Consider the following 494,445-nt stretch of genomic DNA (forward strand, 5'->3'; position numbering starts at 1 on the left):
TCCTGCACGGACAGCTCGCCGCTTTGGGTGTCCTCAGGACGGACACCGAGCAGAGCCGTGGCGGGAGCTGCAAACCATGAGAGGAAGAGGATAAATAGAGGATGCAGGATGTGGCAGGGAGCAGCATCCGCAGCCATCATGCTGAACGAAGGACGCGGAGGGGAAGCTGGCAGGGTCACGTGGTTTGCAGACGGAGCCGCATATCCACGGAGCGCAGCCGAGGGTATGTCACATTGTGAACATGCACCGCAGCCTTTAAATATACATGACACGCTGCGTGACGTCTTCATCGTTTTCTGCCACTTGCTAAAAATAAAATCCGGGGGGCATGCCAATGTGCGTCAAATCCACGCCAACATTAATAACATCCAGCAGCATGAACTTAAAAAATAATAGTAATAACAAAAGGAATCATCATCTTCATCATAACTTTCCCAAAGGCAAAAAGGTAGAACGATATCATCTATATGTAGTACTTAAACTAACCACTAGATAGCAGCATTGTCAATTGTTTCAACCAATGCCGTTTCCATTTCAGCAAAGGAACTAGAGTTCTTGCCAAGTCCCAAGCATGACTGATGTTCTTAAGTATAAGTGAAGGGGGACGTACTTTAGTTCAAGTACTGGCTTTTGACTACAAGAACAGTCACTTAAGTACAAGTGAGAGGAGAGTGCTTCTGTACCTAAATACCTTCCAATCCCAACCATCTATGTCACCTGTAACCTAAAGAAACATAACGAATTGTCATTTCTACTTACTTTATTGAAATAAATTAATTGGTATTTCAACCAAATACAACAACGTCGTAACTGTGTTTTGAAAGGTATTTGTACATAGCATACAATTTACTCAATAAACGTTATAAATTCCGCATTGTAATCATTTTCCGATGCATATATAGGCGAATTAAATTACACATTTCCCCTTTACATTAACATTAACCATTTCCCCTTTGTTTGCTTTTTAGACTTTTAAAATTCTTGATCGTATTTACGTGATTATTATTTGCGTTACAGGCGAATTAAATCACGCTCATTTTATACCGATAGAATATTGGTATTTATTTTCTATTGATATATATTTTTTCAGAATTTAATAACATGTATTTCCGTTATTTGCTATACAAACGTATTTTTAAGTATTTTGTTCGTGTTGAAATATTTATTTCCAATATGTACATATAAATAAATTAGAAACTATTACTCGGTAAACTTTTTAAAGTATTTATGTTGATATTTTCTCACTTATTTCAGGTTTAGTAGGTTTATTATGAGAACTAAATTATATCCATGTAAGCTTACACTTTTGAATTTTTTAGTATGACAACTTTTGAAGGTGGCAGAAACCACCGGCTGTCTATACCTGCAGTTGCAGTAGTTGAAATGAATCCGTTTTGCCGTAATGCGTAATATAGTGATCGGTAAGTGGATAAAAATAAATATCAAATAAAGTAAATAATTAAAAAAAAAACGCCGAATCTACCAATTGGTAACGTTTAAAATCTGCGCTTATACAATGTGTGATGAGGCAATTGTAATACTGTGCATGATTGCAAAGAATGAAATTGTCGTGGAGTTTGTATTTTTTAAAAACATTTATTCAATTCAATTGCGCTACGTATGCATTGGTCGTCTAAACATAACTCAAAACTATTTGTTTCTGACTTTATTCTGCTCTGATGCAGTTTATAATCGATAGTTTTGATAATACTCAACTTGTATTTAATGTTCAGTAGATGGATTATGTAGTCACTCGTCTGCAAAAACACAGCGTCGGCGCATGTAATTTGCAAAGCACAAAAAAACTCGTTATGTTCATATGGAAGGCCGTTTTAAAAAAATCAATTGCTTGACAAATATTCTTGGAGACTCAAAAACATCACATCGTTTTTCAAAACATTGTTCAAAATTAACATATTACTATTATTTAGAGCCTTACTCATGATGTGCAGAGCGTCCTTCAAAATAACACTTATTTTAATTTCAGGGTCTCACGTAGAAGTATTTGTTAGCACGCCACCTCACCGTTCAGCGGTGCAGGGTTCGATGCCGGCTCTGACCTTTGTGTTGCATATTCTTTCCGTGCTTGCGTGGGTTTCGTCAGCGGGTACTCCTTATTCCAAAAACATGCAGGCCGATTGGCCGCTCCAAGTTGTCTGTAGGTGTGAGTGTGATGGTTGTATGTCAATGTGTGCCCTGCAATTGGCAACCAGTTTTGGGTGACCCCCACCTCGTGCCCGTGCCTCGTAGCTGGGATAGGCTCCAGCGCGCCCGCTTCAAATAAAAAATAAGATAAAGGATATGCTTCACATATTCATTTCAAATTTTCTTTTACTTCTTTTTATCATCAGCCAAATGTTCAGCGTAATGTTATTCCTTTAAGGGTGCGCGAGAAGCCAGATGTTAAATAGGACGTATGAGGAACTAAAACTATGAAGATTTTCAGTCAAATTTCCCACTTGACGTACTGTGAAGAATATGAATGTAATCATCAATATAATCACATTTCTTCCTCGTTAAAGAAGGTGCGTGAAAGCTTAGACCTCAATGATTGTTGCTTTTTCAACCTGGAAAGTTATAGTGCGTGAGCGCGCGTGTGTGTTTTAAGTGGATTTCAAGTGTTCTTCGGCCTGTTATGTTTCTCGTGCAGTTTGGCGCTCGTGTGTTAGACATGCTTGCGTGCATGACCCCAACAGCACCGCTGGCCGCCCGTGGAGACGGTTGGCTGTGCGCCCCCTGCATGCTACAATTGTCATATTTATGAGCGTGCCATTATATTCTGCGCTCAGAGAATACAGGCGGATTCACTCAAGTCATCGATTTTATATGCTGTGCGGTGACGTAAATACATTCTCAAAAGGTTCAAAGACATACAAATATTTAATGGTACCGTGCAACCTCAAATGGAATTCTTCTGTTTGTAAAAACAACGAACAAACATATATCAAACATTAAAATGCTATACTCGTAGTTTTTTTTTTGTATTTGGCTCTATAGATACTGTACATTATTAGGCTTACTAGAATTTTGCTTTAAAGTCGTCGTTGAAATTACTTGCTTTTAATCACTTGACAAATAATGTGACTATTTAAATAACAATAACGTCTTGTAAATAAATAAAACAAAGTATTATTCTAGCAATCCCTGTGCATAAATCTACATCAAACAAAAATGTTTGTACAATAAAGTAAATAAGTACAATAAAATGTAAAACGTACAATAAAAAGTAAACTAAAAGTAGAAATGACAAAAGGTCCAAGTAAGTGTAACTGCCATGGCGATAAGTGCGATAAAAGTACCAAGCAGTAATTGTGAGTTCTCCTTAAATGACAGTTTTATTTCTGTCACATTCTTGTGGTGAACTGTGCCACACAACTATCCTCAACTCTGTGAAAGTTAACTTTTAGAAAGTTCTTCAGAGTATGAATACCTAAAAAAATGTCAGTATGTGTATCAAACTGGTTTTAACAGGTCACTTTGAGTGTGCTAATGTGCAATACACATAAAATGTGCAGAGTGCTCAGCAAAATAAAACATCACAGTAATTAACAAATGAGCTCAAGTCCCATTAATTATAGTTATATGCCAAAGAGGCCTAAAGATAAAGTAGTTAATTGTGTTGTTGCTTACTACCTGAAAAAGTTATAATCACAGTAAATAATTGTATGGAAAAACATAATGGGTCATATAATCTACTGAAAAATACAAAGTAGGGAGGTATCTGAGTTTGCCTTCTTGTAAATAAACATTACACAAAAGTCTACACTATATATTTGTTCAAATTTATGGAGTCAAAGCAAAATACAAAGTCAGAAATAAATCCTGAAGTAAAAATAACTAGAAAAATACGTAAGTCACTTATCCTTACTTGTACTTCCTTGATATGACCTCCTTTCCTCCTCCCTCCTCTGCAGCCTCTCACAAGTCTTGCCTCTGAGCGCATGCGCTTTGGTGCGCACCTCCCAAAAACGACTCAGAGGGGCGGGTTGGGGTGTGGAGGAGGGGGGGGGGGTCGGTTTGAGGTGTCGGAGTGAGACAAGCGGACAGGAGGGAGGACAGATCGTTGGGGAAAAAGTGACCAACCTGCACAGTGATCTACATTCACACGCCTAGAAGAGTTCAAGCTTGTTCCAAGATGCAGAGAGCACATCAACGACCGTCCTGCTGGTGGCTGGCATCTTTGCTGCTGCCTGTCATTTACTCCTCTTTTTCCTCTTCTTCCTACTCTTCGTCCTCCTTCCCGACGTACCAAAGAGCGGCTGCCGGCGGGTCTCGGGCGGGCTTCCTGGGAAGGACCCTGCTTCTGCTGGACGTCAACACCCGCAGTCCCACCCGAGTGCTTAACGACAACTTTCTCTCCCTGCAGCTGGATCCATCGATCATCAGTGACGGCTGGCTGGTCTTCCTCAGGTACTTTTTGTGGAATATTTCTTAAACGAGTTCAAATTGTGTTGGTTTGTGGCGAGGAACATGAGAACCAAGTGCTCATCAGCGTTATTGCATTTGCACATCGTGAACCGCCCCCCCCCCAAAAAAAAGATTATCCAAAGATACTTTCTTAGCCAATTTGGAGAAACTCGTCTAGTGTTCATCTTTTCACTAGGTCCAGTCGGTGCAGTATATGAACATAGCAGCCCAAATGCTCCCCCGTTTTACAGTCTTGTAACTTTATATGAAAAAGAAGTTATGAAACATTTGGAAGTTATTTGACTATTTATTTTGAAGTTGGAAAAAAAAAATCAACACCAGACAATGAAACACTTATCCATGTTCAAAAAAATCAGCGGGAAGAAGCATTATGAAATCCTTCTCCGTGTACTGTTACATGATAGAGCCACTCACTAGTCATTAATGAACAAACTGTCGCAAAATACCCGAACAAGTAACATATATTTACAAATTTAATAATTACATTATCAGTTACACCCTCTTATTACTCCGCCAACAAACCCATGTAGAAAAAAAAAGAAGCGCCCAATAGTTATAGTTAAAAACACTCGCCAAACAAATAAACTATAAATAAAGTCGAATTTAAACAGCGGACTTTTTATTTGCAATAAAGTCTTTGTCGGATTGGAGTACAACACGCCAATTGAACTATCGCAAATTGTTGTTTTAAAAAACAAGAAAAGAAACCAATACTTTCATTGTATTTCCTAATTTATATTGACAATAAGCCTGTGCGCCCACAGCTCCAAGCGTCTGGTGACCTTGGCGAGGGGCCTGTCTCCAGCCTTCCTCCGCTTTGGTGGCAAGCGCACCGACTTTCTGCAGTTCAACAACCAGAAGAACCTGGCTAAATACCGAGGGCCCGGGCCCGATTACTACCTGAAAAACTACGACGATGGTAAAAATAAAAATAAAAACACACTTCAAATTTACGTTGTCACTTTATAGGAGCGCGCTTTTTCCCGTTTCGCGTTAATTCGACCAGTTTGCGCGTGTAACGCGCATGCTTGAATTCCTCTCGCTCAAAGTCGTGTACTTTTTGCGCAATTATATTTCCATTGCGCGCATGTGTTGGTATTTTGGGCCGCAGTTAAGTTAGCACATGAATTGGTCAATGTTGACTTTAATTTGATAGGATTAAGATATGAGTATACGCTGTATGAAAACATGTTTTCTTTTTTTTAATAGATTACAGCGCCTTTCCTAGTTGTGTCATTTCGTGCAAAGTAAATTTATAAAACATTATAAATGTATCTTCATCACGTAATGGTAAATAATTGTAAAGAAATTAAAACAATTACATTGAGTTGCTATGCAACAATGGTTTTAATATATGGGTGTATTAAAAGTAAAAGTGATTTGCGCATGTGACTCATTTCAGAAGTTGGGCTGTTGTAATCCAGCTTTTTTTGTGCCGTTCCACCCGTACTAAAACTTATACTGCCACATTCCCCAAAAAATGCATATTGGGTTTATTGACATAAAATTGCCTAGGTGTGAAAGTGATTGCTTGTCTATTTATGGCCTAAGCGAGTGAGAGTGAAGTCAGCTGGGATACACAACAGCTCAGCCATGACACCTAGTTTTTGTAAAGGTTTTGTAAAGTCCTTCATCCTTAATGAAAAAAAAAAAGATGTGAAAGACACAACCCTCCTCCGCTAAAGTCAAACTTTCACTGTTTTCTCGGCTGCAGATATAGTGCATAGTGACATTGCTATGGACAAGCAGAATGGTTGCAAAGTAGCAAGCCACCCAGATATGATGCTACAGCTCCAACGAGAGAAGGCGGCCAGCACACATCTCGTCCTCCTCAAGGAGCAACTGTCCAACATCTACAGCAATGTAACAATAACAGGTAAGAAATCCCACGCTCACTCGAATGTATAAAGTACGCCTTGTTCCAGGCACAAACATTACTTCTGTTGATCTAACACGTTTTGGACCTCTATGTATGTGCACGGAGAGGGTTCAAAGCATGCCAAAACTGTCAGCTGTCAGAATGACAAATGCAAATTGAAGAGCAGGAATGTGGGGATGGATAGGGTAGGAGAGGGGGCGTTTCATCTCTGGCTAGAAAACACACTGACAGTTCGGCCGGTTAGCATTGACCACAAAACTCTGAAATCCATTTTTTTGGTGGGCTGCCTTTCTTGTCTGTTTTTATGATTGGCTGCAATGGAAACTCCACAAGATGAGAACTTTGTATGCGGAAATGTCTGCTGTCTGTGGAATTATTGGGGAACACGTGTGGTGTTGCATTAATAGCGGAAACTTTTCCATGGTGTCTCTTTCGGGTTTGTTCAATGCATTTCACAACAAGTGGGATGGCACTTGTGTGAGAATCTTTGTGAAATAACAACTAACTTGCTTTGTATTCACTTTGTTGAAATAGACCAAAAATAAAAGGCAAATATGAAGTGTTATTCAAACGTGAGCATTGACGGCTTCATTCTGAAACATTGACGCTGAGTGGTATGTGATCATGCTAACGTCCCTGCTGCAGGTTACTTTGTTCCATCGCTCGAGCATTGTGTTTCTGATTGATTGCACTCGTGTCCTTTGAGACGTGCAACTATGATCGAGTGCTAAGACAAAGAGTGGAAGATTTATGCTTTAAAAAAAAATCGTTAGTATTCATCCAAAGGTAATTTATTATATTGACAGTAAATGTACTACAGAGCAGTTAAATCCGATTGAGCCCTTCCTCCTAGAGGTCACTTTGATATATTGCACTAATTAATCAATTGACACCTTAATAGTTACACTTTTGTTTTTGTTTTAATACTTTGATTAATTATTTAATTAGCATACAATTGTTTTCATACAATTTTCACAACAAAAACACATCAAATTCACATAGGTTGTCGTATATTATTACAGGTTAGCGTTATTGCACTTATGATTATTCTTTTATTGGTTATATTTAAGCGGTTGTACAATAACTTATTGTAGACATTTTTGTAAGTGAAAAAAGTTACTACAGATCTGATTATGGCAACACTCCGCAATTGTATATTTGGGCCCATTTGATTAAATGGTCAGCCAATTTAATTGGTAGATATTACCACTGTCATAAATCGATTTTATTCTGCCAAATATCCGAATTGGCACGTCCTAAAAAAAACCATAATGCCCTTTGCATTATTAAATCTCTGGGGGGAAAATATCTAAAGGTCAACCTGCAACATATACTGTGCTGAATCGTTTGACCTGCCACTCTACATTACTGAAGAATTTGAGACAAAATACTTTGAAAGTGAATACTGTCATTGTTTTCTTGGGGGTCATGATATTATATGTAGCTTAACTCTGTGTAATGAGGCTTTAGTCTTAAGACCTCACATCTTTGTGTTGGAAAGAGTAATAAGGGTGGGTCGGGGATTAAGGGAGGTGTTTAAAAATGGTCTGGTAACAATCAGTCGAGATCCTGTGTTGGTGTGTGTGCGAGCCTGTTTGTGTGTGTGAGTGAGCAGGTGTTGTTTTAAAGGTCCATTTTTAACTGTTCTCATTTTCCACTCACCACAGTTTGACTTTTGACCCAGGCTTGTTAGAGGAAGAGCTATCAATGATGTCATAGACACACACACACACACACACATACGTGCTCGTCAAATAGGCTGAGCCCAGACAAGGTCACGGTCGGTGTCATCTGGTATCTTTTTGCCGAGTCCGCCATCTCACACCTCTTCCCCAATGACCACACATGGGTTTATTGTTATCGCTGCACTGTATATTGTCATTTCATGTGAAAGTCCTTTGTTTATTTGGCTCGCCCGAGAATGAGGTGATCACTCTGTCAACCAGTCACCTCAAAGGCTGCGTCCGTGTGTTTAAGGCTCAAAAGATAACCTCGAGGAATCTGGGAACTTTATGTTCTGTTATTCTCGTCGTCCATCAAGATTTCACCTAAAGGGAATCTCCCAAGACCACGGAAACCTGTGAACCCAAGGGTTGGGCTGGGACCTTATCTCTAAGACATGTACATAATATATATTTTTGCTAATGATCCTGTTTGAACAATTATGGTTATAAATAAAAACACAATATTTTGTTGAACGAGTCAGCTTTATATCCAAATGTTTGTGAGAATTAAGCTCCTTTCCTATTTCTCTCATTCTCAGTCTGATCTCACATCGGCGGTATCATGTGACATGAACGTTTACAGCCCAAAATCAGTCATTAGGTTTAACTAAACATCTTACAGAGGACATGAGACACCAATACCCGAGTCTTGCCGTTTGAACTGACACAGAAGTGCAGCCGTCAACGCTATGAGCTTGATTGCCGAGAGCTGCCGGACCCCACTAAAGAGGAACATGACAAGAATGACAGTTCAGCTTTAGTCTGCACGTGTGGGGCTGAGCATCTGTGTGAGTTTTGGAAGAGAGACGGTCTTAATTTGCGGTACATTGAGTTTCTGCAATGGGCGGTATGTGAGAAATGCTTTTTCTACTTTTAGTTTTAGTCGTCTTTCCTATGACTACAAAAACATGAAATATTTGACATACTCTGACAAATGTGCAAGATTTAAAATGATTCCTCCAAGTGACAGGTGAGATTTAGCACTAAACGGTCATAAAGAAGCTAAGGGGCTGAAAACAAACAAACAGCAAAAGCATCTATTTGAGGTGGAAAAGTTAGGGGAATCTGTGAAGGGCTTGAACATATTGTCTTCGGAATGAACTGGCCACTCTCTATGGTCACATGGACAATCATCATTTTTTGTTTTTACGTAGTGCAGTGGCAGCGCTAGAGGAGGTGCCACGGGGGCACTGGGCCCCCTGAATTATGCATAGAACCTCCAGGTGCCAGACCAAATAATTGACTTTTGGGTATTTTCCAATTTTTACCAGATTTTCTGATTTTTTTTAATTTTATAATTTATTATGGGCCCACTGAAATATCCTTACCAACATAAGCAGTCATTTTATGATATTTCATTTGAGGACTAACCTAAAAGGTCCGTTCTTTTACAAACGCCTAATGATGTCTTTTATGACTCATATCCACCACATTTCAGACACCAACCAAAATGTTCTTGTATTTTCTGACGAGTTTATGATGGCGCTGACTGTTTCCTAGAGTCTAGTTGTTGTTGTTTTTTTCTTAATGTCAGCAAATCTGAGGCGGATCAACCTAGCGGAGGTAGTCCGACCTTCCCGAGATTGTATTCAATCTTTGGGGCTCCAATATATGAAATGTTATGTTAAGTTCAGCATGTCAAGATGGTGATTACTTCATATTTTGTTTACACTGTCCACATGGGCCTGCACGGGGCCAGATGTGATTGATTTTTCTTTCTCAAAGAATAGCCATAGTGTTTAAACCCCAGAGGGAAGCAATATGTAATTCCACGTGTTTGCAATATGTTGTGAGACAAGTGCCCAGCCACCTGCAAATAAATGCCATTTTAATGGCATGATGCATGGGATGTTTGAAAACTTTGTTTGGCCTAACACGCTTACATCACATTTGTCTTCCGAGAACCCATTTTGAGTCAGATTTCATGGAGAAAGTTTTCAATGAAGGTACAATATTGAATGTTCCTTTCTGAGTTTGGATCCCTTTTCTCGAGAACAATATTAACATATTGTTTTGAGAGGCCAAGCAATGTGCTCACTGTGCACTGACTTCCTAAATTAATTCATGAGGCTTTGCTTTGTTGTTGTTTGTTTTTTAATCACATTTGGAATTGAGCATTTTAAGCCTGCCAAAATAAAGTCCATATATTTCAGTAAACTCCAGCAAATGTTGCTTGCACAAGAGTTTGGCTTGTTCTTGTCAGGCCACTAGTGTATTCTCCCCTTTAATCGTGTTGTCTTCACTCGGAGCATATGGCTGGTTGGATTGTTCCACCTTCCCAGAGGCCATCTATCAATCTGTGGTGTCCTGCTGGGCTGGAGATTCACAGCCAGCTTTTCACTCCCAAACCAAGGGAGGGGGAAAAAATAGAAAAAGAAGAAAGGGGGAAAAAATGAAAATGGACTCCGATGGCAAGGCAGTCGAGAAAAGAACATTGGTCATATCAAGATAAATGAAACTATTGTAGTGCATTTTGCAAGGCAGCCAGAGAATGTCATATCTTTCAATTTCAATATTTAACTTTATACTACATTATACTATGTTAATCTTGTAAACCCAATGATTGTGCCGCGCCCTTTACCCCTAATCGCTAAATATGACGATACCACAGAGCATATATTACAATATATATATATAATCAGCAGACAGATTAATTGTTTTATCAAGCTACTAAGGTAACTGCAGTGCAAGCTAAACTCTGAATGTGTCAACAGTAAATTCAAACATATTGTAGTTTCTTGGATAGAGGTGAACTTAATGTCATTTTTTCATGTTGGTCAACAAAAGATTGTTTTTGCATGAATCTCAAGTTTAAGTGTGAAAGATAAGTGTGGAAAGAATTGGTTGTATTGAGTGACAAGGTCCTCATATGCTGAACGGATTGAGAAGGACCGTGATCAGACAGTCTGCGAGATGAAACGCCTTGAAATTTTATGACTCCATGAGAGTGTAATAAAATTTGCTTCAGTCAGGGGAGTGTAGAACAAAATGCAAAAGGGAAAACAAAATGTTACTTTCTGTGGTATATTGTGAAGTAATGTATTCCCGTATGGAGTTAACAAGACAGCTTGCAGTGGACCCCCCCAAAAAACCAAGGATGCAAGTGAAACCTTTTGCCATGAGTGGCTCGAGCTGACACCTCTAAGCAAGAGCAGATGTTTGACTAACTTGACTTGGCTATGTCTGCTCCACTGGCATAGTAGACAAACACTCTTAACCCGTGTCTTCTTACTGATGAATAAAACTATTGGCTATTAATGACAGCATTTCATTTAAATCTCAACGATTCATACTCCGCATGTACGTACATGTGTGCTTGGATGAATGTTCGGAGGAGTTTTAATTTTACCAAACCTTACTAGGTAAGTAGGTAGGACAATCTCATTCTTTTGTATGGCGTTTGTTTGAAATTCCCCAAATGTGGGAAAATTACTCCTCAAAAAACAAACAAACAGACAAATAGCCATGTCTCACTGAAACAGTTTACGGTTATCTTGCGACCAAAGATCTTCATACAAATGCGTTGACATTAGCTGGCGAGCAGCGTTCATCTGGCTTGATCCCTAAAGTCTTCCACCCCGCACAAGCCGCTATGTCCTCAGGGTTTAGAACTAATTCCTTTTATGCTGCTCGACTTTCTGTAATTGTCCTAACGCCATCTGTTGGAAAATTTAAGATTCTAGTATGCTAATTCTGCCTTTCTGTCTATGCTTCAAAGCTGTTTGCACTCTGTGTGTGTGTGTGTATGTGTGTGTGTGTGCGTGTCTGTGTGTGTCTGTGAGTGTGCACGCATGCGCGTTTGCGTACGCGTGTGTGTGTGTGCCTTTGTGTTTATTCGATCTGTCCATTCGGACCTCTGGCGGGAATACAAGCAAAACGCACGCACACACACTAATAAATCACTATTATTGACAATTATAGCAGCAAATATTTGTTTTTTAATGAAATATCTACATAGGTGTATAGAGGTGTGTATATATATATATATATATATATATATATATATATATATATATATATATATATATATATATATATATATATATATATATATATATATATGTGTATACATGTATTTATGTCTGTGTGTGTTGGCATGCGTATGTGTGTGAGAGAGTCCCGCCTCCCACAACAGCGAGCCAGTTGATTGACTGAATATTCCATCACACAGTGGACTTGCTCAGTAAATTATAAGACGGCAAAAATAATAAGGTACATAACAGACATCCGATTCTGGCAGTCTTTCCCCGAAAAAAGTTCACATCACGGCAACACACTATTATTCTTTTGACAGATCACTATTCATCCGGCTTTGTGTTTGGTACATTTTTTTTATCAGAAAATGTGTTGAAAAGTAGTCAGGAGTACACGGGGAAATGTAAAACACATTTATAGTTCATTGCTTCCAAATAATGGAACACGATTAAGAATGTGAAATAGAAGAAGCAGACGGCTGTGGTCATTTCTAATAAGGCGCTACTTTTTTTCAAACAATGATGCGGCTAGTTTTTGGAGTTTGATGAGCTACTGAACTTCACGCTGCCAATCCCAAACCTACCCCTTATCCTTTGTCTAGTCTTCCATTGTGCACGGTCACGAGATTGAACTCTTGAAAGCAATTCTTTTGGAGATTCCACTGTAATTACACGAAGGTCAAACGATTACAATATTCCTTGTTAAAGTCCCAGTGAACTGAAATGTTCCAAACGATTACACGCAGCAGAGTTTTTCCCGTAAGTTCGGAGGAACTGACAAAAGTAATTTGTTGAATGCGTACCATTAGGAAGTCATATTCACTGAATTCAAAATATTCTGCTATTTGAATCACAACACCCAAGCAGGCCAAGTTACATTTTAAAATAGTGAGTCTTATTTCAAAGTCAAAATCTGCTTTATTGTCAATTTCTTCATACAAAGAGTTCGAAATTTCGTTTCCTCCTATCCCATGGTGACAAGACCTATTACACATTCAAGTAAACAATACAAAAAGTTAAAATAAGAAGGCACATACAACGAATAAATAAGAGCAATGAATAAATAAGAGCAACTTGGTGGAAATGGTGCAATCGTGCATACAGCAGACAGTCAGTATAATAGCGCCTTGCAATTCATCCATTGAATTTGTGGGTTTCATTTGTTAGAGCTTCTGCTTGAATTGCTTTGCAGAATGTCATGATGGCCTCTCGCAGCTGCCACTTGGATGTGAACTGCTTCCCCGTCCTCGTAGATCTTTTCCTTGACGAGTTATGTACAGGGTTGACATCAGGAGATGAGGGGAGGGGAGGGCCACACCATGAGCTCTCTCCTTTTATGCTCATCAGAGATATCCCATGCAGCATGAAATTGTTCACTGATGAGAGGCAAGCAACCGTGGAAGGTCCAGATTAGAGCCGGGCGAAACTCGTCACGAGCACATGAGGAAAACCTGGCTCCAGAGTTTTATTTGTTAAGGTGTATGGTTGGAAAAAGTCCCAAATTTTTTCTTCAAGAACATCTGGATAGAACATCCTTCAAAGTGCTGGGCTAAATCCCAGTTTTGTCATAATGACTTGCTAGGGAAGTAGGACTTGGGAAGGAAGAGTTACGAGAGGCTCGGTTGAAGCAGGTGCCCCCTGTAGTGTTGGTCCAGTACCTGGCTGACTTTTGACAAGATTTACTTTTATGCCTGGTCTGTTTCTATGAGCACAGAATGATTGAGTAGCACTGATGTAATATTTTGAACTTACTCTATTTTATTTTATTTTATTTTGCAGTCTATTGATAGGGATCAATCATTCATCAAAATACTATTGTTGTCACAATACCAAACTTTTGACTTTAATAATGTACCAAAGATTATTCACAGTGATGTATTCAATTCTGTCTTTTTGTTTGTTTAATTCTGTTCAACAGGCCCACAAAGTACAGCAACAAATTATTTGTTATCGTTTTTCTCAAACACCCGGATACCGTGGTTACTTTCTAAAGGCTTACGGGAGGATCATCAAGTGGTAGCCCGTGGGCTCAATCTGGCTCGCCAAACCGTCCAATTTGGCTTGCAAAATAGAAAAAAATACATAAACAGTAAACATCAAACAGAAATGTTTGACCAAAATGTGTATTTAATTTTCATTTGAGGCTCCGGCCCTTAAGGTCACATGTCAGGTAAAATTCTGGCCCTCTGACAAATATAGTAGGTGATCCCTGGCTTATGTTTTTAATTGGTAACAAAACCAACAACATCCCACTCCAGCAGCAAATGGTTCTCATCCCACTTGAGTCCAAATCACGTAAAGGCAGCACATTTTATATTTTCCAAGTCTCTGTGTTTGATTTAAATGTCAAGGGCAGAGTATGTTAACATACCACATTGTTTAGGTAATGTGTCCTGCATCGTCTCATGCTGGGCATACCAAAGAAGTACAAACTCAAGTATGGTCCCTGCAAATTTAAAAATCAAGGTGATTTCGCTTACGTAAAAGCACACGCTCACAGTCGATCACCGTTAGAAAAATGAAAAACATATGCTTACCTTATAGCTGGCATTCTTTTAATCGACAGAAGTGGTTTGACCTGATTGGTTTGACTGGAATGGAGTCTTGCTGTTTGAAGGAAGAGTCCATGCTGTTAGCAATATGCTTGTGGAGTCGTATGGAACTATATTGGAAGCACATTTTGCCCTCTGCGCTACTCTCAACACGTGGTGTCACGTTAACATAATCTCACATCTTGTGATGCAACGCCTGAATATTACTGGACACCGTTTGATGAATAATCACATGACATCTTTGTAGACATGCTGCTGGATCATCTTGTTAAACATTGTGCTATTACCTTGCTCGGTGAATGCCTTCAACTTCTGGAGTCAGCTTGCACCTCTTGCACCAGTTAAAAACATCTGAGCGTGACATGGTTTTATCTCTGTGTGCCTCCACACGTATTGGCCACAACACTCGCTTGCACTTCCATTGCTACCATTTTCAGCAGCAAATTCAATGAGAGCCCTTTTTTCACTTCATTCTTTCTTTGACATATTTTTAAGCGAGCGATGGTGGGTGGCATTGAATAATTGATTGTTTATTATAATGGCAGTGCCTCTGCGCGAGTGAGCCTTTGAGGATATTTATAGAAGTTTAGCAATGAGGGATAACATTGACTGCTCAAGCGGGATTCTCTGCTTTCTATCAGATAGACAGCATGACATGATCCAGACCCAGCTCGCCGCCGCACACCGCACCCACACGCATGCAGCTTTCCGTGTTTGTCCTGCTTCGACAGGCTTTCACCAATTATCGTAAAACTGCTAAGTGACAACATCACATGATCTCAGAAAGGCCTTTATTGTGAGACAGGAATGTGCAATCATAGTTTGGACACCGATTTCAAAGCAATCGAATGATTAACGACGTTACTGAATGTATTGAGTCTCATTTGTTACTGCAGACATAAAAAAAAATGTCACTTTTGTGTTAGCGGGATTAAGTGCTTGTGTCTGTGTTTGTGGAACACTTCATCGTTTGTATCACATTGTCCTCGAAGACGGATTCACTTTAGCTTTGTCGTTTATCAAGTATTTCTCAACATTATCAGCTTACTAACTCACAGACACAGAGCTGTGTCCATGCACATGTGCACAAATTTACTCTTGTCTGACCGAGAACACATATTTGTAGCTTGAGGGCTCTCAAGTGTATGCATGTGAGAACTTTCATGTTGGCCCCAAGTGAGGGTGGAGTGCTCCAGCATTGTTTTCCCTTCGCAACAGAGCAAATGATGCCCTGCTCTTGGCAGGCGACAAATGAGAGCTCCACTTCACTGGCCAGTAACATTATCCCTTGTCTTCAGGCTAATATCTGTTGTTTGTGTTCTCAGTCCAAATAGAATCGATACCAAACTTTCACCAACAGTCTAACCAAGGATTAACGGCCATTAAAAACGGGAGCCCGTTCCCAGGGAATCGGGTTAGTCTTTGTCCCATTTACTTATCAATGTGTGTCCCCACATTCTTAGAAAAGTCCAGTGAGAATTTTTAACACAAAAAGGACTTTTTGGACAATTGCTTTGTTGCGTGACATCTGCGGGCCTCAGCAGCACATACACTGCGCATTGCTAAGTGCAATGTGAAAAGGACTTAAAGTGAACTTATTCAGCTTTTATATACTATAAGGTGGTGTTTTTAATTAGAAACACAATTTTGTACCCTAATAATGATTTAGATCCTTGTATTGTATTTTTTCCTGAGAATTATATGAACTAAATGGCATTAAAAGCGTTCCAACTTGCAGCTGTTCAAGTCACATTTTTGGATTAAAATCTTTAAGTCAATGATTGCCTGATTGAGAGTCAGAAAAACGGTGCCAGGCCTTTACGTTACTACACAACGTTCAATTGCTGCTTGTTTGTGGGTCTTACTGCCTTCAGTGTTCTCCTTCTTAACAAAAAAAAAAAACATGCTTTGTTGGTTTGAGATCAAACTATTTACTTGGCAATTGAACAATGATAGAAATCCTGCAGTTAAGAATTGCATTTACCATGATTGCAAAAGTAATGTTGCCACTTGGCTTTGGTTTTCAATAGAATATAATCAAATTGAATTGGATTTTATTGGTCCCAAATGGCGAAATATTTGTTCAGAGCAGCATATATCTTGAAAAAAATGCCTTGGAAAAAAATTTCAGCATATAAACACCAATAAATGTGCACTTTAGGCAATGATATTTAATGATGGATAAAATTGGATTACAGCAGCCAGCATATGTTTTCCTTTTCCCTCATTTTAACACAGTTTTCCAGTTAAAAATATCACTTGTGTTTTCATGTAGGGAAAAGGTGTTTTGAAATTGGAAATTAGAGGTGATCAGATTGTGTTTGACATTAAACGTATGCTGTATTTCTACATTCTACTTGCGCTCGGTGCAGACTGAAAGCGAAGATTCGTGATGCATGCTCAAAATATTATTTTCACAAAAGCAGCAGCGTGGAAAAGATCCCTGGCAACCCAATGCGCTATGCTTTTGTCTTCATTCCGCAATTTGGCGAGTTCAGCTCGTGTGGAACCCTTTGTCGAAGGCAACATGTAATGAGAAACAGACTAGTCAAGACAGTGGGTCATAAGTCAAGGTAATATTTATATTATTATAACAACTCAAGCAGATCACATTTCAAAACAAGAGTATGTACGTAACCCCCTATATTGCACAGAGAGCCACCTCATTTTGCACTGTCAGTATATACAACACTTCTGGCATCGTCATCGAGAAAGACGTCTGATTTTCATATGAACAAATCTGCATTCCATTCAGTCAATGTGATACTAAAATTAAATGAAAAGCATTTGATTGTTTGTGTTAGTACAATGGATGCATAAAAAGAATCAAAGTTACAACTGCTTTGTGGTTTTCTCCCAGCCAGATCTTTAGACAAATTGTACAACTTTGCCGATTGTGCTGGTCTGCACCTGATCCTGGGCCTCAACGCACTGCATAGAAATGCCGACAACTCCTGGAACACTTCTTCCACGCTCACTCTCCTCAAGTACAGCGCCGGCAAGAAATACAACATCTCCTGGGAGTTGGGCAACGGTCAGTACATCGATTTAGAAATATGACGGTCCAAGATGCGGTGGTATTCATGTCGCAGTCCGCCCTCGAGACAGGCGTGCAAATCCCACTAGTGGTGACGGTGGCTTTTACAAATGTATCCATTGTGCGAAAAAATAAAGCGCTGACATTATGAGCACAAATCATCATATGCTGTTTCTAGAGCTTCCAATTCATTACCAGACAACAAATAAAAATTGTTGTGCTTATTTGAAAGTCACACCAACATTATGTTCTCCCTTGCTTTTAAAAATTTGGACTGATCAAATTTTCACAAAAATGCCAAAAATGTTCTTATAAACAAAATATTTGGAACATCTATAAAGACATCCTCAACGGAGAACTTTCAAATAGTAGAAGTAACTTCAGCTGCTCTCATTTTTGGCAAGTGTGATATTCAGGCTATTGAAATCAACGATACTACTGAGAACATTTTGCAGCAAAAAAGGATTAAGATGATTTTTAAACATTAGCCCAGTATTTCAGGGGTTAATTGTAAGTTCACACAAGGAATGTGGAAAACCTGCCAGTCCTCATCTCTGCTTCTCACATAAATTGAGAAACAGCAGTGTACTCAACTCCCTCTTAATGCATAAATTGAGATGTAATATAAAAATCTCAATCATAGAATAGAAGGTGGCTGCTACCCAATTGGCGGCCGCTGCATAAACAATGTAATCGTCTACATTTTCTCTCTCAGTTAAAAATTACCTTGCTTACTTCTTGGTGATCTATATATATTTTTTCTCTGCGCAACGTCATACCACAAAAAAACCCACAACAGTTGTTCTGACCTTCCTGTAATGAACATTTGTACCACACTTAAGTTTTTTTTTTTTCCTTCCATTTTATTTTCATCTACCATCAAAGGTCCCACTTGAGCCTTTTTGTGTTATCCTTAGCGGTTGACTGAAGACCGTGCAGAATCCGTTGATTTGACCATGTCCAATCTTTCAGTGAAGACGTGTACCGTGGCAAAAGGAGCTGTTAAAAATAGATTAGACAGATTGTGCGCATCCACTGAACATTTATGGAGTGAAATCGCCAAGGCTGTTGCTCGTAAAACTGTCACGACCAAAACTCGTAAACAACAGATAAATATGTAGACACTAGACAGATAATAATGCTCTCATCCAACTTTAAACATGTCTGCTGTCATTTGGGTCAAACCAGTGCACTCATTGTGTTTGTTTGCTCATGACATTGAGTTCATCTGTCCACTAAGAGACCGGAATGCAAGGACAATAATGGTGTTAACCCCTACCCATCTCCTCCCAGAACCCAATGCGTACCGCAGCATGGTGGGCCGTGCCGTCAACAGCACCCAGCTGGCTCAGGACTACACTCAGCTGCGGACCCTCCTCCAATCTGTTCGCTACTATAACCGAGCTCACCTTTATGGCCCTAATGCGGGGAGACCCCGAAGGAATGCCATTCTACTTCTGGACGGGTCAGTCAAGAATACGTATGGTCTTGATACAGTTTCACTCGCACACATTTAGTGTTGATGGCAGGTTTGAGTGTCTCAGCCCCAAGTTGTATCATGTCAGCCTAAATGAGGTGTCACCCGATTTACAGCGTGTCGACACAACTTCTCACCTGCCGGTTGCTACGACAGTTGAAGTCAGAGCTGCAGGATTATCTAACAATGCTTGGTTATTGATTCAAACGTACTGTGCCTGTATATGTATCTCATCATTTTACTCAAAAGATAAAAGGAAATAAGGCAAACTAGACTGCTTTACAGTATACGACCATAGTTTTAAAAAAGAAACAAAGCCCTCAGCACATTTGATTTATTAGTCTGCTGTCAGTCTCAATAACTGTGTATTGAAAAGCTTTTTGTTTTTTTTAACAAATGTGTGAACATAGTATATAATGGCACAAAAAACTGAGACATTCAAAAGCTTTTTTCTAAAACTTGTATGGTTTCAAGGTATTAAGATACAAAACGTTAATGATTACAAAGAACGAATGATAAAACATTTTTAGACGTTTAGAAAAGCTTCCGTTTCTGCAATGAGAGTATTATTAAATCCATTCATTCTTTTCTCAGTTAATCCTGGATGTAGCATACTACGTATGTCATTGAATTGCGGTTTGCTGTCTATCGTAGCATCGCTATTTTCCAGTACACTTGAATGGCAACACACTGTTGTGTCTAATCTAATGTCCAATTTTTCTTATCCTCCTTTCAAATCTAATTAAATTAGCAGGCTTTGTTGTTTCAAAGACATAAAAAAAGTCGGACCTTTTAGCAATCCTTTCCCATAAATAAACAATCAACATTTGAAGTTTTTGCAGCATAAGTATTAAGACAATGTTGTGCCTTTAGTGCTGGAATTATAACTCAAATGACATCAAAAGCACATCGGCTAGTCTCTTATGGTCAACAGTGCTGTGGCTGGATGGAAAAACATCCCAGCTGTGATCAGTCATTGAACAGCTTTCTAACGACTGAGTGGAAGGATTGTGCCGCGTTTCACTCCGCTTTAACTCGCATTATTAAATAAGCAATTGGAACCGCAACAGAACCCATAAAGTTAAACGGCCTCTGTTAGAGCTGTAATAAAATCATGCGTGCAGATAAACACAGGAAGAGTTTAATGTCTGCGCATATCTCGGCTTGAATCTGTCTCTTCTCTACAGCCACCCGTAATTTTGACAGGTATTTGGAAGGGACGGATTTGATACGAGCCTCCCTTCGTTCGAGCTGCTTAGATCAGCGAGGACATTAGGAGCAGCAGCTGTTTGTTTCTGACAGGTTAAATTTACTCACAAATAAAAAGCTGTGCATTTGAGCGACAGGTAAGCGGTTGGGCTTAGGAAGGATGTGGATGATTAAGATGAGAACCGGAGGAGTACCAGATCCAAAAAGGCCGGGGAGTCTTCGAGTCTTGCGTGTCACGTTTAACAACGAGGTGATTCTTGTGTGTTTGACACTCTTACGAGGGCCTTTCTGGTGTCAGAACGCTAAACGTTTGATTTAGACCGCGAGCTGCTAACAATCCAAATAGCCCAACTGGACAGACTAAACAAGCCAGGGTTGCGAAAGTTTGCGATGTTTAGAAATACACATTTAAGCATGTCTGACAAGTTGTTACGCCCCAAATATGGAACTGTTAGTGTCAGGTACAAGGCGACTGCAAATACTCACTTGAAAGGACCAAGTGTGGGAGTATTTACACCTTATGATCGACCCTTTAGGGTGTGGGGACACATCCTTTTTTAATTATAAGTTATGAGATACATTTGTTTTATGGAAGGTCTTCTGAGGTTTTATTAGGGTCCTATGCACATGTTCGCACCTTTTAGAAATCTGCAGCATTTCATCCTTGTTTTGTTTTTTGACACAAATCCAATTGTTGGGCTTCTGAATATTTTAAAAAATGAAACACATTGTGCCAATGTTTATACTAATAGTAGGTATGCATTAGGTGTTGTAGACTTGACCTCCCTAAAATCAGCACATTGACGTCCCTGCTTTTGAAATTGTAGTGTTTCTGTAGTATTCTTTAACAATATAGAAAATTGATAGATAGCATTATTTTTAATTAAAATTTGATTTTTGAACTTAACCAATTAAAAATAAAACACATTAGGAAGTATAAAAGCTGCATTTGCCATTTTCTCTTGTTTCATTTATTTACTGATGACTACGCCAATCACAACAGTGCTAAATATCATAAATGTTGTGGACATTAAACATTAAATAACATAAAATTAACACCAGTAAAATAGTGGCAGCACCCCCTCAATGTGTTTGTGTCCCTTGGTAGACATGTTAAAGTTCCCGGAAGCAATTGAATGTTTTAAAGGATCCTAAATTGCAAATGTCCTTAAGTGTTCTGCACTTTTGGGGTTGTTTTTTTTTATTGCAGTTTTCCATGGTGCGAATCAGCATGACACATTTTAATTAGGTTCCATTCAGATTAGTTGTACTTCATTTGTTTTTCTTCTCATTTTCAGATTCATGAAAAATGCTGGCTCCGTCATTGATGCAGTTACGTGGCAACAGTAGGTATTTTACCCCCTTTTTCCTCTTTCGACTTGTTAAAATATCTGCAATTGGATTTTCCCAAATGAATGCTTATATCATCCGTAATTAAATCCATTGTGGTAAGAATTACACAGACACAATAAGCAACAATATGTAAGTATGCACACGTTTTCTGTGTTGGAGGATATTGCAGTAATAATTCATGAATAATGGTTTAGTAAATATAAAACAAAAAAATCTAAATGCTCCCACCCCCATAAAAAAACCTTCCCTAAACAAGTTCTAATGCAGTAGCCAAAAATAATACTGAGAGACTGAAGCATATTTAAAAGAACTCGGAACATTGTGGGGATGGAAAAGCAAAATAAAAATAAAAAAACTCATAGTTTGCGTTAAATTAATAACATCTGTCTATTGCACACATTCTAGGAATGCATACAAATCTATCAAACTCACGCCCCTTTGCACACGTGTGTACCTTGCGTGAATGTACGGTCGGTGAGGTGAAGGTCAGGTCTAATTAGAAGAAACGGAAGGAGGAAGGGCTTGTCAGTAGGGCCTAGAAAAACACCACCAACACTGTTAAAATCAAACCATATGTTGCAGCTCATTCTCCCTGTCAATTAGCCAGTTTTATACGAGAGCTCCAGATTCCAGTCTGACCAGCGTGCATGACAGAAACTCTCATGTCACAAAGAAGCACTCAACTAATAAACTTGGAGCGCACTCATTAGCACGTCTGCAATGCGCGTTTTACTGTAAGTGCAGCTGTTGTGACTTTGTTTGTACAGATTTCAAACGCTATCGTCTTTAGAAAGGTCTTTCGTCCATGTGTGGCTTAGAGTTTTCACAAATTGACAGTTTAACATTTGAAGCAATTTGTCCATCTGGCAGGTTTTGTGTTTTGTTGAACGTATGAGTCTTTTGCAGTGATTATAGTATTCCCAACTGTTTTTACACCAATTTAGATGCATTGGGTTAATTTGACAAACAAACAATTTGTTAAACAAACAAAGAACAACCCAAAAAAGGGGGTTTCATTGTGAGGATTAAAATGATTTATTTTCATTTGTAAAAAGCATTACATTTTTTTTTTCTTTAATTTATTTATTTATCATTATTTATTTTCAGTTGTCAAAAAGGGGCTATTTTTCTTTGTGTTAATTACATTGTGTTAATTACATTGTATATTTTTCCCTTTTTTGAAAAACTGATTTTTTTTATTCCTCCAAATTATCATTTTATAACATTTAAACCATTTTTATCAAAATGTATTGCAATTGACAAAACAACAAAATAATCAATTGCAACAAACAAGGACAGTGGACAGACGCCACAGTTAGAAGACACTTAGTTTTCTATAAAAACCAAAAATAATACACAAGGCAGAGGAACAAAACAGAAAAATCTACAAATGGAAAACAAAAGCGGCTATCTGCGTCTCGAGTCCCTCACGTAACTAGCCCGCTGATGACCACCAGCAGGTGCAATGCGGGAGGGCAAACAGCAGAACTGAGTAAACCTCCACACAGGAGCAAGCAAACAAAACAGGATATGACATTTATAGCCCTTTAAAACATCATTCAGAGGGCAGAACACACTCCCAATCAGTGGACAACTTCCAGTCAGGCCCTCTGACCTTGCAATAGAATTGACTGCTACTTTGCCGTCTGGGCTTGTGAAAATATGAGCAAAAAAAGCAAATGGGACAAATTTGCTTCCTATTTGCTGCGTAGTGGCCCCTGAACAGCCCACTTAATACGAGCTCTAATTGCAAGCAGCAGTGCATCAGTGGTGCAGAGGACCTTTTTTTCCCTTTTTTTGTAATCCCAAGGAAACAAATCTTAATAAAGTATCTACAAATCACACAAAGCAAAACAGCTGTTGGCCAAGTGTTCCATCCATAAAACAAATCCATACACCATTGTTTTAAATAACATCGGCTTTACGCACTCTTACTTCCCAAATGACATTTGTTATCCATTTCTTCTTCTTTTTTCTCAATGACTTTAACAGGTTTACTATAGTTTATTTGAAATTAAGATTTCAAAAAAAATAAAAAAAGTTTCCCCGAGTCTGAAAAGTTCAGCAAAAGAGTGAAGGTATCAAAGCTCTTTTTATTATACTGTAAGTCGAAACGACTTCAAGCAAAAGTTATGTTTTGCTTTGGTCATTTGAAAAATACGTAATTTCACATTTTCAAAATAATGTTTTAAAACACTACGCACATGAGCATTGGGGAACTTTCCCCATGGAGGGGCCATTTTTGCAAGTCGACCCGGGGCCATATAAATTTAGATGAAAAAATATCAGTCAATGATTGAATGAGGTTTTTTTTTATATATTATGAAAATACATGGGTTGAATGCTTTTGTGCGCATTCCGCTATGATTTTCTTTTCAATTTCCAACTGTCATACCAAATGCTCTCCCCGGCCTCTCATGTACCGTTAGTGTTAGCCTATTACGTTCAAAGCATTTGATTATTATTTCACGATTGAATCTAGGACTAATATTTCAAACTGCACCGTGCCGAGTGTGCATGCTCAGAGTAAACAGTAATGTGAGAGAAACCGCACACACAATAACATGCCACTCTTCATCAATCTCATCATTCGCATATGGACGTGGGCTTTTCCAAAGGAAAGACATTTTGAAAGCAAGGAAATGTTTGATGCTTTTTTTTCTCTGCTTCACTAACTTCATTAATATTGTTGATGTGATTTATGGACACTCTTACTGAGGAAGCTCCGTCATTTTTTGGGCTTCACTCTTCAGTTGAATTGAACTTAGACTGATATTTTTAATAAAAGCTTTTTATTGTCATTCCACTTAAATTCGTATTAATATGGTAGACGTAGAGCATCGTGATTATTAATCTTAAAATTAAAATTAAGGTCCATGTGATAATCATGTTTATTACAAATGGACATAAGGGGGAGTCACAAAGTTTAACACAAGATGAATTACATTTATACAGAGTTTGGAAATGATTGATGTAATTTAATTTTGTATTAAAATCTGCACACACACACGCATCTCAGTCTCAGTTTAACAACTTGGCTTTGAATTAGAACATTAGTCACTGTTCGTCCCTGTCAGTGTGAACTAGAACAAGTTTCAAAAGTTATATGACCACAGTTTTGGCTCCAAAAGTAGTTGCGGTCTGTGAAGCTGCTTTGAAAATGTCCTCAAGCTACCACACATCCAACAAATGAGTTCACAACTTCAAATAATCTTCAATACAATTATTGTACTGTTTGTGTTCCACAGTTATTTCCAGGATGGCAGAGTGAAAAAAGTGGAGGATTTCTTAAAAACCCGTTTGTTGGACGTACTGAGAGAACAGATCACTAAAGTTGCCAAGGTACATGTTTTTAAAATAAAAACAGCTTCACCAAATCAAGTTATCACAGAAATGCTTGTGGACCAAATAAATCGTTTTTTTATTTTTGTTATTTTCGCTGCAGGTGGTGAGCACACATACACCTGGTAAGAAGGTGTGGCTCGGTGGACTGGGTCCGGCTTGGTCGGGAGGCATCAATAATCTCTCGGACACATTCGCTGCTGCTTTCCTGTCAGTAATATTCTTCGCACTATACTTGCAGAGAGATGACTCAATCATGGATGTGTGCAAACAATGTTATAAACACGTCCCGAATTGTGTGTCTCATATGCCAGGTGGGCGAACACGCTGGGCATGGCTGCTGTTCAGGGAATTGATGTAGTCTTGCGTCATTCATTCTTTGATTATGGATACACTCATCTTGTGGACCAGCATTTTAACCCCTTACCAGTAAGTTACATATCTTTTGTTATGCAGAAGTAATCTATAGAGCAACACCAGCTCACATCTGGTCCTAGATGCCCGCCGAGACTGACCTAGACCACTGCAGTGTTTTTGATGAGTGATTAACCAACCCGTGCAATTTTGGGGGGATTTGCTGTTGTGTTGTTTGATCCTGCAGCGTTTTCTGGCAATTATTTATCATTATTACTGTCATAAATATATGCATCATATTACATGATAGCCAATCAAATCCGGTTTTCAGAGTAGACTGGAGTCAGAGACGGCAAGCAGTGAGAAGATAAATCCAAGAAAGAAAGTTCTAGTTAAATGTCTATAGAGGACCAAAACTGAAAAGTAAAAGTAAAAACAAATATGAAAATAAACTGGAAAAATGAATTGACATAAATGTAACTGATATTTTATTGTATTTGTGTTCAGTATTTATTTTTGTATTTTCACATTTATTATATTATACAAAATAAATAGATTTAAAAATCAAATATCGAAATGAATACACACAAAAGATCTTTCTACCAGACCCAGTCTAGTCATCTTCTCGTGGATGGCACCTCTTGGTTTTTCCCGTGGGAGCTATTAGTGGAGATGAAAGGCATTTAGCTGTGATGAGTGGTTAGACGCAGGGCGAAATGCTATGTAACCTTAGCCCTTTGTCAGTAACTCAGGACAGTGTCAGTGCCCTCCCCCACCCCTCACCCGCATCACAACCGTCTCTGTGTGCATCACATTGGCCCGCTGAGAGAAATGCAACCTGAGAATCAGATACACAAGTATGTAAGGCAAATATCCAACAGCATGCTGAAATATAGATTATAAAAAATAAATCGCTCAGATTTTTCCACGATTTTTTACAGAGCGAAGACAAATTTCATTTCGCTGTCTTCATGAATAATGTGTTAACTTTAACTCGTTTTGCGCAGAGCCTCATAGGTCATTGTTAAATTGTTAATTGTTCTTTTTAAGTAGTGAAATATTGACTGAATTGGAAGAGTTATAAGGTTATAAATTGTTAGCGTAAGTGAAGTTATTTCATTTCCTATCTGGCAAAGAGAAAGCAGATGTGTTCTCATTTACCTTTTATAAATAGCAATATGTCATCCCATTTAATCACATCTAACATCTATTTATCGTCTTTAGGCTTATTAACAACAGTTGTCTTCAAAACCTTTTTTTTTTTGCAGAGACTCTTTTGAGATTTACTTCGGCTACGAGACTATAAACAATGAGAATGAATTCTTTTTTCTTTAATTTTATTTCTTCTGGGTCTCCATTACTTTTCTTGGACCGGTGATCTCCCGCTAGGATCACAATGCTTTTAAAGTTGCTGGATCTCTGAAGAGCCTACCTGCTGAGAGAATTCACTGCAGGGCCAACTTGTCCTGTGGACCAGAAATTTATGACCCGGCCCTCCCTTTCCCTTTAGGTAAAGTCGATGTCCAATCCCTTCCTCCATCATTGAGTGACTCAACCGCTTCTACAGGACCCTTTTTTATTGGAGTTATCCCACACTTCTCTTTTTTCTTTCTTTACAATCTTCCTGTCTTCATCCACAGGTCTTTTGAGAATTCCCAGATATTGTAATCTGAGGTACATTTTTAGAGCTGCCAAAATATCGACGGTGTGGTGCTAAGTAAGCACATTATTTTTTACGACGATACTTTGTTTATTCCCAGAGGGGATGTTCACTTTTACACTCTGTTATTTTTGTTACATCTAATTCGGGCAAATATACGCACACACCCATGATCCACATGCATTCACAAAAGATTCAATGGTCTCGCAGGAAAGGTGTCGCAGACAACACTAATGTGCTGTTTTGACGCTTAAGGGCATCTCAACGGTGCTCAGGAGGTGGACTGGCACCCCTCCAATACCCTCTACCAAGTTCCATATTTTTCCTCCAGGCCAGGTCTCAAAGCCAAGGCAAGCACTTGCATGTTGTGATCCTTTGCCGTGGATGTGTACTGTGTCTGTTATCCTTTTAAAATGTTCTGACTTCTCTTATGACTAGACAAATGAATTACAACCAAAGTTTGCAGATAAGCAATCCATAAATAAAATCAGGATGTTTCTAGGAGCATGACAGAATGGAGAGGGGGAAAGCGAGGTGTTGAGAGCGTCCAACCGTCACCTAATATTTAATAGAAGAAAAATCTACATTTCACAGTTTACGTCACCCTACTTTGCTTTGAAACTTTAAGTGCACTATTTTATCGTGATTGTGCACGTCCTTTAGCTGTGCAGCTGGTGTTGGGTTGGTTTCCGGTGAGTAGTTTTACCTCCCGCGGGGCATTACTTGTCAGGAGTTTACTACCTGTCCATCACTTAAATGTGAAGATCTGTCATAAAGTCAAACAGGTGCATATGTTATTATGTCATAATACCTTCACTTTTTTTTTTTTTTTATAACAAGCACTTATCTTTTCAATATAAATCAGGGGTCCTGACTTCAAATTTAAAGAGGAAATTATATTTTCTTAAAGGTTTTCTCCTGGCGCTGTAAAAACAATTTGATTAGCTGATCTTGTGGAAAGCAGAACACGCACGATTGGTCAATGCAGTTCCTGGATGCGTACAGTAGATTTGCTTCCACAATAACCACAAAAGCTGCCAGAACATCAAATAAATGAAGTAAATGTTCACATTTTGTAAACCCTACGAGTTCCCATGCTGAGACTTACAAAATGTTGGTATTCACAACGTACAATATAGCATTTCAAGCATCCCTCTGCCAATGCTATATTGCGTCCTTCTGGTTCTTTCAATGATTCAGCAGCAAATTAAGTTAAAGTCTGCTTGGAAAAAAAAATAAGCCCCTAAATGTTGCCATATGCAGGATTGCATGGGAACTTCCTGGGGAACACATGTTGTTCAGGGGCTCTTGGAGAGGTGTTGAGTCTCTGTTCTCCGTGGAGAGAACAGCAAATGAACAAATACAGGGATCAGGACACAATATTTTTGGAGGTCATTATTGAACCCATCAATTCCACATTAGTGGCGGTTTGTTCAATGCAATGGGACATTACACAGGCCAATTACCTTTAAGTATCAAATGACCCACATGCTTTATTTCGTGAGGCACATCACTTGCCCTTGGACTTATGCCAAATGACAATCGTTCCCTATCGCAACCCTTTAACACTCATCCAAATTTGAGAGTCACGATTATGCCCAAATCCAGAAAGTAATGTATGAGTGGTGTATCGCTTTTTTCAACAGGATTACTGGTTCTCCCTGATCTTCAAACGTCTGGTGGGGCCGAGGGTCTTAGCCGTGCGGGTTGCCGCACTACAAAGGAAGCCCCAAACAGGACGGCTCATACGGGACAAGCTGCGTATCTACGCCCACTGCACCAGCTACTCCAAGTACGTGCTGTGACACACACAATCAAAGCAAGGCATGTCAAATTTGCAGCAATTTGCTAATTTATGCTAACACCTGAGGCATGTGCAGGAGCAACAAAGTCCACAGCCGGCCTTCCTATAAATAAGCGGAGCACGGACACCCGCGCATTCACAGTTCAGAGCCTATAAAACGCAACGGGTATCACTTATCGGGTGTGTGGGTTCTGTCTCTTCGCTGTCAAAGAGTTGCTGAAATGTCTGCTACGCCTTGATTCCGTCTCGGATTGGCTGGAGGGGTCCATTAAAGGGGGTGGGACAATAAGGTAGTCTGTGCAAGGGAGGAGATAAAGAGTACGACCATGGCCAGATCAAGGTTATCATTTAACCCTGGCCAGGGGCTGTCAGCAGCAGGCTAGATTTACGGCCTTCCTCCCCATAAGGCTCACTTACAGGCTGGAAGAATGTTCAAGCACCGCACAGGTAAAATGGTTGAGGTGGTAAACAGGCTGAAGTTGCATAAGCAATTTAATGATGAGGTTCAGTTACATATCTGGAGATCGTTGAAATAGTTGCTCACAGCAAGCCACCTGGTGTGTATGGGATAACTTTCACCAGTCAGTCCTGGTCTCCTATCATATAGAGGTCTCGCCTGTTTTTTTTTTTTTAAGCTACACAGTAGTTGTTCTTTGGGTTATTTTTTTTCTTTCAAAAATATCCCTAGGTTTGTCTTTTAGTGCCAGGTGCATGGGTTCCATGTGAGAAAGCAGTTTTGAGGGCTTCATTGACTCATTTGCATTCATTCTTTTGTACTTGCGAAGTCTAGAATTTCGGCTTTTCCCAACTTATGTAGTATCTTCCTGTATGGAATTGCATTAATTATCTACGTGTTAAGTCAAACTAAAAAAAAAAAAAAATGTGTGGAAAAAAAATGTGATAATCACGTTTGGCTATTGTCCAATATTACAGACCATAATAGAATTATAACTACATTATTTAGGTCAATTTGAAATTGACATTTATAAATAACGACATGAATTTCTTTTTAAAAATCTGATTTATTGATTAATCAACAAAACATTCAAAAAATATTCAAAAGAAATCCTCAATTGAATTGTCCTAATTGAAGAAGAAGATATCTGCAAGTTTGCAACAATATTTTTAGCTCAGTCTGGTAGGTCCACAACCCGGTGGTTGGCAACAGTCCTAGAATACACAGCAAGGTAATTCTAACAGTCCCTCTTGGATCAAATTGCATTATCTTTTTTTGTGTCACGGTGCGGTTTTACAAAGTCTGCGAGTGGAAGGTGGTTTGACGACTCTCACGCAGCCTAAATATGCTCAGGGAGTCAGCGGTTTAAAAAGATTAGATACTTGGCTTTCCCTGCCCTTTTAGCCCTTTTAGTGGTTAGCATTCTTTTTCACTTTTCCAGAAGTGCATCAACATCAAACGCTAACAACACATGTTTATGTTCCCCGTATGGAGATCTGAGAACATCATCCTCTATAAGGTCTGAGAGATCATTGCTCCCTCCATCTCAAGGAATTTTCTACACACCACCAAACACAGTGTGTTCTTTTGTATTTGTTTTCTTGGGTTTATGAAATAAACGGTTTATCCTGTTGCCAAGCAGTGATAAAAAATAAAATATGAGTAGAAAGGAGATTTGAGTTAGGCAACCATGTTGCTTGAGCAAAGGCATTGACCCCATAACTGACATGTGGTCCTCACTAGAACTTGTTTTTGTGGTTGTAATGGAGCGCTTATTAGATTTGATCATGTTCGTCTTGTTCAAGTTATTTATCTTTGGCCAGTCCCCCTATCAGGTTGTGTCCCCAGCACTTTGACTCAAGCACTGTTGTTTGTGCAAGGCAAGGCGTGTTGCCCATTACATTCACACCCTTTATGAAACTTTTTGACTTTCTGACGCTTTTTTCCGTCATTTGAGAGTTTGTATGAAAAAAAATATGAAGCAACGATTAAACAAATGTTTTTTATTATCGGGCGTGAATTGTCAGTTTAGGTTAGTTTTGAGCTTTTTATAGGCGTTCCTCTGCATGGTCAGTTGGATCAAATTCTGTCAGCCGTTGGGAGCTTCGAGTTGAAATGCGGTTTCTTGACTTTGAATAATAAAGAATGATAGAATTGGGCACCATAGTAATACCTAGTCTTCACTAGCGTAGAACCAGAACATTCTTCTAAATTCTGTTGCTATTCATAATGTTATGAAAAAAAAGATATCTCTTTGTAGTCGTCTTTAATTACAGAGAATTCTATTATATAAGGCAAACTAAGGCTCTTGCAGATGTGAACAAAGACAAATGTATTCCTATAATCTACTAATGTAACAACAGAAATGAAAAAAAAGTGACACGCCATTTTTTTCATGGTTCCAGTCACAACTACGCAAGAGGCTCCATCACCATCTACATTATCAACCTACATCGCTCCAGGAAGAAAATCAAGTTGGCAGGCACGCTACGGAACAAGACGGTGCACCAGTACCTGTTGCAGCCCTACGGCAACGACGGACTTAAAGCCAAGTCAGTATATACACACACTAACACAATCACATCTGCATCATTTTTCATTGGAATAAATTCACTTTAACATACAGTAAATTGATATGATGTTTATTGTGGGATTATTTGTATGACAAGGTGTCAAGCCACATGTGTAAATTATCAGTATGTACTAATAAATTATCATTGTTATTAATATTTTTTTAAAAACAAACCATTAGAAATAATAGAAAAGGCCATAATATACAAATATATGTTTTTATATTTATTTCAAACATTTTGTATGGCCCTCAATAGGGGAAAATGGTTTCTCATACCTGCATAATAATTTCCTTAATATGACCTGTATTAATTTGCACTGAGAGCACCGTAACGCTTCAAAATTAATTTAAAAAATAAACCAATTCTAAAATTAGACCAAAAAATTTTTGCAAAGCTTTACCAGGTTTATATTTTATTTCCTTTTACATGGTTTTGAATGACTGTTTTTTAGGTGTGTGAAATGTTTGCCTATTGCAAGCCATCTCAGATTTTATTTTTTTCATTGCATTAGTCACCTGTTGAATTCAAAATGTTGTTGATTGTTTTACTTTGGTTGCTCTTGACTTGATAGTGTGGTCTTATGTGCGTCTGTGCCTGTGTCTGCATGTGCGCTGCAATGTGATACTTACGGGAGATCGTAATGGAGCCTCAGTTATGACCTTTTAAACAACGGTGAAGCATCTTTAAGGTGTTGGGAAAAAAAATGATGAGCCGTATTGAGGATTTTGCTTTGGCCACACTTTTATGACTAATGCTCTTCTATCTATAACATATCAAATTATAGGTACTTAACACTTAAACAGGATTTAGGGTGAACATCAAACGATATGTTGAAGAAACAGTAAAGTGCCAAATGTTTAAAATGTTACAAAAAATGCTGTAGCCGATATCAAATAATATTTCTAATGCAAGTTTACCTTCTATGTCGATTGTCATAGTACCCATGTAGTGAATCCCATTGGAGAGGCAGTAGCACCCCCATGTGTACATATGATGTCAAAATAAACCAAACATCATGAATGGACTGTCTTTTGAAGAAGACTATCAAACACAAGTTACGTCTTCTTTGTCAGACATGTGCAGCTGAACGGCGAGAGGCTGTCGATGCTGGACAACGAGACATTCCCAGAACTGAAGCCAAAGACATTGCGGGCAGGACGGACGATAGCCATGCCTCCCATGACCATCGGCTTCTATGTCATCAAAAACATGAACGCGTACGCCTGCCGGAGATAACATAGATTGAACCTAACCCACTGTTTTCAATGCATACTCAAAGCTCTGAACTTGACATTCTTCTGTTGTGAACTTTTCAACCAGTATTGTATGTCACCTCCTCCCTCAAGGGCACATCACAAGTTGGGAATATTGCAGGCGTGACCAACCTTTTTGCAATTGACAGCTACGTCTTAGCTACTAATTCATACAAAGGGATACCAGTTTGATATACGCTTCTGAAATCACAGATTGCTCCTATTATCTTTAATTATATATGATTAATAATAGCCATTTAAGACACTGATCATATGAATGATGAAAAATATCATGTTGCGATCGTACTATTTCAAAGGCAACACAAATTCACGATTTCAGGTTTCAATCCTGTAGCTTTACAGATTTTGTGACATACCGGCCAGTCTTGTATACTGAGAATATTTAATATTATTCAAAAAATTCCCAGCTTCAGGCACCACATGTCCATCAGATCCAGATGGCAGCGTCAAGCTGGGCACCCACTAATTCTACAATACGATGAGTTGTAAAATACTTTATATTATAACATATTTAGCGATCATTATGACAATGAACTGAAATAATTATGTAATGTGCACTTTATTGTCTTTTGTCATGACTGGGACTTGATTGCAACACATTGGTTCGTTGACTTATGCTTCTGGTCCTGTAACTGCTCCTCCTGTTCCGTGTTGTTGGGGACCGCTGCCTGACAGCTTGTGTTTCATATTTACAAAAATTCAATAAGGGAATATAGAATTCTTCTGTGACTCGATTAGGCTCTGCTTTCCTTGCCCTAGCCATCAAAGTGAAAAACGTTACCCACTGATTTCCATCCTTACAGTCAAAACGATGACACAAGATTTAGAACAGGTGAAACTTGTTGACAGAGAAAGTAGCATGAGAGCATTATGTGTGTGTGTGTTTTCCCGATGAAGCTACTGATGTGTGTGTTACACAGCGCTGAAAGTTTCTTCCTGTAAATCATATCAGGATTTTAGTATTCTATTTAGTTTTTTTATTTTATGTCTCCGTTGCCTAGCTGCAAACCCAACAGCAGAGTACTCCAGAATGCCCAAAGTTGAAATCCAACCAAGTTTCTTAAAATTCACTTTACACTCGTTCCTACGAGACAGATTGTTTTGAAAGTTCCACAACTTCAACCAACACGACACACAGAAATGAAGTAAACATTTTGAAGGTTTATTCTAACCTGGTTAAATCGTTGCCACAATCTAACAATTTATAGTCCTATTGTGCTGCTAGTTTTCACATGTTATGGATTTTTTTTTTTTACAATCCCAAATCAGTAAAAGTAGCAAAACAGTTCCAAAAAGTATCACACCATCTGTATTGGTGACAGACATTTTCTCTGAATGTTTTTACTGTCACAACTTGTGTGCAATGAAAATATGTCATCAAAATAAGTACTGTCCCACCTTTTTCTGATTTGGGTTTGTGTGAATTGTTGTTATGTATGTACATAAGAGAAAATACATGTAAGCTTTACGTTCACAATATTTTTATTTATATGATTGCTTGGTGGTAATGATACGTAATCCGAGTCATTGGGAATATTTCTAACCAACATTTAACTCACCCTGTTTTGAAATCTACAGATATCTGCTCATACTGTATATTAGAAAATATATATTGGTTCATCCATGCATCTGAATTCAAACAAGCTCACTGCATTGATTTTACTGCAAAATTCCAAAGCTGTGTATGTGAAAAATATTTCTAATGTGGAGGTGTTTATATTTTTTGAAGAACATTATTTTATTATATGAAATGTTTGTTTGTTTTTTAACATATACACATATTTTTTTTGAAAAAAAATATATATAAAAAGGGCTGACAATAAAAAATATATTTAGTCGCTATTATTTGGGGGGGTATTACTAAATAAATTTGTTCTATATTCCAATTACAACCATTCTGTTTTTTGAGACAATTTCAAATTTCAACCTTAAGTAGAATTATTGTTGCACGTGTGAGTCTGTCTTTTTGTGCTGTTTGACAATAAGCAAGATTGAATGTGGACGTTTACTGCTCTGTTATCTTTTTGCGATAACTCCTACCTAGCGGTTGTCACTTGTGATCAAGAGGTGGAGTGTTTATACGCATGTGTTCTAAGGTTTTTACAAGGCGCGCACTTCATTTTTAACAGGCCAAGAGTGTTGACACCATGTGAGATTTAAAGCAAAGTGCTTCACACCGCAGCCAGGCGCTACAAAATTGTCCCATCACTGTAAAATGCCATAATGTTTTTTTTTTTTTTTAAGCTCCTGAGAAAGCGCAGAATGTCCGAGTGCTAAGTGCCCTGAAATGAGCTGTGTTTTCTCAAGAAAATTGTTTGAGATCATGTGTCAAGCTTAGTTTAAAGTGCTGGCAGCTGATTTGTGTTTGAAGTATGGGACAGTACATCCCAATCTGTTTTCAACCCATGTTTTATTTCAACTTCAGTCTCATGGTACCAAAGTATATCTAAAGGCACTTTTCATATGGATCACGCTTCTAATACGTTCTTTGATTTACAGTGGTTTAATTTGTTGTTTGCGTTGAGCTTTTTATTTCTTACTTTGACCAAGGTTACGTAATGCACATCAATGTCCTTTTGTCAGTCTTATGTTCATTTTTTTTTTTTTAATTGTTGGTTTACCACATTCGAAAAAAACACCACTATCACTTATAATGTATTGTGCATTTTATGGAAATCAATTCTGGCTTTTGGTCAGTTAATAATTACCTTACAATTGCTGGAAATATAAATCAATTTTAGTTTAGAATAATTTATGAATTGACCCACATTTTCTACTTTCAGAACACTGTTGGATGGATTTTTTTTCTTCATGTAAAATTTTGTGCACAAAGATCTCATGAGTGTACTTTATAACCACAAAACATCTCCAACAGGTGATCCTACTTCATGTTCTGCCTTACTTTTCATGGCTACATAAATCTGTGTTGTATCAAAAATATTGAGTGTGGAATGTACGCTTAGCTTTTTGAGTGGAGCAGAGAAGTAAACATTTATGTTTCATTAACTTTGCTGGGCTTAAAACGCTCTGTGAGTGCTTCGAGTTCCACGTTTGGGCCAAGGTCTAATCAGCTCCGTCAGTGTTCTGGGAAGCCGGCTCTTGTTTGCGCTGACTCCTGTATATACTGAGTAAACATGCTGAAATCCTCCGAGATGGCTAAAAGGGTCTTGCTTGTCTCCTGGCTGATCACAGAGTATAAACAGTTGGGGGGCCGCTCTGGACAACAGACCCCCTTCCACCACGGAGGTGTTGTCACGCAAGACGCAAGGAATTATTATTCTGACGGTTGAATCATCATTTTGGGGGGCCTGACTCTGTGCATACCCAAGAACGTCTGCTGCATTTTAGGGGTCTCCATCACCTCATGGAAAGTTGCATACATGAATGACATTGAAGTTGTGCTTTTTCGTCAGTATGCCATTTGCCTTTTCACCTATTTGATATTTTTGTGCTCAATCTGAAGCCCTGTCAAATACACGTATAACTTTAGCGCCATCTTGGGGCAGATTGGTGTTAAGTAACTATGTTAGAATGTGTTGAGTAGCTTCATGTAGTGCCTTGCCACAATCTTGTGGAATCTTTAGACATTTATTAACCTTTTAGGGCTGGTTATTCCTGGCAGGGATCATCCTTGTAACAGTAAGTAAAATATTTTAAGGGTATGAAATGCGTGCAATGAACTTCAGAGATTTTTTCATGTGTGTTGCATGACGTAGGCCAACTAGTGACCCTCTTTTGGCGTAGCCCCAGTGCAACTCTAATAAACAAACAAAAGAGCCTCGTGTTTAAATGCTTCAAATTCCCACCATAGGGTTGATATTCCAGAAAGATCAACCTATCTCAGTTGTTGATCATGCGTTGCGCTTGAGGCAGCACATGACCACATTTGACTACACTAGTACTCATTGACATTGACAGGCGGAAAAGAAATCCCATTCATAATTTGACAGCTCCCGCGCACGGATACTGCTAGTTCTGAGGTCACATGACGCGGATGTGGTACGGCTGAAATGCGGAAGGAGGTGCTCTCACATGAACAAAAACTGGCCGAAACTTTTCAGAAAAGCAAGAAGTAACTAATGGACTTCAACATAGACATTGAAAGCATCTTAGAAACGCAAAGTAAGTCATTTTGAATCTCAAATTGTTCATTTTTTTAGTGTGGCGAGTGCAAATGCATCACTTGTTTTGAGGAACTAACTTTTTCTTTTGCAGCGAACAATTCGGGAAAAAAAAATAACAGAAGTAGAATGAAAATGATCGACCTGATTATTAGGTTATTTGTGTTGATTAGTCATGCATTTGACGTGCCGCTTGTGTCTGCAACACAGACGGTCCCTGTATAAACATTTCTATTAGGACTTTATTATTAGTGTTGTCGAGGAAAATGATTTAGATATAGATTAGTATTTCATTTTTGCATATACAACCATTTTATGGCAATGTCAATTTGACAATGGAAATAAAGTCGTTGTCGAAAAAAACCTTGTTTCCTTCAGAAATACCTGTGTATATTTTTGCACAATTTGTAGATATGTTTTCTTTGTTGTGAACAAATAAACTTGCAACGTTTGAAGATAAAGTACATTAGTGATTGCATTAAATTCAATTATTAGACATTCTGTTTTCATGTTTCTTTTCATAAAGTTTTCTATTTGTCCCTGCTGTCTTCACTACTATTTGTAAATTGTTTTTTCTTTGAGCAGAACTTTAGAGTGACTGTAATAAAAGAACTGCCAAATGAAAGCCTTGCTCATCACCACTGAAAGCGCTGAGGTCCTCTTCCACTGGACTGACCCTGGGTTCCAGCTCAATATCCAGCGGCAGTATGGCGCGGCCCAGGAGGAAGGCCAGAAGGTAAAGAGGAAAATAATGTGTATTTGTGCCTTGAAATTACCTCTATGATAATGATTGTAAATAATATGTACTGTATTAAAGCTTCCAGATTTTGAGGACAGTATCAGCACTTTGTTCGCTCCCATCATCATCTCCTGCAGCTCTATGGTGGACAGGCTGGGTGACAGCTACACTTGCTTCACCACAGAGAACAACCACACCTATGTACTACACCAGGTACAAAGCTATTTGTTGTACAGGTTAGAATAAAATAACTCCACAATTAATATGTTCTGCGTTGGGTGTCAGTTTGACGAGTGCCTCTACATTGCTGTGAACGGAGATGGCGAGGAGGATGAGGATGATCTGAGGAGAAAGATCTACGTGACTAAGAAGATGACCGAGGTGCTTTTCGGCATGGTCACCCTCAGCGGTAACCTGATCAGGAGAGAGTAAGACATCTTCGAAATATAAATTAGGACCTACACAGTGATAGCAGGTGAAGCTTGAAGAGGGGTGTGTAGAGTTTTTATATACACTGTATTCACTTCTGTGTACACCTCAACATGCATACTTTGAATATACCTATGTTAAGAACTATTTAATAGTTCACCTGTGTGCCTTGTGTTGCTTTTGTTGATTTTTTGCTATCTAGGCTGCGCCCTCAAGACACAGAGCAAAGGGCTCGTCTGTGGAAACATCTCCAGAGTTTGCTGGACACCTATAACCATCTCAGAGAGAATGACCAGAGCTTCTTAGTGGAGGTGGAGTCTAATCACTATCTTATTTGTTTCAAGAATGTAACGCAAAAGAAGTATTTATTTCTTTTTATTTGAAGGGGGTCGTACCAGCGTTTTTAACATCCCAATAGATTATTTTGTGCAAAAGAGCCTACTGAAGTGTCAAGTTTGTGTCTAAATTGAAAAACTAATATATTGGTAAAGGCAGAATGTTTTTAATTGGTCACAGAGCCCAGCCAGTGAAGTCAATCTGTGATGGCTTTCTCACACAATGGTAGTATTCTTAAAGTGATACATCAAACTGAGGGCACGGTAAATTTTAGCCATCTTTTTGTGGGTAACGTTTATTCGCCACTAGATGGCAGCAGCAACGTCTATTTGTATGATTTGCATTTTGTCTTTTTTTAACACACTGCAAACCCAAGATTGGATTTGAGCTGTGACATTCCTAAACTACTGCATCCTCCCGTACCGTGAAGCATTTCCATTCATGCAACAAAATAAGTCTTTGCTAGGTCATGTAAGCTTTATGGCCAATTCAACAGGAAATTAGTACGTTTGTGAGTAAACTGTTTTTTGTTTTTTTTTTCAATATTTTATGATGTTGTGCTGTAAGCTTTCCTAATGTAAAATAAATGTCTTGTTAATTTTCTAAAGGTAGGGAAAGATTGCCTCTACTGATGCGTGGTGCTATTCACAAGATAAGTGCTTTGCCCTATCAGGCGGTGGAGAGGCTGATCCATCCCACGCTGTGCGAGCAGTGCATCGAGTTCCTGGAGCGCCGTTTAGTTCAGCAGCTCAACAGCAGTGTGGAGAGGGCGGGAGAGGAGGTGCAGCATGCTTTCATCCTGGTGCACACCAAACTTCTGGCCTTCTACTCCAGGTTTTGGTCTCTTGCTTTCTCAACTTGTCTTCACCAACCCAAATGAACATTCTCACTTTAGCCTTGAATGTGTCTGCAGCCGCAGTGCGAGCACACTCGCCACTTCAGACCTCTTGGCCCTCATTCTCTTGGCCCAAAACATGTATCCTAGCAACATGGACCAAGATGACCACACATCTGAGGTACTCTAGGTGGCGCTGATGGTCGACCACTGAGGGACTGATACAAAGTCATTTAGCGCTGCACATTATTGTGCAACAATTGCAGGCCTCAATGACAACCCCTTAGCAAATTTTATAAAAAAAAAAAACAAATTTAATTTTGGTCTTGTTTATTTCTCTTTCATGTGAAGGATAGTACAAGTGGCTCAGGCCCAGAGAGCTTTTACACACCTCAGCCTTCCCCTACTGACTCGAGCAGTTCAGGTGAGTTTGGAGATTTCTTCATGTTGTTGTCCCAGCAATTGTTTTTTTTTAATATTAAAAAACATAAATAAAAGAAATCAACAGGAGTCGTTGAGACAACTGACGATTTGTTTTATTGTTGCATTTATTTTATTTCTTTAGTTTTTTTAGATACAGCAATATTTGAGATTTAACAGAATAGCACCATGAAGAAAAAAATAACATAAACATCATAAATATTTGTAGCAGTAAATTTATAGTCAAGTGAGCTTAAGTGAATGTATGTAATAATTTAAACATAACATTTTATGTTCATACAGAAAAACAAGCAAGAGAAGATGCCACCGAGTTTGAGTTTGTGGATCCAGACATTCACGTGTGTCATCAAATTTCTTAACTTTACATTTGTCACAACATACAGTAGTTGAATATACAAACGTGTTTGTGTGTTCAGATGGCAGAAGACAGCTTGCACACTTTGGATGTCCCTCCCCCTGACCCGTCCACGCCTCGCAGGGTTTTCCTAGAAGTGTCCCACAAGGACGGGCTGTATCCCATGATGCCTCACTCCATGTACTGTCTGCCGCTATGGCCCGGCATCACCCTGGTGCTGCTCACTAAGGTTTGTGAGCATCTCCCTCCAGTTCGTTTTGGACTTTGAACTCACATAGTCACTACTGAATCCATTTAGATACCCACCAGTGCAGTGGCAGCATCCGTCTACATGTTCCTGGAGGCCTTTGCCAAGCTGGAGAAGCGTTTGAATGAAGGCCAGGAAGGATCATCTGCTACTAGAAGTCAACCGACAATACACGACGTCAGAAGCAAACTGGACAAGTTCATTAAAGCTCTCGGGCCCAGTGACATTCAAGTATGTTTTTTTGTGTGTTATGATGATTGTCATTACAGTGACTAGTAGGATCACCTTTTATTAAATGTCACCTTTTCAATCCAGTCTTGCCAGTTACAAAATGTCTGGAGCGAGTTCAAGAACCGAGCCTTTTCCCGAGGTGGACCTGGCTTCAACAGAGAGTGAGTGTTTTTGCAGACTCGCAGTATTTCTGTCTGGTCTTATCAATATTGCCATGTTTTCCCTGCAGTCTCATCCCGTGGTGTAAGAACATGAAGACACAGCTGTGTGGCATTTACCGCCAGTGCTTCCTCATCGAGTCCAGACCGGCTGACGCTCCTCGGAAACTCTCGCCCATTCTGCAGGAGCGAGCCCAGGCCATGTTGCAGTGCGTATCAGTCGACGCATTATTTCCTCAAAGAACAGCAGCATTGTATTTGATCGTTTAAGTCCAAGGCTAAGCCAGTCAAAAAATTTAAATCTTGATTACCGCTATGAAAAAGTGTGATTTTGAGCAATCTCCACCCAAATAACCTCCTTAAAAGCCTTTTTTTCTGTATTCCCTCTCACTTCCTCGGCCTCTCCCAGGGAAAAGCTGATCGACTGGAAGGACTTTTTACTTGTGAAAAGCAAGCGAAACATTACCATGGTGTCATATCCTGTCATGGAAACGATCCTGATATCGCCGATCTTCTCTTTAGTTTAGTAATATATATCTCGCTGAGCTTATACTGTCCTTGACCCACTTTCTCTCACGTACCTGGAGGACTTCCCAGGCCTCATCCACTTCATCTGCGTGGATCGATCCACAGGCCAGATGATCGCGCCGTCCCTCAATGTCACCGAGCGCACAACATCGGAGCTGGGCAAGGGGCCGGTGGCTCAGTTTATCAAAAACAAGGTGTGGTGCACGTGTCCCTCAAATGTCGTGTTCAACTGTGCACGATTGACTCTGTATCCTAGCAATTAGGTATTTTTGTCGGATCAATGATGAATATGATCTGTTGTCATCATATACAATATAGTCACCAGCTTTTGTACACTTATATTTTGCAAGGCTGTGCCTAGTTTTGTGTCCCCTTAGCATGGATTCCCGATTTGAAATGTGTCAATATTGTATTCAAGGTTTGGAAGCTGGTGAGCACAACGCGGCGCTACCTCCAAAAGGGTTACTCCACAGTCACGCTGCGAGATGGCGACTTCTATTTCTGCTACTTCCTCTGGTTTGAAAATGAAACCGTAAGTATTTTGATTTGTCTATCTTAAGAAAATACCTTCAATCATAGGTATGGAAAGAACAAGGTGTGGCCAATAGGTTCTGTGCTTTGTACTGTAGACGTGCTGGTTGATCATCCTGCTCTCATCCAAGGAGCTAACTCATATTTTGTAATTTGCGTTTGAAATCTAGCTTTTGAGATCTCAGTCAAAAGGTTTTAAAAAATATGAAACCCATCAGGGCTACAAGTTGGAAGCGATGGAAATGCCTATCTTACCCGATGACTCTGCCCCCATTGGGATGCTTGCATGGGACTACTACAGGTGAGAGAACCTCAGTAGATTTGTAAAAAAAAAAAAAGAAATTTAAAAGCACATTATGTGTGTTCTTAGGAAGCTGCTGCGCTACTACAGTAAGACCCACCAGGGCGAGGTGGTGAAATGCTACGAGCTGCTCACGGTGCACCTGGGCGTCATCCCCACTGACATCATTCTGCAGCACTGCAGACAGCTGGCCAGCAAGCTGTGGGAGCCCTCGCGGAACCCACTCCTCTAGACAGTCAGCTAAGAGCATGGCGCATACTTTATGATGAACCCTTCACTCTTTTGCACATTTTAATATTTTATGAATACACCTTCATGACAGTCTTCTTTTTGTTTCACCTCGTTTTCTGCTTACATAATTAATTTGACCGTATTTGATGTAGTGAATGAAACATGCAATGCGATACACCATAAACGAGCTCCGGTGACAATAATACTTATATGCGCATATTCTTTATCCTCTGTGAAAAATAACCAATATATCTGTGTAGCATGTAGATACTATAATGCCCCCTGGTGGCCAAGTTACATATTCAAGAATGAGCAGCACAACATTTTTTACGTTCTTTTTAATTGCGTTAGTGTGTGATTTTATGACGTTCTTCTGTAGAGTGCTATTTTTCTTATTGAAGAATTGGTTATTTTTTTGTTGGTGTTTTTTAATTGGTGGAACAGATCAATTACGAAAAGGCCATATGGCCACCTATGTAGCACAGGATGCTGCTGCTATTCTTCAATACATGTATGGAATGATATCACTCCCTGTCAAGAGGCAAGACAACCCGGTACGGTCTTTGCTGTCTTGTAACCTTTCAGAGTTGAATCCGCCAAGTTCTCTCTCAGACCCCCATGATGTTGTGCTTTAAAGGTCAGTCCCCGCCGCTTTAGAGCAGCTGCATGGCCACAGTAAAGTAGGACACCATCATCAGCATTGGCGTCCTCTTCATCCTCATCATCATCATCGTTGTCATAGGCTCACGGCGGGAAGAAGAGGGAGGAGGCGGGCACGTGTTGAGTTCATGTTAGTGTCAGCGTCTGCGCGTCCTCTTCACAGCGCTCCCGTGAGGTCGCTGACGGCGCCAGCTGCCACCAGTTTCCTCAGAAAGAGCTTCTCCGAGCTGACGTCATGAACCACCTGCAGGTACCACAACACAAAGTAGAACACCCACAACCTCCAAGGCCAAACAATGGATCAGCACACTAGTGTACCCAACACTTTGCCTGCATGTGCTAGATTGGACCGATACAGTGCTTACTGTGAATTTGAATGTGAAAATGTCCAAACAAAGAATGAACAAAATTTTGAAAAATCATATGGGAAATTGTGAAGATTTGTTCATTTATTTATTTAGGTGAGTTTGTTTTTTCACACACAAAATTTTAAAGTTGATGGTAAATTATAAAATAAACAGGAAAATTCTGAATAAAATTTCAGTAGGCGAGTAAGAAAAATATTGAACATTATTTTGGTTTTGGTGAACTCATCTTGGCTCATTGATGGCAACAAAATTTTTTGAGTTCTTATTTAAAATAAATCAGCTAAATGCAGCACCAAATTGCATTGTTTGAAAAGAAAATTGCAAAACTAATTTTTAATACAAAGAAAAATACATTTAGCTCCTCCCCAAAGTTTTAGGAGCTCAAGAATGTAAATAAACGAATGCTTTATTTTAAAAAGATAGTTGCTTACAATGCTTATAGTTTGCAATAGTTTGGATAAAATTGCTCTGTACCAAATTTAGAAAATAAAAAAGGTAGTACCCCGATTTTATTTTAAGGCTTTGACAAACATGTTTATAAAAATAAACTAGGAACCAAAACTATAACCCCCATAACAACAAAAAGTGCCACCACATTTTGTATGCATCAATTCAGTACTTTGTGCCTGAACTGTATAGCCAAGGAAACGTCTTGGTGGAAGTATTAACTGCATGCGATGTACAAAGGAGTGGGTTGGACTTACTTGAGCCTTCATGGCAGCCATGTGTATGGTCTCGTAGTAGTGAAGTGGAGCATGAGGGTGCTGCATATTGTAACCGAAGCCTGCCAGACTCACGTGGTCACACAGCTGCAGAGCCATCACCACTGCGCCAGCCCCCAACGTGGGTACCATCGACTTCAACACAACACACGCTCACTGTCACCTACTGCCGCGTCTACTCATTTAAGGTATACACTAATTTGTTGTGTTTGCAAATGACTATTGGTTTAATATTTGCATTTGATTCGTTCAGCATAACTGTAAGTTGTATGATTATAGCATATAAAAATCAAAAGGTTGATGACACCTAATCATTTTGGCAGTGTCAAAAAAGATTATGTGGTGTTTTGCTAGTTATTGATGGAATTAAAGTAAATGTATTTAAGCATCACCCTTGCTAACATTAAGTTATTTATGCTGATGATATTTCAAACTGTATTTCTCATATTGTACTGAGCAGCCAGGCCCTTACGTCAAATTAAATTCTACTTCCTGTTTTATGATAACTTGCAGGTCTAAACAGCATTGGACTGAAATGCCAAAATCACTCACATTTCCTCGCTTTTGGGAGTAGTTCTGCAGGACTTCTTCAGTCTTGCGAATAATCTCTGGATGGAGGATCCGGAAGTTTTCTCCTTTCAGGGGAATATCATCCATCACCTCTTTCCAGAACCACAATTTGGACCAGAAGCCCTGCGAGACGTGTTGGAAAAAGCGGTGAGTGATGATTGAATTTTATTGAATGCTACTGGTTCCACTGATGCAGCCCTACTAGAGGTTGTTTGGTGATGACAGAGGTGAGCCAGTCCAGGTCGAGACTTTTGAAGACCACAAGAGCGACGATGGAGGTCCCGTTGTACTCGTCGGCGGAGCTGGGTGCGCCCTCTGGATACATCAAGCGGATGGTTGTACGAGAACCAGCATCTCTCTCATAGCCAAGTACTGGAGCGTTGTTCAGCCTGAATAATGAAAACAAACAGCATCACACTTGTGTGTGCTCCCTCTAGTGGTTGGTTTAAGAAATATGAAAGTTCAGTTATATTTACTTCTAGTTGTCAACGCACCTGATGATGACGTCATACTGATCTATATGTGAACCAAGGCGGCTCCCGTGGAGTACCCCTCCACTGCCCACCACAATGCATCTTCTGCAGCTTCCGTCTCGCCGCAAAGACTGAGGCAGACCAGGCTGAGGTAGAGATGCGAGAGTGCGAGCCAGAACCTCTTGGCTCCCTCTGAGCCCTAGAGGAGGGGGCATGTCCCAAGAGGCAGCGCTGCCCTCTTGCTGCAGGAACACCGGGATGTCCATCAGGGTCGAAGAACATGGCAACTGCTTCAGGCGCTCCACGCACCATCGACGATGACACCGGCCTGACAGCAGGCAAGCCGAACGGTTCAGCACATCCTGAGGCGGAAGAGGAGTGGAATACCACGGTCTGTGTGTGGGTGTGCATGTGTGTCAAAACATACCTGTTTGGGATATTGATCATCAGTAATAGCCAATTTGTGCATAGGGAAATATGCTGGAATCAGAATAGCAGAGTAGCATCCAAACAGAAGTAGCACACTGAGGACAGCATTCTCAGTCCTGGATGATGACAACACATTATTAGTTTGTGATCTAAATGGACACTCACACAAAAGGTGGTACGAATTTTGAAAAGGAATTTAAGATATGCTTAAAACATAATACATTGTGTAGTATTCCATCATATCTTTAGGTTTTGGGAATAGACTCTATTCAATCCTTCAAAGAACCCATTCCAAATTTGTTAAGAAAAAAAAAACAATGGAATGAAGGAAGAAGCATTTGACCTGACTGCAGTAAGTTCCCAGCCCCTGCGTTAAGTTGATTTGTTTTCTTTACCTGCTTATGAAAAATTCGCTGCATGGCATTGTTTCTTTGTCTGCTACAGGCGTCATCACTTCCGGCTCTGCATTCTTAGGCAGCAATATAGAAACATCCTGTCTTCTACATTCAAGCGATCGAGGGTCACTATGGTAACAACACCTCCAACACAGACATAAGTCACGGTACTTCAACTTTTGACATCACTGAAATACAGTACATTGTTTTGGGTCATCGCTGCTAAATTCAAATAATCAATGCTAAAAATCAAATTGGACACTTTTAATTATATAAAGTGAGTGAAATACCTCTCAGACAGTTCTATAACGCTCTTGACGTCTCTCTTACATGGTTGGAGGTTCATGTCCAGTGTGGCTAAAATGGCTGCAGCTGCTTTTTCCCCTCACTCCTTTGACTAACACTGGTTATACATTAACCAGAGGCTTGGACAATGGGTCAGGCCAAGTCTGCTTAGATCATCCAGACCCAAACAAATACAAACATATATTTGTATTTCATTTAATTTTAATGTATTCCCAGCGTTGTGTTTATTTGTATGTTTTTATTTGATGAATTCTACTGGAAATTTACCACTATTATTGACATTTATACCATTCTGCATTCTAACATACTGTCGCAGCGAGTATCCAAACTGGCAGCTTAAGCCCTCATTAGTTTGATTATTTTAAACGCTAATGTCCAAAATCATGTTTTCCTAAAAGATACCCAGTATTAAATATGACATGCAGTACGGTTGATTCACTGTGAGACGCATATGGTCACCACAATGCTCGCAAGGCTATTTTTAGTAATACGTTCCTATTAATTTGTTCTCCATCAGCTCTTACGTGCGGCCATATTTGTGTCTCTCCGCAGGCGCTATCTGATGTTGGACCAGACTCAATGAGAGGAGCTGAGAAAAGAAGGGGGTGCTAACCAGCCTCTGTGGAATTGCGTGTGGTGAGTGACTATACTAAAGCCTTATCTTTAGACACTAATGTATTCAGTCTTTGTATGCTTGTAGTGAGTTTGGGGATAATGTGCAAATTAATTTCAACAGTCCTAATTGTCATACAAGACAAACAAACAAAAACTGTTGATAGGCACTGTACAATCAATCTAAAATCGAGTCAAACTTCTTCCCTCTTTATATTGTTTATATAAAGGAGGGGGTGGAGATATTATAGTTCATTATGTTTTTTTTGTACAGAATGTGTACAAAAACCTACTAAAGCTTCATGCAGCCAACACCAACATGTTTCTTTTCAAGACACGATTTTATTGAACACCCCTGTATCACCTTTGTGTCCCATACTTGTTTCTGTCCAGATTATTTTCTCTCAAAGTCACATTATGTTGTAACTGTAAAAAAATTAATGAATGTAAGGTCTAATACAATACGGCGGTGATATTTGTCTGGCAGGTGATTATTTGAAGAGGCACGGCGTTATTAAAGCACCATACGTCGTTCTTTTTTTCTAGTTGTTGATGGTAACACAGAAAATGAACATAATAAAATAATATAATTTAAAGGCGCACACAGGCACAGCACACATTGCACATACAGAGAGAATATTAAATCATCCCGGTGCGCTTTTGGAAAGATGCATGGCTCGGCATTTTTCCAACCCAATCTTTACAATTGTACTCTGCAGCACTAATGCTACTAATAGGCAGAATTCAAAGCAAGCAAACAGAGGAGGTTATATAGATTTTTTTACCCTCATAACTTATAACTCTCACACTATCATAATATACAAGATACTTGGAGAACATTTACAGCTAAAATCTAGTTTGATCTTTTTTCAGTCTGCAATGATTTGACATTTTTGTGTGTGTTTGCACAACTAAACTAAAAACAATCACTTGGATATCTTCGATTATAGAACACGCGCTTCCATTTCTGTTAGTATGGGATTGTCTCTTTGGTTAGAGGTTGGAAGCAGGCAACCACCACAAAATATGTATCAACAATTTTTAAGTCGTCACACACTAGTTGTGCTGTGGCCTGTGCACATCACGTCTCAATGCATCTGATATACAGTACAGTATAGGTCCAAGTCAATACAATCACTGTGCACCTCACAAAACACACACAAACTGTACACAAAGTATTTCAGCTGCCTCAGTTTAGGTCCAGGAATGAAGGCATTGATTTGTTTAGTTTTGTTTTACATCAAGTTTGCAGATATCTGATTAAGCATGTGCGTCTATTGTGAACAAAATACAATGAAATCCTCTCTGCAGTCTTTTCCACAGAGAGTTGAAAGAGTGGCACTCGCATCGCCGCAGTCGCAGCTTAGCAACGTGTCTGTCAAAGTGAAAACATACTTCAAATACGCACCACAAATCCATTAGTGTGACGCGCACATTCACGCACACTCGCGTTGATGGTGCCAATGATGCAGAGGAGGAGGCGTGGATGATGACGTAAGCTTGTATCCAAAAAACGTCTTTAAGGCAAAAGTGAAAAGAAGCAAATGCATTCCTTGGACAAAATGGAGACAAATCACTGCAGGTTTTTTTTTTTTAAGCACTGTGTCTCAACTTGCTTGGCAGTTCGTTCGTGACAGAATAATTAAGTCACTGCAATGAAAAGAATCACCCTGTTCCATCATGGGGATTATAAGGTTAGAGTATTATTTTCTCCATTTGTGTAATTAAAAAAAACACCTTTACATTCTATATGGATGCGCAACATTCCCCTCTTGGTAATAATCAATAGGAGAAACTCTTTATTGCAGGACTGTTGAATTATAGAGCATCATTTTTAATTTGGTAGATATAATTAATACGCAAGTGCGTGCTATCATCCATCAATGTTATTATCCTATTGTTGTAAAATTATAATTTAATTGTTGTGTTTTCCTTGTAGTATTTTGGCCTACAAAATAACTAATGAATTTTTTTTTGTCATACAGTTAAATTTAGGCTCCTCATTCATCATTCATACTAATTTTAATGTAAAATTATGACTTTATTCTCATGAATTATGTTTTCTTTCTCTCGTAAAGTTTTAACTTTTATTTGAGTAGCATTAGAACTTTATTCTGATCTTTCTATCATTTTATCATCCGCTTAGTTTGTTTTGGCGTGGCACAAATAATCCGTCATATTGCAGGTCTCATAGGCTAATATGTAAAATAATCTCTATATTGTTTTGTGAGCATTTTGGTGTCGGATTGCTAACCATTAGCCCGCTAAGACACTGTTAATGAGTGTGTGTGACTCCTGTAGAGAAAATTGGGATTTTAAAAGGGTGGATTTATAAAACCGTAGTTCAAACAAGTGACGAGGGAATGAAGAAAAAGGAGCATGAGGGGGAGGAGTATACCTCCCTGAGGCACTCCTAGAACAAGCAAGAACCATGACATGGATGTCAAGGTTAGTGCGAGAGTCAAAGAGCGACATTGCGAGCATTGGTGGCTGACGCCTGCGCCCTCTGCACCACGCCGGGACACTTTTCTCGCCTTTGGAGTTTGTGGTTTTGGAACAATCCCTCGTTCCGTGGAATGCCATGTGTTCCATGCGGGAACGTCAACAGCCCTGAAGGCAAACGGATTCCATGATGTCAGAGCACAATGTCCATATGTCAGCATAGTGTTGGACTTACCATATCCCTCCACACGTCCGTCTTTGAATTCCCCCTCAAATTTCATGCCGTCAAAACGACTGAAGACGCCCAGGCCCTGAAACTTTCCGTGCGCAAACTCCCCCTCGTACCTGTCAGAGCAACAAATCTAAAAGATTTAAGATCAAGACATCACTGGTAGCGCTTCCCTCTTGCCTGCCCACCTGGATCCGTCTGTAAAGAGCAGGACTCCGGCGCCGTGGAAAAGGCCATCTTCAAACTGCCCTGAGAAACATGTTCCATCCTGGAATTTGAGCTGGCCAACGCCATGCCTGCGGCCTGGAAAACCAGCAGAGAAACCCCAAATTTAAAACACTAATATGTGCTGATACAGCTATTCTGCTTATCTTTTACCTTTGACGTCACAGTGATTCAACAGTGAGGTGAAAATGTAGACCGTCTTGCTCAGACACAATTTACTAGATTGTTTAATTTCACAGTAGATGAAACACAAGTCATTAGAAAAAAACGTTTCCCATAATGAAAACGCATAAACGGTCATTCATGCTGAAGAGTGACCCGAAAAATGCAGACTTTTCCCATCAGCGTTTCTATAGTGTCTGTCACGTGAATCGCTGGAAACTTCCCCCTGCACCTCCCCTCTGTCAGCTAAAGGTTTAGCTGTGAATTAGGAGTCCCATCTGCCTCCTGTGTGACAGGAATTAACTGGACTCTAATCCAACTGATATTTAGCAGGGATTTCTGCTTTAGGAACCAGCCGAGGAATGCTCGTGCATTCCCATGATACCCCGCGGCGTCCAAAACAGCTTGACGAGGAATTCATCAATTCAATCATCTGCTTTAAGGTAGAATCTTCACTAATGTACCCAATATGTTTAAAATTTATATATGCTAATGTACACACATGGACAGGAACATGTAATTATAATGATTTCAGTTCTAATTTGAAAATAATCTTCTTGAAGATTCTTTTCTCACTGATGTCTAATTGTGCGTCACTATTTAAATGAAGGACATTCACTTGCCTTCTTTCCACTCGCCATGGTACTCCTCTCCAGTGGCGTAGGTGAAGGAGCCTCTGGTCAGAGTCATGTCGCCCCCTCTATCTGACAAACACATGTAGTACGTACATGAGGTTTACCTTTGACCTCGCACTTGAAATCCACTGCTGCAGAGACAAATTGCCCTGATGGGATTATCACAGTGTCACTGGGAAAAAGGAGAACTGTGTCTCTCTTTGTGTCTCTTTTATTTAGTCACTCATGTCACCAAGTTGGATAGACACACGAGAACAGAATACAGTACACTGTTGTCCGATATTAAAAATTGATTTGTCAGTTAAACTGTACAAAGTGAGAGCTTTTGTGAAATTTCCTACGTACATAAAAAAAATTGAGGTTGACTCAATGGTGGGCAATAATGGGTTTAAAATTATTGGAGCCATATTGGGGATTTTAATAATGTCTTATGATGAGATCCTGCCACACATGCATACATATACAAATGTCATGACAATGTGACCTTTTCCGATAAAAACATGTTAGGTGGACCCGTTCAAATAAATAAGGTATATTTATAACCGAACAATTTGGATGAATAATTTTTGTTACATTTACTACAGAAATATGTGTTTTCTGCTGTGTTGACCTTAGGGTGCACATTAATGCCATCAATATTGTTGGACATTCTCTCAGTGTATTTGACCACATGTGCAAATATTTCGTGTATGATCTGTTGATGCTAAACAGAATTTAATTTAAAAATGTTGTTAAAAACAAGCCATAACGGGAATATGACCATTTCCAAATGCTACTGCAAACAAGTGTTACAGAATGGAAGCCAGGTATCATTTTACGCACCAGCTCGCTGTTATAAAAGCATCGATAGAATGCTGTCGGTAATTAATTGTTATAAAAGATAATAATAATAATAATGTCTGTGTCTCGATTCAGCGTTCCCGCAATTGCACGTACAATATCTCGCTTTTACAATCGAGTCAATTGTCACCTCTCACGAGATATTTGTGCATCAAAAAGCGAGCATTGTAAAGCTTATAAATGTTTATTTATTTACCTGTGCGCTACGTTTGTTGTCTCTGAAGCATGTAGGCGACGTAGAGCAGCCGAGGGGCGTAAAAATATATGATAACCCGCGGAGGACCGTATGCTACTTTCATTAGCTCTCGTAAAGTGCAAACTCACCTTAGAAATATTTAAAAAAAAAAACATTTTAAATACCCCCACTCATAAATCATTATTTCATTGTAAACTCTATTCACGGAAATTAGGAGGTTACGTTAAACTGATGCGAGGACAACCTTGTGCTCTCAGGCTGGTGACATTTTTCTGTGTTGGCTTTCAAACGTCCGATAGACAGTGGAGGCATCACTACAACAGCACCATGGCCAGCAGCCCTTGTTACTTTTTCATTGCCCGAGTGGGTTTGCTCATTGAAATAAGTCCCTCTGATTGGACACGCGGTGCTTCATTACAGCAGCAGTGCAGGGTGCACTTTCCTTCAGGCTACATTTATTATGTATGTCATGTGTGAAGATTGGAACACTTTGAATAAAGTCTGAATTTTATTGCCACTGCAAAATAGCGTCCACGAATGTTAATTATAATAGTAACGGGCATAGGCTATGCACGGGGGTGTTGCCAAAGATTTTTGGATTATGAAAACATATACTATAATATATGTATAATGTAGATATAATAGGACCCCATTTATCATTTGATATGGTTTTAGAATGGATAAGTCATCTGCCTCACATTTCTGAGGCTGATGTTCCAATCCTGTCACGGAACGAGACGTGACAAATCCAGGCTCTGGTCTTCCTTTGTTGAGTTTGCATCTTCTTCCCATGTTTGCAACACGTTTTTGTCTTTAAATATCTGCGACCGTATTTAGAGTTTTAGTCCATGTGTAGTCCTCTGGGCCAAGGTCAAGGTGTATAGGTTCCTGCATGCTCACCTATGACCCTCGTAAGGAAAAGTTGCACGCAACACGATGGATGAATGAATTTCCGATCATGTGGTCCTACGTAATTAATGAAGATAAAGCATTATTTTCATTTAATTCACCGCAATTCAAGTGTGTTCCCCTCATTGTTGCATCTAGTTGGGAGGTTACGTTGGAGCATTCAAACATACTATCTGCAGTCCATGTTTGTTTCACATCATATTCATCTGCGGGGAGTAATTATTACAGAGAGCAGCTTGCTTGTGATTAAGTCACGCTTTATTATGGTTGTGTAATGAGTCTGCCTAAAGATGATAAGGCAGTGATAAATGTTCTCATGTGGCTCCATTATGACTATTATGACCTCTCAGCTATCAACAATAAATAATTACATGTATAGGATTCTGACACCGTTTGTTGTCGTTTGAAACAAATGGTTTAAATTGTCGTCCTGGTTACGAATTAGGTCACTCCGCCACAAATAGAATTGTAATACACATCATGCATATTACATAGTTTCTGCTCTATTAGAAGCATCTCCAATTTTAAGTTTTTTACTGTAGCTAAAACACAAGGCACAGTCTTTTCTGTTTTGCCAGCAAATTAAAACAAGTAAAATATGTACAATACATAATATGTGGGTCAACATGTACCCTACTGTGCTGCTTTGATAATGGTACACAGTGGAACCACCTAGCCCCTATAGTCACACAGCATAGTTTGACTCCCAAGAATTTGGGAGTTGAAGAAGGCTGACATTTTATGTAGCAAAGATCACTACTGTTGGCTGAAATTGACATCAAAGTGCTCATGGGCTCTCCTTGCAAACTTCATGGCTCCAGAAGTGTTTACAAATATTTATTTAGGCTATTTATGCAAGCACAGACTGCAACGGACAATCAGGACTGCAGAAAAGATAATTGGAATCAACCTCCCATCTATCCAAGACTTGTACCTGTCCAGGACCAGGAAACGTGCAAGGAACATCTCTACAGACCCTTCTCACGCAGGTTGCAGTCTGTTTGAACTACTCCCCTCCGGACGGCGTTATAGAGCTCGGTACGCCAAAACCAGCAGACACAGAGACAGCTTCTCCCCCCAGGCTGTTGCTCTGATGAACTCACACCACTCTTAGAGTCTCAGAGTCATTACTGTGCAATAACATCCTGCTCTCCACACCTTTTTTGAATTTGTCTACACTATTTGTACTATGTGTCCTCTCTGCATCCATTGCAGCCTGGTCATCCTGGATAAGGGACCTTCCCATCTGTGGTCTCATCTCAAGGTTTCTCGTTTCCCCTAGCTGGAGTTTTGAGTTTTTCCTTGCCCTCTTGGAAATTTAAGATCAGGGGATGTTTGAGAATATTTGCCATTTTTCACATGTCCTGAGTGTTGTTAGTCACCTAAATGTTGAACAAAGGGTGTGATTTCCCAAAGTCAAATTCCTTGTTTGGCACGCTCAAACAAGGCGAATAAAAAACTCTTGAATCTTGAATTTATTTAACCTTCATGTGAAATACATTTTAATTTAATACTTGTTTATTTTACTATATTAATGCGTAGTGCTAATGTTCAAACTGCCCAATGGCCTACAATAATATCAAATACTTTTTTTTAAACTTAAAAATCTGTCTCCTATTAGATGAACATTTGGGGCTTCTATACTACTGTATTTTAATTTTGGTTATCACTGTGCTACTGGAGATATATGTTATTTTCCCCCGGTAGTATTTGGTGGGAAAAGTTTGAGAACAAATGGCTTATTTTATCCATTTGTTCTGTACAATACAATACACTATAACAATATTAAGAATATGTTTAGAAAGAAGCGTGTGGGAATAGGGATTTCCCTTCACACAGCACGTCGACGCGCGCGTTCACGAGTTCAGAGCTTCCTTTCGGCGTGCGGGTGCCCGCCTCCGGAGAAGAACGACAGAAAATGGCGAGTCAGTGTAAAAAGCAGCAATGCACCATCGACAGGCGCGGCTTTCGGCAAGAACTTGACTCGTGGCGGCACAAACTCATCCACTGTGTAGGTAAGAAACGAGCCAGCGACACCAAATCGAATTTAAGCAGCTGCAATCGGCGTCGGTTCGGGAGGCTTCGGTGTAAATAATCAGCTATAACCCAACTCACTTCGGCGCATCTCGAGCGACTTTTTTTGTCCGCAACTATTATCCTCAATCGGAGTCATTGGATGAATATTGCAGCTTGTTTGGCGTGTTTTTGTTTCATAGCTCTTTTTTTAGCGTTCGTGTGGGATTTAAACTCTTTAAATGGGGCCGAGTGTAATTGTAGTTTGTTTAAAGGGCACCGTGCTCGCCTTAAAGGGAGTGTCACAGGAATTATTATGCACCCCGTCGGCCGAGCAGCGCATCCCCGTTTCTTTAAATGAAATGCGCGTTCCCGTGTGTAGTTATCAAGGGTACATCGCGATTAATCCGCGTGATCGTTCTGGGTTGAATTTGAAGAAACATCGCGCTTTTTAAACGGGCTTTTCTCTCCTGGGCACGCGCATGACCACAATGAGGAAGTGAGTGGGGGGACTTCCGCTTTGGAGCGACTGCTTCTCCACCAAACACTTGCAGAAAACATTCCGCGAGGATGTGCCTGCAAATGTATTATAATGCAGTATTTACATTCATGAGTTGCGTTGCTGTGCTGTGCTGCAGCCACTCGAGTCATGGTCAGCTGAGCTCACAAGCGCTCATCGATTTGTGGGACCTTGGACCTGTACAACGTAGACGTCAAACTAAAGGGGACCAGATTCAGCACGCCAAATCCATTTGATTTATTTGTTGATATTTTGAATGTACAGCCCAAAGTTAAGTGCGTTAGCTCCCTGTTTCTAGCGAAATGCATTAATCTTTTTAACTTGGGTGGGAAAGCTGGAAGCAAAATGCAAGTAGTTATTTAGAGTACACTGCATTTTTGTGCTATTGTGATTGAAATGTGTTTTATAGCAGTCCATTTTTAAAAAAATAAATTTCCACTTTTATTGAATGTAACATTTTGCCATACTTTTGATGTGTAATTGGATCATTTCTGGTTTTTACAAATAATACAAGCATTTAAAACTATTTCTAACATAAATTAAATGATAGGATTGTTTAGTTGTCCGAAATGGTGGTCCGCCTCGGGCTGGGAATGGTGACCCAATTTGAGAGTCAATATTTGTTTCCATTTAAAATCAATCACCAGTTTTTACTGTTTTCATTACTGTCTATACCAGGGGTGGGCAAACTTTTTGACTCGCGGGCCGAACTGGGTTCTAAATTTGGACCGGAGGGCCGGACAAGGAGCAGATGGACGTAGGCGTTGTGTGAAATCATATAAGCGACCTGTAAAGGTCATTGCATAAAAGATCTTGGCCTTTAGTAGGTAGTAAAGCATGGATATTCCAAACAATCTTTTTGAAAACAAATGCATTTATTAACAGCATTAAAAAAATAATAATTCACTAAAAAACTGCTATCAGTGATTCTCATAAAATACGACACTGTTATTATGAATAACAATCTCCATCACTTCAGTGCCTGCAGGTCAGATTAATAAAAGATGTTTATCTTATGAGATCACATCAAATGGCAAACATTCTGACCAAATATATCATCTTGAAGAATCGGTGAAAGCATACATCCAAATAAAGTAATCAAAACAGCAACACGGTGAGGGGTATCTGAAAATCAGAGCAGAGTTTTAACTCGCAAACACCTGGTAACAGAGGTGAGGAAACGGGAAACACCTCCTTAAAGTAAGCCTTAAGAACTTTACAGGTTAAGATTAGTCGCAAATAGGTGGTGCATCAATGTCCTTGAGCATCCTGCATTGTTTGAAAATGAGAATGGTCGCTAGTTTCAATCCCTGCTATGTGTACAAATCATATTCAAAATGCATTTTTTTTACAATAAACTTGAGAGCCTCCCGTTCATTTTCAGTGGGAACAGTGTTGTTGGTCTCCCTTTTTTGCTAGTGCGTCATAGTCTGGAGTAAAATTTGTTGTGGCAATTCTTAGGCGAGATCCGAGGTGTTGGTCCGTTTACCTTGATCTGTGACGGGTTGATGTTGATGTGGCTGAACGTCACGTCGCGTACGTCGAGCCAAATTGGCCACTCTTTTTTAACATTCGGCACTCACTTCTTTTTTCGGGCCACTCATTTTAATGGAAGGATTCCAGGGGAAGGTTTGTGGGTGGCTTTAGCGCAAAACTGCATCTGAAAGCTCAGCGCGCGAATTATAAGAATGCTGTCGTCAAAGCCCACGCTCTAAATTCGGGACTGATACGAATAGAGCGAGAGTGCGCCAAGTCCGTACTACTGAGTACGTACACGCACTTGTGAGTGTGCACCGAGCTTTCTGACACGGCTTCCGGTAGTAAATGCGCAGGCGAGCGCTTCGCCATCTACTGGGAAAACGCAGTCATTGCAGGCAAAATGACCAAAAAAAAAAAGTTTAATAATACAATTTGTTCAGGGTTGGCGGGCCGGATTAAACGGTCCCGTGGGCCGGATGTGGCCCGCGGGCCGTAGTTTGCCCACCGCTGGTCTATACAATGCAGAAAGGCAAGTAAGAGGCCTGTCTGAATTGTATCCTTAATCAGCTGTTCGAAAAGTTCTTGGCACACAATGTATTCCGTGTGGTCTTCTAAAATAAAGTTGTGGTTCCACTTACTGTTGCTGTTCCGTCAGCTCGTATTAGTCGGGTCATTCTCCTGTGACCTTCACCATCACTGGTCATTTTCTCTGGGTTCATTTTCTCAAAATTAGGCTATTAGCATCTTGGTGTTAATAATTACAAGGATATAGTATGTTGTCACCATTTTTCAAAATAGCTGTTCTAATTTATTTGTTATTACTAACAGTGAACGTGATTAAAAAACAAAACAAAAAAACCTTCCCGTCGAAATGGCATGATTTACTGTATGCAATTGAGATTTGACTCATCGGTCCCGTGATTTGCTTTGTGAGTCACCAATCCGCCCTTCCTATGAACAACTCCCATAGCATCCTTCTTAATCTAAAGGAACGTCACTAAAATGCGCGCCAGTGTTGACGTTAACACAAAAGGAAGAAAACACAGCGGTAAAAAAATAAATAAAATCACTCGGGCGTCTTGTGACGCCGCTGATCTCAAAATGTCACATTGCATCAGTCTCATGTACTGTAGAGTGGCCACCATGCATTGCGCCTATTGAAATGCACATGCTGTGTACATTTTAAATGCAAGGTGGTAGATGCAAGAGATTGTATGGGTAACTTTTTGCCTATTGCCACCAGGTGAGCGCTCACTGTGGATGTAGCCAGAACAAAATGCCACTTGCTTGGTTGTGTGCTCACCGCTTGACACCCCAAAAGAAGACATAATAGTTGTTTGTCACATGCGCCACACCCCTTTTTATGATTGACAAGCGTCCCTTGTGTTTGGGCTGCAACTGCATGACAAACACATCAGCCCTCTGCCCCGCAGAAAGACCTTGTGTGTCCACCACAACAAGGACATACTTTTGTTTGGCTTTTGGGTTGGAGAGGGCTGCCGGCACGCCGACACCATCACCCGGCTCGTGCTCAAATGGACATTTTGTATTGGCGTGTTTCTTGTGTGCAGTAAAACCACGGAGGCCGAGACAAGGGCAATTGTCCCATAAGACAGGAGCAACAATTGTTTGTATGTTTGCTTGTATGTGCGTTCATGGCTCAGCAGCCCCCAGATGTAAACCGTGTCCCTGACGGAATGTCAGATTATTATTTTTTGATTAGTGGGTCCACAGGGTCTTACATTTGCCCACATACATACCCAAAAAGCAAATACTAACCTCGGGCAGGTTGCCTTATTTATAATTTAGACATATGCATGTCCCATTTTCTTTTACAGTGGGCCTTAGCGATGTGCTTTTGTCCGACCACTCCCACCCCCTCTCCCTCCCCAACTGAAAAGCAGCAGTTTTTATATCCATTAATGGTCTTGTGAGTGCTTTTCTGTGGCTTACTTTTCTCGGTTGTACAAATATAGTTTTTTTCATGTTTGACTTGACTCATTTTTTTTTGTTATTCAGAGTTTGTGCAGCTTTGCACCATTTGAGTGTCAGTTTCCATCAGATCATGTTAAGTATTCATGTACAGTACTGTACTACCTTTTTTTTTTTTGCTCTGTAGATGTTCCACAAAACTGCCAGCTCATTCCCTGCCATTAAAGCTGATCCATCGACTGTACAGTACTAACAAGGACGGCGGTGTGTAACACACAGCTTTGCTTATTCCTGTATGTGATCTAATCTTCCAGATAACCTCCAGATTTTCTGGCTAGCCCAGAAGCTTCTCTCACATGCTTTATAGCCACCCGGTCTCCGTGATGGACTAGTTAAGGATGAACATAAGTCACGCTGCGTTGCTCAGCTAATTCATGCAAATTTGCCATCCCGCCTCATCTCGTCCCCATTTTTAGTCTTTACTGTCATGGAATGGTTGCTGCGTTATCTCAGTGACATGCAAAATTAACACTCGCCATCGGAACGGTGCTGCATGTTTTTATAGTCTTTAAAGATTAAAAAGCGTCATTGTTGTTGTGTTTTGGGAGGAAAGGCAAACATAGCAGGTTCATCAGCCTATGTTTTAGCTGCACTGTACACTGATTTGAGCGGAGGGAGCGCCACTGCCACTAGAGCCCGAGTTGTTGCACTGTATGTGTACAGTAGTCGAAGTGGGGGATGGGCCGAGTGGGGGTTGATGCATTGCCGTTTGCCTTGAGCTGCGCAAGCAGAAGGGTGGGTCATACATAGGGAAGGAAAGCTTATCATGATAAGAACTCATTTTCACATAGCGTCTTGCCTTCAACCATGTTTGGTTTATTTGGGAGATGTGTTACACCCGAGTAACTGAATCATCGTTTGACAAAATTTGCAAGAAAAATGCATAAAGAAGAGGAAAAACTAACATTCAGCTGTTTTTTTTAAACTGAGCTTCCATTCAGATGTACTTACTAAATCAGTCAATACTCGCATACAATTTAGAATGGACGGATGAATGGATGTGCAATTTAAGGCGGTGTCCAGCCCTATTTTGGCATTGACGACTCTTTCAAATCTCATCAGGCGTCGTGCAACGTACAACACGGAGGGCACAAGGAGCTGCAGTTCCCCACAGCATTTATGCAAATCAGATCATTCCTGAAATTGCTCTTATTTCAGTTAGACTATCCAAAATGTAGTATTTTTACCAGAAATATTATATTTCTAGACACAGATGAAGGAATAATGCAAAGCATGTGTTTTTGTGTTGTAAGCTTTGTTATAAGCATTAGCATTCAGAGTCTACAATTGGTTCAGACGGCTTCATTTTAGGCCTGTTGCACACTACTAGTTTATAGCGCATTTGTTTTGCTTTGGAATTGTTTTGATGGACCCCAAAATAACTGTAAAACGCCAACGTTCATGCAATTTGGAATGTTCTCCTGTGGCAAGTATTGCAAATTATGAGGCGTTGACTGTCAACAGTCACATGACCGAGTGAGAATGTTGACCATGATGAGGCTGACAAGACCTTGAAGTGCAGACAGCAGCACACTAAACGATTATTGCCACACCGTTGTGTTTCTCCATGTGTTTTGTTAGCTGGAAGAATTCCTTTGGTAAAATCACATTCATTTACTTTTTTTTTAGTTTTTCTTTTTATTTGTAGACAAGGATGATTTCTATTCAGTTAACATTACAACACACGAATATACCATGTCGGCCTCTCCGTCACCTTACCAAATCAGGATTTGACTCGCGAGCTCAGTTAGGTATTAAAGATGTAGGTCAGGACAAGGGTTTGGCAGATTGGTCAGTGCTCACCTTGATCAGACTTAAGCAGCAACAACACTCTCTGCAAACTCTTAATCCCTACCGTTTATAGCCATGCTTCTTTATCAGTTCGTTGGTTTTGTCAAATACAATAAATTGAGCCAAAGGGAAATTTTTCATATTGCTTTAATTCAAACAACCAAGGCTGTTTAATAAATGTCACTCCATATTTCGTCATCGTCAATGTAACATATTCGTGATGATGTAAATATAGTACGTAATCTGGAACAATGTTGAACTAGTGTTGGAAAGTCTTAATGTGTTCCCTCATGCCAATCGCTGATGAATGGAAAGCTACTTACTTGATTTTTGTATGAAAATGACTAATTCTGGATGAAAGTCCCGTCCTCTAATGAAGGTTAATGACTTCCTGTTAATTCAATTAGGACTTTAGAAATGAAGATAACTATCCTATTAACCCAATGACCCGATTCTTCTTCTCAGTCGTAGCCAAGTTTCAATATTATGAGGTTTTAGGTATTACTTTTTTTTTCTTTACCCCTTTTCTTAATAACTTTTCCGTTTGTGTGCTTAATTTAGTATCTGGCACAAATTTGTTCATTCTACTTCAAAGCCGATATTCGTAGCAGCATCTCAATTATGTCCCAATTCTTTGCGTAGCCTAGTTAAAATAGCAAAGGTTCTTTTTTAGAGTGGATCTTGTAATGTAAAAAAGTGGCTCTTCACGCCATAACACCTGCAATTCTTCACACTTTTGGCATAGGCAGTAGCATTTCATCATTGGCCATTAGATTCTGTTTTTATTTTGTAAAGCTTGCAGAAAAGATAAACAGGCCATTCATATTTTACACGCTGCACATGTAGCTGCCTGCATTTCGTCATTTTTATTTTAAAATGCAAGTTTCCGCTTCACAAATGGTTTAACTTTAAAGATGAATTTGCGTACACTATCCTCTGCCAGTAATAGGAAAGAGTTAATAATGCCTCAGAGTCATGGCGTTACTCAATGACACAGTTTTTAAACGCCCGAAAGTGAATTCTTGGAGAGTAGTTTGATGTCATGGTGCTGCTCTGTCAAATGAAAGTGGATGACCTACTTTCTGGGCCTGCCTCCAAAATATTTCAGAAGTAGGATTGGATGGCTTCAGCTGAGTCCTGTGCTGTAACCCAGAAACAGACTCGTGCTGCAGCTAAAGGCAAGGCTGTGTGTTCCACCGCTTCACGCCAACAGCCCCCCCCCCCCCCCCCCCCTTGCTCGCTTTGGCTGTATATATAAAAAAAAAAAAAAAAAAGGGGGTGGGAATTTCTAGGGAGGCAGAGAGAGTGCATTTTGAACACATGACAGCGCTTGGTCCAATTGACTGAGTTGGCAAAGAGAGTGGCTGCTTGGGGATCGTGAATTGTAAGTACATCTTTTACTGAATTGTCACTTTTTATCCTCCTCTCTTGTCAGATTTATTTTCGTGGCGCCCTTAAACACAGTTGGGAATAATGCACACATTTTACATGCGGCTCAGTGGACAGATGCGCCATGTGACCTCTTTAGCGCTTGATTTGATGTATGTAGTGCATTTTAAATTGGTTTTGTTGGCTCCGCAGCAGTAAGCGTGCATTACGTACAGTATGCACATGTTGTTTAGTCTATGCAATGCTGAGAGCTTTTCAACAACAGGGTCTGCAAAACCCCCCCAATTTCACATTTGGGATTGTTTGGTTAGATCTGCTGAGGCTGCTAATCAGCCAGTGGAAGCTTCACAGGGCTGCAAAGAATGTTTTGATCATTTCACCTGGCAGTCATATTTACAGTATGCACTCGCTCCCTAACTCTGTAGTTGCTTCAGTTGCCTGGCAACAGGGGGGATGAAGGGTATGTTAGTGTTAAAGTAAAAGAAGAAACGCAGGTTGACAGCTGATAGTGTATTTTACCTGCAGCGGGAGGGGGGGGGGGGGGTGGTCTTGCACACCGTTGTTGTCAAGATGAAACGGACAGAAGATGGATTAGACATTTTTTTCTAGAAATAACAATCATGTGCCACGGTTTTCTTTTTGAGATAATTGCTCTCATTTGAAAGATTCAAAATATAGCACAATTTCTTAACCATATGTCATGTCTCTTCCTTCAGGTTTTGAGAGCATTCTTGAAGGTCTGTTTGGCACAGAACTGGTTGAAGACCTCCAACTATTTAAGGGTAAGTATCTCACAGTGCCTCTTAACATACAAGGCAGGTGAATGAATGTATTGTATTGCATGATCTGTTGACTGTACCATGCGGTGCCCCTCCGCATTGACTTTTCTTAACAAGGCAGCAGAAGAGACAACCAAGTCGGTGTTTTGTATGGCGCAAAGCCAGTCAAATATCCTACGGTCGTTTTAATAATGCATGCTGTGATACAACGGGAGTAATTGTGTTTCCATCATATCTACACGGTCAATATTGCTTTAGTTGAAGCGGAATTCATACATTAACCTTTGAGAAATGAATGAACTTGATTTAGCCCTCCAATTGCAATTCAAGTTGATCTCTGTTTGTCTTCTGCAACACATTTTAATAGCGTGCCGTGTGTTTGATGTCCACAGACTTGGAGCCTGTCGCAGTGTCTGATTGGTCATTTGATAAAAAATGTTTATTCTGCTGTTTTAGAAGGGACAAAGTTAAGGTAAGCGTTCTGTTTTCAATACAGCCACACGGCAGCACACGTCCGTGTCTTTTCTGAGCCGTTTCAACACTTCACAGGAACACTTGATTGGCTTAAGTAGCGAGGAGAGTCAAGATCCACTCAAACCTCTGGTGGTGAAAGATCAGACCACCATCAGCAAATTAGAGAAGCAAGCTGAGGAATTTCTCAATGCAGTCCTCTGTAATAAAGGTGAGTGATTTAGCACTGTTCTCACACTCACTTAAAGGTGGGAATGTGATTAACGTAATGATATCACTCCGCGCGGGGGCCCGAGCATGGCCAGAAAAATGATCCTGTCCCCTCCCCACTTTCAGATGTGCCAAGTTTCTCCGACCCACACATCCCAGTAGTGGCGCGGGAGATCCTCCAGAAAATGATCCGACAGTTTGCCGCTGAATATACCTCAAAAACCAGCTCTCCTCAGGATAGTGACTCAGCGCCCCAGCCAAGCGCCGACCAAAGCCCGCAGACCCCAGACGTGACTCCTGGGGCCTCACCAAGCAGCCCCGCTGCCACCGTGGCGGGGCCCGCACACAGCCACAACCCTGTGCTCAGCAAGCTCCTCATGGCTGACCAAGAGGCTCCTCTTGACCTCACCATTAAAAAGACCCCGTCTGAGCCCAGTGAACAAGGTAGTGTCAAACCAAATAGTCTGGGGCGGTGTTGATTCACTATTCAATGTCAACTCAGCTGTGTGTCATTTTCAACAGAGGGAGTCCTTGACCTGTCTATCAAAAAGAGTCGCAATTGCAGCAGCAGCAACAGCTTACCGGTCCCCAGTCCGCGCCTTACACCCAAGTTGTCTGCAATCAAAGGGTAAGAAAAGTTCATTTCTTCAGTTCTCCCCTTTTGTTCTGATGTCTAAATAAAAATCAAAACGAAAGCCACAGTTCTAACTATTTGACTCATACCCGAAACTAAAATTATTCAACCGGGCAGACATTTTTACTCGATGCAAAACCTTTTCGAGTCTGAAAACCCGCGCGAGGGTATTCTCAAACTGAAGTTTAATTCATCTGCGCCTCTTTACCATATTTATTGTGCCGGCTTTTTAGTTTAAGAGACTGTACGCTGTAAACGTGACAGTCACTGCTATTACAGCCGGGTGACGTAATTAATCGTGTGCGTTTTAAGAAGCTTGAAAAATTGTGTGTACAGTAGCCGTCGTCATAATTGTTTGACGAAGCACTGTTGAGCTGTAATTCAGAATACAATGCACTCCTTGTGAGTGAAGTTGCATTCATTTTGCATATGTATATAGGGTTCATTTTAAAATAATTAAAAAAAAAACAATTCCAATATCAAACTGCCATATGAATCCCACAGGAAGGATTTGAAATGATATTCAAAGAGGTTTACGTGGTGAAAAATAGCAATTTATGGGCTGTCAAAACAACGGCGTCAACTGTTCGTCTGTTGTTGTGTTGGTAATAGAACTAGTTTGCATTTGATGTGTGCAGTCAATCAACATTCACGTCAATCATCTGTCGAGCAAAATTGCCGCTGCCAAAGCCATGAAACTAAAAGTTCCCTCGGGAAGAGATTTATGCAAATGGCACTGTTATTTCACGTTTCTTTGTTGATGAAACACAAATTCGATGAGATCCTTTGAAGCCGATGTAAGGAACCTACAGCCCTTCATCTAATACTAACGCATTTGCTATAGAGTCCTACAAACTCTACCCACAAATTCTTATGTAGAGTGATACATTTACAGTGAACCTCAGAGGACCAAAAAAAACTTTCCCATTCACTTAAAACAATTAAAATTCCACCCATTTTTTGAGATTTACAATACCTTTATTTTTGTTGTAGTTTTTGTCGCATTGTTACCTATTTTTGATTAATGAAATAATCTTGAAATAGATTTCATCAATCCTGCTTGCTTTTGAATGGGTACATCATCAAAATGTCATGATGAGATTGAACGCAATGTAGCGCTCCCCGCCTCATTTCGTAGTCACCTTCCATTGATTAGGCTTTGATTTAGACATAAACACAACAATCACCCTCTGCTGGCTTACTCTTTTATTGCTGTGCTTGTTCAGTGGTAACGTCACACGCAAAATGTCAAAAGCTCTCAATGCATTTTTCATTTTATTTTAATTAGTCGTGTGCCAAGCTGCCTCACAGCAATTACAATTACTGGAATCGCATCCTCTTCTTTTGGCTTCACCCATTTTTTTCTTTCTTTCTTTTGTTTGCCTTCTTGTTTGATTTTTTTTTTTTTTTGCCTATTATATTCCATTTGTGTCTTTTTTTTTGTTGTTCTTGTTGTAAGAAAATAAATGTCTGATTTGAGCCTTTTTTGTTGTTAATATCACAACCAACCATCCAGTCTTTTAAAGCAAAAGAGTGATGTTACCAAAGCAAGGTCATATAATAAAGGAGTGGCCAACATCCTCCCCTCCCCAACCCATCCTCCTTTAGCAAAGCGAGAAAGGCACTGTGCAAGCTCTGCTTTCACCCAATTTCCTTCCATCCAATCAGGCGATCCTTGAGCGCGGACCGACAGGATGGGAGGAGGAGGGAGAATATCGGCCACTCCGCCCGTTATAAGCCCTCCTCGTCTTTCGCGTACTCTCTGCACATCAAAGAGGAGGTTGGTCTGGAAAGCGACCCAGAGTCACCTCTCAGCCATAACCACGCCACCAGGCCCGCTGACCTCTGCGGAAACGGGACGGGGTCCTGGAATTCCAAAGCTCATTTCGGAGCACTTCTCAAACTGAAAGCCAGCAGTGACGCCGGCGAGCACCTTAAAGACATTCCCAGGTTGTTGGAGGCCGCCAGCCTCTTCTCCAAGTCTCTGTCGTATGGTAAAGGAAGCCACCAGGATGCCTGCCAAGACCACAGCGCCTCACTTTATCATTCCAACTTTGACCTCAAGATTCCTCAGGTGCGGGTTTTGACCACAGGAACAGACTCGACTTGGGATCCTCTGCTTTTTGAAAATTCAGGTTCACTTTTAGAGAATGGCCTGGGAAAGAAACTTCATTCGCTTCTGCCCCGGCAGAATCGCAAAAAGACCAATGGCGTTTTCTGGCCCAACAACATGGATCGCCAAAACTGTGCCCTGGATTCAGAATCTGACCTCGCCAACAAACCACCCAGGAAGAAACGTGGCCGTTACCGCCAATACAACACGGAGCTGCTGGAGGAGGCCATTGTGGTGGTGATGGGTGGCAAAATGAGCGTATCCAAAGCTCAGTCCATCTACGGCATTCCCCACAGCACACTGGAGTACAAGGTTAAAGAGCGCATGGGGACCTTGAAACATCCCCCCAAAAAGAAACTGAGACTGCTTAGCCAGCTCGATGACCAGAGCCCTTCTCATTTCCCAAAGAGTGAAGAACTCCAGCACATCTCTGAGGAACGAGAGAGCTCATCCACAGAGAATGGGAGTGGTTTGCATGATGGGAGCCTATCACCAAATTAAGAAGAGTAACCTTAGATATGTATAAATCATTTTTAACCAAGCAAGGCATGTTGAATTTATGTCCGTAAGCCCAAGTAGTTCTTTTTTGATGAATAATTCCTTGTATTTGGCTATTTAAGATGGCCAGCCATCGACTTTTAACATGATCTAGATGCACTACGAGATTTGATTGATGTGCGTAATATATTTATTGTAGTTTTAGCTTCTCCCATTTAAGTTATTCCCCCATTTACATTCTGAGTTCACCGGGTTCAGAAGAAAATTGAAACATGCCTAAGTGGCGCCCCTCAATGTCTACTGCCAGTACTGTTTTAATCGCTCAGTTTTCCCTTTGTAGGTAGTAGGCCTTGTAAATAGCAAAGCATGAGCATGATGGTGTTATCATTATTTTGTAAATGTCTGACTGAAAGTTTCAGTGGTGCGTTTCAAATGCACATGACAAACTGTATATTCAAACACTAATGAACTCCAAGTATGTGATGGCCCCACAAAGTACTAATAACTACTGAGACAGGTCTCCCCTTCTTTTTTTTTTTTTCTTTTTTTTTTAGCAATTAAGCACAACAGGTTTTTTTTTTCTGTAATATATCTAGATTCACTGTGCTCTATTTATGAATGGTAATAGTTTATTCTCAATGCCTTCACAAAGCCTCAGGTCACGTCAGGCTATGGTTTCAAGACCTGTCTTAAACAGCGGATTCACTGTACACTTGCGCATACTGTACTCTATACCTCAGTCACATATAAGCTTCAGTAAACACTTGTCTCCTCTTTTCCCACCTCAAATGTAGTGAATCGGCAATAATTCAGGATGTTTAACTTACAGGATAACAATGTGCCCTACTTTCAAATGTCTTCACAGCTTACCTTAACAGTAGGTAGTATTTCTGTGCCGGTAGAAGCCTTCAGTGATTCAAACGGGTCACTTAGGAGAGCTTAGCTTTTCCGATAGCAGGCTTCAATGTCATTTCTCGGTGGCAGAAGAAAACATATAGATATGAAACCCATCATACTATTCATAAGAGTGCTAATTGCAACAACATGATGGATGTGGAGTTGGTCACTCACCTGTATACAGTTGAGACGGTAAAGCAACCGTTATTTATGGAAACACACATTCAGGTTTATTCAGTGGAATAGTTTAGTGCCAGTAGCAAGATCTGTTTTGATTTAAATGGCTGCAGTTTGTTTTGAGTGGCTGATCTATTGACATTGACTGCACAAACTAGGCTACATTATATGTAATCCTTTTTTTTTCTCCAGTGCAGGACATTTTAAGTTTTTTTTTAATTTTTTTATTTTTTTTATTATTATACTGGTAGAAGTAACTGAATATTTTCTGATCCACTGGGACAGCTCAGTGTGCATTATCACATATACCTCAGGGCATTCAAGACCTACTGTTCACTTATCAGGTGATTACATGTATGTAGCAAATCATGCAGGCTTTTAGGTAGACACCATGTTTACTAGAGGTTTCTCTATACTCCAGTTATTATTATTATTATTATTATTATTAAATGGTTTGCATTTCTTCTCAGAGGATTTTATGTAAATATATGTACATTATTTGGTTATGTATGAGTGGGCCAAACTCACATTCACCACATATACACAAACTGCCGGCTTATCCTAAATTAAATCGTAAATTAATGAGCAGATACAGAAATTGACTAACATCCATTTCAAATATGTCAGGAAAAAAATAAAAAACATTGCAGTGACAATCATCACACATCTGTCAGTCAAGTAGTCACTTGACTGGCCCTTCGATTTTTAAGCAACTGGTTGGCTAGCTGATGTTATCACAGATGTATTTCTATTTATCATGCTTACTGAGATATCGTATGTCGCGCTGAAAAGTTGATTACAACTGATGCATAACAGTTATATGGGTGCAGCCACATAGTTTGTACATAAGAAGGTAATTGTGGTTGATAGCGTGGTTACACCTTATTTTGTGGACAAATGGTGCTGAGAAAGATTCAGAATTTTATGACCTGTTCTTTGATTGGAAAAAATAAGGAAAATGTGTGAATGCAGTGAATGGAATGTATTAATCAGTTTTTATAAATTAATAGATGATTAATCATTGTTTTATCAATCAATGAATGTAAATTGATCTAATGAGACGTGTTCATAGACACTGACATATATTCAATTGCGTGAGATTAAATATATCTATTGATACATGGATACAAAGAAATTTACTTTTGTCCTGTGCGGACACTTATTTTTTCCCATCACTATTCCGAATGAGCCAGGACAAAAAAATTACTCTACCATTTTCGCTGTCTTATATATGATGTAGAGATGTTAACATAAAAATTGAAGAAAAGGAAAAAAAAAAAAGAAAAATGTAAATTACTTTGCATGCCTGAGCTATCTACATGTGAGAAGTTTGATGTATACTAAGGTCTGGTCTTTGAACTACTACTGTTGTACATGTTCTTTATTGTCGAGTAAATTGTGTGTTAAATTCGTGAGCCTGAAATGTTCAGAATCTGTGCAATGGGTCACTCAGGATAGAATATCTTCATAGTCTGTAATATCCAGAGTCATTTATATCCATATTATACTTCAGAGATAAGTTATCACATTATGAAATGTTGTGCAACTGGCTTGTGATGTAATCGGCAGTTTGCATTTTATACTGTAGTGGCTATTTTGAACAGGTGTTAAGAGAAGGCATGCGTGTGGTGTCCGTATCGCTGTGCTGTAGTGAAAGGGCGAGAGAAACCCTCAGGGATGAAACCCTTACCATTCAGAATTCAGGTACTTTATTCCTTAGGTTTTACCAGCAGGGATTGACGTTAATTTAAAAAAAAACACAAAGTGCCAGTATGGCAATTCTTATTTTTACTCTGAAAAATATTTTTAATCCCTTAAGATTTACTTGTGAAATATTTTTGCCATACTATATTCCGATTTAAAAAGAAATGCCTCTTTTCAGCCTCTCTTTATTTTTGTAGTTTTAGACAGTGAATGTCAATGCGACCACAGCTGCGGGTAGGAGATGGCTTCTTATTACCATTTTCTGTCCTAGCTTACCTTTTCTAACACAAGCCTGGATTTATTTGGATGGCTCTTGTTACACTGAAGGGTTCAACTAAGGGGGGGTGCACCAATCTTGCCTCATTTATGCCTGCTGCACAAAAAGCGGTAACCGATGTAGTTCAAAGTGTAGCTTCTTTCATTTTGAAATAAAATGTATGCTTTTCCAAAGTTCAAGCTATAGCTTTCAAAGTATTTGGTATCAAATTGGAGATTTGAAATTTTCAAAATAAAATATTAATTCCGTTCTATTTTAAGTGTCTCAGGAATCCATTTTCTAGACCACCTTGTACTTTTTCCCCAAATGACGTTCATTGGAATCCTATAAAGTTCTGTTAAAAAAAAAATAGCAAACTACAGCGTGCAAGAACTTTGTGCTCAAAACTACCTCACTGACATAATGTCAGTAATATTTATGAAATAGAATAGACTACAATACATCTTTATCTATATTGCGCTTTCACAACAGCTTTCAATATTACCTGATGTAATTTAAACCTTACTCTTGACTCCATGAAATTTCTCCCACATAAAGCTCTCATTTTTACATATATCTATACCCATTTTTATTTGGTCTGTTGAGTTAATTTAAAGAGCACTTGTTTATATATATTTTTATTTGCACGATATAAAAAGTTGACACAATGTATGTATTCTGTATTTGCCCCAATGTATTTTGCGCTTTCAAGTGGTAGAAAATGTAACTTGTTTTAAAGTCAGTGTCTTGTGCATGTGTAGGATTTTCTTAATGTGACAATAAATAGTGTGCAAAGAAGAAAACTGTAATATCTGTAACAATGTAATTGGTCAAGTTCACTGGATTTAAATTGATTTAAATAAACACTTATTCTTCTAATAAATATGCAATGATAAACATTTTATGCCCATTTATTTTGTTCAACTTCTACAACACAACTTTTTTTATTTTTTTTATTGTAAACCCACTATTGACTGAGAAATAACAGCAGTTGTTTTTTTTTTGTAATGGCTCATTTCTTTTCTATCTTGTTTCCCACAGTGAGTGTCAGGACGTGCGCATTGCAAAGGTGAAAGAACTCCAGTCCACCTCAACACTGGAACAGTTCATGGCTAAGCTCTGCCGCCAACATCAGAGAACAATTGTTGACGCCATAGGTTTCCTGCAGAAGGAGGTCGCAACCTCCAAGACACGGCAAAGTAGTGACACTGGAATCCAAGGAGCAACCAGCTCCACTCCAAAACCTGGCACATTCACGCCTGAGAAGTTTCTTAGTAAATCAACACCAAAATTTGAAGTTTTGGATATGTCATGTTCTATCCAAAGCTGTAGTGTCACAGAAAGAAATCCAGAGACAGTAGTTCCATTGACATCTGTTGGTGTTTGCTCCAGGGTGGGTCTCCATAGCCCTGGGTCCAGGAGCAACCAAGTTCATATCCCCATGGATGCAGAGAACAACCGCAATGGTGATCATGCACCTCTCAAGATGAAAATCATGAAAAGTAGTAATGTTGCCGCTGGTAAAAAGTTATCGTGTGTGCTGACAACCTCGCTTACATCAGACTCTGATTCGTTGGAGGACAAGCAAAGTAACTCAAATTCCCTGAACACAATGAACACTCGTAGCGCTAGACTCAGCTCATCTCTGAAAAGACAATATCAATTAAGTCAAATGCATCATGCAAGGCAGAGCAGAGCTGCGTGGAAAGCTGAAGGTGTTCCACCCAAGCAGTGTAGCGCAGATTTACCACGAACTGCCAGGAAGACCATCCGGCCATCGGCTCATCAACCCCCTAGACACTCTCCTTACAGGACAGTTGATCCTGATCTTGGCCACTGTGACATTGTTTACATTGACAAACCAATTACAGAGTGTTTTAAAGATAAACGTAATTTGATTCCCCGTCGCAATGCTAGAAAAAGCACTAGGGGACATTTGTACTCGGATGAAATCTGGGAGTTAAAAACTGTCCGCACCTTGGCTGGCAGAGGTAATATTAACCCGATGCCAGAGTTGATTACACTGGTTACCCCCAAACAAATGCTTTCCAAGCCTGAAGGTGTACCCCCCATAGATATGCCTTTTGCTTCAGCATGTCGAGAGATTATAAGTGAAGGCACATGCTCAGAACAGACTGTTGAGACGATAGTTCCAGGGACAGGAGATATTGTCGAAGTGGCAGCCGGTGAAGTCGAAACAGTTGTCGTAGAAACTAGTCAGACAGATCAAGCTCAGAGCCGGTTGGAGACCCCCTTCCGTAAAACATACTCTCTAACAGAAAATACAGTAAAAGATGGCACAACAAATATCAGAACAGATGTTGAATCATACCAGTTAAAACATGATCAACCTTCTGGAAGTGAGGAACAAGTACCACATGCTTCATTTGAAGAGGCAACGCAAAAGGAGAATGAGCCCGAACCGGAAAATAATGCATCTACTGGCAAAGTTATGTCAGAAACAGCTGTAGAACAATCAGGCAAAAAGAACGAGCAAAAGGTTGAATCTCAGATTTCATGTGCAAATATACAGACCAGTGAGCTGGTTACGCTTCATATTAGCACACCATCACTCATGACTCATCCAGAAAACCAAGAGACTGAAAAGGCAATAGGCAATGCGAGATCCCAGGAACCACACCAGAATATACGTTCTGAAAACAGACAAAACACCAGAAAGTCCAGCAACTCTGGTTCTGCTGACCAGATAAAGAGCGAACTCGAAATTCCATCGGCCGCTGTTAAAAGTGTTGAACCTGTAGCGACAGTAGAACAAGATGATACATATGATATTTCTTCAAAAACACTTGATACACTCTTAAAGGAATTACCTCCTTGGCGTAGAAAAAAAGGCACCGTTATCTCTCTGCCAAAGAGGTTACAACAAGCAAAGACGATAATCGTGGGCTATGTTAATGGGAGACCCGTATCGGCCTCTGACAGAAGCCTGCGCCGTAGATCAAACTCCAGTAGCACCTCACCAGTCAAAGAAACTCCGAAAGTACTGAAACAGGATGAGGTTGATTCAACTGAGACTAATTTGGAAAATAATTTCCCTGAAACAGAAATGCCCAAAGAAGAATCCATCGTGAGCACACCTGAGTGCCCACAAGTTTCAGCATCTGACACACCAGAAAGCCCAACAATTAAACCCTTACCCAAATCCATTCCAACCCACAAGCTCGTTCAGCAAGATGAACCAACAGAAACCAAACGACAACTCAGATCAACCGTCCAGAAACCAGATGAAACTCTTGCACCTTCTTCAAATGTGGTCCCATCCATTTCACCTCCAAAACCTGCTCCTCCAGCGCTGTATCCTTTTTGTCCTTCTCCTCTGGCAGAGTCATTACCACCTGTACCCCCTGAACCATCACAAATGAGCATCGGACCAAACACACCAGTGATATTAAACATCGAGCAAACTCAATCAATAGAAGAAACCCCGAGTTTGCTCGTCAGACAAAAGTTAAGGTCTTCAAAGATGGGAGGAAAGGAAAGTAAAAATGAGAACCAGCAGCTTGGTGTAGAGTCAAGCAGTCCAATGGAGGATCAGGGTTCCCATAAGACTGAAACATCCACAACTGAAACAAGAGGAAAACGTGTTCTTAGAATGGAGCCCATGACACAGAATGCTAATGTGCCACCTTCAGTTGACAATTCTGGAAGTTCACATCTTAACAGCACCTGTAGAGTAGACAAACCCACAAGAATGCCACTGAGGAGTGAAAGTAGCAAAGCCGAACAGTCTCCCTTACCTGCCCCTCAATCCCCACCAGACAACAAGAAGCTTTCTTTGCGATCACAAAGGTTGTCTTCACCTTTTCCCGGTTCAGTCTCAGCATCTGTAAAGAACACTGAAGTGACATCACTGACCAGAACGTCTCCAGATAAAATAACGAGAACTCAGATGAAGGGTGCTTCATTATCAACCTTATCATCAATCGCCCCTGTTATGGGACCAAGACACCAGCCGCGCAAACAGATCAACAAGTTCTTAGAGACACTGACTGGAGAAGAAAATAAACAGCTACTTACTAACTTGAACCTCAAATATGACAAGATGCAGAAAGGCTGGTTGCAAATGGAGAGAGATGGCCAGACAACAGCAAAATATAAAAACAAAGCAGACAGGCAGGCTGCCATTTGGAAAAGTAAGCGCAGGGCTCGCAAGCCAAAGTCATTAGAGCACCAGAAGTGCTCACCAGTGCAATTGCTCTTCATGAAGGACTACAAGCTCTCCAGTATTTGTCGCTGGTTCCTGGAGTCAACTGAAACAAAGTCTCTCATCATTGTTAAGAAAGTAAATACGCGTCTTCCGTCTGAAACTCAGCTTTGCTTTCATAGCTCGTCCAGCGGATCAGGAGCCTCTCAGGGTGTTTTTCCAAGCTTACAGGCAGAGCGTTTAAAGAAGCATCTCAAAAAGTTTGCCGTCACCTCTCCTGTAAAGAGCAACCCCAAAAGTCAAAAGCTGATAGCCAAGGCCCTGGAGCCAGAGACAGCTTCCGTTAAAGGCAAAGAGAGGCGAGATCATCTCAGCGGTGCTCACACTTCCAAACAATCGGACATCTGGCTTGCTGCTCAGGGACAAGGTGAACCCCAGAAAGCTCCCGGCAAGCCCAAGAATCCGGCGAGTGCCAGGATTTTGAGAAAATACTCCAACATCCGAGGAAAGATGCAGGTTCAGCAAACCAACGTGCGTTTAAAAGGTGTCCCCAATAACTTAAAAACAAGCAGATTGAAAAGACTTTCCACAGAATCCGTTTCTGAGTCAGTTGTCCTTCCTTCTCTGAAGACACCAAAAATCCCCCTACCTGCTACCAAGACCTTGAAAACCACAAAAATCTTAAGAAGGAAAACATTTGCCAGGAAGCGGGTGATGAGACGTCGGGCCGCCAAAGCTCAACATGTCAGTCGGGTAACAAGGTGCTCACAACGACTGAGTTCTGTAGTCAGCTTATCGAAGAGCAAAGGGGCCAAAAAAACATCAGAAGAGGACAAAGATGCGGAAAACGGCTCAAATGCTGGCAAATGTCAAACAAATGACTCGCTGGAAATCAGAGATGCTCCAGAGGCCACCTTGCAAGATGTGGATGTCAAGCCTCCAAGTGTTACTGACCAGGTGTTGACAAGATCCCAGAGAAAAATGGAAGCGGTGTCAAAAAGGTCCAAGTTAGCTAAGGAACAAGCAGCTCTCAAGCTAGCCAGGAAGGCTGAGCTCATGGGCAAAAAAGGTGCTGTAAAGAGAAATCTCTCTGCCGTTTGGTCGCGTACCAGATCGCAGGAACTCCTGGCAACACCCGTTAAGCGCACCAGGACGTCCAGATGAAACTGACCTTTTTGATCTGGAACTCTAATCAGGAAAATCTTGAAAGATCTTGGAAAAGTAAGACCTCACTAAAGTCAGTATGCAAACGTCTTTGGTAAGGCTTTGACTTGACAAACTGCAAATGCGCTACTTTGCTGGGTGTCAGCTCAGCGCTTCAGGGACTGCACGCGTACCACGGCTTTTTTTTTTTTTTTTTTTTTGGGTTGTGTTTTCTCACACAACTGGCCAAGACAAAAACCTCATTTCTGTTTTTGCTGGAGTCTGTGGCATCTAGCTGACACTAAATCATGTTCCCTCCGTTTTCTTTCCTCATGAAATGAAAACTTGACATCTTCTACCCGCCTTCCAATCACAGTCAATGGCCATGTGACTGTCCTGACCAGGTGCCTTATTTATAAAGTTAAAGAATGTTTCTAAATCTGAACTGTCCTTCTTGTCGGTAGTTTGAAAACAAAAGCGTATGCAAATAATTTCCTCGTGTTAACTTGACGGACAAGTGTATTTTTTGATGCCCACTTTCATAGCATTAACTCTATTGCATTAAGTTAAAGTACTTTGTTTTATTCAAGGACGTGACCTCTATTTATGTCAAGATGCATTCAAACAACCGACTAGCAAGCCTCCCAGGAAAATGATGAACTGCTGGGAATGTTTTAGTCGTAGGAAGCCTGTGTAGCATTAAAGGAACATTACAGGCTGTTTGAATTCACATTTACCACTTTTATCTCTTTCAATTTCACCCTCCTTGATGTCGAAATGTGAAGCCACACTATGAGTATCATTTTGTTTTTTGGTTACTACTGTTTCTATTTCATCCTGGTCGTCCCTGTCACATGTACAATAAATGCAGACCCCCCTCCTCCTTGTTATTATCGTTATTTAAGTATTGGGTGTCACCACCTAAATGTAGCCCATATGAAACAGCCCACCAAATATTCAAACTTGAACATGTTTATTCTCTACACTTGCTATTTAATTATTTTTGTTTTGTATATTAGACAGAGTGCTTTATTTGTGGTAATCTCAAAAATGATCCGTGCTCATGTGAAGATGGTTGTATTTTTTGCTGGAGTTGACATAAAGATGGGTGAATTTGTTTACGTTGTCTTTTTGGTGTTTTAATTTACAGATCTTTCATCCTAAAAGGCACAAAAACGTTTAATTGTGTGGCTAATGGAGAAAATGACATAACTTCCCGTTCACGAACGAGTCGTGAATTGAATTTCCCGCTCCCCAACTGAACGGATCTGAGGGCGAACGAGTCAGTGATTTGCATTTCCAGTTCATCGCGAGAATGCATCGGTGAGGGAACAAATCCTGACTTTCCCGTTCGCGAACGAGTCAATGGGTCAACTGCCTTCCTTCTCGTGGATCAACAGATCAGTCAGTGAACGTGTTGCTCAAAGTTCAAAGTCACTTTATTGTCAATCCCTTCATATGTCCAGACACACAAAGAAACCGAAATTTTGTTTCCTCCATCTCACGGTGAGGAGACACAGTACACGATAAACATACAAGTAGACGACACAAAATAAAAACAAGAAGGCACAAACAATAACTAATAAATAATAAATTCCTGGCGTGAATGATATAAGCCAGAATGTAGATTTACGATTTCCCAAGGAAAGAAAGAACCACTCACTGAAACACCACTTTTATGCAAGTTTTCTTCAAGCTGACGGCTAACTTTATTGCATGAAGGGATGCGCCGTTATGCAACAACGAGGAGATTATGCTTCTCTTTGGGTAGTCTTGATTTTTTAACCCTTAAAATAACGTGTATGCATACATACGCCTAAATATTGTTATCCAATATATCTACTGCAATTTCACATTAGATTGCTGGTTTGAAATGTAATTTTATTATCATTATTTGAATAAACATTCAAACCTGTTAAAACTTGTCTGGTGTTTTATTCCTTGTTTTTATTTTTTTGGGCATGAAAACAAACTCTGACATTTGGTTAACTCCTTTATATGACAATATGTAGGTGTGTTTTACGTTGTGTAATATGTGTTGGTGTCCTCCAAAATAAAGAGCAAGTAGTCAAATACACATTCTTGACACGTACAAAAAATGCATAAAGTTATTAGGTACACTTGAAAATGGTAGTGTACCTAATAGAGTGTCCATGTGACATCATTGATCAACCAGCCAATGGGGGTGAGGACGGGTGTGGCATTTCTCACTTTCAGTTCATCTTTGGCCATGATTTTTCACTAATGAACTAGCCTGTTATTAGCTACACCTGAAAATGGCGGCGTACCTAAAGGAGTGTCCATGTGATGTCACAGATCAAACAGCCAATCAGAAAGTGGGGGTGAGGGCGGGTGTGGCACTTTTCACTTTCAGTTAAGCTTTGGCCATGATTTTTCCCTAATGAACTGGCCTGTTATTAGGTACACGTGAAAATGGCGGTGTACCTAATGGAGTGTCCAAGTGACGTCACGGATAAACAGCCAATCAGAAAGTGGGGGTGAGGCACTTTTCACTTAAACCAGGGGTGCCGACCTCCAGTCCTCGAAGGGCTGCGTTCCAACATGTTTTCCAAGTACCCCTCGTTAAGCGCACCTGCGTGAAAAGTTTTAGCTCCTTTCACGTTCTGCAGTAGCTAAAACTTTTCACGCAGGTGCACTTAACGAGGGAATCACACAGACACTCCATTAGGTACACCGCCATTTTCAAGAGTACCTAATAACAGGCCACTTTATTAGGGAAATATCATGGTCAAAGGTCACAGGTGTCAAGCTCTAGTCCTCTGGGCCGCATTCCAATATGTTTTCCAAGTTACCCTCGTTAAGCGCACCTGCGTGAAAAGTTTTAGCTCCTTTTACGTTCTGCAAGAGCTAAAACTTTTCACGCAGCTGCACTTAACGAGGGAATCACACGGACACTCCATTAGGTACACCTCCGTTTTCACGTGTACCTAATAACAGGCCAGTTCATTAGGGAAAAATCATGGCCAAAGCTTAACTGAAAGTGGAAAGTGCCACACCCGCCCTCACCCCCACTTTCTGATTGGCTGTTTGATCTGTGACATCACATGGACACTTTATTAGGGAAATATAATGGTCAAAGGTCACAGGTGTAAAGCTCTAGTCTTCGGGGCCGCGTTCCAATATGTTTTCCAAGTTACCCTCGTTAAACACACCAATACATGGTGTCCAAGTGATGTCACAGATCAACCAGCCAATCAGGAGGTAGGGGTGAGGGCGGATGTGGCACTTTTCACTTTCACTTAAGCTTTTTCCCTAATGACCCTAGTGGCCTGTTATTAGGTACACCTCATGGACACTACAATAGGTACACTACACAAGGTAAAAAAAAAAAAAGAATAAATAGAGTAGCGAACGATTCGGTGAACGATTCTTTTGAACAAATCATTTGAGTGATCCGGCTCTAAAGATTCAGTTCACTTAAAAGAACTGGAATGCACATCACTAGTATGTATGTATGTATACATACATACATTCTAAGTATGTATGTATGTACTTAGAAGTGAATTAATCTCTACCAAAATGACAAAAATGACATTTAAAACCAGAATGATTCTAATTTTTGTCCCACTTATGGAAGAGTGTAGGGTACAGTCACTTGTGCATCTAAGGGTTAAGAAGACAAATGAGTTGATAAAATCACACACATCGAAGTTTAATGAATGAAAAGAGTGGAGGTTTGGTAAACATTTTGTCGGTGGCACTACATACATTCAGCATCATTTTGGGACTTATTATTTCACTTCAATCCCACCATCAAGTCATGTGACAGAGAAACAAAGTATTTTTACAACATTGTGTGGTTTACAAGAAAATAGTTATCATAGCTCATATGATAGAGAGTCTTATTGATTGAGTTACAGAACATCTCAATAAAGCACAAGCACCACTAAGATGGCTACCAAGAAGTTGTACTTGCACACCAAGGAGACGTGAACTGACGGAAGCCAAGAAAAAGAAAAATCACATTCCACAAAAGGTGTGCCTTTATGAGGCCCACGGCTTAGAAGGAGGACGGTGAGCGTCCGTACGGTTACATAATCACCAGAATCCCAATCCCAGAACATTATGTGATCCATTCTAAACTAAAGCACAGCTAAAAGTTACCACTTCATGAATAAGCATATTTAATATCTGTACACATTTATACATTCAGCTATGTGCTCACTGCAATTGGCACCTCAAGAACCGCCCCCCCCCCTTTTTTTTCGGAATACCAGCTAGAAAATGTCCTGACTTCTCATTATATGTCAACAGTTGTGTGGCTGTAATTTTCCTAACACAACTCATGCGTGACAGCAGCTTATGATGCATGTTTAACTTTAGTTTAATCATCTTTAAATTGATATTTTTTCATCTTTTTCTTCTTTTTTGTGTTTTTGAAAATATCAGGAAAAATGCAATGCAATTAAACGCATTGCTGTACGAAAAAATAAATAAGAAAAGGAGCGAAAACAAGCCGATGTGCTCATGAATGTGATGTAATATTCACACGGAAGACGACATATACAATATTTAATGACAGAGTTCTCGAGCAGACCAGCAGTGGCTCTGTTACGTGTAGAGATGCACTGCAAAATATTTGAATATTTTAGGAAAATCTTTATATTTCAGTAGTTCCAATTCACTGCACACAATAAAATATTTCACGATTTGATTTCGTTCAAATTTGGATGATTATGGCTTACCGCTAACATAAACCCAAATTTCAGATGACTCCAACAAACTCTCTTGTATTATGTAACCAACAACGAAAACGTTTTTAATATGGAAATTAGGTAAGAATTGTTTTTTGAAAAATATTTTCATATGTTTAACCTGTGCAATGTGTCTAATTTGAACTACTAAATTAAACATTCCTAAAATATTCAGTTTTTGTATTTTTAAATGTGTGTGTGTGCGTGTGTGGCCCATTACTACTTGCCATTAAATGTTGGGCAAATTATTTATAAAGTAAAAAGACCAAGCCAGCGCCTTTTACCAACAACCTTCCACGTAACATAGAAAAATACTATACCAAAAAACCCCAAAAGAAATACAAATATATATTTATATATATATATATTAGAATCTGTTAGGCTTTTCTATATAAACGGGGAGATTTCTTTTTTTGAAGGTTACATGGTGAAATAAAATACAACAAACAAAAAAAATGAGAAATTAAGATGATTCAACAGAAAAAAAACATCAAATCAATTAATTATAGAGTTTTATGTGTTTTTTTATCAGCAAAGTTTTTGCTCTTCTTGTTTTTAATACTGCAGGTGTCAAGCAGAGGAGACACTAGATAGGCCCCTGCTAGAGGGAGGGGCCAATGCATGCTGGGGGACTTGTGGAGCCCAGTTAGTCACTGCATCCGCACTTGATTATGTGCCACTCGAACATCTTCTTCGCGTGTGCGTGGATGTGTGTGGTTGACAAACAACTTCCTCTCATGTGGTACTCGGCTTGGTCAACAGTCCAGCTCTCCTTTCATTCCTCCCCACAGACTGTCCTCACTGCTGTTTGTGGGGGGAAAAAAAATCTCTGGAGCCTTTTGAGTTGAGATTCTGTGATACTGCAACTCACAAAGCACGTCCTATTTTACAAGCATCAGAGTCCATAATATATAGATAGAGGTTTTATATATACTCTTTAGAATCTCTCATTTCCATTGCGGTCTAGACGGCACAGCCCACGCAGCCACACTTGATGCTCTTCTCCACCTCCTCGCTGAAGGTGCTGCCGTCGCTGCACTCAAAGGTGTATTTCCGACGCTTCATTCGCTGGCTGCCGCAGCAAGCTCCCGTCTCGCACATGCCACTGCATTCCACCCAGGACACGGTGCGTGTCGTCTGGCAGATGGCGTAGCCCCTCTGCACCTGGTAGAAATCCCGCATGGGCTCACCCTGGCACGCCGACTCTGCGTGGTCAAAAAACCAGCAGAGACAGAGATATTAGTCATGCATGCATTGAGATGAGGGAGACGCAAGCCAACACTTGGAAACAAAAACATAACCTGGTTATGAAAAGTCTACACACCCTTGTTCAAATGTCATTAAATTGTGGAATATATTAACCTTTTTCAACCATTAAACAACCCTCTGAGGATTTGGCTATGTTCAGTAGAACATCCAAACTCTTGTTAAATGGGAGTCAGCAAACATTATTTAAAGTGCTTTTTATTTACCCGAAATAAAGTTCAGACCTCCTTAGCAGGATTATCCTATCATTCGTTTTGCTATAGAAGCTTGAAAGGCTTTGTGGTTACACTCACCGCTATTCTGAACTGTTCATAATTCCCTTCACCTTTACTAAGGCCTCAGTTCCGATCATCGCAAAAAACAGGCATTTGAACAGGGGTGTGTAGACTTTTTATATCCACTGGAACTACTCATGAATAAGTAGGGTGTCAAACCTGCATCACAGAGATCCCCGGTGTAGCCATTCTCGCAGTGACAATAGGCGTCTCCCGTCTCGGAAATCTGGCAGCGGCCATGTTTGCAGTTAAGCCGGCGGCAGGGGTTGAACAGTTCCCCTTGTTGGTTGCACAACGCACCGCGGTAGCCCTCGCTACATTCGCAGCGGTATGACTCGCTGTCCAGCGGGATACACCGGCCGTGGACACATCTAAAAACACATATCGTCCCTTTTAATGTAGGGCACAAACTCAGCATTTATGGCTGTGCTGTGGTTAACATACTTGCTGCCTTGACAGGGGTTGGCAGCCGGGAGGTCGCACTGTGGTCCAACCCAGCCCGGCCGGCAGTGGCACACGGGCCCCTGGAGGCCGTCGGGCTGGCAGATGCCGTGCACGCAGTAAATCTTCTTGCAGGGCTCGCAGCCCGGCACCACACCGGGCTTCATCTGGGTCTTGGTGAAGTCTTGTAACTCGTTGTTGATGTACAGATTCTGGATGCAGCCGTGGAAACTAGAGCTGTTCTGGATCTGCCACAGACGGAAGGCGCCTGGGTGCACGCCGACCGGCATCCCTGGGGGAGGTCACAAGTTGTTTAGAAGAGTGACGCTCACCAAGTAGCAGCACAAACAGACAGTTAACGCAGGGAAGGTAGGAGTGAAATGGAGGAAAGGCTTTTCAAGCATGTGTCTCCTACGGTGCCTTTTTGAGAATTATATACAGAGTGGGATCAGTGACTCTAATTTTATCAAGATATCGGCCGTCATATGACCGATTTTTTGCTTCCATGCTGTCAATTCAATACACTTTACAATATGCAACTCTGTGAATGGATATTGGCATGTATGCACCGCAAGACACAGCGTCCTTGAAGGGAAGCGAAGGAGTTTAAATGAAACGTCTCCTGTTATGATTTTGAATTCCATCAACACACAAAACAATTTGCAGCCACTAATCCTGGTAATCCATTCAGTGGTTACCTGGCAACAACTCACAATATCACAAGTTTTTTCCATGGTGGTGATATACTTCAGTTGTATTTTACTATTAAGTTCATTTTTTTAACATTTTACTCGAATTGAACCACTTAAGTATTATTTAAGTGCAGTGTTCATTTTAAACTGTGTAAAATGTTTTGAGGACAACAATATAGAATTCACTTTTTAGAAATAAATTAAATTAAATTTAATTTAATTATTGATGTTATTATTCACCTCACAAGAAAATCAACTTGTGGTCTACTTTGAGGTTTGCTAGCAGTCATGAGTGGCTTAGTTATGGTCAATGACGGGGAGAGGGGGGGGGGTTTGGTTGGCGTGGTGGTGGAGGGAGGTGATTGACAGTAGTGTAGTAGTTAAGAGTGCCTGAAGAGGAGGAAGGTGTGTTCTGGAGAGGGCCCCTACCCCCCACGTATAGTGGAGCCTCTCCGTTAAGGGGCCGCACCGCCCCGAAGCTGTCCATGGTGGTGGGGAGGCCCCCGTCAATGGACAGGTTCACCATCTGGTCCAATGTGACCAGCTCCACCGTGTGGAACTGACCGTCGTTGATGGTCTCGGCACTGGCGGGAGCGAAGGAGCAAATATCAGAACTGAAGTGATCGTCAAGGACGTGGGGATGCAGTGAGAGTGGCTGACCTGTAGATGGCATGGCCGGGCTGGCTGCCAGGGTCATAGCTGACCTTTACGTGACCTTGGTACAGCTCCACCGCAATGTGATCATTGTCGCCGTTGTACAAGAGGATGCCATTGTCCTCTGCCGTGGAAACCTGCGGACACAGCAAGATATGGATTGATTAAAAGAAAGTCAGTGTGAGAATCAAGTAGAAGGTGAAGCATGACGGCGGGTACCTGTAGAGTGATGTTGGCCTGCGGCCAGTTCTTGAGGTCGGAGAGAAGCAGGTAGGAGTCTCTGTCCACAAAGTTGACGCTGACTAGTTTCTCGCAACGCCGTCCGCCAAACTCCGGGGGGCATTGGCAGAGGGCGCGGCCGCCCCGCTCCACACAGGGGGCGTCGTTCTGACAGTCGGCCAGCTCGCACAGGGATAACGGCGAAGGAGGAACCTCACACAGCTGACCGCTGTGCGCATAGTAGAAAGTAGGAAGGATCATGTTATATATATGTAGTTGATGTAATATTTCTTATAGTGTGTGTGTGCTCACCTGTAGCCTTCCTCACACTGACAGGTGTATCCGTTCAGTTCGTCCACACACTGGGCTTCATTCTGACAGCGATGCTCCTGGCAATCGTCGTAGTCCACTCTGCAGTCGTCACCCACGTAACCAGGAGCGCACACGCACCTGACACGCACAAATGTTACAAGTGAGTCTGGTGTGTCCATATTGTGTTTATGTTCTGATTTTTTTGTTTTTTTTTAAACCGCTGACTTGGGCCCGGAGGAAGTGATGAGGCAGGTAGACTGATGTTGGCAGGGGCTTCGTCCTGGGGCGCACACGTCCTCCATTTCCTCACACATCTCCCCTGCACACACATCACTTCCAAGATTACAAACGGCAACATGAAGCTGTGCCGTGCCGGACATGCGTGGTTGTCACCTGTGTAGTAGGGTGGACAAAAACAAGTGTAGTTGTTGACTCCGTCCATGCAGGTGGCGCCGTTCTCACAGTCATTGTCCTCGCAGTCGTCAACATTGGTCTGGCAGGTGGGGCCCTCGAAACCCAGCGGACATGTGCAGCTGCAACACACACACACACACACACACACACACACACACACACACACACACACACGTCTTTTCTGTAGTATCATGGGAAACAGCAATCCAAATCTGTCCATTCAGCTTTGGATGTTCGATCTTGAGATTCTCCCCCACCTGTACTGTCCCTCGACTTCCTCATCCACTTGGCATCGGCCTCCGTTGGCACAAGGGTTGTTCACGCATGCGTTTAGAGCTGTCTCGCAGTTCTTGCCCTGAGATGACAGTTCACCTTCATATCAGTAAGATGTCGACGTCTCTGTGAGGCGTGCGCATGGAACAAGACTGACCTTGAATCCCGGAGCACAGTTGCACCTGTAGATGTCGACTGCGTCGCTATGACACACGCCTTGGTTTTGACATGGGCTGGACAGACACGGGTTACACTTGGCCAGCACTGTTGTGTCCACCTCACCTGCATAGATAGATGAAACATATGGGGCAATAATAATAATAAATAACCATAATGACAAATGCCAAACTATAATAACCACGATATGTATACGTATATATCGCTTACCCGTGCATTCAAACTTCTTTGCTGGTGTGGTGAGCAGAAGTTTCCCCTCCAGACCACGTGGACCAGCGCAGCGGGCGATGCCGGGCTCTTTGTATCCAGTCTTGACCCAGTCCGACAACCAGCGCAGGCGGCAGTCGCAGTATAGTGGATTGGCGCCGATTGCTCTGATGAAATACAATAAAAACAATTTCTCAGTAAGATCAAATTTCTTCATGACGTCTGCAAAAAGTGTTAATGTGAGGAATTGGGCAATATGTAGGGTTGTGACCTTCACTTTTGACAATTTATGTGCCACCAATGTGTGCTGTTTTATTTATACTAAGGCATTTTCATTGGCTTTTAATATCACATTGTAAGATTAAAAATATCCCACCACAGTCTGACTATATAAAAAAGAAAAGAAATTAACTTCTTATTTGATCCCAAATTTCTTTTAAAATGTCTCCGAACTATTTGTAGAATATTTTACTACGTTTTGCACCTTGCAGTGTAGTTCTCTCTACAACCAGCTAGTGTCTCTCTAGACCTTCAAGTCATTTGGGGGCCCCAAGTCAAACCCAGTCATCATTTTACAGTAAAAGTTGTGAATATTAAGTGTAATTTAAAAAACCTACTTTTTTTGCATGAACTTGATGAAATCCTTAAAATTATTTTTGGAAGATTATGTAACGACTGAGTCCTCTCAACACTTGTATGGTAATCGATGAGAACATTAATTTGCATTTAATATGGTTTCAACCAATCGCAATTTACTGTTATACTCATTCATTGCCATCGTGAAAAGATCGCAAAAACGGTTTTACTCCTGAGTCCTGTCCATACATGAAGATAAAGCTGCATTATGAGGAATATTATCAGTATTTTTTGCAGAAATAAAATGTAAACTTTATTAATAAGTCTTTACGAGATATTTAGGGGCTCTATGCTTGCCGTACAAGTACAAATGTTGGGGAACAAAAGACATGGAGAGAGTATTTATCCTCCATGCTGCACCGTCAACGGGGGACCACGAGATGCTCTTAAGCGCTTGCGTCATTGTCGGATCAATGCCAACTCTGTCTTCACGCTCCTGAATCGATGCACTTCCATTATGGCGGCACAGAGGCTCATCTTTCAGGCAGCGCCAATAGCTGACACCTGACATCTGCAAACATGGATGCCACTTGAGCGGGAGCAAAGATCAATGGCCCGCCCTCCGTTTTTCCTGGATGCTTCAAAATGTCCCCCCCTCTACCCCTTCGCAATGCCTTTCGTCCTGATAAGTCTATTGATCAGACTTGAGACATGCAAGAGAAAGTGCAGACATAAATAAAAACACAGATCTATGCAGACCATCTGAGCGTGTGTGTTTTTTTGGAGATAGAGATGGGACAGTGGAGGGCTCTGTGTCAAGCTTAACCACAGTCAGCCTAATTAGAGTGAAGGGAGGGAGGTCGGGCCCACCAAAGAGGACTACAGACCGGCCACTGTCTGCCACACTGCTGCCTGAAAGCATGTGGATGTATGTTGGACCGCGTGTGTGCAGATGGTATACGATAAGATATTGAATAAAGCACGTGTGTGTGTGTGTGGTTGTGTGTGTCTGTGTGTGTGCGATGCTCACAAGTGGGAAAGAGAGGACACGTCACTGAAGATGCCATCAGGAAGCTCGGAGATTTCGTTGCCATGGAGAGACCTTAAAAGCAGAAATAATAATTAAATAAAATATATTATGTATATATACTGTATAATTGACTCATTTGGAAGCTGGTTAAAACTGATCAAATATAATACGATATTTTTATTTTACTTTTGTGTATGGGAAAAATAAATCATGTAAGTTTCTCCTGTAAAACAAATTGGTGCATCCTCAGACTTCCTTCCAACAATACCAGTCAGGGCAAAGTCACTGGCACAGCTGAACTAAAAACAATGAAAGTGTCTTGAGACAATTTAGCGGACTGAATGTGGAGTGGCCAGCAAGCGGCGGGCAGGCGGGCGGACACGTGTGCCAGCCAGCAGTGTGCCAACCTGGCAGAGCGCTCATGGGAGCAGGCAGCCAGGGAGTCTCCGGGAAGCAACCTGATCCGCTCTCGTAATGACATCCTCTCTTTGTCTAGTGTGCAGCTGTGCATCATGAAATCACATTTTCATGGCTAGCGTGTACTGACTGGATCAGGATTTCATGCATCATGTAAGGGGGTGGGGTGGGGGGTTCAGCTTTATGTTGTACCTGCACTCCTTTAACTATTCTTAATTTTTGACATGATTCAGACTGCGCATACACAAGTTTGCTAGATATTATTATTATTTTTTGTTTTTTCCCTCTCACCCCAGCATGTGTCTTGGCCTCCCCCCACTCATCATCCCCCACTCCGAATACCCAGCAGGCCAATTAGCAGTTTATTAATGGGGAGCTAAAAACCACAAACTTCATACACACACGTGGAATCTCACTCGGAGCAAAACCGCAGCGCCCGCGCCAGGTTCGGGCCGAGTGTTCCGTTTGAAGCGTTAATGATGCTTCTCGTCTTTACTGCGGCGTAAAGCCAGAGGTGCGCTTGGTGGAGGCATTGGTACCTCCGGGTGAGAAACTATCCCGTTCTCACTTAACGCTCCAAACTTGGAACCGTCAAATTGAGGCTTAAAGTCGAAACCCATTAATTGGAGCTCGTTGGCACTTTAGTTTTGTGGGCAAGGGATATTTAGTAGGAGGCACTAGAGTAAAACAACATCACTTTTACTCTGGTTAATTAATAAAACAGGGTCAAATGCCAGCGTTTTAGTTTAAAGTCAGCATCAAAACACAAAAATTCTATTTGGAAATGTAGATAGACATGGTTTGTGTTAATAGAGATCTGAGAGTTGTGTGTGTCGACAGGGGATGGGGAGGGGTTCACATGGCGTCACCCAGGCAGTCTCGTAGAAGCGGGCCTGGCGTGAGTGAGTAAGAGCAGAAATAACGGGTGGCGCTTCATTAGGGATCAAAGCGGCGCTTGCAAGGCAAGCGAGGCAACATCAAGCTAATGACGGCCGAACTTCGCTCTCATTGGGTGCTAAAAGACCTCTCACGTTTTGTGTGGAGTAATGATGGGGGGCTTCAGTCACATCCCACCGTAAAATGCTTTGTTGTCACTAGTAAATTTTTTCTTTTTTAAAGCGTGCCTGCTATGAGCACACATGGGAGGGTGATGCGTCTACATCAGGTTGGTCAAACTACAGTCAGCGGACCATTTGCGGCCAGCTCTTTGTTTTGTAGCCGTCTGCAGCGTATACTGAAAATAACATGGGTGTGATGCCCGTGACTACTACCAATACAAAAATAGAAATATATCAGCTTGAGATAGAGATACGATTTCTACATGTGCAAAGATGTAAAAATTAACGTTTACAACTAAAGTGTAAATCTACGCTCAACCACTAGACGGCAGCCCAATTAATACATTTGAGACAAATTTGAAAAGACAGACTATCCATCGCTCTTGAGCTTGCTCAATATCTTGTGTTTCAAAGTGTTTGTATTATTTTAAAAGTGTATTTAAGGACCTTTAAAAATAAATGCCCTAAATCCTATAATAACATACCTTTAAAGATAGAATTTCTAAATCACAGATTTCACTTTTTGCAGCGGTGGTCTGGAGCATTACTGTAATTCCGATTCCGCAAATTTTTATCTTCACTTATGCATTAGTTCTAGGGCATTTAAGAAAATAAAGGTGAAGAATGCTGAAGTGGTCTTACAGTCTGTGTTTTTCTTCTGTATGGAGCAGTCAAAGAAAAAAAGTTTGGACACCTCTGGTCTACGCACGCACGCGAGTCTCCAATGTGTCTGGGGCCGTAGATTTGAGTTGGAATGCGAGGCAACGGCTCCGAAATCTCGCTTGAGTTTCATCATCTAAGTGTTGCACACGTTTATATTCAACATCTCAGTTACTGAGCAGAGCGATTCCTCCCCATTTGGAGCCCACGGTCAGCGAGAGGGCACAATCAAAGGCTCGCAGGCACCGTCAATGCCATTACGGCTAGCGCGGGTGAACATTCTCGGGTAATCAGTGTCATGGTGATTGTGCACAGCGGCCCTGGCGAGGTGTGGGCCGCGCATGCCGAACGCTGAGGTTGCCACTTATGCAGAGAAAATAGGTCAGAGTTTGTGTGCGTGTATTCATAAGCTGTCATAACTATTTAGACGACGTACTTCTCCGGAGTTTATCAAAGATTCTCGACATCTGCTGGCCCCCTCTTGTCAAATATTCTTTTTAACCACTCATTTAGACTGATTGCAAAAGTTCTCAAAATAACTTTCTTGGTCTATTTTGCGCTTTTTTTTCTTTTCTTGTTTTTGTCTTTGAGTTACTGTACTCAATTTCCTTACTCTCCGCATTTCTGTATTTCATCTTTGGCGAGTCAAGTATTTGTTTGAAGCGGCATTTTGCGTAAAAGGTTTTTGAACCATTGCAAGAAATCATTTGGGAACTCACAGTAGCCGGAGGGAGTGCAGTCCACTAAAGGCCATTTTGGGAATGCAGCGTAAGGCGTTGTAGCTCAAGATTCTGCAACATTAAAAAAAACTACGTTAATTTGTCTGTTTCGAGAGAATAGATGCAGAATGTGAGGCCCATCAGAACTCACAAGGTGGTGAGTTGGCTCATGTTGGCGAAAGAAGAGTTGGTCAGAGAACTGATCTTGTTGTTGCTCAGATCCCTAAAGAAAAAAATCAAACGGGTTTATTTCATGTTATTGCTTGTGGAGATCAGATAAAGACGGAGACTTACACCAGCTGAAGGAACTTAAAGGAGGACAGCTCCTTTGGTAGCACGCTGAATTGGTTTCCATCCAGATACCTGGAGAAAAAAGACACTCATTCCAACCTCTGTACAGTGCATAATTTAAGGCTGCATGTACTAAAGAGAGAAATAATCCTGTCCGTAGTTTACTATCACTATTATTCCTTGGCGGTCAAAGCTATATTTCCATCAAGTTGCGAAGAAATATCTTGCTTTTGTTGGAACGGTGAAGTCGGCGCAGCTGCTCGAGAGTGGAAGTCTTGCCGCGTGAGGGATTAGCAGTGTTTAAAGAAAAGAGGCTGAGAATGTGATGAGTTGATGTTGACACTCTTTTGAAGGGTCTCGAACCAAGAATGCAAATAGACCAAACGTGTTGCATTCAGGGACAACAGCTGTACTGTACAATACAGCTTCTCAAATATCCGCCCGCCATACCTGTCGATTCCAATAAGTACAACACAGACTAAAGATGCATGAACACTAAAGTTCCTTGACCTCTTGAGAAAGACACACACTCCTATGCTTGTGTGTTCTCTTGAAGCCCACCACGGTTGTCATCCTGCCTGCGAGGATGCAGACATTGCCAAAGCAAAGTGTTAGCAGAAGGCTGCCACCCTGACAAATGGCCTGAGAGGAGCTGCGGGGGCCTTTCGCCTGCTTTTGTTGATTGTATTCAAGAGTTGGTGGGCTGGAGAAGGCGGTGAGTGGTGGGGGGGGCAATGGTTAGTTAGGGGCTTTGGACTGCGGGGTAATGAGAGGTAATGATGGTGCGCAGGACACTTTGGATAATGACGGTGTGGCGAGTGCTCCAGATGACTACATGAAAGGCCAGAACGGAGAGGCCCACCTGGTCACACCTGCTGGGACAATGACAGGCCTCAAGGCTTGCACTGCATGAGTGTGTGTGTGTGCGAACTACTCACAGCAGTATTGGAAAGTTCCACTCCCTCCCCTTTCCATTGAAAAGTGCTCATTAAAATGTCCTTTTGCTCCCCTTTGCTCCCGTGGACAGGCTTTTGGCCCTGACACAAGTATGCACACACACACATGCACGCACACACTGATCCTTGGCCACAAGTAAAAGAGTGACATCAGTGCAAGCCTCGAGGGCTGCAGTGAAGCTCACAAGAAGAATGTCTGCGAGAACAACTGCAGGGCTTCTTGGCCTCCAAAATGGTGAGGTGTGTTTTCTTTCTTAAAATCAGCTGTGATAGGCGCCATTTCGTTGCCAACAGTTTGTCCCAATACTTTTCTGTCCGTGTTGCGTATATTAGCTTGCTCCTCAACGCCACACAACTGTTACGATGGAGGCACTTACAGTTCAGTCACATTTCTGGGGATTCCTTTAGGCAGTGTGCGGAGGTGCTTGTTACTGCAGCGAACCACCGTCTCCAGGCATGTGCACTCGCTGGGGCACTGAGGTCTGGGCACACAGCTTGAGTCTTCGTGGCCTAAGGATAGAGAGGAAATTGGGGGAGATGTCTCACGTAGGAAAAAAAAAAAGGTGCTGTGGTATGACAGAGTGTGGGAGTGATGTAGATTACGGCCTGCGTTGGAGCTGTCAGAGTGCGAAGAGAAAGTGTTGAAAGAATGAAAAGTTTAAAGGCGAGACAAAGCACAAATAACACAATCTCTCAAAGTGACAGTGGGCTACTGAGACTGAGAAAAGATAGGAAGTCTAGCGGGAAAGAGATAAAGGAGTCTGAGTAATATAATATTGACTATCCTGGACAAAGAATGGAAGCTGGCCCGAGGCCTGTAGACAAGTCTAACATTAATTCAGCGGCAAATAAGCTGACTGGTCAATAAACCAAAGCGCTCAATAACTCCACTCAGCCTGATATCGACAAGCAGCTTAGGAAGTGCTGAGCTGCAATCTATTCCGTAAACAAAGAGCTGGACAATAGCGCTCATTATTGCAAATGATCACTGGCAGTTTCACTCATAATGTTTGGAGTTGAAAGGCTGAAGTTTTCTGAACTTTCTCAAGAACGATAATCTTGACAAAGTTTGAGGAAGGTGGACAACGACAAATGATGGTGATACTTTACCTTCCTCGCAACGGAAATCGGGCAGCGCTACATCCTGCAAGGGGATCTCCTTGAGGAATGCCGGACGCTGGCAGCGAGGGTTCCCCGTGACGATCTTCTTGCTCCTCAGCCAGTCTCCCAGCCAAGACAGCCGGCAGTCGCAGTTGAAGGAGTTAGCCAGAAGGTTCCTGCCGTAAGAATAGCGTGTAAGGAGGCGTGGAAAGGAGCAATGTATGATTGTAGAAGTGAGGCCTCACAGGGTGGAGAGGGTCTGCAGGGTATCGAAGGCTCCAGGCGTGATGGTGGTCAACTGGTTGTCGTAGAGAGACAGCAGACGCACGTTGTGGAGGCCGGTGAAACTGTCGTTGTGGATACAGCTGATCTTGTTGTTCCTCAGCATTCTGTGGCAAAAAGAGAAGCATTCGATGAAATATTTTATATAATATATAAATATAATACGTTTTTGAAGGGTCGACACATAGCTTGAAGAGAGCACGCTTGACCTCTTATTTGAAGAACTTTAAGTTTGTTTAAATAAGTTTAAATGTGCTTAAAGTCATACGTGACTTACAGCATGCGCAGCCCTTCCAGGCCACGGAACATCTCACTCCGGACCGTGTCAATCTGATTGGCTGTGAGGTGAAGCTCGTTGACGGACGAGGCGCCTTCGAAAGCGCCGTCTTCAATCTCTGTGATTTTGTTATTGCTCAGGTTGCTGTAGAGAGCAAACAGAAGATTAGGAAAAACGTTGAAGTGAGGATAGAAATCTCAACGTTAAATTATAGACTTACATTTTCTTGAGCTGGGTAAGGCTCTTGAACATGCCGGTGGCCTCCAGAGTGGTGATGTCATTGTTGTTGAGGCGCCTGGACACAAGGATTGAAATGTCATAGAAAATGTTTTTACATATACAGACACATATTTGTATTTTTGTAATACCACAATTTAAATACAAAATAAAACAAGATGTACCTTTTTTGATACATTTTCTTTGTTTGGTTTTAATTGGTCAAGTGGGAGCAAAGACAAAATTTCTTTTAATTTTAAATTTATATTGACTTTTTTATTGAAATTTATTGAATGATACATAAGGTGCCGATGATTATAAAACGCAATCAATTTAGTAAGAAATTAAAGAATTTTAAGTGTGCCTTATAGTCCAAAAAATATGATAAAGTGACCCCCCCTTAGTCGCCATTTATTTTAAACACGCCACTTACAGCTCAGTGGTGGATGACGGGATGTGCTCAGGGATCTTGGTGAGCTTCAGGTTGGAGCAGTCCACCACATTAGACTCGCAGCGGCACTTGGGAGGACACACCGGATCGCTGTTGCAGGCGTTATTCAGTCGGGCATCCTCGGCACCTGACGGCAGGAAGGAAACACAAGTCGTCACGCAGCCCCTTTCACGATACATCCGCACATGAAATCTCCCACACCACGAGTCACGCATCCCCGCCATTTCTGCAGTTTGTCCCTAACTTGCTGTTGAACTTAAGTGCCTGCTGCTGAAGCGCTTCTGCCGTTCATGAATGGGAGGGGGGGGGGGGTATTTTAGAGAGGTGAGCAGTGGGCCGAAAAGGAACAGTCGACGGAGATAAGGACGGCAAAGAGGATCGAGACAGTCAGCTTCAGTGGAGCAGAGTACCCAAGAGGACTCGGAAAGTCAGGTGGAGACGGATGAGCGATGAGAGGTGTGGCGAGACATTGGTCCCAATCAAAGGTCAGAACTGTGAGTACTTTTGTCACCTCTGGTCCTGCTAGAAGACGTTCATGGATGAGACAGGTTGACAGGGGATTGCGAGACGTTTCCCTGCACTTTCTCTCTGTCTATGAATAGATGTTACGTGCCAAAAAGTGCGCTGCCAGATACATCGGGACTGCTCAATAATGCAACAGCTCCGGGAGCCACTTAGAAAAGTGTGTGTCTCCGTGTGTGTGTGTGCATATGTTCCATTTAGAGGGAACAGCCTAGTGTTTTCTGTTAGAATAACATTTTCTGTCCCTTTCCCCTCTTGCATGCTTCACAGCGGTGCACCTCTCTGCCTCTGTGAAGTTTGCGCATTACGTCACCGGGACAACGAGGGCCACCCAGACCACACTCGCAAGCAGGAAAACCTCAAGGAAGAAGCAAGAGGGGAATCGAAAAGTCGAGCAACAAGAATGTGGCCAAATAACGGGACGTCATCCGAAACCATTGCGTAACCGCAAAGCCTCATTGTTGACTTTATTAGAGATTGGTGAGTGGATTGCATTCGCAGAAATAACTTCCTTTGGACACAGTAAAACAGATCATTAAGGAACTTTCCCTCGGCCAGACAACAGGAACATTTCCTGCCGGAGAGGAAGCAATGAAAGGTCGAGCGTGCTCTAAGCTTTGATCGCGATGACGCCAAGCAGTCCCCGAGGGAGATTTGTGAGTCATCATCATTAGTATCGATAAGTACATGGTGGCCACACTTTTACTGCATGGAACCCGGAGAGGACCAAACACATCATCTGAGATGTTTCCCTTTGAAAACGGCACAAAATGACTCATCATTGAAGAGCTCTTTAATTAACTGCTGCTGGATTCTATGTAGACAAAAGTATTGGGACACACGGTCGTTTCTCAAGGAAGTTCTGGAATGTCTGGGAATTATCGGTCATGCGTTTTGTTGAGAAGGCCTAGTTTACAGTCTTTAGGTCTTTGAGGTTTGTCCACATCAAACTCATTGGACCATGTTATTGCAGAACTTTTCCAGTCATGCTGGAAATGAAAAGGTTCTTTGCCTAACTTTTCCAGCAGCAGTGGCAGCATGGGACGGTCCAAAATGTCTAGGAAAGATGAAGATTTAAGATATGAGGGAACCTGACAGCTTTACAGCAAAAGAAAGTGTGTCCTGGTACTTTAGTCCACGTATTATTTTATTTTGAATTATATCTGCTGGAAATTTAGCTTAATTCTACATTGTGCATCACAATTGGTCTCTAACCCAGAGTTATTGCAACTTAGGACACCCAAACACATTTTAATTTACACACGAGCAAGTCAAGACGATGAATCACAATGAATCATTGATCTTGCAAGATATTTGCTTGGAAGTCCCCTTGCTAAGAGGTCGGGAAAAATCCGCTCATAGGAAGCACGGTCCCCCAATGGGCTTAATTATCTTTCGCATTTACCGTCAGAGAGGACGCACATTCCCTTCCTTATTGAGAGACTTTACAGTGAGCTCATAGCGAGGCAGTCTCTTTACCTTCTGGTTGCATCGAAAAAAAAGTCTCACATTTCACACAAAGATGATTCATGTGCACCCGTTAGTGTCTAAAGGCCACATAACAAAATGTTGTCTTTTGCTTAATATTAAAAATATATTGCACTAACAAGGCAACATTATAAAAAGTTACCTTTTGGGGTTGTTTTTGAAAAAGAAAAAAAAAAGTGGAGAATGAACAGTCAAAGCAAGGAAGACGACAATGGTAGCCATGAACTCACCTGGGATGAAGTACTGCTCCTTGGCTGTGATGGAGAAAAGACAAAGGGGCTGATGTCAGTGGGTGCTCGGAAAGCATAGCTGGGACCCAGTATGCTTCGACAGTCATATATAATACGGAGCTTATATATGACACAATGTATGTGACAACTGAATATGAGATCTCGCTGCAGATGACAATGAGTAAAGTAAGCAGGTACAAGAAAATACAAACAGAACAAATGATAAGACACAAGTATGACTGCAGCAGTATGCTGGCAGATGAAATAATATTTAGATCCCAAAAAAGGGAGAGGCACTTGGAGACCGTCAGCCTACCGGAGCAACGGAATTTCTTGCTTTTGATTTGTCCAATGCGTTTGTTGGCCAGCCGACGGGGGCTGGCGCAGCGGGCGCCGCTGGTCTCGATGGGGTTGGAGCGCAGGTAGTCGGCCAGCCACTTCAAGTTACAGTCGCAGATGAATGGATTCTGGGCCAGGTGGCTGCAGCGAGAAGATAAAAACAGTTTGAGTTTTGGTTCGAAAGTTTTTACTGGAGTATGGACAGATTTACCCTACTTTCTAACACATCATTCCATTCCGTGCTATTCCAAAACCTCCAGAGCGAAAACATTCTATGTGAGCTTTTATATGTTTTCACTCACAGGGTTTGTATAGCTCGCAGTGACGCGAAGGTGCCCTTGGTCAAGATTTGGATCTTGTTGTCATAGAGCGACAGCAGCGAGAGGTTCTGCAGGTCCTGGAAGGTGTTGGCACGGATGCAGTGAATCTTATTGGCGTTCAGCAAACTGTGAGACAAAGATGGGGAAAAAAGAGAAGAGAGTTGAGGAGGGAATCGGGCTTGTCAGATTTTATTTATTTTTTCATTCATTATGCATTCCAGCTGGAGAACGACGCATAGGTACAAGGTTTACTCAAAGGTTAGGACTTCTTCCCTGAGTGGGAGTCTGCCTAATAGGTGTGTGTGTGCTTGTTCTTACAGCAGTTGCAGGGCATAGAGGCCATCAAAGACACCCTTGGGCAGGTCGGTGATCTTATTTCCATACAACACGCTGGGAGATCACAACACAGGCATGATTTAAATGTGGAAAACTGACAAGCCAGATGAAAATTTATGCGGACGCACATGCACAAACACCGTCTCTGGAAGCAGCACTTACAGTGAGTTGAGGGAGCGCAGACCCTGGAAGGCGTCTGGAGCGATTTCCGAGATCTGGTTGTTGCTCAGGTCTCTGTTGATAAAGAACATCAGTCAGTCACTTGGATTGTTGGTGTGGTTTGACAGCACACTCATCTCGGAGTTACACTTGTCAAGTAACACCTGGCGCTTCAAATGAGGAGCTCATAAATGTAATGCCAGAACTTTTGCGCATATTTGAGAAAAGAAAAAAAAATCCCTGCATTTTCTTTCCACATTTACTTGTATTATTTCTGGCCTTTGTTGGGAGTAAGGTTTTACAAAAGCAACAGAATTACAGTAACTGACACGTTTTGTTTTATGCGGCAATGGCAGATATTATTAATCAATTGTCAATCAAATCATGCATGTTACAAAGTCTGTAACACAAGTAACAATGAATACATGGTGTGGAAAAGCTCGACATGATTCTAGCCACCAGCGAGCTCGTGAGCCAGCAAACAGGCTTGGACTATTCATGATGAAAACTAAGTACTAAGTTCTTATATGGGGGGATGAGGAGAGGGGGGGTGGCCCATGTATTACTGTTTGTGGTCCATCAAACTGCAGAGTTATTAAACATGTACATTACAGTTGTTAATAGGATCCACAGGCTTCTTCCCACAGGATAACCACTAATCCTATGTGTGTCTGTGAATGCAGCACTCAATGGAACCAGAGAGAGAGAAAATGAAAATCATCATGTGGTAGCATGTTCATATTTGTTGCGGTTGAAGGGGGGCACTGTTAAATAAGTTGCCATTCATCTAGTTGCCCTGGGCTTGAAAATTTCAATACAGCAGAGGAGCCAACATCTGCTCTGGTGTGTGTCTGTAAACTCAGACACCACTGTGTGTTAGTCTCTTGGATATGAAGATCCACGAGGTCAAAAAGAGGTATAACGCCATAAATACAGCAGCATAGAAACACCGTCAGTATATATTGTATATGCACTATAAGCCTATATTTAACTTGTATAAATCACCTCTCCATATTTTATCCACATCCTCGGAGAGACATAACAAAGACATCTGCAGATGATATCCCATGAAGGTTGCAACATATGATATATAGGTGCTGTCTAAACCGTGTGTGAACTGAGGTAGTCCATCGAGGGCACGCGGCCAGCTGAATCAACGCAGACGCGGAGGGTCAACATAGACATACCGCAAAGCATAGTTGATGCTAAATGCAGACTCAGCAGCCGGTTGTGTCTCATTCGGAAGACCTCATGGAAGACCCTGAATTTTCTGATTGTATAAAGTCAAAATGATTCAGCTTCTCTATTTTCTCCCTAAAGTTAGTGTATCAGGAAGTGCAAACAAAAACCACAGTGAAAAAGGAGCAGAGTGATTTTACTCCACTAGTTAAAAACCTGCATGTAAATATTGATTCATTATAATGGCTGTCGTTTGCAGTCTTTTAGTTTAACTACAACACGAGTTTTCTGAATACAGTACTTGTTTTTGCACCAGAACAAAGAGCGACCAAAGGTTTTTCTCCTGCTCCAGTGGCTGCCGGCCTTAGAAAAGAAACGGCTGGATGTTTAAACAGAAGCAGCCTTCAAGCTGCGTTTAGAAACTCCCTGACCTTCCGCTCTTCTCCGCTTCACTTGCAGCTATGCCGCTCAGGCCCGCTGGCGTTACGGACTGCGGCTGACTGACGGGACAGCTCAACTACCGGCCTGTCACTGTTCTCGCTCCCGCACGCCCACCCGACAGCCAAGCCTCAGCCTTCGTCGTTCCTGACCGGCCACAGTTTATGTTTTGCCCAGGCAGGCGCAACACTCGCCACACGGGGCCCGAGTGGCACTTGCCAGGGGAATACCAGCGAACAGCATTGGAAAGATGAGAGCTGTTATTATGACTGAGTAGCATCTGAGCGCCTGCTGCACACCGCCCTAACTCTGTGAATGTTCTCAGTGAGCAGACAAAATAAACGATTCGTGTTTCGTTGGCAGTGGACAGAGAGGCTCTTGGTGTCAGTCTTAAATGAGTGCGAGCATGTCGTGTTGGTGTACTTACATCCTGCGCAGTTTCTTGTAGGGAGAGAAAGCTCCTGGAGGAATTGTCTTGATCCCATTCTGCTCCAGACGTCTAGAGAGAAATGAAAATACAACTGCTCAACCAAAAATAGACTTCACAGAAAATTGTCCAAAAAAATGTTGAGCGGTTGCACAAAATAAAATCATCTGGATCCAGATATGTTTTGATTGCTTGATACGAGTTTGCACGTCTGCTCAAAAAATTTATCCGGATCCAGATGATTTTATTTCGTGCAATCACTTAATGAAATAAAATTACATAAATTCACCACAGCACATCGACTTTCGGTGTTTTGCTAGTTCACCTCTGAATTCTATGAGAAATGGGAATAAGTCGTAATGTAAGTCTCAAGCTTTAACATTCGAGTTTCAAGCAGTTGCCAGGGTAAAAAAAAAAAAAAGCAATTTACGTCACCACTAAAGTTCAAGCAAGACGAGTCGTTACTTGATCAGACAGCATCATCGAGTCCCAAATCCTAAAATCGGTGACTAAAGTTTGACCCGATTCAAGTCATGTGACTTGCGTCCTCCATTTTGCGGAATTGGTCCGATTCTATTGGAGGAGATCTATCCTCCAGCTGTAATAGGATCAGGCATGTTGGATTCATAACATCCTGAAACCCAATAAACTGTACAAACGAGTGTGCCTCGGAACGAGATCTGTGAGGCCCTTCCAATTACAGTCATATTTCTTCTTGATGAAAGACTTTCCAGCATTTATGATCTTGTATGAAAATCCTGAAAACAATAATGATCCTAGGAAGGTGAAACACGAGCCATTTTAAGTAAAGTCGGTTGAGATTTCGCCACGCAGACAATGAAAACATTGGGTCATTTCAAGGCCTAATCAGTGTCAGATGGTCGCAGGGGAGCAAACAGCACCAGAGGCCATTAGTGAGGGCGTGCATGTCCAAGCCGCTACTTAAGTTGGTCCCGGGGCAATTCCCCTTGGTGTGGCTGGCAGAGGGCTGTTTATCTGCAGGTCAGTTGACAGCTTTTAAAAGTCTCCTTAACAAGGCTTAGTGGGGCCCGGACGGAGCCAGCTGGGGTTCTGTCTGGTTGTCCACCCAGCGAGGCCACTACACAACAGGATACGTGAGGCCAGCGCTATGGGCGCGAGGGTAGCGAAGATCATTAGAAGCTATTTGTCATCATAAGGAACCGGGGATCATTTAAAACCTGCAAATTATTGATGATAGTTGTAACCGCAACCTCTTAAAATAAAGGGCTTGCTCTTAGAGCGAGAACATTTCCACACGATTTAATCATTCAATTACAGACATTTATGATTTATCACATGCCTTTGAGGCTCTGCGTTGCTATGTTTATGGGCCGCATGTTTTTGCGAAACATAAACCGCTGCTGCACAACTTCAGAAAATGTTCAATCTGGAGTCTGCCCCCCCTCGGAGCAAGGCGTTCATCCTCCACATATGGGGCGAACTAGCGGCGCAATTGACATTTTTGGAATGGACATTCTTGCGATTCCAGACCACAGATTCCTGCGGTGGCCGTGCTCTTGCGGTCTGTTTTAGTCTGCTTGTCCCGATGTGTCTGTGATTTTGCCGCAAAGTGACGGCGCTGCGGTTCCTTCGCCCTCACAAAGCGACCGAGCGCTGGGCCAATGTGGCTTTTGTGCTTTTTCTTAGCAACAAGCTCGTCTCGCTGCTCTGACACAGTCACCAAGTGTGGCTCGAGTATTTCTCTTTTTTTTGGGTCGCTCCTTACGAATAAATACGTGCAAGTGACTAAATCCCCCAATCAACAGAGGAGTTGCAGCATCTGAATCCCTCAGTGCAGCCTTCAATCAATGCTTCCCATCCAATCTGTCAGCCTGAGTGCTTGTATGCGTGTCGGTCTGCAAGCTAGTGTCAACACAATCAATGATTTTGATCCTTTTCATTAAAGTCCAAGCATGGCTTTCATTAACGGGGCAGGGGGGTTAGGTACAGCATTTTCTTTCTGAGTTTGAAAGTCATGATAGCTATAAACACCGGCATTCATTAACGGGGGGAGGGGCATAGGTTTGTTGATTTTTTTTCTCTTCATTTTTTTCATACATAATGAATGTGTGTATATATGAGTATCTCATTAGCAAGGCATCATGTTAGCCTCAATACACAGCAGTAAGCCCTCCTGTAATTGAAACTGATTTTATAATGAAGTTCAAGCACAGATGAAACCGGCTGCAGAAAATTACCAAGCCACCAATCACAGCCGACCCTTCCCCTTTATTTTCTCTCGTTCTTCAAACCTATCTGGTTCTCCGGTGATTTGGCCAACTGGAAAGTTCAATGGAGACGGAGAAGAGGATAGCCCAAAAGGTAAGGCTTCCTTGGGAATGATGGAATACGGATGATATAGGAGCGTTTTTCTCCACGGTCTTGTAAAAGATGAATCAGAGTTTATTGGTGGGGTTGTACTTTAGGAGCAATTAGATGTGAAGGGCAGGGGGACCTTTTAAAATGTCTTGCTGACAACGCTACAGTGAATGGGAAAACGAATGTCTCCGCTTTCCTTTATCAGGAATCACTGGCTTACGAATGTCAAATTTAAGATGTTTCAGGAGCTCCTTCAAAGGCCACTTCAATTAAATTCAAGACTTTTGATCATATTTCAAGAGGTCCAAAAGCCCGTTAGAGGGCATACAAAAATGTGGGCCCCCACAACACACCATCCAGTGATTACAGAGAGTTCATACACTCTAATCAATGTTATGAAAAACCACAAAATATTAACATAAATTACCAATGTAAACATAAATTCACAAGACCTACATTGGATGTAATTAAGGAATTGTAAGCAATATTAGTGCAGCTTGCTCACACAAGGAAACTTTCCATTGTCAGAGTGTTGCAACAGGCTGGCAAAACCTAAACAAAAGGGAGAAGTCAAACAATGAAAAGTTATGCCAGAAGACGACTTTGTGGGTGGTCATTCGAGTGTGAACAGCGGATCCAAATTAGGAAATCCAGCACATCAGTGGACTAGAAATGGGTCAGGGTGGTTGGGGGCTTCCATGCTTGCCGGGTATTTATAAACAGACCCCATAGGGACCAGGAGACCTAGAAACTTGGTGTGTCGCCTTCGCATCGCGAATGTCGGCTTCCCCTCTGTTCATAAATCACTGTTTTTCATGAGGCTTTTACAAAGAGGCATTAACCCCCACCATCAAGAGCAAAATCACTACCTTGAAAAGTTAAATCCTTTCAAGCATTCCTGGGAATTACAGCCACCCTGATAGCCGGGGGACTGAAAATAGTTAATGCGCAGACAGATGTTGACACTAGTGTTTGCGTGCGCTTCGCAGCCATCTGAGTTGATAAGAGCTCGCCGTCTCCGCCTATGCTACGAGACGACTTGTCCAAGTGTAAATGGACGCATAACTTTCCAGCACTGGGGGGGACATGCGTACATGCATGTTTTAAATCATTTCAAGTTTGTAAGTGTATACGCAGGCATGTTTATGGAAGCGCATGCACGTTTGAATTGTGCACATGGCAACGAATACCCTGCAGCGCTATGCTTTGGTGCACATTTTGTGGCTTTCTTCACGCTAGAATCCATCACTTTGCTCAAGTCAAGAGCAAAACTCCCAAGGAATAATATAAACAACTTCACTTTTCTGGGGTGCACATGATTAATTCAGGAAAGATAATGCAGGATTCTATATTTATTTCTGTCACTTTTTCGTTTTTCTCACTGGACTGTTTACACCACAAGCTTTGACTGAGACTGTGGTACAGACTGTAGGCAATGACGGTGACCATGACCTTTCCAAAATGGACCTATGGTGTTTTGGTTGGTTAAGTTTGGGCACAAAAAAAACAACAAATTGGCATTGCTGTAAATGTCAAACTGGCTTAAATTAAATACTTTTCAGCAAAGTCAGTTAATGGAAATTTGGACCTGAGCGTTTCCTCTGGATTTGGATGAAATCTGAGATGTTATGTATGTGGGGAAATGTCAAAAAAAGAATTCCCGGAAAATACCCCAAAATTAAATTATCTAGCCTGGCATATTTGGAAGGTCCAAGCATATCTCATTAATTTGGTGGTGCTTACATTTCGGCCATGCTGTCCGGCAGGTTGGCTGGGATGTCAGTCAGACCCTTCCCTCTGCAGTCCACAATATTGTTGCTGCACGTACACATAGCGGGACAAGATCCGCCCCCTGTGTTGCAGGGTTGTGGACTGGATGAATCCTGGTAGCCTGGAAACAAAACAATTGGTTAATACATAAGGATGAAGATGTAGGAAGGGAAAGCCAACTATAGAGAATATATAGTGAAGCCATTCTTGTCACTGTGCACCCTGGGAGCTAAATAACAAATGAACACTGATGATCCCTTTCCAGGCAAGCTTTGACATTGAGAACAAGAAATGAACTTGACGTTATGCTAAACTTGTACATCCTTGAGAATCAATGAACAAGAAACTGGGTTATCTGTCAAAGGGAAGGCGTCGCGTGTCGTGAGCGAGAAAAAAGACATGAATAATACAATTGCGCTGATGACGGAAGGCCTCCGATAGTACGCGTTGATCTCTCCTCAAATGTTTCTTCGGAGTCGGTGCTCCCTGGCGGATGGAGTAGGTGCGTATTCAGCACCAGCCCAGCTCCCTAACGTGCTCTCTTTTATTTAACACTTCAACTTTTCAATTTGCATACAGAGCACATCAAGCCATCACGCTGTCTCCTGGTACCTGTTCAACTAAGCTGACAGTGAAGCCATGAAGAGCGGGCGCCTCCATCGCTGCCACGACTGCGTGTCAGTAGATGTGTGTAAATCTAACCCAGATAAAATTAATAAAACAGACTTTTAAATGGGCTCATTTACACAGCATTACTAATCTGGGTTTCAAACGATTAATATTTCAGCACCTCACCATCGCTCAGATAGTGGAAGTTATACACATGGCGCTAGCTCTCCACTGTAGATGGATAGCATTAAAAATATACTCAACTGGAGTTTTCAAGATGGTGTGAGGCATCCAATTATGAACTTGAAACCATTGGAGTGAGCCCGCTGTAGTTTACAGTGCTTCAATTGATGAAATCAAGAGTGTGGGCCATTTATAATGCCATGTTCCTAATATTTTTGCCAATGTCAGGCCGGAGAGTGAGGTAAACAGGACAAGAAAAACTGTGTTGTTGACACGGCTGCAAAAGCCAGCCTGATCTGAGGCCGTGTGATCTCCTTGACAGATCTGGGATCAGGTGTAGGACGGAGACGAGCTCCCATCTGATGGAACATGCCACGTTTGACAGGCCTGGGATCAGGGAGAGTGCATAGCGCAGCTGGAGCAGCGTGAACGATGACAGCTCCCTGACAGGTAGAATTGAAGCGAGGCTTTTTGATGTAATCGTGCGCTCATACAAGATCTGTTTTTCCCATTCCAGCTTTTTCACGGCCACCGTATTCCAATTCCGTCTCCCTTGTGTTATCTGCACACACGCGCTCTGCCATTTGCATGGTTGCTTGCATTTAAACTCACTCCTCTCATCATCCAAAATATAATATTTTAACTGGCTACGCGCCACGTCTTGTACGAAAATTCACTTTGAGTTCTCACATTTTGTATTTATATTTCTAAATTTATGTGTTGTATTACACTCCCCCTGCACTCTAAAATGGACAATCAATTTGATTATTGTTTCTTATGGAAAAGCCATTATCTTCTTGTCAAAGAGCCCACCATTGTCCCACATAATATTCAACTGTATTTTCACCGTTGGTACAACCGTGATGACTTTGCGACAGATTGAGAAAGTTGAAGTTGTGCAGTGCTCGTTTTACAGTTGTTTTTTTTTTATCACTTTTTTTTATAAAAAGAATGTGCAGGTGGAGCTGAAAACAGATTTTGTTTTGATTGATTGTTTGCTTTGATGGCAAGAACGTTTTTTTAAAACTGAAAATGAGACACAGATTTGACACTTCAAAAGACAACTGGAATGATGAGTGTGAAGTAGTAAAATTGTCACTCATTACACACTGAAAATTCACAACGCCGGAACGCTTTTCCAGCTGAAGAGGAATGACGACATTTCGGAATGGCGCAGCCAAACCAAAAACACGTTCTCCCCGATTATTCAGTCTTTTACTTTGCTTCTGCACCCTCCTTTCTCCTCAACTCAGCGCCACCCTGCCCCAAATCCCCCGCAGGTGGCCTGGCCTGGTCACAGCCCATACACACACAACACACACATATGAAAATACAAAAAATATGTGGTGTGTAAGTGTGTGCGTGAATGGCAGCAAGCAAGTCGCCTAATGAGTCCTTCACAGGGAGTTCAACTTGTGGTCAATCGTTCATGCACGTGTGTTTGTATAATTGCTTGACTTTAACGTATATGCTGCGTTCATGTACGCTCATCCTGTTTTTTTTTTCTGGAGGGTGGGAATCGTGAAACTCATGGGCAACTAATCATGTCAGGATTGGGAACTGCAGCTTCCCATGAACCTCAGCCTAAACTTTCTGCCGCCTTATCTTGGGTTCGGACAGTCCCACCTCGCTTTTCATATCTTCGAGAGTTCCACTCCCACGCTTTGAGTCACTTTCCCTGGGCGAGGAAGAGTTAATGGTCCGCGTTGTCACGCTCTATGGCCGCATAAAAATCACAACCCATGGAGAGTGACCGAGAGAGATGGAGGGGGGGGGGCACACACCCACAAACACACATTTAACAACCAACCATCACAGCTGGTGTTGTAGTGAGATGGCCTTGAGGGGGAGCAAAGGTTCTCATTCGGCTTTTTGCACTGTCCTGATATGATAAACTTTTTGTTGTGTTAGAAAAGGAGCAACTCCACAATGATCTTGCCGCAAGCAAAAATAAAGAATATTGAATGAATGAAATGACTGAAAATGATTGTGAAACTTAGATTTCAACAAAAAACTCATTTTAACAAAACAAAATGTTTGTGGTGTATGTCACACGTGGCGATCTTACCCGAACAGCTGAATTCGTGTTTCTGAACCTCGGCCACATTGAGACCTTTGAGCTCGGGCGGTGCCGTGCACTGAGTGAACAGACCAATGGTAGGCCGCTGTCGGAGCCACTGGGCAAGCCAGGCCAGATGACAGTCACAGTTGAGATTATTGGAGTGGAGACGGCTGTAAAACAAACAGGAATAGTTAGAAACTAAGCTATTTGAAGATCTTCTCCTTGCCAGTCAATTTGACAGCGAGTGAAGACGTAAATAGCACAAACGTGTCTGTTCTGCCCTCGAGCTCATTACAAGCAACCGTCGCAGCCAAACTCACTAAATAATACGCTACATGAATGATTGTAAATGCGGCATTCTGAATGAGGGAGAAGAGCCTTCCAAACCCGACACTCCAAACATGGCATTCCTGGAATACTGCGTTTTTTTGAAAATAGTTGTCGCTGGTGTTTGGAGCGTGTTTCCATGTGCACAGATGCTGACAATACACAAAAATAGTAAAAGCTATAAAATGTAACACCACTGGGAGCAAAGAAGCTTGGAAGGATACCGCAAGACATGGCTCGGAGTTTCATCTGCCAGGATTGTTTTCATTTGTACCTAATTCTGTATTTAGTAATCACATGATTGCGCAATACACAACAGGCTCCAGGGGCTATTTGCGTTGCGTCTATAAGGGCCAGTTGTTGTGTTTAGATGCGGGGGGATAATGGCTCCTGGCTTTGCTACAGACCCCGTTGCGGTTCTTTGCGGTTTTGCCGGGCCCCCCCAACACTGTCTGGAACAAAAGACCCTATATAATTCAGCACTCTCTCTTCTACGGAGGCAATTTACTGTGTTATTCCAAACAGCAAACACAGTAGGTGTCACTCACAAGGTTCGCAGTTTGGGCATGTGGTTAAAGCTGGAAACGGGGATGCTGCTGATGTTGTTGTTGTTCAGGGTTCTGTGAAGAACAAAAGAGCAGGGGCAAAAAATGGTCAACGCTCAACATATTCTTCACAAAGCGTTTTTTCGCTGTGGTTTCAGATCTATTCTGTCCCGTGGTGGCACCCCGCTGTGAATATAACACCTCATTCCACACAGATGGGGAAAGCCTCCTATGCACACCCACGGGCACGCATGCAAATACGCACGCGTCAGACTCCCAATCAACCATACGCGGAGTCCAATTCACGCGCGGACCCTGAGCATCAGCTGCAGCCAGTGAATCAGGTCATTTCAGTCAGCTTAATAACCCTTTACCGTATATCACCCCCCAACCCCCATTTTCTAACGCAACCTGTCCCCTCCCCCCCTCCATAAAAACCTATACAAACAACCCCCAAGCCCCACTTACACCATTATGACAACCTATCACTACATCTGCAATCCATCCACACCATGAAAGCAGCCTTTAATGGCTTTTTTGGTTTCCCCACCCCCCCTAAAAAAAGAGAGAAAAAAGAAGTCTTTTACGATAAAAATAACAAGGCTGTTGAAGCCCTCGTGGCCCAATCTGTACTGGAGTCTCTTTTGTTTCAGAGGGAGGGCTCAAACAAAAGGCTTTCAAATACTATGTATGTGTCTGATTAGTTCTTTTTCCGTAATAAATATGGCATCAAAACAGCAATCGGTCCAGGAGGGAATATTTGATGGTGGGATCCCTCTTGTCAAAATGACAAGCTGACCCCGGGATGTAAGCGAGTGCAGTCAGGAGGGGTCCGGGGGGTGTTTATGTGATAGAGGGGAATTTTGCTGTCAAATGTGAAGAACAATGAGTTAATGGCGGTTGGGCCCTCACGATCCAGGCCCCCTCAAGAGGCACACCCGGGGGAATGCTTTGAGGCCAGGGCCACTATAATTATGTGTGTACATTAGTTCTGGTTATTAGCGGTGGTGAAACAATGTCTTCATTTAACCAAGTGCTTTAATATTACACTGGAAAAAGATACTCACAGCACTTCCAAGCTTCGCAAGGCTCTGAAGGCGCCGTCCTCGATGCAGCCGATGTGGTTTTTATCTAGCTGACTGCGAGAGAAAGAGGGGAGCTGGTTAGGAAACGCACAAAAATCTTCCTTCCCCCCCTTGCACACTGCTCATTATCGTCTAAACAGTAAACAGCACACTGATGGACTACGGTAAATCAATAGTGTTCATCTAAGCTCAAGTATCCCAAAGAGTGGTCAGAGGAGGAGAGCGGCTTGGAGTGTGTTTATCATTACTATTGTCATGTGTGAATATGTTGCACGTACCTTCGAGGATAACTAAATCACTGCCTTCATGAGGCATCTTTGTGCATTCAAGGTAGCCATTAGTCTACTTAACCACTAATTGTACACTTGGCACTTAACACGTAGAGTAGAAACAACTAGCTACTGTTACCGCAGAGCAAAATGAAAAAAAAATAATGCCGCAGAAGGAGCTGCTGTTTTGGTTAGCAACTTTGTTAAAATGGGCTTTCACTTGTCATGTTTATGTACGAACAAGTACGTGTTTGAACTGAGATAATGACAGTGATTATCTCAGATGGGAAAAGGGAGGGGAGATGTTTATTTGGCCTAAGTGATGCACACATCAACTATTAGAAAAATTCAGATTGTCATAGAGTAAAGATAAAGAACCAAAAAAACAACAACAGAATATTACATGGAAATAATACAGCATATGTTTACAGACTTTGTAGGTTGTTATTGGAAAGGACACATTTTACATCTAAATTCATACATCAAGTTCAGGAGTGAAGCACACTCACAGGTTTTTGATGTCTGTAGCTCCTCGGAAAGCTTTTCTTGGGATGGACTGAATAAGGTTTTCGCTCAGATCCCTGAAGAGAAAAGAAGAAGGAATGAAAAAGACATTATACATAAATGTCTTACAAAAAAGTCATGTTTAGTCAGCATGATAATGCTTCTTTTTTTTTTTTCTTTTTTTGAAGGGCCAGACCCATTCAGTGTAAACCAAAAAGGTTTGCAGTGTTTCTTATGTTTCAGATATGATCATAAATATTATTATAAAGTATGTCAGTCTGGCATTGTTGGGAGTGAATCACTTTCACTTTTTGAATAGATTTTTTTTCCTGAGGCAGAATGTCAAAACCTCAAGTACGCATGGAGAATTATTTTACAGTGCCCCCATTATTGAGTGTCATCTCTGCCTTGGGTTAATCGCTGTGCTTTGCCCATTCACGAGTGTTAGGTTCCCCGCATTGAGTCTGCACACAAAGACCAAACAAATTGCATGACATTGCCCAGTGAAAGGTTGTCACTGAGTCTGATTCATTAAGGAAAGTGCTGCCTGAAAGAACATAATCGTTGGGCATTAGGATGCATGTGTGTTCAGAATGTAATGTCGGATAGCAATGAGGCATGCGTGTGGATAATAAGAGGAAAAGTAGCCATCGTTTTAATTAGCACAGTCCTTTTATCTGCAGCTGAAATGCTTTGCTAACCTCTTTCAAAAAGGCTCCGTCCCCTTTCCGGCACACACGGGACCGCAAAACTGTAAAAGGCCGCTCTTGACAAACATACTAATGCACACGCGTGAGGCTCCCACAGTGCGGACAGAAGTAAACAGACTTCTTACGGGCGTCCACGAAAGATGCTTAAGCGTGACCGCAAATTCCACAATCTATAAATCTGGATGACACATGAGACTCGAATGACTCCTGCCAGTTTAATGTGCATGTGTGCTGTGGCCTGCAATGGCAAAGTACAAAGTGATTTCATGCGACAAGGAGCTCCCAGGACGGTCCCAAAAATGATCAGTAGGTCGTCCTTGGGTATAGTATGATTTATAAAAAGAGAAAATAGATGTTATATTGTGTAATGCAAGTTTATGAGGTGAGCAGGCATTAAAAAATGTGTTTTGGCTTTTACACAACTTCATCCATCATCATCAATAGATCGGCATACGAGTCATTTCCACCAAGGGCAATTCTGTTTGCGGGGAGGTAACCATTGTTTATTGGACCTTTTCCGAAATATTCAAAAGGCTCTGTGTTTCCTTGGAAGGAGCATTAGCAACCAGAATCTGAATCATTGAACAAAATACTTCATTGTCTTTTTTTTTTTTTTTTTACACACAACTCATAATAGCTTCACAAGAGAAAAAAGCTTTTGGTCGACCTAACCTGGCACTCTATGTGGTGAGTAATAAAAATTTCTCAAGCAGCTGACAATAAGAAATGGTATTAAATCACCGTTCCAATGCCTGAGGATACGTTATTGTTGCAAGGGAAATGTGAAGAAGCAAAAAGACAAGGATGCTGTGACGAGAACTTTACGTGCTCATGTAGTAAAATTCAATCCACGCTGTAAAACATCCCTAATCCCATTAGCATGCTATAATACGATTGGCTGAAGACAACTACTCTCCCACTTTTAGTGCCGTTTGATTGGATTAGCAGTTGTGGAAAGTAGCTTTATAAATGAGAGTCCGTTTAGCGCGCCAAGAAAGCAATTGTCCTCGCTCTCGCTTCTGCTTATAAAGTCTTGCTCCTTTTGTCCTCCGTCTTCATTTGGAGAATAATCACAGCGGTCATGATTTGGAGTCAGCAGTCTTCCGCGCATTGACAGTTCCAACTAAATTTGGCTTCGAAGGACTTCTGCATTTACACATTCTTAAAATGGCAAGCAGAACATTTCTGTGGGGGTGCATGCTGTATTTTACATAGTCTGTGGTTGCCACATTCTGACTCGTTTTTGTTTTTTTCCAAGGCTTAGCTGACTCAGTTTGGAAGCGAGCGATTTGACGTTGTTGATTAGTTTAGAAGTTGATTTTCGGGGAAACATGAACTACCTAAAATAAGGCACAATTACAGTGCTCACCACAAAGATGGATATGGGGCACCATGGTCAGCGGGTTAATCTAAAGTTGCAATGCTTCGAAATGTATACAGTACTCCAGCACTCAAAACAGACATTTTACAGTTAACAGGCAATCTGGCATTGTTAGTGAAGACCAAAACATGTCCTTTCCACTTAGGGGCCCGTGCACAAGAATGCACCATATACTATATATTTATATTTATACAGTCCGTCTCTATGTATGTGTATGTATGTAAAAACATAGCTAGTTTCTCCATCATTCAGATCTTTTATCCTAGGAAATGTTTCTAATGTGTTTGTTTTGTAATACAACCTCAGGCTGTTTAGGTCTCAGAATGAGGTTAAACAGGAGCAAAGCGCAGACGCGGTCAGGTAAAAGAAACAGGAGCAGAGGTCGTAACCTGCAGACGTCACTCGACTTGTGCAAATCTATTCAGTCTATATGTCACAAAGCAAACTGTCAAATGCTCGTCACTATTCGCATGATGTGTAGACCATTTGGCTCCAGTTTAAGCCTTCAGGCCTTGAATGGAGCAATGGGATGATGTCAATTTGCAAACACAAGGGGATGCTTGAAAGTATTTTCGTTATATTACAGGTGTGTGAACTGAGTGTGGCTGTGCCAGAGCTGGTATAGATTTACGTTAATGCACAACATAGCCTGGGGTGGGCATTTAGTTCATTAGGTAGCCAGGCTCTCCGTAGGTGACGTTGCTCACAGTTCATTCCCATTGTAGCCCTAATGATTGGCTCGCACATACGTATGTTTGAAGGTGTGCCTTTGCTATATGGATTTCAGTCTCCGAGTCATTTTTGGGCTTTGTGAAGACTGCACGACAAACAATGCAATTGTTTGGCACTGATAAGCTTGTTTGCAAGAATCCCTGGTGTAATTAGCAACACTATCAGACATAGCTGTAGGCGCCTGGTCTAGAGATTAGCCTTATGTTGAAAAGTAATGTCTGGTTCCTGTCTGATTCACATCATTAACCTCTGATCTCTATCTCGGTAAGCTGCATAAATAGCGCTCGCAACAGTGATTCTCTTCAGCATGGTAAAACGTGCTTAGCGTTGTTGCGTAAGTGCAGGGACGTCAATGCCACCAATCACAAAACGATACATTTGTTTCCTGCATATGTCAAGTTGGTAAACGCTGGTTTTGTGTGTTTTAATATTTGTCGTTACAGGCTGAATTTATAAAATGTAGGTTATGTTTACTTTCAGCCACTCATCATCATCTTTCTCGAGTTACGGAGCTGCGTGTTGGCACTGTCTGGAAGAGACCCAGCCAACTGTCAGTTAACGTACTAAAGCAATTAACGTCAAAGTGAATAAGCCGGAGCCACAGTCGTGATGAAGTTTCCTAAGCAACGACAAACATGCATGCGTCTATCTTTTTATTTTATTTTTTAAATTTTTATAATCGTCAACATGGACAATCCGGCTCACTTTTAACAGTCAACAGTGTTGTCAAAAAGGTAGTTGCAATCATACGCCCACAAACAAACGGTTCATGCTGAAACCCTCGTGGGCTCGAGACACAAAGGTCGTGTGAACTTGACGATCGGAGCGCATCATTATTTGAGGTTGCGCAGGGCGAATGAGTTATTTCGGACAGCGAAGAAGACAAATGGGTAAGACTTCTCCGGAGAAAAGCCTCAGGGCATCTGGTACTGCGGTGTGGGAGTCTGTGGCCACGTATAGCAGAGTATATGCAAGGTTTAAAGGAAAACATCGTAAATGAAACAACTACATTGACATATGCATTCCATGCCAAAGCATACAATGGCATCTTTCAAATTCTTATGATTTCACAATCTTTGCCTTCACGCCTGGTTGCCAGTTGTGGTTGACACAGACGTTCAAATAATAGATGGATTGATCTTACACTCACCGAACTTCACTATTTGTATCTGCTTGCGTTTTCTGCCCACCCCCCCCCAAAAAAATAGCTGCTATAGAATCAGCCTAAACAGGGTCAAAAATATTCTTCTTAAAACAACAAATGTGAGGAAAGAACCAGTTTTTCAATAGAGCAAAAAATATTCCGCAGGTGTCTTTGTGAGCTTTTGCCGCAGCTGTCTGACTGCATGTTGAATACTTGGATTCCACAAAATAACTTGAAAGCGACGGATGGAAATCTTTCAACAAAAACGCTCGACTATTTCCAAAGCAGTGCAACCTTGGCTCAAAATCTTTCTGTTGCTGCTTTTTCTCAACTGCTCTCATTTCACCGGCCCATCGCTACAATCAATCTGTCGTTGGACTGTATTTTTGGAGGGTCTGACTTGGGTGTGACCTTTACGCAATCAAACATTTATCTGTGTCTTGTGAACAACGATTAAAATAACGGTTGAGAAAACAATCAAATTAAATGTTCAGTGAATGTCATGCTAAGCAAAACTGCTGACACTTTTAAAAGGGCTGCACACAGTGTGCCTATTCAACAATGTGCAAACGGTGTTTATTTTCGACATCTCTCGACTCGATTGCGCGATAAGTGACCTTGCCGCCACACTTTTAATTTCATTCAAGGAGTGAAAAGGACAAAAAGCAGGTATGGGAATGTGCCTGATTACGTTCTCATTAAGCCAGTTAATGGGGTGTGTGGGGGGCTTTTAAAAGGAGTGCTAGTGTGCTGCCACTAACTGCTAACTACTTTCTTCCTCCCTTCACAGTAAAAAAAAAAGAAATACAGTACAGACATGAAAAACCACATCGCAACCATGAGCGCCTCAACCTGCCATCAAACCAGTAAATGACCGTAGATAGAAACACTGGATAAATGCCGACCGGTTTTACATTCCAGACAAAACATAACACAAAAAGAGTGGTAATAGCTCACTATTTTTTTTAATGTGTGTTTCCCCTTCCTGCTGATTATTTAAAATGTTCATGCACTCATTAAATTACAAGATTTACTTTGCATGACCAAGGTAATGTTAGGTAGGAGCAAAAAATCACAATCTGCATACATCCACAAGGATTGATTCAGACCTTCCATGTCGTTTTGTGCTTAGGTTCAGCAAATAGGGACAGAAGGGAGTTTGATTGTATTGTTAGGTCTTGAAGTAATTTAGCTGGTCTTTGAGTAGCTAGAAGGCAGTGTAATGATGGCATAATCAGACGTGGCATGGAAGTGTGCACCCTCTCTATTACAGCTGCTTTGAAAAAGCAGCCAACCGCAGATAAATATGAATTAAGCAATTACATAGAAATAATAGAAGAGAATAAACTCAATAACATACATTAACTCTTCATTGCTCCCCACACCTTGAGGTTTGAGTGTACAGTATAAAGAACCTTTTGTTAAGAAAAGATGTGCAGACGTTTTGTTGGCTGCGATACAAAGACCTGCAGAGGAGAATAAAGCTGCAGTGTCAAGCACATGAGAAAAAAGAGGAGGTGTTAAGAGTGGGGGGGGAGTAACGTGAAGGGAGGTGAGGATTTAAGCCGCAAGGCTTTTTGGGTGTGTTCCAAAACACAGGTGAGTGTGTAAGCTTGTGTGTGTGTGTGGCCCAGAGAGAGTGAATAAGTGTTTCTGTGTGTGGTCAAGACAATCTCGCCACCTTCCTTTGTCATTCTTTTCTCTCCGCACGTTCTCGTTCGCGCCGTGTAAATTATAAACATGTCTCTTCTGTTGTGTCTTTGCTTTTTGTCAGTGTTTAGGTCTGACGTTAAAGCACGTCGACATGTAGCGATGTCAAGATCAGCGGGGGGTTGAATATAATGTTGACGCCGGCATTTGAGATGAAAGCTTCCAGTAGAATGGAATAGAACCAAAAAGTTAACTATAAACAGTTGATAGGGGATAGGAGAGTGAATGCAGGGCGAAGGAGAAACATGTCGAAATGTTTGAGGAATATTGTCAAACAAAATCCCAGAGGAGGAGAAAGTTGTTCCTTCCGTCTAAATATAGTCGTCTACAAAGAGTGGAAAGAAAAACAAATATGCCACTAATACCGAACACTGCACAAGTGAATAGCATCTGTTTGTCTGTAGATCTTCATACATTTCTCATTTTTTGAAAGCTCGCTTCGACTGGAGTCTCGCAGAAGTAGAACAAACAGCTGGGGAGAAAGTCAGCAAGGAAGCGGGGGGGGTCACTTCACTATCGTCTTGCTTTCCTCAACCTTCTCGCGTTCTGTGTTTATTCATGTGGGTTTCAGGAAATAAGTCATCATGCAGCATTATCTCATTTCCAAGGGACCCTATGGCTTGTCACAGCGCCATCATCATCTATATATCTAACTCTCCGCGAGGTATTCGACGGTTTGTGTTATTTTAATGTTGAAAACTTCAGCTAAGACAACAGAGTGTGTCTGTCACGCTTATGATGTCACACACATATCCACACGCAGAAGGGGATTTCATGGATGGACTCCACTCTAATCATCTTCGGCTCAGCGGCCAATGAGAAACACACAGTGGACCTAAACTGGAACACTCTGCAACCACCAAGAGAAAACACAATGTCAGTGGAACTTATCAAGTCCACATGAGGGCCCGACACACAGACACACGCAGGCACACACACACTGAATGCGGTTTAACTGCTGCCCACATCTCTGCTTTCACTGTAAATGATTCATGATGTCCTCGTGAATTTGTGCGCTCCGAAATACCACATGTGCGCGTATAGTTGGCGGGTATGCCTTCCTGCCACCCGTGAAGCAAACGAAAGAGTTAATACGGTGAAGAAAGATGGGAGAAAATCTATCCCGCCTCGCCGGCTCTCGATTCACCCTCATTTCCTCTGCCATTATGTCTGCTTGTGTTTCGGAGTGTGTCCAAAGCTTTCACTGGCAGTCAAGCTGAGCCATGGAGGGCGGCTGGGCGACATCGATCATGACGAGCGCCTACAGGCGCGGTCGGAAGAAGGAAGGGTTTGGGGGCTTTGCACCCGGACATGGCCGAGCCTCGTCCATCCATCAAGGTAGACAATAGAGGAAAGAGAAGGAGGAGAAAAAATGGGAGGAAAAAGGGGGCTCATGGAAACATACACCTCTCAGAAGGCCCATTATTAGTGCCATCAGCTATAACGATGATAGATGTTATTGATGCACTGTACTGTGATTTATCTTTTGGCTTACAGCACTTGCAGTAAATTTGAATAATGCAGGTGCTCCCTCTGTTATATCGCAGTTCATATTCTGCGTCCTAGGAAACATCACACATTTTAAATGATTGTTTTTTTACGAGGTTTTACAGTCCACAAATACCTTGGTACATTAAAGAGCGAAATGATTATGTTTTATCTCTAAGGACCGCTAAGAAATACACATTTAATACTAATGCAAAGCATTCAATGGGAGTTAAAGCAAAGCAGAAAGTCATTTAAACTAGTTAAAGATGCTTCTTTGAGAATGAACGTCTACCTATAAAGTGGAAAACGAATGGTGAGTATCAAATGGCAGCTTTTCCTGGAAGCGCTGGTCCGAGGTCAGACTTATTGTCTTGAAGCGCTGACAGATCCAGCACACCTAACCACAAGCTCGGTCCGGGATGGCAGATCAGAGGACTGTCACTTAAATACACACTGTCGGGGGCTATTTCAATCAACACTCGAAGACACTTAATGGCCCGCATACACTTGGTTGTGAGTGAAGAGTTGCAAAGAGCTATGCAAAGAGAGCGGGCCTGAGTGAAAAATGAGCACGAAGAGTTAATAGACCATTTGCGCTCCTAAGTTACTGTTGCTAAGTCTGACAAACTTACCAATATACTGGAGTGGCACAAGGAGCTGACACTACATGTGACATACGACATATCGATGTCCCTCATGTTAGCAGCATATCATTACCACAGTGGTATTTAATCCCTTTTCAAAAAAAGATCCAATAAAACCTTAATTAAAAGTATCAATGAATGTAAAGTATCACTGCCAGGATAGTGTCGGCTTAGCAAACATTTGGTCGGTGTCACGGCGGGAAATTTAGATCTTCTATGGGGGCTGACATGATAGAAGAATAAAACTCGTTTGTGGCGTTTATACTCTGCTCGCCATGATGGATGAGACAGGCGCATTGTGGTCCACGTCAAGTCTACGACTCAAGTCAACTCATAAATAACCTTATCGTCTAGCATACACACACCAGTGTATCCCTCAAAGCATATAGTATACACACGTCTGACTTATCTCCTCGCAGCAAGACGGCAATTCAGAAAAGCAGTGATTCAGGCCAACGTTGACAGTATCTCGGCGCCCTGTGTTTGGCGCTAATCACAAAATGCGGGTGACAAGTGGTTTGCGGAAGACAAGATAAGCTCTTCCTGATACTTCACCCCCAAAAAAGAATAGAATTACATTGAGGTAAGTGCCGAGAAACCGATCAAAGGTCTTCAAATTCATTTCAAGTAAGGGCCATGAATTCCAATTGTTAAATTCATACAAATCCATATTGATGAAAGCATGCAGGCTACTACTGCTAGTCCACTCCAAACAACCTGTTACGTAAGTAAGGAGGTTAGTGACTGGTCAGCTCAACATTGTGTGTGTGTTTCTTGTCTGTGGGTGTGTGTGCAAGGCTTCCTCTCTGTGACAAGTGTGTATATGTCAGAGGTCAATCAAGGCATTCATGAAGCTATGAATAAATAACTGCAGGGTCTCTGAGACCATGGGAACCTTGCATGAATATTACATGAGGCAGTCAGGGAGGCAGACAGCTCTGCTTCACTTCTTTTGGCAACAAAACAAAGTTTGGGCTGTTTAACTCCGGACCCCGACTTTTATGCTTAAAATTATCAAATGTGATGATAAAACCAGATGTGTACAAAAGCATGGGAGGGATTTTTTAATGTGATTTATTCTTACGTAAGGTATTCTATGAATTTGTAATGGCATATTGGTTGGGGCTCTGAAAGCAAAATTGTCTACCTGAACACGGGTGCAAGGAGGGCCAGAAAAGAAAACAAAGATTTTCATGCAAAAAGAGGAACTGGCCAAAAAAATGACACAGAAGAAGAACCTACAACTATCAAGAAAAGAAGGGTTAGGTTTAAGAAACAATATCGTCAGACCAGTTTAAGGAAGGCATTTATTGCTCGTTAACTCGCATTCACCAAAGCAGCAACAAGACTGGCTCACAAACTGTTGCACCTTGGAGCCTAAGCAGACGGTGTTAATAGAGACGCCGTTTGAATTTTATTTTTTTTTTTAAAGAACAGATTACCCCCAGATGGGACCAGCAGGGCTCCCACTACTTACATCACCATTACTCAGAACAGATTTGATGTGTTCGGAATATTATTTGTTTTCATTCTTCTGTGTCACCATTTATTAAGAAAGAAACAAAAAAAGTCAAAATAAGAACTAACTTCTGAAAGTATTTTATTCTACTAGCTACTAGTGCAAATAAGCAGATGGTTTAACTTTTTCAATTGCTCTACTTCTATATGGGTTGTCAGGCCAAACTGACTCGCTGCCAAAAGGCCACTTCTGGTTGCTAGGAGACAGAAGGTACCCAAGCCACGGTTTGACCTGGTATAATTATTTTTTGGGTTGCTCTTTATATTTATACACACTTCCACAAACAGTTTAAGGGTGAGTGCCAGAATGCTTGACGAAGATGTCTTGCGAGCGTCACAGTCTCGGTTAAGAGACAAGACGGCGTGGTGGGACTACTCAGCGGAGACGCTGGAAATCCCACACAGTGATGGAATTGCTCCAGGAAAAAGCAACGTTGCACAGTGAGTGAGTAAACCAGTCTTATATTTTAGCGATGGTAGACTTGAGTAACTCAGATTAGGCATTTAATTGTGATAGCTCAAGGTGAGGAAATGTCAATAATCTTTCTCAAATGGAGCTCAAATGTGCGTTTTGTCCATTGCGCTGTGTGTGTTCTATTTGTGAGAAAGACAGAAAGTGACAGTGAGAAGAGAGGACAATGAAGTTGGTCCCAGCTGTGCTGCAGTGGGCGGGAGTCGCCTTCAGCGTAACAATGGACATTAGTGATTATTCGGCATGTTTACTTGGTCCCCCACTCTGCCGTGGAATACCCTCTTTCTCCCACTCTGACAGCCCACGTATAATATGGGTAAGGCATGAGGGAAGAACTGCCATGCGAGAGACGAGAGAGCGAGACAAGCATTTCAAACCATCTTTTACAGGGGATTACGCCGGACCTCGCTTTGAACAATATTCAAAGGAATCATTGCTGTGGCTCCAAAGAAAATTGGTCACAGTGATCCCTGTGGTTTATTCATTACAAGCGTCCCTGAAAAGAAACTCTCTTTTCAAGGAGAGGACGGACACAAATTGAATCGGACCCCTCCGGTGCTACCCACCGCTTGTTCATATTCTGGACTTTTTCCTCATAGGAAATAGAAATCATCCATCCAAAGTTCAAACTGTAACCGTGCAATTTGTAAATAACAATTGTAAATTGTTGTACAAGTGTAGAAGTAAATCCATATTATTTTCAATAAAACTGAAAATAATTCATTCTCAGGCTTGGGTGATTTTCTAAAAGATCGTAAAGGTTTGACTATATTTTGGATTTACTGGACAAGTTTGTTCACAGCCAAAATGATCCATATGGTTTTCAGCTAACGGCCACCATTGTAATGTGTGGTCATGACCATCACACTAAAACCAACTTGAGCATGAGGTGATGATGTTTTTGAAGGTAAGGCAGGTATGAATCATGGACAGGCAACTGCCAGAAAACGATATTGCACTCTCATGAAATCAAATGAACTGCATAAAGGTGGGCCGTCTCGTAAATATTTTGGCCCATTTATAGGTTCCACATTATTGCTCCGAGGTGTGTTCATTTAGTGGCAGCCGGCCCGCATTATGCGATAGAGCATCAGATGTGACTCACTGGTCTTTTAGGGTTAATGAACCCTTGCAGAAGCGAAGCCGTAGGCGCAGATTATTACCACAGGCAGAACACCCACACACTTTCTCTCTCACACAGACACACACACACACTAGCAGGTTGATAATAAAGCAGGTCTTTGTCGAACCTCCCAAGAAATCAGCCCATCAAAGGTGTATTTCAACATAATAACTCAACTTGACAGGTCGGTCTGGATATAAACATGATCCTGAGCAAAGGAAAACAGGCATTTTTTCTCACAGATAGAGCGGAACATAATGTAGGACGAACAACATCAATCATTCACAAGCATTAACATGGAGAATGATAACTCCCCGAAGGTTGAGAGTTGTCTGTGTGGAGTAATGAATGTGTGCCAGTACAGTTAGCGTTCACAGTTAGCCAGATGAGGCCAATGATTTACCGCAACAATGACGGATGTGATGTAGAAATGGGAATAAAGTCGAGGGGTTGGGGGGGCTTGTTTTGTTTTTCCAACACCGACTTCCTGATATTAGGCCTTTGACATCATGTGGTCTGGATCACCGCTCGTAGATATTTGCGCGGAAGCCGAGTGGAAAGCATGCATGCATATTTGTGTTTATTTGGGAGTTGTGTATTGCAAACTCTAAGGGAGCAACTGCCAGAGCAAGGGGCATGAAATTAAAAATCATCACCCAGGGGACTGAAGGGGGGGTTGAGTGGAGGAAAAACAAAGCATCATAATTACAGCTGCAAGGAAGGATGAACGGGGATTCGCCTCCCCGCGCTTGAAAGTTGGAAGATGAACTGCAGGGAGGTTTTGATACAACTTTAAAGCAAGTTAAGGCATTAATGCAACCGAAGTGTCCCTATAAAGACTTCCTAATTACCAGCATTTTATTTTCACCATCTCCCCCTCCCACATGAGTTCAGGCAGAACTATTCTCGTGTTTTGACCTTATACGGCAATTAACAATTTCTTCCATCAATCATGGCAACCAAATGAAAGTGAAACCACAACTAAGTGTTGCTCTAGGATGAACATTTGTACGTAAAAGCCCTGAAAAAAATGATTTAGCCAAATAATAATGATGGAAAAAAAAACAAAGCCATTTCCAGAGGGCCCTATGCACCGCAAACTTGAGTACTAACAAAGATGCGGGAGGGTCAAAACAAAAATCGGAATGAAAATGCTGTGGCAGAATAAATGTTGCCAGATGAGATTCTGACATACGTATCAGCAACATATCATGAACCAAACACTTTAGAAAACAGCTTTGAAATTAGAAAACCACAAGTCAAGAACATTGACCGCTCAAAGAGAAAGTTTGTCTGACCCTCATACATCATCATGTGTGTTGACTTGCCTTGTAGCCACACATACGTTTGGTTTTGGTTTCTTTGATGGGCAATAGATCACACAAATGCTTTGGAATTAATCACAACTGAGGCTGAATGCGCACACACACATTTTTGTGTAGTCTGCATAGGTGTCCTCTCAAGGCCCCCGAGTGGATATGATGGATATGCCAGACGTGTGTGTGTGTGTGGGGGGGGGGGGTGCATTTGTATGCTTACCTGACAATGTTACATCCTGTAGCTTGAGCTGTGTTATTTATTTTGTTTGCTGTATTCTACCGCTGAGCTTTTTGCCTATGGGACAAGCTGTTTGCAGAGAAAATAATCCACGCCGGAGGCGCAGCCGAGCGGATGTTTCCATCCCTGGGCTCACTATCTCACCCTAGCTTTGACCTTTCACCCCAGCTCAGGGAGCCGAGCCGGGAGGGCCCCGAGCGTGACCGATCCATTAGGGGTCTCCTGACAAGGATGAGGATGACATCTGAACTCTCGGAGGCCGCACGGTAAGGAAGACGACAGACAGGGGGAGGAAGAGTAAAATGGATGGAGGCAAATGTGTGTCAGTGACGCAAGAAACTTTTTTCTTCATTCCTGTGTGGATTTTTGTAAAGCCCCGTGATGACACGGTGGGCTTTCATCCAAAAACCAGAGGCTTTAACTGTATATTTTTATTGGCCCTCTATGTAGGCATAACAAAGTCTCTAGACGAAGAAGCATCTATTTATCATTTATCAAATCTATGATTTGATTATTCATTTATCATTGGCCACTCTTCTCTGCTGTGCGGGAAGTCTACAAGTATTTTTTATTTATTTACAGGGAATTTAATTACATTTTAGAGTTAGATGTATTTAGACCACACACCCCACTTCAAGTCGCACTGGGCCGAGATTCTTCATTCCCAATTGAGTAGGTTTGGATGAGATAAAGGCAGAGAGGAGGATGGAACTTCAAGGATGAGCGAGTGAGAGTGACAGCTCCGTCTGGAATGCCTTTGTCTACATAGGCTAATATTTGCTCTCGGACTCTGTCCCCCCTCTTTATTTACTGTTGACAGAGTGGAAAGAAAAGCCAACTTGCCAATGGTTTACCAAGTAGCAAGCAAGACTTTTCCATCTGTGTGTGTATGAACACACAAGTTCCCAAGCAGCCACCAGTGAGCGCAAGCGGAGAGAAGGAATCCTATTGACTTCTCCAAAATTGCCGCTGCTCTCCGATTAATCCCGCTTACGGCCCCAAACACAAGCTAAACCCGCTACGAGTGTGTGAGAATGCTTCACGTTTGTCAGACAGACATGGAGGATGGAGGAGCTTCTTACATATGGTGCCAAGAGCTCCCCCTTCCCTCCCTTCCTGGCTCGCAAGCAGCCCGGGGGTCTGCCCGGGGGCCAGTCTCACAGCAGGTCAGTCACCGCGGCGGCACTTTGATGTCTTTGTGGCAAGACTTTGCGCCGCATGTCCACGCTCATTAACTTCGTCACTGACAGATCAATGCGGGCCAGACGAAAGCCTAAAACACCCGGTGGACTTGACGGGAGATTGTTTGCCACCATTTTGACAAGCGTGAGCGTCGCCCCTTCACACATGCAGCCTAAACCTGAGAGGATATTACCGCACTTAACCTCGCCATCCTGACTTCCTCTTCATGGCTTTATGCGCACAAAAAGCCACATCGCCTGCACGTTTAAGTACATCCTGTCACTCCGCTTTTGATGGCCTCTTTATCTCACAGAACTCAGGCCACTCAGGTCTAAACTAGAATTTTAAAAAATGAAGTTTTTCTCCAACCTGCTTCTCCTGAATTTCTAATTAATGCGCTATGCAAGATTTGCTTATACTTAAGAATTTTTACCAAGATGTCACTTCATGAACCGGATAAAAAACAATCATTATGAAACCAGTGAACTGCTAACAATTTACACACAAATCCAAGCGTGTGCGTACAATATGGCTGTCTGTAATTAAAACCGCTTCAGCATTCCAAAGCAGTATCCCCTAACGTCAACCCATTTTCCATCTTTTCGTCTAATCGCTATCCAGTCTGCTGTTTTCCTTCTTTTTGACCTTTCCTTCAGTTGCCTAGAAATGTGATGTTTAAAAAAAATAATGAATCTTCACACGGCCTCCTATTGACACCTATAAATCCCTCACTTTGTCTCACGAGCACCCACCCCACCCTCTCCGGTGCTTCCATTTTCACTCACGGCTCATCGGCGCCACTATTGCTTCGAGAAAAGGTCAAGTTTTGTCTGCAAGGTGGGCCTGCCGTCTTCTCCTGAGGAGAAGGTTGCCTTTCCCAAGGGAACTGTCGATGTGTTAGGACAGCCCGCAGAGCGAGAACAGGAACCGTGAGTCAGCGCCGCTCTCGCTGTTTGGTTACAAGCCTCGGGGCGTCTGTCGTGTCTGGACCTGCAGGGATATTAGGAATAAATTCTCTCCCTTCCCGCCGCTTCCTTCCATTGCAATCACCCCGCCAAATCCTGCTTTTATCACTGTATTTACCCTGCTGAGCTCACTAAAGCTCCCCGGCCTCGACACAAGGAAGGCATTTATAGCCATGCTTGTGGATGTGTGTGAGCTTCAGCCTTCACCTCACTGTTTCCGATTACCGTCAATGCGTCTGGAATGTAAAGCTAAGTCCTGTTGGTACCTCCTCAGCCCGAGTCTGCGTGGATGCTTTTCCATTGGTATTTTTTCTTGAAGCGAGTCGGTCAAGGATACAGTAAGGGTGAAAGTTTGAATCAGTATCAATGTGTATATGGAGCTATAGCCTTGGAACTTTACGCCATGTTCCTGGAAAGGAGAATGTCTCCAGTAGCATGAATGTAGCGTGTCCTGAAATGTGTGTGTGTTGAGTTCTAAACATTCACTTCCCATGAAAAACGGAGAAGATCCACGGAGAGCTGCTCTCATTTCACTCATTATTTATTTATCAAGGCCGCCCGTATGGGACACACACGCACACCCAGTGACAGAAATTCTCCAGTTTATGCCATCACGCAGCAGCAATCAACCTCATTCTCTCAACCTTTTTGCTTTCACCCCCCTCCCTCGGTGTCGCCTTGAAATCGATGGGTTGTTGTGTCACCCGACGCGACGTCTCCTGCAATATTCATCTGAAGAAAAAGCGCCCATCTCACACTCAATAAATTTTCATAAACTCTGCGAGTTGCCGATTAATGAAGGGCCGAGGGCTTGACGCACATACGAGAACGGATGTGGATGCGCCCACATGCGCGCAAACAATATCCGAGCTTTGGGCGAGCGCTTTGTTTTGTGCCGTTGGAATCTGACAGTGATTTATGGAGAAGGGCAGTCACACAACACTCTGTGACACACAGTCGCACAAAAGCAAGGTTACCGGACCAAACACGGGCACAAAGAAAGGTTAGCCCTCCACCAACAAAAGACAGTCACGGCAGTACACGGCACAATCGGGGGATCAACAGCACATCAATGCCAACTCAAATGGCAACTCAACTTGTGTCAGGAACAAACAATGCAAGTGATGGGAAAAGCCAAAAGATTTTATGATTGATATTCTGGAGCAAATGATTCTTAACATTTCAATGATCTAGTAGAAGTTCGATCACCGTCCCAAAACAGATTGTGGGTAACCATAGAGGTATTTCAGAAAAAGCGACTCCTCAAATGAGTCAATGATTCTTTGTGGCATGGGTTTGGGTGCTTCTGGAATCCGGCATCAGCTATAACTCTTTTGCTATAATTTATCATTTCATCTGACTCATGACAAGTGTTGGAGAACACATGGCAACAGTTGAAAGGCAATCTGGAGCACAATTCATACATGGCAACATTTAAGGACAAATAGAAATTCTGGGGGGGAACCACCAAGATTGCCGCAGCGTACAAATGAGGGGGCGGAAGATGTAAAGTTGTGTGCTAAAAAGTTGGATAAAAGACATACAAACACAGCGATGACTCACAAAAAAACACAACGAGATGAGTCACTTCATCGTCCTCATTAAAGGTTTCGCTCCAAGGGCTCACTGATGCAACTGTGAAGAAACTGAGCATTAAAGAATGGAGAGAAAAGACACCTGGCCATGACACCAACAGGAAGCGAAAATGGAAGAAAACATGGAATCGGACTCCTATTGCAACAACTTCTTCCCTTCCCTAAAGACATTCTAGATTTGTGAAGGATTTTCTCGAAATTTATACAAAAGCACATATGGCATAGATGAAACTTAATAATGAGTTAATTTGGTCAAATATGCTTCGAGATTGTTCCCTGCCCTCCCCTTGTACTTTTTCAATCTGTACTTCAGTCTTGGCAACAACACAATTTGGTTTGTGTGTGAATGTACGTTGTTTTGGTGGAGGTTCATGAAAGGCACTCCAGGACTCTTCAAGACCGAGACCGGCTTGACGGTAGTGGATGGGAATTCAGAAGGGTTGCTTGACAAAGAGACTATCCCCCAGTGGGTGTTTTACAGACTGAGAGGGGCTCAGTACGAATTGAGAAAAAAGAGAGGGAGAGAGCCAGAGACAAAAACAAGGGCAGGTGTGACTCCCACCAACAGTATCGAACATCCCAAAAAACAAGTCCCCTCATCATAGTGATTGCTTACTTCTTCCATTACATCTCAGCACAAAAGGCACACTGGGATAAAAATAAGAATCACAACGGAAATGTTCCCGTCATCTTGCTTAGTGAATCAGAAAGTAGCTGGACGCAAATAGAAAATAAGGCGCATCAACATTTCCCCCCAACTTTCCCCATGATGGAACAGTTCCTGCCACTCAAAAAAAACTTGTGCAGTTCCATCATTCATCATACCCCTCGAAACAGGAAGTTTTTTTTACCAGAAACCGTAAAAGTAAGATGTTCCTTATTTTCCTTGTGAACCAGTAAATACCCTGCAACTAACAAACACAAAAATATACCGCCCCACAATTTCACAGTTCTGCCTTGGTTGAGGTCTGTGCTCCATCAACCGCAATTCGAGTTTCCTCTTTAGATCCATATAATGTAGATTAATTATGTCTTTTGCCCCTCCCCCAAAGTGTTGAGTGACAGCTCCGCTGCCTCCTGACCCAGTTTGGCTGTGAGCAGGGGAGTGGGTGACTGAATAGGCTAATAAATGGCGAAGGAGGGGTTGGGCACACCCTACACTTTTGTACCCACTCTGTCACGCCTGACCCTTAACCAAACACACACACAAACCAGCTCACACGTACACACACACGCAGACACACTTTGATGGCTAACAATATCCGTAAATGTCGTCTCACACACACCTTCAAGTCACCTCTGGCAGCCCTGACCCTTTACCAAATACCCAGGCCTCCCCCTGTATCCAAGGTGACCAAATGAGGCCCCGGCTATCACCTAGCAACCGAGAACAATGAGCTCCAAGGAGACGGAATGGCTTGAGCGAAAGGGCAAGCAATTCTCTGGAGATAGAGGGAGGGATGGAGGGATGGGGATGGAGGGGATGAGGGGTGATGGGAATGGTGTCGGGACACGTCTAACCATGTCACAATGAGGGTGCTCGCTTGGGAAACCAAGCTGGGATTTACTAACCTAACTGATTGTCGCTGGTTAGTATTGTTGCGCTCAAAAAAGTTTACACTTCCAACTCCTATACGCTAGAAGAATATTAGAATTAAGAAGAAGATTTAATTGGTCTGTGAAACTACAGTAAACTTTGCGGAGTGAATGTGTTAACTCGGATGCAACACTATCTTTTTATATCCACAACCACAGGTAGGAAGGTGGATGAGGGTGAGATTGCCCAAGGGCAGCATAACAACACTGCCATTCCAGTCTCCATAGAAACCATGAAAGATTTACTATTAAAAGACGATGTGAGAAAAGTCAAGCTGTCGTCGTTTCTCTGAGATATTTATCGTAGATCCACATTTGATGAAGCCAGCTGCCATTTTTGCTCTGCCAGAATTCCTTGCAAAGGTTCTGCATCAGTCTGAGCTGTTCAACCAATTAACCTATGACAAGGACTTGAGAGAAAACGGGGCAACAGACTGATAAGAGGAGAAATAAAATGGGTAAAAAGTGTGTTGAGGAAGTGTAGGGCTGTGTGTTAGCTTGCTCATGTGAAAAGTCTTTGTTAGCCATGAATGAGCTCCTTCTCTTTCACAACAGCTTTATGAAGTGGTACTTGGGCATATCCCTTTACTTCCTCTGAATACGGCACACACCAACCGACCCGCCGACTGTACATTTTACACATCGGCATATCCGGAAAATGGTCCTTAAAATGGCCTGATTGTATGTGGTTTTATGATAGTGACATTATTTTTCTTTCCATCCCTTCCGATGGAATCATTTAATGTCAAATTCCAACATTTTAGAGGCTGTCTGATTTTGAACTGTGTTGACCTTAAACAGGGCAGGTTTATGGTAGAGATTTCAAAGAATTTTTTTTGGGTAACATCAGTCAAATTTTAAGACCCAGTCACTCAACATAAAAAGAACTCCATTTGGAATTCATAAAACAAAATGTCAGATAAAATAAATCTTCTAATCAACATGTTGCATCCTAATATAGGTAATTCAAGGTAATTCTTTCCCGTCAGTTTAATAAAGGTGTCAGGGGGAGGGAGTAGTGATGCCGTGTGGCTGAGCGTTACGGATTAAAAGACCCCCTCCCACACACATATATCCACAGCTTGCTTTTGGGAGGATTTAATGGGCCTGGGTATGGAGGGATTTAGGGAGTGGCATTGATTCTACTGGGCAAAGTCAAATCAAAGAGCACCCGCCTGTTCAAATATAGCCCGAGTCAGTCTGCCTTTGTCCCCGGGGACTACTTATTCTCATGGTGAATTTATGAGGTGTTGACTCTTTTGCAGAGCAAGCAGAGAGGAATAGAAGAAAATGTGTATTAGTCTGCGCCTGCCATTGATTTCTGACTTATGCCGTTGTCTTGCTTGAAACGTTTGACCTTCTGCGGCTGTAAATATCAGGAAATGTATTAGGTTGGACAGAGGAATGCTACAATGATTTGTTCCATTCTTTAACGCTATTGTGTGTCATGCTGAGGTCGTCTTGGCTTCATGGGAACTGTCCACATATCGGCGCGCTGGACTGAGCCCACTCTCAAGTCCTGTGCTGGGAATATCCACTCCATTAAGACCAGCACCAACAAGACCCCCACCACCCCCTACCCATCGGGTTTGATCTCCACATGAAAGCGCCTGCAATCTCATTACCGCAACCTGGGGCTCGTCAGAAACTTCAGTCCCCGGGCCATTTTTTTTAAGCCAGCGGATGGAGAAATCCAGCAAAGGGGGAAGACGAATGAAGGAAGGCTTTGCATCTGGGGGCAGCCAGGTGTTGAATATACTGATAAGACACAGAGAGGAAGTCATGGACGGGGAGGTGATAAGGAGGGTGTGACAAAGAAGATGACAGAGAGGAAGTGAGGGACAGTTAATAACGGGGGATGGACAAGCTTTCTGGTCTTATCGCTACATGTATTTCCGCTATCCTCCATCGTTTCTTCCAGGCCTCCTTCGGCAGAGTTAGTCTTTGAAGTGGTGATGGAGCTTTTGGCTAATACTCCTCTGCAGGTGGACTGGGTTGCATCCTCCTCTACCGATGAGAATCCTTTCGGAATCTCTGGAGGAAGCCAATCCCTCTTCTGTATGCCCCTCGCTTTGCTCCTTTCTGCCAACTCCATTCGCTAAATCCACATGGTATTTATTAGCTGCTTCTGTCACACGCTATCACCTTCACATCCATCCGACGATTCATTTTGCTCTGTCCTCCCTCCACTCAAGCATAACACGTTTATCTAACTGAAAATGCAGTTCTAACTGGAATCATGTGTTCAAATTGGAGTTTTCCGTATTTTTTTCATCCCCCTGACTCCCAGTGGTGCCTTCACAATCAATACTAAATGCATCGTGTCACGATTGTTTTCCTGCTGTACTATAAAAAGGAAAGGTCTATTTATCTATTTAACCACACACACATTCAGCTAAAGGATTGACAGACCTTTAGAAATTTGCAAGGCATGACTTGATTTGTAGCAGAGAAATATTTAAAAAATAATAATAATAAATCCTGCACGGCCTTTACTCTTATCCGCAGAGCAGTCTCTTTGTAAAGAAGTAACACTGACAGAAAAAAAAATATAATGTGAAGGTTTGTAGCGCTGACAACCTTTCTTTCTTACGATTTAGTAGTACAGTTTTAAAAGTGCACTACTGGCCTATAAAATAGAGGGAGGAGATGATTTCCCTGGCTCAACAGCTTCCTCCAAAGGTTTCCCAGCTTTAGACTGCATGATGTAAAGCTGGAATTTAGGTTGTCTTCTAACAAAAGGTACAGCAGAGTCTGTGGCGTATGAAGAACAAAGGGACTCAAGTGTAAAGAATGGACGTGAACCCTACCGACAGACAGCGTAGGAGAGTTTAGCCATAGGGAAGAGGATCAAGGGATGTGTCTAACACCGCTAATTACACACACATCCAAATAAAAATCCCCAAATCTCTTTCCTAATGCCAGGCTTTCCCCAGGCGACTAAATTGTTCTTTTGAGCCGTTCCCCTTACAGCGTTGTTCTTTGTGAGAAGGAAGGAAAACGTACCAAAATTGATCATGAAAAATTCCACACTGCTGCCAAATGAATTGCTCTGAGGCATCTTTTTAAATTTTTGATGGGGACACGGGACAGGAGTGGGCTGCTATTTTCCTAAATTTGGGCATGATGTAGTGATATAATTGTGGGTGCTTATAAATACTGCTCTGATGTCTTTATACTTGAGTGACGAAAAGCCGTGTTATTGTGTCTACTTGGAATACATCCAGCAAACGCACCTGGGATGTTCAAGTCTAGGCTTATTTGTAGCAGTGGAAAATATTGCAACTGCCCGTAACAAAATACAGAGAAATCAGAGCACTTGGCATTGTGGTTAACTTTTTAAAATCATGTGACAATTGGTAATGTTAAAAATGAGGCAAATTGTTTTTCCAGCCCGTTTTTTGGCAATACTAGAATGTTAACGTCACAAAATTTACAAAACTACGGCAACTTAGTTTGCCCCCAAAATAGGTGTTATTCCTGGCCAGTTTGCTACATTCCACACACCGAGAGATACCAAGGACTGTATGTGTCTTGCGTCGTCCGAATGTCACTTTCAATCTGGACCGAGCGTTGCCAAGCAGTCTGAACTGTCAGCGGTGGGAGCAGAGAGGAGGGCAAGCAGGCCCTCCTTGGACTGAATGAAATCCCTGCCTGTGTATACTCATGACGGATCTGGACCACGCTGTGATGTCTTATTCATGTTGTATCAATTCATAATGAAAGGGCCAGTCCCCCGGCGCGGAAAAATGTGCAGAAGCACACACTCGACTCACACATGCATGATTTGATGGTCATTGTGGACTGTCATGTGTGTTTGTGCTGACATTTGTAGAGCAACGTACAGCAGAAACCGGACACCAAAAACAGCTTTGATGTGCCTCTGCTCTGGCGTGAATATTTAATAATCCCCAATCCACCACTTTAATTATTCATGAGGATGGACACAGAATCGTTAGTAAATACAAACACTGCTGTTTTCATATTTTCTCCATGTGAATATTTCAATCCATCTGACTCTACTTTGTCCGTTTCTTTTCTACTCTCTTGCTCCCCTTGTGCTGAGGTGGTGAATATTTCAAATGGAGTAGTGGTTTTTAAATTACCCCCTTTTGGCTTCCGCTCGCTTCACATGGTTTAGTCTGAGTTTCTCTCCCGCTCACACACGCTCGCACACGTACGCCCATACTCGTAAAGAAAACAGCGACAAGCCGTAAAAGCCGCTTTTACCACCTGACAAGGACAGGGCCAGGGAGAAGTGCGAGAGCAAGAAGTTAATACATGACTTGGACGGTTTGGTCGGCCGCCAGGTCAGGAATTTCATGCTGCTGCAGAAACTCAAACACCTGAAATTGACAGATCACGCACGATGGGTTGTATGAATGCAATATGAGCTCATGGTGGACAAGGAGGGAAGCTGGGCAAGAGATGACTAGTCTGTTGAGAATCTGGAACCAATGGTAGCTCTACTCAAAGTCCCCACTGAGGCAACCAGAACCTGAATCAGTCTGTTGCAATTAATTTCAGTATGCACAGTCTTTTTTGGAAACTGGCATCACTGCTAAAATGACAGACCATAAGAACGTTCCTATGCATTGAGAGTTTGATGCTGGACAGATGTGAGGCAGCCATTTTAATCAAGAGGGCACACTGTTGGCCCAGAAAGCGATTGAAGGAGACGAGTTGCTATGGAGACGCCAGCAAAGTTGGGGCCCAAACAGTATTCCGAAAGAAGCGGGTCATTCATGAGCAGAGACAAAGAGAAGAAAACAACAAGACAAGTTTAGAGCATTAACGGTCTGACCGGCTCATATGCGGGAACGGCACCAGACACAGCAATTTAATTCTTTTCATGTCGTCAAAAGGTTGAGCGCTGATTTTCTGACTTGGAGCCAACCTGCAGCTAAGGAATATAACGAATGGAAAAGCAAAGCAGCAATAAGGTGACAGTTGGATGCTTTATAGTGTTAATGATAGAGCAGACAACTTTTTCTGGACATTTTTTCTCCCCTTAGCAATCAACAAACAGAAGCAGTTTGCTCATCGGACTCTGCAACACATAGTTAGCAAACTTAAACACCAGAAATAACGAATTCCCTCATGGACGACCGCCATACAGACATTCGCCCATGGAGAGGTAATTATAGGTTAGGTCTTGCTCTAATTAGATTTATTTGCATTTCCCTTATTCTTTTTTTTTTTAATGCGCTTGTGCGTATCGTCAGTATGTAACTATGTCACCCAGCTAGTATGTCAGTGTGTTTGTGTTTTGTGTATGTCAATAAGTCTGTCGCCAAGCATTACACGATGAAAATGAAAGATGGAAAAAGGATCTTGTGGACGATTGAAACATGCCCTCTCTGGTTCTTTGCCAGGATTTCCTCATCTTCCCTCTTGTGCAAGTACACAACTCCCCTTTGTACCTCCCGGGGAGAAATACAAGGTGAAACCTCACCACCAATCCCTCACATGCCGTGTAACATGGCTCTTCCGACAAGGTTGTGTTGTGGCAACAAAACGCAACAACCTTCACCTCCACTTCCCCCAGAACCCATCCTGACCTTAAACCAGATGCTGCGTCCCTCCGGGGCGGCTCCTCGGCTAACTGTTCTCCTCTAGACGCCAAATGCTCTCACCTTACCCCCCACTGTCACACGGTCCTCACTTCCTCCTGCTCTCCCACTGCGAGGAGACGCTAATTACAGGCACAGATGAGTAGATTACAGCCGTGTAGTGAAGTGGGAGTGGGATGAGGCCAAGGGGGCCAACAGGTTGTTAACATTGATGAATGTAACTCTCTTTTCACTGTTCACTGATGTTCCATGCCATGCCGCTTACCTCTAGTATATAGTCGTTTAAATTGCATCTCTGAACCCAATCGCCATCCATCATTGAGCGGCTTGTAACAGACCTTAACTATCGCTAATCATCTCGAATTCCAATTTATCTCAACTCTGCCCCTGCAAATATAATTAGGATGTGCTCGCGACGGTTCGGACAAAGTTCGAACACTAATATATTCATGTCATTCAACAGTCTTCTATTAGCAGACTTTTACAAACTTTTAAAACAAGGCACCTGTAGCATCATGTTTAAAATTCATACAATAAGTGGAGTTTTATAGAGGAAATGTTCATACCACCATTACCATGTTAATCCCACGCACAAATTCCTTCATTAACCTAAAGACCTTCATTTTTGTGAGTCTGTCGCTCATTTTTTCCACTAAAGCTTCTCTTCAAGACACAATTGAGCTCAATAAAGGGTGTAATTGAGACAATGAGCAAAAGTGCAAAAGGTTCAGAAAGACATTTTGCATTCAAATGAAGAGAGTAATCTGGGTGAGTGCACTACTTTTTATGATAATCTTTTATGTTAGGATTGGAAAGGCAGACCTTTTTAGCAATTTAACAACTTTGAGCAAGTGCAAAGGTGCACAACTAACTTACAGTGCATTAACATACCCTAGTTGTTTCTGACAAAAGGTACAAACGAAATAGCAGCAAAAGGCTTCCCCTGAGAATGGAGAACCTTTTAAGTCCATTAAAAACTGCCGGCAGGAGTGAGACAGGCCGTAATCTAACCGCATCAGACATGGAACCAGAACCCGCAGTGTGGCCCAGACACATCAGGAGTTAAGAAACACATTAAGAAAAGGCTTTGTCTTTTTGCCCCGCTGTTCTTTAAGTCTCTCACAAATCAATCCGTCAATCTACCACAGGCGTCATAATGGTTGCTTTATTTTCAATTCTGTGTGGCTGGCCTGCTCATTTGTTTTAACTGCTTAGGAATATACAAGGCACCTGAAAAGCATCATGCCCCATTATGGCTCTCTTTAATTCAGCCAGGGATCAAGAACAAATGACCGTGTACACATTGTGAATCGATTTAGCCGACGTGACCAAGGTCTCATTGTGCGGGATGTGCCGGCGTAGAATAATGAGCGTGAAGTCAGACTGGATGAAACAGGGGAGCTGCGTTAGCACAATTTGATGGCTGTTGGCAAAGTCGCTCGCCACAGATGGACCGGTCACGCTTGTTCAAGGCCGTGCGGCGGTTTCGTCCAGGGAGACAGACAAGCGCGTTGTAATCAAGCCTTCCATGCCGCTTTGCTCTCAAACCTGACAGGACGACTTTGGCTTAACGACAAGTGACGTGTGAAGACAGTTACAAGGGAGCAACAAATAGATTCAAGATGGTATTCGACATCAAACGCAAGATAAGCAGATGGGGGGGGGGGGGTCTCGCAAATAAGGGTCATAAGCAAGTACAAACCACAGCGTCAATAGATGGCAGGGAAATGCTTTTTCCATGTCCCACTGTTTTATTGTTCCCAGATGCTGCAGGTAACTGGAATAATGTGAGCTGCAACGATCAGCTAGCAACAAGGGACACTGATTAGCCAAATGATGGAAATCTTTGAAAAAAGAATACAGAGGAGGCTTAGCATTACGTACTTTTACTACATGGGGCACATGTGTGTGTGTGTACATCAGGGAATAGAGATGCAGTCCACCGACAGAAATAACTCAATAAGTATTTAAATTGGAACAGAGCCCAAAATCAATTGGGCCACACTCAACTTCCCTGTCAGCAGTGCAGTCTCTCTAGTAGACACTCCTGATGATTAGGAATGCAAGCCCAAGAGTCCAAAAGCCAGAATGGAACACTGAGGATCATTGAAACCTCAAGTGGCCTTTCTCTAAGTAAAATTTATGTCTGACTGCTGTTTAATTGTGCACACTAAACCAAAGCCCACATTGGTAAATGAAACCTTGCTGAGCAGTGTTACAGCACACGAGAGCAAGACGAGTGTTGAGAGATGACATGTGAACAAGCAGCAGGGGAGCGTGGATGGTTGAAGAAAAAAATAAAAGACTGCAGTTACTTACAGACGAGACAGGCCAGGGTTCTTCTGAAAGAGCAACTCTGGAAGCTGCTGCACTTGATTACGGTTCAGGCGCCTATGGCAGGAAGAGCATATGATCAGCCAGTGAATGTGTGTGTATGTTCTTGTGTGAGGAAGCTGTGAATAATTTCTCCAAGATGCAGTCGAATCAGCGTAGCCACGGGCTATTGTGTTACCCCTTAATGTCACATAAATATCCACGGGAAAGTTCAGGGGGAATTAAAACGCAGTGAATTATATCTACGTAGTGACATTACAACACCGGGGTAGGATTACATCTTTCCGAGAGTAACAATTTTCCGAAATTCCCGTTCGGTAACAAGTGAATTACATCAATTACATGTTAGAACATGTGCGGATTTGATCTGAGTTATATCAATACACAATGTTTCTTGACTGGAACAATGGCTGGCAAACACGTCACATCCAAGACTGGCAGGCTATATGCAAATAGAGCATTTGAGTCAATGAAGAACAGCCTGTTGCTAATTTGTTGGAAACCACAACTCTCTCCTTCCACCGAGTACTCGAGGCCCGTGAGAGTGAATGCAGTGGGTTGTGACTGAGAGGTTGCAAATCTGAGAGCACAGCGCACACACTTTGACACAGATGTTGGGACCTGTGCCACTCACCACTGGGAACGACTAAGGTGGCGCTTCAGTGCATAATGGGAATTAACTGTGTGCCCACTTCACAGCCTCTAAGCGTACCTGCTGTTGAGTTTGTGGCTTTTTAAAAATATCGTAGAACCAGCCGCTTATTTTCTACAGTGGTCTGAAGCAGGGAATATATCTACTCATTTCTGCAGGGGGGAACTTTTAAAGACGATCTGAGCATAGCCTTGAGCAATTGCAATTGTTAATGTGGGTTTCGGATTAAGGGAGTCTTTTATGGTTTCACCACTAATCGCGCTTGCCCATAAAGTCATCTGCGGCACAGGTTTCCATGTGGCTAGCACTACTGATTTGCTAATGTGCCAGTTGAGGTGTGGTTGGCCGTGTTTGCTTATGTCTTTCCAGGGGCTGCTTTACAAGCTGCTGAGGAGTGATGGGTCTGTCCACATGGGTTAAGGCGTGCGGTGAAGGGAGGCAGGTAGCAAGAAATGCTCCCGGCACCATCTGCCCACAGCTGAATGACAGGAAAGTGCCTTTATAGACAGCTCCTCTTGTTAGTCACGTTACACTCGAGTAATGCGTGGACCCACTAGCTCAGGTTTAGAAATACAATAAACGTGTCTGTCTACAGGGTGGTACTCACAGTCTCTCGAGCTCTTTCATGTCATCAAAAGCCCCACGCTCGATGGCGGTAATCTGATTCTCCATCAGTTGCCTGCAGGGAAAGGAGTATTAGTATTACAATACGGAAAGACGCTTTTACTGATGGTTATTATCAAAATATCCAAGGTATGCTTGGCGGGACTTCTGTCGGTGGGTCTGTATTCATACTTGGGTGAAAACATAGTCAACACCTCAAAACCACACAGAGGCCAGCGGTGTGGATGGAGGGCACTGTGTGGAATCTTGGCAGAAAAAGGCAGGCAGGGAAGGAAAGATTTCCAATGTGGCTCAGAAAGTGTGGCTCTGGTGTGGTCCGTGAGGCTTGCAATGGGTGGAGATGAGAACAAACGCGGGCGAGAGGAGGGATGGAAGGTCAGCTTTAAGGAAGCCAAGATTTTTTAAGACTTTATTTTAATGGGCAGGATAATTTAATTCCACACAGTTTAATACTAACATGGAGATAGTCCCATTTCTCAAAAGGTACTTGGTTTTTATAAAGTTATATTGTTTGTCTAGATGTGTTGCTGCACCATTGTTCAATTATCTTGACGGGTCGTATCGTGCAAAATGAGGGCTGTTTGCTAGCTCGTCCGCGGCGATTTGCATTGTGCATTAGCATTAAGCCAGAGGACAAACACACAACCTGGAATTTTATGTTTATTTTGACAGTAAACTTCAACTGAGGCGGCTCGGTGGCGCACTGGCTAGCACGTCCGCCTCACAGTAAGGAGGGTGCGGGTTCGATTCCACCACCAGCCCTCCCTGTGTGGAGTTTGCATGTTCTCCCCGTGTCCGTATGGGTTTTCTCCGGGCACTCCGGTTTCCTCCCACATCCCCAAAAACATGCTTGGTAGGACAATTGAGCGCTCCAAATTGCCCCTAGGTGTGTGTGCGTGTGCGGATGGTGGTTCGTCTCTGTGTGCCCTGCGATTGGCTGGCAACCGGTTCAGGGTGTCCCCCGCCTACTGCCCGATGACAGCTGGGATAGGCTCCAGCAAGCCCCCGACCCCCGTGGGGACTAAGCGGTACAGAAAATGGATGAATGGATGGATGGATAAACTTCAACTGGGAGTGGCAATAAACAGCTTGAAGCCAAACCGCTGTTTCATGTGAAGTGATTTGCATGAGTTTTTGGCTGCCATACCATGTGAGGATCTCAAATTTATGCTCACAAATCAAAGTAAAAAAAATCATAATAAAAATAAAAAAATAAACAAGAAAACATCTCTTAATTTATAAACATGCAGGGACACTTTCTAACTTCCACTGCCACAGCCAGCTCCCCTTGGATGATTTTGGAAGTGTTACAATAACACAAAGTCAAAAAGGAGACTTTATAGGAGAAACAAGAGTGTTCCTTCATTACATATACAACTGTTCCGTGTTGAAGGCCACCTCTCCCGTCTCCTACAACTCAGCAGTCTGCACTTCCTCGCCATCAAATATAAATGCTAATCACTGTTTGCGCTCCATAAACATTGAGAGAAAAGTGCAATTCACTTTTGATCGCTTCCTCATGAATTTAGATGGGGAAAATACGAGTACTTCTAACTTGAAATCTTAAATCTAAACATCTAAAAAAAAATCTTCTAAAAGTGATTGTCTTTCTTGGCATGAACACACAAACTACTAATTTATACATGGCGCCGGACAAAGGGGATTTAAATCGGTTGTGTTGACGTTACACTGACAGCTGACAGCAAAGATATATACTGCTGTTTCTTTTAGTTTCCTACTGAGGGTTCTCTAGGGATCAGCAGGATTAGATGTCCAGAATGTGCACATTTTAATTTAAATAACATTTTGTTTAATGACATGCACACATACTGTATATGTGTGTGTCTCATACATCAAATACAGAAACAGTACATTTTGCTATCTTTGTTGACCTCTCTCACCCTGTAGTGACCTTCAATGGGACTATTTAACCCCATGTGGAGGGGGCAGGAGATGGCGCAGACGGTATGCGAAGGCAGACAATGACAAGCAGGACTGTGAATAAGGTTCAGTAAAGAAGCAGTGGATGAGGGGTGTCAAGGGGGAATAACGACGTTTGAAAATAGGACTCCAAGGGGCCAGAAAGATTTGTGGGCTGCTTATATTACACTGAAGAAATGTTAAATGTCCACCCGTCTGATTTAAAAGTCGGCTTCAATTCCTGATTTTACAAGAGTACTTTAATACCCTCGGAATCCTGCTACTTGAACCGAGTGTGTTAACTGTGCGGAGCGGCACGCATGCACATGTTATTTGTTGATATGTAGGAACAGAGGGCAGGCGGAAGTGTGTGTCGAGGGTGCAATAAATGATGCTACGACAGACAATACAGAGTGAGAGAGAAGTCCATTACATCACTTGCTGCAAACACTTGGCTGCTTAATGTACTGTGGAGTACATCTCAATAAGCCCACTTCACTGGGCTTATGCTAATGTGAGCTTTGTAACTAGTATGTATAACTGTGTCTGTATACATGAGTAGTTAGTACATTCAGAAAGAGATACTATATGATCTTGTTCTTAAGTCACAGAATGTTAATTTATTTAGATTTTTTTTTTTTTTTACAATGCTAAAACCAGCATAAGAATAAAACTGTCTACCTCCAACAGAGTCAAAAGGAAGGATAGCTTCTGTTAATTAAAAAATGAGGAGGACTGGATGATTCAGTTCATGCTACTGCGTGAAAACTAATTCCACTATTGCCCCATTTATCTATTAAAGCGTGATCAAAATTTGTAAAATGTATAAACACCACCAATTGTAATTGAACAGAAAAAAACTATAGTAAAATCGTTATATAGAATATACTGTGGATATTTTAGTGTTTGTGTTCCATACATGCATGTGCCTTTAAGAGGCGGGGCCTGCTATGATGGGATGTGATGTCAGAGAGCGTGGAGGACGGAAACAAAACTTACAGAACTCGGATGTATTTGAGCCCGGCAAGGTCAGTCTTGGTGATGCGTGTGAGATTGTTTCCATTCAGCTCACTGCAAAGAAGAGAAGACAAAAACAAGCATTAACATTTTGTCTTTAATTTCCACCTGCTCTATTTTCTTTATGCACTTTTTGCAGAAGAAAAAAATGCACAAATTGTTTTTTGACTGTTTTTTACTTATTTTTATGATTTTACATTTAACAGTTAATGGTGCTTATAGCTTACTTTTTAATCTAATGTCAACAAAAATACTTAAACGCTATTACAAATGCCCTGTAGTGTTTGTAAAGGTTTTATGATGGTGATAAATTGACAGGGAATAGCAGATTTTATTTGCTATATTTCATTTGGGAAAGCTTGATCAAAATTTTCGGACATTCAGCGACCCTATTGTCTTTGACCTTGCAGGTTTTAACAACATTCAAAGGTACAGCACAGCTCATAATCTGTCCAAATTCTCGTAAGAGCAGGCTTTTTGGGCAAGCTGGCATTTCTTCTCCCTGGTCTATTCTAGAAGCGCTATGTGAGCGCAAGACATTTGAGCCGCCTTTCTTTTTATTCTGGGAACTGCCAACCTACACCCGCAACCGCACCCCTTCTTGGCCGTGTCCTTCCACTATTGTCAGGGATTAGTGGGAGCCAGCGGAGGGGATTTGGGAAAGGCCGCAAGGCCAAAAAGCTAAGTGTTGTGGATATAATGGGAGCAGATGCTTTGCTGAGTGCTGACCGTCATTGCAAATGCGTTCTGTTGGAAAAAGAGACATTTTGGGATGATTTGAATGTTTGTGTGCTACTGCAATCGCCAAGCATTATTGGTCCACCCTGTCCTGACCCGCCAACTCAACTCCTCATCGCTGAGCACGGCCCAAAAACGTGTTCCAAATCTACGCGGAAAGCAAGGGTCTCTTTCCCTTCACTCGTCTAATGACCACTCGAGGGACTGTAGCTCTATGCAGTACTAAAAAGAACGGCCATTATAGACAGATGGCGTGTACGTGTGCATGTGTACACAGGTGCATTGACAGGCCAAACGTCAGGACGGTGGGAAATAAATAACGCAGCGGCGTTCATTAGCCTGCGTTGTGATTCGTGCACATGTGGTGTTCATTACAGGTGCTTACGCAGACAGGTGCTTGCGTGCATGCCGACCTGCCAATGTCTCATTTCCAGGGCGGTCACTCCTAATGACACCCAAAGGACAAGAAAAGGGATCGAAGAGGAACGTGAGGGGATGCAACGAGAGAGGCGTTGAGAGGTAGCAGGAGAACTTTGTGGAAAGCTGACGCTCCCCTATAAACAAATGGAACCACAGTTCCTCATCTCGCGTAGAGTTCTTGCTTAATCCTGTCAAAGATTGTTAGTCATCGCTTCTATCTCCATTCCGGGATTGAGTCATTGATGCAACTATGCGATCGCTCGAGCTCTTTCGGGAAAAGGACCACCAATAAAGTTGCTTTTGCTCATCTTGGAGTTCAACATAGTTTCAGCGTTGTGATATTCAGAATAGATTGTGATGAAATGCCTGCCACCCCTTGTGATGTGTTAACTAGTACTGGAAGAGCCACACATCCACACTTTGATACTATTTCAAAACCTAGTGCTAAGCAGAACGGTTGCAAAACGTTTTATAAACTGCGAGTGATAATATTCTGCTAGATGTAAAGTAGTGCGTACAAAATTACATGAGCAACCTGTGAATGAGCAAGCCACGGCCATGCACTAACCACCAATGAGGTAATAGAAATTGCCGGCTACCACACAGCAGGAACTCATTGTTTTGCTTGTGTAAAGTGAGAATGCTGCTTTTTATTAGTGAAAAAAGAAAATCGGTCATTAGTATTACAGTGAAAGAAATTTAAGCAATAGTTGTTGGCAGGACAGCAAACGCGCCTTCTCTCGTTTCACAGACAGATGCTTTGTGGTTCCGACTTGTGGTGCCGTTTTTTTGCATTACAGTACTGCGGTATTACACTCGTGGCAGAAAATTATTAGGTATGTTTCCCAGTTCACGCAGAGAAGGATTTCCACCTCCATCGGTCTATTTCCTAGAAATTACGATGAGGATTTCCAGCACTGACAAGCAGTCAGATTTTAGATATCGCCATCTCGTACTGCTGCACTGCCCAGTAAATTAATGCATCAGTTGGTACGGGTATCATTATTATAGAATTCTAAAGTTATGCAATTATGGAATTCAACTAACACGTTAATTAAAGTCATACAAATATTTTAATAACCATCACCTTTCAGACATTCACTACATCCTTAAAACGGTTGGATTAAAAATTGGACCGACCCAGGAAGTTGGGTCAAATCGACCCGAGTTTGCTTTTTTTTTTTAAAAAAAAGGGGTTATTGTGTACCATAAAATGTTTTTTGTGTGCAAAAGAATCAGTCATTTTTTAACCCAAATTGTGTTTTCAACAAATAGATTTAGACTTTAACACTCACGCTTTATAAAATGTATTTAAATATATCAAGTGCAAAATAAAGATTTTTGGGAGTATTAGTAATGAATGATTTGTGTTTTTTAAGCAGTTGGTCAAAATGATGCTCCTGTTGCTTGAAAACAGTTCAACTCAAATGCCATTTCCTCACATCTCCATAATTCAAATGGGCTTCAAGTGCTGCTACAACACTGAAAAACCCATTACGTTTAATACCGCCAGCTGCATGGGGTCGCTCAGAAAACGGGGGCGAAGGGACATGGTTTGAATTGAGCAACATAATACGAAATGGATTCTGGAGACCAGAGGGAGAATAAGCAAACGCTGTGGCCGGCTAACTAACACACACAGACGCAAATATCTTCACGTCTCGCACAGCGAAAAGGGGCCCTATAAATACACTTTATCAGTGGGAATCACACAAGCACACCTACTGAAATATAGACAAAAATGACCCACAGGAGCAAGCAATCTGGTTCAACTTTCAGAGCTGGATGGAGGGAAAAACAAAGTATTATTGGCTGACATTAGGCATTTACGCAGAAATATAACAGAACTTAAAAGAATGCAGTGGAAAAGTGCAGACTCGCCGGCAATGTATAAGACTGAGGCAATGACATAAATCAGCATAAAGCTATTGAACGTTTTTATAAGTTTACGTAAAATTTTATGAAAGTGCCTTTACCCAGGCTGTAATTCCACTGTTACAACCTGACACCAAGAATTAAGAGTCATTGATTGAGAGAAAAGCACGGGTCACGTTGGCGCTGAGGATAAGTGGTTCGAATGGATGGATGGATGGATTTTTTTGGAGGCCCAAATTTTGTATGAAATTAGGATTATTATATTACGATTTAGCTTCAAATGACATCTCGAAATAATTTACAATGAATTACATTTTGGTAATGACTTACCCAACAGCGCAAATCAACACCTGCCTCAATTGAAATGACTTATTAATATGTGCACATTTTGTTACCCAATATCACTGTTGCAAGCGCCACAGGACCATTTGTCTAGAGCAGCTTTTGCCTGGCGGGGGATCCAGAAGCCGACGGATTGAAACTCAGTGGCCGCGCTCTTTCCAAACTCCTCACTGCGTCTACAAGCTGGCGACAGAAAACCCAAAGTGCTGTGGCCAAAGCGCGGCGGATCATTACCCGCAATCACACGCTGACGATACTATTCAACCGCACGAGCCGACAGTTTCTGAATGAACGAGAGCGGCTGCGAAGCTGTGAGCAGACTCTGGAGCATATGGGAGCGACAGCAGTGAAACACACAGGAGAAGACAGGATAGGCTGCATGAGAATTGTCACTAGATGTTTTAAAAGTGGCAGTTTGGAGCTGTCTGGGAGAAAGCGACCTACATAGTCGTTGTTCCAACAATAACACGGCTACACCATGCCAGCTGACAATAACCTCAATGAGTGAAAGTCTGAGAAGGAGCGAGAGAAAGCAGACCAGCGTGGCCAAAATAACACACTTAAAGTGAACTGGAACACTTTTTGTCCACACTAAGAGGTCAGATTTCTTCTTTGAATTGAAATGTGGCTTCCAGACACGCAGCCCTTCAATTGCACATTTTTAGCGTGTGCGTCAATGAGTGCGCGGAGCAGTGGCTAGAGACTATGTCTGAGAGCTTTTTTTTCCCCCGCCTCCTGGGCTCCTCCAGGGCTATTTACGGTGTTCATTCTGCGCACTCAGGCCTCAAGAGGGGAGACTCACTTCTAGGTAAACACTAAACACATCCCATACATATACAGCTCACAAGTCAGGTGTTACGATCAAAGCATTGAGCAGAAAGCTCGAGACGGCTTCATGGGCGAGATAGAGAAGAGGAAGTGCGGGATGGAAAAGTAGAGCATAGGTACTTTCAGTTTAAACCGAGATAACTAATGACACTGTCACGCCAAAGCGAATCAATTAAACATCTGTTCTTGTGCATGTTGCCGCTGCGTAACAGACTGGAACTGGAAAACACAGAGCGTCGTTGCAGTGGAGGAAGACTGAGAGGTCTTTCATACCTCATACTGTATCTACTGCCGTGCGCTCTGAAACGCAACGTGTGTCTTGTTGTTGTGTGTGTGTGGTGAAAACATCTGCTAAGTCACATCTGTCACATTATTTCCCTGCTACTCTCTAATGAGTAGAAACGAAGTTCAACCGCACTCAGCAGTGCACAGGCCTCCACCGTAGCTGAACAATCAAATTTTTGGATCACAGCCAACGTGTGTTTGCCCTTTTGGGTGCCCACAGTCTGAATAGAAGGGAATGTCTTTAGAAGTGCTCATTAAGAAATTAAGTCAAATGTTGACATCCATTTTTAATGGGCTCTACCACACTTCATCAGTTTTGTGGTAACAGCATTCAAAACAAGGTTGACTATAATGAAACTCAGTACCAGACACCCGTTAAGTTTAAAAGCGAAAACAATTTAGGATCACGACCAAATGTATAATGCACATCAAAATTTAATCAGTTCTTGTCTGCTAGTGTTTGCATACTCCTGTCACCAAACTCAAATGGCACGCTGCAGAGCTCAGACCTCCACCAAGGCAGAATTTGGATCAGTTTCATGTTTGGTATAACTAACTGATGCTTTCCATTGATACAAATTAAAGAGAATTATGAAAAAGCCTTACATCAACCTTCAATGGCATCCCCAGTTTTTGCATTATCTTGCAGAAATGACAACAGAGCCCGTTTTGTTGAAGTCTATTGTGAGATACAGCAGCTTCGCCCTACAGGTCCAACTCAAGGATCCATTCACGACCACATACAATCTGATTGACATGCAATCCCTAATTCCAGCTCCCCCTGCAAACCTTAAAAAGGATAAACGGTATAGAAAATGTACTGATGGAAGTCAACTTTTATTCTAAAGACATTGTCTGGAAAAATTCCACTAATGGCTTTCCTATAATGTATTCTTCCATGCGGGGAGTACGAGCACATGAAAGCAGTCATCTGTTGCGCAGCACCTTTACTGGTGCGGCTCTTCCTTTTTTTCTGTGGAATGCTATAATTGCCTCTAAAAATTCTATCACATCAAAAAGCATCTCGATGAGCGTGAAATGCGGATTATGCGGGCGTATCGATGATGGCAGGGGAGCGTTCGCCTGAGTGCCTTTGAAACGCGGCGTCCAGCCGTCGTCACTCAAAACCACCGCCGGGATGCTCTCGCTCGGTTGGCGAGATTAACAAGAAAAACTGACTTTCTGAGAGCGGTAATAGAATTACATTGACAAACGCGAGCATGTTTCAGTAGACCAAACACTACTAATTATCTGCATCCAGGATTTATACTCGTCTTGTGAGGCCTCGCTTTTTGTCCCTGAAAGTCCACACAATGTGACTCCTAAAACTGATTTATGGCTTTGACACACATAAATGCCTTTGACGGGATAATTCCTCTCAAGAGTGCAATCAGAAATATAATGTAGCTGTGTCAGGAGAGCGGGCCAGTGGGTCGAGGGTGAGTTGAGAAACACAGCAGCCGCCTTTAATGTTCGGCAGTCAATTTGAACATGTAACATGCTTATTACGGAGGTATGTCGCTCGAGAAGAAAGAGACAATAACAACTGGGTGAAGTCTTCACATTAACATCTTAAACAAAAAGTGGAGAGCGTCTCCCGGAAATACTAGACTCAAATTAGACAGTCGAGTCGAACCGCCATTGTTGGTTCATCCTCCAGGGAATTGAAACTGAATGAGCTTTGTTCCAGATATTGTCACTCACATGATTCAATACGCACCAGCTTAGTCCACATATTTTCTGTACCACTTTATCCCGGTCAGGGTGATGGGAAAACCCGAACCCAGCTACCTTCTGGTGAATTGAAAGCCTTCTGTGATTACGGCTCGGGTGAGTGTGCCAATCTGTCTCTCAAGCATCCTCTCATCATGCGCACGTATGTCTGTTCATCTTTCACATCATGCTCTTTCAACTTTCCCCCGTTGCCAGGTAGCGGGCCGGTTGTTTTCTGCCTTGTTGGGGTAAATTATGGATCAGGTGGCTGGCGAGTTGTCAGTTGAGGCAGTGATGCCAAAAACACTGCAGGCATTTCTTGGTCCATACATGCATATTTTCCAACGACAACGCCGCCCCTCAACCCCACCTCGAAGATAAAGTAACTTCAGGCTCACATGTGTATGGTTTGCAAAGAAATGTGAAAAGAACACACGGAGCAAAGACCCTTATCGATATGCAATTAAAAGACCGGCACACCCGTCAACGGACTCACTCCCCCACCCCTTTTGCAAATCAACATTCACACAGATGAGACGCGTGTTTGGATCAATATCTGGCGAAAAGAAGCATCGCACATGAGATATTTTCAACAGTGATTTCAAAGAGGAAGGTGGGGGGCTAGATGAGAGGAGTAATATTAAAAAGATGTGGAGAGGGAATCAGGAAAGGGGGGTGGTCCTGGTGCGGTTTTAGCATGGGGAGTCTCACAGTGTCATTACTGTGTCTCCGAGCTGAGGAGCGCAGGGGTCAGAACTGATCCAAACCCACACTGACAAGTGCAAATGGGATTCTGCTGTCTGTGGCGACACCCTCAGCGCACACATCCCAGCGCCTAAACACACACACACACACTTTTGCCTTAAACCCTCCCCCCTTCTTTAACACACACACACCATTTCCCAAACGCATCAGTCTGTATACACCATCGCTAACACAATCCACAAAGCTTTTTAGTCATCTCTGCTCTACTTTCCAAGACTAATTCAACATTGCCACTCAAGTGAGTCGAGTTATTTTTGTGCTGTTTCATGCTTAATGAATTTAAAACAAGTCGAGGCTAACATTCTCTTCTGAGATTCTGCAGAATTGCAAAACAAAGATTCCACACATGGAGGCATGCAAACAAGACAATCATGTGGTTGAAGGTATGCTGTGTTGACCTGCTCATTCAACCTTGATTTATCACCACACAACAGCCCGCAGGAAAGGATGGTCCCTAATTTTGAAATAAAAGTTGCAGAAAATCTTTTTTTTTTTTTTTGCATGACTCACACGTTGATTAAATAGAAAAATCTGAAGTGAGGTTTAAAATGTGGTATGTACTTAAGGAAAACGAAATGAATGCATAGACAACTCTTGAGTAATGAAGGCAATGAATATTTACAACCAAGAGGAAAACCGCAAATGAGCATGTTTCCTCGCTGCCTCAACCTGCGTGTTCAGACTGTTAGGCAACAACTAAATCAAACCAAAAAAAAAGTGTTCTTAGAAATTAAATATGAAAAGCATGAAATATGCATTTCCCACTTAATTTCCCACTGTACCAGTGCCGCTTCTGACACAGGCTCTCTCCTCCGCTCTTCCCAGAGCATCTTTTATTCAAGACTGATATTCTAAAAGCTGAACTATAACAATCCATTTCCCCTCACACTCGCCACTTCTGATTTTCTAATGAATATTTTAAAGGAGAATGTCATGAAAAAGACGACGAACGGACGGAACTCCACTCCAGTAGTCATCCTCATCTCCCTCATCCTCCATCAGTTTTACAAGACAGCTACAAGATCCTGGTGGAAGACTCACTAAAGGAGCAAATTTGCTTAATTTTCTACACGATTTAACAATTTGTGAAGTGAGTATTCAGGGCCGTGACTGGGAGAAAGGAGGACCAGGGGCGGAGGGGTCGGTTTGTAGAGGGGAGACCCAAAGTGGGGGATGAAGTGAAAAGGAGCCAAGTGAAGAATCACAATATAAACTCCAGAGCTCATTCTTATTTCTGTAACTTTAAAGGTTAGATTTGTAAAAGTAAATTCTTTTTTAGTGAGTACAGGGAAAGTACTCAAGTCCCTCTTGCCTATTTATACCTGGACTGGAATGCCAGTGTGTGACACACGGCTTGACAAGCGTGGCTATTGTTCTCAATCTTCGGAGTGACATCAAGCACGCTACTACGGCAGGGTAAACGGCAAAGCGGGCAGGTGGTACTCACAGCCTCTCGGTGTTACGTGGGATATTCCTGGGCATGGTCCTGAGCCCCAGTCCGTGGCAGTCGACTGTGGTGCCGCTGCAGGTACACAGGGCAGGGCAGGCGGCCGCGCTGGCCGGCAGCAAGGCGCACAGCATCACGCCCCACGCGCACAGCTCCAGCGGGCCAAAATACATCCTTTTGCCTGGCATTGTCAACACCATCCCAGCCTGACTTATTTCTTCCTGTCCACCTCCTAAGAAGTCCCACTAAAAAAAAAAAAGTCTATATTGTCAGGCAAGATAATAAAACAATATAATTTCCTTTGAGGAGTTGAGCAAGGCAAATTCCTTTTTTGTTTTTTGTTTTCGTCTTGTAGTTTTCTTTTGGAGTTTCCTATCCCCCCCCAAAAAACGGTTCTTTTGCTCTTATTGTCTCCTGGCAAACTCTTCTCCTGCCTTGGTTGTGTGGAGTGGCTGTGGTGTGCGCACGTCTCCTCCTCACTCAGTCCCACTGCGCTCTGCTTGCCTAAAGAGAGAGGGAACAGGAGGAAAGAGCAGAATGAAAAAAACTCTCTCTCGCTCTCTCTCCGACACACACTCACACACACACACAGCAGTCATCCATCACAAGAATCTACAAATAGCAGACCCCCACGACTCCACCCCTACCCCTCCTCACACAGTATACACCCCCCCCCAATCAGAACCCTGCCTGAACTCCCTCTCATTCTCAAGATCCTTCTTTCATTCCCTGGATTCTATTCACCATCCACATCTACTCCACATATCTTTATCTGTTTATTCCCACCCACTCAACTCCTTCTTTTCTCCCAGGTTGCCTCCAGGCGTGCCCCCAAGAGAGCGGCACCTAACCTGCATGACACTGCATAACCCCTGCCTGAAGGGGCTGTGCAGGGGAGCTCGGGCTTTGTGTGTGTGTGTGTGGCTGTAATTGCGTACATGTAACAAAGGTGAATCCAGCAGTGATGAATGGAATCAACACCACAGCCCCTCAGAGGCTAAGAAAATGACTATGTGTACCTCAAGTGTAGCCACATGTGCAAATAGTCATTTGAGAGATGATGTCACACGATAAACGAATGAGTGGTAGCTACAACCTGCTCTGTTGATGGGATTTAAGGATGTACTAGACTGGCATGGCATTTAAAGTGGAGGAAGTTTAAGAAAAGAAGCATATGTGTATTACACTTACTGAATATTACTTTCAAGCAAAAGACTGCCATTTACTCTCAACGCATCATTGCGACTCTTCTATCTTTATATTAATCTGCATTTCGAGGGACTCTACATGTGGATTTGGGCTCGGAACGTCTCATTACTGGGAGTTTCTGTCAGACGCGCAAAGAGAAATGTTCACGCTGCACAGTAATGTCTGTGACTCTGTGTGTCAAATTGCTACCAAGATGGAAAGGGGGGGGGGGTGCATTTGGGAAGAAAATAAGAGGAAACAATTCCAAAACAATTTTGCTTGAGGCTTGTGTGGAGCACTCTGTAGTGTACACTATCTCTGTTTCACCCAGGCAGCCAAAATGTGAGTCAAAGCACAGTTGGAGACTCTTTACATCATTTTGCAGCCAGATCCAATTTTGGTGACTAATTATTAGACATATCAACTTGTGTATAAGTACTTTACTGGACTCGATCAGACCTGATTGCTGCCAGGCAACTTTGGAAAGAAATCTTGTCTTTCTGGCAATTGTTCAGTATTTATTAACTTAATTGACCTCCATTTAACTTATGGTAAAATGTCAATAAACAACACAGCTGTCTTTAGTCAGTGCTGTGCTTATGGTTCACCTCGGGACACTTTGAATCCACAGAGGGATTTTGCTACAGGGTGTATCCCTCCTAACATAAACACGGCCCAACGAATCTCATTCATTGACAGATGCATGAACAAAGTTGGAGAAAAGCATATGTGCACATGCAGGTGTACTTATGGATACTTCTGTCAGGAGAGGGACGCAATTTGTCTCAGTTAAAGTGTCGGCACGGTGTAGATCTTCCCTAATTAAAGAGGGGACAGAGGGGTGTTTAGTGGTATGCGTGTGTGTTGGAGGGGCGTCATTCCATTTTAGGAATGCTTACAAAAAAAAACACTACAGGAATTATTCTGGTACTCTCAAGGTTGTGGGGGGACATGCAAGTCATTTATAATTAGACTAGAAAAGGGAGAAGATAGAAAACAGAAGGCCTTATTTAACCTGCAGGAGCAGTAGAGTAGATAAAAAAGATAACGGAATATTATTGCATGTGTACAAAACAAATATCCACATTTGTGAATAGATAAGATAAAGAAATTAAATCACATACAAAACCAATACAGTCATGTTCCCATTATGGACACGTCTTTACAGTGCATGGGAAAATTATGCCATTTCCACCAGTATTTACAACATGTACTTACATTACCAAACATGCATTGATGGATACCATAATGGCATGCCTACTGCATCCACCCACACACCTTCAAATAATTTATTGCAAACTGCAAAGACTTTGGCCAAAGTTAAAGGTCAAGCTAGTTTGCATCCCTATCATTATTTCTATTTGTTGCTCATGTTTTTGTAGGCTGGGATTTCTTTATTTGCTGCTGTATTAAGTCATCACCATCTCCTCGTCAATCTTATTGACTGCAGTGGATACACTGATTCACTAAAGTATATTCTATGGATGCTCCCTAAAATAGGAAATTATATAGAGCTTGCACAGAAAGACGATGGTTGTATTTATCTAAATGTGTATATTTTTTTAGGATGGATGTTAGGATTTATTTTTGTTCTAAATTCAATACATTACAGCAAGCTATTCAAATGACTGAAGGCTATCTATTTAAAACTAAACAGTGCTACCTGGTGGCCATAGTAAGAAACTCAGGCAATTGCTTAAGAAGAAAATAAAGAAACAAAATACGTTTTAAGTCTTTTAATAAGTTCTTTGTTGGATTTTACAGTAGCATTAACACCACCAGTCAACACAGTCCATTTAGTTGACTTTGCCACATCATGTTTGTATAGTAACAGCTTGTGACCATGGAACTGGATGAAATTACAACTGAGAAAAGAACTTTGAACAAGTAACAGTGGCTCAAGACCCTCACAGAAAGAACCTCACTAACAACTTCGGCAAACTGCTTCATTTGCCCTCAGCCAGAAATACAAAAAGGGGTCAAACGTTTTTCACAGCTTATTCAGTATGCATGTGAATGATAACTATGCACAGCTACAAAGAAAGCAGAACAGACTAAATTTACTCAAAAGAGCACAAACACATTTGAGGGACAGCAGTAAACTTCTGAAAAATGTAAAAAAAAAAAAAAAAAACATACCACAGGAAAAAATTCCCAAATTCCCAGACAGAAATATATCATGTATAGAAACTGACCTTTGTACCTCATATCTCAAGTTTGCATTACTGAAAAACACTCTACTTAAGTTAAATTATAGCATTTTATCAAGTTTGGGAGCCGTAAAAAAAGTGAATTGCACAAAAAAAGATTGTGTTAAATAGAAATTGCAAAGTAAAGAATTTGATTTTAAGGCACATCTGTGAGCGTCCAAACTCTACATTTCCGTGAAATGGTCCCTGTCAATGAATAAAAAATACATTTTGTAACAAAAACAAACAATAATAATAAAACATCAGTGGCCATTCATTCACTTATTTTTTTTAACCATTTGCAAAAGGACAGACTCAAATAGAGCGTAGCACCCTCACTGCTGAGATCAACAAACCCAGTCTCTGACAAATACACACAAATAAAATCTGACAGCCTCCTCTTTGACACATAATAAACCTTCAAATTAAAAAAGGTACCAAACAGCTAGATTGGAGGTGTCCTCACTTGTAGTACAACCTAAAGGAAATTCAAGAGTGAAAGGGTAAACATGATTTGAAAGCTACAATGTATTTTTTTCTTTTTTAGATAAGAACAAAAATCATTGGTGGTATATAAGAGCTAACAATAACAACACTCATAGTGGAGACAAAGACTCACCCCTCCACTGTCGGTGTCATCAGAGCAGGTGGCTGTTGGCCTCTGCACTTTGCCATTTTCCTTGCCTATTGATGATCCTTGGCTTCCCAATACTTTCTTCTGTTTTGACAAACAAAACTATTAGATTTACTAGAATTATTAATAAAACTAGTAATTACCATGAGAAACTAACATTTCCTCCAGATAATTGCTCAAATTAGAAAACAGCCTCAATATATATATATACACACACACACACATACCAGAAATTAACATCAACAAACCTTAATCATTCCGCCCAAAGAGCGAGATCGCCAGTGCTTCCTGCTGAATGGCGAGCGGGGATCCGCTGTGGGCGTGGTCACCAATGGCTGCTTTTCAAGCTAAACCCACACAAACGTGACGTGTTAGCCTGCTCACTTGCAAGATGTGTCTCATCTCATTTCGTCAATATCTCGTTGATACACTGACCTGCCTGATGAGTTTCTTCTTCTTGGCAGAGTTGGGCATGTTGTTGACTTGCTGGTAAAGTTCCTGCAGAGCCGATTCAGTGTATGTCCCCGTATCTGTGGACTTTGTCGAGCTGGTGCCACTGATCTTTCTCGCGTAAGGAGAAACAATAAACGTAGACTGGGGCACAGCCGGCGGCTCTTTGGTCCCTGAGACAAGCGTCAGGTCATCCTAGAATAAGCAGGTACATTTCACTCAAGATTTCAATGTCAAAGTCATACCACTCAAAGCTGAGCTTAACTATACAATGAAACCCAAAAATCATAAGTCGATGGAACACACGCAGAAAATAAACACAATGGTTAATCGAGGAAAGATTTTAACACAACTCAAAGAAAAAACATGGGGAAAAACTGCTTATGGAAAATAAACAATAGTTCGTCGAGGAAAGATTTTAACTCTACTCAAAGAAAAAATACAGGAAAAGAATGCTTACCTTTGAGTGAAGAGGTTTAAATCTGGTGAAGTACATATGCGCGTATTCTTTGATATATGGAGGGGCCTTCAATGAAAGTACAGTAAAGGTAAATAGAATGTTGAGAACTGCTAGGATTCAAATAGACACAATCACACGGACACTAAATGGTAGTAACTACACACTCATCTTAATATTCGGATTCTTTATGAATTCCCTGTTTTGACATTCCCCATTGTATTTTTTTTTTTTTTTTACATTCCCTCATAATACTCAAGTTTTCAGGACTGATAATCCATTCTAAACTGGACCGTTTTCTGTGCTAGTTTACCTTGAAAAGCTTTTGAGAGTGCCTGATGAGAAATGCGATTCGATTGTTTAGCTTCTCGATGCTTTCCTGAAGTTCACTTGCCATCACCTGCAAAACAAGACATAGGGAAAGATTACAAGAAATGAACAAAATAATAGGTTTCATGGAATGTAAAAGAAAACTAAATGATCCGTACATTTTTGGGCCAGATAATTTGTGGTGCAAACATGGTTGCTAGATTGATAGCAGACATCTTGTTGACGTGCTGGTTGCGTGCGGTGTGATAGAGGAGGTCCAACAGGAGCTTCAACAGACTGCGGTTGACTGGTGGCAGCAGCATGAAAAGCAACTGATAGGCTTCCACCTGCCGCTCCTTGTCTGGAGTCTTACTTTTATCTCCTTTCTCATCAAAAAGAGTTAGCTCTGTGGACGTTAGAAACCAAGGTAAATCATATAGAAAGTCAAGAAACATAATATTTGGTTTTGAGACATGAAATGATAGCCACCTCCGATTTTAAGGTGGACATGGTAATGTCTGTGCATTAGCAGGGGCTCAGGCAACTCTCCCAGGTAGGCTTTGAGCAGCGAGGCGGCATCATTGGGGTGGAAGTCTCCCGTCTCGAGATCTATTTCTGCCCCGGCATTCAGCATCTCCCTCAGTGCGGCCTGTCGGAGGCTGTGGCCCGGCACGCGGAACAGCCCCTCCATGTGAAGATCTGGGAGAAAGCCCCAAAGGCAAAAACATGATGTCAGCAGGTGGACACAGGGAGAGACGGAGTGAATGAAACGTGAAATGAGAGCACGCGTGCTGAGGCAAAGTGCTTCATGATGAATTATTGACGGCAGCATTGGGGCCCAGTGTCCACTTTTGTGCAAATACGTCATCCGCTTTCCAAAAATAAATCAAGAAGACGTCATGCTAACTCAAGGCTAGCAGGAAGCAGTGGGGTTGTCATAAAATTCAAAAGGCAGAGGATGACTCAGCAGTAAACAGAGGTAATGGTAATGCAGCGTTATATAACCCCCGCTAACACATTCAAAGTGTTCTTGACATTTTCTCTATAACTAACAGTTATAGCAGTGCTTGCCAACCTTTACTGAGCCAAGACATACATATAAAATCTGACAGCATCACTAAAAAACGTGCAAGTGAAATAACACTCACTTTTGCTCAGGTACTCAATCAGTTGATAGATCTGCGCTATCCCTTCTTCAGTCAAGGGCGCCCCGAAAATTGCACCTTTCTCTGGGGGGTAGAAAAACATTCCAGTAAATGCGGTTGCTGTCCCACCCAAAAAATAGAGGTGATCTGGATTGTATCTGCAGATAGTCAAAATCAAGTGACTTGAGCCAGTACTAAAATATGCAGTAATCAGGACATTCCATACATGTTAGTGTATAATCTAAATAAAGTCAAATTAGCATATGGATTGAGAATTTAAAAAAAAACACCTTTTCGTTTCAGGAAGTTTAACGAGCGGAGGAAGCCAGTAGAGGAAGGCACCCTGGGCTCAGAGTCACCAGTGAGCTGTGCAAACTCATCTCCAGGGAGGTCGATGAGTCGTGTGACATGTGACAAGACCAGATCTGTAAAGATCTGCGGATGTTCATGTTTCAGCCTCTCCACAAAGAAGTCCGGGTCGAAGATGACGGGCTGGCACATGTTTGATGTTTCCATGCTTGTAAATACACCGCATCTTGTCCCCATGCGTGGAGGGAAAAACAGGTTGAAGTGAAATTGCTCCAGGTTTGTCCAAACGGATCGTCAGCAGTAAAGCAGCATTATAAAATGACAAGGCGACATAGCATTGTTAGCTCACGACACAGAATATCAAGAATTCAAAACGATCAGACACAACGTAAAGGTACCCGCATTCAAACACAGTAAAATACATTAAACTACACATTTTTTCTTTTTAAAGTAACATCCATTTTTGAGTACGTACCTCTTCATCTTCTGAGTATTTTGAATATTGTCTTCAGCCGCCATCTTCAATTTGAATCTTCCGCTGTTTTGTATTTAGTTCTGCCTTTTGATTTCTGATTGGCCACAATGTTATGACGTCAGACAACGTGGCCGCTGATTGGATAGATGCGAAATATGTCAACGTTTGTATTTTAGGTTTTGCATTTTGTATAATTTTCATCCTTATCAGGATGCACTTTTATTTTAACTGAAAGCACAATGTAATAGAATACTATGTCTTCTGAGGAATCACAGAAAAAAAAGGTCAGAAAAAACATTTGGCAAGACTTCATTGAAAATAACTGCAGGTTCTGAGAAAAACATTTATTCATATTTGCCTGTATATATAGAAAATTATTTACACGTCCGATTGTGTTTACGATAAATACAAAAACCTTTGTAAATTCACATGGAAACCTTTAAAAATCAAACTTTAAAAAAAGATTAATCAACACCTTGATAAAAAAACAAACAAAAAACATTAAAATCATAGACTTGTAATCTCTTCTCGTGTTATCCCAGAATCCTTTGCCATGGCATAGAAATGACCTTGTTTTTCAAATAGATTATTTGGAGAATCAAACTCCACTATCCTGCCAGCATCGAGCACCATCACTCTGTGGACACAAAGGACAATAATGAATTTTTATATATAGCTGGGACACATGCAGCGTAAGCAAAACTGAAAAGAACCAACCTCGAGCTATCCATGATGCTGTGCAGGCGGTGGGCGATGGTGAGAACGGTGCAGTGCGCAAACTCTTTCCTGATGGTCGTTTGGATCAGGTTGTCTGTCTCCAGGTCCACAGCTGCTGTAGCCTCATCCAGGATTAATATGCGGGACTTTCTGAGCAGCGCCCGGGCCAGACACAGCAGCTGCCTCTGTCCAACACTGTGTAGAGGTGTGGCACACAAATGCACGTTAGTAGTCGAGCTGGTACAAACATCTGTATCACTGGAATTTAAGGATAACTAGAGGAAGTAGTAAATCCATGTGAGCTCTGCTAGCACCACCCACCTAAGGTTCTCTCCTCCTTCTGCAACCTCATGATGCAATCCCTCCTGCAGCCCGGCCACATATTCCTTAAGATGGGAAAGCTCTAGTACTTTCCAGAGGTCCTCATCAGTGGATCTGTCAAAGGGATCCAAGTTCATCCTCAAGGTTCCAGAGAACAATACTGGATCCTGCACAGGGTCAAAGTGATCAGTATTTGTATTTGGAGCCATTTTATGGCATCATCTTGCATTTGTGTGTACCTGTGGTATGATAGTGAGGTTGTTTCTTAAGTCATGCAGACCTATTTTAGAAATATCAACACCATCTATGAGGATTCGACCCTCAGCAGCTTCAATGATTCGGAACAAACAGTTGGTCAAGCTGGATTTCCCAGCTCCCGTGCGTCCCACAATACCAATCTGAATGCAAATAAAGCTTTGAGTGAATACGATGTGATTGAGTAAATCTAGTTAAAAATTGTGTTCAAAATCAAATCCACACGAAACCTTCTCAGTGGAGCCAATATCACAGGAGATGCCATGCAGCACCAGATCCAAACCGGGTCGATAACGGACCTTGTAGTTTTCAAACTGCAGTCTTCCTGCATCAGGCCACTTGTCTGCTGGCCGAGTGTCAGTCACCCACTTGGCCTATGGTCACAAAAATGTCACATTAAATCCCATGAGTACGAGGTGGAGGGATCTATTTGTGTGCGTTTTATAATATTTTCTAAAAGGCTTAAATAACAAAAGTGCTTAATATGAAATAATTATTCAAACTTAATATTTTATATCATTACAACAGGGTGCGTGGCGCCTATGGCGGGGTCACCGCAACATGGGGTGGGCCATTGCTCAAAAAAACTGAACTACTGTACTCCAAATTATGTAAATGACACAGATGAGTACTGTAATATTGCATTTTTGTATAGTGTGGATGCTTTCTGCATTTAAGGGATATTGTCAGTGTAAGTACTTTTATATTGACATACCTCATTTTCAAGGACGCTGTATTCACTCACTCTCTCCACGGCGACAATATTGGTCTCTAGCTCCGACGTCATCCGAACAAGCCAGTTCAGGGTTTGCGTTACCTACAAATCCCACATCAAAAACAGAATTCACATCACAATAGCTTGCTTGGTCCAACGACTACCATCGTCACAGCATGACTCACATTCAGGGCGTAGGATATGGAGAGTCCAACCAGGCCGCTGTCTAGAGTATCTCTGGAAATAACTGCAAGCAAAGCAGCAAAAAACACCACCAGATTCCCGACAAATTCCAAACGAACTGCCAGCCATCTGTACAAACACAAAATAGACCCTCTTCATTTAATGACACCATCAGTGCCATCGTGAGTCATTTAACACTCTGACCTGTTTGATACAATCCACGGGTAGACGGTCTTCAGGTTTTCATCCATGGTGGCTTCATTGTGCTGGAGGAACCTTTCTTGATGACCGTAAGCTCTTATCACAGAGAGGCCTGACACGGTCTCGCCAAAGTGGGAGTAAATGGGAGAACGAGACACAGAGTCCAGCCGACGAAGCTGCCTTGATGTCGCGACGTAGAAGCGCTGGATGAAGATGTCAAGTGAAGAGATAATATCAAACTAATAATACCAATAAAAATATGTGACCCGACCCCGGATAAGCGGTAAAAGATGGATGGATGAATAGATGAATGTGTCTGTATACATTTGTGCATCTCACCTGGACAAAGAAGTAAACCAAAGCCAGGGGAATGATGACAACAGTGAAGAAGGGAGTGGCCAGACAGATGACGAAAAGGGTCCCCAGTACCCCCAACAGACACAGGATCCAAGCGCGGACAGACTGTGGTATGGCTTCATCGATTGTAAATATATCCTATTAGACAAATATAGAGATAATGTGTATATTCTGGGAGAACAAACGTAACTAAAACAACCGTTTGGATCCTTTTGGATTAAATCTGACCTTTGCAAAGCGGTTGACCACCCTACCAATGGGCGTGGTGTCAAAGAAGACCATTGGCGCACGAAGTATGTTTTCTAGCAGTCTTGAATGCAGGATTCGAGAGGCTTCAATGGCGGCATTGGCCAGTAACAGAGTCCCGAGGAATATTAAGAGGCCTGCCATAGAAAGAGTTTTATACGAATATAAACGATTGCAGCATGCAACAAGCATTTGAAATGAATTCATTGTACTCATAACGCTTACCCTGAGCCACTCCCAGAGCGCCAAACACCCCCACCCTGGTGTCTCTCTTTTCTGCAGGGTATGTCATGTTGTAGTACTCCACCGCATCATTAGTCCAGTCACTGAGCCAGATATTCTGGCCAATGAATGCAATGTTCTGGATGAAGTACACTAGGAAAATTGTGGTAGTATATCCCCAGCCCATGGACCTCAGGTACTCGAGGTAGACGGAAATTTTCACCTGGAGGTTAAAGAGGGATGCTGTCAGATATACATGATGTCATTTCTTGTTTTATTTGTGTCATTAAGTTGACTGCAAAACCTACATGTCCTGTCTCCATAGCTTCCTTCTCGATTAGCCTTTGGCCTTTCTTTATTTCTTCCTCATTTTGAGATTTCCGTGAAGAGTTGTTTCTTCCCGCCCTAAAACTACAAGAAAACAGAGAAGTCTTACTCAAACTTTCATGAATTTTTGTCACCCACTTCCCCACAGTAATCCCATACCTGCTGTTGCGCAGGCTACGGCGGATGCTGTTTCCCCTCTTCAGAGTCGTCGTTACAGTGTCTTCTAATGGGGAGTCCGGTTGGGTCTCATCTCCCTCTGGGATCATATCCTCAACTCCAACACCATGGCCAGGCTCTGTACAAGAGGGGCACATTAGTTTACAATGCATACAACGGTAGTTTATTATTTCACTTTTAGCACTCTCATCAAAATTAATAATTAATAATTCATCTTGCAATTAAATCGAATGCAAAGAGATATTGATAGTATGTGACTAAACTAATTTAGCTCAGGCAGGCATACATTATACTGTGGTGGAAAAACTGAATTACCTGACTCAGACTTGGTGGAATTTTTATTATTATTGTGCTCTTTGGCATACGTGTGCAAAAATTCGGAAAAGGCGCCTTTGCTAGCACGGAGGCTGTTGTAGGATCCAACCTCAGAAACCACTCCGTCAACCAGGACTACAATTTCATCCACATGAGGCAGGAAGCTCACTCCATGAGTCACTAGAATACGCGTCTGCACCAAAAAACACACACAGGGTTTAAGCAGGTGATTTTAGGTAGAAAGTAGAAAATAAAATTAAAACTAGAATGGCTTCAATCCAATATCTCTGGTTAAGTCTGTCATTGATTTTCAAAGCTGCAAAAGATGCATGGACAAACCTTTTTTTTAAGTATTCCATTAGGTCCGATCACTTTTTCAAAAAGATGCTTCCCCACATGAGAGTCCACAGCAGACAAGGGGTCATCCAGCAGATAAATATCTGCCTGACTGTACGTCGCTCTGGCCAAGCTCACACGTTGCTTCTGACCCCCTGAGAGGTTGATACCCTAAAGAAAAGAAGAACAATAGAACAACATAGAGCAAATACATTTTAAAAAGTCACTTTTTAAGTGAACTTTGAAAGCCTCCACGAATATTTAACTCAGTGAACACATACCAAATATGTACACAGGCCATGCACAAACAGAGAGCAAAAAAACACATTCTTTTTATTTGTGACTCCTTGAACGTTCCTCTTACTTTCTCCCCAATCTCAGTCATGTCACCGCCAGGGAGAAGCTCTAGATCTGGACCAAGGGCACAGGCCTGGATCACCTCCTGATATCGCTTCTCCTCGAGGGGAGAGCCAAACAATATGTTATCCCTCAGGGTAGCATTTTGGATCCATGCTTGCTGTGGTACAAAGGCAAGTGAACCCTGGAAAAGAAGATTGAATGAATGGTTCTATTTATTTGAAAATATCTCGTCTTCACTCAAAAATGTTCTCACTTTTCCTAATAAATATGGAAGAACTTGTACAGGGATAGTTTTAAGCAAATACTGAAGATGTCACCTGAATGTTGATGAAGCCTTTGGTGCTATGCATTTCTCCCAAAATGGCCGACACCAGAGAAGACTTGCCCGAGCCGACACCTCCCACGACTGCGACCAGCCGACCTGGCTGGATGTCCAAACTCACACTGGAATATAAACGCAAGATGAGAAAGTTCATTCAGAACTCGAGCGAGGTGTGGCTGTTTTTAATGCAGAACTTGTACTTTTTAAGTTGGGGCTCGCCATCTTTTTCCCATGAAAAGGAACCATCAGAAACATTAACAGCAGAGCCTAAATGACACACAGGATAGATTTATTGCACATATGCCAAGATGAAAGTTATACTAGAAAAGCATGGACATACTGAAGCTGGGGTCATGGCGCACGACATCACTTTCAAGGTCTTCGCCTCCCAAAAACTTTTCAAGACGCTTTCTGGACACCGTCGTCTACATTGCGAAAAGACAGAAAAAAACAAAATGAGCCTTTAAGGACAGACACATTACGTCTGAATGTGTCATGTGACTTTGTGCCCTTACTTGCACAATGCCAGCGATGAGCATGGGTAGCATGGCCAGAGGGAATCGAAGGAGGTTGAAGAGAGAGATAGAAGTGAAGGCTTTTTCAGCGGTCAACACGTTGTCTGAACTCACGGCCACAAACACGCCAAAGGTGGCCAAAGACACCTGGCACACACAAAGATGGACAGTGTGTGAGAAGTTGACACAACATTCTTTTGTTCCTTTTGTGCCTCATTGACAAGACTGACCACAGCTGGAGCACTGCTGAAAATGAATGTGGAGACAGATGTGAGGTAAGCAAACTTCTTCATGACGATGAGTTCTTGGTCTCTGATGCCTTGAACCTGAGCTTGGAATGATGGCTCCCATGCATACAGCTTTAGAATCTAACAAGAGAACAAAAGAAGGAATTCATTAGGACACAAGAAGTGGAGAATCTCTATGGTTTTATTTAAATAAAACATTTGTTTCTTAGTGGCATCATATTTTCTTTCAGAACTCTGATATGGCCTTCAAGAGAATGTAGAAAAAAAATGGCCTTGTTTGAAAAAAGCTTTCCTCTCCCCTCAAGCACACAGAAAACCTTTGAGTTCTTCGACTGAGCAATGCCACATGTGGTGGTTGCACAAAAGAAGGTCCTCCGGGTTAAGCGCCTCTGAAGCTCAGAAGGTTTTGATCTAAGGATCTGACAATGTACCTATTGTTTTTGGACCTCCTGTTTAATTCTGCGTGCTTATTTTTTCTTCTTAGTTTCTTCCTGCCGTTGGCCAGCATTCTTAACATTTATGCCTTTTAAAATACTTCCTCTGTGTTCACTTATATCCCTTTTGCACGAAACACTCTTTGGCTCAATAAGTGATGATAGTCCATGAATTCAGTGAAGACGGAAGAAGCTCACCTTCATGCCGTTGAGTATTTCATTCATTATTTTCAATCTCTTGTCTTTGAATTTCATGTTCTCAATCTGAAAGAAGATGATGTAAATCCGATGGGACAGTAGTTAAGAAAGACGACTGAAACGATGAATTAAGTACATCTATGTACATAATTATGCCAACTGCTCCGTATGTGTGTTTATTACCTGGAATTTTCTGGCCTTGTTGGCCAAAAGTCCATTAATTGGCACCATGAGAACCATGACTAAAAGTCCAGCCAACACAGAAGGTCCGAGCTCCTGCCAAAGGAATACAATGGACAGGGCGATCTGCAAGGGGCAGGACCACAGCAGGTGGATAAAGTTCGTCACGTCATTGAAGCGCTGGGCATCGGCAGACATCAGGTTCACTGTTTCTCCGACCGTGGACTCTTTACGCGTGTCATTAGACACCACCAGTGCCTTGAGGGAAATGTTGAAATTCCGGATATTAGTGGGTTATTTATTTTTCATTTATTTTTGTTTGCTAATGTTTATGCTAGTTTGATATTTCTATTTATAATGATCTTTATGTCCCAAATACTCAGATTTTTTTGTGTCCAAAACACTTTGTCTATATTTGCATGCATGATTTAAAGAGATACTTACATGCAGTTGTTGACAAAGTTTTTATATCGACCAGTTTTTATTTGTACCTTTTTGTAAACAGCAGCCATAATAGCAGTCCGGACCTTCATTCCGAGCACAAAGCAACGCTGGAAGTACTGCTGCAGAAAGAGAGACTGCAGAAGGGCCACCACCAGAAGCAACACTGCATAAAGATAACCTTCCCATGCATGGACGCTTTTGTCTTGAGTGAAAGTGATCATTAACCTGGGAAGACACAGAGACAAGGTGACATACGCATCACAATGACTGCCGAGGTTTCTCCTGAAATATATAGTAAATACTTCTGAATTGTTAGTAGTTATAGTCATTTAGACATAGACTTACTTTAGCAGCTGAGGACTGACAAAAGACAAAAGGTCTTGCAGAAGTTTGAAGAGGGCCGACTCGAGTAAAATTCCTTTAAATGTCTTGTAAATAGTGGGTATGAGCCATGAGGTGGGATAGGTTTCTTCTTCTTTCTTTTTCTTGCTTTTCTTTTCTTTTTTGTCTTTCTTGCCTCTTTCCTCCTAAAAGAAAATAATGGCAGTACAAACTCACAAAGCAACAAATATGGCTGCATGCGCAGGATCAATAAATGAAATCAATTTGGAGTGCAAGAAAAATCGACAACGTCAAGGTACTGTGCGTGATTTTTCTCACCATCAACAAGACGTCCTGACTAACGCCTTTCCCCAGGCCACTGGCGAGTCCATTTTGTAACGTTTCATTATGGGATTTCTTGTTTTGTTTTTTGGCCATTTTTTTCTGGTAGCGATGCCGAGCTGCGGCAAACTCGGTCTGCATGATGTGTTGAAAGTGCTGGCTGATGTAACCTGTGGTGTCCTCCTCATTCAGGGACCACATGTCTTCCTGAACCAAGGGCTGCCTGTACCCTTTGAGTGCCATACTGAGGAGTGAAAGGCAAGATGGGTTTGTGTTCATGATGTACAGTAATGTGCAAATGTCTTGGGTCACTAGCTTTCCTATTTGAATAACCTTTTATAGTCTACTACTATTTCTTCAAATAGTGGGTAGTGGCCTTTGAAACGGGTGTGTTGGAGGAGGGAAACATGTAAAATAAGCACAACATTGAGGTGAGGCGTTTATTTCTTTAAGTCATCTATTAAGAGTTAAGAGGGCCAAAGGGTCACACCTACTTTAAGTTGATAATGTACCTGGTGATTTATTGAGGCGTGGACTTATTATATCAGAGAGGCAATTAATTAAGGCACAAAGTGGTTATCATGCAGTTTCTGGACATTCCTAATTTTATTTTTAGTGTGTTTTATCACTGTAATCTGATAGATAATTAATTGCCAATATACTGTATATTTTCATTACAGAATTGCTAAAAGAACATGATGGCCTTGGGACGTTTGCACATTAATATAGTGTCAATGCAGGATTACCTGTTAAACCAGTTGAATGTGATTCTGTTCAAAAATGGTGCACCTGCCTCTGGATTCTGTTAAGGAAAGACAGTATTAGAGTGTGTAAGGCAAAAAAAAAGTGGGAAATGCAAACATACACCAATCATATACCTTTTTCACAACTTCTCTGTTTTCTGGAGAGATGTCCGCTAAACCTGAGAGGATGAGTGCTATGACTTCCAGACCAAATGAGATGCAGACAAGGCAGAATCGAGGAAGGTCATCAATCTCTCCCTGGTTGTCAATATGAAGTTTAACAACTGGATTTGACCAACACTGACAGGGCTAACTGATGATCATTTGTGCTTACAGTTGGTCAATTCGTACCTGCCTGAGTGCTGCTCGTATGTTGGTCTGCAGATGGAAAACATCACACAGAACCACAAGGAGCCAAAAGAGGAAGAGAGTGGGGGAATCTATTGATCCACTTCGTCTTAACCCTTCTTGACACAGTATCACCATGACCTAAACAAATAACATAATGTAAGCACAAATTATCTCTCTCGGGTAAAAGTCAGAGTTGGGCATTATTACTAAACATACCCATGACACAGCATAAATGATGGGGTTGGCGTAGTACACAGCATGATTCTTTTCTGACGGAGGTGTGTCTTGGCTCGGACCAAAGTCCTCTCCCAAAGTGATGGCCAAGCCTGCTATGGCAGTCAGGAACAGCAGCGAAGCAACAACCTGAGAAAAGACAGAAAAGGCATAATACAAAAGGATCTTTTCTTCTTTGCGCTACTGGATTAAAATTGGGTTTTCATTCACTCCATGATTATGGTAACATCTGGACTGCTGGACTGGGGGTGCAAGTTGTTGTTTTTTAAATAGTGACTGTGTTGTGTTACCTGTTTGCAGATGTAGAGTTTGGACATGTATCTTGTGTCCTTTGTTCTCCTGCAGAGACCTAGCAGGTGCCACGAGGCACAGATCCACAGGAAGCCCAGTGGGATCCACACCAGTACTGTCCGCTCCAAACATACTGGCAGATCTGGATCTTCTTTCTCTAAATATGAAGAATTCTGCAACACGACATGAATAAAAATAAGCTACTGCTTCAACTGAAGACCAAATCCCGGCTATTAGGCGTTAGTAAAAAAAATCATAGAAACGAAGCAAATCATATGGTTCCAGTTAAATCACGAGTATTTCCCCTTTGTAGTGAATCTTGTAGGTAGTAATAATAATAATCTGCATTTATTCTGGATAACAAGATATCTAACTTTCACATCAAACACAACGCCACAACACATAATCACGTGAAAAAAAGTTGAATTGTTAAGAAAATAAATAGAAATGTATTTTTAGGCAAGTAATCATGTGCTCAAAAATATATATATAAAGATATTTTAAAGTCCCATATTTTAGAGAAAATGATGTTCATGTTTGAGAATGAGGAAATATATTGTATTTTTGAAAAAATATTGCGTGTTTACATATTTTAGCAAACCTCGAGGGTGAAAATGCAAAAAACTCTTTGCTGAAAAGTTCTTTGCTAAGTGCGCAAAATATTTATTTAAAATTAGATTATAAACTTCCCGATTAGAGTGTTTGCTATGCTTCATGGCATTTGTAAAATTGTCAGTAACCATTAAAAATACAGAGCAACCAAAGTTGAACACAGTCCGTTTTGTGACGCTGATCAGCTTTCATGATTATGATTAAAAAGAACTACTGTCTCGTATTAGTAACTATTTTATTTTTGAGAAGCAACAATCATTTCGACTTTTTAGATTAGGTCATGTTTAAAGTAAAATTGTAACATCCCTGTTATACAAGCCTACAAAGCCTTGCGAGTGATAATGTTGACAAGAGAGCATAAAACTCTTTTGCGAGTGATAATTTCACCTCACCACAACTTGTGTATGCAATTGATCGCAATTTACAGTTTTACAAACTTTCCAGTTATAATCAAACCTCAATGGTACCATAAAAATTTTCCCGATGTTTGTCCAGATCTTTGAACAGAGCATAACAATTACTCCATTGTCGGTAAAGAAAAGCAACTGTTTCACAGTGACATTAAAAAAAAGTCTAACTCACCCAGAAGACAGAACCACAGTATTCATCCAGAATGGCAGCGCACATGGTCCTCACGGATGCCCTCCGGCGAACTTTAGAAAGCCAGTCAACTTTTGATGCCTGGCTCCTCCGGTGTTCTCTCAAGAGCTCCTCACTCTCCTCCGCCCACAAGATGACAATTGCAGGATGTGACGCCGAGGTGGACTTTGAGCCATGAGTATTTTAATACTGAAGGCAAAACTTGTGCACATGAAAAAAACACATTCACGAGAAGAATGACTTTGTCAGTTGATTATCCTCCCAATGGTCCTCAAACATATACACATGAGCAACCCTCTTGCTGGGTCGGATGACAAAACTAACAAAACTCCAGTCACTGAGAGAATCCGACTCGCTCCAACCAGTCCACAGACACTGCTCCCCTTACCACTATGTCTAAAGTTCAACTGATCACAGAGACAACAGCATGAAAAAAGCAAGATAGAGCAAATGAGAAAGAGAGAGAGAGTGAGCAAGAGAGAGGGATGTGTCCCTGCGTGCGAGAGTTGAAAATGGAATGTTTTTCAGGGAAAGGGTGGGGAATGAACTCATTAAAGCCCCCCTTTTTCCTGTTGTCTTTCTCACTTCTCTGCACGACAAAAAGTATTTTAGGAAGTGTCGTCACATCAGATTAAACTCAAGAAGACATGCGATCAAACTCACTTAAGAAAATGAAAAAGAGACCATTGATTTTCTGTTTTCAAATTTCATGTTGGCAAAGATTATTGTCTTTGTTTTTGTTTCATTTGAGCGAAGCAAAAAGCTGTGGTCGTATACACATGCTTCTCTTTGGTCGCCATTTTCTTCCATATGTTTTCTTGTAAGTTAATGTAAGACAGATGCCTTCTGGAGAGGACAATAAATCCTCAGCACTAGTATATGAGACACACGTGAGAGTCATCGTAAAATGTGAATGCAGATACAGTGGTGACTGTGCAGAAATCAGGATGGACCCGAGGTTAATGATTATGTATTTGGTAACGTCACATGGCCCACCACTCGGCTGACTCATGATGCATGTGCAGCCTCAATGAAAACATGATGTAACACTCAAAGTACAGTCATATAACAGCAAAAAGTTCTATAAATTATAGCCATCAGGGGCTGAGTGGCTACGTATGTCACCGTCATTGGCTGCAAACATGAAAAGGAGCTATGCTGAGATATTAATATGCAAAGCAGATACTCAGACACTCTAGTCAAACCTTAATTTGATCAAAATGGCTTCAAAACAAACCTATAAATGTCTTGGCATGTGAAGAAATTGACAATAAAGCAGACTTTGACTTTAAAATGGTGATGAATTGAAATTATTTGTACTAAGTGTTAAATAATCTTAAAAGTATTACATTTTTGTAAACATCGGGTAATGTTGGACCATTTAGCCAATGAAGTCCTGAAAAACATTCTGGGCCTAATTTGAATATAATAAGAAACTTTTCTACAGTAATCCTACGGTACATCTTCTGCTCTGCTCTGCATCATTTCATCTGAACCAATCCGTAACATCGGTGCAGAAAACAAGTCCATAACTCTCATGAGACTGTCGTGCTCAGTATCATATACAAAGTTCACTGCTTTGCACTTCTGTCAACTTTTCAAGTGAATTGCCTTTGCCATAAAACCTGAGGATCTCGTTTACAAGGCCTTGGGCTTTACTGACAAGGTGCCCTTAAGCAAAATACGGTTTGCTTCTTTCCTCTGTATCTCATGTTGCATGCGGTTGTGTCATTTGGTTGTGTGCGCAACACAAAAATAGTAAAGTTCAACTCTAACTTATATTATACAAAACTATATATGAAAATGTGTCTAACTCTAAGTTATTATACTACTCAAAAATATATATGAATGAATATAATGAACAAAAAAATGATGGGCCAATACCAATAACACAAAGAGGTATTAGACAGAAACCCCCCAACACTAACCCAAAATAAAATAGATAATACAGAGCATTGGCAACTTTAATTGAAGTCTGAAAAAAACTATACAGTCCCGTGACTTTAGTCATGAGAAATACAATTGGAAGATCCGTTTCTGTATTTTGACAAAATATGTAATCATAAAAATACATTATTTTCCCACTTCAAACTTGTCTTACAGTTGTCTGGCACTTTGTTACACTTTCAGCAAAAAGTGACATTCAACAAATGAAAATACACTATGATTAGATTTTCAATTCTTAATATATTTAGAGAATATGAATTTACATTGGACAGGAAAAGCTGAATAAATAAGGTATTGATTTAGTTTTCAGTCATGACTGTCCAGTTTTGATTCATAGGATATTTTGGGCTATTGCATTAAATGTGCGTACTTTGCTCACATCTGCCACCTTCAGGCTGTACTCGGGTACCGTGAGAGAAGCACCCATTGTCACGCTGCTGTTCCTGCAGGGCAAAAGAAATAAATCACTTTTGTAATTGACGGGATAAACCAGATAATAGCACATTGGTAAAATGATCAGTTAAAAAAAAAAATCATTCCTCTCGAACTTCATTGAGTACTTCTAATTTAATCCGTAACAAACCTACATAGCTGAGGAAGAATGGCCAATCGGAGACAGAAGGCATCTCCGCCAAGGTGTCAAATATTTGCTGTGCTCACAGCTGCAGCCAAATGTTTGCCTTCTAGAATTTGGCTTCAGGAAATTTATGTAAAACGGTGGATTATCCAGTTGGAAAAGAAGGCAGATGGACCTCGGGCAGGTGAGAGTATTTGGAAAAATTGCACATTACCAATATTGCTGCTAAACAGGCATGTATATTGATTTTTTTATTGATTAGGCATTCCCACAAATAACATTCAGTGTTATTGTAATAGTGGTATGACTAAATCACACTGCCAAAATATGTAGCAGCTAATGTCAGGCTAACATCAGGTTGATTACAGTGATAATGCTCGCTCACTATTGCTACCATTGCTGATTTGTTGAGTAGGATAGCATCTTCTGTGGCTATTAACCACAACTAAGAACTCTTAGACTAGTATGAGGGCTTTGGTCTGAGACTCAGGTGGGGGAAGGTAAGGCCGAAAGGCTCAAATAAAACCTTGTGAACAGTTTTCTAACTGCAAGTTCCGCCACTAGCTGAAGATGCACACAAACAAACCTGAATTTCATGGCAGAATCTCTGCTGGAGCGGGCAGAGCAGTGGAACTCCTGAGCGCCCGATCCCTCTAAAATTCTTTGGAGATTTCGCTCCGTGATGCCACCGCCTGCATTACAAAGATTAAAGATCAAACTTGATTTCATATTTTTTAACTCACATTATCTTTTTACACAAGAGAAGAACAATATTAACACTAACCTGGCATGATGGTAATTCTGCCTTTAGCCTGGAGGAGAAGAGTTACGAGTTAAAATGCAGGTATGGTGTAGCAAAACTTCTTAGGTGACCTAAATAGCATTCAGAATTTCTGCAACATTTTTTGGAATAGTACGCCTCTGAACCTAGCTGGGATAGGATTACCTGTGATCCTAAAGTGGACTAGCGCTAAAGAAAATTGATGGATGAGTGTGACCCCGTAACAGATTCATTCTATTTTCCTTTTCAAGGTCAACCAATGAGACCTTTGAGAGAGCACATACTTGTTCTACGAGGCGCTTAATGAGAGGGAGACCCTCCAATGCAGAGTTTTCACAGCCACTGGTCAGCACACGCTGGAAACCTAGCGACACCAGCGTTTCCAGGGCAACCGTTTCATCACAGACCATGTCAAAAGCTGGAGAATGCAAAACAATAAAGCAATATTTGGTTTCCGTCCCAGTGCTATGGTAAAAAATAATGGAAGGTGAAATAAGCTTAAGCACAGTACCTCGGTGGAAAGTGACAGGTAAAGGACGAGCAGCAGCTAGAGAGAAAAGGAGAACATTTTAATATTAAAACTTCAGGTTTTATTTTTTTTGATAATCTTTGATTTATTTTAATGATTAAAACCCTTGCTCTAGTTTTGGATGCACAATACTATGCTACTGAATTTTAATGTCAGTCTCATGGTGGTCCTTGGATAGCCAAATCTTTTTTGAGATGGTCGCTACTTCGTGTAAAAAGTTGAAGAACCACTAGAATAGCAATTAAAATATCTGCACTATTCTGAGGTTTGGACCTTAGCACTCACATTCTGTGTGGAGTCGGTGTGTTTGCTCCCTCTGCTTATGTGGGTTTCTCAAGTTGTATCAGAATTTCAAAAAGTTCAAGTGCAAATGCAATTAAATGCAGGTTTACATTACCCAGAAAGTCCATACAGAGCTGTGTATCCACCTGCCCATCTTCCGTCAAGGCTCCCAACACAAATCCGTCAGCCCCGTGATTCTTCATCACCTCCACGTCTTTCATCATCATCTCCACTTCCCAGTCCGAGTAAAGGAAATCGCCTCCACGGGGACGAATCATCACATAGACTGGGATTTTGACCAATGTTTTTACAATCTGGAGTAGGCCTGTGTGTGTAGATTGATGAGTACATTTAATAGCCAATCGACCATTTTATGTCCCAAAAGAATGTTCTCACCAAGACTGGGAGTGAGCCCTCCTTCCATAAGACTACAACATAGCTCAAGTCGGCCAGCACCTGCCAGTAGATGACAGATTTCAGGAAGTCACAACATACAACTCAGTCTGTAATCAATTCCCTGTACGCTCTTATCACTTGCATGCATATTTGGATTATGTCGTCAACCGATGACCTCTGCATTGTTATGTTCCAAACTCGTGTCTGATTTAATTTTAATCTCTACGTTTAAGTGGAACGACTCTTACTATGTATTCGGGTTTCCAAGAATACCATGTGATTGTTGTTTATTTCTTAGATTGAAGCACACTCAACTAACGACTACCAACCTCCTCGTTCCGCATTGACGGCAGACTCCACGGAGTCCACACACACCTCCATTAAAAAGCCCTCTGCCATAATTATGCCAGTTTGTTCACAAAGGAGAGTTCTTTGGTACTGATGTTTACTGTGACCGTAGAACTGGTGAGACAAATGGACATAAACATAGGTTTACAAAACATGCACATCAAATACAAAAGTAAAACATAAATTTCATTTTGGTCTGCAAGTGAACAATCGGGTACTTTACTTGAAGTGTTTGAATTCTTAACTTGATGATGCGTACGCGGTCAGGTTGTTTACTATTAAGCTGCTGCACAACGTCACACCGGGAGTGTTTTTACCGGAAACAGGAAGTGCCCACGAAGTTAGCTTTACTTTCGGTTTATATCGCAATTTACTATTAACAATACACTGCTACAAACTACGTAAAGATAACACAAAATGAAAATATATTCCCACAAAAAGTATTTGCGCATCATATAAAATTGATTGAGGGAAAAAAAAGTCTGTGTTATGATGACGTCATGGGTTCAGAGTTGAAAGTTCAAGCCGGCGTTTTGCAACATGCTCGGCTAAATGCTTTCATAACATCTTCATCTGTGGCAAGATTCTTCTGCTTTGGTGTCAATCAAAAATCCAATCATGTTACTAGCTTCTATAAGGACAACCTTACTAAATGGTTGCAGACGAACTGGGGGTGGAATTCACAGTAACGTAAGTAGATACTTGTGGGCTAATTGCTAAAGTCTAGTTAGAGAAGTGTGGTGGAAAAAGGTCATATTCAAAGTGAGAAATACCAGTTATTGAAATAATCCGGTGTTAAATGTACTTGGATTATTTACACGTAAAATCCAGATATCATAAGAATGTGTGTCATGGACAGGGTGCACAGTACCGACAGTGGCTGGTGAGAAGGAGCCACAGCACCATCACAGCCGAGGCAGGGGCTTCGTCCTCCCCATCAGCAGCAGTCAGTGTTCCCAATGCAGCCACAAACAGGACAGTTGGTCGCTGGTTACTTGGCTGCAGCGGTCTTGTTGTTGGGGCTGTTGTCCTTGGTGGCGTCACACGGTAAAAACAATGTACATGCTTGTCATCTGTGTGTCAAAGTTCTGTCATTTGATGATTCATTTACAGAATCTATTGAATCAATCAGGCTAACCGAATCCGGCTTGTCTATGGTTGACTGGCATCTCGTCCGAGAGATGAAACCTCCACAGTCGCAGGCAGAGTGGGAAGCAGAGTTTTCCAAATACCAGCAGTTTCCCGAATTCAAGATGTAAGATTTTTTTTTTCTGTAAATATCAAGGATTTTAAAAGTGCCAGACTGAGTTCACAAAACATGTACAATACGTGGGTGCTTTGACCCATATCACCTTTAAACATCCATTATCCTCACAGAATGAACCATAACATGACTTTACCGGAGTTTAAGTTCATCTTCTACATGGAGTGGGGTCATCGAATGTGGGGCAGGCTTGTGGGACTGGCTTACATCCTCCCCACTGTGTACTTCTGGAGGAAAGGCTACTTCACTCGCTCCATGAAGGGGAAAGTGCTTGGGCTATGTGGATTTGTCTTTTTTCAGGTGAGTTGCATGTCATGCAATCATTTTCATTAAAAGATGCATTAACAGAAATTGTGTGTGTGTCTCTTTTGTCAGGGCCTGTTGGGTTGGTACATGGTCAAAAGTGGTCTGGAGGAGAAGCCAGAGTCACATGACATCCCGCGAGTCAGTCAGTATCGACTAAGCGCCCACCTTGGTTCTGCCTTACTCCTTTACTGTGCCAGTCTGTGGACCGGCCTTAACCTAATTCTGCCTGCCCACAAGGTAATCTCTTGAATACGTACATCTACCACTCTGCTTTTATTTATGAATAACTGACTGCTGTTTTGTCCTTCTGCACAAGTTGGCGGAAACCAAACGCCTCATGCAGCTTCGGAGGTTTGCCAAGGGAACAGGTGGACTCGTCTTCCTCACAGCTCTTTCAGGTCAGCTTTGGAGAGAAATGTACCCCCCCCCCCACGCTCCATAAATATTGCTTATCATTTGAATGACAGAAATATAAACTTATTGACTGTAACAATATTATAGATGAGTGAAGCATATTTGCATTCAAAAGTAAAAACAACAAACAAGGCATTATAAATATATTTGAGATTTGAAAAACATATAAATATGGAAACTATTTTTAGGTTCTGCATTCTCAAACTAAATTTTGCTCAGAAAATAATTTTTTTTTTCCTCTTGAAAAAAATCATTCACTCTTTACAGGTGCTTTTGTGGCCGGTTTGGATGCCGGCTTAGTGTATAACTCCTTCCCTAAAATGGGTGAACGTTGGGTCCCTGATGACCTGCTGGCCTTCTCCCCCACGCTCAAGAACTTCTTTGAGAACCCTACGACGGTGCAGTTTGACCACAGGATCTTAGTACGTCATATTACTCACATGGAGGATATCAGGTTTGCTTGCTTGTCTCACAAAATGCTGATCTCTCTTTTTTTTCCCCCAGGCAATCTCCTCTTTGACGGCCATCACTGGGCTGTATCTGTTCTCCAGAAGGATGCTGCTGCCCAGGAGAGCTAAGATAGCCATCAGCCTCCTCACAGCAATGGCATACGGACAGGTAGGCCCACACATAGCTAGACAAACGGCAACGTTTTCATCTGTGCCTTTGTTCCCTAGGTTGCACTGGGGATTAGCACCCTTTTACTCTACGTGCCCACTCCGCTGGCAGCAACTCACCAGTCTGGATCCGTGGCGCTGCTCTCGCTGGCCATTTGGGTTCTGGCCGAGCTCCGGAAGATGCCTAAATAATGATGGATGCATTCTGGAGTTGCTACTTCTGAGGCTTGAGGAAATGGCAGGTTTCTTTTCAAACAAGCCAGTCAAGAAGACAAATAAGATGAAAAATCTATGCACACAATCTCCAGCCATTTCTTCAAAATGATTCAAAATAGGGTATCGTGTTTCCTCAAATAGCGGATGTCCATTTTCATCTACGACAGATGTGTCATCCACAAATAAACTCCTCGCTCAAATTTGCCCATCTCTTTTCCTATCAGAGAAAAAAAGGGACATTAATCAGTTCAGTTCTTAGACGCTGTTGTTTTCACATCAGCATTGGTTTGACTTAATGGCTGAAAAAGTCTGTTGCTCACAAAGCATGTAAAAATTCCTGTGAAGATTTACTATTTGTTCTGACCCGTGTCCCTCGGTTCATTTCGCCTTAATAATCATATTAAAAATTAAACTAACTTAAAAATTAGTTTAAAATTAGCCTTAAAAATCTGGGAAAAATTATTATAATGTAACAATCATGAAATAAAACGTGAACTTTAAAGGGCATCCTTGGCTACTATTTGAGGAAATAAGACAACACAATTACAGCATTTAGTGTCCCAGCCACACAATTTCATGTTGGTTTGACTGGATTGTTTGTCAAGACGGAATTTCTGTTTATGAACCCACTTGCACATGCTTTGAATGCAATTATCAAGTTATATTTGTGTCTCCATCACTTAACTGCCGAAGCTCTTGGAATTTTTACTGTATAAAATGTTTATTTAAATCATGATGTTCTTCTTGATGACAGCGATGATAAAATACGGATAGATGTTTTTATTCCTTGAATTATTTCAATAAAATATACAGTCTTAAAACAACTGGAGTCCAGTTTGCATAGTAATTGTGAATTTTATTGTCTGTACAAAATATACATATATAGAATTAACTATTTCGAGGCGCGCTGACAAAAATGGGTACAACAGACTAGTATTTTTTTAAATTCTAGACCAAGTACATGCGAAGAACAGAGAGCTTTGATTGTGAGAGCTGACGAGGGGCAAGGGCCAATCAGAGCTAAAACACTCGTTGGAAAAACATTCAAATTAATGCGAAAAGGTTGGAAGTGTTTATCAGGATTCAGAAATTTACTATGATTAGAATTCTTTCAATCACAGAAAGTGATCCTTATTGCTGTCTATTGTCCACTTTTGTCCTCTCAATTTCTTTGTGCACTTGGATATTTTTTAAAATTAAAGACATTTTTGGGTGGGGGAAACAGTATATCATATAACCTCATATCACATCTCTGACTGGTCCTTGCCAATTACCAACATGGTCTTTCTTCAGATGTAGACGAAATGGGTCTCCTCTCATGAATTCTTTTCTTTGGTGTTCCAGAGAAAATTGGAGCAAGATGGGGGAGGGGTGGTGTTTGAAAATGTTGAGATTTTTCGCTCATTCACTAATTAAACATACATCTTTTTTAATTCACAATGTGGCCTAATTCGGGAGTTTTCAAAGTGTGAGTGTTTTTTTTTTTTGCTTTAAAGACCCTGCTATAATCACATGACTCATCTGATCACAAATTCACAAATACAGCCTGCAGTCTATTAAACTCCCCACAAATGTTTCATTAAAGGCTAGAACCACTGGGGTGGTCTGTCAACTATGGTGCATGATAGTCAGGAGACACCTACAGCTAAGACGGATATGGTTTGAAAGGCCAGAAGTCATTGTCGCAGAATCACCTGAATGGAGAAGGGTGTTGTTCCCAGTCGATTCCTCCGTATAGGCAAGATGGAGACATCACGGTCATTCTTGTTGCACATGCACTTTGCACAAGGGGTGGGGGGGTGAGGCACCTGTGGATGACCAGGAAACAGCAGACGGGCAAGCGGACTTTGGAGCGTCTCGGTAAATAACGTCATGGTCGGATATAGTGACATCATCATGCGATATTGAAATCCGTTCCGATCGAGTTTGAGCCTCGGAATCTTTGAGACACCCTGGAATCTCCCAGGAATGGCGCATTTCCTCTCGCCAGGAGTATGTGCGTCACATTCCCTTTTATTTCGCAGCGGCTCCACATGCACCAAGTCAGTGATGAGGTTTTGGTGGGCCGGCATCCTCACTTGGAGTGCCACCCCTCCAGCAGGAAGAGAAGAAGATGTGGAAATAGAACAGGTTGGTGGGGAGGGCGAGGGTTTTGGGTTTGTGCTAGTGTCTGTGAGCCCGCTGCTTGCCTTCTTTTCCCCGTGTTCCTCCACACTGCCTGATGAGGAGTGGACTTCCATGGTTGCTTCTTCGTGGACTGCTTCCCATCCAGAGGAGCTCAACACACACCCACTCACACATGCACACACATGCCTACACACACGCTTCCTCGTCCAACCCTGATTAATTTATCACCCCCTACACACACACACACACAAACACTGGGACCAGCACCCTTCCTGGTCCTTAGATGACATTGTCAAACAGCTGCATGGACTGCATGATGTTCTCATCCTGAGGACAAAACAACAATTTTTCAGATGAAGCTATCAATCTACTATTCTTTCTATCTCATTACATTAGCGATTGCCAGACAGTCTAGCTCGCCATCTATTCGTGCTTTACCTTTTTACACGACTCAATGAATTCCTCTATTGTAACCACTCCATCTTTATTTCGATCCATTTTCTGAAAGGGGGCGAGACAGCAGCAGCCAGAGATTTAATCATCGCAAAAGAAATACTGCACATTGGCAATAATTCCTATTCGTTTGTTTGTTGACCTGGAAAAAGTTCTCTACATGCTCTCTGGGGGCATCATCCTGCATAGTGGGATACGTGTACTTCCCCATCATGTCGTAGATGGATGTCATGATGTCCAGCATCTCCTGCAAAGAGAAAGTACTGTGAGTGATGGGGAATACATTAGTGTCGATCCAAGCACCAAAAACAGAAGCTATCATTTGAGATCTTATGAGACAACATTAGAACTAGAACCTATGAACACAGGAAAAATGTAAACAGGCCAATACAGATATCTTTGTGAAAAATATTTTTTAAGTTTATCCATAGAGGAATGATAATATATTACAAGATTATTCAGTCCAAAATCAGCTTTGTAAATGGAAACATCATTATTGTAGCAGACTGTTTTGCATAATACAGACGTAAGGTTAATGAGCTGAGTGAATCTGATTAAATAATTGACATGAAAAAAACAGAGAGAAGAAAACGCACATCTTTGGTGATGCAGCCATCCTTGTTTAGGTCATAGAGGTTAAAGGCCCAGTTTAAGCGGTCGTTAATGGTCCCTCTCAAGATGATAGACAGACCAAATACAAAGTCCTGACACAGTACAAAATATATTAGTACGAATCTTACAACAGCAACAACATGCATATGTGACCAAGGGTGTCTGATATAGAAAGAATAAAAAAAATAACCTCAAAGCTAACTGAACCGTTCTTGTCACTGTCAAAGGCTTCAAACAGGAAATGCGCATACGTACTTGAATCTGTAAAGATGCAGCACAAACGTAAATTAACTGGAAATTGAGATTAGCAACATGCGAGATATACAGCAGCGTATCTCAACACTCTGCGAGTAGTGGGGGATTACTGTATATCCTTTGTGCCTCACCTCCCTGGGGAAAGAACTGTGAGTAGATGTTCTTAAAGTTGTCCTCATTCACCACACCACTCGGACATTCCTGGCAAATAAAAATAAAGGAATATAGACAAATAAATAACTGTTCTTTATAATAATAATAATAATAATAATAATAATAATAATAATTTATTATTTCTGTTTTCTAAAAGTAGCATACATTTTTGAAGCCTCTGTAAAGAACCTGCAGCTCCTTCTTGGTGAACTTGGTTTGCTCCTGCAGCTTATCCATGCTTTCTGGCCGGTGGCACACGGTGGAGAGCTCAAAGTCATCTTCTACGCTGTCTGTGTGAGACACACACACAATCGTGTTAGTATTACAACAAGCATGTAAGTCTACTATATCTCACGCAAAGCTAAAGTCACGGTATGATGACTACCAACTGAGTATTTAGGAAAAACAAGTTGAAAAAAGAAAAAAAAAAACAAGCTGAAACCAAGTTTTAGAGTGAGTTGAGGAGAAGCAGACAGTGCGATAAAAACTTGTGCAGACATCATAACCAGCAGACATTACACATTTTATTCTCACTCAACTCCGAGCTTGACCTCCAGATCCCATTACCTTTATAACCCATTCAAATGTACAATAAAAGCTCTGTCGGTGTGCATAAATCTCTCTCTCTCTCTCTATTGCTCTAACAAATAAACATGCACATGCATCACTGGATATGAGCTAGGATTTTTTTTTTTTTTGCCGGGGGGTGGAAGCAGAGAGTCTGCAAAACAAACTATTTTTTTTTACAAACCCCACAATTTATTTTAAAATGCTGGTAAAGAATAATGAAGTGTTTCCTGTAAAGGACATGTGGAAATAGGGGGAATTTAAATCCTGAAAAAGTGAAAAATATCCAAAAGTCACCTAGCACCTGGGGGGTCCAAGCATATTTACCCCTCTTGCTCCCCCACTGACATGCACACACACACACACACATGCTTTCAGACACAGTACTTCCTCAACTGGTGTTCCTTAGTCTTGCCATGTCCTAAATAGCAAAAAATCGGTCATACCCACAGGGTTAAAGAGCTGACTGTCTCTGAACTAACTCTGGAGCTAACCAAAACAGCAACATCCTGGCAAGCACTAAGAATGGAAACCTCTGCCAAGTTATTAACAACAACGAACTGCTTGCAGTCATTGCGGAGCTACAGTCATTTTGTTTAAACACAAATACGAATAACTATATATTATTTAATACCAGAGTAAATTATTGAGAAAAAGTAAAGTAAAATTAAATATTAACATCCAAAATAAATGAGGCCTCAAAGTATAAGGTTTACTTCCTTGGACTGAATGAAACTCGAGGAGGAACATGACAACATTAGAAGCATGCAAAAAGAAATGCATGAAATAAAACTAAATTAAGATCCATTTTAATTGAAATATCACACCCACGTTTGTTATTTATTAGTATGTACAGAATATTCTAAATACTCCAATACAAATCCAACCCTGATGCACATTTCTGACACATGCCAGAAGAATGTGACTTTCCAGTAGAAAAGACCAACATCCACAGCTCATTACATCTTTTTGGACTTAAACCTCAAACAGGAATACTGAATAAAATCTGATGAATCTAAATCGATAAAAATAAAACCTACCTCTACATTTGTGAACATACAAACCTTTGGACACCATTTGCTTAATCTGAGGAGTGGGACACTTCCGTTAAAAAAATAATGTACCAGCAAAAACAAAAATAATAACAGTGTGTATCTGTGTTCCCAACACTCCATATCGGGCATTTGAATATCCAATATGATGCTCAAGTGCTTTGTTAGGGCCACAGTGGCCAGAACATGTCAGCAGCAATGAGGTATTCATCCCAGTTAGAGTCAGGACACATGACGTCAAGTAAAAACGTGTATAGACTGAAGGAGGACTTGCTTTGACTGATTGAGGGGGCGGGCGAGGGCGTGCAGCACGGCAGCAGCTTGAGGAATCGCTGCTTTATGCTTTTTTTGCTTTGGCTGTTGGAAGGATTGCCTGTAATCACCAACCATAGCACAAAGGTTAGAAACACCACTTAGATACAATGCATGCGCAAAAACAAAACAAAAAGCAGACACACGCTTATACACCATGCCAAAGACACACAAAAACACGCTGACATGCTCTGATTGCCTGCTGACCCGGCCAAGTAATGAGATGTACATAAAACCTTAGAAAGCAATCCCACACTGGTTAATATAAATATAATTTCACTTGAAACTGACATTTAATTTGCAACACCACCTCCAAGTCCAACACTATATTATACCAGCACAAATACACAAAGGCACTAGACCGCATACGGTAAGCAAACATGGGAGCAAAAAGTGCATTAACACTTTATCCGTAGTTTCCGCGGCAACAGGAATCCCACCTAAAATGTCCTGCCCTTTTTTGAGACTAAATCAGGTGTCAATGTGGTGCCCGTGGGCCTGTTCTAAAAATAGCTCAACATGCAACAATTTGTTTTGTGGTGCTGTTCTGAAAAACAACATTCACAACAAATTACACTTGGATTGGTGTATATTTTATAATGAGAACAATAAAAAACACCATTGTAGCATAAAATAAAATGATAGCGTACCTGGATTATCTACGCAAAAAGTAGCTGTCAGTTTCAAAAAGGTTGGTGACCCCTACTCTAAATAATCTCGACCAGGGATGTCTCATCAGAGCTATGATTGCGCTCAGAGGGAACTCTGATAGCTGTGAAACCATAGGAGTATCTAATCGCCTCATCATATTTCATAATTGCCACTGCATTTGATTACGATGATTTATTTTCTAAAAAAGAAATTGATTTCATAATCAGATATCAATGAAAAACACAGGCAAGCATGTCCCTTAGTGCATGATAATTATAAAGTGTATATACTAAAATAAGACACAGTGTAGTAGTGGTTAGCAGATCTGCTTCACAGTGTTACGGTCCGGGGTTGGAATCTCTAATTGTGTATATCTATAATCTTGTTTGCTGAAGAAATAATAAATATTGACCTTTGCCTTATAAGGGTATATTTATTTTGTTTTCAGAGCAGGTTTAAATTAAGGAAAATTCAGTTTAAAAAAACAAAAAACAAAGGATGTTCTAAATAATTGTGATTTAAATAGATTTCTGTCTCTTTTCAACTAATTACTTTTTGTGCATAACGGTACTAAATTCTCGTGAGATCATGCTCCATCTGTTCAGCAAAAACAACAAACTCTCTCAGAGCCATCCTGATTCAAAACGAGGCATTCCACAGAGCACAATGAGTGTCTAAATTACACCAAGCAACACAGCTCTGCATTCATTACAATTTTCTATACAATTATATTTCACAGGTCATTGAGTCAGATTACATGACTCATTACATCTTTTTAATAGCACACGACTTGTGTGAGTGAATCATACATAGTGTGAAAATGTCACTGTGTCTCTGGGGACACTTGTGAGGACAATCAAAAATATTAAAAGTGTGATAAATTTGCTAAGAAAAAAACCTTCTCCTCTTTTCTCTAGATTTCTCACCTCCGGGAAAAGGCTGCGTGTTATAATACACTATGGCACAGATCAGTGTTTCGAGGAAAGCGAGGCATCTCTGAGGGATTAACCTGATTTTATTAAACGTATGCATACAAACACATGATCCCTTAGGACATGTGCATGTGTGTGTTCAATCAAAGAAGCAGGCTGGTGCTGTCATTTTTCTTGTACAACTGCTTCAAGACATTTAGCCAAGTGAGTCTCAAAGAAAATAACTAATTTGCTCCATTCATGTATTTTTCCGGGAAAAACACCATACCGGGATTTGCTTTCAGGCTCTGTTAATGATTTTCACTAAATTCTTGATAGAATGGAAAAGAAGTGGCATAATTTGAGGATCAAAACATGACATTATTGCTGTGTTTTTTTCTGCAATAGTCGTGCTAGCAGACTGCAGAGTGAATACAGTCCAAGGGAATAGCCAGGTCTACTCAAATTGGTTGTTTTAGCCGGCAAAATGTGGTCACCACTTTGTACCATAGTGTTACACACACATTTCTCCTGACTTGGCGCCATCACGCCTTCTTATTGTCATTAAAACAACCAGAAAAAGGCAACATTCAGTCAGCATCATGACACTTGATTGCGGTGATTGCTCATTTAGTGGAACATTTTCCCAGGTACACGAGAGGCCACCACAACTTCAAACTACTTCATAAAATAAAACCATCAGGTCTATTTATAGCCCGTGGCAAATTTTGAATCATTTTGAAGGAGCCTTTCGATTCATAAACCCCAGAGATCTGAATAATGTCGCAAGGCAAAGAGAATGCAGCGAGCATGTTGATACAGCGCAATGCTGAAGATTAAGACTGGATGAGTGGAACCAAACATTGACTGTATCGTAGACCAGACTCGCGATGGTGATAAAAGTAGCACAGAAAAGTCAAGTTGGACTAAAATCCAAATTTTCAAATGTGATTATTAAAAATAAAGTAGTTGAAGCTTTTTACCAAATGCTGTTTCAAACAAGCTTGACATACTGCTAAAATCATTTGTTAGCCATGACACCAACCAGAGGCTGAGCTGCAATGTTTTTGTTTACTGGATAATGGCTTTAGCACAACATGTTTTATGTGGCAACATAAAAATCTGATTATTATGTTTGACTAGCTGTCCACAACCCACTCAAAATGGTTCCACGACCCAACCGGTTGTCGATCCACCACGTTTATGTGCTTTTGGGTCAAACTGTGGGTAAATAAACCAAGGGGGAGCGCTTTTCCCATAACAGAGCTTTTTACTGGTATCGAGACACATCACACGTGTGAGTACACTTTCATCTGAAAACATTCTATTGAATTCTGGTTGAATTAATTTGCTCAGACAGCTACATGGTAGCCATTGTTACGGATCAATTGGTTCTCGATTCAGGCCGTGACCATTCTGGCCGCTCTGCTGCACTAATCTTTCACTTCATATTTGCAACCCATAACATCAAGATCGTAGTATTGAAGCTTTCAGTGAAGAAAACAACACTTGACATTCAATACTCACAATCTGCTACAAGAAATTCAAGTAAAGAGGTAAAACCTCCACGGTGACAATTGATGGAAGAGGTGGGATTGACTCTGACTCACCCACGAATCTTATCAGGACAAGCAACACAAAATGGTTAGAAGGACAATTTTCGCCAATCATTCTATAGATTTAGTGACATGTCCAATAGATTTAGTGACATGTCCATCCCTAGCTTTAATTACTTCTGCCCTTCAAAACTCTTAAATTACCTTTTAGAGTATACTAAAGGTATTTGAGCACCTATACATAAATCAATATAGAAGTGCCATGAAATCTTCATTCTTTGTCTTTTAAGAAAATGAGATGCCTCCATCCTGGTGGGAAGCTTGTACATAAAGAAAGGTCCCTAAGGATGTTCATGGAGGTGTTTGCTGTGAAACCACTCGTAAATAAAACAAAACCTTCTATGGGATGAACTACAACAGAGACTGAGAGCCACAGTGTCACTCAGGTCTTCCCAAGAGAGTAGAAGCTGTCACAGGTACAAGGGGAAGGAAAGGTTCATACTTTGAATTCTCACGTTCTGATCTAATGACGTGTCATCACGTGATGAGTATGCTCTCAAAAATGGTAAATAAAAATCAATATGATGTTCAAACTGCAAAGTGGCAGTTTTGTATACTCCTCCAGCAGTGATGCAGCGAGAGAACCAATATGATGAAGTTTTGTGCATACGCCAACACCCAATGAAGTGGCCTAAAGGTATGAAATATGCATTTTGTTTCCTGTCAAACTTTGTCACAAGCACCGTTTGTCATCATTGTAGCTCATGGCCGTGCACCCCTCCCTCACTTTGTTGGCTTACCATTCATCTTACCTGCCGTGGTAAGGTCGATAAGCCCCAAAAAGTGCATCAGTTTGAGAGAGCTGCACACCACCAGAAGGATTCCCACCGTCTGCAGCCCCTCCACCTCCCACTTGTCTCGGAAGAACAGATGCATCGTCCGCCTTCTCCCTCTCTCTGGTTTTGACAGGCAAAGAATCTCGCACGTCCACCACCCTCTCTCCCTTTGCTCCGTCTTCAACTCTTCGCTTCAGTCTCCCTCCATATGCCGATATTCCGCCATCCTGAGAGCACGCAGCCTCCGCCTGCTGGTTCTTCTTCACAGAGGCTGGATTGTTATTCCCTGCGTTCCCTCATCGGGAATGGTAAGCGTGAGGGAGCAGGGGCTGTCTACTTGCCGATCCGCCCCCGCCGCCGCCACTTCAGAGGCTGTCAAAGGTTGTTTAAGTTCCAGGTGAAGTTCGGACGATTCATTGTGGGCTTTTGCGTGAGAGTGTGCGTGTGTCTTGGCAGGTTGGCAGTGGCAGTTATTTGTTCTTCCCAGATGCTGACTCTCAAACGGTCTCCACTCTTTTGTCTGTCTTCCTCGCCTCACCTCTCAGACTCTCCTCCCGCTGCGTCCCTCCCCACCCTTAATTGGGCCAGTGATGGCATTGAGTGAGGGAACGATGGAGGTGGGGGAGGCATTGAGGAGCGGTACTACACAAACTAGTTTGGGAGGGGGACCCGGAAAGGAGCAGAGTAATGAATTGAGACGGGACGGGGCGGGCAGGAGCTCGAGGAGAAAATAACAGCAACAGAAAGGACAAGGGGCCAAATCGGAAAAACAAATGATAAATCTAATGCAGTGCGGGGAGGTAGGAAGGACAAAATTAGGAAAAGCAGCAGAGCGACTTCAGTCGGCAAAGTCAGCTACGGCGCACAAAGTCACAGATGTGGCCTTCGTCTCTCCCCAAGCGTAACATCAACACACATGCACTGGCAAATACACAGACAGGAGGTGCAATCTGTCTAAGCCTAGGTGTTGTATTTGGAATTTTGTCGGGATGCTACTGTCCCATCTGTCATCTTGACACATTTTATCACAGGACTTTCAAAGTTCATTTAAAAACTGTCATTCATGATGAAGAGCTTTGGACTGAATATTTAGATTTTTAAGTGTTAGATTGAGATAAATAAGAAAAAAAAAAGACACTTTTAAGGTTATCAGTTTAAATGTTCCTACAATTTTCAATTATGACTGGTTAGGTTTGTGTAGCAGCGTAACAATGTTCATATCATTGGCATTGGAAAGACCAGGATGTCTTCTACTGAACACTCCAAGACTTAATCAGGGAGCTTGAATCAGTCAAATACCCCCAAAAAATGTCTACTTAAGTGGACACAAATGAATAGCCTTGGTTTTGCAATTCCAACAAAGACAATTGCAATGGCACTATGTATTCTTCTGGGAACATTACTCCACTTTCAAAAAATGCCACTGAAATAGTTCCACTGCTAACAAATGCAATCTATCCATTTTCTGATTCTCTGGTGCTGGGTCACAGGGGCAGCAGTTTAAATAGTGATGTCAGGTCTTCCTACTCTCAGGCCACCTGTTCTACTTCCATTGATGGGACCCCGAGGCTTTACAGGTCAGCTGTGACACATAGTCCCTCCAGCATTTCTTATGTTTGCTGGACGGTTTCTGCCCAGTTGCCCAGAACACCATACCAGGATGACAACTGAAGAGTGTCTGAAATAGCTGCCACAGCCAATTCACTTGGCTTAATGTGGTGTTTTCCAAATCACTGTTCAGATGTATCATCACAAAAGAAAAAGGGGCATCAAATAAATCATTTCATCATAATTGTCTCAGGTAACTGGGGTGGAGGCTGGGTACATTCTGGACTAGTCATTAGTCAATTGCACAGCATATATATATATATATATATATATATATATATATATAATCTTCAATATAATTAACAGTCTACAATTGACTGGTTGTGGAATGAGGAAACACACAAGTATGGGAAGAACATGGAAACACCACACTCAAGTCTGAGATTCAAACCGCAAATGTCCAAATTTTGACATAAATGTAGACTTGAACCACTCATTCATTGTGTTGCCTTCAGCTGCGAATCAATTTTGACCAAAAATAGTTTGTTAAAAATATAATTCACTCTGAAAGAGAAATTCCTGTGCCTAAAAAGCTTCAGTTTGTCTTGGAGTCACTTGTGCATCCTATTCACAGTGTCTGATAGTAGGCGGGAAGAAATGAAGGGGAGTCAGTAATGGTAAAGAGGACACTGGGGGGGTTTGATTTGCTAGTGGCAGAATTATGCACGACAGATTTGAAATGACGTGAAGCTGCTTTGCCTCCCACTGCAAAAGCAACCTCGTGAGACTTATCAACCTTCAGTCAACCTTGCAAGCAGACTGCACTGCTACGATCTAAGTACGATTTGACGATTATCGTCGTAAAACAGGGCCAAGCATCATCGCCCACAGTTGTCAGTTACTGTTGTTTAAAAACAGTAATGCTGGCCTATTAACATTATTATTGCGCAACATGATGAGACAGGCGCCTACCTGTCTGAACTGTCATGAGCAAAGGGCAGTTGATTGATGAAACTCTGCATCACTTGACATATTTCGCATAGACCTACGGGCATATTTAATTAAACAGGCTGCTTAGCTTACCAGAAATCATAACATATTCAGGCCGGACACCTTCTGTAGTCGGAGGGTTCAATCAACAATGAAGGCTGCTTGTGTGTCTTCTTCTGTCTCACTCAGAAAGCCAGATAATATTTGTAATGTATTGAGACAAAAATGGAAGATCAATATATTCCAATGAACAAGTTTTTCAATATTATTTTTTCTTTCCACTGACTTTAGTTATGTTTGAAGGAAATGTGATTCCAAGAATATTGTGTGTTACCCATTCACACTTCATATTAGTGTAATTTATGTAGCGGCATATTTAAGCTCCATTGGTAGAAGTTGCAATATATGGAGTGAGAAAAAAAGAAACTTTGCGGCTCCTACTGTCATAATCAATAACGCCAGATGTGATGAAGATGTACGCTAAGTTTTTACATTTCTGATGTGACCATTCATTATGTTTACGTCATTCACACACACACAAAAAAAAAATTGTCATGCAGCTAGGAAATAGCAACGGGTACAAAAGCTCTTCCAAAGTTAAATTAAGATGAACTTTACGTGGACCTCAAAGGACGTTGTGAAAGTGTATGAAGTTCATACTGCAGGATCCTACTTTAGCCTGACCTGTTTTAAGATGTGGCGCAGCACATCTGCAAGCCACCCCAAGAGACATTCTGATCTGTTGTCATCTCAAGTGCGCACACACGCCAACGCATGCGTGCGCACACACATACGCACAACGATACAACGTTGGGTTAATACGTCGCGTTTGATTAGTCTCTTTGGGGCATAATTTGGCCTGAAGCCAGACACAGCACGTAATTGAAACACCTCCATATTTAGACGTCCACCTGAGCAATTATTCCCCTCAAAACGAATTAAAACGTCCAACAGAGTGTGTGTGCATGTGTGAGCGTGCAAAAGAGACAAGAGGAGGAGGTCATTGACAAATGATGCTAAAAATTGGCTGGTGTTTCCAATTAGATACACGCCATTGGAAGAGATCATTAGCTTTTGTGGGTATTTTTAATACAGTAGCACCATGCAGGATGGAATTCATTGATTGGGGGATTGATTGATTAATTGATTTTTCATCAGGAAGCCATTATTTATGTGTAAATATGTACAGCATAGGATATGCATGAAATATGGATGCGATGATGGAAGTACAATCTATGCCAATGGAGTTCACAGAGGTATTTGTCTCTGACAATAGATCACTAAACCACATCATTGAATAACAAAGACAAACCAGGGAGAAAGAACAAACATCACAATAAACATGGATTAAAAAAATACTGAAGAAACTGCTCGCTTGATAAACAATAAAAAAGCCTGGGACCCATTTAGAGTTGCAGCTAGTAAACTTTACTCTATTCAGGGTGGCCTTAGTTCTCCTTAATAAAATCAAAACATTCGCCAAAGTATATTTGTAATAAAATATCAATTGAACTTTGACTACATTCAAATTTCAAATCTGGCATGCAACAAAAGAAAATGTTTTCAAATTACTTAATAGGCCTTGCGGGGGATTTTTTCTGTTCTTTTGGTCAGCTTTTAAATCTCTATGTCCTGATAGGTACCTCTTACTGAAATTCATTAAAATGCCCCATGAGCTTAATTACCCCCCCCCCCCCCCCCACCCCCCTCCTGACCTATATGAAAGCAATGTAGACACACACCTGGAGAGGGCAGTGTAATGTAAGCCATTTAATAAACTACACTGTGCTTCTCGCCCCAAGCTATTCTTTTCTCTCTATGTGATCGTCCTTCATTTATATTCAAGTCAGGAGACCAGAGCAACAGTGGGAGGGTAATGAAATATCACAAGCCATTAACGGTTTCCAAGATAGACAAATGATAAGGTTCATATTTTCTATATGACGTGGCAAACAAAGCAGTATTAAAGTTTCCAGACTCTGATCATTAATTATTATATGAGAACCTTTTCAACAAATGTATTTTCAAGTGTTACCCACTGCATAATTATCTACTAAATATATTTCAATCAAATCAAAAGGACCAGCTTTCTTCCCATTTCACAAAGAGATAAATCGGCTGCAGATACAGGTTAAGAAAAAAGTCAAGTAGCTAACTCAATCTCAGCTTTTTTGCAACAGTTAGATGTTGAAACAAGAGGCAAAACAACCAATGTGAAGGTTTTATTCCACCAAATACAATTTGCTACAAATCTATTAACCAGCCGAAAGAAAGCGAAGAAAAACATTCAGTAAGGTCCACCCTCAGGCGACAATTACAGCGACAGAGAAATCGATGGCCTAATGACAACAACCTTTACCCCTTCCATTGTTTCTGCTGTAAAACACGGTGAAGAATAGCCACTGCCAGCACATAAATGTTTTATGCGGGTAAATCTCGCAGCAAGGCTCGTCAGTAGCGCGCTGAGCAAGCGGAGAATCGAACAGTGAGTAGAATAAAAAATAGAGGTGCAAGAAACATTTTTGATTTTTCTGGAATTGTTCACAGCATTTCCATCTCCCCCCATGAAGTACACATCTTTATCTGTGGATTTCGAAGAATTGTTTTGGATTTAAAAGAAAAAAAAATCTTTGGTTTGGGAACCTCCTGAGATATCTTTACCCACCCATATGACCGCAAGGAACAAATTCTAGTTTATTTGATAATAGTAAAACATTCTAAATACACAGATATCCACACACATTTTTGCATCATGTGTCTGACATCCCCATATCAGTAAGTGAATCATCATTATTCAACTGCTAATGACTCAATGCAAGTGTGTACCTGAGGGCTGTGTGCTGATCTCTCCTCGACTACTAACAGTATTTATAAATTGCCTTGTCAAATGCAGCCACTCGGGACCAAGTTGTTTTTCACAAAATAATTCGCACTCATTTGAGTTGAAGGGAAGTCACATGACGTGTTCTCTTCCGAATTGCTTTCTAACACGCCCTCCCGAAATGATTTGCCGTGGCTGTCAACCCGACAGAAACGAAATAATTCGAGATAACACTGCATGTGTCATGTTTCTCCACAAGGGATTGGAAAGTCCACGGGGGGCGTTTATGGGTAATAGTAAACCTTTTTCAAGGCCATCGCCATCAATTACTTGCAGAAGTTTAGTCGCCGCAGGGCTCGGCCTGTATCATTCGTACAGAAAAAACTAAATTCTATAATCATCACAATAAATAAACAGGTATTAAAGGTAGGCAAGTTCGCCAGGGATTTTGAGAATGCCCCACTGCAGCCTGTTTCAGCTACAATCCAGGTACTATCTTATCATTGAGGTTTCCTTGATATTATTATTTGAAAAGGACCTTATCAGTTACAGGTAACGGCAGCAGCTTCTGTCGATGTAATTTCTGTGGACAATGCAGAGAATCCCTACTGAATTTTACATGAAGGTCATCTTTGTGCACTGCTAAGCGAACACTCACACTCAATCTATTAAATCTCCCCTAACCTCAGTAGATAGTACTGCATTTCCCTTTAAACATGTAAGGAACCGCTTTCAGCAAGTGCCACAGCTGCTATGCAAATCTTTCACATTCAAAGAAATGCATTTGCACATTTCCATGCATATGCATTCATTTGTGGATATGCAACGTTATCATCTTCATGCAGACATTTCTCTGCCTTATGAAAAGAGCCAGTGAAGCTTCAGCTCTCGTGCGCTTGCCAAGTAGATAGATTTCACTCACAATTGTGTTTTCATCATCTAAGCGCATTGGCTTATAATCATTTCTTTGAGATCCTGATACCGTTTAAGAAATTCCTCAAACCTTGAGTAGTATTTGCACATCAGGCCATAAAGTCCAATACGTAAGTAGTCATGCAATGTGTCAGAGGAAACTAAGTAATATTGTAATTATGGTGACTTGGGGTTGCTGGAACATAATATAAAATACAACATTCATTTAATTTATGGGCACTGGCGGAGCTAGGGGGGGTCGGAGGGGGGCAGTGATGGTTGGACTCCTCAGGTGCCAAGCGATAGAGGGCGATAGAGAGACTATTGCACTGAATCTCTTCCATCGGAGCCTTCTGTTGATCAAGCCCTCATCTTCTGGCTGGCGAGGAGACGAGGACGCCCAGGACAACCTCATTCACACATGTGCACAACTTCTATAAGAAGGTTTGTCACAACCGACAGATTTGTGGTCCAAATCCCAATGGAAGCGATGGAAACAGTTCATTTCAACAACACAGTAGTACACAAAAACATACACACACACTCACACACTCTTTTGTATACGTTTGCTTTTGAAGGGCAATTACAATCTAAGTTGATGGACACATGAGTGTTTGTGCATTTGCCGTGCCAAGCAATTTACCTGCACTTATCTCTCTTCCTGTCTCATTCTTTCTCTCCTACTCTTTCTCTCGTCCTGTCTCTCTCTCCCACACACACACACACACACACAAGGTTGAAAATAACTTTTCAATATGGAAAAGTGATTTGCTCTGTCTGATTGTGTGCCACCAAATATCACTGGCACTTTCAGGTGCACACGTGGTGGTTTGGTGGGGACTACTGCTTGGTGGAGACAACTTTTTTAGGGTTATAATCTTACAGAATTTGGATTGGATTTAAAGGACCCAATAACATTGGTATTCTTCAATTTTAAAATTTAGAACTATTACAAATAATTGTCATTCAAAGTGTTTGCCAATTTTCCAGAGTAGTATGTGTTTATTATTTTTGTCAGATTTCTTTGTAGGATTGGGGATGCTTCAATGATGTTTTTTTATTTTTTATTTGATCCTTATTTTTTTAATAAAATCTATTTTGCTCCCTTCAGTTTACTTTTCTATATTAAATAGATTTAGTGTTAAGGTCTCGCAAGACAATCCCATCTTGAACTTCCAAATGGCTGTTTTTATTATAGTCTAATATATTCATAGAAATAAGACGTTGACCTTGAATTGCTCAAAGGTGAGTTTCTGAGAGCAAAAAAGCAACCCAGCAATTTAATTTTTCAAATTCTACAAGAGAATATGAAAGTAAATATCAAAAATGATGTTTATGTAGTTAAAGCTCAGAAAAAAATCCAGAATGTGGATGTTATTATTGAATAAAACACAGCTGTCTCTTTTGCTACCAAGTGACAAGTCAAAAACATTTGACTATACTTTACATTTAACTTTTTTCAGTGTCTATGCTGACTGCAGTTAAGTCAACTCATGTTAGAAAAGAGATAACAATATGGATCTGCAACTAGAGGCCACCCTTTCTCTATTACACAGAAAATACCACACAGAATATTAAATGACCTAATTCTAATCAAGGCAGCTAAGTTGACCTAATACATCACACAACTATTGAAAACAGACCAGAACTGAAATGACTTTTCACAAGAGGACAGCATATTGAATGTGGTGTGTGAGCGTTTAGAATGTTGCTTGTGAGCGAGCGCTAATAAAGTTATCTTCTCCATTCATGAGAAAACTCATTAGTTTGCGTATTCATCGGGGACTTGGTGAACATGAGGACATTTTTCTGAATGAATGGTCAAAATACGCGGAAGGAAAATGCTCATTATATAATGGTGGTGGTGCGTGTGTGTGTGTGTCTGTGTCTGTGTTGTTAAGTAAAAGAGAACAAGGACAGTTGGCACACCTTGACAATTGTCCTCATCCAACATTCAGGAGAATGACAACAGCCGGCAGGCTTTCTCAACAAGCTACACTGTATACATGTTTTAAAATGTAAAACACATTTTGATTTTAAAAAGATCTATTTGAGTCATATTTATGGCTTGAATTAACATAACTATATCGATAGAGAATAGGGGTGCTTCTCAGAATGTATGGTCCAGCCGGATATTGCGAACAGTGACCCACTTTGAGTCAATATTTTCATCCCTTTGCAATCAATGACGAGATTTTACTGCTTGAAATATTGCAGACATCCTGCAGAAATAAAGTAAACAACTTGACTCAGATTTTTGCTGTCGTGCTTTTCCAACTAGGGTTTTGGGTGACCTGGAACCTATCCCAGCTTACTTACGGCAAGGGGTAGAGTACATGCACTATACCTTTATTTGAATTCTTCTTTTGTTAGACTAAAGCCCATTAAATACCTGTTTGATGAACTAAGAATCTCAGAAACCGCTGACGTGACCAATGAGTATTCCAATCAGAATTCAAGACGGGAGACCGACTGGATAATTTCTTCAATTTTCTTTTTCTGTAGGTTGAACCACCATGTTTCCAAATGCTTGTGCCCATATAGTGTTGGAGCTCTTTTTTTTTTAGCTCAATCGAACTATTGTTTCTCTGGTAGTGGTCCCACCGAAAGCGAATGGGCTGACAAGAGCGCCTTCAAACAGCACTCAGGCCCACTCTGTTCATAGTGTTATCGATTAAAGGGTAAGAGCACGCACCCCCGTGCCGGAGGGAGGCCTCGCACGAGGCTCACGTTACAGGGCAGATAGGTGGAGATGGAGAGAAAGGATGGCGCACGTCCCACGGTTGCGCTGGTAACCCAAACCCTCAGACGAGAATGGCAACCCGCCCGGGGACCACAGAGACAGAATGCTGCAATTGAAAGCTCATGTGCACATTCACCTCACAAACTACAAGTGTTTTAATAAAGCTTAAAAAAAGGTGTTACCTTCCCCGCCGACAGGCTCAAACATCCCAAACTGCTCCAGAACTTTGATGAAGAGACCCATGACCACCAACACAGCGATCACTTCCAAGCCATCCAGAGTCAACATCTTGGTGGAGCGCCGTGGCTCATCGCACAGCTGCAGCGACGCACCGGGCCCACTTCGGCCAGAAACTCAACACCTGCCTGACGACGCCCACAAGACGGCGAGTCCTCTTAGAACTTTCTCACCTTAACTTTCTGCAAAACAACTCACAGTCCTTGTTTTTGCATCGCTATAGTATTCAAACGACAAGTCGGCACTAACTGGTTGCGAATGAAAAGTTGAAGTTCCTTTTGGTCTTGCTGACTGACGTTGGGATGCAGGAATGAGCTGCACTGATAGTTCCTTTGGCAGCACTCGTCAGAAAGCCCGTGATGCGAGAGGGGGGGGGGGTCGAGGGGTTGAGCGAGAGGCGGTGGGTAAGAAGAAGTGGAGAGGATGAGATGGATAGAAAGTGAGCACAGGTCTGAGCACCAACATACTGGATATAGTTTGTGGATACAGATTGAGATTTAGGCAAATAGGCATTCACTAATTTATGTTTACTTTTTCTATGAAACTGATTCTCTAAAACTCACGCATTTACTTTTTTAGGGAATTGCCCTAAGATTCTATTACAGTCTTAAAGACCTTTCGAAAGAGGAAAGTTGTAAATCAACAAGGAAGTATGTTTGAGAGGCTTTGGATGGTTCTCAACTATTATTATGGGCAATTGTAAACCTTTTGAGATGATTCCGAAGTATATCCCAGAAGTGTAATTTGAGCTCATTCACAATGTCCCTGCCTTTGATGCACTTCAATGTGCAATTCTCTCTCGTGGATTTAGCAACAGCAGCAGAGATTTGGAACAATCGATAGCACCGGAGGAAGTGAAGCAATCTTTGCACAAGGCAGACTATTGGAGATCTTTTCAAAGCCATGAGGACATCTTTTATTTATATTTTTTGATTTTGGATTTTATCATGCAAAGACGTTATAGCAGCATCCGTCAAGAGCCGAATATCAAAAAAGTACAAGATTTATTTATTACCTCTCCCATCACCTCCTCTGTGATGTCACACAAGACCTCCCACATGTCCAGCGGGACCTCAGCTCGTCTCATGAGGATTTATCTCAGACAGCATCATAATGATGCATTCCACAGGTGTTTTGCTTCTTGTGATGCCACCATATAACGGTCGCAATACCGAGGGGAAGAGGGGAAATACGATGATAACCATAGAACCACAACTTTATAAATTCAAGTGTTATTTTCATTGCCACTTGCAATTTTTGACTGTGAAAGAACGAGGTGGGACTTAACAAAATGAACTGCAGGTCAAAAAAATTTCCACAGCACCAGCTGGACAGAGGTGAGAAATCCAGCGGGATGGAAAAAGCTGCCTGCGGCTACTAAGAATACATTTATTTTCCTTTTCACTTTTATGCCCCATTTCTGTCTTTCTTCTCATTACTTTGCCCTTCAACAAGTAGTTCCTTCTGACCTTCCATATACCGCTCCCAAATTGCCATCTCTTCAATAAATGAGTGGGCAAAAAATGTTTTTTTTTTCTTTTTTTTAATGTCCAGCTCAGGTTGCACATTGTTTCTCCCTCTATGTCTATTGTGAGTGCCTGGTTCAATACGTCGGTGTTTACATCAGTGAGGCGTGCAATTTGAGATCGGCTTCTATGCAGCCAGGTTGCATTAGTGCCACAAGAGTAAATAGAAATTGTGTTTGTTTGCCTTCGTGCCATGTGCAAGAGCAGCAACGTCACTTAGGATTAGTTTTCCTGTCACCTTGTGTGCATGTGTGTTCATGTGTCTGCGTGTGTGACATTAGGGTCACTTGCATTGTCCTCTGTGCCGCTGCCGCTGACAGACATATCTGTAATGAGGCGTGCTGCTCAATAGTCTACTTGAAATGGAGCAACCACACTGTCAACAAAGACGGGAAAAAAGTATGTGCGAGGAAGCACAGTGTGGCGGATTGGAACGCAGATTTCTAAATACTGCACTGTGGTTTGTAATGCATTAATGAGAATTGATCATAAAGCGAGCCACCGAATTGCGGCCATTAATGCAAGCAGTATGGTGCATGACAAACAGAAATACAAAATTTTGAGATCGTCTGAACACCTCCACCAGTTAATAAACTTTTTATGACGACAAGTTTGGAATGGTTTAAATTTAACTGATTTCAGGATCCAACATTTGACTTAAGGTCTCAAATGACTCAGTATTTAGAACCGAAGCATATTTAATCTAACGTGTACATTGTGGTGGTGAAGATCAAACGACACGACATATCTCCTTGCACTTCTCATTATTTGGTTCTCTTTATATGCCAATGAGATGATGTGTCTACTGGGATCTGAATGCAGCAAAATGTATTTACTCCTGAGATAACACTCAAGCCTTAGTCACCACGTCTAATGTCTCTTGATGCTGATGAGTCATTGGCGGGCTCGCATGAACGTACAGAATTTCCTTCAAATCAATGAGCCAGATGTCTGGCCAAACACGTCCTCCGCTTCCTTTTCAGCGTTGCTGTCACGCTGAGAGTCCAGTCACGCAGACAATCAATACAGATGTATAATGGAGCACGTTGGAGAAAATGCGGAGCAGAAAAACAAAGGCAGTCACTTCCAAAACGATACATCAAGTAAATAGAGCACTGCTAGGGACATCTGGTGGGCAAAAAGCTTTACTCTCCTGTCTAAATGCACAGCCAAGGCGTGCACCCAGAAGCGTAGAGGACAAACAATATGAGGCGACTGTGAGTACTATTATAATGTTTGTCTATAAATGTTGCTCCGCCATTTTTGTTCAAATATCCATAAATTGAATACAGCCACATAATGTAGATTCTATTTCTTACTATATCAATCAATACATTGATTATGAGTATCTTTACCACAAAATAACTAGTCCAATAGTTTGAATGACACTGTATATCACAGGTGTCAAACGCAAGGCCCTGGGGCCAGATACGGCCCGCCACATCATTTTATGTGGCCCGCAAAGACAAATTGTGCATTAAATTCATTACTAGAATTGCAAATTGTCTTCACTTTTAATATCTTTTTTTTTGAAATATTTGACCAGTTTTTACTCGTCTGATTTGAAAACGAGTTATTTGTCAGTTTGTTTTGTAGCTTTTACTGTATATAATATGAGGTGCTCATACATTTATTTTAATTGACAGTCATAATGGCCCTCCGAAAGAAGCTATGACTACAATGCGGCCCGTGAAAAAAATGAGTTTGACACCCCTGCTGTATATCATTAAGCATAGTGACCAGCGCCCGCACCCTTACACACAACTCGGGAGAAAAAAAAACCCACACTGGTTGTGGATAAGACAGACAACCCCTGACAAAGAAGCTAGAGGCAGTGTCCGTACGCAAGTTTTGAAATAAACAATGTTTTATTCATACCCTGATTCAGACAAGGATTTTTTTTGACATTCTGGAGTGTGAGCCAGCAGGTGCCGCATTGGTGGGAGACAAGAAAGAGAATGGTAAATGAGGTCGAAAAGAAGAACCACAGGGTAAAGCGTAATTATAGAGAGGAAAGAGAATTACAAAATAACACGGGTGGGAGGGCTGCTCACAGGGGAGTGGGAATACACTTCAGAAATTCATCATCTCTCAACGTTGCTGCACTCTGGCTCATCCACAACTAAAGTGCAACCCCGACCCGAATCCACTAGAGGTCAGCATCCGTGCACAGTTCTAAGCGTTCCTTGAGGTGATGATAATACAAAGCTTGAGCGGGTGACATTCAAAAGTTCTTGACAACTCCACTAAAGGGATGAAGGTGTGGATCAGATTTTTGGCTTGGTGCCAAGTGAGTGGCATCATTTTATCATGGGCACGTTCTCATCCGTGAGAATAATTCAAAGTAGGTCCTGGCACATTGCCTGGTGCCCCCACATTTGGCCACATGAGGGAACAACTCTAGAGTTAAGAGATCAGTGAACTACCCCAACAAAGAAAAAGCACTAATCTGTGATGTACCTATCAAATTTTGGTATTTTCTAAACTTAAAAATAAGAGGAGAAAGATTGAATTAAATTTGTTGGAGGTGCATTCAGAAACTCACATCTGAGACATCTGATTAGCGACTCGTCAACATGAAGCTTTAAAGATCATTGTGGAATAGTCTGAAAAACCTCTAATATCCAGTTAATCTTAAATTAATTTTATTAAAATTTCAACAACATATTCAAACTGACATTCAGGTGGCTATTACAGTATAACCAGTTATACAAAACGTCACAGACAATAAAAAGAAGTATCAAAGGTGAGAACAGTTTCAATTATGAAAATGATGCCTATGTCTCTTTTAAACTTTGTTTATACACGTTTTGATTCATTTGAGTGAGAATTTTATTAAACCATGAAATTACATTCAATTTTACGAGGTGTTTTATAGAGCGGTTAACTTATTTTCCCACTTGTATCACTGTTGAATTATGAAGAATATTAAAAAATGCAATACATGAGTCAACTTGCTTCGCTTGCCAATATTTGTATCTTACTTTAAAAACACACCTGAATATTTAGTAAATGGTTGATCAAGCAAGGCTGATTCTAAGAGAAATTCATTCACCACTGTTTCCATAGTGAAACGGTGATAAACAAATTAGAGGTACATCAGCAGTTTCTGACCTATAAGATTCCACCTGAGGTCCAACAAATCCAGCAATGAACAAAATAAAAAAAATCACAAATAAAGAAAATAGTCTCAAGTGACCTTTTCCAGAAAGGTCTCATTTCCCAATTGTGCATACAGTACATGCATGCGAGCACAGTAATTGAGCTCACACCTGCTCTTCTCTGCATTTGACCTTCTGTGTTGAGAAACTAAACTGCACACTGCTGATTCAGCGACTTAAGAAAAAGCCCAAAATGATCCATCAAACTCACAAGGATAAGCCCAACGTGCATGTGCTGCTCACTTAAGACACTCAAACAATGACATTTACCGTCCGTTAATGCCGACTTTGCTCTATGGCTGTTGTTCCATCAAGCAGAAACAATAAATCAAACATGGTTTACGAATACTGTTTTTTAATCCTAACAACTACTAGCTGTGTTAAGAATGGGATTGGAAAGAGAGGGGAAAAAAACTGCCACAGCAGAAGGCAAATAGGGCGGAGAGAGAAGCTGTCGTCATGGACACACACACACACACACACAAATTGGTCCAATCGACAGGGACATGCTCATTCAATTCATCTCTTCCATTGTCCAGGTAAAAGTATCGATCTGGCAAACACGTGACACCACACACAAAAACACAATTTGCTGTACACACAACGTGCCGTTTGTCTGATTTAGTAGACTTGGAAACATGACAGGCCTCATTACATTGGTTGTGGCAGACATTAGTATTCTAAGGACATACACTCAAACACAGAAGTTTATTCGTATTTCTATTTACACTGCGTCGTGGCATGTAAGATTCTTTCTATTAAAGTTGTCCAACAACTTTCAACAACAACATAACAATTGTAATAAGATACATTCATAAAAATAATGAACTAATAAAAATAAATGAAATCTGCAGTAGATAAAAAATGATGTGTGCAGCTTGCTCTCAAAGGGAGGCCAGGAGCACAGGCCATGACGTTTCACACAGTGTGGAGTGGGCATCCATATCTATAAATAGCCCTAAGAGGAATCAGATTTGGAAAACCGGAGGGGGGAACTGATGAGATCGCACAGAGGAGCCATATGTTGATTTGTGCATGTGAGTGTGCATGTGCATAGTACACACACACACACACACACACATTGACAAGACACGGGGATGCGTGGAAATGGAGCCGGCGCGAGAATGCAGACAGACAAGCAGACAGAAGTGGCGGGTGGCAGCAGACCAGGGAGGCGGAAAACAGTGCAACCGAGACGGAAGGTGCGAAGTGATTGACGTGAAGGTCGGCGACAAAAACGGGAAAGTGGAGCAGCCGCGCAAGAATGAAAATATAAACATACTGTAAAGTATGCACATGCTGCATGGACAAAATCTGATCATGGATTAAAATATATTCGTATGTCTCAAGTCCTTTTTATTTTTGGGCTAATCTGCCCTTTGAATAGTTTTTTAAATCTGAAGAAAGAGAATGAGAAAACATTCTCCTCGTGAGATGGTTTAGTATCAACACAAAGGCTGAAACGTCACCTGCTTTGTGCGATGAACCCTGATGTACTTCCACAATAAACACACATTCACTCATGAACATGATTGACAGGCGTCAGAGTGAAGCCGGGCAAAGAGACGACACACGAGTGCCACTTGAGAAAATGACAAGCTTACTGTAATGGAGAGAAGAGTGACTGCGCGCAATCTTGTCAATCAACACCAGAGATGACATCCCTCTGTTTATTTTGTTATCTGCTTGATTATTTACGCATGGTGGCAAATGACAACAGTTAATTCCACCAGGCATCCTCAGCTATACTCCAATGAAACATTGAGCTGCTGTTTACACCAACGCACACACATTTGAGATCAGTGTTCTGCATATACTCTCGGATAGATATTGCAACATTATCTGTGCAATGAACCAAAAATATAATTTTTCTCTTCCAGGATCAATTTAACAATAATGCAAACTACTTCCAAGCATCTGGCGAGGTATTATTATTATACAAAATATGTATATGAAGTCTTAATTTTGTTTACGCTGTACAGGATTGACAGGGGCTGCGGGAACTGGACCCACGAGTGTCGTTTCATTTAATGTTATGAATATAATGTAAAAGGTTAACTTGGCTTAATTTATTCCCAGGCAGCCACTGCTCATCTCCATCTATCAGCTTCTTGCTCTAGAGTTGTATTTATTGCCACAGCCAGAGGTTAACCGAACTTTCTCAAGGTCATTAGTAAAAAAGTGTTTCCTCCTCACGCTCGGATGGCTGAGTAGAGTTGACAAGCGGCATCCCTTTTGGGGAGAAAAGGACTTTTAGTGGCTCGGACTATCAAGCTCCCTGGTGCATTGGCATGATGTGCATCGTCACCTCCTTTGTTGGCCATTCAGTGCTGTCAATAACATACAGTGTGCGTGACAGAGCATGGTGTAAATGTTGAATCAGAAAAGATACATACATACGCTATTACTAGGCCAACGCTGTTACAAAATATAGAGCGTTTACTTTAATTATAAACCTTCATCCAATTGTTACTTTAACAAACGTGAACCAGCAACACACACAAACAGACTATATGACACGTGAACATTATATGTGTATATGTGTTAAGAAAGCCAGGGGCCTTTTAAAAGCTAAAGTTAGCTTTCATTTATCCACTGGTGGCTGCTCACTATAGTTAGCAGGAAATTTATATAGCTGCAGTGGCGACTTGTCAACGCGGGACAGGAAATACACTTCCATCGGGTCAGTTAGTTAGCCTTTAATGATGCCAACCGGGGCTCGCTGATTAGAAAATGAATTATTTATCCAAATATGATTCAAAATGACCCCCTGAGGAATTGAGAAATGTCCCAAAATCACTCAGGGACTACGTCTTTAGTGATCCTCTTAGTACTAGCATGTGTGTGTGAATGTGTGTCATCAATCTCAAAGGGCAGATGAAAACTAACAGAGTGAAATAAAACCACTGCTAACGTGCTAAACTTGCCCACCTATCATTGCAATTTGTCTCTTTTTTCCTCCCAAGCGTTGCACTTCCAGTGTGTTATGTGTTAAAAGTAGATGTCAGTATAGTACAACATCGCTAATGTAATGGCCTAACATTATGGCTCAGTCATCACTATGTCAACAACCTCTTAAAAAATTATGCGTGTGTGTGTGTGTGCGCGCGCGCTGGTTTTTTTCTGCTGACGACGGACAGGATGACAGAGCGAATGAAAGCGGTTGTCGCCGTCGCAGTGATTGTTTTGTTGCTGCGTCAGTAGTTGGACGACTGCAGTGGAATATCTCAGTCAGTGCGTTCCTAGCAGGTCCTCATCCTTTTATCTCGCAGTTGAATCCTAATTGGATAGAAGACTCCTTTCTACTCTTGGAGACACAAAATCGTATTACAGGCCTCTCAGTGATTCATAGCACTTGGGCATGTCGAAGTAAAAAGATGGTCTGGCTTTTTTCCCTTTTAATGTATGCTTTAAACTAAGATTGAGTTTATGCTGTCAAATATTTGCAATCTTCCTCTGTCCATGGTGCTGAAACCTTGTTGGACTGAGATGTCTTTTGTCCTTCTGTCACCTTCAACGATGTAAGTCTGATTTCATTTTTTTTTATTCATTAATTTTTGATGTCGCTTATCCTGTTGAGGGTCACGTGGAGTTGGATCCTCTCTTTCAGCTGACTGAGCAAAAGATGGACTCTCAAGTGGAGTGGAGTGCTTGCTAGTCAATCGCACAGCACAGAGACAATTGCACGCACGCGTACAGCAAAAAAAAAAAAAAATCTATTTTTTTTTCAGTCACACTGTGCTGGTGTAGTTGGATTTTGAGACTTTTTAGACAGTTTGTCTAAAATAAAAGAAAAGGGTGAAGTTCATTCTAATTTATGCCGATTACGGCTTTCGTTACTTTGACAAATTTAGCGGGGAAAGGATGTTTCCAATGAAGCGTGATCAACTCTCCAACTTTGTCACTTATTTCTATTTAGCCATTTATCTCACCACTATTATCCAGTTCAGCCTCCTCAGCAAAATGAACTGAGTTAAAAAAAACTAAAGCGGGGTCTCCTAATCCTCGTTTATCCACAAGACTAGTCACATAAGGTATGTATGCCAAGATCTCACTCATCCATCCAATTAGTCAAGCTACCTTCTATTTCATGCACTTTCTGACTTGTGATGAACACAACAGAACAGAGCAGTTTGTTCACAGCGTCAATTCAACACATCCTGCACAAATGCTCTCTCATTATCACGCTATTTTTCTCCTCGCGTTTGTCTGTTCTTTTCTCCTCCAGTCACAGCCCCCCTATCCCCAAATTCAAGGTGCTACTAATAGCAGGCTATTTTTAGACACTTGGAAGGTGCGTGTGTGTATACACATGATGGATGGAAGGGGAGGTTTTCACACCTGCCTGGTAAAGGGGAGAAGGGGTGATGAAAGGTTGGGTGGCAGGTGAGAGGGAGTTGCACACCAGGAGAGGTTGTGGTAAGGGCAGGAAATAAGCCCACACGGGAGATGTTGTGCTTGAAGGTGTTTGTCCTCAAAATCCCCTTTCGTCCATTAAACTGAACAAACAAAAGCAGCTGTATATTATTTTTGAAGAGAGATCCGCGTGTGGACAGGTTCAAATACCCAGGAATATCATTCACATACATTGCAGTGAACCACTGATGTGTTTCAAATTGGCAGCACGTGAAAAACAAAAGCTTACTCTACTGCCTTAAATAGTGATCGTCAAGTTTTCTGCACAGGGTTTGACATTGAACTCCTCCAAAGAGTTTATTTATAACACTCTTTTTATGGGTCGTGTGAAAGTGAAAGTCAGGAGGTGTCAACAAGAAACACACGTTAGTAATGAGCACCAGAGACGACTTGAGAATCTTCACGGCTGCCGTCTAAATATGACTGTCCCCGAAAATGAGGCGGCGCTACTTTTGACAATGTGGCTTTGTTTTAGTTTGCTTGGCTGTTTTATTTTCTCTCATGTAGAGGAGTTATAAATATCATGTGAAAGGTTGGAAATATTAAACTGTAAAAATATAGAGGTCATTTACTGATTTCTACTTGAAAATTTATAAAATTGAAAATGCCAGCTAGTTAGTTTGTTTGATGGTGTTGTGTTGCAGGCTGGCACGAATTAACTGGATCTTAATTCATTTTTATGGGGAATTTTGATTTGCTTGGTCAACTTAATACTTTTTTAAGTTAATACTCTTTAATAATGTTAATACTTTTTCTATGCTTAGGGTAATACTTGTCAAAACAGTGGTGGATCCAGAATAAGGTTTTATCTCATCATCCAAATGCTGTCAAATGGCAAAACACAGCTTGGCATTAAAATGGCAATCGCAAATGATGCGGAACGATATCAACTTAAGGCTTTTGAGTTTCTTCCCGCTGTGGCGCATATCCAGCAAAATATGACACAAAAATCCGACAATTTCCAGCAGAGCTTCTCCTTGACAGGCATGGTAAATAACACGGGCGGCCGACTAAGTCACCCTGAATTTAACGAACATTTCCTTTTCACAACGTGAGTGCCATTACCACACGCTGCGAGATGAGTCCTCGCGCACTGAAAACGCACTGCCGGCACTCGTCTGCATCCGCCGATGTTTTATTAATCAACATTAAAGTTCATTCGTGAACTTGTCAAGAAGTGACAGACAGGTGTGTGATACTATCTGTCAGGTAGAGAGGGAGAGAGGGATTGAGTGCGGTGGGGCTCAACACGATGAGCGTCTCAAAGTGCTTGAAGGCCAGTGGACCATTTTCCATTTGAACTAGATTTTGTTCATTGGTAATTGCATCACATCGCCAAGATTCCTCAGCAAAATACAGGATGCCAAGGACTGAGGTGCAGCATGTTTTATTTAGTTTGGCTACAACAAAGTGTTTTTCTGATGTGCTGTTTGAAAGCATGAGAAAATGTGAGTATTTAATCTGGTCTCTGCTGCAATATAAAAAAGGTGAAATGGGTTATTAATTTGAGGAAAAATTCGTGTGGGCTCTGGAGGGAAGATTACAAGCGGGTTTCATTATGGGAAAACCACTCAGCAAGTAACAAATGCTCTACTCCAGTAAAGAAGATGAGTTTCTTCATGATCATACCGCATTCTGTGAAGTGAAAATGAAGGGCAAAAGAAAACAAAAAGACGGAATAAAATATGAAAGGTGTAGTTTATAACTCTCAGGAAGCGATAGGACGTCAGATTAAAATTACACGTTCTTTGTTTCTCCATCCCCCAAAGTAATTACTTTGCGGTAATGAGCCGCATGCGATGGCGATCATTACGCCGCGGCCCACCGCGTACATTCATCACCGAACATGAAATATTGATTTAAAGCTATTTGTTAGCAGCTCAAACAACGTGCGTGAAAAGTCATTGGGGAGTCAAGTCGTCGTGGCTACAGAGAAGTCTGTGTAGTCATTGTTTTGTAATAAACAAACACCGAATTGCGTTATTTCCCCGGTCAGCCCTCGGCGAGGTTAATTTTCCACTTAGTTACTTCTGTAAATGGAAGAGTTGCCTGATACTGTACAATGTTTATTGATCCATAGGATCGTGACCTTTTCCGATACACGTGCGACATTGCCGCGAGTCGAAGGGAGACATCATCAAATTAAATGAGACAAATGTCTCCGGTAAGCTTCAGAATGTGAAGATGGTCAGGGAGAACTAATGGCGCTTTGCTCCCATTTCAACTTGTTGTTGGAAACTGTTGCAAGCTTGGGGGACAGATAGAAGCAGCAGACAAGAGCTTGACTGCTCATGTCAGATAAGAAAGCAGCTAAAGGACAAACCAGGGTGACTCGGACACGTCCTATACAACATCTAAGTCAGGCTTCAAGTGGATACAACAGCTACACAATGCGCTCAGCTTGACATATAGAAACAACCTGCATGAGCTCGAGCTAATGCATTATAATTGCATGGAACAAATGAATTCAGCTTTTCCCTCTATTACAAAAAATCAACAGACACAGCTTAGGGCCATAGAATGAAAACACACACGCGCACAAACACACTGAGCTTGCTTCTTCTACCGAGGCTAAGAAGACTAATTAGTGGGCAAAGTTGGGGCAAGAAGGTGGCACACATAAGCAAACTCACACATGCACACACACACACATTATAAGCAATGTTCAGGTATTAGTAGTAAGGAAAGATGTGATCATAGTTAAAATAGAAGTATAGGAACCAATTATAAACACAAACGCTTCATCGGTGGCCCAACGTGATGCAAGGAGTACAACATCCGAGATGAAGCGACATTACGGGCAAAGTATTTAACATTTATAGCTTGCATAAGGTTATGATGCTCATTCGGAGCAAATTAAATTCCGCCTCCCCCTGGCGTTAGCGAAATGACACGTCCCCCAGGGCATTGGCACAGCCCAAAAAGGCCACAAGAGTGTGACTGGGAAGTGTGAATGGCCTTGATGAAATCCCTTAAGCAGCACAGCCATTATACAGTGCAACCCTTATTGGCTGCCGCAGCACCGGCTCGCTTGTTCTCTTTACAGACATGCAGAAGCTGGTCGTCATGGTAACCTCCGGTCTTGGTAAACTTATGGATGCACGTGCATGCACGCGCACAGGAGCACAATGTGTGTTTTGAAATAAATACTTCATAGATGGCACGCAGAGGAGGAGCTTTGGGTGTGTGATCGATTGCTTCATAAAGTAGTTTTGAAGCCAAATATCAAGGCTGCCATTTAACTTGATAGCAAGCAATATACAGTATTAATATTAAATTGCTAATATTTTACAGTATTTTGTTCTTGCAATAAAGACAGTTATTCAATTACCAAATCGTTTGATATTCAGTTTTCAAAAAAAGGCACATGTACTAACCTGCTTCAAGGATAAAATGGATTTTTTTTTTTTTATCATGCGCAAATACTGTATGGTGTTGTGCTGCAGCAGCAAGATGATGAATGTAGTGAGTCGTAAACAACAGCAGTGATGATGTCACATTGCAAACAGGGAAAATATAAGCTCCTCGCACATTTAGTATGATTCACTCGTGTTTTTAATCTGGTTATGAGCAATGCAGATCTATGGATTTCGGAAAAAATCAAAAGCTGTTTAGTCAAATTAGTGATTGATAAATCAATACTTAATTAGTTTAAAAAAAAATGTTTTAAGGAATGAGAGAGTAAGTGTCAGGACTATTTAAACTTGTTATCAAGCTCTATGTTAACATCTTCCGATCAAAGCCAACAAGAGTTATTATCCTGTGGAGTGGGATGTTTTCAAGTTGATTTTTTTCCCTCTGCAATCTGTTCTTAAAACGGTCAGAAAAGTTAAACCTGTTCAATATTTTCATTCACAAATCATTACCTGTGAGTACTGAGCACAACAGTTAATTAGGAACAACAGAAGTAATTATCAGTATAATGTGTGAGTCCCTTGTGTAACCCTCACCCTCCTTTCAAAAAGTTAAAAACGTATGTACACTGCTTAAGACTGATGATTCAAGTATTAGACTCAGTTCACCATTCCAAAGATTTTTCTTACACCATTAAAAATGTTTTTAGTACACAATGTAGAGCACAAAATGTTTTTGCTGACAAGTCAAACTCTGGCAGAGCTAGGATTTTTCTCTGTCAGGGGTTGGCAAAATATTTCTTTTTTTTTATTTTTATTGATTCTTCAATAAACGCTGATAATTCATTTAGTGTTACCTACAGGGAATAGTTTTCTGTCAGGGGTCAACAAAATGTATTTTTTCTTCTTTTTTATTAATTCTTCAACAAACGCTGGAATTTAGTGTTACCTACGGGGGACGGATGGAAATGTGGGAATAAAAATCCCAAAGTCAATTATCTGGCCTGGCACCTGAAGGGGCCAATCTTATGTCAGAGAGGCAGTGCTTTTGTGGCCAGTAAAAACAAATTAAGAGATACTCGTTCTCTTTGTGCACAAAATCCATATTGAACTGTGGCCCCAAAAACAGGTACCTGCACTATCACACCTACATATATTACTGTATATAAAGTACACATGTGAGAAGCCAGGCCACTAGGATGCAGATTGCCACTGGTGAACGTGGACGACATGTGCGTGCGTGCATGATGTGCAGTCGATATATCAACAAACTTTGTACAACTAATGCAAGAGGTGAGATTAGCAGCAGGACGTAGGCGTCAAAGGAGAGATCGTGAGCTGGTGAAGTCATGATGAAAATGTGTGTGTGCATGTGTGCGATATCCTAACAGCATCATGCTTGCACATACTAATTGCTTTGACAATAAAAAAATACATTTTAAGGGTGTGGGGACGACTTCATGATCTAACTAATGTGTAGAAAGTGAGTTAAAGAAAAGTTTAGATTTTTAATCTAACAAAAACTAAACACGTTATAAAAATAAGATAATCATAAATTAATCTATAACTAGAACACAAAACATAAAAAACGTATTTAAATTTAACATGTATTAATGTAGTCGACGTGATTTTGAAAAAGTAATTAAATCTTATTAAAGCGTGAGCAGGGGGGATATGAGTTTGAATTACTTCTGTCACTCAAAGTATGCTATATATTAAATGGACAGGTTTGAGTATAAACTACAATTTAACTGTAATATGTAATAATATAGATAGATCATGTGAGGTTAATTCAATCATAACAACAATAAAGCAAGCACAACCACTGTACAGACACCCGTAAAAGTCAAGAGTACTGCATTTGCTCTCATACACTAGTGTCACACACACACACACACACACACACTCTGGCGCTTCGAACTGTGTCACACTCCCACACAAAAGAAAGCGTAACTGTCACTGTGGACCAAAAGGAGCAATGCCATAATGCTCACAATCACAGCCAGACCACTAAACCGACTCCAACTCCTCCAGCTTGCCAGACGCAGAGTGCAGCAATGAAACCTTTTGGCTGTCCGGGTGTGAATGTTTGCGGGCTGCCTTACCTTGGGTGAGCGTTCCCATGAGGAAGCGGTAGAGGTATCGAGCCACCTTGGTCAGCTGCCTTTTGCAGCGTTTCCTGCACTGGCTCATCTTGATGCAGCTTTTCTGGAGCTGATGTTAGCAGCACTCGGGATGGCTCGTGCGCCTGGGAGAGCAGGAGCCCAAGGTAGCAGGGGAGGAACTCACTCTGGGTATGTGTGTGTAGGTAAGAGTGTATGTGTGTGTGAAAGTCTCACTGCCAATGCCTTTCTTCTCCTCCTCCTCTTTCTCCCCCCTCCTCCCTGTCTGTCTCCATCCTCCCCTCCACCTGTAGGGTGCTGGCTGTCAATCACAAACATGGTCCATCGCTCCTCCCCATAACATTGTGAGCAGACGCGTCTTCTCATTGGCTGAGTAGGGCGGAAAATTACGGCCCTGCATGCATTGTTGAGCGCGTGTGCGTGTGTGTACTACGAGCGAGATGCTTTGAGTGGCAGCTGGTGGTTTTTCTCTGCTTCTTGTTGATGTGTTTTTATTCCTTCCTCTCCAGTTCTCCAGTCACTTCTCATACAACGATGACAGTCTGCAGGAGCCCGTGTGTGTGGGTGTGCACGCGCGTGTGTGTGTTAAAGGCAGCTGGGGGTTGTGAAAAGTGTCACAGGAAACCAAACAAAGCCATTAATTAACGTCGCACAGTCGCCTTAACGTCTCTGTCTGTCTGTCTCGTTAGCACAGCACGGAGGAAAGGGAGGAAGACATAAAAGGAAGAGGTGAAGAGCCATGAGAGCTGGAGAGGCGTAAGGATGGAAGAATTGATCATCAAGAGGACAGTGCCGGACAAATGAGATGCTTCGATGAGCAGATTACGCCGTGTCCCTGGAGGATAAGCGAGGGGGAGTCGTTAAAGCTTGAGAGTTTGGGCAATAAGGTGATTATATAGAAAGCCACCATTTGCATCCTTCTACCTCTTTTCGTGTTCTTTCAAGTGGGCATTGCAGTCACTCACCTTGGCCCCCTCCACACACATTAAGATGCATTAGCCCACCAAACTGCCACCACTTCAGCTTTATACTCCACACTGTATTAAAAAGTGAGATTGTTGCCCCGTTGCCACAGCAACCGACTGATTCCATCTTTTTATGTGTGTGCCAGACAGACAAACATACCCAATTTCCCTGCAGGTCAGAAAGGAATTCATTCAATTGCCAGACAGATGTTTTATCGAAATGCTGTAGCGCACTTTGCACAAACAATGTGCCCCAAGTTACGTTTAAAAGTCACGAGTGTTTGACTCAGGAACACATAACAAGACACACACACAGACATATACACACACTCACATTCACACGCATACCAGCTCAAGTTTGTTTTAAGTTTTCTTTGGCTTTTCTTCCTTTTTTTATTACGGCTGTACCTATCCAATCACATGATCGTAAATAAGCGTCAGTCAAACTTTTTATCTGATCATTATTGGGTTAAAGAAAAAAATGGATTGCAATTTTCTATTAATTCTTAATGGTACACGTATGTATATTTTTTTGTTGGGTTTCTACCAATGGCATTATATTGCCATGAAACACACAAAATGTGAAGCTCTTCAAATAAAATAGCAACTTGTCTGCCACACACTAAATACCAATTATAAATCTAATCAGGGATATAATTAATTACCACCTAGCAACTCCATTTTGTGTTTAGCGCCACTAGCCTGGAATTAAATTAAACGTCAAAGTGGCGACCGTGAAGAGAGTAAAAATAGTCTGCCTAATTATTGTCTGTCGGGAGCCATAGAAGTGGTGGAAATGGGCTCAAATTCACTACACTGTTGACATGATGGTGCAGTTGAGATGTGTGTGCTGTCGGTGGAGTGGATGCCATAATTAGGACGGAGACCTTGAAGACCTTGGAATTGCCCTCAGCCCCAAGTCAATGCAGAAACATCATTACAACTTCTCAAACCCAACAGGAGAGATAAGCGTGTGTCACCTTACCTGCTCTCTCCCTGCTATTCTATGCTTAAACTTGGGAAGGACACATAAAAAATCCAGAGGAATTGATTGTTTAATAATTAGAATGATCTAATTGGGGATGCCACGGTGAAAGCACACAAATTTGCGGCAGCATCCCGCCTTATCTCGGTTCTGTATAGAAAATAAAGGCAGCTAAATGCCAGATGTTCCCTTACGGTTCAGATGTGGCCTTTTTGGAGGTGTCGCTTTGTAAGAGAGGCTAATGAGGGCCCAGCGCAAGTTGAGAGGGCAGATGTGACACAAAAAGTGTGTGGCCAAGACACACACAGATATGTTTTTAACCCGAAGCTGCAGCTGCTGAGACCCACTCAACCGTCTATTTAGGAGCGCATGACTGAAGGGAGGAGGGAGGGAGCGACAGAGCACCGAGTGAGGAAGGAGTGAAGAGCAGAGACACAGGTGGGAACACTTGTCTTCAGGGATGTGCAATGTAGACATGAGTGCAGGACAAGCTGCCTTATATCGGATCGTGTAATTTGCACTATATGAGCCTCCCAGATGCGATATGAACTTGACAATGTGATCTGCTCATTTGTCACGTCGTTGGGCATTACTTCTGCTACTGCGTCACCTTAACATTTTACCGACCTTGAAATGTGTTATGATGGTAGTTCAGTGACAAGTATGCCCAAAAGTGAAGGGAGAATTTGTTTTAATTAGGCAAAAGGATGGTGGTGATATTTTGACAGAAATATGAAAGGCTGATTTTCATGGCTCAGGTAAAACATAGCAAAGAGAATTACACTTTGTGTATTTGAAACAACCATAGCATAGTTTTGCATTTCAGGAAGTAAATGTCTTGTAGTAAAGTATATGTTTATATGGTTTAAATTAATACTGAGTGCATTATTAGTGTGTCGCTGCAATATATGTTCATTTGCAAACTTTTTCTTTTACAATATTTCATGGTTATATTTGGCACTTTTGTTCATTTATTAAAAACAAATCTTAATATCAGAGTGCATTGTTTGTTTTATTTCAAACTCACTGCATGCAGTGGTTGCAGACATGAGCGGTTATGAAGGACAATGGCGCCATCTGCTGGCAATAATTTAAAAAGCTTTCTGGCCCGCAGACCACCCTGAAGGCAAATAGTGTAGTTCATGAACCCAGATGAGTCATTGAAGAAAGCAAACATTAACATTAAAATCTAATGAAGACCAGAAACTACAAAAGAGCATACACGCAATACACACACAGTAATGCAAGCATAATCATATGTATATTATAATAAAATGCATTTAGTATCAAAAACATTTGGCTCACAGACACATTTTTTTTAGGAATACCAGATCTAGGAATTTACTAGCTTGTTAAAATTCAAACTCGATTTTTCAAAATTATAGACTGCATAAAGTAAATAAAGTATGAAGTGGCACTAACGCATAACAACCGGCAGAGGGCAGTAAAATAACAGAAAATATGTTTTTCTGCATTCTTAGACGCTGACATTTAGTTGGCCCCCACAAATCTATATTGAGCATATTTCTCTAAATCATTAAATCATATCAATTTTACTTTTCAAAACTATAGAATTCCCCCCCTAAATTATAGATCATCATATGATTATTATAAATCATAAGGTAAGTAAAGTGGCACTAACTCATTACAACCAGCAGAAGGCAGTAAAATAATAGAAAATATTTTTTCTCCAGTCTTAGCCGCAGACTTTTAGTTGGCCCCACAACTCTATAGTGAGCATATTTTTCTAAATCAATCAAATAGAAACAATATGTCATTAAGATATTCATCTTGGAAAATACCCATGATTGCAAAAGTACACTTGAATTTCAGCAATGCATTATGACTATCCGTATGAAAGCAAATCCATCCAAATCAATCCATGGAGAATTGTGATGAGACACAGAGGTCACACGAGGATGCTAAATTTGCTTCATTATTTCTTTCAGGACATCAGGATACAAAATATGAAGAGGAAATGGTTCACAGAGGTATAAAAAGGACATAAAATGTTACCAATCATCAACAGTTCCTGACTTTTATATCCTGGGGGTGCCTCAGAGAATGCTTAAGCGGCAGCCTGGGATCAGGCTGTCGGTTGTTAGATGATGATGGAAAGTGGTCAGACTCGAGAGATCCACGAGTCGTACAAATGAACAGAGGGATGTAGCGGAGGGAGCCGCAAGCAACCCTTCAAGAGTCATTGTGTGTCTTCCACGTTGCCAAAACTGACCATGCACAACTCCTTGGAGATATCAAACCTTTAACACATGCACTGTGTCATACAACCAGATAGCACGGGTTGACAGTTCATAATGGGAAACTATTTGCTGGGGGCATTAAAATGAACGCACTTGCACCAATGTGACTAATATGCTTGCAACCCTGACTAACATGTTTTTTTCCCTCTATATAAAATAGGGCATTTCTAAAGAAGTTGTTTTGCGGTGTTAAGTCAAGCACAAAACAGCGCATTTGGCAATGAATCTTGTAGCGGACAAAAAATTGACTAAAAAAGGGCCATTAATGGGGAAATATGTTCCTCTTCGCATGATTGCATGCAAGCCCTCTGACCTGTTCTTTCTCATCTAAAAGGTACAAAGCAGGGGTTTTGCGACTGAAAGATCAGAGCGCCTCAGAGAGACGGAACCCCTCTGAGCCAGGCGGCTCGTGTAGGAGGAAGAGGAGGAGAAGGATGAGGAGGAGGAGTGAAAAAAAGAGCTTCTATTTTCAGAGTGTGTCTACTTTACAGCAGCAGCCCTCCCCTAAACCACAGTTAACATGTAGCTCATGTTCGTCTACTCCAGATGAGAGATGATAGCAAGAAAAAAAGAAAATCAGCGTGGGTAGGATGTAGGTGGACTAATAAGTAACACTTTCCACCCCTCATTGAAATGCAAGACTAAACGTATAATATAGAAAGGTAAAAAAAAAATGACATGAACTGTGGCTGGGTTGCAGCATTCATTGCTTCTTTTTTCTCTGTACAATTATGCTTTGGAAAACATCTTGAATGCTTTGTTAAGACAGTATGTGGCTTAAAAGAACTTGTGTAGAAGGAAATAAAATGTTAATTTCTTAAAATAAGTGTTTGCTAAATATTTTATTAATATGAAGAAATAGACACACACAGGGCTAAAAAATAACTAAAACAAGTCAGTTTTTGGGGAGGTGTTATTTTGTTCTGGTGCGAGACAATATCGAACCACCATGGAGACGACAAGCCTCATGTAATTTCAGTTGGACCCCTCCCTTGATGGCTTCCCTGGAGCCATTAAGCAAAAGGCCCAGTCTGCTGCGTCAGATGAAGACAGCTGCTGGGTTAAATGGACCATCTGTATCTAAATGATATAATCATTCCTAATAGAACAGGGAGGATTTGGTCCCATTGCTGTCAGCTGGCCCGGAACAACAGGTCACCTTCATTGCAATTTACCGCCATCCACCTGATTGCCATTCCGCACACTCACTTGCAAGTGCGCGTGCGTGTATGTTTCAGGATTTTTGTTGTTGTTGTCGGAACTACTTTTTAATCCAGCAAATTCCATTCCTAGACGAGAGTAGACCAGACTTTGTTCTTTGCCGGAAGAATCTGAATTCTGACTTCCATACTAAAGTTTTTTGAATACGCAAAGTTGTGAAGGCTGAACCACGAATAAGCGAGCCCAATTTACATTAGGTTTTTTATTAAGGTTTTTTATTAATCATGGCGATGCCTTTGACAACACTAATAGTAACTTCAAATCATCATTTCCCATTGAAATGAGTGAAAATGCAATTAATCTGTTCCAGCCTTAACCTCCAAAAAAACAAACATATTTAAATATCGACTCTGGGAGGAAAAACAGTGCTCCATGCTTATGTCTGTGATACATCTTAGCCCATTGGTACGGCACTAATATTTATCTATCGCATGGGATGAAGAATGCATGACTGAATACTCTTAATTGCTTAAAGCATTACAGTAGAGCAACATCTATGCTAATTTGCATTGTGCTTTCAAAGAACACATACATACACAAACTATGGAATATTTCCATAACTTGTTAAGAGGAAAAGTATTTGTGCCGTGCACACCGGTGGAATTTTCAGGGGAGCAAAGGTGATTCATGTTATTCGAGAAAACCGTATCCAAATGAACCCTAACAGAGCAGCACGAGTCCCTTTAAAAGCGGTTTCATGAGATCAACTTGAGCATCATGACAGCACTAATAGCAGTTGTCATTATGAAATGTGCAGCATACAAACGCCAACTCCAATGTAATCTGAACTCCTCTTGTTAGGATCCTGAACTCGCTCCCCCGTTCTGCGTAGCGTCCTGTACTTTTACTGTCTGGACTGTCTGACTGCACACTGGCTCTTATTATTTATTATTTGTTATTACTCTTATTTATTGTTTGTGCCTTTTTGTTTATGATGTTTTTTGCTTTTGCGCTATGCTTGCTGGCTCCGTTGTTTATTGTGTTATCTGTTTATTTATTATTTATTCATCACTCTTCCTATTGATTGTTAGAATTTTTGCCTTCTTGTTTTTATATTGTGTCGCGTACATGTATGTCTATCGTGTTATGTGTCTCGTCACCGTGGGATAGAGAAAAACGTAATTTCGGTCTCTTTGTGTGTTGTGACATGTGGAGAGATTGACAATAAAGCTGACTTTGACTTTGACTTTGACACAATACACGGCTTTTGAAAGCACCTTTTTTTGTTTTCAATCTTTGGAAATTCTGACTCATTCCGAACAACTGTCTGCCTATGGACACCAAAATAATTTAGAAGCCCTCTTTACTAACAAAAGTTCAAATTAATCATACTTACTGTACAGCCCTCAAGATATATTGATATATCAGCTATGGGTGTTATGAAATGGAGCATTCTAACACTTCTTCCAGTTACAGTAGTTGCGCATCTTGAATCCTCAACATGCAGGCAGGCAGGCAGCCAGAGGGGTGAATGGGGGTGAACGCCATCGCACAAAAACAACAACAACAAGCTGACAAAAGACACGCAACAGACTCTGGCGCATTTGAACAGCATCTGCGATGTAAACACGAACATGACATGGATTGAATAAGCTGCACAGACTCATAGGAGGCTAAATCTCCTGACCACTAGAAACTCTGCCCCAACAGATTTTCACTCTCATGTATTACAAGTTTAAGGATTAAAATGCATGTCACACATTAAAGCCAAACATGTTCCCACCAACAGAGACCATCATAACATTGGCAATACCTGTAATTATCTCACTTCAAAGAAATCTTAAATTAATAAAAAAAAAAAGAAATCAGTGCCTAAATGGCTAGAAATACTTCATTTCATTGAAACGGAGCTTCCCTATGTTTTGTATAAATTTTCCACAACAGGATGTAAATGTGAAGCTGTTGCGTGTTAATTTAAATGAAAATCAAAATGCTTGGCCAGGTGGGTGTACATGCGGTGATGGATCAGTAACAGAAGGAGCAGGGTAAGTAGGATGAATTCATTCCGCCCACTTAAAAGCTGCTACCCAAGTGTGTACCTGTATCAAACAGTGGACGTTTTGAGCGGTTCACGTCTAATTCCCGACTATAAACATTGTGCGTGGTGAAACGGCAGCAGCACACTAATTTAAAGAAAAAAAAAAAAAAGCCAATGTTATTTTAGGAATTCTCCGTAAGCCACAAGCATCCGGCAAACAATGAATATCAGTAGAACCATCAGTGAGACACAGTAAGCTAGTCAAAAAGGCCAAATTAGTTATTGATTGAATCAGTCTCGCCAGTGACTAATATGAACCACTCAGACATGCAGCGCTGAGCATCTGTGAGGAATAAATGGGATTTTATAAGTGTAAATTGGGGAGGTCCTTCATAGCGGACAGGTACAAACACTTTGGAAAACCATATACTGTAATTATTATACTTAAAGCTGTAGTTCTTTTGTATTTGGATTTTTTGTTCGTTGTAAAATATTTGGCTTCTGCTCGAAGTAGGTTTACAGTATAATTCCAAATACCCAAAGAAAAAAACTTGAGACCGCACTGTTTCTCCTTTGTAATGTCAAAGGTAGATTGTGCTTTTTTGCCTCTTTCCACCAAACTGAAATGTTTATGCGGTTTGCCAAAATCTTTTGCTATTTGACCCTTTTTCATCCTCTCCGTAGTGTTTCTTCACTCTGCGTTAGGATATAAACCTTGTGCTCCTGCCTCCCGCGGAGCATCTCTCTTTTATACTGCATGGGTGACAGAGAGAGAAAGAGAAAGCAGCCCGAGGTACAGTGAGGCGAGCGGTGAAGGAAAAGAAGTGTTCAAAGCTCACACAACTTTCTTTTATCCATAATGTATACTGTGGCACATTTAAATGCAGTCTTACTGGCCCTTGCTCCCTTTTTTGGAAGCACTCGTCTGCACAAACATTCAGAGGCTACTTTCCCTGGAAGGGAAACAGACTTTTGCCGTTTTCTCTCTCAGATTCATTTATCAGTCCCACTCTTATCGACCTTATCGCTGCCAACCAATTTCGCCAAACCGCCCAGTTATAAACCCACAACTCAATCTACTCGCCTACATTCATTCCGATGCTTAACTATCGAGACACAGTATGGAGGAATGGTCCAAAAGAAGGAAGGGAGGGGAATGTTAAAAACACTACTGTACTGTAGTTGGTGTAAATAAGAATATATGTCAAGGAAAATGCAGTCCAATAGTCCAACAACAATTGGAAAAATGTTACGCAAGAATCTAGAAACATCCAATTGGAAGTTGCCCTTACATTGAAGGAAATATGGTTAAAACATTTCAGATTGTTTTTTTTTTTTACAGTCATTTAGAAGCCACATCAGGCAACAGGAACAACCTTTTTTCAATAACCCTTAAAACTGAAATAACATTTTGGATTCAACCATTGAGGATGACGCAAACTGGATGACTAAGAATCTACACCTACATATAGATTCACTATGAACAACAAGTTTTATGTGCTCCCCTGAAGCAAATTCATTCTATTCCATCGCTCTATGAATTAAATTAAATTGAAGGTCAAGCATCCTCAAACGAGTTTTGAGCCTCCACAGTACCTTCAATGCTGTCAGCCAAAATGAAATACAGGATGTCAAGACTTCAGGCAATAGCTATATCAGCAATTGAGAAGCCAGAAAATAAGATTTATTTGGATTGGAGTGCCAATTGAAAAGTATGACTACTAGTCCAAACTTCTGCAACCTTCAAAGATCATAAATAAAAAGGAGCATCATCTTCAACATTTGGCTCAACGTACTAGAGGAAGATATTTATTTTCACGAAGTAGAACGCGACATAAATCCAAAACCCTAGTGGGAAACCTTACAAAACACAAAAATGTTCTAGTGTAGTTTTCACGATGCTTTTTTTCATACAAAATGCATACTGCCTTCTCTCGTGTATTATATCTATTGTTATACATATTTTCGGGGCGAGACAAGAATCCAGTGGCCCATCATCATTCAATAGATGATGCAGTTCAATGTATTAAGAATCGAGTCAAGCATTGACAGCAAAGTGGCTGGAAGCCATGTGACGACAACATGTTTGGACATTGCTCATAAATACTGAATGAAGTTTCTTTGGTATATCTGAAATCACTTCTAGACAGACATGCACCCAAGGCTATACGTTGCAATCCTAGACAAAACTACACGCCCACACACACGCACATGTATTCCGGTGAGCAAACATGCACAAGCAAAGAAGGGAAAACAAGTGGGCGAACGTGGCAAAATAACAACAGTGACACCCTGGGAACGAGCTGAAACGAATGAGTGTCACATCTCTTGACAGTAATAATGGCTGTAAAATGACCCACTCTTCAAGCAAAGGACTCGACATCACAAACACACACACACACACATGCACACACAGCGGATCAATTTATGGAGTTTCCGCACGGTCGTCACACACCTCGAGGTTGTGCCGAGTTCAACCACCTGAAATTTCACGGCACAAACTAAAGCAGAATTCAAAATTACTGCAATAAGTGCAGGGCAGAGATGGAAAAATTGCAAGTTTGCATGCAAAGTTTTTTTTTTTTCCCCTCTGCTTGCTACCAATGATAAAAACTCAAGTTTCCAATTTGGTGTCAGCCATTTGCCTTGCATTTGTGATTATAATATGGGCCACATTAGACAAGGACGTCTGGAAATGGCCAAATAGACTAAAGTTTTACAAAATGTCACCTTGAAACCAAACGGCATTTTGTCCATGCCTGTATTGAACATGTGTTGTACCGTAAAGACCTTAAAGATGCCCTAAAACTAAAAAAGCTGAAACTACTTTTGCAAGTGTCCCAATGAGCTTAATTCCTAACTATAAAACCACTGCCAGGTGTTGTTTTCCTCTTAGCTTGTCTTTGAACCACTTTCGCTATCCTCTCCAGACAAGCAAAAGCCAACATCCCGTAACGTACCCGCAGGTGTTTGCGAAACGCATCCAAGCTGCCGGCTTTCCTTTCTCATAGCGACGACGACGCCACTGTTAGTTTAAGCTGCCTTGAGACCGCGGTTCAAATGTGCATTAGAAGAGGGATAAAGGAAATGAGGATGGAAGCCCAAGCCCAATACGCTTGAGGCCATTGCTGGTTGATATCAGATATCCCGGATTATAGCCACACAAACACACACCAGCAAACAGGCGGTTGTTTGGCTTTCCCCCCGATTTACCCAAGAAGGTTAATGGTTGCAGTGACCCTCATGTGTGTAACCACCTTGAGGTATTAAAAGCCAAGCTGCACCATCGCTGTGGAGAAAACATCCCTCAGAGTTGACCATGAAGCCACAAAACAATTTTAAACTTGTTAACTCAAAGTACAATAGTGGACGAAACGGAAAATTAACAATTACAGGAATCTGCCCCAAGCAGTTGTCAATGTTGATGAATCTCACATTCTCAGAGATTACTTCATGTTCTTCATCTTTTTTTGAACCAAGTTCACATTATCCACAAACTGCACGGCAGTGCCAGTGCGGATAGACGACAAAAATTAATTATTTTTATTAAACGGGCGGTCTACTGCGTTGCAAGTGCCTCTGGTGCCGAAGTAATTTGAAAGTTATGCCGGGCGCAACGTAAACATAAGCATTATTGTGGGCAGCCTTGGCACCGCAGTCTAATAACAACAGACTATAGCAATCGTGATGGGAAAACTGTCACTGTTGCAGCCTCTTAATTAAGAGAGTGTAGAGAAAAGATTCCGTTGTAGAAAATCTATTTTTCTTCAGAGCTGAAAATGCAAAGAGGGAGAAAACTAAATGTCTATACAGTTAAACTGTTCAATTTAATGATTACAATAGAACCCAGGAGGCTTCTTGGTGTCAGGTGTGACAAACACCTCTGAGCTTTGTGGTTCCAATCTCGACTCTACTCTAAAAGCAAACGTGTTACGTTAATTGAAGGCTTTAAATTGTCCGTAAGTGTGCATACAAGTGCGGCTGAATGTTTATATGTGCCCAAAAAAATCCTCACATCTTAAGATGGATCTAGTCCAAAATGTTAGCCTCTCATTTTGGAGATGCTTAAAGTAAAAGAAGAATTCAGGAACCTTGCAGCATTTGGTGCTCATCTTCCAGTCATTACACAACTTGGCTTGTGCACGCTCACTCAAATACTATCTGCCAAACCTCTTTAAAGACACAAAATCGGAAAAGATTGAGAATAATTGGCTGATCGAGACAGAGGAGCAAACCTTGAGCAAACTACAAAAACACACTCCCAATCCGGGTGCTTCATTAAGGTGCTTGAGTGACTGGTCGGAGCGAGAAAAGTGGAGTTTGTCATAAACAAGCAGGGAACAGCCAGCCAGCAAAAAAAAATAAAAAATCTTTGCTTTGGTGTTATTACGATGCCTCTGTGTTGCCCACCAAAAGGGGATGTTCTCTTCCAGTGTGGGTTCTTTGTCATCCATGCAAACTGGAATTATTATGAGCACGTGGGAAGTGTGCCAAATCACTGTCCCCCTCAATATTACCACGGGGGAGGGCTGAGCGGGGAAGAGTAACACAACCCGAAGCCAACCTCGCGGCAGCTGGCAGAGGGCGATAAGACAAATGGGCAGCCATTGGGAAAAGGATGAGGAAAATGGAAGGTATTTACCTAAGAAATGTCACACTTTTATTTGGCCTGTGCGGGGATCTATATGAGCCAAATTTTGTGTGTGTTCATGCGAGCGTGTGTGTGAATCATTCACTTTTGAAATCAACTTTGAAATGATTCTCCTGCTGTTGCATCGCATAGTGTGTCCAAGCTTTTGACTGTTCTTGTACCTCAAATGTCGACAAAATTTCCATTCTTACAAGTGATAAATTTAAGCCTCGGCGAGTGCACATCTAGTAAATCTCGCCGGTTTCAGCCTGACTCGTGCTGAAATGTCTGTCATTATAGCACGCTACACCATTTAATTAAAGAGGGAGGAAGTGATGCGGAAAGTTCATCTAAAGTTTAGCTTGACGCGCCACTGGTGTAATCGCTTTAACTTTCACGGATTGTTCATTGTTGTCATTTAGGAACTATCTTAAAGGTCACCTCGAGTGTGCGCGGATGATGCAGCTCAACTTGGCCTCAGAAAATGCTGACCGTGGAATTTAGAAGGGTTTTTGATGGTGACAATTTGTACTGTGGAACGATTTATTCCATATAGAGTTGATCTCAATGCTTTGAAAGTCAATCAAATCAAAGCTCAACTAGTTTATGACCAGCCAAAATGCTACATGAAAAGAGCGCCTGCTTGAGTGAGCCGACACTCCCGACGTGATGCCGCACATGACACAAAAGAGTTGTTGAGGCTCAGGGCTGATGGAGCAGGAGGAGAAGAGAGGATTATTGCCACAAAGCAGACTGCACATTCAGCAGAGAAGAAAGCGATACCATGAGAGCAAGGTGGATTTCAAGGCGAGTCGCTCGGCGTGTTGACATCAGCTGGTTCCTCAAATCCGAGAGTGTTTGTGGTTGTGCCAATATTGCACTTATATTTATTGTTTTGCATCTTCCGCTGATTCCCAACTCCTTTTTATCAAAGAGAGTGGATATTTAGAAAGAGACTAGTCAAAACAGCATTCATCTCACCTCGATTATCCTCTGCACAAGGACACAAGAATATGTCGAATGCTGCATAGTGGTCACTAAAGTGCATTGAGCTTAAAAGCGGGTACAATCAAGTGTAGTCAAAATGTCTGCACTCACTTGCAGTCACTTTTTTTTCCCAGCATTTAAACATAATTGGAAAGTCAATCAATTTAGACCATTGATGAAAGGTGATTAGATTTGCAGTGTAGCTGAAATTAAATTTAAAAAGAAAATCTCATCTGCATTCCCGAAAATTAAAAGTCACACGAATCACCAGTCATTGCTTGTTAAGACTGTAGCGGCTGGTCTTCATTGTTCCATTCTATCTTTAGAGCGACTGTCAAACTAAAAGTTGAGCAAGAAGGGGAGAAACAAAGAGATGGAGGAACCAATTTATCTCATCTGGAGCAACCAAGCAGACGTTAGGAAAGATGTGCGCACGCACACGCTTCTACTTTGCTGTCTGTTCTCTCTCCGCCGTCGCTGAAGGGATGCCACACACGCACAAATTTAAACACTCAAGCAATCCATCTACGGCTCTTCGCCGTAATTGCCTTGCTTAAAAAGGAAACAGAAGGTGTGGACTATGTGTGCAGATACAGCCGCAGCCTTCTTAAGTGCAACACAAAATCTGGGTGACTGGAAAAAATTCGTTTCAACTCAAGAGTACTACTCGATTTAAAAAATATATATTTTCAAGAAGGTAAGTAAAAATAATGTGTAACTGTACACACCTTTTACCTGGAATGTGCAAAAGGGTGTGTACATTTGTGCAAATAGTGTTTATTTTTATTATTTTATTTAAAAAAATACATTTTAAATAAATTGTATAAATAGTAAATAAATACATAGTGTTTATTTTTATTATTTTATTTTAAAAATGTAAAATGTTATTTAAAAAAAACTGTTTATGAAGAACTTTTTCATGTAGCTGGTGTGGCTAGCACAGCTGGCTGGATGGAGGCTATATAAACTATATAAAATATACTATAATATATTAAAAAAAACATGCTGACACATCATTTGTCAGGAGCTGTTTCCTGCTCGTAACATCGCTTCAAATCGCCTTCACAGGCTGAGCAGTAACTCAACAAATCAGGCGGGATTAAATTGTAAATCCGACCCCTTTGTTGCATAAGATGACATCAGACGTTGGAATATCAGCGGCCCATGCCAAAGAACAAATGATTAAAAAGAAAAGAAGATTGTCTGTTCCTGGGAGCGTTGGATAACATGCGTGCGGCTGGCTGATGCAGAGCAGCTGCAGCAGTCTTTTCCATGCACCTACGGGCCATGACATTAGGTACACCCACACGGGCTAATGAGCTCCACCACAGGAGCTGACCTTCACCCCCACCTGTGTACTGCAGTTGGCGCTAATAGCTCACATTTTTCACAATTAGAAAACAAAATTCCTGGCTAAAGTAGGCGAGTTTACACCCAAATAATGTCTCATGCTCAGGTCTCCAAATTCTGAGCCAGAGCATCCACTGATCAGAAGATGATGCTGCAGCAGGCCATGAAACTTGCATTTGGCTCACCGCCCATCAAGCAGCAGTGAGTAAAAATCCCATGAGATACAAGAGCAGCCTCTTTGGAGCACGAGGTTATTTCGTTTTTCATCATCTGCAGGAACACATCTGAGCTTATTAAAATGCTTTTAAATACCGGCGTGCTTGCCGGCGCTTTCGTTTGGCTGGCTGCCTCACTCACATTAAACGCAATGATTGTTTGTTTTACAAAAGCATTGACAACACGAGAGAATAGGAATAACCATTGCACTCGATTATATTGTATGCTAGCACTGAACTGGATCACAGTTCTGAGAATACCACCTTAAAGGTCACCCAGGCAGTCACTTTTTTTTACGCTGCATATCCCAATTGCACATTTTAAAATATCTAGGGGGGGGGGGGGGGGGTAGTGCAAAACCTTTTGTCGTGATGAATGTGACGGTGAGTAAACTGAAGAGCATACATCACCTTTTAAGGAATAAACAACGTTTATTAACAACACATAATTTTCCCTTGCAACACCTGATGCCTGCCTTCCACAATTTGTGGCCACCCAAGCATTGAGAGAGCTGAAGGTGAAGCCATTAACTTTGCATCTACTTACAGTAAATCACCTGACTGCACCTAAGGTCAGCTGATCTCGGAGGGGAAATTGATACCAGCCAACCAGCTAATGTCAACATCTACTCAAACGAAAAAGATGAGGTAAATGACCTTTAAACAACTTTGTAAAGCACGAAACAACATATGGAAACATAAGATGCGAGTAGTTATTGAGACAGTGACTTGCATTGTACACTACGAGCAATTTCTGTTCCCTGCCAAACTACAACAAAGCGTCGCTCGCTCATCAGCACACAGGGGGGTAAAGCAACAAGCTCATATTTCAATGAAGAAATGTTATACTGGCTTCATTAATAATCAGTGTGATTGCTCAAGTAATTCCCCTTCAGTAGACACAAGAAAGAATTTAAAGATCATTTAATGTGAAAGCATGCAGCAATAGCTACATTTTCCATCATTCCAATAAAAAAATTGAAAGACAGGCTGTGTATGTTAGGGCGGAGCTAACTTTAGCCTGGGTTGTTAGCGAGTTAAAGAGTCTTTGTAGTTCTAGCATTTTCTTTTTCTCAATCTAGCGGGGAAGCTTTTAAGGCTAATGTGGCAAGACAAGTTTGAAATTGTGTTAAGCTGTTTTTGGACCATAATTGGTACAATATCCATAATAGGGGTGCGGGTGGGGCTTGACAAGCGTGAGTCATGTATTTGCTGTGGAAAGAAAGAAAACTCCTTCATGTAGTTGTCGTGACTACAAATAAGATGAGGAGAGAGCAGAGTTACACTTTGACAAAAGTTTGAAATCTTAATAAGCAAAGCAATTTGCAGGCGTACTGTGAGTGGATTAGATATGACAGTTTTGACTTGCAATAAATTGCAGTCTAATCCTGAACATCCTCACCACCGCTCCAGAATGAACATAAATAGCAGCGCGCATATTATTCTGCCAACTCGGCAGAGCAACATTTCCCTTACTAAGGAATCTTGAATTTGCTTCTCAACATCCGTCCTCATCTGCAACGCATTCAAGGCACACAGGTAGAAGATGATTCTGCACGGCCATTGTCTGTGTGTGTGTTGATTACTAGACTCGATCAACTCTCATGAAATTCTGGTGGCGGGCCAGAGCATCAAGGGAGGACGCTGTTCCGATGTCAGGTTACAGTGTGAGTAATCATTTTTGGGAGATGCCAGGAGGAGATGGATTGTGAGTGAAAGGACAAAAGTGAGAAGAATGCAAAGGTTACTGTATATTATGAGCCAATTGATTTGGAGTGCTCGGCCCAGGCTGCCCTGTGATTGACTGGCACGGAGTCTAGGGGTTTAGTCCACGGGCAATTTGACACAACACAAAGACACCGAATATATAGAGTGCATCCAATTGCGCCTCTGTATACAAGTCACACCGCTCATCTTGGTCATGTGATACATTCATCAAAATAAGGAAAGTCCAAAAGAGGCAAAAGAAGAGTCTACAACTTTAATTATCACCGTTTTGAAACCCAAATATTTATATAATATATAAACATGAACAAGAAACCAAATATGGCTTGAAAACTTGAAATGAGAGACTATTCAAATTTTAAGTCCAAAAGCAGCCCTTGTATTGGATCTCATTGCATTGTGCATGTGTACCTAATGTTGTGGTGAGTGAGTGTATATTCCACAGCAGCAAAAGTACCTCATTCGGTGTTCTTGCAGCTTTTGGCTCTTGCCAGCCCGAGTGTTGCATTTAATCAATCTTGCTTGTTTTCAACTTTTAAAAAGTCTGCGTAGCCTTGTGGGGGTGGGGGGGGGGGGGTTAATCTCCACACCTTTCAGTCATCTGAGGGGTCAAAAAGTGTTTGACCAACGGTGTTTTTTTTTCTTCTATGCAGACAAACCAGACTGCAGCTGTGATGGGAAAAAATCTTGATACTTAAATTTTTCCAATTCACATGTTATATTGAATTTCTAGTCGAGATTCAATACGGTTGTATGATTGATTCTTATGACTGTTTTCTTTTCGCCGCTCACTGTAATTTCTCTGCTGAACCAAGTAATTTAACGACTAAAAAAAAACATGGCAGGAGAGTGCAATGTGCAGACAGTAGTTGGAAACAACCCAGCTTTAAACCGCTACACCTTCATGGACTTTTCTCAGAAGATTCTTCCAATTCACTTCAATCATAAGTTACAAGAAAGCAGTCAGTTCTCAGTCAGTTGACAGCAACATGTCAAATTCTCTCATCAACAAGCTACCTGATGTTTACCTTTGTGACCAGAAAAGGAGTTTTACAGAGGTTTGATTTTTTTTTTTTTTTAAATCCATTACAATGAAAACTCAATCAAAATTGGACCAAACAGAAATGTGGAGTTAAGATTCAACTCATTTGCTCTAATTGGCACTAATCATCACTTTAAGGCAACATATGGTTCCAGATGTTTCATGCCCGAATCCAAATGAATGCATTAATTCAAAGTGTGTGCGCATAAATGAGTTGTTGCAACCTTCTGTCAAAAGCAGCCTTTGTGTGTGTGCGCGTGTTTCTTCTGGAGAGTGACAGTGCCATACCCCAGGGTTCTTCTAATCAGCTCCACCTCTCCTCCTTTCCCTCACTTCTCTGCTGTCAGTCACACTGACGCCGTTACCGAGGAACCCTCATTGCACTCACTTTCCCCCAGCAGGGTGCAAAGCTACATTTCACTTTGTGTCCTCTCCAAAATAGACTTAAAACCAAAATATGTTCTTTATAATATCGTGGGCAAGAGTGCAATGTCAGAGAGACAAATCATCCAGACATTTAATCCACCTTTCGGGCATCCTCCACACCACACACACCTACACTTGCAGTGCTCAGCTTGACTCCAGCTTCTTAAAGGTGACACGTGCATCTGATGACAAAGGACTCTCTGCTTCATACCCACAGTGAGTGGATCTGAGTGATGTTCTACATAGCTTCTGAGCAGTAACATAGTTTGGCTGGTTGCCAAGCTCTCCTCCTCTACATACTGATGAGTGAGTGACTGCCAGTCTAATTGGAAAACGACTCTATAGTTATTGGACAGAAAATCATCCCCTAATGCAAATCCAATGTTGTGAGTGGCAGCGCAAGGAAGATCACTCAAGAACACCCCCCCATGTCCGCTCACTGCTATGTCCACCTCACAGACAGCACCCAGCTGCCAGGCAGTTGATGAAAATATGTGACAAGGCTCTAAAGTGTATTACTGACATCCACACAGCTATTACACGCACGACACTGAAAGGTGGCACTCACTTGTACAACTGAGGCAGCAACCCAAAACTAGGTAGTTTGACAGTGAAACATCAGTCAAGGGTGAGTAGTTTTATTTTACTTTTGTTTCATCATACGGATACATTTTTTGCTTAGATAGCAAAAACTGGAGTCTGGAACAAATGCATTGACTTGACATCATTTCCCATGGGGAAAATTGCTTGGAAATGAATATAACCTTGTCGAGCTATTAGACATCTTTTGACCTTACCTCACATCCTCCTCCATCTTCTGCAAGCAATTCTGAATGAACATTCAGAGCAAAGAGATGAAAAGCCAGTTGGACAAAGCAAGACACGAGTCGGTGCTCATTTAAATAAACGATCCCTTGGCCCCCTCCTGTAGTTTGGGTCAAAAACGAAACCTCGTTAGCATTGATCCTGTCTCAATGAGCTGCGGTCCCCATTGTGGTCTGACAGACATGTAGAGGTGGACCGGAGGAGACAGTTTTTGGCAGGAAGTCGAGTAAGAGGATAGATACTGAGAAGCTGAGAAAGCGAAATCTGAATAGTGGAAGTAAAGAGCAAGAGTGAGAAAGTGAAACAACAAACAAGGGTATTCATTTAACATGATGTGTGTAATGATGTCAAATATTTGAAACACACATTTCTGGATGATGCCGTGATGACATTCATCACCTCCCTTCAATACCTCCCTGACAGTGTCACACAAAACAAGGTTTTAACACTCTTTTTGATTTGCTAATTAGACTACACATGTAATTGTGACGAAGGAGGTACGGAGGAGGGCAAAGAAGAGCAAATTAGAGTGCAAAACAAGGGGGGCGGGAGGGGGTGGGGGAACTGTCATTGGGATTATTTAGAAAGATAACCGGTACAGTTGGAGGTGGCTCGCCAAGGAAACTGTAGATGGGGCAATTATAGCAACATTATCTTTTCCACAAGCAAATATCCTCACGGAAAGGTGTAAATATTTTAGATGCTAGGGATACACAAGCAGGAATTATAGCGATGCAACAAGATGCTCATTATCACTACACGATGAGCCAAAACATACGGGCATGGCAACAAGCGTGTCACGGAACGGGCCTAGACAGTTTCCAGACTTCAACTCAATAGGAAAGCTGTTTTTCCGTGTCGGAAATGCTTTTTGTGGATGGGTTTGTGTTGAGGGTTTACTCCAAAATGAAAAGAAATCAATTAACATCAAAAGTACTACGAACAAAGCATTTTCAGGAAAACCCGCTTTAAAAACGAGAAACTAAAATAAGAACTCAACTCTAATGGAAATTCCAAAACTATTCCAACCCTGGTCCCACCATCATTGAGTGGGAATTAAACCCACGCTGCCTGCAAGGAAGTCAGCGAGAGGCCACGACACTCTCGGTGGTGTTAATAAAACAACCCTGGGACCAGCCTAAGAGGCAATTTCACCCAGTCAAATTGTCCTCAGGACTCATTTGGACAGCTCCCATCAGCTCAAGCTTCCATTGGGGGAAACGCAGCGATGCATCGACAAAGTGTGCCGTAAGTGTAACAATGCTTACAAGCCTACCAGAGCCTAACACAGAGCTATCAACCGCCTTTTCCTTTCTCCTACTTCTACTCTCTCCAAGGAGGCAAATTTTGAGGAGTGATGAAAGGGAAGCTCAACAAGTGTGGGAGAAAAGCCCGGAGACAACCGCAGGGGGTCACAAAAGCCCTGATGGCGTATTTAATCGGCTATTAGGAGTCCTGCTGCAACAAAAGTGACAATCTAAACTAGTTTGCCCTGAAAACAATTTAATCCAGAAACGGTAAAAGTCTCATTCTATCCGGGGGGCACCGCATGAGTCAGTGAGTAGGATGTGTGTGACATCCATCATCACTTGGTTAAATGGACAGGAAGAACTTTTTAAATGGTGTGTATAGAATAGTGTGAGCGCATGAGTGTGTGTGCATATAAGATCATTCATTTGTGTAGGTGATATGATACCTCTATGTGCCTTGTGAGGTGGAAGAGGAGATTACTGCAGCGCACCTCTATAATTACCTCTCATCTCTCAGCCGCTGCTCTCCAGCACAACAGGGAACGCTAGGCAGCCTACCGCACGCACGGCGGAACGCTCCACCAGCACAATGTAGCGGGTTGAGGGGGATTATTTCTAGAGGGTCATATTTCACTTGAACGTTGATTTGAGAACACCCACGCTGCCTTTAAGTAACACAGGTTAGCAGCAAAAGCACACACATACACACACACACTCCGTCAGCCAAACACACGTTGCTTCCAAGTAAGAATGACTCACCTGAAGCTACCCTTCCCACACAAAATCCCACTTAATAATCCATTCTTGTGCTGTACAGCTTTTTGTGTGCGTAGGGGCCCTGACAGAAAAGCACCTGTCACGGCATGAACACACACTGCCTATTATGACGTCCAAATACAACAATAGAAGCAAGTCTTCAAATGCTTTTGTAAGTAGACAACAATTGTCAGCATCTGCTTTGAAGAGTCACTTTCAAAAGTCTGTCACACTTCAACAGTGACATTTAATGACAGTCATGACATTCAAACATACACTTCCAGCACTCAAGTGATATTAAAGTGGCAGTGTAAATTTTGATTAACCGAACACAAACTTCTATCGCTGACATTTTATTAGGCTCTCAACAATAGACCAACGAAGAAGAAGTGGCGGTGCTGTATCCCACACACTCTCGCCTCACGAAACAAAAGCAACTTCAGCACGACCAACATGACTGCCACATTGACACGTATCAGCTGACTCTAGTTTACTGCATGTCTTTTTATGCATGACGAGAGTAGCGCGACCCAGAAACGTGACCAGTCAATTTGCTGTTGGCACCACAGCGCCATTTACTGGCAACTGCGGCCGATTCTGGAACTAAAAGCATTGAACATCTAACTTAGAAGGAGTGTTTTGAGATTGAGTTGGTTCTGGGTGCTTTAAATTGAGGTTCTACTGTACCTCAAAGTTTAAAATATCATCACACAGCATTTAAGGATATAAAATATTTTTTACAGCTTTCATTGCTGGCAGATGAGTCGTTTAAGGGGCTTTAAACGCAGCAGTCGGGAGCGCAGCTGCCCGAGACAGCACGTCATTCTTCTGCAAAACCAGAGGTGCGTTCAAGCATGAGCTGGGAATGCTGCTTAGGCAGATGGCACTCAACAGCGTTCACATTAGCCAGGACGGATGAGAGCTACGACCTCAGGAGACTGCTCTGGGGAGGAAAACATCCCACGAGAGAGATGACTGCTCATAGAGGGGTGTGTGTGGGATGCACAGGTACGCTCACACGGCATGCCATGAAATGAGTCGTGAAATGTCAAGAACGAGACTCTTCGTCCCATGAGGATTTTACATTCCGTCATAAAGCATATGAAAGCGTACACAGATGTTTATCACTAAGGCAATTATGGTTCCAAGCATTCACATTATAGAGTACCAAGAAAAAAGTTTGGCCTTTTTCATCAACAAGCCGAAAAGCAATGAAGGCATGGATGTCAAAAGATTGCACCATTTTACTAATCCAGAAATTCCCAACCACTTTTGTCACGAGAATTGCCATGAGGGATCATCAGGCGTGCTGCAGGAAATGACCTAGTCTCACATAATTGGTCTGAAAATTTTTATCGATTTACTGCAAACAATGCATCTTTGTTCATCTATCTATGCCTGTGATGTTCAGTGACAGGCAGAACAATGAAATGCCTTTTCACTTGATGCATGAGGTACGATGCTATGCATCCACCTGTAAATGTTTTTTATGACATTTCTGTCTACTAGTGTAGAGAATTTTCTAAAGCCTTAGCGCAAGAAGTGTTGAAAAACACAGCTAGCTCACCAAGGCAGTGCTCCAACATACTCCCATACGACTCAGCTGTCAGGATTATAAAATTTAATATAAAACAAAAAAATGTTTTTCTATAACAGCCTTTCGTAGCATTCATAGCCATTTTCTGAGGGAAGAATGATTTAGGATTTATTTATTTCTAGTCCACGGATAAAAAGCTTCAGCCGATTAATGAGTTTCAAGTCAAAGCGTAAACAAATAATTCCAGGCATCTTACCGTTTATCTTTGTGAAAACCAAAGCAATGCCCCCCCCCACCCCACCACTACCACCACTCAGCCTGGTCAGCAACAATCACAAATCAAATTGTTCACAGCAGTCACCAACATAACACAAACAAACACATGCAACAGATTCAATATAGTTTCATCATCCCTTCAATGCAATTGTTATAGGAAGTCACCATATTGGAGTAAAAAGTAGCAATGGGCATGATTAATCAATTTATTGCTTTTTATAATTGTTACTTTTATCATCAGAAATTTTATGACAATGGGTCTGTATGCGGTTCATTGATAAAAGGGGGAACATGTTTTCTGCCTACATGGGCTTCTCTTCTAAATAAGAAAGTCACAAGTTGAAAAACGTTTGCTCAGAAGGTGAAAAAAAATGAAAATACATATCTTACAAGATTGACATTATTTCCTATGGGAAAATTACCTTTAAAATAAATAAATAAATCAGTTCTCAATTAATTAATGACTAGGTATGATCCACCCTGGATTGGTAAATCACTGGGCATATAATCACTGGGCATTTGCCGCATTGACAAATAACGGACAATGAACCAATTAACCAATGAATGATATTTTGGGAACGTGGGAGGCCAAACACTGGAAAGAGGAAAAAGATGCAAACTCCACATGTGAGCACATATTTGAACCTCCAACCTCTGAACTATATGCAGCCAACCACCAAGTGGCCGTATGTCAATTTAAAAACTTGTGCAACACAGGTTATGAGCGCTCAGCATCCCTGGAGTTTATTAGGAGGACTTGCAGAAAACATATTGAATCTTTGACACAGCAAACGACACCCGGCGGTGGCCCAAAGGCTGAAAGCACTCACCCGTCAGCGGGTCGTACGAACCATCCAGGTCTCGGGAGTCGGTCAAGCTTTCTCGGTTTTTGTTCTTCATTCTTTTTTTTTATTCTAGTCTTCCGACGAGCGCGCCAGGAAAAGGAGGAAAACTGTTGCCTGGTTCCCCAATGGAGGGTATTTTAAATTTGTCTTATGCGAATTGCGTACACCTGTTAACGAGCTTCATTTCCCGATCCATGAAGCTTCAAAACCCAATCCGTGCAATTGCCCGTCTTCTCTGCGTGCGTCTTGTGCCGAGTGAGCCGTGCGCGCGTCTGCGACCGCCCTCACTAGCGTTACGCGCGCGCGCACGAGGTCGACAAAACAAGCCCGTCTCTCCCAACCACGGACAACTGCACAAAAATGAACAATTCTGCATTCCAAACCTTTCTTCAGCCACATTTTATTATATTTGACCTATTTGTTTATCCACAAAATCACCACGCGCATTCCCTAATAGAATGTCAAAAAGTGCACCTTCACATATAGTTGATTTTTTTTCTGTGATGAGGTTTGCTTCCATCAAAAAATAGCAAATGAGGAATAATTGTAAAATCTCGGTGCAATTTGTGACCTTTGTGAGGAGATGATAGTGTTTTTGGTGTCTTAATTGTAGTTGCACACTAAGAGATGTTACACTGACTTTCATCAATTGCTTCTCAACTAATGATCTCGGCAACGGCACATGCTTCCTAATTAGCTATTGCTCTGTTTTATGTTGCAACCACCTCACACGAGCATGTAGAAAAATGTGCCAAGGTGGCGCCAGTGTGTGTGGCTCCTCGACTGTGCAGACTTTGTTTACATTTATGCTTTTTACTGATAGACAAATAAAATGTCAAGACTTCACGGAGAGCATCACCAGACACTTCTAAATCTCCAACCATCTCATGAAACATTACAAAGATTTGACTCTGGAGCATTTGACTAGTGTGAACGCATTGAACCTCTTTTCACCCAAAATATCATTGCTGACCACAAAGTGTGGAACTACAAAAATATTCTTTTGAATCATCAAAGCACAGCATAGAATGAGGCAACTCATTTCTGAAAGTTCCCCTCATTCGGATTTTGTCTATTTCTGATAAACAAGAGGCCCTCAATAACCAAAGGGCTTCCATTTTCCTGTCAACCAAAACCAACAAAATATTTCACAGATATGGTCGATTGGACACTGATTGGATTTCTGTCCGCGCTGAATAAAATGAGATGAGGAGAGCCAGATTTTAAATGAAGGCAAGGACGAGGGGATGCCGTTAGATCGATTTACGTCGCGTTGGAGGGGATTTGATGATACACGCGGCAAATGAGGAGAATAAGAGAGTCGGTGATGAGGCGGCCGTCTGAGACTGCAGCATGCCTGATGAAGGATTTATGATGAAACTTGACAGTGGATTCACACAAAGCACCCACTTTTATTAAAATACATCGTATTTTATTACCAATGGTCTATATATATAATATAAATGTACGTATAGTAAATTAGATGAATATGAAAACTCTTAGTTAAGTTTAGGGATGCTTGGTAAAAAGTCTGAAATTTAAGTTTGAGTGGAAAGAGGGAATAGAGGAAGAAGAAGGTGAAGGATCATGCATCAAAGAATTGAGATGTACCCTTTGGCTCTTAGCGCACCTTCAAGGTGAGTCACCTGCCCTTGGCATTGAACTATGAATATTAAGAGCACAAATCACTACTGAGAGCCTTAAAGTGAAAATATGCGTGTTTGTGCATTCAAATCAAGTCTTTAATCACCTCTACCTCGATCCAAGAAATAAGAGAAAACTCTAAGGCAGTTGCAACTTCAAAACAAGTGACACAATATATTGGATACCACTCAAACATGTTTTATTTCAAACATGATTGACATTCAATTAAATTCCTACGGGAACATGTTTTGTTCTCGACAGTGACAAATCATTGTGGTTAAGAAAGCTTTTTTTTTTTTGTGGGTGCCCCAGAATATTGAATGCAGCATCAGCAGAAAAGAATGATCACTATCCCAATGGCTGTCACTGGTGGTATTTTGGTGCCCCCTCCCACACCTTCCCGAAATAAAGAGTGAAAATCTCCTTGGTAAGCGGCGTTAAAAAGCACCTCAAATGCGTGAACAACACTTTTCATTTGGTTTCATTATTGGCTGAAGACACTGTCCTCCAGCACTGAGCTGTCACTTTGGCCTCAGCCGTCAGCGCCTGAGAGACTGCAGATGTCCGCCGAGACTGACTGACTGACAACATGCAAGCACACCAACGTGCACAAACACAGATGAAAATGACGAATGCAAAACAGTCTTCAATAGCTTTGTATGATTGTATCCTGGGTGATTTTTGTATTTAAATTAAGGAAGACCAAAACGGTGGCTCAGAGTCATAAAGCAAAGTGATACGCTCATCTTGAAAATGTCTGTCATTTGGAGACATGGAGGGCAGCAGAAACGTCACCTTTATAAATGCTCAATGAAGGTCTGATTGGAGTTCAATGACTGTCAATCAAATTAAGTCCCCAAGAAGTCCTTGTGATTAATCCATCTTCTTCTTTCAAACTAGACGTCTTTTCCTCACCTTGTGCATATTCAAACCGTCTTTTTTTTTTATTTGAGCTGCATGACAGAGGAAAAGATGACCTGAATGGCAAACTATGCTTACACAAGGTTCCCTCCAGAGACCCTTTTCACACAGGAAAAGATCAATTGGACCTCTTCCTCCTAATTAATAATAATGCACATTTAAATACCACCATTTATAAATACAAACTCCATCTTCAGGGAGGCACTGTCTAAGGATTCTTTTGTCCCTCCAGCACGTAAATGCCACGTGTTATATACAGCTCTAATAAGCACAGCCGCACTCTTGGCGACACATGTTTTTCCTCTTGCATTGCCATGGGAGGATGGCCGGTTTTTCTACACAACATTGCCACATTGTGTTCACTTGAGTTTAATCTGAAGTGACTTTGCACTTCATTTCCCCTCATTGCGCTCATTAGCGCACATCCAGCAGTCACGCCATATCCTCTCTGACACCACAACATGATATTTCCATTCAGGCTGAGTCAAACGTAAGCTTCCCGGCTACATGAGTCAATATTTTTCTTTTGTAATCTCACATTGCTGTCAGTGGAGTGGCTCTGAACGGAGCACGGCCTCCCCGGGAGGTGACCGGTGTCAGCCGGGGCGATGCCACCTAATGTCACCTTTATCCTGAAAGATGTCCTCCGAGACAGCAGGGCACAGAGGCGCGCAAACATCCGGCTGGTAACATGGGGATTTGTGACTGAGTGGGTGTCCTACAACCCTGACTTTACTAAAGATAATAAACACACTGTGTAAACTCAATATCAACATCAATCAACCAACAACATGCATTTGAATTTTTTTCAATTTAAATGCATCTTAAATTATGACTAGGTGTACTTAATGAAGTGTCCCTCGATTCTATTCACGATTGCCGACTTTAAAAACTATAAGCGCCCGTGGAAGCCAATCGAGATCATTCACATAAAGACACACAAGGAAAAAGTCTGAATCTGGTTTTCTCCATGAAACAATCGCTCGGGGGAATCTATGACGGTTGTTAATCACGTCACTTGGTGTCATCTGCACTGACTGACTTTTAACATCATTGCTGTGCTTCTGTCAACGCAATTAATTGTCCTGCGCTTGTTTTCCATCCCAGAACACAAAGCCCAAATGTGTCGGACAATCACTTACAATCACAAATGGTTCTACGGCCCGCTAAGTAATCATCAGTAAGGGGAGGACCCATAAAGTCACACATGTGATAGATGGCACGGGCGGCAGGAGAAAGAAAAAGTCTTTTGGAGAGATGGATAGAGAGTAAAGGCTTATGGGAACATGCTGGATATGATGGAAAGCGTTAACAGGCAAAGTGCCGATGTGCCGAGAGGACAGATGGATGGAGTCTGGTGGGCTATAAACTGCGCCAGCCTTTAGCCCCCAAATGTGTTGTCCCATTAACATCGCCAAGGGCTGCTTTTAAAAAAGTTGCGTGGCTGCTGATACTATTGTATTGTGGCGAGTTGGGATGCATTATCAGGATGCAGTCGCTTCCTCTGATGAGGTTCCTAAAAGCATCCATCCATCTGAACGCTACCACCGCATGCTTGTATCTGCTGTGAAACATATTGCCCGGCCAATTACCATGACCATCTGTATAGTGCGCGTGTGATTGGGACTGTACAGTGGAACCGCCAAAGATCATCAGGGGTGCTGGTGGAAATGATCCAACTTAACTTAGTTTATTCAGAAAATTATTATTCATCCATTACAAATATTATATTCATATCTTTTTGGACATTTTTCCTCGGCGGTGTCCTCTGAAATTTTCTGATATAAAATGGGTGACTTGATAAAGTTTGGGAACGATCAAACAATAATAATAATAATATATAGGAGTGCAAACAATCATATATAGATCATTAAACAGCACTTTTTTTTTAATTATACTAAGCAGTGGTCTACAGGTTGGCGAACTTCCTGCATGCACTGCGATAGTTAAGATTCGATGAAATCAAACTTAGACGTCTTAGACGTTTGAAAATTGTTTTGCACAAGTCTATATAACCGAAGGTGGCAAATCTAGGTCCTGAAAGTAAAACCCCTGCCTCAGTTTGGCTTTTGCCAGACTTGCTTCTACTGCCCTACATGTAAATGAGCTCATTTACCTACCCAGCGACATTATGGTTGATTTTGAAATTGTGCATTCAAGGTCGGAAATTACACATAGATTTCATAGATGTTATATGATCTTAGTTGAGTGTCCCTAGTTAGCACAAAGCCCCTTAAGGTCACATGAATCCTGCAAGTCACGCAAAAAATGGCCAAATGCATTGTGTCACTTGAGTTACTAATTTAGTCTTAGACGTGAATGGCTTTCCTATTGTGTGAGTGTGAATGTCAGTAATTGTGCACAAGCGTCCTCGGAGTGTTGAATAAGTAATGGCGAGGCGCCTAATGAAAGATAATGTCGAGCTAATGATCTGTCAAAATGAAGTGTTTGCTTCTCGAGGAAGAAAATCATCTCCCATCCTGTGATGAATACTATATGAAATGATATGGCAATACATGGAATACACAAACAAAGGCAGTATGAGTAATTAAATGAATGCAAATTTGAATATTCTCAGGATTTCATCCTCTTTACTATCCAGAATACAGCAGAATAAAACTAATCCACCCAAAACAATCTTGTCGCCAACAGCTATGGAAAGAGGATTAACAGTCTTGTTTTCGTCTTGTCGATCCTGAGTCACTATAGAGTAAGCATGACTATTCCAAGTCATGGTTATTTATTGCTCTGAGAGTTATTCAGTAAAATCGTGATTCTCCAAAGGAGTGAGATGTTTTTAAGTGATCTTGCTTAAAACCTGAAAAGCATTTAGAAAGTATATCCATGTGAGGCACAGAAAAATAATTTTCAACCCAAAATATTACTAAATTGTTAGGATTTGATTGTCTAACTGGATACTAAAAACAAGATCACTCCGAGCAAAGACAATAACAAATCATTGCAAAACTCAACTCAGACTATGTTGGTCATTTATTATATTTAAAAAGGCAAAATGTTACATCAGGATGTTAATGTATTGGATCCCCTTAGCAGGTGCAGGCGTATCTCACGTCCTTTCTGGTGTGTGAATGTATCGGTTTTAAGTCACAAGCTCGATAGTCGCACAAGTGGTAATCAGGTGCTGTAAATACAAATAAGGCAAAGATGCATGTGCTTGTGAAGTCAAACTGATAGGAGACATGTTTGCACGCACACTGGGTGTAATAGTGCACAACCAGCGATATCATATGCGACAAGTGCTGCATTCAGAGAGCAAGCGTCATTTAGTAAAATGATGGCAAACTGTTTGAATAAATAAACTGTTGCCACTCAAGTGGGCAGATGTATATTTAAAATCTCCCCATTTGCATATATTCATTATTCTTTGTCAACAGCTCAGAAATGGTAACACATTGATTGAAAGGCTGGTGTATGGCGCAATCAATGCAGCGTTGCTTTTGCCATCCATAAAGGCCTCATCTCGCCGTGTCGTCCCACTTGAGACTGGCATTTACTGTGCGGTCAATACGCTTATAAAGTGGTAGAAAGTCTTCATTTTAATTTATGGCAACACGAGGGAATTAGACACATCTATTGTCTGAACGCGTCGACTTTTGCCCCGAGGATTTTTGCTGGCTAATAGTGCGCCTGTGCGTGCCTTTTAATGACCTAGTAGTTAAAACTCTAAATGGGCTTTGCGGGACAGAATTAGTCAAGAATCCCACTTGTGAATCCCTTGTGTTTGTGATGTTAGATAAGGTCTGTATTCGATAGTCTGACCTTGATAATACTGATTCCCTTAAGGTCTACGAGGATGGTTTGGCCATTTTTAGCCCACATAAATTCACTTCAGTCCATCAACATTCTACTCATCGCTCCCAATGCTGCATAGAGTGGAGCAAACAAAATGTCTCTGTTTGGATGCTTCTGAATCCAATTGTCATCCAGCTGCCAGCATGAGGTGAAAGTGCGCAAGTTACAGTTTTTCAAGAATACCTAGGTCAAGTTCACTGCCAGTCAGCTGAATTCCTATGAAGGAATTCAATTCGGTAAATGGGCTCAGATATCCACCAACCTTCAAACCTATATGGTCAGCCATATATTAAGAAATTAAGTGATTTCAATAGAGTTTATTATTATTATTATTATTATTATTATTATTATTATTATTATTATTATTATTATTATTATTATTATTATTATTATTATTATGAGTGATTTTTGGGGGTTTATTCTTGTGGACCCCCTGAGCTATCCTTGCCCCTTAACTTTGGATAACAGTAACCCAACCTCCTCAAAATCCAAAACTACCCAACGAGTGAGTGAAGAAAACAAGACAGCAATTTTTGGGCATGTAAGCTACTATTTGCCCTAGAAAAAGAGAGTGAGAGAAAAACAAAGGAGGACTGTCAGTGGTGTAAAAAGCAAGATAAAGAGCAAGAGAGTGATGAGAATGTTAAAGGCAGTCGTGATGTGATAGGGGAGTAAGCAGAGCTCTACACTTGCCATGACAGGTAATCACTCACATGCAATGTGCTTTGACAGCACAAAATGTGTTGCTGGAGCCCCCCACCCCTCGACCTCACGCAAACATCCCACAATAACACATATGCACCCGTACACACGCCCAATAAATCTTACCGCGTACAATTGAAGCGTTAAGGTTTTAAGGATTTTTAAATATCATATTCCCAAGTATGAAAATTATAAGCAGTAAGAAATAAATACACACCTATACGTAAACACAAATACATGCAGATTAATTTAAAGAGGTCTGCGTAAAGATGACCTGCCCTCTGACTCGACTGACTTTGCCTCTGATAGACTGAGAGGAAGTCGACAGAAAGGCAGAGAATAGGAATGAGCGAATGCGGTGGGGAAAAATAATGGAAATAAAATGCAGCTAACCTAAGGCGGAGGAGGGAGGAAATGGAAATTAGAAAGAAAAAACAAAGATGTGGAAAAGCAATGATGAACAAACTACAGTACTTCAACTAACATGACAAAACAAAATGGAAGTGCCACAAATGAAACATGTGCCACATTGTCCCTTTTAAACACAATCATTAATTAAATATTTTTTTTAAATTAAGATCTCCGTTTCATCCTTACTCTCCCTGTTCATCATAAGAAGAGAGACGATAGTGACTACTCTCCATTGGCTCAAAACATACTGTAACTGCACACACACGCTCCAGGACTACATAAGTAGTTGTTTGCCAACACCCAATCCAAACTGAATTGAAGAGGCAATTTGTCACAGAGGTGGTCAAGGGATTGCCTGAAGTAGTGGTAAATTGATGGAGTTGAGCTACCGCAGCCGCTATCCGTCCCTTCCCTTTCAACCAAGAAGGGCCACGAGGCCCACGGGTAACAGCTACACAGCGATGCGGTCGCATTAACAATTACCTGACTTGATCAAGTAAGTCGTTTCACCTGTCCCGGTCAATGGTGTTTTCTAAAAACCTGGCTTGTATTTGATTTGATTTACCTTTATGCCATTGACGACTATAGACGTCACATCCATTTGAACTGGGCTGGCACTGAATTCAAGAAAAACAGCTCAGCAAACAAGACCTAACATGTCATCTATATGTCTACTTGTAGCCACAGGCTACTTTTTCTCTTATCTACATCCCGTGTTTGAGTCATTCTTTTTACATAGAGCCCCAAGTGGCCCGATTGAGACAAAACTGAGTGTTTCTGCCTTATTATTGCATCTGCGGCGATATGAGTGGTGAAAGGCAAGATACATTATGTGGCACAGCTTTTGTATTGAATATCATCAGACTGTGTGTATGGCCACTTGGTCAGTGACCCAAAACTTCCTAATCAGACCAGCCCTCCCATTGAACATCTCCTGTGAGTAGAAAGTCCATCACGTGTTTCCCGTCACCATTCCTTCACCGGCTTGCTGTCATCCCCCGGGAGGCCAATAGAGTGCAGGCATCCCCCCCTCCTCCTGATAAATGAGCCACAGGAGTGGGAAGCCTCCCCTCTGCGCAGCAGACAATTACACATGGATGTGGGAGCGAGGGAACCGATAGGAAAGTGGCAGCAGGTCACTAAGCTGTGACATACCGCGAGAGGAATGATGGCGCTTTCATGAGCTCTTCCTGACTAGATCACGTCCGAAGTGGTGTTTGCTTTTAGGAGGAAGTCTTACGCTCAACATGATAAGGATTGACCTACAGGATAATGTGGAACAAGGTGCTCATTTGTGTCATGTTTCTCATTTTACCAGCCGCTACTGAATATTATTACTGTGTAGTAGGGCCGGGACTATAAAATATGAAGATAATTGACTGTAAAGGGTACACCCTTAAAATTGCTGAGTTAAAAATTGGACCAACCCAGGAAGCTGGGTCAACTTTTTTAAGGGTGTATTGATTAATACACGCGTGTTCCTTTTTCAATTAAGGAATTGTTGACAATTGTGCATTCTAAATATGTTTGCATCTTGATATTGGCAAAATACCGCAATACTGTCAATTACAGTTAATTTGACGTTTTATAGTTGAGTCGAAACGGGAAAAAACAATTCAGTGATTTTCCTGTTTTGTTTGTGCGGAAGGAACAAAGCATCCAGAGCCATCCAGTTAGTCTCCAAGGGGATGCGGGGGGTTGGGGGGGTCAGTCCAAGCTGTCAGTCGTGGAATCACATGAGCAACATGCCAAACCCCCGACGGCCTGAGGCCAATACGAGCTGAAATGGCATGGCGTAGGTGGAGGGAGGGACGCGTGATCGAACCATTTACACATGACATTTACTCGCTAAACATGCTCGCTGGCCTTTGGGTACGACACACGCACTCCTTCACCAAGGCTCTTATTTCATGGCGAAAACAAAAATGCACTGGCGAGTCATTTATCAACATCTGACAGCATTTGGAATGTTTTCCATTCTTCATATAACAGCGAGAACGAACGATGACCTTTATTTATTTTAATAAATGTACTTACATGTTGCCCTGCCGTGTCCTCAACCACGTTTGTAGCAATTGTTCCCACACAAATCCCTCACGGGTTTGGAGACGACAGCATTTTTGCTTGTTTGCATGTGGTCTGACTATCTATGGATGCTGACCACCAAAGGCCTTGAGTAAAATTTGAATGGATAGCAGAGTTCCATCAAGGGAGAAAAGCACTAGAGTCAAATCGATAATTGTGACACAGCTATGGGATGAAGACCTTAACCATATAGGACAATCCAATCCAACGTAGTGGTACCTTCAAGTCATTCATTTAAGATTATTGTGGCATCTGATGACATCACTCATACAAATTTGAAAGGAAGAAAATCAAGTGGCAACATGACACAAAATGGAGGAGACTGTATTTCAATGTTGATTAGCAGAGTCATTGTTTTGAAACATTGGGCCCATAGATTTATTTGACACTTTCAGCTGAATGTCAGTTAAATGCAGAAGAAAGTGCTGCCCTGGCAATTTTTATACAGGTTCAGCTCTTAAAAGCATTTTTGCAGTCAGAGTAAACATGAATATTTCAGGTTTGGTCATGCAAAGTGAATGACATTGGAGTACAGAAACTACATATTTGCATGTGATGATTTTTCCTCATTATGCAGGCTTCTAAGAAAATGCCGAAGTAGATTTCAGCAATCAGATTGGATTTGAATTTCTTTCTCTCTCCTTACAACCAAAGTGAGCAATTGTTGAATGTCTCTTAAAGATTATCCAGTGGTATATCCTCTCCAAATTGCTCGGCAAATGATTTGGATCCTCGCCTGTAAAACGTTACATTTTAAAGCCAGCACTTTTAGTTAAGCAGGAATAAAAAGGCAGGGAATATTATGCAAAGCAGTATTTTAAGTACTCTTCCGCTAATGGTTCTGACTGCCATGTTCCCTTTCAGTTTTTTTTCTGAGACACAAATCAGGGCAGCATTTCATGTAACGTCCTCCAGCGGAGTTATTGATCCTTTTATCAACAAAGATTTTTCTTTGGTGACCCATGTGCCGCAACATCCTTTGTACATACAGCATCGAATATGAATGAAGTAACCCGTTCTACATGTTGCCTCTGAAGGAACAGCAAGAAGACATCTGTCAAATTTAGCTCTGGCAAAATGACAGAACCAATTACTCTTTAGCTAACGGGAAGAATTCAAAGTATCTTCCATCGCTGCGGTATCTCATCCGCCAGACACAACGAGTACAAAAGAACAAACCGAAAGAGAGCGAGAGATGAGGGTGAAAGATGCCAAGAGCCACCTACGCCGATCTCAGAGGTAGACGGCTAATTAATCTCCCAGCAGGAGGGGAGGGGGATGTCAAAATAGCAAAGCGTGGACCCGAAACGACACTGAGGCAGAGAATGTTCACATTATAATGAGCCAGTGATAGGCAATATAACAATACGTGACTCATAAGAACAGATCATATGTTGTATGATGGAAATCCTGGAAAGCCTTTGTGAGATGTCACGCATAGTGTCAAAACATCAGATCGTTTTTAAACCATGAATAGTAATTAGAAGTAGGACAGAAGTACTGCCTTGAAGTTCTCCTCAAAGATTTTTCCGCCAGCACCAGAAATGCCGTGTGGGGTTGTAACTTTTTTTTTTTTCCCAAAAAGATAAGGTTACTAAGAGAACAATGTCCACCAGTTTGTTAACATGAAGGCAAGACTGGTTTTATTTGGGCAAGAGTATATAGGTGATAGTTGGAGATGATGTCGGACCTCATAGAGTAGAATAAAAAAAAATAAAAAAAATGTGATCATGTTTTGGACCAAATTAAGTTCATCATCTGAGGTTCCACTATTTATTTTTATTTTGTTGTGTAAAATTCTTTATGTCTTGGTTGAATAGATGTCAACTTTAGTGATTTAGTTGATCTTTTTGGAAGTAACACTCACTGAATTAGGCTTTTCAATTAACCTACAATGCAAGTTTCTGAAATGTCTGGGGAAAAAACTAATTCACTACTGGCTATGCCAGTGTATAATTAATTGTGCATTAAAACCGTGTCAAAAAATGTGTAAGTAGATTTGATATAGTCTATTAAAATCAGCAGAATGAGTTGGCTAAAAGTTGATAGATGCTTCCTTAAAACATTTCCACACAAAAAACTCATGGTTAGGTTACACCATTAAAAAGTTCATTTCACAGAGGCTGCTCATGAACGAGACTGTCTCTCGGGTTATTTGAAGCACTGCTATATGAAGCAGAGAGCCTAAAAATAGAAGTGTATGAAAATGTTGTGATCAGCGCTTAATATCCAGGGTAGCATGTACCTGCATCGCTTTGCAAATCCCGCCCCACACACTCAAACAGTCGATGTGCATAGTCACAAAAGCTTGTTAGTGATAAATGTGACATAACAATTAAAGTTTGCATTCTATCACTCATTTTTGCTGTCTCAAACTTGTCAAGTTCTATATGTTGCGTGACATATCTTGTCTGTCAAAGATTTTCAAAATACATGGTGCCCCAACCCCCCAATCACTTCAATTCAGGATTTAAATCTAAATGACAATAAATAAATAAAAATAATGTAAAATCTCAAAGCACTAAAATAAGGCAGAACTTGAATATTTCAAGAGGCTGAAGTCAACAGCGGATGTTCTCAATAAGCCAAGACAGGTTAGATTGGCCTCTGAGGTGAAGCGCACCATCTGTGTTTGCAACATTTGCAGGCAGAGGCTTCTTATGAGGCCTCAAGGTTCTACTTTCATAAGCTTGTATCCCCTTGCAAAAAATACCTTTATCATAAATCAAAAGCATAAACCTCAAACCATGGAGTCAAATGGAGTCTAGGTATCTAAAAAAAAAAAGGATATGAGATCATTCACATTTTTTTTTCAGTCTCTGAACTTGCGTACTTCCAATATTAGTATTTCTGCTCCAATTCTTAGAGAGGCTTTTATATTCACGCATATTACCTTTAGGTTTTGAATTGGTCTATTTGGAGCCCATTTGAGACAAACAGGGTTGAGACTACGGTCCCCGTTCATGACTATTTCATGGATTTTTGGACTCATCTTTAATACAAGACGTTATGCAAGTTTAGAACTATGAGTGGACTTTAAGTGAAAGGCTTGATAAGAACTGGCGGGAGACTTTCTGTCCCTTTGCCCTGACGGCAGCCACATAAGAGGAGGATTTTTTCCCAAAAGTGTCAAACACTAAAGAGGGACGGTGGACCTTAAAGAATTGTCAACACAATCAGTTCCCAAATCACAAACAAGTGCACGTCAACTGTGGTAAGGGGTTAGGGCAAATATTTGAATAATGGAACAGCTTTGCTCTCTTTTGTGTTTCAAGTACGATTACGAAAAAGTTCCAGTGTGGTGACAAAACACACAAACACACACGAGAGGACACACATTGACACACACCACCACCTCACTCCCCATATGCATTTTTAATATGTGCATTTGCTTTGCTTTCTTGCACAGGTCACTCCAATTTTAAGAATACCGACTTAAATAAAAAAAACTAAAACACGTGACAAAGTGGCACACCAAAGGGCACATGGCTATTTCTGTATTGGAGTTAAACAGTTGACTTCCCAAGTGAAATTTCAGGCCTATCTGGATTGCTGCTTTAGAAATTATTTTAGAAATTAATTTAGAAAGTGAATGATAACAAATCTTAACCTATTTAAAAATAATAACGTTGCAATGCGCAGCAATTCCTCTCATGCTACAATAATAGGCAACCGATGTGTCAGACAAGACATGTATTCACTTTTTATATGACGCTGAGCACAGCCACCATCTCACACTCCCATTATGCATTGGGGCTGCATCAGCCCTGCAAGGCGCCACAGTATACTGTATACATAATCAATTATTTTCTTGCGTCATCACTTGCAGGGTAACCTTTACAATGGCACACGCTTAATTGCAAAAGGAACCAAAAGTTATCGCTTGCTGTAATGTTGTACGTTTCACTTTTATCTACTGTACATGTCAGTCCATGTAAAGTAAATCTAGCTTCGTTTGTGGCACTTTACGGAGCTCTTGTGGTCAGCCAGATGTTTATTGATCTGCGAGAGCTCTCTTGAATTTTAAAACCCAGCCTGGGCGCCACTAGTGATCGATCAAAGTACACACAAGCGACGCAAGCTTCGCTTCAGGGAGGATGGATTGCGAGTTAGACGTTGTTTTATTGAGGCAAGTTTACAATTAAAGGCGCTGGCACGCGTTGATCAATTTGATTAATAGCTTTATATTGATCTGTCAACAGATAAATGTGATGCTATCTCAAAGTAGGAGGCAGTCAATTACAAGCACCATGCAGTGCTGAGTTTCTTCCAGAGAGTAGCAAACAGTAGAGGGAGTCCACTTTGTGACACATGGCAAGCATGTACGTGTTTTCCAAGCATAGGAAGAAGCTTGCTGATGCAGGGTCTGATCCAGAGAGGCTTCCCCGCCAGTTTGAATGAAGTGTTTACCAGAGCGGGTCGCCGGGCTGCACCTGCTACCCGTCTTTGTGCTGCCAAGTCCGGCAATGGGGATTCACTCAACAGGAAAGGGCTGCAGAAGCAAATGTTTTTGCAGTGGTGAATATGCTTGTGTTGTGTTCAACACAACTGCTGTCTTACAAATAGCCCACGAGGATTTTTGCACTCCCAAAGAAAAAAACCTAGAAAAAAAAAAATCAAGTCATTATGCAATCCCAGTCATTTTCGAGAACTGGATTTGCGACTGATTACGATTTTCGGTAGTCTTTTGGTCTAGTTTGGTTGTTGGGTTATTATAGTATTAGTAAAATGTCAGCAAGGGCATCGGCTTTGTTTTGAAGCACCCCTCAGCCTATAGTTGAAGTTTTATAGCTCTAATAATAACTGTTTTGTTTCTGTGTTTCTGCTCTCATGTGCCCTTTTTCCAGCAACAAGTAATACTGGCAATAATAATCTCGCTGTTAGCATCCGACAACACGGAGAGACGGAAGTTTTCCTCAGCTGGTGAGGGAGGACATTAAACTGCTAACGAGACAAACCTTTCTCTTAGGACCACTTTTGGACCATTCAACAGGAAGCTAATGTTTACACTGAATAAAAGATGAGAATCTAAATGTCAGGCTCAACACAACACTGTTTGCAAAGTTAGAAAAAAAAGGAATTTTACTTTTTGCGAGCATGATTTCTCGACTTTATGAATTAATCACGGATGAAGGATCACGTGATTTACTCATCGTCAAGTAGTTTGATAACATAATACAAACATAACACTTCACCACACAAAACATACTGTGACCCAAGGTGTGGAGGAGTGACTTATGAACAGTTCAAATTAACAGTTTGTAATAGCATAAAAACGTAATGTTTCTGTTAAATGCAGAAAAAAATGTCGGGAAAACTTTAAAAGCAAAGTCTTTAGAGGTTTATCAAAGGCACCTTAATCTGTAGTTGGTATAAAAGTTATAAGCCCCAATAATGAATTTGAAAGGATTTATTTTCATCTCATTTTCCTCTCACAAATCCCTTGCATTTAAAAAAGGTTGTGTCGACTATTTATATCCACCGTATAAATGTCCAATGAATTTATCTGCATTTCCGTGTGACATAATACACGAGACAAAAATGGCAGCGAGTATACCGTATGTCACCAAAGAGCCCTCTCTCCCCGAACATCTATCTTTGAATATACTACTGTTTATAAATTATGAATGTAAAATGGCTGGCTACTTAAACAAATTCACTAGATAGAGCCAGGACACTAGCATGCCTCTGAGTCAGATCAATACAGAATATACACAGCTTTAATGGCTGTGTCCTTATGATAAGGTTCATTAAATGTATGGTTACAAAATAATCAAGGACGCTAACGGTGGCGTGATGCTTTATTGCAGGTAATTAAAAAGGCAAATTAAGTGTTCAGTGTCGCGGGCTTTGCTTCATTACCTCAATTTTGCTGTCAACTCCAGGCGGTATTCAAGAAAGCACAGATGCCCGTTTTATTGTTGTGGATGCGCCACTTAATTATGAAACGCATACACAGGAGACACACGTAAGGTATTGCCATTTATATATACATTTGGGATTAGCTGTCAACACGCAATTTACGACCAAACACCAAAGCTATTATTTTACAGTTGATGGAAATGTTTGATTTTCTTTCGATACATTTTAGTGCAATTTAAGAAAAAAAATAAACAATAACAATTTCAGGAAAAACTGGGAAATGTTGGAGCCAGACACAATAAATGTGTCCTCACTCAGCTGTGTTGCTATGACAACACACCTACAGCTCTCTTTTTTTTTCTTTTTATCTGAGCAATCTTATGTGCAAATGAAGCCAAACAGCAAAGTCATTTTGTGCAGCAGAAGCTGCTGTTTGAGAAACTTTGTACAGTTAGCTCTTCACCCATCTTACTCTTGTGCTGAATGCAGCCTAATTTCACAAAGGCGGAATCCCATGTGTGAAAGAGGAGCCGGTCAGCACCCAAGTTATTTTGAATCAATCCAAATAGAAATTGCAGCTGGGTCAAGTCGCTGGTGGTACCAATAGAGAAACATCAGCCATAATAAGCCTTAAGTGAACATCTAGGGAGGGAACTTGCAAAACAGAAACAATGTAACGTTATGAAAAGTGCATCATGTGCATTGTGTGCATTATACCCTTGTGGATTGCTAAAGTAATGTTCACATCCCATGAATATGCACAAGCAGTGGACCAAATATGAGTTTAATTTGTTCCATGATAACAGCTGAGTCATACTTAGAGCGGAATGACATTTTTCAAAAGGGCCTAACAGACAAGGTAAGAAAGAGATCGCCAATCTACCCAACACCTACACTCGCTTTTCTTTCTCACCCACCCACCGCAGTGTTAAGTGAAATGAACATGTTTTTCCTCATTCCACAAGAAAGAAATGCAATGCAACTCAGTGTGGTGCTCTACAACGTTTCAATAAAACACCCAAGCAAAACTCCACATTGTGTATGCGCTTGTTAGTTCTTTATCTATAATGTTCGCTATGCTGATAGTAATTTCCAGGAGGCTGCCTTCGCAATTTAACTATTTAATGTATACCAGAAAGATCGATACACCGCTGTGGATCCTTCTCTGCAAGATTGTGAAAGGTCAAACCCCCACCTCCAAGGTCGCTACTCTTATACTACTCTTGCAAGGGAGAAACTCTATCTAGCCTGTGTGATAATGTTTGACCTTGCAGTCTTAACTGAAATCAACTAATATGTAGTATGTGCAAAGAGAGAGAAAGATGGAGAAAGCGCGCCAGAGAGAATAAGAGAGAGAGAGAGAGTTATTAATGCTTTAGAATTTTAGCATTCATAATAAAGGGTGATAACATTTGTCTGATTGATCAATCATATTTAATAGATATATAAATATAACAACGGACACAATTGGACTCGAGGACTACAAAAAGTAGTTGCCGCTGAAGAAATGCAGTTTCTGAGGATAAATATCCCCACCTACTGGATATTAATGGAAGGTGCACTCAAAAGTTGAATGTTTTGAGACAGCAATGTTGTGCAGCATAAATCTCGATCTGAAATCTTGAAACATTGTTGTAGGTATTCAAGGTCAGGCGCAAGTGGGAGACTGTGGAACTTTCTTCTTGATGTGATTAATGTTATTGGGATCACAAGATGATTTAATTCAGAGTAACTCAATTTAAACAGTACTCCTAAAAGCAACCAGTCTTTACAAACTTAATGCATCTGCAAGTTTCAGTTTCTTACATTGCACTAAGAATGAAAAGGTTTTCTAAAATAGTTTTTTTTTAATCGTTTTAAAATTATAACACCAGCGAGTCGTTGTGGAAATGGCATGCCACAGTGGAGTGCGTGCGCATTCTTCTTTACTCCGCCCTTTTATGCAAATTACCTTGTGTATCCGGAAATAAACAGTCCCGTGATGTCAGCTAACTCCGCGTAGCATCGGAATGAGTCGGAGACCGTTCACTCTTCCAAACTCCTGGATCTGTGCTCGCAGTGATCGGCGTAGTTGTCCGGTCATCTGCTAATGTCAGTTCATCCTGAAGCCGAGCGATGTCAGAGTTTATGTTGCCATCCGACGGACGTCAAGGGCGAGTGAATAACACTCACATGACATGACGGAATGCCTTTCGATTAGCAGGTCGGTGTGCTGCCCAGGCTCGCGGACTAGTTAATACGAACATCCGTTACTCGCTTGATGGGAGTCATGTCGCGCTTTGCGCTGAGGCAACTGTCTGATTTGGAGGACTATACCGACAAGAATGAGCTGCACGAGAGTTTAAAGACCGATCATGACAACAGACTCGCAAACGTTCGTCTGAGCGCAGATGGACGTCACGTTCATGTCATCCTCCACAAGCCAAAGGTTGGTCTTGTGACTCTGGACAAGTATGAAAGACCTCAGCTGAGTCAAGTTGAGAGGAAGCTGGATTTGTGTTCCACACAAAGCGTTCCCATTGTGGATCTTTTATATTTGGACACTAATAATAATAATAATGGCATCAACAGGGACTTTGTGACTGTAGCTGTGATTTACGAGAACGGACGATCTGAGTTTTGGCAGTTCCAAGATTCCAAAGGAGGCTGGAGTCCCCTGCAAACAGCCGACTTGTGTAACAGTCCCCGGGCCCGAGTGGTGTCTGTGTGCGCCTGCTCTAATCTAATCGTCTGGTGTGAGGAGAGGCCCCCCTCAGAGAGCTCCCCCATCCTCAGCTCTCCCAGGAGTAAGCTGAGACATTGTATCTGCAGGAGGGACTTTGAGTTGAAGGAGGGGACTGTCATTTTAGGAGGGGTGAAAATCGCCCTCCACAACAACCCTCGATTCAAGGTGGTCGCCTCGGGGCAGTATGTGCACCTCCTTCCGGATGTCAAATTGAAACCACTGAGAAAATTCTTCCTCTCTTGGTGCCCTCGCCAGGACTCCTTCCGGATCAGCACGGTGTGTCAAGCCACCCCCTTGAAAAAACAGTCGACGAAGGAGTCGGACTTTAGGAAACTGATCGCAGACTGTTTAGGGTTTCTGTCTGCGCTTGACCCCCCTGAGATCCTCAATGTCGCTCCTTCGGCTTGTGGAGGATTGCTGCTTCTTCTCAACACGGGCTGGGTGTGTCTCCTGCAAAGCGATGGAGTGCTGCGCCAAATATACAAGATGGCCGACACATGTCCGCTTACATACTCAACACACATCAGCCTCTGCACATACCAGGACACATTGGTGCTGGTCTTCGGCCAAAAACTCTATCTTATTGACTCAAAGTGTGGTAGAGAACTGGAAATAATAACACTAGACAAGGAGGGGTTTTTATTTCCCATAAAAACTGATGGATCACCGCACTTGTTTTCAGTAACTGGACTTTTTCAAGTGGTGCGTCAGGATACAGACAGCATTAACCTAAAACCGAAGTTGCCTTCTTTCACTGCAGCGGAGAACATTCACCCTGGAGCACTCCTGGTGGAAGCCGTGTTTGAGGAGGCATGTAAATATTACCAACAGAGGAGCCTGAGTAGCACCCAACTCACTGTGGACTCCTTAAAGAAAGGAGGGAGATTCCAGGCACCCATCTCTTTAGCATCCATCCTCAATGACTACCTCAGCTCGGGGCCCAAGCAGAACGCAGAAGAGCCATCCCAAAATGGAGAAATTGGAGGCGATGTGGGGGAGGACAAGTTAAAAGTCTCACTGGAGCCTGAGTTGAAGGCCTTAGTGGCTGTGGAAGAGTTGAAGCGGGCTCTGGTGAGGGGCAGCCTGAAAGAAGTGGAGGCACTTTGTGAGAGTCTAGTAGGAAAAGAAATAGCCCGGCTGCTGTGGTCCTCGGAGCTACATCGAGACGACCTGCTCTACCTCAACTCCATCTTCGACGTCTTCCCGTGTCAAGCGTGGAGGGCGGTGCAAGCTGCTCTCCAGCTCCACTACAATGGGGATGGCTCTCTGTCCAGCCAGGCATCTCCAGATGTATGGAAAACTGTCCTTGGTCCCGTGCCGAGTTTCCCAGCTTCAGTCCCACTTACAAACGGTGGGTCAAAGCATAGGAAGAGCTCCAAAGCAGATCACAACGCCAACTGTAGGTCCAAGTCGACAAGCTCCGCTTCACCTGTCGCCCTGCCCGTCTTCGAACTCCTCTGCCATTCGGTGTTACGCTTCCAGCCCACTCAGTTACCGCGTTTCCTCGAGCTCAGCCAGCAGCAGCAGGGTTCAGCCGGACTGGGGCTGAGCCTGGCTGCTTCCACTTGGAGCTTCCCCACCGGTGGAGGAGACAACGGCGAGAACAACGTGCCTCTCTATAAGCGTGCCCTGAGCGTGCTGTCGTCGGCGAGAACACATCGAGACCAGTTGCAGGAACTAGAGGTGGAAGTGTTAATGGTCAGCGGGCGGCCCAACGCCATCCTCCAGGCGTTAAGGATTCTGATTGATCAGCAGCAGTGGGAGAAGGTGACCGAAGTGGCCCAGAAGTTCTGCAAACAGAGTCCCCTGCTGAACAAGGAGATCTTCACTACACTGCTGTGTGAGGTGACCCAGCACAGAGAACTGGACCCCTACCTGGATCTGCTGTGGGCGCTGTGCCCTGAGGACATCACCGTCACCACCATTCTGAACCTGGTACTGAAAAACCTCCCGCCGCCCAGCACGTCGTCCTCTTCGTCCCTTTCCGTGGCCTTCAGGCCCGACTCTTTTCCAGCTCCCTTTGCTGATCCAGAGAGTGGTCAGGTGACCATCGGCCTCCTCAAACCTCTGCTGAGAAAAGTTCTCCAGAGGGAAACCAAGCCCAGCCAGCACTACGCCGACATCCTTCAGTCCCCCTCATCCGTGCCTCCTGCTCCCCCTTGCATGCCCACGGAACCATCCAAGACCAGCACAGACTTACTTGTGGACAGTACCTTGGTTCGTGGTTCTACCTGCTAACAGTCTGATGCGAGCACTTTTTAAAGACTCTTGACAGAGTCTCATCTTTAAAGCGATGACTACTCACCGTGTTACCAAATACGGCCGCTAATTTTAACATGTACATAGTTCGCCTGTAGGAAATAATTTATCCCATCAGTGTTGCATGCATGTGGATGACAAAGTTAATCATTGGCTTCTCACAGTTGTGTTACTATTTCTTTTTCTTAACTTCCACATCTAAGAAGAGATTGTCCCTGAATGCTCTACACTGTCCAATGCTGTCATTGGGCCACCCCCCCCTTTTCCCTCCACCCCTTTCCAGCTCACAAGACATTCCTGACAGAGATGCCAAAGAGACTAATAGTTGAGACTTGCAATTCAATTTGGGAGTAATTCCAGCATGAGGGGGGAGGGGGCACATGGTCTGAGCTATACACAATCTGTGTCTTATCTTTCAGCCTCCGTGCTCTGGTTTGCCATCACCTCAGTCAGCAGTGTTTGCATTACAGTTTTCAAGTGGTTTGCTTTTTTGGTCATGCTGCAGTGCCTCAAATGAAGCATTTAATATGAAGAGATTTGTTGCCCACAAAAAACACAGTTATGACATTTTTGTAACCGTGTCAGACAAGATGGTTGATTTGGTTTGAATGTCATTCCTGTTGAAGTTAAGCACTACTGCAATCAGCTGAGTTCATTTTTAAAGTGCCTACAACAATTTGCTTTTTCTGTCCAGGGAAGGCTCCCTTTTTTGTAAAACTAAGAAAACTGTCAATGTATGTCTGTGTGAACGCTATTAAACTGTTATAAAATGGTTTTGATGCTTTCTTCTTAGTCCTACACTTGCTCACTATTTAACCACATTTTTGTTAAAATATGAACTATATGTATGATTAATGGAATGTTATCTGAGAAAAAAATATGTATAATAAAAATCAGTAGGATAAACTGTTATAGGGTAGTAACTGTTCAAAGTGGGAAAATAAATTTCATTATTAATCCATTTATAAGTACCTACACACAGTTCTGTAGCTGATGTTTTTAGTTTTATTAGCAGAAGCAGAGCATCTCATTCTTCCAGCCAGTGGGCAAGTTCCACATAGGTATGTAAAAGGATCACAGCAGACTGTCAGTAGCAGTCCAAATGTAGAACCAGGGAGTAATCAGAGTGCCCCAAGGGATGCCTGATTGATTTTCCCTTCATGCTTGCAAAGGCAAGGGCCACAACATTCGGTACACTTGGGCTGCACACTCTTAAGGACCGAGCCATCAAGCCAGCTCTAAGATTAACTCACCAGTGATGCGACTATGTGAATTTTCTGTTATTTGTAAGCACAGGCTTGTAGAAACAAAGTATTGCATAATAGATATTTCTGTTTTCCACTTAGTCAAGTCACGGTTTACTGTGACTCTGTGATACATAATTAACATGATGTTTTTCCATAGATGAATGTCAATGAACATAAAGGTCAGAGGTCTGTGTGCTTGTTGTGTGCATGTTGGTTGGTAAAAGGTGTTTTACCCTTTTATTTTTGTTTGTTTGTAACATATTTTGTTAAACTTGCACGACAGCTCAAATTGATGTGAAGATTGATGACTTGTTTGCACGCGTGTGTACTCTACTGCTCTCTGGTGGGTGATCCTGTGAATGAGATCCGTCCGTGAGTCCGTCCTGAAGGCTGTTCAGGTACTGTCGATATGTTGCACATTTCTAATTTTGCATAGGGAAAAAGAAATATTCTATGTGAAAGACACTGATCATGTTAATGTTTCCTCAATAATTATCAACAATAATGGGAGTAAGGAAAAATATACATCTCGATCTTCTCAAAAATCAAACAATAAAAAAGATAGATGTCGATATGCAGAATTATATCTGCGAATCTCTGCAAAGTTGCGTGTACGCGTGACCCTTTATGCACACTGTGATTTGAAAAAACAACAAATAGCTCCCTCTAGCGGACATTATGAAGAAAACATTAAATCAACCACTTTGTTTACACCACTCCAAATAACAATAATAATAATAATAATGATGATATTGGCACATAGTGAGAAATTAAATAAATTATGTTTTTAAAATTTTATCAAATGTGCATATACCATTCCCCCACACTGTATGCATAAAGACTCATCATGTGACTAAATGTGTAATATGATTAAAATATAATAGCATTTTACTTCTCAAAAATTTGGAATAATAAAAAAAAAGACAACTGCAACTGCCAATCCTGCCTATTGGATGCATCTTTGAGATCCCTCCTCTTTCTTTCTCCTCTTTCACCTGAGCCTCATGACTAAACATGCACTCTATGAATATTTACGAGGTCGGGATGGCCACAGGCCCTCTGAGCGTCTCTAGATAGCCGAGAGGGGTCTAGTTGGGTTGTTTTGTCTGGGGCTCCTTCCATCCCAGCAAATCCACAGAAAAGGACTTGCAACTGTTTCCTTTTCTGCCCACAGGGAATCATGGCTCGGGCCCCTGGCTATCGAGGGCCTCTCTTGGGGCTGCTTCTGCACTTTGCTCTACTTTGTTCAGCTCAAGTAAGTCTTATTTGTGACGCTCATTCCTCTCTCTTTGTTTGCAATGACGCACAAATTATTTTCTCCTTTTTTATCACTGAGAACTCACAGGGCTCTAAGTTACTCAATATGATGCATGGAAACTCATATATTTTGAAATTATGTATGTAGGCTCCTGTACTTACAAAGTTCGCAATATTATCCTGTGTGATATAGTTGGAGTGGTTTGAGAATGCACCTGTGCCATAGGTGTCAGTTTTATTGTGACTTTAAAAAAAGAACATAAAATATTATTTAAAAGATAAAAAATCCTCAAATTTCAAAGGATTTTGTGCTGATGTGTTTTTCCACTTCTCAGAGGGAGTCAGGACCTTCTGGACCTGCAGGTGTACCAGGAATTGATGGCATTGATGTGAGTAATTGAGTGCAGTCATGTTTTTCTACTTGACATGTTTTGTGACTTAATATTTTATCATTCTTTTTAGGGAGATAGAGGATCGGAGGGCCCAGCTGGTCTTGCTGTAACTATACATTTTGATTTCATTTTTTTCATTTATTTTATTTTGAGTTTTTTTCATTTTATTGCATGTTTATTTTCAAAACCTTAGTGTGGGATTGTCATTTGCAGGGACCTGATGGAGAACCTGGTAAAGTTGGATCTTCTGGACTACCTGGAATTCCAGGAAATGATGTAAGTAGTCTGTTTGTATGCATGCTTTTTTTAATTCATATTTCAAGATTATTTGTATTTTCTTTATTAGTGGACTTTTCAAGGTTTATTTCTAAAAAAAAGAAAATCACTTTAGTCAGCATATATGTTGTTTGTTATTTTAGCATTATTATGTACCGCCAATGCCTAAAATGTTGACATTTATTCAAATTTTGTGTGGGCTGCATTTTTTCCCCATTGTAAGTGGCCACTTTAACAAACTAAAAGCAATTTCAAATGCTAAATGAGCAAAACTCAAACTTTTTTTTACTGTCAAAACAGCCTCATTTGTGATTATTGCCAGTTTGTTTATTAGGATGGAATAAGGAGAAAATACATGACATTTACTCGTGAAATTTCCCTCTGAGCCATTCAATACTATGACTAAGATTATGCATAATAAAATGGCAAGAAAAATACCCAAATTACAAAAATACAATACATTTGTCAGAAAATCATAATAGGTTAGAACCAAATTAAGGTGTGTACCGTTTTACGCCAGAATGAAATTTCGGTAATGATAGTGCCATACAGTATTGGCCATAATTGACAGGTGACTAAAATCTCATAATGCCGTAAACTTTTATAAATCTCAGTCTAAAGTGATGGCAGTTTGACAACAAAACCGTCTCTGTGATCCTGCTGCAGTTAGTATCTACCACTGAGAATCCACAAAGCAGTGTGGAATGATCCCTTGTTTGAAATGAGCCAAAGGAATGTTGCTCTCTGCTGTCTGCAGTCTGAGTACTTTGCCCTCTTGGCTCACTGCTGACTGACTCCTTCCACCTCTAAACTTTCCTCCCATGTGCGTCTTTAAGTTTGTAAGGATTTGAGTGAAACCCGGGATTTAATTAATACTCCAAACGGCACCGTATTATACAGCCAGTAGGAGGTGGTTCCCTTTATGACCGGGGCTCCTCCCTCAAGGTGAAATTTATGATGATGTAATATAGCGATCTAATTCTGAATATGGAAATATTGCCAGAGGAAAGGTACCGACTCATTTAACAAGCCCATGGCAAATTGAGCTAATCCTGACTGAATGTGCTCTCTGCAGGGTTTGACCGGACCTATCGGAGACCCCGGGCCCGACGGTCCCCTTGGACAGAAAGTAAGTGACTAATGAGCCCCTCACCTCAGAGAGCGTCCGGGAAACGGTGCCAAGCTGCCGTCTGCTCTTTTGCCGTTCTATGTATAAATTCCTCCTGACAAATGAGACCTAATCCTGCAAGTCCTCTGTGTAATCTCCGTGGGGAGGCAAAGCCCGGCATCGCTGCTCATTAGTACAAACATTGCTGGGTCAAGTGTGCCTTTGCCGGCCCAGTCATGTGATAACTATTTAGTCTCACATTGATCGTCTGTTTGGGTCTGTCCATTCTATTCATATAGCTCTTTGATCCTAGGGTGAACCCGGAACAGTTGGACCTCGTGGAGCCGCTGTGAGTTAAACATCATCTCCAAATACGCGTCTAGAAAACTACATGAATCACTCATCACACTGTCTTGTTTCTCCCCAGGGTGTCGGGTCAGATGGACCCCCTGTGAGTTACTCACTATAATTATGTATACTATATTCGTCTTTGCACATTTGGACGTTTTTGCATGGAAACAAGTTTCATCTCCATCTGGTCTGATTCTGAACAGGGGCCACCTGGGCCAGGAGGACTTCCGGGCCCGTTGGGGAAAACAGGACCACTTGTAAGCACATGGAGTGTTTTAGTTAGCTACAGTGAATCCATAAACGTCATTAACGTTGCCTTAAAAATAGTAATGGTGGAATTGCTTATATTATTGCAATATAATATGCTTATTTTTAAGTGATTTTCCGCTTTTTTGTGCAATTATTGACCGCAGGGGCCGATGGGTGTGAGAGGGCCCCAAGGACCTCGTGGACCAACAGGCCCTAGAGTAAGTGACCTCTTTAAATTCCACCCAAAACTTAACTGAGGTGAACTAATGGCACCTCATGGAAGATAAGTTGTGTCTTCTATGTATAAAACACATTCCCTCTTCCCTTGCAGGGGGCAGCTGGGATGCTGGGCAGTGCCGATCTGGTAAAAATCAGTCAAAATAAAAGCAAAAATTTAGAATTTTTGTGATTTTTTTATTTTTGACTTTTCTGCTGCTGTTTAGTGTCCCAACTCGTGTTCATCTGGGACCTCTGGGCATCCTGGTCTTCCTGGCATGAAGGTGATTTCAAGAGATAAACAACTATACAATATTGTTATCACTATATTAGTTTGTTTTTCATTCCAAACAGCCCCTTTAGACAAAAATAAAATCTGCTTTTCTCTCTGCTTTTTACCAGGGACACAAAGGTGTCAAAGGTGAAGCGGGGATACCTGGCAAGCAAGGCCACAAGGTATACATGTATATATTTTACTCAAACAGTCAATACAGATGATTCAAATCCATGATATTTAGGCACATAAATGCAACCCACATGCCAGAACATTCCCATACAGATTAGGTCGGAACCCCCTCGTTTCACAGCGTGTGGCAGGCATTTGTCTGTGCCGCTCATTGTCAGGAAAAGGCCAGACAGGCTCGTGTAATGCCTCTGATAGCTCGCCTGATTTATTTGAAATGATGTTCAAGCATCCTTTCCCCCCTGTAATGTGTTCATACGCTATATAAATGGAAATGAGGCCATCTTTGTGTGTGCAGGCGATGATTCAACATCAGCCTCACAATCATGTTGTCTGTCACTGACTAAAGGCGAGAGCTATTTCAGGGACCCTTTTGCCTGTTTATGCAGAACCACTGGCTCTTAACAATAAAATGACCACATGATAAACACTTTCCATCTTGTTCAGGTCTGAAGTTCACAAACTGCTTCAGTGAGTGTATAAATGCTCCATAAAAAGTTAGAGGCCTCTGTAAATATATTTAAATATATTTATTGCCATCTATTAGACGGCTCTGAGGAAGGCTGGAGTTACCGTCGAAATTGTCAGCAGTTAACAACTAAAACTTTTATTTGTCTGAACAAAAGAATCTGTTTATAATCATTACTGAGACATGATGAATCTCATCGGAAAAAAAATAATGTTTTGCTGCTCATTCTTCCTGGAGTGTCCATTTCAATGAATATGAATGTATTTCGATGAACACAATCGATTTTTCATCCGCACAACATAAAGTGACTGGTTTTATGTCATTCACTTGTTTGTTGTTGTGTACAGTTTCATCCAGTGTTGTTTACTCCTTTTAAGAGCCACTTCTATTATCCGTAATTAAAACAACAAATTGCCTTTTTAATGACGGAAAATCTCTGATGCTTGAAAGCCTCAAACGCTCTCCTCTGTATCTAGAGCAGAGTCAGCACATTACTTATTTGTAATTAGAAAAACGGGCAACAAATGAGAGTTAAAACATCGGCTTAACAAAAATTTGAAAGAGAATTACTGTTCTTGTTCCGCCATTAACATAATCCACAACTTTTGTGCAACTGAGAGGCATCATTAGCAATGTGATTTTTTTTTTGTCCTGATGCTGATGTTGTGTTGTTTGCTCATAGGGGGAGGAAGGAGAGCAAGGGGGTCAAGGGGAGGTTGGTGCACAAGGACCAACGGTGAGATGGACTATTTATCTTGCTTTGAGTGTGTGTTGTAGTCACGCTGCCACTCACCTGTTGTCTTTGTGTGTTGTTTCAGGGCAGCCAAGGCATCCGTGGAGCCACAGGAATGATGGGCACTAAGGGAGAGACGGTCTGTGATTTTTCCCTTCTACAATATTTATCCATTTTAGTTGAACTCTGAGAAAATGTGTAAACTTGAATGTGTGTTTTCTGACAGGGTGCTCGAGGACCTGATGGAGATCCAGGTCCTCAGGGTGTTGCCGGTGCATCTGTAAGTATTTAAACGAGACAATATGGACACAAAATTGTTCATCAGTTAGCAGGCTATCAAAGGCGAGGCTGGGGGGCCAGATCCGGTCCGCCAGATTATATTATGTGGCTCATGAAAGCAAATAGGATGTCAACTTCAATGATCCTTGCTAAAATTTGTACCAAAATGTCATGTGTAATAAGTAACATTTTATTTTGAGTAATCCTTGACATCTGATTTCAAACCCAGTAATCAAACTTCTTTGTGTAATATGTGACGATTAAATATTTATTTGGTTTCACTGTCATAACCCCCTCCCCCACAAAAAATATTCATAGTGTTTTTATTTATGGTAAAACAATACAATTTTGGACTTAACTGACTTAATTAACATAATAATAATAATAATAATAATAATAATAATAATATTTATTATTATTATTATTATAATTATAATAATAATAAATTATATTTATAACGCACTTTATATTCTGAGGAATCTCAAAGTGCTAAACATTACTGCATCACAGATACTGCTCTTGATTTTTGCATTGTATTATAACCACTCCGGACAAATACTGTATGTGATTTCAGGGTGATCAAGGCCAACGAGGTGTGATGGGTGAGCTGGGGCCTAAAGGTGAAGAGGTAAGTAAGCACATCATTAGTGACCTTCCACTCTGTAAATAATATTTGTTTGAACAATCTGACTGAAGATTTTGTTGTTCAGGGTTTACAAGGACCAAGAGGCATCACAGGTCTGCCAGGCCCCAAAGGAGATGCTGTGAGTATGATTATTTTGTCAAATAGGATGATAATGCTGTTTTATGAGTCTTATTTTATTATTCCGACCAGGGTTTACCCGGTGTGGATGGCCGTGAGGGCATTCCAGGGCTGCCGGGATCAAAGGTATGATTCCTACTATTGCGTATTATCACTCTCCATGTTACAGTTGGCTTTTCCTCACGGTTTGTTTACCCTACAGGGAGGGATTGGGAAGCCTGGACTTCCTGGAGAAGGTGGCCCTCAGGGATTTTCTGTAAGTTTAAACATACATCTTAAAAATGACAATTTCTCCTCCAAATAATTCTGTTGTACTGTTTTGGATCAGATCATAACCTGAACACGCATGCTAGCAGACTAATTCTGTTGTCGTGGGCACAAGTGAGCAAGCAGCGTTTTTCCCGTCCTCTAATGTGCGAGGAGCCTAATGAAAGACACTAATGGGACTCAACTCGACTGTGACACTGTTTAGCCAAGATTGTGTCGGTGTTAAAGTCATCACCCGAATTAAACCTCCAGGGTGCTCCGATCAAGACGTTTATAAGCAGCTTACTATTTGGGGCCAATCCCTCAGGCAAATATATTTAATCCATCTGTGTGGAAACGGATGAATATCCTTTTTAAGATGCTTTTTGGATCTTATTCTGTGTCTTTTAGGGTTTGCCTGGCTCACCTGGACCAAAAGGACTGAGTGGCCCAAAGGTTGCCAGCTTGATTCTGAATTAAACATGAGGTTTTGAGTCTTGCATTTATATTTTATATAAAAATGTTGCTTTTGTGCTTTAGGGAGATGCCGGTCAAACAGGCTTCCCTGGAACAATGGGGCCTGCTGGAAAAATGGTATCACATGGCAACCTATTATCCCACAAAGCTTATATTATATTGACCTGACAAAAACAAAACAAAACAACTCTGAGCTTTTTCTTTGACAGGGCGAGCGCGGGGAACAAGGGGAGATTGGAGTCTCTGGACCCATCGGCGAACCTGTTAGTATTCATCCTGCTTTTATTTTGGGGATTTTAAATAAATGAAGTCATGGGACCTCCTTTATTATTGTTAACTGTTTCTTTTTTTACGCATACAGGGAGATTTGGGAGAACACGGCCCGGTGGGTCCAGCTGGAAAGCCTGGTTCCAGGGTAAGCTATTTGGGAGCAAGCAAATACTTTTATATTCTTTCACAGAAAAAAATAGGGGCTACTTAACATATTCAATTGAATGCGAGTTATTTTGCTGAATGAAATTGGTTGCCATTGGCCATCTTTTCTAATTGATTTATTGATTGATAACATCAGGGGATAATTGAATTATTTGATCAAGGGATAATTGAATAATTTGGTGAGCCAAAGTAATTTTATTCAACAGATTACAATGTTAGATGCTGTTACATTTAAACAAAAAAAGCCAGGGAAGGTTTTTTTCCAGTAGACTTTGGTATAATCGAGCAGATCTCACTTGAGGTCTACTTTCACAGTGAGGGGAGAGCAGTCTGAAAGGCTCTACTGTTTTCTTGACATTCCTGACAGTGCCGCAGAGATCAAATGAGAGACAAAGTGAAGAAATGCTGCCATGCTTTGTTGGCTACGCTAAACGTTTACTACATGAGCCACGGAAAGACATTTTAACCTTCATTTACTGTATGCCCATTTTGTGTAAAAAATAAACAAAAACAAACTCTTACATGTATATGTGGGTTTGTGATAGGGACCTAAAGGTGATCCTGGCCTCCCTGGTATTCCAGGACCTCCTGGCAATCCTGGCATGAAAGGAGAAAGGGTAAGAAAATCATCACAGCACATCTTGGAAAGACGATGGTTTGGATGATTATTTCTCAACACTTATCTCCATATGTGGAGGCCTAATACACGCACGCACACACAAAGCTACACATACACACCAACAGCAAGGCTCATTTGTCTTGTTGATTACAGGGTGAGCGAGGAGAAGGAGGCCCCAAGGGAGACCAGGTATGAAATCCTCATATGAAATAAATATTTCATGTATGGCGTATAATGATACTTAACCTAAAAAATGATTACATCTCTTTTCAGGGTCCACAAGGTGATGAAGGCAACCCTGGAGAGAGAGGGGATAATGTAAGACCACATGCAAATATAAGCTCGTTCTTTTCACCAGGAAATTCAATGCATGATGTTTCCATATGTATTTGTTGATGTATCGTATCTTTTGAAGGGTGAGCCTGGAGAAGCTGGAGCAAAGGGAGAGGTGGGTAACAATTTATATTTTGGCATTGCATACATTGAATATGCTTCAATGATTCAATGATTTCTCAAGACTGGGAACCCCGGCGAGCCTGGTAACAGAGGTCCAGAGGGAATTCGAGGCCAGCCTGGAATTGAGGGTCCGCCTGGCACACCAGGACCGCGAGGCATGCAGGGGAACAGAGGCCCGCCTGGAGCCAGAGGAACACAAGGCCCTGCGGTAGGTATAGCACACTCTCGCTAAAAAGTACCCACAGCTCATCATTGCAACTTTATGAGCACAATGAAGAAGGATCGGGGTATTCGAAAGTGTTTTTTGGTAACCTTGAAAAGAAAGAACTCTCAAAAGACTGGAAGATGACTGGGATGGTGAAGTGTTTTGGTGTCTTAAAGCACCCTACCAATGTTTGTGTTGCAGGGTAAAGAACCAAGCGACCAGCATATCAAGCAGGTCTGCATGCGAGTCATGCAAGGTAAAAAGCGATGACCCCATTTATCATCCCCTCGTGCCTCGTTTATGACTTGGATCTAGCTCACGTATTACGGCGCCGGCCTTCTCTCTTAATGATCAAGACGCTTGGCCAATACTACACAGTTCACACGCAGAAAAGAAAAGGGCTCATAAGCAAAACATGAAAAAAACTTCAGGCTTTGTTTATTTGATGGATGAAAGATCTCCTTGTTCGCCTGGAAAGAAATGTTCCAGGGGAAGAGGCAACCTCTCTTCTCTTTATTCTTTTGCTCTTGTGTCTTCCAAACTCATCTCCTAGAGTCATTACTTTTTTATAGCCGAGCTGCTGAAAAATTAATTACACCTCCAGCAGACCTCTTCTCCTCTGCTCAGAGGGAAAAAAAAAAAGTCAGTATAAGGGAAGGCAATGTTTAAAGGGAACAGTCAGGCTGCATGCGCTGCATGAATTTTCTGGAAGTGCAAGATATCAAGCAACACAGAATCACAGCAGATTAATATTGGATCATTTGCACCATGAACATACATTTTCTGTGGCTCAATGCTGTGTTAAAAAGTAGAGTCTCTTCTCTTTTCAATGTACTGAGGGTTTTAATGAAATCCAGGAGAGGTTTTAAGGATCTTCTTTACTTTACTTCTTGCTTCACTCTGAAATGAACCCACAAGCGCACCGAGAACATCTCGATGAAGCCTCCCTCTAACACCGGTGTCTGTCGTGAAATTATTTAATTCTTTCATGATTTTGTCTCCAATAGAACAATTAGCGCAGTTGGCTGCTAGTTTGAGAAGACCTGAGTCCGGCGCTGCCGGCTTACCTGGGAAACCCGGACTCCCGGGCCCTCCCGGGGCTCCGGGAGACAATGGCTTTCCAGGACAGGCAGGGACAAGAGGCCTTCCTGGACTCAAAGGACCACCAGGACACATTGGAGCCAAAGGACCCAAAGGTAACTGCAGCGCAGACCACTCCCGATTAAACATAATTAAGCAAATTGTGTTTCCTTTTTTTATTCTTAGCAGCAGGCCACAGAACTATTGTTGAACAGAAGGGCGAAAATGAAGAAAAGTAGAAAAAAAGATAATGTTAGATGGCAGGAATGTACTATATTTGATTCTAGGGTGTGGGTAGTTGGAAAACAAATGAATGAAAAATAATGCTGGGAAGTCATATGATGTCATCATACAGTGTTTGTTGCTTGCAGGTGATATGGGTGACAGAGGTTCCCGTGGGCCCACAGTGAGGGGATCCAAAGGTCAGCAAGGACCTCCAGGGCTCCCCGGTGAGTAAACATTAGACTTTTAAACTCAAACATTCAGGTCAGGTCTGGGTCTGTCGAGGCTCACAAGACCAAAATATACGCTTGCAGGCGAGGCTGGCAAACCTGGTTACGGTCAGGACGGTCGCGATGGCCAGAGGGGACCTCCTGGTCTTCCAGGACAGCCCGGTGTACCTGGGCCTCCCGGTTCAGCCGGTCCAAACGGCTACTGTGATCCATCGTCTTGCAACCTGTCACCGGGGGCTCAGCCGGAAGTGAAGGGACCTGCGAGGAACTAAAAGCCACTCTGGGAGAGACAGAGACTATTGGATTCAAACATGTTTCATCTCAGGGGTTTGTGGTGCCTTCCCTCCATTAACCTCTAGTCTTGTCTTCGCAAGCTCTGCCACAAGGCGCCCAGCTCCTGAAAAACACACGCTTGTTACCGGTTGCCAAAATCTATCGTGTGTTCTTTTTCTTTCCGACCTGGATTGGTGGTTTTATAGTCCCAGCAATGTGTTATGATTGTTCTTCCTAGTTTCTCTCAATTCACAGTATTTTCCCTCTCTCCTCCTTTCAAAAATGTGTCAATCACCCCAAATAAATCTGGATCAGGTCTTGCCTTTTTGTTTTTTATGTGGTAATTTATCAGACAAATGATCTTTTTTTTTTACGATTGTTCAAATGTCAGAAAGTCTTTTCTGTCGCAAATAAAAAGGACAGAGGGTGTCAGTGTATGTTGTAAATCTGTAAAAAAAACATGTTTAGGTTGTGGTTTAGTATATTTCCTACAAAATAAACTGATGTGACATTTTGCCTCGTTGTACAGGACAACAAAATTATATTTGAGTAATGATGAGCGCAATGGTCATTAATGTAACAAATCAATAAAAAAATACACACAGAACTGTGTTTATTTATTCTGTATGAAATTTTGGGGTATTGATGAGCGCAATGGTCATTAATGTAACAAATAAATAAAAAAATACACACAGAACTGTGTTTATTTATTCTGTATGATTTTTTTGGGTATTAAGTAGTCAATCATTAAAAAAAAATACCTCAAGATTATGCATTGTTTCCTAAAGCTCATTTTAAATATACTAATTGGAGACAATGAATTTTTTATGTTCTAAATATTGTCCTGATTTATTTTAAATGAGCATTTATGATATACGAGGTTTGTGTGTTCGTAAGTGGAATCCAGAAAAGAATAAAAACTGAATGCCACAAATAAAGCACGACATAACGTTTATTGCATACAAGTAAGGCAAATGTCAGTTCAGATCAAGAAAATGTTGCAAAGAAACATGTCAGAGAACTTCTGCTCATGGTAAACTCACATGGGAAAACATAAACAAAAAAAAAAGGAACATTTCCAAAATAGCTAATTACGTGTCAAACAAAGTGAGGTAGATATTGAAGCAAACAAAAAGGAGGACAAAAAGGACACTTAGCACGACACCAATTTATCAACAGAGTTGCTGTGAGAGCAGCAGGCAGACATTTTGAATCTGAGAGAGCATGCTGAGATGCTGATCCATACTCCCCTCATTACAAGTTTATTCACAAGATTACATGACACATTTGGTTTCACAATAACTTTGCATTTGAGGATTGTATAGAACAAAATGACAAGATAAGCAGGTGATTAAAATGACGTCATTGTTCCAATAAATGATGCACAATCCACACTTTTGTGTTTGCACTCAATTTACAGTTAAATAGATTTGCACTGAAATGCTGGTGATGTGAGCTGACATCAGAAGTCACTTTTCAGTCCTCCCTCGTTATCGGAGCTAAATTGAAGTGATGTGAATATTAAGTGCACACACGAGAAGCTCTCATCAGTACACCAGAGAAAAAAACAAGAAGTTCAGATTACTTTTCATGCCCTCAGAATTCGATCAAGGTCAGCTTAATTGTCTCAGAAGGGAGCCCATTAAGAGGAACATGATGAAAAAAGCCACAAGCCAACAGAAAACCTATTGCTCAGTCCCTTTCCTACATTTTACTCTTATCCAGCAGGGGGCTCTTTAGACTCATAAATGAAGGCTTCAAATAAGACCCACTCACATTTTACAATCCAGATGATGACAAAACTATGCTTTAGTAACAAAACATACAAACATATTTTGTGGAGGTTGTGATGCTCTTTGAAAGAACTTGAAAGAAAAACGAAAAGAAACACAATTTCAAAAAGATGTGGCGAAAAGCCTGTCAGAAACTCAGTCACCAATCTTGTACATTATCAAATACAACAGGACATGTTACAAATTAAAGCCTTTGTGTCCAACTTTCATTACCACGGCACCAAATAATATATTATTTTCACAAAGTTTAAACTTGCAGAACTGCATGAAGAAATGTATTATGGCAATATTATTTATTACTGTAATGTCTGTTTGACTCAAAGCGTACAATCAGTACATTAAAACGAGTTGAGAAATAAAGCAAGCAAATAAATCAATAAAAATCTTCCAGTCTTAAGACAATGAAATAAAAGAAAAAGAACCTTGATGTTACCACGTCAAGTAGAAATGTTGAGTGTAGTGTTCCGATTACTTTGGAGACGTTGAAAAGCAAATATATATAAATAACACCAGATGAATCATCATTTGCAAACACTGTGTAAACTCAACACGAGACTTGAAATCAATTAAGCCACACAAAGCATCAGCCTTTCTAATCGTGTGTAACTGAGAACCTTAACACGTCGTTAAAATGATAACTTGCTTGTGTAATTACATCATCAGGTCCCATTACAAGCCCCATTAGCCCAAACCAAAATTCACGTGCAAAAGAAATTCCCTCATCATCACTCATTATCCTGGTATACAACTGGGAGTATTTAAACACGAAGGCAAGGATAACAATGTGTATGAAGGAGCACTAGGGACATAGTAACAATAAATAAATGCAATTACAACAATAAAGTCATTTAAATGTGTTAAATTGATTCAATTGCAATATCACACAAATAAAGTCTTGCAGCATTGTAGAAGTAGAAACATGATAAAAAAAGTCTAGTGAGAATGAAGTCGTCAAATTATAAGAATTAATTTGCAATTCTAGTACAATAAAGTCACACTGTTACGAGAAACATATCGCTTTACAAGAATAAAAGTATATTGTTGTGAGAAAGTTATGAAACCCTTGTGGACATATTTATTCTAATGATGTTTTAAATTATTTGATGATATCAATGTGTGAGAATAAAGCTTGTAGGTTAGAAAAGCCACAATGTACAAGGGGAAAAAAATAAACTTGGTATATTAAGAGGGTAACTAAATTAGGTAGGCAAAACTTTAAGATTAGGACTGGTAAACAAAATGTTTCAATAATATGAAAGAAGTCATAAACTGATATCTAAGTTGTTAAACTACAAGACGAAAAATAAAACAAACACCTGACTTAAATACAACAAAATATAATCAGAAAAGAAAAAAGGGGAACATTTCACATCAAATTTGTTATATGTAATAATTTATAATGTCAATTATGAGTCTTCTAACAATAGAGCTTTACGCATGCGTTTTCTTTTAATTTCATTTTTACTTTATTGACTTGAGTCTATGCCTCATGAAACATTTAAACTCAGCACATTATTTCCTCATGTATCAATCCGCCCTGTGATGCGATTCGCCTTTTTTTTTTTTTTTTTCCAACAGGCAGTTGCTATACCAAAGCAATTTGAAGACCCAGTAAATGGGAAGACATATTTAGTTTCGTTTGTTAATAATTATCATGCACGATGTAAATCACTTTATAACCTAAAATAGTCCACACATACAAAATTGGGTTAATCCCCATTCCAGAAAAAAAGAGCTGAGCTCTTTTAATATATTCTTTAAGATCTCACCACAAAAATAAATAATTCTATATCAGACACAGTGGATGCACTTTGGTTTTACATAAGGCGCTGGATTTTTTTTAAGGAGATTTTTTCTCATTTTAGATGTTTCTCACACTCTCTCCCTCAAACACAATTCTATTATCAGACTATTATTCAAATGTGTTAGGTCACCCACAGGCTCTGTAGTGGTCTGATAAGGAGTTCCACAGGGCGACTGCTCAACGCAAAGACCACATCGCAGAGTTGACAGAAGTAAAGAGCGACATTAAAACGAACAGCTAATCTCTTTCTTTTTCGTCTTTCGACACACATGCACGCATAAACAGGGCAATGGCTTATCTGAATGAGAACAGAAATGTGCAAGGCGTGTTAATTAAGGAGGCAAACAAATAATTAAGATCATGTTATTCCGACGGGGCTCAAAGTGACTAAACAAAGTCATTTCTCGGACTTGAGAGACTTAATGAGTTGACAAGGAATGCATTACATCACAGCAGGAAGGAGGGTCGGGTAAAAAAAATAAGACCGAACCCAAAAGTACATCTTTGCAAAAAAATAGTAAGATTGCATTCAACACAAGCCCGTTAGCAAGGTCACAAAAAAAGCCCCTGACTGTACAGTACCAAAGTAGTGTTGGGATAGACCCAGTGTGGGACGCCAGTCATGCCGTCCCTCGTTTCCTGTTGCGAACAGCGTCCGGCTGCACAGGATGGGTGAAGGCCGCGCTGGGCTCTAACCGGTGACAGTCGCTGGGGTCGCACATCCCTGCAGGTCCACGCGGCCCCGGAGGACCCTGAGAAGTTGCCCCGGGAAGGCCTCGACAAACAGAACATTTTAGGTTATGAACAATGACTGTAACTGCCTGCCACACGAGCCCCATGCTCACTCTGTAAACAGTGCAGATAACCTTCTGACTATAGTGTGCCGAGGGTGGCAACATGCTTCTGGCATTTCATCTTGGTTAGCATCTAAGTAAAACCATTCTTCTGTTTCATCAACATATTATCTTTATTTGGATCCATCCGTCTAAATGCCAGCTGTTGTACATGACAGGATGAACATTTCCAGACTCTAATAAGAAAAGCAGATATTCATAAGCCATGTTACTAAGCAACACTGTGTTGTGGAAATGTCCTCCCAACAGGTCTTTGTATTTTGTAATGTATACAGAAGCCTACACCAGCCACACACACTCATGCAATCTCTGCTGGTTTCTTCCCTCTCTCTTACAGAGCATGGCTCAGAGTAACCCTTCAATAATAGCATCCATCTCATAAGCACGATGCTCACATCATATCACAGAGTTAGCACAAAACCAGAATCACACATCTTGCTGTGTTCTGCATCCCTCTCTGAAAACTCAACTTGGCCTTTTCATCATCCCCCGCCATCCATCTCCTGCCTAACAGCTCGCGCCAAACTGTCTGCAGCTCTGCGCTTGTTAGCCTGTCACCATTCGCACAAATGCGTGCCTGAACCGGGGCGGACAGTGTGGGCAGCTGCTGGAACGGCTGATTTAAACTTGAAATCTAAACTTGAAAAGCCAATCCATGTAATATAACTGCAGGGTCGCTAGTTGCCAAAGCATACTGCACCTAATATATTCATCTTTCGAACGCAAAATCCCCAAAAAAAGAACAAAGCAACAAATCAAACACTAGCAAAATCAGTATTGGAAGCAGACAAGATGTAATACCGACAATGAACCAAGAAGAACTGAAAGAAAGCAAGAAGCTAAATACTGACATACTGGCAAGGCAACAAGGAACACCTGGACAATGCACATGTGGCCGATGGAGCTGATAGTAAGACACAAAGGGGCGGGGCTGTCGAGAAAAGGTGGGAACAATAACCTGATGACACAGACATTGAAGAAAAGGAAAAAAAAACATGACCAAAGGATACAAAAAAAACAAATAAAATAAAATAACTGGTGCAGTTTATATTCAGATGTGCCTTATAGTTAGGAAATTACGGTACACATTTGTAAAAATTACTTTTTCTACTTTGGAGTTTTTGTAAACAAAGGAAGTTTTCAGGGGGAAAAAAATGGCAAATTTTATTGCAACGTTTTAGAAAACTGCCCCCAAAATCCTGGAGGAACATAATAATTGAGCAACTCAAGCCTCATTGACTTGAATCCATGTAAGCTTGCTGCAAGTGCATCAATAGCTGTGCTTTCCACAGGGGGCAAGAGGGCCCTGCCCATAAATTGTGGACCTCCATGGATGAGACGAACGGCATTAAGGTCAGTAATAACTTTGCTGTCACAGGCTGAAAATCAAAGACGCCTTGCCCACTTGTCATCGCTCCATCACGCCTATGGGATGCTATTATTCACTTCGTGAGAGCAGGGGACAAGTTGGCATCTTGTGATGCGATCTGGGAGGCCTTTGTTTCAGAGCAACATTAAACTTGTTTTTTATTACTTGGGAATGTAACTGCTAGTCTGTCAGGTGTAAATGGAGGCACTTGGTTGTAGATCTTTTAGGGTGGACTCCCATTCAAAAGCCTGTTTTGCCAACTAGGTGGGAATACCTAACAAAAAGTCAGTTTAATTACGTTTGTGTTTAAATACATTTCCAAAGTTTAAAAAAAAAAAAAAAGATCTCTCTCTATATTGCAGATTTACACACATTGCTGATGGAACGTATCAACCACGATTAATTCGGGTTCAAGGTAACAAGGCATGAAAATATAATCATCCATATTCAGGCTCATCTTAACGCTAATGGAAATGGCTCCGCGATGTTCGTCAGTTTATGTACTGTCAGAATGGAGCGTGTGCGCAGTGTGAGAAGCATTCATCAAAGCGGTGCTGCTGACAAAAGCTCGGCGTTGATGAAAGTGGTGAGGCTGATCAACGCACTTAAGCTTAAAGGCGACACTGAAAGCAATTGATTAAAAGATGGCCAACACTGAGGAGCACAGGGACACTGCAGAGCTTTTCATCCTATGGAAATAAAAGCATTTGGCCTCACCGTTCCGGTAACATTTCTATAAGATGTATAGTAGGGACTTTGTGTCCATTTAGAGAGAAGATTATTTGCAAGGGTTAGGGTTATGATTGATTGGTAGTCCCAAAAGCCATTCCTTAAATTTCAATTAAACAAGCCAAGATTTGACACCAAGTAAATTCAAGTTACTGTGCATCTAAGGCTGGGAAACGCGGATATAGTTTTGTCAAGCTTTGTTTGAGAGTCTTACCTGGTGTTCCCATAGGTCCTGGATCACCGGGTAGCCCGAGACCAACCTGACCTCTTTCTCCTTTCTGCCCTCTGTAGCCTGTGGAAAGACCCCACAAAGTCTTATTGTACAAATGACTGAAATGCTGACTGTGCAGTCGTGTGCAAGAAAAATGTACATATATATATTAGTACTGTTAGCACAAATCCCACAACAAGGATTTATTCAAGGAGAGTCAAGGTGGTGATACACTTCTGACACCTTCACATCCGTCCAGGGAATTCTACGCATTAGCTCCTGGATGCTATAAATAACACCCGAATGACGACAATATCAAACAGCAGCTCTGTGATTATTTGGAGCGAAGCAGCTTTGCAAGTTGACATACAAACAGGCTACTGCGTTCTCACTGTCGGTCCCCTACCTTGAATAATAAAAGACATACCGACATGCCGTCAAAAATCGGAAATCATCAAAGGAGCCATCTGTGCGTTAGTCAACGACAGCCACATAGGCGCACAGCTTTCAAGATTCCACAACAGAGCACAGGCTGATCAGATTGGAAAATCATCAAAGATGGATTCACGCGACAAACACAATTAGATGCAACACTTTCCAAGGGGCAAAATAAATATATTCACCGGACCAAACGGGTCAAAGTAAACGCTCTTCGAATTTGAATCAAATATGATGATACAAGCTGTTAAGTAGTCAAGCACAAGCTCACTTGGAAACACGCAAAAAGTTAGAAGTTGAGCACTTGATTTAACGAAAATAATAATGTAATATTAACCCTGTCAAATCAATTGTGTGCTGCATGTAATTTGCTATGCTACAGTCACTGTTCAATAACCAGAAAGGGCAAGTCAACCCCACCAACATTCTTTACAATAATATGTTCTATGCAGACCCACCAGTCTAAAGATGATAGTCTGATCAATATTATGTTTGTGGAATATCACTTGCTGTCAATCAAATATGACATCACAGAAGCTCAGGGAAAAAACAGATCACCTTCAGAAAAACAGTGAGCGGTGATTGGTGAGTAACTGGGATGTCATTGTCAGTGCAATTCCTCCTTTGCGGTACTGTTATAAAAAGGGCCAAAATATTTAGGCCACATATGGTAATAGTGTATAATCATAAACATGAGAGTGTTTGATTTTCCCATTGTACTTTTCCTAAATCTGATTTGACCCTTGAAAGAAATGGCCCCTGACTGGAAACAGGTTCCCCACCCCTCCTTTAGAACTTCATGCACAGTCGTTCATTCTTTACCCTTCGGAAGCAACATGCACACTAGAATGTGTGAATATTCCCCCCAAGAGGCCCTTGCAGTAATGGAGTCAGGACCAGCAGTAGAATGGTGAGCATCTTGTGTGCGCTGACGGGAGCATCAAGCGTTGCGCTGCCTGGCCCAAAGGAGAAACGCTTCGACGCTTACGTGTCACAGAAAATCTCCGAAAAAGGGCTTGCGATCGCTCCAAAAGTGAGCGTGAATGAGAAAAAGGGAAGGGGGTGGCAGTGGGGGGAGCTTTGTTGCAATAATGAGACTTCTTTTCAGCAGTCACACAGCCTGGGGGATTTCATTCAGTGGGAGGAGACACTCTGGAGGAGAGAATACTCTGAACCTTGAGCAAAAAAGAAATTCTAAGTAATGCATTTGGGCAGCAATCGAGATTGCTGCAATCTGATTTCGTGCCAAAATTGCCATTGTGTCCAACATTTGGCTGGAAACAAATTGCTTCGACTGGCAATAATGGACAAATCCTGTTAGTAGCAAAATAATAGTGTTACAGAGATTTCAGACCTGATTGATTTGATCACAGTCCTGCATATTTGCACATGGCATTTCTTTACAACAATTATTTATTATTCTATTCTTTAAAAAAATCTTTCTTTAAGCATAAGTGAAGATTAAATAGTGTGGCACAATTTACAGTGAATGACAATTCTAGGATACAAAACAGAATCATAAAACACAAATTCAGTCAGTATTAAATGGACATGGCAAATGCCCCAATACAAAATGATGTTATGACAACAAAGTGTCAACAAAGTACATGTATATGAACATACATATATGTATGTATAAATATAAGTACGTGAACATATACGTGTATCTGTATATGTACAAATGGTATGTATGTTTATAGGTATACACATCCGTATTCGTATATGTGTATCTGTATATGTATCCGTATATACTATATCATATATGTACATATACTACATGTATATATGTAGTATATGTATATATATACATGTATATGTACATGGAGGGATGGTGTGGTTGATGTACAGGTATGCCTAGCATAATCTAAAAATAAACCAAATAAAATTCTGGGCTAAAATGAAAGACAATAAATGCATGGTATTAAGCATGCATCTGTATGGCAGACAGTCTGAGGCCAGTAGAACTCAAACCAAAAACAAAATAGGAAAGGCACTGTACATTTAACAGAAGGCTTATTTTTCTCCATAACAGTTCATTTTGGCTGAGGAAGAAAAGGCAAATTGGATGTTCCAGAGGATCACAGTCTCCAGCAGAGGATGACGAGAAATAATGAGGAAATATTACCCCCCAAACTCTCTCCCCAGATGAGTGGAGTCAACAAAGAAAGAATTAGGAAGTTGTTGAATTTTTGATTTATCAAGGGAGATAACGTTCCTCTTCATTCTCAGTAAATGTTTATTGCAAGGCTGCATTAAGACCACCCTATAAAACACTCTTGCACGGCACAGAAAATAAAACAAGCAACCAAAAATCCAGGAGCTAGGTGTGTTAACGGGGGGTATCAACACAGCACACGTATTTATAGTGTGTGTTTTTTTTTAGTTGCCTACATTAGCTGTATTATTCATGAATGGGGGCAGCAGCATTTCATATTATAGCTGTGTAAACATGTTGTGGTGTTGTGAGGTAGATGCAAAACACAGTGGGAAGAAGAAAGCCAGTGTGCAGTGGAACCACTACCAGACGCCCCCACCCCCCCCTCACCCCGATTGAATATATATCACTAATGAGACTGTTCTCCTGTGCGCACTGATAAAACTCTTATTGACAGTCAATTCTTCATATGTCTTCATATTTCCCAGAGAGTCGTCGTGCGCCACACACTCTTGGCCTTTTTCCTCTGCCGCCCGCCCCTCAGTCTAAAGAGAAAAACATCCCCACAAAATTGAAACGATTTCCTTTTGCACATTGGCAGCCTGCTGCAGATCTAAATTTAATCTCTCAATCGGTGACATGTCAGCCATTTTACCTTCACGTGGTGATACACTTACAATTACAGGCTCATTCCGGAGCTGCTGTATACCGACACTAATGATCACGACAAAATGGTGCGTTCAAGGCATTAATGGGGCGTATGCGCACTGGCCACATTATGTACAGCTGCAGAATGTAAATTATAAACAATATACAAATGAAGCCTTGCACGTAAAAAGGTAAATGGTAGGTAAGTGCCAATTCCAAAGCATGGCAACTTTTTTTTTTTTATTCTAGGAGCTACTGCCACACTTGGTCTGAACGCAAGCCGATAACAAAAAGTACTAACTACCCTATCAAAACTTGATTCACTTCCATTAAGCAGCTCAACTCCAAGTTTTAAAAACATTATAAAAACCTGCAGTATTAGTCTAAAGGTTGTGTCCAAATGCATCTTGAATACAGGTCTGATTATTTGTGTTATTTAATCATTTTTTCACCGTTTTTTTCTTCTTCCCCATTAACTGTGTGTTATGAAACTATAAACGGAGATTGTAGCACAATATTAAAAGAAAGCTGTTTGTACAGTGTTGAATAGCACATGACTATTTTTGCATTGCGCCATATGCAAAGTCACAACACCTGGTAATTGGATTGAATCGAATCGCAAGTGTGCTGTGCCACTGGCAGAGTAATGAGATACAGATCGCATTGGCCTCAGTGATGGAGATAAGGGAGATATGGTTAAGCAACAAAAAGGGATTAATAAAGTTTCAGGGGGTAGTTTTAAGCTTTTCATGTTAAGCATGTCATTTATAATTGATGTAATGAAATAACGCCTGATGACCTTGGTCGACTGGGCTCATACCTTGAGGACCAGGAGAACCAGGATCTCCTGGTAAGCCCGGCAAGCCATCCTTGCCAGGCAGTCCTGGAGGTCCTTGGATTTGTGAGGCTAAAATTCCTGCAGGCAGCTTCTGGAGCGTGACAGAACTGGACAACTTTTCTACAAGACAAAACACGGCAGCTGTCACGATGAAAAGGAGAATAAACAGATTAAAATTGTGCAACCGCTTGTACCTTCGAAGATCCTTAATATTTCAGTCCTGATGAACATTTTGATTTCTTCCATAAAGGTGGGGTCACCCTGTAGATAGATGTGATAATTAATTTTCATCTAAGAGTTAAATGTCAGCTGCAGCAAAGTTAGCTAATTATTATAGCGCGATGGAAATCAAGATGCATGTCTTGTCTCTCAGTTTAATGATCTCCTCCAGACTGTTTGTAGAAACGAGCACGCCGAAAATTATGCCAGCGCGATTATGAACATTACTGTCAACCACCCTGAACGGGTTGGGGAAATACTTTTTTTTTTAAATGTAGATAAAAGCTAGATGTATAGAAAGCAATGTCAAAAGAAGCTTACTTTACATGGACAAGCACAAAATGTTGGTATAGATGCGTATGGGCATACATTTTGTGTTTTTCTGGGTATAAGCTACAATAATGAGTGAGTCGTGATCCACTCGTGCCTTCCTACATAGAACATATAATATGAAGCGGTGTGCAAAGGGGTGTCAAGACGCATTTCAATTTCAAATGAAGAAATTCCACCATGCTCCTCCCGGCGATAATCGTTTATGCATGACGCCCATCAGATGGTGTATGTATAGCGACAGCGAATGGCAAAACCTTCTGCAGCCCCCGGTAGCACTGACACAAAATTACACGGGCCATGCGAATTATAGAAAGGCTACAAAGCGTAACATATGGTGGCTGTATATTGAAAGTAACATTTCCAACCTCTTTAAAGACAACACATCTTTTTTTGTGCTGAACTTCACTTGAAGGCTGATGGCCTCTAGGGGTACAAGTATCAAGTATCGGTGTAATCAGACATTGACATTCATGACTTACCAACTGTCCAGGAGGGCCAATATCTCCTTTTCTTCCCGAAGGTCCACTTGGGCCAATTAGGCCACTATCTCCTGGGCGTCCTCTCTCTCCCTGGACACCTCTCTCTCCAGGAATTCCTGGATCACCCTGCATGAGTGTAAAACCCGAAGAACCCACACATGCTGCTTGAGTTATCTACCGTTGTTGCAATTATACTGTGATAGATACTGCACATGGATGAATTAACATACATTTAGAGTGACTAAACTAAAATGTGTTAAACTGTGATAAATTGAATTAAAATAAAAGGAGCAATATAACTGGAGACAATATGTGTGTCATTAAAAAGGATTTCAATTGTAACAGTAATGATGGTGAGGTTACATTGCTTATTTTTCATCCCCAAACATGAACCGAATCATACAACTGGGTTGACCTCTTTCGGTCAAGGGTGTGCTGGGGAGGCAGGTTATACCCTGGATTGGTTGCAAATCAATCCCAAGGCATGGTATGTACAAGCAAACATTCCCATGGGTAGAACAGGAATAGGCCTGACTGAGCTGGGTTTCAAACTCAGAACCTTCGAGAGTGTGAGACATCTTCAGTCGGGAACTTACACGTTCACCTTTGGATCCTCTGTCCCCCGTTCTTCCTGGTACTCCCTTTAAATCAGAAAAAAGAAAAAACACAAACACATAATACATATGCACACCTTTCTCAATGCTAACACAAAAAACTATTTATTAAAAATGACATTTCTATCCGTGTGGCCCGTATTGCAGAAATTCACTGAACAAAAACAGGGAAAAAGTTTCTAGTGACAGAGTAGTAGGTTTTCCCCAGATGAATGAGAACTGATTGCTTATTACCCAGCCCAGGTGTATTGTTTGTCTAGCTTCCCGCAGTCTTTCACCTTTTGCAATGTCACGGCTGCTCTGCATCACTCTTGCTGGCTTCTCTCTACTTTGCTGTATATGCGGAAGTGGGGGAGCGTAAATACCAAGTGAAGCTCTTGAGCTGCATGTCACAACATCTTGTGTCTTCCAACCCCACCCTGTCACCCCTCATTGCTTTCTTTAAGCACACTCTGTGCAACACTCAGGGGAGCATCCTCGTATCCATTTCTAGCCGGATTGAAGGAGCCAAGCAAGAGACTCTGGCATGTGATATGGATTCTTGAAATGGAGCAATACTCCCGTTACCTTCGTTAATCTAAACCACTCCCTATTCCCCAAAGCCCAACGGCAGCTTTAAATCTATCGTCTTGCCCATTGAGTTGCTTTCCAAAGATTTACATGAAACCACAAATCTAAGGCGGTTGGGCTAAAAAGGCAAAACCACCTGCTAGATGGCACTGTTTCTCTTCCAAAAAACATCCGGACGGCAAGCTAGTGAGATGTAACAAGACAATGCAGTGCAGGGATGAGAATATCCAGGAGGAATATTAACTAATTATTAGAGGAAGACAATAAACTATTGGGGCAGTCATTAGTGTGCTCTGTGACATAATGTTGTAAATCAGAAAGGGAAATATGAAGTGACTTCTGCATGCCGCATGCCTCGTCTGTAAGATTATTTAGGAAACCGTAACTAATAAATTTGATGAGTTATGGAAAAAAAATGCCGTCTGTCTTTGTTTAAAACATTGAATAATTACCTGCTAGCATAAGGTGTGTAATTGGAGTTAAAAGACTAAGATTCACCAAAGTCCTACATCTGTAGGCTTCCGTTTAGCTTAATCATTAAAACGTCAAACAATGCAAATTGGTTTAATGCACTCGGGTAACTTGAAAGAGGTACGGTTGGGATTAAAATCTGCTGCGCCATCTCCTTGCAGATGGACGGATGTAAAGCACTTTCCATAAGGGGATTTTGATGGTGTGCGCACAACTCACCTTGTAGCCGGGAGTACCGTCTTTTCCAGGTCTGCCCTGCTCAAGGAGCGAAACACAAACAAAGGCAATTTGTATCAGCTCCTTCGATTGGATCAGCGCCACTCCACACCTGCTAATCTCCAAATGAATGGCATATCTCAATCCTGATTGCTTGGCAAACGCTTTTCATTGTATGCTTGTGGAGGGAAAATGACCAAAAACATCTTTTATGGATCATCTAAATGTGTGCGGTAGTTTTTGCATTGTGTATTTGTTGCCTCTTAATGATAAAATAACACCTTCTGAGAGCCTTTAAAGACCACAGTGTGTTGGCTAAAGTCATTTTTACGGCCTGGGTATCCCGCTGTGGTGTTTTGGGAACACGTATCTGTGATTATAAGCGCAGGCCAAGAATACATGTAAATCCTTACAGCAACACCTTGCGGTCCCTCGGGTCCCGGGAACCCCGTCTCTCCGAGTGGCCCCCTCTCACCCTGTCAGAGAACAGAGAGGCACCATCGTGTCAGTTGGCAGTGATAAAGGAATGACGTGCAGATTGACAGCTCAAAGAGAGTTGGCGGCTGCTGCTCACCGGCTCTCCTGGGATGCCTGGTTCTCCCCGAGGGCCGGGCTTCCCCTGTCAATCAAAGGCAAAAGAAAAGAATCATCAGTGTTTGACAGACCCTCAATGGTGTCATATGTGGAGGAACTCTGCAGACTCTCGTTTATAATAGAACCAAGATGGGGAGCACAAACACACAGCAGGTTATCCCGGGCATAGAAAAAGTTGATATACCCCTGTTCAAATGCCAGGCTTTTGTCATATGTAAAAAAAATATATATATAAAAATAGACCAAAAATAAATCACTTCAGAACTTTTTTTCACTATTGATGTGATGTGATGATCTACAACCTATACAACTAATTTTAGGAAATACTCATGCTAAATTAGAACACAATGTTTCTTTATTAATTTATTTTATACTGTCAATAATAGCCTTTAGGCTTCTATTAGAACCCCCTCAATATGTTAGCAAAATCCTACTAGACCATCTAAACTTCATTTGGGTCTAAGCAAGGGCACTTAAAATCATGGTTAGTGAGTGCCGGTTTGAACATGATATGCTGAATCGGAACATATCTACATCCCCGGTTATAAGAGGGTGCGCACACTTCTGCAACCACAACATCAATTTTCTTTCCGTCTCGAAAAGCTTTCAGTTTTTTTTCATTCCTTTTTTTCATATCACAAACACTTGTCATCTTGTGTAGTGCTGTGGTACCTTGGAAAAACAAAGATGATTAAGCTGAGACGTAGGTTGACACGGACACATAATGGGCACAATATTTGTTACATCTGCGCAATTTATGTGGTACTTGTATTTTTTTTCAATAAGATACAGACTTAGCACATCTGTTTCATATTCAAGAGGGACATTTTAACTCAGGCGTGTGGAGTGTGCATATTGTTCCATTGCTCCATGTACCTGACATTCCAAACACAAGCACGATGGATTAATTCAAGTAGTCTGACCTCGGAATTATAAGTGTAAGCGTGAATTGTCGAATGTCTTTAGGTCCCAGCTCATCCATGACAAGTGCTAAGGATTGGACATGAGTGTATAGTGCAAGTGTAGAAGGACCTGATGAGCATGACTAAAAGAAACCGACTTACTGTAGGCCCTGGTATTCCCGGTGGGCCAGACGGACCGACATCACCCTGAAAGAAACATGGCAATTATGTCAGACACATAAAAAAAGAGCTAAAGTTGTGTTTCTCCATCATAGCAGTGTCAGCATAAATTGAGGGTTAACATGAAAACATTATTTCTACCCACTATCACCAGAGGCGATATAGATTCTACGACCTTATAATGAACACTTTGAATGTCTCTTCTGGTAAATAAAAAATGTTCCAGCTCCTCGCCACACCCACGTTTCACATGATATTTTGGTAGGAAAGTAGACTTGCGACACTCGCTGCATCTTTTATCCTATCTTCGACTACAAGCCTTGGCAACTGTCATACTATATTATCATACATAATCACTTCCTGATAAATAAATAATTTTATTTTAGCACTCTACTACCCTTCACTAATGACTTTCAAAACACAGTGCAAAACAATCAGTAAACATGTTGGGTTGACAAATTAACTAGGGAGGAGTTAACAATAAACATTTTGACAGAATACATATTTAGTCAATGACCGTAAGTTCAACATAAAACAAACACTCCGTTTCTTTGTATGTTTTATTGTTGTTTGTCTGAGATGCTTTTGCTTACCTTCGCACCGGGTAGACCTTCGAGCCCGGGTAATCCCATGAGACCCGGTTCTCCCTACAAGTAATGAGAAATGACACACTCAGCAGTGTGAACATAAAACAAAACAAAACCACTATGAAAACTAAAATTGGTTTCATTTGTTGTCGCTATTTCCATTCTGATGGCCTTTTAGGGGCAGTTGATGAGCTCTTGAAGGTAGTATGGTTATTTCATGGCTGTCAGTAACTGTTAGCACATCAAATATAGATCCAAACTACTGTAAATTAAATTCTGCATGACACAAGACGTCACACGTTTCAATCGCTGCTCTGGGCACATGGTCTTGTATTAATACAAGCCTTCACGCGTCAATGCAAGATGATCCTGCGGGGACAATATGTCAGGCTCAGTGCATTATATTATATGATCTATGCCATGCGCTGTTACAATTTGTGGGCTGTAGATGAGACGGAGAAAGAGCCGTCCCATTTTAAAAATCCCAATCAGGCTTAGTTTGTGCCCTAAAAATAGAGAGATATTCGCAGCTGCATGAACAAGCGATGGCCTCTATTGAGCTCATTTTGTTCAAGCTGCCATGAAGAAACGCCATTACATGGAAAAGAGGGGCAACTGGGGCTAACATTGATGGATTGTGCGGGTAATTGTCACACATGTAGATTGTCACGAATAAGGGAGCACGGTTATGGGGAGAGCGGGGCAGCCACGGGGATCAGCTGTGAGACGGATTGAGGCAATTCCGCCACAGCACTGGTGCCGCTCACGTAATTTATTAAAATGTCAAATTAACATCCTGCTGAAAAATCACAGTGCAACAAAACAATAAAATCTACAATTGCCCCCATGGGAATAAAGAATTCACAGCGATGGCCCGAGCAGAATTGTTTCCACGTCTGTGTGGAATGTTTTCAGGCATCGGTGGGATGGAGTTGGGGGTCGTGTAGGTGGGGCATTTAACAGCGTTGAAGATTCATGGTCGTCCGCTGGCAAGACAATATGGTACCACTATTTCATATTCTCAGGAGAATTTAGTTTGTGTGTGTTGGAATTCAGCAGGTAAAGGCTTCAGAGTGCATTGATTGAAATAAACTGACAAGTCTGGCTCGACTCAAAGAGATCACAGAACGGACAAGAGATCTTTTGTTGGAAAAGAAAGTTTCAACTCACAGCGACTCCTTCATCTCCTTTGGGACCCTTGAAACAGATAATGGACAAATAAACGACAATTGCTCTCAAACATAATGTACACAATAAGACTAAAACTAAAATGGTGTTCTGTGACTGTCTGTAACACTTATTGAAACTAACAGTATAACAATGTGGCCAATTACTCAATATAATAACATTCAAAACGTGAGGAAAAAAAGGAAATGAATCATGTTTGGATCATGTAAATCGTACATCTATCCCAAATTGACAAGACTAAGGCTATGAAGGAGGCAGCAAGCAGAGAGGAATCCTGAAGATCTAACTGTAGTTCATGGAGATTAATTTTAGGCCCCGCCCCTCTCAGGTGTTGTGGAGCAATGATCCCTGTGGGGCCTTAGATTGGATGTCTCCCCGGGCTTGACGAGATTACAAACTGCCTGATAAGGAAGAGCAGTGCAAGGGGGATTTCAAAATGGGCCATTTTGGCTTGACACTGTGTGGCTGAACTCTGACTTCCATTTGCAAATCGCTGATGTTTTGTGCATCCTGGGGCAGGTCAGAGACATCTATCTGAGAATCAGAAAGCCTCTTAGCCTTAACCGGCCAAGCAGCAGCAGCAACTCTCAATAAATGTGACCGAGTGTGATATGAGGGCCTCAGAAGTCGAGATAACACTGGAGGGCCGATGGATTTTTTCTTTTCTTATGTGGCTCTCTAGAACCAACATGTCTGTCTGCTGACGTTTCTTCACCGTGCACTTTGAAGGAATCACTTCAGGCATAACGATGATTATACTTACCGGTGCGCCAGGAGCCCCGGGGGGTCCTAAAATAGCTCCACCACTCTGAAAAGACATGGTTTTGACTTTATGGCTTTCTATTCCACAATATGGGTCAAACATTTTTTAACCACAGGCATAGACTTTTTCTGCCAGAATGATTGATGGCATTGTACTGCTCACTCCAATGCATCACCGTGTCACAAGGAACACCAAATAAAGGTCTTTACCTGCAGCTTGTACAGATTGCTCATCCCATTGCCCTCCACGTAGGGTTGGCCCTAAAACACAACCGTCAGTAAATCACATCACATTTCATCCAACAGTGTTTCCTTGTGGATATTCTTAAGCACCAAGAGTTAATACAGTAGGCCCCAGGCAGCTATTTACTGCTAAGCCTTTAAAAGCTACATGGAGGTGATCAATACCTCATTTGGCGATTTCACAATGAGATGTGATGGGTGAGAAGAGAATAAAATGAGATGTCTGAACTCCATAAAGCCAAAAGTGAGAACAACTTTTGAGGTGTGAGACATTTAGAGACCCGAGTTCCAATCCAAACTTGTTTTTGGCCGATTAATATCGGTGAATGAACGCTTTTAAAGCAAAGAGGGAGTTAAGGTGCTCATTTAGAGGCAAGTGGATGCCTGTGCCCTTTTCAGGCCACTGAGCCATACCCTGTCCTCCCAGACTGCACTTTATGAGGCCAGGGTGCACGTGGGGGTAAGGCAGGTTCAAGGGGACGCCTGATGAATTATAGATTGGCTTTGGAGGAGCTTAGTCACTGGCCTTTTAGAGGAAGCGATTATGGTTCAATGCCAGCAAGCGGGTCGTCACAATGTCAACATATTTGTACTTTGTCATTTTTTTGCTGTTGTCTTGCACTAAATACTGCTATGTGGAGTGAAAGCAAATTCAGGGTCAGTTATGCATGGACGGCATGGCAAGACAGTTGTGTTAATAATCGATAAAAGCTAGTACAGCTAATAGAATAGCTAATGGCTATTCAAGGCTGTATTTGTCACATAAAACCTAAATTAACAACGAATCAGTGTTTCATTTGAAAAATGAAAGGGTAAGGCAAGCACATAATTTTCTTTGAATAATTAATTTTCTGCGCCCCTATTAGCCTAAACACTGCATTATGATTAATATTGTGTTTATGCAGTATAAATTAAGCAGGAAAATCCACTCATTTTAACCTTCTAAAGGGCCTGATAACTTACTGGAGGTCCTGGCAGGCCTGGTCGACCAGGAGGTCCCTCATTTCCCTGTCATTTACAAACGAGAAAGAGTTTTTAGTCAAATAAAAAACGTTCTAACCACAGTTCCAAGTCGACCTAATACATTAACAGTAAAATAACCCCCCCCCCCCCAAAAAAAAAGTAAAGTCTAATCAAAGAACTACGTGAAGGAAATCCAAAATTAATGAAGCATAGCTTTCAACGCTTACTCTTTCTCCTTTAAAGCCAGTTTGACCCTTTGAACCTGGGCGACCCATGAGCCCCTGTAAACAACACAGCAATATAATAATGGTTACATTCAGCATCAGAATGTCTATTATTCTGTATGACATCATAACACGTGGATTTTGTCGACAGATTGTAATAAACATGAGCGTCTTACCGGCTCCCCGGTACGACCTATCACTCCAGGAAGTCCTGGGACTCCGGTCGGCCCCTGAGACAGTGGAGATTCGTCACGTATATCAAAATCAAACTATAGCGATATGCCTTAATTTACGGACTATTGACCGTAATGGAATATAAGCAGCGACTAAAAAGTTCTACCACTTTCCTGTATTGTTGCTTGTTTTAGTTCTTCACAGTTTTCTCAGATTGTATGAACTGTTGATTTTTTGTTTTATTTTATTTATGTTTATTAGTTTTCTTTCTACTTAGCATATAGGCAATTATTTCTCATCCTCCTTCTCAGTAACTCGCAGTTTTTTTTTTATTTTGTTACTTTGACAGATATTAGTATTATTACTGCTTTGTGTCACCATCATTTGTTATTTATTACCTTAATGGACTAAAGGCTTTGAGGTACTCCTTTATTGCCTTGATTTGGGTGCAATCAGTCAGATACCCTTCCAGAAATAAATGTTAAAACTAAACAAAAATTTAGCTTGCTTTAAAAAAAAAAAAAAGTAGAGTCCCTTCAGCAATAACAGAGCCATAATTCTTCTTTTTACAAACTAATGAAATGTTGTTTTGAAGTTTCTTCACATTGCTACTCATATGGAGTGCTTTTTACACATTTTTTTTATTGACATTTAATCCAAACAAGAAAGGTGTTCTAAACAGAGCCTGTGTTGGATTTCAGAGAAAGCACAGGTATTGCCATTGACACAATCTTGAGCAAAAGGGCACTCTTGTGTGAGTGTGTTTGTGTGACTCAATGCTGAAGGGTGACCTATATATTGCTTATCATCTCCTCTACCACAAAGATTCCCGACACATTGGATAGCATTAAAAGATTGCATGTGTTCGTATTTTTGGGGTATAGAGGCGTACATACATATTTGCCACACGATACACCTTAATAAGGGACACAATGTGTTGGGTGGATTTGCCTGGTTGATGTATCTTCATGCTTTGCTTCCATCTTTAGATATGGACGACAGGTCAATTACTCAGCTAATTGCGCCAGGGTTTGGTCCCCATCCCTGATAATAATGATAAACACTCGACCAGGCTCTCGAAACTTCCAGGATGTCATGGCAAGTGGTATGATTTTAGCAGTGTGTCAAACTCATTTGAAATGGCATTCAAAATTGTGCTATGCATGTGTGTTTTCGGAAGCTGGATAACCTTATACAAGTGGGCCACGACTTAATAATAGGAAAATGCAGGTCCCAGTAGAGCAAGAGTTGAAAAACAAAGCTCTCGGCTTGTATTTTTTTTTTAAGTCACATTCGGGTCAGGGTATATTTTCATCACCTCAGAGGGCAAAGATGGGGAATAGTGCATCTTTCCAAGAGGAGTTTTTGATATTTCCCATTAGACTAAAAAGGTCATCACATTTGGCAAAAGAATAACTGAATATCAACATTGTGCAGACTTATTCCACTTTTTTGCACTCACCTCATCACCCTTATCGCCTGTGGGGCCAGGAAAGCCTCGCTCTCCTTTTAGTCCCTGTGGGGAACAGAACCAGTGCTGGAAATTGAGTGTTTTTTGGAAGTATACATATAGATTTTTCTATGAAAAAAAAGTCGCCCCGAAAACAATTAAACGGCACATAAACTTCAAAATGTCTTTCTTTTAGAGCAGAGCTGTAAATTGCTTCCTTGCATCAATGAGGAGCAACACTGTATCCATAGCAACAACATTTGCTGCAATCCCATCTCAGAGTACTAAATGAAGATGATTTTCTCTACAGCTAGTTAGGCTGCAAGACATTTCTGATATCCTAAGTAACAGTACATGCCATATACTAAAGGTTTTCAAATTATGTACGTATGTTAATATCTCCATCCAACCTTTGGGCCTTCCTTCCCAGGATTCCCGATTGGACCTCTTACACCTGGATCCCCCTGGTTAGAAGACAAACACAGAACGAATAAGGTGTCATCACCCAAGCAGGCGTATTTTGATGATGTATTGGAGATATATTCGAGTGTAAAAAGTGCGACATCAAGTTCCGGTTGAATGCAAAGTGATACCATAGGGTGTTTCTAGCATCTTACTAATAAGTCACACATACCTTTTCTCCCACCATGCCATCATTTCCAAGCACTCCAGGGGAGCCCTTCTCTCCTTTCTGTCCAGTCAGCCCGGAAACTCTCATCTGACAACCACTGCAGGCATTCTAGCAGCACAAGGAGGGCAATGGAGGACACAAATGTGGTGACACAAATAACATATCAAGTCTGAGTCCAAAATTATGATAATTTATTGTGTTATATTCCCGGTTGGAAGACAAGACCCTAGCTGACATAAAGGCTTGTTTAAATGTCTGCATAGCAGAAATAATGTGAACCCACCAACGGCGTTTCTCATCGAGGTGAGTGGTGAACTTTGTCAAACTCATTGGCTGTGACATTTAGGTGAGAATTTTAAATATCACCATTCATGATCCATTCTAGATATAAGGACTGCGCCTTCCAGCAGAATGTACCACACTGTGCCATTGCAAGCGGCAGTACAGTTATGTTTTGGGTTAAAAAAAAAAGAGTCAGAATTCATGAATAAAAAAGGCAATTGGTCAAGTTAAAATTGTCAAATAAAAAGGTTTGCAGGGACCAAGAAAGGCCTAAACAAGAATGTTTAAATTAACTTTTAGAGGAATCCAAATTAGCCGTAGGAGTAGCAAAATATATTTTTTAAAAGCTTTTGTTATTGCCACATTAGTGCTGTCTTGCTGCCTTATTAAATATTTGTTTCTGCCAGAAATTGATTACCTGCATTCTGGTAATCTTTTGAAACATTTTGCATCAACGTTTTGCATAAATGTTCACTAGTTTCTATGTTAACCAAAAATATAAACGCAACCCATTTGGTTATTTACCTATATTTTTATCATCTTGCCTTGACAAATCTAAGAATTTTCGACGTTAAATATGAACAATGCTTTGAAATAACTTGCAATTAGCTGTTCAGGGTTGCCTATAGTCAGCTGTGATAGGTTCCAGCAACCCACGGAAGGAGAAGCAGTACAGAGAATGAAAGGATGGATGCATGAGCGATATAAGCCTTTTGTGTCCGCTGAAAACATCTGAGATCTTTCAATTCATATCATGAAAAGCAAATGTGCTGCATTCATACTATTGTTCAGTGTATATTGCAGCATAATGAAAATATCCACATCAAATTCTCGATAAATATTACCAGTGAGTGGGCCTGAAATTATATTAGAAGTATTTCTAAATGTATCCCAGACATCCTGATGGAGGCACTCAAGGGCTTTACATTGCACCATTGGCTCCTGCAAGCCATGCATTTCTAGATTAACAACACAATGAGGTTTTCACATTTAGATTCCAAAATAATGTATGCAATCCTGAAAAGCTGCAATCATCATTAATTAGTATGATAAAATACCTTGAGCAAAGCCCCCATGTCTCCAACAATTGGTAGTGCAGTCTAAGAGAGAAAGTTAAAAAAAAAAAGCACATAAAACACAGGAACCTTCAGGCTAGTACATTTATTATATTATAAAACTATTCAGATGTTTATTTGTTTCTGAAGAGAGTGGTTAATCATGTTTTTTTTTGAAAGAACAAATCCTTGAACACTTCAGAAATCTTTTAATACGTTTGATATTTATTGTTTAATTCTCCAAAGCTGAGGAGAAGCACTTGAATGAATTTGTTGCTAGTCTGCACAATTATCATGTTCTCCTATTGTGTCACAAGTTTGTTGTCTTTGTACAACAAACATAAAGTGGACAATGAATGTGGTTTGTGAGTCTTTACACAACATAAACACATTTTAAATGGAAAAGTCCATAGTTTTGATATTTTTTTCCAATCTTTTTTTATTATCACTGGATTGTTACAGACACCAACTATGTATATGAAAACAGTGGCGGAAAGGTAACAGGGTGACTGTTAATTAGTCATAAACGCAACCAAATTCCTGAAGGTAACATTAAGCCATGAACAGCAAGCCTGGCTGCAAATACTCCCCGCCCTGAAGCTGTACCTTCACGGTATAAATAGGCAAAAGGGATTTTGAAACTTACTGGTTCACCTGGAGGTCCAGCTGGGCCAGGGGGCCCCGGTCTACCAGGAGGGCCCTTTAAGTGAGACAAAGAAGGAAACTAACAATCCTTCCGGGAAGGAAATTAAGCGACCATGCCACACTGTAATTGTACTTTCATATCCGTCACAGTCGGTGGCAATGTGTGATCTGACACTCTGCTTGAGTCCCAGCGTGATGGCAGCTATTAAGTCGGCTTATATCTGCACATGTGGCAGGTGGTTGGTTGATGGGGTGATAGGAACAACTTACCCCTCTTCCTGGAGATCCAGCAGGCCCAGGTGAACCTGGGGCTCCACGAACACCCTGAAAAATAACCATCAGCTTTGATGACTTAAAGAAAAAAATTAGCAGCTGGCAATGGAAATATAGTAATAATACATAATTTATTGTGGGATCTCCAAACCAGACATTATCTATGTTAATTTTTAATTATCCCTTTTTCTTTTCTAATTCATACCAAGGTAAATAATGAATAATTCACACAAGTGTCAAATATTGATTTAACATTTAGAACTAACATGGCAGAGCTATTTTTTTTTTCTTTGGGGTGACCAAAGATTTTTTTAAATTTATTTTTAAACAACCCCCTAAAAACGTTCAGAAAAAAAAGCAGAAACAAGTCCATTACATGTTCCCTACAAGGGATGCGGGAGGGCAGGGGTTGAAAAGAAATTCCAAGGAGAAATAAAAAAATACTCAATCATCTGGACTGGCACCTGGGAGGGTTCAAGAATATTTCAGTGGGCAGGGGGGAGGTGGGGGGGGGGGGGGGGGGGAAGCCTCCCGCAGCCCCATTTTTAGTTTCACCAGATAATTCAACCTAATAAAACTGCAATAAAATAAAGCTACTTTCATACTACATTAACGATATTAAATTGTATTGTGTAGAATAAGCACAGTATCTTAGCATCTGCTCCGTAAAATCTATTTGTGTGAACAGCCAGATGCTTTCCTATGTTGCAGTGAGTTCTGCAGTTATCATCCTACATTTTATCACGGAGGATAAAATCACCCAAACCTGGAGTGAAAACTTTAAATGCACAAGAATTTCTGACATCTCACATCTTACATGATGATGATTTAAACGTCAAGCTTTGACATGGAAGGTATATTTTTCTTGAACATTTCATATTTTCCAAATGTACAACTTCCACTATGTACCAATTATTATAAAGCTTGTTGTAGTTTTACTCAGCTGGAAGGCAAAGGGAATGTATGTTTTCATGTCATGGATTCAGGGTATAATCCACCAACCTCAATTCCTGGCTTTCCAGGAGGTCCCAAGGGGCCCTGAGAACACATCACGCAGCTTGTTAACACCATCTGCCCTCTAGCACCAGGGATCCAATAAAGCTATTGTGTTAGACACCTTTTGCTCACATTGATACTGCCTCCAACAATTCCATATTAAAAGAAATAGAGACAGAGGCTCTTGCAATCATGTCGGTGAAGTTGAAACGTGCAAAATATATGATGCGGGATGACTGCGTGCCACACGGCAGGAAGCAACCCGGCAGTGATGACAGCCATTTCCAGCAGAAAATGAATTTACTGTGCGCCGGGCTCTTTTTTACTGGGTATGGATATGAGCCCAGGCTAAATAATGAATATGCAGAACAATCAAATACACCATCATACTCACAGGCATGCCTGTGATGCTCTCGCCAGGCTCGCCTTTTTCACCATGCTCCCCAGGTAGTCCTGGGACACCGCGCTCCCCCTGACAAACGAACAAGGCAGCAGTCAGACAGCTCAATCTGATGCTCCTGCAGAGCTGCCGCACTGCATGATCATTAAGTATTTAGACTGGACCCGAATGGATTTTCGCTTTTATGTTTTTGTCTTCGGCAGCTTGGAGGGGAGGAAGCATGTATTTTCAAGACCAGTGGCGTGCACATGTTCTTTAGCTCTTTCGTTTGAAAAGTCTACACATGCTGAGAGCTACACAATATGTAATTTGTTTTTTCTTTCGAACAGTTCCATCAAAATTCCAAACACTCCTCTGGAAAAACTTTTACAATGTTTCAAGTGTGTAAGTAGGAATCTTTGTGAGGTCAGAGGTACAATTTGTACCGCCCACATTGGTTCCACTAGTTGTCTTGTTCATTTCCTGGTTGAACAGAAAAGGGTCTACCTTAAACTGGATCTACCTAAAACTGGTCTTGATCTGTATCTACAGGATGAGCAGATTAATGTGGCTGGTGTCCATGATGATCTGCAGTGTCAGTACTTTACCTTGGGGCCACGGGTGGCTCTGGACAAAATCAGCCCGTCACCCTACATGGGAGATAGATCAGAAAAGAACAAAACAACAAACTCAAGAGTGCCATCTAAAAAGTGTCCCAAGCTCATATTCAGTAGTGTTTGCAAGGATTACACGAGTACAAAAACACATCTATTATCATTCATTGACTTTCCAGCACAAAGACGACATTGATGACTGTTTTATCAAGCCCCACATTGCATCTTGTGTATTCCTTTCAAGATGGTGGCTTGTGATTAACAATGACACCATTTCCCGAAGAACTTCATTATTACATCCAATCGTAAAAGTGAGCAAAAAATACAGACCTACATCATTCATTTACAGGCAAAAATCGATTGAGCGACAGTTATTTGAAGAGGGCTGCCTCATTAAAGACACCCACTGACTTCATTTTATCGCTTTTATTGTCGTCTTAAATAACAAAGACCATAAAATGTGGGGAAAAATATCTATGCTCCCTCAGAAACACTTACCGCCAATGACATTCGCCAAAGGACCCTAGTCCATAAGATGGCATCTCATTTTGCACACGTATCAAGTTAGAGAACATGTAAGAGGTATAAACACTTCAGCCTGCACTAATTCCCTCCCCTATTTCTCTACTTGATGAGATCACTTCAGGTTGAGTGTTGTTTCGAAGAAAACAAACAAGATGGCGATGAAGTTAGAGGAGAACCGTGCAAGAGACACTTGTGGCTATAATAAACATTTTAGATGCATAGACACATCCATAAGATGTAATGCTTCAAAAGCCATCCTCTTGACAATGGTAGGTGTAATTATAACCCAGGATGAGGTTACCTAATATTTGATTACTTAATGGCTTGTGCCATAATATTAGCTCCTACAGTATGTAGGCTGTACTCGGGGGGCGACTTTTGCTAATCTGCTGCTGGTTCAAAAGCTATGCTTGATGAAGCCATAAGTATTAAATTATTTCTAGAATGTTTAGGACAGCTAAAACAGTCAGTTAATGTGAATACATACCACAAATCCAGGTTCACCAGGCTCACCCTTTGGTCCTGGGGGTCCCTGAAGTCCCATCACATCTCCCAAGTCTCCCTATTAAAAGAGTCATGAGTCAATCCTCAGACTATGTATTTGTTTAAGGCATGAGGCCCTTCATTGTGATAGTTAGTAATATTTGTCCAACTTTTGTTTCAAAAAACATTTTTGGTTCCTGTCTGAAGTCATTTATTGCAATCCTTTCATGTATGGAACTAATCCCAGTGATGTTGACAACTTGCTTTCTTTTTCAAAATCAAAACGACAGCCGACAAATGTAAGGACGGCCAAAACAGATATACCAACATGCCATATGTTTTTGTTGTTAACAGTGTGACAGCAAGGTGAATGTGTCAACTTAGTTTCAAAAGAAACTTTGAGTTTAATTCTCTCACTATTTGCAGTGGCGGAAATGCGATGTGGTAGCGAGTCAAACATTTTACAGTCAACATTCATTAGCAGAGATTTTCTGAGCAAATCCAAAATATACATCCTGATTTTACTGACTCATCATGGTCGTTGCACATCACAAACATTACAATAACTAAGAAACCCACAGAGACATAAAATACTGTAAACAATTTCTATCGTATTTATTGGCTATGGAAAACATATGGAAATGGAGAGATTATGCAAAAAAGAGTTTGACAAGAAGGCAAATACTTTTTCATGGCACTGTATCTACAGTCCACACAACCGGAGCAGGCCAACGTCACGGATCATATGAAAGAAGGAAATCACTTAAGCGAACTGCAAAGACGGCTCAGTCTAGCTCGAATAAATGGAAAAACCTGTGCAGCTTTACAAGGACAATTTGTTATTCATTTTCAGCATACTTAACATGCTCTCTACAGCCACATATTTTAATGGCTTTATGTACAGATATTTGTTTTCCATCCAAATCTACTCGAGATGATTGTTTGTTTTTGTTGCGACCCTCATACGAATACATAATCACACCTGTCTTTGGCATTAGTTTGCATTAGTGAAGGTGACAAAAGGAGAGTTTTCAATCTGAGAGGACGTCAGAAGCTTAAGCACTTGGAATTAGATTTATTTCCCTGCCCTGGAGTTTGACAGAATGACTGTGGCGGGAGGGGCGTCGCGTGTAAAGCGTCATTTATTTTGACAAGCGACACACCTCATCAAACTCGCGTGTCAAAGCGCACACTCTTGCACTTTGTCACTCTCAGTCAAGTCTTTGGAATAAGTCCTGCTGTAAGAGTTTCTGGTGTAAAAGTGGGGGTAGTCGAGGGCATCAAATGGAGGGAAACAAAGTTCTGGCGTGATTGACGATGCCGTGGATGGCAGGTGAGTTATCAGGAAGGTGTCTTGTATGTTCAATTACTAATAAAAACACCATAAATCTTTTTTTTTTAAGGATGACAATTTGATTTGATGATTTCTTACCTTCTCTCCTTTCAAGCCATCTCTACCAGGCAATCCTGAAGAGCCCTGTAAACAGGATTGGAGACAAAAAAGACATCTGTCAGCAGATCTTAATTTCACACGCATTCATCTCCAACAACCCATCCCCCTCATCACTGCTTTGGCAGACTATTGAGTTCCAGCCTAATATGTTTTTAGACAGGATTTATAAAATGTCTCTTTTTTTTTTTCTTCCTGCCTGCTTTTCAAGAAAGACAGATGCTCATTATCAAAGCAGGTGCAGCAAACAGATTGCACTTCTGTTATTTGGCAAAACGCACAGACATTTTCTTCTTTCTGCTAATTAATTATTAAATCTGCTGACGGAATGCGTTAGAGAGAAAAAATAGGGACTGGACTCTTTTCCCTGACATCCTGCTAATCGCGGTATTCATCAATTGATCTCAGGCTCAGTCTGGCGGACTGCGTTGGGAAGCAGAGGATAAGCCAAGGTGACAGATAAGGCGACAGGGCTTGACATGGAGTCTGCTGCAGGTATACTTACTGGCTCTCCTGGGAGGCCGGGGAGTCCAGTCGAACCAGATGGTCCTTGTTTGCCCTGATGGAAGAAAATGTTACTTTTTCCCCCGTACTTTAGGAGGTAAATGCCTTAAAATAAAAACAGTAGTGATTGTTTCTATAGACTAAGAATAACATCTGTTATTCTCTATGGGCACACTGTAAAGACTGACTATCTCTGTAAAATAACAAAAAAAATTCTGGCAGCAGGGTGCCAGTAAATGACAGTGGGATAACCGGTGTTGTATTTTTACACTACATTTCCGTTTTTATAATAATAACGATGCATCCATCTCAATTTTGTCACTTATCTGTCACATTGACACTCTGGAGGAAGTAAACGATGCATTAACTACTATAACTAGCTTGGGGAAAGTAGGATTCCAACTTAAAGTGTACAATCAACGGCTCAGAATGATGATAAATATCTGGTGTTCCCATATTTGTGTTTAGACTGTCTTGCATTCGTCAAAACGGTGAATAAACAACTTGAACACGTGGACCCACCTCAGGACCTTGATCTCCTTTCTGTCCTGGCAGCCCAATGTTTCCCTGTGAAATGACCCAAAGGGTGAGAGAAGGTACAGTGCATCACCTTAATTTTATTTGTGTTTTGGCAAACGAGAAAGAAGATGCCACAACAAGGAAGCAGCTATGAGAACAAGCAAGGAGACCTTCCTTCTTCTGCAGGAAGTCTCCCAAGTCTTGTACGTTTTGACATCCATTAAGTACTTCAACTGAGAATATTCAGTCTTCTCATCATTAATGTTAATATACTGAACATAAAAGATAAATGGGCCATGTAAATGTTCCCGCAGAACTTTTCAATATTCAACAATGCTTACCCGATCTCCCTTTTCTCCCTTCTGCAAAATGATCATTTCATCCTTTAAGGCATATGACAAAATGAAGCAGTTCAAAATGTGACTGAGCAACAAATACAATTCTAGTGTCTTTGCAAATCATCAGTGATTTATGATACAATGGAGATGCTTACAGTTCCAGAGATCTGCTTCAACCCATGAGCTGTCACCACCTAGACAGAATGGCGAAGACAGTCTGTCATCAAATCATGGCATATAAAATTAAACCGAACGGCCAATAGGCACCTCTGTCTAACGTTACTAGCCCACATTACATGATATCCAGGAACAATCACAAGTTAAATCTTTAATTAGACAGCTTCGCTAATGTTTAGCAGCTTGTTCTCTGAACTGACATCTTTGAGCAGGTACATTTGCACAACACTTGCTTATGAGTCTTTTGGGACAATTACAGTTATTAAATAAAGTATTTTTCCATGTGGAGCAATATAAATCTTAAATGAGATACTGGGTCATCGGCTGTCTCAAAGTGCTTTCTGCACCATTCATCAAAAGTCAACCTATAGTCACTTGTCTCATTTTCTGAAAAAAAAACATCTCGCCGCCATCAACATGCAGCTTTGTTGTCAATGTCGCAACTCTGCCATGCCACAATTTACTCAACAGAGGCTGATGCCAGCTTGAGTTGAACACATTACAAAGCTCTACTGTAAAGTGAAGCTGGCATCTGTATTTTTAAAAATAAATTTAAAAAAACTCGGAACTCAAAAACCAGTTTTGCCACGCTAAGGCCATCGGGGAGAATGATGCAGTGCGCGCCGATAAAACCACTGCACCTCCCTGCCACTAATACATAGAGGCACAAGAAGGTTTATGGAGGGAGGGTAATGATCTGAACCCCTACTTCTGCTGTGTAAGGGAAATCGATGCTTAACTGCCAAAATTATCTGCCACAGGAAGGCAGAGAGCACAGACAGAGACTGGTACTAAATGTTCAAACAGCCTCATTTATCAAATGACTAATGTTTTCTTCTCTTGTGTGCGCTGCTGAAGACGTCTGCAATAGCCTTGGGAGGCCTGCAGCTCACCACAACCCGTTGAACACCACGGAGCGTTTTGCTTTTGATTGAGAGGAACAATTTTCTTTCCTATTGTCGTGAAATTTTAAGTAGTGACATTTGCAAAGGAAGTCTTCAGTGCTTTGGATTGCCTTTAAAACTGCAATGTCTACTTTGATGCTCGATTCTTGATATGTGCAGATGCAAACAACAGTGAAATCAGCTTTTTTTTTTTTTTGCTGTTAAAATACTCCCTTTATATTTTACCCGCTCTGAAACTGGATATATATCAGTCATAATTGTATCACAACATCACATGACACCCTGATGAGAAATCAATGTGTGGAAGCGTGCGCTCGATTAATGGTCAGCCTAGGCTGCTAGCATTCGGAAATTTATGCCAGCGGAGGATGCTGAGATTGAAGATTAAAAACAAGCAGCAGTCCTCTCTGCTTAAATAAGAACACAAAAGATGAACACCCCAGAGTGGCAAGGATAATGAATGTATTAAATAGTACATGATCAAAAGAAAACTTTTTTTTATGTGTTATGTTTTATGTGTCCTCCAATGGGATGCCAATATAGAGCCAGAATTTGCTTGTCACTGCTGAAGACTTAGACTGGACAATAAACACACTACTCGTCATAGACTTACAGGACCAGGGGGACCAGGGGGGCCAGCATCACCCTAAAAAACAAAAACAATAATAGTTGATTCAGGTTAAGTTATAAGTATAAGTTAGTACAAAAAAAAAAGCCTTGCCATACCGACATGGTTTTGTATTATCCAGAAACCTTGACCTGCTTTAATCAAACTCATAATTTTGCAGGAACCTAGTTTTGTCATTTTTCAGAGGTAACATGCTACCAATGACCTCACGGACACATCTTTTCAAGGAACAACACGGGAGGCACGGCAAGATGGAAAATAAAGTGGAAGTCAAGTGATATGAGGTGAGTGCCACAAAAACATTCATCATTGGTCTTCATGTCATGCACATAGCAGTCCCCATAGTTATTGTGGCATCCTTAAAGCGCATACAACCTTTTGTAATGGTCGTGTTGGGAGCCCTAACTGTGATGCATTGCTGTTGGGAGCCTGCTTTCTCCCATTCATCATTTATAAGCTATTACTTTCATGCTCTCACAACACGGCAACAATCTATCTATCTATATATACTATGGACATCATATAAATAACTCAAAAGCGCACAGAGACCTCATTCACAGCCAAGCGACCACAATCTTCTGAATTTGAAAGTGTTAAGACAGCAAAGCTGGAGAGGCTTTTAAAGCACATTTGGATTGTGATCAAATGCAAATGCGGAGAGGAAGCCAATTTTTTGAAGAACGATGAAAGCCAGGGTACATAAAGACTAATGGGACATCCCAGAGGAAAGAAACACCAAAAGAAAAAAACAGACTGTATTTCATTCTTGTGTTATTATTGAAACACTTTTACTTTCCTTCAAGGCAACAGTCTGCTTCTATACTTGTCATACTTGTCCACTAAGGGCTTACTTTTGTTCTAATGCAGTATTATTCTTAAATGCCACCTATAAATAAAAAATGTACAAGTTGCCTGCTGCTAGCTTTTGTTGTATTGTGTCGTCCTGCTGAGACGGGGGAAAAAAATGCGACAGAGCTGCCAATTCATTAGTTGTTGATGACTGACATTCAGATATCCTTGTAGTCCAAACATAATAACTCACACGTTCGCAGGCACAGTGACAGCAGACACAAACAGAGAGGAGTGTCATGTATTGCCACTTGACATTGACTCACTTTCTGTCCTTTCATCCCTTCGTCGCCCTGGGAACCTGGCTGACCCTGTGGGAGGAGGTGTTGGTAAATGACACAGTAGCAAGGCAGCATTTAAAGTGTCACTGCAGGGAAATACCTACAGGGTCTCCTTTTGCCCCCTTTTCCTCCGAGATGCCAGGCTCACCCTTCTCCCCCTGCATGTGGATAGAACAGAACATTGAGTTACAAGCTTGAGGGGATGCACAAAGAAACAAAAACAAAAAATAGAAAATACCAGGCGATGTGAACATCTAAAACTCAGAAAAAGGAAATTGTCTAACTCCAAATGTGGTACATTATAATTATCTTTAAATAATGAAACTGCGAGAAAACATCAGCCACTGTTGCTTTTCCATGTTCCATTCCACTCTCTTCCAATAGATGGCACTTCATGATTGCATGTGAGCCGTCCTTGGTGCATTTTAATAGGATTTCTTTCACTGTCACTTATGTGAGGAAAATGTCAAAGTAAACAGCAAGTGTACTTTCACATTGGCCATGACGTACAAGGAATGATAAGTAAGATACGTCTGTGATAGAAATCTAAACAAGGAAAACTTTTTGGTCTCTTGGGAAGTGGTGAGAACTCTCATTTTATTTTTATATATTTTACACAACTTTTGACCTCATATTTAATAAGCTTGCAAACAACCTTGAATCAGAGAGATTCATCATCAACTAAGCCACCACCACCGACACCATGCTGGGTATTGTGTAACAATGCCAAGAAACGGTTTGGATCCTGAAAAGTCCTGAAAACGAAAATACAAAAACGTCTGCTGAAGGTTATGATTTCATAATGCAACATTTCTAAATTGCGTAGCTGTACCTGGACAATCTTCACCTGAAAATTACGCTTCAGACCTCCCCAGATTACTTTGACGACAGCCGCCGCCATAGTATACCTTTAATGAGCTTTGCCTCTGTTTCCTCAGTTTTTATTAAATCACCAGACTGTTCTTGTCAATGAACAGATGGATTGTCATATTATAATTTTAGGAAAGGTGAAGGCACTGCGTGAAAACTGGACTAATTGAATTTGGTGAAGCTTTATTAACCATATGTGCCGCCTTTTTTTTTCTTCTTGCCCAATCACTATGTCAATCCATTTCAAGAATTAAAGCCTCCTAAGTGTTGATGAGAGAAGTCCAACTAAAAAAGTTCAGGTGCTTAAAAATATGGTAAAAATCAGGGTAGCAGCGGCTTTGTATTTAGAAGTTCAGCTGGTTTGATTAATTCTTTTTTGGAAATGCAATTTATCAAGAAATTCCATGCATAAATCAAATGTATGCGCGTCTTATATAACAGAATCAATAACAAAAACGGAGTGGGCGGCTGTACGAAAAACTAGCAGCGGTCAGAATACAGAGACAGGCGTAATGTGGACAAGTTTCCAGTGGTGGACACAGTAGGGACAGCAATTTAAATGCAATGTTATGCAAGATGGGTACATATATCCACTTTGGAAGCATTGGAGGTAAATTGAAATGAATAAAATATGGCTTTTATGCAGTTGCTGGCTTCCCTTAGATTATGGGCACAATAGATTTCTGCAACACAGTAATACATCTGTTTGGCTCTTGCATTAACGTTTCCAATTCCATCACTTTGTACTCTCCCAAATGTTCCATGATGTAAACCATCAAAGCTCAAGATCCTCTTTTAAATATATATATCGATCCTCATTGTTTTTACACCTGTTACCAACAGCGCTTAATTTGTTTGTGAGTAAAATCTGTCTTTTTAGATGGCATTCTGGATTTCTTTTTAAGGCCCTCAGTTGGTGCACACAAAATTATTTAGGACTGAAATGTCATGCAAGCCAAAATAGTTCCCACATTTTTTAGTGCGGCCAATCTCAATATTCTTCCCATATTGACTTTTCCACAGATTCACAAGCATGTAGTGAGAAGGCTAGGCAGAGTTTGGAAAATGGATTTCAAAGTCTTCAACTGTGAGAGCATTTACACGATTATCGTATGACTGGTTGGGAGTGGATAATTCACATTGTTCCCTGTACACTACAGAAGAAGTGAGGCCTGAGACTTGAAATGGGGCCCCAATTCAAAAGAGACTCACTGACTCAAACTTTGAGTCTGAAAACTCAATTTGCCCATCCCCATCGCATATCCAACTGTGAATGAGAATTATTAAAAGCAATCACCCCCATTGAATTTAACCAGCTCATTGATTGTTTAAAAAGAAGTATTAGCCATCTGTCCAGATGCCCATATAGGCCTCCATTTAATTGACTTTTAGATAAAAAAAATTCAGGCAATTATCAATGATTTTAAAGTGCCCATGTTCAGCTCTCTGTTTGTAACTATGTATGCGTGTCCTTTGCTGTATATTTTTTGCGAAGCTTTGGATGTTGACAAAATACCTGAAATCTCATTCAAAACATTTTTACAGCCAGGGTATGGTCTCCAATAATAGATCCCATGGGGACAATTACAGAACTCCAAGGCACTGTAATAGTTTGGATAGTTTGAAAGGTCAAAAAAATTACAAGTGTGTTCCCAAAATGTAAAAGTCAAGTGTACCCTTGTGGTTACGAGCAATGCCCAACTAGTCACGCAGTATTCATACAGTAAGCGACCCGCCAAATTGCCATCAATGTTAACGAAAACAATTAGTTCTCCTTTAAAACAATTACATTTGAGAAAGGTTTGATTTCTATTAAACGCTGGTTCGTGAGCATGTTCTGTTTCGACAAATCAGTGGCGAACCAATTTGGACTGAAGTGAGCGCAACTCTCTCTTTCTGGCTTTCAAGCTGTAGAGTGGGATAACCAAAGCTCTTAATTGATAATTAAGTTTTCTCTGTCCTTCAGTGTCTGATTAATTATCTTGGTGTCGAGATATATGGCATTTCCTTTCATTTTTCATTTCATTTCATTTTTTTCAATTTTTGCTGTTGCTCAGCAACACTCTTACTTATTTTGACCCACGCGAGGATAAGCAGTTTGCAACATGAATGAATGAATGGATATTTTTTAAATTGACTAGTTTAGCATGTAAAGTAAAAAAAAAATAAACTGATTAGTATAGGTTTGGAGAAATCATCTCTCAAATATTGATGCAACTGTTCCTGCAGAGCTACATGACCATGCAAGCAGAAATTTTAGATGCATGGTGGAAACAGATAATATTATATATATATAATATATTTAATGTGTAAAGTAAATGAAATGTTTATATGAATGAAAGGCAGAAAAATTTGAGCTTTTACTTTCAGTGATAAAGACGATATTGTGATTTTTTTTTCCCCCAGTATGCAGTGGTTCCAAAGTTCTGAACATAAAACTTCAAATAACTATATAGTACACCTTCAGCCGTGCCCTGTCATTTTAGGCAGATTAAGTGTGTTCTCATGCAGACAACTTCCTTGTCAAGGTCGGCCAGCTAACACTCCCCCTTCCTCTTGGCAAAGAGTGCAGGAAACGACTCAGAGATCCCTGTACACGGCACGTCAATACGAGAAATCAACAGTGCAGTCAAGAGGTTTGCCTCCTAATTTTCACTCTTGGCTAAACCACAAGTTGGCCGCTGGAGGTGTTGAGCAGGTGGGGGTGTGCTGGCTAAGCAGGCAATAGGGGTAGCAAGTGTGCCAGTGGGAGGCCTTGTGAGATCCATGTCTAGGGATGTTTTACACCGCACACTGCACGTTAGTATGTGCCTCCTGTAAGGTACAGCACCTCTGGGCTTCATGAAAATGATTGTGGGGCCTTTTTGAAAAGGTACTGTACGTAATGACCATCCGTCTGTTTGGTGAGTCACTGTGGGAGGTCTACAGTAGGATGTACTAGGTACAGATAGCCCATAACTAACGTAAAGATGACATTTTTGAAGAGAGGGCTGGATATCACTATGAATACAAACAAGTCAAGGTCAACCCATATCTATCGATCGATCGACCTACCTACCTACCTACCTACCTACCTACCTACCTACCTACCTACCTACCTACCTACCTACCTACCTACCTACCTACCTTTTCCGTCCGTCCATTTGTCTAGGTTAAAGCTCACATTAGGTGCTTGAGTTATCTAAGGCCAACATTTTAATTGCTCGCAACACGTCTGTCACCGGCAGACGACTGACTGCAATTTTTATCAGAGGTTTTAATGTTAAGACATTATGATGGAATGCAGTTTTCTGGCTCTCTACTAGATTTACACTCCATGGTCCAAGTGACAACTCAAATAATGTAGTGCACACATAAAAAAGCAGCCGCTGTAAATCAAACAAGCACAAATGCATAGAGGGTTTAAATATAGATCCCTGGAGGTCCACAGTCCATTAAATAAAGTAAATAAAATTACTCCACAACCATTGGAGTAATGATGAGGTTAACTTAATTTCCATTAATGCGTAGAAATGCCAGTCCAGGCCAATTGGATGGTAGACATGCCTAATATTTGTATTAGGCATTTATTTTCTTACTGTGATGTATGACCACATGTGGATTGTTTTAGGTATACAGTCAATGTACCCACAGGAGTAGGATAGATGTCACTTAAAAATGTATTCACAGACAGTCTAAAAATTGGACATATATATAGGCACTTCATCAAAGTACTCGATAGATCTGCAATATAAAAGCAGCCTCACCTTTGCAGTGAAACACACAGCAGTCTATGAATCATCCTTGCGTCTTTATTTATTGTGCTGTGTTTACCAACGCTCCTGTCATAGTGTGATCCTCCCATGACATTGAAAAGTACCTGTTCCCCCTCTCAGTTGCCAGCGCTCTCCTGCTGCCAAAGGACGAGAGGGAGAGACGGCCTGTCATCTGTTTTGAATAGATAATTTTGGCCCCGAGATCCAACTTTGGAAAACAGCTGAGTCATAAATGTGGAAGGAGACGGCACATGCTAAGAGTATCGTCAACTTGCCATTTAGAAATGTCACACCGTCTCCAGCCTTGTCTTTCTTTTCTCTTTCGACTTTGCGTCCTACAACTTTATGAGTTATTAAGGAGGCAAGTTTTACTATGAGTCATGTGGGAGACATTTAACAGCGAGTGGCTCAATTATACAAAAGATAATTGAAGCTAGAGAGCATAACAGTGATCGAAGCAGAACGGGATCTCTCTGGATTCTGGTACTCAATAAAGTAGGAAAACCTTTGATCCAGATCAGGAGTGCAATCAGGGCAATAGTGTGTGAAAATAATTGGACACCCGAAGCAGCAGAGCAATATGGCACTCCTGTTTGTCCTGACATCCGAGCAGTTAAGAGTCTGAAAAGCAGTCTCCTTTTAACGCATCATATATTTGTAGCCATAAGTGTGTGTGTACGCGTGTGTGTGTGTCTGTGTGTGACTACACAAACACACGAAAGCTTGAATTGGAATTGGTTTGGATTGCTCAGGAAAAGATGATAACACAAAAATGCTCTGGGGCATATAGTCACTTTTTAGTCTTTTCGTTAATTCAGACTTTCTCAAGGGCTTTATTTGCCTCTTTTGTAGCCTTGATTTGAAATATTTGTTATCGCAAAAATATTACAAATCATTGATCACTTGGTTCTCAGTAGTCTGTAAAACCCTACACACTACGTTCATGTAGCTATTCACATAATATATGCATGAAAACTCAATGTGCAATTAACCAGTAATTGAATAGGAAACAAAAATGTAAACCAATGTTGTGGATGCTCCACATTTGTCTGCTATGCTTTTTTGATGGGGCATGGGAATTCTCAAACCAAAGTTGAATTAAATTAGGCTCTTAATGGGATCAAAATCAGAAGTCGTTTATGATTGGGTTTAATCTGCAATTGCCTCACACATGCATTTCAATACATTATACATGACTACAACAGCAATGTGTAGATTTGGAGGTCATGTTTTCAATTGGGTTTTTGTACATAGTTGCGTATGTTACTGAGTATCACTCACAGGCTTTCCTTCAGGTCCAGGCATCCCAGTCTTTCCTCTACGCCCCTAAGGAAGACAAATAAAGGAGATTGAGATGAGAGCGGGAAGATGTTACAACAGGTGTTATACTCTGTACACACGCTGCCAGCAAATAAGGCTCGACAGCAGCTCCTGTCGCACTTTCTAATTTGCTTTTAATTAACAACAAGAAAACAGCTTAATTGCTGCACCCCGTGTGGCCTGCAAGTCTTTGTTCCCTCCTTTGGTTCACGGTCTCCTCTTCCAGCTGTGCGAGTCCCTCGTGCATCAATCAAAGCAGAGAGCATATACAGCAGCGAGCCGGCCAAGCCGCAGAGCTTGGCGGTATTGACGAGCAAGGTCAGCGAGAAGTGATCGTTTTACAAAAGGCCTTGAGTCCTTGAAAGTGTATAGGACTTCAAACACTAACATCTTAATGAGGTGGATTGCTTTCTGAAGCAAACTAAAGTTAATATGATTTATAGAATGGGTGCAAGGGATCAATGAAACTTTGTGAGAAATATCTCAACTGGCGGAGCATCATCGGCCATGCGAGACTTGTCGTTATCTAATAGTAGAGTGCCCCCCCTCTCATCCCCGGGTGGGCGCAGCACGTGTGATCTGAGAGAACATGCATTTTTTTGCCGCACGAGGATAAAGTGCAATTGCAAATCCACTACAATAAATTCCAGTGGTACTCTCATTGTCAGAGTGGGCTTAGGTCTAAATGAGGGATATGCAATTTATATGCTGGAGGGGCTCGCAATTTTTTATCACTGCTCCTGCAGGGCTACATATGACCACATACTTTGCAATCAGGTGTATGAAAAAAACATTGTTCAGTTCACATTTCTTCAAGAACATTTTTTGATGCATGCATAACAGAATCACAATCAAACAATAAAGCACTTGAGGCAACAAGATAGACACATACTGGAATACTGTTGCAGTGCAAAAGGCTATGTTGCAATAATTACCATTCAAGAGTGCCAAAAAACTGCTGAACAAGAAACGAACACCAAGTGCAAGAAATCAATTTGTAAGTGTTTTTTTTTTTTTAACGAAATGAACTCACTCAAAAATTCAATATTATTGAGATTCTGTGCTTGTACTGCATATCATTCCAAATCTGAAAAAAATAAAAGCTAGATGCCTACTCATATTGTAATAAAGAGCTCAGTAAAAGCGAAACCAAAACATGTCTGAAATCTAGTGGCGATTGGTAATATCACATATTACAACTATAGTTGCAAAAATCTAGTGGCGATTCATATATCATAACTTACAACTATAGTTGCAAAAAACATATTTGCAAAAATGGGGAGTCACTGGTCTTATTTGTTAAGTTCAATCTATTCAAAATATTATAATATTCGAAATTTTCACGTACTATGTCTATGGCTGGAATGAAGCCAACACGGTTCACAAGAATCACAACGCAACTGATTCCACCAACGTTCAACGTATGCTGACTTTGAATAATTGATTTTGACACGTCTGCATAACAGCAACAGCGTGACAGCAACAGCGACAAAAGACCAGAATTCAACGAGCTCTGTCGGTTGTACTGTTTAATCATCTGTCTATTTATTTCGTGCATTTTAAAGATGACTTGGACATCTAAAGAAAATAAGCAAAGGTTCAGCGCAGTCAGTTTCAATCTTAATCATTAAGGTGCCGATACATCTTTTGATGAACTTTTACAAGGATGAGGGTGAATAGAAATGAGACGTTAGAATATTTTCCTTGGTAGCAATGGCGAGCGCTACCTTTCAATGTGTTATGATAAGCACTAAGACGAGAAGTACGTATGTGTATTATTATTATTATTATTATTAGAAATGTACCATATAAGCAATTCAGATAGCATTTTATGAAGATTTTTTTCCAACCCACTGTACATGAATATATGTAAAAACTAAATACATAAATGCTCCCTGTGACCGTTCTGACCTCCATCATAACCCTTTCTACCGACAACATCATAACAAATGCCGATTACAGAGATAAGTAATTTAGCAAATGAATATTTCATATATTATTCTAAGCAAGGCATAAATTATTCAACAGTTGGAATCATTTCTACACATTTGCCCTAACATTGCTTTCAACTGCTAAGTGCATACTGACCGTGTGCTTTGCATATTCTAATTAAGATAAATGAATATAGTGGTAGTCCAGTCACAGTGCTCAACAAATAAACTCAAAGCTAATAATGGGTTTCGGTGGGGGGGTGATTTGCATTTAAATAAACATTAGCCTGAAGCTAACATTCAGGTTTTAAATGGTTCATAGGGTCATTATTTCACATTTGATAAAAATATTCCAGATCAGATCTTGAACTTTTTTTTGGCTTAATCCTCAATCAGACAAATACTTCGATGGAAAGTCATAACACACAAAAGAAAAAAAAAATACTCACAAAGCAGTAATCACTTGCACTGAAACTTTTTGTGATCCGTCATTTCATGTCACTTTGTCTCTTAGAATGTGGGATTTTCTTTGTAATTATATCTTGTAATTATCTTGTAATTATAGCTCTAACTGTCTGTCATCTTTCAGTTGTTGTCAGTGCTGTGTGTCTTTTTTAATCATAGGCCCCCAGTTTTCATTTGTCCAGAGTGAATTTCATCAACTTGTTTTCTACTTAAATTTCAATCTCTTAGTCTAAATCGTAATTAAAAGACATAGAAAGTAATAGATATCGGGGAAAAAAAATCCACCTATGACCACAGGTCTGACATTTTTCTGTGTAAGCGTGTCAACGCAATGCTCGAGTGCATATTTGTGTCAGATGTGAAAAACAGTCCAAAGCTGTCTCCAGGAATCAGGAATAAGCACCACACTAGAAGAGGATATTCTAGCTGCAGAAAATAAAAGAATGTGGGATAACAAGAAAAAAAGATGAGAGAAAACCAATTTGATTCATGTAGAAGAATCTTTGCAGTTCTAAGAGCATTGTTGAATGACAAAAGCTTTGCCTCCCATCGACGTAACGCTCGCCGATGTTTGCATAAATGTTTGAATAATATGTCAACATGACAGTAATTGTAATTTACATGCATCAACAAAGTGAGCCAACTTGGTGTGAATCATCCCTCCCAGCAAAGTAAACTTTCATTTACTGCATAACCACCTCAGTACCCAACCCGTGTGTATCCCATCACAATTGTATCTCTCTCCCTACCTCCCCCTCTCCTCTCCTCTCCTCTCCTCTCCTCTCCTCTCCTCTCCTCTCCTCTCCTCTCCTCTCCTCTCCTCTCCTCTCCTCTCCTCTCCTCTCCTCTCCTCTCCTCTCCTCTCCTCTCCTCTCCTCTCCTCCCTCTCTCCTTTTTCTTGCCATCTCTCCATTTCCTGTTGCCTCACAAGCCATTTCTTGCACACCCAACTTCCATTGCCTGTTGGATCACCGTGGCAATCTCTGTTGCTATGCAACGCTCAGTGTCCTCTAAATTTGAAAACATCCTCGTGCGTGATCATTATTTGAGCGCCACAGTGTGAAGCCCTCCTTCAGGTCTTAGCAGTAGATTAGAATAAGGGAGGAAAAGGGAGAATGAAGGGTTGAGAAAGAAAAGGACAAAGACGACAGGATTGCGGAGGAGTGGAATTGAGGAAAGATCATGGAAAGCTTCATGACTAAATTACAGATGCACAGGTATTGCTCAGATCCTCTCTAAAATCAGCAAACTATAAAAAGTAAGATATAAAACACTCAAAGTGCCGATTCAACAATATTATTAGTAAAGCTGTATGCAGACACCAACAGCAAAGATGCCTGCTTTAATTTGAAACTTCTCTCTTAGTCCACATGAATGCCACCCCTCCTCTGTCTTCAGCTATGCAGCAACTTGTTAAGCATACAAGAGAACAGCAAACACGAAGCCCAGTCCTGCAACACATGCCTCAAGAATACAGCAAAGTCAACAACAGCGACACTGCCAAGCCACTCCTTTAGGATGATTCCAAAATCCTTATCCCAAATGTCAACATATTCTGTGAGACTTTCCATGTCTGATTGATCATGCTTTTCAGAATCACCTCTATGGTGTAAAATGAAGATAGCAGAATGTGTTTTTTGGCAATAACGCAAATCTAGCGTGAAAATAAGTGGTAATACACCCGGCGAATGCCCCTGTCGAGCGGGGTCACGAGATAAGGACTTCTGAAATGAGCTCAACAGGATCCGGCTCAAGCCAGACGCACTTACTCTCGCACAGTACAGATATCACTTATGCTGTGTTGTCATATGACAAGGTCATTCACTATCTCCAATTATTGTAGTAGGTTATCTTTTTAATGGCATTCATTGATTGGCAGCCGTACACAAAAACACAAGGCTGATTTGTTTTTTTATTTAATAGTCCTCAAAGAGGGGCGGTGCTGCACAAATCTATTAGCCCGCCTTAAACTGACAGCATTGGTGATCACCAATACGTTTTTTTTTCTGTTCCTTCTGTACTTCTTTGTTGTTGAAGGGGACGGGGCGGTAGCTCCAATATTTGAGGATAATATATCAGATCCGCTTGCAGAATAAATTTTGGGCTTGCAAAAAGTTCCTTTGACGTCTATCAAAAAGCATCAGTCACAAATTAGACCTAACCCTGCATTTGTCTACCAGATCCTGACCTTTCCACGCAACCCGGTTGCTAGTCCAAACATCGACCGTCGATGCTCTTGGCAGCAGAAATCTTTGCTTTTCATTTCCTCAACTCGTCTCCTGTGTGACAACCAAGTTTAATGTCCCGGAGGCTAAACTTTCTGACATTAGCGAGGCAAGTTGATTTGCTCCAATGTTATGTAGCTCATAGGAGAGCTGACCTTTTCTTGACTGAAAGACTCATATGACACTCACACTCTTTCTGCCTGAGCAGAAAGCACGTCTGCCTCCGGGGACGTGTACTCAGGCCACCTGAGCTTTTGTCTTAACGCTGCACAGGAGTTCACTGGAAATTTGCTGCAGCTGTATTTGCTTGGTAAACCAACGTGCACAAAACTTGTACTAATATCCTCAAGTTAATTAAAAATTCACCGCATAAAACATCTTTGGGAGGAACAACTAAGAGTGTGAGTCAACTCAGTTCAACCATGTGACCTCACTTAAGTGATACGCAGAAAACAAACGACTCAGACGGGGTGATGACCTAGTCTAAATTGTCTAGATCTTTAGAAACCATAAAATTCTGTGTTTTTAATTACGGAGAAACATACCCAAGCCTTCTAAAGCACACATTCTAAGAACCGATTACTCTGATTCGGATTCAGTAAATTCACACGTTTGCAGCTCGACTGTCTAAATTTTCAGCAGTTCTGTGAAATATATAAAACTTACACTTCTTGAAACTGTCATAAAAAGCACAATGCAGAGACCCCAGCTTTACTTCCCCCTCATTATGGGTCCAATTATGGATAGATAGCGCAAATTGCCGACTTTTGACTGCCCATGCTGGATGCCACCTCAGGACACTGCACACACTGAGGAAAGAGTCTGGCCGGGCACTGGAGCTTGCAGAGATCCCTTGCACTTTGTAAAAGCCTCAATAAAATAGGATTTGTTCCAGTTGTTTACTGAGGGTTAAGAGGAGAGGATGGGGCAGGAAGAGAACGGCAAAGCCGACAGCTGCCTGGCAGGGGCTCAAATGCAGCTTAGCATTTTACCATTCTGACTGGCACACAATTCTCCCCTTTAACTCCCGGCCATCTAAATATTCAGGGTGGTATAAAGAGATGGCTGACACTGCAGCCGACGTTAGACAGAGCTCACTTGGCCGAGATTGTGCATATATAGTCTCCTGGCTGAAGCCTTCCATGAAGGCATTTTGCTCGATTCAGTCATGCACCTCTCCCCTCACCACTAGATGGCAAACTAGCTTCACCGCAAAGCAGCAGCAGGAAGCCTGAAAGCTCTCTTTTAAAGAGGATGGATGGGCTCGATGCATGAATGTATGATGCATGTTGGGTAACATCGCTAATTAGGCAGTGCGGCAATTAGACTATGAGTACGTACAGTAAAGGAGATTGGTCAGAGAGCGCTGAAAAAGAAGGAGAGGAAATGGGGGGGAATTAGGAGAGCACCAACAATTGATTTTGTGTAGCCTCACACACAAAAGGGACACAGGTGGGCATATAAAGGAGTAGCTTATCATTGGGCAAAACATTATTGAGCATCTTGAGAAAACTTCACAGCTCTTGCCTCCGCCGCACAGCAGGCAAACAACGAACAGAGCCGAAGGCAAACAGGAAATGCAGACAGTGGATGTGTAGAGGAACAAAGCCAATGCAGTCCCGTGGGTGTCTATTCAACAACAGCCACATATTCAGTGATGAGGTTTAAGAGCTCATTGACTTTAACAACTGCTAAGGAGAGGAGATGATATTACGGGAATTTGCATTTTTATGCGGTGAAGATGATAAATCTACATTAAACCGCGGTATCAGACGAATGAATGTCTTTGCAGTGTTTCAATGCAAGCTGTTTCTGGTTGCCTGTTTGCCTTTAGAATGTTCCCAGCCCCTAATGAATGCCGGTATTAGTCTTGGCGAGAAGAAATTTCACAGTCTCATCTGGACTTTTGGCTGCATTATTCATCCAGATTGCTCCCCTTCCTATGTTTACACTGTGCGGGTGTTTCATGAATGCATTCTCCAATAAGTGAAGAGGACAGGCTCAAAGATCTACTTTGAATAAACGCTGTGGTTCATTTTACCAACCAAATATTTGAAGTCAGAGAAAATGCACTGTGCAAAGATCCATGCGTTGGACTGTAGCGAGTCTTATATCACTCACCGTGCACATAACAGATTACACTAAGGTCCTACATTCTACCATGTGTATAATATCAGGCCATTGCAAATGTGGCTTCCTAGCATGCCATTACAGTGGACGCAGATTAATGTGTCTAAATTGGTCACGGGCAAGATGAGAGCATGAAGTATGACAACTGGATAGAAAGGCTGTAAGTGTCAACCTCCCATAACCACACCTCTGTGTGTTCTGCAGTGTTCCGGGCTGCATCGTCTTCCCAAACAACCTCAAAACCGCCTCCGCCTCCACCCCCACCCTCGACCACCCTGCGCTCTTAGTTCTCTGTGCCATCTCTCCGCCTTTTGGCTGAGGCAACAGTCCGCATAAACAGAGCTTACCAAGGGGCATGCATCAATCCGTGCCTCCTGCATGTGAAATGCCCTTTTGAAAGTATTTACATTCTCAGCATTTCCTTGCCTTCACCTCAAAAGTGAACCAAAATGACCCCAGAGCATCTTTGCATAGCTAGACTATTTGACGTCGGAGAAAGATCATTCTGCTGCCATGGTGTGAAGCACGAACCTGGAGGAGTCACAGGAGCCACTGGCCCTCTGCCCGGTGACATATCAGCCAGGTTTAGAACCGAAGGGTGTTGTTAAACTTAGACAAAGATTATGGAGGAGGAACAATGGACGGAAGACACGTCACTCCCGTTGTCACTGTCTGGTGACAACCTCTTAAGTCCCATGTCAGATTTCTTGTGGTAGAATATTGAAGCTGAATAACCAATGAGGAAAAAGAAAATCAAGACATGGTGATATAATTGTGAAAAGATAAGTTTGTTTTTGGTGCTACCGCTGCCCAACAAGAGTTGTTTCTGACGGGGTTTTATGAAATTATTAACAATTGAGCAGTTTAATCAAGGTTTTGACCTGTGGAGCACACAAAGTTAACTGCAATAGCTCACCATCTAATTACATCGGTCATCGGACCACATTTAAAATGAAGGCCAAATAATACATCGGCTTCGTTGCAGATGTATGAACAATCATTGTGGCTGCTGGTTTGACTGGAGGCTGGCCTGACCACATTTAATGTAATTGCCACCAATATCAACAAAACTATGCATACATTGAAAAAGGCATCCTCATTAGAATCGGGGGTGTGCAGGAGCAACCCTTTGGGCGAACGATGGTGTACACCCTGCATTGGTCGTCAGACAATTGCAGGGCATAATAAAATATCCATTTCATATGTTTTAGACAAAGTAAATCAGAGTTTCAGGTGGAGTAACACAACAATGAATTCAATGTAAAAAAATATTAAGTCATTGTTGTATCATTGCTGGGTGGTGCCGCTCTGTTGTCTGGGATCGTCTCAAGGTCTTGGAATATACAGTATGAATGAGGGCCATGATGCAAAGAACAATAGTTGTCCAAGGCTCATAGGACGTGTTGACCTACATTAGCCTTTTCCGAAAAGCCCTTCCTTCTCACACGTGCGCAAACACACTTCAAAAGGTGGAGAACAATATGCAATCAAAGTGATCCTCTCCATGTCGTGCCCCCTCGCATTCAGGCCTGTAATTAATGGGCCAATTAATGCACGTTTATTCTGGACAACCGCAGATGTAGTCATACTGGGCCTCTCTGGGAACATGGAGGAGTCCGACAGATAAATCAAAACACGATGCATCTGTCCTTGCGAGTGCCAAACGTTTCCCCCGTAACCTTCCACTTTCCCAACGGCTCAAATGTGAGACTGTTTCATAGCCAATCAGGTCAAACCTTTGTTTCATGCCCCTCTCCCAATGTACTTGACATTGACAAGATTAATTGCCTTGTGCACTGAGCAAATGTGTTACCTCCTTGTGTAATACAAGTGTCAGAAGTGTGACTCTCTGGGTTTCCTCAATATGAAATTCAGGGGGATAAGAATAACCTGGTCCATTTTGCCCAACATAAGGGTTGACCAAGCCCTGCTCCCCCCCCCCCCCCCCACCAGGCTTGTAAACTCTCACAGGGTGTAAATCTTGCCATAAAGTCTCAGCTGTGAGCCCTGCTGACCTGTGATTTTTTCCTCTCTGTGTTACTATGTCATTGAGCTTCAACTGTAACTGCACATGTACTGTGTGTCACACTACAGTATTTAAAATGCAGCAACAAGGGCAAAGACAATTTCTATGATCATTGCCTAGGATTAAAACAATTAATAGTTTATCTAGTTATTTTTTAAAGTATCAACTTTATGTTGATGGTTGTTATAGTGTGAATTGTAAGTATATCAATAACATTGTGATCTTGATCATCTACCAAAATAATCAATAATATTGATGGAATGGCCAGGACACCACTTATTATGTGTTAGCAATTGCAACAGTGATGATGCTCATGATAATACATCTACACAGTAATTCTCATGTTTTGGTCTAGCTGCAACGTGGCTAAGCTCATCGCATCTAATTTTCCCCTGTAGTTTTTTTTTTTTTAGTTTTTCCTTGTCCTCTTGGGAGCTTAAGATCAGGGATGCTTTGAGAATAATTGTCAATTTGTTTTGTATATGTGAAGCCCTTTGAGACTGCTTGTGATTTAGGGCTATATAAATAAACTTGGCTTGACTTGCAATATTTTGAATAGTAGTTATGCTACTATAACTACCATAATTCCCATCTGCCTCACTTTTCAACGTGAATCAAGCACTGAATTGTATAAGGAGAGATGTAATCAGATGACCTCGATGGGAACCTTACAACAACGTTTTGGAAGTATGACAATGAGGTGAACATGAACTAGCACAGCTGCATTAAAATACGTGATATAATTTACTGCCTTGCCCAAATCCGCCACAGCCTCCCATGGAGAGCGTCTGGCAGGAAGGTTGATGTTCTCACCAGGGACTCATTACCTAATAATCTGGCCCCGCATGTGTTCTCGTAGAGGTCAACAATCTGTGAGAGTCGGAGCTCAACGTCTGTCTCGAGCAAGCCACCGTCATGGGCTCCATTGCCCTCAGCTCAAACTACAACTCTTCCACCAGATAAAATGTACGACCAGAGATGTTCTAATACAGCGGTTTAATATAATCTAAACTCGACAGGCAACACGTAAAAATGGCGAGGCGACGTTTACAAAATTGATGATGATGATCATGACTGTGTATCTCATCAAATCAGCAACAACTTCACGTAATTTAATGTGCGAATCTAATCTCACTGTAACTCCAAAGCCACAGCAGGACTTGGCAACAGTTGGCAGGAAAATGATGAAAGTGAAAGATTTTCCTGTAGTGTAAAAAAGAAACATTTGAGTAGAGGATCAGTGTCAAGAAGACAAACGACCTTTGACATGTGTCGACACAAGGTCACAGATGGGAAATGTGGGAAAAGAAAATAGGAGAGATTTGGGGACAGCTGTCTCGGGTTTTTAGCAAGTGGCGGAGATGGAAAAAGTAAACATAACTATCACTTCCAAATGACAGCTATTACCACTCTCTTCTTGGAGAAGTCCGACTACCAAACGCAGACGACAAATATCTCGTTTCAATCTTTTTGACAGATTATATCCGCATCATTTTAAAATGCTCCGACAGCTGTTGTGGAGGAAGTTTAGATATTTGGCTTCGAGAGGGGAAATGAAACTGAAACAATTACAAAAAGAAGTCTTCATGAGATGATTGGTGACAGCTTTTCAATGTGCACTAAACATAAATGTTATACTTTTGAGTACTTTTGAGTACTTCCATAAGGTCTTTGTATCATTTGGCGCCTCGTGATCCTCCCATATCTCTCTGACCGAGGTTTGTTGGATATGAAAGGAACCTATTTTTGCAACATAAACACTGGAAACAATTATGAGTCAAGTCAATTTAATATATCACTTGTTATTAAACTCATCAAGGCAACGTCATGGAAAATAAAAGGTATATATTTCTGTTATCATTTGTCGTTGTTTGGTCCTTTAGTTAAGCTAAATTAATTAACGTCTAACTGTATTTAAATAAATGACTATGAGGTTAACCACTGCATAATTCATTGGGGGAGATACATATATTGACAGAGTAGGTTGCAATGCTCTGTTTCCTCTTGGGATCCATCGAGGATCATCATTTCTCCACAGCTTTCCAAAGTGGAGCTAATGGATGTCTCATGGGAATGGAAAGTGCAGTCCAAAAGTTAGACTTTTCTAAGAGACATCAACATCAACATATATGGATGGAGAAAATTTGGTGTTATGGCCCACTGCCATTCAGTGTATATTTAATTCATAAACCTTTACTTGGTGTTCAAAATCCACCTTGAAATTTGAGATCTTTTCTGGGATCATTTTAAACAAGTCACAGGAGCATACTGCTTCTCCCAGAGATGTGAATACAATATGACTGAACCACCACTACTCTGTGCCAACTAGCACAGAAATCTGTGAATGAAGTTTGACATTTTTGTGTATTTAGCCTTAAGGAAACGCACACAACAACCAAACCCGGCTTGTCAAGGTCGTTTGGAACCAAGAATATTTTGCTGCCATATGTTTCCAAATATTTGTACGATAAAATGTCACCTCAAGAGTTTATGCAAACATGAGTGGATTGCTTTGTCACAAGAGGGTTGAAAAGAAATGTGCAACTGCCACGGAAACTATGCTAGCGTGTGTTTTTTGGTGACAACAGTATTTTTACTTAATACTTAAATGTTAGTCTACATTAATGTCATTACAGACCTTTTCTGTTTATCACCTAGCGAGAAGGGCGAAGGGGGCAATTACAAAGAACAATAATGGCAACTCTGCACGCAGCGTATGTTTTTTGCACCGGCTGAATTGCATTTAAAAAGAAGCGAAATGATATCAGACTGAATTGTAGGCACGTGTCTTCGTCTTTGCACAAAATCAGTTCATGCATGTCATTTCCTAACTAAAGGTCTTTACTCTGGCTGCAGTCTTTCAAAATGTCAGATTTTAGCGAACCTGGCTAAAACATAGTCCGTACGTGGGTGAAAGGCTAAAAGCCATTAAAAAAAAAGTCCAGGGTCTCTGTGGACAAAACTGACAAAATTTAAGTGAGGGGAATTCAACTGAATGCCCAGCTTTGTTCCATGTTCTTCCCAAAAGCTTCTGTTTAGCGTTTAGCTGCCATTATGTGCCACTTCCTTTCAATATAAAACCAAGCTGCATCACCATTAAGGAGAAGTGTGAAATGTGGGGGCTTTACTGTACATGCTCATAAATTTCTAGATCATCGTAGAGGGCCTTGCTTCAACCCGACCAACTAAAGTGGTCTTCCATCATGGTAATAAGATAAAATCCGGATTCTGTTAGACTTTGGATGGCTGTCCTTGCTGTAAAGTATATGCACCCTTAAACCTCAAATTATGGGAGAAGGGGGACACTGGCAGCATGTCCCCTACCACAATGTCCTCCACATCTCCTTGAAGGAAACTCTTAAGTGGCTTAGAGTGGTCTTATTTCCCTCCGCAATAAATTGAAGTAGACATTGTAAGAGATGGTCTGACTTGAATGTAAGGCCTTGTGAAAGCTTTCCACTGCCGGCTGTTTTATGAAAGATGTGGTGTGGTCAGGTCAGCACCCGTCAAAATATTCTGCGTCATTTTGGCACGGCTATGACTCTCAGTTGAACCAAAGAGTTGCATGAGTGGGCAAGTCGCTAATTAGGTGAGAGTCTCTTGTTGTATTACCTCGGCCATAAGCGATCCCCTGATAATGATACACGTCCACTCTATTCAAATGGGCTGCCAGGTTGCAGATAGACAAGTTGGTCGACAAATCAGTGGTCACATGTGACTCTTAATAATCAGAAATCACAGCATATTACCATTAGTGAGACGTAGCTCAATAGCCAGGTAAAAATATATAAGGACTGTCATTGGCAATAAAATGCTTGGGCTACTCAGTAGTATTTAAAAAAAAAAAGTGAATTACTCAAAAGAGTTCACAATATCAATATCGGTACAAGTTGGATTCTTGTGTGAACACTCAAATACCGTGAGAACTCAGTTTGCAGGCAAGGTGTATTTGTGTTGTACTAGCAAAAACTAAAATAAATTTGCGACAGGCAGCATGAATTAATGGAATAAGAATGCAGGAATTGTGTTGCTACAAGAAATAATAAAGATCAATTGAACATTTGGACCTGTAGACTATCAATGAAGAATGATAAGTGACAAAATGTACTCTTCAAATCATCAATCAAATCATTTGAGGTTTATGAAAATACTATCGACTAACTGCCTAAAAAAAAGTGTGAATGACAGAGATTCACTGCCCTCGTGTGTTTAGCTATTGAGAGATTACACAGCTGATGAAGGCTCATGCATTTTAATGCTACTGGAACACATTTGGGATGAAAACAGAATGCTGGCATTCTTGACATACTTGTGTCCAGATGTCTCAAGGCTTGTGCGTCACTTTGGCTTTTGCTTAATCTGGAAACATTTGCTTGGCCTACTTAATGCTGCTGAATCCTGCTACATATTTCACATTTTATTGGTTTTGTCCATATTCTGTAAACAAGAATCTTAAAGAGTCTATTTTGAGAACAGCAGCAGAGGTATTCATGCCAAGTTACTAATGATGCTGAACACAAAAGGACATAACCCGTCCTTGGATGGTGGATGTCAGCCGGGATGTCAAGGAATATTAACATTGCTACTGTTGGGAAAATATTCAGCCCTGCATGATGTCATTGTGTATCATGGCATTACAATAATTTGATTTCAATAACTTTGTATCTCTGGTGGCTTTTGTAGATTTCAAAAGAAAAAAATGGTAAGAAACTAACCACTTGTATTGGCTACATGCCAATAAAACTCGGCCACTGTACTCCATCTTACTTTATGTCCTTCGTAAACTTTCATTTATAGACACGATTTATCACGTTTTGAGTCTTTTTGGGTCTGTTTGGCTCCAGCAATGTCAAGTGAGCCCAAGTTCTACCTGACTACATTTATTTTACACCTGACTGTCTTTTTAAAAAAATATATATATATTATAAGTACGCGTGTCAAATTTTTCGTTTTATGTGATGTGGTATTTTCCAGATCTATACTGTGTCCCTTTTAAAGGAGCATAGTTTTGGGCTTGTTTTTTTCCGTACTGCTGAGTAACGAACCGGTACTTCCGCTTCTGTCTCCGTATTTTAGTCATTGTTATTTTGCATGTGTCTTGGATTGGTTGTGACTGTGGAGACAAATTCCTTATGTTTGTATAACCTTGGGCAATAATGCTGTTTCAAATTTTGATTTTGTTTGTTTTCATAAAAACTGTCCATCAAAGTGACCTAGTGGGAGTGAATCAGAGTACGTGCTGCCATTCATGCTCTGACAATCTGCTACCTCTCGGTCATGTAGACCTTTCGGTCATCGACATGCAGCCTGTGTTTGTTGCTGTTTGTTTCGTTATTGTTATGTGACTACTGGAGCATAAATGACATCTTCCTTCCTCACAAAATAAATACAACAACTCTGTTGGTGTTTGGGCGTTTGGCCACACAGGTCCCAGCCTTTCCCCCAAAAATCTGTTCAAGCTCGAGCCCAGCCATACAACGGATGGACTGTTTGTATTTACTCACCCTTTTGCCCTCCTTTCCTGGTTCCCCTGGCTGGCCAGGCACTCCATCGAATCCCTGAGGAGAAAATATGGATTGGAGAAATATGAATCCCTCCAATCATATCGAGTACTGTATTGCTTCTTGAAAAAATAAGCAATGCAGGAAGTAATTTGACAGGCCAGTAGACAACTAGTGGGAATGCTCCCATTAGTTTCTCATTAAAATACTGTAAACAGAATTTCCACCGTTTTTTAAAGACCTCAACTACAGCCATGGGTGATTTATAACGTATTTGCAGGCGCTTTAAAGATCCAATTTGTGTGTTAAAATTAATTGCTGCTGTTATTGCCCTAGACAGCTGTATGGGTATGTGTATATATGGAAATGGATATGTGATTTTTAATCAGTTACCTTCTCTCCTTTGTCACCACGGGGGCCCTGAAAGTGAAAAAAAGAAGAAATGTGTTCAGAGAAACAAAAATGAATGAATTCATGAATGTTTTCAATTAAAACCATCATGGTTTGTTTGTGCAGGGAAATAAAATTAATTACTTGATCTCCTTTGTGGCATTCGTTGACAGCCTAAGAGTCATACAAAACAAAACAAGACAGTCATTATGAACTATATCTAATATTTTCCTACTTTAAATTGACAAAACATTAAATGTAGGATGTAAAACTAAAGGTAATAATGTGATTTACATTAAGACGAGTTTCCTAATAGTTTTGTCCAGATAACTTTACACATATGATGGAAGTCTCACTAAGGCGACACAACTTGTAATAAGGTAATTGCCTTTGACCTTCATGGCCCTGAGAGAAGCAGAGCTATTACAAATTCCCCAGATAGCCTGATGCCTACCACCCGGAAAGAAAAAAAACAGGCGTTCATCCTCAGCCAGAGCACAAAATGGACACAAGGCCAAACAGAACGTCTCAGTTTTCAAATACAAGCCAAAGGAACGGTGTTGTGTTTCAATTGGCATCCAACAGTCAAAGGCTGTTGACTTTTCTAGGAAACAGCTGCTGCAATGGATGCCCCCAGCCCGTGTCCTCCGAATTAGTCAGAGGCCTTGTTCCGAGTTGGAAAGTTAACAAGATGACTAACAGCTTAAAGACACTTGAGGCTACAAGCATTAGGACAGTCAGTCACGGCTCATTCATTCAACACATGTACAATAGTGAAGTCTTGGAAGCTTGCATACTCAGCATACAACTTTCTAAAAGCAATCAGAGTTATTTATTCGGTTTTCAAAAGTCTATTCTCTGAGCCGCCCATTAAGAATGTGATTGTGAAGTATACAGTTTATTTCAATTTCTAGAATTTCATAGAACAACATTATGTTGTGCATATTCAACACAGCTCACGATGCTATATGGCAGACTATGAATCCAAAAAAATGACATGAGCTAATGCCTGGCTGGTGGTCACAAGAGAGTGAAAAGTGATGCCGATTCCAAGGGCTCATGACTGGCTGGAGCCTCCCCAGAAATAGTATAGAGAGGTAAAGAAATAAAAAAGAAAGACCGCACATTATAAGAAGTGGAAATAGAAGAAAATACGGAGTTGATTCTGCTATTATCTATAACATCCTCTCCGTGTAAAGGGAGAAAAGATTTTGTAAAGGAGAACCATAAGATGGAAGTCCTGATTGGTGAACTTACAGGCAGCCCTGGAGCTCCAGGGAGACCAATATCACCCTGTGAACCAAGACAATAATAATTAATGAAATTTCAAACAGTGGAGACTAAAATAAGGCAAGGGCAAATGGGGATAGTAAATTAAGAAAAACACCAAAAAATAAAAATGTTTTTTTTCCATTAAATATGAATCTATTATCTAATTGTAATGTCAGCCAGAATAAGACTGGATAAATAGTTAACGTATGCACAAAAAGAAAACCCATTAACTGGTATTTACAGTGTGTGGTGAGATGAAGCCTGTCAAAAATGCATTTGCATAGTCGGATGGGACAGATTGGCTTGTGCCATTAAACGTGACAGCTTAAAACAAATAAAACGGCACTACAGAGTGTGAAAGCTTTGCACCATTAACAATGGACAGTTACGATAGTATTGTTGACATAGAGGAGGTTGTGGATGAACTATTTTGACAGCAACACAGCAAAAAAATAGTTTTTATTTGCTCATGCCTTTGCCTCTAAGTTTCCCCCTTTTATACTGGCATACATTTTTGGAGAGTCCCAGCATCCTGAGAAAAAAATCAGTTGATTCTCGAATTGAATGAAAGATACAATCGTGCGTATAACGTATATCCATGTGTTATATCTGAATGGGAAAAAAAACATTTCAAAAAAGAGGAGAAAATATGTCTATTGCCAGAACAGACACATCTGACAACCATACGGCAACTCAAATGGAAATAAGCAGCTAATATTAGCATGTGTTTTTTCTCTACCAAGCGTGTTCTCACCTACATTACATCCGACTGTGTCCACAACAGGCACATTGTAAACACAACCAAGCCTGCTGCTATTTTGAACTGAGTTACCAAATCGCTCTGCCTTTCTCTATCTGAACCGTAATCGTTCAGATTCAAATGATGCCCACCCTTACTCTGAAGTAACCACTCTACATAATATGTCAACTGCGTACTTTTTCTGGGCTATACATGGCAGAATTACTCACTTTTTCCCCCTTTGGACCAACTGGTCCCGGGTCACCTGTCGGACCCTGAGAAGGAAAACATATGAGGTGTATGATTTCCATCTACATGTATTCATTATGTTAAAGGTGATTAAATTGAGAATAATTTTTCCTTGTATGTCAGTATTGTGATGCTTATTGCATGCATTTGTGATATTGGTTGTTTCTCCTTACCACATTTATGGAAATGAAAAACAACAACACCTGGTTGTTATAAGTCACCACGTCATTCAATGTGAATTATGCCACTTATTGACAACGCAGGAAGGCAAAATACACCAAAGTGTTAAAATAACATCAGTGGATATAATGTCAAAGCATGGACTAGTATCTAGCAAGGAAAACTACAATCAGGTCACTTACAATAGTGTCAATCCCTGACCCTTCCCACCTGTTTCCACCCTGCCAAGAACCGTTTATATAATTGCTTTATATACACACATACAACCAGCGGGTTGGACTGAGCAAAGTCAAGCCTGGCAGGCATGAAATGAGACAGACAGCTGAGATGGAGCGAGATTGCTGATGGATGAGCCTTGACGCATATTGACAGTCTAAATTGTTAGCAAGCCTAGTTAGGGCTGACACATTCAGGCCGGTAAATGCAAGGCTCCTCAAAAAGTTAGGAGAGGGGAATGGGGGCGAGAGGAATGGGGAGTAGGAGAAGGGCTGCAAAAATTCTATTATTTCTCATGGTTAAATAAAGTGTTAGAGAGGCTATTAATGGTGAATTATATGCAAACGATGATTGCATACCCTTATTACACAAGTCTGGCGCCATCAGTGATGTGACTAATCTATTCTCGATTGCCTGTAAGCCTCTTATTTAACAGTAACATTCAAGAACCCAGAAATGGCATTCAAAAAGGTAGACATGAATTGTCTTTATCTCCACCAACTTGTTGTGACTGCAGTGATTTTGTCATGATTTTCAAAATGTGAATCTCTTTTCATGCCCACGTAAAACGACTGTAAATCCAAAGTGATCTCACCGTAAAACGTGAGAGGCAAATTCAAACTGACAGGCCAAGCACTTAACTGTGACACACACGGGGGGAATCCTGTAGCTAATTTCTTTGTGGAGTTATTAGTCGACCTGATAGGAATGAAAGCATATTGGGGATCAAGGATCAATTTGATAACGAGCACGTAAACAACTCGAGGTGTACTCAATTACAGGAAGGAATTTGATTAATCGAAATGTGCCACCCTTTCTGTAATGAGCAGCCCTGCACTCATTATTGTGCTGAAAAGGTCCGGTATTATGAACACGATGTCTTGTTATTGGTATTCTTTGACAGTCGTTATGTTGGTTGGAGAAAAACACTTTGGGGGGGATGACACTGATTCTCAAACGGAGATCAGTGGGTTGAAAACAAATTAAAATCATTGACCCTAAAGATTTTTGCATTAGACTCACTTGAGAACTCAATTTTTTTTTATGCCAAAAATCTGTTTCAAATAAGGGCATTTTGATGGACAGGCACAGAAACAAACAAATAAAAACAAACAATCAACTATAGAATTCAGAATCAGGTCATTGAACTGAATGTAGTGATTAAAATCTCTGGATGCCCTACGCTTGTTTCTCTTCAAGCTAGTCTTATGTTGGTGACAATCGTTTTCCTTTCCCAGCAGAACTTTTTCACTTTGTAATTGACTAAAAACAGAAAATACGTGTTTTTAATTTACCATGTGTGCCTTTGTGATAGAAGGCACGTACATTCATTCAAATCAAATGCATTGTGCTTTGTGAATTCACTCAACGTTGCCAGTTTGGAATAATGCAAGACTAAACAATAGATTAAAATACTGTTTTTATATGTGATGGGTGACATTTACTTTGCAGGCACAGCGGCATTAATTAAATTGTCATTGTCTTCGAAATTTAATAATTGTCTCATATGGAAAAGCAGTGACAAAACATTTATCCATCCATGCATCCATCTCAACCACCCATCCATTAGTGGGTTCAAAACACGCTGAAATACAATGACATCCACCACACATCAGTGGCCTGCAAAATCTGCCTGCCTGTGCCTGAATCAAATCCACCAAAATTGTGTTACACCAACTCCACCAGAACTAAGACCTGGTTTCACCTGGTCTAAAGTCTCTTCTACTTTCTGTCATCAAATTGTGTGTAGTAGTAACTACCACCGGAACACCCAGTGAGCCAGAGTGCTGTCTGCCAAATTGTCAAACACATCAAACTAGACTTGCCCCAGCATGAAAATGTAAATATGCCAAATTTTACGTCGAGCCCACCTGCGCTTGGCTATGACAATGCATAAGGCTCGAGGTGTCAAGCTTGATTGAGAAAACAAAAGCAATGAATCAACTTTGTAAAGAAAGATAAACATTTATTCTTCTCTTTGTTCCACTTGCCATCTTTTGTGTAACCTCCTTTACATGCTTTTTTTTTTCGTGGGACCACTGAAGCATTTCAGCATTTCAGGTGCACAATGACTCAAGGGGCTGAGCTTGCTGCATTGTTATCTTTTGTTGCAAGCTGTGTGCTTTTGCTGTCTGTACATGGTTGGATGAAAGCGAGGAGGAGGTAGCGAGGGGTGCTGTTTTTGTGACTGTGCTGCAGCACAAGGTCAGAACACTATGGGGAGCTGTGTGTACACGCGCTTGCTAATTACACACACCACTGTGTCTCGTTACTCCTGTAGCGGTGGGGCTGCAAGACAATCTGGCAACTCCCCAGCCTAGGACAGCTAAAGCCACACAGGCAGGGGTGCACAAATACAGTCTAATTATGTTTACTTATACGTTGTACTAACTGGACCAGCTCGGGGTTGGTGCCCTGTCTGGAGAGCCTGGGGATGATTGCAAGTGCCTCCAATTGTATACATTATAATCATCAACTAGCTGAGCTTTCCCTGTTGGGAAACAGGCTAAATTAAAGTAGGAGTTCTTTTAAGTATCCCAATAGAAGAATATCAAAAGGACAGGCTTTTTGAAGCAGAGTGGAACAATATCTCGAAGTAATATAAATAACTTGAGCGTCGATAATCAAATACCAGCGATACTGCAGCAGGAAATGCCTTGTGTGCCTTTCCATTTGCTCAGCGATACGCCATCACGCCTGCTCTCCCGCTGTGAAACCAATCACAGTGAATGCTGGGAACTACTTCTTATTAGCATGCTTATTACTCCCCATGAATGACAATCATTTTACCACAGGGATTTAAACATAAAGTGCTATTCTGTAAGAATATCATCGTCAAATGATTGTGTTTATACTTCCGTCTTCCGTCAAACATCATATATTCCAAACACAGATTGAAGTGGTTGCTGGATTACACGCTGCCTATTCCCTCTCTCTTTCTCCCATAGGTCTGTGAAAATGACCCTTGTGCATGTGTGAAGGAACTAGGGTTGGCTAGCCAGTCTACACCGAGTGTTTACAAGCAATGCTGAAATTAAAATGTACGTTGAATAAAAAATTCCCATGCTTTCGCCAGGACCGTGATCTTTATGAAGCTGAGTGCTTGACATGTAAGGCAGGCACTTATGTGTCTGGCAAATAAAGGCGCCAACGACCTGCAGGCACACATAAATTCAGCCAAGCACACAAAGGCAGCGAGGGGCGAGAGCTTATCATCCAAAATCATGGATTTCTTTGTGACGAAGTCCGAGAGTGTAGGTGTCAATGTACAGGTCAATGGACTGCACTTCTGGCATGTTAAGGAAGATTTTCACAGATTCCCCATCAGCTCAAAAATTCGCATGCGTCCGAATGACTACGGAAGCCATTGTAACTTCCATGATAGACTGTTAAGACTTACTATCAGCTGGTGAATGCAGAAATGCAATCTTCTGCCAAATACTGAAATGTATTCCTCACAATAGGATATTATTTAATCAGGAGGCCAAACATGTGGTTATGCTAAGGTTGTGCCATTAATATATACTTGCTGGACAGCTGACAAGATAATGAAATCCAGAGATTATTCGATTATTATTACTGAATTATTTTAATTTACTTTTGCGACCGTGATTCGCAGGAGTGATGAATTGCTAACGATCTATCTGAAAAATTTCTATAGTATTCAGACAGTCTCATGTAGTTTAAATGAAGTAAATAAATTAGAAATATCTCTCAGTAAGATGTGGTGCTCAGCATTACATTAATACAGTGCACAAAAAGAGCATTCATATTTTAAATTGTTACCACAAAGTCTGGACATACTGTCATATACTTTTTTTTTCATTAACAATTCTCATAGGTGTGGAATGAAGACACATTGTGATTTATAAAGGTCACCTGTTCTCACGGACTTTTGCTTTTATTTTGCAGGATAATGACTGCCACTGAATGTGCTGCTTTTGGATGGGAGGGAGTTTATATCCAATTAGGTGGTCTCCACAATAAACTTGATAATGACATTCATGTGCAAATGTACGTTGCGTTGCCAGTAGCTACAGACTCTTGAACAAAGTGAGCAATGTGGGGTGGCTGGTTGGTGGATTGGATTGCACATTGGAGTGATGTTAGTGTTTAAAGTCATGATTGCAACCTGACAATTAAGCTTTTGTTGTTTGTTTTTGGTCCCTCAACCTGCGTTTTGCATAGATTACTGCACAATCACGATTTGCTCGGACTTAAACTTGCTGGCTAGCTGCAATGGATCATAAATATATCACAAAACTAGTTAGAGCTTAGAGCGTCATTTGGCAATTGCTGAGACATGATGTGTATTATTCATAAAAAAGAAAAAAAAAGTCAAATTCTTGTTTCCATGGTAGCTTCTCAAGGTAGAGACGACCTTAAACTTGCTGTAACATCTTTTTTAATCCAATTTGGAAAATGACTTCAATATCCACATCGAAGAATTTCTTTGTGACAAATGTTTCTCTTCTCAATAGGGAAATATTTTGATGACTGTGTGAGTGCCAGCCAAGCCACAATAAAGTGACCATCTGTACAGCCTCCATCTATATCGCACCTCAGTGGGTAAACTAACAGTTTATCATTAAACATGCTAATGGGCAATAAAATGTGAGTTTCTCTCACCTGATCTTTGCTAAAACAACTTCCGTAAAGTTCTAAAGGACCTAATTTATAAACGAATATGTCTCAAGCATCCCTTTGCTGCTGAACATACTGGAGTCTTACAGTAGACACATTAACCGAATCACCGCAGTTCAATTTGCGAGCATGCAATAAAGTTTAACCCGAAGTGACATAGAAGAGGCATACAGTAATTTGAGGAATTAGTTTAGTCCATTAGTATGCCAAGCCCATGGCTGCACACATATCAATTATTTTGACTGCAGAAGGACACCGAGGGCTAGAGCACACTCAGATCTACTTCAAATACGTCAGCCACAAGAAAACAGACAGACACACAGTAAATGACGCTTTGCTTCTCATGCCCCAAGGCACAGGCACAGAAAATGAAAAGCCTATAAGAATTGATTCTCTGATGATGCTGGATCTGGCTGATATGCTATGCATGGAATATATGTTGGCTGGAGATAGTGGCACTTACCTTCTCCCCGTTGACCCCCTTCTGTCCTTCTAATCCATCTTCTCCCTAGAGGGTCAGGAGTGAATGTTGAAAGGTCCTTGAAAAGTTTGCATTTCATGCCTTGCTTTTCCATTTCATTATATTATACAACTCCCTGATAATCGTAATTGGAGTGAACCAATATAAAAGTGTGAAACAGCTTTACTGGGCAATAGCTTGAAGCAAATAAAACCAATCAACAACAAATTCCAATAAGGACACATTCCTAGAATTATATTCATTGTATTGTGATTTACTAATTGAAAGATCAGTGCAAAACTGTGTCCCAAACACAAAAATTCTGTGTAGTGGTAGAAAACAAATCTACAGTCTACAAATAATTTTCACCCGGCAAATTCCTTAAAACGGAGTATCATCACTTCAGCCTTACTGGTACACAACTTCAAGCTCAAGAGAGCAACTATTCTGTTCTGCTTTTCATTTCTGAGCTGTGGGTTAAATGTCATGCAACCTGTGGCAGTGGTATTAACCTATGGTGTTTTTTAACTTGGCCAAATTGTGGGCTTAGAAAAAGTCTAGCCCTTTCATCCAAGGACAAAATTACGTTTACTGTTATGATAAAAGTAGCTGCAGCAAACCTTTACAATGTGGCAAGCAATGAAGCCTGGAAAATTGCAACACCGCTCAATTTTTTTCCCTTAACATCACACAACGCTCATAAGATATACAATGACTGAATAAGAAAAAGCCACAGCAAGTCTAGTTTACTATCTCTGAGAATTTGGTATATGATGCTACACTTTGCTAGGTATTTTAATGAACGGAGTGCAACAATGGATTTCAACTACCTTTTAGCATACATACAGCCCTTCCTGGACTACTCTATGATGAAGGTAAAAAGGCAAAGTTTGTAGTAGCTACCTTCGGACCCTGGCTTCCTGGACTGCAGGCCTCCCCTAGGTCTCCCTGTAAAGAAATACATAGGACATTAAAAAAAATGGTTTGGCATTCTGAATTATTTTCTATGTGCACTATAGATGATCCATATCATCTATTAGAGCACTGTCACAGAACGGCTAGGCAAGCTTGCTTCCTTTTTTGCAGATATACGTAGCTGTACACAAAAGTAATTGTTGAGGAAGAAGTTTCTATTTCACTATTATGCTTTTTTTTCCTGTCTTTTGTATGCACATACAGGAGCTGTAAATCTAGTAATACCAGGGTTTATGTGCGGGGCCGTGCAAAATGGATTTCCATTCAAGTAAACTCCATTCTTATAACCCACTACTTATCTGTTTAATTTCCTGGGGGATTTTGGATTAATCATTGCGGTTTAATCCTTTTGCAGTGTAGTAGAATCCTCCATCAAACTCTCACTGTAATGCAGGATAGTACCCACTGTTAGAGTAACACAACTAAAGTAATCCCCCGTACACTTTCCCAAGAACTCCACTGGCTAGGTCACAATTACTCTGCCGTGCTTCCCATTATGCATCTTTTAAATGCTCTGGATTGGTCAGATGTCTTTGATTAATCTTTACAAAGTCAAGCTAAATTGCTAATATGTACGTACACGCTGACCATTTTTTTTACATCTGAACATAGAAAGAGATTCTGTAACAGTAATTGAAAGCCTCACAAGTTCACCTCATTAATGTTTGCTTAACAACTTTATTAGCCTCTTCTCATTTATAATGAATGTACACGCAGTAGAGATTAAAATACACTGGATCCCTCTGTGGAAATTTGGGATCATTGTAAAATAATCTTAAATAGGGGTGCACTGAAAATTGGATGCTTTGAAAAAGAAAAATGTTAGGATCATTTGTGTCAAAGTGTGATGTTTCAAAGGATGACTACACCAATAACAAAAATGCACATGAGCAAAGCAAGAACGAAGACTTTTACATTATTTTAACTAATATTTTATAGCATCATATAACATGTTAAATGCTGCCCACTCTGCAGCATCCCCCATCTGCGGTCCCTTCTCAAGGATTCTGTATTTTTTTTCTCTTTATGTTTTTTTCTTTGCCCTCCTTTGGGTTAAGATCAGGGAGTATTGATAATATCGTCAACTATGGGCATGTGAAATACTGAAACTTTTTTTGATCAAGGGTTATATCAATAAATTTGACTTGACACCCAAACTAAACACAGAGTCTCAATCCCGAGATACCCCACCAGGTTTATTCGACCGCGAGGCAGAAATACGCTTCTTTATTCATATGGCATTGTTGCAAATACCAATTTGAGACATATTTAGATAAGGATTGGATTGCTACGGGGGGGTTATGTGGTGCTGAGCGAAAGCCCATGTTTGAAAGTGGAGTGCAGTGCACAGTATGTTATCAGCCAACAAAGCCTCTTTTCCAACTTCAGACTGGAGTGTGTATGTGCAGGCCTCAATAATGGTTTTCCTTACCGTCATTGATTTTGTGTTCAAGATGGTAATAGGATTTGTTATGAATTTTGGCGGTCAGCGAGTAAACAAATGGTTCCAAGTATTGATTGGTTGAAAACTTGAAATTACATTTCAGGTGTTAACAATAGAGGCCAGCACCTCAAGAGTATCAGAACATAGTCCAGAGAGATAATGGAAAAAATAATGATAAAGTGCTTCTGTTTGTGAGTCATGTTGAAGTCTATCATGGGTATAAAATCACACCTACTTAGATACTATTATCTTTGAAGACAAAGATATAGACCTATGGGCGTTTTTTTTGTTTTTTTTTTAAATCAAAGTGGTTGCTTTGCTGCATTTTGAATGAGGTGCATTTTGAATTATTGCACACTGGGTATTTCCCCCCAAAGATGTAAGGGCAATACTCGGGCTAAAACCTTTTCTAAGTATACGTACAGACCCCTATTTTTCCCCAAAAGTGTTCATACACTTGAATTTGCCCAGCTAATGAAGAGAATGGTGTATACTTTTTAAGACTTTACAATCCATTAGAAACCTATTGAATTCACGAAAACTAAATATTTCAAGGGATTAATAGTCATACGCTGGTTTTACAAGGTAAGCATTGTGATCCAAAAAGAAGTTTCTCTTCCCTCACTGAAAGCCACCCTAATCAGACAGACTTAAAGTTCTTCGCTGTGACTTATTTTCCCACTCTATGAAAGGATTTAGTCTAATTCAGGTTATTTGCCCATTTTGTGTGGAGATTTTTTGTTAGAAAAATAATAATAGCAATAAGCAGAAGAATCATTTTTTGAAGAGATTTTTGTTCTGGTTGTCAGGCAAAAAGGCAGTATTTTTAGTGCAAGTCATTTTGTTATTAAGCTGTCATGGAAACGGGATTGTTCTCTTCAGCACGAATGCCAACTACAGCATTTGTGGAAAAAGTACATAAGACCACTCAACATGACAATCAAAATCATCATGACTTCTTCCTTCATCTCTTACCTGTTACATTTTCTATGTTTAAATTAATTGGTCATACACATTTATTTTTGTACTAAAATTTCATCTTTCTCATATTGACTGCATGCAGAAAAACTTGGTGTTAGTAGTTGTTCAATTAACTTATATAGGCATAATACAGTAGACCCCAACTAATTGTGAGGAATAGGGACCGTATTGCGAATGACCAAAATCCAGTTATAATTGATGCCAAGTGAAATTGCATTGTGGGGAAAAAATAATAAAATATTCAAACTAAAAACAACCACGAGAATGTTGCTGGTGGTGTTAACACATTTAAACATACTTTTTCTCCCATGTCGCCTTTTGGTCCAGGAAGTCCAACTTGACCTGGAAGTCCAGCATCCCCCTATACAATAAAAATACAAAACATTAGCATTTTTAAGAGCAAACAATGATTGGATTAGAAGACTGATTTTTTTTTTTGAACGAATCCAAAAATGGTGGCTTAGTTGGCCATCTGCTCCTCTCAGAGAAGACTCAATGCATCCAGGTTTGAATTTGCATTCCAATCTAGGCCTTATATTTGCAGTTCAAATAATTTTGTGTTATTAAGAATTCATAGCATGATTCTCCGTGCTGAAACGATCAAGGAGCATTGGATCTGTGTTTATTATTATTTTATCGCTATTATTCATCTACTAGAGGGGAAATGGGTTTCGGTCTAAATGTTATTTAACTGGACATTAGGCGTTTGTAAAGGATGGTCGAAATCATTGTTGACAAGGTTACTATCGACATTACATGTGCTCAATTATGCACCCTTGTTGCCTTAAATTGATTGTACCTTTACAACTGGACAGTGACATCTGTCATTTGGCTGTGTGGCAAGCTGAAACAGCATCTGTGGAAGCTGCACTGGAACTGGGGCTGGGGAAGTGTCGTTAAATGTCTTCTTGGCTTCACACTGGATCAATATAAAGAATACACCCATTTAGAACATTTACTGATTCTACGGAGCAGTGTTGTATTCATGTGGTGCAAGAAAACACAATTGGCACACAGTACAATAATTACTAAGTCCGTGCGTGACAACCCAGCACAAGTACCCAGAGAGATGAAATGATAAAGGTCAAAGGCCACAAACCATTGGAAATCATTGCAACATTAGTAGTTATTGATTTAAGGTTGTTTTTTGTGTTGTGGCCTTTAGTCCCACGTGGATACCACATGGATTGTCCGAGACACCTAAAACTGCCCTTTCGGAAATCTTAAACCAGGTTTTCTGAGACAGTGGTATTCTTTTCAGCTCTTTTAATGAACACAACTATCCCCCTCTGGGATTTGTTTGATTTCACACTGTGAATGTTTCAAATATTCGAAGACAAATTATCCATTGTGATGACTATGTGAAGTGCGTGATAAATAAACCAAATCAAGTGTGATATGAGGAGTATCACATCAGGTGTTTATTTCAGATGGATATAGTTCCTCAGGTTTATCTTGGCAACCTCGTGCCTTGTGCAGACATGGCTTTCTTCAGGATTCTGATTCTCAAAATGTGTTGTTTTGATATGCGCTTCACATTATGCGAATGATTTTTATGGTATAAATTTCTAGGCCCTGAAGAGAAAATATTTCTATGCAGTCTACACATATCAGCGGAGAGAAAATAGAAACTACGGCCATTTTGGATACGTTTACAGTGGGATGACTTACCTTTGGCTCAAGTATCTCGCAGCATGTTTCCATATCGACTATATAAGGATCACAGTATATGATAATTTGTTTGAGTTCAACCTGGGGAAAAGAGCAATCATTTAGTTGCATTGCAAAATTCATTTTAACATTGTGTCCAAAGAAACCTGGTAAATTCAGGTCACATAAGGTTTTAGCTTCACCTTAAAATACATCTTCCTCTGAGCCAAATTTGAACACTTCAATTATTGTAATGCGCTGACTCATGTATTTACATAAGAAGTGAACCTAAAGTTCAACTGCTAATGGAACTCAAAGCTACATTCTCGTCTGGCACACTCACTGACTAAAAGACACGGTTTACTACTTGAAAATAAGTTTAGTGTGCAGATAAAATGTTTGTTCCTTTTACGTATGCACCAAAATCTAGAAAACTGGAAACTTCTAGCTGCAGAACGTACATCTACAGGCCGTCCATCTTGTATTCGGGTGGCGATGAGTGTACGCCCACTCGGGTCGATGCCATCCCTTTCAGCAGTCAGCCTCCTTTCAATTAGCTTGCAGTCCATGTAAACGGAGACGATGTTGCTCTGTACAGAAAAGCTCAACTTGTGCCACTGGCGATCAAAAAGGCTGTGTAGGTCACGGCTCTTAAACGTGTAGCGGAGGACGTTTTTCAGCAGGCCTTGCGAGGAGAACTCCACCGCCTTCTTGCCGCCATCAACCACAACTGACACCTGCGGGAATAAAGGGGAGTTCTGAAACAACAACAAAAATTCAAACCCACCTATTCCTTTTTCTGGTATAGTGCAACCTCTAAAGTCCAACACCGCTAATATCGGTTGTATAATTTAATGGCAGTGGATCCTTTAACATATTTCTATGAGAAAAAAAAAAAAAGTTAAAAACAAAATGAAATCCAAATTAAAATTAGTAGTTCAATCAAAAATTGTGTTTGAGTTATGAGGTTCCACTACGTACTATGTGTTATGTAATGCTGGTTTTGACATGTTGGTTGACTACCTGAGTTTCTCCAGCCTGGTCGAATATCTGCCAAAGATACCATCGGTCTTTTTTTGTAGTTCTTCTCACACGAAAGATGGTGACAAGGGAAAATTCACTTGGCAATCCAGTTGGGAATACTTGTCTAAAAAAAAAATGAAAATAAGACTGTCATAGGAATGTTACCTCTATGACAGGAATATTATTATTTAAATAAAGTCAAAGTCTGCTTTATTGTCAATCTCTTCACATGTCAACACGTACAAGGAGATCAAAATTTCATTTCCTACTATCCCATGGTGACAGGACATATTACACATTCAAGTAAACAATACAAAAAGTAAAAATAAGAAGGCACATACAATGAATAAATAAGAGCAATGACTAAATAAGAGCAACCTTGTGGAAATGGTGCGATCGTGCATACAGCAGACAGTCAGTATAATCGCGCTAAAGTACAGGAGGCATGTCTTAAGTGGATTAACAATCAACACAAATGACTGCAATCAATAAACTTCATGAATAAATAAAGACGACACGTTTGATACCGTTTAGTTTGAAGACTTTTACACGAGCCTCCCTGACATACAACTAATGAAAACATATTGGCACAGATCCGGAGTCACACTAACCCATCTTTTACCTAGTCTGTGCTACCATGTGCTGCAGTTATTGGCTCATGGATGTTTCATGAAATGAAGACGCATGCTTATGCGTTTGACCTCAACTGCTCTGGAAAGTCGAATAACAATTTGGAGCCAATGAACAAATATGTGGAGAAGATGGACTATACGACATAGGAAAAACAATATTCTTTTTACATCAGCACATCCACACCATCTCACCCTTGCATGAATTACAGCCTGTTCAGTCACCCATTGCACATCTCGCATCTCTTTCAGTTGTATAGATTGCATTATAAAATAACAGCCAGTATACATTTGAAAAGTGCTCAAATAAGGTCACGAAAACAAACTAAATCAAGATAGGCAAAAAATAGTATGACGGCAAGAAGGTCAATTGAGTAAGTTAGTTGGACCGTGTTCTCCAAAAAGGTTTGAAATTCGTTTCCATTCAAATATATCATCTCTATTTGCACTTCCATGTTTTTGAATTTCATTGGGATCTGACTGTGAATAAAGCAAGACTCTATTTTTTCTTTGCCCATCAGTTTTCCAAATCAGTGACTGAAATTGAGGAACAAATTTCTGCGTGTTTTGATCATTTTGGTCATACACTGCATTATAATAATAACTGATCGCAGAATACTTTGAGCACATACTTAATGTTTGTACCAGTGGTTTTTCAAAGGTGGAACAAGGAACATACAATAACATAATGACAACTAATAGAAACAAACTGGGAACATTGTGTAGTAATTTATGCAAACTGGGTCACAATGCAAGAAAGAAATTGTACTAAAATTAAGATTATTCTGCTGGATGGATACACGCAAACAACACTCGACAGTGACTCAGTTATTCACACATCCTGTTAACTCCCCAAGCCAGCTCTTATGTCTTACTGTATGACATGCATGATCTCAGAGGGCCCAGAGGGTCAGAGTTCACAACCTCACCTTCAGTGCCATCTGCGGCTAAATGGCCTCAACCAACTCTCAGAGGAGGTTGGTTTGCAAATCGTCCAACCGCCCTCTCTCGTTCTTTGACAACAAATATTAGCCATCATTTATTGCATGCCTACTCTGCCATAACATCACATTATTCATTCAATTTCTCATTCCCAGAAATGTACAACTAATTTACATTCACAAATGGAAATTCAAGTATAACACAAACTGCAAACGATGACATATTTTTTCTTGGAATAACAGTCAAGCTGCTCATTCAATTCAGAGATGATGTGACAATGGGAGTGGAAAAATTTATGGGCTGTATAACTGAATGAAAAGTAGCAGTCAGAAATATCCCTCTCAGCAAATGTTGCATGTATGGTATTTTCAATAAAAGTGCTGGTTCATGAGCTAAAAAAAAAACTAATTCAATTCTTACGAGTTGTGGCAATTTTTTCATTAACTTGCAAGATGTAGCATATTGTATCACGGCCAATATATGACGACACTTTGACAAAATGCCACTGCAATGCTCCCATTCCGGTTAAAGAAGCTTCCCCGTGTCTTTCAGGAAATCCTAACCGGGAGATTTTTTTTAACGGAGCCCATGGAATCAGATTGCAACAGATGGAACAATCAAAGCTCAAATGTTACCCCAGTTGGCTCACATCCCTTTTGCAGATACACGATCCTGTGAGGGATCAAAGATGGCTCAACAAGGTGAATTGTCAAGTTAGATGTCCTATTCATGTGAACAAGTGCTTTAACGACGACTTAGCACAAGCCCACATTCAAATCAGACACATGCTCTGGAATAAACAGATCAGCTAATGACTCGGATCAGAAACAATTTGCAGCTAGGAAGACCTGTCAGGATTTATTACACTTTGTATATGCAATCTAAAAAAAAATCATTGACCAATCAGATCTTGTTGGTCCTGAATCTTATATTATTGATTATTCAGGTAATCACCTGATATAAATTACGGTTGAATGTGACAAAGGTTAAAACAAAATGGAGAAAGGACAAGGCCAAACATGGCCATAAAGGACAGATATTGAGCCTTAAGACCGTGCAATAATTTGTCACCTCACACAAATGCTCCTTGTCATGATCTATGCACCATAATATGTTTTACGGTATGGATCCATCTTAACATTAGCCAGATGGAAAGTGCAGAGAATGTACTCGTGCACTTATCCGAACTAGATGTTAAAGGGAGTAATGTTTTAGGGGCTGTGGAGAGAAGGAGACCAGGAGGGAGCAAGCAAGGGAGGGCGCGTCCAGAGGGGCCTCACACTTGGTACGGCTCCCTCCTCAGCTGACACACAGTATCACCTGTCAAAGTACTTAGATAATTGGATATGAGAGGGATCACAGGCTCTCCACTATAACCAATGACACTGTCAGCAGTGTCATTGAGAAGCAGTGGACATGACGGGCAGTCACAGAGCAAGAGACTGAAGCAGAGGTAAATGTATTTTCAGCTGAATGACGGGACAGAGGGGAAGCATACCGCAAATCACCGGACGACATAAAGATTCTTTCACCTCACCCGAAGGAGAGCGGCGGTCACTACTACTTGCGTGTCATGTAAAAGACTAAAAATAACGCTGCCTCACTGGATGAATGCCAATATAATCTCCCCCCAACAGGACACAAAGAACATAACAAAGTCAGCTTCTACTCGATAGCCACACAAATCTGCTCACCACGGTTCCACTTTTTTGCCATCCGCACATCTGTAGAATAAATACAATACTATATATTTGTTTTGTTCAAATGATTCATCATCTAAGAGCTCACCTCACTGTTTGTCTTTACTGGCTGAGGCAAATGAAAGTATTGCTCTGAGCGCAGTTTATCTGAGTTGCTTCAAGTCAAATGAATCCCACATACAGCTATGTGGTCTTTAGTCACGCTTCTGCTGATGTTAGAAACTCCAGTGAACGGAAAAGCACAATGTGTGTAATAACATGGGTGTAAATCTCAATGGACGTTGCAGTTTCAGAGTGTTTACAGTCTTGGCTACACATGAGAGGCTTTGCATTGCATTGCACCAGAGCGGTACAAAGCAATACTTCCAGTGATAGTGTTTACTGGCCTCTGGTAGCCAGACAGGCCATCTGTCCTCAAACATCTACACAGACCCACAATGAAACACAAACGCAGGTGTAGCACACACATCCGCAATATATGCAACTCACATAGTTGGCTTGATAAGTGGGTCGCTTCCCAGGCGAAATGAAGGCAAGTCTTCTGTGACTGTCCCCTTTCGGAGAAGAAAGTTTTCTGTGAGATCAAATCCTGGAAAAAAAAAAAAAAGAAGAATGTGGAACAGGACAAGTCAGTAGATTTGGATGTTGTGCTATTTACATTGCAGATTTTGTCCTTTGGTACATACCTGTGATTTCCAGCGTTTCATCGAAGCTATCAGAAAACCTGAGAACCTCTACATTCAGTATTGGACAGGAATCATCTGAAAGAAGACAAAAGATAAACCTCATGCCTCGCGTCTCCTGCTCTAACTCCAGTTCAGCTTTCTCCAAAAGTTTCCCTCAACACCAGATGAAGTCCCTCGACATTTTGCTGGTTACTTTTTATTAAAAAAAAATAAAGTCACCAGAGGGCTCTAAAACTTGTGTAATTTACCGTCAAGTTACCAACATTGCCAGGTTGGCAGCACCGCTGTGTGTAGTAAAGTCATTGGCAAAAACATCATCACTAGATCATAAAGTATTAATTAATTAATTAATTAAGTACTAAGTAAGTCATAGATGGACTTGTTAAACTTGTTCACATTCCATTCAGGCAATAGTGAATATTAGATCATTTTCCTTTGCAGTACGAACCATACGTTGTTGTTTTTTATATTGGCATCATTAATTGTCAATCATTCACCCTTGTATAGGGAATTTTACTATTGATTAATCTTATATTCAAACCTAATTATTCATTGATAAACATTTGCATTGTGATGCATCTATGAATCAATTTTTTCTTCCACCCCAAAACAGTGGAGGGCAAACAAGAACAATTCAAATGCTGTGTAGTACAAGAGCATGGAGACAATACAGGTATAAATAAAAAGGAGTGTACCCATCATAAATGGACGACAGGTGAATGGGACCATATGGTAGAAAGGTAAACAAAACCAAGAAGTAAAACTAACAGGAACCAGCTGAGGTAAACAAAGGCGGAATTGCAAAAGCAAACATTACAAACAGATTTGAACTAAAATGAGTAGAATACTTGAATAACTAAAATACTCCAGACTATTTGCACATACTTGGAAAATGATCATTTGTGAAAGAGGAGGGCAGAAAGTGGCCACCAGCGTACTTACCTGTCCGTTCATTAACTGCCATTCCGAAAATGCAAGGAATTAAGAGAAAAGTCCAAAGATAAGCAGTCCATCTTAGCAGGCAGGTCATGGCTCTGACACAATAAAGTTGTTTCCTTGAAAACCTTGAAAAAAAACAGGTAAAACACAGAATTTCATTTGAAACTCACTCTGCTTGACAATGAAATAGCTTACAATCAGTCTGTGCTGTTTTGGTTGTCTGCAATCATTTCCACTGCACTCTATTCATTATCCTCAAAAGCATTGGCTTCATTTTAAAAGACAAAGATAACTAAGCAATATGATTTATTGATGTAATTTTAATAAAACAGTCTAATTTTGCAGTTTACCGATCCTATTTTCAGATGCACTCTTATGACTCAAAAGTCTCTTTGTGCATCAAGTCCGACACAATTGGACCATTGACTTCTTCCATCTATCTTCTATACGGGCGTGCTGGAGCCTATCCCAGCAGTCATCGGGCAGTTGGCGGACGCCCTGAACCGGTTGCCAGCCGATCGCAAGGCACACAGAGAAGAACAACCGTCCGCACTCGCACTCACACCTAGGGGCAATTTGGAGCGCTCAATCGGCCTACCAAACATGTTTTGGGGATGTGGAAGGAAACCGGAGTGCCCGGAGAAAACACACGCGGGCATGGGGAGAACATGAAAACTCCACACAGGGAGGGTCGGAGGTGGAATCGAACCCACTCCCTCCTAACTGTGAGGCGAACGTGCTAACAATTTAATGCCGCGTACACAGCCAAGTTGAATGCGTTCATGGGATTAGGAAATTACTATAAGAACTATCACGGAGTGGTATACTTTTAATTTATAATACAACCACAGTACAGAGAGCAGAAACAATCAATTAACAATACACCACAAATACTCGACTCTATATTCTGCATCAAATGTGTGCATATATATATATATATATATATATATACACACTACCGTTCAAAGGTTTGGGGTCACAAAATTGTTTGGGTGACCCCAAACTTTTGAACGGTAGTGTATATATTTATTATATAATTATTTATAGATCATATATATAATCTTCTGTGTAAAAAATCTTATAATATATATGTATACTTATATTCATAGATTATATATAGTCTTATACAAATATAAGATATCATTTATAATATTTAATTCATAATATTTTATTATAATAATATTTACACTACCGTTCAAAAGTTTGGTGTCACCCAAACAATTTTGTGACCCCAAACTTTTGAACGGTAGTGTATATATATATATATATATATATATATATATATATATATATATATATATATATATATTAAAAGTATACCACTCCGTGATACTTCTTATAGTGTTATCCTCATCCCATGAAAGCATTCAACTTGGCTGTGTACGCGGCATTAAATCACCAGTGTTTTGATCTGCGTGCTGTCAACAGTGTTTTGATGAAGAGCCTTACATGAAAGGAGTGAACCGATAAACCTCAACTTGTGAGCATATGCAGAACCATGTGGCACGATCGCCTTGATGCCACTGTGGAGAAGGCAATAGGACTTTGTGCTTAAACACTTTCAGAAACGTTTTTTTTCTTCAGAGAGCTTTTTCACTTTATATGAACGATTCTGACCGAACATTAGTGATGAAATATTCAAATATTTGTAATACATTACACGGGCAATTAGTTACAAGATACCTTATCAGATGCATCTGCACATAGATCCAATAGACAATAAAAGCACAACAAATATGCATTTACTAAGATACTAGTCTGCTTCCAGACTTTGGTAAAGGTGGCCTTAGGCAAGACACCAACCTCACCACCCATGACTCACGAGCTGCAGCACACTTTGACATTTTGCATGCCTCCATGTGTGGGGACCTGGATCACAGTGAGGTATGCAACATAAATATGCAGCAAAGCGTGCGATGGATTTCAACATGAAGGGTTCTGGGTATATGAAGAATATATACATTTAGACTAAAAGCCACCTTGTATTCAGCTATGTGTGTAAGAGCACAAGAGGACTGAACTTGACCCAAAGGGACCAACCACACTGCACACAAACATTGCACTGCAGCCTGACAGCATGGAACTTTTGGCCCATTGGCATGATGGCGCTCGGGGATGAAGTGACAACTTGAAGTCAAGCATGGGACAAGTAGCACTACAGAGGTATCACGTTCCTTGTTTATGTGAAGGTGTGATGTTATTCTCAACACACCCTTACTTTAAGCAGATTCTTATGGGACATATTCTATGCACCATTCCAATACTTTATTATATTTCACGTGCATATATTAAGGCAGCTGTTGAAAGTGTTTAAACATTCAGTGACTGAGTTCCATTGGCTGTCTAACTTAAAATGACAGCTCTCAATATGTGTTTCTGAGTGCGTTCGGTGATTGGCTGCTTGACTTAATTTTTGAGGCTACTTAGCGCATAATTTCCTCGGGCTGTCCCACCTACATCCTATTTAGCTGAATTAACACTCGGTACATAAGCAATTTAAAAATGGTCAAATTAACATTTTAGCGCTGGATGTCCGCTGAAAAGGGGGATAAAAAAAGCAGAACAGATACTGTGTGGAAGGTAAGGTGTTGCGCAAACGCAAAAATTGTATGCGTTAATTTATTAATGATAAGTACTTACAGTTGCGGGGAAAGTTTCCTCTAATGCAGTAAGGTAGAAAAAGCAGGAATCAGCGCATAGTCCATGTGAGATAACGATCAGTCCGATTGCGGGTTTGAGGACTTGGAAATAAGTCACAGTGGGATCGCCGACTGATAGAGCTCCTTATTAGTTACAACCAAGTGGCCCTCCCACTCCACTATGTCATTCCACGCAGGAGACCTGCAGCAAAACAAACTCGCAACACCGACAACAAACTCACAAGTCAGCCAAGTGGACGAGCGCAAGCGCACCGGTTGTGAGCGTCAGTCAAACGTTTTGGTTGATAAGGATGATAAGATGAGAGAATTTTTTTTTTTTCCCAATGATATTTATTTTAACATCCCAATGTGTTTACTATACGTACAGTTCTGATTCAAATGGTTTACCACAATATTTGTGCAGTCTGATTTTTTTTCAATGTTCTGTATGAATTTAAACTAGTGACATTTTTCACAAAGAAAAAACTTTGTTTTTTCCGCAAGCAATTCATCTAGAGGTGATTAACTTTTTAGGTTTGAAGGTGTTCATTAATCTGGAGAGAATTTCCACTTCTACCAGCGACATGTTTGGCATTAAACAATGTGATGTTGTCATCCAGGTGAAAACTGACCTTTTAGTATTTGAAAAGGCAGCGGAGTTCACTTTAATAGTACCTGAGAGTGGAAAGTCACTGTTTTTAAGATTAAAGATTGGCGTCACTGTGAGAATATTTGAACAGTTTTTTATTTTCTTTATTTGTGTCCACCGTGAAATAAAGTTGACAGTAAATGTGGGAATTGAGAAATCGGCATGTTTGATATTCTCTTGAAATAGTAATAGCACATAATTTTATATTTGAACTCAATCCTCAAATATTAAAAAACGATTTCTTCATTAAGTTTGCTCAGAGGTGCTACACAAATGTATCGTTTACTAAGCATAAACTAAATATTGTTTTAAAATGCACACTACTACTATTGTTAAGCACTGGATATAAGCAATTAACTTTTTATTATATTACATATTTAACACAAATGAATGTCCGTAAGCTAAAAATTAATCGGAAAACACACATAAACACATAGAATGTATTACTAAAGGAAAGTCTGTTGAAGTTGTAGGTACAATGGTTCAACAGAATGCAATTACTTTGAATCCCGCATTGGCCCTGAGGCTCTACTAATGAGCCTGTATAAATGTGCTTGTGTACATCTGTAGATTATTTGTACTAGATCAGTTTGCCTTCATTTGTTCATTTGTACACTTTGTGTGTTTTTGCAAAAAGAAAATAAACAGTAAATGTTTGCCTTCAATTCAAATACACTCCATTCAGAGTCTAAACCATCCAAAGCACTTTTGTTGTAAAGCACCTGTCTTTATAATGTGTTACTAATCTCTGCGCACACACAACCATTGGCATTCATTTGCCAAGATGAGGAGACATGTAGACATCAACGTAGAAAAAAAAAATACAATTACGCATCGATTCGGCTTGCAGCTTCAGTACAATGGAGTCCTTATGCAATATGACCATATGATTGAAGTGAAAGAAAGAAAGTATATCAACGGCAAACACTCCAAGGATAGCTGTGAGAAACGTGCTCCTGTTTAGAAAAACAAAATAAATATCCCCTGGTTTGAAGCAGGTGCTGAAGTCGCTGCAGAATAGTGGTAGACTAGGAATACACATTGTGAACTAGAAAAACAAAATAAACACTCCCTGGTTGGAAGCAGACGCTGAAATCGCTGCAGAATAGTGGTAGACTAGGAATATACACTCTAAACTAGAAATCAAAAGCACTGTATGATATACTTGATATACTGCACTCAATGAAAACTCAGTAATGACAGTGAAGACCAATATGCGACTGACAATATATTTCTATCTTGCTAGTTAGCTATAGACAGCATACAGTAGTTCCGTAATTTTCTATTGTTGCCCTTGCTTTGGTGTCAAGTTTATAGATGTCTTTGTGTCCTTTATTAGATTGGGCACACATCAGCTTTTGTAGGCATTGCACACATAGGATGTCTAAATAGACACGCATTAAACACACTTCATCAAGTGAGACTGAATGAGGCAAAAAAAACAAACATGCAGAGGAAATTATAATTCCCCTGTGAGACAAAGTAGGTGGTGCAATACAAACAAGTTAATAATGTGCCACATATTACCTGATATGGAAGTGTTTCTGCAAGTATAATGTAGGCCTTGTTTCCAGCTGGGCTAAAGCTGACGCCCCACTGAGAATACACATCCCGTAATTATTTATTTTCATTTTAATGTCTTGCACAACCTGCAAAGGATAACAGTGCAATGACAAAGCATTGTTCTTGGTGTATAACATTTCCTCAGGCTCGGACGCTTGCATGTGAAATATAAAACTGACATGTACGTTCAGATTACAGTCAACATCCTGTCTCAAGGCTAAATATGCAAATGTGCTTTCTGGTCACTGATAACGGAAACATACAATTTGTTTAGCTTCAGGGGACTTTATTTAAAATGAGCAAAACATAAAGATCCATATCAAAAAGCCAAATACTAGCAAAGTATTAATGTACTGCTTGTGATAAATAGCATAACTTTGGGGATTTATTCTGAATACTACTACAGGAAAAAACAAGAGATAAAACAGCCAGCATAAAGGATGGGAAGACTTTAAAGAGAAAAAAATAATGAATACAGGTTTTTAATGCCAACGTTGTTGAAATACTAAAAATTACCCCAATCCTCGGTTCAGCATAATTAAGACTCGCATTAAACTTGGGTTTTGTAACAAACTAATTTGGGAATGAAACTATTACACATTCTGACTACTATTTCTACTGTATTTGGCCAATGTTAACCTCCACATAAATAAATATTATTTAATCATTGGTGAGAATGGCTGCAAGCCTTTCTCTGCTGGCCCCAACACTAATAGAACTGAACTACATTTACACATTTATTGCTCAACGATGACAATATTCTTTTCATTTTGTAGTATTTCTTAGCGGCACTGCTTCCACTATTGCATGAGAAAATTAACATCTAGCAGGCTCATTGTTTCTTTCCTCTGATGGTTAGCTATTCAGAGCAAACCAGGTCTGACGTGGAAAACTTCTGAAAAGCAATCTTCACATATTGCTACATTTTGCAATCACCATCTGTAGTCAATTTGTATTTAATTCATTTTTTTTAAGTCTTTGTAATGTTATTAGAGAAATATTGATTCTGAACCATTCATATTGCGTATTTGTATTGTATTGATGGATTCCATAATTACTAAATAATTGTGGTTAAGAGATGTAAATCCCCGCCACTGTTTAATTACTTTCGTCAAAGTATGACGGTACTTATCAAATTATTGTCACAATATCAAATAATGACTGATGTGTACTGCTGCGACGTGGTCGTCTGCGTAATGACGTCACCACAGTCACGTGGTTTTGTTATTGTAGGAAGTGAAGATGGCTGCTGAGTCGTTTCTCTCCGAGTCAGCTCTTGGTTGGTCTATTTTCACCTTTATACTATTGGTAAGTACTTTTGTGCATTTGTCTCATTACACCACCATTCTTAGAATGGAAAAATCATTGCCCGAGATAGTTTTGCGTCTCTTAACTTGCTTGATTAATGTGTGTCGGGTCAACATGGCTAGCTACCGTGTTACAACTAATTGACAGTCGCTTGGATTTGATTGTCATCGTTTGTCATTTTCATTATCCACATGATGTTTATTATTTTTGCACAATCTGAACCTTCTAATTGTACGTGCATATTCAATATACTATAACCAGGGTTTGCCATATTGCGCATCTACGTTATTGTGTTAGATATGGCAGATTTGTGGTTTGACCATAGTTTTTATGTATATTACGTATATCAACATTATGCTCTTCTGTACTTATGCTCCCTTCAACGTCTTAAAATAACGATCGTCCTAAGAGTTTTATCAATGCTTAATTTATTGATCCTCGAAGGCGTAACCTTAACGTTTCTTATGGTTGAAAAACTGGGATTAATTATCACCCAAATGTATCTGTATTTATGCCCACTTTAACCTCGGGCTGAATGCGTTTTGGGAAATACTAAATTTTGATTTCTCTGACAGATGTCATTTTTTATTTATCCATGAGATCCTTCTAATCAATCTTAAGTGCAATATTAACGATGTACATTGCCTGTTACAAATATTACAAACAATTACATTATACCATCATATTTGAAGCTAGTCACACTGTTTCCCGTCATGTATGTAATATGTATGTAAAAAGGCAATTATGTGCAATAGTGTATACAAAATTGCAATGGCATTACATGACGTCAAGCTTCTTTTTATGCTTGCGTTAAGCATGTTAGACTGTCCCAGAGTGAGTACAGTAGTGCTGAAATGAATGCCTTTAAAGTAGCTCAGCAGGCTTAGTGCATAATTAGCTGTGACTATTGGCTTAGCCAGAAACGGTCTGGTTGCCATTAAAGTTGCTACACTTCCTTACTATTGACTGCCCTCTGCCTCAACACCAGCAAACATTGCTCTGATTTAGATTCAAAGCTTGCATCATCACTGAGAAAAAGAAAAAAAAACAAGCAGAAGGGCATAAGGCTGCTTGTCTTTTAATTGATCCTGCCTAAGAGTGGCAACCCTTTATCTGAAGGGACTAGCGTTAACAGTGTCCTCGCTTCCTCCTGCTTATGTGCCTTGAATTTGACCTTGTCATTTGGAAAGTATCCTATTTGGCCATCTCTTTTGTAGGGATAGTGTTTTCAAATTCAACAACAAAACGGTGACAGCAAATACAACCAAACAAGATTGTTACTGCGTCTTCCTGTCAAAGTGCATTTTATTTTAGTGTTGCAATAAAAATAAAGAAACAAAGAAACACAGTTCTAATCAAAGTCTTCTATTTTAGACTACTATGGAACAAATTCTAATTTACTGTGGGTACAAAAAGCCATAGCTGGACTAACAATAATTAATTAATTAACTTGCAAATAAATGCTGATGCAACATATAGAGCAGCCACACATACAGAAAGAACATATACAGACAGACATGTATTCACCACTAGCTTTTGTGCAAGCAACAGTTTTTACTGGTCTTAAGTTTGGGATCATTTTTGCCTCTTTTTAATCTTAACCCTAATGCCAACGTTGAAATTGGAGTTTTGCTTCCATGCTGTATGTCTCACAACTCGTGGCCTTAACCTTTTCCACAGCCCTCAACTGAATACCCTGCGTTAACTTGTGTTTTGTAATCGGATAAGGTGATAGAGGCTTTTCCCAGTATCAGCTATGAGTTGCTAAAAGCTAGCCAGCAAACCTACAGAAAGAACATGATGCTTTTTGAACTCAGCAATCTGTCAGTTTCACCTCTCAGTATGTTGAATGCTATATTTACTAACGTTTATCTGATGTTACTGTGCAGGTCATCCTTGCTTTCTGTTGGGTCTACATCCGCAAATTTCAAAGTCGCCAGGAGAGTGAAGTTGTTTCAACCATTACGGCAATATGTGCACTGGCTATAGCGCTAATAACATCTGCACTTCTTCCCGTGGATATCTTCCTCGTCTCCTTCATGAAGCACCCGAATGGCACCTACAAGGTTTGTATCTGCTCGTCTAATAGCCTCGCTAAATTCGATCAAAGAAATTGGGTTTCCTTAGGCACCTTTTAAATAGGTTGTAATTTTCTTTCAGAACTAAGCAATATAGATTGTCTAGTCTTAAAACTTAATGCATTTCTTGGCTCATCAATTCTGTTACGTTTGTATGTGTTTGAAGACCGTGTGTGTATGGACAACTTCTTTTTAACAGCATGTCTTTTGTTGTTTTGTGCAGGCTGGGAAAAACTCATTGTCTGCTTTTGTGTTGACTGTACATAAAACACTAAGCTTTGTTTTGTGATTAAAGCAAAACATTAAATAAATAATAAAAAGGATTTGGATCCACCACCATTAAAAGTGCTTGTGGATTGACCATTCAGTGGCGGGGTAACACATGTACAAGCATACGTAGCCGACCAAGATGCATCGTGGGGGACCACGGCGACTTACGGCATCGCTACCCCTGGCCGATTAGCAACCGAGATTCTGCGCTTGTGTTAGAAGAACAACAAAAAAATAATGATAATAACAACAGGAGAGAGATGCATGGCAGATATCTAAAAATGTTTTCACACAGCTTTAGCAGAAGAAAAAAAAAGTGGGTCCTAATACTTTTGATTTTCATAGTCTTTTTTTGCCTCATCATCTAGGAATGGGCTATAAACAATGAGACAAGAGCCCAAATTGAAGATACTGTTCTGTATGGATATTATGGTGAGTACTTTCCCTTAGTCTTCCACTTTGGAAGATTACACACATAGCTGTATTTCAAGAATCCCGTATTGTGTGACTTAAATGTGCGGCCCGTCGATCACTTCCACATAGGTCTTATTTAGTCTGACTCTGGGACCTCACAAGTTTCACATTGTTCTCGCACTGGTGACCTCCTTATACCGCTCCAGTTGTTTGCATTGTCACCTCATCAAGCACAATTTCCAAGCCAAGGACATGGTTTTTGGCAATAAAGCAATGGAAATGACCAATTTACCAATGACTAAAGGATTTAATTACATAGAGACAGAAAAGCATTAACATTTATGTCATCACTGAGCGGCAACACCAGCAAATGATAATATATTCTATCCACATATTATTGGAGAAAGTTTGAACCAGGAATAAATGATTTACTATTTGTCGCTTCCATTGCACTGCACAAACCCAATCTAGCACAGGGCTTAAAAAAATGTGAAAGAACACAGCCCCCAAGATAGCACATGATGTTTATAAGAGTATTTGTCCATGATTACAATAAGAGGGCCCGAATCCAGACTGTTTTGCTTATCACTCTCTAACATAAAACAAATCAAACCATGTCGCACTGAAATGTCTCTGTGATTGGCCTGCGTGTTTGGCTTTGAGTCTGCTGTCTCTGATGACAGCAAATTCAGCCGTCCCGGAGACACCATCACACATTTTCCAACAGCTGCTAGCCTAAAGTGCCTCCAAGCAACACTGTTATGCACCGTCTGTTAAGAAATGACAAGCTGTCTCCTTGCTACGACAGCTCAATCCAGTGAACTACTTCCACCGGTTAGACGACAATAAACTTTCAAAGCAGATTTCAAAGACTGTTTTCAGTGCGTGGTAATGTAACATTTTAGAGACTGTAGCCAGTTGTCTCCTGGACATACAAATTAGATTTGTTTAGATTAAACATATCCTCAAATCTAAACCTTCCTTAAATTAGAATCAAGACATGAATAATTAAGTAGGTTCAGTCTTAAAGGATGTATCCCTTCAGTGTTTTTTAATTCCATTATTGGCCAAATGGTCTGGATAGCGTGTTTATGGACATTTGTTCTGCATCAAGGGAGGCAATGTTTCGGTTTAACAATTTAAAGTATTTCATCCTGAATCTCTGCGTGATAAGAAATTACCTCTTATGAGCATCTCACAACTGCTTATGATGCTATTTGCCCTGCCGTGTGTTACTGTTCATGCTATCTTAAACTGGATTCAGACTGCATTGTTCATTTCAGATTATGTTCTTCTGGATATGGTGGCAGAAAAAGAGAATGTAATGAACTGATCAGTCCATTTTGTGGCCTATTTAGATTTACATTTGATTCTTCTGTCACTCCACCGTCATATAGGGGTGACCTACGTTCATCTCCCCTGCCAAAGGGGAGCCGTGCACAATAAGAAGACTTGTTAACTGACATCATTCTGCCTATCAAAACCTAAATGTGACCTTTTATAATGCCCATTTCAAGACTGTGTAAAGATATTGAAGAAGGGACACTGGACTTTTCTATTTACCAGTAGGTGGAGACCAAGCTCCATGTGTGTTGGATACATGGGTCCCTCACAAATCAAACCTTTAAAGTTTATGAATACAACACACTGTATTGCATTAAAAGATCAAAATAATTTCACAACTTAATGTTTTGTTGCACATGGCAGGTATTTGGGCTCTTTCTTTATGAATGAACTGCTCCAGCTTTCTCAAGTTTGAAAGGTTTTTCTTTTTTCTCTAGACATATTTCAGCTCCTGCCACAGATGCTTAATAGAATTCAGATCAGCGCTCACAGAAGGCCACTTCAGAAAAGTCCAATGTTTTGCTTTTAGTGATTCTTTGGTGCATTTAGCTTTGTGTTTTGAGTCGTTATTCTGTCGCAAGACCCCATGACCTGGGACTGAGACCAAGCTTTCAGACACTTGGCAGCACATTTCTTCATTGACAACCTTGGCAGTCCTCAATTCTTTTTTCTTTTGATTTTTTTTTTCTTTTCATTAACACAGGGTTAACAATATTTTTGCTGATGCGTCTACCATATTTCAATAAATAATATTCATGATACATGGTATATAATGTGTACGTTGAATGAATGACTTATACAAACATTCTCTTAATTTTCAAGCTCAAATAGCATTTTGTGATCTTTGATGAATCCGTGACTTTGAAAGCAAGCCGTGTCATTCAATTTTGCAACTCTGTCCATTTATAAATTTCCTTTGACTGCTTACTGCTTCAAAGTAGTGTAGAAGACCCTTTAGCAACAGGGAAAAATACCCCTGGGCCCTTCTAGATAAATCATTGGCTTCCTCTTCTTATTCTTGCCATTTGCAGAGAGGAGGTCAAAAGGATGCCGTCCTCTTGTAAATGAACTACAACAGTTTTTTTTCCTCTCCACTCACAACCTATCTTGCACTCTACCCATCCATCCATCCATCCATCCATCCATCCATCCAGTTAGATACGTATACATAGCTAAGGTATCTATCTAGCCCCGAGCTATCCGGTTGGCGTCAAACGACACCGAAGGGATATCACTAGTCACTAGTCACAGTTGATCAAATATAAAGCCTTTTGTTTAGAAAAACTCATGGAATAAGGTCGATAGTCCTATCAACCAGACTAATGCAGACAAGGAATACAAACAGGCGCTTCTGTTGGAAATGTCATGCCATATGAGCAATTCTAACTACTATATATTCTCAGTTTAAAGAAGCTCCTGAGATAGGTACTGATGGGCTTTTTAACCCCCTCCAACCCTCACTCATAGTTTTATCCACAAGGTATCCCCCTAATGCAGAGATGCTCATTCTTGTCATAGTGCCATACCTCTCAGCAAGTGCCTGCATAGACAGATATTTTCATCCGTCTCTGGAGTCCTTTGTCAAGGAGCGTCTCAGAGAGAGATGTCCCCCGGCATTGAATTTTAGCATAAAATGTAATATATTTCACTTGTCAGCATGGGACAAGAGTCTAGGTTCTAATACCTTTGTGGACAGCCATGGTAAGAAAAGGACAAGGGTCTAATGTTTCTCATTAAGCCATACGCGGCTCTACGAAGGATTCTGTTGCTTGCAATGATATAGTCGATGGTGCTTACCTTACATTCGATATTGTTTCCACACTGCATCCTCATTACACGCGGGCTTTTGTGTCTGCATCATTATATGCAAAATCTGCTTGAATGTGTCTTTTTCTTTTCATTCCCCATGAGTACCATCCAAAACATAGGGAACTTGTAAACGAGCACATTTAATTATATTGTCCTCTGCTCTGTCAGAGGGGATAAATGTGCTAAACTTTTATCCCCAGCCATTTGTTCCGACCCTGTGGAAGATCTGCTTAGAGACTAACAGATGATGTATGCTAATGCAGTATGACCCGTTCTCTCAGTATGTTAATATTCATGGTGTTATGATTAATTTGACCCATTGCCGTAACCCAAAAGCATATGCCAGTGACTGCATATCGAGTATAGTTTGCATTTATCACCTCTTAACATCATCCTAAAGTCTACTTGTAAATGAGCGCAAATGGATACCTTAGTGGCGAAATAAACACATATTTATTGAAAATAACACTCTGTCAAATAAATATCCAGGGAAGAAAAACGAGAAAATATAACCGATGACATATTTGTCGGAGAAAGAACATTTTGTAAAATATAGTCGATTTTGAACAAGCACCCAGTAGTGTTTTGCAGCTCAGACGAACATTTTAAAACCCCTTGTTTTTCCTTTGTTGTTTTGAAACCCATTCTCATGATGAAATTGTTAGTTCCTTCTCTCTTCAACAGTTAACAATTTTAATTCATAAATAATGCTGCAAAGTGATTCGGGATTTTCAGACATTGTTCTGAACATTTCAAGTGTAAGTGCCAGCTGAGCTTTGGGCTTTTCTGGGTAATTTATGTATGAACAATCTTCCTTGGGAATTTTCAGTTGTAAAGTTGTAGAATTGGTTCCACTTTCATAGCCATAAACACATAAATGACCACGACACCCTTTCCTTTAGGGTTAAAACTAGACACCCTTGCCTTGGTGTGTGCTATACATGTACAACATTTGAAGGTTCTTTATTTTTTAATGCTAAGCATTATTTAAAGCCATCACTAAAATGTATGTGCAAAAAGTCACGTTAAAACCACTTCCCTATTTTTTTTTTTTTACATTTATATTCTTAATGATCTGACGGAGATGAAAAATTCTATTAGGTTATGAAAAAGGTGAAATATATTCGTAAAAATTAATTGGCGCATATTCACTGGTGCCTTAATTTGTCAAGGGAAATTTCACATCCTTGCAATTAGATTACATTTTATGACAATTTCAAGCTTCCATGAGAAAAGTAATATTTATTGATGCTGAATGTGAGAATGTATTAAAATGCAAGTGTCTGTGCCATGAGCAAGTTTTATTGTATTTTATCCCTATCAAAAAATGCCGATTTGTTTTGAGCATTCTTCGCTGTTTTCTTTTTTTTTAATGAAGAAATCAAAAGTCAAATGGAAGACTAACACTAATTACGGATGTCTTTTCACAGCACTTTACTCCATCATCCTCTTCTGTGTGTTTCTATGGATCCCTTTTGTTTATTTCTACTATGAAGAAAGAGACGATGACAATGTCAACAGATGCTCGGTAGGTAACGGTTGACTTTTCCTATGTCTTCTTAGGATTTCTCTTTGCAGTTGTGAATGACCATATTGTTAAGTAGTATTCCTTACAGCCTGCCTACTTTTATGGGAAGGTATTATCCTAACATGAATCAGGCCAACATTATAATTTTCTGTGGGCTAGTTTTACTTTGATTTTTGGATCCGTGGTGTGTCGGCATGTGCTTACAGCATGCACACGGGCAGTGCGTCAGAAATCTGGACGGGAGAATGCACCTATGTATATGGAACGAGCACTGAACGAATGATTTATGCCCAAATGGCAGAAAGTAATATATGAATTTTCATTTGCTTAATGGAGTGTGAACCCTTTCCCCGTATTTCCCATATGCGCAATAAATTATTTTTGTGCTGATGGACATGATTGACCGGTTCATTTTTTTTCTTTCATTGTAGCAAGTCAAAAACGCTCTGAAGTACACGATTGGATTTGTACTTGTCTGCGTGGTGTTGCTATTAATTGGGTAAGTTTTATGCTAATTTATTTTGCTGCTTGACAATTGGAAAACGAAAGACAAAGTCTTGAGTTTTAAATAAGGCAGATTTTTGATTTAACAATGTTTTAATCAAGTGCATTACTTGAATCTCTCCATATTGTCAAAATAGATGTTAAGCATTTGTACTAAGTCATAAAGTGTCTTGTTCACAAACATACAAGCTGCCTGTTACCAATCTGTATGGAACAGATGGCTTGGCTACATTTACATGCCGGCAAATATGTGGAACTAAAAGTTTTTTAACTTAATCCATAATATACAGTGTCAAGTGTGCTTATTTTATAGGCAACACCTACAAAACACAATCGATTTCCTGATGTCTTGAATTCAGCTAAAACGATCTTCCCGAGACATGCAATTTATCCAAATGTTCACTACATGGATTGAAACTCTTGGAGTTTTATTCCAACAATGGTTTCATTCCCTCTATTTTGAACAACGTGTTAGCTTTCACCCTGAACTGCCACCAGGAGACACCAAGCTTTTGTTGGGAGACAGTCCACTCCGCAGCATCTTGCTTGAGTTACAAAGCTTTTGTTAACCTTTAAATGGTTTCTGATCTTTTAGTGCCGCATGTATACAATTGTGATTAAAACCTTTCAGCTCTATCGGGACAGTCTTTGCCTGTCGAGATTAGGTGGGATCTCTGGCCGGTGTTATTTTTAGGGGGATCGGGATGCACGGGTTGAGAAGGTACTTTTTGGAGTTGAAAGACAAAGAAGACGTGTATGTACTTCTTGTAAACACATCTTAAAGGAGTTATTGTCGCATTGTCAACTGTTTCTAAAATACCCTTTTGTTAACGTATGCAACCATACCAAAATCGTTGCAAATCTTTGTTGTGTTTTCAGAGCATTTGTGCCCCTGGAGGCTCCACCACAACAGAATGCCACACAGTGGGAGAAAGTTCAATACCTTTTTGAGGAACTTGGCAGCGGCCGTAAGTACTGTTGTTGTATTGACTGACTGTTTTAGTTAACAGACTTTGTGGTTTAAGGGTATTAGCTAAGCAAAATGTTTTGCTGTGCAGTTTAACAACACTCGCATGTTTTATTTCACACATTTGCATGCTAGTGTTAATGTCTGAAAACAATAAGAAAAGGGTAAAATGGGACTCAAAATAAGCACATAGCTCATTTGTAATGGTATAAACAACCTCAGTAAAGTAAACTCAATGATTTGCACACTGTATAATGACATCGCCATCTGGTTGTCTCATCATGGACAACTTGCTTGTTTTAAAAATAACATAAGAAAGAAGTGACCCAAATCCCCCAAATAAAAAATGCCTTAAGAATTTATACAATAACAGTGGCACAGTCCTTAGATGTCTTCACTTGTTGAAATGAATATAGCTTTATATGCTAGGGTTCAGATGTGAACTCCGAGGAGTCCTCTGGACCTCTGCCATATGCAGATCAAGAAGGAAGCTGAGCCATCTGCTATGTTATACTATTGGGGACCCCCAATGCGTGCTTCCTAACCTTCCTCCCTTGGCACAGGGGGAAATTTTCAGCCTGCCTTTGTGGAAATGTGAGGATCATCCTTGTTATAATCCACCCCCTCCCTTCTCTTTCTACTCTCTCCAGATGTGAGGTTAATTATGTTAAGGGAAGCGATGCTTGTGCACATAATGTAGCCGACTGCTTTGTCGTGGCTGGTCACGAAGGTCAATGGATGTAAATGATTTAAATGTTATATTCATGACAATTACAGTAATGTTCCATCTATTATGATTGGCGCATTGAGAACAATGTGAATTGAATTGCTTTCTCAACTTTACCATGGTTGCAGTTAGGGCTGGGGTGATTTTGTTTTAAAAAGTCATTATTTTTAACTGACTAAAATCACAATTTGTAAATTTGATCATTTCAAAATAAATGGATTCAACGACCACTTTACGCTTGAACACTCAGCCATTTACTAAAGCATCAAAACTAGTATAACCAACATGGCAGGTGTTTGTGCAAAGTTTTACATCACATGTAAAGAGGTCGCTCACCTTCCTTCCAATACACAATGACAGATGCTATTAACAGACCACACCCTGAATATTGACTCAATATCCCCTAATTGAATAGCCCCCGTCAAGGAGAAAATGAAGTAGGAAAGCACCTGTGCTGACACGTGGTCTTTGCGCTGTGAAGTTGCGTCTGAGAGCAATGACAACTGTGTAGCGTTTTACACACAAGTCTATGACAGGTGGCATCCTGACAGGGGAGAGAGGCTATCAGTCTGTTCATCAATCCCCCTCTTCTAACTCCACCTTTGACAGCTGCTGTGACAACTATAGTTGCCCTTGCCTGATGGGTGGTCGCCTTTGTGCTTCAATCAAAGGCGCAACTCCTCAGCTCAATTTACTTATATTCCACAGATCCCGATTGTTTATTTATACCACTTCTTATTCTCTGCCGTATATTGAAATCAAAGGGTGAGACTCACTAACGATTTCACAGCAACACGTTATTCAAATAAGAATAGTGAATGATTGACATTTGTTGTGATTCTCACCTGTTTTCATCGTTTCCTTGCAGAATAATACATTAAAATGAATTTTATGTTCTCCACTTTCTTCTTTGCGATAATTGTGGGAGTGTTTTTTGACAGATTCAACAATACGGTGCTCTTTATGCTGTCCGCGTAAGACGAGTCTTATCACTGTAGTCCAACTGCTAAGTGCAGACACTTGAAGCGTGCATGTCCTCGGGCATTTTGTTTTTTTCTTTTGCATTTGTCCAACTGAGCAAAACGTCATCCTGTTTGCTTTTTATCCCCACCCAAGCTTTAGCTTTTATTTATTTATCCCTTATTGTTATTTTTATAACATGAAATTTATGCAGAAATCATTTGGTCAAATCATTTTCAAAATGTCAACCTGTCTTTCCTCATGCAGATGGCCTACACGCTCTTGCTTTCTCCATCAGCACTCTGACTCTGATCGGGATGCTGGCAGTGATCACTTACACAGTGAGTTGAGAGTGCCATGTATGGCCATGACACTTTATTGGCGTTACATCAGCACATACTTTTTATGATGTGTGCATATGCTGATCTTTACTCACTGATATCGTCTCAGTCAGTTGAGAACATCTTGGAGGTCACACTGGTATCTTTTCATCTTGCTGTATATGAGAAATCACACCAAGTTATTGATTTTTTTTTTTTAAATCAACGGTCAAATTTCTTTGCCACACATGGTTTTTAATCCTGGCCATTTCTTACAGTTATCATGAAGAATATTCTGTGAAGGTTGTGGCCTAGCTCTCACAGTAGTGCTGGGGGAAAACGAAAATACGAGAAAAAATGCTTGGGCATCACCCCAAGCAGTGAAACTAAAAGTGACAGCCAACCTCAATCTATCCAATTTCTGTCGAGCCTAGAGTCCCATTTGACAAATTACAAAACAATTGAATGTGGAGCGCTGACTGAATAATACACAACCTAGTAAATTGTAGAACCAATCTTCCTTTAGCATTGCTAATCCATCTCAACTGGAGCTTTACCTACTGTTCTCACACTTCTCAATAGAATGGCTAATGATCAAGTACAGTTTGAGGCGAGACCGCTGCTCTGACTTGCACCACTCCTCTATTGCAATCGACTTTTCCAATAACATGCTGGAAAAGGGATTTTTTTTTGTAGCTACAGTCTCAAACGGGAGTAGAACTACATTCTTCATATCGGTTACATCTGATGTACTAGCACTTTCTTATCATTACATCGTAATGCTCCTCACTGTCTTTAGCTTGTCAGCTTGTTCTTGCTAAGTATAATTACAACAAATATTAATTCTGATATGATGGTGATTGCAAACAAAGCCCTTGGAGCGTGTAGCTCTCGATTTATCGTGAGGTAGCAGATGCACAGTATCTTATATTTTTCTTTTTACACATCCAACCATACTAGCATGTGAAATATCTCAATGAATTCATTAAAAAAATATTTATTACAATATAGATGTATGGGTCAACTGCCTCACCTGTGTGCTGACCTTCCTTTTACGCAGTAATTTCTGGCCCTACGTATGTAAATTTTAACCTCGTCTTGAGAAGATCAAGGCCTGTTGATCTAATAACAGACTGTGACATTGACCTGCATGTAGTAAGTGAGGTCACATAATGAATATCACCAATGTCATATATATTTTTCCCCTTCACATCGGAATTCTCTTTGCCTTATTTAATTGCCCAATGTTGAATTAGAGTTTCCCTTGATCCCAGTACTGTATATCTTTAAACACATTCATGAGTAGTTTAAAGTGAAAAACAAAAACAAAAAATATATATATTATACACTTTGCAAAAAGTTATAACCCAATTGACAATTGTGGCAATTTGTAAATATGCTCAAGCATGGAGGTAGACTGTTAAATGGAGATTCATAAACAAAGGTTGATAAGATTAACATACACCTCTTAAAATGGGCTCACTGCTATGACATGACATTTTGGAAGATAGTTTCAAGCTCCTTGTCAAAAGCTTACAGACTTTGCCCGTCATTATTCAGTAGGTGTCAGGTAAGGCGCTCCAAAGTTAATTATGTAAGTGTCAGGGAAAAGGCTTAATTATTTTGCTGTCGATCGACTGCCACACTTAGGCGCAATAGGTCTGTTCATTTGTTCTCCCTTGTAGTCCTCAATAGAAGATTAGCAAAAAGTTTCTCAAAGATTTGTTCGCAGATTACAGAAACGGTAGTTGATTTGTAAATGTCTTTACACAGAGCCTTCTGTATTGAAATACCATTAACGTGGTTTGTTCAAATCACTGTGGTGTACTCCATATTTTAATTAGCGCGGTTGTACTTGATTGGCCCCTTTATCAAAGTATACTGAGAATCTATGTGAGCTTCCTTCTGTTTGGCCATACTACTATAAGCGGCTAAACAAAGGGAAGGCTTGTGAAGGATGCCTGTGACTACCTAGTTCCTCCTCTTCCAACTCAACAGAGTCGTTCAATGATTCCAGCCAGTTACTTACCCCGAGTCCAACCGTACACACACACACACTCCCCACAATGCTCGGAGCTATTTTGGGTTTAAAATAACTAATGAGCAAGCACGATTTAATGTGAACTACAAATTTAGTCTCCACCTTTTTCTCTTTTATATTTCTCTCATGTTGTTGCACACGAGGGGAAGGGAGATGTTTCTCCGGGGATCTTGGACAGGTTTTCCTTTTATGAGCGTATTTGATATTCTGGACATGCTCCGGCCTTAAGAGCTCCATGATTCATTGCAGGAGGCGACATTCGCCCGTAGCGCAGATCCACAGTCGAGACTAATAATAGGCTAGCCTTTCTTAGTATCCCATGCGACACTTACAACGCTTCATAACATGCAGAAACTATTAAAAGTTGTTTTAAAAATACAGCCTGACTTTTGGAAAGCAGAGGAAAGAGGGCAGCATGTTTGTCAGGGCTGAAAGATTCGTTGCACAGACCATGTCCTTTTGTTTTATTATGAGCCCATAAATGACTCTCTGCTCGGTTTGTAAAAACGAGACATGACAGGCTGAGTAAGAGCGCATTGACTCGCCCCTGTTATATTCATTTGTATTGATCGCTATGTTGTCAGGTTTTAGAGGTGCCCCTCATTTTAAATTAAAGTTCAAACATCCCTCTAGGAGATTAAAGCCCAAATGTCAAAGATTTAAAAGCACCTTTTGAATTTTGTGCAAATAGTCTCTATAGCCTTAGGAGCATTTTTCTTGGTTGTCTGTTGAAATTTGTTTTCCTACATGTTTGTTTCTGTCTGCAAATATTTGTGTTGGATCCGGCATGATATAAACTAAAGATGTTTATAAGATTATATATCATGTCATTCATCAGTCACGATATCTTGATACTCGTTACTGTAACCTTGAATACCCTCCCTAAAAAAAAAAAAAAAAAAAAACCCTCTCTTGAGAAATGCATCACATTCCAGATGGAGGCTATATTGCTGTCACATGGGGGCACTGTTAAGCTGCGCATTGCAGTACGGTGATTTTAAACAGCGCTCGCCTCGCAAAATGGTTGCAGCAAATGTACCAGTAGTTCTGACAACTATACATCCTCCCATTTTAATTTCCCTCAACCAAAAATGACGCCTCCAAATGATTATACTTTGCTCATTGAGTTTGCGTACCTTCAGCTAATGCACCACACTGTTGTTGTTTTTAGCACGGGGTGGGCATGTGTAGGTGGATGCATGTACCATATGCAGCAACCCAGCATGACAATAATGTGTGATTAAGATGGAAGCTTTGCTTTTCTTTTTCTTTTTTTTTTTTATTCTCCAGGCATATGGAATGTCTGTGTTGCCTTTGAATCTGATAAAAGGCACACGGAGTGTGGCATATGAACGCCTGGAGAACACAGAGGACATTGATGATGTCGAGCATCAGATCGAGAAGCTGAAATCCAAGGTGTGACACAAAGATGCATCACTGAGCATGATCAATGTATTTAGTTCGTTATAAGGAGTATGATTTCGACCATCAGAAATATGTTAATTCAAAAAATATGTTGATTATTGTTGTAGTTTGTACTGGTGTAGAACTGAACCAAACTGATTGAATTGTACCTCATCATACAAATATGTATTTGCCCTGCTGTAGCTATGATGCTTTGATGATGTACCCCACATAGAACGTTTTGGCCATAATTACAAAAGGTAGTTTGGCACAACACAAAAAACAAGATACTTACATGGAAGCACGGTGGCAGCATCATGCTTTGGAGGTTTTTTTCCTTTAGCCTTAACTGAAGCTTTAGCCAAAATGATGGGAGGTAAGAGTAGCTCCAAATACCAGTCATTCTGAAACTAAACCGATCAGGCTTCTGCCAGAAGGGAAAAAAAATGTCAGGAAAAAAGTGCACTCGAACTGCAAACTTTATTTGGGGTTAGTCAGAGTTCCCCTAAAAGGCCAGGTGCATATTCTGTATTGCAGCCACATATGAGCATGTGCAAACTTGTCCAACCATATTATCTAATTTAGTAATTTTTTCTTCCGCAAAATGATGTCGTTTTTTTTCCTGACTGAATTCTACACCCTAAAGCTTACAATAACGCTGAAAAAAGTTTTAAAATTACTTAACTTTGTATTTTTATATCACACAAAATATTAATACATTTCTTATTCTCGATTAATAGTTTTACCATATCAAATATCACATATCCAGGAGTTTAAACAAATGAATGACTGGAAAGAAAATCGATGTATTGAAAATTTATTCAATACTTAAAACTCCTTTTTTTTTCATTGTCCTGCCTATCATTTGTTTTTTCTCATTCAAACAGTGTTTTTATGATTTTTTTTCCTGCCAAAAAGAAAACAAATCATGAATAATTAATATTTTTACACTGACTTTGCATTCTTTGTTTTTTTCTCCTCAGTGTCGAGATGGACGCCCTTTGTCATCACGGGACAGAAACCATCTGCAGGAACTCGAAGAAAAGTTGCAGGTCCTACAGCGGAGAGGGAGACACTTGGAAATTGCTGAGAGGAACTGCTGCAACAAAATGGGTAGTGCTCTCAGACCTTTTAAAGTAAGGCTCATTTTCCGATGAATTACCACTATCAAATCCAGTGCCCCCATACGAACTATTTTGTAGTTAAATGTTTATGATCGATTGGAATGCACAACATCAACGCTAATTTCCTCCTTTAACAGATGGTTTGTAATTTTTTGTTTTTCTACAGCTTAGCCAATACACTATAAATCTGCCAGTGTCAGCATTTTCTCATGCTGCAAAGTGGACTGCTCTAGATTCCCCTTTTAGCACCGCTGTACTGGTCTTAAAGAAAATTTCCTATTTTTCAGATATTATCTTTCCCCTCAGTGCTTTTATTTCATCCATATTTATCTACATCCTTTGCCCTACAACGTAGGACCAATCTAAGATAACAAACTGGACCTGATGTATTCAAATCCCACTATGCCACTCGCAACCTGCAAGTATTTCAAGCAGAAGTCAACCCAAGAAGTCAACCTTACAGTTTAAGCTAAACTTGGACAGTTATCTGAAGAGTGGTTTTTAAACTTTAATCTACCAAGTATAACTTCTAAAAAAATACGTTCGAAACATTGCAGTGAATTTCCCAAGGTTTTTGTTTTTCTTTGTTTTTCTTTGTTTTTTGTTTTTTCACCCGCTTTCAATTTTTGAAGCACTCTCCCACTGAGCCATGACCAGTTGGCCAGTTGGCAGTCAGAAATAAAAAATAAGCCAATTTTTTTTCTGATTAGGACGGACCCGCACCTCATTAAATTAAGAATATTTTAAACTACACTATATGTTCGACAAACAAGTTGCACAATAATTTCATATTCCTGTCAGTCACAATATTTTTTTATCAATATGAAATGTCCCTCAAGCATTTCATATCCTTTATTGCTTTTTTGGCTGCCGCTAACCTCCCAAGCCAGAAGCTTGTCTGGGCTGCACCATTGCGTCTTTTTGTCACCTTTGGCATCGTTGCCAAACTGGAGGCCCAAGCCATATGGTGTTCCTTTCACAGAAGACATGACAGATTTATTTCCACGGGCCAATAATTTGGCTAAGTATGTTACATTTATGTTGTTATCACTCTCTCGTATTTTAACACATTGTTTGTATATATGTATTTTTTTTTTTGTGCAGATTATACTGGGCATTTTCTTTATCCTGGTTGCTCTGCTGTTTTCTGTTGCGCTGTTCATTTCAAAGTAAGTCTTAATATGTGTTTGTGTTAATATGACTTTTTGTTTTTTGCATCGATTGGGTACCAACAAAACAGTACTTGCTCACATTGTCTTTTTTTTGTGACTGTGTTTTAGTCTGGATAAAGCTCTTCACTCTGCTGGGATCAGCTCTGGATTTATAATCTTTGGCACCAATCTAACCAATCCTTTGAATGAACTTCTATTAGCTTTACAGCCTGTAAGTATACTCTCATGTCATTAGTGAAATATTTAAATGATTATTTTCCGTTAAGATATGCTTAACTGTATAGTTTACTGTTGCCTTCAGTTATGGATTTCAGCAATATATTTTTTTCATGAACCCATGTTTTCATAAACTAAACCTCATTTGATGTGGTTACGGTTGTCTGGTTGTCCTTTGTGAAATATGGTGGATATTCTCTGATCTTGGTTTTGCAGGTGTTTCCATTGGATTATATCCTGATTACAGTCATCACAGTGTATTTTGTACTCACATCCATGGCGGGTATTCGCAACATGGGCATCTGGTTCTTTTGGATAAGGGTAAATGCAGACGCCAGCTCTCTATGTTTTTTATATTGAGGTGCACATGCATTTTCAAATAACGCTTTTCTTCCCTCTGCAGCTGTACAAAATTCGACCCAAAAGAACACGTCCCCAGGCTCTTCTCTTCCTCTGTATGATTTTGCTTTTGATTGTTCTCCATACCAGCTACATGATCTACAGTCTTGCACCTCAGTACGTGATGTACGGCAGCCAGAAATATCTCATAGAGGTGAGGGAAGCTGTTTGTGTAGCTTCATCCCACATTTCTTCGTGTTCGCCCTCCCCAATAAGGCTCTGTTGATGGTTTCAACATCCATAGAGACCGTTTGTAGTTCTTGTTGGATTGCACACCATGTGGAAGGTCTGCCTTCCTTTCAAATGATCTCTGTGGGGTGTGTATACATGCTTTAGATGCACCGCTGTGTTTCTATCTCACTGAAAAAAAATTTTCTTTCCCTCAACACAAAGACAATTTCTTTTTTTTTTTTTTTTTAAATATGAGTCACATAGAAGATGAATTCTTCCACTCATATCATTCATTATTGCTGATGGCTGGCTTAACTAAAATGATTTGGTGAACTCATGTTTGTATAAACTATAAAGGTATTATATTGCTCATTAAAAAAAATAATGAAGCTAACAAACTTGGTTTCATTTCTAGTCTTATAGAACATATTTGCCGGGAAAATAATCTCAGAAACAGAGCTTTATGTTACTTGGAAAGAAAATCCGTATTGAATCATCTCGCTTAATACTTGTTTTGCTTTTGGTTATTTTCTAGTCTTTTAAATGTAGTAATATATGCATTTTCCTGTTTTGGGATGATTCTACTTTGATGAGTCAGCCTCGTTTGTGAAATGTATGTTTGTTTCTTTAATCTCAAGAGTCCGTCGGGCCTTACTTCAGGGAACACTTCATTCAGCACTACCAGGGTCTGTGATGCCAATGCGCCTGAGGGTGAGTGTCTCGTAAGGTAGCAGCCGTCTAATAGCGAAATGCTGCCGGATCCCGCTGTACATGATCAAAGATTCATTTGCCACAAGTTGAGTGAAGGAGAGCAAGGCCAGTGTACAACAGAGTCATTTCATGTAGAACACTCTTCACCAATCTTTATTACCATCCATTATTTATTAAGGAGAATAATAACAAGGACAACCATTTACTAATGTGGTATGTAATCTTTTGCTGTCACTATGCCAGCACTTATTACAGCACATCAGTCACAAAACATGAAACTGTATGTATGGTACATCTTTGCAACTATAACTATCCATTATGTATCCGGCTAATGTTGCAGTCACACAAAGCCGTTGTGATACAATTGTTTTTCTATTTCGGGTTTCAGAATACACTATAATTGCCAAATATATTCACTCGCCTGTCTTAACCCTCATAAATTTCAATTATGTTATTTTTTTGTCTTTTCTGTTTGAAATCTACACCAAACACTCTTATTTTATTCTTAAACATGTATTTGTATGAGATTCCAGAGTCCAGACATTCATGGTTGCCACTAATGCTGCTAATGTCAGAGCTGTCAAAATTAATCGATTAATTGACAATGATTTGATTATCAATTTAATCAATTATTGTAATAGTTGTGTCATCATTTAGTGTTTTTTTTTTTTACTTAAAATTGTCCAAATCCTCTAAGGTTAGCCTATCAACAGTAGTTATACATTCATTTTTGGTCCATTATCTCCAGTAAAAGGTATTCTGATCATACCCAGAGATTTTAGACATGTCTGTGTTCCCAACTTTGTGGGAACAGTTTGGTATGGCCTCTTTTTGTTCCAACATGACTTTGTCCCACTGCACAAAGGACAAAAAGGACATGGATGAGAGAGTTTGGTGTGGATGAACTGAACCAGCCTGCACTGACCTCAAGCCAAAAGAACACCTTTTGGATCAATTGGAGCAGAGACTGAGTTGGCGGCTTTCTGTTCCAACACTAAAACTTGCTCACGAGTTTGTTACACCAGTCCAAAAATAACTCATTCAGAAGAGAAATCTAAGTTGTTCCAAAGTATGCAGTACATCATACATTAGTTGCCATGACTACTACTACTTTGATTTCATTCCGCTTACAAAGTACTTTTGGTGCATTACGGCCACTTTCTAAAATGGAGCTGGTGCAACAATTTTTAATTATGTATTATGATCTGAATCTGAAAATTCTCATCCGACGTTCATTTTCATAGCATATGCGAAAAACTGAATGTTGCAGCAACTAATAGGATTTTTTTGTGCTGCATTAGCTTGCTGAATAGTCAATAGGTCAGCCATAACTTTTTTATTCTTAATGATTGGACTTTAATTAAAAGAGGAAGAGTATGTAATGAAAGGCAAGAATCAGAGTGCAACCTTGAGTGTTCGGATTCCTACTCATATTTTTGCACGCAAACTGGTATTTACCAGTGCAAAATATTCAAAGTAATTCCCATTTTTTCGTGTTTTTCTCATTTATTACCCCCTTTTTGTTAACTTCTAACTGCTATTTCCAAGGGAACTGTAATTTTTAAACTTGTTTGAATTCTTCACGCTTGGAGTGTAGGAAAAACACAAACATGCCAGAGTCAGCAGCGTATATTGCCAACTGTAGCTGTACTCTTGTTTTGATTTTACATCAAACATAGCCAACCCGACTTTCATTTTATTGCCTCTACAGATATGATGCATCAGAGGCATCAAATGCTTTTAAGGAAAAAATGAAATCTGAATATCAGCAAACAACCAAGAGAAATGGGATGTAGAGTGTTGGTGAACCTGCCCTTGTCCCAGCTTGATTCTGGACAGTATACGTATATCTGCCTTGTGTTATTTGTTGTCCTCAGTTCAAGGCCTTCATCATCACATCAGTGACTCTCATTAATGCTCGTATTGGGTCCCTCTAGCTAATTAAACCGTGATCCTAATGACATTTAGCATTTTCTAGAACTTCAGACTCAATTTGGTCATATTCTCCAAAGGCCTAGTGTTAAAACTGTTTGAGGTCCACATTTTTCTTTTTATGTCAGCTGGCTTGTTGGCTTTGTCCTGGAAAGTATATTTGTGTAATCCATAGTCATATTGCTTCTGTTTCCTAGCAACTCGAAGTTTGCTTGTGGTTTGTTGAAAGATCTTTGCGTGAAAGATGCTTTTTATGTCGTCTTGAACGTGTCAACCGATTTTCAAAAGGGCAAAGGAGAGACTCTTTTAACACGATCAAAAAATAATAGTCATTTTCTTTTGTGTCAGCCTCAGACTGTGGAAGATGTCAGTCAAACGCCTTGGGCACATCTGTTCATTTTAAAATCTACAGTTCGGAATATTCCATTTCTCCCAAGTTCTTTTGCAAAAATGAGATAGTCCAAATGTGTAATCCTGATGCCTGTTTTGTAAGTAATGTAAAAATGATTGTTTTAGACCATGAATTCATGTTGTTAGAGGAAAGAATATTTATTCTTTGGACATATAGCTTTCTGTGAAATGTCCTACATATAATTTAATCAGTGTGTGTGTATATGTGGCTTTTTTTTTTCTTAATTAGGTACTTACATGGATGTATTACTTTCATCAACCAATGATGACCATGTATATATCAGCATAATCATTTAGTGTCAGTTCTGTAGCTTAATGCAAACAAATGATATGAAGCGGACAGTCAAATTTCAGGTCTCTTCAGATTACCTGTATATTTTGATTGAAAAATGTTACTTAATTTTTTTTATGCGGTAATTGCCAGTCAGTCACTAAAATGAAACGAATACCTGAATATGAACGAATACCTTAGAGTATTTTACCTCCAAGCGTTTTTGAATTACTTTATTTGATGTTTTGATTGAATACAGAATTTCGGTGGTCTTTCATCAATACTAGAGAGACCGTAGAAAAAAATATGTCCAGGCATGGGGAGTAAGTAAGTTAAGTGATTGCACGCATTTTATGTGCTCATGTCTGAATGGTGAGATGGAAGTTGTACATAATACATGAGTGCTACACGGGGCAGCGCCCGCCAAGATGTGGTGAGTCAAAGTGAAATTACCTGTACTTTCACAAGCTGCCCCGTGCTCATCTCAGAGTGCGCTAATGATTCCAAGGTGAGGCGGGTCAGCAGTGTACATCATAATATATTTCGTCAGGCCGCTGTTGTGAACCATCTGTAGGTTTCATTCGGAGCAGTGCGAGTTCAGGTGAGCAGCTGGAGAGCTGCAGATGGCCCGGGTTCTGCTAGAAAATTGCGAGGTCACAGAGATGAATAAAGACAAGCTTTCTCCTGAGGTGTGATGATGTTAAAGCTGATTGTTGTCATTCCTTCTCAGGACTAAATCTTCCACTCTGTTTTATGTGTGCATGAAGATGAACATAACAATTTTTTTGTGTTTTTATATACAAGGGCCAATCGGTTTATGCCCGTCCTGGCATCTTACATTTGGAGGTACACAACCTCCATTGCTTTTGATTGACCTGAAGTTTTGTGTGCCATATTATCTCTCATGTCATGTTCAAATTGAAGTTTTATCTGACTTTAGAGGTGTATTTTTCTGAGAAACTTTGGTGTAATTCGTAACGCTATTATCATAGGACAGCGTTCAACTTTCGAGTTAGCACTGTAGTCAACCTTTATGAATAAATGATGAGCCGATCTATTTTGCTGATGATGTCTCATAGTTCAGTCAGGTCTCATTGTGTTGTTCATGGAGTTCAAGACGCCTGAGGAGCTGTGTACCAACGTCATGAAGAAGCAGAGTTTGTGCTAAAGCTCCAAATGGCTATCAAGAACAATGAAGATCGTTTCATCTCCCTACCGCAAATACTACTCAAATGTACTGGAGGTCCATTAGTCCATCCTTTTTGATACACCATCTTTCTCTTCTATAATATAGAGGCTTTGCTTGGCACATACTTTGTTTTTTGCAGCTGGATTCTAAGGACCATACTTTCCCGAAAAGCGAGAGTGGCACTTGAGAGTATTTTCCACACAGTTTGATCAATAGTAATTCAGGTTGCATGTAAAGAAATGAGCAGCCCATTTATTATAATTATACTCTACCTCGGTCAATACCCAAGCAACTGTCATTGTCTCTATAGCAACACGATATTCTCTGCTTTATCTACTAATCAAACCTTATAAACCCCAATTTTAAACAATCTCAATGGACTTGCAGAAAACCTGTAATGTTGCGATTGTCCAAAAAGCCATTGTACTGTCCGAGAATGAAACTCAATGCTAAAATGTGCTTTTACCTTTTTGGTGAGTAACAGCGCATAACGTCTCTGCACATTCATGCATTCCAAAGTCACATTTACACTGACAGTGACACGACTTTGCTCTTTTCTAAGACTTGTTTGTCCTTTTTACTGACACTAACGGAACAGAACTCCTTCTGAGTAGTTATGTAGTACTAGAGTAATAGCCAGTGTTGTTGTTTTTTATGTGAGCATGTTAAGCACTTGTACAATGCAGAACATTATGTGAGGTCACTGTGCAATAGTCCACCTCATAGTTGTATTCAGTTAATAGCTCTGTCTTATAAAAAAAAAAAAGTTATCAAAATGTTATTGTCTTGGAAGCATACATGTAGATGTTTTACAGATATCATCAATGAAAGAATTACTTGATTTCAAGAATTATAAAATAGTATGTATGAAAGAATACAAACATTCCAAGATGGTTGTTTTGCCTTCAAACCAATTTGTGTGGACAAAAGAAGTAATTTGTGTTTTATTTGCTTTTCAGACCAATGCATTGTAACCAGGTCATATCTTTTCCTCCACAAGTTTTGGTTCTTCAGTACCATCTACTACTTTGGGAACTGGGCCTTTATTGGGGTAGGTTGTTCTTATCTAACACAACAGTTGCCAGTTGTTATTGATCTTTTCCTTATCACAGTGCGTATATTTTTTAATTTGCATCCAAAATACACCCATGATACACAACCCCTTTGGCGCTTTGTGCGGATGATGCACTATTTAATTCATTTGAAGGGACACACCCCAAACACCCTTAAAATCGTTTGGATAGCTGTTTGTTTTGCAGAACACTCCCCAGCCAGCATTTTTCTAATGTGTGTTTTACATTTTCTTCCTTAGGCTTTCCTCATCGGCCTGGTGGTGTCATGCTGCCGGGGGAAGAAGTCTGTGATTGAAGGCGAGGTGGAGGCCGATGACTCAGACGTCAGCGATGATGAATATGTGCACTGAGGTTCAATACGCACGCACCCTCGGATCAGCACATCCAGCCATAACTTAAGGGGACTACAAAGTACAATTTAGCAAGTCATTAATTTGCTTCCATTTTATTTTCTTGCTTTGAAGGAGGTCTGCTCCCGGACAACGTGACTGAAGATGTTGAAATTCAGAGGACGTCCTCCAAGGAAATGCATAGAGAACCGTAGACATCAAGACAAAGCTTGTATGCAAATTGTGCAGTTACTGAATTATTTCTGGAGCAGAGATTTTTAAACCTTTTCAGCACAAGACCCACATTTTCATTGAGTAAACAATATCGATGAGTGATAAAGATAAGAATGTATTGAAATAAAATAAAAAATCAATTTGCCAAGAAATTGTTTGTCTGTATTGTATCTTAATTTTTGACCCATTTGAGTTACAACTGTTTGGAAATCCCTGCTCTAGACCCTTAACATGGCTGCCCATCACCTCTAAAACTCCTTTTGTGCTAAATACTACTATATGAAACAAATTTCTCATACTGCTTTAATTTCCTCTTTTGTTCACCAAGACTCTGACTTAAACTGTTCAAATTGCATACGGTACTGAACACGTTAAGCTGACCATCAAGCGGTCTTGTTTTCACATCACATTTCATTAAATGTTCTCGGTTCAAATTATTTTTCCTGCCTGTATTAAAGATGTGGGGGGGTGTGGGAGATAATTAGTTTTATTAGAACCATTCCCTTTTTTTTTGTAAGCGGCACATATTTTTTGGGTTTCTGTTTGATTATCATTGAATTGTTTTTCATTTCAAAGAGAGTGCATCTGGCTGATTTACAAATAGATCTAATAGACACTATGAACTTGTTCAAATAGTTTTGCATAATAAATGTGGATCACAATGATGTGCAAAAATAATCTGAAGTTAAATTAAGATCATTTAAGATGGTGAAATCAACTGCTGTGATGAGTTGTACAAAGTAACATGTGTTGACATGCATTTAAAAAAAATAAATGACTTCAAATACATCTGTTGCGGTTTTTGCTTTGTTACGCAAACATTTCCCAACATTGAATAAGGCACTGGAAATAGCTTCACTTCTAACCACCAATGTCCCAAAAATTGGTTTACTGTCTTGAATCGGGGAATTGAGTACCCAAGTGCAGGGAAGCAAGGAAGTGGGGATGGTGGTCAAACAAAAATGGATTTAAATTAAAGGGAAAAGGAGCCAAACAATGCACTACTGATCAGGGAAACTAAAGACAAACAGGCAACAAATGATAAAAAAAAACACTTTGAAAACAGACTTGGTGAGCATAAAATAAAGCCTGACAACGACAGACCAAGGCATGTCGCATAGCACACAACTCAAAGGACAATGGTCAAACAGACTGAATAGAAAGGAGGGAACTAAATACAGACAAAGTTACGAGACAACAAGATACACCTGAACAAGACACAAGTGACCGAGGGAGCTTATTGGAAGACACAAATGGCCGGCCGGGCCAACAAGAACAGGTGGAAACAATGATCTCACAAGACATACAAAAAAACACCAGGAAAACCACACTGCCAAAAAGGACAAGAAAAATAAACCCAAGTCCAAATCAAAACCAAACAAAGAACATGACATTTACTGATAATTGAAATAATTTATTATTATTTACTTTACTCACAAATGGATTTAGCCATGATTTATTCTGCTGTAGGAATAGCAACAGGTTCATGATCCACAGGTTTTCTGTACCTTTTGGTAGCTAATAGAAGAACATTTAGTTTTTCTGTATGTCATTATATGACTGGCATGAAAAAAAGATTCATCTGTAATGAATGATATTTTTCAAATGAGGTCCAAAGGCACCCAGATTGGAAATGAGTGAGTGTATACTTTACACTAGTGTCTATCAAGTGATGTATTGACTTTGAGTCCCATAAGGTCTACCTGACATATCCTCAAAGAAATGTAAAGGTGTTTTTCGAAATCCCTATTTTCCCTTTAATGTGGATATGTATCAAATGAAATTGACAGTTAAATACATCTATCCTAGGATTAGTGTTAGACACTCAGCCTTTGCCTGGGGCGGATTTGCATGAAATTTACTGGGTTTGTTCAATTAGTGTTTGTGGCATACGCACCTTGTCACCGAGTATTGTGTGAGGCCGCTTTTGAGCTTGCTTATTATGCGAAATGCCGCCCCCACGTCGCTTGCTAATAAACGAAATAAGCCGTGAGCAAAAACTAAATAAATAAATTAAAGCAGAGATGTGACAGATCAGTCTTGTTTAATCTTTTCCTTCCTTCCTACGTCATCTTTTACGCACATTCCTCTTGAGTTAAAAGGATAAAACGCTTTTATAATGCTCTCTAAAACATTCCCAGGGTTGCATGTAAAATGGTCTCGCTGCAGATTCTGGGTTTGAATCTTGCCCTTGAGTCTAGTTTGGGAACTACTCCAATAGGTTTTGGAAGGCAAATGTGAAAAATTATCCCGGTAATATATTTATTTATTTATTTTGTTCTAGTTGTGACACTGATACAGCGGTCTGCAGGTTAGAACTCTCCTCACAGGCCCCTTTTGATGAAGCACCACTAGCTCAGTAGTGCACGTGGGATCAGAGTGACGCCTGAAGGATCAAAGTGTTTTATTCACACTGTGGGCCCTCTCTGTGTTCAAGAAGCCTGAAGGTGGGGTTGCCAGTCACTCCCCGGGGGGCTGTCAGCATCCACAGATCTATTTAGCAACACGCAAATAACATGGGCAGTGTGTGATGCCAAGCGCACGATATCTGAGTCATCAAATTTATACACACAACTCTGCAATCATCTTCTTGCCTACTACCTTTTGAAAATATGTTGAGCAGTTACCAAGGAGATCATCTGCTGTGTTTATCAGATGTGAGCTTTAAGTTTTATTTTCCTTAAGAGCCAAGAAGTTTGTTTTTCAACTGTTGTACTTAAATTATGCAGGTTCTCTTCATAACTCCTATCAAAACTTATTTTTCAGACATTGAATTAGAAAGCAAGGACGTCCCTTAAGTCTAGACCTTCAAACAGTAAATGTGATGTGATGACCATTCCTCCCCTCATGCTACCTATTGTTGTTAGTCCTCGGTCACACCAGACATTGTTTTCCCTTTTTTGTTGCTGCAGTGCATGCTGAGCTGCCCACACCCGTACATAGTTGATAACCTCATCCCATTTGTGCTCCGTCTCACCCGTGTGTTAAATGTTTAAAAGGTGGTGGTTAATAATGGCCCACTCACCTTCTGAATGTGTTCCACTCCAAATGAAAGAAAAAAAAATCAGTTAAAGGGATGAACTTACTAAACACATCAGTAAACTTTACAGTACAAACTATCAACAAGAAGAAGTGACAATAAACTGAACTGAAAGTCATACTGACTTGAATACTAATAGTTTGGCCTAATCTATCTGTTTAGGTTTATCAAGGCACTAGATAGCAGCAAATCCATTAAATGTAAATCCAAAACAACAGTGAGAGAGGAAACACCAAGCAAATAACAAAGTTGACACCACGTCTGAAGCAGTACGAACATATTTCCTCTTTTATTTACATTCCTTTTCAAATGTTAACATTTTCGCTATAACTTTTGATCAGGTTGGCATTATTTTTTTTTTTCCTCATTAAAATAAATTGGCACAATTAAAACATATGTAGACAAAAGTTTATTTACACCATACAACATTTCGTTTTGTTTTTTGTTTTTTTTTAAATATTTTACACAGGGCTGCAGATGGGAGAGCTTGCCGGGGATCCTTCAAGCAGGTTCCGCAGTATTAAAGTTGTGAAATATATTATTTATATAAAAGTGAGTATTATCTTTATTGCATTGAAAGCAATGAAGAATGTAGCCGGACAAACATTCATTTTAATATGACACAAAAGATACTCTTTGCTTCCCCATGTTTCATACTAGAAAGTAAAAAGTGTCGCAATGGCCAAACGGACTGTTATAAACGTTTTAAAAACCTGCATAAATATATACATTGTGCTCCTGGGCCTAGCAGCAACCAGACCCAATGAAGCTGGGACCACATGGCGTGTAATTTGCTCTGTGAGGTTTCTTCTTGACGTTGTATTTTTTTCCCCCTCTTTCTCGCCAATTCCTTGAAAAGATACTTTGAAACACGTGATGGTAGATATTGTACACCAGGCTGCCCCACACTAAGTACACTAGTGAGAATACAAAAAAAGTAACACTGATGGTTTTTCTTATCCGTTTTCCCCCCACTGTTCCTCTCCCTTTCTCTCGCATCAGTCTTGTATTGGCACATAAAGTCCCTGCCATGCTCCGATTATCCCGACACGAATGCCAAGGCTGTTAGAAAAGTCTGTTGCTTGATTCAGTGCAAAATACATCACCTCTTCTTCGTCTTCTCCTCCTTCCCGAGTTTGCATTTTCTTCTTCTTCACTTTTAGACCTCTGTTTGGAAATCCCCCTCCTGGACGTCCAAGGGGAGGTTGACACACTTTTCCCACTCAGCAGGCGTCATTTCCAGTGAGTTCTTGGCGCTAGAGTCTAGTACATTCATAGTGGCGTAATTCTGGTACTCGCACGCTGGGTTGTAGCTCTCCCACGGGTTCTTGTTTGGCATTGCCTTGTCCTGTGAACACGGCCACGTTAGTCAGCACCACATCTTTGTCACATGGAGTTTTATAGCTACAATACTATGCAGTCATCCCCTCTAATCCGGGAATCCGGGATGTGTTCCAGATTCACCTGGAATACTTGGTTCAAACACATTCCAAACTTTTCCAACCAAGAGAATGACTTTTAAAAGTCACAATTAAAACATTTTCATGAGGGGAAGTAAAAATAAACAATTGAGATAATGTGGTTGCACAAGTGTGTGCGCCCTTTTACAACCGGGGATACGGGTGTGTTCTCCACCAGTCAAAACCACATTAGCTCAGTTTATTTTTATTTTTTATTTCCTCTCTAAAATATTGAACTGGGTATAGATCTCCTTATTGGTGGAAAAAGTTTGGAAGTAGTGTTAGACCGATTATTGGGGACGATATTTGGCATTGTGCCGATTATCTGCATTGGTCTTTATTATTATTACAACGGCCAATAAGTGACCAATTTAAAACTGGTTCAGGGATTCTAGTTTAGTCCTATGGCTATTGTACTTTTTATCCAGCTGTAGTTACATTAAGCATACGTATGTTGGATCTTCGTTCTGAACGATTCCTATCGCATAGTGTCAAAATGTAACATTTAGATGCTTTCAAATTATATCGGTTCTTGACTATTTGGAAGTGCTCTATCCATGTCATTATATCATATCACAACAGCCTAGCATTTGAACAGAGGTGTGTAGACTTTTTCTATTCACTGTACGCTGTTTATATGTGAGCCATTTGTCTCGGTGCACCCGCACTGACTGGGCCAAAGACGTTGTCGCAAATAGGAAGGAGGCTCCGCTCGCAGGCAGGGAATATGAAATGGAAAGTCATTTCTGAGAGAATCACTGCAGTAGATTCATTGGTAGTGGACGAGGGTAGTCGGAAAAAAAGGAGGGAAGGTGTGTGTGTGTGTGTGCGTGCGCTGATCTTCTCAAGGTTTGTGTTTGCACTACTTGGAAAGATTAACGAGATGGGGCTATGATGTTTATTATTGTTAGAGTATTACTATAGCTCAATGTTTAGAGAAAATCACATTAAATTAACCTGTAAGGCTTACTATATTCCTGCCAAAACACAAGTATCCCTACATTTTTGTGAGTAGTGTATAATGTAAGTCATAGCTCTGCAAAGTCTATTTAGAAGCCCACACAATCTTCTATTTAATGGTCTATGCACCTCGGATGCCGTATTTTTGATTTAGCGCTGCGTGTTGTTTGTAGATGTGTGTGTATTTCAATTGCCTTGCTGTGTGATTTAGACGTCTGGCTCACAGTAGCATAGAATATTCGGATCCATCCGATTCAAATTGGCTGATTCAAATTTTTTTATCTATTTATGGTAAAATATGTATTCAGATCTGAAGATTTAAGATTACGGTTTCTTTGCTTACAGTGGTGCCGTTCACACTAGCTGTTCAAGCTTTTTGCTTTTTAGTCACTGTTCTGTTAATGGCACACAGAGAATGGGAGGCGGGCGTCAAACTGGCAAATTTCCATTTTTCTGAGTTTAAAATGGAACCACCATAGAAGTGTGATAAGCATCTGTACAAGACCAGATTTAAGATTTTGTTTACCGAAGATGACCACTTGGAATGAGCAACAGTGGTTCAAATGTATGAATTCAAGATTTTTGCAATACAAACGGTCCTTGAGTTCTGTTTCTACATTGGCGATGTAACCCAAATTTATATGTCTAATGATTTAAAGCTGGGTGCTGCGATGGAACACACACATTTATACATCCCCCTGGTTCGATAGCTTAGGTGTAAACGGCATTGGCGTATCAATGTCAGATCATGCGTTACAGCCCTCATGCGGCTATTTTGTCGGATCCAGGTGTCAAATAGGCAACTGACATGACAAATATCCGAAGTGACTCACATGGGAGGAATAAAATGGGAATTGTGTCATAGTGTAAACGCAGCCTTAGAAGAACAGCACACTTGAGGTCAGGTAGGGATGCTGATAGATTAAATCATCTGCCATGCATTTATGGTTTGAAAAAGAAAAAAAAAAAGATGGTTTCGATAAGTAGGTAAATGTGTATGTAAATCAAAGTGCATTCATGGCCTTGCATTGGAATGGATGCACTCTCGATAGCAGCTACATTAGCAAACCTCTTTGTTCCCTGTGACTGGCCTGGTGGAGAAAATGCATCTTTTCTTTACAAAAAAAACAAAAAACAGGAGAGGGTAGGCAAGCTGTCACCCGAATAACCCCGCTTGCCCCCCATGGTCAGCTGCTGGCGCTGTATTCATGCACAAAATGTTTTTTATAACCTCTCATTAGCACAATCACACACAAGTAGCCTGCACTGCACATCTAAATAAGCTCTAGCTGAATTTGAATGTAGCTGAGAGCCACCCCCCACTGGTTTCCTGTTACTCACCATGCTCCCCATATTTGGTATGTCTCGAAATCGGTCCAGGGTTTGAAATTTCTGATTCAGTTCCTGGAACAGCTCCATGTGTCTTTTCCTGGTGTGCATGACTTTCTGCAATGGCAAGGGTTTTTGCTTTGGTATTGACAGCCAATAATGCAAATGCATCTTCTCTCCACCCACTTGCACTCTGATCAATGTGTTTGTGTCAAGGTAGTTTGCTTGTAGGCCAGGTTTTAATCAGATCTGCTCGGGTCTGCATATACACTGTCACATACCGCCAAAATAAAGGAAACATTGGGATGATTTGTACGAAGACGGCAGAAGTACTTAATTCCAAACGGCGGGAGTAACCGGATCTAACTTAATTCTTTTGTGACAAATTGCCTCATTTAACGTTTTGTTGGCATGAGAGGAACCCTTATAATCCAATCTTGGCCCAGGGTTTCTTCCATTTAAAGGGGTTCCTGCGTGTCTACTTGAAGCAAAATGCTCCCTATGCCAGAAGCTTTCATTCTGTTTCCTTTACTTTGCAAGGGTGCACTGTATATTTCTATATATATATGCAGTAAAACCTGATTTGGCAATGCAAAGGAATGCAAAAAAACTGCCAAAAGAGGGGTGGAATTTGCACGGCTTCAAATCAGACGTGAAATGTGCAAATGACTTTAAAAGCATATCGTTTAAAAGTCAGCGCAGAGGCGATGGATGGAGGAGATGAAGGACAAAATGTTGATGAGAACGCTCGTCCTGTTTGTCAGTTGACAGCCTTGCTTTTACCTTAACTACATAGCGTGACAATAAATCTTGTAAACTCCAATAAGCTTAAGAGGCACAACAGGTTCGAGTAAATCAAATGACAAACACAAGGATGGCTTTACTCTGTATATTAAAGAATAAAAAAAAGATGCATGTCTTGAGGAAAGGAACATGTTTCCACATACCTCAAAGTCCAAATCGGAATATCGTGATTTTCTTCTCTGTAAAAAGAAAAACAGACATGAGAATATGATGAAGAAGAAAATACAGGTCAGGAACAGAACATATTTACTGAAAGTCAGAAAGTCTGTCTTCACGAATACTGTGGTGCCTTCACTTACGTGATTTGCATTTAAGTCAAAGTTTGTAACTAGCTTTATGGTCAGTATGTTTCAATATAGTTACAAAAATATCTTTTATTATTTATTGTGACAAAAGACGCCATTTTTGTGTTGCTTGTATCTTTCATAAACTCTACATTTGTTTTGTGTTGTCTGTTGTGTATTTAAGCTACACCAATAGTGACCGTATTAACGCCTTGTTATGGTGCCGGTGTTGCTAGTTGAGGTACGTAAAAATACACATATTATGTGTGAATACCTCTAAGGAGCTCATGGAGATCGTAGAGCCCGTCTCACTCCTCGAGAGGCCAGCGCTTTCCTCCATCTCAGCAAGGAAGTTCTTGACGGCCGTGCGGGGTTCAAAGGGCAGGTTCTGCATCTGCTCAGGGGCGCTAGGGTACTGCTGCTCCAGGTTCACATTCATGTGGTCCACGCCCGACGGGCTGATGTTGAAGTCAGGGCTCATCTTGTAATGCATCAGCCTCTCGTGCGGCAGAGTATCCATGGTGATGTTCATCTTGGTGTCCTCCTTCAAGTGAGCCGGGAGGGTAGCCGAGCCCGAGAAGGTTGCCGCCGAGGCCCGGGGCATGACAATGTAGTCCGTCTCCATCATCTGACTCTGAGATGAGTCCATGTCGTGGGTGCCCATATTCTGGTCACTCTGGCGGATGGCGTCGTCGGTGCACAGGTAAACGGTGCGGCGCATATCGGCGTTGTTGTCGCCCAGCGACTGCTCCTTTAGCTCGCCCACTCCCATGGGCAAGTGCAGTGCTGAAGGCTGCTGAATGATCACTTTAGAGATGATGTTGCCAGGCAGCGTAGAGTAGTTGAGGCCTTCAGGAGCTTTCTCGTCCTCTTCGTCGTTGAGGGATATGCGGGAAAGCGTGCCGGTGACGGTAGCAGCGCGGCACGAGCCCATGTCCTTGTGGAGGGCTGCCAGGAAGGAATCACATGTTGGACATACCTATCTGACAGCGTGCGCATGATCATAACAGAATAATTCCAGGCGATATCATCCAATTTGCGAAGAAAGTGAGTAAAGTGCACTGACAGGCAACATAACGTCGGCTGACCTTTTTGACAGCTGATGCTTTTATCTTGGCAGACTGACACATTTAACAAACGGCTTCATTAAAATTTTAAAGTACCTGTCGAGCAATCAAGTGGTTTTTTTTTTCTGCAATTATTTTCGCCTAATGAATAAGAAGTAAGGTTTAAAAAAATCACACAAGACAGTGCTGCTCAGCCAAATGGACATAAGGTTTCAATGTAAAACAAATGTTTTTATGTTCAATTTATTATTGGTATTTCCTGCTAATGGCTCTGTTAAGTACATTCTCATCAACGGTCGCATTCAAGGCGACAGCGTAGAATGCGACTTGAGCACTACTAATATGTGTCATTGTAAAACTGTGCGCACAGGAAAATAATCTGTGAAATCCGCTGAAGTTTTACAACCATCTGATCATGATTTATTCATGACACCTGACTGCTTTTCCTTTTTCGTGTCTGGTAGGTGCACTTTAGTTTGACACGACTGCACCGTGTTGAATGATGTGGGCCAAAAGACTTTCTGAGAGCTGTGAATAAGTGCGGTTTTTACAATTGAGTTAGGGTTAACACATTGCAATTTTTTTTTTTATACCAATTCTTAAAACTTGCTTATCGGTGGCTCAAAAGTACAAAGGAACAAAAGTTTCAATATTATCTATCAAGGAATATTCTCTAAAGGCGCAAACTCCTATTTCTGATGGTGTGGAACATATTTATAGAAAGCCTAATGACAGTGTGTCATGCATCACGTAAAGATTTCCACATAAAAGGAGTAGCCATCAGCTGTTTTGATACTGTTTTGTTCTCAGATTAAAGTCGATGCTTTGGTAACTGTGAAAAACTCCTGTGGGGATTGTTGGCTGTTATGTAACTGCAGCTATTTTTACTGTATAACCTCTTTTGTTTTGTTTTTTTGAAAGGAGAGGCAATTGTTGTAACAGTGCTCAGCATACGGTAAATATTAACACCGCATCAGATTTGAAAAAAAAAAGATTCCTTTCAGACTCAATTCAACGTCAAAATGCTCTCATAAATGCGGGTCAGTGATTGCAAATCAATTCTGTCAACAGGCAATGTAATAATCAATCAGATAATGTCACAAACAACCAGTAAAGCAAAAAGTTCAAAGATTTGAAATTCACAAAACGAGACTGCAGGCGAGTCTAACCCATCATCAGATTTATGAAAATCACTCTTGGCAGTTTAACCTAATGTGCTTTTACCTGATCGACAAGCGATGTCTACGTCCTTCTCGAAGTCCGTCTGCAAACAAGGGATAGCGTGACGAGTCAAACATTTCATGTATACTATATGAGAAACACCTCTTAGAATGATGCACGTCATTTAAAGCAAAACATGATATCATTTTTTCAAAGCGTGAATGCATATCTATGCATGACGATTCAAATGGTGAAGGGAGGGCACGTTGCCCCAGCTGCAAATAACCGTATTGAACTGAGAGAGCCAGACGGCACTCTGCTTTTGTGAAGACTATTCCCCCTCCAAGGGGGTATTACAATACTAATGGCTGATGGTTTCTCCAACATGCTAGTGGTATCGTGGCGCGAGATGAAAAGACTGACATCCCAATTTCAAAGGTCGGGCAGAGAGCGATGCTCCATTATCCCGGGAGAGGAAATGAGAGAGATGCGGGCCTGATGGGGATGGGGTCACTAATTTCAATCAAACGGAAATAAAGGGTTGAGCGTTAAAGGACTAAGAGGAGCACTAATGTCATGTAGTATCTATTCAGGGATAATTATGAGACAATAAAAAACAATCCACTGCTAAATGATGGGAGGTATTGTCGAACCTCTAAAGTAGAGAACGTCCTCAAACTGAGATTTGCAAGTTGCCTCTCATGAAGAAGATAAATGCAATTCATTGTGAGGCGGACATTCCAGCCTCCTCTATTTATCATTATTGATTTATCCATTTTGCACTGAGCTGCCTCGACAGATATGCGTGACTAATTTGCATACGAAGAACAAGCTGACTCAACAAAGTGGCATGACCCTGCTGTAGAGTTTGCAGTTTTCTGGAGAACATTGTCAACTTATATTGACCTTACTTTATGTTGTACTGAACACAGGACAGAAGCACATGCATTGCTTTCGTAAATCACAACAAATTCAATTTGAAATGTTATGTCGTCATATTTAGAAACATCGGTTCAGCCGTGGCTCTAACGACAAAACACACTTACCATTATCTGAGCGTGGCCATTAGGAAAGCCCCCTGTTGCATCACCACTAATTGGATCTTGGCAGTTTCTGAGTCGACATCTGAATGCATCTTGGACCTAAGGGCAAGAATATTTCTCAATATTTCCTCGAGTTCTTATCAATACATTAGGGTAAAATCGGGATGATGAGGGAAGGAAATTGTTTCTGAGTAGGGAAAAAATGGCTCTACCTCTCTCCGTAGGATACAGTGCACCATTACTATGACAAAACCCTGCAGTGAGTCAAAGACTGCAAAGAGGATTTGAAAGAGGATGGAGCGCTTGTCCGTCATGGCGAGCACTGCGGACATCCAGGTCAAGGCCAGCAGAGGCAGAACGACGCAGGAGCTCCATAAAGACGCCCTGAGAGGATTTAGAGAAGGAATAAGGCATATTACTGCTGGGTATTAGTAGTTCTCTAAAGGCTCTTAATTCACCAGCTCAACAACACTGTTATTTTTATTTTTCTGCCGTGATCTGGTTTACAGCGGTAACAGCAGTTGCCATGGCAGTGGCTCTGCATTATCGAGGTGGACCTGCTGTATATGCAGCATTGTCTTATTGATTCACAGTCACTTACATTGCGTTGCTGGCTGTAGTCGCTGACAAAGCAGTCGTTGATACAACACCGCATTTGGCGCACTTGAGAGTCAATCCTGTGTGTGGCTCACTCATTTGTCTGTGGGGCAGAAAAGACAACGGCGTGACCAAGCACGCTAACAACCGCAAAGTGTGCGTTGTTGAATATTAGCACAAGCGGCCAGCCAGCGTGTGGGCATAAGAGAGTTTCATCTTGGACTTATTCTGCCAACAACATATGTATTTATGTCGCTCCCGTGAGAGAACTGACCTCTTTATGTCCTATGATATCCTTAACAACATTGAAATAAGCTCCAATTCTCTAAATGCTTAAAGCAGATGTAAATGTTAATTGCTTTGTTTGCTCTACTAATCCTCCCCTAATTGTAAAAAGCAATTTACCTTCCAGCAACTGTTGGAAAATACAAATATACAGCAATAAACGTATTTACTGACAGAAGTGAAGTTATATAAATTATGGATTAAGAAAGATGACCTAACATCTAATGTCACAGGCCCTATCGGACACATTACTTAGCTAGCGTCAAAACAATATAATATAATACAATATAATAGCAAAGTAGATTCTAGGCAAGCTAAACATTTTCTTTGAAATTGAAACAGCAAAGCAAATACTTGTGAACAGTATCGTTAGCAGCAGAAGAGAACAAGAGATCAAATTAAGTATTACTCATGCAGTATTGAAGTAATGCATAATAAAAGAAGAAAAATGAAGGTACTAACAAGGACGTGCTGTCATACCCTGCTCGATGCTTCATCTTCTTGTCCAGTATGCCGTCTCTGGACACTAATTTATTAAACACCAGAATACCGATCACCATGTTGACCTAGAATTGAAGCAGAGATCTTCGATAAATCATACCAACGCAACAATTATCTTAAACTTAATGTTAAAAGCATCCTTTGCCGGGACGACATTTTCCATTAGTTGGGAATGATAGATGTCATTGTCCCATTTTTCTCCCCACCTCAATTTTGCGTGTGTGCACTGAGCTTCGACCTCTAGCTTCTGTTTTTTTTTTTTTTCCCCTCTCATATCTGTCACATTTCAGCCAGCGGATGAGCCATGCCGTGCACACTCAGGCCGGCACGGCAGCCTTAGGAAAAGATCTGCCTAATAAGAAACACTTTCCCTCTCAAAGGCACCTTCATCAAGCATTAGCGGGAACTTTACTGACGGAAAACTGGAGCAGGAGTGTGCGAATTTCGCCTTTATGTAGTTGCTTTACAAATAAATTCAAGTGTTCCTTGTTCATGCTGGCAGGTTTAGGTTTGAGGTGAAAGAAAACTAGACCGAACATGAAAAAAATTCCATCTCTGACTGAAACTTTTATAAAATATGACTTTATTACAGATTCCGCCGCTGAATATTTGTTTCCCCCCACACAAAGTGACATTCAGTATTCCAGCGGGATGTCACTCTGACAGATTAAGAGCTTCAGTATTTTTAGTTTAACAACTGAAACATCTGTAACATATTCTGTGAATGCCAGCGAGTTTGCTTACAACAAATTTTCCCAAACTTGAATACATTTTGTTGGTGTTTATTGTTTCTGTACAATGTTGGCAATAAATCAAGACTGTCGCTTCCCATTTTACCACAATATTTCTTGTGTCTCCTTGCTATCGACTTAATTTATATGTAACGTATAAATTTCACACCTATCCCCTGTAGTCGAGAATTGGCTCTACTGGCTGAGGCTTACCAGAACAACAGCAGCTGCAGGTCCAACAAAGGCATACAGGAGCCCTCCCTCCAAAGACAGCCAACAGCTGCAGAGAAAGCAGGGAGCAACAGTTAACTTGCAGCCAGTGATTAACATCTGAGTTAATGGCACACAAAATAACATCCATGAGTATCCCCCCCACACACACACACAATCATCAGGGGAGTAGGCGCCATATGCCGCAACTCTATTTGCAGATTTTCACACACTAAAGAGATTCTAAGCAGTGTTCATGCCATCGCTATCAAGCTGCGATACAACTCGAGAAATTGGGGTCCTGCTGAGCGATCTCTAAATCAGATTGCGTTTGCGGGAACTGTCTTTACGACACTGTTTCGGATAAGTGGGCCACTGCAGAGGCACTTAATCATTACACTTAAGTGTTATCGTTCATGTAGCGAAGTGAAAACTCAGTGGTAGGAAAAAAAGAAACTTACTATAAGGGTGTCCCATAGCCTTTTGTTTTGGTGAATCCCATCGATACAGCAACTACTAAAGCCGGTAATCCTTGAAAAGAAAACAATCAATGATTAGTCAATTTATAAAATTACATTGAATGTGTTTATAGTAAGACATCAAAGTTACTAAAACTTAAAATCCCATGTGATTTTTTTTCATAACCAAAGTCCTAGAGGCTTTAATCATTGTAAGGTTACAAAAAAAATAAAAAATCCAATGCCCTGGTGTTACGGGATCAGTTCCTCTTCTGTGTGCTCAGAATATTAACGTTTTGAAAAGCGCGTGCAGGTGCTATTGATGTAATCAGTTTCCCGGAGGCAGGAGTCACATGCGGCCCTTGTGGTCGTCCGTAGTCTGCCTCTGCAGTGCTCACGCACACGCGAGTCCCATAAATCATCGCCCGCAGTATTTCATACGGGGCGGAATTATGAGACAACAGGTGACATTTGCCCTGCATCTCTTTAGTAATCCATTTTAAAATTGCTCTGATTCTGAATGTGATGACAAATGCCGCGTATATTTCTAATCAAGAAGAGGAATCTGGGGGGGGAAAAAAGTCTGATTTAGCATCCAATAATCTGTTGAGGCATGTTTCTTATCATTTTAAAAGAATAGCTAGAGCTATGTTCACGAAGCAGTGGCTCTGTAATGACTAAGAGAGCCATGTTTGTTGCTAGGTAACAAGAAGAATGAACGTGGGTTCTTTCAAAAACATTTCTTTTCTCTTTTTAAAAGAGACCTTTCTGCTTGTCTGAAAGAAGGAACACTGAACCAGGACACACTCAAATATTTTTGAAATCATGAATAATTGAGGTTTGTTGGAATTTGAATTAGACTCGTGGGTTGCTATGTAACCTCTACACTGTAATAACAACTCAGGAACCTTCCTCCCATCCATCCCATAATTCAAGGTTGGTCCATGTTGAATTGAGTGCAAAAGCATCATAGCCTGATAGGATGACGATCGGGCCTCCTCATACAATTACTTTTACAAAACGAACCTTGAGTTGAAGGGCAGAAGCAGTGAGCTGTCAATGAGAAATTCTGCCGCTTACTTACCCCAGCCTAGACAGAGAAAGCGCTTGCGGATGAGCCTGGTCCGAACCTTTCCTGTCACTGCCATGTAAGACTGCCAGGCCTCCGTGAGAACCCAGCAGAACGATGCCAAGAAGAAGAAGTGCAGAAGAGCTGTTGTCATAATGCAGACACCCTAATCACAAATAGAAAAATAGTAAAACATACAATTATCAAAAAAAATGCTTCCAAATTCTCATTGATTTGAAAACAAGCTTTGAACATGACAAATCCGAGCACAAAATGGTTCTTGGTTCATGTTCTTGCTTCTGCCATCCAGACACATAATGAAACTAACCTCCTTTGGCTTGGGGAAAATAACAATCAATTTCCCCCTAAAAGCAAAAACCATCAGTACATAAAACATATTTGAACCAGTTGGATATGCAGCATCAGAGGCGGCAATGGCCATAAAGATCTGGCCACGACGTTGCATTCCTCTGCATTGACCCTCATTAGTATGCTGCGGATCCGACACGCAGCCAAGGTCAACTGTTGTGTTGTATTCTGAGCAATGAGAGCAAACAAACCAAAATACTTCTTAAATGACAGAGCAGAAGGCTGCACTGGAAGCAGGAGATAGCATTCCGGCTCAATAATGGAACGGCTCTTTGCGGCTTCATTAGTTCGTCCATCTTTGTTCCACGGAGAAACGTCGCCGGAGGGAGATTGTTTACGAGAGGATTAGAAATAAAGAGGCATCCTTAAGAGTCTTGTCAAGGCACACTGACACTGACTGAGGATACTTTGCACTTTTTTATCTACAAGTAGTGTCATGCAGTCGAGTATAGTGTGAGGTAAAGAGTGAAGTGCATCATTCCATCCTAGCGACTTCCCCTGTAAGTGTCCATTGAGAGAACCACACTAAATCCACCCCCTGCTGTGCACACGGGGTTCAAACACAAGAATAATCCCGTATTACCGCGTACCTGACAAGTGGGTAGGTATTTACTTAAACCCATGGGAGACATTAAACACATACGTATATGTGGATTGAAACACCACAAAAGAAGCTTTTCAGTAGCGTGGGATCAAGGCAACTGTGAATAAATGAAGGAGGGTAAAAGTGTGACATGCTTGACGCAATACACAATTTCTTGTACACTTTACAGTATTTCAATTTTTAAAATGTAGTGCAAGTGTACTTAATGAAGTGTCTGGTACAGTAAGTGAAACTATTAACCCATAACTACTTGCAACACACTCATGCTCTAGTTATGTTTGAAAGTATCAACGTATCAATCCGATCAAGGTCTACTAATAATCCCAAAGCATACTTCCATGGATTGATCTGTAATGTCACATTCCAAAGACCAATATGTAATTCAGAACTCATATACATTTTGAAGCATTATATTGACAACATCTGATGTGTTATTATTTTAATAACGACCAGCAATTGAAAACACTAAATATACATACAGCGTGTATTTTCTATTCACTGCAGAATACTCGTGTTGAATAAACAGCTCTGCTGTTTCCTGGAAACAGGTCATTTGTATTATATATGCTTTACTGATCCGTCTATACCATTCAACATCACACGTGCACGGAGATGAATACTTATCATTATGCGCATTATGAAAGCACCAGACGACTGTAGCCAGTCATACAAAACGAGCGAGGATGAAACCGGGAGTTCACACTGGCCTTTAGAAAAGCAAACGATGGGAGCTCACTGTGTTGGTATCCATGGAAACAAAGAAAGTGAGCATTATAATATCATAGAGCTGATAAGCCTGCAAGAAGAGGAACTGTTAAAACTGATTCAATGCTAGCATGTGGGTCAGAATATACGTCTGAAGAATTAATTAGACCATACAAGAAAAGTCTCAATCATTTAAAGAGTCATTAATGCAACACACTCTTAAACGTCATTATATGATACACTCGTGGCGCTGGTGGCGTTCAGTGTATGCAAAAGGGGATTTCCGTAATACATTCGAAGTAAATAATACTTTTGAAGCATTAGAAACTGACTCTAATTGGATTAAATTCATGTTGACTTAACATTTCATACTAAATCCCTTAGAGCACAAAACCGTTTTATTTGCCAATCATTGTGAATTCTTTCATTATTTACGATTCTTTCTTATAGATTGCAGCAGAACTCCTTGCTTGCTGCAGACTATAAAAAAAATATTTTTCATCCTGTAATACATCTAGTTTTTAAGCGTGGAACACTAAAATAATATTGTAAGTTTGCGGGAGTTCTGGTTCCAATGCTAATTTTTGTAAATCACAACAGTGCCCGTGTGTCTTGATTTGCCTTTTGCAAAGCAACATGAAAACAGAGAGAGGAGAAAGGCAAAGCACAGACATGCAGAGGTGACTCACTGAAGCTCCTGCTCCCGAGAGGACACCTCCGCAACTCAGAGATGATTTCTATTAGGTGACAAGCAACCCAGAATCCACAAACAATGGAGCCAATTACATGCACTTCTTTCAAGAGTTGGAGCAACAACAAGTGAGGCGATGTCATGCAGCACAGCAATTAAACCCACACCAGGACTATGTTTTCGCTGGCCTACTGCTCTAACACGAGTTCTGATCAAACTCGTGGAATATTTCTCAAATATTATTGCAACATGAGTGGATTGCCTTAAAAAAAAAAAGGCACAGTTATTTCTATTCATACTTTCTTTTCAACAGCACTGAAGGAGCCTGACAAAAATAATCTAGCTTGCCAATTATTAGTGGAACATCTCTTAGTTCTTGGTGACCAATTAAGGCGCACCATGCAATTACCGGCTCCAAAAACATCAAGCACAGTTTGCTTTCTAAAAAAAAATCTTTCAAGCAATGTTATCTTACTTTGGTTGGAGGTCTCTTTGAAATAGCTGTGTCTGATTGTTGGGAGTTATATTTTCAGTATGCTCGTGGATTTTGATCAACCCACTGAAGATACAAATGATGCAAATATATAATTAAGAGTGCGTATTATTTGATAAATGGCGGTCCTTGTAATCAAGACATCAAGATGACTTGATTGAATCAGACAAGGCTTAAAATCAACCCGGTTTTAAAATCCCTCCATGGATCAATTCTGTGCAGTCATCATCTTGGCTGCGGCAGTGCACCAGATAAATGTGGACCAGCCAGGATTTCACCATGTGTGGATTTCGATTTTGACAAATGCAACAGGCAGAAATATTCTTTATGCAATACGTTGACCTTTCTTTGAGGATTCAAACATAGGTGTGTGTGCCAGCAAATCACATTTTATGCAGTTCCTCTTTCCTGCCATCGTTCATTATCCATGATTTCATTTTCACTGAGCATAAACACTGATTTATGAAGTGTCCTGTAAAAACCTCTGGCAAGGCCATCTTCTTCCTGATAAGTTTTACCTTCACAAAAAGGATCCACAAGTAACAATTCAGTTTGATGAGCGAGCACTCGGCAAAATAAATAATCTAGACTCATGAGACAGGATGGTGGATCTGAGTAAAACTTCAATCCCACAATTGACACAATAACATGTTTTTGTAATCTGACAATGTCTCAGCGTAGTGCTGCCAAATGACTGAGGAGGGCATCTGTGTGGGCAGCTAGTAAATCATAACAACTGTTTGCCAAACTTTTTTTGTAATCCTTTACAGGCCACTAACCAAAGCTGGAGCACTAATGCATATTTATGAGGAGCTGCCATTGTCCTTTTGAATCCTCCTCACTTAAACGTCAGCTTCAGCCTTTCATTATCAACAACAACAAAGAACGAAAATGTCTGAAGTGTCTCACTGAATTGAGAAAAGTACAAGAGTTGCTTTTAAGCTACGGTTGAACTTTTAAGATTGTTGAAGATATTCTCGCAACTGCTTCATTAGTCTTTGACTGAGTGGTGCACCATGTTCCCTGGCGTGTATGTGTCATATGCTACAAAACCCACTGGCAAACTATTACAGAGCTGCTCATTAGAACCCCCCAACTCTTCCAAAATCATTTCAAGTTATCATTTCAGAGTCATCCGTTCTTTTGTAATTATTTCTTTTTTGGTGACAACTGTCTAGATGAGCCACATTTGGTCTGTCAGTGTGGCCAAGGACAATATAACTCGATTTAAGACCATCTGACACTCAACCCTGAACTGTTCAACCTTGAACTGCAAGGAACACTTTATTTTCCATTCAGATTACACACTAAAGGCTTCTTAGCATGGTACCCAAAAGAAAACGAGCCATTTGCTTGACAGGGGCTGCACTAAAGCTGTTACAATCTTTTTTGTTTGCACTCTATAACACAGAGAACAGCTGGCATGCAAAACGTACCATAAAACAGATTACACGTCCGATAAGTATGCAGTTTTTTTTTTCTCTCCCCCATGTTCAGTCTTCTTATGCCTCTTAACAAAACACTAAGAAACATTCGAAACACTTGTCCTGGAACTTAATCTTTAGAAAATGTTGTGGGTATATGCTTATTTAATGTTAGTTGTATCCTATAAATCTTTTAGTTTCTTCTGGTAAAAGTTGAGTAAAAAAAAGAATATAAAGCCAACATTCTCGATTGAGATGGACATCTGACTACATTTTCGTGATTTGTTGTTGACTATAAGGGAAATAATAGCCAATTACTTGTTATTTATAATACATATGGTTAAAGAAATGGGAGATAGTAATAATAATACTACCAGGAGAGGCTGTGCATGTATTTGATGTCATGTTGTCGTGCCTTAGATTGCAAAGCAGTTGCGGCAGAATTATTTGTGCCCCTGCTAGTTGTATACAATTTCCAAGTCATACACCATATTGGCTCAAGACTTGGGAAATTTGATAGCTTGACTACAGTGCCTGGCCCTACTTCTCAAAGTTCAAAGCATCCATAAGAACCCTGAAAAGTTACAGGAAATGCTACATTTCCTTGTGACATCAAACCCAAGCTTAACATGGCAAGTACAACTCCCCAAATTGCATTAATTTGATTCCATTGTGTTTGTTTTTACAATCATTGGACCTCTATAAATCTCTTTAGAGGCGCTAGTACCAGGAAATGAGGAAATGACACTTACCACATTGTGTGTTTGTGTTTGCCCCACAAGGATCAATATATTGGAGCAGATGATAGATAAGCAGAAGTTAAGCAAGATGATGGATCGTTCCGAGCGGATGTATCTTAAGAAAGCAGAGGACATAAAAATGCGACTGCACTTTTAAGTAGAAGACACATAATTTAACGTTTTGTCATCACGGAGCAGTCATCTATTACCTCCATAACACGGCGTAGATCACCGCCAACGTGATCAAGGCGAGGCATGACAGACCGCAGCCAACTATCAGCGTCACAGATGGGACCCCTGAGTATTCCATGGTCTGTGGAGCAGGTCAGCAGGAGATCCAACAGTGCATGCAAGACAGTCAATATTTACTGATGCACACAGAGGGGAGCAGTCCAAAATAAGCCACGGCACAATAGGTGCATAATGTTTGTTCATGTGTATTGAAGAAGTGGCTTGTGTAGTGGTCATTGTATTCACCCTTCCCTCTAGGGGAGCTCCAGAGTATGTGATGCGTTGTTAGGTGTGTCAATAGAATAGAATAGAATAGAATAGAATAGAATAGAATAGAATAGAATAGAATGCTTTTATTGTCATTGTTCAACAGGTATACAACAAAACTGGGAGTGCTGGCAACAGAGGAAGTGAATAAATACTACAACTAAACATGCAAGTATGTAATGCACACACTATGTACTGTCTCTCTTCCATCTGCATTGCAAGGTTACATAAAAGACTTATACTGTAGATTCTGATGTGAATTTATTATTATTATTATGAAAAATGCTCAATACTATTCATTTCAAGTAGCGTGACTGGGGCCTAGCAGTAATTTCTGGACCTTCTGCTGCAAGCCAATGCAGGCCAGGCTGTACTGTACTGTGAGCACTCTATGTTCTCACGGTTAATTTCTCCAATAAAACAAATTGGGACTAGAATTTTCTTTTTCCAATCCATTGTCGTGCATTATTAAAGCCACACGATAGGATAGAGAAAAAAAACGTTTAGCGACTTTAAGCTTATTTTGGGGGAAAAACGCGTGTCAGATGACAAACACAGAGTTACTGTGTATCGACTAGAAAAGAACCAACCCCCCCCCCCCCCCCCCCGTCATTGCCACGCACAAACACGCACAAACTCCACCCTCAGCATCGAATTAACTGGATTAGCGCCCCCTTTCTTATCCTACCCTAAAGAAAAAGATAATAATGAATAAGAACGACGGATCACTTACCATTTCTCTGGGTTGCTGAGCCAAAATGGCGAAGGTAGACACACGATCACATAAGCATTTTGTATGCGAGGCATCTGTCAGCACAGTTCTACACGCCTTTGTAGACCAAGCTCCCCAAGAATCATTCCTGCAACCATAAGAAGGCGATTTTCAAACACGCTCCTTCCTCATGTGGCGTTTGACGAGACGCAATTCTTCTTTTTTTTCCTTTTTTTTAAAAAATACTTGTATTATTCATACGGCCAGAACATGCGCGAGGGCTACAGAAAATAATGAAATAAACAAATGAAAAAGAAAAGCGCCGCAGCTCTCGGAGCATGCAGCTGTACAGCGCCAAGAGAGCAGAGAGCGCTTCGGCGGAAAGGAGGAGGGGGTTGGTAAGGGAGCTGTCCACATACCCCGGTGCTGATTCCAATATAAACATACCGCGCAGTTATCAATAACGCTTAAACACGAGCGGTCATATTTACCTGCATCGCTTCCTGTGCTTCCTTTCTCTTACGCTCTCTTTCTTTCTTTTTTTTTTATTCCATCCCCATGCCTCTGCTCCGAGCGGCCGCTTTTTCCCCCTCTTTACGCACCTGTTATTCCGTTCTTTTCCTTGCTTTTTTTCCCTCCCCCTGCACTGCTTTAATTAGCAGCCTTTGGACGCTTCCTAGCAAGGATTTTTCACCCTGGAATCAGACTGATGCTGCGCGACTCTTAGCCGGCGTCAGAGAAGGGGGGAGGCTGGCCCAATGAGAGTAGATATGCGCGCTATCGCGGACTGTGTTGACTCGCCTGGGGATCCACTTCCAATGCGTGGATAATAATGCTTCGGGATAATTCCTCAAAGTCATCGTAAGACTAAAAGCGTGGTCGCCCTTGGGCAAGAAGCGAGTAAAATTTGAACCCCGCAAAAGTGAGACCACCCCGCCGGAGCTATGTGAATGGTTGCTGCCGGTATCCACTTCACATGACTGTGTTGGGGAATGGGATCACCTCTGTTTGTTATTCATATTTTCATTTGAGTCGTTAATTGTCACACCAATGTTTCTACTTTTTATACTATAGAAAAACACATTTCAAATAAAATAAACCACAATAAATCAATAACCCTCCGTGACTGTGAACTTCTTCATATCATATGAGCTGAGAATCACCTGTAACGTGTCACAACATCCAAAACATATATTTCCTGACTATCTATCTATCTATCTATCCATCTATCCATCTATCCATCTATCCATCTATCCATCTATCCATCTATCCATCTATCCATCTATCCATCTATCCATCTATCCATCTATCCATCTATCCATCTATCCATCTATCTATCTATCTATCTATCTATCTATCTATCTATCTATCTATCTATCTATCTATCTATCTATCTATCTATCTATCTATCTATCTATCTATCTATCTATCTATCTATCCATCCATCCATCCATCCATCCATCCATCCATCCATCCATCCATCCATCCATCCATCCATCCATCCATCCATCCATCTATCTATTTCATTCCCTTTTAGTTCATAGTGGTGTCTAACAATGTGTGTATAATATTTTGAACCTAACGATGCAGTGCACAAACAAAAAACTCCAGAGCACAGATCTCTGCCAATGCTACACGAGCCTAAATTCAATCAGAAGAGGATTTATAGATAATGACTTCCTGTATATCCCTGAACAGCCCTGTCATTGAGATTCATGCATTATTTCCCCGCCAGCTAAAAAAGAAAGAAAAGAAAATAGTGCAACGTCAACAAAAGCAAACAATAACTGCCTGACAGTGCAAACAAAAACTTAAATATCATTCTAAAGGCCGATTATTTGCTACAGCTCTTATATCACATCTAAATCAATCTTGCAGGTTAATGTTATGACTCGTGAGTGTATTGCTAGGTGTATATTAATGCACCAAGCAACTTCTGCTGTGTCATTTGATCAATATGGCAGCAATGTTTATTATTCCAGGAAGGGACAGTGGAGACTGTAGTCTGAATTTCCCAAAAGGGCTGAGCAGCTCCAGCCTGTCTGCTCACACTCACACACCAATAAAATAAAATCTACTATGTGGTCCCTTATCATCTCTTCTTCCCATTCCAGAGCTTGAATTAACAAGTGCTACACGTTTCTTCTTATCTCTTGCTATTCAGCTGACGCATTGGACCGATTCAAATCATTTTTAAGCACGACTCATCTGACCGAGCCTGACAAGATAATAATTAATTAAGCCGAGTGGACAGCTAAAGTGTGGATCCACTTATGATATATAACGTGAAAATCCCTTTTTTCTTTGGCTCAACGACTTTTGCAAAAAAAAATAAAATAAAATCATTTTAAGTGGGCATCATGTAGGCCGTGGACATGATTGGAGACCTGGCTGTCAATGAAGATCTTCACCATAGCAACAGTCAGGCACACTTCGTCTCTCAGCTCAAGCTCTGTAAATTGGTGGACTTTAAACCATAAATGTACAAATCAAAGCAATTGCAACACTCAACTTTCTCTCTCCCTCTCTCTCGCACACACACACAAACACATCATGTCTATCTGGCAATTAACCTTCAGTTATACCCAAGAGGTCTGCAAAATCTTTGAAATGACTCAAAGACACGATTGAGTGATCTTTAGTCGACAAAAGACCCCTCAACTAGCATGGATTCATTCCACTGGGGCCACAGATCCATTTTTTTAAAACTCCTTTCCAGATAATTGTGTGAGTCTGTGCTGCCGAATTGTATGTTCTCTCTCTCTTTTTTTTTTTTTCCAGTTTTTACCACCCAAAAGGTGTTGATCCAAGCCAGTCGGAGAACAATTGCATGGCTCCAAGGGGAGATTGGTCTGGACACGGTCAGTCATCAATGAAAGCCAAGCATAGGCCTGTTTGGAAATCAGCAAATGTTTCCTGTACTTGTTGAGCTGCTTTTTTGTGCTTGTTTGTTTCAAGTAATTCCATGTAGGGCTGTGATGAAGTGCTGCTCACAGCCTTCAACCAGCCACAGGTATTGATTGATGACTTGTTGTTTGAAATGAAGTCACAACTCCCTTGGTGAGAACTGCACATGATCATTTTCAACTTTGGAGAAGTTTCTGTAGGAGCCAGAGAGGCCCTCTTGTTGACAATTAGTATTTGACACCTTGGCTATGGTTTATGACCTTCGCGGTGCATGCTGACTTGGGACTATTGAATGTCACTCTTGATATGAAGACATGCTTAATTTATACAACCTGTTGACCAGGAGGTGCCAGTGACAACCTGGCATTAAAAAGTCCAGGAGTGACATTTGTGACAGGATTGGACAAGGCTCCTGTTGAATATTTCTAGACCTTAATATACAAGACACATGACCGCAATTTGACAAAAAGACATGTCGACCTTTAAGCACAGTTGGTATTCATTTTCAGACAAGCATCACCAAAACATGTCCTAAAGGTCCTTACAAATTGCATTTAAGAGTTAAATCCGGGATCGGGAACTTTTTTTTCTTTTTTAATCAGGAGCCATTTATGAGTAGACTTCCATATTAAATTTCTAAAGGAAATATGATGCAAGACGAAGTAAATGCTCATTATGATATACTTGTGGCTTAAATGTTTTGGGGCTTATTGTAAGAGTTCCTCTGAGGTTTGATTTGTTTTTAGGATTGCATGGTGAGACAGATCAAATGCCCTCAAAGGCCTTATATGGCACAAAGGCCTTACATTCCCTCCTTAAATAGTTCCCAAAACTCTATGCAATTCATTTGCTATATTTCCTCACAGAAAAAGAGCCTGGTTATGTTGTAACCTTCATGTGCAAAAACAATAATAGCAGTTTTAAGTTCTTGCCAGTTCATCCACCTTTTTCTACTACGACAAAAGTTAAGAATTTTGTTGCACCAGCAGCACACTCACCTCTCATTTTTGCTCTATTTGACACAGATATCATCAAAATAAGGATAGCATTGTGCTCTTCTGATCTGCAGTGCACTTTCCATTAAAAGCCTAAACTAAAGGCGACAAAAGCTTTCGCTCTCTTGCAGAGACTAAATCAGATCAAGGGCACATCTAGGGTGCAAATGCGGCAATTGGGATGACTGTGACGTCAACATTTTGACACAGACTGAACTCCGATATGGAAACGTCAAAGAAACCTAGCGACAAAAGAGAGGAACTATTAAATAGGCTCTTTGTCAAAGTGAAGCAAATTGTAACCAAACAAAAAAAAGTCTTTCGCAGAATAAAACTAGCGTGGAGTATCTCTTAATATGCATCACCAACTGTCAGCTGTGATTCTACATCTGTAATTTCTAAAACAGCTTTAGTCCTTTTTCCATGCCCCCCTTATTTTTCAAATGAAGTTATCGTACATGTCTTATAATGAATTTCATTATATGATTGAAGTCATCGATTGATTCTGCTAACACGTCCCTTGTCTCCTTCCATGTCTCATCCCTTTGGATAGGACATTGCCTCGAGCGCAAGCCTGCTGAGTTGGCAAGCTAGCGTCATGGAGAGGACGCCCGCTCTGACAATGATTACTTGACCCATACGGTCATCGATGTGACATGCAAATAATGCCCCAGACAAGGTTGAGATAATGCCACTGCTGCAAATGGATGATAGCTTGTCGCTTCAGTCTCCATTGTTTTCAATCAAAATACAATGTGGAAATGATTCGGTTTATGTCTTCGGTTTCATAACAGAATGGAAATGACCGTTTTCTTGAAAAATTAGTTGCCTAACTTTTGGCAACACCCAATGTAGAAAAATCGATTAAAAAAATCACTTTGGCAAGTAAATAAAATGAATGGATACAAATTGATGGATTTTTCCAGCGCAACACCGTCAATAAGAACAGTTTCATCTTGCATCTAAATTTGGTCTCATCTTGCAGTGTGGCCCATTTGGCCTCAAGCCAGAATTAAGATGCAGCAGATGCTTCTCACCACTCCAAATGTGAATTATTGATCAGCCTTGATTCTGTATGATATTCAAGAGGTACATCTTGTACAAGTGCTCCACCAAAGTTTCACTTATACATGAATGTTGCAGGTGAAAAAAAGGGAATTAACATCACCTCATGAATCCTTACAAATCCTTCTCAACCACTATAAAGATGGAGGTGCTTTGTCTCATTTTGTTACAAACTTACAAAACACACCAAATTCTCTCTCTCTAAGTAGCTCAGAGAGTAAATCCTTCGTAAATCCAGCATGAGTCTTGGCATTGCAGTTAAAATGAACAAAAGAAACATATCGCAAAACCCATTTGGTTTTATATCATAATGTATTAATATAAACACGAGGAAACAACAGCGAAATAGCAGGATGTTTTTTTTCTAGCATGTGCAATGCTGAGCATTTTTAAAATGTGTTAAAACAGTGGTGAGATGTGGCTAATCCCGACGTGGCAAATTCCAGATTAGTGAAACCTTTTACTACATTTAGAAGATAATCTATGAAGGAGCACAATTTAAAAATCAAGAATATAATCATTTGGCTTGAAACACTGTGGTCAACGTAGATTTAGTAGATTTGAAGCTTTAAATGGCAGGGAAATGCAAAAAAGGCTCGATTGGAATGTCATTCTGAATTCGGACTGCCTTTAAGTATTATTTGAGGCAATCTGGACCCTTGTTGGCATTAACACCATTTTTAACCAAGGACTAAGTTTCTATCAAAGGTGGTGAGTTTAAAATGTAAAGTGAAACTTGAATTATCACAATTTTAAGTGTTAATTTTTACATCAAGGGTCACTTGTTGGTGATTTATAAATGATTATTAAAAATGATCTAATTTAAAAAGAAATACTGAATACAGTGCATTCTAAATACATTTTACACTCGTAGTTATTCAACATTTTTGGATCACTTTAATTGTCATGATCTGTGTTTTTTCTTTCTGTCTATAAAGCCTTTGAAAGCGTCTGATCTGGCTGTAGTCCGCCTTCTAAAAAAAAATCACCTGTGTCCTAACATTAGATTTTGAATGCTCTTTGTATCCAGTAAATAAACATTCCGCAACAGCTGCCACACAGCCTCATAGGTTTCAGGCGTATCCACAAGGTCTGACCCAGGCTTACAATTAGTCAGTGCACCAAGCAACACATAAACAAAACTCCCATCCTCACACGCTTGTATTGTTTAAAACAACATGTCTGACAGATGGTATATTTCCCCTCCTCAACGGTCTTATGAAAGCATCTCCTATTTTAATCGGACTCGCCAACTGTGTGCAACGATAATCACCCCGCGGAGTCATTTGCCGATAAAAATGACTGGGTGTGGATCATAAAATAATGGAGGTAATAAACACCGGCTTTGTTGAAAGTCATACAAACACATGGGGAGTTGTCCCAGTTGTGTCTTTTCTGTTTTGAAATAGACCAGCTGCCCTCAAGAGTGGAAAAAATGTCTTCAATCAAAGATATTTTGCTGTAGAAATTGCATCCTCATTGGAGAATGCTCCTTTATGGCTTTCTAATAAATGCAAATTCACTTCTAGGTGAAAGCACAGTCGATGATGATACTTGTTGGTTACGCTGTATAAATATATAATACAGCTACGTTCAGGTGAGAAGACTTTTTTGTCTATACAGTGCATAATTCCATTAGTGGTTGATTCAATAAAACCTGAAGTCACTTAGGGTGAAAAAAAGTACTTTAAATTCATATCATTTGGACTAAAATGTATGCACACATCAGCTACTTTGCTTACAGAAACAAAAGGGAAAAAATAGAGGCACCTGCATGTGTTTACAACACACACAGATAAACTAAATGTGGGCTGAGAGCATATTCAACAATGTCATCATCCAGTAAGCTTGCATTATGTAAAATGTGGGCTTCAATGTTGTGCAGCACATTCAACACACTGAGTCACGGAACTCCTTTGTGCAATGGCTACAAGCAGCAACAGTTTCATCCAATACAGTACATGAAAATTGTCCATTCGAGCAGACTGAACCATTCAAGTAACACGCTTCACATTCTGCAAGAAGGCTGGCAAAAGCAGATTCAGCCAGCACAGCATGATCAACCAACATCAAAAATAAATACAAATAATTATAAATCAGGACATGCAGACTGGATGATGATGAAAGACTCATTTTGAAACTATGGATAGTGCAGTCTTAAGTGTTCCTTTATAATCCACATTTTCTTATTGATGCATCTTCTCTGGCTAATAGGATATTGATTTAATGTTGTTCTATGTAAAAGCAGAGTTGGGTAACTGCTTCTATACTGTGGCTGCGGTTTGAAGGCGTGACTGTCATGAGTCATGGCTGACTCATATTAGTTTGGATGTAATTATGGCAGCACCTCCTCAACTGAAAACTCTGTACAATATTTTTGCTATTTTTGTTTCCACACAAGACTACACTTTATCCAAAGTTTGTTGGCAGTGTTCTCGTAGTTTCTGTAGGAAAGCTTATTCCGTGTCAATACAAGAATTCATTTCAAAAAACAGAAAGTGGCTCGTGTTGATGGAGTGTTCAAATTGGCACTTTTCTCATTTTCAGCACTCTACCAGTCACAAATGTTTTGAAATGGATGCAACAGGCTCGTGACAATTGACAATTGAAATCCTGGTACCAAACTTCTCTACTCAAATATCTTGTATTATTTCTAATCTCCATTTTTATTTTTGTATACAAAACATCGACATTATAAGTTTTCAAATACATCCAACACACAAAGACCAAAGTGCTGCAATTCAAGATAAACCTCAAATAAATTTTCAGTCATCTCCTTTCCAATCTTCTTGTAACCCTTTGATAATATTAGGCTGCATCAGGAAAAAGATTTTGAATACTGCTGGATATAATATGCTCCAGAGGTCTGGTATTTATCATGTCTACACCATTCACAACATGCTCCAGGCTTAATTAACCACACTAACCTACCATTAGAGGTTTACTTTTTTCAAAAGCATAACAGTCGCCTCCAAAAATCAAATAATTCAGTTCAACCGTAATACATGACTTAATAAGACTTCACAGCTGTAACATTTTTTCTGTAATGCTAAATTACTACCAGAATTCCTAAAATCCTTTTTCCTGAGTGATACAAATATAAATCTGTAACTTGCTTGCTTCACTGAACAATTCTCAAAGCTTCACATGAAATTGAATAAGTGGGATTTATTTTTACTCACATTATGTTGTTGTCCCACAGTGCACAGTGAGGGTTGAGAGTTCCCTGTAAGACATAGAATTAGGCAAAATGTTTATGGAACAATTCAACGATGACAACAATTTAAACAACCTGAAAACTTTGGTTTGGGAGAGTGTGAATCTGTGCTTACATTGGCCAGGTGAGCCAACTCAATCTCCAGGTGGGACTGGATGGCCTTAGGCTCTGGCCTGACAGTGACAGCAATGACCTTGGAGTTCACAATTGTGTGGTTCCTGAAACGCACACAAAAAATATGACAGAATGAATAAATGTTATTGTTTGAATTATCCTGTCGTCAACATTTTCTATTACTTTGTGACCTCGAAAGTTGTTGTACAATAACGGGGCACTTTAACCGGCGCAATCTCAAAAACATTGCCTTTAGAAGGAGAACTATAAACGCAAATAGTTGTCGACAACCATGAAGCATTTTGGACAGCTTTTGGATTCCCTCATGTCTGCCAGAATGAACATGATGCTTACTTGGCCTCTCTTATTTAAGATGTGCTACCTACTGAGGTGCTGTTTCAAAAATCATTATCAGTGATTCGACAGAATAGTCGCTTTTCAGAGTAGAGCAGAAGCAAAGCTGGAAACTGCTGGCCTCACAAAGGAAGGCTGTCCTTCCAACACCAGTGGAGCTGAGAATATTTTCATAAGACCTTTTATAGGCTTTCAGACTCTTTTCAGAACATACTGTAAAATGGATATCAATGGACTTTTTGTTGAACTCTGCAGTGTGCTGCTCTGAGTGCACCTGAATGACTGCATTTAGAGGGAAGAAGTTATTGTGTTCATTTTAGAACTTTGCAAGCTTGACATTTGGGTAGAAAGGGGACCCGCTTTTGTCTGACACTTGGTTTTGATCTGATTTTACTGCTGAGAGAGTTCACTGTCATATCTCACTTGCAGACACACATCCCCAGCATATACGCAAAAGACCAGCTGCTCTGCTTCCATTGCAATGGCTTGTCTGGCTTTGGGAGTTAATCTACAACTCCAAGAAATGACTACGAAGCAACTTTGTAATGATTAAAAAAGAGAAAAACGTATTTTGTATTGTTCTTCGAGTTTCAGTTGAAAATACAGACAAGTTAAACACAGAGTTCTTACTTTGGTGAAGGTAGCATGAGGCCAAGAGTCTTGTAAAGAACTGTTCCTAAAATGAAAACAGGGGATCTCTCCATGTCTAAAGGGAAACAAGAGTTAACAATAGATAAACAGAATTAATAAAAAAAAAAGAAAAAAAAATCAGGAGTAAATTTGTTATATTGCAAGAAAACGACCGAGACAGAAATGTTGGCATCCTGATATACAATTTAAATGCATTTTTTAATGCTAAAATCATACTTAAAATGATGAAGTAGAGATTCTGAAGATTATGATTACATACGTATTTGTTTTTATTTTTTTGCCAGTTATTGTTACAACTTCTTCACTCATCCAAACCGTGAAACTTTGAAAACGAAAAATAATGAGAACAGTTGGGATAACAAATGTGGTGCCGTTTCTGTAGGCATTTATTTTGTTATCTGTGATACATTCCAGTATAGGGAGATAACAGCAATTAACCTAAACGGCAAGCACTTAATAAGAAAGCACGGACTGCTGAGTCGACTGCGAGTGAACAAGCACAACTAGGCAAGGCTGACCGAACTCCTTCGATTGAAGTTAAGAAATGTGATTTTTATTTGCCAGCTTTAATAATGGCCTCCAGGTTTGTCATTATGCAGTCAGTGGGAAATAAACCTGATAGGCAATGAATTGAAAAATAGGAAAGCGACTGCACTGAATAATACATTTGAATAAATGTACGATTAAGAGATTATTTCTATAGCTTCAGGAAGCTCTGTGATATATTGGGAGACCAACCTGCACTTTGGGAGACAAAGAGGACTTTTGGGATGACCACCTTATCTTCAGAGTTCCGAGCCCAGTCCACCATGCCTTTACGGCCCTTCATTGGGAAGTTGATGTCAGTCATGACTGACACGGCTGGAAGTCGCTGGATGCTGGCCACTGCACAAGTAACACAGTTACAAATCTGCCCGTTAAACCTTTTCTATAAATGTCTTCCTTGTTTTAACCCAAATACTTAACCGTATAGTGAAAATGAAATATTAATGATGACCCCAAGTCTAGGAAACCCAACACTCAGATTTGATCATTTCCGTCCTAAATTTATTTGATTAGAACATTATTATTCAACTTTCCGTGAAAGCAAACACAAACAGTTATTCATGCAATGGAAAAGCAAGATTAACTTCACCCAGGCTGAGAAAACAAAACATCCCATTACCCCATTTTCCTATTGGCTCCATTAAGCAAGTAAATAGAATATAAATCTAATTTATACTACTAATAACTTTCAGCCTTATAAGCAATAACAGCTTAAACTAACAGAAACCGTTTTGATGGTTCTCTGTCTTATAATTATGTGAATAGTGTTTCTGTCATTACCATGCCAACCGAAGACATCTTATTTCACGGTCTATCACAATAGTTCTCAACTGGTATCATCAGTGCAGCCTCGTTATTAAGCCTTATCTGATAACTCATTTCATAACCATAACTAAAAACAGTACATTTATCTATTGTCCTCAATCGTAAACAGACTAATATGTTGAAAATAAGAAAAGCAGCTCTATACGCATAATTTTCCTTCATGTGGTAAATATAAGGCAAAAAAAAAGGGTTAGTGGATAGTGGCTGTTCAACAGACTACCCACTCAGATTCAACTAAATAAAATCTACTATGTACTTTTTGGGGGAATTATTACCATCAAACTTCCGCTCGGTAAACCAGACAACTGGAGACGGAGCCCTGGAGCAAAATAAAGAATATCCTTACTGTTGCTTAAATGTGTTCCCAATAGAAAAGTAGCTAATCCGAGCTCAAAGTGGCATCTGACAACCAGTATACAGGTAATCTCTTTAATCGCTCTTTCCTTTTCTCACCTCCCTGTTGAGGTGCCACAAAGGGTCTGTCCGTGCACCGCGGCAATTCTCCAGATCAAGCAAAACCAGCCTCGGCATTACAAGTGGAGGATAAAGCTGGCCTGTTCTCCACCTGCTATCACAGCCCGTGCCAGTCAGGTGCTGCTTTGGAGAGGGGAATGCGAGGCTAATCTCCATTGATGCAAAAGCTCCATTGTTCATCGTTCTTTGCCAACAATACCATTTAAATCCTGGCAAGGCTCCATGCTAGGATGAAGACTGCGACGGGAGAAGGCGTGTCTGTATGTTTGGGATGATCCAGGAGCGGCCATGAAATCACATTGCAGCAAGTGCGTACGGAGGTGCCAGATACCGGGTGCGGCAGCCGTTTGGGTGTCTTTTTAGTCATGGGTCACAGCATGAAAAGGAGGACTAGGAGAGGAGAGGCTGCTTTTCACAGCCCAGGGTAATTCTGCATGTAAACGGGGCTTTGCATCTGACGGATGGGGCCCGGCAGCACAAATAAAGCAATCATTCACAATTGTGATGCGATTCACTGCACCGAGAATGTGGTTCATTTTCACATGAGGGAATTATGGCGCTGCTCATTATGTTTGAATGCGGCTCAGACTTAACTACACTACTCACAAAAATCAAATAAAAAATAGAGAGCGTGGGCTTTCAGGTGGAAATTAAGGATGAACCCAAAATGCATTTGAAACTTTGCAAGAGAACTGAATTAGTGTTCCGCATTAACATGTTGGGAAAACTTCTGCACATGTGCAAAATTTATTTCATGGAACTATGACTGTGGATGCTATGCCAAACAAAGTCCTCTTGATTCTAGAGGGAATTTAAAGAATGTGAAGGATGTGCATGTGTTCCTCCCCCGAAAAACAACACTTTACTAAACGTTGTAATAAGTAAAGCCTTTTGGTACCAAATGCATAGTCGTGGTTTTTAATGCACGTTTTACGGACATGATTTCATTTCTTTCAAATGCAACTTTCAATCGCCTGTCAGCGTGCCGTTAACGTGACGTAAAAGCTGCAATTTTATCATCAACTACTGGTCTAATGTTACCCTGTCAAATCTTAGAATTGGTTACATGCCACACAGGCACGTTAAAAGCTGCTACTAGAGTGTCATTAAGCCCAATTGGATGAAGAAAGAAGAGCCAACAAACCTCTTTCCAAGTGTCCTTTGCTTAATTTGTTTCCTTTTCTTGTATGCATTTGTTGCATTGTGCATGCAACGCTCTTCTTGGGGGCCTCCTATCCATCATGATGGAAATTATGCACCGTAAAGAGCCTCAGAGTGTCGAGTGTTTTCTATAAGTGGGTCAAACGCTGGCCACTGTAAAGAATACAAGCTCGGAAAAAAATCCGACTCCTTTAGAGGAATTGCCTACCAGCCCAGCTGTTCATGCTCACACTCATTTGCATGAATAAATCAAGACCGCTGTTCCATTATTCCATCCCAGCGAGGCGGCATCCATGGATGACTGAGAAATGAAATGCCACTGAGACCCATGATCATCCACGAGGCAGTGCGACCCAAACTAAAAGAACCCATGAGAACATTAGCGAGGAGAAATATTGTTCCAAGACTCATATCAAGAGACGTTTCGTCCCAAAGAAGGGGTGTTTTAATCTCCACTACAACCGGTGGTGCATTAAAAATGGTTTTCAAGCTCATTACAGCTACAGTGAATAACTTGTAATTTCACTTCAGCTCGATAACATTCTATCAGACACGCCCACAATGTTCTCCCACATCTCAAACAATCTTGTTATTGCTGAAATTGCACTTTAGTACATGATATGCATTGTGGTGCTCTAATTACACGGATTGGTAGCATCACAGTTGAACAGAGAGCGCACATTTGCCATAACTACGCTATTAACATTTGATTAGAATATGACTAAATCCTTCAGAAACTGATTGAAAGATGAAGTGCTCCACTGAAAACTTAGTAATTACTTATTTAATTAGAAATGCGTGGTCAAAGATGACAGTAACTTTTCTCAGTTTCTCATCCTTAATCGAACCAAGGCCCAAATTGTTTGCAAGAAATAATCTCTTGGATATCCACCAACCATTAATTATGAAATAATAATGGTCTTGTCTCAGTGTATTCAGAAATTACTCAACTTGCTGAGTGTGACAGTGTAACTGAATACAAAGCGGATACTATACTTGCTACGACTTATTCTGCTGTATGAATGGCAAGAGTAGAGTACATGAAGTGCTATTTAATTCTGTAAATGTTGCTAATTTAACAATATTCTTGCTAGATATCGTTTGTCAACATAGTCAATTGTTTATTGACAAATGAATTCACTTACCAATCTGATTGTTTTTTTTTTATCCCTCTGTAAAAATCTGTCTGTCAAAATAGTTGCTACACCATTCATTGGTGAAATGTGTGTTTTCATGAGAATCTAGCCCATTTACACCCCCTAGCTCCATTTTATAAAACATTATTGATCCCCATCGGTTTTTCTCCACATTGTGTTTCACGCACCATTTCTTCTAAATTAATGATAGCTGTAGAAACAGAAGCTCGGAGGCTTACCTAAGTTGCCAGTCATCAAATAAGAATTGTGGAAATCCTTCATTCCCAATCCAACGATGTGGATGAATTCCTCGATGACCTGCATGAGCTCCACCGCTCCGGGATAGATCTGCACCAGACAACAAATATTAAATAAATCTTAGAGAAAGCACCTCATTTTCCACTTTGCTGCTCTGAGTTCGCGCACGCTGAGTCTGTCTGTGGGGGTAAAAAATGTGGGGAATAAAGTCAAAACAAATCCAAATAAAAATGTGATTAGAAATAAGCCCGCGGTTAATGCTTACTGAAGCAGAGGACTGTGCCCCGTTGTATGGGGTCTAGCATTTGAACATTCTGATTCTAGGTAGGCCTAGAGCGTTTTTTTTTTTTTTTTTTTTTTAATCTATCTGTTTTCTGTAACGTTTACCTGACAGGCCGAGTACACCCCATACTGGTCATAGGGTACCTAGATATATATTTATACACACGGACAGCTAAGTCACTAAATGAACGTGGATGTTTGATGTGGTGCTTTGTGGTCAGCACCATGGACAGCTCCATGGGCTCAGCCATTGCCACTGGGGGCGCAGTGTCAGCCATTCCCTCCTGGTCAATAAATCAAATGCAAGACAATTCCAGAACTGCCCTGGAAGAGATGAAATAACTATACGGGCTGCTCGTTCATACACTGACAGAAGCACAGACTTTGACAAGGAATGACGAGATTTGAAAGGATTCACAAACATCGACTAGCTTTATTTTAACACGTGTGAGCATAAAATGAGGCTCTCAAGTAATTTAAAAAATACTTTTAAGTGGCATTTACCAATTAGCACCTCATTCTGAGTTTATATTGGGAAAGCACCTAAGGCAGAGCTATGTATGTGTAAGTGTGTATGTGCTTGTGTGAGTGAGATGCCACAAGTGGATCCTCTAAGAGAGTCAAATCAGTAGCGGGAGTTGGGGTGGGCGTGGTAAAAAGAAAAGCACATTGCATCGCTCCTTCCGGCATGTTTGACGCACAGCTCGGTCGTACGTATTTCACTAGTCTCCATGGCAACTGTAAAGATGTGAAGGCAGCACAGGGAAATGGCTGCAAGAGAGTATCTTTAGACAAAGCTCTTGCTTCCCTCGCCATGGTAACAGTGACAGGAGGTGAATATATAGTGATCCACAGTAAGGTGATTTATTTTAGTTTTTTGCATCTTTAACGCATAGCGTGTGGGCGTTGTGTAAACTGAGTGACATGCACTCGTTCAGGCAACACAAGGCAGCGAGTGTGGAAAAATGATAACTGTGAGTCCCGGCATTGTCTGTCGAAAGCAAAATAGAGTGTGAATGTTAACTTGGCGGAAATGAAGCAACAATTCCTTTTTTTCTGCATTTCCTGAAATCTGTTCAGTACGTTTTCTGGTACATTTTGCTTCACTGAGTTTCAGTGAGAGATACAAGCAAATTATAGGCCCTGTCAAACGACAGCTACCATGAATAGATACTTAAATGCAGTCTATACAGGCAACTGCTGTCAACACTAAAGTGATGTAACTGGATTTCAGTTTGTGTCAGTGTCAGTGTTACCTCATTCAGGTAGATCTGGCAGCGGCATCAGAGCAGATGCCCTCTCCAGACTTGCATCTATCACAGATGGCATCTTTTGTCTAGGTTGTGTATGTTTTCGCGGGTTTCAGCTTACCGACACAAGCCGCTGCCTTAAAAAGACGGCATCTCCCAAAGCTCTGACTTGGTGCAACAGAAGATTTAGCCAGGAGCTACTATTCATAGATAAATGACGTTGCGAGAGAGCATATTGTTTTGAGCTGAGCATTGTTACTGCAGTGCTGCAGCCCTTAAATATGCATCCTGTGATTTTCCCCAAAACTGCCAATTTCTCTAGCTTGCCAGAGAGAGAGAGAGAGAGAGAGAGAGAGAGGCACGCGAGTGGAAGACTGACTTTTAGCTGCTGCACTATAATCAATAAAACATAAAACCCGGAGTGCAACAGAGTGCTATAAATTCATCTTAAGTAATGGTCTAATCACCCTAATTGCCATGATTTGTATCTGCTATGTGGAACAATGTGCAGAATGAAAGAGCCCTGCAGTGCTTTTTATGGTTGGACAAGTCTCTGTGGCGGTGTTGCTGCCACCAAGTGGTAATATGCGGAAGTAACCATCAAAATGAGGCCACATGCACTATCTGAGGACACTTGCTAAATGACCCCTGTGATTCAGAGCGTTATCTAAGCACAAACCTGACTTTTATTTAAGTCTATGGGTGACATGACACAACATTGCGTGAGTTTTTAAGTGCACAACACTCATGCTGACCTGAATTATTCACTGCAACATGCCTACCTTCTGTGCATCCTCCCATTTCTCCTTGTTGTCCTCCTCCAAGAGATTACTGATGATTTGAAAGAAATTCTGTGGAAATATGACAGGAAATATGATTAACTCTATCACATACGTGAATTCTCTCAGTTGCTTAAAATGAGCAGCATCTCCTTCTATGCATCACTATGAGGTCATAAGTCTGTGCGATGGCATATCAGGGGCAACACAACACAGTCTCCTTGAACGCACCCCTGCAGCTTGCTGCAAAAATATTGAACGCTGGAGGAAATAAGCACAAGCTGCAACCATGGGGGGAAAAAACAGATGAAAGGGAATCTTTGAGCAGCTGTGTGCATTGTCTTGTTCAGCGGGAGAGAGTCGGGAATGCTTGGGGTGCATGCCTGCGGTCGCAATAGGACCTCGGTCTGATCCGTAGTCTTGTTATTTCGTCTAGTCCACGGTGTGCCTGAGGGAGAGTCTGTCTGTCTGTCTGTCTGTCTGTCTCTCTCTCTCTCTCTCTCTCTCTCTCTCTCTCCCTCTCTTGACACAGGCTATCTTGTTTTCTACTTGAATGCTTATGCTCCCTCTGGTGGTAATGTGCCCACTTTAACACTGCATTAGTGCAGAGACGCATCGGGGAGGGGGGGGGAGGTCGAGGTGGAGTGGGAGTGGGGGCTGCTGACTATCTGACTGCACTGTTGTCGGCCCACACACCCCAAAGAGCTCCGGTAATAACCATGGACACAATGCTTTTCTCATTTCACAGATTTTCTTTATGGTGCGAATATGGCTGAATGGGCTCAAGGTCGCCCGTTCGTGGTCGACACATTCCCGTAGATTATTAGAGACATTCATGGGGACTACATGGGACCACTGAGAGGTTCGAACATTACTGTTATATCTATTATTCATTTTTCACATGCCTTGAAAATTGCCAGCAAATGTCATGTTATTTAAAAGATGCCAAGATCTTTTTTTTTTAGTCCGTTACATAGTATGTATCTATGGCAGATGAATTTTCCTTCCCATGTTATCTTTCTGACAAACAAAAAGGATGCAACAATATACATTACCAATATTTAGAATTCGTAAATCATACAAAATGGCCAGAAAGTATAATGGTCTGGATGTAATAATCATTCTATGATTCATTCATTTCTTCAAAATGAAGCATGGTGGTGCCAGTCTCATGCATTGGAGTTATTTTTCTTCAGCGGGAACTAGGGTGGAGTGAATTATGAACAGTTCCTTCTGTCTAACATCTGAGGGATGTACACAGGAGATGTCCTCACAATCTGACAGATTTGGATCATTTTTGCAAAGGGGAAATATTGCTACATTAAGAGTGCCGTGATAAAAGCCAACGGTGCTGCAACAAAATATTTGCTTGAGGGTGAGTTTATTTATGCAACCAGGTTATTGTATTTGAACAAGGGTGTGGAGACTTTTTATATCCATTCTTTGGGGTAATCGTATAATGACAAAAAACAATCATGCCTACAGAGTGCTAACAATTCTTTATTTTGATTAACACTGTCGGGGAGGTCTTTGTTTAATCAAATGGTTATTTCTTTGTTTGTACAACTGCACTGCATCATATGTTGAGCTGGATTTATTATTTTTATCTACCGTAATTTTCGGTATTATTTTCATAGTTTGGGGAGGGGGGGCGATTTATACTCAGGAGCGACTTATATACATATATATGATTTGTTTCACTTTTTTGGGCATTTTATGGCTGGTGCGACTTATACTCCGGTGAGATTTATAGTCCGAGAATTACGGTAATCATATTCTACGCTGACCACAAATTTGTGGTTAAATGCTTGATATGGGCATGATTGATTAATCGATTTATCGATAGGATATATCTGAATTAATTATTCATTGCATCTTATACAGTTGAAGCAAAACAGAGTACACAATTGCTTAAGTGGTCATGTGGTTTCTCTTGAGTCTCTAGTCTGCGGTTTGAAATAGAAAACAAGTTTAATGGGCAGACAGATTATAAAGACAGAGTCTCCACTTATAATGAATTAATTGATCATTATTTTCTCCATCCTTGATCAAGGCAATTTGGTAATATGATGGGAATTGGCCTAAAATCAAACCAACAAACAATTGTCTCTTTTGAGTTCTATTTTGGTGAGCGGGACCTGCAGACAGTGAGTAAATCACACGCGTATGCTGGAGTGAGCAGAGATCCCGAGGCCCGACAAGGGTGTCTTTGAAAGTGACACGGCTCTGAGCACATAAATTATCTTATTGAAGATGCAGGTGGAGCTTTAGCTATAATCTCTATCATTGACATAAAGAGGATCAGGACTGCAGTCAAGCCCAACATGATGAGATGAAACAGCTTAGGCTGTGGAGGAGACTTCTTAATACAATAGAGCCACAGGCTTGTTTGTCAGCCATTGTGCTGCCTCAGACATTCCTCTAATATACGACAGTGTTGGCAGGGGAAGATCACTTTCTACGTATTTTCTAGTCCCACATAACACCACTAGATTTTTTTGTATAGATGTGCTTTTTCATAGCAGTCACTTGGTCTTCATAAATTACACTGAAAATAAGTTTGTAGGAATACACCATTGTCAAATGACACTGGTGAACAGAATTTGACATTCTTAATCAAATGTGCAAGTAAACTAGATTTTTGTCTTGCACTGATTCTACTCGTTCATTTACCTGCACGTCATCAGAAGACGGCTCATAGCTGGCCCTCTTGAAGGTTTCCGTCACATTGCGGAGGATCTCCACAGAAGAAAGCAGGTCGCCGGCATAGAAGTTTTTCCTCTGGGTAAGGTCCAGCAGGTTTTTGGTCACCTGGGACATGCCATCCCCTGCCAGCATCCTCTGTCCCTTCGCAAGGTGGCCCTGAACCTCCAAAAACAGGAGAGGAAAGAACTTGGGGCATCGGCGTCCTTCACATTTTCAACAGACAGCTTCACATTGGAGGAAATGGAGTGAATGAAATATGAAAAGAAAGCTTATTTTCTCAGAGGCCCTTTATGTGACACTTAATATTTGAGTCAGACTCGATTGCATTGTACTTCGCAAATGTCTGAAATGAGCCAATGTGAATAAAAGGAGCTAACTGAAGCAGAAGATACACGTTTAGGGAGGAATTGCAAATGAAAATGTATGCTCGGAGTCTGTAAAATATACATCGGTAGTGGTATAGCAATACGGTACATTTAAAAAAAAAAAGAACCGTGACAATATTACGACTGCATTTCGTGTGAGTGATAGGGTTTTTAACAATTACGATAACAATTTACGTTGAGAAACATAGTTGAGATAGTTTAATAGTATTTTAAATTGAAATTCGATTAAAAAAAAGTCATGAAGGAGGCATAAAAGCTCCCATTTGTTTGTGCTCAATCAGAACGTAATATATTGGGGACTGTTTTGCCAAAAAATAAAATGACTTCACATAATAGACGAGGCGTCGTAATTTAAAAGCGGGCATGTTTTTGAGTGACTTGCAAAAGGTTTTTTTTAATCAATGGAATTGGAAAGACTACGCCATAACTCCTTTGAAGTGACGGCACAATCGAATGTTTCTGTAGCCCAAAAAAAAAAAAAAACAGCATTACAATGCAACATGTCCGCTATATTTGGATGACTTGACTCTGTTTTTGTTCTTGGTTCCAACGTAATTGTAGCTCAGCTATTTACATCTGGGTGATTTAAGTCCAATACAGCAACAAATCACGAGGGAAATGTGAGAAAATGAAGACAATTTATTACAGAGCCAGTGATGGCAAAATGTTTACCACTCTATTGAAAGAGCGATGTTTAGCCTCAGTGCAATGAGAAAGGATGATTGGTGGGGCGAAAGCGCTCGGGGTGGGTGGGTTACATTTTGATACATTGGGGGCAGAGGATGTGGGAGGGAGCTGACTTTGCACCTACTGATTGCTGCAAGTATCTGAATTCATTTGTTATGCATCGCGCATAGCTGGGCTGCTCCCAGAAGGCCATGCCGCGGTGATCCAAAGAGCAGCGTCGACTGGTCGTGCCTGTGAGACGGAGTGGGCGAGGAAAGGCGACAGATTTGGAGAAGAGGAAACAGTGGGTGGGAGATAAGACGGGAGATGAGGATGCGGCCGCAGAGAGTTTAGGGGTGGGATTAAGACCAAAGGAGAGTTGAATGACAGACGGGTGCGGCGATGTCAGCGGGGAGTAGGAAACAGGAAATGAAGGAAGGAGAAGAGAAAAGGCCAGACATATTAGTTCTTTTCATAAGATATTTAACAATCCCCTTTTGTCCAGTTCTGCAGCTCATCACTCACAATCAAAATTTGATGCTGCATATTCAATTATGCAGTGCATTTGAGAGTGCTTTTTAAATGTATTAGCAGTAAAACCATAGTCCCGCGACTTGTAATATATGCATTGTGTCTTGTGTTATTAGTGCAACATGCAAAGTCGAGATTAGTTTATTCAAGCATGCAGCACTACTGCTGCGGTGGATGTCAGGCGATGGAACAGCGAGCTAGAAATAGCAGAACCACCCAATATCCACCCACAACGGCCGTGCGCATCCTACATAGACGCTCCAACATCACACCTTCCCAGCTGTCGACCTGCTGGAGTGCACTTCACAGATCACCCGGTCGCTCGACATTCCGAGGAAAACTCCCACAGTAAAAAAAAAAAAAAAAAAAAAACATTCCCCTGGCGTCCCTACCTCGCTTAAACCTTTGCTACTGCTTGTTCTCGTTCGTTTGCACTTTTCCACATGCCAACACACACGCTGCGAGAGAGGCCTCAAAGCAAGTCCTCCCATACACCTACCTCCTCCACAGCTAGTACTATCTTCTCGTCTCACACACACTTAGGCTACACAAAAATATTGCCCCAACAGCACAGAGCGAAGACATGTGTTCCGCTCTGCACACTAACTGCAACCACAATCACGACCAAATTCTAGAATCACAGCACACTAGGATGTTGAATCCAAGTTGAAGAAGATTTGTATGGAAATTTACCAAAATAGACAAGTTCTATGAGAATGCGCCTTATAATCATGCAAAGTCCCAAAAATATGTTTTTTTTACTTTTATTAATCCATGTAGGGGTCATTTTTGGTCATGGTTTTGATCTACACTAATTTCATATTTTGTAAAGATGCAGAGTTCATTTTTTCCAAGATGGAAGTAGATATGAGCTTTTGGTACATTATCCTGTGAAGAGTTTAATAGCTTGAAGTTATCTTGAAGTAATTGCTCTCTCCTTTAGATGAGTGACATCAGACTTAATTGATAATTCAAGCAGCAGATAGGGACAGCAATTGATACAAATGGAAAGCTTTTTGAACTTTGCTTTGGAGCATAATCATCGAAAACTATGCGTGACAATATAAATTATTAGCATGTCATATAAAATAAATTGCATTATGCAAATGAGCAAACTGATACCAATGTAATTCTATAACATTCAGTTGATAAAATTTGAGGGGAACATTGGTTCACATTCTCAGCTCACGTGCACCATTAAAAAATAAAATAAAAAAACAAAATGGATATCTATATGCCCAAATTTTGGGTTTTCTTTAATATTTTGGAAAAACCTGCCCCTCTGTACCGCCAACTGGGTATTTGTTTTTCTTTTTTTCGTCCATGGATGTCTGTCAATGTCAAGGCTAGGACGGATCCTTCCGAGCATTCTCGGTACACTGATTGGATCCTTTTCTAAAAAGATTTATATCAAATGTCAGGGCGCTCTGGAGGCGTCACAGTCAGTGGTAAATGACCAAATCAGCTGCCAAAAAAAGACTCCCCCACCCTCTCAGCATGATGCCATTCATTGATCAGCTAATCATCTCTGAAACATTGCTGCCAAAAGTGCCGTCCAATCTCTTGGAGACATCCAGGGTGTCATTATCTAAGGGGGGTAAAAATCCCTATTGGACCAAGAATCACAAATCCACCAATGTTGAACAATCTGTATTTTTTTTTTCGTCTCGTTTGAATGAGTAACCCTGAGAAGCTGGACGATAGCGTTGGACTTGATCGTTCACTTCCCCAATGCAAGTGGACTTGTAATGGTAAAGTTCTCAATCTCTACCTGAATTTTCACTTTAATAAATGAGATTTGACCTTTGATCTTTTCCAGTAAGGCCTTCGAACTCAAACATAAAATATATGTTTTTGTTGATTCTTTTATTGTTGTTTCAATAGTTGATGAGGGAATAAAAAAAATCCACAAATGAGCCACTGTTCCACCAGATTCTGATAGAGCGCTTTATGTGTGCGGCACAAAAAAGTGTCAATCGAAGAGGGTTGGCATGTAAGACGTAATTTAATTGGAATAAAAATGCAGATAGGATAGGACGAGATTTTGTTTCTCCTTGTTTCAGTCAGCTCAATAGATTGTTACAGAAGTCGTTCAACTTTGTATTTGTTTGTGGCTTCACAATAAAGACTCTTTGTTGCCTTCAACACAGCCTTGTTATTATCAGACTGCTGCTGAATGTAGAAAGTGTGGGTAGACAAACAAACGGCGTTCCACACTGTTTTGTCTTGCAATGATGGTAATGGTTCAACTTTGGCAGAAATCCGAATTCTCCCGAGTACTTTTCTAGTTTAGAAAATCTAAAAAAAAAACAACAACTTTCAGCTCCACTCAGCTTCATGCTTGCGCTCGTGTTTTAGTCCGATGAGTTCTACTTTAATTATTCGTCAGCTTTGTTTCTGTCATCTTGCCTGTGTTTCTATTCCGACTGAGATTTAGCCTGCGAAGTTCTGCCTTGTCAAAATCCAATTTACATTCTACGTGGCTGCAGCTGAGCCCGCCCGCTTGGGTCCACCTGTCTTTCCACATTGCGGCATTATTCACATTGGTGGAAATTCTACCCGCCCGCAACTACCCGACCCCATCGTTCCGCCTCTGGTGGCAGTTGTCACCGGTGATGGGTGAAGCGTCGCTTACGCCCCACCACCGGCTGCTGTTTCTATGATGACCTTGATGATGACAGTGACAACGGCAGTGTAAGCGCCGATGCCCCAAACACTTTTTGGACACGTCACCAGAGCTGTCTGGCTACATTTATGTCTTCTATTTAGTTGCGTTACTTGTGCTGATCAATATTTCATCCTTGTTAAGTTGGTCCCGGCAGCCCAAATATCCTGGAGAGAAGAAAGAGACCTAATCATGGTCTCCTTGCACATCAGGTCTTCTGAGTTTCACCTCAATTTGAATACAAAACAAAAGGTTTAGAGGTTCTAGTCCATTCAGTGTTTCAGAACGCCGCCTTCTGAGACTTTTGGTGCGATTAATTACTTTACAAACAAATCTGACCTGACCTGATCTATTCTCCATTACAGTCTTTTTCCAGTGCTAAGTGCCAGTGTAGTTAAAATATGAACTATGTCTGCTCTTTTTTATTTTACCCTTTGATCATTGCATCAGGCCGTCCATTATGCGAACATCGAAGGTCAAGAGATCTGGCACCCAAGTGCTATTATACTCACAAAACTCCTGTGTATTCACCTTCTGTACTGTCCTTCTGTACTACCAGACAGAGCAACGGGCTGATTCCCTGAAAATGATAGAATGTCCTGATTCAACAAGGCTTACGACTGGCTCACGTTACTGAAGTGGGGCTTTTATTCAAGATAACAAAAATGACAGTACAGAACTTGACTTATCAAGATAAAATATCCTTCAGATGACTCTATATCATAAACTACATGAAATTCATCAGTAGCACTTGAATTTAAGTGGAAGAAGAGCACTCAGTAAGTGCAATTCTTTGCCAAGTCTAAAATATTTTTCACCCAAGAGACCAATGAGTTAATTGATAAAAAATAAGTACATTTTCATTTGGAATATTATCATCGTCATCATCATGACTTGTGCATACGCATACGTACATGTAACATATTGCATATATACTTATATCACATTTTGTTGTGTGAGCAAATTATGAAATGTGCGTCAATTAAATAGATGTATTCCAGATAGTTTGACCATTTTTGTTGTGTTCGGTGTAAAACATGTTAAGATATGGCGTGAAAAATAGACTATATTAGTGATAGCAATAACTGAAATTTAAACTTTCCAAATGTCGAAGGTTTGGGAAATCAGAAATGGTGTTTCTGATTTCCAAAATTGTTCAACTTTTGTCTCCTTAAAAACATATGTAAGGTGAAGTAATAGTAATAGTAAAACTCCATCCTAGGATAACATGTAAATTCATTATTTTTCCAAACATTTATCTTATGGTTTTATATTGTTCATGCAACATGCAATAAAAACATGCCTTGTCTTCCCCATTACAAAACAAAACAGTGTGACTGCTCCTTCTGCCAAATGTCTAAAAACATATCAGAAATTTTTTTGATAACAAATGTGCAATGAGTCACAGCACCGTGCAAATCTGACAGGTGCTGCCAAGAGTTACGTTGCGTGTTGAATTGGGATGAAGGGATAAGGGCATTGTGCCTGGATTTGGCGGCGGAATTCTGGCACCACATTTAGTGTCACAAGGTTTTGTAGATTTCACAAAAAAATAGGCGAGAATCTTGTAGAACAATAACGCCTGCCATGTCGTTTATGGATTGCTGCGGTAAATCAATATATTCTTCTTAAATCACTTTTTCCTTGTATATTTCTTTTATTTTTCCTTGATCAAGCACACAAGAAAAATAACTGCCCAATGCACATACAAAGACGTTTAAATAAATTACCAATGACAAATAATTGTTTGTCCTCACCTGTTGCATTGGGTGGACATCTATTGAAAGCCAGTTCCCCAGAAGGTGTTCGTCTCCACAACATCGACACAGCATAATCCTCAGGACAAATCTCATACGGTGCTGAAATTCAAAATCAAAGTATTGTACGGTACTGCGCTATTCATTTGTATTTCCTGAATGCGGCAATCATTCCTTTGCAGTATGTTGAAAAGCAATACTAGCAATACGAGTCTGTGTGAACACATAATAGCGACATTCATTGTTCAACATGTTGATTCACAAAATACAAAATCAACTGTGTGAGCTCAAAGACGGATCTATTTTACCAAGAGCTTATTAACAATGTCAATGTACAGTAAGACAATCTAGCAAACAGCCACAACTAATTAATACCAACTGGGATTTGTGCATCAAGGATCAATATGTTTGTTTTTGCTTTTAGCTCAGCAAAACAGGATGAGTGGTTCTTTTTTTGGGGGGGCGGGGCAGAGTTTCCCATGGTGACTCACTATCTCCCCTTGATGTAGAAATTTGTTTTGCGTCATTGCAGCATGTATATTTGTGGTAATCTAATTCATCTCCTCTCAATACCTAAACAGCTGATGTATTGTGTAATACCATTTATTGTGCCTCACCTGGGCACCGTTGGTCACTGCACTTCCGGACTTCTTCTCTGTTGCCGTCACACTGATGCCCGCTCGTCGCTGCCCCTTGACATACTCGAGTTCGTCTCTGCCATCCTCCGTCACATGACTTTGAGCAGCCGCTCCATGGACCCCATGGGTTCCACTGGCCGTTAGCTGGAACACAGTCATCTTGTTAGGATCAATCAGAAACATCCAATTTGACAAAGATTTACTTCCACAGTTTGCTTATCTCAGACTTAGTATGCTAGTAATAGTCCAAAATTGAACAAAATAACTTAGAGCACTTAGCAGCATGTGTGTTTTATGGGTGTAAAAGCTTCTCTGCAAATGCTGATTATTTCCCTCATGCTGCCAACGTTAAAGCTTCATAATTTCAAAGTTGCCATAACCAGCAGCAGGTTTTATGCCCTTGTAATGAAGACTATTAAACTGAGCATTAGACAAAACAATGCTACCCTTCAGCAATATGGTAATTCCCATACCCTGCTCTTAAGAAGCAGCAAACACATGCATTGTCCTTCAACTAACCGCCTATTCTATAGCCCACACGTAGAAACCAGAAACTACCAAGTCAGACTGGCCAAAACTATCCAGATGTTTGTTTTGTAGCAAATCGTTTATTAACGGAGACTTGGCACTGCCCTTCATTCCCTCCACACCTTCATTTATTGGTTTGTTTAGCAGTGCGTAATAACTCGCCAGCCACCATCAATTTGATGTGCATAGTCAGTTTTAATCCGCAAGCGTTTGATCGCTCACCTTGTGATACATTTGAATTGCTAAATTGGCTGAGCTCATTAAAGACAAAAAAAAAATCGCATAATGTATCATCGCTGTGTGAAGCCAACAACAACATTGCCGAGTTCATTATCACACAAATTGGTGGAAAAAATGAATACAAACACCCTCAAAAGTCTTTGTTACTTTTAGTGCTTCGTTTTGATAATATATCTGCGAAACATTTCGACAGACTTTCACAATGAAAGAAGAATAAGTAAGGGAATAAATCTGTGCTCTCTCAGGGTGCAGTAGCAAAAATTGCATCAGGAGATTATGTGAAGGCCTTGGTGTGATGAGACAAGGCTTGATGGCGGCCACTAAGCTGACATCTCTGAGCCTCTAATGCATCAATGGTGCTGACAGACAGGGTGGACGCCTAACCCGGAATTCTATGAAAGGCATACAGCATTTCTAACTGGATTTTACAAATCCAATTGATAAAGCATGGTCTTGAACATTATTGCTATTTTCTTGATTCTTTCGCTAGAAAGCTTTAAAAAAAAAAAAAAAACGCAGCTAAAAGAATCTTGGGTTCCTGCTAGAAAGAATGTAATGCAAAATGGGCTTCCATTCATCCCTTCACATTTATGAACTAAGAGCCTCTTTTTATTTTTATTTTTTTACCTGTGCAGTCAGGATTATGGCACTCTCTGCTTTCTGCCCAGTGACCGCGACACTCCGATCCCCCATGTGCAGCCGCCGAGCACTGCCTGGTCCTCTGCTGAGTGCCGTTGGCACAGGTCACTGAACAATCGCTCCAAGAGCTCCACTCCTGCCACTGTCCATCCACTGAGGCACCAACCACAACACAATACCGCATGTCGCAAGTGATGGAAGGAAAATAAATAATAAATAGATAGAAAGGGCAGACAGAAATGGAAGGAGATTTAGAATAAAATCCAGAGGGATAGAAATGTATTAGGCAATGTGAGTACTTCCGAAGGACTAGACCACAGCTTTACTTTGATATGATGACTGTCAAGGTGTTCAAGACTATTTAATGCTGTCCATACGGAGGACAAGATCAACTCCCAACAGGGCATAGGCAAGAATTATTGTGAAGTCAAAAATAATGATCAGCACTAATATGACTTTGATGCCAGCAGAATATTATTGACGATTCACAGGGTGCGGAAAGTACTACAGTAGAAGCTTAAATGCACCGCAAACCCTGGATTGATTCAGCTTTGTTCTCATGATTGTTGCAGCACGATTATATGCATAAAAGCTCAACTGCTTCTATTTTTAGCACGTTTTACTCTTTGCTAATTGTAATTGCATTGAAGATTTTACCCAGACAATTCCACCAAAAAGGATTGACTGGCTTAAGCGATTTAATGGGTTGCTGAGTCAGATAAGCTATTTTGTCTACCTTGTTTATTGTAATAAGTTTATTCATTGACGTATAGGTCGATGTCATGGTAATACATAATTCCGTCGTTGGTAAACCACTTTAAGTATGAAAAGTGTGTGGTGAAGTAACAGAATTGTGTGAACTGAAAAAGCTGAGGCAACCCTAATTTGATTCAAAACATCAAAAATGATGCTCAAGAGTGCCATTTTCTAACGTTTGTCGAGTTATCTAGCAGATAGACGATACCTGGGCAAAGGGCTATGTTGCAAAGCTTAGTCTGTGTCTCAGGTCCGTCGCAGGCCCGGCCTCCGTGCTGTGGGGGCGCACACATCCTAGTCCTAGTGCGGTGACCTCGGCCACACGTGAATGAGCACAGACTCCACGGCGACCACTCCTCCCATACACCGTGCACTGCGGGCACAGAGAAGGTGTCAGGCCTGATCAATATCCCCTTCGTCGTGCCATTGCTTTAACGAACAATAATAAACTGCGCAAAGCCATCAAAAGAAATAAAATCAATCAAATGTAATTAGCTATTATTAAGATAGTAGATGAAACAATGAACAGATGGACAACGCGGGGTTTCATTCATAAAGCCTCGGGCGTAAGCGTGCGTCAATTAAGTATATTTGGCTATCATTATTTAACTTTTCAGGGTGAAGAGTCTTCAATGAAGACTAATTAACGAAGCGGCACATAGACGAGAGAGATCACTGTTCCAGGTTGGTTTGAAGAGACTTCTTAAGTAAAGATGTAGTTGGCGTGTGGCAGGACAGCTTAATTTCGCAGTTTGCTCATTCTTGCTTAGTTGACTGCAAAAGATTTGATTGATTGGGAACGACAATGGTCTCTGCAAATCTGTCACTGCAATAACGTATCAATAAATATCATGCAACAGAAAGACTAACTCTGGTCCCTCACTTTTGATAAAAGCGGTCATGTGCTATAAATAATCTTTAATATGTATCAGATTTCATGCAATCAGTATTAAGGTAGGTTTCGACATCAGGCGTGCAAACGATGCAAGAAATGCTCCCAAGGTAGGCAATTATTTCGTCTTTAAGATCAGTGTAAGTCCCAGATGATGCTATTTTATTTTTGCATCCTCAAGATGCACTACTGCAACAATTGTTCCTCAATATTTTAAGAAAAAAAGTCAGACAAGTAAAACGGCAATCGCTAGTGAGTGAGCACCCACTTTCTTTTCATTTTTGTTTTCATTGCATGCCTCCTCATTAGTTGAGTTTTACAGGACAAAAGTGTTTTGTTCTAACTTTCTAATTTTACACAGTAGCTGGCAAAATATGTTGTTTGCAGTGAAATTTAATTCAGCATCTACAGCTGACAGATGGCAACTTCCTCCTCAAACTACAGACTGTGTTTACGATTGGTTCAAAGTTGTACTTTGGAAAGTAAAATATGGAAATCCGAGCAGGAGACTTACATTAGTTCACGCCTTGCTTTGACACCGGATAATTAATAGCAAAAGCAAACCTCTGTGGCCTTATACAATTTAGATCACCTGCAAAAAAGGGTTACAATGTATTTTGTATTCTGAATATTTGCAAAATATACACCAGTCGGACTGCTGACATTCAGACCGAGGTATACACCAAAGGGTTGACTTGAGCCTAGATTCTAAAATAAGTTTCTTCTTCTATCACTTCTTATCGGAACATTGCTCTAAACAAATCTAAAACTTGACCAGTGACCTGGAACAGGCAACAAATAGATTTATGGGTAGAAAGTACACTGCCCCCGACCTTGGCGATTGTCCGAAACAAGGCTGCTTTGTAGATGTAAAATGAATTGAAAAAAGGCAATAGTTATATCTCAAGATCAGTATTGGGTTATTTGTATCTTGGGAAGAAACGGATTGTTCCTGCAAAGCATTAGTCTCAGTCCCCTGCCTCTGGCCAACGCTTTGAAGCAGCAAACTAAAAACATGAAAAGTATAAATGAACACAATGTCTATAATATCTGCATTTGTGTCGCTGAGGTTTTTTGTGACCACTTTTTTTTTTTTTTAATATAATGCTGCAGCGTAGCAAATGTTCTGAGGTCAACCCAATAGAGAGACCAGCCTGTGAACTTGATAGACCGGTTCATAAATGTTCAATTTAGCAAAAGGAAATAGTTGTGTTTGTCACTCAATGAATTACTTCAAACACCTTGAATTATTTCTGCCGTTTGATTATGAAAACTAGTGCCTTCATCACATACAAAATATTATTAGATTTTTTTCAGAATTATAGCTTCAGAAGGCTTTTCAATTTTTTTCTTGAATAAAAAAGATTAGATTCAGCAGCGGGATCATTATTCCCACAATTGCACATAGTGGTGGTGGGGGGGCTAGAAATGGTAAGACCACAAACCTCATTCACTTAGCTGTTGTTCAAAAGTACTAAAAATTCATGGGTATGTGGAGTTTTTAACTATAAATGTCAAATATTCACTGACATTCTGTCAAGAAAAGCTGCCTTCAAAATAGACCCAGGTAATATGAATTCTGTTTAAAAAGAGGAGGTTTAAAAAGAAAACTCAAAAACCTTGATGGGTGACTTATATTGATTGAATGACATGAGTCACATTGAAACGGGGGAAAAAAAGAAAAAAAAGAAACAGAGGCGCCAAAGATGCCTTTTCCAATATTGATATTTCATTAGTATTAATGATCGATCAACATATTTTTACATGCAAAAAGCAATACATCTTGTATGCAAAAAGCATACAATTTTGGCATACGCCGGGTTGGGCACTGTACATGGTTCTACGTTGGCATGCAGAGATATGTTTTTATTATGAGTCAGTTCATTTGATGCATAAATTAATAACTAGAAGAAAAAAAAAAGCCAGTTGGACGTTTGCTTGGAAGGTTAGTGCCTCAACCCTCACAAGACGCAAAAATAGATGAGTTTCATATGAAGCAACAAAACAGCAGAATAGGTCAGAAGACAAATATTGATTTAGACATTTGAAAATTACAGTTATGGTCTTTTCTTCACACTCGCTGTGTGTGAAGAATATAAATCACTTTACAATTTTGTTTATCTAGCTTTTTATAAGGAAATGATGTTCTGGATTCATAATTGGCCAAAAAAAAATCAAAATGCATGAACTGGAAGAAATTTCCAATTCCACTATGTGGTTATTATTTATTTCTTTTTCATGTCAATCCTTAATACTGTTAGATGCCAACAGAAGTCATTCTCAGCTGTTATTTGAAATGATTCATTCTGTTTCTCTCGCGCAGTAAGAACATGGACCCTTTAGAACACAGGTGTCAAACTTAAGGCCCGGGGGCCAGATACGGCCCGCCACATCATTTTATGTGGCCCGCGAAGACAAATTGTGCATCAAATTTTTACTCGTCTGATTTGAAAACTAGTTATTTTTCAGTTTGTTTTGTAGCTTTTACTGTATATAATATGAGGTGCTATAACATTTATTTGGGTTGACAGTCATAATGGCCCACCGAACGAAGCTATGACTACAATGTGGCCCGTGAAAAAAACGAATTTGACACCCCTGCTTTCGAACATACTAGCCAAATTCCCACTTACATGTGCTGTATATAAAATTAAGTTCCATTCATACCAGATTTCTATGAGTCGAAAATGTCTCTCCTTGTATTCAGAAATAGGCCACTCTACACTGTTGGATACATTTAGACACATAATTTAACAGCTCCATCAAACCCCTTTATCAAGCGGTGAAATAATTTCCACATCGAATCACAGTACAAGGCTGCGTTCACACTTGTCTGGTTTAGTTGGGTGAAAACCAACTGTGGATGCCATTGCTCTGCTGGTACTGTTCATTTGGTCAAATGTGGCAAAGAAGCGCCTCCGCAATGTGAACTTTGGTGCGGAACAGTTCACTTCAGTTGAAGTGTGAAGACTAGATTGAAAAAAGACAGCCACTGTTAAAATGACAGCATAACATTCTTGACATGAAAATGACCTGGGTGCTGAAATGGCTATGCATCAGTGCCAGTTGATGGAAGCTTTTCATAACATTTCGATTGATTAAAAAAAAAAAAAAAAGCATAATTGCTATCTGCAACCCAACTTTTGTTTATAGGCGAAGGCGAAGGACCAAGTGTGCATGCACTCTTTTTTTTTTTTTTAATATAACTTTGTTTTTCAAAAAGTAAACATCTCAAGTTGAGCTGCTCACATGAACACGGTGTCCGAGAAAAACCACAAAGACAAACACTGACTCATCCGACATAATCAAAGAACTGGACCTCATGCAGCAGGACCACCAGGACTCCTAACAGCTTCACAGCTCAAGCCGTGAGAATTATACACAGTTACCCCCTAAGTGAACCATGAACTTCTCATCAAATGTGATTCCTGCCCTTGTATATTTTTGTTTGCTTTTGTTGTGCCACCACCAGTCCAAAATAAATTTGTGTTTGGTATGTTTGCACGAAGTAGATCATATTATAGCTCATTTGTTCTGTGATTGCCTCTATTTGTACTGGAAGAACATTTGAATTATTCTCGAGCATGAACAAGTGCCTGATAAAAAGACTTGATGACTCATTTGTCATATTAGTTGTTCTGGTTTAGGTTGAGGATGAAGGCTTGTGGGGTGGAAGGTGTGCTTTAAGAAACGCAGCCGAGCTATTTTTGAGTTTCCCCTGATAATCTTCAAGGAAATGACGCAGATGTTTTATCAGTCGCCGCGCCGTGCAGAATCAAGCGTCATTAAACCATTTTGCTGCGGATGAGGTGCCTTTTTGTTATATGGTGAAATCATAGCGGTGATAATGACAAAAAGAACCACACATTCACAAAATAACTGGAAAGAAAACACTTGATTAGGAGCGCTTCAAATGATGATTATAATACGTTGCAAGACACATTCCGATACAACACATTTCCTGCCATTTCAACAACAAATGAGTTCAAAAAAACATTCAAGAATCTGCGGCTAACACTACCTGGACAAGGGGCAGTGTTATTGCAAACCCTTGATTCTCTTAAAGGGCCGCTGCAGTGTGTTCCGTATGGTGAGACACATGTTCTTGTTCGCACCTGCGACCCTTGAGCGCATGTTACAGAGCAAGAGCTCCACTGGGACCACTCCTCTGCACCTGATTCACCTGTATGGGAGAAGGGTGACACTAGTTAAATGCAGCAATATGGTCTTGGCGGGGGTGGGGGGTGGAGGGGGCGGCTTAGGAGTGGCAAAGTGGGCAGTAAAATAGGACGAGGCCAAAGTTGGCCGGAATTCAAGTGGCAAGTTTTAAAGGCACCCAATTGTTCACTACACGATTTCTGTTTTTGTGATCATTGACAAATAGGTAATGGATTGTTTTGACAGCAATCACTAAGTAAGCATATCACTTCAAGTCATAACAAATGTGTATTTATACAAAGATCACAAAAAAGTGGGTATCAAAAATTTAACAGTAAACATTGTTGCATTCGAACGTTCTTTCAGTTCATCCGTATAAATTTTGCAAGCATTTCAGTGAAACAAAACACGTTGAAAAAGCAAGGTGAAAAAACACCATAAATAAATAAAACTTCATAAGATGATGGTGACATGCAAGGATGATGACATCTGATAAAACAAAATGGAAACTGTGAAGGGGGTTAGTTAAGAGGTGGGAACTGAGGATTGCCCTGCACTGCAGCAAAAACATTTCCTTGACTTGTGGCATTTGTACACTTTCTTGTTACCAATAAGTTAAAACTCGATTGCAGTTCATCACCCCCAAATATGATGAGTCCCTGTAAAAATAAAATAAATAACATTAAATTTGTTCTGTGTTGTAGGCCTTTTAGCCAACTGTGGGTTTTATTATTGTTTATATTTGAATTACTACTGATGCTGTTTATTAAAGTCATCAAATTAAAATTATTATAAGATAACAGATTCACAAAAGCCCACATGGGACCCAAACAGCAGCATATTTATGTCACCAACACCACAGTACAACAAAATGCCTCGTGCGCAATTATTATTATTATTTTTTTTTTTGACGTAATCATTTTATCTGAGGCTTATTGAAGGCAAGTGATCGCTTTAAGCACCCTATGCTCCTTACCACATAGCATACTAACAGAAATCGATTCAGCCAATTAGGTATCAGAAAACTGCAGCTAGATTTGGAGATTATAAAATAGACTGGAAGGTGGATCAATTTGTTAAATGAGGCAGCACAGGGAATGTAAATAATGAGAGGATGAAGAACAGAGAAGCCCTCCAATAACACACCTTGACAGGGATGCGACATATCGAAAGCGTGTGTTACAAGTCTTGATGAGTTGGATGTTAATTTTGTGAGATGGTAGGTTGCAAATTAAAAAGGAAATGGACAGTGTTTAAAAGGTGTTAAACAAACAGCAATGTGAACAGAACAACAAATGGTAAACACTTTCCCAAAGCAAACAAAGAACAAAACTCTCCAGAGGAAATAACCCACTAATAAACTAAATACTACTTTTAAAAAAAAATAATAATAATAACTTTAATTATAATATAACATGAGAATGAACTCAATATTTTACCTTGGCATTTTATGGTTGACTTTACTTTGCTGTTTTGATTGTTAAGCTCCACTCAAGTCTCATTATGTCTTCATTTGTCAGTCATTTGGCATTAAATTTATTATAAATTGGAGAAAACAACTACATCTGGGCCTGAGTTTTAAAATTAGTATTCTGTGAGTACGCTGAATTTGTAAACATCTAAATGAGAATATATTAACCATACCCACATTCCTGTTCCATGTTCAAAGTTAATCATAAATAAATGAAACAGGTGCCTTATTATCTCTTATGTAGTCATCGAGAATGGGTTGGGAAAATAATAATAATAATAATAATAATAATAATAATAATAATAATAATAATAATAATAATAATAATAATAATAATAATAATAATGCAAAACATTTCCACTCAAGAAGGTGCAGTACAAAGAGAGAGCATGCATGATGAAATTAAGTTTAGTTAAGAAAATAAAATAGGGAAATATAACTATCATATTACCAGTTTGTGCCATAAATTTAGCAGATTCAGCTTGCTCCTGCAGGGCCTTTGTGTCATGAACTGATCTTGGCCGCTGACTTTTTACTGTATGCTCTCCGATCATTCCATATTCTATGAGACAAAATAGAGGTTGATATGAAAAGCTAGGCTTAGACAACAAACTTATTACATACTTTTTGGTCAGGATGTTGGGAACAAACGCAGTACATGGCTGGAAACAAAGACCACACATGTTTGTATTTAATCTGTCCTTCACTCAAGGGCATAGAACAATGCAACAAATTTAAGGCTGAAGTCAAATTATTAATTGAGCTTGTAATCAGAGTGTCGACACATTGCAAACATGCAAATTAACTCACATCGCTTTTACTTGACTACCACGTCAATCAAACCGACAGCCCGCCCACCCGCTCTCCCGCATAACCAGGAAAAAAAAAAGAAACCAAAATGAAAGTAAGATGTGTAAGCTGTAAGAAAGCCACAGAGGAGGGGGTCATGGACATAGCATGCGATTGATCCACAGTTTCCTCTATTGTTTCATTTCATTGTGCCGGACTCGGGCCAAATGAATATATTGTATTTTGAGCGAATTACTCACTTTGTCTTCAACACAGGGACAAAGTGATGACAACACGGACAAAAGTAATAGTTTTCTCATCTACCAGTCTAATAGCTACCCAATAAATGCTTATCGCAAAGGCAAATTTGTTTAAGTGGAAGATAAGAACCTTTGTCAGTGCGATAATCATTACTAAATGTTGAACAGGTGATGAATAAAAGAAATAAAATAAAAGTCCCACAATCACATTGCTATTGCTTATTGCTGTCATCGGGCGGAATCCTCATACCTCCAAAATTATCATTTCAAGAAACCAAAAAACATTTGCAAGCATTTTTGTTCCACCATTTTCATCCTCAAAGAGAACACGCTATTTTTACGCCATTAGTCAATTTGTTAAAAAAATAAAATAGTGGTTTGAAAAGTAATATTGATTTTTTGAAAAAATATATACAATATACACAATTTGTGACAAAGGAAGTTTCAGCCTGACAACAGAGCCATATTAGTAATTCAAGCAGTCAGAAAGCACCAGTCATTAAAAGGGAGAATTTTCCATATCCACCAAAATATAGTTTAATTCCTAATAGCTTAAAACTGGAACACACTTGCTCAACCGTGGGTGTCAATGAACGCCCCCATGGAAATAATTTATGGATGGAAAAGTTTGCAACAAAAATGTAGCCATTTATATAATTTATTCAAACAGGGCTGTTCCATATAAGTTTTGACAGATTAGACAAACGTATTATTATTAATTCAAAGGGGCTTGTTTCTTGTCTTTGGAATTCGGTGGCGTTACCGTTTCTCAAATGATCCATAATTGGCTAGTCAGTATGAAGTTATTGTGATTGTTTAGTCTTCATTCTATTCATTCGATGACAATTAACTTCTTTAGTTGTTACTAAACTACTCAGTCTACTAACTGAACATTGGGTCAAGTCCTAGAGGCAATTACCGGTGTTTGGTTTAAGTCATGCTTAAATATAACCGTCATGTGATTCCCCACATGTGACATTTTTAATCACACTTTTGTGATAATATTACAACTGATGGCCTCTCTTTAGATTCAAAGATGTTTGATTGGGCGGTGTGAGAAAGGATGAAAAAAAAAAAGAAACAATAAAAGTACAGAAAAAGTAATTCTATCGTGATATTAATTCAAATCAGTGTGGAGAGGACAGATTACGATCATTTGTTAGAAGCACGGTGAAATAAATCGCTTGAACTACATTACTAGAGCAGAACGCTTTAAAATGTCACTCTTGAGACAATGCAATCTTCAAGTAGGGAGAGCTATTTAGAGCTATCAAATGTCTGGAATTGAACTTAAAACTCATGTATCTTCATTCAAGATTATTGAGGAATAAAATTGTTGGCATCCATCAAACATCAGATTTGATCAATATAGAAATCCATCATGGTTATTTTATATCTTTAGATGAGATGAATCATTGACTTTAGCAGGCCTGCATATAATCTAGCATGCATGACCAATTTCTTTTTGAAGACAGAATAAAAATAAAATACTTTTTCTTGCTGCTACAATGAGACAGCAAAGTATTCGGAAATGGCAATATTTTTCTTTTGACTATAAATGAATTGTTTGTATTTTTTCCCCTTGAACCGATGAAGAATATCCAGGAACAACCCCACTTGAGTTTGGATTATTTTTACCCTGGGAAGCAAATGTTCTCATTTTTAAAGAATCCAGTTAGGACTCAGGATCATACAATAGAGAAATAATGCTATATACAGCCATACCTCAAGTTTCTATCGACTTGACATCAACAAATCATTAGAGGTTAAAGAATGAGATTGGGCTATTTTCAGCTAAAGCGAATTTCTGAAAACTGATTGGTTGACCTCCATAAATTACACTGCTTAGCAGATTCATCTTATCTCTGTAATCATTTTGAAAAGGAATATCATGCTTTTGCATCTGTTTGATTCTTAAACTGGTCCCTCAGGGTTAGATCTGCCTCTATTCTGAATATGGAACAAAGAAAGGAGCTAACAATGGGCAAGTTTAAGTTGAATTTGCACCATAACCACACTTGTAACGCAAATCATCTTAACACAAATGATTACTTGTGGCCACTGGGCTGTGACTGAACAGGAAAGCAGAGTTCGAATGTTGAGCTGCCATCATGGTTGAGTCTCATCCATGCCAACTATTCCGGTGAGCCTGATTTGTAGAGCTCAGGAGCTTTTCGGAGCCGTCGCAGCTCAGCGATGCTCTCAGGCCTAATTAGCGTCCATATTTACAAAGATATTCCAGCATGATTTAATTAATGTCCCACAACTGATTCTGTGCCGTACACTTGACAAACAAGTCAAGATGTATCACACAGTCCAAATTCCCAATGTTAATAATTTTTATCGGTATTCTGGCTTTGATCAACTACATGTTGGGAATTTGAGGCTTGAAGCATCAGTGGTGATCCTGCCAGCCACATCTCTACTGTATGGACGTGTTCCATGTGCAATTATTTTCGCAGGCTGTCTTGTGTCCAATGACTGATGGATCTAACCTTGTTTGTACTGCAGACCACTGGCAGCAAGGGTGCTACCCGGGGGGAAAAAAATCTCACTTCCCTATGTTTATGCAGCAAATTTAATACATTGCTTTTTAGGACCCCTGTCAGTCATCTGTCCTTAGCATCACTCCCCTTTCACGGTAGCACTGGCTGGAAGTAGCTCCTATTTGTTACCCTTGATTTATTCCTGACCAGCCATCTCAAACGGGACTCTTAATGAGTGGCACTTCATTACTGCTGCACTTTGAAGAGTTTAAGATCCCAAAATAGCGACAAGCGTTTAGTCCACGCAGACCAGAAAGAGGAATACCTCATTACTCAATGCTTGTCTTTGATCCACTTCCCAACAGCTGAGCTTAGGAGGCTGGCACATTGTAGTTGAATGTGAAGCTATTTTTGGCTTTGTAAGGGGCTTAAACCTGGTTTTAGAAAAGCTCTGACAATGGGGAATGGCAAGAATTAATTTTAAATGTAACCAATAGAAAGTTTATCAGGATAGGTTTTGAGGATAAATGAATACTTACTATTGTATTTGTTTGTGTGTATCCATCCATTTATTTTCTACACTGTCTAGTTTAGGATCATGGGTGAGTTATAGTGCCCTTCTCTAGTCACTAACCAATCAGACGGCATATCAGGTCAACTACTTTCACACACACACTCACGTTCAAAGCTGTGGGTCATTTCAAATATTTAATAAACCACACATGCTTGTCTTTCCAATTAAGTTGAAGTATCTGGAGAAAACCAACAACTCTAGTGTTTAGTCACAAGCCAATGAGACGGCGGCACACAGGTCTACCACTTTCACACACGCACTCACCTGTGGGTAATTTAATATATAATATAATAATATATTTAATATACAAAACAAACTCTGAAAATAGCAAATATACTTTAGATACGTATGTTCTCCAACAGAACTTCATCAACTGTTTTTACACTTAAAAAAATCACTTCAAAGCATTGTGGTTGTGTATTTTTATATTAAACTCACTTCACTGTTAGAAATAGCTGTACGAATTGATTTCTGATTCGCTATAATAATAATGAGTCATGTATTGGTAATGAAGAATGTTTTCCAATCAACATTTCAGTATCAGACTAGTTCATTGTATTTTATTGTACAGCTATTACAGAAACATTTTAATTCTGGCACAACCTGAAGGATGGACCCTAGAAGAAGTTAAAAATAAAAGAGTCAATTTGTCCTTCATTAAGAAAATGAGGGGGTTGCGCTGAATCTGAAAATGATCATCATATTATCCGTCATATTTCTCCTGCCATCTGTTTGCTTGCTCATGACTCCTCTAATGACTAATGAGATTGCAGCCAAATTAGAACTCAGTGGAGCCGCCAATGCACCTCATTGAAACGGATGTGAACTCTCCTAAAAACAAGAAATAATTCAGAAAGACACTGAGAGAATAGTGTGTCGTAAGCAAGCTTAATGCATTTTCTTGCGCTGATATGCAAGCAATGAGCGGCCTCTGAAGAAAGAATCCAAAAAATCATTTGCAGCCCATATCCAAATCACCAGGTTATCGAGCAGTACCGCGCTGGGCAACCTAGATGGAGCTCTGACGTTATCAAAGCACTGCATCAAGAAGCCCTGTTGCTGGGTGCTATAAACAGATGACACCCCCCCCCCCCCACACACACACACAAGTCATGCAGGCATTGGCGCTTTTGTTTTCATATCGCTTCAATTCATCCAAACAAGCATAAATTGAATCTTCGCTGCTGTTGAAAGCCACAACGTTAAATGCATTCCAAGCATTATACTCTAACAATGTACCACTGTGAAAACAAATATTTCATAATAAAAGGTTGGATTAAATAACAGGGAAACTGAACATATCACCAGCAGCAAATGGAAGATCCTCCCTTTCAGTTTCATCTTCCCCCTAAGATTTACCCTCTGCATGATAATGCCAGGCGTGTATTGTGATTTCAGTTACGCTGCATGATGCTATCAGAAAATGGCTCAGCCTATGGAACGTTTTCAAGAGAAAACGATGCCAAGCTTGCAGCTTATAACTAGCAAGATCCTCAGCTTTTCCCCCCCCAAAAAAAGTGCGCTGAACCACCCATGAGTAAAATTGCCGCCGCTGCAAGGCACAACTGAAAAGGACTACTGTGCACTGACAGAAACAAGTATGGAAGCAGATTACTAATGAAACCGACTGGGAGCACCACGGCTAATTCTGAAAATACTCGTATAATAGTATACTGCATTGGATACTTATATTCAGGATTCTTTTGTTTCGGGTAATGGTGTTATGATTTGAGAGTTTATAATTATCCATCCATTTATTGTTTATCGTTTGATTAATATTCTTGTATTCATCCTGCAGTTCAATGGCAACCAATCCAGAGTGTAATCCACCTCTTGCACAAACGTCAGGTGGAATAGTTTCCAGCTCGATGACAGGATAGATGGATGAACATTGTTGTCATCTGCTATTTAGTTACTGTGGTGTATTGGTCACTGGCGGAGCTACGCTATTTTTTTCCTTGGGGGGGGGCTGTGGGGTGGCCAAACAATTATCAATGGGTCCCAAAAAAACCCCCCAAAAAAAACAAAGCAAAAATTTACAAAGCCCAAAAAATGTTCAGAAAATGCTGATAAACATCCATTATGTGCTCCCTAAATTGGACGAAGGGAAATGTAGAAACAAATATTCGGGGGGAATCTTATGTATTGATATGAAACCATAATACTATACTTCCTCCTTGGTGGAGGTCTTCGCTTCCTTTTACATTAAACATCATTATGGTAGTTTTTTTAACTGGGTGAAAACATACAGGAAATGTCCGAGCACGGAGACGTCGAACTAGCAGCTCTTGGCATCAATGTGGAAACACACAAGCCCAGGAGATGACCTGGCACTAACACACACACACCGCCAAGCTCGATGCCACCATGCCAGCCGTGCATCTGTCAAGTGAGAAACATGACACATTTTTATAGCACCTTTTGCATCCACCGCCAGTTTTTAGACAGCATATCTTGTTCTTTTCTGAGCTATTTTGCTTGGCATGCCAAGTAGTGACCTTGGTTTCATAGAGTCATAGTTTGCGCACTCATGGAAATTCCCACCTATCCGAACTGAAGATAGACATCAAAAATAAAAAGAAAAAAGCGCAAAACACAATAAGGGCATTTTCACCTTTAAGAGAGAATGGATGACCACATTGTGAAGCAAGATAAATCATTTCCAACAAGCCCCAAATGAGACTTTCATAATTCATGCTGTCAGTTTTTCCACGGCTCCAATCATGTCTTCTTCTTTTGGAGCGGTAAAACCCAGAGCTTCAGACTGCCACCCTGCATCTATCAACGTAGGGGACATTGTGTCATATGCAAGTTAGTCATGAGGAAGAGGCCTGCAACATGCCCTGTCTTGGCTCATTGACTAAGCTCATGTTAAAGCAAATACCCTCTCAGAAATAATTACAAGGACACAGTGGTGATGCTGAAAATGTCCTTAGACAAGAGCACAACAGCGGCGAGATGGGATTTTTATTTAATAGATTCTGATACCGAGTTGGGGAGCATCACATCACATTTATAACACTTGTTTCATGGATATGCATGGCTGCACTGGACTCTATTTGCTTTGTCCATGCATTATTGAGTCCTTTTTTTTTGCTTGACTCCTTTTAAAAGACAACATTTATATCATTTCCTGATATTTCTATATGTCATGCTAGAAACAGTTTAGGACTCTTCTAATCATATTTTTGATAATAATATATTTCGCACACCCGTGTCATCATTTTACTCTGATTTTCAGTTTTGTCCTGTCTTTTTATCATAAGGATACTTTATGCTAGTCCTTTTTTTTTTTCATGAATACACAAAATGCATTTAAATGTTGCCTGAACCTTGATATTCAAGACAAGACAAGGTGATATTCCGATTATAAATATACAGTGTAATAATCATGTCACACTCAAAAGTGAAGATTTATAGAAGCCTGCACCGTGACAGCTGCTCAAGACAACATGTTGTCAGTTTGAAGTTGAATGTTAATTGACTATAAAGCCATATATTGAAACTCCTCGCTTTGGATAGTGTTCACTGGGGGACATTAATATCGACCTTTCAGACTGGATTGTGAATAAAAACAACTCTATTTTACTGTTTATTGAGTATCTTTACACAATTGCAGTGTCAACTGAATGCAAAATATAAACGAAGTTCCTTCCTAATTCGTTCCTGTGAGTGACACCAAGAATAATGTTTCCTGTTATCTTCTCCGGACATTAAGAACGGGTTCTCAAAACATTCATTTATGCAGATTGAATTTGATCTCTGATGAGTAAGTAATAACTGACTCAGTGGGATTATTTGCTTAGATGTGCTTACAAAGCAGTGTCACGTTATCAAATAGGCATGTGCATGTAAGAAAGGAATTACATGATTAGATCAAGTTGCAGCATTCATTGACGTCACCGCTTGTCGTCTCTTATGATTCATAATGCGATTGATCAGCGAAGTTGCTTTGTTGTATTTTGAGTAGCGCGCTGACTGAATTCGATGTAATCCCATCACAAGCACATCGTGACCTTGTGGCGAAAGACTGCATTCAAGTGATACCGCCTTAAAAAATGTGGAAAAATGTATGAGAAGGAGTTGGAAATGAGTAATCCGTGAACGTTTCTTGTTTTAGCGAGCAAGCGAGGCAGCCATGGGTGGCATTAGTATTGGGAATTAATTGTTTTTTAATGTGCACGTCTCCACGATGCAACGCCACAAAGCTATGCACCATTACTGCGGTCAATTAGCCATTCGACATTCTACTGTTGGCCCAGTGTATGGAATTGATTACCGCGTCAAAAGGATTCCCTGCAGTTACCATGTCTCGAATATAAAGCGTTATGAGGGAGAAAAAACAAACATGTTTAACATGTTTCAGGTCATTCAGATTACAGTTCACAATATAAAACCTAATTATCCCATATAGATGCACTCATACCTAACAGGATTCGCTTGTTACGTATTTTTCCCAGTCAGCAGTCTTATAATTGGACAATAGTTTCTCATTAAAAAAAAAACGGGGAAAATGCATTATTAACGAAATCAATGTTTCTAAACACGTGGTGCGCAGAATATTAGCGGCCCCCACCAATCCCTAAGTGATCTGTGAAAAGGAGAAAGTTTTAGAAAGAAAATGTGAATTACAAACATAACTAAACCATATTGGATTAAACATATTCCATTCTGTGTCTGTTTTGGGGAATCTGTCTGAAAAGCTCTGAAAAGTTAACCTTGATACATTTTCTTTTGTGAAACACCCGCTTTGTCCATTTGGTGGACTGAAAAAAGCAGCAAAGAAGTAAGACTAACCAAGGACAAATAGGAAGTTCAAAAAGCCCATGACGTGGGTAGTCCCACTTCTTCTAGCAGAAAAGCATCTTTGATTTATTCTGTGTTTTTGCTTATTGTTGTTGATGTACATATCTGCTCTGTAACATGGTCCAATGTTCAATTCGCTGCCGTTACAGAAAGGCGTACTGTTAGGGCAATATTGACAGTATATGTATTCTTGAGTCATGAAAGCACTTCGAAATATTGATAGCAGTAAAATAAATGCGGCTTAACAGATTCAATCCCGACTAAATATGTTATTCATCTGTTTCTCTTGGGTTATCGTCCTCAACATATCCCCCGTATCGTCTGTATCTTCATGCGAGTCAGGCCATCCTCTCGTGAGTCATCCTAATGAGAAACCCTATCCACATATAATTTTCCCTCTCATCAACAAAACGTGTGTGGTCCAAAAAGTCTTTTCATGCATCCCCTTCCGACAATCTAATTAGAATTTATTGAGACTAAAGTTAAACCACCAAAAGCTCAATTCTTGCTCTGAGCTTGCTCGTTAAAAGAGACCGGTGCATTAAATGGATAAAGAAATCATAATAATTCAGACTGTTCCTTTCACCTCATTATGGTATTCAGAGGCACTGATTAATGCACATTTTCTGGATTTCCTCCTCATTTTAAAATGGACCAGTGGTCACATAAATCAGCTGCATTCACCCAGTAATTGAATCTCCATGGACATAAAAGGTCATTGGAGAATTTGTTTTGTGTGCCCAAGAAAGGTCGAAGACCCCTGATATCCTCAATGACAATTCTTTGACACAAACAAATTAATTAATGAAATAATAACTCATCAGGTGTTCGCAATATAATGCAAGGTCTCTTGGGTTGTTTACGTTTAGCTTATTTTGCAGCAAATCTGGCTGCCCCGCTGATTGCTGAGTCAAGTGTTTTTATTTACATCAGGCCCTGTGATATAAATATCATCTGAAACACATTAGCAAGATTGCAATAGGGGGTGGGCAAACGTCATTAAATATACTTTCAGCAAACACCATTTGAGGCTGTGCCAGATTACGAGCTGACATGAATGACGGATTGATCCGAATAAAGTTGACAGTCTGAAAGATCAGTGTGCTCGGGCTTCTCATTTATTGGCTGTCTGAGAGACAAAGACTATTTTCGTGTAGCAGACACAGAAGAAGTCAATACCTAATGAGGGTCTAAGACAGAACTCTGATCCTTATAACATGGTGGAACTAAGGGCAAATTATCTCCATTGAAAAGGAGGAAAAGGTGTTTGCAAGCTGCAACCTTTTCTTAGTAATGGTGAACCACAACTTTTCCTGTTCAGTTGCACTCAACCCATCCAAATCTTGCAAATAACAGACAACAATAATTACTTTTTGTCTTTCCATCACCAGATATATCAACCTTGAACTGCACAGAAGTGATGTTGAAAAATGTGTCTAAAAGATGCATTAGCAAAGCAATAAAATCATCTTAACCATAAAACAAAAAAAAGAATTTGACTGCAATCAGAGAAACATAAGGAAGTGTCTTGAAATAGTAATTCAGCACAAAGTTGCACGATAGATTTATGTGCCTTTGGCTGTGCAAGTCTCTAAAACTTTAAAAGTTAGACATATTCACATTCTTAATAGGCTTACAGGCTTATATAACATTATGGATTGGTTACAAGTTACACTGCAAACATTTTTATTGCTTGTTTCATTTCTGCCAATAAAAGAAGAAGCTTGATACCTTCACACTAAGTTTGTTATTCTTTTTGTCAATGTGGAATTCACAGTGTGCGATCATTACCAAAAGATTCTAGTATTTTTTTTTACATAAACCAAAGAGCTGAATCATGACAGAATCCATTAAGAGACTCCTCATCAATCCAGGGAAACATTAAGCAGAGAGCTGAAAGTAAGTGGGAAAAAAATCTATTTTAATTTAAAAGCAGATATTAAAAAAAAAGTTGTTGGAAAGAAGAGGAGACAAGAGGGAATCTTGATTGGGTATTAAATATATGTAAAAATGTGTCAACTATGCAACTGACAGACACTGTCTACAGGTTTTTCATACCTGGATATATATATTCGAGTACTTTGGTATGTATTTGACTAACTTACCGTAAATATTGCTGAATTTAAACAGTCACATACTGTACGGTTAATTCATTCATTTGGTTTCATTGTTAAATACAGAATGAAATATATATTCTTTTATGTACTTGGGTGCTCGTATAGTCCAATTTGCTGCTGTAAAACATGACTCATAAAGGCTAATTCTATTTAGTACTTCAGTGGATGAATATGTAATATAATATTGATGATAAAAGAAAAAAGAATATCTATACATAGATATAGATATATCTATATATAGATATATATGAAATTCAGTCCGGCATGATAATAAAGAAGTGTACATCTTTTGCTATAATATTACTTTTGAATGTTCAGTATACTTTGCATGTTTTCTTGTCTTGACACGTTGAACATGACTGTATTCATCTTCATAAATGCAACATGCTGCTACCAAGGCCACAGCACCAGATACAAGCTGATTCTGATCTGATCTTGCAATAAGTCAACACCAATGAGCCCTTTCTATTTCTTCTCTTTTTAAAACCGTCTCTGCCATCTGTGACTTGGCAGCATGTAATTAGTGGCCTCCCATGTGGTCAAAGTATGACCACTTTTTTTTTTCTTCACTTCAAACTCTTCATCACAAGTCAGATCTTTCTTTTCTCTGACTTCCCTTGAGCTTATGATAGATGCAGACGAAGTAATGCCCATGGGGAATATCACAAAAACTCAAATCAGCGGGAGATTTTCCTTCATTATCCTTTGCTTGCCGTGTCAGTCAATGCACTTTGGATGTAGCATCGCTTCTAACTTTTCCTTTTTCCCTACATTTCTCTCTTTCTTTGTAGAGATGTGAGCAAATGTCACCAGTACCACCATCCCATTATGGGAGAGTTAGAGTTCACCTCCTTGATTATAATGCTATTCATTTGCCTTTCAAACTGTCACAGCACTGTCAAGAAACTTTTCATGGCAGCCGGCTTTGAAACAACGGAGCAACGGAAGAAGAAAGAGCAACCGTAATGCGCAGTTTGATGTCAAGCAGCAGGGTGAAGCTTTGTGTGTGTGCGTGTGTGTCAGTCTGGAAACTCCTTATATGTTACAAATAGAAAGCAAACTTATTGTTTCTTTCGGTAACTACATGTGGTCAGCAGGATTGGAATTTTTAGAGAACTGATTTGAATGAAAGTGCAAATAACCCTTACGGTATTCTATTTCTCTGCTGTTTGGGAATAGCCAGGAACAGACGGTGTTTTGAATAAAAGTGCAAAAGAGCTTCACGTTATCCGATATCCTTTGGGAAAACCCGGAAACAGACCCTTTCTCATCATAAGTTTACATCATTAATTTTAATATGAGCCAATTGTTCTAGCTTAAAAGTAGCTTCTTAACATCGTGTATTGATCATTTACAAATGTTGTTAAGTGCTTATCTTATATGATTGAACATTGTGTAGAAAAAAACTTAACCTGAAAGACCATTTGTATTTTATTTAGTCTTTTTTGGGGTATGATTTTTCCTAAATGTATTGTTGATGTTAGAATTAATGACATCAATATCCTTACCCAGTGATGTACTTACTAAAATAATATCAGAATAATGCAGAATAGTATGTATTTGATTCAATGTATTTACATGTGCAACCTATAAAGTCCATTTCGGGAAACCTACAGCTCACCCAATGTGTTAACAAGCGGTCTTAAATAGCCTCATAAAGCCGGAAGCTTTGGTTTCCAATGCTTAGGATTTCTTTCCAATTAATGGATTAACGCGGAACATCCATACCTACTTATGAGCAATCAATACCAACATAAGGCGATTCAAACATCAACAGACTTGTATCTATATTTTTACATGCGATATGTTTATATACTGGCGGCTCGATGGCGCACTGCTCAGCACGTCTGCCTCACAGTTAGGAGGGCGTGGGTTTGATTCCACCTCCGGCCTTCCTGGTGTGGAGTTTGCATGTTCTCCGCGTCCCTGCGTGGGTTTTCTCCAGGCATTACGGTTTCCTCCCACATCCCAAAAACATGCATGGTAGACTGATTAAGCACTCCAAATTGCCCCTAGGTGTAACTGCGAGTGTGGATGGTTGTCTGTCTCTATGTGGCCTGCGATTGGCTGGCACCGATGACTCATAGGCTCCAGCACGCCCACGACCCCCATGGGGTCCAACGGTAAAGAAAATGTATAGATGAATGGATGTTTATCCATCAGTAGTGTGGTGCCTTCTAATCTATTCAAGAGCAACTCTGGTAAGACAAGGGGACGGCAAAGTGTGGCCTCAGTCAGAACAAAACTTCTTTTGTTTGCTACTTCACTGAGCATCACTGATGTTCTGCGGCGTCTGCTTGATGTAGCCTCTGTCCAGGAAAAGATCTCCTCATCATTGCCAAGTGAAGCAGGAATAGGCCTACTGTCGCCACTTTCCTTTCCACTTCGGCTACAGTTGAATGGTGGTGGCACATGGAAGATTAAAACACTGCCTAACGTGGGAATCGACCAGGAGCCTTTTAGTCTTTTCAATCCGTTTAGACCGGGAGGAGTAAATATCGAGTATCCTCCATATCACTTGAAAATTAAATCTAAGGATGAAGAAAAGAGAATCGTATGCTTAGTTCTTGTTACCAAGCAACCACAAAGTCAAAAATGTGCTCACTTTCCTGTCCAGATTCAAGGCAGGGTGGAAGTAGTGTATGTCTATGTGGGGGGCTCATTTTGGAAAAAGCCAGTTAAAGGGCCCAATATTGAGAGTGGGGATAGCGAATTAAGTATGAGTGGTGCTTGAAATTCCTTTAATGAGAGTCGGGCTCATTTTGAAGCATTAAATTCAATGCACAAGTTGATGTGACTTGAATCAAGATGCAGCTGGCTGGTTGGGTTTGCTAAAGCAATTTGTGGGGAAAGAAGAAGCCAGGGGGAAAACAGAGGGACTCATTTTCAATTAATTTTGCTGCGTAATCCCACTGATTCTGTTTTTTTTATGCAGAGGAATTATTTAAAATTCAAAAAAACCTGAAAAACCTTTTTTCACTTTGTTTTTACAAATATAGGCCACCCTGTTGATTTTAGATTTCTAGCTGTCTCTGGATAAAAGTAAGGACATAGGTTAAATTATTCATTTGTTATCTTGCGAGCATTTAAAGACAACCTGAATATTTTCAATGCTGATGCCATAACCATTTCAATGTTCAAATTATTCACGTGCGCTCATGTCGCTAGCCAAGGCTCTGCCGCAGATTACAAGTGACTCATTCTTAACAATGCACACAAAGTTTTTAATTATAGAGTTACATGTGTTTGCAGTTATCCACACTCACAGATAATAACCATCCTATATTCATGTGCTGCTGCAGCAGGCCGGACTCACATGACATTACCGCCCACCTCAATGTGGCAGGGCCCGCTGCCTGACAGATGTCAACTGCATTAGAATAATGCAGGAATTCTTTGCGTTGGATAATCTGACTGGAGCGTGGTTCAAGAAACACACATTACCATTTGAGTGAATGTGAAGCTTTAAAACAACAGAATTTAAAGTGGGATTTAAATGTGTCCCCTTTCTCCTTCTTTATTTTCATATTTTTATGTTTAACTATGTCTGTCCTTACCACGTGAATCCATTTAATAACTCAAGGTCAATACAATTAAAGAGTATTGCAGAAAATAAACATCACAATATCAGTTTAGATCATGTTTATGGGCCTATTGTTTTGGAAGCATTAAATTCCTAAAATGATTGACATAACATTATGTTTCGCCACTGTGTAGACTTTAAGAGAGAAGAGCTGTTAAGGGTTACACAGCACAAATCTGCGACGCCTCCGGTGCCATTAATCTAAATTAATGCTGTAAAAAATATGTCATAATATTGGACTTGAAATATGATAAATGTTCATTTCAGCCCATCCATAATTAAGTCTCCTTAGCCGAAGAGCTTCCTCAGCCCATGAACGCATCAAAGGTGACCTTATGCTTTTTCTCAAAACAATCCACTAATGATGGGGATTGGCTCTTAAAAAGACTCGACTTATTAAATGTAGTGGAGTGGAGCATTTGAATTTATCGAATCTGTGAGCCGTATAAATGTGAGTCAATGAGTGGAAAACGTGCAATTATCAAATCTTGCTGCAAAACCTCTTCAAGGGCTGCCACTATATCAGAACAGAATTCCAATTGTGATACATTAAAGGAAAATGCTCATATATTATGCTACCCCCCCCCCACCCCATTGAGATTGAAAACGAGGTGTTTTTGCATTAAAAAACACGGAACAAGTTCGCAGACTAAATCAAACAGCATGTATCACCGTGACCCAAATCCTTTTGTTATTAACAACTTCATGGTGTGTGTTCCAGATTTACATCCAATAAAGTGTCGGGAGAGGGTGCAGTAATATTTAGTGACAATCACCCACTTTAAATACCCTGGACATCCTTTCAACTCGAGCTGGCTAAACCAGTTGTACATTTTTTATGAGTTAAAATCTTCTGCTGTTGTTTGTATTAATATTCCTGCTCTTGCGAGCATCTGACAGAACCACTGATCCGCAAGAAGCAGATTGGAGGGAGAAAAATGGAAATGCAAACAGTCTGGATTCTCCGCTCACGCAAGCAGCTATGAACATTTAGTAAGAGCCGCACAATCCTTCACTCACTGGTTCATTATCTGCGTTGTGTCAGTTGTCCTTCTTGAGTTCTATAAGTGCCATATTGTATTGGACAAACCCAGGTAGGCCAGGAGGTGCATTCGCTCCATGCACTGGCCTTCCTGGTAATGAGGTGGAAGAGAGCGTCAGCCTATTGCCAGCTGGGAGGCACAGTCCACTGGTGAGTCAGTCAAAGTGTAATAGGCAAAGCCAAGACATAGAGGCAGTCAGACTGATGTCACATGCGCTGCAGGACACGCTAATAATAGGATGTGTTTATGGAAATATCAAAATATAACATGCCACAGGGTGTCTTGGCAAGCTTTGGTGGGGGGTGGAGGTTGGGAGGGGGATGACAACATGTACACTGCGATTTCCCATCTGGCTCGCTAACCTTTTTCATGCCTTCCTTGCTCCTCTGTGTCACTTCAGAAAACCATCTAGACGAGACAGTGTTATGTGCACATGTGGGCCTGGAAGTTCATTGATATTTGCTTTGCAGTACGCATCCAGTTAATTATATACTGGGGGGGTGACATCATCTCACAGGCATGATTGGAGCCGTTCTTACTTTCTACCCAAGTCACAAAAGAGAAACAGCCGCAGGAAATCAGTGCATGGGCCAAGCTACACAGCTTTGCCTTCCAAAAGAAATACAAATATTGGGTGTGACGTAATCCCAGAACACACCCCACAAACATGTTGACCATGTCACACTCAAGGGAGGCCGCCTTAAACAATAGTATTGAGTCATAATTTATGCAAATGAATCGTACATGGTACAACGTGTTGTCACGTGCACGCTGATTTTTGACGTGATTGTAATTCAGTGTTTGAGAGAGACAAATTTCTATTGTCTTGCAAGAGAATGTTTTTGTAGACTTTGTTTTCATTGTTTTGTCATCTTTTCCTGTGTCCAATTTCCGTCTTGACTGTTCAATCCAGTTCTCGTCTTGAATCGATTGCAGGTTGTTACTGTCAAATCTTTTTTTTTTTTTAAGGAACACAAATATATTTTGTACAAGTGTATTGTTTGCATTCTTAATTGTTATGCAAAGGCTCATGATACATGCCGAGACTTAAAAGTAGCTACATTGGAGTGACATGCATGATGCGACCCACCTGGGGGCCCTGCTAATTGATGTACCTTGTTATTGACTCAGACATGTGCATCATTCATGAGCCTGCAAACCACACTTTGCGACTTTGCTCCTAACTGTTCCAAATAAACTTTTATTTTATTAGCATTTTTCAATGTCAGATTGAAAGCCACAGATATCTACAGTAAATCTCATCTCGGGCAAAGAAGTGCCATTTTAAATGCATCGCAGCATGAACGCCGACTAAAGGGATTTAGACTCGGGGAAACCATTTCGGGGTGGAGTGCCTGTGCATGAAGCCTTTTCTATTTTTCATTCTTTTGTTTTTTTGCAGACCTGACTTGTTCAGCACAAGGGCAAATCTGGAATAAGAACGCAGCCTCCACTCAGATCTTAAGAAGATTAATTCACGGTATGAATATTCGAATATGCTTCTGACAAAAACATGTTCACTCGTTGGAAACATTAATTCATTATAGTGTCATTTCACTAATTCAACCCAATTTTGATCTCTTTTTGTGTCTGAGAATTAAATATGTGCATAATCGAAGTCTCATATAATATTTAAAACACCACATATGACTTTGCCAAATGTTTTTGGACACTTGAAGGACAACATACTTCTTGGATGAAGGGGTCGATTTATAACCTTTCCCTAGCAAACAAGCCTGTGTTTAGGTTAAAAACCTACATGATTCAATAAACAAGTGCTGAGGGTGGAGGCAGGAACAGGTTGACACAAAACAATTTTTACAAAACTTTGGAATGAGCCAAATGCACCGTGTTGATGAAAAATGCAGATGTAACAAACTCATGCACTTCACATGCATTAATTTTCACAGCACATATACACACTATGTTGGTGACAGATTTGTGTGGGTGTTTACTCTGCCAGAGCCAACACATTATCTGATGGGTGGCACTTATTTTCTCTCACTAACCCCACATATTGAATAATTAAAAAAGAACAGCTTGCTCCCATTTTAGTCCAAAACAAGCAATAATTCGAGAGCCCGTCGGACAGGCTTTGCCCTACCCCAAAACGTGAAGGGCCTTCAAAACAAAGCTTTGCACAGTTTAGTTGCACGCTAGGTCGAACAAAGCTGTTTTGGTCTGAGAGGCAGGAATCACATTGCTTGTTTTGGATTTTATTTGTTTTTAGATTTGTTGAGCCCACTACTGATGGCTGGAGTCCATTTGGGAATTCAGTCAGGCTTGGAGTTCTACACCTGACAATCTGCAAGATGAGACAACAACCAGTGCTGCCTCTAAGATCAATTTTGTGTTTTTACACTTAATGTCCAAAAATTCTGCCAGGCCGATAAATCAAACCTTTTTCAGGGGATGGAATATAAAGGAAATGATGAGGGACATTTGTAGGGCAGGCACATATAAAGCACCAGCCAAACATTCAAATATGTTCTCTGCTTGAGGACAGACACACAGACACACACACACAGACACACACATGCACACACAAAATAAAACAGTGCTCTGTGATTTCCACTGTGAACCAGTGTGTCCTGGGGCCAAAATGTGCATACTGGCATTTGTTTTTGTTTGTTTATGTTTTGTTCCTATTAAAAGCAGCCGACTGGTGAGTTCTGGCACAATACAATCATTATACGTTAGAATTTAATCAAATTTAGTAATACAAGGCTGAAAATTCTAATAAATACTAATCTCTGAATTTGCATCTTCTGTAAGAATGCAATTTGGCCAGGTGATGCCACTGGTTACTGTGCTCTTGCACAATAAGTACAGAAAATACAATTAGAGCTTTCCAATCAGTTTGTGAACTTAGGACAGCCAAATGAAGACCATGACTAACAATCTGGACATTCAATTGCCCAAGTAACTTGGCTGTGTTCGCTCCCACAATGGCGCAAATGCCCCTTTCTAATCGCACCCATCAACGAAAATATTAAATGAGAGAAAAGCTCCACCCATGCGCGCAATTTTTGCTAGTCTTGTTCCAAAACAAAACAAAAAATTGGGAACAAAACTAGGGCCATGAGACTTTATCCTGCTTCTTGCTAGTGAGAAAGATATACAAATAAACCAGTGTGCTCATCAAAAACTGTAAATGGTGAGGGAGATTCACCTAATGGAGCAAACAGACTTGGAGGCTATCCCACATGCTGTGGAAGGAAGAGGATAGAAGATATCACACGCAATTTTAATAACAAAAATGAACAATGGCTTCATGAGTTCTTTGTTTCCCCTCACACAATTCAACTGTGTTTACGTTCCCTCCGCCAAGTGACAAAGCAATCTCTCGCTCCCTCTTCAGATCTACTTGTTTCACCTCCTTGTTCGAAATTGTCACCTCCGATCAGAGCAAGAAAACTGCTATTATTGCACTTCAGTAACTGTTGAGACAACTTCACAACAGCCAAGCTTTGGACACCGCTGAGCTGATGCTTCGCCAAGATGGCCTTGAGCAACAAAGAACTTTGTCTGGGATTTCGTTGCTGCAAAGCATCAAGCACCTGATAAGCAACAAACGGAGATCATTGCGTGGGAATTTTACAGGGTTTAGTCATTCTCTTAACAACTAAGTGTTGATGACAACTAATATAAAAAAAAAATGTGGACAATAGAACCCTTTTCTAATTGTCTCCATCTCAATGAATTTTCCACTAGGGATCAGTGCAGTGTGAGAAAGCAACAAAAGAAAAATAAACTAGCAGAGTGGCACAGTCAACAGAGGAGTGAGGACACTCAGGACCGATTTCACTAAAGGATTGTTTTCTTTTTGCGTGGTGCTACCCAATAAAAATGGAGTGCAAAAAATATAGTGTCTAATTCGCAAAGCATGCACAGATGGTGAAATGTTTTACTGGCTGAGATGGCAAGCAGAATGTGTCTTGGTGCAGCAGTGGTATTTCGCATATTTAAATGAGGCAATGTCTATATATTTGGAAAATAAATTGCTACCTCTATGCAAATGAGCCTCCTTGATAAATGTCTAATTCATTAACACTTGCAGCACATGCAGTTCGAGAGAAGCAAGTAACAACCTTCACAGAGCTCGTGCCATTTTAGAGTGCAAGACTACAAGAACACCAAGTCACTGTGACTAGGATGGAATCCATTTTGTAACCCACTCGCATCTCTCAACAGAAAATACAGACGTGCAAATAAATACATTGATGAACCCTCAAAACAAATTTTTAGACATAAAGCAGTAAAATGATGACTTTCTGTGAACCTATAAATTTGTTATATTTGGAGATGTCTTACCGTTACTGTGCTGATCAAAAACTGACAGAGCACCTTCGTGCCATTTCACTGCACGAACAAAAACTGGGATGAGGCATTTCTACTCATAATTCAATTAAAACATTCTACTGGTACACAAATGCTTTTCTGCTATCATTCATCATCATTTGCCTCCTGCATTATTTACCGTTCAAATGTTATGTGCATCATAGTGTTTTGACCAGAGGTGCTCAACAAGGTTGTTCCTCCAAAGGACTTACTTGAGCACGCACACAGACATTCCCAAAGTGGATATTATTTGATCAAAGTACTAATAGAAATGCCATTCAACAATGATAATCAAAGTAAGCAGGGATGGACTCATGAATGGATGGAACTATGGAGGTACAGTAAAGTATGTTATAATGGATAGTTGTTGACAGTAATACTTGAGCGCAACAAACAATCTCATATGTTGCTGTCGATATGCGTCTAAATGTCAAATGATATCAGCACCAGTCGCAATTTCCTTGTATTCATAAGGTTGGCATAAAACACACTGAAGTTGTGAGTCATGTGACCCTTTTTCAGAGAGGGATGAGATATCAAAGGTTCTGTCAATTGCTCCGCTCATTCAAATTGTCCAATAATGTCATCTTTGCAAACAAAGGTGCCTTTGAGTGCATCAAATCAAACACTAAACTTGTTACAGAACTGGAATGACAGCGATAATTGATTTTGTGGTCATTTTCTATGACCGACAACACCGAAGACAGCAAACCTTGGAAAAGATAAGGATGATCACAAAGCCTAAGACGTCAAACTCAGTCAGATTATGTTTACGCATAAGGCCCAATTAACTTTATCCAAGAAATAATAGAAATGTCCAAACATTGCATATGATTTGCAAGTGAAGAGTTGAATGCTTACAATTACAATTTATAACCTTATTTTCTAAATGTCTCGAAACTAGTTGATTAATGTTTAGTGGTATCATTTTGTTAACAGAAAATGTTTAAGTCAACCACGGAATTGTTATCCTTGAATTCTTGGACGACACGTGTCACTGTTCTGTTGCTTTAAAGTGCAATTACGGTTGTCAAAATGTAATGTGCAACAGGGTTTTCCTTTGTAATGTAGCTGGATTGAAAAAAATCACTTGGCAGATGATTAAAATTGGTTTTGGCCAACTGGGGGCTTTTACTGGAGAGGGGTTTTTTGGAGGCTGCAACAAGCTGTGGTGGCACCGTATTGATTTACCAATCCAAAAACATCTCCCATGAGCCCCTTGATTTATTTGTCCCCTTTTGACGATGAATCATGTGTTTGGGGAGTTGTTCACTTTAAGAAAATACTGCAGAAATCATTGACCCATCTCCTTTGTTATATTTGGAACCTGCAGCTGCTTTTACTTATCGTGCTAACAATTTACATGGATACTTCCATTTGATCTCAAGGAGAGTCTGGACTAATAAAATATTATTTTACCACAACAAAGGCCACATTCAGGTAAATTAATTACATCATATAATCAAATGATAAGTAGAAAAACAATGGCTGATTCAAGATTAAAAACAATATGGCTCTGAAATGGCATTATGTTAACAAAACATGCAAACGTAAGCATACTTTTCATCTCAGCTTTCGTCTAGCTAAACATGCCCAGTGGAAACGCAAACTCGACTCAGATGTTCAAAGAAGTCACCTGCCCAGTTAAGCCCCGAAAACAGGTGTCGTATTCTTGATCAGGCAACAATACAATAGCCAGTCAGTTGGAAACCAGATTGTGCGTCCGATCCAATTTCAGCGGCGACTGTCCACTCAGCTTTACTACGAGTGATAGATTGCAAATTCTATGTTCAGGCATTGTTAAGCCATCTGTAGTAGTTGCGGCGTCAATGTCTCAGCAGTGTTGAGGCATGTTCATTGAAGCAGCACGCTGCAGGCCCGCTGGAGATAAATTCTAAGTCGTCTCTATGCACACGGTCGCTATATGTAATTGTAGTGCAGAAGTCTGACAAATGAGTTTAAAATCTGCAGCAATATTGGCACTTTAGAATGCGCCAAATGTGACAGCCGTGTTTTGTATTGATTTTTAGTGACGGAGAGACTGAAAACGGACTTGAAAAGGCAGACTGCGGCACACACATTCCGCGTTTGACCGGTTTCAGTCAGGCAGGCTATGAATACTGCCTTTTAAACCCAATCACTAATAAAGCTCCCTTGTGTCCAAGGATTCAGTCAACTAACTTCTGCAGCCTTGCAAATATAGTATTGCATTTCTGCTTGGGTTTCTTCTTATGATTACTATGGTAACTTCCAGATTCTAATACCACCAAAGGCAGAGCATACCGCTGTGTTAGGTGAGACATTACAATGCAACAATCAGGCAAATGTTGCATGGAAGTGTACAGACTTTGACTTTGACAAGTCATATGCTACATTAAAGTCACATTAATATTCCATCATAATGGACGGTATAGTAGTGTTTGTAATATGAGCGCCTATCTCACATGCACAGTGTAACAAAATGGCAAGACTTAACTCAAGGCACTTTACAAACATGCTGTTTATACCCGTAGACCTTGCCTTTGTTTAATTTTCCAAACTAAATTTTCCATACATTTTGTAGTAGCAGCTACATTAACACTACAAGTGATATTTTAACCATATTTTAACATTAACTCTCCCAAGCATGAAAAGAAGTTAACCATTGTTAAACAATGAAATTTGTACTCACCATTAACTTTAATGGGCCTTAACGAACATGGTGAGGGAAGTTTCTTACCATTAAGATAAACCCAGCTCATTATGACGTACATCCTGTTCTTCTCTTATCATTATTACTACCTGGATTCAATCAATTTAATGCTCTATGGTTATTAGCGCACTCATGTTAAGAGTTTGAATTGCATTGTGTCATCATTATTTTTGGGAGGATTTTTTTTATCCTTTTCATTCACAAAATCACAAAGGTCCTACTAAAATGGTACAGGCCTTAGTAATGCTTTCTCTGCAAGGTCACCCTTCCCTATTTTGTGAGGGGGGGGATAAGCACCTAGTCCACACAAACACAAACAGCCAGTCAGTCAGTGCAGGCAAATGTCATCTGTCTTAGTCAGTGATGACTGGCATATGCTGATGCCAAGCGTTAGACGTCATCCTTCAAATAAATCTGTGTAATGATGACTGAGGCAGAAAAACAAAAGAGGGAGCCACTTGGTAGATTTAAATAACTGTGCGTATATGCATATTTTGTATTCCATTTTCCCCCCACCAAAGGTTATAGATTGTATTGATGCATGGGTAGTGTTTGTTGCACATAAATGGTTTTAGCACTCAACTGTAGTTTTGTCTTTATTTTTGGCATCCTATTTTTGGCATCCTATTTTTGAGAATTGTTTTAACCCCATTAGTGACTTGATTAAGAGTCACTTAAGTTATTTCATTGTAATTTCCATGGACTTCCTTTTAATGAGGAAAAACACTTGCAGCACTGTTGAGTGCATAAAAGCCTGCCACTCCTGACTTTTTTCATACAACTCATGCATAAAATCATTAATTGGAAAGTTTAGTTGAAGGCAACTATAACAAGCCAATTGAGGTCACTGGTGACGCACTGGTTAGCACGTCCACCTCACAGTTCAAAGGTTGCAGGTCCGATTCCACCTCCGGCCCTTCCTGTGTGAAGTTTGCATGTTCTCCCCGTGCCTGTGTGTGAATAGTTGTTTGTTGTGTGCCCTGCGGTTGGCTGGCAATCAGTTCAGGGTGTCCCCCGCCTACTACCGAAGACTACTAGGATAAGCTCCAGCACGCCCGCGACACCAATTGGTCGGTCAACAAGTCCAAGGAAATGATGTTGGCCAAATTCAGTTGGGTCTACAATCCCTTCATAAATGAAGTGTGTGTACTAAAAGCAATGAATCGAAAACACTGGCTGCCTTTCTGCATGTTAATGGACCATTGCTAAAAGACGGCTATATAGTATGTCGAGGCTTCCGTTCCAAATAACACGTATAGGTACATGTAAGCAGCATCTCGGTATTGCGGCCATCCATAATCTTAAAACACTTGCCATCGCGACTGAAGAGATGCCAGTGAGTCTGGTTACAGAAGCCCCTTGAGAAAGGATTGGATTTCTCCTCCACTTCCCCACATAGACTTTGAGTGACAGACTCATTTGCCAGGGTTTGTGGGTGGATGTTTATGCAAATTCCTCTTTGCTGTGGGTAGAAATAGCCATCCACTGACAGGCCAAAACCAACTGGGTTGAAATGAAGGAGCATGCAACTAAGAGGCTGAAAGCGACACATTACCATCTTCGCCATCACCTTACAAGGGCCAAAAGAGAAAAAAGAAAATATTATGCCACCTATACAAACAAAGTCTGAATAGGATTTGGTTTTTGCTTCTTTGAAATGATTCAACAGTGTTTACTGACACAGAGAACATTTCTCTGCTTTGGTACAGGACCGCAGGACAAGGCTGTACCATGCTCATGTAAAAAGTTATGAATGTATTCTTTGAAGGATGAGCAATGCGCAGAATGACATGCAAACAGAGTTTGCATTGTCAATGCAGTTTTGGTGCTATTGCACTGCCTCTTGCTTGAAAGTATTAAATCTCCACATTACTACTTATTCTTCCTGCTGACTGGATTGGAAACAGGTTCAATGTGTTCCCTCTATTGTGCTGGGATATTTTCTCTGAGTGAATTATGCACATGATGGAAATAAACAAATCCAATTTGTATAATAAGAGGATAAGACAGTCTTCTTCATCTACAGAGACTCATTACTTTTGTTTGTATTCACATAGAAGCCTTTTTGAAGTCAGCGAAAGCAATAGTGGCTTGCTTTGATTCGTGAAGTCCACTTTAACTCATAAATTGCAAAATAGAGTCTGAACGCTGTGATGTTGGAGCAAGATGCGCAATTACAAATGGAAATGTGATATTATGCCTCTGTGGCCATGAGACAGTAAAAAATAAAACAAGGTATTTTGAGTAAACTTCAGTCAGCAGCATTTGTGTGTTTTCACCAGAGATATTATTGTCTATGAGTCACCGGTCAAATTATTTTTGCTTAAAACAATATAATATCCTAATTCAAAACCCTAACTTGAAACACAAAACCTAGTTTGAAATCCTAGTCAGAAATCCTAACCGTAGTTTGAACCAAAAAAAACCCCAATTTGTATCAATTTTCAGGTGCTTGTTTAAATCATACGGTGTTGTCTCGAAAACGTCATGTGCAGCTTCTTCATCTAATAAAGCTCATTATTTGAGACTTTATTCTGATTCCTCTTGTATATGAAATTATAAAAGGCCATAAAACCGCTGAGTCTTGTAAATTATGAGTAACGCAATATGAAATCGTACACTCATCTCAATGAAAACAGATTAGCCAATGGCTGATGTCCTTCATGTTTATTTCTACCCCTTACGGAAAATAAATACTTGCCAGATATGCACTGAACAAATTGACCAAGTGTATAGTAACTATAAACAATACATACTTACTGGTTTTCTAACAATGTGTATTTGACTATCCTAATCCAGAGCAGTATTTTTCCTGTTCTCAAATCCATAAACGGTGTCGACACTTTGACCACCATCCTGTCGGCAGTTGCGCTATGACAACATTGCTCTTTCATTTGCTCAGAGACAGTTGGCAGCACACGGTCTGATAGCAGGTAGTTATCACTCCGACTCCCAGTTGTGGCGCCGCTGAAACACAGCCTCCGGACTGAGATCACAAATCCATGTCAAAATTTGAACAACGGTTTGCACAGCTGATCATCATCCGCCAGTCCAAGTGGCTCGTAGAAACATCCACGGGAATACAACTCAATACACTATGTTGGCGTTGGATTCAAACTTGAAAATTTTGTTTTTTATACCGTGTGTACTTTTTTATCGCCCACTTCTATCCACCTTTGTATAGTATCATGAGTCCTTCAACACGGTCCCTTTTTTAATACACTTGCTCATATAATATCAGAGATGTGGTTTAGTTTCCTTTTCAAACTGTATGAGGGACACGGCATTTCAACAGTTTCAACAAAAATAATGCAAAGTATTATCTTTGTAAAGGCTGACATATATTTATTTTATTTATCTATTCTTTTTTTTTTAGAAACTCTTTAGAACTGGTCGAGTTCTTGTTCCGGTGGATAGTTGCATTTCAAAATGACAAAGAAATAAATTCCTCTCTCCACTCTGATTTGTATGTTCATTTTACCTTTAGTGGTTTAATGGCTATTGAGGCTTTTTTTCCATGAGCAACCCAAAGTAACACACAAACTACTGTGCTGAACACAATATGTCTCACTCGGAGACGTCTTATTTAACCGTACATTTGCTTGTGTAGGTGTACCCCAATGTTGTGGGTCATGATTGTCCAATTATTGCACAAAAAGATGTCTGGGACTATCACAATGATTTTTGTGGCACTTCAGTCAATTGGACTTACTTGAAGTGACCATGTCTTTTACTAACAACTTTCTTACCATCTCAGCAGAAAGAACTGCGAAGGTTTAGAGGAAGGACCACGGCTATGAACGCCAGGTATAAAATGCACCATGTAGGCTTTCCTGGGGAAATGTTATTATAGCTGCCTCTACAGTGAAGTAATTCAATGTGAAATTTTCAAAAGAATTGTAACGTGATGATATTTCTTCTAGCCTTAACCTTAAAAAATCATATATAGGGTAAACCAAAGAGATTAAGGGCTGTCTCGCTGAAGCCTCTCCTTCACTGAATTGGAACTAAAATGGCCTCCAAGTGTATGGAACAATGGGGGTGAGCATAATGCAGTGTGACTACTGAGTGACTTGACTGAGATCCAAAGTGAATAAAAGGCCGCTCTATGTGAGGCGGCAGGGCTGAGCTGCGGCGGTACTCATGACTGCGGCGGGTGACGGCGCACTGGAGCCTTGCACCACGTTTCATTCCCCGATAAAATCTCAAAGCCATCTTCTACGCAGTCACAAAGCAGAATGTTCAAATGAAGTAAATGCAAGTGTGCAACCAGAAATCTGCACAGTACCACATTTAGAAATGCAGAGTTGTTCCTCTTTCATGGTCATTTTGCCATCATTGCAGCTAAACGAGCCTATGAAATTCAATATGAATGAACTGTCATGTTTTAGGTACATTGGATGGTTGCCTTTAGGACCAATAGCATCCATTCTCAGGATGGAAAAATTAGCAGGACTCATATTCGTGTTTGTAACCTAATTTTTGTATTCATACAGGGTTTGGAGGCCCCCTTTGCGGACTCATTAAATATTCATTTTAATATCTTCCCTACTTATGAGACCCAATTCTTGGTAGCATCATGAGTTTTTGAGCAAATCAAATACATTACAGGGACAACAGGCTAACTCCACATAGAAAAGACCAAAATGTCAACCCCTAACTGAAAGACAGACTCACTACCACATACCCGAATACACCATCTTACATGGATCTAAAAAAAGTGCTTATATTTAGTGAAACACATGTTTCTTTTCCTTTTAAAAATGCAAATCTAATTGTAAGATGGTTGGGCAGCCAAGGCCACATGCGAATACATCTCAAGCACAACGCGACAGTTTGAAGCTTCATTAACAGTCTACACAATGAAATACAAACAAGAATACACTTCCCACCCCAAAGCAATGAGACGTATCGACCCCGATCCTCCAATGACAGCGGAACAACACAAATAATGAGACAGTCAACCATAGCCGGGAGGAAAACGAGTCGGAAGAGCAACAAAATGAGGGGATACCTCGTGAAGCGGCTGATTTCTCGACACTAGGAGCGGGTTGAGGAAGATATGAAGGTGTCCAAAGGGAATTAGAGGATTTTAAGGTTTTATCCTACACGTGGACACCAGCATCTGCAAAGACTATTAATGGAAGTTCCTGTTTTCACCACAATTTATGTACACAAAGGAATGCACTGTAATATTGGAAAAAAAACTTACTACGGTGGTTAGCCGGCAATACGATCCATGAACCATTTTAAAATGTTGGGGATTTTTTTTTTTTAGGTTAAAAGTCACACTTATCTAAAAGCAGCCTGGACACGTCATGCGGAAATCACAACGCTGACAAACACATTATTTCACCGTTGGGCACTGGCGAGTCATCATGCTGTTGCATGTGGTGAAAAAAGACAGAACACACACTCACATGCACGCTCATGCATGCACACACACCAGGGAGCAGGAGAGAGAATTAAATCACAGTAAGTGTCAGTGGAGCACTGTGCTGCCTGCTTTTACAACTTTTATGCATGAAACAGTGACAGCTATAAAAATAAAGCAGCATAAATGAGTCAGTAGCTGGGTTAAGAGTTTCCATTGTGTCGCTTTGGTCTTGAAAGTGGCACAGCATCAACGGGTGAGGTCTGTCTTTTGTCTGTATAATCACTTCAAATATGTACGAGCTTTAACCTTTTAAAACGGTCTACACCAGGGGTCACCAAACTACGGCCCGCGGGCCGGATACGGCCCGCGGGACCGTTTAATCCGGCCCGCCAACCCTGAATAAATTGTATTATTAAACTTTTTTTTTTTTTTTTTTGCTCATTTTGCCTGCAATGACTGCGTTTCCCCAGTAGATGGGGAAGCGCTCGCCTGCGCATTTACTACCGGAAGCCGTGTCAGAAAGCTCGGTGCACACTCACAAGTGCGTGTACGGACATGGCGCACTCGCGCTCTATTTGTATCAGTCCCGAATTTAGAGCGTGGGCTGTGACGACAGCATTCTTGTAATTTGCGCGCTGAGCTTTCAGATGCAGTTTTGCGCTAAAGCCACCCACAAACCTTCCCCTGGAATCCTTCCGTTAAAATGTCGCCCAAGTAAAGCAGGGTGAACAGTGCCGAGCGTTTAAAAGAGTTGCCAATTTGGCTCGACGTACGCGACGTGACGTTCAGCCACATGAACGTCAACATCTACCCGTCACAGATCGAGGTAAACGGACCAACACCTCGGATCTCGCCTAAGAATTGCCACAACAAATTTTACTCCAGACTATGACGCACTATCAAACTTTAACAAAAAAGACAGCAGTATCTACAAGCCTACTGGAACCTACAAAATGATTATAAGGAAGGAACACAAGAACTTTAAGAGACTGCTCATATGTGTCAGAGAGGTTCTGCTCTGACAACTGAGCTGAACTTTTATCTGTTAAGATTGTGCATGGCACAACAGAAAGTTAATGTTCCATGGTTTTTTTTCTATGAAGAACCCAGAGAGAGTTATTTAGTTATTTATTTCCTGTTTTTTCTGTGAAGAACTCAGAGAGGGTTTAGTTATTATTTATTTCATTAATAGTGTTATTATTTGTTTCCTGCCTTTTTTTCTGTAAAGAACCTGGAAAGGGTTATTAAATAACCGTTATTTGGTTATGTGTGGCTTTCTGGAAAACAATAATTTTTTTAAGCTCCCCTACGATCGTCACACTTTTTCTGTTACAAACTGCCACCGGCCCGCCATCAGAGAAGGGAAAGGTTATGTGGCCCTCACAGGAAAAAGTTTAGGGACCCCTGGTCTACACGCTGCGCATGCAAGACAATCGGGGACGCTGCAGCAGCGTGTCGTGCGTACAACCTCCAGCCAGGCCTTTTTGATTGGCTCAAACGGCCTCCTCTTCAACAGGAAGTTGAGAAGATCAAAGACGAGCGATTGTATCAAATACAGCCCTTGTCGACTGTTTGTAACGCTTTATTCTTCATGAGAAACACCCACTCTGTCACTATGACGCCTGGAGGAGAGACAGTGCTCTTTTAAAACCCAGTGTGTTGATCTCCCCCGTTATCCAGATGAAAACGGATTTATTCAAACCTCCCATCAACCAACACTATAAATAGATGCTAGTGGAAAATCTTCTGAAGGGGGGGGAAATAAGCTGTGCTCTTAAGCCGATATTAACATGCTGAAAACTGTCAAATGTTATTCTGGAAAAAATAATTCCCTCCGTAAATGAGCATAACCTTGTTGTGATTTGATCAGAGGGTGATCTGAATTATGATTATTAAAATCATGCTGCTTCTTCCCGATTCCTGAAGCAGCAATTATTTGAAAACAACATTTTCGAAAAAGCACAAGATGAGTGGCACTTGCATTCTTCACAAATATTTAAAGGAGACGAATGTAATTGCTGTTTACTTAGAATTTTTTGGACTGGGGTGGTCTTCAGGTGTGACGTGTTGACTTTTAAGCAACTTTTAAGAGGACCTAAATGGGTGGAAAAAAAAATCCTAGCCAATTGTGGTTAAATCGGAAAGTTAACAAATATTAATTTAAATAAATAAATATGGCTTATATAATATATAAATATAGCAGCATTGGATCGATTTTGGATTAGATCACCGTTTACCGATGCACGTTGCAAGCAGCTTGCGATTGATGATGTAATGTGTGTACATACACTCTTGCACATGCATGACACACGTGCATGCACACCCACGACTAAAAACTACTACTACGACGACTACTACTACTATTGCTACTACTACTACTACTACTACTACTAGAAAATACCATGCAAATGTAAAATTCTTACACTGGTGATTCATTTTAACCACTGCACATTATTTGTCCTCAGAAGTCTATTTTCATTGTTGTTATTGTTCTTTTCCATGAGAAGAGTACTGTTCTGTGTGTGTTATCAATTAAAAGTTCAAAAATGACTTCTCAGCACCATTTATTTATCTATTATTTATTCATCACTCTTGTTTATTCATTGTTTGTGCCTTCTTGTTTTTACTTTTTGTGTTGTTTACTTGTATGTATATTGTGTACTATGTCTTGTGATAGTGGGAATGTAAGAAATGTACATGGGAAGAAATTGACAATAAAGCAGACTTTGACTTTTTTTTTTTTTACTTTGATTTAGTAGGGTCTCAAAGGCAATGGCAGAGTACCTGAAGGGTGGAGCTACACACAGAGGTCTTTGTTGATTGGTCAAAGGCGTCATGCACTTTATCGCCATTCGGCTTCGCGATAACCATAATGCGGTAAACCAAACAGTGTTCTACAGCTTGGTGGAAATGTGGCTTAAAGTAGATCTAGACTAGAGTGATTCAGGGTTGCCATGGCAATGACAGGGACACTATCCTTCTTATTACAAGCCGATGTAGCAACTAAGTGATGTTGAAGCGTGAAGCGGCAGCCACCCAACAGCCAAAACGACGGCATAAAAGCATATTGTTCTTCCCATTGTGATCTCCGGGGAGCAATTGCCGCAACCGTTACTTCAATCCCACAAGGGAAAACTGATGTCCCATAACATTTGCTTCCTCATTATTTCCCCCACTAATCAAAAGGTTCATTCATGACTTTGGTGATGAAGGCCACTGCTTTATGAGTCATCACCGGATATATCACGCAACACTACCTGTTACTTGACAGTCAGCTACAGTATGTGTCAAGGCAGCCTTATCACAAAACTCCACAGTCTATCGTGACCTTATCGGAAGCATTTACCGTCGAAAGACAATGTTCTAACATGTTGCATTGCTCTATGGCAGCACGACAGTGAAATCACATAAGCCGTTAGTCTCATCATGTTCATTCTACTCCTCGATTTATTCTTGAAGCTAAACAACAAATGTTGCATCGTGTCTGCCCAATCCGAGATGCAAATGGCATGGAGGCCAAACTTGCCTAATAAAATATACTTTTTGAAATAATTCTGACAACGTATCCGGTATTATTATTTTTTTGTTTAGTGTTGTCTAAATTGATGAGCTCCCAATCCCCCCCCCCCCAATAACTGTGGAACCTCTGAGGCCAAAAACAATCAGTTGTGTTGAAATCAATGGGGTTGGTCAAAAGCACGGCTCAGAGATGCTTCCGCCATTTCAAGCATGTAGTGCGTGACGATCACGCCACGTTTAAAGGGAATGAAAACACCCGCTTCGATCGGCCATGATTGAAGTCATCTGTGTGACCATTCACACAGCTACGAAGCCCTCCCTCTCCCAGATCCGCCGGCCCACACTTGCCTGCAATGCCTAACAACATTGGATCCACTCCGTCGCCACGCAGAGCCTCAATCTTAACAGTAATTTGCTCGGATCTTGCTTTTTACATTCTTGTCATGTATGACGTCATGGTATTGCATCTTTTTATTTCATACTTGTGAAAATCCAAACACATAGCTAGAATTAATTATTAGATACCAGACGATGCAAAAGGTTTTGAGCAACAAATTACTTCCCCAAATTTGGAGTTTTTCGGCTCCAGAGGCTCCACTGTAATAGTTTCCACCCGACTCCAAGCTTTGTTGTCCAATTAGTGGGGACGTAGCCACCTAATTAAAACTCTACTGTATGTGTGCTCTTTGTTTCATGGGCCATCACGCTTGAGACATGCAGTAGGAAAGGGGCAGAAGAAGGGAGTGATCGACGTGCACATTGAATGATCTATGCATAAACAGTGCTCCATTACTGTGTGAGCACAGAAGGAGGAAGACAGCTGCATACTCACCTTCTTTAGGAGGCCGCTTCACTTCGGCACTGAGATTGCAGACCTGGCCTGCGTGCAGTTGGGGCGACAAGCAGCCCTCCGTTTGGGCGTTGAGAGGTAAAACCACATTGTTGAGCATCAGCATGCTCTCCGATTCTCCGTCTCCTAAATGCTGGGGGCACGTGCATTTTGTGTAGACGATGCCGCACGTCTCCACCGTGCCCTTCTCTAATTTCAGGCAGTTTTCCAGCCACGTACAAAGCACCTGACACCCAAACTGGCTGGGGCTGGCCTTATTCAAGACCAGAAACTCCACAATAGACTTCTCCTCTTCTTCCAGCTTCTGCAGCGTCAATCCGTTTGAATCAGAGGGGAAAACCCGCCGCAGCTGAACAAAATTTTTGTCGTAGAGCAAAAATACATAAATATTCTTGGAATCGCACAGGTACACTATCGACTCATTCACCTTGAGCAAGGCATTAATCTTTTCATGAGAGTAGTGATCAAACTGATAGGCGAGGAGAGAATACTCAGAGCAGCTCAGGTCTTGTTTGTATAGCTTCAGGTAGATGCTGTATTTGGTCGGGTCTGGGTTCTCCAGTGTCCATGTACAGTTTGTATAGTTCTTAGGGAACATTTCAGTCACAGAGTAGGATCCATAGATGACCCCCTTGACCAGAGTGGAACACCAATAATCTTGGGCACCAGTTAATCCAAACATAACCAGAAGATAGGTGGAAAATATATAAATCAACAGGTTTCGAACAGCCTTCATCCTATGTCATTGGGCCTGCAAGGAGAGATGAGGAGAGTTACACAGAGAACAACACAGATGATCGATGAACTAAGGGGATTCGTGTTTCCCCATCATGAAAATGCCAAGACAAATCCACCACATCAACAGCAGTTGTATGTTTTTTTGCACCCCCATCTTGCCACGCTTCACTACTGTACTTTGTGCAAACATTGCCACCTTGTGGTTACTCCGGCCATAATTTATTTATTTCTACCGTGCGTGCATGTTTGTGTGTTGGGGTGACATGGGGGGGAAACATTTAGACGTTAACTGGCTCGTGCTGGGTCAAAGACGCAAACAATAAAGCTTGCAAATTATCATATATAAGGTTAAAGTTGTTTGCCATCAAAAGGCGTGTGTGCATCCGCGTGTATGTTTTTATGCAGGTTGTCTGATGGCATTAACACAAATAAAGCACATGGATATCATGCAAAGAATTTGTGGAATATTTTTTCTTCTCCTAAATGTGAGTCTTATCTTATTTCTGCGGCGCAATTTGGTAGAAGGGGTGCATGCGTGTGTGCGCGCGTGCGCATGTGTTTGCGCGACGTGCACGGGGGCGTGTGGACGAGAAGAGGATGGAGGGGGTGCAATGCCATGTCCTGATTGCTTTAATCCTGCAGGCAATGCAGCTGCGAGCGGGTGCGTGCGCGCGCGTGGGTACGCGTGCTCGTCCATGCAATTGAGGAAGTGGAGGCGATGAACTCGCGCGGTCACCACGCTCACATACACATACACGCACATAAGCCAAAAGACCAGAATGGGGAATGGAATGGTACCCCCCCCCCCCCCCAACTTATTTGTCGTGCAAGGTTTGCAGGGTGTGGAATCAGCTGTGAGCTCTAAATCCACGCAGATCTTTTGCAAGATTCATGTGCAGGGGCGTCAAGGGGGAATCAGTATTCCGGAGGACGAGGAGAAATGGGTCGTCAAGAGAGACACGCTCGGTTTTATTGCCGAGGCTTCTAAAAAGCAATCATCTCTCTGGAGGTAATGTGAATGGAGACACGGTGCCACTTTAAAGTGGTGTTTGCCTCTTAAGAGACAGATCATCGCTTTAAATAAACATATCTGTTCATCTGTGTGGATTCGTGAGAAGGGTTACGCAGCACACACTCGTCAAGATTATTTCAATGCAAAAACTTTAACTGACACCAACCACGCATATAAATACAAATAAATCAAATCTTACCTTACACCGCGAAATCTATGGCTATTTTCCCAACATACTTGACAACATCCTTTATGAATCAAGTCTGCAGCCCTCGAGTGAATCCATACTCCAAAACGCACGCACGCACGCACACACACGCACACAAGTCCGGCGCAACAAGATGCTTCAGTGGGTGGGAAAAAAATCAAATCAAATAAAATGCATTACACTCCGCTTTCCCCGCTCGTATCCACGGTCCTCCTCCTCATCATCCGCATGGGCTTTCCCATCCAAACTCAAATGGAACCAAGCGACAGTCACAGAATTTCAGAGACTAAGAGAAAAAAATAAATAAAGCATTTTGTTTTACAGTAACATCACGGGTTTATTCGCCATCTCTATTCCATTTCCAAGCAAGAAGTCAAGCGTCACCCTCTCGTCACGTCGGTAAAATAGAGAGGAAAGAAAAGATCCGTCTAGAGTGGGTGGATGGGAGATGTTTGGGGGGCCAGTGAGGACGCAAAAAGGCGCTTTGCTGGCTGCTTGCAGAGCTCCAGGAGCGGGCTGCAATAACACGTCACACTCTCAGCACCATACACACGTACGTTCACTTCTTACTGCGTCTGGCACCAGCTCCCACTTTCTTCCCTGCCCTCCTCCTCATTCTCCTCCTCCTCCTCCTCCTCCTCCTCTTTTTTTCTCTCCGTTCCCCCCGCACTTAATTCCAATCTAAAGGGGTTCCCCCCCCCCCTGAACTAGACCCTTCTCACTTATGACCAGACAACGTTTGCAGCATTCAGCATCCTGCAAATCTGGAATATTTCAAGGACTTTGTTTTTCTTCTAGATACTCGTGTGGATGAGATTAACGCTGTTTTCCAAAATAAAATCTGTGCCCTCTGTCACTGGGACCCGATTTGCTAGTGTCATTGGACTGTTTGAGTTCCTGTCAATCTTTCTGTGCATTCCTTGGCACTGCGCTGGGGCAAAATATCGTGACTGTATATACCCCAGGTTTATACTCATTTAGTCTAAAGAAATTGCACTTCTTTTATTTTTAACGTTGTTGTGTTTAAAACAGGAATTGATATCAGCATGGGCCAAATGGCGTCTCTTTCTTTGACATTTTGTCACAAGTTTGATGCAACAGCCATTTCCAAGTTCCCCACCAGGTAGAGTAGCAACGCTTCAATTGACTTGCATGTTTGAAGACATCCTGATCATCATTTCATAAATTGTGCTTGTCAATGACTATGAAATTGTCTGTTTGTGGAATTAAAGGCACAGCATTGCTGTTTCCCCACAAGGATTAAGGCAGTTGCGGTCAAAATCCATCTCAATTCCCTGCCACTACTCAGCCTAGTGCAAGACATGATGATGATGATGATGATGATGACACTGGCTATTTTGTACGGCGGGGCAAATGAGGTTATGCCCCATTATATCGAGCAGATGACACAGGTGAGGAATAAACTACCTTATCCTTAAACAGATTTTTTGTATCTGCATTTAATGGGCTAAAATTCACATTTTCCACCTTTTCTCAACATTTTATGGATAACGGTTGTGTATTTCTACTCCGGTATCTCTTGGGAAAGCTCCAGACTAACCTATACATCTCAATGTTGCTGTTGTGTGTTTAGTGTGAGTCAGTCTTAAAACATATTCTTCCTAGCAACAAGTGATCATGCCAATTTGCGCAAAACATTTTTCTGGGTTGTAGCTTAACTGTAAGTAGCCAAATTTGAATCATAGACCGATTTCCAAACTCTTTGTGTAGCATGTTAAATAGTTGTTTTCTGTTTCTTTATTCTTGGACATGATGTGTATATCATCTCATGGGTACAAATAAAATAGTTACTTGACAAAAACTTGAACTCTCTTCCATTCACAAATCAACAGTCAGCTAAATCCAATGTGAGAAGAGGCTCACACTGCTGGTCTGCGACAATGCAGCATCAAAAGGTTTGCAATGGCTTTCACCGGCTATTTCTGCAATTCACAGGGTGAATAGTGGTTTAATGGACGTGAGATGGGAGGGTCATGCGAAACGCTTGCTGTTCACATTTCCTTCCATTTGTACAGGAAGCAGGAGAGCTTTTTCTCTCCATTGGCGGCTAATTTTTAGCAGGTGCACATACAGCATGAACACCGTCTTTGTCGGTCTGCAGTCTTCATACATATAAAATCATTGATGAATGAGAAATTAATTGGCATGACCCTCGCACTTATTGGAGCTCGGTTCATTTACATACATTTTGAAATATTTGCATATCTACAGTCGAAAGGAAGGCGTGAGCTAAGGCTTTGAAGATAGAAGCAATCGTTGCCCATTACAATTTGCTTTTAGTTTTGGAGCGTGTGTAAGCTGCTCTAATCATTTTTGCTGTGCACAGTTAACTCTCATTAGCCCGGCCCTCTCTTTCAGGCTACGGTTGAATGTCTTCCATTGGGACAGATGCTGCATGAAGAGGCTATTTGTTTACATATTTTCAGTCAAGTTTCAGTGTAAAATATTCTCCAAAAAGATACCCATGCCATCCATCATGATGATCTAAAAGCTAATTTTAGTCTAAAATAACTTCTGGTTGTGTAGGGATTCGATCCAAGATTTGTACTGCATTCATCTGAGACCTTGCATATTAATGAGAGCATAGATGATAGATTGAGAGCATTTTTCAAGGACACGAAATAACAAAAAATAATATCTTCAAGCTATATAGTCACTCCCTTTCTGATCTTAAAATAGAAACATGGTAAAAAAAAGAGAGCCGATATTAGAACCATTGAGCTAGAAGGCAGTGGTATTAACAAGCTACATAGAGGTCAATGTCTCCCATGGTGGATTTTCCTAAATTTGCAATATTTCTCATCTACTCATAGTTGTAGTATCTGTCATATTATTCTGTCAAGTCAAGGATCTGTTAGAGCACATGCTTTTTGAATTATTCATGACCCCGTTTAAAGAATATCGCTATTATCACACGTTCCTGTTCCTGCTTGCACAACTGTGCACACACACATGCACGTATGTTTTTTTTAAAAATATATATATGTTTATCAAATGGACAAACAAAATCTGTTTGACGTTAGAACGTTTTTATTGCATTTCTTACAAAATCCACGTGGCAAGCCTATCAGGCGTATATCGTCACAAGATATCGGATCGGACCGGTGGTAGCATGGCGGAGTAAAGATATGTAAAGCATCACTCTCATGAAAAAATTATGAGGCTCCTCTTTGCTGCCTAGTGCAAGCATTTATTCATATACATAGGCATGCAATTATACTATATAGGTTAAATTCTCCAGGCACCAGTGAAATGCAGTCAGCTTTTCATCACCAGGTAGTCCATATGTTGCATTTGTCTATGGCCGCGGATGGTGATAATGGCCTCGTCTCTGTTGGAATCTCAGCTGGGTGACTTATTGTTAAATATGAAGTGAGCGTTCCTGGAGGAAAAAAAAGCCTTTCCTGAATAGTTGGATTTGTTTTTGTACCCAGTGCCATTGCGGAACACATTATTCCTTGCTGTGTTTGTCTTTACTTAAGTTCCACTTAGATCCACAAATGTCGGATCAGTGAGTTATTCTCTTGTGCTGGTTGTTTGTGTTGCTGCTTGTTGCATCACTTAGTTCTGTTTACTATAATTTCTTGAGAGTAAAACACATTTGTATGAATGGAGGTGTAAAGTCGGCATATATACAAATACACATAGTTGAATTAAATCTATATTTTTAGAGGGCAATCACAATTTTTTTTTTTATTCTATGGTTAGTTGTTTTCTTTTTATTCTGACAACAAACCTTATAGTCTTTGTTTGGTCACCAAATAATGTCATAATGATGACGGAGTGATGTACAATACACTTTTCATGCAGACAGGACACAGTATATTGCATTTTTCCTTTGTTTTTGTTGTTTTTACTGTTTGTATAACATAAATGTTTTATTATCACTCTGCAGGGATTATTCTGAAATATCTGACAAAGTTAACGTTTCAAACAATATCCTACAAAACATGCCCAATGTGCTTTAAGGTCAAATGTTTTGTACTGTGTTTTGTAATAATCACAGTTTCTACCCAATCAAAAACAGGCTTGAGAACAGCAGGCTATCTGTCCAGTAAAATCTAAGCCCATACTAGAGTTCTTACGTAAAACCTTTGGGGCTGTCTAGGCTTTAAGATGTGAATTTCCACTTTATTAATATAATATCTGCTTGACACATTGAACATGCTCACTGAACATTTGAATTATGGACTCATGTTTATATTAACGCTCTTCTTTCGTCTTTTCTGTGTCACCATCAGGTTGCCCTATGGTTGGATGCAATCATTACACTAATGATGTTCCACTCTATTAACAAATTAAAATCAGAGCGCTTTCCTCGAAGCCTTTCGAGCAATTTCTTTAAATATTTTCCTTTCATATTTAATTAAAACTGTTACAGACATTCCGGGATATTGCGGTTGATATGAGATGAGCATTCAGGGCAGGTCTTGGACATTGTCTTGTATGGCAATCATAAACTCCTCAAGTGAGTGCAAAGGGAAATGCATGTTAACCATATGAGAAAATCAATGTGCGTCAAAAGGATGCATAGTTGAGATTCTGTGAAGATATAATGACCATACAGTTGCTGCACCAAAATGCAGAAAAGACCTCTGACAAGGAACTATGACGTACATTACTTTAGTTGATAATTGCTAAATCCCTAAGAGACATGCATTTGATTGTGCCCATTTCAAACCGCAAGCTTTTACGAAAATACAGAAACAAAGGAAACCCCAACCATATGCACAGTAAGTCCGTGCCAGACTTGTGCTGAGAGCCCATGATGTCATTTTTACAGGGCCAGGATTGTAAAATGTTTATTCAAAGCCCAGACGTCAGCAGAGATGATAAACCTTGAAAGAGTCACATTGGAAGCCCAAATGAAAAACAATTCAAGTATGTGAGGCCATAGAGGTTAAGCAAACATGTATTTGACTTTTGCTAAATGTGTGGTGCGGGGTGGGGTATGTTGTTTGATTGGGAATTTAAGGACATCAAGCTTTATTTTCTGATTTAAAAAGAAAAACGGACATTACCGTGTTTCGGTATGACACAATAAATGACCAGTCTTAATAAAAGATTAAAGATGTGCATGCAGTCCGGTGGTTTCTACAATGCTTCAGTGGTTTACCAAGTTTCTAGAAGTAAGACGTTCACATTGAAATAATCCTTCTTTAAAAATCGATTCAGTCTTGTTACAAGGACACAACCAGCTGAAGGTCTACACAAGCAACCTTTGTGTCTGTAGCCTTGTCAGCAGCGTGCAGAATGTGTGAGGGGTCAATCAACCGGAACTGGCTTCATTGGTTTGAGTAAATTCCCAAACAGGATTGTGTCATTTCAAGCCAGTATATTGGTATTTATTGACATTATATTGGGATATAATCACAATATTTGTATGTCATATATAAATATATATACTATATATATATGTATTTTGTTTCCAGAAAAGCAATAGCACAATGCTTGTGTTGGGAAATATGTCAAATATTATCATTAGATTCTATGTATCTAAGTGTGGAAGCTCTTCCGGTATGCGACAGTTCGACCTTGTGCTCATGACTTGGGAGCGTGTGGCTGGCTAATCATGAGTCGCGTCAAACAATAAACTGGCTGAAGCAGACAAACGTCTTGGTTTAAGTAAAATCGTGAGTGCGCCATGAGACATATGCATCCCATGCGCACCAAGACTACGTCTTTGTTAAACTAAAGACACACTGCTCTTTTCAATAATAACATCCCCGTTTTATTGAAGTCATCAGAGTATCAGGAGATGTCCCGTATTGTTTGAGAAGCGATGCATTTTTGTAAACTCCACCCATTAAGACGTTGACGACTTGAACTCACTCACTACAGCTTTGGGATTGATGGTGTTGCGAGAGCATGTAAGAGATCTACGTATGTGTACCTGTTTAATATGGACATATTAAGGAGACATGAACGAAGGTTGCACGCGTGTTGATGGATGCCAATGAAGTGAATGTCTCACGGAAGATCGTCTCCCGACCGGATTTTTACCGAATGCCTTTTTTTACTTGCCATGCATATCTTATTGACACATGGCAAAATACATTGCATCGCCGAGGTACTTTGTTATAAGATACCAACAAACTTTAGCAGGCACATTCTCATTTTATTTTTAGGACAGAAATATGTAAGCATATATGTGTGACCTAAACTGTGTCAATCCCTGCTTTACATTCCTCTCACATTTATATTTGCCTTTTCCATGCCTGGTAGAGAACAGAATTTTAAATCATTGTGAGTTTTTTTTTTCTCCTTGCGGTGTTCCTGTTCTTTTTTTGTGTGTGTTTCTGTCTGAGACAATGCTGCTCTGCAATCCCTGGGGCCTTTATCCGTTTCCTTTGAATGTGGTTCCAACTAGCAGGCCATAGACTCCCACAAACCCACCTCTCTGGCTTTGCAAATTTTGCATGAGCTACTGCCTCCACACTGGATTGACAAGCTCTCTTGTTTACCGTCCTTAGTAGAAAAGTAAGTGGCTCTGAAACTAGAATGAATCTTTTCACAATTTTTAGAATGGCAGGTTGGGGGGTTGATATACTTTGCAACAAAACACACCATTTGACACCATCGAGTAAGTGGAAATTGATAATGTATCCCACAAAAAGTCTTTATAGTTATTTCCAGGAAAAGTTACAATTGATAATGAAAGTTTGCGCAAAGAAACACTACAAGATGAAATGTTGGTCTAAATAAAACAAAACATAAATACATTTTATCTAAGGCAAGCTAAAGTCGAAACCAAAATGAAAATGTTTTTTTTTTGCGCTTACATCATAAAAACAGGTAATAATGCACTAAATTATACAAAGGGTCCTTGACCTCTCCAAACTTCTGAAAGTGGTGCAAGAATAAAGATGTTTTTTTTCTGGGCTTGTCATGCACCCTGAAACTAGACGCTGTAATCATCCATCCATCCATTCGCTGAACCACTTATTGCCAGCCAATCTACAATATCTTAAATATTAAATAATTTGGTGCTGTTATAGTGATTGACAAGTCCAATGATTGTAAGAGTAGTGAGGAAGATATCGGCCAATCACAGTATGGTCTAGTCATGTGGAAGATGTTGGACGTAAACACAACAATAGAACATGAAACTATGCATTGTGATTGTGAAATCTGTTATTATTAAGTCTGATTGAATCTGGGTTTCTTGTCAACTTAGCTTAGTTGTGGTGTCTTTATTTCAACCGATACAGTATGTAGGTTTTTCAATGAATAGAATAGAACATAACTCCTTCCCTCATTAGAAGCCCTACAATCCCATCCAGTACATGGAAAAGGAATCATTATCATTTCATAGGTTCTCCTGCTCTCTATAGGGATGAAAATGTGAAAGACTGATAACATATCTGCAAGATTTATTCAACACAAAGGAGCCAAAGAAATCTTGCTGACAAAGGCCAGTTAGAATCGGCAAGTGGCAGTCGGGTCGGGACAGAGAGCGCCGTCCTTGTTAATCAAGGAGATCAAAGGTCACATTGGCAATTATCAATTCTGAATGCACACGATAACAAACTATCCTTCCCATCAATCAGTTGGCTTTCATTTGCCTCGCAAATTTACCGTGCAGTGCGGCTTTAAAAAAAAAAAAAATGACATTCTTGTGAACCCGTGGAAAAGAGCTGCTTAGCCATTAATAATGGAGATGACGGTAGTTAACCCTGTAAAACAGTGATTGGTTGAAGCCTGCTTGTGACTCCATCTTATGCCAAATCAATCACGAGGCGCTAATCAATCTATGTCACCTTCACTTTTTACCCCTATTGTGGATGCGGTCCACTGCTATAAAATAAATCTGATTCACATTTCACAATACCAGCTAAATGGTGCATAGGTGAATTAATTATGAGCTGTGCAAAGAAATCAGATTCTATAATGGACCTTTTATTGCTAACTTCTGCAACCACAGTCCTTCCTATAATAGAGGTTTATATCGACATCCCCTGAAGCTGCACTGAACACTTTTCAGAATGTCACGCAGAGACATTTTTATCATCATAAGTGCGGCTTGCTCATTCTGGGCTGCATGGGCCATATTTTCTTTGTAGCAGTGTGGAGCTGCTCCCCAGTCAGAAAAGTCTCACATACTTGTACGCCGCTAACTGGCGCGGCTTTTGTAGCTCTGTGGACAACCGAGAGATACAGCTAATTAAAATTTACATGATAAAATAATTAGCCTCCCTGGCAGACAATGACAAGTGAAATTCTTTGGTAATCACCCATATTAACTGATAAGGAACTTCTCAAGCGTCTCACCATTTGCTTTCAAAGGACGCTGTTAGTAATTCTCACATGGAGATATGCCTCTAATTTTATAAGGGGCACCTGAATGAGACATCACAGAGAGCACACATGGTCCATTTGGAATTCCCCGTACTGTGAGGGGCTTTAAAGCGGGGCTCATCTTATTATCCATACATCCATTTTCTATAGTGCTTGTCCTAATTAGGGTCGTGGGTAACTGGAGCCTAATCCCTGATGACTCAGACTGAGGTACGCTGTACTCGCCGGACTTGTCGCCAGTCAATTGGAGAGTGTATTAACATCCATTCACACTCTCATTTACACACCTATGGATGATTACGTCTTCAATTAACCCTGGATGAATGTTCTTTTCCATTCTTACTATTACTTGCCATCCGTAACACATTTTTAAGTGTACATGCAATGTTTAAAATATCCCATATTTGCAGGTAATGAAGATGTGATGTGGAAGTGAGTCACTCGCCATACAGCCTTTCATATCTCATACATGTCACGGAATCAAAGATTTATTTTTCTGAATTGTGCAACCTTATTTTGTATGTTCCTATTCAATATTACGTATATATTCTAGTCTATATTTTTTGGGGCTCCCCTGAGGTTGAGAAATGACCATTTACAATAAAAACAAACCAGGGCAATAAGTTTACTTTATATTTGTTTTTATTATTATTGTTTTTTTCTGAATTGTACAACCTCACTTTGTATGTTCCTTATATTTTTTAAACTCCCCTGAGGTTGAGAAATGACTGTTTACAATAAAAACAAACCAGAGCAATAAGTTTAATATATATTTGTGAGCCAACGTTTCTTTGATACAGCATAACATCCCGTCTCACGAATCATTGTGTATTTATTTCAGTGAGAATCAGCATTTGCACAGCAAATCAGTGCTAATAAAATCCCGTAAAGCAAGAAAAACAACTTGAGGGTGACACATCCATATTATAGACCACTAAAGTAGGGGCATAGTTCTTCATTTGTTCCGAACAGGAGAAAATGAAGCTATTGAGCATGCAAACAATCAAAATCAGGACCATGGACAGGGTCAGCTGATTGTGTGGTTGTCATGGCAATGACAGGGGTTTTATTCTCCTTCTTGACATTATCCCACCCAAATTAAAAATGTATAAGGGGGTGAATTAGTAGATTAAAAAAATGCAAGATTTTGTATGTATCATTTTTTAGCTTATTTTAAGGTGGTAGTGGTAAGTATTGGCTGCACATTGTGTCTTACAGTGCACATACTGTAAGTGTCCAGTCAGGAAATTGGCTGATTTCCTGACAGCAGCTTTATCCTACCACTGCTTGTCTTGGGCACTTCCACAAAAAGCTGCTTCAGCTTGATGGAGCTTAATAACTACTGTAGATTACAGTACAAAGACGTTTTTTATTTTCTTCCTTTTTAGGTTGTTATATGTTCAAGTGTTCAGTAAGGTTTTATTGCGAGAAAAATTATAAACACATCAGTCAATGTTGAGTGTGGCTCTCACACTATGATTATGGACATTGTGATTTATTCATCCGTTTAATTTTTTTATCCCCCTCTGTGACCTTGAGTATATATGGTTGCTCATTTGAATTCTACCATGTCTCTGTATAATAAAGATTAATGCTCATAGATTAGGGTCTTGCAGTGGTGAGTGGGACACATGAGAGGCTACTGAAATCCAGTACTGTGAAAGGGTAAGACTGATTTAATGCCTTTATATCGAGTAGTGGCCAAACATGGATGAAATTAAGGCATGATGTTTCCTCCATTATGTTAATGGTGATGACTGTATACACTTCAACAAACGTGTTTCATAGTTTATCATTGAATTTGAACACCATTTATTTACATATTATGTCAGATATGGGATGACTGTTTCCATGGTATTATATTAAACATGTAGATATCAGAAATGTGAAAGATTCTTCAATTACTGGATGAAATAGCAGATGACTCCCATAATGCTAACTACCATCTACCCGGAGCGTTGTCGCCCTTCTCGTAAAATACGAAATTGTTCCTTATTTGGCTGTTAGGTAGAGCAAAATAAAACCGGATATATTCAGGACAGCAAAATTGTCAAGGCAGGAGCTCATACAACCTCAGCTACAACAGTGCTGACTGTGCAGATAAATTGAATCAAAAGATTCTAGGAGATTTACAAATTCTTAAAATAAAGATATAGACAATGCAAATGGGAATTATGTGATTCACTTCAAGAGTTTTGTAGGTTTTGCGAAACTTGTGCCTTACCTGGTTGTTTTTAAACGAGTTTAATTTCTATTTGTGTATGAAGAATGTGTTTTCATTTATATCCAATCTACATTCGATTGCTAGCAATTTGAATTACGGGAGGATCTCATTAAACTTGTTCACATGGCTAGCATTAAATTGTAATTTGCTCTGCTTTGTTGCGACTTTATTAAATTTGTGTCTGTGGAACCAGAAAAAAAAAAATTCTTGATTTGGATAACATGCTTGAAACTTTACCAAGCCTTAATTTGCGGCGCGTAAGGTTCTTGTTTACTTCTTCTCTGGGATCAAAATCCACCACATCATTCACTCAATTAGTGTTTTTGAGTCAGGCCTGTTTGAGAAGCAGTCGCCGTGATCAACCTGTCTACTATAATGAGGCAGGCTGAAAACTGCCTTCACTACTGTCTCGCTGCATCTGCACTGACTCTCGTGATATTCATCTGCAGAGTGTGATGTGACTTGTCTATCTGGGCTGGGAGGGGTTGTGGGACTACTGCCTCCCTTGATCTCATCTGCTTTCAACAGCATGAATGGTCATGGTCAACTTTGTGCCTCTGTCATCACAACCGCACAGCTCAATCCACAATTACTCCCAACAAGTCAAATCCCTGCAGTTGCCATTTACTACAACTCGCTCCTCTGTGTACACACTGTTTCAGAGTGGGTGGTGAATTTTGACAGATTTACCTCACAGCAACTAATTTCATTTTACTCATGCTTCTGTGAGAATGTGAACGCCTCCAGCATTAATTTTTTACAAGCTTATAGCCTATACCAGATCAACATTGCGCTTATTATTTGTGCACCAGTGTAGTCAATTAATCCTCACAGTATTGATTTGAACCTGTCATGGTGCTTCAGAGACACTAATGCAGCCAAAGAGTGAAATATAAAGGTAATTTCCATTAAACTCCCACTTGAAAGCAGTTTTTATGATATCTGTAAAGTTGAAAGATGGCAAATTCCAACTTGTGTCTCAAAGCGATTAAAGACTTACTTTTAATTTGTCATCAAAGCAAAACAGTCCATCTCGGCCCATTAGTATTGACTGAATCTCCATGCCAACGCTCAAAGGAGAGTACAAGTCCCTTGTTGAACATTGTGATGAAATTAAGCTAATTAATGTACGCAGTTTCCCCCATGAGCTAACAAAGTCACCTCGCGCTTTATGGAGCTATTTGAGTCTCTTCATGATTTCATTGATTTGACCTTTTCAAAACAACAAAAAGTGTGTATTAAATATCTTGAACTGTGAAGGATGACAAATTACGATGACATCACAATTAACTCGCAATAGGTGGAAAACTATTGTTTGAAGTCTTAATGTAATTAGGAACATAGTCAATTGCAGACAGCACGCATCGGAGTGTTCGAATACTGGCGTCTTTCACTAACATGAGGTCTGAGGTTTGAGTCATAAATTGTATATGGCAGCTAATCAGTCATCATTGATTTAGCTAGCAACGAGCTGCTTCAGTTGCACGCTGTATCTCCCAAGTGCTTCTTGTTGGCAAACATGACATACAAATATATTCAAATGCATGGCACTAGTACCAGAAAATCCAAATCTAAGTCCAAAACTTAACACCAGCGGAGATTTTGATCAAACCATTGAAAAGGAACAAAATAGAAAAAAACTATGAAACTAAAAGCAAGTAAACCTGGTTTTATGTACATGTAGTACATCACTTAACATGACCAATATTTTTGTTCGGTCAGTAATGAAAGAATTTAATGAATTAATAAAATAAACTACTTCCTGCAAAAATAAAACAACGTTTAAAATGACCCTAATCTGGATTTAGAAGTTTCATAGCAGAAGGAATGAAGGACTTTGAGTCCCTGTTAGTTTTCTATCGGAACACATTATAACATCTGCCTGTGCAAAGGTTTGTTGCTTGGCCTAACAAGCATACATTTAATAAAGCACTTGATAATGAATGCTAAGAAAGTGAACATTTCAGAGGACCTCCCTGAGTGCATGAGAGGCCATGTTTGGGATCCCACAGATGTGCTTTCGATTGGAGCTTCCTCCCATCCCACAACCCACCCACTCCCTGCAAATGAATAGTGTGATATATTAATGGGGTAATCTCTGGAGCATATCTCTGAGGGAGATGGTGAGAAAAAAAGATACAGTACAAAAAGATCCTATTATTCCCTTTTGAGCCCTGTGCAGGTGTGTTACGCTATTGGAGCTGTCTGGGGCACTCACGTTCTTTGATGACAAGTCCACCACCTTCCCCTCGCTTGCCTCAGCCCTGCACTCATGCAGACAACCCGTCACGCCGCTACTACAGCCAGGTCCCCGGCATGCGAATGACCCATCGCTCCGCTATGTGTTACGAGAGCAGCCAATCTGCTGGGAGGATGATAAATGATGACCATGAGCTAGCTACCGCTCGGCTTGTCAGATGAAATTTTGGATAGGGGGATGATGAGGTTGCCACACTGAAGCCTGACTTGGGCTCACAGCAGGGGACATGAGCAAAGGATTTTGTGCCACCAATTATTGTTTGTTTTATTTCATGTCAAATAACCACAAAAAAACACTGCCCCCGCATATATAGAAAATTTACATTCCGTCACATCATCCGAGCGGCATTAATGTTATTGAAGGTGTCTTGGTATCCAGGGTTAACATTTTTACACATACACATTTAAAATTCTTAAAATGTAACCGAAAACATTATCTGTAACAAAGGCTTTATGGTGGCGACACTTTGACCATACAGTTGATTCATTTCTTAATTTCTCTCTAAATCTGAAACAGTTGGCCAGCATCATGGCTTTAGCTTTGTTTGACATTTAAGATTCCACAGCACAAAGCAACCAATTCTAACAATGAGTCAGCTATCATCCATCCGTCCGTCCGTCCGTCCCTCCCTCCCTCCCACCCTCCCTCCCTCCCTCCCTCCCTCCCTCCCTCCCTCCCTCCCTCCATCCATCCATCCATCCATCCATCCATCCATCCATCCATCCATCCATCCATCCAGGGCACACAGAGACGTACACCCATCCGCACTCGCTCCTAGGGGCAATTTGGAATGCTCAATTGGCCTACCAAGCATGTTTTTGGGATGTGGAAGGAAACCAGAGTGCCCGGAGCAAACCCACACGGGCACGGGGAGATCATGCAAACTCCACACAGGGAGGGTCGGAGGTGGAATCAGACCGGCACCCTGCCAACTGTGAGGCGGACGTGCTAACCGGTGCTCCACCGAGCCGCCAATGAGTCAGCTATGCAAGTTTAATTCTTCTGACAACAATGGGTTCTGTCTGGAATTAATAAGTACATAAATCAAATTATCTATACCAAGATGAGACAAGTTTAATACAAACGTTCACCAAACTCATTCAGAGAGTGAAGAAAGCAGAGCATAAAAATGCCCTGTAAACAAGTCACAGAAGACCTCTTTCTTCATCTTCCTCTCAGTAAAGCAGCTATTTCTCTCTTCTACCTCTCTCTATGACACGAGTGGATTTATGTGTGTGTGTGTGTGTGTGCGCACGTGCAGCGCAGCAGCCATCTGGACAACACGTTTAACAGCAGAGGGTGCCAAAGCTATTTAGGATTGTAGTGCCTAGGCATAGGGCTTGCTGCCTTTAAGCCTCCCTACAAAGGACACAAAACAACTATCCTCTTTTGTGATTTAAGAAAATACATTTTTCTCAAGGGAGTAAAGAGACTACTTCATAAAGACAGAATCAATTACGACCCCCCCCCCCCCCTCATTGGTAAGTGATCCCCACCAAATGAACCATCACCACGAAATCACATAATCCCTGAGAGCTGCTCTCGATTAACATTTTTCATTAGTGTCACACCCAGGTGCCTGCAAAGTAGACGCTAGTCATCTGTCAGCTTTGCGTTTTACTTCAAACTATTACATTTTACTGCAGAGGCTTAAGAGAGAGGGGGTAGTGTAAAATAGGGTTTTCCTCACAATAGAAGGCAGTAAAATTTTTGCAGAGGGGTCTCCAAAAGGCTGTGGCAAGTGTGGCATATAAAGCATGGTACACTCATAAAGACAATTGGACTGATTTTGAGACTGATTTCCCTCATCGGACAAAAGCCAGTGAACTACAAAGAGCTTTGAAGATGATCCAGACCTTTGTGATTTATTAGTTTTGAAGACAGTGACATGCCCATTTTTATTTATGAGATCTACTGGCTATAACTCACAAAAGTCCGATTTTTTTCAAAATCACAAAATATATAAATTTCTACTGGGCTTTATTTGTGGTTTCAGGCATGCAGGTCAGATATGTTTCATTATCTCCTAAAGGTGTGACCTACGTATGTTATTTTCTCGGTGGCCTTGCCAGAACAATTTAAGATTACAGCTGATGGTCCTAATGTGCATTTTTTTTTACCTGACATTTATACCACAGGGGGTCTCTCAGAGGCTCTCAGATTGTCATTGCAAATAGAGTGTATGCACATTGAGGGAGAGGTGGGAAATGTGCAGCTCAATGATCTTGAATTGCCAGTTAAGAGATACAGCTATTTACCTTTTTATGCCAAATGATCTTGAGAGGCAGAAAGCCAACAAGAACTGCAAGAGACAGTTGTCTGATGTGTTTGGCATGGATTAACTAAAAGCTTATTTGTATACCTTCTCTGTCACTGGAGCTGAAATCCGTCAGACAATTCACTATTTCAAAATAATGTGCAAGCTGTGAAGTGTGAAAAATGGAGGATGTCCAAAATGTGCATCTGCGCACAGAAATTGAAGACGCTCAAGTCCCTAAGTGAAAGTGGTCATTTGTTTCATTATATAGGCATGTAACAATTCCTCAAGACAAAATGGTTTCTACAAAATTCAGTCTTTTTAAGTTTTTGTCATAACCCAGACTGCTGTGCCATTGCGGCTTCAAAACATGATAGTTTGTGATTGCTTTTTTCCACCTGTATGAATTTCCTGTAAATTTGCATTTAGTTTAGAAGCTAGTCCTCTATGATTTATTTTTAACTGAGCGACGACTGTGCACTGAGTGCATGTTGTCAGATAGAGTATTATATTTTCACACCAGTTAAACCACAGGCAGCCGCTTCCTTGATAATATCACACAACGCGTGCATCCATCATGAAGGCATGTTGACCAGTGAGGAACAATCCCAGGATTTTTCTGGACATACTATTAAGATTCCAATAAAGTTTTTGGCCAGAGCTGCAAGTGACAGCTGCCAAGCTTATTTCTCTAACTTTGCTTTCAGCAGAGCACAGACTGCGGCACATGCACCAGTTTCCAAAGATGTGCAAGCATGCAAAGCAGCAAACCCACAGAAATCGGTGTAGTACACACAGTGCTTATGCCCTCCAAGCAAAATCCGGGTAATTGCAGTCCAAGGTCAAAAAGTGTGAGAAGCATCACTAATCCAAGACCGTACATTTCACCGCTCATCACCTCTTTCCACGTCATCAACTCCGATGGATGCCATTGCAATATTTCTATGTTTTAGAACATGTTTACTTGTTTAGCCAGCAACCTCAAAGAGCAGCTGATGAATCCCTTTCCGCTGATGTGGGGTGCAAAGCTCCAGCCACTTCACATAATGTTGCATCCAGCATGGCCCACAGTGATGGCCAGTCAAATTGGATTAGGCTGAGGTGGCTCGGGGCTTCTCGGCAGCTGCTGCTGTTTGATATGAGCTTTAGGTGTGCTGCAAGTGTTCACTTGGCTTGAGTTAAAGGACTCACAGATACACGTTAATATTTTATGTGACAGCACAGACTACAGTGCCAAAGAGTGATTGGACGTACAAGAAAGAGAGCATTAGAATGTCTGATACCTAAGTCAGCCATTTCAAGGCAATACAGTGAAGAAATTAATTTGCTTCTTTCTGACTCATACACATTCTGTAAAAAATAGAAATAAAATAAAGCATTGTACACAAAAAATATTTAGGAAACAATCTCACTGCAAAAAAAATATTTTTGTTTTAAACAATTACAAAAAAATGTTTCTCATATCTGTGAACTGAATATTACTGTGAGACAAATGTAGAAGAAATCTGAAGATACTTTTGTGTTTTGAAAAAAAACTGCAGATGGCAATCACATACTGTGCAAGTGATCTATCTAAATGTATTTTACATACCACAGGGGGGCTGAAGCGTAACTCTGACATCGGGAGTCCCGGCCACAAGTCAATACCAAGCCAAACAACCAATCGGACTCACCCAGAAACACTGATGAGCAGTTTAGAGTCAACAATACGCTTGTGTTTTTACGACATGACAGAAAACCCGCATAAGCTCAGGGAGAACATTTAAACTCCAAACATAATAAAGGCAGATGCAGTAACCACATGCAGCACCATTTTACATACCAATTTACAAAACTATCTTTTTATTCCATGCACCGGCTTTATTGCAGTTGCATTTTTCATAACGCTGTGGGCATTCATGCATAAATCTTCAGAGAAAGCTATAAAGCAGCACAGCAAATCCCTGCATGTCACTGATAAGGCTTCACTCTGATAGGAATCACAAGGCATTGGAGTCCGCTGGATCAATAACTGCAAATGTTCTGCCTTCACCCAACCACCAATCATGAAGACAGAGAATTACTGTCACATGATTGACAAAGTAGGTCTGCTGAGCCTAAAGACAACATGATAACAGGAAAATTATGACCAAGAGCATGCCCAATCACACTAACCACTCAGTTCTTAAAAAAATCGGTAAAGTAAATAAATAAATAAAATCGGAATGTTTCCTCACTCATATTTAGTTTTCTTTGTGCCGTCATTTCACTCTACAGGATGTCTGCAATTGTAAGAAATCTGGTGATTGAGTGAAAAGTAACTCACCGTTCAACCATCCGGTTGGACCACACTTTCTGAGAACCTACCTTCATGTTAAAATACGAAAAAAAGCAAAGAGAATTCATAGGCATTTTATTTTCCTTCATTTAGTCTTACCCTAACAAGAGAATGCCACAAACATATCAAATATGGAAGGAGAGCAGCTTCTATGAGCAACAGAAAGCCAGCCACAGTTGTTTGATTGAATTCATAACTAAGAACACTGGAAAAAAGATGAGTTGGCACAGCAAAAGTAATACACAATTTGATTGAAGCACTGTACTTCATCATAATCTTAACAATATCCCTCCGAATGGTCACTGAGCATCTGTGGGGGCCAAGCACTTGGCTCAAATGTGACTCCAAATGACAGGTCCTTATTACTATAACATCTTGAAAGCATTAAAATAGGAACAAAGGTGAGTTTTGAAAAAGGACATAACCAGATGATTCGGCCATCTCGATCAGACTGTAAAGAAAACGTTGACCCAAATGGAATATTCTAATAGAGGAGAGCAGAGGAGCATCTGCTTGCTGTTCTAAGCCTTGGGTCCTCCACATGACATGACTAATTGCACTGGGTCGTTTACATTTAATTATCCACTTCAATGCTCATCAAGGACTGCACATATTTCACATGACATCTTTAACAAGTTGTCTATTTTTCTACCTCTTATGTTTCATTAATTCTTAAAAATGACTAAATGCAATTGAATCCATAAGGCTTATATGTTAAACATGAGTGAATTTACACATAAATGGACTGCACATGAATATCTTAGAAGAATGAATTTTTATTGCAGTATTTGCTGGGCACATCACCAGAAGTTTATGAATACGTTTGAGCTCTCTTTTAAACCGTTTTAAAACATGAAATTTGAAATATATAGATAATGTTTGTTATGATGAATGAGATTTCCTTTTTTTCTTTTCTTTTTTTGCTACAAATGTGATTTTCATCTCTGTGAAACAAAGACATTTTCATCTTTTTTTATGTGCAGTAAAGTTATTTAATTTTGGTCTTCATAAATATATGTCATAATATGTCATTTACACACATTATATTCATTGCACAGGGTCCTGTGGGCATAACAGTCTACATCCAATTGTTCAAGGAGTATAGACACCAGCAGGTATGGCCACCTGCAAACACTGAACAGAAAGTAGGCGAGCCCAAAGTGCATCGCTTAATTAAGGCCAGCCAAATAAGTCCAGGTGGTCCGCCAACTTCCCTGAGGACAGAGTGCAACTTGAATGTTGACCAAGGTGAGCAACAATAGCCCCAAGATCACATTAGGGACATTAATTTTTAATGTAAACTAACTCATGTCTAGTTGTGGGCAGATGGCGGTGAACTGTACGCTTGAATGTAGTCGCAGCTTTGTTTGCTGAAGCTGCTTAGTGTTGGATTCTTTGTTTTATTTTAGGCAATAAAAACAAATGGAAAAATAAATAGCAACTAAAGAGTGTGTGCTGGTGTCACAGCAATTTACTATGAGGGAGAAATGAAAAGCCAGTCATACTTCACAACATGAAGTCTGACTTCATTCGGAAAGGAATGAACCTATGCTTCTTCTTACTCCTTTCTGAATATCTTTTTTTCTCTCTTTTTTTTCTTCTGTGTTTATTTTGCTTCCTCAATCTCATTTGGTTTTATGAAGGGATTTCGTGTGATAGCAAACGGGAAGCTCGGTATTGTTCATGCATTTGAATGTGCGGAATAAAAGTTGTCAATCAATCAATACTGTAGATAGAATATTTACAATAAGCATTTGTTTTATATTTGCTGTATGACACAATAGCTCAGTACTCTACTAGGAATTTGTTTGTGTTGTGCCTTTCATGTGACATTAGCAAGGTTGCTTTGGCACGCTTAATTAATTGCAGAAACCAAATTTACAGCCACAAATGTCTGACTGACCTCTAGTTTGTTTATTTCATTGTTAAAAAAAAAACAAAAAACAATGTGCCTGCACGCAAAGTCTCTTGGCAGCTGCGACGTTTAGTCACAGAGTTAAATCATCCGTCTATTCTCGTCTGGTTTATTTGATGATTCTGCTCTCCAACGGTTGTATGGGATGACAATTAGACACTCCTGAACTGCAGGTATGTAGATGATTAAATTCATGAGGATGTGCAATATGGAACATTTATTTATGTTTGAAGGTTGTACAAATTTGAATTGTCACTGATGTAAAATAAATACCCTTACACGGAGGAGTATTTTTAAACCTCTCTAACCTAATCATATATTTGTATAACATACAATGTCGATAATGTATCTCATTGTGCCGATGTACATAATGAGTTTGAGTGTTTGCATGATGTATATAAAATACATATGTCACAGTTAAATGTAATATACTTGGATTCATTCCCTCCAGTAACTTCTTGTTCATATGAATGTGGCTAAACAAATGTGGTAATTTTCTGCTTGTGATCGTTTCAAAACACATCCGCTCAACTGTAAAGTCAAGTCAGGCACGGTGTTCTGTTTTTTTTTTCTTTTGTTGAATAAGGTTTGGAATTCCAGCTGAGGTAGCTAATTATGATGTCCATGTGTGCATGCCTGAAGGTTTGATATTTTTGAATGCCAAGCTCCATTTAAAAGCATTCACCGTCAGTTTATAGAAAAGATTGACAACCCAACAATGGAGGGATTTATGGGAGCCATTCTCTTTGTTTTAACCTCTGGTGACAACGTTTGCTCTTTGACGAAATTGTGACGGACACAGTAGGCTTTTTCTCTCTGACCTTATCCATGTGCACCAAGCGTATATGTACCCCTACAGGTTGTGAAAAGACCTCCCCATGTTTTGAGCTGGTGGAATAAATGTGAAACTGAGCTTGCAGGTTAGATCAGCTCCAAATGACAGCTTGTCCTTTCCCACTAAATTTCAATTTAATGATTGTATGCACTGAATGGAATGGAATTTCCAAATCTTATTCCCTCCCCTCCTTGGGTAACAATGTCTGTTCATGACCTACGGTATTAAAAATAAAACCGCAATTCTCAAATAATGATTCATACAAGTCTCTAGTTAGACAAGAGCAACGTGTGGATGTGTACCGAAGTGTTTCTTTGAATGGAATAAAGTTTGAATATATGTGTGTAATAATCCTGCTACATTAGAAAAGGTCCTGCTCTTCAAAATACATTTTGGAAAGAAAAATAGCCAACCGATGGATTTTAGGGGCTCAAACTTACAATCGCTACAATACTTTAATGTAGTTTGTTGAAAAGCTAGCAACTATCATGCAACAAACATAAACTTGGGTAATGACATTTGACTAGTAAGATTGATCTTACAGGAGATCAATTTATATTAATGTGCTCTATTCTACTTTCAATATATATTAATGTAGGGTGTAAATTTCTTTCTTTGTATGCATAGAGGTATTTCCTAAGCATTCTTTTAGCATTTAATGGAGCTTGTGTTAATTTTTCATGAACCTTGCAGCCATGGATGTGCAACAAGGGTCAACATGGGTTCGTTGTGCATTTTATTCAGGACATGTTAACTTGTAGGCATGAAGATTTTGAAATTGATAATATTTAAATAAATTATCAAAATTGCCAGAGTCCAAAAAATATACTTATATGTTAAAACAAATGGGCAAAATAATTTTGTATAAATCGTGTCAGTTAAATACACATTGACATTGTGGTTGTTTCAAATAATTTGCTTCCCATGTGAGATTTTTCATGGTCACATTTGTTATATCCATAATCAGCAATGGCCTTTTTAACTGTATTAATTGATACATGTGAACAAAACCATGCAGAAAGAGAACAAGACTGTAGATCACCAATATGTTTTAATTCACCTTCTCTTTACATGGAGACACTTTCACAACTTCTCTGTGCCTGAAAATCTGCAAGTCAAGCCTGTGGAAATAAGGAGGTCTTTCGAATGAGGCAGCTCTTAGGCAACTAACAGCTTCAGGTAAGCCACCACCGGAAGATTTCGCAATGCGGGATGTCTGCTGCTGATACTCTCAAAGTATACCACAAACTTATTTTCAATTATTTCCATTGACACGTCGGCTGAGTGGTTTTCCTGACTGCAAGGAAACAGATCCAGACTTGAGGCTGAACATCATAAAAGTTGCATAAAATGCTGCTTGGAAAGATGAAATCAAATAGTGCCTGCTTTCTCATGAAACACACTGAGGTTTACAGGGATGAACAGCAGATGGAAATCAAAAAAAATAAAATAGCTAGCACAATTGAACTGTAGAGTGTTCATAAAACGTTTGCAATCACACTCATAGGGCAAGATAGTCAAACAATTTTGGTGGCATAAAACCTAAACATTCATGATTACTTGCTGCCAGGCTCAAGGCAAATCGTGTAAAATAAAATAGCAGTCAGATACGTATAACATAATGCTCACATTGTTAATAGAAATTCTAATGACCAGACATCATGTATGACACCGTCTTGGTTATTTGGGTCACGCAGCATTTTTCCAACATTGCCTTGTCAACTACAAATACAATATATTAGGGTAACTGTGGTGTACATTAAATATCATGTTGTTTATCAAGCATAAAGCGAATATATGAACATACCCGTAATCACGTTAGATGAAAATAACATGAATAATGTTGGTTTTCAAGATAAAAGTAATAAAACTGTCATTCAAATTGCATTGAATAGAACAGTAGACTATTTGATGGTGGCACTTACATGGGATGGAAAACCAACTCATGAGCTACGATCGGTCCCATGGTTGCAGTATATTAGGAGTGGATACTTGGATTTATGATGTTTTTTTATGGTGCCAAATCATCTCAACATTCAGCGCCTCCTCATGATTTTTTCAGTGGCAGAACAAGAAAACATCCCAGCATGAATACAAATAATGGTCATGGAAATACTTTGTTAAAAATGGAAATTTTATTTGATTGGACAGCAGAGAGGTGTACATGCACGTAAATTCCCTTCAAAAGCAACTGGCAGAATCAAAAAGTTGATGCATCTGTAATTATTTAAATTAGCAGAAATACAATTAATCTATTCCATTAAAAATATAATCCTGTCTCACTGTTTAAGGTTTTCCATAGCTTTGCATTTTTGTTGTATTTATTTATTTTTTTAATATACTGCACCTTATATATTTAGTTAGTGAGGTGCAGTAGAATTTGCAGTTTTCTTTTGATTAAAATTTTACGATTCATGAGTGTTGTTCATGCTGTCAAAAACTACTCTAAAAAATTCAACAGCCATAGGTGAATGAGTCGTCGTTAAAGATGATGATACAAAACGTATACTTATGACGTGGTGTGGAATTCAGACTCTGGATTAATAATGGCTAGTTAAAGTTAAAGAAAAGATTGTGGGAAAAACACTTCCATCAAAATCTCAGCGCAGCTCAATGATGCTGAATGATCCCTCTCAAGCTCGACTGGATAAAGTCAAACGTCTTGGTCGCAAACATCAATCCTGTTTGTGGCTGTTATGCTGCAGGATGTTTTCTTGCTCTGTTGTTCAACAAAGCCCCTCGCAACGAATGCTTGGAAAAGGCCAAGCTGTCGTTCTGCAGCTTGGGGCGGAACATCTGTCTTCTGCAAGCATGTGCATATTTAGCAGATATGGGTGCAATCTATCTACATTAGTCTTGTACATTACAATTACTAACAATTGTTGGACTTTCTAATCAACAAAACACAGTATTTGAAATCACAAATATGTCCATGAAAACACATTCAAGGTAGAGAAGAGTTATGTAGCCATGCATAAATGAACTTTAACCGTCATTAAACAACGTAGGGGCATTGATGCATCTGTGAGGTTCACTTGCAAATATAATGACATCGTCCATTTGCTGCTTGGACAACCACGAAAAAATGATGCATGATCCTGCTTGTAAGCTGTCTCGATATGGGTCATCTGAAACATGGCTGCGGGCCCTCGGTTGAACTCCTCTTGAGACGGGCTGGTGGTTTATTCCAGATATGTGCAGCTGGAGCTCATCTTCACAGAGGAATTGGCCAAAGCGACAACTCAGTGGGCATGACCCATCCAACCAAATGTGTTAACATACTTTTTTGGACTGGACAAAAAAGACTTTTTTTTTTCTTTGTTGGAATCTGCACGTTGTAGTGTGTTATTTAAAAAAAAAAAAAGCGGTTTTTAGATGAGGATAAATTTAAACTATCCAGGAATACATTGTCAATGTGGTAAATGAATATCCTAGCGACAAACGTCAGATTTTCAAGGCTTATTTCCAGCAACCATCCCTCCAGTCTTCTAATGGTCCATTGTGTTTGCTAATTGTGTTAGAGGGATAATGGATGACTAGAAAAGCCTTATGCAATCATGTTAGTTTTCATGGAAAACACTAAATTGCCCAGGTGACCCAAAACCTTTGAACCAGTGGTATCGAAACTATGGCAAACCATATTTCGGGCCTTTAGCATGGACTATAATTGCTTTCCACATTCAGTCGTGCATCTGGTCCTGCTCCTTTCCCATTTTGTAGGATAGATAGATAGATAGATAGATAGATAGATAGATAGATAGATAGATAGATAGATAGATAGATAGATAGATAGATAGATAGATAGATAGATAGATAGATAGATAGATAGATAGATAGATAGATAGATAGATAGATAGATAGATAGATAGATAGATAGATAGATAGATAGATAGATAGATAGATAGATAGATAGATAGATAGATAGATAGATAGATAGATAGATAGATAGATAGATAGATAGATAGATAGATAGATAGATAGATAGATAGATAGATAGATAGATAGATAGATAGATAGATAGATAGATAGATAGATAGATAGATAGATAGATAGATAGATAGATAGATAGATAGATAGATAGATCTTTATTTGTCATTGTAACACGTACAACGAAATTTAAAAAGTGCCAACCGATCCGCGCATGAGATAAAAAATAAACAGAATAAATAGAATAAAAGATTTGAAAAATACAAGCTAAAACCCACAGAAGAAGAACATACACAGACATAATCATTTACGTTTAGCTGCATTCACTGCGACTACCGCTGTAGGGTAAAAACTGTTGGCAAATCTGCTAGACCTTGACCTAATTGCTCTGTAGCCTCTGCCTGATGGATCTCATCTCCCGTCATGAGAGCTGTTCGTCCCACTTCAACTGTTAAAATTCTGTTAACTTTTCTTATCTGTGGAAGAACACTTGCGAATGAGCCAAACATAATCGGGAAAATAAAACACTCAGTATCTACTGTAACGTTTCCATTTAAGATTAAACCTACATTTCTGTTCAATTTCCCCCCCCACTGGATAGAACCAAATTTGTATTTTCTAGGCAAGATAACAGAATAAAGCAGCATTGTGTTTATTTCCCCTTTCTATGCAATTTCCATCACTGAAACAAGATTAAAGGAAAATATTGTCAAGCACAATAGGGTCATAGAGACCACTTAATGGACGCTGTGGTTGCCGCTGAAAGAAAGGCTCTGCTGATTTGGATGGCTGCTCTTATGACAATGATAGATGGTGCTTTCTGCAGCCTTGCAAGGTCCTGCTGTGCTGCCAGTGACACTCGGGAGTCACACTAAATGCTTGGGCCCATGTCAGGGACCCGCCATCAATGCCTGAGGGGAATGTGGGTGAGATTATCCAGTGACACGTATCCCATCAAAAGTTTTACAGCATTGAGCAGCGGATTGTGACAACAGCAAGGGAAAGCATATGTCTACACCCTTTTAAGTTTGGACTTTTATTGGCTGATTTCTGTCATCTTTGTGAAGCTCCATTGTTATTTACTGTGTTTTTTTTAATGTATTTTATTTGCTTCACTGTATATCTACGAACGTTAGCCATCGTTGGTTGGAGCACTGCCTAGTCAGGTGATAGCATTTAGCAGAATGTGCCCAGAGTATAAAACTCACAATCATTTTGCAACTTCTGTCTGTAGTCACATTATCAATAAACATCAGTAAACATGTTCCATTAACAGTTATACCTGCCTAAGCCAAGGTCATCAGCGTTCACCATGTTCGATGGATGGTATGATATGCTTGGTTTTCCTTTTCAGTATACTGATGTTGAAGTCAGCATGTGAACTTTGTGTGGTCTGATGTTCCTCAAATCATCATATTTAATCAGTTAGGGATTCGAAGGAGGGTGTGACTTTCACATCGTGTCTAATTATAAAATGAAGTGAAACAAATCTAATGTCACAATAACCTCAAAATAAGTTTCAAAGCGAGTTCAAAAGGTGAGTTTGGTTTCTATGCAGTGTTCCCATTTTACAGGTGGTTGCAAAATTGAGGTAAATGTTGAGGTCTGACAATGTCAGAGCACAAGCTTTCATCCCACAGGCCTCATGCGACCTCATGTTTTAAGCAAATGTGCTGCTTGCAGACATAAAATCCCCAGTGAAAATCTCGGCTATAACCTTCAGCAGGCTATCATCACTTAATAAACCGCTGTGTTTTAGGACTATTAATTTCTGAAGACTATTACAAATTAGCTGTTGTTTTTCAACACATGATTAACTATAATCATTTTCAATATTATAGTCCTCGCTTCCTCACTGTTATTCAAAGTGTCTTTGTGTAAATTTCTCATGGGAAGAATTATTAAATATGTGTTGCTGATCAAAATGTTCTCAACCCATTTTGAAGACAAAGAACTCTGGCAAAGGCAGACACAATTGGATGTTGAGTAATGCGAGCCTAATTCTGAAATGGCTTTATGTGTATTTCCTTTTGCCATAATGCTCAAGGCATTATGGTTAGGAAAAAGTCAAAGTCTGCTTTATTGTCAATTTCTTCACATGTCAAGACACACAAAGAGATTGAAACTACGTTTCCCACTATACCACAAGACATATTACGCAATATACATACAAGTAAACAGCAAAGTAAAACAAGAAGACCGATGAATAAATAATAAATAAACATAAATTCTTGTAAAAAGAAACTTTTTATACTTTGTGTAGTGCCTCCGTACACAAAAAAAAATCATGTAAGGGAATGAATTATTTTATTTTATATGTCAAAAAATATATAGCAGAGATGTGTAGTACTGATGCTTCTAATTTTTTAGTAGTGACGTTGAGCTTGCTCTTGATAGCAATCATCATGTTTCTAGTAACTATCTTAAAAGTTAATCAGAAATAATTAGTCTTGGTTCCAATTTTCCAGGATACTCCTGCAAAAAGCATGGATTACCCCCACACACACTTACCCCAGCACAATTCAGGCATCTGGGAAGATATTTGCTTGCATTCACTGAGGCCTATTATAATGTCTTGTGAGAGACATTTATATTTGCAAAAGGTCACATTGCTCCAATTCCAGCACATATTTATCAAGCAGTCACAGCCCCCCTGTAATAATTAATCAGTTGAAGTATTGCAAAGTTAAATCAGATCTTGTACTTTTAACCATGCTCAAAATACTGCGTAAAATAATCCTAGGTGATTGTAAATTACGGAGTTTATCTATTCTATAAGTGTGCATTGTTCAAGGCGAAACACAAAATAATCATTTTGAGGTTCATATTTTGATTATATTTGAATTATTATGCCTTTTATCACATATCAACTGCTGTCCAGGTTTCCCAACTTTTATTGAGCCAAGGTCCAAGATTTGCACAGATCTCACAACACGCCTCCAAACAAAAGTGTCACAAAAAGAATGTCTCAACATGTTCACAATTTTACTGGTTAATGGGTCACTGTACACTTTGTTCTTCATGGGTGTCTGCAAGGGAAGCCAAAGAGGACAGCTCAAAATTGCTTTTTTTTTTTAAGCAGAACACTTGCTATGGAAGCAGAGTGTCTGTACATCTCACAAGATAAGTGCTCATTGTCTTAGTGTTGTGGGAGAGAGAGGTTTCAAGTTTCTACACACCCTGATAAGTGAGTCACTGTTATGAGAGAGCCATCAAGCAGCCATTAGAGCTTAGCCCAATAAAAGCAAAATAAGTATAAGATTGTTAAAGGGGACGGGAATAATATTTTCACTCCATTAATCAGCTCCGTCGTTACAGCCGCTACACATCAGATAACCTTTCTGAGATGGATCTTGAATACGTGCAAGAGTTAGATAGCTTAATGGAAATTTCTTCGCACATCAGAGAGTGCCCCAAGGTATTATGGCTTCTATTGTTCTGCTTTGTGAACATCAAAATAGTTTTCAGCATTTGCAGAAATGCAATGCAACGCTCCACAAAATTTTTATTCCTGATGTGACATCAACTGAATTCAAGAAAATATTAAAGCTCACTTGGAATGTTGGGTCATGCTCCAGGATCCGTCATACGGACTCCTAACAACTGATCCCATCTGTAATCGTGTTTAGGAAACAGAGAAATCACACTAAGGTTTGCAAATATAAACAAGGTCATATAAAGATGAGGAAAGCCCAACAGTGAGCTGGAGCTGCGGAAACAGGTTGTTTCTCTCGCAGCACTGTTGATCAAAGGTATTTGAAGTGAGATTGAAGTTAGCAGTTTTAGAGAATGTTTTTCAGATAGCGTGCCTGCTTCAACATCTTAAAGTGTCAATCCAGCGCATTCCGTAGTCAGATGCCTGAAATGTTTAGCTCACCAAGTCCGAGCGCAACACTCAAGGCAGAAATGCATTATTACATTCTGAAAGTGTGCATTGTCTCATGCGCCTCACATCTAGGTATAGGTATTGTTGCCAGAATTTTAAAGCCAGATTTTTGAAGCTTTTCAATCGCTTACAGGAGAGGTGCCAATGCAGGGCCCCTTCATCTTGATTTCTGTGTAACACAAGGTCATATGGAATTTATCTACAGAGCTGTTTGGAATATCTATGTGTTAGCAGGAGAGTTGAAGAGTTGAGTGGTGCTAATGTTGGCATCACAGCAGCTTTTGAAGGCCTTTTGGTACGGGCTCCCAAACAAAACACAATTTGAAATACTTTAAGGTCAGCTTTGCTGTTTTCCCTGCTTTCATTTGTTGCCATTGTCTAACAAAAGGATTGAAACATATCCTGAGTTTGCATCCTAAGGACATTTTACTAATATTGACAACATATGGAGAGAAAAAAAAGTCAGGTTACTTGCAGCTGGCAGAGAATGAATTTATAATGGAATGAGATGGAATTTTCTTGCAAAGTAAGGTTTGGAAAATGTTGCTGCCTTTGCATATAAAGTGTGGGTCAGTGAAAATATTTGCATTTCCAATATGGTTGTCTTATATATTTTATTTTTACCTCAACGGCAGTTAAAGTACATGCCATGCATGTTTGTTTGTTTTTTCCACAGTTCGTGTCTGTGACATATTTTTGTGTCTGCCTTCTGTAGAAGTACTAAGTACACATACACCTTTTGTTAACTTTAAGACCAAAATTTGGGACCAGGCAAATGCCTTTATGCAGTATGTGCTCTTTTAAAGCTACGACCAAATATGGTCAAATTAAAACATGAAATTGAATCTCGAGGGCACATCATACATTATGTATATGGGACTCCTGACAGATACTGCATGTAAAATTTGACAGGACATAATACAGTCAGATATTTCATTGTAATGTGAAGAATAAGTGTCTAATATAATGTACTTGCTCTGTTTGATACAACACATTGCAACTGTAGTGTTTATTTTGTAAGATTGTAATTGGTAGTTGCAGATTGAAATATTACTCAAATATTTAAATCTCTGGACCAAGGTCTTGAAATATACCTCTATATGGATATTACGTGTAATATTCAAATGTTATTCGTGTGTCAGTGTATCAACTCGAATTTACAAAGCCAAAGTTAGTCAAAGTAAGCAAACAGCATTCTGTACAGACAAAAGACGATAATGTGAATAATATATCATATAATAATAATAATATCACATTGAGTGTCAGGGGAAATATAGCAAATAACCTTCAGCACACTGTATGGAAACAAGAAATTACCTTTAAAGAACCAGTGTGCTGACTCTGGGAAGCTACAAAGCACAAAGAGTCTCATGGCTCACAAAGGCACCATAGAAGGAACCCAACCACCCACTGAAGACTACAGGCAGGAGAACAACACATCAACTTAGATGTGACCACACATTATTTCTGACACATCACAGCAGGAACACCATTATGTTACTTTATTTTACGCCTGTCCACTTAATGTATCGTTGAATTGTATAGTTTCATTCCAGGCACCCAAAGAAATAACAAATTGCCCAAATCTGTTTTACAGTATTCATTGAGATAAAAGATTATATGTAAATATTCTTAATTTTAGTAGGTAAATTGAAAAAAAACAAAAAAAACCTGAGGCACAGGGAGGACTTGCGAAGTTCACACAGGAAAGCCACAACCTCTGCACTGTGAGGCGCTGTGCTAACCAGTTGTTCACCGAGCCGTAGTAATTAAAATAATTAATTACTAAAGTAAATTAATTACTAAAGGACTAAATAGTCATTAATTAAAGTAATACATTGTAATTGGAAATAAACCTTTTTCTGAGTCACCGGTAAAAGCCTTGATGTCTTTACAATTCTTTACAGTTCGATCCGGCTATAAAATTCTTGTAGAACTTTGTATGGTGCAGGCGCAATATTGTGAAGCAACATTGTCCACATATATTACCTGCACCAATTTCTGCCTTACAATGTGTCTCCATGGACAACAACACTGTGACATTGTTGCAGGGGGAGACCAAAATAAATGTCATCACAGTGAACTTTTGTTGTGTTGCTACCTTTCAAAAAGAGGTGTGTGTGGTGGTGGGGGGGTTGACTTATTCTGTACCACTGTATACAAAGATATACTCTGTCCACCTTGATTCATGTTCTAGCCATTGTGAGTCATGGCTCGTCCTCTTCCAATTACCATCCCTTAATATATCACAGGAATATCGTGAAAATAACACTTGGAAAAGTCGGAAGAGTCTTGGAGACAACTGTGGGTAATGGACAGTGGTGGCATTTGTTTCGGACTGAACCACGGATGTAATGATTCAGGTGGACAGAGGCTGGGTCTACTGATAAGTAGGTCAACAGTAGCATATCTGTTCTTGAGCCTTTTTTTCTCTTCACTTTATTATTTTGTTGCAAGGGAGAGTTGTTTCAGCAAAAACAGGAGTAGATGAAAGGCAGAGAATACTCCACGTTCAAATTATATGCCCACAAGGATCTCCAGACACTCCTTTTTTAACTAATGAATTTCCCAAACGATATTCATTAGGAAATCTAAAACGGAATCTGTATAGCAAAAGTGCGGTTCAGGATAAATGTGTCAGGAATAATTGCTAGTGAATGCTATAAAATAATTATGATACTTCAAATGTGGACTTCACTTGGGCTTATAACTGGGAAGGGATGTTTTGGACAACCTTGACCTGCTTGAGTGGGAAGTCATGAGACATGAAACCCAGTAGTATTAAAGCTTTTATGTACTTCATCTGCTTTGTTCTCAAATTATTAAGAGATCTGAGGCTGAGGATGTAAAACTCTGCATAGCGCAGAAGATATGTTTTACTTATAAGAGAGAACATTTATTTATACAGGGAGGGTTATGTACAATAAACTGATAAGATGGGAAAAGAAAAATATAGTATAGTTGACCGGATGAACTTGTGCAGTTTGGCAACCCTGAATTTAACCTAGCCCAATTGCTTGGGCTCTGCGCTTATTTTTAAACAGAAAAAAAATGTATGAATTCCAGGTTGAATAAAGTTAGGACCCTGTAGAAAAGGAAATACAAATGGAATATGATGATTTGAAAATGTTTTGTTCAATTGAATACCCTAAAAATGACTTCTTTTTTTTTTAACTTCACCTTCACCCTGACTCAACAAGACAATTCAATGTTGAATTATTAAAAATGGCCTTGGAAGAATGTTGGTGGGGCATTGGGTGAACTGATCATAAAAAAATCTGGAATACGTTTGCTTGCCAAACGTTTGACTCCCAGACAGGCTAGGTCAGTGCCATTTTTCTTTATTGGTTCACACTTGTGAGTTCTGATCGTCCTGGCTCTCAAAATGTTCAACCAGATGCCCCGTCTCATCATTTCTCAGCAGAGGGCGTTAAGTCAGACGCTGACCTCATTCTGCCTCCTGTCTGTTTTGTGGCCTCCATTACCTGGAAAACAAGTCAGTGGTCAAGAGAGCTCAGGAGGAGCAGTCTGACCCTGGTGATGGCATCGTGATTGTCTGTGTGCCTGACTCGAGAGAGAAGAAAACAATGGGGCCACTTTCTAGGGCCCCAGATATTTTGGGGGCCCCTGTGATTCCACCCACCAGCTCCAGTCAACATAGTAAAAATCATTCCCTCCCATCGTTACCCCCTGAAATTATGTTGGCCCAGATTTTGGTGCGACACCTTCCCTGGCCAAAACCTTCAACCACAACACTTCTTACATAATATCCAGACATTTACCAGTTACTAAAGCTGTTGACTGTTTAACTTTGAGGATTGAACACATCTCTATGAAGCAACAAAAAGTTTTATATTTGCTGTATGATGCCACTGACTGTATTATTTCTATAAAAGCTCGAGTGTGAAATCCACAAACCAACTTCTTGAATTGAAAGTTTGCAGAAAAGCTTTTAGCAGGACTGATTTATCCTGTTCACACAATTGGGTCTATTTGTGGTTACCGCATTAAAGTCTCTATTTCCCCCCATCTATTGTATTGTGGGATTTATGCTAACCCATATTTTCATTTTAGAATAGTTACAGCTTTAAAGCTTCTTCGGAGCTGCAGTTTTCTCAAAATACAAACACCTTGCTAGAACTTTGTTTTGTATTCACTGGATTCGGTGTGAATTTCAGAATAAATCGATAAGCTTTGTATTTATTCTGAAAAAAAAAGATTCCCTCTTGCATCCATTTAAATACTCTAAATATATATAACTTTTTTGAGCTTCTCAAATGTGAAATCTGCACTATTGCACTGTCGTGCCAACATAATCTTTAGCGCGTTGTCATGGAAACTGGGAATTAAAAATAAGTAAAAAGTATTACTTTGTCCGAGTGGAGATGTGCCGTGTTGGCATGAAAAAAGATATGTGCACATCCTGGGGATATACACTGCTTTTTAGGATGTATGATATGCAGGGACTTGCCATTGTTTTGTTTTGTGTTTTTGTCATTCCAGAATTCGTCTTCATTTGATTGTTATGCAGCAACAATAGTTATGTGTAGTGTTTCCTGTCTTTTATTTAGAAATAATTTTTCAGCAGTTTTTAACATGTTCCTTTGTTTTTAACATGTTCTTTAACATCTGCTTTAAAGCAGAGTTGTAATTGCAATGAATGGCTGCACTGCTTGTCAATACAATCAAATACAAAAGAATGATGCTTTAATAATAAATAAGCAGCAGACCTGAAAGGGGTCACTCATAGTTTGGTTCTTTGTAGCGTAGGGAACCTAAAATAGCTTCTTGACATTCAGCTTCTGCATGAGTAAGACACAGCCTGCTGTTGCTGTGTTGCATAGAGATCATTAAAGTTAAATTAAAGTCCCAATGATCGTCACACACACATCTGGGTGTGGTGAAATGTGTCCTATGCATTTAACCCATCTCCATGTGATTTTGATCCATCCCCTGGGGGAGGGGGGAGCAGTGAGCAGCAGCGGTGCCGCGCTCGGGAATCATTTGGTGATCATGATGGTTAAGTCACAAATATTAATAAGGAGTATAAGCAAAAGTATAAGTCGATTTTTTTATTATATATGCGTATATATATATATATATATATATATATATATATATATATATATAGTCATTTGTGACGTTCTTTCAAAATCGAGATTCGAAAGGAAGGTAAACAAGATTTGTTTTTCATCAGAACTTTAAAGCCAAATAATTAAATTCAAGCATACTTCTAAGGAGAAATAATGAACCAATTCTCCATGGAGATATACTTGATATCCTCTAAATCATTTTGCTCGTAAACACCTTTATTTTGGGGTTGAAATCACAATAATAAGTGACACAGCCGCTGCTCTCGAGTGCAGTTAAAAACAGAATATCATTGCTTAAGGCAAGGTGACGGGTCTAATAATCTGCCATCCTTTATGTTTAATATTTAAATCCCAAGGGTGAAGTGAGAAGGGTGGGGCGTCCTTGTTTCTAGCGTCCTCCATATTCTAGTATGAATCCAATGCACTGTAATCATGCAGCCCGTGTTTTCCATGGGGTCCAAAGAAATTGAAATTTAGATGATAATGATATACGATTTTAGCATTGCAGTATGCATCATTTCAGTTGTTGTTTGTGTGTTTATTTGCCATATTTCACATCATTGAGACCGTTGTATTATTTACTTAATCAATGGAGGGAATCTCAGCAATTCTGCCTAACATTTAAATTCGGTCAGTTTATTATGACGAATCGTAGTTGAAAACTCCTTGACATGAACAGATGGTATGTTTGGATTTTCTGTCAAAAATGCAGCATCTCTGCTTTGAATTTGGAGGGAGTTTTCGAGGGAGGGGGCTGCGGCACGGAAAGCTCTGTCGCTAAATGCTTGCAGTTTGCAGTTTGGGATGAAGAGCGAGCCAGAAGAGAAGTTAAAGACTGAGCGGCACTTGATTGCCAGCCAGTGACCTGCATGGGGGCGGGGATAATGCGCTGCCAGGGCTTTGAATGGGTGAGAGCGCTGGCAGCAGAATTCTGGACAGACTGGAGCCTGGCCAGGGCCTTGACAGGCACCCTGGTCAGTTGCAGTCGTCCAGACGGCAAGTTATTAGGGCATGGATGACATGTCTCAGTGACAGTCAGTCAGTGATTGACATCGTCTGGAAATTATTTTAAGGGGCGAAGCTTGACTTGCTTTTAAATGATAGAGTGGAGTGAGGAATGACCACCAGTTTGTTAAGAAATATGTCGCCAATCTTTCAGAGCAGCACCTTGTAGGCTAAAACACAGGAACTCTGTCTTGGTGCCCAATGATCCAATAACTTTTTAGTTAATCAATGTTTTTCCTCCAATGGTAGTAATTTCTTTCTGTCACACCTTTCAGGACAGAATTTCATACAAGAATTGTCTCTCTTTCACTATATTTTTAGGACCGTATTTTCCGCACTATAAGGCACACCGGTTTATAAGGCGTACTTTCAATAAATGGCCCATTTTAAAACTTTGTCCATATATAAGGCGCACCGGATTACAAGACGCACCTTCAATAAATGGCCGATTTTAAAACTTTGTCCATATATAAGATATATACATTTGGCCCGCGGGCTGGACTTTGGACACGCCTGCTGCAGTGGCTCAATATTAGTCCATATATAAGGCGCACCTGATTATAAGGCGCACTGTCGGCTTTTGAGAAAATTTGAGGTTTTTAGGTGCGCCTTATAGTGCGGAAAATACGGTACCTAAGGGATGGTGTAGTGCAAAATAAACAACAACATTTGTGTCTATTTATATCATCGGTTATATACGTATGTGCAGTGTCTGCACTGTGATTGTCATTCTCCAATTATGTTGTTTGGAATGCACGCTCACTGCTTTATGTTTAGTGAACACAAACGTGAGCTTGAGTTCATTATTCAGCCACTGAGCACTTGTGCAACAACTCATTATATTTATATTCAAGAGGGATCCTGGTGTTTCTCAGCGGGCTCTATGCAGCTGACTTTGTGTGCATAACTGCGGGCTTGATTAACAAGATGATGAGTCAGCATATTCTAGTACAAAGAGCCTCAAGCCCACAGACTTTTTAACCTGCGGCAATGTCTTGCAAAGGACTATAAATAACTGCTTATCATTGGATAAGGACTTGAAAGTTTCCCAGTTATAATACACTTCGACTAAAATGAATCATTAAGTAAATGTGCATAAAATCAAGGTTAGCTAACATTCTGTGTGTCAGTTTTATGCTTGTGTTGCACTGTTTATTTTCTTGATTTAAGACTTCGGACTGACTGTCTTCAGAGAATATTGTTGCACACATCTTGCATAATTGAAAACAAAGTCACAAGTGAAAGTAATATCTTGAAGTGGCAATGTAGGAAAATGTTACACCTGGATGACATGATTGCAAATACTGCTAAAAAAATAAGATGAAATGAATGAAGTAAAGATGCATGGCATGACAACATACAATTATAAGAGCATATTTTTTAGATAACAAAGTCAAACTTTGTTCACATCGGTAATAGTAGATACGATGCAAATAGTTTCCGCTGCTATACAGATAAATGCTTGATTTTGTGGGTTATACATTTTCATAAGGAAAAAAACAGCGAAGGTCAATATTTCTACACCTAATGCTGCCTTAAGCTGCAGGAAATATTGCCAACGTTACAAGCCAAAGGGCAACTCATTAATCTAACCACAGTGGGGGATGCAAACTGAATTCACCAGTTTAAATGTCTTTGACCAGGATAAGCATTGGAGATAAAATATATCAAATGCTAAGGTCACATGTTTTATATTCATGCATTTTGATGAGAAGGGCTTCCCCAAAATTGATTTTTAAATGACTGTTAGTGTTCATTCATTAAACATACATCATCAATCATACAGACTCATAAAATAAAAAAAATAAAAAACATTTATCTAAATGAAGAATTTGAATACAAACTCGCTAGATAAAAATTCACATTTTAGTTTTTTTTTTAACTCTGTCTATGTGGAGCAATCTAGTCTAGACAATGAGCAGGTTGCACCTCAACAATCCCTCGACACTAGATTGTCCTGTAGTAAGGCCCTTAACCCTCTACTCATACGTACTGTTGCTCAGCAACACTTGGTAGAAAAGTGATTGCAGTGGCGCGGTGGGGGATGTGCATGTAACTTTTCATTTAAAGTAATATAGGTCATTGTAGAAAACCCTCATACACCAGCTGTCAAAGCAGCCTCCGAAAAACCGAATGTGAACTTCATATGAGCACGGTAGAATCTTGCTTTGTGACAGCAGGAGTTGGATTTCAAATTTACATGACCTATAAATAATTTATATTAATCTCTTTAGGTCAACTGCATATATTTCTACAAACCAGGCATCTTGGATGGGATGTCTGTTCACTAATAATCAGAAATAGAAGATCCTTATAGGATTACAAATATTAAATGTAGGTCTACACACATACTGGCTTTGCACAGATATGCAGTGACAGCATTTCCCAAGCTCCCTAATTAGTACGTTACAGTTGCGTTTGTCAAACGTTCCTGCTAATTAAACAAAAATATATATACATGGTTGTTCTTTAATGAGCTTTGTGGTTTTTGATCAGTCAACTAAAAACAGTGTTCCTCAGAATTCAGTGACACAAAATTAGAATGTTGTCAAAGAGCTGTTTAAAGTTTTGAAGCAGTACCAGTATTTGTTGAGTTTATGAATATAGTACCAACTACAAAGCTTCGTTTTAATACTATATTATTTTGGATTACAGTACATGCCAGTAGGGTAAATGTGTTATGGTGTTTTGATGTTATCTGTTTGTTTAATTAAATTCTGGAAAACTATATTGTACCAAAAGATTTGTGACATAACATGTAAGGTAGACCAGCAATTTTACATCACAATCTTTGTTTTGCTGCAGGGGTCATTTTTCTTCCTGCCTTCAGAAACCTGCCAAACAACCGAGCAATGAAATGTATATCCTTTTTATTTTTTGTTAGTTTTGCTTCGACTTTACACTTCCATATTTCATTAATCTATTTATTTCATCCTAGAGATTGTTTCATTACGGCCAATCGAATACTATAAAAGTGTGATTGTACTAACTAGTTGAATCTTTCGGACAGAACAATACATATATACAGTACAAGCATGTACCATGCATGAAATTTAATGTGTTTACTTCCAATAGTGTATCATATAGAAAGCAATAAGGACAATCAACTGATTAAATCAAATCATAGCCATATCAGCAACAATCATCTGGTTCATTTTTATGGTCCATAATTTGTATTTGTTTTGAACACCAAACCCTCCATATATGCCAAAAACAAATTTTCATTTACTGAGATGTTGCATAACATAATGGCTTGGCTTGCCTGCTGAATAATTGGTTAAGCATTATTGAATAATCTATCAGGCAGGCTGTATCTCCGCCCTGTTGCGCCCCTTAGGGTCTCTCCCCTACAAGCAGGCACGCCTCCAGTCCTCAGCGTCTGATCACATCTCCTAGCAACAGTTTGATCGTGAGCTTTCCTAAATGGCTCAGCTGTCCAATTCCCTGGGGAGTGACACATCTCAGCTCTGAATAAGAAACTCCACAAAATCCTGCTGCAGGTTGGCCGGGGAGGTCGAAGATCTTTTTGGACCTAATGGTGAGCATGCTTCCCACCTGCAAAGATTTCATCTAAATGACAATAAGCAGACGAGTGCTCTGCATATACTAGCAGATGGCCCTACTAGTCAGATTACCCAGAGATGCTAAATCCTAGGCCTAGCATTTGCAAAAAAGAGGCCAGACAGACATTTTGGCTGGGTTTATTGCTAATCTGTTGTTTAAAGAACACCTTATTTTTGTTACCAGGAATCTTCTCCAGATTAGTTCAATAGAAGTAGCTCCCAAATGCTCAGTTCCTTTCAAATCAAACTGATAGAAACATTGTTGGAGTGTGTCTTCTCCACCATCAGTAACCGTTTTAATCATGATGCAGATAGCCGTAGAATGGTAAAATGTTCAAAATTGACAGAGCACTAACCATATCAGGAAAACGAGAGTATCCGCTTATTTCTTTTTACTGTTAATTGCCCCCTTTTTCCTTTCAAATGTCAATAAACAGCACAAGAAGATGTTTGGGTTGTGATAGAAATGTAACTGCTGTAAATTATTTTAGACATAGGCCAAAAGAGCAACAACAGAATTGCTCAGACTCTCATTTCCGGTTACCTCACTATTTCGTGCAGCAAAAGCCCAAATGAAATTATTAGTGTATTCCAGCTATACCCAGTGGACTGACTGCATGGCAAATTATGGCTTACAGTGCTGGGCACCTGGACAGACAGCTGGAAAACATTATTCAGATAGATAGATGTTATAGAAATGTGGGCTAATGTTTTAAACGTATAATTTTCCATTAACCCAGAAGAGTTTATATAAATATGAAAACAAAATAAAGATGACAGATTTTCTTTAGTTTTTTTATTATTATTATTTTTAATAATAGTATACAATTTTACTGATTTTGATTTCTGGACAGTTTGCTCTTTCCCAACTGAGCCATATCATAATTTCAGTTGCATTATGCAATTAAATGTTATGTGTGATGATGAACTGTGCCACATCTGTACATTCCCTACCCAATGGTAGCACAAAGTTGGCAAAAACACTGAAGATTGTACTGTGACTGTAATTGATGCAATAATGTGCCCAGAGTTGTTTGAAAGTCACAAAGCAATTTTCTGGTGTACAACCTTAAAAACTAGATCATGATTATGTGACTGTAGGGCCTCAAATACTCCTTATTTTTCATGCTGGGATTTAAAAGTTGTATGCGTTTGAAAAAACAGATGTAAAATATATTTAACCCAAAGGGAAAAAGAAGAAACTCTAAATTGTAATAACTCTTTGTCCAGAGTCCCAAATTCACCCGAAAGCACAGTAGGTGACAACAAGGGGACGACTGAAAGTATTGTGTAGCGAACAAAAATGAACTGCTGTTAAAGACAAAGTCAATGTGGTGAATTCAGAGCTTCGGGTGAAATTATGTCGCTTGGGCTCTAAGCTTAAATCAGCCAAATGTTCAAAAAGTCTTTTGGACAGCCTTGGAAACTTGCAGCTCTTTGAAATGTTTCATGCAGTTGAGAAAGGTTAGAAAAAGAAAACAAACAAGAAAGTACAGCTGGATGTCAAATATCTAATCATGTTATTATGACCATAGTAGAATGAAATTCCACACAAGCATAGTTTGATGTTTGCATTGTTGCTTCACACCATGGACTAAACACATTTTATTATTTAGACATTTGCCGCTCCAGGTTTAAAAAGCTATTCTAATTATTTGGAATGATGGGAATTATTCACCTTTGTTGGTGCAAGAACCTCTCTGATTTCAATACCACATATTTGCTGGTCAAGTCACATTATGGAATGTGAGTCCTGACCTTTACCAGTCACACTTTCCAATTGATTTTCAAACTTAAAACAACAAATGTATCTTTGCCAGTGACAAAAAGCAAAGTTCACTGAAGTTGAATAGTGTCACCTGCAATCATTTTTGTCACAGCTTGTTGTAACTGTTCTCTCTTGTTCCATTACTCTCTGCCATATTTCAAACTGATCCACTGTCAAAATGCCTTTTTTTTTTTATAGATGCTTTTTGGAAGAGCAATGGCACTATTTACTCACTGTGAAATGTTGTGTTTCCTGTGACTAATGTGTCACTCACCTTTAATGTGACTCAGCAGTAGAATGTATTGACAATAACTTTGGTGTCACTGCGTGATCTTCAGTGTGACACAGGCTGCAGCCTCATGATGCTTAGCTAACCAAATGTATTGTTCTAGTTTGTCCATATTATGTTAGCGATACTCAGAGTATCTATTTTAATAACTGTTTTAATAAATTGAGACTTGTGTACTTATGCACTCATCTTAAATCTAGATTTACAAAAATGTTCAAATTCAAATTGGGGGTTTTACGCAAACCAGTTAAATATCAATTTGAATCGATTGCCGTATTTGGTCAAAGCCTAACAACAAGACAACAAGTGATTTGTTATCTGTCTAATTAAATGTGATAATGTGTCTTCCTTACGGTGTCGTCGGTCAGGAGAGGATTTACGCTGCCTCCCTTGATCAGTTGCTCTCTGTGCACCTATGTGTTAGGCATCCTGGGATGCCGGAGTCCTAATGAAGGCATCAAACTGAGAGGAGACAATTACTTGACTCTCACATTCCTGACCTTGCTTCTGACCCCCATGGCCCTTATTACTAGAGCTATTCCTCTATGAGGACCAGTTTAATCTCGATCAATACCAATATCTTTAAGACATCATGGTATTGACCTTCGGTCTCTTTGTTTAGGTACTATCCAACAGTATGATTTCATGGATTGACATTTTACATAATTAGTGCATTTAGGGCTAGTGATTGTGGTTATTACAGTCCCAATCAAATTTATCTTAGCATTTTCTTTGATTCTTTGTCATTTTTTGTTCTGGTCACAGTCTCTCTTCTCTGGCATTCATCGATTACTCATACTGCTTGTCAGTTTGATGTCACTGCGCATGGGCTTATAAAAGTGACTTATTTGCATCCCAGCTCACACTCGTTTGTTGGAGTCGTTGGATTGCTGCCATGGTCAGCTTGTGGATATGTGCAGTAGATTTGTATTTCCAACTCCAATATTTGTAAATATTGTCTTTTAAAGCCACTTTTGTTTGCCTCAATGGTATTTCTTGAATTACTATTGTTAAAAAAAATAATGGTTTTAAAAACCTATCATACGTTTTAGGATTCAATTAATCTACAAATGTACTAAATTTAATATTAAACTCATCATTAACTCCAGTTAACTGTACTGGTGCAAATAATTAATAAGCACCCGAGGGGCCCTTGAATTTAATTTGCTCCATCAGATATTAAAATTTCACTTATGCTATATGTCATCTTAAAAATATGGATATATATCTTAAAAAAATTCTTAAATCTTAAAAAAAGATGCACCCAATTGATGCAGCTTGGACACATCATCAATTATACTGTAAACCGAGGGTCTCAGAGCAACAGATACCCTCATCTGTGCAACGCAGTGTGGATTGATCAGACCCTAACATATGTCCAAGCAGCTTGCTCCATCGTGCTCTTCTTCACTGATGTTTAGGGCAGCTTTGTTCTCAAGCAAACATCTTAAATCATTGAGAATAATACTGGGTGACATCATGAGCACGGTTGGCCGACAACATAGTTTTTTCTCTCTGCAATAAATTATTCACAATTTTTTTTCATGATTTGTCATGGTATCCATTGTTGGCCTTTGGCAGAAGGGGCTAATGAGAAGTGGAGGCTCAAAGGACTACGAGGGTTCAGCCCCTGGTCGACCATAAATGCCAGTACATTCCATCTTGGCATGTCGTGTTTTGGTTTCCTTCTCGTTTCTCATGCTCTGATCGACTAGAGTTCAAGAATGCTCAAATCCTATCCTTTTGTCTCGATTGTGAAACTTTTTTTTCTTCTAATAAAAAGTTATGTACGCTATTCGCAATGATTGTTTGATCCTCCAACATTTGAAATCTGTGAAACTAAAATTGAACTGTTCTCATTCCTTTCGATTAGTTCGTAAATTTAAATTACAAATGAAGCGGAGAAGTATATTTAACACGAGCAAAGCCAACTCCAAACCCGAGGCAAAAATTACCCGTTGGCACAGGTTGCGCTCCTGCGTGATGACTACAGGTGTTTAATTGAGTACACAGAATCATACTGCCTAGTCTGGTGAAATATTCTAATCAACCTAGCCTTTTCAGAAACACTCTCATTTTTGGGTAGAGTGCTGAAAAAGTGGGGCAGAAAAACACGTTGAAAGGTTGGAAAATTGCATTAAAACTTTCTGAGTTCCTGCAGTGCCAAGAACAAAAATCCAAACATGTGAGTTAGGCTTTCACAGCCTTATTATATTGTGGTGTAGTTTAACAAAAAACAATTAATTCATTAGATAAAAAATAGCGTGCTGCTTACACGTGGCACACATGATCCACAGCCTTTTTGACAATGTCTTTGTCAGGTTTCTGCAGTTCCACTGTCAGCATTTTTTTAAGGAGTCATTGACACTTTTTGTTATATGTTGAGCGCATATGAAAATGGCCTGAGGGGTAAAACACTGTGTAGTCTGTGTTAACTCATCTTCCAGCCAGAGACTGCGGTTCAGGCACAGATGGTGCAGAGAAGGAATATTTTATCTGGCATTGTCACTCTCTGCAGAGATGTTAGATCAGCTGAAGCTGCTAAGACACGCTTGGTGGTCAGCGGCACTACATTGAATGCACTCGGATAACAACTCCGCATGAAAAGCTGAAGGAACCAACTTCTGAATCCTCAGAAAGTCACTATTCCTGTTTTTCATTTATTTTCATGTTGGTCTCACAAAACAAAAATAGAGCCTTTACATAACAGTTGCCTTGTTTTGAATTAGGAATTTAGTATATTTTTCACTGTGATCCACTTGATAGCTTTGGTCCAAGATTACTGCTCAATTTTTGTTCAGTGCTTCTACAAACAAGTGTGTGGCAAACACTCGATCGAGAATCATTATTAATTTAATGACCCCATTTGCAGCGAGCATTGCACTGATACCAGTCAGCTGAAAAATGATGATCTGAAATAAATGAGGGCCAATGGTGATCATATCAGGACAACCCTATAGATTGTTCACTTCAGAGATTAGGCTGAAATGACAAAATAATAACATTTCAACTCGTGAACTTTGACCTTGGGTGAACTCTTGAAATTAAGGTCAGTTGACATTAAAAAAATCATTCACTGAACATCTATTTACTTGCTATAGAGCATTGATTTTTCATTTGTTTGATTTTGCTGTGATCTTAAACTGAAACACTGACCCTAAAATGTTTACTCTATGAAAAGCTCGCATATTAAACAAACAATATGGCAAACACTGTGTGCTATTGGTCTGATTTGCTTGGTTGTGCGAATGAGAGTGAGAATAGCAAGTGTTTCAAACAAGAACCTACTTGCACTTAAGAAAGATAATGACAACACTCAGAGAAGGCCGACAGAATCACAGTTAATCAGTCTAAGGTGTGGTTGATAA

At 40.4% G+C, this 494,445-nt stretch overlaps 17 protein-coding genes and 2 long non-coding RNA genes across 28 annotated transcripts in view; 9 read left to right on the top strand and 10 right to left on the bottom strand.

Moving 5' to 3' along the window:
• The window catches only part of LOC133158473 (metal transporter CNNM1), a 9,871-nt gene extending 9,728 nt beyond the window's left edge, over positions 1-143 (bottom strand). The window contains exon 1 of the mRNA XM_061285715.1: positions 1-143. This exon is cut by the window's left edge and continues 1,247 nt beyond it. Within this exon, the coding sequence (XP_061141699.1) occupies positions 1-140 (140 nt within the window). The 5' untranslated portion in view covers positions 141-143.
• Positions 144-4,043: 3,900 nt separating this feature from the next.
• hpse2 (heparanase 2) lies at positions 4,044-34,604 on the top strand. Its single transcript, XM_061285716.1, has 12 exons — positions 4,044-4,410; positions 5,193-5,347; positions 6,143-6,304; positions 17,418-17,591; positions 18,888-19,059; positions 21,579-21,626; positions 24,882-24,975; positions 25,079-25,185; positions 25,290-25,404; positions 28,636-28,781; positions 31,155-31,301; positions 32,396-34,604. Exons 1-12 carry the CDS (start codon positions 4,136-4,138, stop codon positions 32,556-32,558), a joined length of 1,758 nt encoding a protein of 585 aa, XP_061141700.1. The 5' UTR covers positions 4,044-4,135; the 3' UTR covers positions 32,559-34,604.
• Positions 34,605-36,563: 1,959 nt separating this feature from the next.
• hps1 (HPS1 biogenesis of lysosomal organelles complex 3 subunit 1) lies at positions 36,564-42,284 on the top strand. The gene is made up of 18 exons (XM_061285713.1): positions 36,564-36,718; positions 37,303-37,453; positions 37,535-37,669; positions 37,742-37,884; positions 38,088-38,196; positions 38,895-39,055; positions 39,135-39,237; positions 39,408-39,480; positions 39,780-39,835; positions 39,914-40,081; positions 40,151-40,330; positions 40,415-40,491; positions 40,560-40,697; positions 40,898-40,962; positions 41,065-41,210; positions 41,435-41,548; positions 41,766-41,848; positions 41,918-42,284. The coding sequence occupies exons 2-18, from the start codon at positions 37,337-37,339 to the stop codon at positions 42,078-42,080; spliced, it is 2,031 nt and encodes a 676-aa protein (XP_061141697.1). The 5' UTR covers positions 36,564-36,718; positions 37,303-37,336; the 3' UTR covers positions 42,081-42,284.
• Positions 42,285-42,520: 236 nt separating this feature from the next.
• On the bottom strand, positions 42,521-46,060 carry st3gal7 (ST3 beta-galactoside alpha-2,3-sialyltransferase 7). 2 transcript variants are annotated; one of them, XM_061285723.1, is made up of 8 exons: positions 45,987-46,060; positions 45,697-45,840; positions 45,300-45,417; positions 44,894-45,234; positions 44,602-44,788; positions 44,382-44,522; positions 43,812-43,964; positions 42,521-42,983 (listed from the first exon to the last, which is right to left on the bottom strand). In XM_061285723.1, the coding sequence occupies exons 1-8, from the start codon at positions 46,040-46,042 to the stop codon at positions 42,897-42,899; spliced, it is 1,227 nt and encodes a 408-aa protein (XP_061141707.1). In that variant the 5' UTR covers positions 46,043-46,060; the 3' UTR covers positions 42,521-42,896. The 2 variants fall into 2 exon arrangements, with proteins under 2 accessions (XP_061141707.1, XP_061141706.1); XM_061285722.1 differs by lacking the exon at positions 42,521-42,983 and having other exon boundaries at positions 43,607-43,964.
• On the top strand, positions 44,628-50,613 carry LOC133158501 (uncharacterized). The gene is made up of 4 exons (XR_009715222.1): positions 44,628-44,768; positions 44,882-45,863; positions 46,555-46,638; positions 50,021-50,613. It is a non-coding gene; the product is annotated as an uncharacterized LOC133158501 (long non-coding RNA).
• morn4 (MORN repeat containing 4) lies at positions 48,832-50,362 on the bottom strand. Its single transcript, XM_061285747.1, has 4 exons — positions 50,296-50,362; positions 49,474-49,588; positions 49,292-49,401; positions 48,832-49,224 (listed from the first exon to the last, which is right to left on the bottom strand). Exons 1-4 carry the CDS (start codon positions 50,360-50,362, stop codon positions 49,076-49,078), a joined length of 441 nt encoding a protein of 146 aa, XP_061141731.1. The 3' UTR covers positions 48,832-49,075.
• A 3,515-nt stretch (positions 50,614-54,128) lies between the features above and the next one.
• LOC133158462 (ligand-dependent corepressor-like) lies at positions 54,129-75,604 on the top strand. Of its 2 annotated transcripts, none has more exons than XM_061285699.1 (7): positions 54,129-54,267; positions 62,153-62,218; positions 62,608-62,687; positions 62,765-62,897; positions 63,023-63,340; positions 63,419-63,524; positions 70,217-75,604. In XM_061285699.1, the coding sequence occupies exons 1-7, from the start codon at positions 54,171-54,173 to the stop codon at positions 74,502-74,504; spliced, it is 5,088 nt and encodes a 1,695-aa protein (XP_061141683.1). In that variant the 5' UTR covers positions 54,129-54,170; the 3' UTR covers positions 74,505-75,604. The 2 variants fall into 2 exon arrangements, with proteins under 2 accessions (XP_061141683.1, XP_061141684.1); XM_061285700.1 differs by lacking the exon at positions 70,217-75,604 and adding an exon at positions 65,199-70,058.
• Positions 75,605-78,131: 2,527 nt separating this feature from the next.
• On the bottom strand, positions 78,132-146,232 carry slit1a (slit homolog 1a (Drosophila)). Its single transcript, XM_061285705.1, has 37 exons — positions 145,645-146,232; positions 137,214-137,285; positions 134,278-134,349; positions 133,004-133,075; positions 107,300-107,371; positions 106,504-106,575; positions 105,440-105,511; positions 104,571-104,734; positions 101,684-101,831; positions 97,601-97,672; positions 95,560-95,631; positions 95,380-95,451; positions 95,044-95,187; positions 94,719-94,882; positions 94,403-94,426; positions 92,145-92,289; positions 91,716-91,790; positions 91,496-91,639; positions 91,182-91,325; positions 90,946-91,112; positions 90,213-90,345; positions 88,883-88,951; positions 88,740-88,811; positions 88,589-88,660; positions 85,735-85,806; positions 84,132-84,295; positions 83,902-84,026; positions 83,729-83,826; positions 83,451-83,590; positions 83,283-83,376; positions 83,058-83,195; positions 82,746-82,974; positions 82,533-82,663; positions 82,302-82,456; positions 81,184-81,472; positions 80,899-81,110; positions 78,132-80,403 (listed from the first exon to the last, which is right to left on the bottom strand). The coding sequence occupies exons 1-37, from the start codon at positions 145,842-145,844 to the stop codon at positions 80,162-80,164; spliced, it is 4,602 nt and encodes a 1,533-aa protein (XP_061141689.1). The 5' UTR covers positions 145,845-146,232; the 3' UTR covers positions 78,132-80,161.
• A 2,321-nt stretch (positions 146,233-148,553) lies between these two features.
• Positions 148,554-152,948, bottom strand: arhgap19 (Rho GTPase activating protein 19). Its single transcript, XM_061285721.1, has 11 exons — positions 152,801-152,948; positions 152,307-152,551; positions 152,020-152,100; positions 151,361-151,570; positions 151,051-151,277; positions 150,876-150,962; positions 150,566-150,631; positions 150,091-150,300; positions 149,904-150,002; positions 149,641-149,739; positions 148,554-149,499 (listed from the first exon to the last, which is right to left on the bottom strand). Exons 1-11 carry the CDS (start codon positions 152,842-152,844, stop codon positions 149,467-149,469), a joined length of 1,401 nt encoding a protein of 466 aa, XP_061141705.1. The 5' UTR covers positions 152,845-152,948; the 3' UTR covers positions 148,554-149,466.
• Positions 152,949-153,129: 181 nt separating this feature from the next.
• On the bottom strand, positions 153,130-165,175 carry abcc2 (ATP-binding cassette, sub-family C (CFTR/MRP), member 2). 2 transcript variants are annotated; one of them, XM_061285702.1, is made up of 32 exons: positions 163,350-165,175; positions 162,155-162,328; positions 161,847-161,993; positions 161,631-161,768; positions 161,415-161,537; positions 161,283-161,338; positions 160,534-160,780; positions 160,219-160,400; positions 159,921-160,098; positions 159,433-159,687; positions 159,250-159,315; positions 158,600-158,737; positions 158,370-158,516; positions 158,195-158,279; positions 158,055-158,121; positions 157,850-157,976; positions 157,537-157,713; positions 157,176-157,343; positions 156,837-157,029; positions 156,504-156,639; positions 156,326-156,428; positions 156,021-156,240; positions 155,778-155,932; positions 155,532-155,687; positions 155,196-155,395; positions 154,994-155,120; positions 154,809-154,910; positions 154,324-154,467; positions 154,078-154,236; positions 153,839-154,005; positions 153,518-153,712; positions 153,130-153,437 (listed from the first exon to the last, which is right to left on the bottom strand). In XM_061285702.1, the coding sequence occupies exons 1-32, from the start codon at positions 163,392-163,394 to the stop codon at positions 153,308-153,310; spliced, it is 4,707 nt and encodes a 1,568-aa protein (XP_061141686.1). In that variant the 5' UTR covers positions 163,395-165,175; the 3' UTR covers positions 153,130-153,307. The 2 variants fall into 2 exon arrangements, with proteins under 2 accessions (XP_061141686.1, XP_061141687.1); XM_061285703.1 differs by lacking the exons at positions 161,847-161,993; positions 162,155-162,328; positions 163,350-165,175 and having other exon boundaries at positions 161,415-161,533; positions 161,631-161,769.
• A 138-nt stretch (positions 165,176-165,313) lies between these two features.
• Positions 165,314-168,576, bottom strand: cutc (cutC copper transporter homolog (E. coli)). Its single transcript, XM_061285735.1, has 9 exons — positions 168,451-168,576; positions 168,209-168,341; positions 167,880-167,939; positions 167,599-167,808; positions 167,184-167,219; positions 166,957-167,090; positions 166,676-166,703; positions 166,478-166,583; positions 165,314-165,757 (listed from the first exon to the last, which is right to left on the bottom strand). Exons 2-9 carry the CDS (start codon positions 168,276-168,278, stop codon positions 165,646-165,648), a joined length of 756 nt encoding a protein of 251 aa, XP_061141719.1. The 5' UTR covers positions 168,279-168,341; positions 168,451-168,576; the 3' UTR covers positions 165,314-165,645.
• Positions 168,577-168,717: 141 nt separating this feature from the next.
• LOC133158483 (cytochrome c oxidase assembly protein COX15 homolog) lies at positions 168,718-171,868 on the top strand. The gene is made up of 9 exons (XM_061285726.1): positions 168,718-168,917; positions 169,087-169,274; positions 169,360-169,482; positions 169,605-169,791; positions 169,867-170,034; positions 170,114-170,195; positions 170,479-170,633; positions 170,716-170,829; positions 170,889-171,868. The coding sequence occupies exons 1-9, from the start codon at positions 168,846-168,848 to the stop codon at positions 171,018-171,020; spliced, it is 1,221 nt and encodes a 406-aa protein (XP_061141710.1). The 5' UTR covers positions 168,718-168,845; the 3' UTR covers positions 171,021-171,868.
• Positions 171,869-172,437: 569 nt separating this feature from the next.
• Positions 172,438-227,865, bottom strand: LOC133158493 (Kv channel-interacting protein 2-like). Of its 3 annotated transcripts, XM_061285739.1 has the most exons (9): positions 227,619-227,865; positions 176,538-176,636; positions 174,810-174,934; positions 174,623-174,692; positions 174,427-174,497; positions 174,221-174,328; positions 173,767-173,871; positions 173,610-173,672; positions 172,438-173,498 (listed from the first exon to the last, which is right to left on the bottom strand). In XM_061285739.1, the coding sequence occupies exons 1-9, from the start codon at positions 227,686-227,688 to the stop codon at positions 173,451-173,453; spliced, it is 759 nt and encodes a 252-aa protein (XP_061141723.1). In that variant the 5' UTR covers positions 227,689-227,865; the 3' UTR covers positions 172,438-173,450. The 3 variants fall into 3 exon arrangements, with proteins under 3 accessions (XP_061141723.1, XP_061141722.1, XP_061141721.1); XM_061285738.1 differs by lacking the exons at positions 176,538-176,636; positions 227,619-227,865 and adding an exon at positions 204,342-204,512; XM_061285737.1 differs by lacking the exons at positions 176,538-176,636; positions 227,619-227,865 and adding an exon at positions 189,726-190,082.
• A 17,153-nt stretch (positions 227,866-245,018) lies between these two features.
• Positions 245,019-248,827, top strand: LOC133158468 (BLOC-2 complex member HPS6). Its single transcript, XM_061285711.1, has one exon. It carries the CDS (start codon positions 245,332-245,334, stop codon positions 248,032-248,034), a length of 2,703 nt encoding a protein of 900 aa, XP_061141695.1. The 5' UTR covers positions 245,019-245,331; the 3' UTR covers positions 248,035-248,827.
• Positions 248,828-250,346: 1,519 nt separating this feature from the next.
• On the top strand, positions 250,347-260,798 carry LOC133158472 (collagen alpha-1(IX) chain-like). The gene is made up of 32 exons (XM_061285714.1): positions 250,347-250,557; positions 250,895-250,948; positions 251,022-251,057; positions 251,165-251,227; positions 252,303-252,356; positions 252,649-252,684; positions 252,763-252,786; positions 252,890-252,943; positions 253,100-253,153; positions 253,267-253,299; positions 253,379-253,435; positions 253,554-253,607; positions 254,766-254,819; positions 254,902-254,955; positions 255,043-255,096; positions 255,670-255,723; positions 255,806-255,859; positions 255,931-255,984; positions 256,061-256,114; positions 256,516-256,560; positions 256,645-256,698; positions 256,791-256,844; positions 256,943-256,996; positions 257,562-257,633; positions 257,789-257,824; positions 257,909-257,953; positions 258,051-258,083; positions 258,153-258,299; positions 258,498-258,552; positions 259,304-259,492; positions 259,748-259,825; positions 259,913-260,798. Exons 1-32 carry the CDS (start codon positions 250,483-250,485, stop codon positions 260,098-260,100), a joined length of 2,022 nt encoding a protein of 673 aa, XP_061141698.1. The 5' UTR covers positions 250,347-250,482; the 3' UTR covers positions 260,101-260,798.
• A 237-nt stretch (positions 260,799-261,035) lies between these two features.
• LOC133158467 (collagen alpha-1(XIX) chain-like) lies at positions 261,036-334,847 on the bottom strand. Of its 5 annotated transcripts, none has more exons than XM_061285707.1 (52): positions 334,626-334,847; positions 331,989-332,110; positions 331,047-331,121; positions 330,850-330,949; positions 327,090-327,213; positions 326,528-326,803; positions 326,088-326,168; positions 325,216-325,335; positions 324,715-324,777; positions 321,920-321,964; positions 321,020-321,064; positions 315,498-315,542; positions 314,514-314,549; positions 313,401-313,430; positions 313,260-313,286; positions 312,870-312,923; positions 298,550-298,594; positions 292,748-292,801; positions 292,629-292,673; positions 291,499-291,531; positions 289,959-289,997; positions 289,807-289,827; positions 289,469-289,513; positions 288,948-289,001; positions 288,425-288,469; positions 286,997-287,071; positions 285,979-286,020; positions 285,386-285,463; positions 284,998-285,033; positions 283,993-284,046; positions 283,724-283,777; positions 283,081-283,122; positions 281,744-281,848; positions 281,520-281,573; positions 281,122-281,175; positions 279,662-279,715; positions 279,489-279,542; positions 279,262-279,306; positions 278,266-278,316; positions 278,057-278,101; positions 277,276-277,302; positions 276,112-276,165; positions 275,501-275,545; positions 274,417-274,461; positions 274,256-274,318; positions 273,846-273,881; positions 272,568-272,612; positions 271,972-272,097; positions 271,135-271,201; positions 270,923-271,060; positions 266,865-266,942; positions 261,036-264,473 (listed from the first exon to the last, which is right to left on the bottom strand). In XM_061285707.1, exons 2-52 carry the CDS (start codon positions 332,074-332,076, stop codon positions 264,319-264,321), a joined length of 3,312 nt encoding a protein of 1,103 aa, XP_061141691.1. In that variant the 5' UTR covers positions 332,077-332,110; positions 334,626-334,847; the 3' UTR covers positions 261,036-264,318. The 5 variants fall into 5 exon arrangements, with proteins under 5 accessions (XP_061141691.1, XP_061141690.1, XP_061141692.1 ...); XM_061285706.1 differs by having other exon boundaries at positions 289,807-289,848; positions 334,626-334,846; XM_061285708.1 differs by lacking the exon at positions 314,514-314,549 and having other exon boundaries at positions 289,807-289,848; positions 334,626-334,846.
• Positions 334,848-338,041: 3,194 nt separating this feature from the next.
• On the top strand, positions 338,042-362,531 carry lmbrd1 (LMBR1 domain containing 1). The gene is made up of 17 exons (XM_061285719.1): positions 338,042-338,144; positions 340,034-340,210; positions 340,861-340,924; positions 345,490-345,587; positions 346,019-346,086; positions 346,971-347,059; positions 349,013-349,086; positions 352,397-352,522; positions 353,494-353,646; positions 354,739-354,803; positions 354,915-355,017; positions 355,239-355,343; positions 355,426-355,575; positions 356,231-356,303; positions 361,066-361,157; positions 361,419-361,530; positions 361,644-362,531. The coding sequence occupies exons 1-16, from the start codon at positions 338,079-338,081 to the stop codon at positions 361,527-361,529; spliced, it is 1,614 nt and encodes a 537-aa protein (XP_061141703.1). The 5' UTR covers positions 338,042-338,078; the 3' UTR covers position 361,530; positions 361,644-362,531.
• Positions 362,532-365,052: 2,521 nt separating this feature from the next.
• adgrb3 (adhesion G protein-coupled receptor B3) lies at positions 365,053-451,975 on the bottom strand. The gene is made up of 31 exons (XM_061285704.1): positions 451,411-451,975; positions 449,444-450,212; positions 417,476-417,586; positions 415,417-415,578; positions 410,712-410,876; positions 409,736-409,900; positions 408,320-408,484; positions 407,703-407,804; positions 402,895-403,001; positions 401,665-401,859; positions 398,995-399,063; positions 396,662-396,770; positions 393,019-393,165; positions 392,260-392,335; positions 391,277-391,379; positions 391,127-391,170; positions 382,999-383,125; positions 381,977-382,080; positions 381,780-381,882; positions 376,757-376,907; positions 375,676-375,745; positions 375,218-375,284; positions 374,253-374,338; positions 373,492-373,590; positions 373,103-373,274; positions 372,894-372,989; positions 371,911-371,950; positions 369,894-370,567; positions 369,479-369,514; positions 368,544-368,648; positions 365,053-366,130 (listed from the first exon to the last, which is right to left on the bottom strand). Exons 2-31 carry the CDS (start codon positions 450,195-450,197, stop codon positions 365,942-365,944), a joined length of 4,593 nt encoding a protein of 1,530 aa, XP_061141688.1. The 5' UTR covers positions 450,198-450,212; positions 451,411-451,975; the 3' UTR covers positions 365,053-365,941.
• Positions 451,050-453,131, top strand: LOC133158505 (uncharacterized). The gene is made up of 3 exons (XR_009715226.1): positions 451,050-451,208; positions 452,452-452,542; positions 452,652-453,131. It is a non-coding gene; the product is annotated as an uncharacterized LOC133158505 (long non-coding RNA).
• The last annotated feature ends 41,314 nt before the right edge of the window (positions 453,132-494,445 follow it).

This window comes from Syngnathus typhle, linkage group LG8 (assembly GCF_033458585.1).
Source record: "Syngnathus typhle isolate RoL2023-S1 ecotype Sweden linkage group LG8, RoL_Styp_1.0, whole genome shotgun sequence".
In the NCBI taxonomy this organism is placed as follows: Eukaryota; Metazoa; Chordata; class Actinopteri; order Syngnathiformes; family Syngnathidae; genus Syngnathus; species Syngnathus typhle.

Coding starts and splice junctions, on each gene's coding strand:
- hpse2 (XM_061285716.1), top strand. CDS start 4,136: ATGCAGAGAGCACATCAACGACCGTCCTGCTGGTGGCTGGCATCTTTG. Junction 17,592..18,887: donor CTCCTGGGAGTTGGGCAACG/GTCAGTACATCG, acceptor ATCTCCTCCCAG/AACCCAATGCGTACCGCAGC. Junction 28,782..31,154: donor CACTGCACCAGCTACTCCAA/GTACGTGCTGTG, acceptor TCATGGTTCCAG/TCACAACTACGCAAGAGGCT.
- hps1 (XM_061285713.1), top strand. CDS start 37,337: ATGAAAGCCTTGCTCATCACCACTGAAAGCGCTGAGGTCCTCTTCCAC. Junction 37,454..37,534: donor CCCAGGAGGAAGGCCAGAAG/GTAAAGAGGAAA, acceptor ACTGTATTAAAG/CTTCCAGATTTTGAGGACAG. Junction 40,082..40,150: donor CCCTGGTGCTGCTCACTAAG/GTTTGTGAGCAT, acceptor GAATCCATTTAG/ATACCCACCAGTGCAGTGGC.
- st3gal7 (XM_061285722.1), bottom strand. CDS start 46,042: ATGAACCTCCAACCATGTAAGAGAGACGTCAAGAGCGTTATAGAACTG. Junction 45,841..45,986: donor GTTATAGAACTGTCTGAGAG/GTATTTCACTCA, acceptor TCTGTGTTGGAG/GTGTTGTTACCATAGTGACC. Junction 44,789..44,893: donor CAGTATGACGTCATCATCAG/GTGCGTTGACAA, acceptor TTCATTATTCAG/GCTGAACAACGCTCCAGTAC.
- morn4 (XM_061285747.1), bottom strand. CDS start 50,362: ATGACTCTGACCAGAGGCTCCTTCACCTACGCCACTGGAGAGGAGTAC. Junction 49,589..50,295: donor CCATGGCGAGTGGAAAGAAG/GCAAGTGAATGT, acceptor CTGGTTTTCCAG/GCCGCAGGCATGGCGTTGGC. Junction 49,225..49,291: donor CGGACGTGTGGAGGGATATG/GTAAGTCCAACA, acceptor GTTTGCCTTCAG/GGCTGTTGACGTTCCCGCAT.
- LOC133158462 (XM_061285699.1), top strand. CDS start 54,171: ATGGCGAGTCAGTGTAAAAAGCAGCAATGCACCATCGACAGGCGCGGC. Junction 62,219..62,607: donor AGACCTCCAACTATTTAAGG/GTAAGTATCTCA, acceptor TGATGTCCACAG/ACTTGGAGCCTGTCGCAGTG. Junction 63,525..70,216: donor AAGTTGTCTGCAATCAAAGG/GTAAGAAAAGTT, acceptor TGTTTCCCACAG/TGAGTGTCAGGACGTGCGCA.
- slit1a (XM_061285705.1), bottom strand. CDS start 145,844: ATGGTGTTGACAATGCCAGGCAAAAGGATGTATTTTGGCCCGCTGGAG. Junction 137,286..145,644: donor CCACGTAACACCGAGAGGCT/GTGAGTACCACC, acceptor TCTTCTTTGCAG/TGAGCTGAATGGAAACAATC. Junction 82,975..83,057: donor CAGTGTGAGGAAGGCTACAG/GTGAGCACACAC, acceptor CTATGCGCACAG/CGGTCAGCTGTGTGAGGTTC.
- arhgap19 (XM_061285721.1), bottom strand. CDS start 152,844: ATGGCGGCTGAAGACAATATTCAAAATACTCAGAAGATGAAGAG. Junction 150,632..150,875: donor ACTCTCAAAAGCTTTTCAAG/GTAAACTAGCAC, acceptor CTTTCATTGAAG/GCCCCTCCATATATCAAAGA. Junction 150,003..150,090: donor AGAAGAAACTCATCAGGCAG/GTCAGTGTATCA, acceptor GTGTGGGTTTAG/CTTGAAAAGCAGCCATTGGT.
- abcc2 (XM_061285702.1), bottom strand. CDS start 163,394: ATGTGCGCTGCCATTCTGGATGAATACTGTGGTTCTGTCTTCTGG. Junction 161,994..162,154: donor AACTCTACATCTGCAAACAG/GTAACACAACAC, acceptor GTCTTTTCTCAG/GTTGTTGCTTCGCTGCTGTT. Junction 157,714..157,849: donor AAGGCTTCATCAACATTCAG/GTGACATCTTCA, acceptor CTTCTTTTCCAG/GGTTCACTTGCCTTTGTACC.
- cutc (XM_061285735.1), bottom strand. CDS start 168,278: ATGGCAGAGGGCTTTTTAATGGAGGTGTGTGTGGACTCCGTGGAGTCT. Junction 167,220..167,598: donor GCTCTGTATGGACTTTCTGG/GTAATGTAAACC, acceptor TTTTCTCTCTAG/CTGCTGCTCGTCCTTTACCT. Junction 166,704..166,956: donor TTAAGCGCCTCGTAGAACAA/GTATGTGCTCTC, acceptor CTTCTCCTCCAG/GCTAAAGGCAGAATTACCAT.
- LOC133158483 (XM_061285726.1), top strand. CDS start 168,846: ATGTTACTAGCTTCTATAAGGACAACCTTACTAAATGGTTGCAGACGA. Junction 169,275..169,359: donor GTCCTTGGTGGCGTCACACG/GTAAAAACAATG, acceptor TGAATCAATCAG/GCTAACCGAATCCGGCTTGT. Junction 170,830..170,888: donor CAGCAATGGCATACGGACAG/GTAGGCCCACAC, acceptor TTTGTTCCCTAG/GTTGCACTGGGGATTAGCAC.
- LOC133158493 (XM_061285739.1), bottom strand. CDS start 227,688: ATGAAGAACAAAAACCGAGAAAGCTTGACCGACTCCCGAGACCTGGAT. Junction 174,498..174,622: donor ACAGTTCTTTCCCCAGGGAG/GTGAGGCACAAA, acceptor GCATCTTTACAG/ATTCAAGTACGTATGCGCAT. Junction 173,673..173,766: donor ATGTAGAGAACTTTTTCCAG/GTCAACAAACAA, acceptor GCCCCCTTTCAG/AAAATGGATCGAAATAAAGA.
- LOC133158468 (XM_061285711.1), top strand. CDS start 245,332: ATGGGAGTCATGTCGCGCTTTGCGCTGAGGCAACTGTCTGATTTGGAG.
- LOC133158472 (XM_061285714.1), top strand. CDS start 250,483: ATGGCTCGGGCCCCTGGCTATCGAGGGCCTCTCTTGGGGCTGCTTCTG. Junction 254,956..255,042: donor TGGGCACTAAGGGAGAGACG/GTCTGTGATTTT, acceptor GTTTTCTGACAG/GGTGCTCGAGGACCTGATGG. Junction 256,699..256,790: donor TGGGGCCTGCTGGAAAAATG/GTATCACATGGC, acceptor TTTCTTTGACAG/GGCGAGCGCGGGGAACAAGG.
- LOC133158467 (XM_061285706.1), bottom strand. CDS start 332,076: ATGACCTGCCTGCTAAGATGGACTGCTTATCTTTGGACTTTTCTCTTA. Junction 324,778..325,215: donor GTCACTGTCCAGTTGTAAAG/GTACAATCAATT, acceptor TTTATTGTATAG/GGGGATGCTGGACTTCCAGG. Junction 291,532..292,628: donor AAGGGATGAAAGGACAGAAA/GTGAGTCAATGT, acceptor TTTGTTTTTTAG/GGTGATGCTGGCCCCCCTGG.
- lmbrd1 (XM_061285719.1), top strand. CDS start 338,079: ATGGCTGCTGAGTCGTTTCTCTCCGAGTCAGCTCTTGGTTGGTCTATT. Junction 347,060..349,012: donor TGAGGAACTTGGCAGCGGCC/GTAAGTACTGTT, acceptor TTCCTCATGCAG/ATGGCCTACACGCTCTTGCT. Junction 353,647..354,738: donor GTGCTCTCAGACCTTTTAAA/GTAAGGCTCATT, acceptor TTTTTTGTGCAG/ATTATACTGGGCATTTTCTT.
- adgrb3 (XM_061285704.1), bottom strand. CDS start 450,197: ATGAAGGCTGTTCGAAACCTGTTGATTTATATATTTTCCACCTATCTT. Junction 410,877..415,416: donor TAACACTGCCCCTTGTCCAG/GTAGTGTTAGCC, acceptor CTGTGCCCGCAG/TGCACGGTGTATGGGAGGAG. Junction 366,131..368,543: donor TACCAAATATGGGGAGCATG/GTGAGTAACAGG, acceptor CCGTGTTCACAG/GACAAGGCAATGCCAAACAA.